General features: G+C 39.0%; 4 protein-coding genes and 1 long non-coding RNA gene across 18 annotated transcripts; 3 read left to right on the top strand and 2 right to left on the bottom strand.

Moving 5' to 3' along the window:
* The first annotated feature begins 12,159 nt into the window (after positions 1-12,159).
* dlgap1b (discs, large (Drosophila) homolog-associated protein 1b) lies at positions 12,160-173,930 on the top strand. Of its 4 annotated transcripts, none has more exons than XM_017715955.2 (12): positions 12,160-12,371; positions 65,020-65,114; positions 97,442-98,571; positions 107,639-107,853; positions 118,555-118,735; positions 126,107-126,356; positions 155,345-155,727; positions 156,342-156,424; positions 163,861-164,285; positions 167,460-167,551; positions 168,239-168,391; positions 168,615-168,853. In XM_017715955.2, exons 3-12 carry the CDS (start codon positions 97,510-97,512, stop codon positions 168,615-168,617), a joined length of 2,847 nt encoding a protein of 948 aa, XP_017571444.1. In that variant the 5' UTR covers positions 12,160-12,371; positions 65,020-65,114; positions 97,442-97,509; the 3' UTR covers positions 168,618-168,853. The 4 variants fall into 4 exon arrangements, with proteins under 4 accessions (XP_017571444.1, XP_037392954.1, XP_017571443.1 ...); XM_037537057.1 differs by lacking the exon at positions 168,615-168,853 and adding an exon at positions 168,865-173,930 and having other exon boundaries at positions 12,161-12,371; positions 65,020-65,082; XM_017715954.2 differs by lacking the exon at positions 168,615-168,853 and adding an exon at positions 168,865-173,930 and having other exon boundaries at positions 12,162-12,371.
* A 3,978-nt stretch (positions 173,931-177,908) lies between these two features.
* tgif1 (TGFB-induced factor homeobox 1) lies at positions 177,909-184,407 on the bottom strand. Its single transcript, XM_017715953.2, has 3 exons — positions 184,099-184,407; positions 181,690-181,919; positions 177,909-179,664 (listed from the first exon to the last, which is right to left on the bottom strand). The coding sequence occupies exons 1-3, from the start codon at positions 184,112-184,114 to the stop codon at positions 179,122-179,124; spliced, it is 789 nt and encodes a 262-aa protein (XP_017571442.1). The 5' UTR covers positions 184,115-184,407; the 3' UTR covers positions 177,909-179,121.
* A 3,701-nt stretch (positions 184,408-188,108) lies between these two features.
* On the top strand, positions 188,109-190,148 carry LOC108438277 (OTU domain-containing protein 1). Its single transcript, XM_017716003.2, has one exon. The coding sequence runs from the start codon at positions 188,642-188,644 to the stop codon at positions 189,932-189,934; it is 1,293 nt and encodes a 430-aa protein (XP_017571492.1). The 5' UTR covers positions 188,109-188,641; the 3' UTR covers positions 189,935-190,148.
* An 11,413-nt stretch (positions 190,149-201,561) lies between these two features.
* si:ch211-285f17.1 (sickle tail protein) lies at positions 201,562-471,324 on the top strand. 11 transcript variants are annotated; one of them, XM_017715951.2, is made up of 22 exons: positions 297,929-298,229; positions 302,685-302,786; positions 348,360-348,673; positions 381,410-381,623; positions 389,297-389,495; positions 399,237-399,330; positions 418,082-418,812; positions 421,110-421,220; positions 421,533-421,582; positions 425,412-425,575; positions 437,041-437,216; positions 445,021-445,157; positions 447,197-447,344; positions 448,849-449,302; positions 450,647-450,869; positions 452,339-452,646; positions 458,260-458,394; positions 461,983-462,087; positions 463,519-463,596; positions 463,845-465,497; positions 467,620-467,757; positions 469,744-471,324. In XM_017715951.2, the coding sequence occupies exons 2-22, from the start codon at positions 302,762-302,764 to the stop codon at positions 470,230-470,232; spliced, it is 5,946 nt and encodes a 1,981-aa protein (XP_017571440.1). In that variant the 5' UTR covers positions 297,929-298,229; positions 302,685-302,761; the 3' UTR covers positions 470,233-471,324. The 11 variants fall into 11 exon arrangements, with proteins under 11 accessions (XP_037392585.1, XP_017571436.1, XP_017571435.1 ...); XM_037536688.1 differs by lacking the exons at positions 297,929-298,229; positions 302,685-302,786 and adding an exon at positions 201,562-201,767; XM_017715947.2 differs by lacking the exons at positions 297,929-298,229; positions 302,685-302,786 and adding an exon at positions 258,772-259,644 and having other exon boundaries at positions 463,522-463,596.
* Positions 471,325-494,378: 23,054 nt separating this feature from the next.
* LOC108411695 lies at positions 494,379-495,502 on the bottom strand. The gene is made up of 3 exons (XR_001856586.1): positions 495,293-495,502; positions 495,142-495,224; positions 494,379-494,555 (listed from the first exon to the last, which is right to left on the bottom strand). It is a non-coding gene; the product is annotated as an uncharacterized LOC108411695 (long non-coding RNA).
* Between the last annotated feature and the right edge of the window lie 1,751 nt (positions 495,503-497,253).

The following is a 497,253-nucleotide window of genomic DNA, read 5'->3' as shown; positions in this document are numbered from 1 at the left end:
ATCAGTGAGTCACCTGCACATCTGTAAAGGTACTTTGGAACTACATAGGCTGCCTTTTAGATGCTGTCTTTTTCATGGATATCCATGCTCATTTTAACTTGACAACGGCAAGAAACATTCTGCACATGTTCCAACAGCATGACTGCACAATCAGAGCGTGCAGGTACTAGGCTGGTCTGTCTATCCCCTAGTGATTACGAAGTGAAAAATATGACATGGAAAGCCGTATCCAATTTATGCAGCTGAAATCTTGTATAATTGAAGTATAAAAACAAAAATGAATCAGTTGGTGTCTTCAGTCCCCTACCATAGAGCCTGAAGATCCAGTTGTACATAATGATCATAGAGTTCATTCTCACATCATAACCATTTGGTTTGGTTCCTTCACCTAACAAAAATGAGCCAAACTCCAGCCCATAACCAGAACAGTGGAAAGGATCAGTGGATGTAGTCTGCCAATGCTTGATGATCAAAAATCAGTTGAAACATGAAATGTCATAGTTTTGAACTGTTGTCAAGTAATAGGGAATTTACTAATCACTCTTTTCTGTCTTGGGTGGCATGGTGGCGCAGTTGGTAGTGCTGTCAACTTAGTGAGAAGGGCCTGGGTTTGATTCCTGGCTGGGCGACGAGGGTCCCTCTCTGTATGGTGCATGTTCTCTCCGTGTCTATGTGGGTTTTCTCTGGGTGCTCTGGTTTCCTCCACAGTCCAAAGACATGCAGTCAGACAAATGGGATATGCTAAATTGCATCTAGGTGTGTGTGAATGTATATGTCTGTCTGTCCCTCTGTCTGCCCTGCGATGGACTGGCAACCTGTGTATCTTGCCTTCTGCCTAGTGACTGATGGGAAAGGCTCCGGAAGGGTAAGTGGCTTAAGAATGTTTGTGTGTTTTCTGTTTTTCTTAGCATTTCACATACTGTCCCAACATTTTTAAAATTGTATTTGTATTGCACTGATTTGGTGCCCTTTAAGAATAAGCATTTATCTAGTCAAGGCAAATTTATTTGATGTTGTCACAAAGCAGCTTCACAGAATTCCAGTAAATGCAATGTTTTAATATGAATGTTAAAACCCCCAGGTGAGCAAGCCAGGGGCAACAGTGGCAAGGAAAAACTCCTTCAGAGCTGAGGAAGAAACCTTGGGAGGAACCAAGACTCACAAGGGGGGGACCTATCCTCCTCTGGTCAAACTACCTACAAAGTTATTATACTACTAATATTAGTAGTAGTAGTAATAGTAGTTAGCTAGGAGTCCATGAAAACTTCGATGCAGGGTGGGCAGCTAGTCCAAGGCAGGTGGCTGTAGCTGGGGCGTGGGCAGCTGGTCTGAAGTGGGTAGCAGGACAGCTCGACAGTCAGTCGTCCTTCAGTGTCCGGCCGGACAGGTAGGCGGTTGTATACGCAGAAAAACGTAGAGAGATGGAATTAATTTTGTTCTGTTCTAGTTAAGCTAATGTCTGGGGAACAAATGAATACTTTCCTTTTAGTTGATCCTAGTGATGACCAAGCCTAAGGAGCAAAAAAGGCACCCCACTGATGAAACTATTGCACCATAATTGTCACCAAATGGAGATGCTCTAACAATGTCCTGTAACAACAACAAAAACATTAATTCTGCAGTAATAGAATTTTTAAAGAATAAAATAATTTTACAGTACTATGCTGAAGTCAGAGACTGCACTTATTTTCCAGTCAAAATGGCCATTAAGTCATTCATTTAGATATAAGATAATATACTTGCACAAGGATGGGGAAAGTCAAAGGAAATAGGTGGAAAACAGGAGTATCATATACAACTGGGAATACCACCAAAACTGACATCATCAGTTTGAGCTTTCATCTCTGAGACACAGGAGGAAAACAAGATCCTCTCTTGCTTTAGTTCTGAAAAAAGACAACTTAATATTATGGGTCTGATAGGATGTGTAGCTGCAAAGAAGCTGCTGTTGAGAAAAGGAAATAGATAAAAAGTAGAAGAAAAATTGCAATAGAACACTAAAACTGGACATCTCAGATTGATCAGTGATCAGTCTAAATTTGTAATTAAGAGTAATTAAGATATCCCTACAGATTTCTTTGAAAAACAGCAAGTTTTCTGAAAAGAATATTAATAATGACAAAGAATGGATAAATACTAAATACTAAAAAAGTGATATTATATTTTGTTGTTGGAAGTTTCTATGTGATTGTCTGTTAAATTGATATTTTCTGTTATTTTTTCCCCGATGCTGAAAAATTAACTTGCACTTAATTGCCATTTTGGTTAGAAATAAAATAAACAAAAAGACTGATTTGAAAAACACAGTTTTATACAAGCAAAGCTGAGACATAAACCTAATTGATATGACCAGAACTAGCAAGCAATTTATACTCTTTGCAGACAGAACTGATTGGATACAGCAATATGATTCACAGTGCTGTGATGGACTGCATGAAGCTTTTGGTTGCATTCACAGCAGATGAAAATTTATGAATTGGTCATTAAGAAAAATGACTTGAATTACTCTTTTGCACAAAAGACTGTGGGTGCATTGCTGTTCAGTTCAGTTCCAAGCATTTCAGTTAATGATCGACAATGTATTTATTAACTCTGAAAAGTGTTACCCCTTTAAATTCCCAAGATTATTACATTTTAAGCTTTGTTTCCAAACAGAACAAACTGCTAGAAATGCTCTTAAGTTATAGGAGTGAAGAATAGGGGTCTGGACCCACAGAGTTCAGTGAAACACCTCAGTCTGAACACAGAACTCAGTTCAAATAAACCTTTCAAAAAACAGCTCTCATGGAGCAACATTTTTGCTGTCTGACCTCGATGTTTATTTTGAATGTTAGGTAAAGTGTGTAGTTTCATTCAATGATTTATTTTATGTAGTATTTCTTAAAATAACCAAAACTGTAGATGAGACAAAATGTGATCTCCAGTGATGAGTGAGTTGTGTCCTAACCAATGTGTAGGAAACATTGAACTGCCTTTATAATTTTGTTCCCTAGCTGGCTCAAGCATATTACTGACCAAAAGTAGACATACTCCACCAGCTAGAGTATGCACACCAGTTCAGTCAGACCAGAGCATGTACCCAGTGATATTCACTATCCATCAGCTAAATGGGGAAACATTGATTTTACATTTAGAATGTGCTACAGTACATTAGGCATTCAACATCAGGAAAATAGCAGAAAATGTAGGAAAAAACAATAGAATATATTTTCAGTGTTATTGTCTCTACCCTTTGCCTTTATTACAGATTTTTTTGCATTCTTTTCTGAAGACTAGCTTTCAGTTGTTCAAAGACCAGGGATATATATCCACAACTTCAAAGTTCAGTCATAGATGTTGGTTGCATTTTCTGCTCAATCAAAATAACCCCAAACACATTCAGTGATGTTTAGGCCTGGGCTATGGAGTGTGATTTTCTCTCATCTCTCAAAAATGAAAGGTTTAAGTTTACAAAGCTTGTTTCTTATAGTAGCCTAGAAGGTTATGCATAGAGGTTAGGAGTCCCATCAAATGCTTGCTTTCTTCAGTTTCTCACAGATGAAGGCTTTATCGGTTAGTGACAGTTTTGGTGGTCTTCCAAGTCTTATATGTTTGTTAGTCCCATTTTTTCTATATCTATTAGTAATTTTTTGAACTCGCTTATTTGCATTATTTTCATTTGGCTTTACCTTTGCTCATGAAAGTGGATATGTTTGTCTTTTCTGAAATATCTCCTTAAATGTAAATCAATTGTACTTAATGATCATTTTGAAATTTAAATAAAAGGTGGTCTCTGGGTTTTGTACATTAATGGATTACATAAGTGCATAGCTGTATTGTTTCCATTTTAAGCGAAAAAAAATGCCTGAGCTACATTTACAGCAATGGAAATGGAATGGAAAGTAGCCAATGAGGTAATCAACAGGAATTGGAATAAGCTTATATCATAAGATATGAACGAGACATCAGGGCTTGGAGCAGGTAGATGGAATATGAAGGTACAGTGAGTATGTTGAGCAAATACATAAACTATGCAGGTGTGACAGTTCCAAAAATGCTGGAATGTTGTTAAAGCTAGTCACAAGGAACTAAAAGCAATTCAGGTTGTTCCAATGCTATTTCTGAGGTTTAAAAGAAAGGATTGAGAAAATAAAAGAAAATAAAAAAAGCATATGTGGTCAGAGAGGTAGAAGGCCATGTGCATACTTGCATCGCTGATGCGAATGTAAGATCAAGCTGAATTAGTGACTCAGAGAATTAAGAAGTTGAGCGTGCTTCCGGAGGAAGTATCCTTGTTTGTTGTAGGTTATTAGAGTGGTTTTGAGCCAAACTTCTTGTTCTCACTCTACATGATAAGAAATATTGTTGAATTTTTGTTGTGATTTAAATTGCAATTTGAGTTACTGTCATCAGATAAACAAAACATTCCATAGGGTAACTGCTCTGCTTGAAAATGTTGCAGTTTAGCAGCTGTAACTTAGCATGACTGGGCCAATGCCACCTTAGCAGCAGTACCCTTTGGCTTTTATTGTGCAAATATTGTTATCCACATACATGCTAGTCTGTAGTCTGGGACAAATGTTGGACAGATCATTTCAATGACTAAACAGTGGTTGTAAAACCAGAGCCCTGGAGCATCTGGTTGAACGATAATCAAAGATAAATTACAGCATGGACCCTTTTCACACTGTTCAGCAGATTCATGATTATTTATAATTATAAATAATTCATTATTCATTTTTATTTAAAAGTTGCAGAAAACTAGCACGTGCATATCATTTTCTTCAAAATTCTAGCTTATTTATGTTAGAACTAGAGAGGCAAAGCTAACATTGCTAGCAAACACTCAAAATAGTCACCTAAATTGATTCTGTAAAAAAATACATCACCAAAATGTCGGTCTGTTTAAACCATATCCAGGTCTTCTGTGCAGATTAATCCCTGTGGTTTAGGACACAGTGTGACTTATTTTCAAAAAAACTGTAGAAATGAACAAAACTGCAGGAAGCCACTTTATTTACAAACCACAACCACCTCAGGAGACAGAGTACTGATCTAGAATTATTATTTGTGGGAATGAGTATCATGAACACAGAGGAATCTGATCCAATATCAGTCCTGCTTTGTGAATACCAGCCATGGTGTATGCATGTACTGAGAATCTATTTTTATAGAAATTATTTGGGCTATTAGGATGGATTATTGAGTTCTAGAGTTCATTAGCAATGTTAGTCTCATAGCTCTGGTTCTAAACTGAAGAAACACAATTTGGACTCCAGTTATGTAGCTGCTGAATGACTATATCTGGTATAAGTGGAAAATCGGCTAAATCTGACTTTGTAAATAGCCAAATAATTCCTTTAAGTTAAATGGCCACACTTCCATGTGCTATGAACATATGTGTGTTATATTACTTGGTATTACTGTTACATGCCAAAACTTTCCAAGGTGAACTCAACAAACTAATAAACACTTTCACTTTTATGACTGACAGGTGATTTGGCGTCTGGGATGAGATTCACCTTTACGGGGCACACAGATGAATGTATTTATCTTCTTGTTAGTCACACTGTCATAGCAATCAGAGGCCAAGCATACAGAGAGGAACAGACCAAGGGCAATCTTTCTTATTGGGCTGCTATCTCTGATTAGCAGAATAGGGAGTCAACTGTCATTTCTAATTGGTAAAATGCACCAAGTCTAATTGCTGTTATAAAACAGCTGACAGTGCTTCTTATTTATTTTTTTACTTTGCTCAAGGTTAGTATTTATGTGCTAATCTCCTACAAAGACATAAATAATTACTATAAAATGCATATTGGAAGGTGAAGTGGGTTTGTAACAATTAATCTGCCAAAGAGTACTGGCAGCAAAGGAAGAAATATAGATAAAAATGAGTCCAAGCTAAAAATGAGAGGAAACCAGAATGACATTTGGACATTTTCAGCAAGTTAGTAATGTGACTTATGGAAAAATTTTACTGAAGATGAAAAATGGCAAATGGTATAAATTATCTCCTTTAGGGCATAACATGTCAGATCATCATCAGAATATAAATGGGTGTCTAGTTAACTTTTAGTGGCTAGAAATTAAATGTAATTAACTTGGCTCCATTCTCCAATCAGCATATTCTCAATTAGAATTGATTTGCCCAGGCATACAATTTTCACAGAATGCAATGTGACACAGAAAGATGTTTTACGATGTGGTGCTGAAATTCTCAGGCAGCATATACATAACGCACATAGTGACATCATGACACAGGCTGCTTATTTTTTACTTGACAGAATTTATCTTGAGAAATCACGAATAGTGGATTGATTATATTGATGATGCAATTGCTATATTGAGATAGAAGTCAGAATAGTTCTACCCAAGAAATTGGTTGCTGCTCGTATCAAATTTAAAACTCTTACGATTGCCTACAAGGTGTTAACAGAGCAGGCTCCTTCCTACCTGCACTCGCTCCTAAAGGCTTACAGCACCGCCCGGCCGTTGCGATCCTCCAATGAACGTCGCTTAGCTTTGCCAAACAGTCACACAAAGCAATCGAGACTGTTCTCATACCTGATTCCCCAATGGTGGAACAAGCTACCTTCCGCTGTCAGAGCAGGGGCGTCCCTCGCTATTTTTAAGAAACTCCTGAAGACAGAGCTCTTCAGGGAGCACTTACTCTGATCGCCTCTTGCAAATCTAACCACTACCAACCTCATCTCCTTCTTGCCCTCCTTCCCTTCTCTACCCCGCTATTACCCTTTGGCCTCCTTTAAGGCCTGACTATGTTTGTTCTATGTACCTCATTATTTGTAATTCGCTTTGGATAAAAGCGTCTGCTAAATGTAAATGTAATGTAATGTAATGTAATGAAATTGACACAACAAGCTGACAGATACTCTGCTCGCTCCAGTTTTGGACAACCTTTAGACAAATGAGAGAAAGCCATTATTAGGCCTGTAGTCATCTAGAATTTACAACCATTTCTCACTGTGTTTGCACGCTGAAATTAAACCTCTGCATTTAATCCATCCGTGCAGTAAAACACCCACATACATTCACACTAGTGAACGCACACACACAAGGGGGCAGTGAGCACACTTGCCTGGAGCAGTGGGCAGCCCTCTCCACAGCGCCCAGGGAACAATTGGGGGTTAGGTGCCTTGCTCAAGGCCACTTCAGTCATGGGCTGTCAGACAAGGGGATCGAAGCGGCAACCTTTCAGTCACAGGGCTGGTTCCCTAACCTCCAGCCCACGACTGCCCCATCTGCATTTCTACAGGCACTCGTCTAGCCTTCAATCCTCCATGTATGATTGATAAGCTAATACTAAGACATATTATATTAAATATCTATACCACATATACTATGCAACAAAATGCATCTACAGTACTGAGAAATTCGTTTTTACTGCAGTGTGTGTGTGTCATGTGCGTGAATATTTCCTTTTGTTTGTTGTTTGAAGCCTGTTGCTTGCTCATCTATTATTTAAGGTGATCTCTGTCCATGTCCCTGCGAGACATTAGGCAATTTATCACCTCATCCACAGAACACTCTGCACCCTCCGTCCCCACTCACCCTTTAAATCTGCCTTGCACATACCCACCCAAATCACCTGACATGCCCTCATAATGATGATAAACTGTGTATCTTACGCCTGTTTTATTTTGTGTGTGTGTGTGTGTGTGTGTGTGTGAGTTAGAGGGATGGAAAGTAAGAGAATAAAGAAAGAGAAGAGAGAGAGAGCTGTGCAAGCTGTGCCTTATTTGCTTATATGATCTAAAATGTGCCCTCACCCCAGTGTCTTTGGGTCTACTTGATCTGCTTTAGTCTTAGCGAGAAATGTTCTGTAATGTAATTTATAAGGGATTTGATTGATTGATTCGTATGAGATATCAGTGTAATTTCTCCAAATTACCAAAGGTAGCCCAAATGCAATGCCATAGCCCATATATACCTCAGTGTTAGGCACCACACTCAATAACAATAACAATGGCGTGCACTGTTATATTTGTTCCAGTAGTGTAAGGTCCCTTTGCATAGAACAAATTACTGAGGGAGCTCCAGTTTTAGCCATATACAGAAGGCATTTAACTCAGTAATTATTACTATTAAGATTAAAAACAAAGAGAATGTTAAATTGTAGGTATTTATTATAGACCCATATGCTCATTTCCAGTTGTTTACAACTGCATTATCTTGTCGCGATCAGAAAAAAGTGGATACTGCATATTTATATTGCAACAAAATAATGTAGGAATCACTTAATCACTTAGGTTAACTACCTTCCCTAACTTGAATACAGGCAAGGGTTTTCCAGGGGCAAGCAAAAGTCCCAGCTGGTGACATCCCTTCTTACTAAATATTACCTGTAGCCAAAACTTACTAACTTACAAAGCTAGTGGAATGAGATCCTAATGTGTAGCAAAGACTTAAGGCATGCGAATGAGACTTGTGATAGTTCAAATGGCAATTTGTACTTTTTTTGTACAATTTTTTCTTAAAAAAGTACTGTCTGTAAATATAGTGTATGTGTTCTACTGTAAATCATTTAAAAGTCATGTCAGATTTCACGTAAGTTTTTTGGATCTGAAGCACAACTGACCTTAGAAAATGTTCTTCCGCTCATTGCTTGCAAGTGCATGTTTCAATCGGAGTGGTCCAAATCACCTAAAACTTACATAATGTAGCGTTCAGTAGTGATCACTATCAACTATTACAAATTAAATATTTCTTTCACATGCCTTATTTAATATACCCTTCAAAGTGGTGGTGAAGCATTAGGATTCCATTTCCATGCCTTAGTAAGGTGTGGCCATGCATTATTTTTATTAAGATGGGATGTCATCAGTGGGGCTCTGTAGGCAAGGACTGTCAGGAATGAATTTCCTTAGACTAGAAAGATTGTGGGTGAGCATTACCACATACTTCGATGCCTTGTCATGGTTTTTTTTGTCAGATCATTGGCGTCTGTGGTTCTTTACTAATGTGCACAGTAAATCACATTATGAAAGTGCAGAACGTCATTGTTTACTGTACATAAGGAGCACATAGCACTGCTACATCAGGTTATTGGTGCTTCGGGCATAAGGAAATGTGCAACAGGAGCCACTCTAGTGCATGTTCTCCTGCGTTAGATCATCTTGCAGAGCATTCCACAGAACACAGAATTACTGCACAGAGGTGACAGAAAATGCTGCATATTTCCAATTACCATTTTCAAACAAAAGTAATACTACCTTTATGAAATTATTCTTTATTTAATATACTATAATATGTGGCTTTGCTTATTTTGTGTCTATGTTTATATGCATGCATGCCTTTGTATCCATTTATGTGTGCATATGTGTGTGCAGGTGTACATGCTTGTATACTATAGGTATGTGCGCACATGTATATGTAATTCTGAAAACATCAATATTTTTAAAAAATGACATTAATGTAAAAAGTATTGATTCTATGTGTCATTTTATGATTTTATGTTTTCATTTTACTATTTCCAAACATCTACAAGCCCAGTATTATTTTCCAGAAGCCTAGTTATCATTCAGTAACTGGTTTGGCTCAATCAATGCTTTATTAATCAAAAACAGGTGCTCTAGTGATGGAAATGAACAAACCGATGTGATGCTTTTTCCTCACACTAGCCTCCTTTGTTAACCAATTAAAATGCACTTTTTCTGTGACGTCAGAGCTGCTCCGTGAAGATGTCACTTAGCATATTCCATTCCAGGGTTTGGTGCCTCCCACTTTGTCTCCAGTCCGATCAATTACTGCGTTGCTGCTGTTTTCCCCCAAATATTCCGAAAACCGTTTCCTGTTCGATGAGTTGCTGGCAGAGGCGGAAAGGGTATCCTAAACCATATGCTGCGTCCAAAACCACATACTACCATACTAACTTGTATGTCAAAGTATATAAAGTATAGCAGTATGCTGATACGGATGCAGCCATATACTCATTTTTATTGTGGACGAATCATTTTAAAGGAAGAAGGACTCAAGTACCTCAGGAGTAGCAACCAATAACTTGAATAAAACAATATCAGATCCAAAAACTCCAGTAAAGAGTTACATGCACAGAACTGCAGTTGAACTTCTTATGAGCCTACATCCAACATCTGTCAGCATATGAACTGAAGTTTGAAGGGATCTATTGAACCCTGAGCAACAGAAAGGCAGTCCAGGGGCCGTCACCGACAGCTAAAAAACAATGGACATGTCGTCATTTTGTAGTCGGCGCCATGTTGTTATGACCATATTAGGAACTCCGAGTCTAAGCTTAATTTCTCTATGGGCAGAATAAATAGGGTTTTCGAAAAAATACTTCTTTCACACCCTGTGCTAAATAAAAATCTTCAGAACCCGATATGTTTAGTCTTGTGAACATTCTTCTCTCGAATACCACTGGATCCTCCGAATTATAAGTAAGTAAGTGATACTTTTTTTGATCCCACAACCGGGGAAATTCCACCTCCGCATTTAACCCATCCGTGAAGTGAAACACCACATACACACTAATGAACACACACACTAGTGGGCAGTGAGCACACTTGCCCGGAGCGACGGGCAGCCCTATCCACGGCACCCGGGGAGCAGTTGGGGGTTAGGTGTCTTGCTCAAGGACACCTCAATCATGGACTGTCGATCCTGGGGATCGAACCAGCAACCTTCCGGTCACAGGGCCAGACCCTTAACCTCCAGCCCACGCCCACCCCAGGTTGTTAAAGAGTTGAAATATGAAATATGAAATATGAAAATATTGAAATATTGCTACATATGAGCTAAAACTACTGCGCTCTGAATTCACGTCATTAGACTGGCAGCCTCCTTAAACAGGTTTTGGCAGTAAATATTTCCATGTTCAGACTGAGTGCAGATGAAAAAGAGTCAGAGCAAAGTCGTCAGGTTTCCCTGCAGTTCTCTGTTCTTCATCTGATGCTCACTGAAATACGATAGATCTTGATTTGAAAAGATTTACAAACGTACCCGCACTCAGGCTGATCCAGTACAGACTCAGCTTATCACTGCTCATCGCTGATAAATTGATTTAGGCTCTCAGAATATCCTGCTTATTCTTTGTAATGCCCAGAACATTTTTCTGTGGACATTTTCTCAGGACATTCGCCAGCGTTTTGTTCGACTTTTCGAACTTTTTGTTCGAAAATTCGAACAAGCGGCCGGCGAAAAAGAAGCTGACTTCAGCTTCATGGAGGGTTGAAAGCCATGATATGAGGATGTTTCTCTATTTCCGTTTAACAGGTGAGTGACGTTAACTTATTGTTGCTGTTTAACTGAATCAAGAGGTGAGTATTTTGTCTACTTTGTGGGTATTTTGACTAACATTACGTTAGTCACAGCTGCTGCACCATTTAAGGTGGATCGGGAGCATTCACACAAGAAGCTGCGAAAGAGGAAGCAACATTCAGCTTCGTAGTTTTAACACGCATAGTATAAGGAGCTTTAGTCTATCTGAATATCCTAGATGTTTTATTTACATGTATATCCGCAATCATGCGCTACAGCAGAACGTTTCGATAAGCACAACTCATTAGAGTAGCGGCTCAGCCCGCCTTAGTTTCGTGTAGCTTAGTGACATCAAATTGATGCGCAGTAGCAATATTAGCATTATAGCTATACGACCTCGTAATTGAGAGGGTCCAGTGGTATTCGGGAAAAAATGTACGCAGGACAAAACGTATCGGGTTCTGAATATTTTTATTTAACAGAGGGTGCAATAGAGGTGATCTTTCGAAAACCCTATTCATCCTGGCCATAGAGAAATTGGGTTTAGACCCGGAGTTCCTAATATGGGCATAACGAGGACTACAGAACGGCGCACGACTACAATGGTCTATTAGGAATTAAATGTGAATTACTAAAATAAAAGTAAAGTAGATTCTGCTCACATTTGCTTAATATATATAAAACCAATAAGTTACTTGCAAAATACGTAGAAAAGTACACACCCATTAAAATTGTAGGCAAAATTTTAAGTACAGAGTAAATATAACTAGTCGCAGCCGTCTTTGGAAGTAGTATTGAGCCCCCTGCGCTGGGATTAGCTAGTACTTCATATGAACAACCAACCAATCCCAGCGCACGAACCGGAACACTTCTGGCCAATCCTAGTGAAGGAGGCGGGACTTGCCGAAAGAGGGTGGGGAAAAACAACGGGGCTGCAGCACCGTGGCTCTCTCCCTCTCACACACACGCTTGAGATGGGACTTGGCAGTAGGGGGACCTCCATACTCTGGCAATCCGCGCTTTAATTCTAGCCACACGGCGAGACTCCAGCAGAGATACACACACGGTGGGCACGGTTACGGATTTATTTCTATGTTTTTTGGCGTCGCTTATCCAGGAGCTACGTCTTCTTGATCTGAGTGTACACTCTGGAGGTAAGAGCGATATCTAGTGTGAAATTGCCCATGCTGTTGATTGTAGTTTGACATTTTTGTATTGCTCGTGGTGCGAATGAAGGAACGCTGCGAAGTCCCCAGATTGATGAACGTTAGCATGGTCATGGTGTTGATATTTATGAGTCTGGCAGTTTGCCATCTGTGCTTTTTACTGTTGATGGAATTGATGGTCAAGGGGGTTATTTACCAATGTCATAACGATTTCGTTTAGCGGATTCCACATAGGTGCCAGTCAGTAACGTTGCGTTAGGCGCTGAACTGTTGACTGTGAGACCTTTGGGATCGTTTGACCGGCACATTTTAAACCGAATTTTTGCTCGCGTGAACTGGGCAATTTGGTTCTGAAAGTCACAGAATATGAATTAGCCGAATTTGAGCCCTGTCGTTGGAAATAAGTTTAATGTGATCTTCAAGGCCTTTTCACATACGTTAAATAGAGAAAAACGCTACGTGCAAAATTCACCTGCAATACTGGCAGTTAATCTATGAAATAAACCAAGTTAACGTTAATGAATTAACACGCTTCCACAGAATATGTATTACTGCACAAAAGGATAAAGGCTACTGTAGACTTGACGATGATGATGAAAAAACGTTGAGCATGAGATGCAGCCCGTGCTTTGCTGGCTACGTGATAACACATTGGGATTCATTATGTTTATTAAGCCTCAGCATTTTTCCTTGCTGAGACTTGGTGACAATTCTAGTTAGTTTTCGACTGGACGATGGAGCGTCATAGTCAGACTTGTTCCGTCGAGTATTAGAAGCAAATTGATGCTTATTAGACATCTTTTGCTATCTTGTTAGTTGAATACATTTAACGGATGCTTGTAAACAATTTGCATATGTATAACATTTTAGATACGTCAGCGTTACAATTGTTCATATACATGAACCCTGAAAAGGCAGAAGTAGATTTTGTCATTTTCATGCACCCACTTTATTTTTGGCATGTGTCAAAGTCGTTGGTATTGTTTTCCACTACATATCTGGGGAGGCCTTGAAGTGAATAGTGGTCTTTGTGAGCAGCTAACAAGCTCCTTTTTGAAAAGATTGAAAAGATCTGTAACTACTACTGAATATATATATATATATCTTGCTGCTGTCGGAACAAAACCTTGCATCTCCATTTTTGTTGTTTTTCAGTTTTTGAGGTGATTTAAGGATGCCTGTTGCCCTTACGTTGTGTTTAAATGTCTTGATGAATGGACCAAATGAAATGGGCCAAAATGACTTTTTTTTATTTTATTTTTTATCAAAATTTTTTATTTCCATTGACTTACATTAAAAGTAGAGTAGGTTTTTTTCTCTCCTGTTCCGACAGCAGCAATAATATAATATATATATTACACACACACACAAAATAGTAAACAAGTAACACCACAAAAGTCAACAAATCTGTAAACAGGGAATGCAATTTGTTGCTTAACACTAGATGTAAACCCCCTTTGTGGTTTCATATTTGTTACTGTGATTGTGATGAATTGCTTCACTGCACACTTCTCTGCATATATCGTGAGTATTTTCAGAACACAGAATAAGTGCGTGTCAACACATAGTGCCATTATTTTTATTTTATTGACACATTTATTTACAAAGTTAAATGTTATACGTTTTACAGATATCGTATTAAAAGCGTCATACTCAAATAGGGCTGGGTGCTATAGGTGAAAATGATGATATATGCATCACTAATGATTAGTTTTTCTAAGTTCGAACCAACAAAAAGAAAATGGAATAAAATCACTCATTTTCAGCGTTTCACATGTATTGCTGCGCTACATCCAATTAAACAGCAATTATCTCTGTCACTGTTATTAGAGTACTAATGATACCCAAGATATGCTCAAGCATATTGTGACGTAATTTATCATGATATTGATTAAAATCATTTTGACACCCTGTGCATGCTTTTTAATATCCTTTTATAAATGCGTTAAATGTGTTTCTTTTGCTTTGCTAGTGCATTTTTTTCTCTTACAACTTACTTACAAACCTTAGAAAAACAAAATACTGCGATGCACTTCAAGTACCATGATATTTTTACCATGTTCAGTATTACAGACAGTTCAATTTAATTCAAGTTTATTTGTATAGCGCTTTTTACAACAATGTTGTCACAAAGCAGCTTTACAGAAGAAAAAACTGGCAATGCTGCTGGGCTTTTTGCTATGGGAGAATCAAACAGACTAGAGATGTTCACAAACCCTGAAATAAAGATCTTTCATAATTGAAAGCTTTATTTTTAACCTCAAAGCATCTCTCTCTGTCTCTCTCTCTCTCTCTCTCTCTCTCTCACTGACTCACACACAGTCTCTAACTCTGATCGAAGGTTCTGTATGCATGCTGGTCTGCATTCTACATTCTTTTCCCTCTTGTACATCAATAATGAATGCCTTTCAGATGGGTGTTTGTTTGTGTGTGTCCATGTGTGTTTTAAGACATGTCTCACACTGATACAGGGGCCACTGCCCCTAAAAACAATTTAAACATGAAACAGATGGCTTATAAATACAGTTGGTGTTCAAGTGTGTAACTGTATGTTTATAAGGACCTGACTGATCTAAAAATTTTGTGACTGAAATTTTGATAACCAATGTCAGCCAATGTAATTTTATAATAATATATACATTTTCATTTTATACTCCCGATGTGTGAGTTAAATAGTGCTTTAATGACTAATATGATTGTTGGTCCCACTGATCGCACATTTTAAAAGACATTCACTTGTGATATTGTAGCTATGGTGGCAGAGTTACCTAGAACACTTTGCGTGTTTGTCAATTGAATTTTGTTTGTTTTTACTTTAGTTGATTTTCGTAGGTCAGAAGTTCATGTGTTCAAGTACTGCAGATGCTGCGACCAAAAACCCCCCGACTAATTATCGGCCAATACCAGTAATAACATGGGCTGTTAATATCGACCAACCAATAGAGTGAATATGAATGCTGGTAAACATGATGGAAAACAATTACCTTTCCCCCCCCCCAAGGATTGTTGGTCATTTCAGCGATAACTGTACAGCATGTAGCCATGTGTATGCTATTTTTAGAACTGTGTCTTGCATTTGGATTTAAGCGTGTTCCATGTTGTGGCATGAAACTGCAGTTGAGGCTTCCCCCTCCCTGATCATTTGTTTAAGGAATGTTGGTCTTTTTGTTGATAAGTGTAAAACATGCAGATGTGTGTAAGTTATTTTTTAGAATTGTGTCTTCCATGTTGTAGCAATAAGCAAATGGGCTGTGTATGTGTGCATAGACATCTATGCTGCCAGATTCAGCAATTGTGTGCCACAGTGCCTGAGGCTACTGTGACAGTAATGTAGCAAATGTTCACTAGTGTACATTTCGCCCAGCCTGAGGGCACACTTCACATGCACAGCTGCTTGCCTAAGGGCACACTTCATACTTCACTGCTATGTCTTTTATCAGCGGTAGTGCATGCTTCACCACTTCACCTTACAGAGCGCCTAATTCCTCTCTTGGATGCTAATCCATCCATTGTTCAGTTTACCTATATCTTCCTGTTTCAGGCTGCATTCTAGGAAAACACCCTAAGGCAGATTCCTTTGTCCTTTATGATGCCATGTATTGTGCACTCTAGTAATGTTCAGTCCCATAAACCATTTGGTTGGTGACATAATCCTTCTCTTGCTCAGCCTTGCCAAGACCCTCGCATGTATGCCACATGACAGTGGCAACAAGAGGACGTCTACACTCTCTGCTACATTTAGAGCTTCCTGTGCTGCAGCCCATCAAATTCAGGTCATGATGGGTTAGTTTTGATCACTAAACCCTGAAGTAGGGCTGTACCTAAATTTTGGAAGAAAAAAAAAACCCTAAGATTAAACAGGCCTACCACAAAGTGGAAAAAACAGACGTTAGAAATCATTTTAATGGCAATGAAAATGGGGAATGGTGACTAAAACACTGTTTTTTGCTATCCATGCAAAGCATTCAAGCAGTTTGAGCAGCCAAAGATCAGTGAAAATGTCAACCATGTGGAGCAATTTCAGTTTTTACAAGGGATATTAGAGAAGTGTAATTTGTAATCAGTGATTTTATGCTAAGTATCAAGAAGGGGTACAGTGCCCAAGAACTTTTCCACTGCAAGTTAGATGATTGAAATGATGTCATTCTGCTCAATATGCAGAATACAAAACAACAGAAGCAAAAAGGAAACTCATTGCAAGCTCACAGTCACCATCAGCCACAATTTTTCACAATTCAAAAATGGCATTGTCAAAGTGTAACTAACAATAATAGTATTCATTGCGCTGGATGCGATAATGATTCTCTGTTGTTGAGGACATTGGATTTGTGGAACATACTTTAGCCTATATACTGTAATAAGTTTAATAAGTCTATTTTATGTATGCTGTTTTTATTTGTCAATTGTTTGCTTTCAGTTTTTGACACAGTGTCCTGAAATTCAATCTCTGTTTCAGCCAAGAATTTTTCTATTGGTGCCTCAATACTACTGCAGCTTGACAAATACGTAAAGGTAGCTAATATGACAGTATATCATGTTAAATCACAATACGCTTTTCTTAGTAGTAGTAGTGGGATGCTTTCTGGTAAATGCACCAGGGGATCCTATAAAAACTATATATTCATATCTTTTGTTTTTATAAGTTATCACATGCCCCCTAAATGTAAACGTGTTAAAATTGTATTTAGTGTAATTTTTATTTGGATATTATAAACCACAGTTAGGTATGTTTTTTTTCCACTACTTAAAAAAGTTTGAGTAATGTGAGATTGTTTGTGTGCAAAAGTGGGACAGTGCATTAAGCTTATAAATTGTATCTGGATCCTGTATATAGTAACAAAACATGTATAATGATTCATTCATCTGCATTATGCTTCATTATGAATGAAACTGTCTTAATATTTTTACAATCAAGTTGCTTTGAAGGGTAGACTCCATCACATTCCATACTCCATCAGGGAACTGCATTAGAGGTTTCCCCTTTGCTCAGCTCAGTCTGCTCTTAATACGTTCATTCTGTGACCTTTCAATCTCTCTTCTTCCTGATGATGTTTTTCTCTCTCTCTCTCTCTCTCTCTCTCTCTCTGCCATAGTGCTTAGATTTAGGTACCATATTGCATGAAGTGGTATATGCATATATATATATATATATATATATATATATATATATATATATATATATATATAGACACACACACACAGGGGAAGGAAAAATAAACATACTTTTAATGTAAGTCAGTGGAACCAGATTTTTTGGGCTGTTTCCGTTGGTCCATTCATCATAAAATGTATACATAAGGTAAAAAGGGCAACAGACATTTTCAAATGATCTCAAAAACTGAAAAACGTCAAAAATTTAGATACAAGGTTGCTTCGACAGCTGCGACATGAAAGTTTGTGAGCCAGCATATCAGTGTGACTATATGTCTGCGTGGAATGAAAAAAATTATTAACTGCTGACTGACATTTTAAGGCATTGTACCTGTTCTGGAATAGTTAAGGATGGTTACATATTTGGCAATGTTTTTGTTCCTCGCAAAATACTGTTTGGCTTTTATTTTCGTTCCCTAGACTACTGTGGAGCCTGACACAGTATGATGCAGTCACGTAGTCTTCAAATTTAGCTGGATAACTACTTTCCAAAGATATAAAGGAAAAAGTGTTAACATATTACAATTTTAGTTTCATACTTAATCAGTAGGAAAATTAGCCTTGTTGAAAATGGACCCTCAGCCATGCACCTCTTCTTTAAGTATCAGTGTAACTTAAAGGCCAATTAAATAATAGAATAACACAAAGCAAAATACAAGAATACAACATTTATTTTGTTTAATACACACACAGTTTCACCGCTATGGGTTGTTGCTCTGTAGGCTGATCTACACCTTGTTTCTCAGATAGGGAATGAGTGACGATAGAAGAAATGTCTAATAACTCTGTACTAATATAATACTATAATATTATATAATCTATAATCCATATATAATCTATAATCCATCCATCCATCCATTTCCTAAGACGCTTCTCTGTCAGGGTTGCGGGGGGATGCTGGAGCCTATCCCAGCAGTCTTCGGGCGGAATAATCTATAATCTAAGTATTATAAATGCAAATTTCATAGTAATAAATTAAATTAAATTCAAGTATATTTGTATAGCGCTTCTTACAACGATGTTGTCACAAAAGTTTGAAAACATACCGTTATAACATATATCCCCCAGTGAGCATGCCTGGGGTGACGGTGGCAAGGAAAAACTCCCTCAGTCTGGAGGACGAAACCTTGGGAGGAACCAAGACTCACAAGGGGAGACCCGTCCTCCTCTGTTCAAAAAGTATTTACAATTTAATAAGCTAAATACCAAATAGAAGCTAAGAGGATCTCTGTCTGAAGACTGGATGGTAAAGTTTTAGAAACTGCACTGGTAGAGTCTTTATGAAAAGTGGGAGTGAGCTGAAACAGTCCCATCCTATCTCAATGCTGGGAGGGCAGTCATTATCTCAGGAAGATTAAAGAGACAAAGTTAGTTCTGCTCAGGAGTATGACTGTAATAAATATGATTTCCCCCAGAGTGTGGCTGGTGACTCCGGCAGATCTAAATATAACAGCATAAACTAAAAGGAGAGAACCAGAAGGTAACATAGATATGAGAGTACCCTGAGACACTGGAACAAACCTGTGTGATCACGTGAAGTGGTGGGTCAACAGCACCAACATCTCAGTTTACCATGAGCCCCTATGTCTGTGAACCCCTGGATCTCCTGCCTTTATCTAAAGGGGAAGGCTAATTATCAAAAGCTAAACTGAACAAACATGTTTTCAGTCTAGACTTAAGGGTTGAGACTGTGTCAGAGATTATTCCACAATTTGGGGGCTTTGTAAAAAAAGCTTTCCCCCCCATTGAAGTCTTCTGAATTTTAGGAACCAGTAGAAAACCAGCATCCTGTGATCAGAGTAAACGATAAATAAAAGATTGTATTATACAGCCCTAATGCAGACACAAAAACAACATTATTAAGAGATCATTATGTTAAAGATTTTAAGAGATTACACTACAGTTAAATTATTACTAGTTTTGCAACTGAGTGAGATCTATTGGACTTCAGATAAGTAGCCTGAGATTACCTGAGTGCTAATGTTTAGAAGTCCTCATAAGCTAAACTGGCATCAGTGTGGGATATGCAGTGCACTAAGAGAGGCTACAATTACAGTCAGAAGTTCACTCCTCCTTTAATTCCATCTTTCTCTCCCCTCCTCTGTTGCTCTGAAACAAAAGGCTCCAACACCTCTCAGATGGCCTGCCCTGGACACACTGCTAGCATTTTCTGCACCTCTGCAGAGGGTTGAGTGAGGCAATGAGGCTGGGTTTGGATCTCTGACTTCACTTTATGGTAGCAGCCTTATGGTAACATGGTTTAATGGTTAGTCATGGTGATTGCCACCCCAATGTTAATTTTTCAAAATACAATTTTTAAAAATCTGTTAGTTTAATTTTTTTTGTTTGTGCCATACAGGGAGGGAGTAAAATAGCATTTTGTTATTGAAGACCTGCCCAGAAAAACAAGAAAATGGAAAAATGTTATGTTCAAAAGATAAAGAAAAAGTTGAGGTGAGACATGTGCTCAGGGCAGTGAACCCCAGAAAAGCTGCTGGTCTTGATGGTGTGACAGGAAAAGTGCTGAAGGTATGTGCAGACCAGCTGTCAGTGGTCTTCACAAAAATCTTCAACCTGTCCCTGTCCAAATCCATCATCCCACCTTGTCTGAGGTCTGCCACCATCATTCCACTGCCAATAAAGACTACCATCAGCAACCTCAATGACTACCGCCTGGTCGCACTCACACCGGTCATAATGAAGTGTTTTGAAAGATTGGTTCTGCATCACATCAGAGCCATCCTCCCACCAGGGGCAGGGCTTCAGGGGGGGCTGGGAGGACGGCACGCCCCCGGCCCGGGCCTATAGGCGGCCCGGATGGGAGAGAGGATAAGATTTCAAGTAGCCGGGCCTCTATCACATCCGAAGAGAGCTGGAGAAGGCGGGCCCTCTCCTGTTTGTATCCAGATGAGCACGGTATACGTCCAAAGGCATAGCCTACCTTACATCACATATCATTCAAGTTTTACATGGGGCTTTTAAAGGTTGCCACAGTCAGGACTGAGTCATGGTTTCTAAAAACTTTACAACACCGACTGACTTTAGTGGTGTAGTAGGTGTAAAATATTGAATAAAATGTTGTTCTGCATGACTGGCTTTGTTTTCACTCTTACATTTAACTTTATGACACACAAATTTTCAAGTGGATCACCAATATTTTCTCCAAGTGTATTTTGGGTAAAACTCATCACCAACCGTCCTCCAACGTCATCATCGGTCATTTGGCAACAGATTGTAAACTAAGTGGAGCATTTTTACCGACTAAGCTAACATGAGTGGCACTAATCCATATAAGCTTAAAAGTGGAGCGGCAAAGCGAAAAAAAAAGGAAAAAAGAGAGCAAGTATAGGCCAAGTTACAAAAATTGGACACATTTTGTTTGTTGTCCTAGAGATGAATCCAACTTTTTTGTTGGCAGCGATTCAGGCCTGCCAAAACTGCCAGCACAGTCAGGGAGCCAGGTTAATTACAGGTAGCCATTCTAACAATCACTATTCACAATGTGTGATTTAGTTGTACACTGTTGGTGATTTGTAAATTGTAGTAGCCCAGCAGAGCATAGTGGACGAGTTTGCGGAGCGCAAGGCTCGTCGTCTGCCCTTCAAATAGTAGTGAATAGGCCTAAAGTACTTGTGCTTGTTAACATGTGGGCCACTGAGCCAGTTTTACCAAACTTAAAAGCTACTGATTTGAAATAGATAAAGTGGGTGTCAAAATGATCCGATCGCTATCCGTGGTGCTGAACTGCTCTGAATTTGTGTTGTTTTATCATTAGTTACCATGCAGCGTAATGTTTTTTTGTTCTCTTGGTGTGTTATATTTCATGTCCTAGATGGACATCAAAATGACATAGTTGTTTTCCGTGGTGCCGAAGCTTGTAAGCCCCGCTATTGTGGGCATGTCTATGTTGTAAAATGATGTTATGATGAGCTTTATTAAATAATAAAGGGTATAAAGGGCCCAGTCATTTGCCCCGCCCCTGGCCCGGCTCTGATTTGTTCCGCTAGTGCCTCCCATCCATGTTTGATCCACGCCAGTTTGCCTACAAAGCAAACAGGTCCACAGAAGACGCCATCACCACTGCTCTCCACACAGCACTCACACACCTGGAGCACCAGGGGAGCTATGTGAGGATGCTCTTTGTAGACTTCAGCTTAGCTTTTATAACAGTCGTCCCCCACAGATTGGTGACCAAACTCAGACTTGGGACTTTCAAAACCCACCTGCCTCTGGATCAAAGACTTTCTGACCGACCGCACCCAGGGGTGCATGCTTAGCCCGCTTCTCTATGCTCTGTACACCTATGACTGTGTCCCCACCCACTCATCCAACACCATAATAAGGTTTGTGAATGACACGACAGTTATTGGACTTATTTCTGGAGGAGACGAGACTGCCTACAGGGATGAAGTCCAGGGACTGGCTGAGTGGTGTTCAGGAAATAACCTCACCCTGAACTCCTCAAAAACAAAAGAACTCATTATAGACTTCCAGTGGAAAGGAGCAGTCCCCACACCACCGTACATCAATGGGGACTGTGCTGAAAGAGTCATTTAATTCAGATTCCTGTGCACACACATTTCTAAAGATCTCTCCTGGACCACCAACACCATGGCAGTGGTCAAGAAGGCGCAGCAGAGACTCTACTTCCTGAGAATTCTCAGGAAAAACAACCTTCAGGAGAAGCTGCTGGTGTCCGACTGCCGCTCCACCATTGAGAGTGTGCAGACATACTGCATCTCAACGTGGTACAGCAGCTGCTTAGTGGCAGAGAGGAGTTCACTGCAGGGGGCCATAAACACGGCCCAGAAGATCATTGGCTGCCGACTGCCCTGCCTGGAGGACCTGTTCAGCTCCTGAAAGACATATTTCACCCGGGACATCATCTGTTCGACCTGCTGCCCTTTGGTAAATGCTGTAGGTCTATCCCATCCCAGACAAACAGACCGAACACTTCCAAACACACTCACTGACAAAGACTTTCTATAGAACACTGTGCTCAGTAGAAGTGAACTGAGCACCACTACAACTCTTTATTGGCACTGACTTCAGAGGACACTTTATACTGTTCCAGTGTTCCACTCCACCTCTGTTCTATTTATTGGTAATTTGTTCTCGAGTGTGCAGTATATAATCTGTATTCTTTCTGTGCAATAATTCTTAAGATGTGCAGTATCATATGACTCTATAAGCTATCCAAGGAATGTGCAATAACCAACTACTACCTCACATGTCTATTGTCTGTTTAGAATATATAGTTTTATAGTCCTTTTTCTTTATATTTAAGATTTTTTTAAATACTTTTTCCCCCCTTAAATCTGCACTTTATATATTTTAGCCTTATGTTGAATTGTTTTGCATGTAGAAAGTGCTGTTGGACTTCTGCTCAATTTCGTTGTACACTGTGCAATGACAATAAAGGCATCTTATCTTATTTTATCTTATCTTATAATAGCACTTACAGTTGACAGCGAACAATCTAGCAGGACAGAAATTGTCACAAACTGACTTGTGGCAAAGGTGGCATCCTATGCCAGTGCCATGTTTGAAGTCACAAGCTCTTCAGTATGACTTATTCTACTTCCAGTGTTTGTCTATCAGGACTGCAAGGCTATGTGCTTAATTTTATCCACTTTCCACTTTCCACTTGATAGCAAATGGTGGTGGCTGAAACACCTGATCTCAATAATTGGGAGGACTATAGAATTGACACCTTGTTACTATATGGTTTATACAGGTATTGCACTGGTTGATGCAGTTGTTTACAATTGCTCCTAGAGGTTCTGCCCCTGTCCCATAGTCTGCAGACAGCCCCTTTTCTCCTGAGCAGTTGCAAACACCAAAGTGGCTGTTTTTCCAATGTCGTCATTTCTACCTTACCAGCTGTGTGTTGCAAAGATTGCTAGTAGGCAAGGATTGTGTTACGAGGTTGTGTCATCTTGTAACAAAGGTGTTTAAGGCAGTTGAGAAAAGTGGTTTCTGTAGGAGAGAGTTACTCCATCTGGCATGTACTTTTAGCTTTGCAACACTGCAGACCATTTACATGCATAAAAAGCTGTGTAACACATTAAAGGAAAGACATAACAGGCCCTCTTTAACAAGAATTTGAAGTAGCTTATTATTTATGAATTACCACCAAACCCAATTGTTTTTGGATCAACAACATGCTTTTGTTCACTGTATCTTTTTATGCATGCTGTGAAATGTCTTGAGAGGTGGCTGTAAATGACTGTCTGAAGATTCAAATTCAAAGATGAGCCAAGGTAAATTAAAGCTTTCTAAACGTTTTCTCAATATTGTGTTTATCATTATGCTTAAGTATGCATTAGCCAGATAATTAGCCTTGTTTGCTTTCATAACCACCTCTACATTTTTATAAATGAAGATACTGTGCAGGTACATTTTTTGTTCATCAAGGTACAAACAATGTAAATGTTCCCTTGAAGGTACAACAGTGGCTTTAAAGGTCCAATTGTGCACCTTAAATAAGTTTTTTCCAGGTGAAAAGTACATATTTGTACCTTTTCCTTATTTAATGTTTTAAAACAGAGTAATAAAATAAAAAGCCTGGAGATGAGATGGGGTGTGTGGAGTCAATATATCATTTCAATGGATTGTGGTACACTGTAACATTCCTGAAAGTGATAGCATGAAAATCAAAAATATCTGCTGTGCAGCACTTGAAACTTGAAAAACTGTTTTGTCTACCTTTGAGAGTCAGTTTACCAATCTGTTTAAAATGAAGAGATCAAACTTGAGTTGGAACATGGGAAATCATGCTTGCATTTGTTTTCTGTTTGGGAGCACTTCAGTTTCCTAGTCGTGATCGTCCAGTAATATTAGGCCAAGAGTGGTCGATTGAACTGTGACATTGTTGACATTACCTGGTGCGAACATCAAATACCTCAAATGCTAAAATGTCAAAAATGCTAGGTCATTTGTGAAGACCTCACCCTGTGTCAGGGAGTAAACACAAGTCACAGCAGCTACTTCTTCCTACAGGGGTCAAGCAGCTGTTCTGAAAGGGCGAAACACATGGTGTGCTCCATAGGGATGTTTATTCTATACAGTGGGGCAAAAAAGTATTTAGTCAGTCACTGATTGTGCAAGTTCTCCTACTTAGAAAGATGAGAGAGGTCTGTAATTTTCATCATAGGTACACTTCAACTATGAGAGACAATATGAGAAAAAAAATCCAGGAAATCACATTGTAGGATTTTTAAAGAATTTATTTGTAAATTATGGTGGAAAATAAGTATTTGGTCAATAACAAAAGTTCAACTCGATACTTTGTAACATAACCTTTGTTGGCAATAACAGAGGTCAAATGTTTCCTCCAAGTCTTCACCAGGTTTGCACACACTGTAGCTGGTATTTTGGCCCATTCCTCCTGCAGATCTCCTCTAGAGAAGTGATGTTTTGGGGCTGTTGCTGGGCAACACGGACTTTCAATTCCCTCCACAAATTTTCTATGGGGTTGAGGTCTGGAGACTGACTAGGCCTCTCCAGAACCTTGAAATGCTTTTTACGGAGCCACTCCTTCGTTGCCTGAGCGGTGTGTTTGGGATCATTGTCATGCTGGAAGACCCAGCCACGTTCCATCTTCAATGCTTTCACTGATGGAAGTAGGTTTTGGCTTAAAATCTCATGATACATGGCCCCGTTCATTCTTCTCTTAACATGGATCAGTCGTCCTGTCCCCTTTGCAGAAAAACAGCTCCAAAGCATGATGTTTCCACCCCCATGCTTCACAGTAGGTATGGTGTTCTTGGGATGCAACTCAGCATTCTTCTTCTTCCAAACACGACGAGTTGAGTTTTTACCAAAAAGCTCTATTTTGATTTCATCTGACCACATGATATTCTCCCAATCCTCTTCTGGATCATCCATATGCTCTCTGGAAAACTTCAGATGGGCCTGAACATGTACTGGCTTAAGCAGGGGGACACACCTGGCACTGCAGGATTTGAGTCCCTCTCGGCGTAGTGTGTTACTGATGGTAGCCTTTGTTACTTTGGTCCCAGCTCTCTGCAGGTCATTCATTAACTCCCTCCGTGTAGTTCTGGGATTTTTGCTCACCGTTCTCATGATCATTTGACCCCATGAGGGAGATTATCAATGGTCTTGTATGTCTTCCATTTTCTTACAATTGCTCCCACAGTTGACTTATTCACACCAACCTGCTTGCCTATTGTAGAGTCACTGTTCCCAGCCTGGTGCAGGTCTACAATTTTCTTCCTGGTGTCCTTCAACAGCTCTTTGGTCTTGGCCATGGTTGAGTTTGGAGTCTGACTGTTTGAGGCTGTGGACAGATAACGAGGTCAAACAGGTGCCATTAATACAGGTAACGAGTGGAGGACAGAAGAGCTTCTTAAAGAAGAAGTTACAGGTATGTGAGAGCCAGAAATCTTGCTTGTTTGTGGGTGACCAAATACTTATTTTCCACCATAATTTACAAATAAATTCTTTAAAAATCCTACAATGTGATTTCCTGGATTTTTTTTTCTCATATTGTGTCTCTTAGTTGTAGTACCTATATCATAGTAACTATATAGTAGTACCTATGACGAAAATTACAGACCTCTCTCATCTTTCTAAGTAGGAGAACTTGCACAATCAGTGGCTGACTAAATACTTTTTTGCCCCATTGTAGCTTCCAGCTGTGCGCAACTGTTCAGTTGTAGAGCGTCTTGGAGTTTGTTAGTAGTGATTGACCCACATTAGAAGATCTCCTCTCACATTTATTTGAGCCAGAAGGAAAGAGCCACACTTTGAACAGTTTTTTTTTATTTTATTCAAACTGGTTTATGAACATTATGTTGAACCCTGGTTATATTTATCTGTACGCTAACATCACAGGCGTAGTGTCACCACTGTGCCAAGGGCTGTGTGGTATACATGTATGCGTGAGTATGGCCTTCTTCTAGTGATTACTACCCCTGTTACATTCTCTTACATGAAAACAAACACAGCTATGCTATCTGTTATGCTTTTTTTAGCTCCTCCGGCATGTACCAGCACTGTAGGAAACAGTGTTCCTCTACATACACACAGACATGTCAAAGGCTTGCAGAGAAAAGATGGAAAGACACCAGTTAAAATAAGAGGATAATATAATGCAAGGGGACTGAATAGTGATAAATGTCTAGAAGTTCTAGGGGTGACCGAGAGAGAAGAATCAGAAGAATTTTTCTGACCATATTACTAACTTCAATCTAAGGTTTTGGAGTGTGAGTTGGTAACAAGAAAGACACACAGATGCAATGAAAAATGCACATGCTGTGTACAGAGTATAGTAGGCTGATCTGTGCCATTTATCCACAATTTACAATAGGGGTTGAATGATTATGAGAAACCCTAATTAACATTTTTCTATTAATCGGAATCAGCAATTTAACTAAGCATGTATTGCTTGAAGCCTTGACCACATGTTGAGACAAAAATAATCAAACTCTCTTTTATGTCATGTCTGTGGCTGCATCCCTAGAAAGATACTGCTTTTTTTCTATTGATCCTCCTTGTTGTCTGTGACCCAGAATATTTAGGTGATTCCATCTTACTGGCTGTTCCAGTATTGGAGGAGAGAAGAGAAGCCACTCCAAACAGCTGCTTCCAGTGAAGGATAGTCTTTTACAGATTTTGAAGTGGCATCTCTGTGTGCATGCCCAGAGAACACGGACAACATGGAAGATGTATGATTATTACTGGGTGTGTGTGTCTGCCCTGCGATGAACTGGTCCACCTGTGTATCCTGACTTCTGCACCAGTGACTGCTGGGACAGGCTGTAGCACCCACCCCCTGCGACCTGAAAGGATAAGCTTAGATGATGTGTGTGTGTGTGTGTGTGTGTGTGTGTGTTTGTGTTTGTGTGTTTGTGTGATTTCTATTGTATTTTGTACTGCAGTACATCATTAAAACAAGTAAGCATTCCACCCCTATTTTGAAATATTTAGTCCCCCCCCAACCACTTACACTCACACACTAATAATTCAGCAGCTTTTTACTGCAGATAATTACATTACCCCTGTCAGACAAACTCAGATGTGTTTGATGACATTAATGGGAGTGTAGTGAAGACATGCCTAGGATTTCAGGTCATGATTGGCCAATCAGAAATGTTGAATTTCCCATGAGTACTTCTGACCTATAGGAAAGCCATGGCGGAACACATTTTCCCATCAGAAAGAAGGAATAAGTGATAAAATTACAATGATACTCGGGTCTGATAGCCAGAGTTAAGACTAGCTAGTAAGCCTAACTGAACTGTCAGCACTATCTGTACAACTCGTTTCAGCTCATCTCAGCTAATCTTAGGTGTGTGTGTGTGTGTGTGTGTGTGTGTGTGTGTGTGCGTGTGTGTGTATGTTTGTGTATGTTTGTGAGAGAGAGAGAGAGAGAGAGCATGCATAAGATAGTGTTGGAGAATAGTTTTGAGCCAAAAAGTACAGTGTTGGTGATCATAACTAAATGTGTGCTATGTATTTTGGTGTGTGTGGGGTAACATTTTCAACTTGATTGCCTTGATGTATCAAGTACTTAGTTAAACGGTGAGGAACAAAAGTTAACATGATAATGCTGTTAAAAATTGCTTGTCAAAAGGTTCTTTGGTTGTGAGTTAAGTTTGCTAGTCCATCCATCCATCCATCCATCCATTTTCTAAGCCGCTTCTCCGTCAGGGTAGTTTGCTAGTCTTAAAACTTTTAATATGACTTTGCTTACTAGTAGCAAATGCCATAGCACAAATTCCTGGTGGGTTGGTAACATTTTTGGGCTGCTTACAGTGAGCTAATGTGCAAACTCACAGAAATAAGAACGCTTATATGCTAGGAGTTAAAAAGCAACCTTTAACAGTGCAGCCTAGGTTTGCTGATGTTAAAAGTCTCATACAGTGTATAGAGATTAGATGAAGCTGAAGGTAGCTTATTGTTCTCATTTCCCATTCCACCTTAATGAATGTGCATCAGACACCTGTACAGGCACTAGCGTGTAACTGCTGTACTGTTTAAGGTGGAATATAATTAAGATGAAAAGACAACACCAATCTCACGAGATTAGCATATCAAATGTGATGTGATGGTGTAAATTTGGTACTGGCCCAACAGGCAGTGCAGTGCAGACAAGTCATACTCCAGCCTTGCTACTGGTTGATGTAGTGCTTTTGTGACTGAAGACAGTCCAGATGCTGTTTAAGGGTTTGCATTAGGGGCACTGTTAAGGAGCATCATTCATCATGGATATAGGTGGATCATGGATATTGATGGATGATGCACAACACTCATCAAGTACAAATAAATGGAATGTGGTCATTTTCTTGCATCGTAGACCAGTCATGACGGAATCTTCATAGTTTAATTTGGCATGCGCACATGAACCTAAATGACTTACACACATAGATCATCCAACACTTTCTTGCCGTTTTGTCATTAGGGCTGTATTTAACGTACCGATAGAGAAAAATATTTTTGATAAACTAATGTTGATACGTGCATCAGTATAGTGATGCCTGTGTTGATATAAATGAATACTTTTACACAACATGTGAATGCACAGTTAAAAACTAATACTGCATTCAGGTCTGAAAGTGTGCTATGGATAACAACCAGCACATGCAAACCTGTGTTCTTATAAGTATGATCTTTTATTATTTGTGGTTATAGTTAGTTATTGTAGTTTGTAGCCTCCTGTGATTAGGACTTGACCGTTGGCATTTTGACAACATTTTAGTAGTACTGTTTCATGGTATAATGCTGTTAAATGCCAAGAAGACAATGTTACTGTTATATGTGTGATGTGTCACATTTGCCTTTGTATTTGCAATGAAAAAGCTTTTTCCTTTGCCAATCTGTGCTCTGACCTGCACTCAAGAGTAAATCACCCCTTTAATGTAGTCATCAGAAGGTCTCTCACCTTATTAATTTATTAATTATTACTTTATTTTTTTTAAAAGAAAATTTAAAGATAAATGTCTGCAGTACAACTTATTTGTAGTTTCATTGTATCACTCTGTGATGCTTGTCATGTGATATGTATCATATTGTGGAGTTGCTGTGAATGCCCAGCCCTAATAGTCATGCACACTGTGACAGGCAGTAAACTGAAATGGTCGTTGTTATTACAGAGTTTACAGTGGGCTTTCTGCTCCATTTCTATGGTCTCTCATGTGCATCTCTCTTTGTGTGCAGAAAAAGCACACTTCATAAGAGATGCATGAAATCTGATTCACTTTTTATAAACCATGCAGAGTTGTGCTTTTTCACCTAGAGTATTGTTTAATTTAACTTTAAACCTAAATGTTGCTCTACTTAAAATTATGAGAGAAATGTTTTACAGTAACTGGGGTAAGGGAGAAGACAAAGAACAGGGAGTTGATTCAGGGAGATGATGAAGACCCCTGTAGTTGAAATAGCAGAGAGAGGAAAGATGAGAGTCATGAAAGAAGGAAGCAAGGTGATAATCTGACAGTGTTTATCATGATACACCATAATCACAATCACAATATGCATTTCTTTGAGTTGTGCATACTGTCAGCACTTGAAGAGCACTGACCAACTTAATATTTCATTATAAAGAGAGAATTTTGAAACCTGTTTATTTGCAATTAGCATAGCACACTAGCTGAAATATTGAATAAAAAGCATTTGTGCTCACAGTTTTTATTGTATTTGTAAATGGGGCACTTCTGGTTGTTTATGGTTTGTTCCAAGCTCTGTATCAGATCTCAGAAAAAGTACATATTGTGACATATTGTGTATTGTGAAAAATTCAGTATTTTGATATTACATTTTTTCAAATATCACCTCTTTTCCTGGCCTGTCTACTAGTGCCCCACCAGTATGTTGGCTGACCAATAACAGTAATCTCATGCATTGTTAATGGTGAAAATTCTGCTAGTTAAGCACTGATGTTCATTTTTACATTGCAGAGAACAGACGCAATTCAGGCTGAACTGTCAACTTAAAAATAAAAAACAAAATAGATTTTTAAAAAAATCTTGCGGATGACATTAAAAAATGATATGAAGAAAATTGCTGAAAAATTTGAACTAATTCGATTACTAAAGATCGATTACTTTTATTTTCCTTCCAGGGGATAGTGTAAATGTTCATAACTTAACAGCCGCTTTGACTGGTTCAGTGCCTACTGGTGTATATTGCCATAGCCTGTAGTCGTCTTTATGGCTGCATGGACCACCCCAACACCACAATCCTACCATAACAAACATCCTTTTGTCACATAACAACTGCCCCAATCAATGGCCACAATCTGGAAAAAAATATAGTATAGGACATGTGGAGCAAACACTATCTAAATGTTTTATTACATGGAACTAGCTTTATATTGAATTATGTCTTAGCTCATTTCAGCATGTAGCTAGACTATGGGTCAGTGACTGTTGCCATCGTCATTTCAAAATTGCAAACACACCCCCTTCAAATGTTGCAGCACACTTGTAAAAAATATTCTGTTGCCATTTATTTTCTGATACTATCAGAATTTAGAATTTTAAACAAAATTTTCATAATATTTGTCTATTATCTACTGCCTTTTTGTTACATTTTATTTATTCCCTAATTGGTCAGTCGTTATGTTTGTAGTTTGTTCTGATCCTCTAATGTGTGTGTCTACCACTCCTCACAACACTTAGAAAGCCTATATAAAGCAGAGCAACTAAGTGCTGGTTAACAGGGATCTTCTGTAGCTAAAAATGGAACGGAAGACTTGGTCCATAGTAATACTTAAGACCAGATAATGACTGCCCACGTAAATCCCCTTCATGGTTTAAATTTGGCTGATGGTGAGTGAAGGTGATAATTACAAGAGAGGATTTGGAGTCAACAGTAGGATAGGCACAGTAAAGCTTTATTAACATGAGAGTGTTCATAATGTATAAGTCTGGAGGTACAGCAATTGATCAAAGCTTTCAATTCCTGTCTGCTCCTTTTTATGAGAGTAGCAGGGGGTGACAGCACACTAAATCATAGCCCTGTTAATTCTATTCATTATACCTGGCTCACAATTTCTGTGTTGTGATATTCAAAATATCGATTATTGTGGTGTTTTTTATTTAACAACAGAAAAAAATTTCCATGTCCTTGCACAACTACTAATGATACTAGAACTACAACTACGAGTTGGTATGCCTGGAGCCGGGGGTGAGATGGATAGAGACATCACTTTGAATGTGCTGGTGTGGGTTAAGTTGCCTGTGACCATTGGTGCTCCAACAGTAATATTTCATTAGAGAACATAACTAAACAGGCATTACTGATATGAAAAATGTTATTACCAGTTTTAAGATAAAATGCAAATATTATATATTTTTATGGTTACAATTTAAATACACTTTGATTGTTTTAGTCAAGCTGGCAGCGAACTGACCCTTGAGTATAGTGTCTTATTGTAGATGTGTAAGTTGTAGATGTGTATTGTGTGTGTAGAAGTGCATTTTACAGAGAACACAGGACACAGAGACATTATCAGTGATGTATCGGCAAGATTAGGATGGATACAGATAAATCTGGTGATATTTGTGTCACGCCTCAGACTGAATCAGACTCCATTTCCCACAATGCTTCAGGAGATCGCATGACTATGAGCAGTCGCCTGCGTCACTACCAGCGTTCACAGTCTCCTGATTACTGACTCAACACACCTGTTCAGGCTGACCTACTTAGCTAGTATTTAAGCCCGGGCTGTAGATAGAGTCAGTGCGAAGTATTGTTTCATACTGAGCATTCTGAGCATTCTTTTGTGTCTATGATTCTTTGTTATGACCCTATCTTTGTTTCTTCAACTTTGCCTTTGGATCTCACCCTTTTTGTATCTCCACCAGCTGGTTTTGTGTTTCTGAACTTGGACCATTTTGGATTGTTTATTGACTAAAATTTTTGTCTTCTCCTTGGATTTGGGTTGTCTGCGTTTTTTGGTATTTGACCCTCGCCTGTTTTTGACCCTGATCTTTGCTCTCTGTTATTAAACCTATTTTGCCTTCTTATCCATGTTCGTCTGACTCCTGGGTCCATATAACGATTTATTTTGTCTGTACATATACAGTACTGTCTGCCCGATGACAGCTGGGATAGGCTCCAGTACCCCCGCGACCCTGACGGAGAAGCGGCTTAGAAAATGGATGGATGGATGGATGGATATACAGTACTGTGCGAAAGTCTTAGGCACCCAAGACACATTTTCAAAATCTATTTGTGTAATATGTGTTTATTTGCTGAGAATAGTCTTAATATTTTAATAAACAAAATGCATACAATATTAATTAATAATGATTGTATATAGTCAATATGCGATGGACTGGCGACCTGTCCAGGGTGTATCGTGCCTTCCGCCTGATGACCGCTGGGATAGGCTCCATATATGTAAAATGTATGTGATTTTATGGGTGTTAGTTTGTTTGTTTAACCATTTTCAAACCTCTCCTCGAGGAAGCCCAGTATTATATAAAGTTAAAAAGCAACTCCTGGTTTGACCAATCAGTGCTTCATTAGATTGTGCTCATGATGTAATTGATGGTATTAAAAAGTCTCTGTGGTGGCTGTGAAGGTGTCAAGGAAAAATATGGACCCAAGAAATTCTTGTTACTTTTTATTATTTTTATGTTTATTTGAAGTATGAATATGACTATTCTAATGTATATTGTGATAAACTCACTGCTGAGGTAAATTATTTAAAAATTTGCTTAGATGCCTAAAACTTTCACACAGTACTGCACATTCGCCAGGCCCTAATGATTGAAATAGAATGCAATGATATGCAAATCATGTAATCCATATTTTTAAAAGAAAATAATAAGACAACATATCAAATGTTGTTTATATATATATATATATATATATATATATATATATATATATATATATATATATATATATATATATATATATGGTGTGTATATAATATATGCCTGTTTTGAATTTGATGCCAACAACACGTTTCAACAAAGTTGGGACGGGGGCATGTTTACCCCTGTGTTTCATCACCTCTTCTTTTAACATCACTGTGTAAGTGTTTGGGAACTGAGGAGACCAACTGCTGAAAGTGAAATGTTTTCCATTGTTGTTTGATATAGGATTTCAGCTGCTCAACAGTTTGTGGTCTCCTTTGCCATATTTTTCATTTCAAATGTTTTCAGTGGATGACAGGTCTGGACTGCAGGCAGGCCGGGTTAGCACCAAAACTCTTTTAATACAGAGCAATGCTGCTGTAATACGTTTCGCATTGCCTTGCTGAAATAAGTGAGGCCTTCCCTGAAAAAGATGTCGGAGGACACAGCGTCCAAAATTAGTTTCAAATTTTGTTTTGTCAGACACAGAACGCTTTTCCACTTCACCTCAGTCCATCTTGATTGAGCTCAGGCCCAGAGAAAGTGGTAGCATTTCTAAATCCTGTTTATATATGGTTTCTTCTTTGTGTTTTAGAGTTTTAAATTGCATTTGTGGATGCAGTGATGACCTGTGTTCACAGACAGTTTCTAAAGTGTTCCTGAGCCCATGCAGTGATTTTCCACTACAGAATTGTGACTGTTTTTAATGCAGTCACAATTTCTCCAGATTATCAGAATCTTTTAATGTTATTATGTACTGTAGATGATGAATAACAAAAGTTCTTTGCTATTTTATGTTGAGAAACGTTATTCCTGAATGGTTGTACTATCTGATCGTGCAGTCTTTTACAGAGTGGTGAACCTGTCATCATCTTTACTTCTGAAAGACTCAGGGATGTTTTCTTATACCATACAATCATGTTACTGACCTACTGCCAATTAACAACTAAATGTTTTTTGGGGTTTTTTTAGCATTTTTTAGCACATTTTTATCATCCCAACTTTTTTGGAGCGTGTTGTTGGCATCAAATTCAAAATGGACATATATTTTTCAAAAAACAATACACTTTCCCAATTTCAACATTTGATATGTTGTCTTTGTACTATTTTCAATGAAATATAGGGTTTATATGATTTGCACATTATTGCATTTTATTTTTATTTACATTTTGCACCGTGTTCCAACTTTTTTGGAAATGGGGTTGTAATAGATTTCAGCTAAAATCTCCAAACTGTGCAAACCCGGTGTCACGACTGGCCCCTCCCAGTCTCCTCATGTGCTTTTGTTTACCTTTTAGTCCTGTCATGTGCTTTTGTTTTGATTTCTTCCCAGTCCGGCCCCCTTGTTTTGTTTTCCACCTGTGTCCCTCAGTATCCCTGTTTGTATTTAAGCCCTGTGTTTTCCTGGGTTTCTTGTTGGTCTTTGTTTGTTTGATGTAAGGTTTGTGTTTGAAGTGTATGTATTGTTTGAAGAGTTTTTCTGGCCTGTTTGGAGTTCTGTTTTCATTTTTGTCATGTCTGTCCCTCCTGCTCTCCGTATTGGCTCTCGGACCATGGACTGTTCTGACCCTGATTATGGATTTGCACTTAATAAATCTAGCTTCTCTTCGCACATGCATCCGCCTCATCACTCTCTGGTGTTACACCAGGCCTCTATAATGAGTTATGATGTTGTTTCACATGAAACTAATGCATTGTGTTCTTTTTTTTGTCAGTTTGAGCTTGTAAATACACTGTGGAAAACTAAAGTATTATTGTTTTATCCCCACAACTTACCGTGTGTTATCCTTTGTCCAAATGAGATGACAATATAATCTGATCAGTGTGCTAGATACCCCGTGGTAATCGGAAGGCTCCTGTTAGTGCTCCGGTGCTGGCTCATTTCCGACTCACTTGCCTCAAAGGGGATGATGCTTCAACAACAGCAAAATATTGCTGAGAACAACTTTGTATGTAATGTATGGATCATTAGGTTTGACTTTTAAAATGGAAATCTGAGATGGCCTAAGGGATCATTTGTTTTTGTTTTTCATTTTAGAATAGAGCCCTATTTGCTGTGCAGAGTAAAAGAACAGCCCTGCCCTCTTTCTTATTGGTGGTACATCTGACAGTAGTAGCTAGTATGCCAAATAGTTACTTTTTCAAGTGCAAGTGTAGGCAAATGCCAAAGAGTTATTTTTCAATGGTAGTTATAGAAAAATAGCAAAATAGTAATTTACCAAGATAGCACCAGAACCAGGAATATAGCAGATATTAAACTATCCTAAATGTAGTTTACCCAGTTTTTGTGTAGCTACAGATTAAAGTAATGTCATGATAATTCATAAAAATACCAACTAACATAAGGTAACTTGACAAATGTTTACAACTGATCAATGGTAAAACACATTTACCATCACAATATGTTTTACATAATAAGGCTGCTGAAGGGAGCTTAAGCTTTGATGGCATAAACGAGTTAACCAGATTTAAAATAAAATGTTCATTTTAGAGCAGTTGAATGTTGACTTATTAGCCTGTTTCTTTTTTGAGTCTTCTGCCTTCCACCAGCAGTTACCTTAAATATTGTTTACAATTGTTTTGTTTTCTTTCCTTTTACCATTTTAAAACCTTGTTTTTTTGCAAACCAAATCTTGAAGGAAATGAAGAGTTTGGTTTCTGTATGAGATTTAGGGTGCAGAGTAGTGCAGAGGAGGCAGATCAAAATATCAAAGGATCAAAAATGTTTTTGTCAGTGGTGAACTGCACTGGATTATCATAAAGCTAATAAACAAACTTTGCACTACTATAATTGTATGATTTAGTGTGTAGGCCACACTGTGTCTTATGGGGTTTTCATTCCCTTTCCCAGTTTTAGGATGTCTGTATACTACAGGGGGGTAGTTGCTGTTCAGGCAAAAAGTTTAGTGAAGGGTCAAGTGGGCAAACCAGTTCACTGCAGCACTGCGCTGTGCTGGAACCAGCACCTCTATTTAAGATAAATCATCATTTCGAGGGTAAACCAGGCTAAATGTAAATTGCATAACAGTGATTTTTTTCCTTAATTTGTATTTGAACATCTTTGCATTTTGAATCAAATCCCTTAATTTGAGGGATAGGTATAGGTTAGGTAAAGCCATTATCATTAATGAACAGTCACTGGACAGACTTATAGGTTGTATTTGTATTTCGATGTATTATACACTTCATTAATTTACATTTATTATTCTGCCTGCTTATTCTGATGCTATTTTGTCCATCACGTGTTTGATGCTGAATGTTTGGTTGTTTTTACTTTACTTAAAGTTAAAGAATAAAGAACACTGTCTATTTTATGTGTAGTTTCTTTCAAGAAGACACAAACATTGCTACTATATATTTTTAGAAAAAGTGAAGATGTTGTTGTACAGACTTGGAACTGTACAGATAGAAACATTGCATAAAGAGAAAGAAATAAAGTAGAGATTTTGATGAGCAGTGATTAAATAGTGAAGTGCCATGCAGGTGAAGAGAGAATGCACTGGTTATAAGTGACACATTTAGCAAAGGCATGCCTCTCTGTCTTTCTCTGGTAAATAAAGGGATGGGGGCGGGGTATGGTGTGGTGATGTAGTTATGACATACGCCTGCATGTTTGCGGGCGTCTGAGGAGATAGCCGCATGAAGCTAGACCCTAAAACTCTGCCAGATTTAATTTCACGCCCCGTAGAGCACACACACTCACGCTCACTAACACACACAAACACACACTGAGATGGAAGGCACAGTGACATTTACATGGCCTCCTATACCACTGGCAGTCACTACAACCCCATGGCGAAGGCTAAATCAAGCAATTTGGAGAGAAGGAAAGTTAGGTAAGAGAGGGCAATAGTCGAGGAAGGAAGGAACAGCAAAATAATAAGAAATTATAGTGTTAATAGAAGATTATGCTGGGAGCAGAAAAAAAAGAGGAAAGGGTTTAGGGTGGTAGAGGAAGGTGCAGATAACAAACTGTGGTGTGCTAAACAGCCAAGAGTACAACAGTTTACCTATGAAAGAAAATTCTGCACTAAACAACTTTTATCAAGGTAAACAAAATGGATGGACTTTGATGTAACAAGCTGTTAGCTGTGTGTGTGACTGTACACTATTAATCAGAACATTTAGGCTTCTTAAATAGCTCATCCATCTAATGTTACAAAGTGGAACATTAAAACAGCTTTTGTTGAACACTAATGGTAATAGCAGACTAATGCACAAAAGTACCCTGTATTGACAGTTAATTGCTTAAAATGCACAAATGATGCATCAATCGGTAGGGCTGTCCCGAATAAAAAGTTTTGGACTCATTCAAATGCCCATGCCCATGTTGAAAGCACATCTGTGGCTTTATCTGCTGTTAAATCTGAATCTTCAGGTTAGCTGCTTGGCAGAATGCTGCAGTGCTCACAGCATGGCTTCACTCTGTCTACCAGGCACACTAGCCTTGCTTAGCGGCAGGCTAAGTGGTAATAACACAGTGCATGCAGAGGTTAACCAGAGCTTCATGGAGGTGGTCTAACTCAAGGTATGAAAGGGCTACATCATGGCCCTAGTAAGGGTCCAGTACAGTGGGGCACTGTTTGCAGCCCCTGGCAATACATGCTGTCTGATACTGCGTTAGCATCACGTTCACTGCTGTGAGTGGGAGGTCAGACACCCAAGCTGAGATGGTACATATTTTCACATTTTAACTTTTTTTTTTCTAAATTAGAGACATAATATTTATGCTAGGCTGTTTTTATTTGTACAGGTACATTTATGTTAAACTGCCTGAATATGGGTGGAGTGGTTTTCCAAAGTTGGACAGAGGGCTGTTTTTTATTATTTTTTTTTTTAGCTGTTAGCTACTGCTGCATACATTATGGACTGTAAGCTCAAGTCCTCTTCTCTTGAGAACCCACAAGAATATTTTGCAAAAAAAAAAAAAAAGGAAAAACACCAAAAAACACTGAATATCCAAATTCCAACCTTAAAAACTTGAATACCTACCTAACAAACAAAATATCCAACTAGTCAAATAGATTCAGCCCTATTAATCAGACCCTGTTTCAACTGATCTGATTTTATGATGTAGATTGATTAAAAATGAATCAGATTTCAATGCTATTATTTAAACAGTGCTTTAGTGACTGATATGATTGTTAGTTGTTAACTTTCTGTGGTTAAATATGAATTTTCTTTAAACATTAATCAATGCACTTTGCCAGTTATCAAAATGCACCCACCTTTGAAGTAGAGTGACTTCTTCATCTAATTTTTTTTCCCAGAAAGCTACATTTGATCAAGTCTGAAGGTTTGGTCCAAACATGAATACTTTCGGATTTTCTGTCCAACAGTTTTCTGTGTTTTGAGTCAGAGATTGACAAAAGGACAAAATGTTCAGTCTGAACCCAGCTTAACCTGATCTACATCATCAGGTTTTAAGTTCGAACCTGAGCCAAGTCCAGCTCAATTGTGTTTGAAACCAACCTGAAGTGGCCCGTCATCACCTGAAAAGCTGAGTAAATCTGACAGGATAGCATCATAGTTGTCATTAGATCATAGATAAATAAAATGTAAAATAGTATAAAATAATATAGTTTAAGAAGATAAGCAGCTGTCCAAAATTATATAGCAAGATGTTAGCCTTCTCCTCTGAACCCTTAAACCTTGTTTTTTTTTTTTACACAGAACATGTTACATATCCATCACATAACATAAAATATTTATGGTCAAACAAATTAAACATCGTTTTGAATGCACAAAACTGTACTACCATTTTTCCTATGAGCGTGGGCCTTGTGGACCTTAGTGGTAAATTCTGTCATCTACCCGAGTATGTAAATCCAGCATGCCAGATTTAAAACTAAAATAATGAAAGTAGAGAAGATGCAGAAATGTGAAACTGGGGGAAATGCAGAGTAAGATCTTTTAAAAGTGGGAAGTGGGCAGTGAGATCTTGAATGTGTTATATGAACCTGATCCAAGCAAAATACATATTTTCTAAAAAAAATGTCTAGTCCAACAAAACTTAGCTTTTGGACAAATGTTTCTTAAATTACTTCTCAGAAAGTCTTATGTCATGATAGTTTTTCCAGTGCTTCATTTTGTAATCCCTTTGATGAATGTAATATTTTGTGACCCCAATGTATCTTTACTTGTTCGGTTTCAGTGAATGCTAGTAACAGTTGTGAAATGACTAAAGTCAGCTAAATTAATTATTATTTTTTATTTGGTAATCAGATTTAGAGGTTTTCAGAAGCCTTTGGCCACATCAAAGTGCTCTGTTCTGTACCTGAGATCCTGTTTACACATCTGTTAATGGCAACAAGATTCTAATGACACTTATTTACACAAGTTAATATTAAAATTTTAATAAACTGTAATGTAATCTGTTGAGTTATTAATACATTCCAGAATCTGTAGTAATGGCTGTAACGTAATACATTTAAGTGGCTTTGAGATGATCAGACAATGAGTTCAAGGGAACATAAGTCTAAAATAGAATGAGACTGCAGAATCAGAAAGTTTGTTGTTGATTAATATTATTTTTTCATTATTTTTTGGTACTATCCAGCCTTTATGATGACCAAGTAAAATGTAAAGGGTGGGGCTGTATCGGAATCATTTTATTTCAAACGAAATACATGTACATGTTCAGACGAAATACAATACAATTTTTTGGTAACCTACTTAGAATTAAGTAGTTAAAATGTTAAAATCCACCTGATTGGCTAGCTATGTTACATTCGTTACCTTGGATTGTGTAGCATTGCAGTGGAGAAGAATGTGTTTTGTTTAGCATCAAAAAAGTTCTCTACAGCTTTAAGTAAAGTATATTTCATAGTTTCACCCCTAAAGCCAGGCATGTGCTACGTGATTTTAGAAATTTTGTTCTTTGGTGACAGCTGATGCTGTATGTTTGAATAGGCCGTTGTTTGCAGACAAAGTCTAAGATTTGTGTGAAAAAAAGCCAATTTATACAGATTTTACTGCCACAAATGTTTTTTTTTTGGCATCCGTTATGTTAGTGTCCTTGTGTTTACCTGTGTAGGGGAAGTGGTTGAGATTGTATTCATGCATGCTTTAAAATAGGCTGAAGACTTCCAGCATATATCTTGTGCCAAGGTGGAATGTTTAAAGTGGCCAACGTCTTGGCAACAGCACTTTTTTTGTGGTGAGAGCGTCCCAACTTGAGTCTTTTGTTCATTAGCACTGGCAGCATGCATTAGGCTTATGTCATATGGTATCAGGTGGTATGTGATGTTGATTTTGGTGCATTTTTTAAGTATTGTAGTGTTGACTTTTGCTGGCAAGCGTTTGTTTCTTGAAGAAAAACAGGAGTGGAGACTCGAAGAAAAAGAAGTTTAATGAACGTGCGTCTTCCCACCAAGCGAGTCTGAAATAGCCTTCGCAGTCATCAAACTTATATTCCCTCCAGTAAAAGCACACCCACCAAGCAAGTCTCTTTTACTCAATGACCCCAAAAGGCCCCCCCACTTGATGGCCGGCTGCCTCTACCTTTGTAATTAATATAGAGGTGTTGAGGTCCACCCAGGAATTTACAGTCTCCCCCATTACTAGATTTGGAGGTATAGATAACCAGATGTCAAGATAGGCTAACCATTAGGGGTCGTTACATGACAAAGGACCGCTCTCCAAAGAGCCCACACATCACCCAAGAAAAGACATACAAAATGCAAATGAGATTTACCCAAATGGCAAGGGAAAACAGAAAGGAACAGAAGTTATAGAAGTTAATAAAACCAAATAAAATAAAATAAAGTAAAATAATATTTAACAGTAGTTTGAGCATGAGTAAATGAGTAGGTATTGTAGGAACACCTAATACCAGTAACTGTATCAATGCATCCACGGGCTCAGCGACTATACTCTTACATTTAACTTATTGCCAACTGAGGTGTACAGTTCTTGGTGGTTTCTTGGGATTCAAACTTCTGAATTGTCAGTGGTGTAAACACTGAGCTATTTACAATCCTACTTATTGAACTGGCTGGCTGGCTAGCTGTCATTGTAACTTAAATCCTTTCATCAATATACACCACACAGTGCAGCACAGTCATGTGCAAGCTCTTTAAAAGGTAGAGTATTACACAGGCATTTTATTATTCCGTCACACTACAGTTGAAGAGGAAGATGGCAGTTATTAAAACAATAAATGTCATTTCTTCTGTTCAATCTGTTGGTGTGTAAGGGTGTAAAAATGCATTGATTCTTCATGAGGTGTCTATCAAAGGGATGTAATTCAACTGCTTTGGTATATGAATATTTAATAAAAGATGTGTTCATGTTTAACCAAAATAAAATTCTTGGGATATTTTCAGATATCATAATTAAAAGAATGTCTGTTGTTTTATTGTCTGTCTTCCACAACTTTATAGTTAAGTAGGCTTGACAGTTGCATAGTGAGTCACAGACCGTGAATTGCATCTATCATGATAAAAGCGTGCTATAAAATGGACTAAAGTAAATGATTTGTCTTACAATGTATGTTTTCTTGTATGTGTAGTGCATTATATAGGCCCTGATGTGTTTTGTGGTTTCAGAACAGTCCACTGCATAACCATCAAAAATTGTGAATACAATCGTTTTTAATCAGCATTTCAGGGCACTGCTCTTAATTAGGTTAAGCGGGATTAATTATGCTTCCTATGTAATGAAACTTGTAATTGGTCAATGTTAATTAAGTGCTAACTAGGGATGATAACTGAGTGCTAACTGAGTCCTGATCTGGGAATATGGGCTGATATAGCCCTACAGATCAGAACTCTGTTCAACCTAACTAGCCTACAAGTTCTCATATTTCTACAGATCCACTTTTTAAATATTTTATTTTGGTAAAGTCTTTGTTCCTTGTCACTAACAAAACTTGAATGAAATGTCATTTATTTGTTGCTATGTTTCTGCTCACTGAGCATTTTATATGTGGCATTTTATATGTATCATGTAGATATGGACCAGAAGCTTGAGGAAATCTTTTTATCATTTATCAGAATGGGGGAAAATGTGACGTCTCAGTGACTGTGGCATGATTGTTAAAGCCAGACGGGCTGGTTTGAGAACTTTTGTTATGGCTGATCTCCTGGGATTTTAATGCACAACAGTTTACTTAGAATGGTGTAGTAATGAAAAGACATACAGTGAGCAGCAGTTCTGCGGACAGAAATGTCTTGTTAATGGGAGAGGTCAAAGGAGAATGGCCAGACTGGTTTAAGTTGTCAGAAAGGCCACAGTAACTTTGAAGGCGTTTGTACTACAACACCAGAAGATCACATCAGGTTCCAGTTCTGTAAGCCAAGAACAGAAAGATGAGGCTGCAGTGTGCACAGGCTCACAGACCTGAGACTGATGATCACAGACTGGCCTGATGAATCTCGATTTCTGCTGAGGCACACATATGGTAGGGTCAGAAATTGGCACCAACAGCATGAATCCAACTCCATGCCTCATCTTAACAGTCAGGCTGGTGAAGGTGGTGTAATGGTGTAGGAAATGTTGTCTTGTCACAATTTGGGCCTGTTAATACAGATCAGTTGAATGCCACAGCCTATTTCAGTATTACTGCTGACCATGTACATCCCTTCATGGCCACAATCTACCCCTCTTCTAATGGCTACCTCCAGCATCTCAAACTGGTTTCATGGACATGTCAATGAATTGAGTATTTTTCATTGGCCTACCTAGTCACCAGATCCCAATCCTGTAGAACACTTTTGGGATGTGGTAGAATGGGAGATTTGCAGCAATCTGTGATCATTTTAAGGAAAATGATTCTTAATACTGTCAGGCAGCTCAAGCCTCATGTGGGTATCTTATGTCAAGTGTCTGACTAGTGTGTTTTAATAGAAGTCTCTAAACGTCATCATAAGGTGGTAATAGAATTAGCTTGTCAGGCTGTGTGATGGCTAGGCAATGAGAAAGCATTGGGGAGATTTTTGTTTTACAGGTTGTGTGTGCGTGTGTGTGTGTATATGTGTTTACACCATCCATGTGCCATGGACTTTGGATAGTGTGTGTCACAGGAAATTGTTTGTTTGTGTTAATGTGCGTGCCAAATATCCTGATAGATTTTGTAAAATGTGAAAATATCAGATATTTTTCTTCTGAGAAATAGATATGGTGTTTTTAACCAAAAGAGGAAGCTTGGAGTGCCACACACATACACACTGTGATGTGGTAATACAGAGCCTAACCCATCACCAATGAAAATCACCTTTAAAGCTTAATATGCATAGATGTGTGTATGTGGATATGTGAAAGTACTTACCTGTGTCTGCCTGTGAAGACAAAACAGCAAAAGGGGATGGCAGGGAAACTGATCACCTTATCCTTATCGGGAGGATCCAGCAATGGGGAGAAAAGGGGAGGGTCTAGTTCCCTAGAGATGATGAAAAGAAAGATATGATGCTACAAAATATTGGCCAAAGCTGGTTGCATAACCCGGGCTGACCCTGTATAGCGCTATTGTTGTTTTTAAATGCAAGTAACACAGTTCAGACCCCAAGGGTGGGGCTTAATATATAAAACCTGGGGGTTCCTTAGAGAGGGGCTACCTCTCCCCATGACTGATACTGAAAACATTAGCTGTCTGTAGTGTTTATAGGATAGCGTATGGCGCCTAGTATGTTATGTAAATACTTTATTTCCATTTATTTTTTGTACAGTTTTTTGTTTCATGTCTCTCGTTCACACGTAAACCCAAAAACCTCTACTCGAGAGGCAACAACAACACACACACACACACACACACCCACACACACCAACACACACACACACACACACACACACACATACATATATATATTATGGCTGTTATTTAATGGATTCATCCCTGACATACTGACATAGAAAACCAATAACCCTTAAATCCCCTGCGCACTGGCTCCAAACATCCACTTATTAAATGAGCTGTCAGCAGTGTGAAATTAACAAATCCAAACTATAATTCAAATGAAGCTCCACCCCAACTGGAATGTTTCCCTAATCTAGGGATTTTCTATTTGTTAAATGAAGTTTGCAGGATTACCACTGCCATGAGTTTGACCTCTTTGCATTTAGGATGTTGACAGAACATAATACCACTAGTTTTGATACTGCTTGTTGAACTATGATTGATTAAGTAGTAACATTTTAGCTCTTTTGTGTACTTATTCTAGGGTTAAGGCTTAATAGGTGAGTTTTTTTAATATTATCAGCAGCAGTGGTTTCATCTGATATGTGAGGTGTTCTGTTGCTTCATCCTAAAAAACTATTCGGTTCATAATTTGGCCACATCTTGTTTCTGTTGCCAGTTGCTTCTAAATAATTCTCACTTGATACATTGTACATGAAATATGAGTGAGGATAAACGACAGATTTCCAAATTTTATAGAATTTAAACTAGCGAGTCATTTTAAGTGCTTTTGGAATCTAAATCTTGCTGTTATGTTACAGAGACGAGTTTCATGGGCTTGTGCTTGTGTGTGTTTGCATTGCAGATGTATTGCCTAACCAACATGCAAATCTCACAATCATTGGAATCATACAAACATTTTGCTGTTAGTGTGCTCTGAAATAAGCCTCAGAAATAAAACTGATGTTTTGCTTCCATCTGCAGTGCTATGCGTTTTTTTTTTGTTTGTTTGCTTGTTTTGTTTGTTTTTATTTTATCTGGCTTGGACCTGAAAGCATGGACATTCTTTGTGTATGTAAAATGATTGACTATATTAAAGGATAATGTTTTCAGATATGTCAATAAAGGAATTGTTGCAAACAACATATCAAAATATCATTCACTTCAACATCACAGCCCAGACTTGCTAGTGTTCAGTAGTCAGTCTGTTAGTGAGAAATGGACCCCATAATGATCATATATTGAAATGGGCGTTGATACAATGTTTTTTTTTGCTAGCTAATAACAGACGGGGAAATATTAGCTAAAACATTGAAAAATGTGTGTAGAAAATGCTTCTGAATTTGTCATTCAATGCAAACACCTTTAAGGGCCCATATCTTACATTTTGCTGGTCCATTTTTAGGCTGATTTATTATATTTATGTACATTTTTGAATAAAAAATGGTCATAATTTTTACATGACCATTTTCCAGCCCCTTTTGTCTTTTCGAATAAAAATGTTTTTATTATTATGCCTTTAAGACAGGTGTATGTAAATACAAATGTTCTAATTGGCTGCCATGTGTTGTGCCTCATTAAAAAAACAGTCCAGGCTGAAACACTTCTTATAACTTCAATTTGAATGGGCAGGGCTAAACAGCGTTTGGCTGAAAAAGTGGACAGGTGTCCTGGTTTTGGTGACATCACAAAAACAGTGAATTCAAAACCTGCCATATTTGTAGCGTATTCTGTATGTGTTACAAAAGTATGGCTATATAATCAGAGAATGCGGGTACTAGAACGGTCTCTCATTGAAAACGTCTGTCTTAATAAGCTGAAAATATGATAGCAACAGCCTGAAATGTTTGCACAGCTGAAGACTTGTATAACAGATGGATGGCAAGCTCATTAGGTGAAACATAAAATATTGTGTTTTTGTAGAATTTACAATGCAATGCAGGTCACACAGGGTTTAATAATCAATGTTTTCTGTTTTTATGTTTTTATTTGCATTTTTCACACATTGTCCCAGCTTCTTTGGGGATTTGTATGTAAATGTGTTGGCTTTCGTAAACATTATAGAAATAACGAATTTAAAAGCTGCAGCAAAATTTCCATAAATGGACTGGGAAATAAATGTAGTATTTTTGAAACTTTAATAGTGTTTGCAACCTAGATTAAACTCTTGCTCAGAATTCAGAAGTATCCTAGAAAATTCAATTTATATTCTACAATATGGGCTCATTAAACACACACACACAAATCACCTAAACCACTTAGCCCTCTGGGTCGAGGGGGGTGTTGGAGCCTGTTCCAGCTGTCATTGGGTGGATGACAGGACACATACAGACATATACAGCCACACACAACCACAGACACATCCACACCTATGGGCAATATGGCATTTCCAACTGGCCTGACTGCATGTCTTTCAACTGTGGGAGGAAACCGTGGTACCCAGAGGAAGCCCGCACAGACACAGGGAGAACATGTAAATTCCACACAGAAAGGACTCTGGTTCCCTGACCGGGAATCGAACCCAGCACCTTTTTGCTGTGAGGTGACAGCACTACACACTGTGCACAGTGTCTGTATAAAGTACGTATAGGAAGTAACAAACCTAGGAATGGACAGGATTAAAGAAGGAGAGAGAAGCAGAGTTTTGGAGGCTGAACAGTTGAAGAAAGGAGAAGGATTGGAGCGTAAAGAAAATAAATGATGGGAGAGAAATGGAAGTGAGAGGATTGTCTGCGTGTGTGTGTGTGCTCTCAGAGTGCTGACACACTGATACTGGGGTTGAGTGATGGTGAGCCAGTGATGACTCAGAGCTTCTGTGTGGTTTGTTCAGCTGTTTATTCAAATGTTTACTTCTCTTATTTATTTATTTGTTTGTTTACGAGAGATAAACCTGGGGCAACTGACTCATCTCTGTCAGCAACCGTAGAGAACTTATGTGTATGCACGTGTAGCTGAGTGACACACACACACACACACACACACACACACACACACACACACACACACACACACACACACACACATACCACACACACACACACACACACACACACACACCACACACACACACACACACCACACACACACACACACACACATATGTTAAAGTGATAATCATATCAGCCCCCTTCAGTTTTCTCTTCACAGGAGTCAATACCACACTACTGATTCAATTAGAGAGAGAGGAAAAGAGATAGGGGGGAGGAGAAATGTAGCTGAGACTGGTAATCGTATAAAGCTCTGCCAGTTTGCAGGTTAATGGGACTGATGGATCAGGCTGCTGAACTGATGTCTTTTTAAAAGTAGTTTTCTTTCATTCATCCTTGTCTTTTCCTCTTGTCTTTAACCTCTTTCATGTATTTTGTGTACTCTTGTCATTCTGTGCTTTGCTCTAGATCTCTAATTCACTGAGTTTTCACAAAGAATACGTGCCCACACTCTGTCAAGACAGTTTGTATTGTTATAGCTTGTTTGTTAGAGATGCACAAATAAATCATATTAAAATTGTGATTTTTATTCATTACTCGGTGTGATTTGATTCAAGAACAGCATCAATACTGCAGGCCCTTGTAAGGCATATTGGGCAAGCATTTCTACTGGAATGTTTGGCTTTTGATATAAAATGAGCATTATAAGAAAAAAAATGCCACTTCAAATAGGGCTGGGCAATAAAATGATAACGATAATTAACGCGATATCACATTTACATTTATGGCATTTGGCTGATGCTCTTATGCAGAGCGACTTACAATTTGATCATTTTCACAAGTAGGCGAAGGTGGTGTTAGGAATCTTGCCCAAGGACTCTTATTGGTATAGTGTAGGGTGCTTGAACCCTAGTCTACAGTGTAGAAGGCAGAGGTGTTAACCACTACACTAACCAACCATAACTTTTACTTGATAGAGCGATAAGAAAGGTTAGATAAATTTTTGATATAAGACACCATTCTCACACGTCCACGTTCAGCAAAAGCCCTGGTGGTGTTATATACTGCAAGGAAATCAACATTATTCTGCTGTCTCTAGGAGAGGGTGCACTTCTGGGTTTTTTGACATGATTAGAGAAGGTGGGGGCGACGAGTACAAAAGGGTCGCCAGATATTCAGCATCTGAAACGTGGAGTCATATGTTCCCTGTTTCAGTGGAGCGACCGGTGATCTGTTCTCCTATGACCAAGTGTGAGTGACGAGATAAGTGGCATAGCTGTGCTGACCTACAGTAAACTCACCTCTTTCTGTACATCCTAACAAGCTTTAGCAGCATTAAATCTCAATCACAACATATTTAAGAATTAGTGCATTCCCAAGCAACAAAAGTGAACGAAAGAAGTGAGTTCATGTTAGTTACATCCCTGATTTAAACGAAAGTAAACTGAGGATGTTGTGAGGCATTGGAGAGTGGGAGAATGCTATCTTTACAGGCTAGGTGTTTTTAGCAGCTGGTTAACTCGAAGCAGTGCTCTGTCACTTGCACAACACAGCGAAGTGATGATAATGTAGATCAAACACAACACAAAAGCACCACTTTTAGTTTAAACGTACCTGAAAGGAGGACTCTGTTTGACTGGTGTTACATATAATTCGGTTCAGTCCTCAAACTACTATAGAGAAATCCAGATGTCTTCTAGCTGGTGTTTGATTACTTTGATATGCTCTGACATGGATGCGACAGGCCTGATGCTAGTAAGACAGTGTGATCAATCACTGTTGTACTGAGCCAGCTAATGTTTGCTGTTCATACTAAGTTGACGTTGTTGAGAAACTAGACAGTTTAGCACTGGTTTTGGCCACGTGTTTAGCATTGATAACAGGATAGCTGAACACTCATCACCAGACAGCTAAAAATAATCTGTTTTCTTTCTAAAATTGTGACTATTACAAAAAGTACACTTTTCCAGATACTTTTTCCCACTGTCCTATGACAGATTTGTGAGATGTTCCACTGTCTGATGAGTGTTTGTTGTGTTCCAACCATAAAGGATACTTTAAAACAACAACTAATTACCCAGGAGCAAAACTCAGCCTTCAAACTTAAAAGAAAGAATTATTTGACATTTATCATGATATGTATCGATATCAACCGATGAATTTTGTTTATTGTGATAACATTTTTGGCCACATCGCCCGGCTCTAACTTCAAAATACAACCCCAATTCCAATGAAGTTGGGACGTTGTGTAAAACATAAATAAAAACAGAATACGATGATTTGCAAATCCTTTTCAACCAATATTCAATTGAATACACTACAAAGACAAGATATTTAATGTTCAAATGGACAAACTTGATTGTTTTTTGCAAATATTCACTCATTTTGAATTTGATGCCTGCAACACGTTCCAAAGAAGTTGGGACAGGGGCATGTTTACCACTGTGTTACATCACCTTTCCTTTTAACACCACTCAGTAAGTGTTTGGGAACTGAGGACTCTAATTGTTGAAGTTTTGTAGGTGGAATTCCCATTCCCATTGTTGCTTGATGTATAACTTCAGTTGTTCAACAGACCGGGGTTGTCGTATTTTGCGCTTCATAATGCACCACACATTTCCAATGGGAGACAGGTCTGGACTGCAGGCAGGCCAGTCTTTTACCCGCACTCTTTTACTACGGAGCCATGCTCTTGTAACACGTACAGAATGTGGCTTGGCATTGTCTCGCTGAAATAAGCAGGATGTCCCCGAAAAAGACGTTGCTTGGATGGCAGCATATGTTATATGTTCTGTCTTGCCGCTTACTTGCAGAGATTTCTCCAGATTCTCTGAAACTTTTGATGATATTCTGGACTGTAGATGATGAAATCCCTAAATTCCTTGTAATTGCACGTTGAGAAACGTTGTTCTTAAACTGTTGGACTATTTGCTCACGCAGTTGTTCACAAAGTGGTGAACCTCGCCCCATCCTTGCTTGTGAGCCTTTCAGGGATGCTCCCTTTATACCCAATCATGACACTCACCTGTTTCCAATTAACCTGTTCACCTGTGGAATGTTCCAAACGTGTTTTTTGAGCATTCCTCAACTTTCCCAGTCTTTTGTTGCTCCTGTCCCAACGTCTTTGGAACGTGTTGCAGGCGTCAAATTCAAAATGAGTGAATATTTGCAAAAAACAATAAAGTTTATCCGTTTAAACTTTAAATATCTTGTCTTTGTAGTGTATTTAACTGAATATAGGTTGAAAAGGATTTGCAAATCATCATATTCTGTTTTTATTTATGTTTTACACAGCGTCCCAACTTCATTGGAATTGGGGTTGCACATTGAGTACTTTAAAGGCACACATACACAATCTTTCATAAGCTACAGTTGATAACTTGAGTGAGAGACTGACTGAGTGAGAGACTGAGTGAGAGACTGAGTGAGTGATTGACCGAATGAGTGAGAGTGAGTGACTGAATGAGTGAGAGTGAGTAAGAGACAGAGTGAGTGAGTGAGTGAGTGAGAATGAATTAGTGAATGAGTGAGAGACTGAGTGAGTGAGATGGAATGAGTGAGTGAGATGGAATGAGTGAGTGAGAGACTGAATGAGTGAGTGAGAGGCTGAATGAGTGAGTGAGTGAGTGAGTGAGTGAGTGAGACTGAATGAGAGTGCGTGAGTGAGTGAGAGTGAATGAGTGAGTGAGTAACTGAGTGGGAGTGACTGAATGAGGGGGGATGGTATGGTCTCTCTCTCTCTCTCTCTCTCTCTCTCTCTCTCTCTCTCTCTCTCTCTCTCTCCCCTCTCCCCTCTCCATCTGTGTGTACACCATTTGGTGTGCAACCTTTGAGTCACCAGGAGTCATATTTTATTAAACAAATACACCTCCCACTAAAGGACACACTCACACACACACACACACACACACACACACACACACACACACACAGTGTACCTTTTTGACATTTGGAATCCTCTGAACAGGCTCTTGAAACTAAATAAGTGATTAGATAATCAGCTGCTGTGGCAAGCTTCAAACTGTTTCACACATATGGCATAACATTTCAGTAGCTGACTTTCATTTACTAGATGAGGCTGGTGATTGGTCACTCATTACACATTACAGTGGTTCAAATCTATTTTCGCATAGTGGGAATTTAATGTGAGACGCTTGCACCAGCAAAGGCCAAACACGTACAAAGCCATTTGGACATAGCCATTTGAGGCCATGCAGACATATCATAGTTCACTTAGCTCTTTTTTTATTTGCTTTCCTGTGTGCTGAGGTGCTGGAATGATCTACAAGTAAAGACAGCATCTTCTGGGTCAGTGGAGGCTTGTACTTACTTTCCATTCACCTTTGTGGGGTGACTGAAATGCGTTAGTATTCAAGATTCTGGGATGCTGCATGGTTCGATCTCTGGTGCAGAAGGGCATTTCAGTGACATCATCTAGTCTTGCACATTAGCTGGGCTTGAGCCATTTGATGACAGCTGATAGGTTGCAGACTGGCTGTCAAACTCTCCATCCGCAGCTTCAAGATTCACTACAGAAAAACATCTTTGTCTTGCAGTTTTTGTTTGTAGTCCTGTATCAGTCCTATGCTGTAATTTCATAACATTCTATTGCAAAGCAAAGCATTGCTTTTGTTTTCTTTTTTAACTATGGTCTGTAGTCTTCTATGCATTTGATATCTTCCCTCATGAAACAGGAATGTAGGCTGAAATGGTGATGTTGTGATTACAGTAAAGTTTTTATAGTAAAAAAGCCTTTCGGTTGTTTAAGGAGCTATTTTATTACTTAATCAAGAAGTCACTGCATTTTTCTGCTTCTATCAAATTGGTTTAAACTGTGCGTGAAGGATTCTGGGAGACTGAAGGTCTCAAAGGATACCCCAGCTGTGTCCTTTTCACAATTAAAGTACACATTTCTCAACCACATTGAAAGGATCTTACAAAAAAGGACAACCTTCAATGACCTAATGGCTGAGACATACAGCCTTCCTCAGCTGCATCCCCTTAGCTTTGAGGCACTGCTTTATTATTTTTATTATGTAGGAGACCTCACACCAGATTCCTCTCTCCTGTTCTGGTACTGGCACTTCTTTCTCATCATCTGCACCTGTTTTCAGTTCATCAACTGATTACCTCCCAGATGTTTTCATTCCTCTGTCATACTCAGTAATTTGTCAGTGTAAGAAATTGCTACTCTCAATGTATGGTGGGAGAATTTTGTACTGTCCTTCATAGACAATAAATGGTTTTTCAATTTTCATGTTCATAATGCTATTATAGATTAAACTCACACAGATGACAAATCTGCACACTGCTGATGATTTATGTAGTTCAGTGGTTCTCAACCTGGAAGTCATTTGGAGGGGATCATGGAGTGCTCGTTGAAAAAAAAAGGTTTACAGTTCAGACATTTTAGAAAATTATGTGATAAAATCTTTCTATTTGTTTAAATAAGACATTTGTGTGAACAAGTTTATTTCGTTGATAAATAGTCATTTGTTTGAGGCGTAGACTTTAAACACTCAAGAAGACATTCATTTGTGAAGCATGGATTTGATACAGTATCATATTTTTCTTTTTACAGTTTTTACAGTAGCAGTTGGATTTCTAAACAATGCTACTTTAAAACAGCAACTACCCAGGAGCAAAAATCAGCCTTCAAACTTAAAAGAAAGAATTATTTGACCTTTTTCGTGATATGTATCGATATCAACCGATGAATTTTGTTTATCGTGATAACATTTTTGGCCACATCGCCCGGCTCTAAATATTCACTCATTTTGAATTTGATGCCTGCAACATGTTCCAAAGAAGTTAGAACAGGGGCATGTTTACCACTGTCTTACATCACCTTTCCTTTTAACAACACTCAATAAGCGTTTGGGAACTGAGGACACTAATTATTGAAGCTTTGTAGGAGAAATTCTTTCCCATTCTTGCTTGATGTACAACTTCAGTTGCTCAACAGTCCGGGGTCTCCATTGTCGTATTTTGCACTTCATAATGCACAATTATCATACATTATCAATGGGAGACAGTTCTGGACTGCAGGCAGGCCAGTCTAGTACCTGCACTCTTTTACTACGAAGCCATGCTCTTGTAACACGTGCAGAATGTGGCTTGGCATTGTCTTGCTGAAATAAGCAGCGATGTCCCTGAAAAAGACGTTGCTTGGATGGCAGCATATGTTGCTCCAAAACCTGTATGTACCTTTCAGCACTAATGGTGCCTTCACAGATGTGCAAGTTATCCATGCCATGGCCACTAACACACCCCCATACCATCAGAGATGCTGGCTTTTGATCTTTGATAACAATCCGGACAGTCCGCTTCCTTTTTGGCCCGGAGGACACGAGGTCCATGATTTCCAAAAACAATTTGAAATGTGGACTCGTCAGACCAGAGGACACTTTTCCACTTTGCGTCAGTCCATCTCAGATGAGCTTTGGCCCAGAGAAGATGGCGGCTATATAAACACGGGTATAAATGTAACATCACCCATTCATAGTGATTTAACATTTATACTTAAGGTTTTTGTAAAGGATATCTTGTATATCTTTTGCATTAACATAATTGGTAGATGACCTAATTACAGATCAATCTCTAGTGACAGCCCTAGTATGTGCATGATCTAGTATGTGTGCACAAGAAGTTCAAACTGTTCATTTGAGAAGAGTAAAGTCAAACTGAAGTCCAAAAAAAGTTACTCAGAGGTATATAAAAAAGGGATTCCTAACAACCATGCAAGCCATGGCAAACCAACAAAGCTATCACCATCAGATAAGCTGTACTTAAAGCTTTCATCTTTGTGAGATCAAATCTCCGCTCATGCTTCAGTTATGAAAAAATACACAGTTGTTTCCCTGGATCGTTCTTGTCTGAGAGCTTCATACAATGGGTCTAAAAGGATGTGGAGCTGACAAGAAGCTGTTATTGAGAAGAGTAAATTAACTGCAGGTCAAACTGTCACAGTTGTCTGTGCCAGATCCCGTCTGCTATTGGGGTGTGGATTTTCTCAAAAACAGGAGTAAGTGTGGCTTGGAAAACACCCCTCAGACCCCCAGAACAACTGTATTGGAGTACCGTGAGGTCATATGTTCTCAGTCCTTCCATCTCCAGGGGCAAGAGAGCACAGCCGAGAATATTCTTCCTGAGACAGCTCAACCTTTTTCAGAGCCTGATGATCCAGGTCTACAAGGTGATCATCAAGTCCATCAACTATAACCCACTGGTTTGGTTCCTCCTCCTCACAAAAATGAGCCAAACTTAAGTGCATCTGCAACAGGCAAATTTACTGACCTCTTTCTGTCCCCTTCCATCCTGGACATCACCTTTTCCAGCCACTCTTCTCTGCTAGAAGGTACAGGGTTATATAATAAATATTACATTATGTCTCTGCGTATGTATAGATATTCATATACACATATGTACAGATATTCACACATCTCTTTCTCTTGTATCACAGTAACTGTTTATTGTTATTTCTTATTCTGTATTCTGTTTTTGTATTTTTTTATTTGTCACAAATACTTGTTAATAGTCTGTGTGCTGTCTGGTCTTTTCAGTACGATGTTAGTCATACATGTGTGCACTTGCCAAGACAAAATAAAGTGATTTTTGATTTACAAATCAAATGAAGGTGCTGCTGTTTTCAGCACAATGGATTGGCCACCTTAGAGTCCAGACCTCAACATTGTTGAATGTGTTAGGGATTTGTTGGATCATGGGAAGCAGAATATATAACCAACATCGAAGACGGAAACTGTGGGGAAGTATCCCTCCAGACATCTTTGAAAAACTGATAGCAAATCTCCTCAAAAGAATAGAATTTATAATAAAGGCAAAGTATGGTCAATGGTAAATTTTCTGCTTTTTGATACTGAAAAAAGCCAAACGTATCAAGTAAAAGAAGACTGTTTTGACTGGAAATTAAATTAATAATGGGTGGTCTCTGACTTTGGTACAGTTCTGTACTTGTGGTGTTAATATAGTGGTAATAGAATAGAAGAATGAAGCCAGTGAAAGACAGTCTGTCTTTTGCTATCACTTTCTTTTACTGTGTGTATGGGTTTCTGTGGGCTTCTGTGAGATCTCTCCACTTTCAGCTCCAGTGCACTTGAGTCTATATCAAACAGCATCTTTTAGCGAAAACGCCTCCAGCTGAACAGCTGCTTTATTGGGAAACGTTAGAGTGAGGGTGTTTGTGTCTGTGTATGCATGCATGTTTAAATGAAGTGTAGACCTATGCGCCTACCTGGCCATGTGTAAGGGTTAGTAAATGGTGCATGGTGTGAATGTGGGTGGTCTGATGATCAGGTGGAGGGAAAAATAAACAATGCCTTTAAAGTTCATTTACATGTGAGCTTGTACAGTCTGGATAACACAAATCCACAAAATCTCATCTCTCCAAGGACTCATTGCATTTCACTTGCAAATAACAATGTTTTTGTCTGCAGCTAGAAGCCCTTTAAATTACAGATAGAGAGAGCTCATGGAGTCAGTGGGCTGTTTTCTTATGCCAAATAAACATCTACAGGATCCAGACTATCCTGTGAACTTGGAAGTGGAGGGGCAGGTTCCACATACAGTGAAGGTTTTAATACAGGTTCTTTTATTCATACCAATGTATACCCGGCATTTATTGTTGTTTGTGAATTCTTTGGCCTTGGTTTGTGAAATTGCATCTGGTTAAACGATTTAAATGTCAGCAAGCATTCCAGATGGACAGTATTATATTTATCTCACAATCTTTGTTATATTTGAATGTATTGCCGTGTATTATATCAACTTTATTGTCTGGCTTCAGAACATTTTCTGTACAAATGTAATGCATTGCTTGTATTGCAGAGGATGCTGTATTGGTGATATATTGGTCCATATCAGAGGTAGGTTTAAGCTGATTGACAATAGTGTTAAGAATTTCAAAAGGACTCTTTCTATCAAATATATCAAGTTGGATGATGTAAATGTCTGCAAATATGCAGTAAAAGCACATTTAATCAAATTTCTCTTTGAGTTGTCTCACTTCAGGTTGTTCTATAATAGCTAAATCTTTTGGAAGCTGTGATGAAGTGATTGATTACAAGTTGTTATATTCAAGAAAGATAACTTAATAAAGCCCAGCCTAGTAGCCTAAGAATAGACGTAAATAGCTAACTAGTAGGCTAACTAAACAAGCCTTAAACAAGCCACAGCAAGCCTTAGCCAATTTATTTCAACAAGACATGATTTCTTGCTATATTTTGCAAGAACTTTCAAACTAAACTTTTTAACCAGAGACTTGAACATGTTATTTTTCTGGTTTAAACAGGCTTCTACAAGATATTTAAAATATTAGACCAGATAAAGGGCCTGTTAAGAGCAGCCAACAGTGTTGCACTGTCAAATTCTAAATCTGATTGCATTTGATAGGCTTTAATTTCAAAGATCACTACAACAGGACGTAAAGATGTACTTTGTGTATTGTTTTTTGTTTAGCTATGTAAATGGGTAAAAGAGTCACAGAATGTGTTCAATAGAAATGTGTATAAAAAGTACAGTGTATAAATCCTCCATAGGGCGAAAAGCGCACAGATCACATGCTGACCAATGTTTCTCAGTAGGAATTGGCAATACCAATAATTTTCTTTCTGATCTGATACCAAGATTGAAATGTTGATACAAATACTTATTCTGGAACTTTTAAAAGGGGGAATTCTTCCTACAAAGGGGATATTAAAAGTTATGTTGGAAAGACTTTGCATTAGTTTTAAAAGAACTGGCTCATAAACTGGGAGATAACAATGACCTGCCCTTGTAGCATATTTACTGCGCCTCATGGCTGTGTGTGTGTGTGTGTGTGTGTGTGTGTGTGTGTGTGTGTGTGTGTGTGTGTGTGTGTGTGAGAATCAGAAAGAGAAGGAGGAAGGACACGAGATAGTTCACGAGATCACCACCATAAATTTCCCATACACTCCCATACACTACAGAGTTATGCTGAAAGTATGAGGACAATTACTGTAGTGAAAGTCTGCAATGAGCACAAGTGGCTGCAGTAGCTACATAGCTTCACTGCTTATTAGCTTGCTACACTGCAAGTTTATCATCTGAAACAGATTGTTGGGTTACCTCACAAGAATGTGTTTTACCTCAGGTTATTTGTGTGTATAAACTAACTTATATATACTGCCTTGTTCAGAATGAGCAGCTGACAACCTGTCAGATGTTTGCAGATATCCCATGATTATTTAAAACCACATGCAATTGTACTGAAAGCCAGAGTAAATCATTATTTTATTTGTTTATGATTGTTCATCTTGTTCCCTCTGTTTGATAGCTGCCATTTGTGATAGTAACTAATTGTCCTGGAAGGTACCACAAGCCACAGCAGAGGTGACAAAACGTTTTCTGCATTTGAATGGGCAATTATTTTATTTATTTATTTATTTATTTATTTATTGACAAAGATTCAAATGTTACATTTTATTTTGCCCAGCCCTGTATGCAATAAAATGTAAAGTGATTGGTCAGAGGCTGATTTGCAAGTTGCACAGTCAGTGGAAGTCAGTGTAAAGATATTGGTTAAGGAACTATATTGTGTATCCCTCCTGTATGCAGATTTGCAGTTAATTAATGCCAAACAGTGGAGATGCTCTGATTGTTGCAGATTGTGGCTTTTGACCCTTTTTCTGTTCTCTTTTTATCTTTTCATTCCCTCTCATGGGCCTGACAAGCCTGAGAATTTAAATTCTGTAGTACCCCGTCAATAATTCACTGCCTTTTCACGGCCACCGTAATCCTCTTTCAGGAGGGCACAGCTCAGACAATCAGCAAAATGCGTGCATTTATGTGCGCATGTGTGCTTATCACTGGTAATCTTCATGGATGCTGACTGTTCTAGATATGGGTCAGCCTGTTACTGAGGGGGAGAAAAAGGAGAGGGAGAAAAGAGGAAGCGCATATGAAAGTGGTGTTTTTGCGTATGCATGGATACATTTTACATATACATTTGAATTGCATTTAGGTCAATTGGATTATTTGCATATATTCATTTCAGCATGTATTGTTATGTATTTAGATACAATGCAAAGCTGTATGTTTGCACATCATATTCATATATGTTTAACAATCTTACATTGTCCTCCAGAAGAGATGGGGAAAGTCAACATATTGTTTCAGTTTAAACATGGAGATTGACTTGGTTAGTGCACAGCTTCCTGTTTGTTCCTTTGATTAACTCCTTGTCAATGACATTTGTACCAGAGATATATTGCAATATGGTGTTCAACATTATCATAGGCCTGTGCCCATAACAGAATCCTGGTTACAGTAACCATGTGGAAAATACCTGTGGTAATCAGTTAAACTGGCTGGTGGTGGTATTTTATTTCTGTTGCTTTACCATGTTGTCCTGTAACTTTCTGACACCCCCTTACACTGAAGCAGATGCAGTACAACCCCATTTCCAAAAAAGTTGGGACGCTGTGCAAAATGTAAATAAAAACAAAATGCAATGCTATGCAAATCATTTAAACAAGAAGGAAAGATTAAATCTGTTCATCTCTTCATCTTTATTTGAAACTGACTGAATATGCAGCTAAAACCCTCTGCTTTCATCATTCCAATATTGCAGCTTTTCTTTTTCAGTTGCAGCTTTTGGTGGTGTTTGAATTATGCAAGCAAGGGCTCACACATAACTCGCAAAGAGATAACACAGTTAATTGAAGGTAAAACTTCCATTTCTGTGCTGTTAATTCTATTTCCTGCTACTCTCTTTCCCCTTCTCTAGTTTTGCATAGGCTGCAGTCATTTCTCCTTACTCAGATATTTTGGGGGATTTTTTTGCATAACAATGCATGATTCATGAGGTGCTGGTGCATATAAATAAATGCGTCAGAGTCAAGACTGACTAGAGGATTTTTGAATGAAAGTCGCCATGCAGTGAGCACCACTTCATATAGGCCACCACCGTAACACTTTACCCCATTCGGCCACTTAGTCATCATCAACTTATTGAAAGACTGATAAGGAGATCCAATTTTGAGACGTGTGTGAACCCATCACTGTAGCAGTTCAAACGGATTGAGGTGAGGACTTGGTTATTGTAAAATAAAGTAATTAACCATGAGAGGCTGTGCATTATAATAATTTTGACACAGTTAAGTGGTTTTGTTAAGGCAATGGAAAGAAGAGTGGCTTATTGCTTTACAGAATGGTGATTAAACGCAGTAAGGTAAAATATGGGTTCTGGAGTACTGTGTTACCTGTTTAATGTGTCAGTATTCAAATATTGAAATCATTCTTTATGGAAAAACATACAGGCCAACAATTCCATAAAGTACCAATTTTATGTAAACTGTAAAGTGTGAAAGCTTGTTCTTAATCACAGTTCAGCTATGCATGTTATACTTTGTTACTCTGAAACTCGAGTACCTTAACATGAATGCATTGCCAGGTACATTTTGTTGAAGTAATAGTCTGTTGCAAAGTCAAATTGACCTAATTTTCCACTTACTCCAAACGCAGTTGAGCCACCAAGAAATGTTTGTTGTCAAAATTGTGCTTCTTTAGTTTAGAACTGGAGCTGCTAGGCTAACGTTGCTAACAAATACTAGAAGTCACCAGTCCACCCCACCTGTTTCTGTAAATACAGGCTCAAACCTTCTCTGAGCGCAGTATTTTCACTATGAACTCTAAAGTAAAAAAAACAATTCTCACTGTATCTAAAAGAAGGGGCAGCCATTTAATATAACCTGAATCACTTTTTTCCTGAGCATAATTTGGTATCATACCGCACAAAAAACAAGCAAATCCAAGGCTAAAGGAATTCACATTTTATGCACAAATGAGCCTCAACCTTATATGTTAAACCTTGCACTTGAATGCATCAGTTGGGTGCCAAGCCCACCAACAGAAGCCACCGGTATCACAGGAAGTGAGCACAACAAATATGGAGGAATGCTTACCTTGTATTCACTTCTCTGAGGTGCCATCTGAAAAACTTTTTCAGGTGAAAAATTGTCTCTGCATATTGAAGCTCTCTCTTGCTAGTTTGTATGTGTATGCATTATTTTAGCAAAATGGAAAGAAGCACCTAATTTGTGTAGGTTTGTTGCTCCTCAACTCTCTTACAGTAAGCAAGCCTTAGATATTTACTATGCTAAATAATACATATCTGCATAATGACATTTTACAGCCTGCCCTTGCACTCCAGCATCCCAGAGTTTGAAGGCAAAATAGTCTCAGAAAGTGGAATATATGCAGATGATAATTTAGTTCCAGTTTTAGCTTAAAGCTGCACTCCTACAGGCCTATCTGTGCTTTTTTATTATAATAGTAATTTAAAGCAAGTATATGAAGATTTGGTATATATTTGTTTAAACAGGTTTTGGTGACTTAAGAGGTAAAACATGGACACAGAACATGTCTTAGCTGATTGACTGCATTTGGAGTAAATGTAAAATCATTTGATCTTGATTTTTCACCCAACTACTCATTTAGGGACATGAGCTGGCAGATATGGGTGGCTTCAGCACAGAAAATACATTTCTCTGACAAACTTGCATGTTTTATTTTCCATTGAGGAGTAGATGTCAAGTCCTTATTAGCATCCACTGTTGTTCTGGTTAGCCTTAATAGCTCAGGAGCTTGTATTCGTTTATGAACTACTGAATACTATGATACTTGAATACTAAGTGGTCAACCTGCTTATCGCTAGTGTACAATAAATCATTTACTTTATTACAAATAATAATTGCAGTGCATAATTCGTTTTCAATGTAGTGCCTTTTGTTAAAGTCAATAGGGATCAGGATTAATCACTTATAACTAATAACCAATAGTAGGGAGTGGTGGGAGAGGGAGATGATATTATTTAATATTTTTCCCTGCCTGCTGGTACATGGTGCCAGAAATCAATGACATTCCTAGTTACAACATAAAACAAAAAAATGTTGTTTTATCTGCAGGATTTTTGCCGGTACTGATAACTTTATAGGATCTCTGTCAGCTGATATTATTGGCCACCTGATATATTGATCAGGCTGTAATATTAATATACATAACGATGCAACTGATGTTTGTTACAAATAATGCTGTCACATAATCTTGAACATTTAATGTTTTCTTACATATTTGCTTCAGAATCTTCTTCATGATCTATTGGGGAGAACACTTACCTGAAATTACATCCTTGAATGAGTTGCAGGATTCAGCTGAAATGCATTTCTTATGAAATTAAGCATTCATCCAGAGTCCTGTTTATGTGGCAAACAAATCAGCAAGTCTGAACAATTATCTTATAAATACAAATAGATATCTGCCCATGCATATATCTATGAGTTGCTGGTGTTTACAGAAAGGTGTTGATGTGGACCTACAGCATGTTTACAGAAGGTGTGAACCTGCGGCGTGTGTAATGTGTATGTGATACATCCCAGCAGAGTGTGAAATTGAAAACTCCCACAGCCATGAGAAAGCGAGAGGGAGAGAGTGCAAGTGAGAGCAGTGAGTGTAGCTACTATAGAGAGAGAGAGAGAGAGAGAGAGAGGGACAAAGTGAGAAGGACAAAAGGATTAGAAGAAGTGCGAAAGGATGAGATTAGATGATGGTGATATTATTATACCTTCACACATCTAAAGTGCAGGTGCTCCACAGGTAATTTCCTTCTGTTTCCTCTGACCTTGTCATATTAGACCCATCATCCTCCTAAACACACCGGACCCCCTGTAGAGCGCTCATGACCCCCACCTTGGCCCCGTCCAAGCCGGACACCCCCTGCCAGCGTGATCCCTACTTCACCATCTGCTGAGACTGTCGCCTAGAGACTGCCAAACTGTCACGGACGCACCTATCACCATAAGTGCAAGATATATAGAAATTGGACTCTTACAACTCTGCAAGACCACCTAAACTGATAATCATGGCTTCAAACTTTCATTTTGGAGAGACAGGAGAAACTCAAGCTCCATTCTTACTTCAAAAAAAAAATCCACATTCTTCTACTGTGAGAACACAACTGAACATTCTGGATCGGAACGGTTGTGTAGCAGTCAAGAATCAGTTACTGAGGAAAGAAACTCGAGACAAAAGAAGAAAATTTTCAAATCAAATACAGCTGGTGTTCACAGAGCAATGGACTGACCACCCCAGAGCCCAGAAAACTCAACATCAGTGAATAAGTTTGGGATTATGTAGGCTGTGTAAACTTGTTCCAAAAATCCTCCATGAAAAATGGACGCAGATGATCGTGTACCCTGCCCAGGAGAGGGTCACCAGGGAACTACCTCTGGAGCCAGGCCTGGGGTAGCATCCTTCAGTGAGGTGGACACCTGTGGTGAAGGACATAACCCAGGTGGAGGAGTTTAAGTATCTCCGGGTCTTGTTCACGAGTGACAGGAAGAGGAATCGTGAGATTGGCCGCAGGCTGGGACAGGTGGCAGCAGTAATGCGGTCACTGTACTGGACTCTAGCGGTGAAGAAGTAGCTGAGCCATAAGGCGAAGCTCTCTGTTTACTGGTTGGTCTACATCTTGACCCTCACCTATGGTCATAAGCAGTGGGTAATGACCGAAAGAATGAGATCGCGAATACAAGTGGAGGAAAGGAGCTTTCTTCGCAGGGTGGCAGGCTACAATCTACTTGATAGGGTGAGGAGCTCAGCCATCTGGGAGGAACTTGGAGTAGAGCTGCAATCCTCCGCATTGAGAGGAGCCAGCTGAGGTGGTTCAGACATCTGATCCAGATGCCCCCTGGACACCTCCCAGACACTTCTTACCAGGACAAGACCTCAGGGTCATCCTAGGGCATGCTGGAAGGATTATATCTCCAAGTAGGCCCCGGAGCGGTTTGGGGTTCCCGGGAATTAGCTGGAGGAATTTACGCGGGACAGGGTCATCTGGGATTCTCTGCTCAAATATGTCATGAAATGACATTCATTCCACCACACACAGACCTGCAGATGTTTCTTAGCAGACCTGTGAAGAAAAGGGATTATTACTGGATTATTTAATTATTTATTAATATGATTATTATTGTTTAATTTTTTTTCTTCAATTATTCTTCCAATGTGTTTTCTACTGCTCTAATATTTTGAGTTGCAGAGAAGAAATGTATTTCACCTTCAATTTCCATTAGACTACACTACCTACATATGTCTTCTTCCCTATAGCAGCCCAGTTTTGTGATGTCTTCCTCTTTCCACTTTAAAATGTTGCGTTCTCTTATTTTTCATTTTGTTAGGATTATCAGCTTTATGTGTTGTTTAATTTGGGTTGCCCTGAAGGAGTGATTTCTAGTGTTTTACTGATCTTTTATGTACAGTATGTGGGGAATAAAGTAAGTATTCATATGGGGAATAAAGTCAGTATTCTGCTGTGTGTATTACAGGAATCATTTCTGTGCAGCCCTGTAATGAGTTTTTGCAAATTCCAATGTATTTTTTCAGTTTTTATCCCAATTGTTTATATCTAGATGGTTTTTTTACATTCTTTATATTACATTTAATTTTTACATTCATATAGAACACTTGGTTTATTATAGACTTTAACAATTTCATCAAAATTTTGATTGGAGTATGTATTTCTCCAAATTTAAAGCAGCAGCATAAAAGGCTCTTATTGCCTTTTCAGTCAAATTTTACAACCAGTCTGAAACTCTAGGATGAGCCGGCTTAAATACTGTAGATAAGTAGAGCAGGTGTTATGTTTCAGAATTTGTCCTCCATAAGTATGTCTCTCTTTTCGTCTATCTCTCTCTCTCATTCACTGTCACTGGCTTTCTCTCTTTTTCTCTCTCCTTTTCTCTCTTTCACTCTCACAAGCCCTTTCTCTCTCTCTCTCTCTCTCTCTCTCTGTCTGTCTCCCTGTCTCACTCATTCGCTCTCATTCCTTCTCTATTTCTCTGTGTCTCTCTGGCTCACTCACTTTCATTGTATATGTATCTTTTTCTCTTCTTGGCTCTTTTTTTCTCTCTGTATTTGTTTCTCTCTTGTACATCTGTCTGTCTGTGTGTCTGTCTGTGTGTCTCTCCCCCTCTCTCTCACTGGCTCTGTTCTGCTGATGTCTCTCTCTTATCTTTGTGTCCTTCTTTTCATTCCCTGGCAAAAAGTGAATTTGGAAGCCAAACTGTCAGTTTGCTGCTTTGATTTTCTCTGAGTGGATCTGAGCCACAGACACACAAACACTCTTTTTACTTCTCTGCACACAAGTACAAAGACACACACACACGGACATGACCAAAACAATCCTGCTTGAAATAATTATTTCAGAAGTAGTCGCTTCTGCTAGTGTTTCAATTGTGTATAGTAACAGTGAAACCAGTGAGGAGTATACAGACTGTGATACTGCAATATTATTTTGGTTTATGATATATCTTTAATGGTATTTTGGGGAAAAAAAACATCTTCATCACTCTAATAATGGAAAGGGTATGTTTTAAGGGAATTAAGGTAGTACTTCAGTATTTAGGTTAGGGCTGCATGAAGTGCAGTGATCTTGAAACTGCAATGATGATTAAAAATGATATTTTGTGCAGCTCTTCTACTCACTTCATTCAGTCACCTTCAAATGTTGAAATGATGCTAATGTCCCTTAGAGCCTGGATGCAATAACATGTTTTTCATGTCCAAATTGTATTTGGATATACTTACTTGGATTTTGTTTACACTTTTCACAAAAATGTGTCCCCAATGTGATCAGACGAGATCCAATTTTACCTTCCCATGTAAAAAGCACTTGCATCATCTCCATTTTGCTTCTGTTTACTTTTTGCATATTACCATATGACTCGACAAGCTTGGCTTGGACACTTCCGTTGGTCTTGTTTATCCTTTCACCTGCTAGTCAGCACTCGGTAGCCATGTTTTCCATTATTACATAACCATATACAATTATTATTTTGCTCCTATATACTTTGTTATTCAAAACATCTTCAAAGTCATTTAATATAACCAGTCTGGTCAAACATGTAAAATCCATAAATACTTTTCTTTGTCTTTCATCTGCATTTTAAAGGTTAGCATTGGATTTATTCTACACATGTCTAAAGCAATGATTTGCGACTGATGGATGTCATTTTTGTTAAGAGGTCTAATGTGTTTTTCTTTTTTGTTTTTTTTTCTGTTTTCTCTTATAGCCCCTGAATCTCTCAGTGAAGCACATTTCCTGAACAGGGGAGGAGAACGATGACGTGAAAGAGGCAAGAATGTACAAAAGCATAAAATAACACACGTGAGTGAGATTGAAAAGTATTTAAGCAATACATATCAATGGAATAAGTTGATCTCTCAAGAGGGGATTTTGAGTTTTATGTTGGCTGGAGATGGAGTTTATGTGAGTTCATGGATAAACTCCCTTTTCGTGCTGCTGATGCACACAGCTAAGGCCTGGATCATTGAAGGTTTTTGCTCTTTTTGAATTGGGATAGGCAAGGCAGGGCAGTATGACTGTTCAGAAATTTTGAAACCTTGATGTGTTGCAATATATTGTTTTAGTCTACTTATGTGAGTTATATGTATGATACAGTTTTCAGCACATATACTGGTTAGTTTGGTCCCCAGTGATGCAACAGCCATTTGCCAGGAGTCCAAGAGAGTTCAGTTTGCCTCCCTCATCAGTCAGTACGATCATAGCCAACGCAGGTGTCTGTTGGCTAATGTAACAGAAAGTTAGCACCAACGTTAGTTCTCCACCAACCACATTAAGCTTAGAGAATGACTTGGCAGAAGCATGTGCTAGCTTTCACCATCCTAGTGCTGGTAGTTTAATGTGATTGGAGGAAATGTTTGGTCTAATGTATGAGAGAAGAGACATGATTTTTATCCAATCTTACTGTGTCTTCCCTAAGACAAAGTTGTTTTTTCAAGGTGTGGAAAACCTGACACTGTGGTTTGAGGATGTTCTAAAATGTATGCCTTAACACAGGACTGTGCACACTTAACCAGCACAGCCGTGTTTCTAACATAATTTGAAAGTGCCTGTTGCCCTTTATGTTGTGTGTTAAATACCATGAGGAATGGACCAAAGGAAATGGCCTAAAATTACTTGGGAGATAAATCTGGTTCCATTGACTTCCCTTAAAAGCAAAGTAGATTCTTTCCTTTTCCTGCAAAGTTACCATTTTGGAGATGAAATAAATTAGATAAAGTTTTCTTCCGAAAAAACAATATGCTAAGTACAAAAATGTGAGATTAAAGTAGGATATCTGATCACCCAGCATGTTCAGTTGTTTACATGTGGGAATACTGCAGTATTGGATGGAGTAAATCAATAAATAAGCAATTTTTTTTCTTTAAACATGTATTTACAGTGACTGGGGACTGTTACCTCAGTAAGTCGGTTAACCACCAAAGACCCTGTTTTCCCTGGGACTTTAATCATTCACCAGTGCGTATATATATATATATATATATATATATATATATATATATATATATAGATATAGATATATATATATTATAACAGAATTATGATACTTATATTTTGTCCATATCATGCAACCCTATTTCACTTGCACACACGCAATCAGGCCCTGCAGGAGATTTGTTACTGAATTTGAATCTCTGATGAGGTTTGGTGGCAGGCCAGCTGTTGCACCTAAGGATTTGCATGAAAGACTGGCAATCAAAGTACTCTGAACATGCACATACACACCGTCACACAGACTCACCCACTGATCTTCCCAGAAAATATAGGTCTTTACAGATATATGGTGTATTTATGGCAGTACTTTTTTCTTCATTTAATATAATTGGGAGAACAGGAAGAAGATGCATGTTGCTGAAAATGCTCATTCAGTGTCCGTGCTCGTTTGACAACAGTTAAAATACTATTTTGAGTGCATTCTTTTTGAGGGGCTTTCTGTCCTGCACATATACACAGAGTACGAGAGCACTTCTCACACAGTCTTGGCAGACAGGAAATCAATTGCATCACACCTCAGTGATAAACTGAAACCCTTGCACATACACACACATGTATTTGTGAGCTTTCTGATAGTCCTCAGCTCTGTTTGCTCTCTGAAAGGAGACATGGAGAAATAAGAGTTGTCTCATGTGGCTCTAAATGTGCATGTATGTTTGTGGATTAAACTGTATATTGCAGTAACTTGAGTGAGTATTTTCACTGGGAGACTCCACACTGGCTGTTCAGCTCTTTGTGCTAAATGGTCCTCACCTATCCTCCTCACTCACTACTGCCTCTGGAAGCACCATCAGCACAAAAACTGCATTGGGTTCTTCATAAAATGGGTTTCTATGGCCAAGCAGCTACATACAGGCCTATGATCACTATGCACAGTGCCAAGTGTTGGCTGTAGTTGCTGCAGTTAAAGTATGCTGTCAGTAGACTCTGGAGCAGTGAAAAACATGAAACAAAAATTTGGCAGTCTAATGTAGGGCTGGGCGATAAAACGATAATGAGGGGGAGGGGCGACGATTTAAATTAGTCTTTGGTAATGGCAGAAACATGGAGTTATACGTTCCCTGTTTAAGTGGCGCGACTGGCGATCTGTTCTCCTGTGAGTGTCGAGATAAGTGGTATAGCTATACTGTCCTACAGTGAACTCACCTCTTTCCTTACATCCTAACAAACTTTAACATCGTTAAATCACGTCTGCATCTTACAATTAAAGTGCTATTACAGCGCTTGGACAGTCATATTTCAGTTTTATTCAGTGCATTCCCAATGGGTTCATGCAAGTTACATGCCTGTTGTTGAGAAACTAAACAGTTAAAAATAATCTTTTCTTTCTTAAATTAATACAAAAACTGTGGTCGTGCTTACCAGAAACTTTCTCCCACTCAAATGTTTCACTTTTTGGTGAGTGTTTGTCATGTACCGACCATGAAGGATACTTTAAAACAGCGATTATTCACCCATGAGCAAGAATCAGCCTTCAAAAATGAAAGAAATAATGATTTGACATTTATCGCAATATGTAACGATATTGAACGATATGAAATTTGTTTATCATGATACCATTTTTGCCATATCGCCCAGCTCTAGTCTAATGGATGAATCTGGGTTTGATAGAAAAAACTACCTATCATAATGCATAGTGCCAACACAAGTTTGGTGGAGGAGGGATAATGGTCTGGGCATGTTTTTCATGGTTGGGGCTCACCCACTTAGTTCCAGATAATGTTAATGTTATGACATAGAAAGACATTTTAGATAAGTACATGCCACCAACTTTGTGGAACAGTTCGGGGGAAGCCCTTTCCTATTCCAACATGACTGTATCCCTGTGCAAAAAGTGAGGTCTATAAAAGCATGGTTTGACAAGTTTGGTGTGGAGGAATTCCAGTGGTCTGCACACAGCCCTGACCTCTATCCCACTGAAAACCTTTGGAATTAATTGGTTTAATTTAATTTTAATAGATTTAATTTCGAGCCAGGCCTTCTCATCCAACATCAGTGCCTGACCTCACAAATGCTTTTTTGACTGAATGGGCACAAATTCCAACATACCCCAAAATCATATAGAAAGTGTTCCCAGAAAAATGGAGACTGTAATGTCCTCAAAGGGGGCTAGCTCCATATATTTCATATACGTGTGATAGTCAGGTGTCCACATACTTTTAGACATGGAGAATTGTGCTTAGAGACCACTACAATTAGTACTTCATTTTGGTTCTTCATCTATCAGTGCTGCTAAGAAAAGCCCTACCCATTCAGATGTCAACATAGCCAACGCAGTTCTGGAAGTAGTAGAAGATGGAAATTTAGCATTTGTCCACCATAAAATAGATAAAGGGTTATATAAAGTCAATAAAAGGTAAAATAAAATAATAAAACAAACATGCTGCCCAACTTGGGTGAGAGGGTGCGTCTGGTATGCTAGCATTTTTAAATAACTTTCTAGTTTTTTATGTGTTTATTTAGTTTTTTATCCAAAAATTCCAATTGCCAATTCACATACACTCTCTGAATCTGTTCTACCTTACAGCATCAACCAGTCTTTCTGTGTAAAGGCAAGCATGTACTTTCTCTTCAACACATGTATCCAGTCACAACATCTTTTCAGACTATACTGGCACAGTGTTGTAGCTGAGTGTGCTTGGAGGAGAGTGCTAACTTCCAAGTTCTGGGTAGGTGACAGATGCCCACAATTTTCTAGTCTCAGTTCTTAGAATATCCTAGTAAACCAGTGGCAAACTGTGACTATTAGAGCTAGGCCTTCAGTCCACGCCAGAAATTCACTAAAATAAAATAAAATAAAAATAAATAAATAAAAGCTACTTCTACAATAAAGCCGTTTTCTCCTAGCACGTACATGGGATTTTCAAATTTTTTGGACTTTCTACATTGAACACGTCATTTGAAGCTTGTTCAAATACCAAGCTATCACAGATACCACAGGGAAAACAATCCTGAATGGGCAGTTTTCATTGGAAGTTTCAATCATTTGGTTCCCAACCAAAACTTAACAATAAAAAAAGAGTATTACTGCTTGGAGAGTTTAAATATGACAAGCAAGAAGATTCTTAAATAAAATCTAACAAAAAATTTGACATCACAGGAATTATTAGGCTTTATTTGAAGGCCTAGGATGCCCTGAGGGTCACTTACTACAGTAAACTCACTCAGCATTTGCATTGTGCCACATACAGACATACTGTACCTACACAGACCTACAGCGTTAGACAGACCATATATATATATATATATATATATATATATATATATATATATATATATATATATATATATATTCATACACACATCAGTGTGGAGCTTCTATAAGTTTAATTTTAACTTTAATACAACTGTTTTTGGTCCATTCTAACTGTTAAAAGAAAACCATTTCCATTTAGGTAAAATGAGCTTGTGTCTTGTGTTTGGTTGGATAACTGATGCCAGTCCCGACTTGGCTTAATTTACACTGAAGAATCCTGCTTTGTGTAAATATCCCTCAAAGGCTCACACACAGAGGTTATTCAAGATTGATCTTCTGCAGTAAGGGAGGCAGGGGTGCTGTAAGTGGCTAGGATCATGGAAATTCTAGATAAATATTCTGAGACAATGTCATAGGAGCACCAGCACATAGGCAAGGATTAATGCAATTATATGTTTGTCCATATTCCTGTTGACAGCAAGTAGGGGTGCACAATTAATGTTATTTTATGTTTTTCTGTACACATTGTTATGAAATGCATGACAGAGTGGATTAAATTACATTGGAACCACACAGTGCAAGAGTGACATAATTAGATTGCAGCATTAGGATGCATGTCTAATATTAGAACATTGGTGTGCTCCTGTCAGCCAGGATCAAACCTTGAACATTCTCTTGTTGAGCAAGCAATGTAACCATTCTGCTATAAAGCCAGTTACAAAGCACACATGCACAGCTCAAAAAAACTCAATTTTTAACTACAAGGCTACAAGATAATTTTCAAAGAGTTCTGTGTACAATGTGTGAAGTAGTAGTGGCTACTGTCACAGCAAAGCTGCATCACCATCATTTTTATTATTTATTTATTTGTTTGTTTTTTGCTTTTAGAATTAGATTGCTGTTTACACAGCAAAAAATAATCTGTGCTTGTTGCACACCTAGTCAGAGACGCATTATTTTAATAAATGTATTGCTTTTCATATCATTCCAATATACAACTTTATAAAACATCTAATTTTATGTCTATATCATGCATCCCTAACAGGTGTAGAGTAAGCCGGGAAAGGCATGTGTCTCCATAGAAATGTTAATTTGGTATTGTTGCACAATGCATTGACAAATGGTCAACATAAAGTACAGTCTATCTTCTTAATTTTTTTAAATGCAGTGTGATTAATGTTGGGCTGTATTTCATCATCCCATTGTTAAACTTATCCTCAAAACATGCTTAATGATCACGTTTAAATGATTTACTTATTTATTTGACAATTGCAAAACTACACCATGTAGTTTTATTTGATGAAACTGAGATTACAATTAAATATCACACCCTCTGCATGCTACACTGGATGAATGGAGAAGCACATTCAGTGGCCGTCTGTTACAGCTGTGCTGTGTTAAAGAGTGCAGTATGAGATTTTTCTTACGTGATGCTATAAGGCTCTACAACAATTCTCCTTACTCCTTACTCCTTACTCCTTACGGCTCTACAACAATTCTCCTTACTTACTACCCACTCCTTAGAGATGGTACTGATCTCCTGCTGTCTGAACTGTGCTGAACCACATCACTGTATCTCCTCTCTGATCAGTACACACTGTGCAATATATCACAACAATTACTGTAATGACATTTTCCCTATGCACTTTACACTACAATATTGATGCAATTCAGAGTTAGCTATGTCTATAATATGTGTGTATATAATATAATATATATCTCATACAGTTCCTCATACCTCAGTGCCTGCTGTAAATACAGCGAATCTGTCTCATATGCCATGTAAATATGTAAATAGATATACTTTTATACTTTATTTCTTTTGTACTTTAACTTATGTCTAGATTTATTTCTATTTTTTTGCATAGTATATGTAAGTTTATGTGTAATTATATGTCTTATTGAGATATTTATTGTTCAAATGGATAAACTTTTTTGCAAATGTTCACTCATTTTGAATTTGATGCCTGCAACACATTCCAAAGAAGTTGGGACAGGGGCAACAAAGACTGGGAAAGTTAAGGAATGCTCAAAAAACACATGTTTGGAACATTTCAATGGTGAACAGGTTAATTGGAAACAGGTGAGTGTCATGATTGGGTATAAAGGGAGCATCCCTGAAAGGCTCAGTCGTTCACAAGCAAGGATGGGGCGAGGTTCACCACTTTGTGAACAACTGCGTGAGCAAATAGTTCAATAGTCCAACAACACCCAGAAACGTCGCCGGCTTCTCTGGGCCCAAGCTCATCTGAGATGGACTGACGCAAATTGGAAAAGTGTCCTCTGGTCTGACGAGTCCACATTTCAAATTGTTTTTGGAAATCATGGACGTCGTGTCCTCCGGGCCAAAGAGGAAAAGGACTGTCCGGATTGTTATCAGCGCAAAGTTCAAAAGCTAGCATCTCTGATGGTATGGGGGCATGTTAGTGCCCATGGCATGGGTAACTTGCACATCTGTGAAGGCACCATTAATGCTGAAAGGTACATACAGGTTTTGGAGCAACATATGCTGCCTTTCAAGCAACGTCTTTTTCAGAAAGACAATGCCAAGCCACATTCTGCACGTGTTACAACAGCATGGCTTTGTAGTAAAAGAGTGCAGGTACTAGACTGGCCTGCCTGCAGTCCAGACCTGTCTCCCACTAAAATGTGTGCCACGTTACTTACTGAGTGTTGTATAAAGGAAAGGTGATGTAACACAGTGGTAAACATGCCCCTGTCCCGACTTCTTTGGAATGTGTTGCAAGCATCAAATTCAAAATGAGTGAATATTTGCAAAAAACAATAGTTTATCCATTTGAACATTAAATATCTTGTCTTTGTAGTGTATTCAATTGAATATAGGTTGAAAAGGATTTGCAAATCATCGTATTCTGTTTTCATTTATGTTTTACACAAAGTCCCAACTTCATTGGAATTGGGGTTGTATTTCTTAAAGCTCAAGACATGTTTCACTGAATGGGAAAAATATGTACTCTATTGTTTTGATTTCCATTGTTGTTTTTATTAGTAACTGTTCCTGTGAGTACACAGTAAGTATTAAAGCTGCACTATGTAAGTTTTGGGGAATCAGTAAAAATATGTAATTGCAGGCAATGCACAGAAGCACACTTTGTAATGAGGGTTGTACTGGACCACAATGAGAGGATTAATATGCCAAAAAAGTATCCAAGGAGAGCTCATTCAAAACTTTGTGTTGTGTCTTCTGGGCATTTACTATTGCCATCATATATAATGTTGATTACACATTTGAGACCTAAATATTGATGTTAATATGTAATGATGTGACCCAAAATACTTTCACAGGTCTCACAAACTGTGGCACAAAACACTCTCCAGTGAGTCTGGTGTGCAGAGCTGGCAACTTTGTGGTGCTGATCACAAGCTAGAATTTAGCCTGATAAACTGTTGTTTTATGAAAGTAAACATGTCAGTTATATGAATGTAGGCAATACCATTTTTCGCATATTTCAATTATTACATTTATCAGATATTGTGATATACTGCAGCCCTAATTCAGTCCATTAAGCCTTGGGTTTTGAAACGATAAATACATAATTTGCATTGATTTATTTTAGTATTTGCCATTGTAATACTACATTTGCCTTTGCTGTCAAAGTCAAGGTTCTGGTATTGTGACAGCCCTATTTGGAATAGCTTCAATTCGGTCAGTGTTAATGTTACTCATCACTACAGTGTGAGTCAGTTACTCTGCTTCTTTACAGATAGAACATTTACAGATGTGTGGAAATTTTTTCAAATCCATGGGAATATATCGCCTTTGGGAGAGGTTATGAGTATGTCAGATCAACTCAGTTTACAAATGTGACCTGACTTGTAGCTAGTATGAACAGATATTAAACAGGACAAGCATCATCACTGCAAGACATCAACATGGCATGCTGGTTGTAAACACATGTCGCCCCATGTCATTAGCCAGAGTGGCTTGTGTTGGATCATGACCCACTGCAGTCTGATCTCTAAAGACCTTGTGTCTTCCTCCAGTGCCAGAAAAATGGATTTGGCGAGCTGGCTTTTTGATGTTCAGAGTGTCATTGCTTAGCACTGACTTTGAAAGGCCATTTGAGGGAGTTGTAATAAATAGTCAGGAAAGAGACCATAGGGCAGAAGAGTGTTCAGAGAGCAGAGGATTGTGGAAATAATGGAAAAAGGGGGCTGCAAGTGCTGAACTGGGATTCTCAGAAGACTCGGCAGGGTTGAAGTTTAACACAACCCCTGAGGAAAATTGGATTGCTTCCACAAAATGGAGGATTTCTGAAAAGGAGAAAAGAAAGCCCAAGGCGAGGCACATCAAAGAACTGCAGCCAAGCATGTTTCTGTAGATACAGAGCAAGTCAATGAGTGTGAATGAAAAGGGTGAAGGATACAGTTATTGAAATGGATTAGCATTTGGTGTGTGTGTGTGTGTGTGTGTGTGTGTGTGTGTGTGTGTGTGTGTGTGTGTGTGTGTGTGTGTGTGCGCGTATGTTACAGATGGTGAAAAAGGCCCAAAAAAGAATCTTTTAGTTACAGCATATGCAGTGCCACATGCTAGAGTCTGTAAAATCACACCATAACAATTTTGGTTACTCTTATGAGGATAAATTAAGTATATGAGGTAGAAACTAAATGACATAGAAACTGTGCTAAGCACCGTTTCCTCTACATGCTTAGCTAACCATTCTCAGTGCCTTGTACCTTGGGACTGACAGATGGAATTGTATATGTTGTGTGAGTAGCTGTTAGCCTGTCAGTCATTACTGAGCCACTGCCATGCATAGTTTTTCTTCAGTATTTCTTGGTCCTTATTTGGCACTACATCAGATGAAAATTGTAACTGGTCCCACAAATCTGCACCAGCATGGAAGGGGCACAATATGGCTACAGTGAAAAAGAGGCCTAGGTCTTCCCATTATATGATGCTGTCAAACTGAGAGGGCGAAAGCTAGCACTTGGTTCCTTTGAGATGTGTGGCTCATCACCGCATCTTTTCAAACTGTCAGTAAAGCAGCATCTTTGGACAGTTCAACATGCTTGGAGGAGTATGCAGGCCTAATTATGCTCCTAATTAATAACATACTTTCCATAGACATGTTTGGTGCCTGAAGTTTGCTTCTTTAGTTTTGCACTACAGCTATGTCTTTATGTCATCATCTAAGACATCATATACTTACCTCAAACTGTACAGAGTTATACAGGTACGTACTGTCAAATTGACTTATTTATGAAGCAAGCTTCCTTATAAGTGGACTGAAGTACAAACAAAATTCAGGCTTTAGGATGGCTGCTGCTACTGTTTTTGACATAGAGGATTTTGTGGATGATGGACTGCACTGGAATAAGAGGAAACTGACAGACTATTGATAAAAGCCCAAGTGTAATACTCTGTAGAAATCACTAATCTGAGGTCCTTAAGGCGAAAATTAGCATTAAATGCTTTACAACAAAATGTGTGTGCTCATTATGTTGTGATTGGCCATTTAAACAGGTATTCAGTATTAAAAATTAGTGGATATTATATCACCTATACCGCTCGGGACTGCTGTGCATTATTCAAATGAATGGAAATTAATTGTTTTCCTGATTAAATTATAAATGAGTTCCAGTACGGTTTTCTCTTCCCTCCTTAGTGAATGCTGCAGTGTTGTAGGCACCAAGGCCTGTTGGCTTTGAGCATTTCAGCCCATTAACCCAAAATAATTACCTCATTTGCGAAAAATGATTAGTTGGCTTCTTCCGCACACCCACCTCCCTACTCCACACCTTCCGGAGGATGCATTCTATGTAGCAGTAGTACTTTTAGTGGATGATATTAACTTGCAGTAGTGTAAGTGGGTTTATGAATAATTTAAATTCATCACAGTCAAATTATCTTTACTAATCTACTGTTTCTTCATTCCTTAAGGTAGGAATCTCCAGTTTTTGTATGAAAGGCAAAAAAAGCCATTTCCAATGGCTCATAGTCTTTGGTATTCCATGCTTCATTGATTGCCTCATGAAGCATTTTATGCCCAGTCATGTCGCTCTACACACCTCATTTCCTGCCCTTATTCTGTAGTAATGTACATATGTTTCATTCAAACACCAGTGATGTTGGGTAGGAGGTAATGCATTGGCTTTTAGTTCAGTTATAATGTAACCACTGTCTCCACTGCAGTACCCTGTAATGAAAGATGGTTAAACTGCAGTGCTGTATTCCATGCTGCTGCTTTTAAATATTCAGCTTAGCTCAGTGAGAACCTAGGGAACATTTTTATACAGAGCACAAGACGTTTTATATCTAAACATTAGGCATTTTGCATTTTAACTAGTTTTGCCAATAATGTTAGAACTCTGGTTCCTTACCCTAGTCCTGAGCACCTCTGCCTTATGTTTTGGTGTTCTGTCTGCTCTCTACACATGCAAGATCCAAATTCAACCTTTTTTCAACACACGACAGGGGTTCTGGTATATGATTAAACAAACCTGCCGACAATCATTTTTAATGGTTAAAACTATATAGCAATGCACGTGTGCTTTTTGAATTATTTCATAATAAAATGCATTACATATGCTCTGAGAACATTTCATTGATTGCTTTCAGTTTAGCTGCCTTTTGGGATATCTTTAATGCTTTCAAAGTGTTGGCACATAGATAGCTCCTTGGTTGCATTATATGAGGTGTAATCAGTCACCTACCTACCACATAGCGTCCGATGGCTTTCAGCTACTTTACTTTCGTGTAGTAATAAATGATTGAATTTGTGCCAGTGTTTCTACCATAATGACTGGGTCAGTGGAAAAGCAGTTAGTGGGTAACCTGATAAGTCCTTCCTGAGTTGAAGTGAGTGTTAAAACACGAAACTGCTAAAATGTCCAGGCCAGAGGTACTGCACTTCCAGGCTTGAGAACACCTGTGCTAGAGTTATCACTAGCCTGTAGACTAGTGAGAACTACTCTAGTGATAACTCACATTTGAGGAGAACGCTAACTGCCACAGTGACATTTCCTAACAAACATCCATGTTGGCTTTATGCTGTATGATTGGGCTTGCCTTCTCACTGTCTTTCTCGCTCTCTCAAATTCAAATAGCTTTATAATTGTGAATTCTAAGAAAAAAGATATATTCATATACATTCTTATATGTGTGTGTGTGTGTATGTATGTATACACATACTCTCGCACTTATTCTCACTCTCTGTCTCTTACCAAACTAATAAGGTAGAAACCAGATGCCATGACTAGTTTGCATTTCTTTAATATAAATTATGTACTCAAATGGATTATGGGTGCAGAAATCCATAGTTCTACAGCTCTGACTTAAATTACCTAAAGGAAAATTTTTACTACAGTTGTAATTCATAATTATTATGTCTTTGTTAATATGTCATGCACAGTAATGTAAATTGAATATGCTGCTGTTGGATAGTAAAACACAGAAGTACAAATACAGCGACCACATATTAAGGTGTCTATGACACGAAACAGTTAAAATAGAGATGCATTGCATCCTTTTTTTGCTCTCCTCCCCTCCACTCTTTTTTCATCTCCTCTTTTTCTCCCTTGCCTATCATATTCATTTCTGTTTCTCTCTCTGTCTCTCCCTCTCTCTCGCTCTCTGCTTAGGGTATTGTGTCTGTATTCATTATGCATTGAGCGTAGCTGCTCTCCTATGCGCCATAGCATGTTAACATGGACGCCACTCACACAGCACTGCAGAGGCACAAGAAACTACAAACGAACCATTTCTCCTTTCTTACAAGTAATATTAATCTTTAAATGCAGCACTGTTTTTTTTGCTAGTGCATTTTATCCATTTGTCCGCAAACCTCCACCATTTGTTCAAAAACATTGTGTTGATACATATCATGTATCATTAAAAATGTCTTAAGTATTGCAGTGTTGTATTATTGCCACATTACCCTTATTTCATAAGCATTCTTATTTCTTAATTCTTGTCAGTTTATTTTAGTAGGGCTGGGCCAAGTAAGTAGTACACTCAAGTATTCATTACATTGATATTCATTTCTATATTTAGAAACTACGTTTAAGGTAGCTTTCTCTTTTTAAGCCATATAAATTGTAAGCCTGCAATAAATTTCATCAGCAAAAGCATTTTAATAGAACAGTTTTTGTTAATATATGGAAAATGTAAAAAATGCATCATGCATCATAAATACATGCCAGTCCAAACGAAAACAGCAAAGATACCTTAGAAAGAAATCACATGCGTAGAATCTAGAAGTGGCTCTGTACAGACTCAACCATTGAAATTCAGTTCTCTATTACTTTAGTAATAGTAAAGTAAATTAAATATCAATATCAAATATCAGTAAAGTAAAGTAAATATCAGTTCTGTCATTAGTTTGTGGGGTTGGGGGTGGGGCAGGGGCGCAAGGAAAAACTGGTTTCTTGGGGTTAACTGTTAGCCTTTAGCCTAGCATGGTCACTAGCCTGCTTTCTGTGCACACCACCAACAGTGAACCTCCCTCAACCATCTGCTTCTGACAATGCCTCTGGCCTGGTCCTCAGTACAAGCCGAGATGTACTGCAGCTTACTTAGAGCCATTTTTGCCCAGCTTAGAGAAGCCACTGTGTGCTAAAATGCATTCTCCTTTATCTCGTTAGGGTTTTAAGCAATACTATCATCTGTCTATGTATTTTTTATTTCTGTTTTTAATACTTTGCCTAATAAAAATATTTGAGATTTTCTTAAATTGTTAAATATGGTTCTTATTAAATGTGAAATGAGCTGTTTCCTCACTCTCTTTTCTAATCAAACATTTTTACAGTAGGTTTAAAACATAACAGTACATGCAACAGACCTTTTTATTGAGAAAAAACACAGTCACAGCTTTCTATCTCTGTTGAGAGAAGATTAGCCTCCATGCACACAAGTAAATGGTATAACACTATGGTTCAGAAATACCAATGCTTGTAAAACACCCATGAAATAAGTGTGTTCATGTCTGCAAGTGCATGAGAACAGAAGGACAGCTGGTTTTATTCATGCTATGAAAGTGTCTGTGCTTCTGTTTAATTACAGCACTAATTCATGGGGGGGTATGAGAGCTGTCAAATTAGAGCCAGAAACAGGACTTAAAGCCCAAACATGATCTCATAATGCACGCTCTCACTGTTTCTCAGTCACACATTCACATACCAGTGTTCCCAAAAGCAGCCTTCTACTCTTGTAATCAGTCAAGCTGTTTAAACTAGAAAATGTTGACTCTTGGTTGTACATACTCATTAATCATCTTCTGTATTTGTTTTTTATCATCCCTGATGAAGCTCAGTCATGAGGTGCAGTGAATCCACCTTGTGAACCCTGCTTCTATGGCTAAAAAGCTGCTATAGCGTAGGCCAAATAAAAGAAAGAAACACAAAAAAAGAAAGATACCAGTTTGTCAGTTTCATCACCATTTTCAAACCTTGATATGCAAGTGATTAGTACATTTACATTTACATTTACAGCATTTAGCAGACGCTCTTATCCAGAGCGACTTACAAGAAGTGCTTTGCCACAATACAGATAATGTGTTATATTGTGTTGTGATTATGATGTAACTTCCAATATACATAAAAAAAGATTGAATCCCTGATGTGAGGTGGCGAAAGATCAGCCTGACCAGAAGGATTAACTTTGCTGGATTCAGACTGCGGCTTATGATTATTTAATTATTTATTTTTATTTAATTATTTAATTATTTAACTGCTTAATCCATAAATTGTTTCACTGATGCAATGATTAATCTATACAGTTTATTGTCATAAGACAATACAAAGTTACGCTAAATGTAATTTTTTACCCATTAAAACAAGTGGGCTCTTGTTCAATTATGTGCAACTGAAATGTTCATGGAACTACAACTACAATCATCCTCAGACAAGTGTGCCATACAAGATTTAAGTTAAAGTAATGTTGTGGAAGGTAAGAAAAGAGTTACAGGGCAAGATGAAAGCAGAAAGAGCAACAGTTAACAACAGTTAAAGAGCAACACAGATGCAAATAAGCAATGAATGAGCATGTTTGGTCTATTGGCCTAGACAATCTCCTGACTCAGATCCCTTTGAAATTTTATGGAGTTTTGAATTTAGTATGACAGAGTCTAACAGAGGAACTCTAATAAATATAATAAGAATTGAAGATAGTTTGGCAAAAGGATTGAGGCAAATTAGCTGTAATTTTGTTTTGTCAACATATCGCTGTTGTCGGAAGAAAAACTCGTCTCCAAAATGATGAATTTACAGGAGAAGGAAAAAACCTACTTTTAATCCAAGTCAATGGAATTAATTTTGGGTCAGTTCTTTTAGTCCATTCATCATGAAGTTTACATACAATGTAAAGGACAATAAGCATTATTCAAATTATGTCAAAAACTGAAAAACGTAAAAAAAAACGGCGATACAAGATTTTCTTCTGACAGCAATGATATTTTATGCTAATGAATACACACTCTTTTGATGATATTCATAAGAACAAAGTCAAATGCATGTATGTAAACTTCGAGTGAATAAATTCACTGGAAGTAAGTTCAATAACAAACATGGAAGTGTCAATATTTGTGTAAATTTAGTTATGTTGGTAAGAATGCAGTTAATTGTGTAGTTGTTGTGTATGTTATGTTAATGTAGTTAATGGCAGAATTACAATTATAACAATTTGGTGTCTTTTCATTTTGGTTAATTTGTGAAAAAAAAAGAAATGAGGGACTTTACATCTGCTATAGCTCTTTCTCATGATGCTAGTAATGTAACATTTAGGTTTTGCAAGCCAGACGATAAATCAAAATCACACTAGAAATACATTAGATGGTTAGCATAGCTAATTTCGGTAATTACTGACCCAACTACTGCCTGGGGCTAGCCTAGACAAAAATGACCCTTTCCACCCAAGCCTCTGTGCACCATACAAACTAATAAATCACCACAAATATGTGTGGAAATATGTATGTGTTGTTTTTTTTCTATCCTGTTAACTTCTGCAGCCAGGCTGCAGAATTTTTCCCCCCACGCTTACACTGCTGTGTGTGATGAACCCAGTCCACCAGCACTTCATTCCCCCTGTAGGAGTCCTAACAGTTGCCATGGAGATGAAAAAAGACTCATGTCCATTTTCCCCTGAAGATTATTTATAGTTGTCTTTATTGAGCTTTATTGGGGGAAAAAAGCTGGGGGAAGAAAATTGAATTCTGGATTATTATCTTGCAAACGGGAGCAAGGTCACTGAGCTCTGCAAGTTTTCTTTTGGTTGTTTTTGCGAGGGCAGGTGTACGGGTGTGCCGTACACAATTAACCTGATTTGATATTCCTCTTTTGACGAATTACCACAATCGTAAGCGAATTTACATGTCAGGAGTTAGATCACAAGCGACTGACTACACGGATGATGTGGTGACATGAAAGGTTAAAGAAGTTAATGAACTTTTTGTGGTGTTTGATAGATCTGCACGGTATAGACAAAAGGCCTGTATTTTGAGTATATGTTAATTGCTCCATATCAGGGGTGTCACTATACGCATGTTAATATTTAATTAATTAAAAAAAAAACACAGGCATTGAAAAATTAATACAGTTAGATTTTGTGCTATAAAATTGGTGATACTAGGAATGTTTTCTATAGTTCTATTTAACACAATCCATGATATTCCTGAAAGTGACAACCATGAATGGACTGTGCAGTTCTTGAAGCTGGAAAAAACAGCCAAGCTTGGTTGGTTGATTCACCAAGCTATTTGAAATGGGGAACAGAGAGAGCAAACTAGAGCTGGACATGAAATCATCCTCATGTTTCCCTGTGTGCCTAATGCATTTATGAGGACATCACCCAAATGTATCAGTTACCAGACAGAAAAGAAAACACAAAGCTGATGTTAGCTTCTTATTCACCAGCTTCTTATTCGTTTTTCGGTTCCACCTTAAATGGAGCAGGTGCCAGAATGTAACTGCTGCTCTATTCAAAGTGGAAAAGAAATTTGTATAAGAAGCTGGTGAACAGCTTATCTTCTGTTAGATTGTGTGAATGCCTTGTTTAATCAAAACACCCTAAAAGTATTTAGTTATATTGATGGTAGAGTTAGAGAATTAAATCTAATATTGTTTGAAGGTTTTTTTCAGGGCAAACTCAAGCATAAGTTAGGCCACTACACTACTCAATGTACACTACTCAACCTGTAACATGGAAAATGGAAAATGTCTGCTTTGCAAGACATGAAAAACATTGTGATTGATTAGAAGCTCATTTGTTTATCACAGCCTTCTGTGATATCAGAATATTTAGGAAACAATAAATGAAAGAAAAACACTCCATAGCCCTAATGTTTGAGAATATGTCTTCTATATCAAAAGGCTAGTGCATACACTATTTCTGTGTTTTTTTTCAGCAAATACTGAGGAATTGTAAGTGGTAGCCTGTTGAGATCTACTGGCAAATCGATTTGAAACAGTTGCTTTTTTTGTTTGCATCTCTCTCACTGCGCATAAATTCTGCCAAGCTAGCAGCATTCTGCCACACGACCATGCAGATGCCCAGTTGGCTGCCGTGTCAACTGTGAAAACAGATAATTACGTTCTTGGAGAGTCTGGTCATAGATAGATTTGCAGCAGTAGTCCACACTTGTACTTCCACTTACTGTCAATTTTTAGGAGGTCTGCCTACCTTACAGGTCCACTGTAGTGATGTACAGTGACACATTGCAGCCTGTCTGTCAGCTGTCTAATCCATTCATCATTGGTCAATATCAGATATTGTTTGGGCAGTGGACCATTCTCATTACAGCAGTGGTATAGAATGATGAAGTGTACCTATACAGCAAAAACAGCAGTGTAGTTTTTACACACCTCATTGTGAGTGATGTGTCGAGAGTGATCTACCACCCAAAATTATTAAGAAACTGAAAACTATCCCAAAGGTCAGCTAGCAGAAATTGTTCTTCAGCAAATCAGCTGCAGTCTCTAAAAGGTGGAGCTTCTGAGAAGGGGTTTTGTATAAAGTGGCTGGCGAATGTATGTATGTTACTCTGTGGACCTTATACACGCATGTTGGAAAACTGTTTTATCACTTATTTTCCTGCAACTTTTCCTGTCCTAATGCAAGTGGATTATTTACATGTAATCTTCTCCAAAATATCCCTGTAAAATGAATAACTTGTTATTAGGTGTTTTCACTGGAAAATAATGAATTGGAGGGTGGTTTCTGGCTTTTATACAGTACTGTATGTTGTTTTGATTAATCAGTGATAGACTGTACATTTAATGTGGTCCAGAGTGAGAATCTCTTGGCAGTCAGCCTTACGGTCACAGTCAGCACAGTGTGATTGTGTTTCACACAGTACCTTTTATTCTGAAAGGCAGGACAAATGAAAATGACTGGAAAAGAAAAAAAGGAGAATGAGAAGTGTGTGAGAACCTGGAAGAAGGATAGAGCAAGCAATGAAGGAAAGAAAATCTTGCAAGAAGAGAAACGAATTGATGAAGATGCATGGTTGAGACATGGTGGAGGGAAGAAGGGAAAAGTAAATGAAAGAGGGTAAAGTATGTATATGATTGGGATAAAAAAGAGACAGCATTACAGTGAGTCTGTTAGGTTTATGATAATGTTTATTTACAGTATGAATATTCAGGCAGTTGGATTGCTAGTAGTATATAGTCTTTTGCAAAAGTTTGACCGCTCTGGGTCAAATCACGTTTTGCTTATTTTGAAAAAAAAAAAGTCAACACACTCTCCAGTCTCTACCAAGAACACTTATGCTTATTAACACTTATTAACATTTTAATGCATAGGTACTGTTTTTTTGATTAATTTATTTTATTAAAAAAAACAAATATGGCCCATGCAAACGTTATAACATTTTATATTTTTCTTTTCATTACTTTCCCAATATGTTGAATTCAGAAAATATATTCAGTAGCGTAACCAAGAGCTTATACACCCCAGTGCAAAACAAAATGCATGCCCCCTATAGTTAATAAAACAAAGATTTAAGTTGCTTATTAACTTGCAATTGTTATGTCTCAAACAAGTCTCTGATCTCATCACAGGCCTCACTTATGCCAGTACTAATGCCCCAATGCGCTTACTCAGTATTTACACCACTGAGTACATATTTTTATATCTGTCTGCCCTGCGATGGACTGGCGACCTGTCCAGGGTGTATCTTGCCTTCCGCCCGATGACTCCTGGGATAGGCTCCAGCACCCCCCGCAACCCTGACGGAGAAGCGGCTTAGAAGATGGATGGATGGATGGATGGATATATTTTTATATTTATTTTTATAATTTTATGTACTTTTTACCTGGCATTAAACTCAGCAAAAAGTAGAAGTTGTGCATTGAAATTTGCAGGCAAACAAATTTATTTTTGTTTCTTGTGGAGGATGTTAACTTATTTTCACTCTTATTCAGTAAAAAATGTATTTGCATGAGGGGTGTTCAAAATGTTGCCTATGTTTGTAGGTATGTAAGAAGCTAAAAATGTGAGGTCCATGACATCCATAGAGTAAATTTGGGATTTTAGAGCTGTGTTTTTACATCCAAATGGGTTTTACCCATGTAAACTGTTCTTAAACGGAGCAGTTCAACACTGGAAAGGGTGTGTTTAGAGCAGAAATTAAGAAGGTATGGGAGTATGTTTGTAACGCGGGGCCAGGTGGCGGACGCATATGCGGAGATAAACGAGATTTATTAAGGGCAAATCCAGGGTCATGGTCATAACAGTTCAGGTTCAAAAAGCCAACACGGAGAGACTGGGGTTCAGACATGACAAACAGCAGAATGCAACAGAACCAACAGAAAACAAACAAAGCAAACAACAGAGAGCAATACAATCAAACACAATCAAGTAACAAAGACCAGCACTAGACAAGGGGCAAACACAGGGCTTAAATACACATGGATAACAAGGGACAGGCAGAAACCAGGTGGCGACAATCAGGGGTGGAGTCATGAAACGAGGGGGCTGGCACAAAACAAACACACATGGGTAAACCAAAACAACATGAACACATGGACTGGACTGGGAGGGGCCAATCATGACAATGTTGGGTGGCAGTATGTTATCGAACTTCAGTTTGACTGCAGTGTTTAAAGATTTGCGATAACCATATTACTCTCTGCCCAAAAAACTTGGTTGAATTTGTATGTGTTATGTCACTGGTTAGCAGTAGTTTTGATAAAAGTGCCATAACTGTTTAGAAGATGCTTTATATGGTGCTGTTAGTTTAATCTTTAGAAAATGTCTGTGTACAGATCCAGATTTTGTTTCCTTTTTCTGACTGTTTTTAATAAATTGACCTGCTTGTTAAAGAAATTGGAACATCTATATTTAATAAAAGTAATTAGGTTTACGTTTATGTTTATGTTACAGTTAAACTTGTATTGGTGAATTCCTGGTGATGGTAACGAAAGCATTTATAATTATTAATGATGCCTTCAAAACACTGATGATTATAAGGTCTATAATGAAAATGCCTGTGCTGGATAGAAACGTAGATTAATTTGATACAGTTAAAAGTATTGCAGAATTTGGATGTTTTTGTTTTCATGCATCTTTTATAAAAATAGGTTGGAGACCCCTGATGTAAAAGTAAAGTTAAAAGTTTAGGAAAAATACAGTCTTTCAGCTGTTGAATTGTCCTATTATTTGTAATGCAGGAAATGAACTAGCTTAACATATTTATTAGTTGTTTGTAAAAACAAATGAATGGAAAGCTCATTTTAAGGTGCATTTTGATGTGAAGCATTTTTGGACATGTTCTAAAATAAAATAAATAAATGAATAAATAAAGAAACAACCCTCCTAAAAGAAACTGGTATTCCTTCAGTGATACCTGCCCATTTCTACCTGTATATACAGTAATATATTAAAATTATGCTCACAGTGCATGTTATTAGGAACACTACACTAATACTGGATGGGGCAGCTGCAGTTCTTTGTGGCATGGATTCCACAAGATGTTGGGGAAAATGTTGAGATTCTGTTCCATGTTGAATTGATTGCATCATGCTATTCCTGCAGATTTTTCAGGTGCAGTTTTATGCTGTGAATTTCTATTCAACTGTATTGCAAATGTGTTCTTTTAGATTCAGATCCAGTGACTGGGTAGGCCACTGAAGATCATTGAATTTATTGTTATTTTAATTAAACCACATTAAGATGATTTTTGATTTGTGACATGGTGCAATATCATGCTGGAAGTAGCCATTAGAAGATGAGTAAATTGTAGCCATGAAGGGATGCGCATAGTCAGCAGCAATACTGAATGATTGATTGGTATTATTGGTTTTAATGGGCCCAAAGTGTTCCAAGAAAACATTCCCCACATCATTTCTCCACCAGCCTGGACTGTTGACACGAGTCAGGTTAGGTCCATGGATTCAAGCTATTCCTTAAGGTTTGACCTGTTGACATGCTCATCACAGTTGTACAGAATGGTTACCTGAGTTACCATAGTCTTTCTGTCAGCTGGAACCAGTCTGGCCTTTCTCCCTTGACCTCTCTTATCAACAAAGCATTTCTGTCTGCAGGACTGCCGCTCACTGCATGTTTTTACTTTATTGCACTATTATGAGTAAAATCTAGAGACTGTTGTGCATGAAAATCCCAGGAGAGTAGCAATTATAGAAATTTTCAGACCTACCTCCACGTCCAGCTGTCAGAATATAAAGATGAGTAGAGGAATATATCAGTCCTTCTTTATATTTATTATTATAATGCAGTGGAGAAGAGCTCTGTTTTACTGCCTTTTATGTTGCTGTCATTTTTTTAAGTGAAAAGATTTTATTGTGTCTTTTTACTTAAAATAGTGTGGTTGTCTGGTTTACTTAAGATGTGCTGACATTCAGTAGCAATTATCAGCACAGAGAGAGAGATAATGCTGAGATTGATGAACATGGGGAAAGACAGAGACATGCGCACACACATAGGGGGTGGAGAAGTCCTGAGGCAGTGCACTATATAAAATTGTTCACAAGGAGCATGTGCAGTATGGGAGGAAAGTAATTATATATGTGAAAGAATGAATTAGCATATACACTCACTGGCTAATTTATTAGGCATTTTGTGTCTGCGTTTACCATATACAGTATTGTAGTAGACCACCCTTTCATTATTTGATTATTGATTTTTGTGCATACTATACATATATGTATAGTATGTTAAATAGGTTTTGTTCTATATATATATATATATATATGTGTGTGTGTGTGTGTGTGTGTGTGTGTGTGTGTGTATACATATATATATAACCCACATTACTTTTAATGTAAGTCAATGGAACCAGACTTTTTTCCAGTATTGTAGTAGACCACCCTTTCATTATTTGATTATAGATTTTTGTGCATACTATACATATATGTATAGTATGTTAAATAGGTTTTGTTTTATATATATATATATATATATATATATATATATATATATATATATATATATATATAAAACCCACTTTACTTTTAATGTAAGTCAATGGAACCAGACTTTTTTCCAAGTCATTTTGGGCATTTATTGTAGGCCATTAATCATGAAATTTATACACGATATAAAAACAACAGGTATTTTCAAATTATATCAAAAACTGAAAAACATCAAAAATGGAGATACAAGGTTTTGTTCTGACAGCAGCTATCTATATATACATACATACATACATATATACATACATATATATATATATATATATATATATATATATATATATATATATATATATATATATATATATATATATATATATATATATATTCAGTTTTTCTAGAATTCTGCAGTGATATTTTTCTACACTTCCAAAGTTAGATTTTGGTTGCGTTTACAGATTGTAATGATCCAAGTGGTCCTGATTACAAAGTCAGTGCATAAAACCTTACTTCCATGTCCCAGATGTTCAGACAAACAGAAACACTTGTGTATTTTTTCACATTTTAAACAAGAGTAAAGATTATCTCTCTCTCTCAAAAGAAAATGTCGAGCATAGTTTTGTCTTGCGCAGTCGTTAGGATTCCCTTTTTTCTGTATATCCTTTAATAATTTTTTGAACTCCAGTTTTGGGAAGTATTTTACACTTTCCCCTTCCTTGTGCACGTGGATTATCTTTTATCTAATCTCCTTAGTAATATTTCTTTAGCCATTTTAGATGCACATGAGAGACATTTGTAAGGCAACTATGGTGTATTTGGGTCGTTGTTTACGTGAAAGTCAAGTGTTCCTTTGAACAGGACCAATGTCAATGACCTTTAGGAACATCTTTTGTTGAGGGGACCATCAGCACGTTGTTGGTTTTAAAGTTAAAGTGGCAGTTTTGTCATTTTTTTTTGTTAAACATATGTTTCCGGCTTTTTAAAATAAATAAATTAATAACTTGTAGATAATTTGTCATGGCCAGTTTGACTTGAAATAGAATATGAAATGAAAGAGTGTTCTCTCATCTTTTCCCAGTACTGTATGTCTAATCTCCACTGAAGGCCCGTCTAACCATATCTGGAACAAAGTGAGCGACATTCACTGTGACATGCCAAGATGGGTCACTCCAGGAGATAATAATAACATTTGTCCATATTGCACTCTATTTTCAGACTAAAGGCATGTTGCCCAGTCTGTTTGAGTGACAGAGATTGTTAAATTCTGTTCTGCCTGGTTTGCTTTTATTGTAATATTTGTTTTTATCCCTTTTTTGTTATCACATTCCAGATCTAGAGTAGAAAATAAAGCAATATGCCATGAGAGGTTGTATGTTACAGTGATGTTATTATAGGTAAGGGTGTAATTAGGCTTGGCATGAAGAGGAGATTAACAATTATTATGCCAAGAAGTGCAGTTTATTTAGAGTGTGTTATTGTTGCCAAGCACCCATGGACTCCTGAAAGAGGACATCTTTGTATATTGCAGTTGTTTCATTAATTTCCATTAGCACCTCTATGCGATTTCTAGTTTTACTTGGCACCAAGCAAACAGTGTTGTGTTTCCTTTTTGTTTTTCAGGGGATGAATCTCAAATGGCTCCATACTTTCCCCTATGTAGTGCACTGTGTGGGAATTAAAATACTGGCTGTGGCGGTCAAGAAGAAGAGTCTAACAAATAGCCATTCGGGATTTAGCCACGGCTCTGCAATGCTGTTTAAATAATGCAGTATTTGGTTTCAGCCTGGGGTTGATGCACCTTAAGGCATGTCTCACTAAAACATGGGTATTCTTCTGTTATGTATTGCAGCTTTACAGTGAACCATATAAAATTCTTGAATTCAAAGTCTGTGATATTAATGTTTTTTTAATCTGTAAGCTAGTTGATCATCCTAGTTCTAGTTAGTTCTAGTCATTGTAAGCCCTTCAGTTTAAAAAATGAGTACTTACATTACCCATACACTCCTGCGTTCCTGCAAGCAGCATTAAAGACAAAGGGCAAGGGGAGATCAAGGTTTTCTTTAGGCTGTTGTTTTTGATGTCTGAACAACGAGTATCTCTGATGTCTCTTAGTATAAGCAGTGCATTATTAATAAAGAGATACAGGCATAATTAGGACAAACGCACAAACATACATATGCACACACAGTATATACACAGGAATGACCCTGCAAATGTCCGAGTGTGTGGATCTGCCTGTCTGTCCACTGTTATGAGTGTGTTCAGTCAGCAGGAGAACATGTTCATGCATGAGTTCATTGATGTTTCCTGTCTGTAAACAGTTGCAGCTGTGAGTGCATTGCCAGTGTGCATTGCCTCTGTGGTTTTGTCACACTGTCTGTCCCGCCTTTGTCGTTCGGCTCCTTTTGTCTAAGTTTAGCACAATCCTTCACTCTCATGTTCCTCTCTGGAGAGGATGAAGAGGCGAGATGCCGACATTGAGAATAGTCTTTTTTCAGCTTTGCTTACAGAGGCTGCACAGTATATTGTCAGCCAGTTGTTATTCTTGATATTGGTCTCTGCAGTGCTGATAGTGTAGAAAGCTGTGTATTTTGAACTGTGTTCTGTGATCATCTTGACCGAACACAGTTTAAGTTTTTCTGTGGGTGAGATGTTCGGGGTCAGATGATTATCAGTTAAATCTGGCATTCGTTTTAGTTTTGTTTTTTGTTTTTTTGTTTTTTTCAATTTGCATAAAATATTTTAAAATGTATTGTGTTTTTTCATCAGTAGATGAAGCAGTGGAGCAAGTGTGGAAGGAGGGAGGGAGGAGGAAAAAGGCACAGTGGCACTTAATATTACTACTAATTAAGTTATCTGTTATGATTCACCTGTCACATTATTAATTCAACAGTACATTTTTAATTTATTGCAATATAAATTGCAGTCACGGTAAGTAGCAGTGCAGTCTCAGTTATATTTATATGATGTTATACATACTGTGCAGTCCTAGTTGGGGATGTGTGTTGCATTTTAAAACCTTACATTACGAAAAATGAAAAATATAAAATGTACCTTTCACCTGAGAAAACCTATTTAAGGTACAAAGTTAGGCTTCATAACATTCTTATACCTTTAAAGGTACATTTATATTATTTGTACCTTGGATAACAAAAAAATATACCTCACAGTGTTTTGTTCAGGCATTGTTATTTTAGCCACATCCCTGCATTGTAGACCAGGAATTGAGACTGCATCCCTGACCCTCATGGCTGCATGATGAGCAGTTAAATCCCATCGCTTTGAAGTAAATGTGTCCAAAAGTTTGAAAATAAGTGTGTAACAGAATAAAATCTAATCAAATTTATTTGTATAGTGCTTATAGACAACTGATGTCATAAAGCAGATTCACAGAATTCCAGTAAAGACAAAGTTTTAACATGAATGTAAAAACCCCCAGGTGAGCAAGCCAGTGGCAAGGAAAAACTCCCTCAGAGCTGAGGAAGAAACCTGGGGAGGAACCAAGGCTCACAAGGGGGGGACCTATCATCCTCTGTTCAAACTACCTTCAAATTACTGACAAAACTGTACTGATAGTCATAGTATATATAATGTAAGCGGCGATTATGATTAATAATAATACTAATCATCATTATAATAATAATAATAATAAATAATAATAATAATAATAATGAATCGGTTATGACACCAAGATTTTTTGCTGCTGAACCAGGTGTAACTGGAAAGTCAGTGAGATTTAAAATTAAATCTGATCATTTATTTCTTGCCACTTTTAGACCCAGAAGGAGAACCTCTTTTGTTACTGTTTAGAAGGAGGAAGTTACACAACATCTAGCCTTTCATGTCTTTTACACAGTCCTCTATTTTCTTTAATCTGTATTTGTCATCAGCCTTGGCTGATATGTACAATTGCATGTCATCTGCCATGGTTACTTATAACTGTGCCTAACAGTAACATGTATAATGTAAATAATAATGATCCTAAAATAGAGCCTTGAGGAATTCCAAATCTTACTTTTGAATAATTGGAAGATAAATTGTTTACACTGATGAACTGATAACGTTCTGTTAAGTAAGATTTGAACCACGATAGGGCTGTCCCTGTGATTGCAACCATGTTTTCTAACCATTCTAGGAGAATATTGTGGTCTATCGTATTGAAATGTGCACACAGAGTGAGACATCCCTGCAAAAAAATTAAAAGAAATAAATAAATAAAACAGCACAGACCAGCATGCATTCCATACTGGTCTAAGCTGTTTTCACTGGTTTGTGCTGGACTTGTGTTGGTTTAGCTGGTCAACCAGTAAAGTTGACAAGCATACGAGCATCCAAAACAACTTATTGTCGCTGTTGGGGCACTTGTATCGTTATATCTTCATTTTTAATTTTTGTACATAATGTGAAAATGTTAGTTGTCCTCTACCCTCTCAGAAAAAAAAACGTACGACACTGTCACTGGGGTGGTACCCTCAGGGGTACATCACAGTACCTTTAGTCAGGGAACATAACTGTCCCATAATCTACGGAAATTATATTGTCTAAATTGTACTGACTCCACACACCCCATCTTGTCTCCTGGCTTTTTATTAAATGGTTCTGTTTTAAAATTAGTTTATAAAAAGATACAAATATCTACTTTTCCACTAGGAAAAGCTTAAAGGTACACAATTGGACCTTAAAACCACTGTTGTACATTCAATTTATTTTTTTTGCCACCTTTGTTATATTTTGCACTTTATAATGCACCACATGTTTCTAATATGAGACAGGTATGTGACTCTTGCACTCACACTTTCTAAACATGCATCCATGCTGTTGTAGCATATGCAAAACGTTCATTGTATTGTGATTTTGAATGTCCCTACAACAAAACACTTTAAAACGCAGCATGTTGCTCCAAAATGTGTAGATATGTTTGAGTCTTAATGGTGCTTTCAATAATGTGCAAGTTACCCACCAACACCCCACAGGCAGAGCCACAGACACAGGAGGAGCCGGAAGCCCACGGGGAGCGGCCACGGGATCTGGAATGCCACAGGGTGCAGCCACGGGATCAGGAACTCGGGCTGGGGACAGCTGCTCCAATCTGGAGGAACACATAGAAACAGAACCCACTCGGACGTCCAAGGCTCTCTCAAGCTATAGGCAGCTCGCAGTGGCACTTGCGAACGAGCCGAGTACCGTCTAAAGGGTTTTCTGAATGTTCCTTCCATCTGACCACATCTTCCACTGCAGGTCGCTTCTCCCTGCACTGTTGCTCAAGACGGGCAGATCCAAGGCGCTTACCTGAGCTCTCGCCGTCCAATTCGAAGATGGGATGGTCCTTCTAATTTTTACGGGACCGTCAAGATGCTTGTGTTTCCTCAGTGCCAGGGGATTTGCTCTCATTAACACAAAACCTCAAACAAGAACCAAACACCACAAGAATACAATACAATACAGCCAACACATCAAACAAAGACCAGCACTAGACTAAGGAAAACACAGGGCTTAAATACAAGACGGCTAACGAGAGTCAGGTGGGAAACAGGTGGTAACAATCAGGGGTGGAGTCAGACAACAAGGGGGCTGGACTGAACCAAAACAAACGCAAATTGGATGAAAAAGTAAACAAAAAGCACATGGACAGGACTGGGAGGGGCCAATTGTGACAATCATGACAGACCCTGGCTTTTGAACTTTATGCTGGAAACAGTCTGAATGGTCCTTGACCCAGAGAATATATTGTCCATTATTTCCAAACAGTCTGAGAGGTTGAATCACCAGACCGCAATACATATTTCCACTGTCCATTAGTCCTTTTAAGATGAGCTCAAGCCCAGAGACGTCAGCACTGTTTCTGAACATGGTTGACACATGGATTCCACTGTGCATAATAAAGTCTTAATTTGTGACAGTGTTTATTCACAACAGTTTGTCAAAGGATTCTAGAGCCTGTGCAGTGATATCCATCACAAAAGCATGCCAGTTTTTAATGCAGTGTCGTCATAGGGATTGAAGGTCTCAGGCATTCAGTTGTGATTTTTGGCCATAACGTCAAAACGAAAGAAGCGTGAAGCAAAAACACCAATCAGGGCACAGCGCATGCCTTGTTTTGAGCTTGTTTTGACATGTTGGACATACCGACCCAGTGCAAGCATACGGTTCAACGTCAGTGCAACAGCGTAAAGTTTTTGGAGTGTCTATTCAACATAAATGATAGAACTAACCTAACTTTGTGTAAATAGAGCACAATATAGAAATATGTACACATATGCAGTTGTGACTTGCATCTGTCTTTTTTTCTGAATTTATACAAACACTTTCATTTTATTGTAAAGTTGTTTTTGCCCGTTTATGTTTGAGAACAGACTTACAGATGCAAAATAGTGAAGGAAAACTCATTTGTGAACCTGTATTTAAAGTTTTTATTAAACTTAAACTTGTAAATAAGTTGCAAATAATTCTTACACTGAAACTTTGCTTGTTTGTAAAAAGTTATTTCAGCCACTCGGTTCTACCTGATGGAAATCGTTTGTCTTCAGTGTTTTGTGCTTATGACAATTTTAATAGACATCAGCATCACTAATTAATGATATTCTATTAAAAGATTGGTTTACATTGGAGTATTTTCACCTAAAATGAGCTAATGAAGCAAGAATATTGTTATAAAATGATAATAAGACATTTGTCATAATTAATCTTTTAGTACTTTTACTTTTGATGCTTAAGTACATTTGAAGGCAAATACCTTTGTACTTTTACTCAAGTGGAGGTCTAAAGGGAGGAACTTCTAGTTTTACTGGAGTAATATTTTAAGGTATCTCTACTTTAACTCAAGTACATGATTTGTGTATTTGGTCCACCACTGCTAGTAATTGCTGAAGCATTTCTTGGCAAAGTGCTGAGCCTCAGCCCTCAGTTTAGGACAAGATTTTCTGGATGCTCTTTTTATACCCAAGTATATTTACATGACCTCTTTTAAAATGTTTTTCAAACAATTTGCTTTAATTTATTTAAATATATTGTCTTTGTATTGCTTTGACTGCTGGGATAGTCTCCAGTTCCCCCTGCAACCCAGAAGCATAAGTGGCTTGGAAGGTGTGTATGTGTGTTTGTGTGTGTGTGTGTGTGCGTATGTTGCTTTTGTTTAAATACAGGTCAAAATGGATTCACAGATCATTGCATTTCACATAGTGTCCTGACCTTTGGGATTTCGGTTTGTATAATAAATGTGGTGTTAATGTAGAACATCACCCAACATCTCTCATTGTTTAAGTTCTTTCATGTTTTTTTATGTGTCTTGCTCTGGGCTGCATGAAATACATAAACAACTGATTAAGTTTTTTTTTTTGTAGTTAGGCACACACCTAACTCCATTAATTCCTATCACTTGGAATGGGAATGGGAGTCGACTCCTGAACTTCTGAAATCATGGAGCCCTACAGATATGTATTTCTTTGCCCACTATCTCAGCTCTTCTCTCTCTCTCTCTCTCTACCTCTCACACACACACAAACAGAGACAAAACACAGTGGCCAGAGACATGATCAGGTGGTAGGAGGACAGCATTGATTACAGAATTAACTTTTATAAAAATTACTTTTTTATCATGTGTATGTGTGTGTGTGTGTTCGTATGTGTGTGAATGCTGTGCTGCTTTGAGTCTGTGCAGTCAGCAGGAGCAGATATTCATGCGTGGAGTTCATCAACATGTCTAATGGTTTGGTCGGGAACATGAGTGTGTGGTTTCATGTTTTTCTGCCCTGTTTACTAGCACCTGCTTCCTCTGATGCTCCAGTTAAAGATGGATTAGCTAAAAATCAAATTTTCACCTTTTTCCCCTTACCCCTAATGTGGTGGTAGTGGCCAAGTTCGTATTCTTTTGACTTCTTTTAACTGGCCACTGGCAGAAGTGCACAGTAAACTTGTTTCTGACGCATAGCCATTTTGTTCCTCTTAACTAGCAAGCTGACATGAATTTCACTCACCCACTGCAGGATTGTCGTGTTCAATCTTTTATTTGAAGTCTTATACTCCATCCAAAGCAATCCTTAGAAGCACAGCAACACTTGACATTCCCAGAGTAAACAGACAGCTTATCTTATTAACAAAAGGCTGATGTGGCTGATGGTCAAAACTTATTGTTTTAGCTATGTGCACAACGTCCTTCTTCGATCTCGTCTTTTCTGTCTTTTTCTTTTTTTTTTGTCGTGCACATGCGCAACAGTTCATTTAAACTAATAGCAAGTCAAATGCTGACATGTATGCATAACATTAATGCATGCAACAAAACTGACGTAATGGAAAATGATAAGAACAATTGAGTAAACAGAGAATAAGAATATAGATTAAACTGAACTTACATTTGGCTCTTACAGTAGTCAATAGCTGAGGCATGTTGGGTGTCCAGAGTTTTCTTGTTTTAGTTTTGCACTGGGGGACATTGTTTACACTTATGTTTTGGCCAAAGCTGAAACGAAACTGTTCTACATAAACTTACCAAATCAGAATTGTTCACACCTGTGGTCATAGTATCCAGATGTCTAAAGTCCTTTAAAAGGTACAGTACAGTGCAAAATTCAGTGACCATGGCAAAATGGCCATTAAGTACAAGTTTAAAGTTTCATCATAAGAAAATTACACAGAAGCATGAAATATATTTTATTTAGCATTTGGTATTGAGTGTCTACCTTTCCATTCTTTACCGAAGATTTGCTTTCATTTTGCAAAGAAATCTGTAGGGATATTTTTCCACAACTTCTCACAATCCATGTAATTCCAAACACGTTCAGTAATGTTGAGATCTGAGCTCTGGGTGATCAGTCCATTGTTGCTGGGAGCACAACAGCTTCTTTAATTGATTTGCAGATTTTTTTTCTTTTGTGTCTGTTTTACCAGTAACGGCTTATTGACAGCTACAAATACTTTCAGACCTATCGAATTGAGTTATCTTCTCACAGTGGAAGGATGGATTTTTTTTGGATTTTTTGTGGATTTTTTTCAGATCTGAAGCAAGAGCGTGGAGCTTGATTTTCTCCTTCCTCTCAAAGATAAGCTCTTTAGGAACTGTTAACTAGTTGGTGTTAACAATTCAGTGACAATTTTGGTGGTCTACTAGGTCTTGCATGTTTGTTGGGAGTTCCACTTTCTTTATAACTTTTAATAAATCTTTTAACCCTGGATTATCTAACTGAGCATTGTAAGACAAACTTATCTGCAAATGAATTTGTTTTAATCTACCATTATTCAACATTAGATGAACATTTAATATTAAACTCAGAAGATACGTGTAGGTTCACTGGTGGTTTTGGTTTGTATATAAAATGGCTGTATTGGCGTTGAACCACCACGACTCCTGGTTCCTTTCACCACCACTGTAAAGAAATCTAAGTTTCTTTAAAATGCAGCATCATTTCGCATTAGACTGCTCGAAATGACTTTCTTTACATCTCAACAATTAAAATACGCAGAATTTTTCTTTTAAGTTGTGTGGATTTTCTCTTTTCGTGGCTCTTTTCAGTAAATAAACACTGTGTGTGCATGTGTTTTGTAACAGTGAAAGCAGACCCAGTAACAGCTTAGTCATTTTTTATGTGTGGCCCATCATTACTCTCTGATCTGGTCACAGCCTTTCTCTCTCTCTCTCCTCTCTCACTGACTTAGGAGAATTAAGAGTCCATTTTGTACATGAAGCACCCATATACGGTATAAAAGAGCATAGAGTGTTAATCTCTCTCTTTCTCGGCTCTGTCCCTGTTTTCTTCTTCTCTCATTCTCTCTTAATCTGCCTTTTGGACTCTATCTCTTTATGCATCCACCCTCCCCCCAGATTCTTTTGTTTTCTATCAAGTGCAATCTAGTTTACCCATGTAAACATTAATGTTGGAAGAGAAGGTTGAAGATCGGTTCCACACGAAGACAAGTGACTGCTATATTTAGCTAACCACAGATAAAGTGCAGGACAAGAAGGTTGGGGTTGTGGATAGTTTAGTGTGCATAACTGTCCACATTGTATACAGTTATGAGTCATGGGTTTAAAATGGCAAAAGTAGTGACAAGGGGTCCAATAAAGATGTTAGGAGACCCCATGCTATGGGCCCCAGTATGATTGCCCTGTCTGTACTGTAGTTATGTCACTGGATCCATCTTTGTTGACTGGCAGTGCATGTAATCATTGGGTCTCTGAACTCAGTCTGTAGATGTCAGTGTTGTGTATATGATATGGCATTCTCTTACGTTTATTTTTTCTCTCCTTCTTTCTCTTTCTCTCTCTCTCACTCTCTCTCTCTCTCTCTCACACACATTCTCTCTCATTATTATCTCTGTCCATTTTGCCTTGTCTTAACTCCACAACATTTTTGTTTCCTGTTTTGCCATTGTGTCTATTTCTTTTCTGCATTTTGCTTTGTCACTTTATCTCTCTCTCTCTTTTACCTCTCTATGTATGTCTTTGTCCATCTCTGTTGCTTTCTTTCTCTGTGTCTTTCTCTTTATCACTGTATCTGTCTCTTTCTCTCTTCCCTTTGATTTCATGTCCATCTCTGTCTCTGAGTCTGTCCCTCCACATCTCTCTCTCTCTCTCTTGCTCTTGCTCTTGCTTTCTCTCTCTTTCCCTCTCTCTCAGTTGTAGAGCGTTGCAGCAGGACCTGTTCTCACACTTGAGGGGTGTGAGAGGGTGTCTATGTTGTCAGGATGACTATGAAAAGCTTGTCCTCAAGCCGGAGCCACCACCACACTCTGGCTCACTGTGACCCCTCCTACGACTCTCTGACCCTGCGTCCAGACCGTCGCCCTTTTCTCCTCGACCCGCCTGACGGCCACCCTTCCAACCACTCCTTCTACTCTGGATGCCCGCCTGACCCCCCAGCCAGCAGCACCTTTCCCCGTCGGCAGTATGCCTCGCACCACCAGCTGAAGGACGAGTGCATGGCAGTAGTGCCCTACACGGGACACCCCTCCTGCGGTCCCCCAACCGTCCCTGCCACCCTAGTCGAGCAGTTTGAGCGGCAGAGGCCACCTAGACGTGATGGCTACCACACGCTGCAGTACAAGCGTACAGCTGCTCTGGAGCACCAGCGCAGCGACAGCCCTGGCCGCATTCGCCACCTTGTCCACTCTGTTCAGAAACTCTTTACCAAGTCCCACTCGCTGGAGGGCCCCAGTCAGCGCAGCCTGAATGGCAGTGATCCTGCTGAGTCCATGCCCACGGCCTCTGCCTCGCACCCCAATGTGGCTACTCTGCATCGGCCACACAGCCAGGCCAAGCGCCCCAAGAGCAAAGAGAGGAGCCGTTCAGAGCCCAAGCCTCGTCCACGCTCGCCTGTCTCCGGCTACTGGAGCTCAGACGACACCTTAGACCGTGACATCTGCCTTTACCGCCACCATCACCAGCACCACCAGCAACCCTCTGGTGTCATGACTATGGGCCGGCATCCGGACAAGTCACAATCACACTATTTCCTGGAGCACGCCTACAACACGCTTGGTGGAGGCAGGTCATCCCTGAAGACTTCTAGAAGCAATAATGATGTGGGCAAGTGTGCTGCCTGCTCTGGGCCACCAGGTGCTGTGGTGGCACTGCCCAGCCCACTTGGGGCAGATCAGGCAGGGCCACTTCTGAAGAAAAGCTCCTGGTCAAGCACGCTGACAGTTAGCAGGGCACGGGAGGTCTACCAGAAGGGGGCAGTCAGTGTCGATAAAGCACTAGTTAAAGCACAGACCTGCCAGCAGGGACGGACCTGCCAGTTCTTACAGGTAGGACAGAGAATAGCATGTTCCTATGTCATCACCACCATCAACTCCATCATCTGAAGCCTGCTTGTTGAGCATGTACATTTGGTTATGCTGTTAATTTGTTACAGGCATCATGCATTGCTAAACCCGAAAGCATCTTTCTTTGCCATTTTTTCTTAATTGTTTTCTCCTTTTATATTTTTATCTTTAACTTTACAGATTTGCTCTCATGGATGATGTACATTTTTTCTTTATTTTTGTAACAAACTGTTAAGGTGTTATAGTGTATATGGTGTTACATGCAACATTATCATTGTTTTAAAATCACATGCATTTTATGTTGCTAAATCCAGTGCACTTTCCTTTAATGTCCTTCTTATTTTCCTTATATTTCCTTTAAAATTCCCTCCTTGTGATTGGTGTTAAGTTGTTCATTTCTCTTACAGGCAGCATTAACATTTATTGCTAAATTAAATGCATCTTTCTTTGACACTTTGTTTTCCCCCTGAACATCCCACCTTTACTATCATAGAGCATTTCTGCTGCAGGTGACATTGTCGTGTGTTCCATTAACCATGCTCTGCACATTTCTGTGTATCATAGCTTGAGTAGCTCATGATGGGCTTAATTAACTGATACATTTAGATCAAAGAGAAGATAAAAAAAATCCCCAGCACTGGAATTGGTTTGCAATGCATGGAACTGTTTATGTGATTTTAGAATGGCTAAAGATGTTCAAGCCCAAGTTTTTTTGTCTTGGGGTTGAGGCTTTTTGTGTTTTGCTGTTTTTTGGGCTGATCACAGAATCTATGATGTGCTGATATTAGAGATTGGGACTCATGTCAGTGACTTGAGTTACAATCAAGTCACATGTTGACTGACTCACAAAATTATTCAGAAACATCCTTAAATGACCCGTGACTCGACACGGATTTGAGACCTCATCCTGAGAAAAAACATGGACAAAAGTGAATTTCCAACCTTATGTGTGTGACCTCGCATGTCAGTTTTGCTTTTTGTCATACACAGTCATACTGCAGTGTGTTCTCCTGCAGCTCCCAGCATCATAAAGTTTGATGTGGCTTTAAATAATAATAAGCCTTTCATTACCAAAAACCATTCAGTCTGATGGGTCAAAACTGTTGCACACAGTGCTTAAAAGAGAACAGAATGACTTAAGTAAGTTGCAGCATGGAAGTATGTAAGTTCACAGATCACATTCCTTTAAAACTTCAGATGGATTACTTATTATGCTAGCTAGCCAGCATACATATATTCAGATTAACCAACAAAAGTTGTTTTGCCTGTTTCTCTTAAACATCATTGCATGTAGTGATTCAGTTCTGTCCTTCAGATGGAAGAGCCTTTGGCTTAATATAAGCCAAATTGAAGATGTACTAAACCTGTTAGGGGTTTGCTTTTTGTACATTGCAATGCCTGCACATTGCCTAAACTAAAGTTCTTTACTAAAGACTCGAAACTCAACTCACACTCGCATGGATCAACTTATGAACATATGTAGTTGAATTTTATGTTATGGGACAGTTCCACACTGTTAGGTATTCATTTTTATTTTTAATGTAACAAAATAGTTGACTCTTTAAAGGAGCAACGTTTGGCCCCTCCCACTCCTCCATGTGCCTTGTCTTTACTTCCCGGTCATCCACGTGCTTTCCTGAGTTTCTTGTTGGTGTTTGTATGTTTGACATAGATGTTTGATCTGTTCTAAGAGTATTGTTTAAATTCTGTGTTTGTTTTGTTATGTCCATCTGTGTCTGTTGCTCCCCGTGGGCCTCCTGTTTCACCTGTGTCTGCTGCTCCCTGTGGGCCTTCTGTTCCACCTGTGCCTGTTTCTGTGTCCCCTGTTTTGCCTTTTCCTTTGTTTTTGCCCTCCTCTGTCCCTGGTTTTGTCTTGTTCCCTTCTGTTGCGTCTCTGCTCTTTCCCATTCCTGTGGTGGTTCCTGTTCCTGTCTCTCCTTCTGATTCTGTCCTGGTGTCTGTCTTTGTGTCTGTTTCTGTCCCTGGGTCTGTTTTGGTGACTGTTCCCCTTTTGCGTGGTCTGTCTTGCGTTCCTATTTTCCTTGTCCTGTTGTGCCTTCTGTCGTCCCTCGTTCAGCATCGTTTTCTGTTGTGCCTCCTTGTCCTCCCTCCTGGCCCTTGTTTTGTCCTCAGTCTGCTCGTGTGTCCTCTGTTCCTGTCTCTGGTGCTGTGACTTTGGTTTCCTCTTCTGAGTGTGTGCCTGTGCCTGTGCCTTTGGCTTCTGTTCTGTGTTATGTCTCTGATCTATTTCTGTTCCCTCTTCTGTGCCTGTGCCCATGGTTCCTGTTGTTCATGCTTCTGTTCCTGTATCTGTACCCTTGGCTTCTGTTTTGCGTTCTTGTGTCTCTGTGCCCGTTCCTGCTTCTGTGTCCATTCCTGCTTCTGCTACTGTTTCTGTGCCTGTGCCCCTGGCTTCTGTTCCCATTTCTGTGCCTGTTCCGTCCTCTGTTCCTCATGTTCTGTGTTCTGTCCTTGTTTAGTTCTGTCTGTTTTTGGGTTCTTGGTGTCTGTGTTTTTTTTTTTTTTGCTTTGGCACACTTTGGTGAGTGCTGCATGCCTTGGTGGGGGGAACGGTCACGATTGGCCCCTCCCACTCCTCCATGTGCCTTGTGTTTACTTCCTGGTCATCCACGTGCTTCTTTGTTTTGATACTTCAGTGTCCTGCCCCCTTGTTTCATGACTCCACCCCTGATTATTTCCACCTGTTATCAGCCTGTGTAACGAGGACGCGGACGCATATGCTGAGATAAGCAAGATTTATTAGGGGCAAATCCAGGGTCATGGTCAAGACAGTCCAGGGTCAAAGAGCCAACACGTATAGAGCAAACAGAGAATCAAACAACAAACGGAGACCGAGACATCAAACACAGAGATTCAAACAAAGACCGGCCAATACAAGGGGCAAACACAGGGCTTAAGTATACAGGGAAAACGAGGGACAGGTGCAAACAATCAGGGGCGGAGTTACAAAACGAGGACTAAAGAGGACTACAGAACATGGACTAAACCAAAACAAAGGAGCACATGGAGTAGTGGGAGGAGCCAACCATGATAGCCTGTCCCTCATTATCCCTTTTTGTATTTAAGCCCTGTGTTTTCCTGAGTTTCTTGTTGATGTATGTATGTATGAATTGTGTTGTTTGAAGTATATTTATGGTTTATATTGGATGTATGTATTGTTTGATCTTCCAGTCCTGTTGTTTGTTTAACCTGTTCATTTTCATCATGTCTGCCCCTCCTTATCTCCGTGTTGGCTTGTTGAACCTGGACTGTTTTGACCATGACCCTGGATTTGCCCCAAATAATTCTTGCTTTTCTTTGCATATGCGACCGCCTCATCATTGCTCCATGTTACACTATGCACTGTAGCCAAAGCTACAGATGCCTACCAAAAATATACTGAAGTCAGCCAGCTTCTTGTGCAAATTTGGCATTTCTCCTTAAACAGTGCAGCAGTTGCATTCTGGCACCTCAGCCTATTCACCAGCTTCTTAGAATTTTCCTGTTCCACCTTAAATGTTGTAGCACTTACATTCTGACACACAGCCTTTTTGCCAGCTTCTTGTTTTTGATTTTTTTCTTTACACCTTCGATTCTGTAGAAGTTATATAAGGTGTTAAAGAATGTGACTGTTGCAACATTTAAGGTGGAACATGAAAATGTGAACAAGAAGCTGACAAATAGGAACTTTAGCCTCATCTTCCTCGATAACCCAGCTGCACACCACAGAATATGAATGCGTCTGCTCGAATATTGAAATTACATAAAATGCCCATCCCTACTAGTAGCTGTGATACATTAGTTAAGATAACTAACCTTAACTGAAGCTCAGTGCTGCTCTTCCTGTTCAGGACAAAATTATCTGAAAGTCCTTCTGGGCATTTTACTACGTCTCTGATCATGGAGCTTTTTAAAAGGATGCAGAGGCTTTTTGGTCAGAATCCAGTTTGTTTGCTTGCTTCCGTGACTGTAGTGCACTGTGGTTGCCTGCCAAATTGTTTCAAATCTGGCAACCCAGGATGTCAAATGATACTGGAAAATGGGTGGTGGCCGGGATCACGGGCCAAAACACAAACAGACTTTCCGCTCCGTAACAGAAATTTCAAAGGAGACCATGCTGGCTGTGGCCCTGTTGTTTGTGAAGCCATGTTTTCTAAATCTCTGACACAATGTTGTGATCATATTATGATTTAGTATAGTAAATATATTACTGTATTATATTGTTCCTTTAAGTTTAAACTTGCTTGCAAGTTGGCACATGAGTGGTGTATATTTAACTAATCCAACTTAAAAATTCGACGTTGGCCTATGTAGCAGTACAGCAAAAAATAGCAGGGTGAGATCAATAAAATTCAGTGGAAACAGAGCTATGCCACACAAAATATGCAGCTTGCTACCTCTTCATAAAGTCATCATTTTGACTAGTGAATTAGTGAAGTAATGAATTTTCACCACTAAAATGTCATTTTTACATATGTTGGTTGAATTCCTTTGTAAAATCCATGGTAAATTGTAAAAACAGATTGTAAAAAATCAACATTTCAAATTACTCTTCCAAGCTAGACCTACTTTACCATACACAGGAGGGGGTTTCACAAACATGCAATTTGTTGATTACTTGCATGTGTGACCAAATATGTTTAGAAACATTGTAGATAGTTCAGTGTAATCCACATTGGCTTCTTACCAGGGAAAACTACCTCCTTTGTATCGTGTTGTGAACTGCTACCAGCACATGTAAATGAAGAAAAAATGCAGCAACACCTCACATCGCCTTGCATCACAGAAACTGTAAAACACACAAGTAATCCTCATTTATGAATAATAAATGAGTAAATGTGGTACCACAGTGCTGCTTAAAGTCACGGTAAATCTGCCAGTGCACTCTATGAATCTGGCCTGCTGTGTTTAGTTGGCTAAAGAGGAAGATTTGGAACTTTGTTAGTGAATATGAAACCAAAAATATCACTGGATTCATTTTTTTCAAAAACTTTTTAGATTCAGAATATTAACTGAACGTCTGAATGCTGACCATTGACATTCCTTTTAAATTTGTTTTATTTTTGTTTTTAGGCAGTCATCAGTTTTAAATAATGGGCCAACAGGGCTGTTCAAAAGCAAAAAGAAACCCCCTTAAATTGGTATATGATATAATGGTCAAACTTAATTTTATTAGATAAGGGGCAGTCACCTTCTACGCCATACACAAGGTAAATTATTTTATGCTTAGTTTATGCTTATGCTTAGTTTAGGCTTGTCGAAGTAACACTGAAAATGCATAAATAGTTGTGTTAGCATCATAGTTAGTGTAGCTGTACTACTTCATATTTCTCAGCATGTTACATTGAGGCACGTGTTTGACAGTGGCAAAGTAAAACAATGTACAGTAATAAGACACAGATGGAGTGAGTGGGGTTCATCTCGAGTCAACAGACAGTTTATTAAGTCCACCTTGTACCTACATTCATTGGCCATTTTATCATATAGACTTATTAATATACCTAGTACAGGTAAAATACCTAGTTGTTAGGCTAAAAGCAAAGACATAACTATAGTCACATGCACTTTTTTATGGTGTGAACGTTTTTCCCAGCATTAACTTTTAACATTTACAGCTACATTTGAGATGTAAGAAGCTGACCGGGTGAGAATCTTGCATCAACTTTTGACAGCATCAGATATTTTCATTTTACTGGTGTAATGAAAATAGTTGACGAAAATAGTTGGCCCTGTAAAAAGAGATTGTTGCAGGGTCAATTTCTCACTTGTAAATGTTAAATGTTAAAACTGTAAATATTAAAAGTTGACGCCATACAGAAGTATATTGCACATTACTGCGTAGTTACTATCACTACTACTGCTGATTACAACTCAGCACCAACCTGCTGGGTGTTTTTAGGTAGAAAAGTGGCAGCTCAGTGCTTTCTCAGTATGTCTTACTGTTGTGTATTGCTTTACTTTACTATTAAGAAACATTACTAAGAAACAAACAGAAGTGCAGCTAGGCTAACTATAACAGCTGAAATTCAAAGGGTATTTCTCTGTTCTTAATGTTAGTTTGACATGACACCATGTAGCATTAGTTAATTTTAATTTAATGCACAGGAGCAAAAAAAATCCCTTCACTTTTAAATGGCACCTGTTTATTTTTTAGTTGTACTATTAAATACAGACACTCAAATAACACATGCAAATATTTTCTTGGCAAGCATTAAAAAGATATGATGCTCAGAAGCACCTTAAAAATAAACAGTATAGTCAAAGTTGATCTTGTTTCATAATGCCAACATTTATTAACACCATTTTCAAACAAGTATAAGACTCTGTGTAAAATGTAAATAAATGTAAACACATACAGAATGTAATCTCATAGACACATTTTGTTTACAGTTGAACATAGAACTTCCACACTTTACATAATCATTTTAGTGCGTTGTTGGGTAGATGACTGACAAAGTATTGGTACAAAGTCTGTAACTAAAAAGATTCTCAGTCACCATTAAAAATGTGAACAGTATTTAAAACAGTGGTATGTTTTGGTTCTGTGTTAGCTAGCTAAATTCTTTTCATAAGATAACATGTTCCTCTATGGCCTAATAATAAAACTTGTTTGGTCATATTGCTCAACAGGTCATCTTAATTTTTTTTATGTAAGTTTAGTCATATGCACAGTGTTTATGCTTTTGACAGCGTCAATACCGGATAGATCCCACCCCTACTGAGTTTTATTGTGCTTTACCATGCATTGCTAGCACGTAGCATTTGTCAGATTTATATGACCCCTTGCTGTTTGCCAGATTTATATGACCCCTACTGTTACTGTAGCTTAACTGTAGCATATATGTGCCTTATTCTCTACAGTCAGAAAGTGAATGATAGAGGTTTCGTAAACTTCAAGCAGAGAATAGAGGGCGAAGAGAGAGCGTACTAACAGTCCTGGAGCACCATGACTGTTAGTGTGAAGATGAAAAGGGGAGGGGGGTGTCTCTCTCTCTCTCTCTCTCTCTCTCTCACGCTCATGCCCTCTCTCCATGAATCTGAGGCTCTGTTTCTGCTCCAGGAAAAAAAGAAGGGAAGCAGGGAGGCACAGGCCAAGCAGGAGTGCAAGTAGGGAAAATTGGACCGAGGCAAGGTAATGTTAAGAAGAGCGAGAGAAGGTAAACAACTCCCAGAGGCGAATACGAACAGAGGCGCTGAACTGCAGAGAGGCAGGTGGAGGGCAAGAGAGAATGGAGGAGCCAGGAGTGTGTGAACACTAGAAGAAAAGATGGAGTGGGGAGACAGATAAAAACCCTTGGGAACAAAAGAGGAGGTGGACAACAGAGAGAATTAAAGTGAGACAGCAAGAAGAGGCAGTATGTAGGCTTTCATTTAAAGGGCCTGTACTCCATGTTACCTTTTTTGTTGCCCTGAAGTCAAATTAAATTATTGAAATTATTTTTTATAATATAATTGTGTTATAATTATTATAGTTGCATGCACATTAAGAATTACACATGCTGTTTTTTTCTTTAAAAAAAAAAAACTTGCGTCTCTCCATTCAGATGTCTAAATCCTTTGAAAATTTGTATTTGTAAAATTATGACATCACAACTTTAAATTTAAAGAGTGCTGCTTTTGCAGCCTAATTTCCTTCTATGTACTGCTTGGACCTGGATGTTAGTGGTACATTTTGAAATTTTAACACTGTTTATATATTAGCCTATATCGCATCTTTTTCTATAAAAAGCGCAGGAAATCGTTTTGCCTGATATGGCAATTTGAAGGCCGTAATGTCTGTTCTAAAAGTGAGGGATGAAGTGAAACGTTCTCTATAGGCAAAAGAATAACATTAGGGGATAAGTTAGAAAGAGGGATGAGGACTGTTGAAGTATGATGAAAAAAATGTTCTGCCAAAAAAGCCTGTGAAATAGAACTGAGACAGCCAGTAGAAGAGATAAGTTAAGGGTTGGCAAGTTGATGTTATTGTGTTGTGATAGCCTTTCCATGTCTATGTTTGCAAACCTCAGAAATATAGATTATGATACATATTTGGTACATAAATAGTTTGAAATATTATTGCTATATTGACCAACCTTACAGAAAATCCAGATGTTAGAGCATTTGTGCAGTTGAATCAGCATGCTTAGCAAGTAGAATTAGCTAACTTAGCAATATAAAACATCATAACTGGAAAACTTAGCAAGCATGGCAGTGAAGCTAAGGTCAGGGTCATTACTATAGCAACAGTGGTGTTCATAGGGAGCATAAAGTGACCATTCAGATACCTGCTTCTCTTCTTTTCTTTCTCTCTTTCCTCATTTCAATCCTGTACTCTTTAAAAAACTCTCTCTCTTTACAGACAGGATCTTTTTGCTAGTTTCTGGGACAACAGAGCCCTTTGTTTCCCTTGTGCCGTCTCTCTTTCACTCTCTTTTTTCACCTTTTGATGACGGGGAGAGGTTGTTGGCTTCCTTTTTTTTGCAAAGTGTGTGGAAAAAGAGCAAAGCACTCTGAAAAGAATGGCCCTCCAGTACAGTTAGCATGCCACACACGTCACCAGTGGCACTAGCCTGCTAACTCACTCTAAGAGCCAGTCGAAAGCTGGTGGTGGACACTGGTTGGGTAAAGGATTGCTGTTCAGGTGGACGATATGATTGTCATTCATCTTAGAGAGGTGAGAAGATTGTGAGTCATGGATTGGGTTGCGAGGGTGTGCAATTGCTAGTGTCTGTGACACGTGTGCAACTGTTGTCTTCATAGACTGATTTGTCACATTTGAAAGGTGTGTGTTAAGCGGAACAAGAGTATGACCAATGCAGTGTACAGGTGTGCATTCATCTGGCTCTTATAAGTAAATGTTTTTTCATTGACATGCAGGTGTTAGCAAAGTTTCTATGTGGTCAGGTTGGTCTTGAAAAGAAGTTTTCTAGATTTTAAACGCAATGCACTTTGGCTCCTAATTGAGATATGTTGAATGCTGTATTGCTGTAATCTGTATATGTATTACAGATTAACAAATTAATTCTATGTTAAGTTCATGTTGCATGTATTATCAATTTGCTCTCAGGTACCTCAGGATGAGTGGAGTGGGTTCTCTACTCTGGGTCGGGATGATGAAATCCCGTGCAGGCGGATGCGCAGCGGCAGCTACATGAAGGCTATGGCAGAGGATGACAGCGGAGATTCCGACTGCAGCCCCAAGCCCTCACCCAAGGCCCAAGCACGGAGAGCTAGCTATCTGAAGGCCACACAGCCATCACTCACAGAGATGACCACGCTAAAGTGAGTATTTGTGTACTTGCTATTTTTGTGTTTTTTCTTTAATCTGTCTTACATGATTCCAGGTGTATTTGAACAGACGAAACACACTGCATGGATTAAAAGACGGCAGTGATTGCTGCAGAAATAGTCCCCAGTGACCAAACCTAAAAATTACATGTAATGATCCGACGATGACGGCTGCGAGAACCGGCAGGAAGGCATGGCCCAAACACCTAGCAGTGACAAACCTTGCCGCGGACGCCAGGGAGAGAGCCGCGAGTGTCTTTTGTGTGAAGTTGGGTAAAGTAAAATAATGGCTGCTGCAACCCTGAACCCTGCCTCCAACTGGCAGCTTGGAGCTCGGGACTCGCTCATTGCTGACACCGCCGTCTTCCTCCTTCTCCCGCCGTCACTCGCGTTAGTCGGGGGAGCTCGGGCTTTGCACTCCTCCCCCTTCACACTCGTGACTCTCTCCCTGGTGTCCTTGCCGAAGTTTGTTGCTGCTGGGTGTTCAGGCCCTGCCTCCCTGCCGGCTCTCGTGGCCTTCACTGTCAGGGCCCAGGGGGCTGGTGCATGCCACAACCCCTCATTAGATTAAATTGAACAACAATGTTAGCTGTAGCATTAGCTCTAAAGTTAACTGAGATGCCAGGTTTTGAAGGTCACTCAAGCCTCCTTGTCACAGGAATATGATATGCTTCTGATTATGACATTAAAACTTACATGTAACATGTTTACTAACTCAGATTTTCCAATGAGATTTTCAGCTTCACCTAATTTCTAAAAGAATGTTGAAAAGCACTACAGGGGCTATTTTACTATTTTTCCAGTTTGTGAACTTATTAAAATAATTGTCCCAAATGGGCATAATGATAAAAAACATGTTTTAGAAAGTTTTTAGGAACAGATACAAACATCAATAACACAACTTACTCTATACAAAGAAATAATAAGCCCAGAGGTTGTATTGGTTACAGCTTATTAGCTTTGATAAACGTTTGCTAGACAAGTGAGAAAGAATAGTAGGCAATTGGCTGGTGGTAGAAAGAAGCAGTTGTGGACATAACAGTAGTCTGCTGGCTGTCACCGATGTGACATTAGAGGGAGAACAAGACCCTCCAAAGGACTATATGGACTTTTTTGCTATTCTTCAGTACTAATAAAGCCCCATTGGACCTGCCCTACTTGTCAAACCCTGCACCTCTGGAATACAGCCAGCTCTCTCTGTCCTTCTTTCTTTCTCTTTCACTCACACACACGCTTACTTTAAAGGCAGTTGTATAATTTCTTATGAGCACATTTCTTATGTGTTCGCTTTGTATTCAGAGGCAAAATCCTTTTGCTCCCATCCCTTATAAAAAAATTCTAAAGTAGTAATTTCAAGGGAATTTCAAGGTAAGGTGTGTCATTATGTTACCTAAGATTTGATTTGATTTGTTCTTAATCACCTAATCCAGATTATTACTATTGAATGTAAGATATTTAAATGTCATAACTGTTAGTTTAATATTATAATGATTATCTTGAAATAGGAGCAGTGATGAACATTTTAATATGGGATTGTTTTCATCATACTAAAATGGTAAAACATTGTCAATGGTAACTACTTAATTACTTAATTTGCCCCCCCACCCCAAAAAAAAATTTGATGGGCTCTATTTTTGTGTTTGTAGTGCAAGCAGGAAAATAAGGCATATATAGTTTTGGCACTGGCAAGTGTGATAGTGGCATGTACGCTATATGGCCCAAAGTGTGAGAACAACCCTAAGTATTGAGTTCAGTCATTTCAGCAACACTCAGTGGTAACAACCACGGAGAGCGAGCCCAGTTGTGTTCTCTCGGACTTCCTGCAATGGATGGCTGTAGCTTCACAAGGGATCACTAATGTGACTGTTGTACTGTACAGTCCTGCGTTCACTCTCTGGTTTTACCCACCCTTTTTTAATTGGTTACATTATGAAAAGTAATACATGATGTGCAGTGCTTAACATTTTTTTTGTTGATTGGTTACACTGTGATAAGTGAAAAACAATGGAATGAGCAGAGCCTGCTATAGGATATAATGGGATTTTGGGTGGAAAACACTGTCGCCGTCTAGTTTGAATGTATAGTGTGTTCTTGCAGCTTCTGTTGAATAAGTGGGAATATAGCCTGACTTCCAGGTCATGTGTGGGTCTAATACTGCTGAGGTAGTCTGACTGTGATACATTACAGTAGATGACCCGACTGACAGCAAGAACAGTCAAAACACTCCTTCAGAGTAATACTCTTGGTACTACTAATGATTCTTCTACTAATAATGGACAGTTAGAGAACAGTTTGTGCTGTTGGACTGGATGCAGTGGGCTTGATAATTATTGGCACTTCTGGTAAAGATGAGCAAAAGGAAAAACACTATGAAAAATCCTCTGTATTTTATCAATTTGTCTCTTGTATTGTTGCCACAGTGACATGACTTCAGGGGAGCTGTTGTAATTCCACCCTAGCTAGCCTTCGCTGACTTCATGCTACGTAACTTCACCTTATTAACATTTAAGCCTGTCTAGGGTTGAATGACTGGCTAAGTAAGGCCAATCTGTTTTCCTAACAGAGACCCTAGTTTACATGAATGCGAGAACACTAGAAAAATTCTGTACTATGCAATTCTGATGCAGTAATGTCTGAATTTGTTTGAATATCCAGCTACAAATCAAGCTAGCCATTGCTTAATCTGCTTCTAGTCCTAAAGTTAAGTAACTGTCTAACTGGCTGGAACTTCTCATACCAACTGGATCATAAGAGTTTGCAATAATTAATTTTTTATTTCTCAAAAACATGCTACAGTTATAGGCATGCATACATTTGCATAAAGATGCATTCTCCCTTTAAATAGCAACTATAAATACCATCCTAGCTAACCTAAACCCATTACTACTTAACTGAGCCGGACTATGGTCCACTTAATATGCATAGACTAATGTGATTGGCTAAGTAAGGTCAATCCGTTTTCTTAACAGAGATCTTATGAGGTGCAGTTAATGTGAATATTAGGAAGGCATTCTGTACTATGATACAACAATGCAGTAATGTCTGAATCTCAAAAATATGTGCCAGAGTTGGAGGTTTTTAATGGGATTTAGGCTGGTCATCACCAGTGCAAAGCTACATTTTATGGTCAGTGATCTATTTTTAGTGGATTTGAGGGATACTATTAATCATTGACCTGTTGGAAAATTAATCCATAAACCAGTCTTAGCTTCCTGACACAGCCAGCCAGATTTGGATCTAAAATCTGCTGATATTGATGGCATCTGTGATGCCATTTATCCTAATAAATAAAATAAATATATTTCCAGGGTTTTTGAAGGAAAACATCACTGATCCAACACCATACTTTACAATGGGCATTAGTGTCTTTTTGACTTTTCACTCAAAACACATCTCTGGAGTGTGTGTTTCATCTAACTATAGAACCTGGTTCAGATCAAAGTCTCAGTGATGTTAAGAGAAACCCAGGCAGAGACTTTCCTCTGGCAAACTTTTAAAGTAGTTTGTTGGCAAAGAGGTAGAATTTAATTTTAATTTGAAGACTTGGTATCCCTGTGGAAGCAAACCAATTCCTGCAAAAGTCTAACTAGAGAAGGGTTTTTTTTTCTTAAACATTCTTCTTCAATTGAACTTTGGCAGGAATTGTTTTGCTTTCAGGGGATACCAACTCTCCAAGCTACATTTACACACTGCCTCTGTGCCAACATGCTATTGGTTTGTATGGACCTGTTATTTTAATAATTATTTTAAAATTATTATTTTTTTTTTCAATAGGTTAGAAATCTCTTATATTATTATTATTGTGAAGTAAAGCTGATAAATAGCACCTCTATCTTTATCACAGGTGGCCATAATTATATAACGAACTGCTATGACTATATTCAGTGTTCAGTAATATCTGCTGTAGTTGTCTTAATCTCCATGCAAACTAATGTAGAGCTTCATCGTTAGGGAAGGACTGTGACTCTTTTCACAGGCATATGTATATGCCTTAAATACATGCATAAAACTGCTTTAACATCTCTAACAGCTCTAGGAGTTCATGAAAAGTGTATGGAATTTAAGTTACAAGGCTTTTACAAATGCAGAAGAATGAATGCAAGGTAAGCATTGTAGAACATACACAGAAGATAACCACACTGTAGAACATGCACACAGAAACAAATGTGGATAACACATTTTTGCATCTCTGCTTATTATTGCATGTTGAGTTACATAATACGCTGCCCTGACTATACCCTGAGGAGCATGCTCATTAGAGCTGGGCATCTCTGATATTGTCTCCACGGTAGCATTGACTTAAATCGTAAATACCACCCTAGCTAACCTTGACTCTCCCAGTGCTACCTAACTTCACCTGACTAATGTCTGAGCTAAATGTGCCTTGGCTTTAAGTAACTGGCTAAGCAAAGCCAATCAGAGATCCAGTTAATGTGAATACTAAGAAGAAATTCTATATCATGTGTTGGGAATGAGGTAATGTCCAAATTTGTTTGGATATCCAGTTGAACATCAAGACACCAAGACTTTGTCTACTAAATCTGCTCCCAGCCCTGACCTTAACTATTTAAAAGAGTTCCAAAAAAATTTGCAGTAGTGAGCCCATCCAATTACAATTTGGTCCATGAATTTAGAGCGCATTGCATTGCCTTTCAGAACCAAGTCCTGTTACATATTTCCTTTCACTTTCTAGCAGCATGTGTTCATCAGTCACAGTTAGTGTTGCTGAAACTACCATCCATCTTCATAACCTTACAACTGAAGGAACAACTGCAGGTGGCTGAGCCCCACAAATTCTCATCCTCTTCAGTCAATGTGTAGTATGTGCTTTTCCCAAAAGGACATGCACTATATTGTCAAAAGTATTCGCTTGTTTGCCTTCACACACATATGAACTTGAGTGACATCCCATTCTTAATCCATAGCCTTTAATATGATGTCAGGCCACCCTTTACAGCTGAAACAGTTTCAACTCTTCTGGGAAGACTTTCCACAAGGTTTAGGAGTGTGTTTATGGGAATTTTTGACTATTCTTCCAGAAGTACATTTGTGAGGTCGAACACTGATGTTGAACGAGAAGGCCTGGCTCACACTCTCCGCTCTAATTCATCCCAAAGACTTTCTGTCGGGTTGAGGTCAGGACTCTGTGCAGGCCAGTCAAGTTCTTCCATGCCAAACTTGCTCACCCATATCTTTATGGACCTTGCTTTGTGCACTGGTGCGCAGTCATGTCGAAATAGGAAGGGGCCCCAAACTGTTCCCACAAGGTTGGGAGAAAGAAATTGTCCAAAATCTCTTGGTCTGCTGAAGCATTAAGAGTTCCTTTCACTGGAACTAAGGGGCCGAGCCCAACTTCTGAAAAACAACCCCACACCATAATCCCCCACGCCACAAAACTTTACAGTTGGCACAATGCAGTCAGACAAGTACTGTTCTCCTGGCAACCTTGCTTTGCATTGCACTTGGTGATGTAAGGCTTGGATGTAGCTGCTCGGTCATGGAAGCCCATACCATGAAGCTCTCTATGCACTGTTCTTGAGGTATTCTGAAGGCCACATGAAGTTTGGAGATCTGTAGCGATTGACTGCAGAAAGTTGGCGACCTCTGTGCACTATGCAGCTCAGCATCCTCTGACACTGCTCTGTCATTTCATGTGGCCTACCACTTCATGGCTGAGTTGCTGTCGTTCCCAGTCGCTTCCACTTTGTTATAATACCACTGACAGTTGACTGTGGAATATTTAGTAGTGAGGAAATTTTATGACTGGACTTACTGCACCGGTGGCGTCCTATCACGGTACCACACTGGAATTCACTGAACTCCTGAGAGCAACCCATTCTTTCATAAATGTTTGTAGAAGCACTCTAGATGCCTAGGTGCTTGATTTTATTCACCTGTGGCCATTGAAGTGATTGGAACACCTGAATTCAAAGATTTGGATGGGTGAGTGAATACTTTTGGAAATATATGCATGTTCATCATTGTCTGCAGGTTTAAACTAGTAATTGTGCACTTCTAATGTTCCCCAGAATGCTTTTCGTTTTTATATGTGGTTAGTGTAATTCCATCACATTGTTGCTAGTCTTTTTGTTGATTTACTTTCTCCTCTAAAGCCTGTTGTAGTGTAGCATATGAACATCATCATTTCTTCATTCTTCATTCTTATCTCTTTCTTCCTTTCTCTCTCCCCCCATCCCATACTCCAGTGGAGAATGAATAATGTGTTTTTTCTCGCTGCTGTAACCACACTCTATTTTAAGAGCCGCATCCATAATTAAGACATAGCCAACCTAGAGGGACAGAGAGTGTATGTGTTTGAGTGGTGAATGTCCATTAGCTCTAGCAGATGTGAATGTTGTCTCAAAAATAGTGATGTTATTTGTAAGAATCATTCACTTCTAGATTCTCAGGGATTGTATTTAGCATTTTATGCAAACATAAAGTAGTCATGGTGTTAATAGACCACATTAGGCATACTGTAAGACCTAAAAACAAATCCCTTCAAACACACACAGAAATGGGAAGTGTATGAAGAGAGAGCTTTGAGTTCACAACTTAGATCAGTATAAGGAGAAAAAGACAGGAGGCTTTCTAATTGCAGCAAGAAAATGAGTGTGATGACAATCCAAGTTGACTGCACACTGGACATGCGCGCATTCGTGTGAGTTTTTCAATTGAAAGTGATCTTCTCTAAGGGAACGACATTGCCCACATATTGTCTGAGTGAACATCAGCTCCATGAACCAAAAGGAATGTTGAACAAAATATTTAACCCCAAATTTTTCAAGGTTACTGCAAAATGGCACAGTGTGTCTGTTGTCATTTACTTCAAATACAAGATTCTTAGAAAGGTCAGTGCTCAGCTGTTTTGAATGAAGTAATGGTTTAGCTATTTTTTTAAAAGAGAGTTCAGATTCTATGATCTGACTGACTGAGCCACATTCACTTAAAATCCTTTTAACAGTTTGACAAGTCCTGCCTATGTTAGTTACTGTTGCTGTGTCAGTGAAACATTCAATTCAGCATAGACCGTGGAGTCATATGGTAGCATCTGTTGCAATGCAGAAACAGAACAATGGAAATAGGTCTGAGAATTAAGAACATATGATTGTAAGAGAGTTTAAAGCAAAAAAGGATTCTGTAAACCATTTTACTGTCAGTCAGACCAAAGAGATCTTTTAGATAGTTTATATTAAAACAGCAAGTTTTTGTGTCAGAGCTAAGAAGCAAACTTCATGATAGCAATGGAAGAGATGCCACACGTGTAAGTATATTAATATTCATCTTTATATAGTTCTTTACACACTGTACAATCCCAGTCTGCAAAAAAGCTACTTAGTTAGCTACCTAACTTCTTTATTTTTTATTTTTGTATTGAATCTATCTATTATTTTATATTATTTTATAATAACGATTATACACAGAATATTACAGAATGATATGAACATTTGTAAAACAACATTTTCACAGTTACAAGTAAGCATTTTGTTACAGAAGAGTTATACTGTAATACACTAAGGGTGTTCTGTTGGATTTTGGTTTAAGTTAAAGTCCAAGGTGTCCACTGTGGTTAATGAGATCCACAGCTCTGGGGGGAAAAGCTGTTAGTGTATCTGGTTGTGCTGGGTTTGATGTCCCTGAATTGTCTACCAGATGGGAGTGGCTGAAAGAAATGATGTCCAGAATGAAAGGGGGACAATCAGTGATCCTCTCCGTTGTGCACTATAGTTTGGTTCATTAGAGGATGGTTATGGATGATGTTAGGGTAGGCCCAATGATGACTTGTAGTTATTAAGCTCAGTAATGTTTATTATTTCAACTGCTTCAAGTGCACAGCTGGATTTAGAGGATTACACATCTGCTGTTCTCAGATACATCAGCAAGTGTGTTGAGGATGTCACCACCACCAGGACTGTGACGTGCTACCCGAACCAGAAACACTGGCTGATTGCAGAGGTCTGATCTCTGCTGAAAGTCAGGGATGCTGCCTTCAGGTCTGGTGATTCACAGAAACTCAGGAGAGCTCGACGTGAGCAGACGGCAGGCGTAAAGAGGGCCAAAGCTGCATACACTCTGAAGATCCAGGGTCAGTTTTCTTCCCAGGATCCACAGAACTTGTGGAAGGGCGTCAAGTTCATCACAGACTATAACACCAAAGATGCACAATGCACTAGGGACCCCTCACTGCCCAATGCTCTCAATAAGTTCTATGCCCACTTTGAGGACCCAAACACACCCCCCAGCACCAGACTCACTCCACCACCTGGAGAAGAGCCCCTCAGTGTGACTCAAACAGAGGTGAGGAGGATCCTTAAGAAGATTAATCCCCGCAAAGCTGCTGGCCCGGATAACATTCCAGGGCGTGTGCTGAAGTGCTGTGCAGACCAACTCTCTGAGGTGCTGACAGACATCTTCAATTCCTTTTTAATCCAGGCACCTGCCTGTCCCCAACTGCCTGAAGACCACCACCATCATTCCAGTCCCTAAGAGCTCCACAGTGACAGGACTGAATGACTATCGGCCAGTAGCCATCACCCCGATAGTCACAAAGTGTTTTTGAAAGACTGGTTATGACCCACATCAAAGCCACCACTGATGTCACTGGGGATCCACACCAGTACGCGTACTGGAAAAACCAATCCACAGAGGATGCCATCTCCTCTGTGGTCCACACTGCCCTCGCCCACCTGGAGAGTAAGGATTCTTATGTCCGTATGCTCTTTGTGGATTTCACATCGGCCTTTAACACCATGATTCCCCAGATCCTGGCTTACAAACTCCATGCACTTGGACTGAGCGCCCCTCTCTGTAATTGGGTCCTGGACTTTCTGACTAACAGGCCGCAGTCTGTGACGATCCACAACATCTCCTCCTCCACCATCATCCTCAGCACCAGCTCCCCTCGGGGCTGTGTGCTGAGCCCCCTCCTGTTTCCACTGCTCACATATGACTGCTCAGCTATCCATCCAGGCTGTCATATTGTAAAGTTTGTGGATGACACGGCAGTGGTTGGATGCATCAGAAATAGTGATGACTCTGGCTATAGGCAGGAGGTGGAACACCTGGAGAATTGGTACAGTGAGAACAATCTCTGCATCAATGTGAAGAAAACAAAGGACATCAGAGGATCTGCACATTGGAGGATCTGCAGTGGAAGTGGTCTCCAGCTATAGGTACTTGGGCGTACACCTAAGTAACAATCTTACCTGGAGTAATAACACTTCCAGACTAATCAGGAAGGCACATCAATGCCTCTACTTCCTCAGATGGTTGAGGCGTGCTGGACTCGGGAGCTCAGTCCTCACCTTATTTTACAGATGTGTGGTGGAGAGCGTTCTGTGCTCTAGCATCACCGTCTGGCATGGAAGCTGCTCTGCGGCAGAAAGGAAAGCTCTGCAGAGGGAGGTGAATGCTGCACAGAGGACTGTTGGGGTCAGCCTTCCCACCACCATGGACATTTACACTTCCTGATGCAGGAAAAGGGCCACTGGCATCATGAAGGACCCCACACATCCAGCACACACACTTTTTGTCCTGCTCCTCTCAGGTAGGAGGTTACAGAGCATTAAGTGTAAAACAACCAGACTAAGAAACAGCTTCTTCCCTGAAGCAGTAAGACTCTTAAACTCCAATTAGACATCACTGCAATGGTACTTCATGTCCACTTATTTATCTCTGCTGCTGTACTGAATCTGTGCCTCTACTATATCATCCCTACAGATGTCACATTATACATGTCACTTTATACATTATCAGCATTAAGATGTACACTTTCTACCTCATACCCATCTTATCCTATCTTATCTTATCTTATCTTATCTTATCTTATCTTATCTTATCTTATCTTATTTTGGGTACTGGAATGAACTATATGGACTTGCTACATTGTTGCAGTAATTTCTTTGGTATGTTTTTCCACAGTAAATGTTAGCAATAGTTATTTTGCTGCTGGTGTCTAAAAATTGTCATGTCAGTTACACAGGAGAAAATGTTAAGTTATAAATGTAAAGTTATATCACATAACATGACATACAATAATTTTAACTAATTTTGTTGGCTTTTACTCTTAGTTACTCTTAGTTCACCAACTCTTAGCCCATTGCTACCCATTAATATCATGTAAACTGAAGGCATAAATCATCACAGATTTTAATCATAAATCATCACAATTTGCCTCAAACCATGTCAAGTTTTAAGTAATCTCAAATAGACTTGGTTCTGTGTTTTCTGACACTATATGACAAATTACCATCTGAAAAAAGGTAAAAAATTACAGACAAAATCCATTCTTCTACACAGCTGTTCTTAGGGTTTTTAGCTATTTCATACTATGTTGAAAACCACATAAGCAAGTCTATAGGAAACCTCTTTATAATTTAATATGGGACACTGAGACAAGTGTGTGTTTATTTAGATGTGCAGTTTGCTACCTTAGCCTATTAGAGCCAGTGCAAAGACATAAATGTCAAGCATCAGACAAAGTCTCAAATTTGTCGCTAATGAACTGCATTTTGGGTAATGTGGCAGTTGTGTAAATTAGATTTTCACTGAACCATTGAATAAATCAGTGTTGGAGAAATAAGCAATCACAGTGTTAAAGCCTGTAGTCTTTCAAGTGCAAAATCAAAACTGTTTTGACTTTACTACTGCAATTAAGAATGCTTGTTTTGCTCTTTGTTCTGCTTCTTTCTCCAGGATCAGTACGGAGTCCCATTCGCCCAAGCTGCAGATCCGGAGCCACAGTTACCTGCGAGCAGTGAGTGAGGTGTCCATCAACCGCAGTTTGGACAGCCTGGACCCGGCGGGCCTGCTGTCCTCACCCAAATTCCGCTCCAGAAATGAGAGCTACATGCGGGCCATGAGCACCATCAGCCAGGTTGGTCCTTTGTTCCCTGCCTCTTGGCTGGAGCTTGCTGACCTCTCAATTGCTGACCTGAGACCAGTTTCCTCTAGACCCTTAGAAAAAGGTTTACAAGCTTTTTGAGTTATGACCAAAAAAAAAAAAGAAAATTACACACAATTTTTATTTTTATAAATTATTTATATTTGCGTACATCTAGTAGCTCTTTTGCAACATGGTCATTTTGAATAACATAATATGCCTACTTTATAAACAAAGTAATTGTAAAGGTTAACTGTTAAGTTAGCTGCTAGGCTAAGTACTGCTGCACACAGCCATTAGCTGTGCTAGTTACAGTAATTTTTTTTTGTTACAACTGTGTGTGTGTGCGTGCACCACAATGCATGCAAAAGAAAAGTCATTCTGTCATTCTGAAAAATGTATTAGCAAATACATAGGCCTATGCACTATTTATAACATCCTGTTGCCGTCCCAGGTTGAGGATCACTGGTTTACAGAACAGTCAAGGAAAACTGGTCATAAGTCAGTATTTAAGAGCAGCATCCACCTGAAGTTGTCCTTGATGTCCCCTGTCCCTTAAATAAGTGCAGAGGGAAAAAAGCAAGAGCAAGTGAAGCGAGGCAAAGGCATATAGCCAGAATCAACAGCATGGCACTCTTTTGGTGCCAGAGACCTTGGCTTTGCTCCATATCCCGATGCTTTAGAGTATTCCATCTGTTTTCACAGGTCTCTTCTGTAATCTGACCATACACCATTCCTTTGGTCAAAGCAGTTTACATTTACATTTTTCTTCATATCTTCATAGCAAGATGATTGTGTGAGTCAGGGCTGCATACTGTGGCCAAAATACTATTAATATGATTCTACTGCTACACACTTTGTAGTTTCTATAGCAAATCATTTTGATAAAAATGATTTACTCATGTTGGTTTACAAGAATAACTTAATTCATCAATTACAGGAATTCTCACTGGGAACTGTTGTTGTATTTAAACTCTACAAGTACTGTATTAATAACTTTATTGTATCATTGTCTAGCTTTCCCATTTGTTAGGACTAAACTGCCTAGCGTATCAGATAAACCTGACATAATTAGAAAGCAACAGTGGAATCCAATTACGAATTTTATGAGTTACACCAAAAAAAACACTCTAGGCGTCAAAGTCCTAGATATGTTATGGACAGGTGGGTATGTGTGGGAGCCTGAACAGTGCACTTCAGTTAGATGTTAGAAATAGAAAAACAGTGGCACCTCATTGCCAAGGGTTTTAACCAAAAGAGCCATTGTAAAACTGTAAAAAAGGTCAAATATAGTAATATGTCTATCATGGAATGTTTTATAAGCTTCAGATATTGCCGTTTAATCTAGAACAGTCACAAAATTTAATGTGAATCAGCGTTATCTTAGCGATAACCTTATCTAGATAACTACTAGAATCCCTTTGAGGTTGCTAGTAGAGATTAGCATTATATAATTGTTCTTCCTTGTTTCTGGCCATGTTTTAACATTCAGATGTGGCCTGAATTCAACATTGTTCATTTGCATATTGTGATAGTGTGTATGTGTGAGCCTGTGTACATGGACATGTCTCAATTGGCCACCTCTATAACATGATTTTAATGGTATATGCTGGTGTTTTTTAACCTCCATCTAGTGTAGATAGCTCAAGTTGACTTTCCTGACCAGCACAACCTTTTCTCTTGTCTCATCCTAAATCCTGTATTGTAAAAGTGTAATAAAGTTGTTTTAACTTCAAATTAACCCACATTTATAATTTACTTAAAATTGTCATATTTATTCATGGAATTCAGCAGCTGTCCATTGACTTCTATTAAAAGTGAGTTTTAGTCTGTGTTTACTGTCTTTTTCTAAGTACAGAAAAACATATTGAATTTTTTGTCTGTGGTCATCAATTATGCAGCATGTGTGGTAGTGTCGCAGATAGATAATAGCTTGATAAACACTGGATATGTTCCTTTAACATTGGTGATTCTGTACTGTGTGCAGTGTCTTTTTGACCAGAAGGACATTTGTATTGAGTGGGTGTATAAAGGGTTGGGATGTAACAGAATAGTAGTATTGGGATTACATATTCAGAATAAGTATTTGTATTCAGTCCGAGTTACATTTTGTAAAGGCAATATTCTGGATAGAGTTACTTTTTACAATTTTAGGAGAATTCCTAAACAAGACAGAAATACAATAAAACATGGCTTAAAAATGACTGACCAGACCTTAGAACTGTGTGTACATGGTCCTGATATCCTGAGAACATCTCTAAAGCACTAAACAGCATGAGCAAAGCATGTAGAAACAGTGCTTTACATAAACAGGTGGTGTGGGAGACTGCACCCACAGTGTCCACTAGGTTGTATACCTGTTCATTTGGTTTACTAGTTGAAATTCTTTCTCAGGTTTGAGTTTTGTCAGAACTGTTATATCAGCATGCCACAAATTAGCACAGATATTGTGACAGACATGCCAAACATACTATAATGCTGAATGGCTAAATGAGGGGTGCTTCAGTCATGTTTTAAATGTGAATGAAAACATTTAATGAAAAATTTAATGTGAATGAATGTTTTTATTGTTTTGCATATTGAAAAATATTTCTGATGTATTTTGGTTTTTAAAGATTTTAAAAATAATACACCACATAAAAAAAAAAAATACATTGCTCAAAAAAATAAAGGGAACACTCACATAACACATCCTAGATCTGATTGAATGAAATATTCTCATTGAATACTTTGTTCTGTACAAAGTTGAAAGTGCTGACAACAAAATCACACAAAAATAATCAATGGAGATCAAATTTATTAACCAATGGAGGCCTGGATTTGGAGTCACACACAAAATTAAAGTGGAAAAACACACTACAGGCTGATCCAACTTTGATGTAATGTCCTTAAAACAAGTCAAAATGAGGCTCAGTATTGTGTGTGGCCTCCACATGCCTGTATGACTTCCCTACAATGCCTGGGCATGCTCCTGATGAGGTGGCGGATGGTCTCCTGAGGGATCTCCTCCCAGACCTGGACTAAAGCATCCGCCAACTCCTGGACAGTCTGTGGTGCAACGTGGCGTTGGTGGATGGAGCGAGACATGATGTCCCAGATGTGCTCAATCGGATTCAGGTCTGGGGAACGGGCGGGCCGGTCCATAGCTTCAATGCCTTCATCTTGCAGGAACTGCTGACACACTCCAGCCACATGAGGTCTAACATTGTCCTGCATTAGGAGGAACCCAGGGCCAACCGCACCAGCATATGGTTTCACAGGGGGTCTGAGGATCTCATCTCGGTACCTAATGGCAGTCAGGCTACCTCTGGCGAGCACATGGAGGGCTGTGCGGCCCTCAGAAGAAATGCCACCCCACACCATTACTGACCCACTGCCAAAAAAAAAGAAGTATCACTTAACTTAAACCGGTCATGCTGAAGGATGTTGCAGGCAGCAGATCGCTCTCCACGGCATCTCCAGACTCTGTCATGTCTGTCACATGTGCTCAGTGTGAACCTGCTTTCATCTGTGAAGAGCACAGGGCTCCAGTGGCGAATTTGCCAATCCTGGTGTTCTCTGGCAAATGCCAAGCGTCCTGCACGGTGTTTGGCTGTGAGCACATCCCCCATCTGTGGACTGTGGCCCTCAAACCGTCCTCATGGAGTCAGTTTCTAACTGCTTGTGCAGACACATGCACATTTGTGGCCTGTTGGAGGTCATTCAGCAGGGCTCTGGTAGTGCTCCTCCTGTTCCTTCTTGCACAAAGGCGGAGGTAGCAGTCCTGCTGCTAGGTTGTTGCCCTCCTACGGCCTCCTCCACGTCTCCTGGTGTACTGGCCTGTCTCCTGGTAGTGCCTCCAGCCTCTGGACACTACGCTGACAGACACAGCAAACCTTCTTGCCACAGCTCGCATTGATGTGACATCCTGGATGAGCTGCACTACCTGAGCCACTTGTGTGGGTTGTAGAGTCCGTCTTATGCTACCACGAGTGTGAAAGCACCACCAACATTCAAAAGTGACCAAAACATCAGCCAGAAAGCAGAAAGGTACTGAGAAGTGGTCTGTGGTCCCCACCTGCAGAACCACTCCTTTATTGAGTGTGTCTTGCTAATTGCCAATAATTTCCATCTGTTGTCTATTCCATTTGCACAACAGCATGTGAAATTGATTGTCAATCTGTGTTGCTTCCTAAGTGGACAGTTTGATTTCACAGAAGTTTGATTTACTTGGAGTTATATTGTGTTGTTTAAGTGTTCCCTTTATTTTTTTGAGCAGTGTATATACACAACCCCAATTCTAATGAAGTTGGGACGTTGTGTAAAACATAAATAAAAACAGAATACGATGATTTGCAAATCCTTTTCAACCTATATTCAATTGAATACACTACAAAGACAAGATATTTAATGTTCAACTGATAAACTTTATTGTTTTTTGCAAATATTCACTCATTTTGAATTTGATGCCTGCAACACGTTCCAAAGAAGTTGGGATAGGGGCATGTTTACCACTGTGTTACATCACCTTTCCTTTTAACAACACTCAATAAGCGTTTGGGAGCTGAGGACACTAATTGTTGAAGCTTTGTAGGTGGAATTCTTTCCCATTCTTGCTCGATGTACAACTACAGTTGCTCAACAGTCTGGGGTCTCCGTTGTCGTATTTTGAGCTTCATAATGCACCACACATTTTCAATGGGAGACAGGTCTGGACTGCAGGCAGGCCAGTTTAGTACCCGCACTCTTTTACTATGAAGCCACGCTGTTGTAACACGTGCAGAATGTAGCTTGGCATTGTCTTGCTGAAATAAGCAGGGACATCCCTGAAAAAGATGTTGCTTGGATGGTACCATATGTTGCTCCAAAACCTGTATGTACCTTTCAGCATTAATGGTGCCTTCACAGATGTGCAAGTTACCCATGCCATGGGCACTAACACACCCCCATACCATCAGAGATGCTGGCTTTTGAACTTTGCGCTGATAATAATCCAGACAGTCCTTTTCCTCTTTGGCCCGGAGGACACAACATCCATGATTTCCAAAAACAATTTGAAATGTGGACTCGTCAGACCACCGGACACTTTTCCAGTTTGTGTCAGTCCATCTCAGATGCAAAAAACAATGCAGTTTATCCATTTGAACGTTAAATATCTTGTCTTTGTAGTGTATTCAATTGAATATAGGTGGAAAGGGATTTGCAAATCATTATTATATTTATTTATGTTTTACACGTCTCAACTTCATTGGAATTGGGGTTGTGTGTATATATATATATACAGGAAGAGAGAGAGAGCAAGCACCACATTTTAATGTAAATTACAGCTTATTCCTGAATTTAATATATTGGAAAAATAAAACAAGGTGTGCACTGTGCAAAGGTTTTATATGTTATAATCATTTTTCAGCAAGGTAAACTCCTAGTAAGTAGATGTAATTGTGAGCTAAAATTTGCAGAAACTGCCATATTTACATTTTTCTCCTGTAGACAGTGTGTTAACTCATTGTCCCCTCAGTAAAAACATTACACAAACAAACAAATGGACAAGTGGGTGTTCTCTAGTTCAGTTGTGTTTGCTGGGTTGGTTTTTGCTCGCTGTAAGCTTTCTTCAGCAAGTTCTTCTGACTTGAACAGAGAGAAGGACACCATTGGGGAGTACTGTTTTGTTAAAAATGTGTGGCTAGGGACAAGCCACAGTCTTGTCATTGTTGAGGACACTGCTTAGGTTTTTTTACCTGCTTAAGTAACCCTAACCCTATACTAACCAAGATTTGGACTGCCCAGTTTATATATTGCTATTTATTTTTTACTATTTATAAAAACATGGATTTGGGTTTAATAGGCTATGTGTGAGGAACAAATTTCAAAGTGCTGTGTAATTACAGCAAGTAAAATTATCCAGTTAGGATTTGTACTCTGTGGTATCTAGGTAGATAATGACAAGCACTCACACCCTCTAAATTACATTGAAATGTGTAACAAGTTCTAATTATTATGGTAAAAAAGGTCATTTATAAAAAAAGGTAATTATTTGAAGTAACAATTTAGTAACTACAGACATTCTGGTAATGTCACATGTTTAAGCTGGAATGTAACTCAGAAAACTTCCAAGAAACAGGTGTTTACCTGTCAATGTACCCCAATAAAACTAGGACTATAACATAGTGGATTTACTTTGTAGTTGAATTAAGGAAAAGCACCAGGTGTGTACCACACATTTGCCTAGTTAATACCTAGTACAACCCCTTCTCCAAAAAACATTGGGATGCTGTGCAAAGTGTAAATAAAAAACAGAATGCAATGGCATACAAATCATTTAAAGCCCATAATTTAATAAAAAATAAGACAAAAACAAAATATCAAATGTTATCAGAAATGTTAATGCATTTTTGCCCATTTTGAACTGAATGCCAGCACATTTTAAAAAATTGTGTAATGCTAAAAGCACCTGGTAGAACATCTCACAACTAATTAGGTTATGCACATGGCATAGGTGACACATCTGTGAAGGCACCATTGATACTGAACCTGCAAGTTTCAGAGCAACATATGCTGTCAGCTAGATGATGTTTTTTTCGGGGAAAGCCTTGCTTATTTCAGCAAGAGAATGCCAAACTATATTCTGCACATATTACAATAGAAGTGCTTCATAGTAAAAGTGTCTTGGTGCTAAACGGGTCCATCCTGTCACCCACTGAAAATGTTTGGTGCATTATTAAACAAAAAACGCAAAGAAGGAGACCTCTAACTGTTGAGCAGCTGAAATTCTATGTCAAGATTCAGCAAGAACAGGAAATCATCATATTTTGATCAAATATGCAGTTTAAATGATTTGAAAATCATTGCATTCTGTTTTTGTTTACATTTTAGACAGTGTTCCAACTTTTTGGGAAACAGAGTTGTACGTGTAAATCAGTAAAACTGTCTTGGAGCTTAGACCTCACACTTATTTTTGGGGACAATAAAAGATTACCTTCTGGTCCCCCATCTCTCTGATCACAACGCATTTACCTCTACATTCTTCAAAAACTTTACTATATATGCTCCCCCGAATATCCAGTCATAACGATCTTACTTCTTATGTCTACTATGTCATTTCCTCCATTTTTTTAACACTGTGCTCTAGGGATTGAGATCACTGGTAATGTAACCACATCTGGAAGTGTTCTTTCATCTCGTACACTGTAAGAATATAAGAATTGTATAATTTAAGAGTATGCCAGCCCAATATAACAATGGTTATTGGAATTCACTGTCTTTTTGATATTCATAGTGTTTGAGTTATTAATGATTTAGCCATTCTGTTCCTGAATTTACTATTAGCAGCAAAGGGGTTTGTGGGGACTTTGAGTCAGGAATGAGGTTTTGTGTCTCCCCCTACAGGTGAGTGAAGTAGAGGTAAATGGGCAGATTGAGGCGGTATGCGAGAGTGTGTTCAGCGAGATGGAGTCTCAGGCTGTTGATGCTCTGGATTTACCGGTTTCTGGGTGCTTCCGGATGCGCAGCCACAGCTACGTACGTGCCATCGAGAAGGGCTGCTCTCAAGACGATGGAGAAGTGGAGAGAACAGCACTTCGGGCTATTTCACCCCCTCGCACCACCACTACTGTCAGAACTATACAAAGTAGCACAGGTAAGAAAAAAAACTGTACTACAGTTATGAATACAGCAGTACTACAGTTAAAATACACATACCTTCCACTTTATTAGAAATCCTTACCTTCTTCTTCCACTCACCAGGGGATTACCTACGTTATAGGTACATCACTATATACAGTCACCAAGCTCTTTATTAGGGACACTTGTACACCTACTCATTCATGTAATAATCAGCCAGTAGGCTTGCAGCTCTAGGTAGTGTCAGCATGGATAAAGGAATAGTAGGGTCAGAATTTGGCACGAAAAGCATCAATCCAGGGACCCAACATCTTGTGGAATCCATGCTATGAAAAATTGAGGCAGTTTTGAGAGGAATGGGAGGCAGGCCGCCTGTCTGTGTCACTGATAGCAGTTTTTATGTGTTTAATATTTTCTTTAAAATTTTCCTGCGTCCTCACTTTTTTTTGATCTGTTCCAAACTTTTGTACTTTCTGCACACTCCAAGCACTTTATTTTTATAATGTTTAAATGTTTAGTGGTAATACTTCATTATATTCCATCAGTGTATGCTTTGTATCGGAATTGTGTTTCTGTAGATTTTCAGGATATAAAATTCACGTTTATAGAAGCAGATCACCTCATGTATCGGTTATCTGCTGTGTTGTTTACTAATAATTGGTATAGGCAGGGGTTAAATTGGACCAGAGCCTTTTCATTCATGTGAAATAGTCTCTAATACGGCCTTCTTGAAACCATTTAACTAGTCCATGTGACACACTGCATTTGCAGAAAATCTCTGAATAGTTGTACAATGGCACTGACATGCCCTCTTCATATGGTTCTATCAATATACAATTGCTTAGATACATATTGAATCCTTCCTGTTGTTTCCTAATGTATAATTAACTGAATGATCTTGTTTATGATGCCTCATCTTTAAGCAGCTTAGATTATTTCCCATTTGAAGGTAATTTCAAAATATTTTGTCTCATAGACATGTATCTAGCATCCCTAGATACGGTTTTCTGAAATAAGGAAGCTAAATCAATTTTTTTTTATACAATAGACCTGCATGATGTTTCAGGTACTGTTTTGCCAACTGACCATTACTAAATGTATTCATTTCAATAGTGTTTGTACATTTATATTGCTAATCAGAGCAAAATTGTTACTGATATTATACTAGGTAGGAAGACTGGGACTTTCAGTAGTTTGAAGAGCATTTTTCTAAGTTTGATTAGGTTGCACTGAACACTTGGCAGAAAAGAGGTGCACAGTGGTGAACCATTTCACTTCCACATAAAATGCCACATAAAATGAACATATTTTTTCCTCATTGTTGACACCCAGAGAAAAAATTGTGCCCCCCCCACCTTCTAAATCACATTTTAATCGTTGAGTTGTCTGTCCTGAAAAATACATATTATATACAATATTTAAAATACATACATATTATAAATAAGAGATGAGAAATAAAAGTTTTAGGTTTGGTACAGCAACTTTCATATGCAGACATAGTATAGTGTAGGTATTTCTGTTTCTGTTATTGTACCACCATTTCTTCTACTATAAGAAGTATTCAGACAATCTGTTTCCATCAGTCTTTCTGGCTTTGTCTCACATCCTTCTTTTCCTCACTCCCCACAAAATAGAGTGAGTCAGGGGCTTCTCATTCTTTATTTAATTCGCCGCGCACACACATACACGCCTACGCCCATATACAAAGTGGCTCTGTGTGTCATGTAATTACAGTGATTAGCATTGCACAATTGTTGTAGTTAATGTCAATTAATCAGAACAATTCACAAATTAGTGGGAGTGAGTAAAAGATTGAAGAACTACTCAAATAACCGAGGTGCAGTTCCAAGCCACAAATGGTCCATATCTAAGCTAAAATGCTGGTGTTTAAAAAACAAAAAATACAAAAACAAATGGCTCCTGGAGAGGTGTGTGAGATTGGGGAGGAAGTGGACAGAGGAATAGAGAGTGAAAAGGAGGAAGAACAAGTGGCAGAGAGTGGAAGGAAGGAGCTGAGGATGAGGATGTAGGTCACTCTCTCACTAATGATCTCTTCTTATAATTACATAAGTGCAAAAACCTCAGAAAAATGTCATGTGTATTTAATGCTGTCTCATTAATGTACTCTCATTTGTCAAGTGCAAGTTCTTAATTACTGTCCTGACTACTCTAAGAATCAGTAAATGCAGTCAGCATCTAGTAGGCCAGTGCAGACAAAATAGTTCTTAGTGAGAAATATTACTTAATTATATAAAAGCACTTTGTAGCAGCAGAAACTGAAGATAGAGATGTACCAATGGCTTTTTTAATGAACTAAGTAAAAGCTGTATAAGCCAGTTTCCATTCCATTTCTTTGTTATTGCTATTATTTTGAAATAGACCACTTACAAAGCGGGGATGCCACTCACAGAATGGAGCTGCCAAATGCTGAATTGCAATGCACATAACAATCGCCTGTCCTCTACAGGGTTTGAGCTAGGCCCTTAAGTTCCAGTGAGAGGTACTGTTCATGCTACAGCATACAAAAGCATTTTAAACAGTCATATGCTTCCAACTTTGTAGCAACAGTTTGGGGAAGGCCCTATCTGTTTTCAGTATAACTGTGCCTCTGTGCTCAAAGCCTGACATGCACAGAGCCCTGACCTCATACTCACTGAACACCTTTAGGCTGAACTGGAATTTTACTGCTGCATGTTACTATATAGTGATCTTATAAAGGAATCAAAGATCAACATCTCTTTCAGCATAATCAAGCAGGTTTTTAAAGATTTTGTTAAAAATAAATGAAATAAAAAACAATGTGATTGGGCTTTGAAAGTGTGGATAGGCTTATTCAACCATTTAGTGCCCACCTGTATTTCCAATAAGCCCAGTCTTAATTTTATTTCAGAAATATGATTGACTTGAATGGTTAATAAGCTTACCAACACCACAAACACTCTTTAAAGAATGACTAAGAACAAATATTTAAACTGGGTAAAAATCTGCATTTTATGCATTCAACCTCAAGACATTTTAGTGAACCACTGGGTCATTGGGCAGTAGGCAGGATATACCCTGGATAGGTCAGTGAACTTACACTGCTCAGCTAATCAGTCTGCTAACCATCTGTATTTCAATTTTTGTGTATTCATGTCATTATTTGTACAAACCTGTACATATTTAATTGAAATGTAAGTGTGGGCCTTGTAACTAACGCATCTCTTTAAGTTAAAGTGTTGTTCTATTTTGCTGATATGTGCATCAGTTGAGCCCTTGCAGTGAAAAACAGTAAATGTGACTTTTTTTTGTAAAAATCATATGTGCCTGATAGACACTTCATTTCCAAAAATATTCGCTCGTCTGGCTTCACACGCATATGAACTTGAGTGACATCCCATTTTTAATCCATATGGTTTAATATGATGTCGGGCCACACTAGCAGCTTCAACTCTTCTGGGAAGGCTTTCCACAAGGTTTAGGAGTGTGTTTATGGGAATTTTTGACCATTCTTTCAGAAGCGCATTTGTGAGGTCAGACACTGATATTGGACAAAAAGGCCTGCCTCACACTCTCCACTCTAATTCATCCCAAAGGTGTTCTGTCGGGTTGAGGTCAGGACTCAACCAAGTCAAGTTGGTTGCAGGCCAGTCAAGTTCTTCCATGCCAAACTTGCTCATCCACGTCTTTATGGACCTTGCTTTGTGCACTGATGCGCAGTCATGTTGAAACAAGAAGGGGCTGTCTCCAAAGTGTTTCCACAAAGTAGGGAGAATGAAATTGTCCAAAATCTCTTGGTCTGCTGAAGCATTAAGAGTTCCTTTCACTGGAACTAAGGGGCCGAGCCCAACTCCTGAAAAAACAACCCCGCACCATAATCCCCCCCTTCACCAGACCCTACACTTGACAAAATATAGTCAGACAAGTGCTGTTCTCCTGGCAAATCTAGAGTCATCCATCAGATTGCCAGATGGAGAAGCGACTGTAGAATACTTAGTTTTGAGGAAATTTCATGACCTTGAACTTGTTGCACAGGTGGCATCCTATCACGGTACCATGCTATAATTCACTGAGCTCCTGAGAGCGACCCATTCTTTCATCAATGTTTGTAGAAGCAGTCTGCATGCCTAGGTGCTTGGCTTTCCCCTAAGAAAGGCATGCTGTTCATCCTGGAAAGTTCTTTTTTTGGTTTGTTTACCTCTCTCACACTCTTAATTTCTCTCTCTCTCTCTCTCTCTCTCTCTCTCGACTCTCTCTCTCTCACTCTCTTTCCTTTTCTGGATGCTGTTTGTCATCTGTTAAGAAGGCAGAGTGTCAGTCAGGCCTCACTGCAAGCTCAGCACTCTCCAGCCACAATCCTTCCACACACACACACACTCCATTTCTCTGCCCTGTAATGTGTGTATGCTCTATATAAATGGTAGAACTGTGACTCGATGTTTGGTTTTGTGTGCCTTTGAATGATTTATGGCAGATGTGAGAGCACAATAAGTACACTGAAGCGTCAAGAGCATTTCCTCCCACTGCTGACAGGCTAACTGTCTAAGGCTTCTCTGGAGCAAAGGAAGAGAAAGTAGAGTCCCATCTGAGGACATCACTGAAAACATCCTCCTTGTTCACAGCGTTTGAGGACTAGCATTTTTGCCATACTAGGGTAATACCATTTGTTAATTATTATCATGATATTGGCCTTTGCAGAACTACAATCGAAGAAGACTGGAGTATGCAAATAAGTGTTGTAACCAAAAAGAATGTATAATTACTCTGTACTGTGAGCATCTTGATCAGCCTTGACTGATATAAATCAAGGTGATGATGGAACCCAATAAAAGTAAAAAACACAACCTAGAGTGGGCTATCCAGATCAAGTCGAACCAAATGTTGTACTGTCAGAGAAAACAGACTGCAGTGATGGTTCTGCTTGTCCTGGAACAGTGTACCAGATAATACCCTCATCCTGCACAGAGAAGGATTCAGTTCCCTATCTAAGCAGAGCCTGTGCGTAAGTCTTCTACAATCCTTTCAACTCTGAATAAGAGTATCTGCTAAATATGTAAAGGTATTGTTTTCCACTGTTTTCCCCCAAAATATGTTGAACTAAAAGTATATGGCTAATGACTTTTGATAAGGGTGTTGATGTGCCACATAAAATTATGTTTATTTAGGAGTGTGCAAACAGTGCTTCTAATAAGATCATAAAGAAAAGTTATTTCATCTATATTCAACACAGAATGGAGTTGACGTTTTTACCGTTTCAGTCAAAGAAAAGAAGTCAAGTCCCACCTTAAAAGCAGTCAGGTGCCAGAAGAAGTATGCACCCAATGTTCCTAAAATCATCAAATGAATCATTATATGTCTGTTTATCTATATAACATGAATTTTGTATTTTATTTTTATATATTAAAATGGTAATATACACCCATACACTACTAACAATCAAAGATGGCTGTTTTATTATTACCATTATTTTTGGTTTCAGTGTTGAAACAGCCTTAAATTAGCTTAAGAATGCATACTGATTTGTTTAGAACTGGGGGCTTGACTAGAGACTTGCCTATATTGAAGTTGTACTGGGCTAGAGACTTGCCTGTTCTGACTCAGGATTTGAATCAAGATTCAATCTTGACTTGACTCGGGACTCTAGTGTCAACACTTGAGACTTACTTGTTACATGCAACTTGGTGACTTGTTCCCACCTCTGCTATTTGCTAACTTTAACTTTTAGTTTGTCGTCTTCCTCATCTGATGAGTTGTCCATCCATTTGCTCCAGTGTAATCACAGTTATATGACTGCAATAAGATATTCAGCAAATTCTTTCTGCATTCGCCAGTTAGCAGAGGAAGAAAAAATTAAATTCATAAAGCCTGCTATCAGTTATCTTCCCCTACTTCCTCCTGTCTCCTCAAGAGAAAGGTTTTACTGGTCTCACTCTAGAGACTACTGCGTCACTGCTGCATAGATGTGAGTTGACATATTTTCAGTCATAGTGGATTGTTGTGAAGTCAAACATTTACATCATATTTACTAAAAAAATCCCTCATTATAAAATGTCATCATACAATCAGACAGCCACCTAAAACACAGTACTGAAGTAAGTGTATCCAAAAGGGCTGGTTATAGTTAGCAACAAATTCTCTCAAAACCAAAACAGATTGATTTTCATATCAGTTACTAAACAGTGCCTTTTTATTACTAACCAAAAGTGGATGTGGCTTAATCTAGGAGTTGAATGTAGTAGAAGTGGGTGTATGTACTGATGGTGGTTGGTTAGTGTAGTGGGTAACACCTCTGCCTTCTACGCTGTAGACTGGGGTTCAATCCCCACCTGGGTAAACACCCTACACTATACTAATAAGAGTCCTTGGGCAAGACTCCTAACACCACCTTCGCCTACCTGTGTAAAAAAAGCAATCAAAATTCTAAGGCGCTCTGGATAAGAGCGTCAGCCAAATGCCATAAAATGTAAATGATTCAAGTGAACTGCAGACTAATCAAGAAGCACCTAATAATGATGTTAACATTAACATGCTTATTTAAAGTAAATTAGGTCTAGACCAGTCTAGATTTAAAGTAAATTAGATATAGACCAGTCTAGATTTAAAGTAAAGTACATTTTGGAACATGTATATCTGTTGACTTAAGGGTTGCAAAGTATATAGGTATTGTAATTCAGTGTTCAGTGGCACACAACTGAATTGGCAGTATTAAAGTAATTTGGTTGAATTTTCGCTTACACAGTCCTAGTTTCCATCACTAAAAACCAAAGGCTGAAATCTTTATGTACATTTACGGCTCTGCTATTTGTGCTCAATACAACATATGCATTTTGGTCTTTTATTCAGAGATATATACTCCCAATGGGTTAATAGACCCAGTAATCTTGGAAGTTATAATATAGAACTAGCACTTAAACTTTATTCAAGCTTGTCCTCAAATTGTGTTCAGAGGCAGGCCAAAAATAATCCTTTAGCTTTTATAATTGCATAACTCTGTAGTTCTAATCCAGATATACATTAATGGGACACGAAAACCGGGTCATCACCCATTAAAGCAGATTACATTAGATCGCACATATTTTTAACAAATGCTAAGCTCTTCGATGTATTGCCTGTAGTTTGTGGAGCATGTGACAGTAGACAGTTCAATTTAAACAGAATTAAAATTAAATGTGAAATGACGACAGCTCTGAGCATGTTAATGTATAAAGCTTTTATCTGGATATGTTGAGCTTTGAGTTGCTATGATGACTAGCATTAACAAAAATGGCATGGATTAGCAGTGTGACGGGTGCTGACTCTAATGGCTCTTTTAATAACCTATGGTGTATAGTGGCCTTTGCAAATATTGCCACTTCTGTTAGACATGAGCAAAGTGGGCTGTAAAAAGAACATTCCTTATCACTTATGCTTTTGATCTTTCATTCAAAATCTTAACAAAAATGCTAAGATGTTAAGAATCTGATGGGAAAAGAATGCATGTCTGTATGAACAACACACACAGTGAGGAGGATGGTTCAAAGGGATAAAGAATCTCCAAGGATCATAGCTGGGAAATTCCAGACATTAGTTAAGTCTTAGGGTTAGAACATGTCCCAGACCACAATCAGATGTCACCTACATAACCATAAGTTGTTTGGGAGGGTTGCCAAAGAAAGCCTCTGCTGTCAAGCACCAACAAACTCAAGCACCTACAGTTATAGAATCTGAAGGATCTGGTGAAATTCTGTATTGAGGTATGGTCTCAGATCCCTTCCTATGGATTCATGGTTGCCAACAATAAGAAAAATGTTTCATGATGAAACTTTCTTTTTTATTTTAATCATTGTACTTCAGGTAGATGTGTATTTTGAATTAAAGATCTAAAAGATCAGCAATAATGAATTATTTTACAGCCTGTTTTGCTCCTGTTTACCAGGGTGCCAATATTTGTGTGGGTATATAAAATGAAACTTTGTGTTTAATTATTTCTCAGTCATAGCTCATTGAAACAGGCAGAGAAGTTCTATTGAAAGTGTATATGCCACACTTTTGATCAAAGAGAAGAGATATTTTACCATGATTTGAACTTTGTGATAATCATTCTTGTTTTGCACATATATCTTTTATATAAATTATTCCATGTTTTTGTCATTTCTTCAGAGACCATGTCATGTAAATTGAACATCTAACAGAATAACGGCAGACTTCTAAGGATTAACGACATTGACCATATAAAGCCAAAAGAAGGGTCTCATGGCCTCTTACTGTATGTTCTATTAATACATGAAAGCTAATGTAATGAAAATCAGCATTACCACTAGAGATTTCCATTAAATGGGATCAGATAAAAATTTATGCCAGACGTAGTGTACATAACTGCAGGATCTTAATGGCATTGTCATGGTCTTACAATATATATATGTATATGTGTGTGTGTGTGTGTGTGTGTGTGTGTGTGTGTGTGTGTGTGTGTGTGTGTGTGTGTTTAAATGGAGTATGTATGGTAAAGGCTTAGGAAAAATACAAATTAAAAATACAAAGTAATTCCTGGTCTGCAAAGACACTTACACCTTCTTTGGCAGAGTTGCCATACACCCTCAGACATAGTAAGGGGAAAAAAGGCTGTCAGTTCAGAAGAGAAATGAGTGTTGCCGAGGCCCTAGTTTTACTGCAGTCATTACTTCTCTGTACCACAAGGTGGTAACAGAGAGCTATTAATGTCATATAGCCAGTATGTGTTGGAGTAATAGAGATCTTGTAAGAGTTAACTATTTCAGTTAAACACTCATTTCACTGGTTTAATGAAATAAACATATTGTATGCCTTTCTTACTCAAGTCTTACTGCTGACCTAAACCACAAGTTCTCACGCACAACTTCCCAAGTTCCTAAAATTGGGCTACATTGTTATATGTCTTATATGTATATATCTATGCTCATAATGACAAAGCATATGCATACTGTCACAAGAAATACTCTGCAACCAAAATTACTATATGCCTTATTCCATTACATAAGTAATATTCATAAGATTGTAAAGCTCCAGCGAACCTCTTGTGATCACCCAATACCCATGTGCAAAGTATGTCCTGTGAATAACTTTCCAATGGCCAGTGTACTCCTCCTCTTTCAGTGTAAACTAGGTAGTATTAATCACGAGGTTGATTTTGTCTCTGTGTTGAAGTTGGAGAAAGGTAACAACCATGCAGAAACTAACATAGCAAGCATAACTGGGCAGTCAGGCTCAGTCATCTGTCTGCCTGTTATCTGTCCATCCATCTATTCACACATTTGTGCAGCATTCCCTGGATGCACATCCAGAATTAAAGTGAATTAGATGGATAATGTTTTACTGAGCCAAGAACAAACTGAGGTCTACTATAAGGCCATTTCACTCATTTCTCTCGGCTCACACTGATGTGTATTGTTTTGCTTCAGTGGCTTCAGATGCTTCAGATATGACTGATTAGCAATATTTATGTTTTATCATATTAATACATTGTCTTTATTCATCCAAACTTTGCAGGAGTAATAGAATAATATGACAATCAAATTCAGTATCACATAAGCAGTTTTAATAATAATGTTCCCTTAGACTTCATTGTATGTCTCAGTGTGTGTTTCTTTGACACCGTCAATAGAATATGTTGTGAATATGTTTTTGTATCCACATTTGTAGTGCCTTTTGAATTTAATTTATTGTGTAATGGATGTGTACATAGTTTTCTTTATAAATATAGTATTCATAGAAAGTGTTACAAATACAAGCCATTAATAAGCCATTTAAAATAAGACATTTAAAATAAGACATTTAATAGTTTATTATTGGGTTTCCATTTTCCAAAATGGAACTGTACATTAAAATAGGGGATCATAATTTTGTTCACCATCAGGAATAGTAAGGAGAGAGGGGTAAAAGTGAAGTAAAGGGGACAGGTTTTGGGCAAAATCAGTTCAGAGGGATTATTATTTAATCATTCCAATTCAGTCAAATCTGCCAGAAAATGTCCTTATGAATTCTCAGGAAAGAGTGAGCCTTTCCATAGTGAAGATGTCATACATTCGGTCAATCCAGTATATGTATTTGTGCACTTACTTGGAGCTGTTTAGACCCTAAGCAGTTTTCTACCAGTTTGTCCTTTAAAAAGCTAATGGTGTTATCAGATCTATGGACTGCCCACCCCAGAGCTCAAATTCCCAGCATGTGTTTGGGAATACTTCTGAGAAGGTAAAAATGCAACCAATCTCTGAGACTGAACTTTGGAGGTGTGTCAGAACAGTCCACGAGATTTCTTTGACACACTAATACTGGAAAAACTGAAATTATATGTAGTTTTTGAGACGTCTCTGTAATTTCCTGCTAAATATGTTTTCTGCTTGTTTCCTCACGCTATAAATGTTTAATTTGCGGTTAATGGCCGGAAATTATAGCAGTGAAGGATGGGGTCTGACTTTGGTACGATACTGCACAAATACAAAACTAAAATAAGATAAAAGAGAGAAATCTTTAAAAAGATTCAAATGTATACATTTATTCATGTACTTATATTATTTCTTAAACATGCGTATTTTTATCTGTTATGCCTTGTTTTCCACGCGTATTCCGTCACGCCCCGCCTCCTCTGCTAGGATTGGCCAATAGTTGACATGTAGTCAATACTGACGCAAAAGGCGTAAGGCCACTAGCCAATCTCCCCTACACACAGACACTCCGCGCGCAACACAGTTCTGAGGCAAAACACGAAGCCGTTGGCCGAGCTGGAGTTTTTAACGAAAGTGAAGCGATTCCTTCAATCGCTTTTTTCTCTCGTTTTCCCCCCGTTGTCCGTTTACCAAAGATTACAGGGTATGTGTGACAGCTGGATCCGCCGCCTCCGTGAGTACACGCCCTCCACACACACACACGGATTCTGGAGAGTGTCAGCCTCACTTTCTGCTTACTCATACCGGCAGCGCAGCGAGTTCAGTGAATGAAACCAACCCGAGCCCGCAACGGCAAGAGCACTTAATGTACAAGCATGAATAGCATTTCATTTGTTGCTGAAATAAATAACCGTTAAACTATAAATAGACTCTGGTAATTATGCCAAATTAATCAAGAAATTAAATAATACTTTATATTAAAAATAACTAATCAGGTTGGAGTTAAATGGGTACTTAATAACAATAATAGTATTTACATAGCCTACTTTCATGACAGCATCAACTCAAGGCAATTCACAGAAAAATTCTAATTAATATATAAAAAACGTCTGAAAGAAAAGTCTGAAGTATCTTATGGAAACATGACCAAGACTTGTGAAGCTGTGTTGCCAGTGTGTGCCCTACATACTGCACCTGCTCTGTTTCATCAAGTAAAACATAGTAAGCTGATAGTTCCTCTCTAATTAAGACTGTGTTCTCATGTACAACTTTATATTGTAGTTAAGCTGTTGTGTTCTGTTAATGGGAGTAAATTATCAGACGGAAGTTGGTATGAGGGAGAGACAGCTCTGTTTAGCGTACTATTTTTGTGTGTCATATGTGATAAAGCAGAGCAGGTGCAGTAGGCAGGGCACACGTTGGCACCAAAGCTACATACAAACTCCCTCAGAAGTATGAGGTGTATGTAGGTCAAGGCACTAAATATGTTGGAAATTATTTTGTTAGAGGCCCAACCGGACGGAATGGGGTTGGTATGACCTTTTGAGTAGTTGTCATCCTGGTGGTGGTGCACTTAAGTAACAAGCTCACATGTTTGCAATACTTCTATTATCCAGAGGAAAGCTGTGTCGCACCATCACCTCTAGTTCAACTCACTGTTTCTCAGTCTGGACGATCTTGGTAAGCAATATCAGACCAACCACTTAAAATAGAGGTTCTCAAATCAGGGCTCAGTTTACTCCAACCCATTTCACTTGCACTTACAGGAGAAACACTGAGCATCTGGAGGATGCATCATGGCATTTTTCATTTTCATGCTAATTAGCTATTCACTTTCATCAGTTGTTAGCAACATTGACTGATCTATCCCTTTCTTATGGAAGTACAGAACGTTTGTGTCTTTGTTTATATGTATCCAAAACTCCCATTTCTCAGAAACAATTGTAAGCATCTCAGTGGCTCCAATGTAAAACAACTTGACATGCAACCATTAAGTACGATCCAGTAGAGCAATCAATGTTTGAATAATTCTAGTAGTTTCAGTAATATAGTGCGTAATGTTTTCAGACAGGCACCCACCCTCACCTCCACTCCAGAGTGAGGATGTTGAGATTGCCAGGGAAACACTAATGCACTTAAACTGTTAGCTCATCCAAAGAGGAGATGACGAGGTAAATGGATGGAGGCAGACTGACTGTCTACTGACTTTCTTTCTCTTTCTCTGTTTCTGTTTTGTGTCTTTCTCTACTTTCTCTTATACACAAGAATGTACTTTGTAGGGATGTAACAATTAACACAATTTGTCATTTAGCTGAGTACTATATAAAATATACAGCAAAAATAAGGAATGACTAGAAATGTGCCATATATTTCCATTTTCAGGTTTTTTTAACTGTGTTTCCTAATCTGAGTCTTGTGGTACTACTGCCCTGCATGTTTTAGTATTTTCCTTGCAATAACTCACCTGATTTAACTCATCAGCTCATTATCAAGAAAGAAAATTCCCTGAGTTAAACATGGGAAAACACTAAACTGTGCCAGTCAGATGTACTCCAGGACCATGATTGTGAGGTACTTCAGTACCATGATTATGAAGCTGTGCTTTAAATAGGAAAAAGCAATATTTTTTTTATTTTAATTTATGCAAAATATTTATATATACTTTATCAGTTTGTTAAATATATTGTTCAATGCCACAAAGAATTTCAAATTAAGTGTTTTTTTTTATTTCAGACTGTTTATTACCACAACTCCTTGTAAGTAGACCAGTGAGCACTAACACAGCAAAGAGGAATGTTGCATATAATGACATAAGTGCAGTTATGAAATTAGTATACAACGCTGGGAGTTTTGCTGTTCATCCTGAATAAATTTACAAGCTGACACTCCAGACACCTTCAGTGTTCTCTGATAAGGGGAGCAGGGAAAGAAGTTGATGTTGGTTTAGCTAGAATTTTAGACAGGAATGCCATTATGAGCAACAGCTTATGATAAAATAAAGAACCCTTGAAGAACTATCAGAGTGTGTACACTCTTCATGTGTGTTTGCACTCTTTGTGCAAATTTTCTCTTACTCTTTATGTATGTATCCATTATATCTGTCGTGGTTGTCCATGTACCATTGATTTTCTATTTTATTTGTAAGGGTAAAAACATTAAAACCTTTTGTATAGCCATACGCTACTAACAAGCTGTTATTAAATGGCTATATTGCAGTTGGCGTTATTCCTCGTGCTCAGTGTTGAAATGGCCTTAAATTACAATGAATTACAATGAACTTTGCTTGACTATGTTCTTTTATTTGACAAAGACTAAGACTCAACTTACACAGTATTATGAGTGTAGGTGTTCATAAAAAAATGACAAGACGAAATGGTAAAGCAAAAGGGGCGACAACTACTCAACCCAGTTCACCAGTTTGCTCTAGTTATTTTCCAGATGGATACCCGAATAGAAGGACTGTTAGCGGCACAGGCGTAAATGGAGGCCACTTTCCAATGATGGATGGATACAGAGTAGATGATAAATTTTACAGTAAAGGAGAGTATGTAGCACAAAATACACTTATAATAGGCGAAAAATGGCCAGTGAGTGTTGGTACAGTGTATTGAGGTCTGTCAGCTGACCTGAGCCTGACGGGGTCTGACAAAATATCAGGTTTTTCCCATACAGCTTTGGGCTCAGGTTAGTTTTTTTAGTGACAAATTAAAAATCACAAATTTTTCTCTCTCTCTTTCTCCCTCTCTCTGTCTATGTCTCTCTATGTCTCTTTGTTTCTCTCTATGTCTCTCTTTGTAATGTTCTTTGTGTCGGAATAGCTCCAGAGTTTTAAGAGTGGAGGAGTGTAATCCTAAAATTAAACCAAGAATGAACAGTACATCAGTCTCTTGGCTGATGAGAGGAATGTTAGATTGCTGGAAAGGGATATTTTACTTTGCTTGTTAAACTCGCTCAAAGTGAGTGCAGAAGTATGAGGAAGAGCTACAGCTCAAAGGGGGTAACACTTGCTCAGAGCAGGGTACATGCTGTTTCCTACCAGGTACGAACAGTAATTCAGCGAAAATTATATGGATGATAAATAATTTTGGTGTATTACAGATGTGTAAAAAAACAGTTTATACCAGCATTACATTTTCTGTTGCTCAACTCAAGTGAATGGAGACAAAGCGAAGCTCTGTAATAGTGGGTCAGGCCTCAAACTTGTGAGTACCTGATGATTTTGGACTATAAATGTGCAGAGCTCTGAAAGGTATCAAATAAGCCAGCAGGTCAGTGTAAATGTGTTCAATTACTCCAGTACTCACGTACCTGTTCAACGTACCAGTATTCAAGCACTAAATTCACTGATCAAGTATTTGTTATGTTACTACACAGGAAGAGAGAGAAAATATACAGGCTGTGACATGACTGTAAATGTTTTGCGAGTAAATGTACTTTGCTAGTATGAAACACAAACATCTGAAAGTGAACACTGTGTTAAGGACATGACTAAGATGGCAGAGATAGTGCAGCTGCCTCTGACAAGACTTTTTCGCACTAACTACTCTACTCTTACTCTAATTAGTGTTGTCTAGGCCCCGAAACAGTGAAAATATATTTCTCTTACAAAGTAACATGTTGGCATGTGGAAGAAAATCACAAGTTCATAAACATCCAGCATTTCTTTTATACCTCCAGTACTATCCTCCAAAAAGTAAGCCAACAGCCCTACACTTTGCTGGAGTTTCCCTGTTTTTGATGCTTTTTCTTTCAGTGCGGCTAACAGAATATCTGTACAGTAACTCTTAGAAAGACTTATAAAGTGTTGTTGAGTGAAGTGCAGTCACTCACTGTTCTGAGCACTAGATGGCGATAATACCCAGGTTATACTCAGGCTGTCTTGGCTTCTAAAGTCCTTCCCTGAGGGTGTATGTTAGTTTTTGTGTGTCAGCATGTGAAACGGAGGTGTCAAAGCCACAGATTCTACAAATCACTCAGAGACACTTAAGTTAAATCTCTCCCTCCCTCTCTCTCTCTCTCTCTCTCTCTCTCTCTCTCTCTCTCTCTCTCCCTCTCTGTTATGGCACGCCCAGCACAGACACCCAGATAATCATTTCCTGTCAGACACTCCCTCACACACCATCAAAGAAAGTGTGTGTGTGTGTGTGTGTGTGTGTGTGTGTGTGTGTGTGTGTGTGTGTGTGTGTGTCTGTCTGTCTGTCTGTCTGTGTGTGCATGCACATTAGAAATTACTGTAATTGATACTTTGGGTCTCAAGGTTCCATGATTTAACTGATCCTTTCTTCCCCCCTTTATTCATTGTGTGTGTGTGTGTCAGTGAGTGAATGAGTGAGTGCGTGAGTGAGAGAGAGAGAGAGAGAGAGAGAGAGAGAAAGAGGAATAACCAGTGAGAATGAGCAAAAGTGTCTCTGCAAGCTTTATCCCACACACATGCAGGTTTAAACCCGTAAACCAGAGCTAAGACTAAAGTTAAATCCCCTTTCGTCTTGCTGTCTCCTGCTGGATAATGATGAACTGAAAAATAAACCAGTTCAGTTTTTCCCTCTTTTCCCTTCCTTTGCCCTCTCTCTCTCTCTCTTTGTCCTCCTCCCCCCTTTTCCTTCAACTTCTCACCCTTGCAGTCAAACGTGTGATAACTTGTATGAACAATAGTAATACAGTAAGAAACTAGCATTTCTGCAGTGCTGTATAATGCTTCTGTGATAATGATACATGAATCCAGGGTCATCATGTATTTTTAGAGTAGCAACGTCCATTAATTCAGTCAAAAATTATGACTGTTGACATACATTAGGTCTGTCTCTTCATAGTTTGTATTTGGCATGGATTGTATATTACTAATATGCTATCCATTCACTTGCAACAGGCACAAAGCAAGCAAGCGTATTGAAGTGATACTTAGATAAGCTGTGGGTCTTGAAAACCATATTCAAAAACACACACTGCAGAATGGTGCCTGATCTGACCTCCTAATTTAGCCCTGTTGGGTTCTTCTGCTTCTTTCTTTCCTTCTTCTTGCCTATTGAAAAATGTTATTTTTATTAAATCAAGCTTTACAAGAACTCAAGGCTTAATGAGAGATAAATCTGCTCTGACTTTTATTTGAACTGGCAAAATCTTCCCACATGACCGACAGAGTTGTTGACTGTCATAAAGACATATTCTATATCTACTACTTGAGGAATTGAGGGATATAAAATTACATTATGATCAGCATTGTGAGCTTTTCACTGATATTGACATTGTAAACAGCTACCTATGGCCACTACTGTTTTGATCGTTTTTCTTTTTTTTTTACATAATTTGAAAACATTAAATGCCCTTTACATTTTCTGATCATTTCATAACAAACGCATCAAAAGCAATGTTCCAGAATTACTATTAAATGTCTTCAGATTAACTTGTTTTTCCTTCTGCTGTAGCTGTTGATAACATTTTCTTTATTTTGCTCATTCACACTCTCACTACGTTGTCCTTGGGCCTAGTGCCCTGCTCTCTTCATATATTTTGAATTTGAAGACGCAGTGGCGTAGAGCACTATCTATAGTGTTTGTGTTGTATCTTGTAGTGATCTATCAGTTTCTGTCTTAATTCATTATTATTCCCATAGGAAACCTATAGAATGTCTGTAGTACCCTCTATGTGTTTTTTACAGGGGAGTTGAAGGGGGAAAGGATTGCTTAAAGTCTGTAGGATGACAGTGTTGCCACTAACCACAAAGGCATTTCTGTAGGGAAAAAAGTAAGAAAAGCAGCAGCCAGCCACATTGGATTACATCACTTGACTGTATCTGCCTGGAGTCATCATTTACCAAAAGGAAGCGAACAGCCATTTGAGAATGAAGCAGCTCCAGACTGACTCCTTGGATGTCAGATGAGAACCGAAATAACTTAGCTTATCATTTGCAGTACAAGTACAAACCTGCTTTATTAAGTGCAGTAAAGTGCAGGCTATATCTTGTCCTGCTGATGTCCTATAATGACTCAAGCAAACCAAAATATAAAATGATCAAAGTAAGACCTATAGTAGACCTAAAAACCTTTAAGTATTGATATTGAAGATTCCTTAGTAATTTTTCTTTTGTGACTTCTAGCCATTACAAAAGCCCAAGGTCATTTCAAGAAGAAGATGCAGGTAGTATTAAAGTTCAGCTAGGTAGAAGCATTAGGCACCTTCAGACACCTTTGTCTATGCCTACCTGGAGAGACAGTGACACTGCAGGGGAGTCTGGGGTGGGGAAGATGTGTTTCAAATGCATGTGAGACATTTTCTTCTAGCAAATCAGTCACAGACATGTAATTATGAAAAGGAAGAGGGATTTCCTGCCTTCCTTACTGCTTTACTTTGCTTTGTGAGTGGTGCTCATAACACATGATCAGGCTTGTTTCCAGATAAGGTCCAAGTGTCATTACACCAGTTTCATCAGGGCAATGGTACTATTGTACACCTGAGTAGGGGTGGTTAGTGTGGCTATATGTTATTGTTATTCCAGTAATTTATGTCAGTTACTAGTAAATCATGGCATTCGTCAGTACTTCTAGAACAGCTGTGTTTCGTAGAAAAGGCAGATTTAGACTGATTGTAGAAAATCTGTTAACAACACAATATAGAAAATGCTTAAATTGCATAGTTACGCAACATAGAATATAATTCTAATAATGATTGTCTTATTTAATTATTTTTTTCTTCATTTTGATTCCTCTGGTCCATTTTTTAAATTATGATTTTTGCAAACATTGAATTAAGAAATTAATTCTAGATGTACAGTGCTGTTTTTCCTGGTGCATTTAGTTTGTTCCAGCTTTTTCACCTTTGAAAAAAACGAAATGTTGTGAAATGTATAATGTATTGTAAAAATGCCTTCAGGTAGAGTTAGATTTTTGCTGTATCGCCCTACTTCATAAAGGTGGCTTTCAAGAGGGTAAGGTGAATTCAGCACCATGAATATGATTTAGAAGTATAGTAACTGTATTAAGTAAGTTATATATTGTATTTTGAATTTGTGTTCATGTATTTTTATGTTTCGTTTTTTCTTGGCTGTGCCTGCTTTCTCATACCACTTTGGCATTTATTTACAGTGTACAAGATTGAGAGTATGAGGATTTAAATGTAGAATTCCCTTTTAATGGTGTAATACATTCACCATCTACTCACTGTACTTTCACTCACTAAACACTTCATGAGCTCCACCTACCTTATAGGTCCCCTATACAGGTGTACAATTGCAGACAGTAGCCCAGCTGTTGTAATGCAAAATCCTGCACCCACCTTCTACTTCAATCATCATTAGGTAGTGTGTGATAACTAGGTGGGTGGACTGTTCTCAGCAATGACACTGTGCAGTGGCTGGTGAGTGTACAGTACCGCAAAACTTTCTTTTTTTGTATGCATGCATGGGTTAGTCTGTAAGCCAAGCTGTACTTCTGCACGTGCCCTACAGTGGGCAGCAGCAGTCAAGAGACTGTGACCCATGTGATGAAACATGGGTAGTTGTGTGTGCTTTTCCCGTTTCCTGTAGTCTTGTGCTCCATTCATGTTGTTCTATTCCTTTCTAGAAGCCAGTATATCATTCTATTAATTTTCTCTCCACTTGATCAAAATGTATATTCAATTCAGCATTTTGACGTTTTCCTTCCCAGCTGAAAATTGTTTTTAAAGTGCGATACTGCTTCAAACATTTATAATTGAGTGAAAGCATTACTTTAGGCTTGGTTTCAGGCAGTAAGGCTCAGTTCTTTTGGTTGTTTGGTGATCCTCTGCCATACATGGTTACGACTTAATTGTCCCTCTTTGTTTTCTGTTGGAATGCTTTGAATCAGGCCACTGTGAGAGGAAGTGAGATGGTTCACATAGTCCTGTCACGCCGACACACGCAGGAAATACATGTAGAAACCTTTCTTCTTTTTCCTTTCATCCTTACTTTCTTCATCATTCATTCTTGTCTTTCTTTCTGTTATAGCTTAGTTTATTCCTATACTGTCTTCAAGCTAGAAAGAAATCCATTTGTGGTGTGTGTGTGTGTGTGTGTGTGTGTGTGTGTGTGTGTGTGTGTGTGTGTGTGTGTAGGATGGTTTAGGTTTTCACTGCAAGGGTGGGGCAAACCTTAATTACAGACTGTTTCTACTTTTCCAGAAAGGGTCTTCTGCGTGTGCTTGTGTGTGTGTGTGTGGATGTTTTGGGTGGATCCTTCTCTGGTGTATATCAATGTAGCCTGAAAACATGCATTTATAGAAAGCCAAAAATTACAATATAGTGCCAGTTATTTGCAAGACAGCAAGCAGCATACATTAGGCTTAGCACCCTATATTTGTAGCCAGGCTGGAGGACTTTGTGAGATGTAAGCATCGTTGCTTGTTGTCTTATTTTTTTCACTGACAGTTTGGGCAGAAAGATAGCTGTTTGGGGGGAAGGGGGTGCAGTATTATGCTGAAATTAAGTTAAAGCTCAAAAGGTTAAAAGTTAATATTATAGTAATATTATTGTCAGTAAATCAATGGACAGGTGACAGCATCTAAAGCATTGTATCATTCTATTCTGCTTGTGTATTCTTGATATTATTTATTCGTATTTCCCCCCGTTACTTTTTTGTGAGGAGGTAGTTTAATCTGTCTTCTCATTGGCTATCATGCTTTTCCTCATAGATCCTGACCTATACCTTCTTAATGGTGATCCAAGATTCCTTATTATAGAAAGAACTTGGAATATATGGCTGGCCGGCTTAACAGCAACCAAAAAAGTGATTGTCCGGCATTGTTTAAAAATCTGTCCATACATCATTGGCTTCATACACTAGTGGATGTCCGTAACCATTAGGAGCTGAAAGTATGCAGCCCATAGATACAAGGAATGATGGAATAACCAAAGAGAAGTGCCTTCTGCTTGCTTAACTGTAAAATGTGTTTATGTTGCAACTGGTGTAACACCAGTTTCAAGTGTGCTGTGTGTATGATTAGTTTCTGTTGTTCCATGTGGATTTAGGGGGTGGGAAGAGGTTAAAATTTGGCATTACTTTCAATGAAAGAATAAAATAAATTATTCCAGTTCATGTCAATTCCAGGTAATGGTCACTGCACACACTACATGTTGTGTGTTTATTACTGAAAAACTCACACTGCAGATGTTTGTGTGAGCAAGTGAGAGTGTATGTTTCAGGAGCAGAGTTTGAGTGTGTGAAGCGCAATAGATTACATTCCTGCTCTCCTGCTGGGCTTCTCGTTTGTCCCCTGCATTCCTGCCCACTCACCCACTTACCCCAAGTGTCTGTATGCGTGTGTGTGTGTGTGTGACACAGAGAGAGAGATGGGGGTGGGTTTCTTGAAAGACTACATTGACAAAATATGCTAATATTGCTAACAATGAAAGGAGCATAATACTTGTTGTGAGATTAAGTGTTGGCCATTTGCTTTCATTAATTGCTACCAACATTTTACATTTTTACTGAGCTGCTTCTTTGAATCTCACAAGGACAACAGCTTGAGTCCTGGAGCACTATGGAACACCATCGAAGTACAGAGCCACACATACATGCAGCATTCCGTTAGGTTCTTTCCCCACCCCCCTGCACAGGATGCCAGAGGTCAGAGGTCAAACCTGGAGACACAAGGAGAACTAATGAGAAGTTGTTGCAGATGAATGCTGTTGCAGTGCCTATTTTATTTCTTTTAGAAATATTTTCAGCGTTCTGTAACCGTTTTTAGTAGTTTATTTTAAATTGTCTCCTGAAAGAAGCACTTTTTGTTGATTCCCTGTGCTAAATCTGTTTTGGTTGTTTTTGGTTGGTGTGTGTGGTAAATTCAGGTGTGAACTCTTGACCGCATGCCTCAGTATTTGTATGTTAATGTGTTGTGGTGTCACATTATGGCCTTTTTGGCCATACATCTCTACCTTTAAAGTCTTCTCAGAACATACCCACTCAAACTGTCTACCATAGAAGTGATGAAGTTTAGTTGCTCCATGTCTCTGCATATGTTTATATTTGGCAACATACTGTACAAATGTCAGAAACTACCAGTCATTTATTTATTTTCCAGGAAGACGGCTATTAAGAACAAGCCATTCGGTTTTCAGTGTCAGGAGCAAAAAAGATGAAAACATATAGAGAAAATTAGATAAATATATATAAAAATAGCCATTTTTAAAGATTTGTGCTTTAAAAATTTGCATTTTTACCATGCAAAATTTCTTGCCATTAAGTAATCAGGCACAAATCTTCATGGATGTTTTTTCACAAGTTCAGTCTTAGAAGTTGGCTGCATTTTCTGCCTCTCATAATCCACAGAATCCCAACATATTCAATGATTTTGATGACTAGGCTCTGGGGTGTTCAGTCCAGTAAGTGCTGTTTATCTGATGGTGACAGTTTTGGTGGTCTTGCAGGTCTTACATGCTTATTGGAAGTCTCATTTCTCTACGTGCTTTAATAATTTTTTGAGTTCTACCTTTGGAAAATCCTGTCTTTGCACCTAAATATCTTCTGAAAAATGAATGCTTAATGAAAAATTGTGCTTAATGGCTGTTGAAATGAATAAAGGCTGGTCTCTGACATTTGCGCAGTGCTGTATTTGCATATGTAGGTATGTTTTTGGTTAGTAGTAAACACCACATGTAAGTGGCCTGTAATATTCACTTAGAGGGGCCCTTTGCTCTGAGGGAAAAGAGCACAGCAGGACACAACTCTCTCTCTACCTCCCACACACATACACTGTTCTGTCATCACACAGGTATGCAGACAGACTCAAGCAGACAGGGTGAGTGAGTGAGTGGAGGGGAACTGCACCATGCACTGAGCATTAATGTTAAAGCCTTAATGTTAGTCTGTGAGCAGGTAATAAAAATATGAAATTACTAGTTACTTAGTTACTAGTACAGTTACTTATATGTGTCTCTCTATTTATTTTTTAACTATTCCGGTGCATGACAGGATGGATCTTTTAGAAATCAGCCCCCTTTTGCCTTGCTGTGACTTTACATGCTATTAGTATTCTATCAAGCAGCTTCATGAGGAGCCACCTGAGGAGCTTTTCTGCTTTTCTAACAGGACTGAAGAAGATGCATATATGCTGAGACAGCATTCAAAAACCCAGACGGTTTTTAACTACGCCACTGTCTGAGCATATGTGTATCTTCAACACTAAAAGGAGTCACAGCGAGGCAAAAGGGGTCTAATTTCTAAAAGAGACTACGAGACTACAGAAAATTTCTAAAAGACTCTTTTTGGATAATTTGATATGTTATTTGTAGTTTTAAGGTATGAAGTTTGAGGTTTGAGATGTCAGTTTTGAAGTCTTCATTATTCTAGCATGTACAAAACAGTGAAAATAAGAGACCTGAGGTCCTGACAGTGCATAAAAACATGGGTATGTGTGAGTGTGAAAGAGGTTTAGAACCTATTTCTCACTCTGAGTGGCAGCAGGAATGTTAAGACAGGAACTAAAGTAAATGGCCCGCTAAGCTAATCTCATCCTCCTTCTCTCATCCTTCAGGGCATGGCTTTGCTTTGCTTTAAGACAATAGAGGGAGAGAGAGAGAGAGAGAGAGAAAGAAAGAGAGAGAGAGAGACTCAAGCTCTTTGAAAACTTTGGAATACTTATAGAGCATAAAATGAATTGTTTAAAGTTCTAAAACTTATTATATAGTGATAACAACGTCATAGTGATAGTAGTAGTAATAGTAAGGGTGGTAAGTGGTACATTTATAAATGGTGCAACTGAGTATTTATTTAATGAACAGACATACATTGCAAAGATATTTCAAATAGGTGTTGCTATTATGAAGTAATCAAAATTGTGTACCGTGTATGTAACATGACCTAGGTTTGGTTCAGGTTGCAGATTCAGTGCCATCTGTCACTCATTGACCACGGTGTGTTTGTGTCTTCTGTCATTGATTGACAGGGCAGTTGACAACTGTAGGGTGTGGAGGGAAGTAGGCCGTGCAGTTGTGTGTTGGTGAACTTGGACTGGGGGAAAGTAGGTTACTTGCACAGTAACCAGGCAGACATGAACACAAACACACACATGGCTTTAATTGGAAAGGATATGTGTGTGCAGGTATTCCACATTTTCAAACATTTTGTTTATATGTAAAAAGAAATTGAAGATCCAACAGTAATGGATGGTCCACAAATACATTCATATAGCAATAAGTTGGATAATATGCAATAAGAAGTTGTAGCATGCTTTGTTGAAAGTTGCTTGAAAAGTTTCCAGCTTAGAATGCTATACTACCAATCTGGGTTATGTTTGTTGGAAGTAGGGAACAGCAACGACAACCTGTGTTAGCCTCAGTGCAACCCGTCTACTCTGTGAATTTTCAAAAACATACAAAGTTAAACACCATTTGAAACTAAAAACCCCACAAAATTTAGGTATATTTACCAAAACTGGGATTTGTTATAGTTTCTCAGTAGGGTGAATGAGATTTTTTCTGTAAAGCTAACTACAAAGACTGCATTTTTGGATGGAGCATAGGTACATCAGTCCTTGATCAAATTTTGAAACTCTTTTCCTGTCTAAGCACATTTGCAGTTTGTTAACAATGACAAGTAAACCAAAACACTATTCTTTCTGTTACATTTGTTCTGTGCACATTTAAGGTAGAGCAGCTTGAACATTAGCCGGTCTGGTGGTCCGTCTTCTGCTGAAACAGACACATGCACACACCCACAGACGGGCCGCTCTGTAGAAAGGGCATGGAATTCATGTTCCTGCCTGTTGCCAGAGCTACGCTATCACAAAGGACTCCAGCTGTCTGTGCAGACAGAGCGCGTGTGTGTGTGTGAGGGAGAGCAAAAGAAAGAAAGGGTGAGAGAGAGGGTAAGCCAGGGAAAGAGAGCCCGCCCCTTTCCAAACACACTGCAGCTGGACTGAACTGTCACTCCACACCCTGCGCTCCTTATACACACACACACACACACACACACACACTTACAGGCCAGCCCATTGGCCACTTACACGCGGCAGTCCAGCTGACCTTTGTGTGTGTTTTTATCTGCGTGTGCATGTTTGTCTCTGCATGAGTCTAGATTTGTTTTAGAATCGCACTTATTTCCAAACATACACACACACACAAACATACACAGGTGATCTGCATAGTCAGAATTTGCAATACACCCAACTAACATTTTCAAAAATGCAGCTTTCACACACAATAGAGTACAGTGCAAACGTTAGAGATCACTCTCCATTTATTTAATTTCCAGTCAAAATTGCCTTTAAGTAAGTTGTGCATTTTCAGTACATATTTCTGAGGAAATTAGTTATGAAATAATTCATTAATACATTTTCCCCAAGGATGGGGAAAGCCAAAGGAAAAACGTATGTTTCCAGGACTGGAATTCAAAAGATTTTTAAAAGTTACAGAGAAAATACGACTCCTAGCAACTGTGCAGGATGTCAAAACTGCCATCATCAGATAAACAGCATAAACGAGCTGCTGGTGTCCTCAGAACAATAGTTTGGCCACTCCATAACCCTGACCTCATCACTGGATATGCTTGAAATTACTTGGGTAGTGAGAGGCAGAAAAAGCAACCAACTCCTAAGACTGAACTTTGAAAGTGTGGAGAAATGTCTGCAGATTTCTTAGAAAAACTAAAAACAAAACAAAAAGTTGACTCACTAAATACTGAAAAATATATTGTGCTTAGTTGTTCAGGCTTCTGTGTGGGGTTTTTTTGGTAAATACGTCTCCTCTTTTCCCTAACTTGTAAATAATGGCTATCTTGACTGAAAATTTAACAATTAAAGGGTGGTTTTTGAATTTTTTGCAGTACTGTATCTCAGTAGAAGAATAACTGTTTCAGACAAAAACATTTCATCCAACTTTTCAGCTGATCTCCGGTTGAACACTAATTGGCTGTGCTCTCTGGCAAAAACAGCATGCAGCGAGCCTTCTCATTCTGAAAGGGAAAGGAAATAGAAGGAGCTGGACAGGGACCGAAAGAGAGGAGGAGAGTGAAGAGGTTGCTGAATGACAGCCCCCCTTCATCCCCCCAACCTCCCACTGGCCCTGAGCCAACAAATCCTTCTTTGTCAGAAGCTTCAAACGGCCCGCGCAGGCCGACGGGGGAGCGTGAATGGTAGATCCCCCCAAACTCAATCAAAGCCCTCCCTCGTCTGCTCTCCTCCTCCTTTCCTTTCTTTCTTTTTTCTTCATTCCTTGTTTTAGCCCTTCAGTGCAGAGATCCTGCTTTCAGCCTAATGAGACAGCAATGAAGCACATGTATTGCCTCTTATTATGTCTGGGCATGCTGATCATTGGCCAACTGTTATATGAGAGAGAGACAATGTGCTTTTTTAGGACCAAAGTGGCATGGCATCACAGAAAAAGTAAAGAAAAATAGGGTTAACTTGCAGCACCAACAGTTTAGAGTTAGGCTTAAATTCTGAGTAAGTATGGATACTTATTTATAGAACACTGACTCCATGTCCTGACATTGTAATAAAATGTGAGTCCTTGTAACAAGGAAGTACAAAGGTACACATCTGGCGTTACAGATTATTTTCTGTTTTAGTTGCTTAAAAGAATACAGCCAGAACTGTGTTTGTGTGTGTGTGTGTGTGTGTGTGTGTGTGTGTGTGTGTGTGTGTGAGCTACTACCTTTTGAGAAGCCTTTGACATTGTCTTGACAACAGGCTTCCTTTTTGTTCTCCTGCAGCCAGACAACCTTCTAAACCTGAGCTGCTTGTGTATACGTGTGTCTGCAACAGCCATTGTCATTTGACCCGAGGCCTTATAATATCTCAACTGTATAAAATATCTTATCACGCTCAGATAAAGTCATCAAAGCTTCAAATTTATTTTATTGATATTAAGAACTTGCAAATGTTGCCGCTCATAACAAAAGGCTGATGTAATTCAATATTAATACTTTCTTACTCCCAGTTCATTGAAACAAGTGAAAGTGTGGATTCTAAACTTTGTGAGTGTGTGTGTGGATTCTAAACTTTGTCAGTGTGTGGATTCTAAACTTTGTGGCATTGCCAATCATGCCTGGTAGAGAACAGTGTCCACCCTCTTCTGATTAACTTTAAGCCCCGGTGCGCTAACATTCTTCTCATTAGAATTGCTACTTGCAGAATTGCTTAACACTCTTTGGATGAGCCTAGCAAACAAGGGGAAAGATTATTCTTGATGTGAATGGAACTGGTGTATTGCTGAATGTCACCCCAGGTTTCATTCATGTTCACCCTGTCCTCAAACTCCAAGCACAACTGTAGACTATAGTGTAGAGATACAGACTACAATGCCTGAAATGTGATATTTTGGTGGGCCTAATATTGATTGATGTTAGCAGGTTGGGGAGCAGACCTCTAACACAAGCCTGCACTTCTTTGTTACTGATCTAGCTTACATGTTTATGTATTTATGTGTGTGTGTGTGTGTGTGTGTGTGTGTGTGTGTGTGTGTGTGTGTGTGTGTGATTCAGAGCTATTACAGGACACTATTCCTCTTCTGCCTGTAGTGCTGTAGTCTAACACAGAAGTAGAAACACACATACACTTAAACACGCTCACATGCAGAGTGTCAGGAGGAAAAAGAAATGTCAACGTACCCTTCATGTTCTCTGATGTTCATCTGTGTGTGTGTGTGTGTGTAGGCCTGTACTAACCTGCTCCTGCCAGCAGCAGGAAATTAAGAAGCTGTAAGAAAATGCACAACCACTATTCAGTCTCTCTCTCTCTCTCTCTCTCTCTCTCTCTCTCTCTCTCTCTCTCTCTCTCACTCACTCACACACACACACACACACACACTGCCACACACATGGACACAGCGTGTTTAGTCTTCTCTGACAGCTGTGCTATTCTGAGACACACAGGCAGGAAGAGCGCAGAGCAGAAGTGGAGAGATGTGCTTTTGGCTTGTTTTTTCCCCTTTACTGTGATTCAACTCTTCTATGCATTCCCTTACACAACTTTTGCTTTTTTTTCCCAGCAACTTTTCAGCATGTGAAGAGGAACTTAACATATTGGCAGCTGATGTGATATTTGCTAAAAAAAAATTAAGTACTATATTTTGTCTGATGTTGGCGTAAGTACTGGGATATACAGTTAAAAATCGATATCATGCTATAATTAAAATTCTTGGACCGTTTCGGTATACACTGACTTTTTAATCTTTTCATTCTTTTTATCTACATTGAAGTTTTTAAACACAATGTCCACTCACTGTCCATTCTTTTAGACATGTCCACCTTGTTGGTCCACGCTGTAGATTCCAGAGACAGTAGCTCATCTGTTGCTGCACAGTTTGTGCTAGTCATCCTGTAGTCCTTCATCAGTGGTCATAGGACATTGCCCACAGGACGCTGTTGGCTGGATATTTTTGTTAGGTGGACAATTCTCAGTCCAGCAGTGACACTTGTCTTTCAAAACTCCAGCAACACTGCTGTGTCTGATCCTTTCATACCAGCGCAGCACTCTAATTAACTCACCACCACCATGTCAGTGTCACTGCAGTGCTAAGTATGATCCACCACCCAAATAACACCTGTTGTGTGATGGTCCTGTGGGGGTGCTGACTATTGAAAAACAGGGTAAAAGGGGGGTAACAAGGAATGCATAGCAATTGATGGACTACAGTCTGTAATTGTAGAACTACAAAGTGCTCTGAACTGAACAATATATAGCTAGACCAATATTGGGTCAGTTTTTCTTTCTAACCCAAACCCTAACAAGGTAAAAGCTGCATATATGTAAACACAGGGCAGCTTCTCTGGGACTGACAAAAGTCCAAATTTTTCAGGTAATTTGTCTCATTTGTGCATCCCATGCACTCATGCTTACATCTGCAACTTTCACACGTTGCTGAAATTTGGTAAATATTATAAGTCTTTCTAAACAATGTAATATATTACATAAAATAGCCTACATTTTACAAAAATTGTCATGTCATTTAAATTACTTAATAATCTTATGTCCGATGCATTTCATGTATGGAATATAGTGTGAAGTTATGGGTTATCAGCACTGGCCCCAAAGTTCTATATCACTGCCTTTCTGTATGTGTCCTTACTGTCTTCAGCAGTTTAGTTCTGAGGCAGGATATACAGCCAGCTAGACAGGCAATGGCTGCCTTGGCCCAGTTTTAGTTTCCTTTTACAGTGGACTCATTGTGGACTGCTGTGCTTTTTTCTACCTTATCAGTTATGTCTACTGTATATTTGATCTTCTACCATACAGTTAAGGAGCCTCTGTGGTTTCTTTGCAATGATCTTAGTAATGTAGTTGAACATAAGGAGAATTCTCTCCTGCATTGTTCCTCTGTAATCTGTTCTTCATTCATTTTTGCTTCATACTCTCTCAATACTTAATATTCTGTTCTAGGTTTTTCTCCTATTCTGTATCATCTATACTATTCTAATCAGTTCTGTTCTATTGTTTCATGAACCTGCACTACACTATACAACTGTATTGTGCTCTGAAGAATATCACAAAACATTACACTAATCTGTTGTTCTGTATTTTACACAACACTAATATACTGGATTGCATTCTGCTCTACTGTGTGTACAAATACACAGCATATGAAATTCAAACTAAGACTAGTAACATATCAGCTATCAAGAAGAGATGCTTAGTATGGCAGCATAGATGGAATAGAATGGCCATAAGGTGTTGTTTGGTTTTAAGAGTTACGGACAAATATCACGGGAGGAAAATGTCAATGATGATATGATGTTTTGTGTGCTTATGCAGAAGAATGCAGTTACTGTTGAAGAGTGATGACCACGATTTATTTACTGTGTACAAAATCACTGCAAGATTACTGTTCAATGTAGTGCTTATAGTCCAGTGTAGGGAATTGTAATTAGGGGAAGATTTTGAACACAGCCTATATGTTTGCTTGACCAGGTGCATCTCATCTCAGTAGTCATTTTTTTTTCTGATCTCTCTTCCTGCAGTATCATCATGCATCACCACCTACAAGAAGACCCCGCCCCCAGTCCCTCCTAGGTCGACACCCACCCGGCCATACATTTCCATCACAGCTCAGAGCAGCACAGAGTCAGCACAGGATGCCTACAGCGAGCTGAACAGCAACCCGGCTAACCGTGCCCTGGCCACGGCACAGTCTGGTCTCAGCAACTCCACAGAGAGTATTGACAGCATGAAGGCTCTGACTGCAGCCATCGAAGCAGCTAATGCCCAAGTCCACGGACCCGCCAGCCAGCATGTGACTAACAGTACCATCACCATCACCACAGCAACAACCACTAACGTCACCCACATATCTCAGGATGGCAAGAGGGATGCTCTGAGGAAATGTCTGTCTATAGGCATACAGGTTTGAACAGAAATAAACTTGACATTCTACATACTCTTGGAAAGGATCAAGCGTTCTGTACTGCTTGGATAAAAGTTACAATAACACACTTGAACTCGTGAATACCTAGTGACTCGAATGCATTGATTACAGTCTGTCTATGAAACAGGCTACATAAATTTGAACTCGTGGCGTGGAGCCTCATTTATGAATCTTTATGAATCTGTGCCTTCCTTTGAATTTAACAGTGGTTGTATGCAAAAACTGATGTTTAAGTAATGATTTTTATCGTTATGAATTTGATAGAAAAACCAGGTTCAACCTGACAATTCTTTTAGAGTAGCATGCTGAGAGTGTACAATGAACATGCATCTTGAACAAAGTCTAATCCTTCAATTGCTTTAACAGCTGTTTGCAATGAGTAGTTATGCAAAATCCAAGTAATTAAAACAAACCCTGGATTTAAACTTTGAACAATTATAATGTTAGATTGTTTGCTTCTTTGTAATGTTGAAAACGCACTAAACTTTCAATACTTTGTGAATTGCTGTTTCTTATGCACTTAGGACATGTGAAAGGATTAAGGGGAAATACTTAAATGCTGATGTTGACTGTGTGTTTGTATGCCTGTTCAGGTGGATGGTCCCGAGGACAGGGCTGGGTCAGAAGAACACTGCAAGTTTCAGTCAGTGGGAATTCAAGTAGAGGAGGAGCGATGGTGAGCATGACGACACACTTGCTATCTCACACAAGAATTTCGTTCATTTTACAGTTCTGTAGGAAATGATTCAGTGCCCCGCGCAATTTCAGCATTGATCTGTTCGGTCAAAATATTTTGGTATGGTTTAGAATTGTTAAAAATATACTGAATACACAAATGTCTAACGTTTTCACAGTAGTGCAACATAGACAATGAAACAAGACATCAAGCTGTATATTTACACATTTGAATGTAATGTTTATTTTATTCAGATTTTGTTAAAAAATGAACACACACTTTATTGAATATTATTATAATACATTCGAATCAGTTTGAACATCTTAAAATCTAGGTAAGTTTTAGTGACATCCTTGGCAGAACTGCTCATCTTGCTTGTGGCAGAGTGCAGATGCTTGTATAGCATGCTGATGATAAAAATGCATACATTAAAGAATATACATGGCAGACCATAGCTGAAAGACTGGTGAATATCTTAGTACAACTTAGCAACTGTTTATCTTGTTGAATGCTAGTCTGTTTATGTTTAGTCTTTTTTGCACAATGTTTGTTCCTAGTGTGTGCACCTTTTAGTTGTAGTGCTTTAAAGGTACAATAAATTAATTGTCACTAGTGCTCCCTCTCCCCCGTTGAGTGTTTGAAAAAAGAAACTTGTTATGGAGCTTCCACTACAACAAAATCATTTAAAAAAGGCATACTTGTTGTGAATAGGCCTTAGCTAATATGTTAACATCCAGCAAACACACCCGCTGCAAGATAATATGTTGTTCGCAAGACAGTGACCGCAGAATCATGTTTTTATTGTTTTGGTTGCTCATGCTTCATTCCTGGGAAGTTTTTTTCATGCTCTCATTGGTTGCAGCTCATCGCTACTCATGCCTAGTTGCTAGGCATGGTACAGTGACACAATACGATGCAATATGATATACTGTAAAACAGACTGTTACTTCTACATGTATGGAATGAAGATCTGCAGCCACACTAACCCTTTGCAGATGATTTGAGGAAAGTATCCAATTGAGTTTATGTTTAAGTGGTACTTTTTTTCTATAATTTAAGCTCCAAGCGTTTATTATCCAAATCAGCACATGCATTTTGTATGGACTTTCCTTGGACCCACCATGAATATTCATTCAGAAGTGGTGGAGAGCAGCAGATTTTTTCCAGCAACTCCTTCGTCATGTTTGTTATAGTTTTGGTTGCTTGCTTCTGGAGAGTTTTCTCACAATGCTTGTTGAAGAGTAGGTCATGCTTGAAGGTTCATTGCTGAGAATTTCAAACGTGCTTCAAGATATCAGAGCACCTGTTTGAGATCGTACACTGACTAATCACAATGCTGAATCGTTGCATGAGCAATAATCATTTTGTTGCCACACTAGAGGGATTTATTGCAGATCTCAAAATACTGTTCTGTGACTGCAAAATTAGGGTTAATATCATGTTAGCATAAAAATTGAGGAAAGCACATACACCAACCGGCCATTTCATTAAGTGTAGCCCTTGTATCCACACTCTTTTGTCCACTTTATCACCTCCATTTACCATACAGGTGCACTTTTGTAGTTCTATAATTACAGACTGTAGTCCATCTTTTTCTATGCATACTTTATTTGCCCCTTTTACAATATCCACCAACCAAAAATATCCAGCCAACAGTGTACTGTGGTCAGTGTCTTGTGACTACTAACGAAGGACTACAGGATTATGAACATAAACAGCATCACGGTGACACAAGTGTATGAGCTATTGGCTCTGACTTTACAGTGGAGCATCTAGGTAGTGGTGTGTAACTGAGTGGACAGTGAGTGAACACAGCGTTTAAAACCTAAGCAATGCTGTGTCTGAACCACTCATTCCAATGCAACACACACCAACATTTCATCACGTCAATGACACTTCAGTGCTGAGAATGATCCACCACCCAAATAATACCTGCTCTTTGGTGGTCCTGTGGGGGTCCTGACCATTGAAGAACAAGGTTTATGCAGAGAAACAGATGGACTACAGTCTGTAATTGTAGAACTGCAAAGGGCGCCTATGTGGTAAGCGGACCTTAGGAAAAGAACAAAGATCTCAATACAGGGAGGTATACTTAATGAAGTTTCCAGTCGGTATTTACATTTAAATTTAGAGCTTTTAGCAGACGTTCTTATCCAGATCACCTTACAAGAAGTGCTTTGTCTATCTAGAGAAAGTATCTTTGCTAGTTACCAATAGGTTAGAGAGAAAGCTAGTCCTGAGCTCAGATACTGCTAGAAACTTTTGATAAATAGAGAAAAAGGAACAGCACTGAGCACAGAACAGTGCAATACAATACATAAGTGCAGTACAATACATTACAATCAATACTTAATTCAGTGTGTCTTCAGTCTGCGTTTGAAGACAGCGAAAGACTTCGCTGTATGGACAGCCAGTGGGAGTTCGTTCCACCACCTAGGTGCCAGTACAGAGAAGTCTTGATGCTTGTCTTCCATGCACTTTGAAGGATGGCGGGTCAAGCTGAGCTGTACTCGTAACTCGAAGATCTCGTGGCACATTTCGAGATTTCACCATTGCCATCAAGTAGGGAGGGGCTTGTCCATTTTTGGCTTTGTAGGCCAGCATTAGGGTTTTAAATCTGATGTGTGCAGCTACAGGAAGCCAATGAAGGGAATGCAGCAGTGGGATGACATGACTGAACTTGGGAAGATTGAAGAAGAGCTGTGCTGCCGCATTCTGGATGAGTTGCAGAGGCTTGATGGCCTGTATGGGAAGACCAGCCAAGAGAGAGTTGCAGTAGTCAAGCCTTGAGATGACAAGAGACTGCACTAGCCCCTCGATTGCCTCTCGAGTGAGAAAGGGTCGGATCGTCTAGATGTTGTACAGGAGAAATCTACATGACCAAGTTAGGTTCGAGATGTGAGTCGAGAACAGTAACTTTCCATCCAGAATCACACCAAGACTTCTTGCCTCTACAGACAGAACAGTTAGAGAGATCTCAAATGAGATGGCATGATCATGATGAGGAGCTGTAGTTGCAGGAATGAGTAGCAGCTCAGTCTTTCTAGGATTGAGCTTCAGTTGGTGAGCTGCCATCCATGAAAGGATGTCAGACAGACATGCCGAAATGCAACTGGAAACCTGTGTGTCAGACGGTTAGAAGAAAGCATTAGTTGAGTGTCATCAGCATAACAGTGATAAGAGAAGCCATGAGATGATATTCCATCACCAAGAGAGCTAGTGTAAAGAGAAAGAGACCCAGCAACAAGCGGGATACCAGTGGAGAGCATGCATGGAGAAGATGTGGACCCTATCCATGTTACCTGATAAGAGCAATCCTCCAGATAGGACTTGAACCACTTCCATGCATAGCCAGTGATTCCAACGTGGGTGAGGACATCCAGAAAGATTGTATGTTTGACCGTGTCAAAACCTGGTGAGAGGTCAAGAAGAATCAGGACAGATGACAGTTTGGCTGATCTTGACTGGAACAATGCAGATGGGATGGGATCCAGTGGGCAGGTGGTTGGGTTACTGGATTTGATCATTTGAAGGACAGCATCTGTGGAAAGAGAAGACAAACAGTTTAGGGCATTGGGAGTGAGAGGAGGATATCTAGTGGAGGGAGTGGAAATAGAGGAAAAAGACTGGTGGATTCTATTAACCTTCTCCTCAAAGAAGGTGACAACGTTCTCAGGGGTAAGAGAAGAGGGTGGAGGGAGAGGAGGAGGGTTGAGGAGAGAGGAGAAAATGCTGAAGAGCTTGTTTGGATCAGATGCTGATGCTTCCAGTTTCGCTCTGTAGAAAGATGACTTTGCAGCAGTATTTGCGAGTGAGAACTTGGAAGGGAGAGATTGGTAGGAGTGAAGAGCCAAGTTGAGCTGGGATTTCCTCCACCTTCTCTCAGCCTTCCTTAGTTCTTGCTGGTTGCTGCAAAGGACACCTGTCAGCCAGGGAGCAGGTGGAGAACATCTTGCTGGCCTGGAGGTGAGAGGATACAGAAAGTTAACTGCAGATTAGAGTGAAGAAAGGAAAGCAACTGTAGCTGTAACTGTGAGTCTAGTGAGAGAGAAGAAAATGAATCAGGATGGGGAAGGGTGGTCAGGATAGTTGAAGCGAAAGTTGAGGAAGGAGTGAAGTGCAGGTTGCATCCAGAGGAGGAGCATGAAGGGGTGGAATGGACAGGAGTAGCAGGGATGGAGAGTGAGAAAGATAGGAAGTGGTGATCAGAGCGATACAGGGGAGTTACTGTCACATCCAGCATGGAGGTAGGTCTGGTGAGTATCAGATCCAAAGCATTGCTTGCTCTGTGCGTCGGAGTCACCCAAATGTATGAGCGGGGTTGCATCGATGGGGAAGAAGCTCAGAAGAATGAATGGGGTCACGATTCTGCAAGACTATTTCATGAAGCATGTCACAATACAGAAAAAATGCAGATTTAATTTAATTGTCCTTTTCATGTAATGAAACATGCAGTTGGCACATGATCTAAAACTACTTTACAACGAAGGATATGTTCAGGAACATGGTGTTATAATTGTCATAATTTATTATACTAATGATAAAAATCATCAACACTCTATCACATACACATGCACATTCACATGCTAAAAAATCTTCCCTAGAGCTGCACAGTTTATACACTGGGGCCAGTGACAGGGAGCAAAAAACAGCTGCTGTATGTGTATAAGAGACCATCTGTTGCTGTAGCCATTTTGATGCCAGCAGGCTGGGGGTCACAGACATGGTCAAGTATCATCTCTCTCTCTTTCTCCATCTCTCTTTCTCTCTCCACCCCCCACCCCCCCCCTCCCCTCCTACTCAACCTCAAAGCAGTCCCATCCCAGAGAGAGAGTGTTAGTAGCTGAGAGCAATAGTAATTCATTTGTTGTGGCCTGCGCTGTGTGTGTTTTGGTTAAAGTTAATTGAAAAGAGATCCTGTCCAGTCATGTTTTAGTAAAACTAGCTTACCTAAGCCAGGCTGCTGCCCAAAAGAGAGTGCCAGGAGCCAGGACAAATATCTCACATAAACACACATTTGTTGGTGTTATTATACTAGTCAGTACTTTCATAGAGTTCTGTATTACTGTTGTAGCTAAGTAAAGCTACACCTAAAGCTCACCTTAATGTTAAAGTAAAGGAAGGCTTTTACTGTTGTAATGTTACTCAAAAAAGTGCATGCACTATTATTTTAAAATGTGGGTTGGAAATTCCTTGCGTGAAACTACCTTTGTGCATGTGTGCGTGCATATGTATGTGTGCTTGCAGGGAGGTTGTGGGCAGCAGATTCCCAGACGATGAGAGAGAACCCTTGACACACACACATACACTTACAGGACAGTGGTGTTTGGACTTTGCTGAAGCATGCCTTTGTAACTAAGTGAGAGTGGACCGGAGCAATAAAACACGTGCACACACACACACAAATAAACACATGCTGTCCTCTTTTAGCACAGAAGTGCTCTTTATCTGCAGAACATTACAGAGTGATTACTGAGTGTTATGTCCCTTTCCTCTTCCCTTGATGGCATAGCAATAATATGAGGACATTGCAGCCAATACAGCTGATGCCTCATCGAAGGAAGTGCACTATAACAGGGTCTAGTTAAAATGCCAAAGAGACTACTGCTCTTTGTAAAATGTAATTTTATGGAAGAGTAATTTTATACCATGGAATCTTTAACACCTCAAATGGGGCTTCGGGGACACGCATGTGTTACCTTTGCAAATTTTTATTGTTGAGGTTTGGTGTCTAATCATATGAATAAAATATGTGGAAAACCATTATGTTATTTTCATTGATGGTGTCAGAGTTAACAGAGTTAATAATGTGCTAACATGATAAATGGTCAACACCACCACCATTTTCCTGGTTTCCTAGTTTAAACCATCTGTAGCTCCAGCTTGAAACCCAGCTGCTCACATGCTATTGATGTGACTCTGCAACTGATGTCTGGTGCATCATTTGCAAACAGAAACACACCACTGATGTCAGCAGTGCCATGAACATCAGTAATATTGTCATCACATGGTGTCTTCAGTTGACTGCACTCAACAGTGCTCATAGGACAACTAGGAATAAAATTCTTCCTCTTTGAAGAATTTCCCTCTGATCTGTCCATCCATCCATCCATCCATCCATCCAACACACAGCTAATTAACAAAGTAACGGCAGAGTGGAAAGTTTGTTATAGTTTCACTTTAAACAAGCAAGACGGCAGCAGTCATGGAGGAGTTGCATTACTTTCACTGGTAATAAAATTGTAAACTGCATTTACCCTATTTTCATATAGCACAATATACTGTTACTGAATTATAGAATGTAATAAATGTATTCCAGTCGTCCATTCATATAGATAAAACACTGCTTTTTAAATAGAAAAAAAGTCTCACATTAGGTTGAAATTTCAGGGAATTAGACAAATGTTATTTATTGCAATTATTTATTTATTGTTAATTTATTTATGGATTATTAATTATTTGTGGATAATTTAAATCCATAAATTATTTATGGATTGTTTCACAGCCCTAAATTTTAGAAATTGTTATAGCATTGGGTTGTGTACAAGCAGTATAGTAATTTCATTCAATTTCATTCTTTCTCTTTTTTCACGTATAGTTTCTTTTTTTCTCTCTGTCTTTCTCTTTCTCATCATTGCCCTCATTTATAGGAAGTAGTTAGCTGCTTGAGTTGATGTGAAGCAGGCCTGCTGGCAGCCCTCCCCCTACTACACACACTTACACTCTCTCTCACACACAGAGCCTACCTGCTTAGAATTGGAGTTACATTTTAACCACCGTGTCTTTCTCTATCACATACACCCTGACACACATTTGACAAACTTACTCTGCAAGAAAAAAATAACCTTAGGGCTTAATTTACTAAGAGCACCATTAAGGGCCTCTAATGTACTGATGCAGAAAAATAAATGCGTGAGCAATTTGTTTCCACACAGCCAGCACATTCAGGGACATGGTGAGAGGTGACAGTGTGCTCCAACACCCCTGAGTAGAGCAGGTGTCCCACTGATCAAATACACATACTTACACACAGCAAGTAAAGTAGCAGAAAAACTGTCAAATAAAGCTCAGCCAGATTGCTTTAATGCACTGTTCTGCTTGAAAGAGCTATTTTCATTTGTGTATGTATTTGTAAAACTACAAGGTCATGAACTGTAGTTGTAGAGCATATTGGTATGAACAGCAAAGATGACCAGTATAAAGATGGAAAATATGACTATTTTTAATAATTGTCGTTCTGGATCCTCTTACTTTTTTAAATATTTTTTGCAAATGTTGAATTGTACATTTTCCATAGTCTTATTTAAAAATGTGTTGTTACTTTTTTACTATGTGCACATACGTGAGAAAAACAAATTATTGCAGTGCATGTTGTGCATTATTGTTTTACTTTTTTGTATTATTGTTTTATTTTTTTTTTTACTTTCTCTTCTTAGCTATCGCAGACTCACCCGCTCCAACAGTGTCACCACAGCCGTGCAGGCTGACCTGGACCTTTCAGAGGGTTTGAAGAGTGACCTAGCCAATTACACACCAGTTTCCAGCCACGGCTCCACCGTACGGCAGTTGTCCAGGGATGCGGCCACTTCCACAGTCAGTATCCAAGGCTCAGGGAACCACTATCATGCCTGTGCCCAGGATGACTATGCAGAGGTGGGCTTTGACCCGTCCATCCTGCCCCCACCAGACCCATGGATGGACGCAAGTATGGATGAGGAGAGCAGCGGAGGTGGGGCTGGCTCTGTGTGTCCACGCGATGGACATTGGTTCCTCAAGCTACTGCAGGCTGAAGTGGAGAGGATGAAGGGATGGTGCCGGCAGATGGAGCGTGATGAGCATGAGAATGAGCTGCCGGATGAGGGTGAGTCACATTGGTGATAATGGTTAGCCATTTTAGTTCAGCCAAAATCTACTTTAAACATTTTTTCCTTTATACTAAATGTAGACAAGTTTGATATCTTATGGTTGCTTCTTTAATTTTGCACTTAAGCTACAAGGCTAGAGTAGATAACATGTAATGGAAGCTTATACTTCACCAGATAGCATCATGCAGTCTGTGTGTTTCAGTCATGACACATTTGCTTCAAGCTAGGTCAAGTTTTAAGTAATCTCAAACACACTTGCTTATTTTGCTTGTGACACTATAACATACTGAACTCAATAAGAATGGACAAACATATTGATAAAATTCAGACTTCAAGATGTTTGCTGTGAGTTTGTATGGTTTGATATGCTTTTGTCCATATTTATAGATAACAGTCACACAGTGTCAGAAATAACATAAGCAAGTCTCTTTGAGACTACTTTACGTTTAGCTTGGTTTGAGGCAAGTGTGTGTTGATTTAGGCATGCAATTTGCAAAATAGTATTTAGGGATGTTCAAGGGCTGTTGAGAGCTCAGTTATCCGTTCTGTGAAACTGATTTTATGTTTTAACAAAACTGTAAAATGTGGTGAATTTACTTGTCTACTTGTATAGTATGAAGTAGAAACTATTTATATTAGAACTAAATTTTGCTATTCTGAATCAGGAGAACTTAAACGTAAGCATGCTACCGAATGCCTAGAAAGGTAAGGCTACAGGCCTACGTTCATTTCAATCAAAGTGCGTTCTTTTTCCATCCCCGCAGTTAACCGTTCATTAACACTTGCTGCGGGTACTCAAATATCACAATTAGTCAGGATGCACATCCCAAATAAAAATCAGTGCACATTCTATTACTTGTTAGCTACACAAGTTAGCTAACTTCACACCCAAACATGTCTTGTCTCATCCATTACATTTAGAGTAAGGGGACAGTTTCATAAATTTGTATAAAAATTTTTGCCCAAACTGTAATTTTAATAGAACCGTGTATCTAAGCTGAATTACCATATTAAAGAAGGTACAACAAAAATAAGAGCAGTCAAGATGATGGTGAAATAATTGCATTACACTAGGCCTATTGGATCATATTATAAAATGCAGACCCGATAAAAAATGTGCACAGTAATGGTTGTGTTGGCCTGAGCAATGGAATGGAAATGCTATTATTACTGTAGATTCAGTGCCAAGAGGCTGTATCCTCTGAGCAGCCCTCATGAAAACTGTGACTGTTTGGAGCCTAATCTCTTCTCACTACAAGTCTGTCTGTACACAAGGCCAAGCTTGTTCTGCACCAGTACTGTTTATTTCTAGCACAGCGACTCCGTCTATCCTTTCCCTCTCTATTCCCCTCCTTTTTCCCCACCTCAAACAAGCTCGCACAATCTCAAACACACACACAGACTGCTCAGGAGTGCCTGTGTTCACAGTGGCTGATCACAAAGCCTGCTTGTTCATATCCTTTCCGTCTCTCACACACATACCAGACATTTTTACCACCAGGAAGCCCCTCTGTCTCTTTCGTTTCTTTTATTTTTTCTTTCTTCCATCACTCCCTAGCTCTACTTTCATGATTTACAAAATATAAAATATAAAAATAATTGAAACTAAAAAAAACAAAAAAACCAAATAAACAATAAGTAATAATAATAATTAATTATAATTAATACTTGCTTGCCCAAATTCGATCCTAAAAGAAAGTTTTTCCATATAAAATGTAAAAATTTTGAATATCAATTTTGTTGTAACTAGATGAATGCACAAAATAAGCTTCTTCAGAATGTATTTGATACTTTCAAATATTCAGTAACGTTATTTTTATTATATGGCTTCACATTAACTTGAAAGTAACTCACAAAATTTTGATTTTTCACATTTGTGCATAGGTGAATTATGCTATACTTTGAGTGCCTGAATGTGAGTGCATTGCCAAGGGCGCATTGTTAAGGACATGGCTGAGAAGGCAGACATAGTGCAGCTGTATCATTAATCAGGAGAATTACTGTAGCTGATGTTATTGTCAGAGAAAAATAATATAGAAACATGTTGGCACTGAGGAGAAAATGCCTTGTGTAAAAGTTCATTAGCTTATCTAAAGTGGCAGCCTCCATTATTCATCACACAAAACCTAATGCTGTCACTTATAAAGGTAAGCCTACAGCTCTACGTTGTTTTCGGCAACTCCTTCTCCGAATACATACTTTCCATTTACCATCACTGATGTCTAGTGAGAGCATTTAAAGGCTGTATTTGAATAAGAGGACTACAGCCACAGAGTCGTAGCCACAGTACATGAAAAGAAATTCCTAACAGCCTGTAGTCAACTGGACTTCAGGGTGGAACTGCTACGGATGGATTAAAGGGTCACTCAAGGAAAATGTGTTAACTGCATTAAAACTTTAGTGTTTTCATTAGCGTTTAAGTTATCAAATTTGACTTGTTATTATAGAATTCAATTTAAACAGTATAGAGAAACAATTTTAATAACTCAATTTGTAAGGGTTAATCACTGTTTTAGTTATTAGTGTATGAAGCATATGGTCCTTAACACCTCCATGCTAGCCAGTATTTCACCCCGTATTCATTAATTTGGAGGAGAGCACCCTATAGCATCCTGAAACAGCTCTCTGCATTCCCACTGTAGTGGTTCCTTTCTGTAGCTAATTAAGAATCAGCTCTTCCAAAAGCCCTAACCAACTGTAAACAATGAACAAACCTCAGAAAAAGACCTGGACAGTGCCAGACTTTGGCTCTTTATCTGCATCTTTCACCCGTATTAGTAATCTGATATTCTGTTTGTGTTTTAGTTGTTACTCTGTCTCTCTGACCCTGCACATCAACCATTTGTGTTTCTCAGCTTGTTGGGTCTCGCTAGATGTTTGTTTGGTGTACAGAATAAACATTCACCTACATTTACATTCCCAACCCTAAGATATTTATGACACCTCACTTCAAAGGCACAGCAGTAAAGTCTTAACAGTGTGATTTTGAAGTTCAAACATACATAGACATATACTTGAAGGCGTGAAGGTGTGTATTCTTTACAGGGAGTTCATTTTGCAGGCTATAGCACAAATATATATTTTAATGACCCAACACCAAAGTACAAGCAGGTTGCTGTGCATGTGTTATTGTCTATAGATTAGCCCCTGTTCTCTGTGTGTCTTTGTAGTACTGGAAAAGATTCGGAGTGCAGTAGGTAGCGCTCAGCTGCTGATGTCGCAGAAGTTCCAGCAGTTCCGGGAGCTATGTGAGGAGAACCTGGTATGTGCACAACAAACCAGCCAATTACAGTCCAGTATGCCTTGAAAACATTTTAATATGTACATTTTTTAAAGTAGTCTATTTAATATCAACTTGTGATCCTATTTGATTGAAAGCTCTAAAGATTTTGCTTACCAGTTACTTCTGGTGATATATGCTTAGTGGTGTGCACTCTGAATTGATATATTTTGTGTTTTGGGCTACTTATGTAAAAAAAAAGCCATTTTATAGTGTCATGAATACGCTATCATTTCAGATAGTCTGAAGTTGCAAGTTGCAATGAAAATAGAAAAGCAGTGTAGAGACATTCTACATTTGTAAAAATTTTCTTGTTTAACTGCCATTAGCAGTAACAGCACTGATGACATGCTTCTGCTGGCATACTGCTTGTCAGCTTCTGAAAACATGTCCCACCATTGCATAAATAGAGCACAAAAAACCATATCAGAGGATCGGAATGAAATCTGGATTAGTATAGCTGATATCCGATCTGTTCAAATATTCCTGGAATCGTATCTACCTGGATGATAGGATTCACTGCCTTGATGTCATACAATAATGTCCCAGTATTGCACTTCAAATCAGTTTAATTCTATACAACAGCCGAAATAGAAGATAGTTTCTTAAGTATTTTTTACATTTATTTGAGAACTGAAATGTGTATTAACATTTTTCTCCTCCCTTTAGAACCCCAATGCCCACCCACGACCTGTGTCACAGGACCTTGCAGGATTCTGGGATATGTTGCAGTTGTCTATTGAAAACATCAGTTTGAAGTTTGATGAATTGCACCAACTCAAAGCCAACAACTGGAAATGCTTGGAACCATCTGAGCAAAAGGTAAAATACTGATTTTTTTTTTCTTTCAAAAAATCTATCCAAAATGCTTAGATGTTCTTGTAAGTCATTATAAAACATTCTAAAAGAGTTTCTTGCTGTTCTTTGTTCTTTGTTGCTGCATGATTGATGACCGTGTCCCAAACATGAGTGTTGCATGTATGTCATTTTCTTGTTTCCTGTCTGATGTTATTTTATTTTTGTTTGTTTGTTTTGTTGTTGACAGTGATCTGGTTTTGAGATGCCGCTCCCTCACTGCACGCAGTATGTTGTTCGCTAAGCAAAGGGCCCTGCTTCCTTCATGCAGAATTGGCCAATGGGTTTTATTTATTTTGAGTTCCTCACATGCAATGTAACTTCATTCAACAGTGATGCCACAAATATGGCCACTAAATGCCATTCTCTCCATTTCACGCATGCATGCGCTAGTTGTGGTATTTAGCAGCGGGGCTAACTGGTTTATCATTGCTGTCCAGGAGAGGCGAGTACCTCCACCAGTGCCGAAGAAGCCAGGAAAAGGTGTAGCACTGCTGGTGAGGGATCGCTCTTTGGAGGGCTCACAGAGACTAGAGGCACGAAAACGACTGCAAGCAGCTAAACGTGCTGCTGCTACACTACGCCAGAGCTCTGCCACAGAGTGTGCAGACAGTATCGAAATCTATATACCAGAAGCCCAGACACGATTATAAACACATATACGGATGCAAACCCCACATACGCAGTTGAAGCCTATAGAAGTAAAGATAACTTACATACTACACACTTCAGGCAATTCAGAGACTTGTAGATGGCCATGTAGCTTCCACACACACAACCTCACCACACACAAATGGTCTGAATGACAATGACTTAGGCAGGGTAGTTGTAATATAATCACTGCTTCATTTTTCCTCTATAAAAGTGCTTAAAAGTATATATATGCTAAGAGGTTATAGACAGTGGAAATCTTTGAGTTTCTGACTTTTTTTATTTCCTTCTTTTTTATCTTCCAGATTTAGCCAGTTTAGATGTAGCTTCATTGTTATCCTCCCAAAGATTGTTTTAAAAAATTAATAGCAGCCATTCTCTTTACTATTAAATTTTATAAGGCTATATAATTGTATCCTAAAACATAACCCAAGTTTCACTGTTATCACAGTGTTTAAAGAGCAGTACTCAAAGGCTTCATCACATTAGTGTAGCACTCAAATGGCTGTGTGTGCTCTCATGTGTCATCTTGTCCCCTGGGACTGGGTGAAACTGTTTTTGTGTCATTATCAAGGGAACAAGTGGAAGAACCACATGCCCCTTCAGCTTCTCATTTGTGCTCGTCTCGTTTTCTTTCTTTCTAAGCTTCCTTTCTTTCACAAGATTCCCTTCTAGTGAAATATGTGTGGTGTGTTTTCTCTATCTAGCACCTGTGCAACTTTACATACAGTGTAGCTGCTGTTGCTAGGTTGGACAAGTTTTACAGAAAGTTAGCAGAAATCTCATTCAAGCTGGTCTGAAATTGTAGGACACTTTATTTGGGTTCACACACAATGTTCACTTTCCACTTTAAAATGGTACACTAATCACATTGTAAGCATAGGTTTAGTTCCTTGTTAATCAAGCCAAACACCTGTAGTTGGTGTTAGTGTGGTGGCAAATTTGTCATTGTTGTTTTCAAACTGCCTAGTTTAGTTTAGCTACAATTACAGACCAGTTCACTGTAGCATTTTAAACTGTAAACTCAACATTTTGTTACAACACTAAATTAAGTGCAATACACTTTTGCTCTAGGTTGAACTGTTTTTTGTTTTTTTTTGCCAAAGTGTTGTAAAGCTTGGCCAACCATCCAAAAGTTGCTATGGAAAAACATTTGTGAGTGGAGAATGGATGTCTGTTCTATTCTCCTCTTTGGCCGAGCCTGAACTACAGCCTAGCTGACATGAACATGACACACATGCACTTATAAGGCCTATATCAACCATGAGTGTTTTGGTCTGGGATAGTATTTTTACTTGAAAATGCATCAAAATGCACCATCTCACCATTATTGCATTCATTGCATCTCATTTATGAAATAACACAGTCAGTATTCAATGCATCATTAAACTTTAAAGGTTATTTTAACTTCACTCTTACAATATTGAACTCAGATTGCTAACAAAACCTGTCACTTTAAGCCTACATATCTTTATATAATAGACCAAATCTATAATATAAATTTGTTTTATTGTAAGAGGTTTGATGAAAATCTGTTCAGGTCTCTGACTCACAAGGTTGCAGAAGGAGAAATCAAGAAATTTAACTAAGAAGAATCCCTTGTTAACATTTTTTAGTTTTCTTTGTTTTTAAAAAGTAAACAAATTATTCTGATTCAGTAAGAAGAAAATTGTATTTAAGATGACAATGTTTGAAGTCACAGATGTTGTGACTTACTAGTTTGTGTATAGCTGCCTTTTATAGTAGCTATATCTACATATACAGTTGAAGTCATATATTTACATACACCTTAGCCCCATTTATTTAAATTCAAATGTTTTTCACAATTCCTGGATTTAATCCTAGTACACATTCAATCTTTTATGTTAGTGTCACTACTATATTTTAAGAATGTGCCGTGTCAGATGAATACTAGACACGATTTTTTCAGCTTTTATTTCTTTCATGATATTCTTAGTGGCTCAGAAATTTACATACACGTGGTATTTGGTAGCATTGCCTTTAAATTGTTTTGAGTTAATTGTTTCAGGTACCCTTCCACAAGCTGCTCACAATAAGTTGCTGAAATAGTTATTCATTCCTCCTGACAAAACTGGTGTAACTGATCAGGTTAGTAGGCCTCCTTGCACCTTGCATGTGCTTTTTCAGTTCTTCCCATAAACTGAGCTCAGGGCTTTGTGATGGCCACTGTATTACTTTGACTTTGTTGTCCTTAAGCCATTTTGCCACAACTTTGGAAGTATGCTTAGGGCCTTTGTCTATATAGAAGTCTATATACCCATTTTGCACAATCTTTAACTTTGTGTCTGATGTCTGGAGGTGTTTCAATATCTCTATATAATTGTCTTTCCTCATAATGCCAACTATTTTGTGAAGTGCCCCGGTCCCTCCTACAGCAAAGCACCCTCACAAAATGGTGCTGCCACCCGTATGTTTCACAGTTAGGATAGTGTTCTTTGGCTTGCAAGCCTCCCCCTTTTTCCTCCACACATAGGGATGGTCAATATGGCCAAATATTTTTGTTTCATCAGACCAGAGAACCTTTCTCCAAATAGTACGATCTTTGTTCCCATGTACAGTTGCAAACTTTTTTATGGTGGTTTTAGAGGATTGGCTCTTTCCTTGCTGAGTGTCCTTTCAGGTCATGTCAATACTTGACACGTTTTACTGTTGATGTAGATACTTTTGTACCTGTTTCCTCCAGCATCTTTACAAGGTTGTTTGCTATTCTTGGATTAATATGCATTTTTCTCACAAAAGTACATTCATTTGTAGGAAATAGAATGCGTCTCCTTCCTAAATAGTATGATGACTGTGTGGTCCCATGGTGTTTAAAATAGCATTTCATCGTTTCGACAGATGAACATGGTACCTTTGAAAATTTTGGAAAGTTTGGAACTTCCAAGGATGTACTAGACTTGTGAATGTCCACAATTCTTTCTTTGATGACTTGGCTGATCTCCTTTTTCCCTATGATGTCAAGCAAAGAGACAAATAGGTCTTGAAGGTAGGCCTTAAAATACTGCCACACCTCTCAAACTAACTTAAAATTATGTCAGTTAGCTTATCAGAAGCTACTAAAACCATGGCGTTGTTTTCTGGACTTTTACAAGCTGTTTAAAGGTACAGTCAACTTGGTGTGTGTAAACCTGTGACTCACTGGAATTTTCATGTATTGAACTATAAGTGAAACATCTGTTGTTAAATTGAGTTTTAATGACTTTAACCTAAGTGTGTACAAATTTATGACTTCAGCTGCAGAGCAATTTTATGTTATTCAGGCTTAATATTGTGATCATTAGGGTGCTGAAAAATCAAAATGTTATTGTGGCATCTTTGGCCCACTGAGGCCATCTGTGTGAGTGAATGTGTGCGTGTGTGCTATCAACACATTTAAGTGCATATTTCAAAGTGCTTCCTAATTTTTGTTTTTTCTTATCCAAAGGGTTTCACTTTTTGACTGAAATGTAGCACAGCTCACTGTAACATATACAAGCCTCCCAGGCGATATGTATCTGTTTGTAATATGACATTAGTAAAAATAATTTTCAAAGCGTGTCTAGAAAGTTCATGTAGATGCATCTATGTAGGGCAAATACCATAAATATTTTTCTATTTCTAGAAAACTCATTATAATAAAACTGTTGAATTCCTGTTTGGTAGATAGTGCTGCTCTTATGATTTACAAAACTGATAACTGTCATATGTGCACTTAAGTACCTGAATACTCCAGTACATATTCTGATGAATTTTCTATTACTTATCAAAACATTACTTTGCACTTAAACTATGAAAAATACAGAGCTACTACTTTCTTGAAATAATATTTGAAATGCTTCACTGTGTAGTTGTTTGAAAATAAATCTATTTATATTATCCACCCAGTAGCTAACGTGCAGCCACTTTGTTTTGTTTTTTGTTTTGTTTTGTTTTGTTTGCTCCTCTTGTACAGTTTGACCATAGTAGTATTTTCAGTATGTCTCTTGTATTTATTGCTACAAAAAGACTGTTTTGGTTATTGTTATTATGCACTATAAAATGCCCTTTTTTACTGTGGTTAGTAGTTGTTTTAAATATGGTTGATGTTTAAATTCTCAGCCTTAATTTATGAAATTATGATAGTCATGCACAACATAGCCTCAGGGGAGACTATATAGTGTGTATGTATGTGGACGTGTGTTTCTGTGTGGGAACAGGTCTCATCTCCTTATAGTCGTCTCTTGGTTAAGAAATGTTTTTGTTCTCAGACGTTGCCATGAAGATTTTTATGTAGTCATGTTGTCCTTACAACTATTATGGAATCTTCTGTATCTGCCCCTATTGAACGTTAGCATGAGTAGTTTCTCTAAAGGGCTCCACCAAAACTATTGAGTAAATGTAAGGTTTTAATTTTGAGGACAATCACTAGATGACTAGATATCACAAAATACTAGATATTCCTGATTACTGCAAGACTAAAGGTGAGTGCCACTCTCAGTTCTTTTTAGCTAGTATGAAATTTATTTAATGTTTGTATTTTGGGGGGGGGTTCTTTGGGGTTTTTCTTTTTTTCCAAGGTGAAAACTATAAAAATGACATGTTCGGATTGTGGATATTTGCCAAATGAATGAGTGAGCACCAGCCTCAAAGCTTTCTGGAAAGTGTAGAAAGGTTAATGATGATAGTGTTGAAGCATAAAAATTATTCAAACAACTGTTTGTAAATACATGAATGTTCTCTTTAATGTAAATGTATACAACTTACATCTAAAAACATGTTAACCAAACAGATCATTTGTAATTAATGTTATTACTCACTTGATGTAATGGCACGTGTCTGAAATTTTGGTCATTAAAATACTAAGTTGCCATTCTCAGCAGTTTATATTGTGCATTTGTGTGTGTGTGCGCGTGTGTGTGCGCACGTGTGTATGTGTGTGTACATGGGAGTGTGTTTTGAAACATATTTTGGAAATCTAGCATTTTAATTTCCTCAGAAGGCAATTATATATTTTTAATATGACCGCTTTTATTTATTTTATTATAATAGACCACTCCTCCACACAGAATCTATAGGGTTTAGATCACAGGTCACGGCAAAATCTTGATTCTGTGGGTGGTAAAACATTTTTGTGTTGCCTCTGGGATGTGCTTTTGATTAATTTCCCTCTGGAAGATCCCACCACAGCCCAGTACTTGGAATCCATCATTTGAACAAGTTGTACAGGGCCTTTGGAATAAAAACAGCTCTACAACATAACCATCCACCATACATCACAGTGGTTCAGAATGAGACACTTTTCTGCATGACCATCTTTGTGCCAACCCACCTCTGGTGTTTGTCAAAAACTGTATCTTTACAGCACAGCACATGGTCCCACTGAAGGTTCCAGTAAGGTCTAGCAAACTGTAGGTCCTTGAATTTCCTCTAGCAACTCTCCCAAACAATATGCAGATATGTAGTTGGTGTCTGATTGTAGTTTGGAAGTTGTTCAGACCCCAAGTCCTAAGGAATGTTTGCAATTTCCCAACTGTGACTCTTTGGAAACATGAACCATCCTCTGAACTGTGTGTGGGGTTAATGTAGACGTCCTCTTCTTGGCTGATTTTTACCATCTCCCATTGCCAGTGTTATTGCAAATATGTTTTCAGAATACAAAACCTCTGTATTCAGTCCAAGTTACATTTGTAAAGGCAGAATTCAGTTACATTTTTTATATTTTAGGAGAATATTTTTAGAAGACATACCTACAAAATAAATACTATCTTCGAAAGAAACTCTCAAACATGCTTGTTAGACAAATTCTAAAGAAAAAGACATGGGAAGTACATGCAAATTCCACACAGATAGGACCCTGATCACCCAGCCAGGGAATTGAACTTAAGCCTTTCTTGCTGTGAGGCGACAGCACTACTCAAGTGCACCATTGTATATTTACTATGGGTACAAACTATTGGGACACCTACACATTACACCCACTGGAGCTTTTATGACATCCCATTCTAAATCCATAAACAATAATATGGAGTTGGTCCCCTATTTGCAGCCATAACACCTTCCACTCTTCTGGGAAGCTTTCTACAAGATTTTGGAGTGTGGTGATTATTGCCCATTCACCCAGAAGAGTGTTTGTGAGTTCAGATACTGATGGGTTGATGGGGTTGTGATCAGGGCTGTATGCAGGGCAGTCAAGTTCTTTCACACCAAACTCACCCAGCCACGTCTTTATGGACTTTGCTTTGTGCACTGGGGCACAGTCTTGCTGGAACAGAAAATGACCTTTCCCAAACTGTTCCCACAAAGTTGGAAAAAAAGAATTGTCCAAACTGTCTTGGTCTACTGAAGCATTAAGATTTCCCTTCACTGGAACTAAAGGCCTGAGTCCAGTCCCTGAAAAAACACCTCATAGCATTATCCCTCCTTCACCAAACTTTACACTTGGCACAATGCAGTCAGACAAGTAACGTTCTCCAGGCATTCGCCAAACCCAGACTCATTCATCAGACTGCCAGATGGATAAGCGTGATTCATCACTCCACAGTGCAAAGGAAATTTTTTTTCCAAAAACTATGAAAAAAAATAAATAAAGAAGTTGTACTCTAATGCAGGTGACCGGGGTCCTCTCTGTGTGGACTTTGCATGTTCTCCCCTTATCTGCATGGGTTTGGCCCTGTATGACCATAAACTCCTTCAACCGAACAAGACCCCCATAACGGCATTACTTTTAAGATATAGTCTTTGCTTTGCTAGCTTTCTACGTTTCTCAAAAACAAATTGATATTCTAGATTTCATTTGAAGAGGTGTGCTGGACTTGTTCATTTGAATTCCCACCTTGTTTTTTCTTGTGTGGCTGTGAAATTCTACTGAAACTGCAGTAACCATCAAATGTGTCAAGATTAAGATTAGGTTTAGGGTTAGATTTGGGTTTTAGGTTGACATTAAGGACAGGGTTATGTTTAGGTTTAGGGATTAATTTAGTAGAATCTGTATCTACAGTGTTATTGTGATGTGCTACAGAAAAGAACAACAGATATCCTTCCACAGTAGTGATATTATGAATTGAAATTCAAGGTTAGTAATTGCAGAAACAGAAATACCGAAATAAAAGAATGGAGAAACATAAAACAGCAAAAGATGCTTTAAGACAGGTATACTACATGAAACAATTTGAATCAAGATGGCAATAGAAAACATAGACGTAATTTTGGATGAGGGTTAGTTATTGGGGCACAGAAGGCAGGAGCCTCAGTAAGACTGCTCAAGTGACTATAGGAACTGGGACTAAAGTGATATCTTTTCTATATACCTAAATGGAGATATTAGCAAATAACATAGAAAAGTTGTGTGAAAGTGCACATTCAATGATTGTGATGCTCATGCATTATGTGATATGTAAAGAAGAGCTACTGTTCCTCAAGTGACTGAACATGCAAGAACAGTCTGTCCACAACTGCATAGAGATAGATATAATAGCAGGCTTGCAGCACATAAACCCCTCATTACAAAGACAAATGCACATTTGGGAGTTCAGTGGTGTAAAACCCATAGGCACTTGTCTACAGAGATGTAGAAAAATGTGATATGGCCAGAGGAATCATCCTTCACCATGTTTTCCACAAGTGGGCGAGTGCATGTGTGACATACAACACTGAATGCTTGACCTCTACAGTGAGGGGTCCAATGACGCTGTTATGCTGTGGGGGTCATGATGATGATTTGGGTCCAATTGTTCCCAGGAAAGGGACACAACAAATCAATACAAAGTTACTCTAACTGATGGTCTTTGATTAAATACTTCTCTCCTGATGGGAGTGGCTGAATGGGCCTCTGCCCATCCACAGGGGAGGAAGGTTCAGGAGTGTTAGCGGAGTATAAAAATGATCATAACATGTCATTGCTGTGCAAAAAAAAAGATATGCAAAATGCTAACGTTTTGGGAGAAGGCAAAAATGTTACTTATTCCAGTTTTGGACCATTACTGTTGGTCATGACATATATACACATATATACATATACATATATATAAAATGTGTGTGTGTGTCTACAAAAAAACTCATTCAAGATCTGTTTCAGGCAGGCAGTCCACTGGAAAGAACAGTTGCCTAATAGAATGTGAATTGAGTATCCAGGGCAAACGTGTCCCTACTAATCTGTTGGTATTGTATGTGGAGGCACACAGCCATCATTGATGTCTGGTGCGAGCTACTGCTAATTAAATGCAGGATTATGCTAATTAGTGCTCTTGTGAGGCTTGTGCATAGACACACACACTATGGGAAGAATGTCAGTATGGTTTAGTGATAACCTGCAGTAACATGCCATAATGAAAAGGGTCATATTTGATGTGTGAGATGTTAAGACAGGCCGGTAGTGTACTGTTATAAATCACATCTTCCTTAGCAACTGCTCCAGGTAGCTTCTCCTTCATAAAAGGATGTTTTCTCTCCAGTCTGTCTAGCCACACACATTTTTGCTTGATTTTTAAACACTACTGGAAGTTTGCATGAGTGACTGAATGGATCTACATCTGTTGTGGCTGAACAATATATTGTTTGATAATTGCTATCATGCAGAAGACGGCAATATGTGGAAGCACCTTCTTATAAATCAGTTTTTGATTTTGACCCATCACAGTTCCAGATGAATGTTTCTGTGGTTGTTTTGATTGTAATCTAACAAAAGTAAATAATTTTGCTGAAATAATGCAGGCTAATCACGTCATATATATTGTAACATATTATAAAGCGTGTTGCAATCGCAATATGTATGAATTAACATTTTTTCCATACCATGATGCCTATATTTAACACAAACTTCATACATAGGTTCCAGAAATGAGGATTGAGTAGAACATGTTTTAGAAAACAAAACTTTATTTCAAGACTATGTGACCCCTATTTTGCCACAAACATTGCACAGTATGAAAGAGGACTCACATCATTGGGCATCACGTCACATTGACTAAGAAGCATGCATCTAAGGTCCCAAACCTTTTGGAACTCTGTCTTCCTCTGTTCTTCGGTGACGTAAAACCGTTTTTTTCATCCATGGGAAGTGGTCTCTTTAACATGATAAAAACAACAAAACATGGCACACTCCATACATATTACCTTTGTAGTGTTCATTCCTCAAACATAAGTATCTGAGTTGTGTATGTATGTGGAGGGTGGGAAGCTTTTGTGAAATAAGATTTCTTTAAGGGACGGTTGGTATTTGTATGGGTATGTATGTGTGCGTGAGGTGGGGGGCACATTCACTGGCCATTTCTAAACTGAGTGTTTCTGAGGAAATCTCAGACTATAGTTAAATTTGCTACATCTGAATATCCCTCAAGACAAATGGAAAAAAGCAACAACATACTAAACATATAGCATCCAAAAATAAGTTTCCTTTACATTATCAAACAATACAAAAAACATAACTACTACGAAACACAGTATGACCTGGAACAGTAGTGATTAAAGTTCATCTGAGGAAAAAGAGTGGAAGAAACAGAGAGAGACAGAAGAGAGAATAAGATACTTGAGATGACCTGCCATATTGTGCAAAAAGAATGAGGCAGAATTAACAACTGCAGAGCCGTTCTCTAAAAACGAGGCAGAACCAAATGATCGCAGAGCTAAACCTCTGTGCAACTAGAAAGAAAAACTGGAACTGAAGAGAAGACATCATCCTCTCCTTTCAAAAATAGGAAAGACTTAAGACATCTTTTGTCTATACATTTTTGGTCCCCTGTGTGCAAAAAAGAAGACAGACATTTTTATACACATAAATGAAGTACAAAAAAATTAAGTGAATGCCAAGGCACCTTGAAATGGTTTTACACAACAAATCCACATTGGTGTGATTTACATTTTTACCAAAAATAGAAATGATCAGGCCTTTACGACAATTATTTGTTTTGTTTTTCTCCAAGTTTCGCTGCTTGCTTTCTGTTGCTCAGTCATTTGTCTGAACTTCCCCACAGAGTTTTGCACAGAGGGGCAGGGGGCCAAAGAACAAAACTGTCTGAAACTTGTCCATCCATCCTTTGTGCCTTATCCCCTCTGTAGGTCTGTCCAAGTCTTCAGGCTAGAACTTGCTTGGCCTGCAGCTCCATTTCAGCAGCCCTTTTCAAGGCCACATCCACAAGCAGTTGAAATCCGCTGAAGTCTTGGGTGAGGTCAGGCGGGGTAGGAGGTGGGGTGTTAAAGAGGCCACTCTGGGGGCTAACATTACCCCCCCTGCACCCAAAAAGGTCACCTGCCACCAGCTCTGTTACCCCTTCCACTTTTTGGTTGCCCTGCGTGGCTGTGGTGACTGTGGTAACTGTGGTGTGGCAGATGACGGAGGGGCGGGGTAAGGCAGGGGAGGTGGACGTTTTAGGGGACAGGGCCTTTTTGGGGTAACCGCTAGAGACGGGGATGGAAGCGGGACCATGCGGGGAGTCGGCTTCATAGCCGTCTCCATGATGCAGCAGGCCATGCTTGGGTGACTGTGAGCCATCGCTAAGACCCTCTGCCCCCTTGCTGCCCCGTCGAGAGATGGTGAACTGATTGGGGTCCTTGCCATCTTTCCGGAGCATCTCTGGAAGGAGCCGCCGCCGAGCATTTATGAACCAGTTGCACACCTGAGTAGAGTGAGAGAGAGATTATGTCAGGTTATCACTGTCAGATTACACCAACAAAAAAAGGTCTGAAGTTAAACTAGACACTTAAGGTTTTGATTTCTCTGAAAAGATCAACTGCAGATAACTAAAACATATATGCAACTACTCTCATCTTTAAATTAGGGATGAACAGTAAGATCTTTCTGTTGTAATAATAAATAAAAAACTAAATAAATAATTAAATAAATAAAAAAGTTATTTATAGGTCAAATGTAAAGCATAAGGTCCAAAACATAGCTGAATCACAGTAGCCCAGGTTTTTGTAAGAATTTAAACTTCCTTGTCTTAGTGTGTTTTAGTTTCATTCCAGGAAAGAAATAAACTTGTGACCAAGTTACTATTTTCATCTTCCAAAAACAGCTGAGCTGGCATACCATATCCAGCGTGTCAGTGGAGGGATTCTTTTGACGTTTTTCAAATAACCTTAGTGGTTCAGCACTATGTGTGTGCCTTCTCTCTGTTGGTCCTGAAGAGTGAGGTTTTAATAACGGTAATGATTAAACACTCTTCACTATGCGAGAGTCTATAGAGACTTGAAAGCAAATGACACTTCAGGCAACAGAAGTAGAGAGCTGAAACAAAAAAGTTCTCAAACAATATGGTTACTGGTGACATTTGTTGCTGTGGCCTTAATCATTTCTCCATTTTGAAAGGCTGTGAGGTTTTGACACTTCAAAGCTAGTGACTTTTTTTTTTTTAATGGACATGCTCTTACCATGTCAACAGCAATGAAATACAAACATTTCTTTCTGTCAGCCTGTGATATGACCATTCACACCTGCAGAGCCTTAAATGGAGAAGCTAACTTGAGCACCTCTATGGCAACAGGCTAGTATAGTTGTGTCTGAAGCCTCTCAGATAGTCTTCACTATGTTAATGTGTGTATTGTGTCTCCCATTGTTTGGCAGACAGCTGGCTGAGTGGAGGGGAATTCCTGACTGTTAAAGTCTCTCTGTCTTTCTCTCTCTCTTGCTCTCTGTATGGCCATGTCTCAGATGACTCAGAACAACTCTCCACTTGACTTATCCACAGGAATTCACTCCATTGACTGAAAGCAAAGGAAGTGTACTTTATATGGGAAAGGGAGGGGGATCCAACTAGGGTCTTAAGCTTTAGCACAATTTCAAATAGCTGTCTCTCTCTGTCTCTCTCTGTCTCTGGTTTCCTGGTAGTAATGACACTGAGCCTTTCAGTTTCGCCTCACTACACACATCGGCTGAATGAAAACATGCCACTTATGACAGTTAGCCTGTGAGGCATGCGACATTTTACTGATCAACAAAGCCGAAACCTCAAAATTTCCCCTAATGCAGTCACTTACTGAAATGACAAATTTAGTTTTTTTCTATTTTAAACTTAAGTGAAACTGCAGCAATGGAAATAAAGCACTTTCTTAGTTTGATTGGAGAGTGATTGCAAAAGGTATGACTCTCCCAGTCAAAAAAAAAAAAAAAAAAAAAAAACTGGCGCAACTGCCACTCTACTGTCTGTAGAGTTGCAGTACAAGATGAGAGATATCGGAAAAAAATCTCATCCAATAAAGTGCCTAAAACCTACTTAACTGTGGAAAAATCACAGTGCTTAGGCACAGCCTCTTATGCAAATCACACACATGGCCCCTTGTGGCTTATAGTGACAAAATATTTGATTTATTTGACAAAATATTCTTGATTAAAGAATATTTGATTAAATAAGTTCCATACATTTTCATTAGTAATAGTCATAATAAACAGTTCTTCTGTCAAGCAATATAATTCATTAGAATGTGGTTATGGTTGCTAAGCAAGGTTTAAAGGTTTTTAATAACTTGGGAGACCAATACAGAATTAACTTATATATGCATGTATATCATCAATCTAAAAATGGCTCAGTCGATAAGCTTTTGGAACAAAAAAAGTAAAAAGTGCATTTAGCTGCAATTCACAACTATCCCAGCTACTTACAACTGAATCATATGCTACCTCTCTGACACACACAGCTGTGTACCTGTAGTGTGGAGAGGTGAGTCTGTTTGGACAGTAGGGCTTTCTCCTGTTCTGAAGGGTAGGCGTTGTAGCGGTGTTCATAAAGCCAGTCTCTGAGAATCTGTACAGATTCTTTCGGCAGGTTGCCTCTTCTCTTCCTCTTGGCTGCAGTTCCACGGCTGGACGACAGGTCCAGGGGTACGTCCATGCTGTCTTCATCTTCTGTTTCACTGCCAGACACAGCCAGCATACCTGCACAACAACAGTGAGACAAAACGGCATCAATTTATGCACTAAAAAAGAAAACTAATTTCATTTCATCACTTTTTTTATGCCACACATTTACAAAGTATCAGACTATGGAGACTTTAACTCAACATAAAATACAACTGTTGAATAAGCAAAACAAACATTCCAGTCCTGTTTATTTGGCTTTTATTGAATAAAACACCAAGTCTAGCTTTATTTGGACAAAATTAAATACATTTCATTCATTTAAATACAAAATGATATATGGACAACACAAAAGCATTAATCATTTACTTTAACAAAACACATTTGTTTAAAATCTGACACAAATTCGGTTTGTAAGGCTTTGAGCGTAGTTGCAATTTAAAAAAAGTAGAGAACAATGGAAAACTTCTGACAATATTTCAGCTCTTTACGCTGCGTCAGATGTACTTGAGTAAGAGTTTAATGTACAAGTCAGTGTGGCTGCCTGAATGTTCACACGAGTTGGTGCTTGAGGAATGTGTATTTATAAGAGTGAGCTAATGTGTTTTGTGTGGAAAGGAATGAGTAAGTATGGAATTTGAAACTCTGCCCTGTGTCTTTATGTGCCTGTGTGAGAGTCTGAGCTGGACAAAGGACTGCCAGTCGTCAACCCCCCCCCCCATACACACCATGTTATAGCTCACCCCTCCCCCGTCCATTTACACACTCAGTCTCTCCCTCCAAAATGCCAAATTCTCAACAGCACCACACACAATGACCTAGAAATCTGCATGTTTATGAATGTGTGTGTGTGTGTAGCAGCTGATGTGTCAGATCCTTGCTGTCACGTCCGGCCATGTGATGAAGGAAATGATTATAAAGACTTTCAGTATAACGTCAGTGCTCCAACGTGTCTTAACAAAAACTTGTGTCGTGCTTTAAGAACACAATCACTAAGGGAATATCATCAGCACAGTCTTAAAACGTTTTTGTTTTAAAAAACGAATTGTACAGTCTGGCTGGTATTCCCCCACACACGTTGATCTCAAGTACATTCTACTCTCAGACATGCTGGTCTCAGCTTAACAAAAAAGAAAGAAAAAAAAATATCAACTGCAAAATTATTAACTGGTGGTTTTCAGATGTTAATATGCAAATTAGAAAGTCCAATGCTGAATGTAATAGTAACTTATCAGTTTTTGACCCGCTGGTATGAGTTTACTACAAAGTAGCTGTGCTTTTGAACAAGGCTAGCCTAATTATGGAGAAGGGGGAGGAGGGACCTGTTGAAAAGGTCTCCGTCTCAAGGCTGAACAAAAGAATGTGTCTCTCCAGGCACTTTAAACTGTGTTTTCGACACTTTTTAAACCTCACAGGAGTCTAAAGAACTTTTCCAGTTCGCTACATCAGCTTTTCGCTAAACTTAGCATACTCTGCGGCCGAAATGATGTTATGAAGCAAGCTGAGAAAGGGCTCTATTGTGCGTGCTCGCTAACACGAGGTTGGAGAATGTGCGCAAAGCCAAACTTCACAAAGGAGATCACGATTCAAAAGCAACTGTGCCCCTCCTTTTCACATAAATTTGCAATGTTCTTTTAATCACCCCTCGAAAATGTTACCAAACCAATATGCTAAGTGAAGCTACAAGGCCAGCTTTTGAACTTTCCCCCAAATTCCACACAGAGAAAAACTTGAGGAAGAAACAATGTTCCCCAGTAGCTCAAACTCAAGGAGCCTCTCATTCTCCACACAGACGGAGCGCGTGGTCAAATACAAAACTCGACGTAACAAAAGTACGGTGCGAAATTTCTAATAGCCTCTTTTCCAGTTTAAACAAAGTGATATTGAAGAATATAAAACATGTCTACAGGCTACGTTTCAAATGCACATAATTTCTGAGCAAACTTACAGAAGTCAACAAAGCGACGATAACGGTTCATTTTTTTTCCCAAACGTGATTTCCCCCAAAATAATAACGGCGAGCAAAAGGAGCGAAACTGATTGTTCTGACAAGCCGCCAACACATGGTGAGAAAAAGCTTGTTTTGTCTGGAATGGAAACAATAGCAGACACAGGACGAGGAGACAAGGTTTTTTTTCTAGCCTCATGCTGCCACCATGGCCAACTTTAATGAACACCTTAAGGCTACACAGCGACACGTAAACGTTAGCTTTTGGTAGCTAAGCTCACATTAAGACAACGAACAAAGAGTACTTACCTCTTTTAGTCTTCATGTCCGTGCTTAAAAATTCCCTTTTTATCACGTTGATTATGACGAGCGCAGCGTTTTGTCGAATGTATTCCCCTCTAAAAAGTGGCGAATCTCTTCAGTGCTAAATCATCAAACCGTACACTCCAAACAGTCCAAAACGTCAGACAGGAAAAGAAAGAAAGGTAGATTCTCCGCTGAGCACTCGTTAGGCGACGCGTTCATGTGTTGGAGACGCAACACATTGTACCTGAAACTAGCTGCCTTGCTCTCTCATTCAGTGTGTGTGTGTGTGTGTGTGTGTGTGTTTGATCATGAAACTGGGTGACAGCTCTCTTTGACAGCTGCGTGACTCACCGCGCTAAGATCCTCCCCCTCAGAGGGGAAAGAGGGAAAAATCTGACATCAGCGCGGAAAAAGAGCCAGCAGCAAGACAAGACAAAAAAAAAGAAAAAAGAAAACAAGCTTATGACAAAACGAGCATTTGACAAACCGCTTGCAGTGTTCAACACGTGTAAACGCCGGTTGAACGTCTTTGAATGTACGCTAGTTATCAGTGCTAAACGTTAGCACATTCCCTCATTTTGTTTGTTTTTATTTTTAACGACAAGAAGAGCGTGAGAACATGAATTTAGGTTATCTGCAGTGTGGAGAGGCAAATCTAAGGGAAGCTGAGCAGTGTGTGTTTTTATTACCCGGCGTTGTTAAAGGAAAATCACTTCTGTTTAGTCCGAAATTATGATGTGAAGTGTCATTTGAGATTGGTACAGATTCAGGTGTTTTGTGTCATCAGCTATATGCTATATGGGCTGTCACTTCTTTTTATAATTCAGTTTTGAGATACTCAATTAGCCTATTTACAGTATTTATGTACACTAGTATGTCTAACTTAAACTGGAATAAAAAGTTTTTTTTTTTTTTATAGCCTGAATCCAACCGGAATCCAGACTGATATGATTTACTGTTTCGGCTGTTAGTGACATCATGACGACGACGACGATGATGATGATGCTCACTCTGGAGGAAATAGGAGGGAGGGAAAAAGCTCAATTTGTAACCCTGACATGAGGCTTTCCTGGCTGTTGTGAGATTCACCGTTCGGATTAGAGGCCTTTGCCGGGATGGGAGGATTAGTGACTGAGAGGGCTGTGCATTTGGTCTAGAGGTTGGAGGGGGGTTCATTTGGGTTACAGGCTGAAGGGAGGGTTAATTTGAGTCCCTCGCTTCTTCATCTGCCTGCATGACGCCCAGCAGCTTTAAATTTCAGTCTGATGTGTAGTGGCCACAATCTGCTCTCGGTACCCATTTACCTGCTGGAGTCCTCTGTTCACTGCCTGTTTACAAAAACCTAAATTATTAGAGTTTGGGATATGATTACTTTTTTAGCATTAGCTTAGCCGTATTGTAAGCCGCTTGTAGTGTAGTGGTTTGATGTTTGTGTGGCGGTGTTTGGCACCGTGAGAACGAAATGTAGGTCAGATCGTTGACTTTTCCATGCGTCATGTATGTCTGGCCCTAATTCCCAATCTGGAGCTGCTGATAAGAGTTACAGTGGCAGACTGCATGAGCAGGACATACAGAAGCGGATATGTGCTTCTAAAGTGACTATAAACTTCACAAAACAGACACACGACCGCGGAACCTCCTGTCAAGTAGATTCGGTAGAAAGAACTGAGAAGAAAATCGAGAAATATTTCGCTGCCTCAAGACGTTATTGGGGTGGTTGGGGTACGTCATTTTAAAACATATTCTTTAAAGTAAGACACGTAGGTGTGTGCTTCATAAAAAGATTATTAAGCATTTGAGGTAGCAAACCGCTGAGTCTCACTGTTCTGCGATCTGTAGGGTCTGTTGCGACCTCGGGTGGCAGTTTGAGGAATAGTGTGGCGCATCGAGCGAACGTGACGGCAATTTGGGAGAGTGTTAGGCTGCCACCGTCTGGTAAAAAACTGCAATCCTCAGTTCACCAATGAAATAAATTGTAATGAATACGAGAGAGGAAAAATAAAGCTTAAATTAACAACTTTTCTGCTCAATAATATTATAATAATAATAATAATCTAATAATAACATTCACTCTACCAAAATGCACCACAGAGCGCCACAGGAAGTCATTCTTACCTGTGGCCATCAAACTCTATAACTCATCCCTCAGTGTGTGATTCACAAAACTCAATACGAAACTGTTCATATGTGCAATAATAACAGTTGTGTGTGCAATAACTCAGAGGGACACTAACTTAAATAATTTAAATAATTGTAATTGCTTTATACCTGATGTTTCACATTACTATATTCTTAAGTACTTAAATCTGGTGTACATACTGTAAATTCTCTATATTGTCTTAAATTATTAGTAAAGTGTTTATTTTTACATAAATGGCTGCAACTGTAACAACTGCAATTTCCCCCTGGGATCAATAAAGGAATCTGAATCTGAATCTGAATAAGCTTTATTTTTCCTTTCTCTCTAGTGGTAGTAGTAATTATAGTGATAAAGTTTTTATGTAAGCTAAATATGTAAGTTTTTGTAGTTCTGTACTCATCCTAGGGAGCAATTGTACTTTTGCATCTATAGGAAGTAAATGGGAGGACGTACATTAGTTAACAGACATGTAATGTTAGTCAGGTGAAATTTTGAGCACTCTGTGAAGGTCTTTGTCAACTATTCAGAGAGCTATTTAAAACTGTGTGCTGTCTTCTTTAATCATCAGACTGTCCAGTGATGTCACATACTCTGTCGGCATAGAGTATTAATCAAATCAAATCATATAGCGCTTTTTACAACAGATGTTGTCACAAAGCAGCTTCACAGAATTCACAGAAAAGAAAGTTTTAACAAGAATGTAAAAAATGTAAAGACCCCCTGGCGGGCAAGCCATGGGCAACAGTGGCAAGGAAAAACTCTATCAGAACTGAGGAAGAAACCTTGGGAGGAACCAGGCTCACCAGGGGGGACCCATCCTCCTCTGGTCAAACTACCTACAAGTGATTATACTACTAAAATTAATAGCAGTAGTATTGGTAGTAGGAATAGCTAGGAGTCTATGAGAACATCAGTGTAGGGTGGACAGCTAGTCCAAGGCAGGTGGTGGTAGCTGGGGCGTGGGCAGCTGGTCTGAAGTGGGTAGCAGGAGGGCTCAACAGTCCTTCAGTGTCCAGCCGGACATGTGGGCGATTGTATACTAGGAAAAAAAGCAGGGAGAGGGAATTAGTTTTATTCTGTCTGTTTGTACGTAAAAAAGGGGATGTAAACATTTACAGAGTGTGGCTAATGACTCTGGCACATTAGTGATACTTTAAAAAAAAAAATTTTTTTTACAACCACATTATATATATATTATATTACATTACACATTCAACCACACAAATTATAATAAACATCATATATTCTGAAATTCTGGGCTATCCCAGCAGTCTATGGGCGGAAGGCAGGATACACCCTGGACAGGTCGCCAGTCCAATATTCTGAAATAATAATATTATAAAGTATAAACAAATTATAATATTGAAAACAAATAGAATTCAGCAAATACAACAAATAGTAGCAGTAGTAGCTTAATATTTTGATAATATTTAATCAGTCCATTAAAATGTGTTTATAAACCACGTATTGTTTATTACACGTTGCCTTTTACATACCTATTTTCTTAACTGAAATAAAATAAATATGCTGTTGATAAAGATCAAAATGAGCATGTATGATCTAGTGAATCACCAATGATGGACGCTCAGTGAGTGTAGAAACTCTTTCTAGAACGTGACGTAATGAGAAATGTATCCTGTACATGGTGTCTCTGTGGATTAAGGCATAGTGACAGCTCGTTGTATCTGAATATAAATGTATGATAAATTTCAATATTTTTTCCATTTTTTCCCCGAGGTACTAGATAAGTCATATTCCATATAAGGTGAATGGAACGAGCTCCGTGATGCGTAGAGTGACGTAATGCAAAAGGAGGGCAGCATGTCTTGGGGGAGCGGCGGGGGGGAGCGGGGTTGCAAACAACGCTCTGGCTTCCCGTTTCAATGTCTAGCGTCAGATGCCCTGGAAGATCAGTTCGTTCCGATGAAGAGGGCGTTTGTGTGTGTTTGAGAGAGAGAGACACAGAGGCGGGACTTCCTCGTGGGCGTGGTGTGCTCGTGTCTCGCCGCATTCCATCCTCGCTCAGCAGTGTAAACACGAGCCGGAGAGAAATGGAAATAGACTCTGGCACAGAGAGATACTCTGTGTGTTATAGAGAAAGAGGAGCTCAGTGACACATCAGATCCTTCAGATTCTTGCGACACCGTCAGCAGCCATAGCGGGGCCATCGCTTTTGAGCGGGCGGGGCTGGACGCAGAGCGGACGAAGTGTCCGACTACTTTTACCCCTGTCTAAAATTAAAGGGGTGATGTAGCGGGAGGGGGGTTTCTGACGCTAAAGCCCAGAAATGGCTCCTGAGTGACATCGGTAAGAACGAAGAAGCCCCCACGGCTTCATGACGGGGAGTATTTTCGGCCAGTGTTGTCATCTTTGAGACGGCGTGTATAAAGAGGAGGCAGAGGAAAAATGCAGCTGTACAGCAGCGCCCTCACACACTATCCTGCTTCCGCCCGAAAAGTTTCGATAACCGTGACCACTAACAGTGGCAACAAACCGTCGACAGAGGACTCGAGCTGTGCTAATACTGCTAACGCTGTTAACGCTGAGGAACCGGCTAAAAACATGCCTGCCTTCGTCTGTTACGAGGCTGCTACCTCCATGAGGCCGCATTTTTACACGTCCACAGCCGAAATCGTCATCACACGACCGGACGGTGTAGAGAAGTCCGTCCCCATCCACGTTCTAAAGCAGCGTCGTCTAGAGACAGTTGGATCTCCTACTGAGAGTCAGTTGGACGAAAGATCAGGATTGATTAATGATCTTTTTGACCGTACCAACTGCAGATTGGACATTTATGAGGAAAACGATGACATAAGTGAGAATGGATCAATGTTTGAGAACTTGTCAAGAAGAAATGGTTGTAGAGCATTTGAGCAAGAGGAGAAACCAGTGTGTATCATGAATGATGCTACAACTCAGCAAAGTTCTTCTCAAAGAGTTGTGTCAAGGTGCAGTGGAGAAAGCCTGCCTGAAGCCGTTCTGCCGTTCAAAGGGCAAGTTCAGCTGGAAAGTCAGCTGACACAAGAAGAAGAAGAGTGTGAGGTCGCAGAGGAGCCAGTTTTTGAATTGCAGATACTTCAGGAACCAGCTAAAGCAAACAATAAGAGCGGCCTCAATGAGAAGGTTAGCCAGTACCTGGCAGAGGTAGAAAGGCAGAATAAGTACCTCCAGGACAAGAGGAAATACCGCTTTCACATCATCCCAGATGGGAACTGCCTTTATCGGGCTGTGTCTAAGGCTGCGTATGGAGACCAGTCAATGCACAAGGACCTCAGAGAGCAAACAGTGCATCACATTGCTGACCACCTGGATGAATTCAGCCCCATCATTGAAGGCGATGTTGGTGAGTTTTTGATCAATGCAGCGCAGGATGGTGCCTGGGCTGGGTATCCAGAGCTCCTTGCCATGAGTCAAATGCTAAATGTCAATATCTACCTGACAACTGGAGGCAGTCTGGAAAGCCCTACAGTGTCAACTATGATGCACTACTTGGGAGAGGAGGACTTGACGAAACCAGCCATTTGGCTGAGTTGGCTGAGCAATGGCCATTATGATGTGCTGTTGGACTGCTGCCTGCCCAACCCAGAATATGATGACTGGTGCCATCACACACAGGTTCAGCGCAAACGGGACGAAGAACTGGCCAAATCCATGGCAGCGTCCCTGTCCAGAATGTACATTGAGCAGAATGGCCATTAAAACAAACTGACCAGAGACACTGTTTTGAGAATAGCCTCTACCATGGAATACTGTATTGCTGTCTTATCCTTATACTGTACATTTTTCTAAATGGATTACACTTCTGTTTCCTTGTGTGTTTAAAAAGATGCCTTAATTTATTCGAGCTTTGTGTGTTTTTCTATCAGTGTATTTCAGTGCAGTGCACGCACAATAAGAAGCCACATTAATTGTTTGTGTGAATGTCTGAAGTGGCCTTTGTATATATACCTACACATTTTTAAATTCCTGCATATTTTTATAAGCTTATTTCTTTAAGAACAGTGTTTTTATTACTTCCTTATTGGAGTGTGTAGGACATATAGTACATGTACATTATCACTGGTCTTCTTTAATGGCCTACACTCATGGCCACTTTATTAGGTTCAGTTGCTTGTTAACACATATATTCAGCCAATCACATGGCCGCAACTCAATGCATTTAGGCATGTAGAGCTGGTCAAGACAACTTGCTAAAGTGCAGGCGGAGCATCAGAATGGGGAAGAAAGGGGATTTAAAAGACTTTGAACGTGGCATGTTGTTGGTGCCAGACGGGCTGGTCTGAGTATTTCAGAAACTGCTGATCTACTGGGATTTTCACGCGCAACCATCTCTAGGGTTTACATAGAATGGTCTGAAAAAGAGAAAATATCCAGTGAGTGGCAGTTGTGTGGACGAAAATGCCTTGTTGATGTGAGAGGTCAGAGGAGAAAGGGCAGGCTGGTTCCAGGTGGTAGAAAGGCAACAGTAACTCAAATAAATAAACAAAATCTCTGAGGAATGTTTCCAACACCTTGTTGAAAGTATGGCACGAAGAATTAAGGCAGTTTGAAGGCAAATGGGGTCTGACCTTTTACTAGCAAGGTTTATTTAATAAAGTGGCTTGTGAGTGTATTTTTATGGGTGTTTTTTTTTTCTCAGTAGCCTGTAATTTGTACTGCTAATGATAAGGTAAAAGTGCCTGATAATTTTGCCTTTGAAAATAAATTCTGTAATTTTTTACAGTGATTCTACTCTCTGGTCTTAACGGTATAGGGCCTGTTCCATGTGTACCAGTCAGATTAATAGGTTCTTTATAGTTTAATAGATTAATGTCAGTATAGATCAGTATGACTTTGGAAATGGATGGTATGTAAATTTCATATAAAAAAAAAAGGAGATTGCATATGAGTTCTGGACCTGTAATCATGAATCTTCTCAAATACTGATTGAGGATCAGGTTCTTCTCATATTAACTATGACCTTACGAACATATCCTAGATCAGCATTCCTACTCTGAGAAGCTTTTTAAACAGGGAACATGTTTATGAGAATTGTCTAAAATGAACTCAAATGAAGAAATTTACATGATTGTGACATACACTACTATATGGCCAAAAGTATGTGGCCACCTGACCATCACTTCTATATGAACTTCTTAGACATCCCATAGGCATTAATATGCATATATTAGAGCAATAGATAGAGACTATATAGGTCATGACCAAATACAACTTTTACATATATAGCAATAGAACATTTAAATAAAGATATATATTGTCCATTCATTCATTTATTTACAGCTAAACAGCTATTTGGGTTCTAGCTCATAACACAGAAAAAACAGTTGCTATTGTTATGAAATGAAATTAATATAACAGCTACTACAGGGGACTGTGATAATAATAGAGTGTAGATTACATTTAATGTAATAGAGTTTTCCTACCAGTTTACATTATACTGTAAATGTACTTTGTGTGAACATGTTATGTTCATAAGAGCTCAACTATAATCTGAAAGGAGACATCTGGTTCGAGGATTACACCAGTGCACCAGAGGGCTTAATACTAAAAAGAAATGCCAGCAACACAACTGATTATCAAACTTCAATTAAAAAAAAAATGAAAACAGTATAATGCAAATAAAAACAGCAGTGATCTGTAAATCTACTTTCAATGAATACAATTCAAAGATAAATTTGTTTAGTAAACATATACTCATTTTGAAATTGAGGCAACACATCCTAAAAAAGTTAGGATGGGGCACTTTAAGGCTAGGAATGTTCAAAAAACATCTTCAACAGGTGATGCAGTCATGTTTAGATATAAAAGGAGGGTCCAGGACAGGTCTAGTTACAACCCCAATTCCAATTAAGTTGGGACGTTGTGTAAAACATAAATAAAAACAGAATACAATGATTTGCAAATCCTTTTCAACCTATATTTAATTGAATACACTACAAAGACAAGATATTTAATGTTCAAATGGATGGAATTGGGGTTGTATTTAAGATAAGCTGCATATGACTTTTTTCTAGGAAAGAAAACAAAGATACTGTTATACTTTTCATTCATTGATCTGAAGCAGGATATGTTAGCTAGCCAAATAATTCAAGCTAAAAGTCAAAGTGTTCATTAGGTGAAAAGGTAAAGGACACTGATAGTAAAAGACAATTCTAGGGTACTTTACAATATGGTGTAGATTTAGAGAGAAAAAGATTGACTATAACTCTATTCAAACTGTAGCTAACAATTATTGGATTCAGATTATTAAATCCAAATTCTTGGTATAAGATATATCCTTCATGAGAAAAAATGTTCTATGGACATGGTAGCTTTCCCATAAACTACTTTGCTTGTAAATAAGTTATACTTACCAATCTGGAAAAAAATATTATTATAGTAAATTGTGCATAGAAGATTTCCCCAGAAACTTTTATTTTTCTTGGTCTGGAACGCTACACCTGAAGGTTACTTATAATGACTATTACCTGGCTGCAAAGTTTGGCTTTTAATAACTACTGTCACTTCTGTGCTGAATAAATGAGCTGAAACAATTTTTCTCACCAAACATGTCATTATTTTTTATAGATGATTTTTTTTACATACAGTGCTGTTCACTGTTGTATATATACAGTACTGTGCAAATCAGGGACCAACCTTCATTAACTTAATTTCTAGCCACAACAGACATTATGTGCAATTTATCTTTTTCACTGTCAGGAAAAAAGCAGAAAACATATATAACCCCATTTCTAAAAAAGTCAGCACACTGTGCAAAATGTAAATGAAAACAAAATGATTATGCAAATTTACATATGCAAATTGTTTAAACCCTATATTTATTTGACAATAGTACAAAGCATTTAACAAATGCTAAAACTGAGAAATTTAATTTTTTTGAAAAATATATCCCCCTTTTGAATTTGATGGCAGCAACGCGTTTCAAAAAATTGGGACAGGATCATGTTTACCACTGTGTTATACCACCTCTTCTTTTAACAACACTCTGTAGGTGTTCAAGAACTGAGGAGAGCAATTGCCATAGTTTTGAGAGTGAAATGTCTTCCCATTTTTTTGATGTAAGATTTCACTCATTTTGTCATATTTCTCATTTCATAAAGTGCCATATGTTTTGGGTAGGTGACAGGTCTGATCTGCAGTCCAGTTCAGCACCCAAACGTTTTTACTAAAGAGCTGTTGTAATATGTGCAGAATGTAGTTTTACATTGTCTTGCTGAAATAAGCATGGCCTTCACTGAAAAAGACGTTGTCTGAATGGCAATGTATGCTTGTGTATATCAAAACTTGTATATAAGGTTCAGCATTGCCCTCAAGGGGCATTCACCTTTGCCATGAAGGGGTGTGCCCGGTTCACAAAGATATTTGGGCAAGTGGCATGCCTCAAACTGACAGCAACACGAATGCCTCAATCCAAGGTTTCCCAGCAGAACATTGCACAGATCATCATACTCCCTCTACCGACTTGCTGGTACCGTTACTCCCCCAGGTAAACTGCAGATATGTACCTGGCCATCCAGGTGATGTAAAAGAAAATGGAACTCACTGGACAAGGCATCCTACAAAGCCTTGCCTTTTTGAAGATGCACCTTAACAGTCATGTGGCCATAACAATATGGCCCTTGTCACTCAGTCTTCATGCCTGAACATTTCTCCTGCATACAACACACTGACCACAAGAACTGACAGTTCGCTTTCCAACTAATATATCCCAGACTTTGACATGCACTGTTGTTATGAAATAATTCATGTTATTCACTTCATTCCTTTTGCCATCTTGATCCAAAATCAAGGTCAACTGGGTCTGTTCAGCATGTGTTTACATACCACAGATCATGTTAGGATGTGAACTGCTTATTGTATCATTCAGTACACCTGTTTGAAAATATCTGGGTGTTTCTTCACATTTATTTAGGTTTTTCCTTTAATTTATCACTTGCACATACTTTATATAAATTTTAAGTGTGTCCATAATGATCATCAGAGAGATAATTCTGAAATGACTGAGAATAAAGAATGAAGTTATAAAATAGCCCTGAGGAAAAAAATGGACATGAGAATAAAAACTGTATGTCATTATTGGAAAAAACCAAATTAGGTGCTGTTAAGTGAATAAAAACAATAACAAAAACATCACAACCTTATGAGCTGGTTGGACAGCCGTTCATATGGTGTTTTCAAGAAAAATTAAAGAGACCTACAGAGAATTTATTACAGAGGTGGGGCTGTCAGAGTCATTTTATTAAACGTGATTACTCAATTTAAAAAATTGTCTATGAAAATATACATTTTTGCTGAATCAGCAGTGACTACTTAGCATAATGGTGCATATTTTAAGCTCAACTATTGCTCTGTCCGAAAGAGATGGACAGACCCAACGCATTTTTGTTATGATTCTTATTGATATATAGTTGTATTTATAAGTTTGGCAGCATTTTGCCAAATGACCTTATCTTATGAATTTGTGAAAATAACATATCCTCTACAGATAATTAATTTTTGCACATTTTAAGGCACAATTACTGTTCATTTGTCTGAATTTAACATATTGGAATAAAAGCTAAAGCAATGAAACGTGCAAAAATGATCACAGAGTTAAAGCTATTGTACAAAAAATGTACACAATTTTACCTTAATCTCAAAAACAGTTATCTAAGACGTGTTTGGTGTATGAAGTTTGTTTGTTTTGTCCTGGAGCTGCAAAACTATGACATCTAACTAACAAGTAATTCAAGTTTATTCCAAACCACTATATAAACTCAAAGTCTACATTCATATATGGCATGGATATCTACAGTATCTACAAAATCTAAATAATAAAAATTGACAAATGTTTGGACAAAATTCAGACTTTAGAATGCCTGCTGTACATTTGAGTTAATTAACACTTATGTCCATTTTTAGAGATAACATTTTAGAGTATGTTTTGCAGTATCAGAAACCCCATCAGCAAGTCCATTTTACATTAATTACTGTCATGATTGGCCCCACCCAGTCCGGTCCATGTGCTTTTTGTTTACTTTTTCATCCATGGGCATTTGTTTTGGTTCAGTCCAGCCCCCTTGTTGTCTGACTCCACCCCTGATTGTTACCACCTGTTTCCCACCTGTCCCTCGTTTTGCCTCTGTTATATAAGCCCTGTGTTTGCCCTGGTCTGTGTTGGTCTTTGTTTGTTTGTTGTTTGGGATATTGTTTGATGTTTGTTTGTCATGTCTGCCCCCTGATCAATCTGTGTTGGCTCAATGACCCTGGAGCATTTCAACCATGACTCTGGATTTGTCCTTAATAAAAGTTGCTTATCTCAGCACATGCGTCTGCCTCCTCGCTCCCCACCGTTACAATTAGCAACTCAAGATAACTGTATGATTATTTCCACATGCAGTTCACACAGTGCTAATTGATGGAGTGTAAGTTTCTATGAAGGAAGTTAAAGTTTATCCATGCTCTTCCTTTTAAAGGCCTTCCATGAGTTTACAATGTGTATGACAAAGCAGTGGGAAAATGTCTGTTAAATACTTTGTGTTCATGCCACTAGCATTCTTACTTAACTGGCAATAGCATACACTTCATACAACATGCTTTTGATGATGGTAATGTAGTTCAGACTAATGACACTGTGTTACTCTTCATGGTGGGGTGTACAAGAACATCCTCATGTTACAGTGTGGCTATGAGATTTTAACCATCAGTATACCTGGTGGTATAATTTATTTAGCTAGCTCAGGTCCTGCTAATTGCTGCTAATTCCCCCTAATTCTGCAACTGAATCTTCTACTAGCAAATGGAATTGACAGACTGGTCTGTGGGCCAAATTAATGAGGAAAGTGCCTAACTAAGGCCCTGAGGAGGTCAGAATGACTTGATACATAAAGTATAGAAAATTATATAAAAATATATCTTAAGAGTAGTGGGAAATAAGGTTTTTCAAGAGACTTGGTAAACCAGGATGTAATGTGAACCAAAAGGTGATTCAGGGACAGTTAAAAAGGGAGGGGTGAAGAGCTCACCCCGAAATGGGTTATAAGAAGGGTCTGCTTTGTAATGATCTTTGCATTGTGGTTGTCCGGGAAGCTCAATAAATAAAGGACCTTTTCCTTCCTTCTGAAAAGACCTCATTGACTGAAGTTTGTTTTTATTTTCTCTTTTACTTTTGCAAAATGCATTTTAATTTTATGACCCTTTTTACATAAGAGAGCAGAATAAATTTAGAACAAAAACCTAACTTAGAACTAATTAGTTGTAACATAGCATACGTTCTGACTTGGGATGGAGGCCGGATTGCTCTTAGTCCCGACACCATTTTGGGAGCCATGACATTTTATATCCATTTTTCTGTCTTGGCTGTAAGTATATCTCAGTATGCGCTGATAGTTCAGGCCAAAAAGTTTAATAATCACAAACCCATACTTACCCTGCTCTACTTTAACCTTTAGGTCAGCTGTAGCCACTTTTCTCGCATCATAGGAAACTTGTCCGCGAGTTTCTTGTAAAATGTCTCTCAATGTTTGACCTTTTACGAAGCTGAAGTCGCTTCTCATGTCCTGTTCCACCTTAAATGGTGACTGAGGCACCAGACTGTACATCATGAAGTCCATTAATTTCCAAATTATTAACGTTCATCTTTGTCTCTATTTCACGTTTCGTTATCTGCATTGCTGTGTGTCCAACAGTCTGCAAGTCAGTCTTAAGCGTTAAAGGGTGAATTAGCTGTTCTACACTAACTCCAGTTTTTAAAACCATTTATTGTGAAAACTGTGTTAGAATTGTGTGTTATAATGATTTTACAGCAAAGGAGGATTATGACATTATTTTACCTAAAAATCTAGTTCTGCTGTGGAGCTGCAGCAGCTCTACAGCAGTGGAGAGATTATTCAGGCCTGATTCTCACCCGAAACAGAACCAGGGTCACTGATGAGGACTGTTTGCGCTTTCAGTTGGGCTTGTTTGGCGTGTCAGGCGGAGATTCACAATAGGGTCACAGAAACTTCCAGTTTTGTGTCCCTAGCATTTAAAAAAACATTAGGCTTACAATTTATTTATATTTTAAAATAAAACAGTAACTTATTTGATCAATTACACCTTTTTGAGCATCAATTTAGCAATATTGGTTTTTAACTCAATTATCTAGAATTCCAAGCACCACAGAAATGCTTGTCCCTATAATCATGTGTAAATGGTGAGGGCCATATTTTGAAGAAAAAAAAAACAAAACATGTTTTTCTGCTATTTTAACTACAATAAGATATATATGACTATGGAATATATAAATAATTAAATGACAAAGAAAACAAATGCCAAATAAATATTATAAAATTTATAATGAAAGTTGCTGTCCTCAAGAGTTGTGCCACTCTCTTATTTTGAAATAAAAATCACACTGATGACATCACTTGACTTCTTTTACCTATTTTCTGAGGATTTATGAAGAAAAGCACATGGTGAGTCCACTGTGTGTTTTCAGTTACCAGATATGTTGTCATTTAGCTCATGATTTCATATAAAGCTTTTAGATGATGTCACTGGTGTGACCTACTTTATTCTTAGATAATTGTGAAAAAATAGAATTCACATGATTAAATTACATATTTTAGTGGATATTCCATGATTGACAACATGTGGTTTGAGGCTCTGTAGCAACCGTTTTGTAAAATGCATTTTTTATTGCATTAAAAATGTCTCTGGTGTTACCTTTCTCATGTGTAACAACAATGAGAACTAGTAACATCAGTGGCACCTATGGAGAGATATATGATAATATTCTGACAATAATGCTTTGAAAGTAGCTAAAAGTAGTGCAGTACTTCTCAAAAAGTAGCTAAAAGTAGGCATTACTTTTTCTGGAAAAGTAGCTAAATTGTAGCTAGCTACACATTTTGGGTAGCTACAACGTAGCTATCCCAACCCCACAGCTACCATACAGACGCTGTGCAATTCATAACCATCCCTATACCTCGTCCATCAATGGAAAGGGACATTCTTAGACCTGGCAGGATAGTGTTTGTGGCAATAATACAAGTCTATCAGGCAAAGTTGTATTGCTTGAATTTTTAAACACAGTGTTCACATCCAGGCTGCTTCATCAGAAACATCTACCTTGCTGGTCTAAGACACTATAGCTCATCTTTTTCTGTACACAGTTTGTATGTTAATCATATTCTATTTCTTCATCAGTTGTCTGACTAAAGGACCACTGATGCTGGACATTCATGGCTGGTGGACTTCTAGTAGTAATGCAACACCTGATCTGCCACTACAATGTCAGTGTCACTGCTTTACCTGAAAGTGGTCTATCACCCAAATAATATCTGGCAAGTTGTGGTCCTGTGGTGTCCCCTTTCCATTGATAGACTGGATGGGGGGGGGGGGGGGGTAACATAGTTGTAACTAGCATGAGAACACTGATGTCCAGACCTTGGTAGCTTTGAAGGTTCTATTTCATGTAATATTTCATGATAGTAGCCTACTATGCAGAAAAGCTTTCATCCAAAGACTGACCAATCAGACCTGATTGGATCTTAGCTGACCTCAGAACAGCTGCCATACCCTCTATGTTTAGCTAGGAAATATCTACAATTTCACTTCTTGAGATGTACAGGTATGCAACACACATACTACAGTCTAAAATATGTCACAGCTATTAGTAAACAAATGGTAGAGATGAGTTTATCAACAGTGTACTTGTAGAACGCAAAACACTTTTTTTATTTAGATCACTTGTAATGTTACTAATGAGCATGCTATAGCCTTCTTACAGTAGCTGTTCAGTTTAGACTACAAGCTCTGTATTTAGCTATAGTAGTGATCAAATAAACCCTTCAGGAGTTAACCAATCATATTGTATTGTGTAGTCTACTCATAACTCACAAGCACAGGAAAGTTAGCATGTTAATGGCATAGTAGAATGTAGCATAAGAAATCAACACCCAGTTTGAGTAGCCTTAATTTCTTCCAGTCCTTTTCCAAAGGAAAAGTAAGACCTATTCCAGCAACTCTCGCAGTACCTCCGAATCTCCGAATGCCCTCTTGCTATCTATCGGACCCCCCAGACAAACGGCCACGAAGGACGCTGATAGGCGAAAAGCGCTTGGCTCTGATAGGTTAGAAACATCTCGAATGCAGCGCCTGAACAGTTTCAGAATAAGAGACTTGTATATTTTCATCCTCTACAACTCAAACCTCCTTGCAAGGTTGTCAGGAACACATATTGCCACATGTGTCATCACAGCAGAGATCCCAGCAAACACACAGCATTGTCACAATATCATCTACTGTCTTACAAAGTTGCTACAAAGTTGTTAATAGGTGGACTGTTTACATTGTCTGAACAAGTTTGCTGACAAAGTTGTGGGCACCAAAAACTGGGGAAAAAATTCTTAACAGGAGGCACGTGAACACAGTGCAAATTTTGATGTTGGATAGATCCAACTTCCCCATACATCACAAACTGGTTGACTTGGGGAGTTGACCGCAACACCATTTTCATCATGACCATGGACAGAACTGTAAATTCAACTGAAATAAATAAAATAACACTGTATAAATATAATAAAATGGCAACTGTAAAGTAACTTTTAGACACGAACAATTAACATATACTTTAATATTTCTGCTTTGTTTGTGTTGTAGAACGTTTGTGAAATAGGCCAAAAACAATGTATATCTCTTAGCAAATGAACTACTGTTCCATATCCTCCATGTTTTGTTTATCTCCTATACAAACATGTGGAATGAACCAGTCTTCAGAGAGGATTACCTCCCAACAAGTGCTTGAAAGCGGCACTAAACTAGCAAAACTTTAGAGTCTTGTTACAGTGTTTTACAAAATTTGTGGCTTGTGTGTTTTCAATTCAATTCAATTCAAGTTTATTTGTATAGCACTTTTTACAATAATATTGTCACAAAGCAGCTTTACAGAAGTTTGAAAACATACAGTTCCAACATATATCCTCCCATAAGCAAGCCAGAGGCGACTCCCTCAGACTGGAGGAAGAAACCTTTGGAGCAACCACAAGGGGAGACCCATCCTCCTCTAGTCAAACAGTATTTACAATTTAATAAGCTATAAACCAAATAAAAGCAAATAAAAGAGGATATCTGCTTTTAGTCTGTATGGTAAAGCTTTAGAAACTGCACTGGTAGAGGCAGTCTTTGACTGAGTCTTTATGAAAAGTGGGAGTGAGCTGAAACAGTCTCATCCTATCTCAATGCTGGTACATCTGGATGGCACAGTGATGTAATTGAGGGTGTTGCAGTTGGCACAAATAAACAGGAGAGTGGGTTGGTGATAGGTGAGAGGAGGCCCTGATGGTCTGTCTTCCAACAGCGTTCAGCAAGGCGGGAGGGCAGTCGTTATCTTAGGAAGAGTAAAGAGACAAAATAGTTTTTTTCCCTGAATTGTTGTGATGCAGCATAACAAATAACCGAATAGTGATTTCAGCATTCGATTACTTTGAAGACCAAAGTCAAACCACGAAAAGATGTAAAGATATGCAGACGCTTTAGATGCAGTTGCCAAACGCTAAAAGAAGAAGAGCAGCTAGGCTGGTCCCATATCCATATATATCTTATAAAATATACTTTTTCCCTATTTGTGTGTTTTTTTATGTCTGTCTAAGGTATCTAGTATGTCTGTGTGCAGTTGCCTTTATGTTATATTTATGTATGTGATGTTGCACATCACAGTTGGAGAAACGCAGTCTCGTTCAGCTGTGCACTTCTTGTTGTATAGTCTGAATGACAAAGTTCACTTAGACTTATTTTTCACCAGCTTCTCTCAATTTTCCGTTCCACCTTAAATGGAGTGCTGCAGTTACTCTGAGGTGCCGTGCACGTAAAATGAATTGATTATATGAAATATGACGACTACGCAGCTAAGACCAACTTACCTTAATAAATGCATTGATTTCAATCAATAAATAAGATAACCTTAAACATTTGTTTGGAGATTAATGAGCATCTAATGAGCAGCTCAAAGCAGAACCGGCTGATCTAACACCGTGTCCCAAACCACACACTTCCGTACTTCACCTACTACACTAATGACTGCATATGCGCTATTTTAAGAGTGCTAGTATGCGATTTGGAACGAGGCACTCGTCAAATATGTAAGTTTAAAAAAAAACATTTAAAAAAGTGAACCAAAAACGCCTTTTTACCGCCTTCTGGTTTAGTAATGGAATTATCTCATTACAAACCGCCACAGAGCTGCTGTATGTGCGTAAGGTAATTTGAAAGTAGCATTTGCCAGCCTTACTCTGTGGCATTGGCGCCAATGGCCAACACAAGAGCAGAGCGTTTAGGGAAAGCTCTGTGTGCATCTGCTGTACAGACTAACCAACAATCCCACTCGTGTGCTTTAAGGGGGGCGGGACGCAGTTTACTGAAGTTCACACACACACACTTCGGAGAGTTGAGCCGCGAAGCCCTGCAGTCTCTCTCCGGCTGCAGAGCAGTGGAGAAACGATGGCGGGACACAGGGTTCAGTTTGCGGATCTGCCTCAAACCAGTCACCGCCAAGGGAGCCCCAAAACTCACAGTAAGAATCTGCTTTTGCTTCTCCCCTAAAATGTCGCATTTTTTTCTTATGACCTTGTCCATGTACGCGCTCAACGCCGGTCATGTTCTCGTAATAACGCGTTTAGTCAATGCCATATTGTTGCCTTTGGTAATTTCTCCTCCGGTATTTTTAATGAGGCAGTGCAGCTGTGCATTTTAGGGGGCTTTCAAGATGTGGAAAGAAAGAGGAAGCTTCAAATGTTGTCCAAGGAGCATTAAAAACTCTTCAGTAAAGTGAACGGTGTCTCTTAAAGCTAAATGTGTCAGATTATTGATCAGGTGCTGTAGGTCTGCAAAAAGGTCTGATTGTCAAGAGACTGATTCCCTTGAATGTTTTAGGCTATGCATCAGATTCAGAAACTGTAGTCTAGATATGTATATATGATAAGTGGTTATCTACTTGCAAATGTTTTTTTGTCCATTTGTGGGATTATTATTATTATTTTTATTTAAAGAGTGTGAACTGCCGAATAAATAACCAATTTAACTTAACATTCTTCCTATACATTTATTTAGAAATTAATCTTGATGTTTATTTGCAAAAAACAACTGACCAGTTTGAATTACCAATATGATGTCTATACTGGGGTTGAATGTCTGTGAAAAAATTAATTATCAAATAAAAGTTGATTCAAAGGTAGGTCAGTAGAGCTAGTTTTGTGCTCATGTTCCGTATGTCACAGTGTTTCACTGTTTGGACCACGGCCGTTGATACATGAACCAAAAAGACAAACCAAAGTATTGTAGAAGCACAGTAGCCCCAGTGGAATTGCTAATCAAAGGCTTTGTACACCAAGATTTGGAAGAAGCTTGAGAGTAAGACTGGTGATGCCGCAATACACATGAGATTCCATATCACCAGTACTGTTGAATATTATGTTGTAATGGCCTGAGCTGCATGTATTTTTTGTCTTTATTGCTTTATGTTCTATGCTCAATAAGTTTTATAGGCACACATTAGAAATAGAGAATTCAGCTACTTTAAGGTAAACACATTGCAAATGTGTGCACACAGCTTGTATAATTTAAATAGAAATGCATGACCAAAAGAATGGGACACTCTGGAGCAGGCACACACGAGGCTAAGCTCACCATGCCCAATGTCAAGTGCTGGCTGGAGGGGTATAAAGATCCCCAGCATTGGACTTTGGTCTGAAACCTCTTTCCCTGTATTGATGAAACATCATTCAGTGCATTTGTGAAGAGTAGGGACAAATTATGAATTTTGGGGAAAAACAAATATAAAACATGGTACGTGCCACAAATTAGGCCACATTTTATGTAATGTTTCCCAATATATTAAATTCAGCAAATAAACATATAAACAAATGAATAAATTGTACAGAAGTGTGTTCTCTGTAGAGGATATGCACTTATTTCCACTTAGAAAATCAAAAAAACTAGTCATTTAACCAAGAGTGCCCAAACTTTTTTTAATCCAACAAAAGTAAATTATTTTGATCAAAATAATGCAATCTGATCTTTAATCATTTCACATTACTGATTTACAAGTTCATTTTTAACAAACAGCAAAGCATGATTACAATACTTTATCCATGTTGAGGTGGCATGGTGGGTAGCACTGTGGGTTCTCCTGGGTTCAGTTCCCTGGCTGGGTGACCAAGGTCCTTTCTGTGTGGAGCTTGCTTGTTCTCCCCCTGTCTGTGTGTATATCCAAATCGAACCGTATAAGTTTTGTCCATACTGAGCTACTTATTAAATTACTTTGCATATCTGCTATTTATCCACAATGAACAACAATATGAACCAGTATTACAATGAATAATGAGTTTAACTTAAAATTCCTTCATATACCTAGATCTATACAAAAGTCACATTTGAAGAATCTACTGCCTGTAGTAAACACCCAGCAGTGGACTATTGTGAAATGCCTAGGTAAAGTTCTTTTACTGGAGCCCACAAATGCAAAGACATTTCAAGACATGGTGGTACAAGCCTAAATGCATTGTTGCTAGTCAGGTTTCTACTTGTCATTTTGTTCATAGTTATAGAGTCTTACTAACTGATAAATACTCCGACAACCAGTGAATGCTTCTTTTTGTTTTCTCTGGTTGGGACATGGTGTGCATTACTTATGCTGAAGAATCCTTGCCCTCAATCTGCTTTTGAAAGGGCTGGTAGCTTTTCCCAAAAGCTAAAGACTGTGAGATTGTGTGAGTCAGATTATACGGTATAAAGAAGGCCAGAGTGTTTATTACATCTTTACTTGGGGAAAAAGCAAATTTTGGACACAAATAATTTCAAAGATTCAGGTCTTTGAGGTATATATTTTTCTTTCTTACAAACAAGCTTCTGTTAAAGTGATAGTTTGGCATAAAATCATCACACCTTTGCCTTAAATGTTATTGTGCTGTTAAGGTGTTAGATGCTGGTCATAAATTGGATTGGTTGATTTTTCTGCCATCACAAAATAAAAGCACAGTTGCAATTAGAAGATTTTAAACTAATTATTATCTTTTTAAAATTACAGTCAATTTGACCAAATCTCAGCAATTCTGGAAAAGCATTACATCTTTTTTGGCAATAAGGATGCCACAGAGTGTCCACCCTTTCCAAAAAGGTTCAAACTGACAGTGACCATGAAGATCTCTAGTTCTGGTATAAAACTTTTAAGCTTGTAGACACAAATGAATAAGCAGGATCTGACGACCCAGATCAATTGTTTTTAAAGCTAGCTGCTGATGATACTGCAGCACCTTTAACTTATACTTTTAATCTTTCGTTAAATTGTGTTGCTCCCCTATTGCAATGAGAAGATGCTGCACACACACACACACACACACACACACACACACATCTAAGCCACTTTTCCCACAGGGTCGCGGGGGTGCTGGAGCCTATCCCAGTGGTGATTGAGTGGAAGGCAGGATACACCCTGGACAGGTCGCCAGTCCATCGCAGGGCAGGAGATGCTGCAGTGTTAAACAAATATAGGCCCATTTCTATCAGTTTTAGCAAAGTCTGTTTGTAGTCCTAATTAGTGTTCTCTGAATGTTTTTTGAATGAGGTATAGTACAGGACAGCCAATCAGAACAGAACTTATTCATCTTAAATCAGTCTTAAAGGCACTGTAACAAAAGTCCGGAAGTTGGAGCAGTAGTAGCAGAACGTGGTTGGAACCAGACTCTGCAGGAAGGTCTCCAGGACCAGGACTGGTGAACACTACTCTAAAGAAGAAAAAGTAGTTGGAAAGAAAAGGGCAGGTAAAAGTGAATTGTGACCATTTGGTACATAAAAACACACAAATATAATCAGCAGACCTCAAGCGGAAAAATAAATACAAGAAATGTGTAGAATATGGGCCCTTTAACAACTCCACACAATTGAGGTAAATTTGTGTTAATTTAGTCATTTTGCTAAACAGTCGCTTTAAATTTTTATCACTTGTTATCTACAACCCCAATTCCAATGAAGTTTGGACGTTGTGTACAACATAAATAAAAACTGAATACGATGATTTGCAAATCCTTTTCAACCTACATTCAATTGCACACTCTACAAAGACAAGATATTTAATGTTTAAATGGATAAACTTTATGGTTTTTTGCAAATATTCACTCATTTTGAATTTGATGCCTGCAAGATGTTCCAAAGAAGTTGGGACAGGGGCGTGTTTACCACTGTGTTACATCCCCTTTCCTTTTAACAACACTCAATAAGCGTTTGGGAACTGAGGACACTAATTGTTGAAGCTTTGTAGGTGGAATTCTTTCCCATTCTTGCTTGATGTACAACTTCAGTTGCTCAAAGGTCCGGGGTCTCCGTTGTCATATTTTGTGCTTCATAATGCGCCACACGTTTCAATGGGAGACAGGTCTGGACTGCAGGCAGGCCAGTCTAGTCCCCATACTCTTTTATTACGAAGACACGCTGTTGTAACACGTGCAGAATGTGGCTTGGCATTGTCTTGCTAAAATAAGCAGGGACGTCCCTGAAAAATATGTTGCTCCAAAACCTGTATGTACCTTTCAGCATTAATGGTGCCTTCACAGATGTGCAAGTTACCCATGCCATGGGCACTAACACACCCCCAAACCATCAGAGATGTTGGTTTTTGAACTTTGCACTGATAACAATCCGGATAGTCCTTTTCCTCTTTGGCCCAGAGAACACGACGTCCATGATTTCCAAAAACAATTTGAAATGTGGACTCGTCAGACCACAGGGCACTTTTCCACTTTGTGTCAGTCCAGCTCAGATGAGCTTGGGCCCAGAGAAGCCGGTGGTGTTTCTGGGTGTTGTTGATATATGGCTTTCGCTTTGCATCGCAGAGATTTAACTTGCACTTGTAGATGGAGCGATGAACTGTGTTCACTGTCAATGGTTTTCTGAAGTGTTCCTGAGCCCATGTGGTAATATCCATCACAGAAAGATCAGAAAGACGTCGGTTTTTAATGTAGTGCCGCCTGAGGGATCGAAGGTCACAGACATTCAATGTTGGTTTTCTGTCTTGCCGCTTACTTGCAGAAATTTCTCCAGATTCTCTGAATCTTTTGATGATATAATGGACTGTAGATAATGAAATCCCTAAATTCCTTGCAATTGCATGTTGCAGAAACGTTCTTAAACTGTTGTTCACAAAGTGGTGAACCTCGCCCCATCCTTGCTTGTGAACGACTGAGCCTTTCAGGGATGCTCCCTTTATACCCAGTCACGACCAATTAACCTGTTCACATGTAGAATGTTCCAAACAGGTGTTTTTTGAGCATTCCTCAACTTTCCCAGTCTTTTGTTGCCCTGTCCCAACTTCTTTGGAACGTATTGTAGGCATCAAATTCAAAATGAGTGAATATTTGCAAAAAACAATAAAGTTTATCCGCTTGAACATTAAATATCTTGTCTTTGTAGTGTATTCAACTGAATATAGGTTTTGCAATTCATCCTATTCTGTTTTTATTTATGTTTTACACAATGTCCCAACTTCATTGGAATTAGGGTTGTACATTTCATCACCTTGTTGCTTTTTGGCTGAACAAATGACACATTTCCCCTAAGCTAGTGTACATGGAAAATAAAAACAACGGTCAAAAAATGAAAACGGCACCTATGGCACCAGGGGGCACCAACAGCTCACAAAAGCTATTGATGCATCATGTATAATGAAATAGTCTGATTGAGATTACCATTGTTATTAGGCAATTTAGATTACACAGGGACCTATAAACCTTTTTTTTTAACACCTCTGAAGCAAAAGACAGAGGCTAGTTTCTGTTACTGTTATTATATTATAATTGTGTCATCAATTTAAGTAATCAAAGACTCCTGGCAACCATATGGATAGTGTTTCTCCATAATATGTCTTCTGTTTGGGTCTTCTGAATTCTGAATGTCTTGTTCATGATTCCTCTGAGTGTATCCATCTATAGTTGCTGGTCCTTCTCTTCCTCTTTTACCTTCAACACTTCCAAGCATAATAATCTTTTCCAATGAAATGGTTCTTCTCAGAATATGTCCAAAATAAGATAACCAAACTGAAGTTATCTGGCCTTTGTGAGAGGTGAGGCTTAATTTGTTTAAGGATCTTTTTGTTTGTTTTCTCTGCTATTGTTTGGTTTTTCAAGTCCATAAAGGACCACAGAGAAGACCTTAGCTCCTAATCTTTCTTTGTAGAGACAAATCATTGCATTTGAATATCTTTTCAAGCTCCTTCATTGTCTGTGTCGTATTTCCTAAGTGTTGGATCTACTGTTGTTAATTGACTTAAGTAGGCAGAAGCTGTCCACGATTTCCACATCTTCTCTATCACTGGACAAGTTAGCAGTGTTTCTTGATGTCATAAGCTTAGTCTTCTTCATATTGAGCACAAGTCCCATCTTTTCACTCTGTTCTTTAACCTTCCTTATAAGGTCCTTTGGGTCTTCCAGATTTTACACTGTGAGTGTTGCATCATCCGCATATTGAAGGTTATTGAAACAGTATGGTGATGGTATGCAGCGCTGTCCAACTCCTTTTCCCATGTGGAACCTTTCTGTTAGTCCATTTTCTGTCCTGACGATGGCTGTTTGCTCAATGCAGAGATTCCTCATGGTATTCCTATTTTCCTGAGGACATTCCATGATTTTACATGGTCAGCACAGTTGAAGGCTTTGCTGTAGGCTTGAACTCTTAGTCTTGAAGTCTTCTTGAACTCTTTGGCTTTTTCATAATAATGTCTCTTGTTCATTTGCCTGTCCTGAATCCTGCTTGTATAGCTGGAAGTTCTCTTTTGGTGTTATGCTCTAGTCTGTGTTGAATGATCTTATGCATAATTTTATGTGTGTTTAATCATGTGATATTAAAGATCAATTTAATCATGTGATATTAAAGAAATTGTTTGATAGTTTGCATACTCTTTGTCTAATTTTTCGGTATTAGTATTTGGCGCACTGACATCATCCAGTCTGCTGACCATTGAGCTGTTTTCCAGATATATTGGCATAATTTGGTTGGTACTTTAACCAAATGAGGGGGGCTTTTCCAGCTTGTGGCTTTACTAGCAAGCCGATTGGCTCTATTGGTTCTCCCCGTGTCTGTGTGTGTTTCCTCCCACAGTCCCAGTCAGGCTAATTGGACAAATTGTGCTAAATTGTGTGTGTGTAAATGTATATGTCTGTCTGTCTGTCCCGCGATGGACTGGTGTCCTGCCCAGGGTGTATCCTGTCTTCCACCCAATGACTGCTGGCTCCAGCTCCTCCTGGGTCACAGGGGGAGCTGGAGCCAGCAGTCATTGGGTGGACAAGTTAGGAGTGTACAAAAAATAGCACGCTACTTAGATACTCCCCCACACATAATGGTTTCTCTTTGGGCTATTTGAATATTATTCATAAATAAAGTGTTCGTTTAAGACTGCTGCTTTCTCTGACATCAGTGATCATCCAGTATGCTAAGAAAAAAATGTTACCTGCAGCACAATTGCTGTGTTTACAGCGATCACACAAACATTTCAGACTTCATTAGAAGCATAAGTGCTATGTAGGTTAATTAGAGATATACTATAGTGCCAGAGCATACATGTATATCTCTTTATTTATGAATAATATTCAAATAACCCAAAGAGAAACCATTATGTGTGGGGGAGTATGTAAGTAGCGTGCTACTTTTTGTAGCTAACTACACATTTTTGTAGCTAATAGCTGTACTGCTACAATTTTTTTTGTGTAGCTATAGCGTTAATTTTCACTACAATTTCACTACAGGCTTCAGGCAATCCGTGCAAAATTCTAACCACAGAATGCGGTCGTAACCTGGACTAGTGGTGATTGTGCAATCCTGACTCTGCTGCGGACAGTTCAAGCAAACGATCATGGCCTGGCCCCACATGCCGATCACCCCTTACTAGTAGGCTTAGCTCAGGGCTCAGCAAATGAAAAGTTAAGAGCTTTTCTGTCCTTTAAACAAAAAAAAGCCACAACATTTTATGTCCATTTTACCATCATGGCTGTATGTCTGTCTCAGTGTGTGCTAATGTACTAGTACAGGCTAAAAATATAAACAAAAAACACAGACTTACTTTGCTCTGCTAGGTCAGCTATATAACCTTTCCGCAAAAAAAGCTGAATGTACTGCTGCGCCATTTAAGGTGGAATGGGACAGTTCGAGTGAGAAGCTGGTGAATGAAAAACTCACAGCTTTGCAATTTTAGTGTTTTAGATTAAACGTATCAGGAAACCAGCTGGAGTGATTATAAATGCAAATAAGTCCATTCATCACCAAATTATGATGTTCATCTTAAATCGAGCTAGGTGAGACTGTTATTATTTGTGTTGCCGTGTGACCAGCAGTCTGCAGGCTGATCTTCAGGGTTACAGTGTTAACTAGAAGTTTCATATCAACTCCAGCATTTAAGACCATTTACTGTTAAAACTGTTAGAACTGCAGAGCTTTATTTTACTGCAAAGGAGAATTATGTTATTTTACCTAAAAATCTAGTTCTGCTATGGAGCCGCGTGTTCCCGACCCCTGGCTTAGCTAAAGTGGAAAAAACGTAACAGATGAATAATAATAATAGACTGTTACTAATAGTACTGTGCTGAAGTTTCACAAACAACTCTGAATGTCATGTCTGTACATATATTTCTGAAATGTTTAAATTGGAGCAGTTTAATTTCCTCTGTTGGAATTTAATGCCTTTGCACAAAATTGTTTGGTTTTTATACAGTTATTTTGTTGATTTTTGTTAGGAAAAACCTGGAATGATTGAATATGCCTTTACTTAGTCAAAGGTTTTGTTGGATATTATGCTTTTGGTTGTGTAAATTTGATTGTTGGTTATACCTGAACTTATGTTTTGATGATCTTTTTGTAAATTTGCAGCTTTTCAATTGTATGTTTCTTTCTGGCACATTATAAAATGCTGTATCTTGTTCACACTTTTAGTTGGGTGTGTTTGGTGTGTCAGGTGGAGATTCACAAACATTCTGACATCGCACACTTAAAGTAGCTAAAAAGTAGTGCACTACTTTTTCTGAAAAATACACTACACATTTTGGGAAAGTACAGCTACAAATATAGCTACCAATTTTTCAGTAGCTATCCCAACCCTGGAAACCATACTATTAAATTGTCAATCATGCAAAGCATCACTTTATGTATTTATTTATTTTATTATTTATTTAGTGTGCTTATGGTAATCATTATAATTGTAAAATTGTTATTATCGTATTGGAGAACTTCTATTTGTATGAGCCAAACCAAACTAATAAATAATAAGAATTTAATTTAATCTTTCAATACATGTTGAAATTGTTATTGTTATACACTTATTTCATTATATTTTTAAATAAGCATAGACTTTTTCACAAGAAGCATTAAAAATATCAATACAATAAGTAGTGATTTTATTTATGTGTTCATTTAACCAATCCAGTATTATTTATAGTTCTATAAATATTATTATAGAACTATAAATGTTATTTATCATCTAACATTCAGTTTGGCTAGTCAGTGCTTCATTGTGTTAAATGTGCTGTAGCTGGAATTTAAGAAATCCTTGTAATGTCTGGGAGCATCCAGGAGAATTTTGGAACCAAACTTCTTCTAAGCGTTCTTCAGAATAGTTCACAAGGCATGAATTACTTTTTCAAAAAAAAAAAAGTCTTATAATTTTTGTATTGTGCATTCACGTTTAATTGTTTAAAACCATTTATCTTGGCTATAAATGTGATTTTGCTTATTTTTGTGAAAATTAGAATAGGAACAATGTGCTTATGTGCCTGTGGTTGTAGAAACGGTTGGTCACGATTGGCTGTGGGGATATTTGACGTCCGTGCTGCTTAGAGATGGCTCTGGCTTTAATAATAAATGGTGATGACAGGGTTTAAATTTGAGACTCCTCAGTTAAACTTAGCCCAGCAACAGGAAGATGGATCTGGTTGGTGTGTGTGTGTGTGTGTGTGTGTGTGTGTGTGTGTGTGTAGAGAGAGAGAGCCTGCTTAGGTAGACTCACATCGCTTTGGGCTGGGACAGAAAAATGCTGAGCTCATCTCCATGGTGACAGGGTGATTGGCAGGCCATGCGAAGGCAAACACAATGGAGCACTGCCTTCTCTGCAAATCTCATCAAGCGTAGTACAGTGTGTATGTGGATACAGCACTGGGTAGAACATAATACAGTGCAGTCCAGCTTTGTCATCATTATGAATGTGCGTACAGAAAGTGAAGAGTCCCTCAGCCAAAGTGTGTCTGCAATCTATCTGCTGTTGGAGGAGTGTTATGCAATTTGTCATGTAACCCCATACTTTTTCACTTCTATAGGTGAGCCTAGTAAGAGGTGGCATAGCAGTGTATCGGTTGAAATCCTCCCTCTGGTGTGAGCTTCATCTGAACAGTTTATTATGGTATACCACAAATAAGCGCAGATAATATGACATACAAACGTACAAAACATACTATATTTTTATCTCCTTTGGCTGAATGGCTGATCGAGGAATGTTTGTCATGTTTCATGAGTGATTGATAGTTTCTTTGTCGCATTGTACTACCTGAGAAGCGATAGGAGTTCCTAAAAGTAACTGCAGCTCTATTTATGGTAGGAAGTACAATAAAACAAAGGCTGCCAAATCAGCCCGCTTTAGATTAAGATGTGAAACATTTGACACCATTTCAGCCAAGCCTACAGGTCTGTAGAAGATGCATTAATTATTTTCACTTAGAAAACCAACAAAATATGTCATTTGATCAGGGATGCCCAAACTTTTGCATTCAATTGTAGGTTCATCTATATATTCTTCAGTTTTTTTTTTCTTTTTTGCACAATAGACCAAATTTATGTTTGTAAAGGTTGGTAATACTTCTGGGTGGAGAACACTTGTCCAGTTATCATGGAAGCAACTCAATTTATTGCATACTTTTGATCCTCTTCTGTCTCTTTGAGCAGCAGCCTCTGTAGCACAGCAAGAATCACATCCAAAGTTAATTCAAGTATGTTGAGCTTTATGTCTTGTTGGCAGGTTGGCTGGTTGAGCAGTAGTTGAATATCTTCTAAAGGCAGACATACCCTATAGACATTCCCTATCCAGCTCTGATACCCATCTAGCCTTAGTTGAAACGTAAAGATCAGAAAAAAGCATAATGATGTCGTAATTAGCTGAAATACCTCCTTTAAAGTTTGGTGATGAAAATAAGAGTCTCAGAAATTATAAGGGGGATAAAAGGCTCCAATCACATAGATTACACCTTAACTAAGAGATTGTTTGTTGCAGAGAAAACTGATTGGACACTAAGAATTGAAAGAGGTTGGTCACCTGAGTAAGGGTGGATCGAAGATGACTATCCAAGGATTCATTAAACGTATCTAAAAGAAGATGGGCCAGCTTATCACTGAATTTCTTATAAATCTCTATCCCAAATCCACTTGGCCCGGGAGTCAGCTGAGTTGTCCAATTGTTTCTGCCATGCCTTTTTTTTCACAAGCTACATAAGAGATTATGTCTCCCTGAAGGACAGTATTGACTGATTCCTATAGCATATATGGAGAAATATGGATAGTTCCATTACTGTCCAAAAATTTGTTGAATTACAAATCATTACCCGAGCCTATCCCAGCAATTATTGGTCAGAAGGCAGGAAATACTATGGACGGGCCGCCAGTCAATCACAGGACAGACACAAAGACAAACATTCACACACACATAGGGGCAATTCACTCGACAGGTTGTCTTTGGATTGTGGGAGAAACCCACACAGACATGAGGAGAACATGCAAATCCACACAGAAAAGACCCTGGCTAGGAATTCAAACCCAGACCATTCTTGCTGTGAGGCAAGTTGTGAGTTTAAAAGTTCCCCCTCGATAAACAAAATAAATAAATTCAGGAGTATGAAAGGCAGGTAAGTAATGTTCCCCCTTTGATAAAGGCAGCCGATCCAGGGGTCCATGGACACAGGGAATTATAGTAAACTGAGATGCTGGTGCTGTCGTCCCGCCGCTCACATGCGGTCACTCAGGTTCGTGGAAAATGGAGCGGAGGGATGCCAAACTGTTTCAGAGTGCTCTCATGGCTGTCTCCTTCTGGTTCTCTCCTTTTAGTTAAACTGTCATAGTCAGATCTGCTGGAGTCATTAGCCACACTCTGTAAATGTTCACATTCCCTGCTTTACGTACAAACAGACAGACTAAAAATAATTCCCTCTCCCTGCCTTTTTTTCGGGTATACAGCCGCCCACATGTCCAGCTGGACACTGAAGGATATTGACTGTCCTTGTCACTCCCAACGAAAATCTCAGCATCTTCATCTCCGCCACCTCCAGCTCTGCCTCCTGTCTTTTAGACAGAGCCACAGTCTCCAAACCATACATCATAGCAGGACACACTACTGTCTTGTAAACCTTCCCTTTCAGCTCTTGCTGCTATCCTTCTGTCACACATCAGCCCTGACATCCGTCTCCACCCACTCCATCCTGCCTGCATCCTCTTCTTCACCTCTTTTTTGCACTGTCCATTGCTCTGGATGGTTGACCCAAGATATTTGAAGTCATCCACCTTTATGACCTCTACTTCTTGCATCTTCACCTTTCCACCTGCCTCCTTCTCATTCACACACATGTATTCCGTCTTATCTCTACTGACCTTCATTCCTCTCCTCTCCAGTGCAAACTTCCACCTGCTCTCTACTCTCACCACAGCTTACAATGTCATCTGCAAACATCATGGTCCATGGAGCCTCCTGCCTGACCTCATCTGTCAACCTTTCCATCACCATTGCAAACAAGAAGGGGCTCAAAGCTGATCCCTGATGTAACCCTACCTTCACCTTGAAACCATTTGTCACTCCAACTGCACACCTCACCACTGTCTCACTATCCTCATACATGTCCTGCACCACCCTAACATACTTTTCAGCTACACCTGACTTCCTCATACAGTACCACAGTTCCTGTCTTGGCACCCTATCATATGCCTTCTCTAGATCCACAAAGACACAATGTAGCTCCTTCTGACCTTCTCTGTACTTCTCTACCAACACTCTCAATGCAAAAATTGCATCTGTGGTACTCTTTCTGGGCATGAAACCAAACTGCTGCTCACTGATCTGAACCTCTCGCCTTAGCCTTGCTTCAACAACTCTTTCCCATACCTTCATGGTGTGGCTCATCAACTTTATACCTCTGTAGTTACTGCAGCTGTGCACATCACCCTTGTTCTTAAAAATGGGGACCAGTACACTGCTTCTCCACTCATCAGGCATCCTCTGACTCTCCAGGATTTTGTTAAACAACCTGGTTAAAAAGTCCACTGCCTTCTGTCCTAAACATCTCCATACGTCCACAGGTATGTCATCTGGACCAACTGCCTTTCCATTCTTCATCCTTTTTAAAGCTGCCCTCACTTCCACCTTACTAATTCTCTGCATTTCCTGATCCACTATCTCTCCCCCGTTGTCCTCTCTTTCTCGTTTTCCTCATTCATTAGTTCTTCAAAATACTCCTTCCATCTACTCAACACTCTCTGTTCACTCACTAGTACATTTCCCTCTCTATCTTTTATCAGCCTAACCTGCTGTACATCCTTTCCAGCTCTATCTCTCTGTTTAGCCAAACGATACAAACGAAGTCCTTTACTCCTTCTTTACTGTCCAGTCCTCTCATCAGTTCATCATAGGCCTGAGCCTTTGCCTTTGCCACCATTCCTTCATCTCTCTGGTTATCCCACTTTTTCTTAGCTGCCTTCTTCTTCTGAATACTCTCCTGGACTTCCTCATTCCACCACCAACTTTCCTTGTCTTCTTTCCTCTGACCAGACGAAACACCCAACACATTCTTGCCAGTTTCTCTCACCACCTTAGCTGTAGTTTCCCAGTCCTCAGGTAGCTCCTCACTGCCCCCAAGGGTCTGTTGCAATTTTTCCCTGAACTGCCTGCAACCATCCTCCTCCTTCAGCTTCCACCATCTAATCTTTGGCTCTGTCTTCACTCTCACCCTCTTCTTTGTTTCTGATCTCATTCTACAGACAACCACCCTATGCTGCCTTGCTACGCTTTCCCCTGGCACCACTTTACAATCTCCAATCTCCTTTAGGTGGCATCTCCTGCTAAGGATATAATCCACCTGTGTGCACCTCCCTCCACTCTTGTATGTCACCCTTTGTTCTTTCATCTTTTGAAAATACATGTTCACCACAGCCATTTCCATTTCTTTGCAAAATCTACAACCATCTGACCTTCCGCATTTCTGTCTTTCACACCATACATACCCAGCACCTCTTCATCCCCTCTGTTCCCTTCACCAACATGTCCAACATGTCCATTGAAGTCTGAAGAAATTATTTCTGAGGGCGATTCCGCTTATTACTAATTAAAATGAAATGGCAGTGTCCCTGACTCTATATTGTAATTAGATTGTAATATATAATTTTGAATGTTCGAATTTGAACAGTGCGGTTTCCTGGAAAAAAAAAAACATGTCCACATTTAGCTTTTAAGATGAAAGAAGACCTTTACCTACAGTGCCTGCTTCAAGAAAGAGCTGAATTCAGTGGCCATAGAAAGACAGTGCCTCAATTTAAGGACATTATTTCAGTAAAAGTACAACCCCAATTCCAATGAGGTTGGGACGTTGTGTAAAGCATAAATAAAAACAGAATAAAACGGGTGTTTTTTGAGCATTCCTCAACTTTCCCAGTCTTTTGTTGCCCCTGTCCCAACTTCTTTGGAACGTGTTGCAGACATCAATTTCAAAATGAGTGAATATTTGCAGAAAACAATGCAGTTTATCCATTTGAACATTAAATATCTTGTCTTTGTAGTGTATTCAGTTGAATATAGGTTGAAAGGGATTTGCAAATCATCGTATTCTGTTTTTATTTATGTTTTACACAATGTCCCAACTTCATTGGAGTTGGGGTTGTAAAAGAGGATAATAAAATCTCAGGGTTTAGGATCAAAATTTCCATCAGCATGTGATTGACCCAGTCTGAGAGCTCTCTCCAGAATGGGCCGGTACTGGAACGTTTTTTAGAACCAAAAGTTTCTGTGAGCAACTTGGTTATGAAACCTACTGGGCTGCTTCCTGTACTTTTCTTCTGGGATTCCAATAACATGCAAGTTCACCCTTCTATAACTTTTCAATGAGTGCCAATTTAGCTTTAACAGAACTGCAGTCTTTTTCCAAATGACGGATCCTATCACTGTGGTCAGAGGTAGCAGTCTCCAGAGCCTTGATGCTACTGTATGTTGATGTGTTGCTATTTTTAGAATTATCACTTTGTAGAGAGTTTCACCTAGTTAAGAAACTAATGCTTTTAGCATTTATGCTAGCAGCCACAGAACAAGTGTTGTTGCTCATATTTTCACATGCTATGACAACGGTAATTTGTCCTATAAAATATTTCAGGTTTATTTTTGTTGTTAGAAGTGGTTCTTATTAAAAGGGATGAATTCCATGATAATAATTTATTGTTTATCAACAAAAATAGGTTTACCTAAACATCTAAAATTTTTTTATTTGAAAATGCATATACCATGATTGCATCAAAACCATCATAAATTTTAATCATTCTTTAATCAACAGTAGCCATACTGCCCACTGTTAGGTGATAATATCGGGATTTTTTTTGCCACAGGTGCACCAAAGAATTTTGGCCACCAAAAGTTTAGCAAAAAGAAAAAAAGAGAGAAAATCAAAATTAAAAATGGCAACAGTAAAGTGTAAAAATATTTACACATAATTATGTCTTTTGAATAATTTTAATCATACTGAAAAACATAAAATTGCTTCAGTTTCCTGCCCTGGTCAGCACAGACATGTGCACTCAGTTTGAAATGTCAATATAATTCTAATTTGTAATTATTTATTTTATAATTATTGTGATGTGCTAATAATTGAAGTACAATACTATGCCAAAGTCTTAGGCTTCTGAGAAAGTTATATGTAAAGCTGTTTATCTGGGAACCATTTATTTGTAAAACACTAACATTTACAACAAATGCAAATAAACACAGTATACTGTAATTTTAGGGTGTGTTTGAGTGTTAGCGTAATCATTTACAAAGATCCTTAGAAAATGCTTCAGTTGCTAGGTGGGTTTGTGTAGGGGTGATAAAATGACATCAGCAACCCACCAGACACCCCACCCTGTACATACACACTCACATTCTCTCTCTGCCTATTGTTACAGTTCAGATTTTTCTAATTACATTCCATATCTGTCTGAATTTTGATCTGCAAATTCAGGAAACTCATTTTAATTTAATTGAGTAACCACTTCCCTAAAATACATAAATCGCTAAGATTGGCTGAAACAGCAGCACTGCTTCCTTAAGACTGGTGCAGAGTTAACTTACAGGGAACATGGTAAATGCACATATTAGGTTTTAGTGGTGGCACTCTTATGCTTAGGAAAACTAAAACTGGTCTTAACAACTGTGATTTTAAAGATCCACTGCATAATGGCTTTGTATGTTGCTTATTTTACTTCTGTGGTCAGGTGACTAGCCACATGACTCACAACATTGGAATGTGAACAAGAGACCACCCTTTATTTACTTAATTTCCAGTTAAAACAGCCATTAAGTTATTTATTTTAAGCATCAAGGGGAAAAAAAAATTTAATACAACAAAATACAACATCAGAATTTTCACTATTATGCGTGTTCATACTCTGCCTTCATTTCTAGCCTTCTTTCTTTTCCAGGAGACATGCTGTGATTTTTTTCAAAGAAATCTGCAGGGATATTTTTCCACACCCTCAAAGCTGAGTCTTATAAATTTGAAGCATTTTCTGCTCCAAGTAATCCAAGACACATTCGCTGTTGTCTGGGCTCTGGCGTTGCCAGAGGACACTAGCAGCTTCTTTGTTTGATTTGAAAATTGTCTTCTTGTTGTCAGTTTTCCTTTTTCAGTTTCAGCTTCCTGACAGCTGCACATTCTTTCAGAGCCATTACGTTGAATTGTCTTCTCACAATGAAAGAATGGACAAGAAACACTAGATTTTTCTCCTATTGAAAAATGATGGGTTAAAGTAATATTTATCTGGTGGTGACATGGTTTGGTGGTCTACCAGGTCTTGCACACTTGTTAGTGGTCTGGTGTGCTGGTTGTAGAATTTAACAAATATATGCTACAGCTGAGATCATCAGAGTAAAATCAGGAACCTAACATTTTTCTTCTGAGTAGCTCAGGGCTAGATTCACAACCCTAGTGCCAAATATTAGGCCAAAGAGACAAGGTGGCGGACACTAAGCTAAAGTTTCAGACTGATGTAGTTCAAACACAGCTGTGTATATTTATGTGTTTGCTAGTGTGTATTGTCAACTTCAACATTCCAAGGCTAATAGACACACTGAAGTTACATGGTACATTAGAAGTCTGTTTCCAAAAACATATTGTTTGTAAACAGAACAGATTGTTAACAGATTATTGCTAATGTACTCCATATTGAAATTTGTATTGCATATTGAAGCCTAACCTGAGCCATACCTGTGACCAGGCCTGGCTAGTACAGCTGAACTTGAAACTTGAAGTCAACCTCAGCCCTCTAGCACAGCTGTGGAACGACTTCAGTGCGTTGAAAAAGAGATAATGGGTCAGTTCTCTTTCCATCACAGCGAAAAACACTAACACAAGCTTTACACCAAGGCTGTCCAATCTTATCTGCAAAGGGCTATTGAGGCTGCAGGTTTTCATTCCAAACAAACTGGAGCACACATGATTCTACTTGTTAATCAGCAGTGTTGATGTGTGCTCTTGCATTCTTGGAATGAAAGCCTCTTAAGCATTAGGTCAGGCTTCATTGTACATATAGACTATACCTTCCTTCAAGTAAAAACAGTAGTCTGCTACATATATACACTGCTAAAAAAATAAAGGGAACACTTAAACAACACAATATAACTCCAAGTAAATCAAACTTCTGTGAAATCAAACTGTCCACTTAGGAAGCAACACTGATTGATAATCAATATCACATGCTGTTGTGCAAATGGAATAGACAACAGGTGGAAATTATTGGCAATTATCAAGATACACTCAATAAAGGAGTGGTTCTGCAGGTGGGGACCACAGACCACTTATCAGTACCTATGCTTTCTGTCTGATGTTTTGGTCACTTTTGAATGTTGGTGGTGCTTTCACACTCGTGGTAGCATGAGACGGACTCTACAACCCACACAAGTGGCTCAGGTAGTGCAGCTCATCCAGGATGGCACATCAATGTGAGCTGTGGCAAGAAGGTTTGCGGTGTCTGTCACCGTAGCGTCCAGAGGCTGGAGGCGCTACCAGGAGACAGGCCAGTACAGGAGACATGGAGGAGGCCGTAGGAGGGCAACAACCCAACAGGACCGCTACCTCCGCCTTTGTGCAAGGGGAACAGGAGGAGCACTGCCAGAGCCCTGGAAAATGACCTCCGGCAGGCCACAAATGTGCATGTGTCTGCACAAATGGTTAGAAACCGACTCCATGAAGATGGTATGAGGGCCCGACGTCCACAGATGGGGTTGTGCTCACAGCTCAACACCGTGCAGGACGCTTGGCATTTGCCAGAGATCACCAGGATTGGCAAATTCGCCACTGGCGCCCTGTGCTCTTCACAGATGAAAGCAGGTTCACACTGAGCACATGTGACAGACGTGACAGAGTCTGGAGACACCGTGGAGAGCGATCTGCTGCCTGCAACATCCTTCAGCATGACCAGTTTGGCAGTGGGTCAGTAATGGTGTGGGGTGGCATTTCTTTGGAGGGTCGCACAGCCCTCCATGTGCTCGCTAGAGGTAGCCTGACTGCCATTAGGTACCGAGATGAGATCCTCAGACCCCTTGTGAAATATGCTGGTGCAGTTGGCCCTGGGTTCCTCCTAATGCAGGACAATGCTAGACCTCATGTGTCAGCAGTTCCTGCAAGATGAAGACATTGAAGCTATGGACTGGCCCGCCTGTTCCCCAGACCTGAATCTGATTGAGCACATCTGTGACATCATGTCTCGCTCCATCCACCCACGCCATGTTGCACCACAGACTGTCCAGGAGTTGGCGGATGCTTTAGTCCAGGTCTGGGAGGACATCCCTCAGGAGACCATCCGCCACCTCATCAGGAGCATGCCCAGGCGTTGTAGGGAGGTCATACAGGCACATGGAGGCCACACACAATACTGAGCCTCAATTTGACTTGTTTTAAGGACATTACATCAAAGTTGGATCAGCCTGTAGTGTGTTTTTCCACTTTAATTTTGTGTGTGACTCCAAATCCAGGCCTCCATTGGTTAATAAATTTCCATTGATGATTTTTGTGTGATTTTGTTGTCAGCACATTCAACTTTGTACAGAACAAAGTATTCAATGAGAATATTTCATTCATTCAGATCTAGGATGTGTTATTTGAGTGTTCCCTTTATTTATTTTGAGCAGTGTAGTTTGAAAGCAAAACTGATCTGAAGTTGTATGTGAAAAAAGGGGGGGGTTGCTCGTTCTAAGCCCATGCTGAGTTTAATTAATTCTGTTATTTACTCTTTTTCATTTGGATGAGTTTGCAAAACAATCAGAGGTGCACCACTGACGCTGAGGTCAAGCCAGGTTAATACATGCGTGCACACACACACTCACACACACTCAAGTAATGTAGGTGGGGAACAGGTTGACATGAATTAGTTACACAAATTTGGTTTAAGTGTTAGCTTGAATGTGTGTGTGTGTGTGTGTGTGTGTGTGTGTGTGTGTGTGTGTGTGTGTCACCAGGAGAATGGAATCTCCTCTTAGTCAATAACCACAAGCCTGTCCTGACAGCATGACTGATTTAAGGTTTGGAAAATGGGGCAGACAGTGGGAGGACGCCTTTGGAACAGATTCTGCTGATTGGCTTGGGCAAATTGGAGCATCTGCAGAATATTATAGGTCAAAGGGAAATGTCTGGAGAAAACAGAGTGTAATGCATTTTAGCACTTAAGATGGCCAGAAACCAGCTAATATGACAGGAATGACAGGAATGACTGTCATAATAACCAACCACAGACCACTGTGTTAGCGTGATATATAGGTGCAGGCAATTTTTCATAACAGAACCAATTTGAATAATGTTAATGTTATGTCAGCTTTAATTTAATTATTCATTTTCTTAACTCTTTATAACCCATGCGAATTCTACAACATTCTTGGGTAAGTGGTATTTACTCAGTAATGGATGTGGTGTTAGCCAAAAAAGTCATACCCATGTAATCCTAGCTAATAGCTAAACACAGTCACACTTCACTCACCCTACAATTTCAAAATTCACCTCGTTGAACAACTGAAGGAGGATAAGTTTGTGGAAGACAAATAAGTGGCATACATTAATATACATTAATATGCTTAGCTGTAGTTTTTACTGTTGACAGACATTCAGGTAAAGTGGTTGATACAGTGGTTTCTTCTATCCAAACATGCTTAAAGAAATTGGCTTTTCTATTTCTGACAGAAACTTGGAATATGGAATTTAATGGACTGTGCTCTATGAATTGTACATTTATTGGGACTCCACATCTGTCAGGCTACAGTGGAGGTCTTGCTGTAGTCTGGAAAAAAAACATTTTTGCCAGTTAGTGGGCATGGAATCTTTTGTTGGTCGGCTAAAGCCGTATTACTGTGTTTTGATATTTCAACCGCCTGGTTCAGCTGATCACTTTTCATCTTTTTTTATTGACTTTCTGACTTCTGTTAAGCTGGACAGTGATAGTGACAGTGATATTAGTGGGAACATTTTAACTTGCATATCAATGATGCCACCAATTGCATAGCCACTGAATTTCTTGATATTACATAATCTTTTAATTTCAACAACTCGTTTCACACCGGTCATACTTTGGACTTTGTTTCTTCTCTGGGACTAGATATTGATCATAACTGTTGTGAGGACTGATCCTTTTTTATCTCTCTGAAAATGCTGATGCTTTATGTGTGAAAAGAATGTTGTGTTCTCTTGTGTTCTTTATTACTTAGAGCACGGTTGATCAGTTCTTAGCGTATTTTTGCGGTGATCTAAATACACATCTTGATGATGTCAAGTTCTTAATTCAGTCTGTTAAAGAGCATTGCTCTGTGCTCCTGGACACCTTTACAGGCCAGGACTAGGGCTATCTGATGGGTGCCGTCCACTGCCTAAGACAGTGTTGCAAGACTGAATCACTATGGAAAGCCACTGGGGTAGAAGTGCATAAACTATATTTTAAAGATCTCCAATATTAATTTATTGTAGTAGTAAAGCAAGCCCAGTCAGCTTGCTTTGCGACCATAATTTCTTTTTCAAAAAGAAAAAGATTTTTTTAACACTGTTAATAAAAATCTTTCACTGCCTTTTTCTACTTGCCATGTTTTTGTCAATGATTGTAATAAGTTGCTTACTTTCTTTGTTGATATGATAATGGCTATTAGGTCCACAATTCATCCTGGGATTTGCCTGTTCAACAAGCCTCTGGATGCAGTATCATCTTTCCTTGTCCTTATATTTTTGCCACGAAATATTAGCTCTTACTAATTCTTCATTTTCTACAGGATGTGTCCTTACCTACTTGAAGCACGCAACTATCCAGCCCATAGTAAAGAAACCTGTTGTGCTCAAGAAATATAGGCCTATATCTAAACTCCTATTTTTGTCAAAAACTTAAGAGAAGGTTGCTGCCACTGCTGCATCGGAGAGGTACCATATCTATGATAAGTTATAGTCTGTGTTTTGGAAATGGCGCTCTACGGAAACTACTGTGTTGAGAGTTTCAAATGATGCTCTCTGATGCAGGTGATTGTTCTGTGATTGTACTACTCGACCTCAGCTCTGTGTTTGATACAGTTGACCATCATATCTTTTATTAAGAGATTGAGACTGGGTGGTCTTATCAGGCACAGTGTTGTAAAAATTAACATACATTTATAGTTAATTACAAAATGCAGATGTTGTTTTTAAAAGTTAGTAATAAGAATCTCATTTGATAACTTGTTTGGAACCACCAACAAACATTAAACACCTGTAAAATGTAGTTTGGACCAGGCCTCTAAACAAGTTTGATGTTGTGAACATAACTTTTTTTGTCTTTTGCCTTTTTGTGAATCACATTTTCCCCCCATCATATGCATTTGAGAGAAGGCCACAGAAAACATCATGAGGATCATTAGGAAGTGGGTGGCATTGAAAGTGTGGCTGATTACATATTCAGTGTGATTAACTAAAATTTAAGCTCTCATGGCAGCTGCCTCCACCTAAATTTGCATTTGGGTTGTTGAGAGCCTTACTTGAACAATGGCAACAGATGCAGCAGTCAAACTAAGGGTGCACAACTCCGGGCCTGGAGGATTGGTGTCTAGCACAGTTTGGTGATTTCCCTGCTCAAACACTCTTGAATCTACTCATATTAATTACCAGGTTTAGTATCCGTGTGTGAGTAGGGAAACTACAAACTGTGCTGGACACTGACTGTCCAGGACCACAGTTATTCACCCCTGGGTTAGATGGATGCATAAGTCTCAAACATAAGCTAAAAACTCTGGGCATGGAGAGTAACCGCTCTAGTGGAGTTTTCACATGAACACTGTTCAACATGGAATGCTTGCTCAGCATGAGTTTTCTCAACGCAATTAGCTTACCGTGCTCCGTGCACCATAGAACCGTTTGGTGGGACGATGCAATAATGTAAAGATTTATTAATTGATCTTACATCAGTATTGTGTGAGCACATCTTGCCATCTTGCGCCATGTAAAGACGTGTTCGAGGCGAGCTCCTCTGAGGAACTACAAATTTCAAACTTTAAGATTCAGTACCAGCATAATACTTAGTAAAATATACTAAAAAGCGTCTCTGTGCAGAGTGAAAGGTTTGGTAGACAGAAAAGATGCCCCAAGCACGCGGAAAAAAAGACACAGAAGCCGAAGCTAGCGCGGTTCCTCGGTCAACTACGAAGAAGGCCATGGCGGCCGTTAGCGAACAACAGGCGGTTTTGCAAGCGATCAACGCACTGAAGGTCGACTTGCTGGCCAAGATTGACGAGAAGGCCTCAGCACAAGCCGCAGAGCTCCGAGACCAGATCGGAAAATTACAAGCTGAGCTAGGCAACGCGCTGGAGCAAGTGAAAACCAGGGTGGAGGCTACTGAAACTCGCATGGTGGAGCTGGAGGCCTCGGTGAGTGGACACTCAGACTTCATTGTTAGTAGCAAAAGCAAGCAAGCAAAATTTATTTATATAGCGCTTTTTTAACAACAGGTGTTGTCACAAAGCAGCTTTACAGAACAATCAGTATTACAGAGAGAAGAGAAAAGAAGAAAGAAAATCCGGGTCCGAGCCCCCATGAGCAAGCCAGCGGCGACGGTGGCAAGGAAAAACTCCCTAAAAGAGGAAGAAACCTTGAGAGGAACCAAGACTCAGAAGGGGGACCCATCCTCCTATGGTCGACACCGGACAGCAAACATTATTAGTATGAAGTATTATAGTAAAGTGGGAAAAGAAAGAGAAGATCTGAGGGTGAGGACTGCACAGCGCTGTACAGCAAGAAGCTCAGTGGTGGTCAAACCGGTCCAGAAGGCTGGTGAGCAGCGGCACCAATCAAGGCAGTAGAGGCAACAGCATCAGGCGCACAGGATGGGCAGCTGATCAGCTCGGCAGAGAAAGGAGGAGAAAAAACAGAGTTAGTACTGTAAAGAGTGGCTGACCACAGATTACAGTAAAACAGAGCGTAGAGTGTAGACTCCAGCAGGTCTAGACCTGACAGGGAAGACTAGTCACCAAATGCTTGACTGTACAAATAAATTTTTAGCCTAGACTTAAAGATTGGGGCTGTGTCTGATTCCCGAACATTGGCAGGAAGATTATTCCAGAGCTGGGGGGCTTTGTATGAGAAAGCTCTCCCCCCTGATGTAGCTTTATTTATTCTAGGTACCAGTAGTAAGCCAGCACCTTGTGATCTAAGTAGGCGTGATGGTTCATAGTAGGAGAGGAGCTCACTCAGGTACTGAGGGGCGAGCCCGTTTAGAGCTTTATAAGTCAGTAATAGAATTTTATAATCAATGCGAAATTTAACTGGTAACCAGTGCAGGGCTGATAAAACTGGACTAATATGGTCAAACTTCCTAGTTCTTGTGAGGACTCTGGCTGCAGCGTTCTGGACTAGCTGAAGCTTGTTAAGGCTTTTGCTGTGACATCCAGACAGCAGGGCATTACAATAATCTAGCCTTGAAGTGATAAATGCATGAACTAGCTTTTCTGCATCCTGTAGAGATAATGAATTTCTTAATTTAGTGCGGAAAAGAACATGCTAACCCTGAGAAAAGAGCTGGCTACACTAAAAGACCGATGTGAGGACCTAGAGGCAAGATCACGTCGCTCCAATCTGAGAATTGTGGGGGTGAAAGAAGGCCGAGAAGGGGGCAAGAAGCTAACCCAGTTCGTAGCAAATCTCCTAAAAGACGTTCTTAACCTCGAGATGCCCCCACTCCTGGACCGAGCACATCGCTCTCTCCGAAGTAAACCGACGGAGGAAAATCAGCCACCACGAGCATTAGTGGTAAAGTGTCACTATTTCTCTGAAAAAGAGGCGATTTTGCGGAAGGCGGTTGAAAAGAGGCTCATGACAACAGCTGACGGCGACAGGATCCGCGTCCTCCCGGACTTCACTTTGACCGTGAGTAGACGGCGTGCGGCATTTAATGAGATCAGGAGCCTGCTCCGGGGCTGCGAAGGGGTCCTGTACGGGCTGATGTATCCGGCAACGCTGAGAATCACCACATCGGAGGGTACAGAGGTCCGCTTTGAAGACCCAGAAAAGGCGAGGGCGTTCATCAGGAGCAACATGGCAAGTTCGACCCAAATGCCACTAGCTGATGTGCCAGGTAGCTCCAGGGATATCCAGTCTGTGGTGGAGCACTGAAGGTCTTTCGACTGGCTAACTCAGTCCCGGACTGATGGACATCAACCGTATTTTAGGTGGAGATGGACCATACCGTCATATCACGGAGAAGGGCCGTGAATCAAACCTAGTAAGTCAGTCCTTACATGGACAAGAGGCTTAATTTAGTACAGCGTTATTGTGAACAACTGATTTAGGGACGATATTGTAGTTCCTGAGGAGGATGGCCTACATGGTAAGCTTTCAGTACAAGAAAATCTGCTGGAAGAGATTTGTGTTTGACTGTTCAGCAGTTGGTAGTGTGTAATGGTTATGTTAGTGAGTTCTTTCTTTCCCCAAGCCCCCCAATTTTGCTGTTTTTCTGTCTTTTTATTTCTTTCTTTCTTTAATTTTTGGATGAATATTTGTTGCAAGGTAGGACCTCAAGGATACTTAGATTTTAAGATGCGTTGTATGTCCGCAGTAGTGGAGCCCAAGACACGTTTTTATACTCTGGGATGATGAGTAGTAGCCAGACACAGAAGGCAATCACAAAACTGGTAACCTGGAACGTTCGGGGGTTAAATAATCCGGTAAAGCGCAACAAAATCTTTACACATCTGGAGAAGATGAAGAGTGAAATTGTGTTTATGCAAGAAACCCATATGTTAAATAAAGAATATTTAAAGCTGAAAAGGGGAGGGTTCACATAGGTGTATCACTCAGGGAGTGGGGGTAGGTTCAGAGGAGTGGCCATTCTGTTACATAGGAACATTCAGTTTGTGGAGTCAAAAGCCATCACTGATAAAAATGGAAGATACTTGATCATCCAGGGGAAGCTGTTTAATTTGCCTGTAATTTTAGCTAACATATACACCCATAATTGGGATAACGCTCAGTTCTTTAAGGATGTGTTTTCTCTTCTCCCTCAACTAGATACTCACAGCTTAATTCTAGGAGGTGACTTTAATTGTGTGTTACACCAATCACTCGACCGCTCCAGCCCTAGAACGAACATAGGCAGTAAATCAGCTCAGTGCATTAATTCCTTTCTTTTGGAATATGGAATGATTGACCCTTGGAGATTTAAATATCCAACTCAAACAATTTTCCTTTTTTTCCTCAGTACACCATACATACTCCAGGATTGATTATTTTTTAATAGATAGAAAATTGCTCTCATTGCTGAGTTCAGTAGAATATGAAAGTATAGTTATATCAGACCATAGTCCAGTGGTACTCGAGCTCCGCTTTCCTGAAAACATACCGCCTGTGCAAATTTGGCGCCTGAACCCAAGACTGTTAGCCGATGACCACTTTGTTAAATTCATTAAATCCCAAATAGATTTTTTTCTTGAAACAAATGAATCTCCTGAAATTAGCTATAGGACACTATGGGAAACCCTAAAAGCATTTATAAGTGGGCAAATTATTTCATACACTGCAGGTGAAAACAAAAGGAAAACAAAACGTACTACAGAAATTGCAGACAGAATAAAAATAATTGATCAACTATATTCAGTATCATCAAATGAGGACCTATATAAGGAGAGACTTTTGCTACAGACAGAATTTGACTTATTAACCAATGAGAGGGCGATAGATCTGTACATGAAGTTCTACCGAACATTCTCTACTCAGATAACGCCTCTCCTCTGTCATGTCTTTGAGGAGATATTAGAAAAGGAAGCCCTGCCCTCAACAATGACAGAAGCGGTAATATCAGTTCTTCTTAAAAAGAACAAGGATCCACTTAAATGTGAATCGTATCGTCCAGTCAGTCTTCTTTGCTGCGACTACAAAATTTTAAGTAAGGTGCTGGCAACCAGGCTTGAATCAGTTATGTCTAAAATAATCCACCCAGACCAGACTGGATTCATTGCTGGTAGACATTTATCCAATAATCTTCGTAGGCTATATAATGTGTTATACCTACCTAATAATGAGACTAGTCCAGAAGTTATCCTTTCATTAGATGCGCATAAAGGCGATGGTCCGAACGAACCATATTCTATCCACATCTTTTCGTATTTACAGAGGCACGAGACAAGGCTGTTCTCTGTCTCCATTACTCTTCAATCTAGCTATAGAGCCTCTGGCATTAGCACTGAGAAACAGCATCAGCATGTCCGGAATTTACAGGGAAGGGCAAATTCATAAACTGTCGTTGTATGCCGATGATCTCCTCCTCTTTCTATCAGATTCAAATACATCTATACCCGCAGCTCTGAACATTATTTCTGATTTCGGATGAATTTCTGGATATAAAATTAACTTGACTAAAAGTCTCCTATTTCCCATTAATGAGAGAGCTCATCAGATGTCATTTCAGCACTTCCCATGTTTAGTAACTAAGGATAAGTTCACATACCTAGGGGTAACGGTGACATCTGCTTATAAAGATTTGTTTGATAATAATTATAAACCGGTGCTGGATAAGGCTCGGCAGGACTTTGAACGATGGTCATCCCTTCCTCTTTCTCTTGCGGGTAGGATTAACTCAGTTAAAATGACAGTGATGCCAAGAATTTTATTTTTGTTCCAAACTATTCCGATATTTATTCCTAAGGCCTTCTTTAAAGAGCTAAACAAAATTACATCCACTTTCATCTGGAATAGGTCTCTTCCCCGGATAAGGAGGGAATTCTTAGAAGGACAGAAGGAAGAGGGGGGATTAGCCTTGCCAAATTACATGTACTACTATTGGGCAGCTAATATTCACAAACTAGGTTTTTGGGCCCTAGACCCATTAGATGAAGAACTTCCAGCCTGGGCTCTGATGGAACAACGTTCCTGTAACTCAGTATCACTGCTCTCTCTTATCTGTGCCCCATTACCGCTTAGCAAACGTCTTTCCACCAACAATCCAGTGGTGAGTGGTTCACTGAAGATCTGGACTCAGTTTAGGACTCATTTTAACATGAGACAGGCTCTCCCTTCTGCTCCTATTACAGCAAATGCTCTCTTCACTCCATCACTTATTGACTCTACATTCCAAGTTTGGGCGAGGAAGGGTGTCAGTCGTGTAAAAGACCTGTTCAGAAGTAACAGTTTGATCTCATTCGACCAGTTGAAATCAGACTTTGACATTCCACAATCAATTTTTTTTAGATACCTCCAAGTACGCAGCTTCATTAAAAAATATTTCTCACCATCCTTGACAACACCTGAGAGGAACTGGATTGATGATTGTTTAAGTATTAATCCTTTAGACAGGGGAATGGTATCCATCCTATATGAAAATATTCAAAGAGTCGCCTCCCCTACTCTGAATCATATAAAGGCACAGTGGGAGGAGGAATTAGGAGAGGAAATCTCAGAGGAAGCCTGGCAGAGGGCCGTGCAGTGGGTGCATTCATCTTCAGTGTGTGTAAGACATGGATTACTGCAGTTCAAGGTTCTTCATAGGTTACACTTTTCTAGAAGTAAACTTGCAAAATTATATCCCAATACTGATCCAACATGCCTTAGATGTAAAAAAGATCCAGGCACCCTTAGTCATATGTTTTGGACATGCCCACAACTATTAGACTTTTGGATGGGAATTTTTAATACCTTTTCACATATTTGGAATACAAATTTCAAACCTAACCCCCTATCAGCTTTATTTGGGGTAGTCCCAGTAGACATACTTGTAACTTCAGACCAATCAGAAGTGGTAGCCTTTTCCACGCTACTGGCTAGACGTATGATCCTTCGCAGGTGGAAGAAGGCCGAGCCGCCATCTCACAAAAATTGGGTCAAAGAAGTCATGGCACATCTCAAACTAGAGCATATGAAACACACTACTAGAGGGTCAACTAGGAGGTACTATAAATGCTGGCAACCATTTATGTCACATTTCGCATCCCACTAAATTCAGCAGCCATCTTTTTGTTTTATTTATTTATTTATTTATTTCCCTTCCCTTCTCTGCATCAGTCAGAATTATAAAGTATGCTAGCTAGAATAGCGATGGGGTGGACTCAGGGGCTTAAGAGTGTTTGTTGATGTATCTGTCTTTTGTTCTGTATTTGCGTGTTATTGAAAAACCAATAAAAATACAATAATAATAGTAACTAGGAGAGATCTAGTTAGCATTATCTTAGTTAGCATTTTACCAACTCATCACTGAACAGGTTCAGTTCTCATTAACAGAAGCAATACTGTAAGATGCAAGTTTAGAGTATAAATGACTCAAATCAAAAGTGAAATTGAGCAGCTGTTGTTGGAGGGTAAAAAGCAGAAATATCTGTTCTGTGGTGTATGGCAGCTTGCAAAGTTGCCAAAGGTAGAATAAGGTGAGCTGAGAACTTTGCGCACAACCAGTAGAGTATTTGTGTGTTTGTGTTGAGCATGTGCCAGACTGTTGATTTAACCTAATCTTGTTTAAGCTTGTTTAAGTTTAAACAATAGGCCATTAAATTACTGGCTGGATTACAGGATTGTCGGTGATGAGGTGCGAAGCTCTATCCATAATGGCATTAAGAGATAGTGATGGTATTCTCTATCTATCTATCTATCTATCTATCTATCTATCTATCTATCTATCTATCTATCTATCTATCTATCTATCTTTATGAATTAATATTCTATACATTTTGTTTATTCAAATATTAACACTTTTCTCAGAAAATAAACACATACTACACAAATAAATAGATTTTGAAGATGTCTCTTGGGTGCCTTTCGCAGTACTGTACATAATGTATGACATTCTTTTAAAAATGGATTAGATATTGTGCTGGCCAGCCAAACTATACATAACAGTTTCAAGTTGTTTTGGCTCTTTCCTTTAAACACTGCACTGACTGCTTGTAGCACTTCTTCTGTCTGAAGGATAGTACTGTTTTTTTTCTACAATGAAAGGCTTTTTGTTTGAAGACATGCTAAACCTGACAGGTTTTTAGTTGAGCTTTGCTTTAGTTCAATGCAGTGCAGGTAACTGAGACTAAACTAAAGAGACTACCCTGCTAGAAAGAACAGCATAATTATGTTTTGGATGCTGGTCAGCAGTAAGGGAAGCTATTATGATAATCACCACCAAAAGCAGCATATGTTGTGTTATTGATGCTGGCAGGCTAAATTTCCTTTATTCATGAGTGAGTCTCCATCCATCCATCCATCCCAGCTAAATCAGAACTATATCAGCATAATGAACTTAGAAATTATGCTTTTTTCCCCCAGGAGGGTAGACTTGCCCCCCAGAGACTCGAGACTGGCCTTGGACTTGTATGTAGATCAAATTATGTAGATCAAACTGTTGAGCAACTGAAGTTGTACATCAAGCAAGAATGGGAAAGAATTCCACCTACAAAGCTTCAATAATTAGTGTCCTCAGTTCCCAAATGCTTATTGAGTGTTGTTAAAAGCAAAGGTGGTAAACATGTCCCTGTCCCAACGTCTTTGGAATGTGTTGCAGGCATCAAATTCAAAGTGAGTGAATATTTGTAAGAAACAAAGTTTATCCATTGTCACACTTAAGTGTTTTGGAACATCAAACCAATTTAAACAATAGTCAAGGACAACACAAGTAAACACAAAATGCAATTTGTAAATGAAGGTGTTTATTATTAAAGGAGAAAAAAAATCCAAACCATCATGGCCCTGTGTGAAAAAGTGATTGCCCCCTAAACCTAATAACTGGTTGGGCCACCCTTAGCAGCAACAACTGCAACCAAGCGTTTGCGATAACTTGCAATGAGTCTTTTACAGCGTTCTGGAGGAATTTTGGCCCACTCATCTGTGCAGAATTGTTCTAATTCAGTTACATTAGAGGGTTTTCGAGCATGAACGGCCTTTTTAAGGTCATACCACAACATCTCAATAGGATTCAGGTCAGGACTTTGGCTAGGCCACTCCAAAGTCTTCATTTTGTTTTTCTTCAGCCATTCAGTGGTGGACTTGCCTGGTGTGTTTAAGATCATTGTCCTGCTGCAGAACCCAAGTTGCCCAGTCTTTTTCTGATGGTGGAGGCATGAACGCTGACCTTAACTGAGGCAAGTGAGGCCTGCAGTTCTTTGGACGTTGTTGTGGGGTCTTTTGTGACCTCTTGGATGAGTTGTCGCTGCGCTCTTGGGGTAATTTTGGGCGGCCGGCCACTCCTGGGAAGGTTCACCACTGTTCCATGTCTTCGCCATTTGTGGATAATGGCTCTCACTGTGGTTCGCTGGATTCCCAAAGCTTTGGAAATGGCTTTATAACCCTTTCCAGACTGATAGATCTCAATTACTTTCTTTCTCAATTGTTCCTGAATTTCTTTGGATCTCGGCATGATGTGTAGCTTTTAAGGATCTTTTGGTGGACTTTACTGTGTCAGGCAGCTCCTATTTAAGTGATGTCTTGATTGAGAACAGGTGTGGCAATAATCAGGCCTGGGTGTGGCTAGAGAAATTGAACTCAGGTGTTAAAAACCACAGTTATAGTATGTTTTAACGAGGGGGGCAATCACTTTTTCACACAGGGCCATGATGGTTTGGATTTTTTTTCTCCTTTAATAATAAACACCTTCATTTACAAATTGCATTTTGTGTTTACTTGTGTTGTCCTTGACTATTGTTTAAATTGGTTTGATGTTCTGAAACACTTAAGTGTGACAAACATGCAAAAAAACAGGAAATGAGGAAGGGGGCAAATACTTTTTCACACCACTGTATCTTGTCTTTGTAGTGTATTCAATTGAATATAGGTTGAAAAGGATTTGCAAATCATCGTATTCTGTTTTTATTCATGTTTTACACAACGTCCCAACTTCATTGGAATTGGGGTTGTATATACAAAGGTTTGATTAAAATATTTTAATTACAAATGCTGTTCTAAAATTAATTTTAAATTCATTGTACAAGAAGCTTGTTTATCCCATTTCCATCAATACAGTAATATTTATTTCTGGTCTCTAGGGAATTTCCAGTGTTCTGTTAGTGCTATTGGTGGTTACATTTACATTCCCTCACTGGGTTTAACATTACTTAAGAAAGATCTGCTTTAAATACAGACATTTGATGCTTGTAAGACATTCATGCAACATATACTGTGGCACATTTTGCACATTTAAACCTCAGCTGGATGTTTTAATTTACGGTACAATACAGTTTACAGTAATTGAACAGCAGGACTGAAATAAATCAAGGATTACTGTTAAGCTAAACCTAGAATTAAAATAACGGTTTAAATGTATCCTTTTGCTTTTATTTTAAAATGAAATTTGCAAAGATTAATAGAATAAACTTGTTTTATCCTTGTCTTCAAGCTTAAGTTTAACCTTGGTTTTTGCAACTCAAACTGTGTTTTATATTATTTATGCTGTAATCATAATATGTAGCAATAAAATCACATTTGAATTGCATCCATCCATCATGCAGTCCTTCCTGTATACAGTACATCGTTTCAGATCCTGTGCTTCTTTATCAGCTTGAACATGTTACAAATGACTGCAAGTCTAGCTAATCACCTACAACATAATTACTGTTTGGGACTTTAGGCTCACCTGTTTTCTGAAAGTAACGCAACAGAGGTTTGCCCATTTATTGTTTTCTCTCTGTCTGCTCTTTTCAAACGGCTAAACACTGACTAACGATAGATGTGCACCACAGAGGATCAATTTGCTTTTGCTTTTGAGGTGGGGGGGGATCCAGGAAACAGATGAGCAGAACTTGTCATGGAAGATATACATCATGTATGTTATAACAACAGAGAGCATCAAAATTAGAAATCAAAATCAATTTATTTTGAAGACATTTAGAGGGCCCCCTGTCCAGGGAATGCCTTGGTTAGCCAGGTCCATCGTTACCTATGGTCCGATGCCCCTGCTGACATGCAGTTATGTCTGTATTAATTTCTCCACAAGTTGTCTTTTGTATATGTGTTTCATTGTAGTCTAGCTTACCTTAATGCAAATTTTTAGTTTGAAGCACTGGGCTGTGGCACAAGTTTTCACTCATTCTCTTGTCAGTAGAGAGTACAGGTGCTTTAAGAACAAGATACTCGGGTAAAAAAGAAAGAACTTAATTTAGATCTTTTAGATAATTTACATCTTATTTAGAACACTAATAGAAAAGTTTCTCTTTGTGGTACTTTTCATGACTTTTGGAGGGGTTTTGGTGCATTCCAAGAACCGTCTCTTAGAGCATTCTGTGGACTTTTCTTTCCAGAATTGAACTTGTGAAGTTGAGTGTTTCATTGTCCAGAGGATTGTGCTGAAATATGATAAAGAATGCTAGGTCTTTGATGTAGAATGAAGGAATTTGATGAGGATTAAATGGAGTACTGGTGCTTCCAGAAGAGCCACCATCTCTCATTCTCTCTTGCTCTTCTTTCCCTCTCCCTCTCTAATCCTTCTTTCTGGTCCTCTGAGAGTTCATCAGTTCACTGTGGAGGCTCTGGCCACATGAATAATCATCAGCACACCAGAATCTCTCTCTCTCTCTCTGATGTCTACTGCTTTCATTAGCACCTCTGAGGCATGTATTTGTGAGAGAGTGAAAAGAGTAGGATGAGACCTAATATGAAGGCAGAAACATGTGCACATACATTTCCATGACATAATGTAGACAGAATGTTAGACTTTGTGTGAGTGCACTGAGGGGGAAGTCGTAGAGAAGATATAGACAGTTGCACATACTACCAGTCAAACGTGTAAGACATCAAACTATGATATAATGCTTATAGTTTTGCGACCATAAAAATGATATTCTATTTTAGATTAAATTATTAAATTCTTGCCTTGATGCAGCTTTACACAGCCATTTCTTTCACTAAAGCTGCTTCATGAAGCTTCACCTGGAATGCTTTTTACATTTAAGCAGGAGTCTCAGAACTTTTGGTTGGTAGTGTACCTCTCTTCATGAAAGAATTAAATAAAAATGAACCACTTTCAAACTGTAGCTGTAGGTATTATAGGTTAAATTTCTCCACTTAAAACTAAGACAGCATTATTGTTAATGTAGGCTATAATAAAAATGACACCTCTTTCAATTTGAAAAGAACATTGTAATTTTGATGATTACGATTTTTACAGACACCCTGCATTTCCCCTACTATAAACACCTGCACCCAAAGACATGATGCTTTGGTACAGCCCAGCATGTGGGAGGAAAGAACAAGCAGGACACACAAGCAGTCACAAATTTTATTTCACAAATGTTAAACAGAGCAAAAACTTTAGCAAATATACTCTACTTATGAATGCAGCATAACATTCATAACAAACGGTTCTGGAGATGCTAACTGGCGACTAGTTCAGTACAGTAGTTAGGCTTTATAAAGAAATGTTTAATATATAAAACATTAAAAATATTCACTGTAAAGTTGTTACGAAGCTAATACAAAGTGGAAAAAAATGTTGTTTTTAGAGTGCAGTATATTATCTGGGGGAAATTCCAAAGGCATTTATAGCTGTGTTCCAGAGCACCTCTGAAACTCCTTGACCTCTACTAGTCTGAGGCTCTCCAGCAGAGGGCGCTAAAAGAATAGAGGTTGTTTTTGTGTTCATCATTTAAAAAGAAGAAAGGGCCATGAATGCGTGTGTTTGCAGTATCGTTGAAAGCAAGAGTTTTTTAAAAAAACTTTAATTTCTGATTTTTATTGTGTTTGTACAACCCAGTTTCGAAAGAGGTCGGGGCAAAATGTTAATAACTTTTTAACATTTAATAACAGAATGCAATTATGTCCAGTCATTTAAACCTTATATTTAATGTAAATATACAATGACAACATATCAAATGTTGAAACTGAGAAATTGTATTATTTTCTGAGATGGTATGGTTGTTCATGGGTGACTTCTGTGAAGGCACTATTAATGCTGAATAATTTATACAGGTTTTGGCAACATATGCTCAGGAAAAAAAATATTTAAGCAAGACATTGCCAAACCACATTCTGCACATATTACAACAGCATGACTTCACAGTAAAAGTTTGGGTGTGTTTGATTTGTTGTTGTTGTTGTTGTTGTACTATTTTCAGTTAGATAAAGGGTTTAGATGATTTGCACATCATTGCATTCTGTTTTTACTTACATTTTGCACAGCATTCCAATTTGTTGGAGATGAGGTTTTAGAAAATGCAAAATAGAAGCATTTTTCCCTAGTCCCTAGACTTTTGGTACCTGTTGTTCTCTCTCTCACACACACACACACACACACACACACACACACACACACACACACACACACACACACACACACACACACCTCGTTTCCCCAAAAATGTTAAGATGCTACATAAACTAAAAAGAAAAATAGAATGCTCATCATTTAAACCTTCTATTTAATTGAAAATACTATAAAGACAATGTGTCAGATATTGAAATTAAAACTTAGTTTTTTGAAAAATATATGCTCATTTTTAATTTTAATACCAACAGTACATTTAAAAAAGCTGGGACAGGGGCACGTTTCCCAATTTGTTGCATCAGCTCTTCTTTTAAGAATACTCTGCAATTGCTGTAGTTTCGAAAATGAAAGGTTTTCCCATTCCTGCCTGATACATGATTTCAGCTGCTCAACAGTTCTTGAATTGTTGCACTATTTGCCTGTGCAAAATAGGGTGGTGAACCCCTCATCATCTTTTGAAAGGCTCTATTTGGGGTGCTCTTTTTATGCCCAGTTATGGTACTGTCCCATTATCAATTAACCATCAGGCAATTTCAATATCTGCATGTCATTGCATTTTTGTTTTTATTTACATTTGGTTATTTGGGCGTGATTCCCTGACTGGGTGACCAGGGTCCTTTTGTGCTTAGAAGATGGAGTTGGGTATGCGTGTCTGTCAGTCTCTTTTTGAGACCAGCAGTTGTTGACATTCTTGTGATTTTAATATCCACTTTTTATAGACTGGAATACCAAAAAGGAACCACTTAGGCAACTCTGCAGTTTTGGAAAGTGTGTGATGATTAATTATGGTCTTTAAGACAGCAATCATATCCTCACAGCCATGTTCCAATATTCCCAGAAATGTAAATGTGTTTACTGCAACAAAGGGACGTCGATATTATTGGCATTCATTTCAGAAGAAACATAGCAGAAGTAGATGTCCACAAACTTTTGGACATATAGTTACATTTGCAGATGAATGAATTAGAATTTTGGTCTATGCCAGCCATTACATAATGAGAATATAGCTGCGATATTTCGTCTTCATTATCTTCAACAGGCCCAGAGATTCCAAATGGCCGCCTAATTACCAGTGACAAATGAAGCTATTCTTAGAGCAAACCTGAATGAAAGGCTGGAAAATGATTATAAGGTCATTAATTAATTAACGTTTCTGTTAGAGTTGCTGACTGGGGAAAGTCACATCTATCTCTGCCTTAGCATGAGTTTGACATGAAAACAACAGATGGAAGGACTATGTTGTGTCCTTGTAATGTATAAATTTTAATTTTATATATATATATATATATATATATATATATAATACTTTAAAGCCTCTATTTTGGGTAGAATAATAGAATGAATGAATAAGCCTAGCATTTTGTATACTTTTGCTTGGCACGAGGACATTTAGTTGCAAGCATATCAAAATCAATCAGTTAGAAGGCCTTTAATGATGTCACATGGATGAACCAAGGGTTAGTCCAAGACTAAATTATGATAAAATCTGAAGCTGCCTGATTATATCTGTACTTTTTTTTTCAATAGTGCAATGATTAAATCAGCACCCTTACATTATACTATAGCAACAAACTTAGCAACAACAGCTGCACTTCTATCTTGAACAATTAACAGGAGCCTGTCAAAAAAATTTTTTTTCAGCCTAGATTTGAAGACTGAATCCTAAACAGAAGGACGGAGCTTATCCTGCATAATCGCTTCAGATAAGGAACAATACGAATAAGAAATATTTTTCTATAATAAGAGAGCTTGACTCCTGCTGTATTTTTCATTATTCTAGGTACTGATTAAGAGCCTAAAGAGGGAAAGATCATAATAGTTGATAAGTAAGGTACTGTGAGGCAAGACCATTTACAGCTTTAAAGGTCAGTATAAATTAACTGGCACTCAATTTAAAGTAGATAAAGTGGTGCTAATATGGTCGATTGTTCTAATTGTAATAAAAAAATCTGCTTTATATTTCAGCCAGTTGAATGTTACAGTACTTAAACCTTGAGGTTATGAAGGCAGAGACTATGTTCGGCATTATGTACCAAGACCATATCCCTAAATTTGCTGATATTTTATAAACCGTTAGGGCCGTTTGAGTATTGCTGTTTAGTCAAGTCAATGGTGAAACAAAAGATTTTCATAGTTGTCAAGTATCTATACTTGATACAATAAAGTATCTATGTTATCTATACCTTAAGAGTCAAGACCCTCATCCCACAGTTCAGACTTTTTTTGGTTTCTTGTATATTTATTGTTATATTTGGAAATATGTTATCAGCATATACATAAGCAAAACCACACATTGCAAATGTGGACTTCATTAAAAAATGGTGTTCTACACCACTCAAACCACTTTCAGTGCTGCCCTCTTTTTGCTTGGAGTTAAGTTTACCGCAGAATAGAGTGCAGTGCCTCAATCTTGGGGCATTATGGCCTTGCACTCAATCAGTGTTCAATCAGTTTTTTTACTTGGATCCGTCTCTGTGTTGTCTTTTCTAACTCAACTGGATACCTGAGGATGTTTATCCCCTTGCTGTTAGGCGTGTAGACATTGGCCCAGGTCATATCTCAGTTTTGGGTTATGTAAAAGTGATGTCATCCATAGATGAATGAAAGCAATGGGCAGTAGACTGCTGTGTCTATAATCTTACAGGGTCTGTGTGGGTGTGAAAATGAGAGAGCATGATTATTTGTTTAAGCATCTGTACACAATACACAAGAATCAATGAACTCATACATTTCTTGCGCATAATTTCACATATGATATAACTAGAAGCTAAAGGCTTGAAGTTGGTTTCAGAAATCTTATTCAACAGTGATCCTCTCTGAAAATAAACCCCTGTGTAATACGTGAACATTGCTACTTTATGAATGCAGTGCATCCAAGAATTCATTGTACTTTCAAGATAGAAACATCAATGGCTTTGTTTTCTTTTAGCTCAATAATATATTCAGTATTTGACATCAGCACTTCAGCATCATCATTCATTTCACTTTGTGACTGAAAGAAAGCGCAATTATTTTAGACCTATGAAAAGCAACAAGGTGTCCACCCTCTCAGCATATTTGAAAAATACACATTTAACTGCAAATATGTGTGCGAATGGAGTTTAGGAATGAAAAAGATAGATGTGAGGAAGGAGCATTTAACAATATCCACAAATGAGCAGCACACAACTAACAAAACAGTATCTCCCTCAAAAAATAGAAAGGGACATCTCTCAGATAAGGTTTTAAGCTTGGTGTAGAGAGTTGAGAGCAAAGCACCTGCTAACCACAGCTTTAGGCTTCAACATTTGGAAGGTTGATGCACACATAATAGAAAACACCCTCACGTATGTTGCAAAAAAGCTACAGATCCACCAAAATAGCCTTTTCATGGTTTGACCAGCAAAAGAGCATTTTTTCAAATATAATCTGAGTATTATTGGAGAAATCTCTTATGCCTACTAAAGTATATAAATACATTATATTGCCAAAAGTATTCAGTCACCCATCCAAATCATGGAATTCTGGTGTTTTTAAATGTCACTTTTATGGCCACAGGTGTATAAAACCAGGCACCTAGGCATACAGACTGCTTCTATAATTATTTTTGAAAGAATGGGTCACTATCAGGAGCTCAATTAATTACAGCATGCACAGCAACTCAGCCACAAATTGGTAGGCCATGTAAAATGACAGAGCAGGGTCAGCGCATGTTGAGGCGCATAGTGTGCAGGGGTCACCAACTTTCTGCAGAGTCAGTCACTACAGACCTCCAACCTTCATGTGGCCTTCAGATTAGCTCAAGAACAGCGTAGAGAGCTTCATGGAATGGGTTTCCATGGCCAAGCAGCTGCATCCAAGCCTACATTAGCAAGGACAATGCAAACCATCGAATGTAGTGGTGTAAAGGGGCGCCACTGGTCTCTAGAGCAGTGGAGACGTGTTCTCTGGAGTGACGAATCATGCTTATCCATCTGGCAATCTGATGGACGAGTCTGGGTTTAGCAGTTGCTATGAGAACGGTACTTGTCTGACTGCATTGTGCCAAGTGTAAAGTTTGGTGGAAGGGGGATTATGGTGTGGGGTTGATTTTCAGGAGTTGGGCTCAGCCCCTTAGTTCCAATGAAAGGAACTCTTAATGCTTCAGCAGACCAGGAGATTTTGGAGAATTTCATGCTCTCAACTTTGTGGGAACAGTTTGGGGTCAGCCCCTTCCTGTTCCAACATGGCTGTGCATCAGTGCACAAAGCAAAGTCCACAAAGACATGGATGAGCGAGTTTGATGTGGAAGAACTTGACTGGTCTGCACAGAGTCCTGACCTCAACCCAATAGAAGACCTTTGGGATGAATTAGAGCAGAGAGGGCGAGCCAGGCCTTCTTGTCCAACATCAATGTCTGACCTCACAAATGTGCTTCTGGAAGAATGGTCAAAAATTCCCATAAACAAACTCCTAAACCTTGTGGAAAGCCTTCACAGAAGAGTTAAGGCTGTTATAGCTGCAAAGGGTGTGCCGACATCATATGAAGCTCTATGGATTAAGAATGGGATGTCACTCAATTTCGTATGTATGTGAAGGCAGACGACCAAATACTTTTGGAAATGTAGTGATTGTCTACACTTTAAAGTTAGAATTATTTGCTTCTTCAAATAAGGCAGTAGGACTGTAGCTTGATGTTAACAAATCAGTTGTGGCACATGTTCCTGACAGAGAGAGGCTGAAAGACATGAAAGGTTCAATTTGAGAAAGATGAGTCACTTATCTGTCATGGTAACTTCATCTAACATGTTGCCATCTGACTGTGCTTTCTGTTTTAGCCTGCATGCATATGAATCTGCTTTGCATTTATCTTGGATATGCAATGCTTTCAAAGATTTTTGGACCTTTAACTACTATTTTGGCAGGAGTAGGTTTACATGGGGAAGTGTGATATGCAAGTATTGTTAGGCCGTTTGAATACATAATTTTAGCAATTTTTATAGACTATTTTCTTGCATATGTAAGGATTACAAAAGAAAACAAAATGTAGTGCTGCTGCTGAGTGGTGCAGTCATCTAGGTGTAACCCAGGTGTATATTTACTGCCCTTGAAACCTGAAATACAGCTTGGTTAAAGAGAAAAATGTTAACTAACGGCATACTTTAAGGCGCCTTGCCCTTTAAGAAATCGCTCACGAAAATTAGAAGTGCTTTCCGTCTGGTGCGCATGTGCAGAAACACGAGAGAGCGAGAGATGCAGATAGCGAGAGAACTGTTCTGAACCTAGACAGCGCTGAAAATAAAACAGTTAGAAAATAGACTTTATTTTCAACTGAAACCTTGAAACCCTGACACTACCTGGACACTACCAGACAGAATATCTTGAAAACCGAGAAGATTAGTTTTGGTGAGTTAATTACTAAATAAACGTGTATATAATTTAACCTAGCTCCCTAGACCGCCGGTTATGGAGTAAATTGTGAAAAAAGTATGTTAATGCTTTGTTTTGATAAACAAAATGTGATTAATGAGTTTACAACTGTGAGAGTGATGGTAAAATGTTCAAGAAGAAGCATGCTAGTTGGGCAAATTATTAGCCGTGCTGTTAACTGGCGCCATTTCGTTAAGTTGTGCATGACATAGCCAAATGGTGTTGCGCAATGTTATGGTGTGTGAAATGGAAACAGATTATTAATAAGAGTGTTATTCTTTGGTCTGTTATGCAGGCCACGTTTTTTTGAGTGATTATTCAGTTCTACATGGCCTCTGAGTGTGCAGTTAGCGGGATGCAGCTGCACCGTGTGGACCGTGGATGGCGAGCCAACCCAAGAGTGATCATTGAATGCACCATTCTCACATTTCCATTTCTCCAACTCGGTAGGAGAGGGGATTTTTGTTTTTGATGCTGGGACACTAATAGAGATTTCGGGTTAATACAGCGCAAAGGATTGAGTAATTCTAAAGAGGATCTAGTTTTCTATTTTTCTATTTTTGTCAGGATTTTGGAAAGGACAGTTTGTTTTTCCTCCCGGATCCTCCCATTGACTCTTAATACAAGGACTATTAATGTGATCCTCTGATCATTTCAACTGGTTCTTGACAAGTGAAAGAAAAGAGAAATTATTCATGGAAGATTTTGTAAATATTCAAATTGTGATCATCACGTTATATTTTGATGTGATTGAACCCTGAGTAGCCAACCTGTGAGAAAAGAGCTCAGAAACTAGAAAAAGGAAAAAAAAGGAAAGGAAGAAGAGTACTTATCTTGAATTTTGTTTGAAACAAGGGTTGTTATGTAATACTTCTCCAGAATATTTTGTGCATATTTCTTTTAAAGGAAAACTGAAATACGTTGGTTAAAAGCACCTAGAATACAGTTACCCTAAAGAAAACCAAGATACCAAAAACTGATACTTACCTGGAAGTAGCTAAATAACACATACCTGTATACAGTAAACCTGTAAAGGAGAGCAAAAATAAGAAACTGCTTAATTAAATCAGTTAACTTAAGCAAACTTTAAGCAAAGACTTTTGTTCAACTAACACAAGGAGAACACTTACCTTAGAATTAGTTGAGGTGACATTAACAAGAAACAATCAAATTGACACTGGAAACAAGAGCAGGTAATGGACAAATCTAATAAAAATTAGATAGAAGTCTAAACTCAAATAGACATTTAAAAAGAAAAGGGGCTTACTCTACAGAAACAAAGCCTAGGTTATTCTATTTTGTTTTTGTTGTTCATTCATCACTGTCAACTTACATTCCCTCTTGAATAAAAATTTGAAGCTCATTTTATTAAAGCCATTCGTTTATTTTCCCTTATCTGTGTTTCTGGTGCTTCTGAGTCCTTCCACTCCTCACGAACCTAGAACTGGTCCTGTAGCTTACTCACCGTTGTGGACCATAGTGCACTGGTCTCACCTCATACCTCACAAATGCTACATGCGTGTCAGCCTTTTTGTCCAAGAGTCCATGACAGCATAATTGTCCTCCCTCTCCCAAGATGCTAGCCGGTGTCTGTTAGCTGATGTAACAGAATTGGCAGTTAGCGTTTTCCTCCAAGCACATTAAGATGTCCAATAACATTGCGTTAACTGTTTAAAAAAACGTGCAGATATCTGGCTTCACTTGTCTTGGAGGAAAAACGTACCTTCATCCTCCTAGCTTTGTAGCATCATGTAATTGGAGAGGCCTAACTAGCTGACTAACCATGACTAAAATGGCTAGGCACACTATACAATATACTCTCTCTCTCTGTATGTGTGTGTGTGTGTGTGTGTGTGTGTGTGTGTGTGTATATATATATATATATATATATATATATATATATATATATATATATATATATATATATATATAGATAGAGAGAGAGAGAGAGAGAGATAGATAATGTATGCAGAAATAACTATTCTGTGGGAATAGAAGCTGTGTGTTGTGTCCTTTTAAGGAAGCATTTAATTATATACTTTGGCCCAAATAAAGTATTTCCCTAAAGTGTAAATCCACATTTAAAGAAGATAATCAAAGGAACTTGTCAGCAGAGGAACAGTTCGGGTATATCAATGATATCAATGCATAAGTCAAGATGCACCTATATATGTGGTATACAGTGGTGTAAGGATTCTTTTTTTTTTTTTGGTTTAACAACAATGCTTTTACACATAGTATGTTATGGTTAGCTAAAAGCACTGCTGCTCGACTATGTTTTGCTTGAACTCATTGTGCTTGTGCCATTACTCACTTGTCAATCTGTTTTCACTTAAACACTATGATAATGTAGAGAATGAAGCAGGAAGGTTCAAACAAAGCTCTTTATTTGGCAAAATACAAAACTGCTCAGGCTATTCTGAGCTTGAAGTTACCAAAGAAAACTATTGGCTGTAGTGCCCCTAGCACAGAGCAGCAGAGGAGGCACCACCACAATATCATTACTGTGAGAGACTACAAAGACTTTATGAAAAATCTTGCAACCCCCCCCCCCCCCCCCAGTTTTTACCCTTGAATCACCAACTAGAGTCACTGTGAGCGTATTGAATCAAATTGTTCTAAATTACCAAAAAAATGTTTGTAATAAAATGTAATTAGTCTCAAAGATAATGTCTGTAAATCCCATCTGAAGTAGGTGACCGCTTTTAATGTGCTTACTTTCATTGTGGCACATTTTATACTGGCACACCTCCATGTTCCAGACCACTTATGCTAAGTTGCTTCATATCTCAAATCATTTTTCTAAAATTTGAGAGTCCTATAACACACTTTACTGCTGAATACCATGTGTGCCTTCTTTCTCCAAGATTGTATTTCAAACTGAAGGCACCTTATCTATATTTATATCTATACCATATCTTGGTAACTAGCAAAGATACTTTCTCTAGATTGACAAAACACTTCTTGTAAGTCACTCTGGATAAGAGCATCTGCTAAATGCTGTAAATGTAAATATATTTATTGCTAACTAGCTTTATTCATTCTGTTCACATCTGCAGGTAATCAGAATAGGTTTGCTGATTGGGAATAAGGTTTACACATACCTGCTGAGATTAGAGTGTGCAGGAATGAATCTGATAATCAGAAACTCTTTGTTAATATGGACCCTGGTGTCAAAAGATAATCCGAAAAGAAATCTTCAAGCAAGACGATTTGCAGAATTATTCTTACAGAAGAACACTCCATTTCACAGCCAAGATCAAAACACTTCTCTTATAACCCCATGTTGCATTTAGTAAGCTCCAATCTGAACCTGTAACTGATTAGTAGTATATTCAGTTTTAATCATTTAATCAGTTAAATCATTTTACTAATAATACTGATTTTATTTAACTTGATTGATTTTATTGATTTTGATATTGATTTTATCCACTTGTCAAAAACAGCACACACCACTGCCCAAGAATCAATCCAGCAGCAGATTGTTTTACTAAGCAGTATACCAGTAATATTTGATCCATATAAACTACCCATCTGTCTTGTTTTTGAAAAGGTTTTTTCTGGCTCTTTGCATCTCCTCCAGGTCTGTGTCAGCTTGGTGGAGAGTGTTGGGTGGAAATCATTAGACCCATAATGGCGCTATCTTTAATTACATCCTCTTTTAGCCTCAGTTCTCCAATTAATCTTGTGCTAGTAGCAAATCCTGCCTTTATGCCACTGCTTTCTCTGGCTCTTACTGTGAGCTGGTGTTCATAGTGATTGTAAAAAAAATTTGAGGAACAGTCATTCATGGTGTTTTGATGTGAAAAGGTTGATTACTGAGAAATTTACTGACTTTTGGAATGGTGATCAAAGGAACCAGGTGCTGTTATGTATATAATGCAAATATAGGCATTTTATTTCCTATTCAAAACCACCAGTGGACAGGATAGGATCCTTCTTTATTTATGTATTCATACTGTATTTTTTCTTTATCTGTTTTTTTCCCAATTTTTACAGCTAGTGATCTGAAAACTTGCTTGTTGGTATCAATAAATTTGGCTTCTCACTACCACGTTTGCTCCACATATTGGTCTATGCTGACTCATCAGAATACCCGATAAATGTGTGCCTCTACGTTTGCTCAACTAAGTAAGTGCATGAACAAAGTCTATATGAACAATTTAATATTGATTAGGTTGTTGAAACAGGCTGACTGAGTTTTTCTATGTTTAGATTTAATTTGGGGCAAAGATACAGTCTCAAAGTTGAATCTGGGTGACGCCTCAAGGTGGTTTGCAGACGATCAGTTTAGCCTGTCTGTCTGCGGCCTGGTCCCGGCTCTAGATTGTCAACAGCTGTTTACACTACTCTGCTGACTAACTAAAAGACTATGTGCTATGCTGCAAGAAAGTAAGGCAGCACCCTCCCGTGTGAGGTAGACACCATCCCTACCTATAAGACCAGGCTTCGAAATGTAACCAGTTATCTATAAAGCCCACTTGAATTTCCGAGCACCACTTGGACATCCAGCAGTTGAATGGTGAAAGTCTGCTGTAGGCTTAAGCACCACGCTGCATTGGGTTGGGACCAGAGCAAATAAAGGCATTGGACATAGTCTGGGCCTGTTTAATCACCTATTTGATATTACCCTTGGTTACCTCAGACTGCTGCAGATGAATATCATTGGCCCCTACATTAATGACTATCCTTGAATATCTCTTATTAGCTAACAGTCTAAGGTTGCCACTAACGTCCGGCGCTCTGGCTCCCAGTAAACAGCTAACTGTTACTGCTGGTAAAGGAGTAGCTAATTTGCTTAGCTGAGCAGGGCAAACCTGTTTGACACGCGAATCGGAGGAACATGGTGTTCTGGATGCGCACCTCTAGCTGGTCCATCTTATCCACCAGAGAGCTAACTCTCTGGCACTTAGCACAAACACTGCCACTGTCATTGCTAGAGGTTGAAAAGGGGATTAAACTAAACATGCCATGCTCTGAGCAGGCAGAAAAAAACAGCAGAAGCCATGATATTGCAGGTATGTACTTGGCTGATTTAGGAACTTACACCAGACATTGTCTCAGTAACGTGTTCTCAGTGCTCAATGATGAAGGCCAGACGGGGGCCCCAGAGACAGGTTTCCAAGAATTAAAGTGGAAAACTTTCACTACTTAAAGTGGAAAACTTTCTCTACTGACCCATTTCAACACCGAGACCCACGTCAAATCTATGTTTAGACTAAGACTTTAGACTAAGGCTGTTCTGCTACATATAACTTACAAAACTAGTATCACATTTCAGATGGGGGCAGTCATGGGCTTTAGGTTAGGGAACCAGCCCTGTAACCGGAAGGTCCCCAGAGCTGACAGCACGTGACTGAGGTGTCTTTGAGCAAAGCACCTAACCCTCAACTGCTCCCTGGGTGCTGCGGATAGGGCTGCCCACTGCTCCAGGCAAGTGTGCTCACCGCCCCCTAGTGTGTGTGCCTAGTGTGTACAGCGATGCTTGAAAGTTTATGAACCCTTTAGAATTTTCTAGATTTCTGCATAAATATGACCTAAAACATCATCAGATTTTCACATAAGTCCTAAAAGTAGAGAAAGAGAACCCAGTTAAACAAATGACACAAAAATATTATCATTTCACAGATGGGTTAAATGCGGAGGTGAAATTGACCTTTGATTGTATTATTCTACATATATGGTTAATTTGTTTTTCTGTTTAGTCGTAACAGGACACACATTACATTCAGCAAAGTTAAAAAAGAGGACCTTTCGGCACAGACTTATAATTTTTCTGAATCCAGCCAGGTTGATGCGCAGATGAGCTCTCAAACCAATCAAAGTGTTTTTTTCTGTGTGCTGTAAGCATTTTGACCAATCATAGCTCAGGCTGAATGTGTGGATGGTTTGATGAATCAAGGAATGAGACTGAATATTTTTAATTAACAATCAATTGTTCCCCCTACAACTCAATTAAGCTTGGAAACTGTTGGCTCTCTGTGCGTGAAATGTGATGTGTGTTGTTTCTGGTGAGTATGAGGGGTGAACAGGGAGGAGTGAGAACCACCTGCTGTGAAAACAATTCTCACCTCAAAATCCATCAATTAGTAGCCAGTGTGAATATTGCTATGTTAGCTGTTAAATTAGGCTACAATAGGTTACACAGTATAGGTAGCTACCTATAGCCTACACAGCCTACATTCCTTCTTACTTTCCAACATAACAGAACATAACAGAAACTGTAGTTTTCTTCAGGAAACATTCAGAAAATCCAAAAGGAGTTAACCATGTCACATGCTCTAAAATTTAGCAAACTGTCTGTTGAAACTTAAGGTTAATTTTCTTAAGGTTAGGGTAAAAGTTTAGCATCAGATTTAATAGAATCTATTCTTTAGTTAAATTTATTAGTTGAATGTTATAAAGCCAAGCTATGCATCTAACAAGCATCTACAGTGACTCTCACAATAAAGTGATATATGCAGTTGTGGAGAAACTACAGGCCAGAGGGAACACCGTTTCAAAGCTAGGGACGCAGATTTAGAATCATAACCTAAGCCCTCTTCTATTTTGTGCACTTGGTGTCCTGTGGTAATTTCTGTGGTCTCTCATTTCACTGTTCATAGAAGTTCTCATGCACTTAATGCAGCCTTTGGTGAGGACTGCCTCCCTGTGGTGTCTTACCCAAACTTCTGTAAGATACATGCTAAGACCCGTCAGAGAAGAACGGTTTGTCTACAGCTGTCTGACCAACATGTGGGGGGGGGGGTTATAGAAGTTATTATTTTAATTTGCCTTTGAGTCTTTGAGCTGCATTAGGTTTAGATGATAAAGTTTAAAATCTGAGTGACAAAAGTCAAAGCAATTGGTGTTCTGGGAGGTTCTGTGGTGTTTGGGACTGTAGCATTTTTTGCTAAGGTAATGATAGCTTGGTTAGCAGGCAAAACAGCTAGACACCACAGCAAAGAATCATAGCATCATTACTCTGGGTCGAATTTCAGCCCTTGCCCCTACCACTTAGCCCTTAGCCCTCTCTTTTGCGCGTTCATGTCTAGGGTAAGGGTGGCCCAGTTTTTGTTGAGATAGCGGGGTGGGGCGAATGCTACGGCTGCATGGCCCTCTAAACAGAGCTTTTTCAGAGGCACACTCCAATTGAGTGTCTTGAGGAAAAAAAAAAAGAAAACCAGGAAAATGGCTGTGTGAGTGACTGAAGAAACCCACAAATGTGAGAATTTTCTCTGTTAAAAAATTACGATAACCATTGTATTATTTTAGTTTAATGTCATTTCAATGTATTATGGTTGTTTTCTTCATAACAAGCACAAAAAAATTGCTAATAGCTTGCTAATGTCTTGGTAGCTAGCTAACTTTCCCATTCCACCATAAATAGTCCGGCAGTATTGATGCCTGAAGCACCAGAATGTAACTGCTGTACCAAGGTGGAAGAGGAAAATCCAAACAAGAAGCTGGCAAATACACTATGTTGCCAAAAGTATTCACTCATCCATCCAAATGATTGAATTCAGGTGTTCCAATCACTTCCATGGCCACAGGTATATAAAACCAAGCTCCTAGTCATACAGACTGCTTCTACAAACATTTATGAAAGAATGGGTCACTCTCAGGAGTGCACATAGTTTTAATGGTTCAGCAGACCAAGAGATTTTGGACAGTTTCATGCTCCCAACTTTGTGGAAACAGTTTGGGAATGGTCCCTTCATCTTCCAACATGACTGCGCACCAGTGCACAAGGCAAGGTCCACAAAGACATGGATAAGCGAGTTTGGTGTGGGAAAACTTGACAGTTCTGACCTCAACCCAATCTCTTAAACCCCCTCATTGAATGCATATGATGCCCTAAATGTCACTAAAGCCCAGCAGCGAGGTTGCTGAACTTTTCCTTTCTCTGCTATCACTGAAGATGGGCAGGGTTGTCTGCAGAGCAGTGCTAGTAGCCAGTTAATGAAGCGTTTTTAAGATTTCAACCACTACCATTAGGATAGCACTCGAAAACAAGAGGTAGGGGTAAAAAGAAGAAATGTGATTGGGCCTTAAACAGTTGCTCCACTCAGGAGCCTTCAAACCTCCCCCCATCGTTGCCTTTTCATAAGCATAGTTTAAACAATAATCAACATAAAGGCAGTAGCTCACAGCTTTTTGTCATTGGACTACCTACATTGGCTACCTGCTAACAAACATGTAGTAGGGCACAGTTTAAGGCTACGCTTGACAGAAGGAAGCTGATGAGTCAGTTGTAACCTACCTTAGATCTGTGTCACGTGGCTAAACATCCTGGTCATTTTTGTTGAGAAATGCCAGCATATCCACATGACCAGTTTTAGATTTTGACATGTCTGGGCAACCATCTTGACTCTTGGCCAATGACTCTGAGTGCGGAAAAGCATAGACTTGTAGCTATGTAAACAAATTGTCAACTGCATTTTAGATGGTTTAATCTCTGCTATATCCTTTTATTAATTGTCTCTGGTGCTATCATTTGAAATTAAATATCAGGAGTCAAGAGTCCAGTAAACCCAGAGTTGTGAATCACTATGTAGGGCTACCAGAAGTTGTGATCTGGCACCACCGTGCATACAATTTAAAAATGGTCCTCAAGTTCAACAGAGACCCACCCACATATCAAATTTCAATTGTTTATCGGAACCTACATTAACTTTTTAAACTAAAGCATTGGTCAAACTTTGTTAGTTATTGGTGAATCATTAACATTCACAAGGAAAACAGTTAGCAGAGCTAGTTATTTTCAGTGTTATGTTGGAGAAAGTTAAATTATGTTCAGTGTAAATAAGCATTCATTCTAGGTACTGTTGTGCCTCATTTTAGAGCGGCCAGAATTTTGCTCTGAAACCAAAAACAGCTTGAGAATTTTAGAATTATCTGTCTGAGCTTGACCCGACCAGAACCACATCATGATGTTCCAAACTGTTCCAATTATAACATAATTCTTTCTGAATCTGACTGTAACTGGCCCATCATTATTCAAAGTGCTGACTTAACCTGACAGGATAGTACCAGTTTACATGTAGTAACAATAATATCTGTTATTAGGGCATGGATACATAAAATATATAAAGCAATATTAAACGACATAATATAATAAAATATTCAGCTGTCAACTTTCTACCCAAGTAAACATGTATGTTGTTATTGGACCAGGATGTTTTCACATTTTTGCAAACATTTTGTTGAGAAATTGAAGAAATTACACATGAGCAGTCATTTGAGAGCAGCTTTGATTTTAATTGTAATAAATAATTTCATAAATTGCTACAGAAGTTTCAAAATAGTTCTCAGAAGACTTGGTAGCACTGAATTGTATATAATAATAATTTTTTTTTATTAAATGCTTAATGGAACAGTCTGTACTGAAAACAGAAACATTGTCCTATTATTCAAGTGTTCCATAACAGCATTATACCAGTCAGCCCCAGAATTTAAGATTTTATTTTACCTTTCATGTTATCATTCATCTATTTTCTTGTAGCATAATACCAACATGCAAATACATCATACAACCACTAGGAATTCTGGTGGTGTCGATCAGTCCTGTCTGCTAGCCTAACCTCTGATCTATAGTCTAATAAATACAACCAAGGTAGCATTAATGTGTTACCTTGATCATTGAAAATCAGTGATTCTATTGTGTTTCACAGACAGTTGCACTGTACAATGAATTTCTTACTCTGCACTACCTCCAAGTAACGACTGTACAAGTTACTATAAAACACTATCAGGATTAAAATCAGGCTAAGATATGGCTAGTGTAGGGACAGCTTTCCTCAAACCATGTTAAAAATGGAAACATTACGAAGGCTGCTGCTATTTTTTTTTGTGCTTCTGCCACTGTCTTTGTACTTTTTTCACTTGTATTAATACCAGTGAGTCAGTTTTAGAAACCACATGAGCAGGTCTATGAGATTATTCAGCATTTAGACACGCTTTGCACTGTAGCTCCAGTGGAAAACTAAAGAAGCAAACTACAGACTGACTACATTTTGGGGTAAGAGGAAAACTGTAACTTTTGATTGTTCACCAAACCATCACTTTATTGTTAGGTTGAAGACTTATTTGACAGCACTGGAATGCTTCTCAGTCTGACTGCTCTATTTTGCAGTGTTTCTTACCTTCATCCTTTTGTGAGGGACATGACCAGACAGCTCTGTGTTACTGAGTCAGTAGGACTGACAGGAAACACTGGGCTTGTGTGTGTGTGTTGGGAGGTGTTGGGGTCTGTGTGTTTATCTATGTATCTGTCTGTGAATGTCTGGTGGGAAACTTTACTATGACTCATGAAAAGTTTGAAGAAAAACTAGCACCTGAGGGCCTCACAGCCGACACAACGGAAAAGGTCCATTTTTCTCTCTCTCTCTCTCTCTCTCTCTCTCTCTCTCTCTCTCTCTCTCTCTCTCTCTCGCTCTCTCTCTCTCTCTCGCTCTCTCTCTCTCTCTCTCTCTCTCTCTCTCTCTCTCTCACTCTCTCTCTCTTTCTCTTTTTCTTTTTTATCAGGGAAAGTGAAAAAAAAATCACAAATAGCACATACAAATAATATTGGCAAACTAACTCCCAAACTAGTACAATGTAAACAATGCAACAGTACCATAATTAAATGATAATACTACATCCACAAAAAAAACAATAACCTCTCTCTCTCTCTGGCAGTAGTATATTCAGAAAAACAAACAAAAAAATGCCTAAAATAGTCAGTTTTAGTTTTCCTCGAGTCTACCATTATACTGTCTGCTTGAGTCATGGCTAAGAAAACAGCAGGTTAATAATGTCTATTAAGGTTTTAATAAGATAAAGGTTTTTTTTTCTTGTTTGTGTTAACATTATGCCTTTTGCTTTGGCTTGGCATTGGACAACAAGCAGTAATGGATCTAAGGCTTCAGGCAGTAGTTATTTGTTGTATAAACAGACCAAACAAAGGCACAGTGCAATATGTCTTCAAATGTAATGTTAATAGTCTTGCCATTTGTTCACATTCCATTGATTGCATCTCCCAGTGTAAAACCCAGTCTCTGAACTAACTGGGATTATTAAACCACATGGATCAATTTTTAGTCTCATGTTTGTGTTTGATAGAGAAAGGTAGATGTATTATTTCCTCCTGCCTGTTATGAGTGTGTTTGCTCTTAAGTATTTGTTCTAATCTTTCAGGGTATTTCTGATAGAGACAATATGAAATGAAACCATCCCATGACTGCTCTGTAATTTAGACAGTGGTGGACGAAGTACACAAACCATGTACTTGAGTTAAAGTAGAGATACCCAAGGTTACTTTTACTCGAGTAATATTTTAAAGTCCTTACTCTAGACCTCAAATTAAGTAAAAGTCCAAAAGTATTTCCCTTCAAATATACTTAAGTATCGAAAGTAAAAGTACTAAATGATTAATTATGGCTCTGATGTCCTGTTATCATTTTTATAACAAGACTCGCTTCATGAACTCATTTTAGGCGAAAATATTCCAGTGTCTCTCTTGGTAAACCAGTCTTTTAATAGAATGTCATTAATTAGTCTGACACTGATTGCTATTAAAATGATGTGATTGTGAGACACAAAACACTGAACGCCAACAGTTTCCATCAGGTAGAACCGAGTGGCTCTGAAATCACTTTTTACAAACAAGTTTCAGTTTAAGATTACTTTGTAACTTAGTTACAAGTTGAATAAAAACTTGCTTTAAACTCAGGTTCACAATTGAGTTTTTCTTTACTAAATTGATCTGTAGGTCTCTGTTCATAAACATAAACTAACCGAAACTTATTTTACTATAAAATGAAATGGTGTTTGCGTACACTTCAGGAAAAAAGAAACATGCCAGTCACGACTGCATATGTGTACATATTTCTGTATTGTTGTCTGTTTACACAAAGTTAGGTTAGTTCCATAATGTAGGTTGACGTTTATATTTTTACGCTGCTGCACTGATGTTGAACCATGTGCTGCACTGGGTCGGTATGACCAACAGGTCAAAACAAGCTCAGAACAAAGTGACCGCTGTGCCTGGAATGGTGTTCTTGCTTTGTGCTGCTTTTGTTTTAACATGTTACGTTTTTATACACACAGAAACCAAAAGGAACGACAGATTTTGAATAATGTAGTGGAGTAAAAAGTAAGATATTTGACTTTGAAATGTAGTGGAGTGAAAGTAAAAAGTCACCCAAAATGTAAATACTTCAGTAAAGTACAGATACACGAAAAAAACTACTTAAGTACAGTAACTAATTACATTTACTTAGTTACTGTCCACCACTGAATTTAGAAAGGGTAAAAATAGGTTTCTGCGGGTAGCGGTTCTGAACGGAGATAGGGGCAGGGTGGGGTATGAAGTATAATTGGGAGACTGTTAGATACTGACTGTCTATTATTGAAAGACTTCAAAAGACATTCATTTAACAACACCCACAAAAACACACAAAAAAAACACATGAGCACATGCTTATGCGTTCATGCACATGAGCACAAAACACTATGTGTCAAGCATAACAGAAAAACAAATCCTGTAAACCTGTGAAAACCAGACACTCAGATTATTTTGCCACTCATTTTACCTAAAAGTGGGTTTCTGTTATATAGTACTCTGTAGAGCAACATACTGTCACTTAGCCTCACTCTGTAATTTTCTGATGGAGTTCACAATTTTGTACCATTTTCATTTATGTTTTCATTGTGTCCAAGAATCCACCCCAATGCAACCCCCACACCCCCCCCCACCCCCCACAATTCTTGAACAATGTAATTTTTCATTCCATTTATTATTTGTCTTCCCTCCACACTTCAAGCATGTAGCAAAATTCATATTTCAGCTTTTTAACAATATTGTAATTATCAAATGGCATTCAGTGGAAAAATGTACAACATAAAGCATACGGAGTTAACCACTGGGTGTGATACTTGCGATTTTCAAAAATATGATGCATTTTTGCCATAGAGAAATCCACCTTACACCTGGAGTTTCTATTATGGGCATGACACTGACTATAGAATTATCACACAACTTCAATGGTCAAATGAATCTAGGGGGTGTTTCACTCTGTTGAGTACTTCACAAGTTATTGGACAGTAAATTACAGATATACTGTGTGATTCTACAGCTTGGGCTAGATGTAAATCAGCCCCATCTTAGCTTAATCATATTTTTCTTACAACTTTTTGGTGCTATTGTTCTTGGATTCACTGGAGTCCAAAATAATCAAGGTCTTTGCATTTGTTAACAACAAAAAAATGTTAACCTTCTTTTGATGCCTTTTTTGAAGGAGAAGGTTTAGCCTTACTAACCCATTTATGCCAGCCACCACAAACAGCTGGATCTAACAGCTTTACAAAAGTATTATTTTTTATATTAAGCCCATGTAAAATAAAAATAATTAACCAGTTTTTCAATTTATTTAGGAACATTTGGGGGGTTGGAATGCAAGAACGCAATTGTTAAAATATGAGTCTTGCCTGGTGAACCAATACTCTTTTTATTCCAGTTCTGAGCCCTAGTTGTGACCTTAACGTGCAGCATTATGTGTACTTCTGTGTGTGTGTGTGTGTGTGTGTGTGTGTGTGTGTGTGTGTGTGTGTGTGTGTGTGTATGTATATATGTGTGTGAGATTGTCTTCTGAATGTAGGTCACTCCAGCAGCTCAATGGCTATCTGTATGTTCACATGATCACAGTTAAAATGATTGAACTATGGTTTGTCCAGATGGCCTAATAATCTAATAGTATAAAGCACTGTCTAAGGGAATGGCCAGGGTTTGTCTAATCCTGTGACAAAGCAGAGTAGTTAAATATTTACTTTCTGCCTATGAGTGTATCTATGACTATTAGGGACGTCTCTGAGCTCACATGTATTCGATTGTGGTCAGTTATGCTTTAGGAAGTGATTTGTGGAACATCAAATTTCACCATGGTTTTATGATTATGACTTATTTTCAGAAATTCACTGAACAAATAAATATGACTTGAGGAACTATTTATCCAGTGGTGGATATATAAGCAATAAAAACATCATTTTGGGGGGGAATTTTATGTTTGTAAATATTATTATAACATAATATCGGACTGCGAGCAACTGAGAGTGCATCACTGCAAGCGACTGAGAGCACGTCACTGCGAGCGACTGAGAGCATGTCACGGCAACGTTTTGTGCTATAACATGTAGAAAGGAGAATCACCACTCTGGAATGCCTTCCGAGTTTCTCAAACACTAGAGCACGCTCCAGAGCGGGTTCAAAATGAATTATATCCTTCTCCTTTCTAAAATTAAAGAAACATTCTGGGAAAGTGACTAGAATCTATTCTAACTTTTTGCTTTTAGCCGTTGAGCTCCATTTAGTCCCATTCATTGAGGACTTGCTTGCGGGTGCCCTCTGCATTTTAGCAGTTCTGTTTTTGATATAACAGGGAAAATAAGAAGTGGTCAGGCTCCTTATAACCTGGCTCTGGTAATTCTGTCGAACTCACTTTGTTTTTCATTAATCTAATCAGACTGCAGGTAGTATGAAGTTTTGGGCAGCATGATGGTGGGCAGCGTGATGGTGCAGTGTGTAATGTTGTTGCCTTACAGCAAGAAGGGGCCTGTGCGGCCATGGTCCTTTCTGTGAGGAGTTTGCATGTTCTCCCTGCATCTGCATGGGTTTCCTCGGTATGCAATCAGGCGAATTGCATATGCTAAATTGCCCCTAGGTGTCTCTGCGTGTATGTATGTATGTGTGTGTGTGAATGTATATGTCTGTTTGTCTGTCCTGTGATAGGCTCCAGCACCCCTGGTGACCCAGGAGGATGAGTGGCATAGATAGTGTGTGTGTGTGTGTGTGTGTGTGTGTGTGTGTGTGTGTGTGTGTGTGTAAAACAATACTTTCTTTACTTTTTTTTGGTTACAGAAAAAGAACTTGTGTATACTATGTATACTAGCTTTTCTGAGACACGCAAAAACATTTTTTACTGCCAAACCTCAAATGCAGACTGTGTTTACAATAATCCCTCTGCCTTCTCTGGCATTGCTGTCTGTAATACTCTGTAAATACCCTAGTGCATGTGTTAGAGAGAGAGAGAGAGAGAGAGACAGACATACCTTTTAGGACAGTGTCCTTACAGCACATCTGAGGAGAGGAACAGAGAGAGATAAAAACAGATGTACTATGTAGGAAGAGAAAGAGTTAAAGAGCAGAAGAGAGAAGGGAAGGAAAAGTAAAGCAAGAGGATAACTAGATAAAGGCTGAAAATGTACAGAAATACAAGGAAAATGTAGAGATGGGGATGAAAAACAGGGAGAGAGAGAAATAAATGTATGTAAAATAGAAGGAGGGGATGCAAAACAGAGTAAAAAACAAAATCATTGAGAGAGTGAGGATAAAAACAAGATTCAGAAATCAGACTGAAATAGTATGAAGGCATATCAGTATCAAAACGAAAGTTCATATGTAAAAGAGAAATGCCAATGTGTTTGCGTGTTTACATTTAAATTTCCTACTCGTTTATATGCACCGAGTTCAAAATGAACATTTAATACTGCAATTTTAATTTGCAATTTCCATTTTGTGCAGATTTCATTTACACAAAGATGTAGATGCTTTACTTAAATTAAAATGCATTTCCCAAACGGCATGCTTATGCCTAATGTTATTATATACTAATTTTATAATGATAATTAAAATGTAAGTTGTCATGAATTTCCACTCTTTAAAACTGCATTAAATTGCATTATCAAAGAAAACACCAAGCTAGAAAGATGTAAAAATTCAATTGTAGGTGAAAAACAGCCTTCTCTTTGCAATTACATTTTCTGCCCTGTTGTGCTGGTTATTTGGCAGAATGCCTTTGTAAATGCATTACAGCAATATATCATTTTGTTTTAATCAGCTGGTCAAAATTGTTGTCTGCATCCGAGCTGGGTTGCGTTAGCCGAGCTGGGTCATGTTAGCCAGCTGGTAAAATCAGCAGATGAGGGCTTTGTTTGGGAATGTAGCTAGCATTATACAATGGTGTTTAGCTACCTTATTTCTGCAGCCTTCCACAGCGCACATAGCTTATTATCATGTGAGCTGATAGCAGAGCTCTGTTGCTGTAGAAGATCTCCCGGTACGGCATCAATTGGAATCTGTGTCCAGCCTCACTTTCAGCCACTGTATGAAACAAAGCTGAAATTAGTTTGTTTTTCAAAATATTCTGTTTCACATCGAAACAGCTGTAATATTTGTGTGCATTGAGGCACCAGAATGTAACTGCCGTACTGTTTAAATGGACCTGAAAATCAGAAAAGAAGCTGGTGAGGAGGAAGCAGAGTTTTGCCTCATTTTTATCCACCAGATTGATGAATCAGAAAACTTGGCCACACGTTCAGTTATTGTGTGTATAAAGACATTTAAGCAATGCATTAAGCAATTTCTTTTCTTCATCTCATCTGCTAAGGCAAGAGTAGCTGTAAACTCTTTACCTGCCATGTTTTTAGATAAAGTCTTTTCCACTGTGAGTGCTGTTGGCCCTTTCAGTTGTCACAAATGGCAATTATTGCATGATCACATTAAGCATGAACATGCAGTTCTGGAAATACATTTTAGTTTAAATAAAGTTACTCATAAAGCATCTCAATGTTTGTGTAAATGAAAAGTCAATACTAGTACACCAAAAGGAAAACAAAACAACAGTATTGAACCAGAATTTTCATTTTGAGCTAAACATTGCATATATGAGTAGTACCTATTACATTTTGATACTGATGTGCTTCCATAAAAGACAAGGTAGAAACAGAGAAATCAGAGAGAAGAAAGGGGTGAAAACAGGGAAAACAGAGAGAGATGATGAGAGGAGACTAAGAGAAATCAGGGAGAGAAAGCCAGAAAACAATGGGGAAAGAGAGAGAGAAAGAGAGAGAGAGAGAGGAAGGGAGAGAGAGGAGGGGAAATCAAAGCAGGAAAAGTATTGAGCGAAATCAGAGAAAGTAAATGAAAACAAAGAAATCAGAGAGAGAAGACTGAAGAGAGTGTGAATGAGAGCGTGTGTGTGTGTGTGTGTGTGTGTGTGTGTGGAGCTGGAGAGACGCTAAGAGGGAAGAGATGAAAAGGGGAGCAAGAGAGAGAGAGGCACACACACCAATGGTTTGCCAGAGAGTAACGAACAGAAGGGTGGGGGGGGGGGGGGGAAGGGAACTGTGCGTGTGCATTAATGTGTGTATGTGTTGGAATGTGCAGACACAGGAGGACCGACTGCTTATCTGCATTTGTCCTCCTGACACTCAGTCGGAGACAGACGCTCACTTCACAGCGCTGGAGGCACCGTTCTGAGAGACGGTGATTAACCCTCCCCACCCCCCTCCACCTTTTCCTACCTGTGCTTGTCTGGACTGGTGTGTGTAGAGAAGAGAGAGTGAGAGAGATTTTCTTCAGTACTTTCGTGTCTGCTGTCTAAAGACCCAGTACGTACAGAGAGAAGGGCAAGCAGCTCATCTGAGGAATTATCTGCTAGTACCTTCTGTGTGTATGTGTGTGTTAGTTTCCATTGCGAGAAGCTGAAGACTCCTATTTTGGGATTACGAGACAGACTTTTGGAGGAAACTGCTTATTTGAAAAGAATTCTGGTGCAGGAATACCAGCTTTGTTCGCATGACACCCAATTCTTGGGTTAGCAAGTGAGTAGAATTTTATTATGTGTGGGTGAGATGTCTAAGGAATTCGAGTGGCCTGCTGATGGAAAACACTAATATTGCAGACGGACACTAAAACTATGTGCCTTTAAGATTCTACTGTAAACTCTGAATTAGGACTAGCATCTTCTGGGGACACAAGCACTACTACCCTGTTATTTGCTGCATGTGTATGTGTGCGAGAGAGTAGTCAAGCATGTCCAAACCATCCCGTCTGGCACGGCCACCCTCGGCGACTCCTGGCTCCAAGCTGCCATCACCTCACCGTGACAGACCGGCAGCCCGTCCCAGAACATCCCAGGAAGAGAAGTTGATGCAGACAGGCAGTGAGGGCAACCTGTCACACCACAGCACAGTGGCCAATGGCGCAACACAAGCACACAAGAAGGGCGAGGAGGAGGCCAGCCAACGTAAGATCAGAGGCAACCCACCCAAAGGGGTCATGGCAACAGTAACTCAACAACCAGGTGCCCATCACAGTGAGTATGAACAGGAAATACACATAAAGGTCAAATAACTTTCACTAGCATTGTTCATTATAAAATCCAAGTGCTGTGTGTATTCACTCAGGTCATTTGTACTCAGTCAGACTGCCCTTTGCAACTGTAATGAATTTTTTTTTATCACTTTTAAGGATGAGTTATCTTGTGCTGACATTCTTTTATATCTTATATGGGTTTAAAGATGAATAACTTTTTTTTCTGTACAAAATTTCTGCAGTTGTTGAGACAAACAAAGTAATTAAGAGTGGTTTGATGTGAAATTGTGCACTGTAGAGAAACATCAACCCAGCTTTCTTCACAATGGGGATAATGGGAAGCAGGGGTTGCTACGTCTACCAGTGTCCTCTGACCTACACGTATGAACAGTTTTAACTCACCAAGGGTCTGTTAAATGGCACATTTCACAACCAATCCCTCTGTCTTTCTTCACATGTTAATTAGTTAATTAGGAAGAAGCTTTGAAAAAATCAGTGAAATTCCTCTTCATGTATTGCATGTTTGTTGTGGTTGTGGGTGTGGAGGGGGTACTGATGCCTGGCTTCACTTGTCACAAATACATTCTTTGGTCCATGTGCACATACCCATCTGGACAAGTGATGGTCACCTCCACCTCCAAACATATAAAATAATATGGGTGGGTGAGGGGGTATATTACATCTTTTGAATAAAGAATAATCCCATTAGTTTTTAAATAATCCATCAGTACAAATCAGAGGTGTACTGTAGATATTACACTGCTATGCATACTATAGATAGATAGATAGATAGATACTTTATTGATCCTGAAGGAAATTTAGCAAGCTACTGGAAAGGCTGCCACTCACAGCTGCACCGGAAAAGAAAAAAAAATATATACAGCATTTAACCTCACTGTGATATCCCATATAAATCAAACTTTTTTTGTATACTGGATTGGTTGTTGAGTAGGCAATGTGAGCTATATGGTGATCGTGAGGTTTAATGTGGATTTATTACATGCATTGTAGATTATCAATGGTGTTCGTCAATCCCTTGTGATTGATTTTGCGAAGCTCTTTGAAAAGAATGTGAACCCTCAGCCAAATTATTTTCCCCATTCTTACGCAGCAGGGTACGGATTAGTGCTCTGTGCAAGCACATGTAGACCTCTTTATTACGTTCCAAACCACTGGTCTCTAATCCTGGGGGCATGGATTTACTGTTTAGTGTCACCCCCAGATAAAAGTTGAAATGTTGATCTGGAAGCAGCATCTCATTGCCTGATGCTGAAATGTCAGCACAGAAAACACATTTCTGTAATTTTTGTTGCATAATTGTTGTTTCTTTGCTGAAAGTAGCACATTGAATGAAAAAAAGATGGAATATTTTTGCATTTTATTTTTCCCCCAATATGTCAAACTCAGCTATGTTACTTGTGGAGGATGTATTAACTTATCTTCACTTTGAAAATCAACAAAACATAATGTAACCATGTATATTCGAACTTTTCACCTTTGTTTGAGGTGAAAAAGATGACAGTGATGGGGTACTTGCAATACTTATAGGGTCCAAAATGTCTGGAATTGTAGGAGGGGATGCATTAAATTCAATGTGGGGCACAAGGAACAAGCATGTCTGTTTTTGTTCAGTTTTTATGATTTATTTTACTGGTATTTTATATATGATAACGATGACAATTTCCAAAACAATGACAGCATCCAATACCTACGGTGTTTGTTTAAATACTACATACCCTCCACAACTCTTTTAAGAATGTAGTTTGACAGATTGAGAGAATTCTCAGTGCCCTGTACTCTCTTTTTGACAGTGCCACAGAAAGAAGAAACTTCAGTTCTGCAACAAAATCTGCATCGTTCCCTTTAAATTTCTATGGCCAGTGATCGCTTGAAAATTTGCCACCACTTGAAAGAACAGTTAAAGTTTGGCCCTCTGTTGTGAAGTATGTGGATTTCCCAAACCAAGGTCATCGTAATATGACACCATTGCTGAGGTCCGTATGGATCTCCTTCTTCTGGCCGTTCCATTTTTTCCCAACCTTTTTGACAAAATACTAGACAGATGCAGTGGGACATTTTTTCCCATTGGACTGGGTCTTCTGTTTTGTTTTTGTCAATGAGAAAGCATTTATATTAGCTGATGGGCACTAAATATTTCTGTTATTCAAATTCAAGAAAATTAAAAAATTGTGCTGTAGCCAAGATTCTTTTTCTGCTTTCCTTTTAGAAGAATTAAAGTCTTAAGTCATTAAATTTGTGCCTAAAAATGTGCACATACTCTGAAGTGATAATAATGTGTAGCTGTCTTGAAATAAACTTTTAACATGGTGTTCAAATGTTTGCGTATGAATGTACATGCGGGGTGTTGTCTGGCAAAATAGAAATCAAAGAAAATGTGTTTTTGGTTTTACTTCTACTTCATCATTATCAACATTACATATAAAAATATGTACAGTACAGGTTTTAAATTGTACAGAAAAATAAGAGGAACTTTTCTTCAAGCTAGAGGAAAATAGCAAACTGTGAGTTTACTGTGAGTAATATCTGTTTTTGTTGTTGTTGAGCTTCCATTGAGATTTTGAGATTAAAACTGGTACAAGTGCATACATACATACACAGACAGATTTTGTGATTAACATATCTTGTTCTATTTAGGTTAACTGCTCACTTTCAGACAGGTTGTATATGCAGTCAGTTAGGACCCCAATAGAGACTGTCTGGTGTGAGTTCTGAGTCAGTACTCTGAGAGCCTCTGTGTGTGTGTGTGTTTGTGTGTGTGTGTGTGTGTGTGTGTGTGTGTGTGTGTGTTGGAGATGGGGCATGTCAGGCTGAGTGGTGATGGAAGGTAGTCAGGAATGTGCAAAGCATACTCAATATCTGAAGGCCTAGGACCTTTTCCCTCAGTATGTATGTGTGCGTGTCTCATTGCTTTTGTGGGTAGGTCTGGATAGGAAACCAGATGTTACAGTCACACTAGGGCTGCACATTGCAGACACTCAAGGACATAACTTTGGGTTAAACTTGACAATCCAACAATCTAATTTCCCCACAAATTCAGTCTTTAGTATGCAGTTTAAATTTTTTGAAAAGACACAGTTAGACAACCCAAATGTCATGTCCAAATAATATAGAAGGGTACATTAGATAAGTCAGATAAGACTGGTCAGTTATTTCTACTGGATTTGATAGTGACAGCCATAGTTATTGATGCTTTCATGATGCTCAGCTAAGCTTTTTTAGAACTGGGGGGGTTGTTTTAAAATATTTTTAAACAACATTTATTAAATCACTATTACATAACCGATTATAACCAAAATATTTGTCATGCCTTATTGCTGAATAATTATAAAAATTAATTGTTGGGGGCTTGTAACCTCCTTATCTCCCTAGAAATTATGTCTATGTAGATACTATTAGTACTGCAATTATCATTGCATATGACAATTGTGAAACTTGTAATATACAACAGAATACAAGAAGAATACATCCTGTTTAATGAGACTTTAATGGAAAATGTGAATGCATGCATCCAGGTGAAATACTGTTTAAGGGCTGTATGAGTGAATAATGCAAAGCCCAATCATTACTGGTAAAAGTATGTGCCATGTTCTGAGTGTGAAAAACGGTTTTATTGCCCTTTTTGCAGAAGCAATGGAATTTTGCCACCACCAACTTTGATAATGTGTGCAGAGCAAACATGCTCTACCCACTCTCTTCACCACAAATAAACACACATGTACACCACTAAAAGAGCCCCCAAACTGAGTAGAAATCTTTCCCTTTCATCCTTGTACCCTTGTTTGACCAAACAATGTACACAATATTCTCCTTACCTCAAATGGAATCAATCAGTAATCAGTTTTGCCCATTTTTATAGGTAATGGTATTTCACATAGTGTCAGAAAACACACAAGTCTATTTGAGATTACTTAACAACTTGACACAGTTTGAGGCAAATGTATAGTGATTTTAGGAATGCATTTGGCATAATGCTAATTGGTGTGTTATAAGCTTATATAAATGGTAAGCCATAAATGCCTTTTAACTCCAGTGTAAAACTAAATAGCAAACTTTGGATACCAAACATGTCTTGACAACGTTTGAGGTTGACTAAGTTAGATTTAATTTGATCGCTTTAAATTTTTCACAATACCATTCAATTTTGAATCATCAATCAGGTACTATGATAATTTGTACCTTCTTTACAATGTAATACTTTGTCTAGATCTACTCCGTTTTTTGTATTTTATAGACCTTTTCAAGAGTCTCCCGTGTTTTGAAGATGTCTGGAACAAATGCTCATATGTTCCTTTTTCTGTCTTGCACTTGGTTGCATATTCAGTGTTTATTATGTTACACCTAACAGGTGTTCTGCAAGACCGTTGCATAAATTCCAGTCTCCCAAGCTTTATTACAAATTAATATTCTGCCAGCTTCAGCTAGTGCTGTCTTCCAGGCTTTGATCTGGGGTCTTTCTGCCAGCTTACTTTTCCCAAGCCTGAAGAATGGCATTCAGTATTACTGTGTAGATAATAGAAAATGTATGATCATTAGAAATGCATTAACCATAGGTAGAGAAGGCTGACATTGATTGTCCTGAAGTGCGTCACGAGGATTTTGAATGGAGAAACTGTAGTTCAACTTAAAGCAGTTCCTTTTTACCCATAGTACATGCTAGCAAGCAAGTGGGGATGTGCCATATAATACTAGAATGGCCTTAACACAAACAATTGCATTAAATTTTAGAAGCCTGTTTTCACCAGCTAGGGGAAAAATATATTTTCCCCCCTTTCTGTCTCTTTCTTTCAAAGCAGTGACGTCTTATCAAGATTGTGATTATGTTGAAATAATGTATTGTTGTGTTAACATTTTGTTTGATTATGTAGAAATAATGGCTGATTTTCTTAAGATAGTGACTGATTATGTTGAAGTAATGACTTATTTTCTTGGGATTTTGACTGATTATGTTGAAAAAATGTTTCCTTTGCAGCAGGATAGTTCCACAATGTTAATAATATAAATATAATATATAATATAATAATAAAATCTGTATTTACAAATCACGAGTAGAGGCGCTGATGCAGAATTGGTATTCTCACATCATAACTTTCACCAGGATCAGTCATGCATTGAGAACACCTGTGTTGGTCCTATATGGATAAGATTTGTTTATTTTTATGGCTCACAGTACATTGATCAGGCATAACAGTGAGTCTAAGGGTTCACTCCAGTTGCGACTCCCTAGGTCACTCCAATGTCATCTCCCTGAATTGCTCTAGCACTGTCTCTCTGAACTGCCACAGTACCAGCCAACCTTCAAATTGCCTTCTCCCAGTGTATCAGGTGTCCTGTCTCAATATTTCGTCCTGTGTCTTGTCTAGTCACCATCTGTCCTCATTCCTGTGTGTGTGTTGGTCTCTGTTCCAGTTCTTGTTTGTGTTTTTGTCCCGGTCCATTTTTCTGTTCTGTTTCCTTTCCTTATCACCATCTCCTGTCCTGGGGGTCCAGTCACAGGTTCCCTGTTCTGGCTAAGATGGGTTATTTTCCATTTCTATATGGGTGGGTGGGTTGGTGGGTGGGTGGGGGTGTGTGAGAGGGGGAAAAATGGTATTTCGAGGGAGGATGATAAATTGAGAGTGTGTGGAAATGTTTATGAATACTTACAGTATATCTGTGACATTTACCTTATTAGTAATGAAATGGCTGCACAAATATGAAAGTACATATTCAAGACCTACCTGCTTGTAACCCCACAATTTTTTTTACCCTTTAAACTATTTGCATTTCAAAACCTTTCAAAATTGGAATCACCTGAAGGCTGATGTTAATGTCTTTTATCTATACTTAGACTCACTGAAACATCTGGAAGGAAAACTAACACATCTTCTCTCTCTTTCTACCTGTGCCATGTCTAAGAGATAACAAAACAAAAGCGACTTTTGTTTATCAGTAGTGAGCTAACTAAGTGTTCTGAGGGTTGCTCAGGGGTAAATCGGTACAAGCTGATCTTAAAACTCAAAGTTAGTGCTCGTGCAAGGCTAATAAATGGGATAAAAGCTATAGCACTGAGTAAATTTCACATCCTGGGTGGTCATGCTTACTCATGTTTGAGTCAAAGAAAGGTTATGAGGAGAGAGAGAGAGAGAGCAAGGCAATGAGAGGAGGTGAGGGAAATGATCAGGCTTTCATGTCCTTAATATTCACATACATACAGTGATAGTGACAGTTAACGACACATCACTGTGCATTTTGAGTAATTATGCACAAATCCTAGTAGTTTCCACATAGGTATACAGCATATACCTCGGAATCACACAGAAATCACCTCTTGACAAACTTGCCTGTTGTGTGTGCTGCTCTGTCATGCTCACTGAATGTGAAATAGCATGTTATTGATGAAGATTTTGCTACTTTAATCTGATCTACTGATGTGGGAAGCGTGAAAGCACATGCCATAGCTAGCCTAGTATATCCTAAGAGCTTGCCATTGCATTACATTAGCCTTCTAAGACTCATTGCCCCTAACACTTCAAATTGAGATAATTTGTACAAGTGGAAAACCATAATGTTTTGTAAAGAGATGTTTTCTGTCAAAATGCAGATTGTAAAGAGCTGACAGTGACCCATATTCATAACTTCTTAGAGTAATAATACTGATCTAGAATCAGCCTATGCTTTTTTTTCCCTTACATCTAACAATAAAGTTGCATGACCTGATGAGACCTGGTCTTAAATCAGTGCTGTGAGATGCTTGGTAAAAGTGGGTCAATAAACGAACAATCTGTCCAAAAACACGGAGATGTTGGAATGAGGAAGGACACTATTTTAAGTAGGATTGTGGCCTGTGAGAGTACTGCAAGCCTGAAGGAGGAGTGGGATTTCATTAACAAGCATCCCTTATTACCTTTTAATCCGCTCTGATTATCACAGACTAAAGTGAGAGAACTTTAATCCAGTGCGGAATAGACTGAGGTCACAGCAGAGCTATCTGTCCTGCTAAGCTCTTTTAAAGCAAGAGACATCATCCGCCTTTATAATTCCAGCTGGCTGGTTAAACAAAATGTTCCCAAATGTTTTGACTCCAAATTTTGTTGATCAGCCAAGATAGGTTTATTGTAGGTTAATGTGGCTAACGTAATGGAAACTCATAACCCAGAAATTAGCAGTATCTGCAAGCATTGATCATCACACACTTGTCTCAATCTGTTTAAAACTATTAAGTAATCTCAAATAGACTTTCTTATATGGTCTGTGGCACTGTACAGGCCTTAATATTGCTGCTACTACTTTTCTGGATGTGCAACATACCTTTGCAAGTCTATTTGAGATTACTTAACATCTCAACATAATTTGAGGCAAATGTGTGATTTGTGCAGTTTTGTGCAAGTTTCCATTACTCATTAGCTACATTAGCCATAATTTCAAAGCAAAGCTAAAGAAGTGTCTTAGGAGATTGGCAACATTTGAAGTCTGGAAAAAAAGTTTATTTCTCCAGAATCTGTTTTTAAAAAGGTTTAAATTTAAACCAGTCAAAATAGCCTTTTAATGCCTTTGTTTGCCCATCACTCTAATATAAAATGAATGCAGATTTTAAGAATGAACGGTATCATGCTGGTCATGGTGCTAACTTGTTAAACCTGTCCTAATTGGTTTTCACTTGAAGACTGCTGTTGTGGCCAACTAGTCGTGCAGCCAGGCAGGAGCTAATCTTTCAGCTAATGAAAAGTGCCTTCCTGTCTGTCAATGGGCAAAGGATCTAGTTATTGTTTACCTTTTGGCAGGATGAATAAGGTGGAGGAAAGAAGGTGAGACAATACGCAACAGAGGAAACAAAGACAGTGTGACTTAGAATGATGTTTAGTGGGCTCCCCCTATGTTTTATTTTCTTCTGCAAAATACTATTCAACGTGGAGCAAGGAGGTGGACGCATACGCTGAGATAAGCAACTTTTATTATGGGCAAATCTAGGGTCATAGTCATAACGGTTCAGGGTCAAACAGCCAACATGGAGAGAAGGAGGGACAGACATGACAAAATGAAAACAGGATCAACAAACAACGGAGGCTGGAAGAAACACCAAACAATAAGAAACACTTCAAACAACAATTCAAACATCAAACAGTACAACCAGAACAGTACAAAGACCAGCGAAAACAAAGCTCAAACAAAGGCCTTTTAAAACACAGGGATAACGAGGGACAGGCGGAAAACATGTGGCGACAATCGGGGGCAGAGTCACGAAACAGGAACCAACCATGACACTAACTATATCTTGGATGGCAATTCTTAAATAAAGATCCTGTTGTATTTTTTTACTACTAGTGGCAATAGCAGAGGCAAAAGTAGTTTATTTGTAAGCCACCTTTTACCCTATTCTTCAAAAGTCAGGGCCCCCACAGGACCTCCACAGAGCAGGTATTATTTGGGTGGTAGATAATTCTCAGCACTGTGACACTGACGTTGCGGTGGCTTGTGTTGCACTAATACACATGTATCAGACCACTGCTGCTGGAGTTTTTAAACACCATGTCCACTCACTGTCCACTCCATTATACACACCTACCTTGGTCCACCTTGTATGTGCAATCTCAGAGACAATAGCTCATCTGTTGCTGCATAGTCTGAGTTCATTATCCTCTAGTTCTTCATCAGTGGTCACAGGATGCTGTTGGCTTGATAGTTTTGATTCAATTCATTATACAAATGTGTGTGCAGTTAAATACCTCTGTCAGCTATGGGTGTACCTTAAGTGAATTCACTAAAGTGTTGTGGCCTGCTGTGGGGTGACAAATTGTATTACATATGCCCTTCTGACATGGCTGGGGAAGTATATTTTAGTATCTACTACTGGAATTAGTTGTTTCTCTGGTTCTTTTGAGGAGGGAATATAGAGAGAAAGTATGAGTTTGTACTGAGGTACTTCTACTGACTTCAGGAATGTTTTGGAAGTCTTTGCGCTGAGATCATGAGGGTTGCACGGTCGTCATGGTAGCTGTGGAAAATGGCCTCCGGGTTCAGCCAGTAACGGAGAAAGTTAAATGCACTAAAGTCTGGAATAGAGCAAGAGAGAATCCTTAACAAATACCCAGACCAGACTGATTTGTCAGAATCAGCTCACTGACTGAGCACGAGCTGACAACTTGAAGGATGTGTTCATCTGTGTGAGTATTTACTTGTTTGTGTGTTTTGGCTACTGAAATTAAAAAGAAATGAAAACGTTCATTAAAAAACAAACAGTCTCCCAGTATGTTGATGTGAAATGGTGGGTTGTGAAGAAACCTCTCAAGAGTGGTGGTAATAGGAACCGAGCTCTTGATGCCTATAAACACATGTAGCTATTTATCTGTCTCAAGTGACGTCACTATGACTGTGCTGTTGTAATTTACCATGTTACCCATCCCTCCGTTGTAGATTTATGGTAGGATCCTGTTATCTGTGCAACATCTTATTTGTCATGACACACATTGTAAGTGAAACCTGAAAGCCACTGAAAATCTTGGCACATTATTTTGTCGGGATCCAAAGTAGTCCAGCCTATACCCTGGGTCTCTGACGTAATGTTATGTTACAACGAACTAACTTTTTAATTGATATCATCATTATCATCATTGTTGACCTCTTAATCCAGATAGGGTCGTGGTAGGAGTTGGGAGAGCAGAGAATCCCAGATGACCCTGTCCCCTGCAACTTCTTCTAGCTCATTCCCAGGGACCCCAAGCCGCTCCCAGGCCAACTTGGAGATGTAATCCCTCCAGCGGGTCCTAGGACGACCCCGGGGCCTTATCTCGATAGGCCATGCCTGGTACACCCCCACTGGGAGGCATCTAGGGGGCATCCGAATCAGATGCCCGAACCACCTCAGCTGGCTCCTCTCAATGCGGAGGAGTAGCGGCTCTACTCCAAGCTCCTCCCAGATGGCCGAGTTCCTCACCCTATCAAATAGTGTGTAGCCCACCACCCTGCGAAGAAAGCTCATTTCTGCTGCTTGTGCTTGCAATCTCGTACTTTCGGTCATTACCCACAGCTCATGACCGTAGGTGAGGGTTGGGATGTAGACCAACCGGTAAACAGAGAGCTTTGCCTTATGGCTCAGCTCCCTCTTCACCACTACAGTCCGGTACAGAGACCGCATTACAGTACAGAGACTGTCCAAGTCTGCGACGGATCTCAGGATCCCTCTTCCCATCACTTGTGAACAAGACCCCGAGATACTTAAACTCCTCCACCTGGGGCAAGTCCTTTCCCCTTACTTGGAGTGGGCATGCCATCCTTTTCCTTGCTAAAACCATGGACTCGGAGGATTTGGAGGTGCTGATCCGCATACCAACCGCTTCACACTCAGCTGCAAACTGCTCCAGTGAGTGTTGGAGGCAACCATGTGATTCAGCCAAAAGAACACCATCTGCAAACAGCAGTGACACCACCCTCTGGCCTCCACACATAATGCCCTCCTGACCTTGGCTACGCCTTGACACCCTGTCCGTGAATATCATGAACAGGAGTGGAGACAGGGCACAACCCTGGTGGAGCCCAACGCTAATACTGAAAGGGTCTGACTTAATGCTGAGTATACAAACACAGCTCTCACTCTGGGAGTACAGAGATCGAATCGCCCGGAGTAGTAGCCCCAGTACCCCATACTCCCGGAGGACCTCCCACAAGATATCTCAGGGAAAAGGTCATACGCCTTCTCCAAATTCACAAAACACATGTGGACTGGGTTGGCAAACTCCCATGCCCTCTCAACAATGTGCGAGATGGTGAAAAGCTGGTCCATTGTTCCATGGCCAGGATGGAATCCGCATTGTTCCTCCTCAATCTGAGGTTCAATTATCGGTTGGTGTCTCCTTTCCAGCACCTTGGCATAGACTTTCCCTGGGAGGCTGAGCAGTGTGATACCCCGATAGTTGGCACACACCCTCCGGTCCACTTTTTTAAAAATAGGGACCACCACCCCGGTCTGCCAGTCCAAGGGTATTGTTCCTGAGGTCCATGAAATTTTGCAGAGGCGCGTCAGCCATGACAGCCCCACGGTGAGACGAATCTCATCCACCCCCGGTGCCTTGCCACTGAAGAGCTTGCCAACTACCTCAGTGACCTCCACCAGGGAAATGGAGCTTGGGATGCCAGAGGCCTCCAGCCCTGGCTTCTGTGAGGGTGGCATGTCTCCCAGATTAAGGAGTTATTCAAAGTGCTCCTTCCACTGACGACAATATCCTCATTTGAAGTCAGAGTTTCTTCAAAGTTGCCAAATACAGCTTGGGCGCAGCCACCCCAACAACTCCTGAGTCGCCGGACAGTTGTCCAGAACCTCCTTGAGGCTGACCGAAAGTCTTTTTCCATGGCTTCGCCAAACTCCTCCCACACCCTGGATTTTGCTTCTGCCACCGTTGCGGCTGTCACCTTTTTCGCCTGTCGGTACCTCTCTGCTGAGTCGCGAGTCCTTTGGGCCATCCAGTCCCAAAAGGCCTCTTTCTTCAGCTTTATGACCTCCCTCACCACTGGTGTCCACCAGGGTGTTCTTGGGTTACCATTTTAACAGGCATCCACAAGCTTTTGGCCATAGCTATGCCTGGCAGCTTCCACAATGGAGGTTTTGAACAGGGTACATTCAGATTCTATGTCCCCCGGGACATGAGAAAAGCTTCCTTTCCTTGCCATCTGATCCAACTCACCACCAGATGGTGATCAGTTGACAGCTCAGTGCCTCTCTTTACCCAAGTGTGCAGAACATACGGTCCCAAGTCAGATGAAACAACAACAAATCGATCATTGACATCTGACCCAAGGAGCTCTGGTTCCATGTACACTTATGAACATCCTTGTGTTCGAACTTGGTGTTCGTTATGGACAATCCATGCCTGGCACAGAAGTCCAATAACAATTCACCATTCAGGTTTAGATTGGGCAGGCCGTTCTTCCCAATCACGCTTCTCCAGGTCTCCCAGTCATTGACAACATGAGCATTGAAGCCTCCCAGTAAGACTATGGAGTCTGTAGACGGGACCCTTTCCAGAACCCCGCCCACTCGCTCCAAGAAGGCCGAATACTCTGACCTGTTGTTTGGTGCATAAGCACACACAACCGTCAGTTTTCCTCTCTGTGATTTTAATTTGCATTGAGGCAACCCTCTCGCCCACCGGGACAAACTCCAACTGCACGGCCGCCAGCCGGGGACTCATGAGTAACCCCACTCCCATCCAGCGCCTCTCACCCTGTGCAATCCATGAGTAGGAGAGGGACCAACCCCTATCAGGGAGTTTGGTTCCAGAACCGACACTGAGGGTGGAGGTGAGCCCAACTATATCTAGTTGGTACCTCTCAACCTCCCGCACAAGCTCCGGCTCCTTCCTCCAGTGAGGTTACATTCCAAGTGCCAAGAACCAGTTTCTGCCGCAAGGGCCTAGGCCGCCAAGGGTCCCCCTGTAATCTCCCACTGCCTGTGCAGCACTGCACCGCTCCCCCATGCTGGACCTTGCAGGTGGTGGGCCCACATGGTCCCCCCACTTTGCCTCTTTGCTCTGAGTCCGGCTGGGTTACGTGGGCTGCCCGGCCACCAGGTGCTCACCAGGGAACACTACCCCCAGGCCTGGCTCCAGGGGTAGGTCCTGGTGACCCTCTCCCGGTCAGGGTACACATTTTTCTGTGCCCGTTTTTCATGGTGGGTTTTTTGGATCGTGTTAGTCTGGGTCTTCACTCCAGACTTGTTCGCCCTGGGAGACCCTACCAGGAGCATATTGCTCCCGACGACTTAGCTCTGAAGATCCCTAGACCACACAAGGCCCTGGTCCAGGAAGGGTTTTTTTTTTTTTTTTTTTTTTTTTTTTTTTTAATTGATGTTCTAATTTTAATTTAATTTGTTTTCTATTATAAAAAATGCCATTAAATCAAAAGATTAAAAAGCTCTTGCAAAGTATGAAAAGCAATATCACCACAAAGTTTAAAGGATTTTCTTGCAAGAATGAAGAAGATGAAAAAAAAAATAATTTCAGCCATTGGTTCTCTTGAAGAAAAAGACTTTTATTAAGTTTCAGGTGACAAGTCGGCTTCCGGATAGCCAAAAATGCAAAGATTGAACACATTACATCAGTTTTTATAATGTTTTTTGAATATGCTCATTGCCCCTCCCCAGGGCGCTGTCTTCACTCCTCCTCTCTGACCATCCTAGAATTTCCATAGGCTGTCATTATATTTGCTATGTTAAATTTACTTTTTGACACCTCTGTGCTTTGTCTGATAAGGACCAATTTTACGACTTCTCCATAATGGATTTTTTAATTATTAAGGAATTATAACCCATTCCTGCTCGCTGCTTATCTATCTCCTCACCAAAAGCTAGCTTGTTTTTTAATAAAAAGGCAGTATTTCTTACATGCAGGTGTCTGCTTATCTCTCAAGGCCTTCTAAACAGTGCCTGGCATGAACACCTCTCATCTAGAATCATCAAGCCTAACTTTCCTACCTAAGGCTTCCTGGGCCTTAGTTACAATGGCTTTGTACTTTAGTTTAATGGTTTCTAAATTAGTAATTGCTGCAAACATTTTATTAATGATAACTCAAAGATATTTTTTATCAATTAATATCTACACTTTTATGCTGCTGTAGTATATAGACAGTTGGAAACTATCATCATGTGCATTAGAGCTGTCAAAAATTTGGCCAGAAATTGTTTGATTATTCCCTCCCCACATAGGTTTGAACCATTCAGATATCTATTTCTGTACATTATGTCAATAAGAGGGCATACCAATAAAACCAGTGTTGCCTGTGTTGCATCAGATTCAGTTCCCCTTAAATTCATGTTCCCATTCATGAAATAAGTCCCCAGGAAGTAATCAGCACAAACAACACTGCAACTACTAAACTTCACGAAAGATATAAATCTTCACTTTGTCGCTGGGTGGATTATTAAACTGAGGTACAAGACTTTTGCTTTCCATTGTTTCAGTACTGCATGTATGCGCCCTTCCACAATTTTGATTTATCCAGGGAATGTGATTTTGAGTAAGAACTGAATTGGATGCATTTGGTCGCATGTTTTCAAGATGTGCCTTCAGGTCGATATTGCTTAAATGGTAGGGTTACTGAGACTTACATAGCTTGCATGCAAGGTTCCACAATTTTGCCATCTACTGACCTTTACATACTGCTCCAAAGTATTTCCAAACATGCCTTTTTAGATTGTGTGATGAGAGACGAATGCAGATAGGAAATAAGCATGATTTTAATGACACGGCAAAAATACCAAACGACAAAAGGGCAAACCAGAATCATAGTCACAGTCCAGGCTAGGATCAAAAAGGTACAAATCCCAAAGACAGGCAGAGGTATCCAAAATAGGGGCAAAGCAAAAACGAAAGTCAGCAAACCAACACAGAAGTCAAAGCACAAAAACACTCAGTAAGGTTCAGTGGAACAATACTTCGCATTGTAGCTGGTCAAAGTCTGGGCTTAAATAGCCCAACCTAAGAGTCCCATGACTTCTATCGTAGGTGTGAGTCTTTAGTAATCAGGAGACTGAGATCTCCGCCAGGAGTGAGAAGTCAGATGAGACTCCAAGGGTCAGATGAGACTCCATTACCATACAGTTGTTGTGGAATTTGCTTGTTTCAGCTGAATCTACGTTTCATTTTAAATCATGAAAGTGCCATTTTGTGAGTCCAGCCTGTCATGCAGTGCATGAGACCTTGCAAGGCAGACAAGAACAGTAATGCTATTTTCACAATTGACCTAATAGCTAATGTAGTACATTTAATAGAAGCATATTATACAGCATATTATGCATATGCCCCCCCCCCCTTGTTATTTCCCATCAGCATTTGATGGCTAAGTGTATTAACTGCTGCGTCATGAGTGCATTCAGCAGCCCTATACAGAGATTAATCTTGAGCAATCAGTTGAAATCAGTTGAAGCTGTTTTGAAAACCCACTTATTCATTGGGACCGCAGGGTGTCTGTTAGCTTCTCTTCACTCTCGTGTAGATAACCAAAAAACTACATCAGAGGAAAAATTTGCTCATGTTAAAACTCAGTGGTCTACAAATGAGAAATTCAAGGCAGTACTTTTTACCATATTTATCTATGATATTTTAATGATGTTCAGACATTATGCATAGCCTCAGGCCTCTGCAAGTGTTATGTTTTTTAGATTAGTTATGACAGCGCAGCCTTTCAAAGTTGTTCCTGTATCTCTCTTTTCTGTATACTTGTAAACATAATTAGAACATATTAGTCCATAAACAACTTCAATGAACACTCTTGTACAATAGAACAGGAAATATTACTCTTCAAACAGCCTCAATAAACACTGTTATACACGACATACAACTTGAATTATGCTCATTTTCAGTCCTAAAAATTTACTTCAGTAAATGCCCTTATTGACTAAAATATGAGATTTAAGTCATAAACAACCTCAAAAACATACATTTGGAAAAGGAAGGGTAACACACAGGTAGAAACCTTAATGATGAGAAGTGGCTACATGGGAGGAGACAGGAAATGGTGAAACTAGGCACAGGACATGATTTTTTTTTCTCTTGAATATTTTTTTCATGTGTGAAACTGGTGCTCCAGTTTCCTCTCACAGTCTCAAAGTCCAAAGACATGCAGTCAGGAGAACTGGAGATCTAAATGAACTATTACCTGAATTACCTAAGTTACCCCTAGTTGTGAATGTATATGGCTATATGTCTGCCTTGTGATGGACTGGTGACCTGTCCAGGATGTTTCTACTGGGGCTCCAGCACCCCTTAAGACCCCTTAAGGTTGTATTTTTCCAATATAGTCCACCCATACATCTGATGTGTAGATGGTTGGTCTGGATGCTCACAGCATAGTGACTGTTTGGAGGGTGCATTTGCATAATGTAGCCTTTACTAGTATCTGTACTATAAAGGCTGGTATCACTATAACATTTAACAAACAATATATAAACATGTGCAACCTTTGTCTGCAGTCAAATGCTTTTTGATGTGTCCAAAATTCTACACCTTAATGCATATATAACATTGTTAGAAGATGAGGAAAAAACATGATTTACTTAACATTATAGCTTACCTGATTGTGTGCACTGGAATGAATGTTCCAAAATCTATTTAGTTTAATTAAGCAAGCTGATCTGAAAAAAGTCTCCACATGTTAAGTGTGTAGCTGATTTTCAACTTTGTTTTAATCCAATAAAGGCAGTAACACCAAAACTTCTTAGGACAGACCGATACACACACAAAATCCTCCTTTATACTGTGTTGTATATTTTAATGTTTACACATGGTTTTCAGTTTATCATTTAGGTTTCTCCAATCAAAACTGATAATGTATGCATATATACTGATAATTTATAGATTGCATCAGTCTTACAAAGCACTGCCAATACTGTAAATTCCAAATTTCTTTTGTAGGCATTGCTGCAACCATACTTAGCTGGGAGAGCATATTTGACCTCTCTGAATAGGTAGGATCATATGCAATAAAACTATTAATGGCTTTATGCCACAGAAGCAAACATGTTCATGTTATGGGAGCAAGATATACATACAAATCAAACTTTAAATCTTATGTATAGTTTTATTAAGTTAGCTTGGAAAAGCCAACTTATTGTTCTTTGTAATTCTTTTCTTACTAGTAATGTTCTTCATAATCTTCTCATTATTATGTGAGCTTGGGAAATCAACTTACTCTTCTTTGTAATCTTATTGTTTTAAGCTTAAATTCTGTAAACGTTTCATGGTCCACAAACATTCCTCATACATGAGAATAATGTGCTTTTGCTTTTTGCTCTCATAAGTTTTTGTAAAAAAGATGGTTCAAGATGGTTCTTTACCACTGGAAATGAATGGTGGACAGTTCAGAACATTCAAACTGCCACAAGTAATGTCACAATGTCTTACACAGATGCTCATACACAGTACACACAGACTCGCATACAACTTAAAGCATAGCAGTAACTGCAAAAAATGGATTTAATATTCACTGGATTTAATATTACAGTTAAGGTAACAGTAGCTTTAAGGGAGCAGTGGATTTAAGGTAGCAATGACAAGTAACAAGTGGTAGTGGTGGATTCAAGTTAGCAATGGATTTAAGGTGGCAGTGGATTTAAGGTAGCAATTTTTTTCTTAAATGCAACAGAAGATGTAAAGTACCAGTGTTTTAAAAAAAATATTTAATTATTGGATTGTATCAGTGGAACAAGTCTATGAACTCCTTTTTTTCCCTTCCTCCTTTAAGTGGAAATGGTAATGGCAGTTCCAGAAATAGCCAGAGTAAACTATTTCCCCTTGCTTATGGTGGGTGTTCCGAAATGGCAGGCTGGTTTGGGGCGGCTTTTTTCCTGATTTATGGATGATTGTGACTCAGTACTCAAACTTTGACTACCGGCCAGTTTGTAATTTGAACTTTCTTAGTGTTTGTAAAACCTAAAATAGAAAGATGCTATTGTCTGCTTTTATGGGAGTATCATTTACTCTTCCCAGATAATGATTTTACACACAAACACACAAAGCAGGTTACACAGGGTTCATTGTAAAAGAGGCCAGCAGTACTTCCACTCCCACGCCTTCCAGGGCTGTTGATTAATTAAACTGTGAGGGGAAACATTTATGTTTTGCACATGCACAAGCACACCAACACCAATCTTCACACATTCCTTAACTACATACAAGAACTGATTTGTTAAAATTTCTTCCAACTGGTGAATTCAGCTATTTTAAGTTGCACTTATTGCTGACACAAACAGTCATTTTTGCACACAGCGTGTACAGTCTCCATAGAAAAGCTTTGCCAATATAATGAGGTGGTCTGGAGCATCTTCACAGGGGCCTAAGTCCACAAGGACTATAACAACTTTAAAAATAAAGGTGCCAAAAACGGTTTTTATGCGATGCCCAGAAGAACCAGTTTTGGTTCAGTGTACATTAATGTATATGACACATTTCAAATATCTTTTAAAGTTTTTGCTTCTTTAAACCTTTAAAAAACAATAAACCTGTGTTCTCGGGAGTGATGGTCCTCCATCTAATACCTTTGGGGATAAGTTGGAGTGGTGTTTGTGATCCAAAGCAAAAAAAAGATCTTCCACATCAGTACCTGACCTCACTAATGTTCTTGCGGCTGAATGCATTCAAAACTTCATAACAATGTTCCAACATCTACTATAAACACATATTGATAGGTTTCAGGAAAAAGCAAATATTAAGATGACGAGATGTCTACAAACATTTGGACATATGTTGTTGCTAGTTTTCTATAGTCTATAGTAATTACTTTAGCATGGTCATTAAGGACCATCAAAATTGGCATATGAGGTATATAAAATGCGTACAGAGTCATTCAAGGTGATTTGATGTGAAATGCTCAATTCTAGAAAAACTTACTGTGATGTCCAAAGTGAATAATCAAATCAAATCAAGTTAATTTGTACAGCACTTTTTACAACTGATGGTGTCACAAAGCAGCTTCACAGAATTCCAGTAAAGACAAAGTTTTAACATCAATGTAAAACCCCCCAGGTGAGCAAGCCAGGGGCAACAAGGGGAGGAAAAACTCCATCAGAGCTGAGGAAGAAACCTTGGGAGGAACCAAGGGACCCATCCTCCTTTGGTCAAACTACCTACAAATGATTATACTACTAATATTAATAATAGTAGTAGTAGTAGTAGTAAGGGTCTATGAAAACTTCAGTGTAGTTTGAGCAGCTAGTCCAAGGCAGGTGGCGGTAGCTGGGGCATGGGCAGCTGGTCTGAAGCAGGTAGCAGGGGAGAGCTCAGCGGTCAGTCGTTCTTAAGTGTCCGACCGGACAGGTGGGCTTTATAAGAAAAGGCTCTTCCCCCATCTACAACCTTATGAATTCTGGGAACTATTATTAAGCCAGCACTCTGTGTTCTGAGTAGTCGTGATGGCTCATAATAGGAAATAAGATCTTGCAGGTACTCAGGAGCGAGCCCATGTAGGGATTTATATGTCAATAAAAGAATTTTGTAATCAGTATGGAATTTAAGAGGCAGCCAATGAAGTGATGATAGAACTGGATTGATATGATCACATTTTCTAGTTTTAGTGAGGACCCTGGCTGCAGCATTTTGAACTGGTTGAAGTTTGCTTAAATTCCTTCTAGTACATCCTGGCAGTAGTGCATTAAAATAGTCTAGCCCTGAAATAATAGAGGCATGTACTAATGTTTCTGTGTCACACAGGAATAAGGCATTTCTTATCTTGGCAATGTTGTGAAGATGTAAAAACGTTGTCCTAGTGATGCTGCCTATGTGTTGATTGAATGATAAATCTGAATCAGTTATGATGCCAAGATTTTTTGCTGCTGAACTAGGTGTGACTAGAAAGTCAGCGAGATTTAAAATTAAATCTGATAATTTATTTCTTGCCACTTTTGGACCCAGAAGGAGAACCTCTGTTTTGTTACTGTTTAGTAGGAGGAAATTACATAACATCCAGCCTTTCACATCTTTTACACAGTCCTCTATTTTCTTTAATCTTCTTGTAAGTCTTTCACTTCTTGTAAGTCACTTCTTGTAAGTCGCTCTGGATAAGAGCGTCTGCTAAATGCTATAAATGTAAATGTAATCTGTATTTGTCACCAGGCTTGGCTGATGTGTACAATTGCGTATCATCTGCATAACAGTGAAATTTAATGCCATGGTTACTTATAACTGTAACGGTAACATATATAATGTAAATAATAATGGTCTTAAAATAGAGCCTTGCAGAATTCCAAATCTTACTTTTGAATAATTGGAAGATAAATTGTTTACTGATAACATTCTGTTAAGTAAGATTTGAACCACAATAGGGCTGTCCCTGTGATTCCAACCAGTGATTCTTCCTTTTTGACAGTCTGCGGCTGCATTCCTGGACACCCTTAATTGAGGTAATTTTTACCGTTACTGTTATCAGCCACAATGGAGAAAGACGGACATGGTGTGGTCCAAGCATAATTTTGAAATCCATCCTTCTGGGGTGTTTCTCAGTGGTGTTTATTATTCAGCCTGGAGTATGGACACTGTTTAGGGTATCTTAGATGTTACTGTGATCTACTTGTTAAACGAGGACTTGGAGGACTTGGGGACAGGATAGGGGAGGGTAAGTGCTGCTGTTCAAATTTTTGTGTTTCTTTTTGGTTAAATAACTGGAGGCTAGGTTTATTCTTTTTTATAATTGCTTACATTTTGACTATTTCTCCCATATTCAGCACCTGTTATTCAAGCATTTTCCAGCTTTCTGGCTCTTATGTCTGGTTCTCTTAAACTTACCACTTGGAACATCCAAGGTTTGGGCCATGTAATTAAAAGGAAGAAGATTTTAACATTTTTGAAAAAAAAATAAAAAACTGACATGGCACTACTTCAGGAAACTAGGCTCTCTGATATAGAACATCTGAAACTTAAAAGGGACTGGATAGGCAAAGTTTATTTCTCCTCTCATTATGGCACAGCCATTCTTATAAATTAGAACCTTCCTTTCATTTTGACACATGAAGAAAAGGACTCAGAAGGGAGATTTATTTTAATTAGTGGCTTAATTTTTGAACAACATATAACTATTCTCAATATTTATGCCCCAAATAATGATTCACCTCAGTTTATGTCACAAATGATTTTGATGTTTAATCAACATTGTAGTGGCCTGGGCTTCTTAGCCAGTGATTTCAATTGTATATGGAATGCTTTTCTGGATAAATCCTCCGCTGCAAGTATGTCTAATCCGAGATCGTCTGTCGTCCTTAAAAAAATATGCACTAATACCGGATTGATAGATAATAAAAATAATAAAAGCTCTCCAGTGTCCTCTGCTATGATCTGGGATGCAGCCAAAACCACCTTAAGTGATTATCTTATTTCTTATAGCTCTTAACAGAAAAGGGCTATGGGCTCAATTAATATGATAAGAACACAGAATGGGGATATTACACATAACCCAAAGATTATCAATAGCACTTTACGGGATTTTTATAAATCTCTATACAGTTCAGATAGGGCGGACATTGATGATATCATTTCATATTTGAACAATATCTTTTTGCCTACCATTACGGAGGAGGATCGCTCCAGCTTAGATGCTGCATTCACGCCAGCAGAGGTCTTGGCTGCAATCCAATCTATGCCAAATGGGAAGTGTCCAGGCCCAGATGGGTTTCCATTGGAATTTTTTAAGAAATTCTGGCCAGAGATCCACCCAATTTTTATGCCAGCCATTAATGGTATTTTAAGAGAGGGCATCGTTCCTTCCTGGAGAAACGCTTCCATTAGTTTACTTCTAAAAAAAGATAAAAACCCCCTGGATTGTTCCTCCTTTAGACCTATTAGTCTCCTCAATGTGGACTACAAGATTGTTGCAAAGATACTAGCTCGGAGGTTGGAAAATATTCTTCCAAAAATAATAAATCCGGATCAGGCATGGTTTGTAAAATCAAGGTATGGCACAGACAATGTACGCCGTGTTCTTAACGTTGTTCAGTATCTTAACACTCATAAAAACCCAGCGCTTATAGTCTCTCTTGATGCCGAAAAGGCCTTTGACCGAGTGGAATGGTCATTTCTGTTTTCGGTATTAGTAAAATTCGGTCTAGGCTCTAATTTCATTAACATTATTAAAACTTTCTATTCAGACCCAATAGCCACAGTTAATACAAATGGCTTATTGTCTGAAGGCTTCCCAGTGAGCAGAGGATGTAGACAGGGGTGCCCTTTGTCACCTTTGTTTTTATTGTTTATTAAACCATTGGCCGAGGCCATCAGAACCAACCCCGATACATCTGGGATTATAGTAGGTAAAGAAAGCCACGTTATTTCCCTATTTGCAGACGATGTCCTTTTATACATGTGGAAATCAGTTCTGGCCTTGTTGAAATCTATAGCTGCATTCAGCACTTTGTCAGGTTATAAGATTAACCTGAGGAAGTCGGTCGCTACGCCCTTTAATTTCCACCCAGATATGTCAATACAATCTCCTTTTCATATTTCTAGGAGGGGTATTAAATATTTAGGTTTTTTGTCACTCCTTAATTTTAATAATCTGTTCGAAACTGATTATTCACCTCTAAGTCAAAAGGTTAAGAATGATCTAACAATTTGGGCCTCCCTACCAACTTCTCTTCTTGGGAGAATCAGCACTATTAAAATGAATATTTATTTCAAAATCTTCTGTTATCTGACCCCTGCATTTTTTAAGTCACTGAATTCTCACATATCTTGCTATATTTGGAACAACAAACACCAAAGAGTTCTCTATTCTTACTAAACCAAAGGATCTCGGAGGCTTGTCACTGCCCACTTTACAATTATATTACTGGTCAGCACAACTAAAAATAATGTCAAATTGGCTTATGAACAGGAAAGATTCCTTATGGTTGGGTCTTGAATCTGTCTTGTTATCCTAGAAGTCTTAATTCTCTTCCTTTTATCAATAACATAGATTTGTTAAATCATCTCAAGAATAACAATTGTTTATAACATACTATTAGTTTGGCGAGATGTGAAGAAGTACCTAAATATTTCTCCTGCTTTTTCTTTCCGGTCTCCTCTGGCTTTGAATCCAGATTTACCAGCACAGATTAGGTGTATTGGTTTGATGGAATGGACATCTAAGGGTTTGTCAAACTTCACAGACTTATTGGATTCTGACTCTGTTAAATCATTTAAGCAAATCAGGGCTGATTTTAATATTCTCCATAAAGATTTTTATAAGTATCTTCAAATTCGTCACTTTATAGGTTCTCTTTTGAAGACAGGTAGGATTCGTATGGGACTGTCAGAGCTGGAAAATGCTGTGGTTTTGGCCAAGTCTCCTAAAGGACTTATTTCCAGGATTTATACTTTACTGCTTTACTCTGATTCTTCAGGTTACGACTCTCTGAAGGTGTTGTGGGAGCACGATCTGGAGGTGACATTTAATCCTGCAGATTGAAACAAGATTTTTAATGGGGTTTTCCCTAAATGTACTTCAATCTCTATTCATGAACAGAATTTTAATTTTTTTTTACCGAACTTATTATTCGCTGTTCGCCTCCAGAGAATGTTCCCTGACACCTCTAATCTTTGTTATAAATGTAAGATACATAGAGGTACATTTTATGCATTTGTTTTGGACATGTGACCTTATACAAGCTTTCTGGAAGGGGGTTCACTCTGTAATCCAAGAAGTCACCGGTAAACAATTTTTACTGACTTTACTCATACTCCAGATATTTTTTTGACACGTATACCAAGTCTCTGCTGATCATTCTTTTATTTTTGGTGAAAAATGTATTTTGCTGAGGTCCACCTCTCAGGTCCCTACAGTTGACATGTGGATAACACAGATTTCTGTTCTTATTCCTCTTGATAAGCTGACTCATGACCTCAACCACAATTCTGACAAGTTCCAGAGGATTTGGGAACCATTACTTTCCTTCTTACAGAACAGGAGAACTGGCTGCCCATTTATTGAATCTATTTCATATATGTTACTCATTTATCTGTCTCCTGCACTCTTGTTCATCATTTAATTATTCCCATATGTGTATGTTTACATGTTTATGTGTGTATATGCAGAGATATGTATTGCAGCGCTCACTGTTTGTTTGTTTTGGGTGGGATTTTATTTATTTATTTATTTTATTATTATCAGTATTATTATTACTGTTTATTTTTGTGTGTTTCTTAATTTTGAAAAACCAATTAAAGCCCTGTAATTAGACAATCACTAGTATCAAGATTTGTTTTCTTGATCAGAGGTTTGATAACTGCTAGTTTAAAAGCTTTGGGTACATGGATGTTTACTGTAGTTAAAAGAGGGTTTATAATAACTAATATATGATTATCTAAATAATAACATAATAATGAATTTTAAAAGCTACATCACCAAATTCTATTACATGAAATGCTTTAGAATACGCTGCTTTATGCTGGAGACATTATTTTATGAGGGCTTTGAGATAAAGGTTTGGCTTTAAACATACAATCCATTATAATCAATTCACGGTAGAGAGACACAAGGCTAGGCAAAATGTGCCCAATTAATATTTTTCATTCAAGTCATTTTTTCTACAATGTACTATTTCACATCAAACTACTGTGAAAGATTAACTTTAAATTATGCAGATAAACAAGTGGAATTTTCCCTTAAATTAGTCAAGCATAATAATATTCAGTAATCTGCAATGATTTAATTCTCAAACAAAGCAATTCATATAAGAGATACAATTCTTAACCTTTCTGCCCCTGCCAATATTCTATATTTCTGTATTATTTATTAATATTAATATTTATATTCACATGTAGTGTTTGTTTCCTACACTGCAACTGAACTGTGCCCCTGATAGGATAAAGGCTGAACATTTAAAACTGGACACATAATTTGGCCCAGAATGTTCATACATATATATATAATTACAATATATATATATATATATATATATATATATATATATATATATATATGTGTGTGCGTGTGTACATACTTTCCCTGTGGGGGAGCTAATATGCTAACACTTTTAATATTTTAGCCTTGTTTGCCTTTGTGGCTAAAAGTAGAGGTTAGTGTTCTGTGTCCCAGATTCCAACACAACTAAAAGCTAGTGTTCCTCTCCACTTCTGAAGCAATGGGTCTTGACAGGCTTGAAGCCCACACAGAGAGCCAACTGACAAAAACTTTCAGCTTTAAGGCCCAAACTAGCACACAGATGGGGCTGTTTCTCCAATAGTGCTTGTCTCTTTCTTTCCCCTCTGTTTTCATCTGTGTCTCTGCTGCTGTATCCTCCTACTCTTCTTTTTTGCTTTCACTTTGTCCATTTTTTTTTTGTTTGTTTTTCTTGTCCTTGCCCGGCTTTCCTTGTGCAGTTTTCTTCCGTGATCGGGTCTCTAAATGTTTGGAGCCAACGTAGCACCACCCCTTAAGTAACACTACTGTTTGGAGATATATCTGTATGTCAGATATAACTATAGAGGAAATGAATGAATGCCTGTCCCTCTTGCACTCTCTGGCACTCGCTCTCTTGAACACTCTTGCTGCTGTTCTTTTTTTTTCTACCTTCTCTCTCGTTCTTTCTCCCCTCTCTTGCTCTCTTTCTTTTTTCTCCCTTTGTCTGACTCTTTTTTCCTCTTTCTCCATTTCCTTTCCTCATTCCCTTTCTTTCAATCCCTTTCCTGCTTATTTTCTTTCGTTGCTTTTTTCACTCACTTTATTTCATCTCTTACTCTTTCTTGCTTTCGTTATATCTCAGTCCCTTGTTCCCTGTCTCGTTTTGTCTTTCACTCTCGCTCTCCCTCCCTACTCTAAATCAGACTTCTTTTGCTTTTCCCCCTCTTTCTCTTCCTTCCTTATTCCGTCTCTTTTTCCTCTGTATCTCTTTCTCCCTGTTTCTCTCATTCTCACTTTCTCTATCCTGTCTTGCGCCTTCCCTCCCTTGTTCTCTCTTTTCCTCTTGCTCTTTTTCTGTCACCTACTCTCTGTCTCCATTTCTTGGACATTTCCTCTTACTCTCTCTCCCTCTCGTTCTCTCATTTACTTTTTCTCTCACTCCTCTCACTCTTTCTCTCTTGCTCGCTCTCTCTCTCTCTCCTTTACCTTTTCTCTCTCCCTCCTTCTCTGCCTTTCACTTTTTTTCTCCTTCCCTCTCTCTTCCCCTAAATAGGTTGTTTTCAGAGCCCTCTGTGTTTGTAGACAAAACGAGAGGCTGTTTAGTATTGTCAGCGTCGAAGCTCACAGAGATGCTACACACATATTCAATCTAAATGAACTCCCTAGGCTGTTGAGTACACTGTGGAAAGTTTTTTCTGTTATTTTAAAAAGAAAAAACTGTGAAAGAGACTTTCAAAGATGACTGAAAGGATGCAAGAACAAGGCGATGTTGAACCAGGACCAGGTTCATGGGTATGACTTGTGCATCTATTTTAAAGCTACAGTATTTTGTGTCCTAAGCAAGAGCCAATCAAAATCATATGTTAAAGAAGTAGTTTTTGCTTTATTTCCTATTTTTTCTTGATCTCATGAATTCGGTTTAGCCATGTGAAAATTCCCCTAAGAAATATTTCTTTATTGAGTCCAAGAATGTAAGTTACACATCTGAAAATTTAAATTCTACATGTAAATTAAAATCCTTTCATTAGTAAAAAATGTCATTTTCACATGTGTAAACTGATTTCAGTAAAATGCAGTAAAGCCTCACAAGGAGGCAAGGAGGCCTTTGTTCGATTCCCTGGCTGGGCGACCAGGGTCCTTTCTGTGTGGAGTTTACATGTTCTCCCCATGTCTGTGCGGGTTTCCTCCAGGTGCTCTGGTTTCTTCCCACAATCCAAAGACATGCAGTCAGGCCAGTAGGACACAGGCAAATTGCCCTCACTCACTCACTCACTCACTCACTCACTCACTCACTCACTCACTCACTCACTCACTCACTCACTCACTCACTCACTCACTCACTCACTCACACACTCACTCACACACTCACTCACTCACTCACTCACACAGACACACACACACACACACACACACACACATACACACACACACCTACAACCCCATTTTTCATTAAAAAAAAGTAGGATGCTGTGCAAAATGTAAATTAAAATGTAAAGAAAGAATCCAATGAATAGCAGAGTGCAAATCATTTAAACCCCATGTTTAATTGAAAATGGTACAAGACAACATATTAAATGTTGAAACAGATGTTATTCTTTTTAAATATATGACCATTTCATTAAATTTCCTTTTCAGGCTGTGACGCAGTCATGGAGAATAATTAAGGCTGTATAAGGCTTTGTTCGTATTACAGAGCTTGCAAGGCAATCCACTTTTCACTGCTCAGATCCAATCTTTCTGCCTTGATGGTAAAAAAACTTATTTGTGCCATTTCAGCATGATTATGTGAAGTCATATCTAATTGTTTTAATCTTTAAAATAATTGTTAATTAAAATGACAATTAATATTACCAGGTTGAAGTAGCACAAATGCATTTTTTGCCTTAATATGACAGATCTGATGTTTTCAGAGCTGTGTGGATACACACATCTGATTTTTATCAAATCAGATCTGTGCCACTTTGGCTACATTCACATTACAGGCTTTATAGCTGAATTCTGATTTTCTGCATTTCTGCCTTTATTGTACACACAATGTGTAAGTCGAGTTTCAAACTACAAGTAAAAGTGGCCTAAATGTATTTTCCTGTTTAAATTAGATTTTGTTTGTTTGGGTGTTCAGATTATCTTTGTAATGAGACCTATATCTAATAGACTATATTTCTTTGAAATTAATATTCCTTTCATGTGACATCAAAAGCTAGGTAAACTGCTGCTTTAAATTTGGAAGATAAATAACAGACACTAAATGATCATGCGGACATAAGAAGACAGAAAATCCATTAGTGGGAATTTTGGGAAGGGCTGTCACAGTGGGTCAAGTGTACACCAGGAAGGTGTAGGTAATATAAAAGCCTGCCTATGTTTCTGATCTCAGAATCTGACAAATGTCTCTAATGAAAGCCAATATTTGGACTTTTGCTGGGATGATGTCCTCAGTCTATAAGCTACATGAGTATTCAAAGTGGGCAATGAGATGTAATTAAAAACTATTAAAAGCCTAACAGAAAAAAAATCTACAGTATCTTTCTGTGCCAATATTAACTGTTCTGATGACTCCTATTGCTAAGCTCTGTTGTTTTTCAGATCAGGTCCTTTTTCCCCTTTTTGTCAATGTCCTGATGTAAGGTGACATCTGTAGGGCCTTGAGCAGCCGGTTCATCCTGGCATAGTTATTGGAATAGAGTGTGTGGCAGCATGTTGTCGGGACCAAGAGCTATTCTTCTTGCCCATAAGCCCGACATTAAATTCTACACTTTTTCTGTACACTTATTCTGGTTTTGTTCTAATTATAATTTGATCTAATCACTTTCAATAAAATAAACAAAAAAAAGGTATTGAACCAAAAATAAGAGAAAGTAGAATAAAAGATTTCAGACCCTGGGTTCTTGTGAAAGGGAGGAAAAGGCCCTCTTCTTTTATTGAGCTTCAGTTGGCAACATGGTTCCCAGACAACCACACATGCATCATCACAAAACACCCTTTTTTATATTTCCTGGTTGGGGGCGATGAAATAATCGCCCCTCCTGTTTATCTCATCTCATATCATCCTAGTCCCCATTATATCCTAACTCTGCACTTTTTCTTGGACACCCTTATTTCTAATCCTACATGACATTTTTTGATTGTTTGTTTGTTTGTTTTTGGCTGAACCAAACCCATTCTGTCCCTTCAAGGCCCTTTAACTCTTGCTTTATTAACGGCCTCCAAAAACCTGGTTTCTGCAGGTTCTTATCAACTTACTTCACTCTTTGGAGGTTAGCTCGTCCTTGTTCTTGATGCTTCGTTTATGGTGATGCCATATATACACATTTATTAAATGTGGAAACTGTCTCTATATACATCTGGATTAGCTTTAAAAAGAAATACAAATGCAGAGGGGTGGGTGATATGGCAATATTATCACAATACTTTAAGACATTGTCACTATGAATAGTTTGCATCATGATGTTTAGATATTCTGAGATTTAATAAGTTGAAACAAACAAAGAGTTTGTAGTGTCATGTAAAAAAACTACAATAATAAGCCTACAACTAAAATGATTGTTATTCAGTATTTTACAAACTACAGTGCACTGTATCCAATTAAACAGGCTTAATTATGTTCACTTTGTCCATACTTAATTAATTACCAGTACATCTTAGCAAAGTAGACCAGTGTAGCCAAACATTGTGCTATTTCAGAATAAAATAAATGTGGCGTCAATATTGAATTGAAGTATAAATCAAATCCAGTTATTTTTTGGATCCAAAAAGGAGACACAATTTTCTAATAGTGCTTCATTCTGTTAATAAATATTTATATTAATTTGTATGTTCATGAAGAGGGATATCTATCATAATATCCAGTTTACTCAGTGTTTCTTATTGTAATTTTGTAATTATTATTTGGCTGATGTCACGATTGGCCCCTCCCAGTCTCCTCATGTGCTTGTGTTTACCTTTGTCCTGTCCATGTGCTCGTGTTTACTTCCTGGTCTTCCATGTGTGTTTGTTTTTGTTTTTCTGTCCTGCCCCCTTGTTTGGTTACTCCGCCCCTGATTGTTCCCACCTTTGTTTCCACCTGTGTCTTGTGATCCCTTGTTAGCCCTCATGTATATAAGCCCTGTGTTTGCCTTGGTCTGTGTTGGTCTTTGTTGTTTATTGTTGTTTAACTGTTTGGGTGTACAGTTTGTATGCTTGTGCTCTTTGGCTTCTTTGGTGCGTTTCTAGATGTAGTCGGGCTCACCTCAACACACAGCTTGGGCTCTGGGTCCAATCTCCTTGAGAGGGGCTGGACTTTATTCTTTTCTGGAGTTGCCCATGGTGAGAGGCGGCGGGCAGGTGTGGGCTTTCTCATAGCCCCTCGACTCGGTGCCTGTATGTTGGGGTTTTCTCCGGTGGACGAGAGGGTAGCTTCCCTACGCCTTCGGGTTGGGGACTGCTGTGCTTATGCACCGAACAGCAGTTCAGAGTACCCAGCCTTCTTAGAGTCCTTGGGAAGGGTGCTTGAAAGTGCTCCTCCTGGAGACTCTATTGTCCTACTGGGGGACTTCAACGCTCACATGGGCAATGACAGTGAGACCTGGAGGGGTGTGATTGGGGGAGGAATGGCCTCTCTGATCTGAACCCGAGTGGTGTTCAGTTTTTGGACTTCAGTGCAAACCACAGTTTGTCCATCACGAACACCATGTTTGAACACAAGGATGTCCATAAGTGCACATGGCACCAGGACACCCTAGGCCGCAGTTCAATGATTGACTTTGTAGTCGTGTCATCGGACTTGTGGCCATGTGTTTTGGACACTCGGGTAAAGAGAGGAGCTGAGCTGTCAACTGATCACCACCTGGTGGTGAGTTGGATCAGGTGGTGGGGGAAGATGCCGGTCAGACCAGGCAAGCCCAAACGTATAGTGAGGGTTTGCTGTGAACGTCTGTCAGAAGAACCTGTCAGATTGATCTTCAACTCACACCTCCATCAGAACTTTGACCAGATATCGGGGGAGGTGGGGGACATTGACTCAGAATGGGCCATGTACCGTTCCTCCATTGTTGAAGTGGCTGACTGTAGCTGTGGCCGTAAGGTAGTTGGTGCCTGTCGGGGCGGTAATCCTCGAACCCAGTGGTGGACACCCCAGATGAGAGATGCCGTCAAGCTGAAGAAGGAGTCCTACTGGGCATGGTTGGCCTGTGGGACACCAGAGGCAGCTGGCAGGTATCGACAGGCCAAGCGATCTGCGGCTTCAGTCGTTGCCAAGGCAAAAACCCGTGTATGGGAGGAGTTTGGTGAGGCCTTGGAAAGTGACTAAGTCGGCTCTGAAATGATTCTGGCAAACCGTCAGGCGACTCAGAAGGGGAAAGCAGTGTGCCACTAGCACTGTATATAGTGGAGATGGTGTGCTGCTGACTTCGACTGAAGACGTCATTGGGCGGTGGAAGGAATACTTTGAGGACCTTCTCAATCCCACCGACACGTTCTCCAGTGAGGAGGCTGAGTCTGGGGACATGGGAATAGGCTCGTCCATTACTGAGGCCGAAGTCGCTAAGGTAGTTAAGAAGCTCCTTCGTGGCAAGGCTCCAGGGGTGGATGAGATCCGCCCTGAGTTCCTCAAGGCTCTGGATGTTGTGGGGCTGTCTTGGCTGACACGCCTTTTCAACATTGCGTGGACATCGGGGGCGGTGCCACTGGATTGGCAGACTGGGGTGGTGGTGCCTCTTTTTAAAAAAGGGGACCGGAGGGTGTGTTCCAACTACAGGGGAATCACACTCCTCAGCCTCCCTGGTAAGGTCTATGCAGGGGTACTGGAGAAGAGAGTCCGGCTGATAGTCGAACCTCGGATTCAGGAGGAGCAGTGCGGGTTCCGCCCTGGTCGTGGAACACTGGACCAACTCTTCACCCTCTCCAGGATTCTGGAGGGTTCATGGGAGTTTGCCCAACCAGTCCACATGTGCTTTGTGGATATGGAGAAGGCATTCGACTGTGTTCCCCGGGGTATTCTGTGGGAGGTGTTTTGGGAGTACGGGGTACATGGCTCTTTGCTACGAGCCATTCAGGCCCTGTACAAACAAAGCTGGAGTTTGGTTTGCATAGCCGGCAGTAAGTCAGACTCGTTCCCAGTGAGAGTTGGACTCCGTCAGGGCTGCCCTTTGTCACCAATTCTATTCATAATTTTTATGGATAGAATTTCTAGGTGCAGTCAGGGGATGGAGGGTGTCCGGTTTGGTGACCTCAGGGTCACATCGCTGCTGTTTGCAGATGGGTGGAGAGGGTGGAGAGCCCTCTCTGAGTTGGGGATAGGCTCTTGCCTCAAGTGGAGGAGTTCAAGTATCTCGGGGTCTTGTTCACGAGTGATGGTACAAGGGAGCGGGAGATTGACAGGCAGATTGGTGCTGGGTCAGCAGTGATGCAGGCTCTTTACCGGTCTGTTGTGGTAAAGAAAGAGCTGAGCCATAAGGCAAGGCTCTCGATTTACCGGTCGATCTACGTTCCCGCCCTCACCTGTGGTCATGAGCTTTGGGTAATGACCGAAAGAATAAGATTGCGAATACAAGCAGCTGAAATGAGTTTCCTCACCGCAGGGTGTCTGGACTCTCCCTTAGAGATAGGGTGAGAAGTTTGGTCATCCGGGAGGGACTCGGAGTAGAGCCGCTGCTTCTTCACGTCGAGAGGAGCCAGCTGAGGTGGTTCGGGTATCTGGTTAGGATGCCTCCTGGATGCCTCCCTCGGGAGGTGTCACAGGCAAGTCCACCTGGGAGGAGACCCCGGAGAAGACCCAGGACACGCTGACGTGACTATATCGCCCAGCTGGCCTGGGAGCGCCTCGGAATCCCCCTTGGAGAGCTAGTGGAAGTGGCTGGGGAAAGGGAGGTCTGGGCCTCATTGCTTAGGATCCTGCCCCCGCGACCCGAACCCCGGAGAAGCAGAAGATGATGGATGGATGGTGCGTTTCTCCATTGTAGATTTCACTCTCTGTTTATTGTGTCATGCCTGATCCGTATTCCCTCTGTGTTGGCTACATGAACCTGGACCTTCTAGACTATGACCCTGGATTTGCCCTGAAAAAAAGTCACTTACACTGGGCGGCACAGTGGCGTGGTGGGTAGCGCTGTCGCCTCACAGCGAGGAGGGCCTGGGTCTGATTGGACTCCGATGGAGTTTGAATGTTCTCCCTGTGACTGCGTGGGTTTCCTCCGGGTTCTCCGGTTTCCTCCCACCGTCCATAGACATGCAGTCAGGCCAATTGAACATGCTAAATTGCCCCTGGGTGTGAGTGTCCTGCGATGGACTGGCGACCTGTCCAAGACCTGTCCGCCCGATGACCGCTGGGATAGGCTCCAGCACCCCCCGCAACCCTGAGGGAGAAGCGGCTTAGAAAATGGATGGATGGATGGATGGATGGATGGATGGATGGATGGATGGATGGATGGAAAAGTTGCTTATGTCCATATATGCATCCACCCCCTCGCTCCACGTCACAGCTGATTGTGTAAACTAAATTGTAAAAGCTAGAAAATGGTAAAAGTTGATTGGAGATGTTTTGAGGTTTTAATTGATGTAAAATATTGATTTTAGTCATCTGAACTCAAATTTTGCTTTGCATTATTTCAGTGGAAGTATTTTTTAGTTGAATTAAACCATTTAAAATGCTACACTAAATATTTTTAGGTTAAAGTGACAGTTTTTTTACAGTGGAGCAAAAAGAAAAATCAATACATTAAAGCAAAGTTCAAAAGATAGTATATCTTTATTGTACAGAAACAAATTAAGTAAAAGAAACAAAACAATCTAGTGTGAAAGCTTATATTACCTGGTGTGCATTATTTGCGTATATGTGTTTTGATCCACTTCACACCTATTGTCCTGTCTAGCACGGGGAAAGCATTTGTTTATTATGTTATGAGCCCTTAAAGGACCATGCATTGTGAATAAAATAACTCCAGACCTCTTTTTATAGATGGTCAACACCTGGGTAGGACAGCTCAGATGGGCATAAATTTTAATTGAAAAATAACTAACACAGAGGAGGAAAGAAAAGACAGCTGTAGAAACGGGTTTGTATTTAGTATAACAATATATCTGTTCACACACTACCTGTTAAATGTAACTTGCTTTTATATTGCAAAAAAACTTTAAGATTAGCAATGTGACCTGCACCTGATTTGCTGAGTGAGAGAAAAAATACTTCGTTTAGTAGTTGCTGGTGTTTGCCTGAAATGTTCAAAAACTGAGAGTGCAAACAATCGCCATTGTAATCATAAAAAATTAAAGTGTATAAAATTTTTATAAGATTGTCACTCAGTTTTGAGCCAGGTATCAGTCCATGCAAAAACTAAAACAGCAATATTCAGCCCACAGCCGAATTGTAAAATATTTTCCCTTATTCCTATTGCTCTTGTTGCTCTTTGTCAGCCAGAGGAGGATAGGTTCCCCTTTTGAGTCTTGGTTCCTCTCAAAGTTTCTCCCTCTTTTCTGTAAAGCTGCTTTTTGACAGCACCTGTTGTAAAAAGTATTGTATATAAATAAAATTGACTTTACTTGAGTGCTTTTAGGGAGTTTTTCTTTGGTGTTTTCACCCTTGGCTTGCTTACTGGGGCTTGGGCCTGGATTTTGTATAAAGCTGCTACACCACTCCAGCTGACACTTGGCATTGCACATTGCCTCCAATACATAGTTCTTGTGTTGATGCTGCTTCCATAAATGTTTGGAACCCTGCTTTGAGTTAATGCAACAGAATGTAAGCTTTTTTTTTTTCCTTCTTCTTTTTTTTTTTTTTTTTTTTTTGCTTCAGCTCTCTGTGGCTCTGCTCTGTGAGTTGGCTGAACTGTTGTTATTCCTAGACACTTTGGCCATGCACTTGATTGTGTTTTAAATGTAGATTAAGGATGCCCAAATGTTATGTCCTGGAGGGTTCCAAAGTGAAATAGTGGTGGGTTGATGGCCAAAAAGACAAAACAGCTAGCTAGCTAGTTAGCATTATGTTTTCACATATATGTCAATATATTTGGAAAATACAGAGCATGTGAGCTTTCAAAATGTTAATGGATGTTGTATTTTTAAAATATTTCCGTGGTTTTTAAAGAGTGAACTGTTTCGACTTTCAGAAAAAACAGTTATAGGAATTATGGAGATTTCCAGAATGTTATTACTTTACCTTCCACCTTCTTTTGATTAAACCTATTTGTGCGTTATCCATGAGCTGTGCATGTGTGTGCCCAGTGTGTTTGCCACATGTAGGAGATACACAACCTCTGCAGTCATTCATGAATTGTATGATCTCTAATCTCTAAGTCTTCAAGCCTGTAGTGCATTTGAGCATCTGTGACTTATTCCTTCTGCTGTTGCTTCATTTTTTTACATCAAGCGTCTGCTATGTGGGATTTATGAGATGTCTGATCTGATTGAATCAGTTGCTGGTGATTATTTACTGTTAATTTTTTTAAATTCCTAGTTTCACATATTGTGGGCACAATGAAAAATTGAGCACATTTTCTAGTTGTGTAATTGGAACTACAAAGGTTTTTACTTATTTACTGTTTATAACTTCTCACTGCTTTTGAAATGTGAGGCATTCTGGATATTAATTTTTGAATAGTAGACTCAGATAAAGTGATGAATCAGGCCAAGGTTGCAGTATTTGGCAAGGAAACACATCCATTAAAGGTGGATGAAAGACTCTGCCTTTGTTTTCACTCTTGCATGGAAGATAAAGGGAAGTCATTTGGTGCATTCCATTCTGAAGGCAGCTGTGCTAACCAGTCACTACCTTCAAAGTCAGCATTTGAATCAAAAAGGAATCTTAGCAGGCATCAGATTGGGGCAACCATCATACACCAAAACTTTTACTGAACTGTGCATGTGATATTTACTTACTCACAGATGCTTGTAATCTTATACTCACCTCCAGCTGTAAAGGTGGATTACCTTTGTAAATAAGAATGGCTCCCAAATTTGCAGCAGCTGTTTTCCTTGCATTGACAGTGTTGTGGGAATGCATTGTGTGCAAAGAACAGGCTGCTTTAAGGAGTTGTGTCTGATGTTATATACTAGACATGGTGCCCCAGTATTACAAATGATTGTGAGTACTAGTTTGTGGATCATTTTAGTTCACCCACTGTCCTCCTCCACTGTACAATCTGCACCCAGGAAAAAAAGACTCAAACACGTTCAGCTGAGATGGCTAATATGCATTTTATAAAGTATTTTAGGCATTTATGTCTGAGTTATGTCTACCTTATGTGAAATTTAGCTCTCATTTAGCTGCTATGCTGTGACTGTCATAAGCATAGCAATACAAGACATAACAGACCAGTCACAAATAAACATTTAGTGTGTTTATTTAAAAAATATTCAATTTCTTAATAACTTTTACTTCATCCACTAGCTGGGAAGCAGTTTTTTCTGTGTTTGTTCTCCTACATGCGCTGGAAAAGTGACCTGTCGTTAGCCACTTAGCCAAATTTTTTGCCTGTAGCATCCTATTTTCTTATGGTACGTTTAAATTGCCCAGGCACATCGACTCATCGCAATGTATCCTATTCCTTTAAATGGGAAGCGTAGGTTCCTACAGAAGCAGCCACACCCTGAACAGTAGCCTGAAAACCCTGAACAAACTTCTATTTTGTGGACATAGATCGTAATATAACATACTGACTGTCCTGTCGTTCATCTTCAGCAAATTTTCTGTCACGTGTCCATTTTTTAACAAGCTGCAATGTATCTAGTATGAAGAAACAAATGTTTTGTATGTATAGAATATACTTATAATTCTAGAATTTTACAAATAGAGCTATGCACGTTGTCTGGTGAAAATTCTTGTATATTCATATAAAAATTTACATTGCTGAAATAAATATCACAATGTCAGTTTTCTCCAATAGCATGCATCCTTAATTCAGTCTATCTTTAATTTTTTTTTTCCTTGCTTTTGCTGCTGTTAGTGTGAGATATGAGATGATCAGGTAGTCGTGGGCAGGACATATTAGTACTGAAAAGGTTATTCTCTATAACTTTCTCCCTTGCTCTTTCTCTCAGAGAAAGACAGGCGGAGACAGAGAGGGTAGGCTCCGGTCTGAGGAATGAAAAGAGCCAACAAAAGGCAGAGGAATGTATAGATGAAGTGAAGAGAGAAAGACGTGATGGGTATAACAAGATCCACTCTAGTTACAAACTGCAACAAAGTTCAACTTGGCATATATAGCAGCAAACTGCACAAAGAAAAAACACTTTAAGGGCTCTGTGTGTGTGTGTGTGTGTGTGTGTGTGTGTGTGTGTGTGTGTGTGTGTGTGCGTGCCATTAACACTCAATGCACAGTCAATTCACCCCTGTCAGGTTTGTTGTTAAGATGAGGCTGTGATTATAACAGCAAACTGACATTTTGAGAGGAATGTCTTGAAGGGGTTCCATTTCAGGAAAATAGATGGATATCCTGCACATTTTCCTTTAGAGCTCTCTCTCTCTCTCTCTCTCTCTCTCTCTCTCTCACGTGCTAGTGTATTTTAGTTCTGTTAAGCTGTCTCTCTATTTCGTCACACTCTCTACTCTTGTGCTATCTCTTTTGATTCAGTTCAGTCTAGTCACATTTAGTTCAAGACAGTTGGCTACAACCCCATTTCCAAAAAAGTTGGAACACTGCAAAATGTAAATAAAAACACAATGTAATGACGTGAGAATGGTTTAAAACCTATATTTAATTGAAAATCGTAAACATTTCAGAAGTTGAAACTGAGAAATGTTTGTACATTTTGAATTTAATGTCTAGAACATGTTAAATTTGAGCATTTGGGCATCAAAAGACAAAATTGTGCAAAGCTAAAAAAAACACCTAGTGGAACATCTCACAGCTAAATAGGTTTTGATTGGCAACAGGTCAGTATCATGACTGGTTATAAAAAATGCATCTCAGAGAGGCTGAATGTTTCAGAAATAAAGATGGGGAGGGGTACACCACTCTGTGAAAGTATGTGTGTGCAAATAGTGCAACAATTTGAAAAAGTTTCTCAATTAATGTAACGTGGAGCGAGGAGGCAGACGCACGTGCTGATATAAGTGAGATTTATTAAGGGTAAATCCAAAATAAGGGTCAAGACAGTCTAGGGTCAGACAGAACAAACAGAGCATCCAACACAGCATATAACACCAACAACACAGACAGAGATTCAAACAAAGACTAGACACCAGACTGGGGAAAATACAGGGCTTAAATACATAAGGGTAGCAAGGAACAGGTGCAAACACAGGTGGAGACAATCAGGGGTGGAGTCATGAAACGAGGGGGCAGGACTAGAAAACCAAAACAAACACACATGGACAGGACTGGGAGGGGCCAATCGTGACAATTAAAAATATCAAAGAATTTTGGGATTTCTTCATATACGATACATACAATCATTAAACAATTCAGAGAATCTGAAGAAATCTTTGTGTGCAAGGGACAAGAGCCAAAAACCACTATTGGCCGGCCAAAACACTGCATTAAAAAGAGACGATTTTTTTGTAGTGCAAAGTCAGTGAATAGGCTGAGAGATACTTTGCGAAACCATTGTCTTTTAAAACCTTTTGCCGCTGCAACCACAAATGCAAGTTAAAACTCTACCATGCAAATATAAAACCATATATATATATATATATAAATAGGATGCAGAAAGTCTGCCACCTTCTCTGGGTGCAAGCTCAATTAAGATGGACTGAGCCAAAGTGTTCTAATGAATGAAAGTGTAGTCTAATGAATCAAAATTTGAAATTCTTATTGGAAATCATCCTTTATGGCCAAAGAGGATTCTTTAATGGTACAGCAGTAAGCCTTCATAGTAAAAGAGTCTGGGTGTTAAACTGGCTTTACTTTCAAAAATACAGCAGTTGGTTTCAGTTCCCAAGCACTTTGAGTGCTGTTAAATAAAGAGATGAGACAGTTCTAAACATACCCCTGTCACAACTTTTTTGAAACATGTTGCTGGCATCAGATTGTCAATGGGCATATATTTTTCAAGAAAAACAACAAAACTATTCATTTTCAACGTCACTGCATTGTTTTTATTTACATTTTGCAAAGCATTCCTGGGGTTGTATATTAGCTTAACGAAATTCAGTGTAATGGTGCCAAAGCATAGTAAACCTCAACTCTCTTTCTTTCTTTCTCTAACACCCGCTCCTGTGGCTACTCTCAGGCTTTTTGCATTGGGGTGAGCCAGACTGCGAGGAGAGAGGGCGAGAAGTACAAAAACCGAATTGAGCGTGTCACACACACATCCTGTCCAGACAATGCTCCTTGGCGGAATTGAGTGGAAGAGGGATGATATTTTTGAGTGTGTGTGAAGGGACAACTTCACACACAGGAAATGTGTGTGCCTGAGAGAAAGCGATGTGTGGGGAGGTGAGAGAGAGAGCGAGAGAGAGAGAAAGTGCAGCAGTGGGCTTTAGGGCAGGAAGAAAAGTTTTTCAACTGCGAAGGAGAGGATTGGATTTTTTTCGATCTCTCACTTTGTTTTTGCTGTATCGTTCACTCTTGGATTGTTATATGGACATATGAGACAGATAGGGTGAGTAGCACAGACCCTTAATACTCCGCATTTTTCCGCACACAAACACACACACATTACACGTTACATAAATTGATATAGATACAGTACTGTGTATATACAGTCAGAGACCACCCTTCATTTCTTTAATTTCTCAAAAATGGCCATGAAGTACAAGTTATTCATGATATTCAACTTATTTCTGAGGAGATTAAATATAAGATGCATCATTTACATTTAGAAATGGAAAAGTCAAATGAAAACAAATGGAAAACACACACACACACACACATATATTTTCTAAGAAACTTATCCTTCGTAGGGAGTGGGGAAAAAACAGGAGTTCCCACAACTCCCAGAGTTCAAAAAGAAGTGCATCTACAGAGAAAACTGCTCTCAAAATAACTATGCAGGACCTGGTAGACTACCAAAACTATAAACATCAGATAAGCAGCACGTAAAACTGTCATCTTTGAGAGAGAGGTAAAAGATCAAGCTCCACTTTTTATCTGATCTGAAAAAATTCACAAGTGATGCTGTCTATCCTTCCACTGTGAGATGACAACGCAGTCTGAAAGGATGCATAGCTGTCAAGAAGTTGGTTACAGAGGAAAGGACATAGAATAATTGCACTACAATACAGAAACGAGACATCTGAGGTGTCAAGTAAGGTTTTATTGTTGTAGATTAAGAGTATAACTGGGATTACTTCAATTGTGAGAAGCCAAAAATGCAACCAATGTCTAAGACTGAATTTTGGCATTATTCAAAAACATCCCTGCAGATTTCTGTGAAGACCTGCCAGAAAGTCTCACAAAAGAATGGTAGTTGTCATGAAGGCAAAGTGAGAACACAAACACTGAAAAAAGTGATAGTGTATTTAGTTGAGGCTTCTATGTAATTTTCTATTAAATATGTTTTCTGCTTTTACCTTTTTTTTTTTTTTTTTTACTGAAACTGAAAAATGAATAATTTGTACTTTATTGTTTTCACTGGAATAAAAAAATAGTAAAAGGTGATCTTTGACTTTTACACTTTACTGTGTGTAATTGAATTAATTTATTAATTGGTTGTTACAGGCACAAAACCTGGACTGCATGCTTATATAATAAGTACATATAACTACATCTAAACATATATATACAGTGTACAATACAAGACAACAGTGCAAAATAACTGTGCAGAAGGCAACAATATCTATCAGAAACATTCACATTCAGTGGTGTTTAGTATTTTGTGATGTTTGCAAATTAAAAGCTAAACCAGACATGCATCTAGCTAGCCAAAGACTGAATCTACAGAGGTTTCTGTCCACTTCATTTGCTTTACATACAGCATCTGCTGGGTATTAAGTAGCTGTGCCTGATTTGTTTTGCTGATGTTAGGGGAATTTCCTGATACTTTTTACTGGTTACTAACTATTTCAGGGTGGAGTGACTGGGTTTATATGAGTGCATTTGTGTGTGGGGGTTTGTGCTTGGACCTGAGTGCATGTGTGTAATCATACTGTGCATAATAGAGCTATGATAATCAAACTACACTTAAGCCTGTCACAATTATTACATTATCACCTAATCACAAACTATTTGAGCCACTCTCAACAAAATGTCTGCCTTGGAGCTAAATCACCTTTAGGGGGCAATGGTTAGTGATATTTGTTTGTTTTTGTTTGTTTGTTTGCTTGATGTTTGTTAATAGAGGTTGGCAGTGAGTAATGTTTATTTATTTGAAGTTTTTAAATACCTTTAGAACCCATGTGTCAAACTCAAGTTTTGGCGCACACACAGTTATTGTAATTTTCGATTAATATTAGCTCACTTCACCATGAGCTGCACTACAGTCTCCAGCATGCACTGCAACACAAATTGTGCTCCAGACTCCTCCCCCAGCAACAATCTATGGGTAAAAACATGTCAGGTTTTAAAAACCTACCTCCTGTGGACATTTAGAGAGATTGAACAGTTACCTGTAGCCTATTGTTTTATATAAAACAATTTGTTTTTATTTAAAATGATCTTTGAATTGAACGTATTCTGTGTCTATTTTACTGTTGTGGTTTTGGCATATTTTGGATAAACAATGGCCAGATGGGTCATGGAAATACTAAGTGAAATTGAAATAAAACCACTGTTGGCTCACAGATTTGTTGAGATTTTTTTTATTATGGCCTATTAGTGGTTGAGTGTGGCAACATTGCTTTAGAGGGTGGCAAGAAATAATGTTTCTTTATATTATGTTTGTTAAGTGAGTATATTTGTTTGATTTTTGTTAATATCAACATTAGAAGGCAACCGTAAGTAATGCTTGTTTATTTGAGCCTGTTTATACTGTTAGAGGGCAGTGGTGAGTAATCTCTGTTTATTTGAGTCTGTTTACACCTTCAAAGGGCAGAAATATTTAAGGTTTGTTTATGTAATGTCTGTAAATAACATCTTTAGATGGCAGCAGTGCATAATGCTTGTTTATTTGATATTTGTAAACATTTGAGGGAAGCTGTGAGTAATGTTTATTTGATCTTTTAACATCTTTAAAGGGTGGCGTAAGTAATGCCTGTTGTTTTTTAATATTTGTCTGTTACACCATTTAGAGGCCAGCAGTGAGTAATGTTTATTTATTTGAGTCTATTTACACCTTTAGCGAGCAGAAGTGAATAATGATTGTTTGAGGCATGTTATGTAATGTTTGTTTATTTGATGTTTGTTAACAGCACATTTAGATAGCGGCAGGGAGTAATGTTTGTTTGATTCCCTGCTTCCCTGTAGTGTCCACTTGCAGAAATAAAACTGCTCTTAGCTCTTTCTGTGTAGAACAGTGGTAGGAGAACCCATCCATCCTATCAGCTAATGATGCCTTCTCTCAGTAGATTTTGGATTTGCCCATATATGGCACTTTGACTGAGTTTGTGTTTGGATGGCAGAAGGGGAAAGGCCTGTGCTTTTTTCCTCCATCACCCAGCTTCAACAACAGCATGCTACATTAAACCATTGGCATGTGCTCTAATCCACTCAAATGGCACATACTCAGCCATGCTACAAAGTTTGTTAACTGGGATCAGGCACAGCTACTTAATACCTAGTAGAGGTATTTTGACTTCAAAATCAACAAAACATATTGTTATCACATACAGCAACTTCACAGGTAGAACGCTTTTAAACCAATCAGATTTTGAGGTAGGAATAAGCCACAGCACTGAAACTGTTAAAAGTTCATACAGTTAATGGGATGCATTCCCATTGCAGATTCCCATTGAGGAACTGTTGACATTAAGCTGTAATAAGCCGCATGCGCTAACCGTCAAGCATCCATAACTCTTTGCAAAGTTAGGCTTGCGATAAAAGAGGCTGGTTTGAACATTCAGGTTTGATATGGCTAATACGAAGCTGTAGCTGTACATTTCAAATATGGGGAAATGGGAACAAGCTTGCTGTGGTTTTGGAACTCTGACAGTTTTCCAGGCTGCGTCTTCCTCCCACCCCACTCCAAACCACACCCCCCCGTCCCCCTAAGGCTGCTTAAGTAGATTTGCATCTGGAGGTTTTGGGCTGCTTTCCTTGCACAATCTGGAAAGAATATCAAATGCTTTTTCACTAAGGCTCACTCATCCTGAGAAAGCTGGATATGAATCTAAGTTAGTGTCCCTTGCGCTGATTGTCGCGACCTTGGGTTTATATGAGGAAAGGACTTCAAGAGCAAAGTTTTTTGTGTATATGTGTATTCAGAAGCTGCGGAATAGACTGGGTAATTGACTCTCTAACTGATGGGCTGAGAATGAGCTGCTACTCTTTTCTTCAGCGCCAGTGTCCTAAGGTCAAATTGGACCTTGAATGTGGAGCTTATTACCCCACTGGCATAATTACAATAACTACAGTTTCATTCAGATTATGTTTATCTTTTCTTTTACAGCCATTGACAGCTAATAAGGGTTCATTCTTTTCTGGCCAAGCCAGATCTAAAGGAAGTTGAAAATAAAAACATTTTTCCCCTGGCTTAAGCTACTGAGAGGCCCAGAAAGGATGTGCTGATAACTAAAACCTTGACGTCTTGTAATAAATGTCATGTTTTTTCATGTTTGTTTCAAATTGAATTGTCACAGTGTATAGTAAAAAAGCATGATATTCAAAGGAAGCTTTTCCACTACTCTGAAGATGCAGTGAACAGTATTCAGAAGCAGTCTGCTAAATAAAAGTTCTTGAATAGTTCTTCACTTGGAAGCACTTGTAAATTTTGTGGATGTTCTTTAGCTTCAAAAGATTCTTCAATCTTATATATTCTGGCTATTTCCAGTAAGCTCATTTGCAGCACTTGGCTCTTTTGGTTCCCAGACAGCTTTTCTTTCAGAAGGAATGTCAGTTTATTTTTATCAAAATTTTGCTAGGTTATTGCTAAGTTAAATATTATCTATCATTAAATGTAAAATTTTAAACTCCTTTGTAATGAACTATTTAACAATTTGCATTCTGTTTGATGTTTTCCAAGAGATCAAATATGAATTTAGATCAGCATGAATGAGACCAGGCTGAGACAGTCTACCATGACAGGCTTTATCCATATCCATGGAACCGGCCCTGTGGGTCCAAGGTAATTTCAACAACAATTACAGCTTTCACTAACATACTGAATAGAAATCTGATCCAGATTAGCTGAGTTGTGAATGACCATCTGCTCTAAAGGCAACACTGTAGAGGCACTGTCTATTCTGAGATAAACCAAGATTCTTGGTCTAAAATACTATTAATACATTTTTTAAAAGTCATTTGTGTTAGAGCAATGTGTGCAGGGTGTTGTAAGTCAAAATAGTGCTCTAAAGAAAATTTATTTTTTCAGATTTACCACTGTTTTTACCATTATCAGCATTATACATGTAGGTAAACTTGTGGTTCTGAATAGTAAATAAAGTGGCTGTATTTAAGTTGTATGTGAGAAACAAGCTTTTTGCTTTCTAAGTGTCCATGTTTACAACAGAGTTATCTGGTTGTCAACTTTAATTATTTATCTTCATAACTGCATTGAGCAGAAGTGGAGAGCTGATTAAAAACTACTACTTCACTGTTTCAAAATGCATTTCCAAATCAACAAGAGCATTAAAATGGTCACCAAATATCAAAGAAGAATTATTAGGACCAACAAGAACATAATATAATTTATCTATGGCCCTTGTGAGGTTTATTAAGGATTTACATTAATTAAAATGTTTAATTGAAGTATAATTAATACTAATTAACACTAATACTAATAAAACTTGATTTTTTTTTTATGAGTAAGTCTATGGTAAACCCCACTTAGGTATATTCTGTGGTGGTCCTTCATGGATTTAATAAATTCTTATTTGATATTTGGTGAAAATTTGAAATAAGTCACAAAACATTAGTACCCCTGATCCATAAACGGACTGAAATGAATGTTTATGTTACTCAAACAGTGTGTAATTTCATAACGCTGTTGCTTGATTCGTTATGGAGATGCATTTCTAAACAATAAAGCAGTAATTTGTAATCACTTTAGCCAGCAATTCAGTTCTACTCAATGCAGTTTTGAAGCTGAACAATTCAAGCGTAAAAAGCCAGACAACTAATTTGTATTCACAGATCCCAGAGCTCAGGAGACAAAAAGCCAGTTTCTCGGATCTTCAGTATCAGCCACAATTATATGATGATGATAATGTCATCACTTTTGACCAAAAGCTTTATCCAATAACTAATTACAACAGCAAAAATTTTTTTAACAGCACAAACCAGCACTGTAAAGGACAGAACCAGTCAGCCACTCACATTAAAAATACTGCGTGACATCACCTTACTCTGTAACTTGATAATAAATAAAATAAAACAGCACGAACATTTCACAAAAAAGGTTTGCCTTTCCATTCAAGAACAATTGTTACTGCAGGCCATCTATAGATGGAGTGTATTAGAATAGAAAATATGAGCAAAACAATTAAATGCTGTACTATTCTTGTCTATCAGGAAGGAAATGCATCACTGCACCCTTACAAAGGATACAAACATTTTTTTCTCGTCTCACGTAATTTTAGTCCACTCTCAGTAGTTTGTCCCATACATTTGAGCCCAGACTGGTGTTTGTATGGAGCACAATACAAAAAAAGACAGTCAGGCAGAAGTCATTTATTGACTTCTATGACTTACTAAAGAAACGCTAACCAAAACAGTGATGAAGAGAGGCTCGAAAGTGTTTATGTAAAATTGAAATATGAGTAGTACATAATCTCACACAAGCTGTAAATGGGCTTCAGGAAAGAAATAAAATATGAAAAAAATGCAGAATACCAGTCCTTTAAAGAAACTTATAGTTACCACAAAGCAGTTTTATTTTTCTGCAGTTTTACATTATTGAGGAATGTGGCTGTTAATGATGGCCTGTCTGTGAATAAGAATAATTCTCATTCAGTCTCATTCAGTTGGAATTTAAATAAAATCCAAATAAATGCTTATGAGGCACTTTTATGGCCTCCTTCTGAACAGTCTTCATTTTCCAATGAAAATCTCTCCCTTCCAGTATAGGAGAATTTTCATCCAGAAGGGGCTTGATTCCTGTACTATGTTCCAGCAGACAAGTTTATATGGCAGGTTTTTATTCAGACTGGAATATTGCTTGGTTTATTAACTGAGTAATGAATTACATGAGAACTGTCTGCAGTCGGTTAAGGTTGGTATGCTCCCCTCCTATTTACTGAGCAGCTTTCAGAAATCTTTGAGAGTAAAATGAGTGGAAAGACTGTGATGTCATGGAGGCAATGGGAATTTTTAGGAAAGAGAAGCAGAATGTCTAGCTCTTACTCTTCTCTTCTTATTTTGTCACCAGCACCATTAGTCTTATTCATACAGCAGCTATTCTTCTTGTTACATTGTGATCAGGGCAGAAAGTTCAGTTTGAGCCCCCTTTGCTAGAATCACAGACCCTACTCTTCAGGAAATGCATTGCACTAGGTGCACTAGGTGTTGGAGTATTGTGCAGGTTTGATTGTATTCAGCCACAAGAGCATTTGTGAGGACAGGTATTGATGTTGCATGATTAGATCAGATGATTAGAATAATTAAAACCGCTCCTACTCATCCCAAAGGTGCTGGTTGGAGTTTCGTTGCTTCAGAGAAAGCAGTTACTCCAGAGCTGGTTTACGAGGAGCCTGGCCACTTCCTATTCCTCCCCTAATATCAAAAGCAGAACTGCTAAACAGCAGAGGGTGCTCGCAAGTGAGTCCTCAATGAATGGGAGTAAATGGCGCACAACGACTAAAAAATGAAAAGTTAAAATAGTTTCTAATGCCCAGAATGTTTCTTTAATTATAGAATTAGAAGCCATATTTCACAAAAAAACAAAAAAAAACCCAAACAAATCTTACCCATATATTTCCTTTCTCTTACCCATATATATCCTTTTTTCTACAGTAAATGGGTTTTGGGCAGCAGGAGGTGGTCTTTACTACTAATGTACTCTTTACTACTTTATCTTGAAAGCTTTTGATCACCGTTGTTTTCAGGGTGTAGTTTGTGACTCAGTCACAGCTACCTAGACAAGCCTAGCACATAGCAGATAAAACATTTAGCTAGCTATATGAATATCTACACATGGCACAATGGGTTTGCTGTGACTAGCTGACCTGATCAGAGAAGAGCAACTATGTTCCCAGGGCCTTGTGTTCCCTCAGCTCTTTACTTATTTATCATACTTCAGTGTGAGACGTTAGAAAATTACAAAAAGGGTTCTAAGGTCATATACGGCATTTGGGTCACCAAAAGTGGTACAGAGAACAAGAAGGAGATGCTTGTCCAATAGGAAAACACTTGCCCTTGCCTAGGCCAGCCTTAGTGAGCGACAAACCCAAGGCTGCCAGCTCTCCTCTCACACATTGGCTGTGAGACTCACACATTTAGGTCTGACCTCACGCTGTCATGCCACCCAAAACACCCAAAATTTCCTCAGCACTCCAGCTTTTGTGGATTTGAAACACTATGGAGGGGCAGTGGCGGTTTACTTAAAAGTGACCGAGTGCCAGCTGATCAGTCACCAGTAGAATGCATGTGTTTTAGATTCGTGGGGGTATAGCAACAGTAAACCAACTTCAGTTGTGTAACTGCAGTTCACTTGTGCCATGTGTAACGTGAACGTAGTGCACTTGAGTGCCAGAAAGCAGAGAAAAAATTAACACAAAGCCTTAGCTAAGCAGCTAGGTCAGCTGAAAGCAGGCTATTCTTACCCATCTTCACGGTGTAGCTTTTAGCATTGAAATCTGTGCCTATCAAGTGCAACCAGATTGAGGAGTTGGAACTGGTTACCAATATGTTTAAACTCTCTTGTCTGTAATTGGGTTGTATTTTACCCTCATTAGTTGTGGACATTTTGAGAGCCATGCTGCTGCTCTTCCTGCCTTGGGCTTTCCCTGTGTGTACATGGAAGGGCAGGGAGGTCCCACAACAGAACCATACCGTCATCTACTGTAAATAGTTATAAGTAACAGGGCTTGTTTGTAGGGTATTTACGGTAGTTACGATACTTTAGTATGCATGGTAGCCCGCTGTCTCAGGGAATAGTAGTAATATGGCTGCCCACAGTACTTTGTGTTGAGCTTTAACAACTCTAAAGAAAGTAAGTTTATTTCATTTGGTTATGAAACTGCTAGGTTTTGTAAACTGTTTGTGTTTCCAGAAACATGTAGGGTAAAGTTAGGTGCTTGAATGGGTTTTTAAACAGAGAATGTGTCTGTAGTTTGTAGCCACACAATTGGAGTGTGGCGTGTTTGGCATCCAGTGACGCAAGGTTGTCCCCACTTCTTACATGAATGGGCTTAGGTCGCTGTTTATGTCACTAATGAATCTTTTAATATTACATAAGTGGAAGTTTTAACAGAGTGATTTGCATCATTGTTGCCCTGTTAGCTCTGTTTCTGTAAGCATGAAGTAAAAACTATTCAAATTTATTGGGTTGGGGTTCATGCTTCTCAGGGGGAACCTGCTTTTCATTGTTTAAACCATTAAACATGCATTGGTTACATTTGTCAGGGCGCTTATTTAAGCTGCTTTAGCCTGCCCGCTCCCGCCGCTTCCTCTATAAGGCTGTGTGTAACCTCCGGAGTATGGAGTATTTGCCTGGTATGGTCATTTTGGAGGTCTTTCTGCGGTCAGGGTCTATCTACTACCAAATATAGCTTAATCCAAATGGAAACAAAATATTTCCTTTGATGAAGTTGTCCTCAATGAAATTGAACATAGTGTTGTGCTCTTTAGTTAACTAAATAGCAAGTTAGAAAAGTAACAAATTCACTGTAACCAACATATATACTTGATAGAGTAATTTACTGCAATAAGCATAGTTTAAAAGTAGCAAATTTAAGTTTGGTTGCCTTTCTATGTATTAATTTCAAGCCTTAAGTCACCTGCTATTTGTGATCTGGATTTAATACAATAAAGTAATAATGAATGCTGAGTGATGTCACAGTCTCTGGTTTTCTGGGCTTTAATAAGGCTTGTTCCAAAAGGGACACAGATAGAGGAAAATTTGGCTGAGGAAAACCATTACCATGGCCAAGATAAATGCTATCATTTTTTTTTCATTGCTCATGCTACCTGTGTCCTTTTCCTCCACTCTGATTTCGTGTGAACAAGCCTCTTTTTACGCTCTCTCCATGTTAAAGACAGTAAAGGGAAAAAGTGACTTTTCATCAAAGCTATTATCTCTGAAGGAACAACTGGATTTACGTGCAGGACCTGCTCACAAGCCTGAGCCAGCTGTGGGTTTGTACAGTTAGCAATATAAAGAATGGAGGGTTGGAAGCACATGGGGTGGGGGAGGTTTTTGTAAGTGTCTTATGATTCCTATAATGTGGATAAAGAAAAAAAGCCTTCCACCTATATGGAAAAATATATGGACATCATTTTTTTGTACATTTGGAATACATGTCAAATACATAGCAATCCATGCTAAAATATGTTACAAACACTAAAATATATTCAAGAATACATTGCCATATTATCCAGTTTTATTACATATTACACAAACGTACTATACAAAAATAAATATATGTAAATGTATTTAGCCCTGCGATGGACTGGTGACCTGTCCAGGGTGTATCCTGCCTTCCTCCTTTTGTGTGTGTGTGTGTGTGTGTGTGTGTGTGTGAATGTATTTATCAAAAACATTGTATGAAAATAGCCAAAATACTTGTCTAATGCACTTTACTGTTTGGAATACATTTTGAAATAAATTTGAATTCCATTATCTTAATTTTAAATATCAAACAATTAACCTTTAATATGACAAAAGCAAGTCTTGTAGGTATTGTTGCCCCTGGCTTGCTCATCTGAGGGTTTTACATTTCATGTTAAAACTTTGTCTTTACTGGAATTCTGTAAAGCTGCTTTGTGACATCAGTTGTAAAAAGTGCTATACAAATAAATTTGATTTGATTTGACAGATTGTGAAAATGCAGTCCAATGATGTGATACCCTGTTTATTTGAAATACATTTATACACACATCGTACCACTTGCATAATGGTTAATTGAAAGTGCAGTGCAATACACAGAAGTCAGTATCATTTAGTTATATTTGTAAACTTTGTTGAAACTACATACCATTAAAAAAATATATGCTAACAAATACAAAGCATAGTCAAAAGCAGTAGTCATGGGGGTATCACATAGAAATCTACATTAGCACTGTAAGTCTCCATTAACATTATTAATGATCAAAAACATATTATCTTCAGTGTGTTACAAGGGTCTCAAATTACAAACCTCACATTGCTTCAAGTTGTTCTTTGTTTTGGCAAGGCCAGTTCAGGTAGGATTTGAAACTAATGCCTTCTGATTGCAAGGGAGATTTTTTAAATTGTGGCAGTGCTGCTTTTTTGAGACAATTTATTGGCAAAAAAGTCAAGATTTGGAAAGTCAAGATTTTTTGATAATAATTTACCAACAGACTACACAGATTGTTTTAAGACCAAATTTGAGAACATTTGAGTAAAATCCGCATAATAGTGTGGAAAAACCTTAAAGAATTTTAAAAGACTTGGATTTGAACAAATGACAGTTTCTGTGCTATGCATGAAGTGATTTGTTTTTATCTTAATATGTTTATTTTTATACTTTTTATTAAAAAGCCCCACCTCATGGCCAATTAAAGTTTTTGCTTGTTATACTACCCACTATTGAAGTATTGGTATTAAACTTGCTGGACTTCCACAGAATCAGGGTGGGATATGGGCCTTTTCATGAGAATTGGTCAATAGGACCCCAAACTTCCTAGGATCATAGTTAGGGTCTTAGGGTCATCAAGAGTGAAAACGAGAACAACAAGGAGATTATTTTCCAATAGGAGAACACTTTGCCTTGGCTAGGTTACCTTCTGTAAGCTAATTAGCTAGCCAAGCAAACATCATAATACAATCCACTTATTGAAAAGTCAGAGTGCTAAATATTAAATATTTTGAAATATTGCTTTGGTGTAAGAGTGGTGCATCTTCTTCCATTGTTGTAGTCTTTAGTTAGCTAGAAACTTGGGGTTGTAACATAGAGCTGTTCCCTAAATAATTTAAGCAATTACATTGAAGGAAGATATGACCCTGGGTATGTACAGTAGGACTCTTTCCAAAATTACAAGAGGGAATACATGAAACATAGGACATAGGATTTCCTAGACATTTCGATGAGAAAATAAAAGGCCTGGGGAACATAATAGGACTAGCTGAGCTAGCACATCACATCTAAATCATTTAGCTAGCTACCAAATGTTATGTATGAAATAATTTTACTTCACATATTATCCCAACATTTCACATAGAGGGTAAAACATGTCTTTTCTCTTACGTATTATACTCATTTAAAAATGAACAACATGAAAATCTCACTTAAAGTTTTTAGTGGTTATACCTGTTCCTACACTTTCAAATATCACATACTTTCTGTCCACGGTCCCCGGATTTTAGACTGAAATTCAGATGGTCCTTAAGATCTGAGGGCTTATGGAAAAAAATCTGATAATCCTTTAGGCTGCCCCCACTTTCATCTTATAATTGAAGATCTGCTTCTTTAGCTCTGTCTATCCTAATTGGATGCGCTGCAAATATGAGTAGCTAATTAAGCTTGGTCTTTAGTCAGACTGCGAATGTTAAGCTTGGCTAATCCCAGTAAATATGGATGAAATCTCTCTAACCACAGCTTCTTTCAGGTTCTGTGAGTCAAACCTTGATTTATGCATCTCGCTTGCTCTCTCACAAACAAGCGCACTTTTACACTTACTTTTATCAGCTTTGTCCATATGCTAATGGATTATCACTCTCTGCTTATAATTAGCTGTTAGCTGACAAGAAAAATATTTTACAGCTAACTCGAGTGTTGAAGGCTTCAGCTTCATATGTCCAGCACTCATAATGGAAAATGCTTACCTGCTTTCTTTTTCTGCCCAGCAATTTTGTTGCCTTTTTTGTGCTATTTTTTATTTTTTATTTTTGAATGTGTTTCCAGCTTTTTTTAAATTTAAGGAGATGAAAATTCAACATTATTAATTTTTTAAGCAAGTTCTTTTAGAGAGACTAGGCCACAATAATATCTCTTGGTCTCTTGGTTAAACTGAATTAAAATAGCTTGTCCCAGTGCCTGTGAGAGTGCCTGAATCTAAGTACTGTCTTTGCACTTTTAGAAATAAAGGTACTGTGTCAAGTCACTTGTCATTTGTATAGCACTTTTTACAAGTGATGTAGTCACAAAGCAGATTCACAGAATTCCAGTAAAGACAAAGTTTTAACATGAATGTAAAAACCCCCAAGTAAGCAAGCCAGGGGTGGCATTGGCAAGGAAAAATTCCCAAGAAACCTTGGGAGGAACCAAGGCTCACAATGGGGTAACTATCCTCCCTTGGCCAAGCTACCTACAAAGATATTATAGTACTAATGTTAATAGTAGTAGTATTAGTAGTAGTAATAGCTAGGAGTCCATGAAAGCAACAGTGTAGGGTGGGCAGATAGTCCAAGGCAGGTGGCGGTAGCTGGGCATGGGCAGCTGGTCTGAAGCAGGTAGCAGGAGAGCTTGACAGTGTGTGATACACTTTTTATTCCTGAAGGTACAAACAATTTGTGTTACTTTGAAGGTATAATAATGGTTTTAAGGCCCAATTATGTACCTTAAATTTGTACCTTTTTTGTGACTTTTCTTAACCTAATGTTTTAAAACAGAACTTTAAAATAAAAATCCTGGAGATTAGTTCAAGTTCGAGAGTTTTATTGTCATATGCACAGCAGAACAGGCAGTTAGACTGTACAATGAAATTATTACTTTGCTGTTCCTCCATTCACCAAATATAATCTTAAGAGAATAAAAAAAGAAAATATAAGAATGACTCCAAAAACAGTAGTAAAAAGTAAAGTTATATGTGTATATGTGCAAATATATAGAGCAGCTGTTCATAAAGTGCATCAACTACATCAAGTGCATCACGAGACGGGGAGTATGGAGTCAGTACAACTTGGAAAATATCATTTCAGTGGATTATGGTACTAATGTGGTCCCTGACTAATAGTACTGAGATGTACCCTTGAGGGTATCACCTCAGTGGGGACACTGACAGCTGTGACAGTTTCGTACCTTGTTTCTCTGAGAGTGTAGGAACTTAACAGAGGTGGGTAGAGTAAAAGTATTGGGTAAAATAATGACACAAGTAAAAGTCCCTTTCTAAAGCACATTTAAGTAGAGGTACGTAAGTTAAAAGTAACTACTGAGTAACATGTAGAGCTGCAGTGGAACTTCTCAGTAAATCTGGCATCTATCACCATAGAACTGAAGACTGTTAGACTCTTTTTTCAGGATTCTTTTGGTATAAGATACAGTGCTAAAGCTCCAGAGTCAGAAAAATGACTAATCTTAATGCAGTACAGATGATGTCATAAAAAAAACCCCCTGAATTTAAATACAAAAAAGAATTAGTAATTACATCTGAATGGCTAAAATATATGAATAAAAACATGATTCTTTTACTCACTAATACACCTGAGTAGAATATTGATTTGAAAATTCTCAGAAAAGTATAAATCCATTAATATTTTACGCAGTTACATGTACTTGAGTAAGTCGCTGTTGTCTGAACAGAACCTTGTATGTCCAAAATCATACCTTTACAGGAGAAGGAAAAGATCTACATTACTTTTAATTTAAGTCAATGGATATGGATTTTTTCCAAGTAATTTTGAGCTGTTTCTTTTGGTCCATTCATCATGGAATTTGCAAACAATATAAAGGACAATAGGTACTTTCAAATTAGGTCAAAAACTGAAAATCAACAAAAACACCAGCAAAATGTAACAAGTTACTAACCCCTTTGAGACTAAATGTCCCCAGAGTTAGAATATCCTTTATACATTTTCTAAGCCGCTTCTCCCTCAAGGTCACGGGGGGGTGCTGGAGCCAATCTCAGCGGTCAACGGACAGAAAGCAGGATACACCCTGGACAGGTTGCCAGTCCATCGCAGGGCAGACAGACAGACATACACAATCGCTCACACATTTACACCTAGGGGCAATGTAACATGTCCAATTGGCCTGACTGTCTTTGGATTGTGGGAGGAAACCAGAGAACCCGGAGGAAACCGAGTTAGAATATATAAATTATAATTTACACTTTCTGTGTTTAACAAATTATGAAGCTGTAGTGAAAAAAACACACTTTACAGTGTCCATTATTTGGTCCTGTAATTTAGTTTGAAATAAATATAGGACATTTTTGTTCTAAAAATATATGAAAACAAGGATGCACAATGAAGACTGAAGAGTGACTTGGGTGTTTTCTGGAGTGGAATACTACTCAAGGTCACCGCAGTCTGCATTTTCACCATTTTGAATGGGAGGAAGTTGAGAACTATGGGGAAGACATAAACAATGGGCATCATAGCAGGATGTCTAAAGATTTCCTGTTGAGAGAGTTCCTTCAATGTTCCTCCAACGTTCTGCAAAAGTTGTTTGAATTCTTTGCAAGTTTCCTTCCTGTGACTTTTTTTCAGACTGAGATGCTCAACAATGGTCCACGTAAACCTTCACTGTTGTAGAATAAGACTGTAGTTCCAATGCATTTAGACACAAACATATTTTACTGTCATTCATAATTATCCTCAAATACATCTCAAATATATGTATAAGGAAAGTAATCTTGTTGCATTTGACACTTGCAAACAGTGAAACAATTTTTTTAAGAAAAGCTAATTATCATTGTCTAAGTTAGCTGATCAGATCCAAATGTTATGTTTGCACATGGACCTGTTAGTGCAGCATCTGTGTTCTCTGTTATTAGTTATGTTGCAGATGTTTGGTGATGCCTGATGTGAAGGATTTGTGTTAATGACACTGTCTGGGTTTTGCCCAGTTCTGAGTAGAAAGGTTGGAGCTAATGTTAATGCAAATACGGTGTCAGTTCTTGAACACAGTTTATGATGTGTGTGGTTGGTATCTGCCTTCTTCTGCCTGAACCCTTTCTTGCTCTGCCTGGTGAGCCTCCCACACTGTGGAGCCGCTGGTTACAGTCCTTTGAAAAAATACCTCATAGCTGCAAGAATAACCAAGATGCCTGGAAGGAAAGGCACAGTGTGCGCTGGGGATGCTTAGAAAACTGCCAGCATCACATACAACAGTGCAGTAGACCTTATAAACAAATATTGTAGTGCTCCACAGACCAGGCCCTTGCAATGGTTTATAGTTGACCAATGTCACCAGGTGCCCAGTGAGTGTGCAAGCCAAAATGTTGTTAGTTCACAGAGCTGTCTAGTTCTGGCAAGTTTGGTGTGTAGCAGGATCGGATGATAGGCAACCAGCTATTTAAGCACACCAATACTGCAAATGTGCGTGAGTCACTGTAATTGAAAAATAAGCTGTTGCTGTTTAAAGCATTGATCATCACACTGAATGCAGAGAGTTCAGCTGAATGTGCAGATACTTTTGCTAAACAAGAGGATCCCAACCTCCAGCCAAGCAGCCTCCTCAGATCCTCCTTCCCACCCCTGCCAGAGTTAAATGCAGCTGCCTGACTCCTCTGCCAGCACTGTCATGCAACCTGATGATAACACCATTCTTGACTGTGTTCACAGCAGCTATGCAGCAATTGTGGGTCTAGCGGTGTGTCTCAATTCAAGGGCTGGATCCTTCAAAGGACACGGTCTATGAAGATGTCCTTTTGAAGGCTTCTTAGACCCATGAAGGCTGAACTGAAATGAGACTCTACAGCGAGTTTTCTTTTTGTGTCATAGCACCGCTGTTCCCACCCGTACCATTGCATCACGAAACGCTGCTCCTGTCTCGTTCTCTTAAAGTTCTTTAAAGATGGAGCCAGAAAGCTATATTTTTTAAACATTGTTTATTAGAGCTGGAGATGCTTCACTGCCAGCTACTGAGAAGATTTTTTTTTTAACATTTGTATTGTTAGCTATTCACCTCAGTTTAAACCTAATGCTTATATTTAAAAGTGTACTCTTCAGCCTTGGGATATGTTGGCTGGCGAATTTTCCATTCCATTCAATACTTTGTTGCCATGGAAAAGAAGACACATTTCTCGGCCGCATATGAAGGAGCCTTCTATATGGGATAGTCTATTTGCGCCACTGTGTCACAATCAGCATTCAGATCCGAAGGATGCACCTTCTGAATCGGGACAAAGCTCAGGTCCCGCACCACAAGAGACCAGATCTGCGCAGTTCAGCAACAGAGCTAAATCTAAAGCAGAATCATTTTGCTCATGTACAGTGCCCTCCACAAATATTGGCACCCCTGGTACACAAGAGCAAAATTTAGTCCACACGTTGCAGCTATAACACCTTCCACTCTTCTGGGAAGCTTTCTGCAAGATTTTGAACTGTGTCTGTGGGAATTTTTACCCATAGTGAGGTCAGACACTGACATTAGACGGGAGGGCCTGGCCTGGTATGTAAACTATGGTGGTGAATCTGTGATATTGTGGGACTGTTTTTCTTCCAAAGGCCCGGGACAGATTGCTTTGATACATAGCATCACAGACTCATCATTAACCTGCCTGGAAGCTCAGTATGGGCTGTGGTTGGATCTTATAGCAGGACAGTAATACAAAGCACACTTTAATATCAAAATAGTTCACTAATCACAGAATCAAGGTTTTGCCACGGTCATCGCAGTCTCCTGACCTGTATAACATAGAAAATCTGTTAGATTAGCAGACGAAGACAGTCCACCAGGGTAGACTTTGGAATTTGAAGGATTTGGAAAAATTCTGTATGGAGGAATGTTCTGAGATCTTTTGCCATATGTTCTTCAGTCTCATTAAGCATTATAGGAGAAGACTCAGAACTGTTATATTTGTAAAGGGAGGCTGCACAAAGTATTAAATGAAGGGGTATTGTTGCACACATAGATTTGAGAAATTAAATTAATTTTAAGTATATTTTGTATGAAAGAGTGAAAGGATAGGCAATAAAGAGTTTTTTTCCAGCCTATTTTGCTCATGTTTATCAGACGTGCCAATTTTTGTGGAGGGCACTGTGCATCGCTTTTTCAGCTGGATCAGGTGGCACGCCCTTCCTGCACACAATTATCCACAGTGTGGACTCAGGGTTGTAGCATTCCAGTCATGAAATCACTGTCATTCAAATCATTGACATTACTGTCAATGATGTGTATCCAGGCACAAGTGCCAGTGTCCATCTCTTGAATGTTGACATGAACAATTTTTGAGTTCACTGCCACTGCTCTTTGTGGTTATGCCAACTGCAGAATTTATTTAGTTGGCTCCCTCCATGTGACCATTCGTTATGGAATCAAGAGTCTACCTAGCTTTTGGTTTCTCGGTGCCTGCTGATGGACCTAATGGGTTTTGGACCTCTTCGCTGATCTGGAGTTCTCCCTCTAAGACATGGTGGATTCTGCAATAATGACTGTTACTATGCCTTGCCAGCAAAAATGGCCTGCGCTTACCCGCGCTTACCCAGTAAAGCGCAGAGTCAAAACAAACAATGTCATTGTTTGTGAACAGGGTTATAGAAACATAGCATGATGTGAAAGGTGGTGGGTTAGTTGCATTTTGTTACTCTGTTTATTATTTATTTAATAAATTTTTTAAAACAATACATTTTGCCCCACTTTAAGAGGTGTATACACCCTGGTGTACACAAAATTTACATGAAAAGATTTGACATGAAATAAACAGCCTATTATACATGTCTCTTTCAATAAAACAAAAGCCCCACCAGCACTTTTCTACAATTACCCACAGGTATTGCAGGTCATTTAACACTACAACGCTACAATAAAGATGCTTCTGGTCAGAAACCTGTACGCTTACATTGATCTCAATGTTTTCATAGTTCTTGTTCCATTTTTAACTAACATTTTTGCATATTTATAACCTATAAATCAACTTCTTGTTAATAATGCAGCAAAAGCTTAATGTGAAGTAGCCTTAAGGCTACTGTTACTGCAGCCAAGGTAAAAATCGTTTTCTTCGCTCATGTTCATGTTTTAAGAGAAAGGCATTTTGTGTGTGGAAGGCTGCTATACGCCTTTATCTCTTTAACGTGGGTGACTATTTGTAAGGAAAAAAGATCTAAATGTCATGCTGCTACAGAATGTTCTGAAGCTAGATAACATATCAGGACTGATTCAGGGCATTGACTGTTTTACTGTGCATATAGCAATAAAACTCTTTGTATGTAACATTTTCTGTCAAGGAGAAGTGTCATCAATTCTGCATCCAACTTTATCCCCTTTTAATGTCATCTGAAAAAGCACTTCCAATGTTGATTCTTGTATTAGCACGTTTTCCCTCACAGCACTACAACCTGGTGACACTATTCTCTTAATGGATTCCTTCATGTTGTCTTAGCCAAGCAGATAGACATGGGGTCAGAATAAAGAGGTGTTGTGGATGGTCTCATAATTTGACTGACAGTTTGTGTAAACTTAGGCAAGTCCTCTGCTCCACCCTCCAAATGGGGTTCCTAAGGCACATAATACACTTGTGCTGATTCCATTGCTAAAACTGTATTTTTTTTTTCTTGCGTGTTTTCTAGGTTCTTTAGAAATAAATCTACTCCTGCATCTTAAAAGCCACGGGTGGCATATTTTTGCACATTTAAATCGTCCAGCTTGATGGACAGTTGCTTGTCTAACACCTCAAGCATATTCTTTGTAGAGCTTTAACAGACTAATATTACTTACTGATGGATCACTTTTTCATCAGTTTCTTCCTTTGTCTATAATTTCCCCCCTTTGTGTATTTCATTACGCAAATTTATTTTTATTTTTGTAGTGCCACAGAGATTCCATCACAGAGCAGCTTACAGACATTGTGCCTCATTAAAGTTTTCCTTTAATTTGTTTTTGAGAAAGGTTGTATGAAAAAGTCTACATCAGATTCATGATGTGCTCTTAAACCGCAGAATTATTCGCAAATTGCTCTTGAGTGTGTGTAGATAAACCAATGACTAATGTGAAAAGTCTGTCTAAAAAAAAAAAATATATAGCAGACCACTAAATGTGTCTATCATATGTTAGGATAACAGGATATTAGATATGTAAACATGATGGGTGTAAGCTCAGTATGAGCATGAAGCAGGATTTCCAAGAGTTATCTCACAGAAACTGTTCAAACTTGGCTCCATGAGAATATCTTCTACTTTTTACTTTCTTGCTTGAGTTTATGCAAGTGCTGTAAGGAATGGAGCTTTGGGTGATCTTTGCTATAGCCAGTGTAACTGCTAACTGGTAATAAACAAGCCCTAAATTCTCTGCTGAAAAAAAAAAATCAGCTTAGACCAGTGTCCAAAACACAACATATGCTAGTTTTGCTGGTGAGCGCCTGTGCTGGTTTATTCAGATTTTTCTGGAAGGGATATTGTGGCTATCACATATTGTAGTAATGTATGGCAATGTTGTTTGTGAGCAGCATAGTCAAGGTTATATAGTGTTCAGTAAAATATTAGCAGGTTTTATGTATGTAAACCTCCATCAAATTGCATGTATTTTTATCTTGCTGTTGTCGGAACAAAACCAAAAAAATGGTAACTTTACAGGATAAAGGAAAAAAACAATGTTTTGTGTGTATATATATATATATAAAATTTGTAAATGTCATGATTAATGGACCAAAAGAAATGACCAAAAATGGCTTGGAATGTGTATATGTTGGAATATGTTTGCAGCTTAATGAACAAAAATGTATCTGTACAGTACACTCTATTTGTGACAGTGCATCCACCTCAAGGTTCAGTGTGTTTGGATATACTTTTCTTATCACCACTTTTGTAAAGAATGCTATTTTTGAGTTACTGTAGAATTCCTAACAACTTGAACAAGTTTGGCTATTCTCCACCGACCTTTCGTCAACAAAGCATTTCCAACTGCTAACAGTTACTGGATATTTTTGTTGTTCAAGATTCTGTATAAACTCTAGAGACAGTTTTAAAATACTTGCATCCCATCTGGCACCAACAAGCATGCCTTTCATGTGAACATTAGCTAAAGCTCTTAACCCGTGTCAAAATTATTTTATGCATTGTGCTGCTGCCATATGAATGGATGATTTGGATAACTGCATGACTGAGCAGGTGTAGAGCTGTTCTTAATAAAGTAGTGGGTAAGTAAATATATATGTAAGTACCCACATGTAATAAAAAAATTCTAAGCCTAAACTTAGTACTAATTTTGACCGCAGTAACCAAAAACAGTTTTTGCTCTTTTAGTGTTTAAAAGATTAAATTCTCCTTTGTTCAGCTTGTTTTCTCTGGATTTCTAGAATTGTACAAAAACATGTGCAAACACATAAATGCGTGCAGTGAATCAGTTCTGTACTGTAAATAAAGCAATATTGTGCTTTTGAGAAATAAAAGGAGAGGAATGAAGGAGCACAAGGAAGAGGGGTGTGTGTGTGTGGCAGTGGTCCAGTCTGCATTATGTCATGGCATACTTCAGTGCTGATGACATCGGCTGTTTGGGATGTGGCCTGAAGGAGATGATGTCACAGAGAGTGAATCTTATTGGTTGCTCTAAGCAGCAGCATTCATAAGGAAAAAAAAAACTTTTACCATCTCTCTCTTGCTCTCTCTCGCTCTCTCACTTAGTGGCTGTGTCTAAAACTTGATAAACACTGCCTACACAGACAGCATTCTGAGGCAGGAACGATCAGATGTCTTTTTAAAATGCTGCCTGCTAAGGTTCCTGTGTTTGGCTGTTTTTTGAAGGCAGTGTAGATTTACCCTTCCCTCTTACGTATCCCATAATCCTTTGTGTACACTGATTATTCTCAGTTCAGCAATGATACAGAGGTGGTTAAAAATTCCAGCAGCTCAGCTGTGTCTAATCCACTCATAACAGTTCAACACACACTTAACATGCCACCACCACATCAGCAATATGCAGACGAGCCCTCTAACCAATCACAGTGTTTTTACTGTGTGCTTTAGGCTTGTCTATCATCAGCATGGCTGGTCTAAGCTGGTTTATGCTCAATCACGAACTGATCTGGTTCAAGTGTACTGGTCATCCAAAACACAACAAATCACTGTTGTCGGGAAAAAAATAACTTTGGGCCATGTCTTTGGTCCATTCTTCATGAAATTTATACACAATGTTAAGGACAACAGTCATTTTCAAATTATGTCAAAAACTGAAAAACATTCTAAGTATACAAGGTTTTCTTCTGTCACCAGTGATATGCTGGTTTTCCTGGTGACCAGCTATTCTGATCTATGCAAATTTACTAACAGGGATGTGTTTTGATATTGCTGATGATGATTGACAAATAACTTGATGGGGATGCTTAAAAGACGATAATTGCAGTGTTGGAAAACTGGCAGATAAATGAATAGACCTTATTCACTGTGAAATAGCTTGCCAAGGATGTTGCGAAATTGGGGTATACGTTCTTTTAAGAAGTGTGCAGTAGTGGTAGTATCACTGCATATCTTACCACAATGCTGAGATTTGCATGTTATCATCAGCCCATTTTAAACAGGTTAAATCCACTAAAAAAAGTTTTATACCATTTTGTATGTATAGGAGCAGATCTATAAAATAAGTTTGAGTTTGATGTTTATTTGTACTCTCAATGTGATGCTTTATATGTGCTGTTTAACTAGAGTAGCATCTCAATAGCTGATTAATATGTAGCTATACATCCTGTTTATTCTTTTCGACCACATTTAGTTAGATGATAACCTGCTGATTAGTCAAAATCAAAGGAAGCACTTTTTTTTTCTCAAGCATTATCAACTGTTTGTTGTCATGGCTCAAGAGACCAAAAAAAGGTTTATCAAGATTGAGGATGCGGTTTTCTTTTAAATTTCCCTATAAACAATGTCCTCAAATGTTTTGCTTGAAAGTATGTAGTTCAGCGTGATCACATGATTTAGTATTACTGTTTGCATCAAAGTTTTACTGCATAAAGCCAGCCATTGTGGTTTGTTGTATGAAACCACTCAAATCAGCATAAACAGCTTGATTTTTTGCTTATGCTGATAAATTCCTTCTTTATATCAGCTGATTCATGACCTAGCCAACATATTGGCCTGGCCGTAATATACATGTTTGTCAGCTTGATTGTCAAGTTTGTACGGCATGTTGTAGTTCCATGGTAAAATGCCTGTGTAAAATACAAATCCTGTTAGAGGCACAGCTGAGCTCTGAACTCTAACAAGCAACTAGAGTGCCAAACTGAGCTGGAGAGAGAGGTTGTTTGTGTGTGTGTGTGTGTGTGTGTGTGTGTGTGTGTGTGTGTGTGTGTGTGTGTGTGTGTGAAAGAGACGCTGAATAATTGACTGGCTGTAGTGAATTCTGCTTTAAAGCATCTTATCTCAGTGTGGAGCCCTGACTGTGGAATAATCACACTTTAATAAAGTCATATGAGAGCGGTTATATTTAGGCAAGAAGGGTTTTTGTGCATAGCAGGGGCATAGTTACGGCTGGGGGGGCTACATTTCTGACAGCCAAGCAAAAAAGGTCAGATGCCAATGAAAATGTTACAAAATGTAGTGTATTTTGTTCTCTTATAATACAGGATGAATCTAAGTGTGCGGAGTTCTTGTATTCTTGTGTGTTTTTAATCTAACTGTGAGTACAACTGAAGTCCAAATGAACCATTTTTACCATACTAATTCATGTGCTTGGTCACATTAAACACAGTTTTGGCATAGTATTCAAAATACACAATTCTTGTTTCTCTGTAATCTTTGATTGAAGTGTAGTGATTACTGCCTGACGTTTGGTTGCATTAACCTGTTTTAGTGGGTGGGAAAAATTATATAAAAATTATATTAGTTTTTCCTCCTCCCCACTCATAGTTTATACAGAAAACCCATGTTTATGTTAACAGGAGTGAGGTACACAGGAATTAAAATATCAAGAAAATATTTGCAGTTTTCTAAAGATTGTTGCCACACTGTGAGGCTGAGAGGCTGTGAGGTTGGTCAGTTAATGAAGGAGCAACTCACTTAGAAACCCACACAAACATACACAGACCATCTCTTGCTCAAACGTTAGGTGAACTCATACATTGATTTATTCAACCTGGCTTGTTTTTTCGTGAAGTCATCTGTCTTTCTTGCTTTTGCCATGAAAGTGTAATAAAAGCAACAAGAATGCTAAGGGCTTGCCTGCTAACCATAACTCATATATGTCTTTTAAACACATTAAAATCATACATAAAATCAAGCTTTCTACAAATAATGAATGGTGTTTCAGAGACTACAGAAAATGCACGTCAAAATATTGTAGTATATTTTTTTACAAAATATGGTTGTTTTGGAGTGCCTGTTTTTCACAGGCCAATCAAATTCTGAAGCACAAAAAATCATATTATTGCACTCATAATCATTTGGAAATACACATCACTTTAAGTATGAGAAAAGCATTCTGATTTCCAATTGACATTGACTTTTAAACTTTATTATTCAGCATTTGGAGACCTCTCTGTTGGCAGTAATTGCAGATAAAGTACAGAAATGCAGTGTCTTATGTCAGTGGTTCATAAAGCATCTAACTTCTTGTATACATTAAATGTCAATTCTAATGTACCAGATGACAAAATTACAGTAAAGCTAAATTTGAAATTTAATTTTGAACCCAAAACTGCATATAACAGTAGGAAATTTGATTTGTGACAAATGATTCAAGAATTCATCTCAGCCAAGTATAATCAAGCTCAAGTTTTTGTAGCCAGGTGTGTGTGTGTGTGTGGCAAGTGAGCAGCTGTTCTCAAAACAGTTCCCCATCTCATCCCCTCAGGGGTCCTCAATCCTTTTGGTTGGCAGGGTAACTGTTGGCAGGGAAACCAATACACAGTTCAGCTCTACACACACACACACCATCACCATGGGTGCGAGTCGACAAATATCGAAAGACTGTGTATGATGACACATAAACATGAGTGATTTGTACTGGTCTGTAGCTGTGTGAGCAAGCGCCTCCTGGTGCTCTTAAGTACACAGACACACACACATTTTCTAAGCCGCTCTTAAGTAGAACAGCATAAAGAATGTGACCATGAACAGGCCCGTATTTACATCAACATAACCTCACCTGTATACACTACATTATTAACTGTATAATATAGATTTACTGAAGGAGAAAACAGGGATGTATTAGGAAAAAGGAGAAATATAGAGAAAAAAGACATTATTATAGTGTTATTGCATTAGAGTTGAACCAGTTTCAAGTGAATAAACAGTAAGCATGGCCACTTGATTCTCTCTCTATCTCTCTCTCCCTTGAGGTATGTGTCTATACCTGCTTGTTGTTGGAACCAAATCAAATATTACCATTTTAGTCTTTTTTTTATTTATTTTTTATAAGTTTAAGATGCCAGCTGCCATTTACAGTGATTTACTAACAGACTAATAGGAATGGTGAAATATGACTTATAAAATCTATCCATCCCCCTCTCTCTCTCTCTCTCTCTCTCTCTCTCTTTCTCTCTCTCTCTCTCTGTCTTCCTGTCTGTCTCTCTCAATCTGCCTCTATCTGTCTTTTAATCTATCTCTGTCTGTCTCTATCTCTGTCTGTCTGTCTGTCTGTCTGTCTGTCTGTCTGTCTGTCTGTCTCTCTCTCTCTCTCGCTCTCTCTCTCTCTCTCTCTCTCTCTCTCCCTCCCTCTCCCTCTTGCCTCTCTGTCTTAATCTGCACTATATGGCCAAAGATATTTGGACACCTCTCTTAAACTGGAATACGGTACCACAGGTGGTTCCAAAATGCATTTTGTCTTATTCTTTACTTCATAACTTTCATAAGCTGTGACATCTTCTTTCCAGTCAAATAGATAAATAAGATACCTAATGAACATTTGGCTTCAAATAGGCCATGTCCCATACCTACAAACTATGAATTATAATTATGAATATTTATATTACAGGCAAAATTAAACTTCAACCAGTGTGTACAAACTATGTATCAAATGAAAGGGCTGATTCTCAGGATTATGTACATCATTATTCTGTAAAATGACTGATTTTTAGTTATTCCTGAAAATATATGCCATTCATAGTAATGATTTTGAATTAAGAAACTACACTGTTCAAATAAATAAAGGGAACACATAAACAACACAAAAACTCCAAGTAAATCAAACTTCTGTGAAATCAAACTGTCCACTTAGGAAGCAACACAATCAATTTCACATGCTGTTGTGCAAATGGAATAGACAACAGGTGGAAATTATTGGTAATTAGTAAGACACACTCAATAAAGCAGTGGTTCTGCAGGTGGGGACCACAGACCACTTCTCAGTACCTTTGGTTTCTGTCTGATGTTTTGGTCACTTTTGAATGTTGGTGGTGCTTTCACACTCGTGGTAGCATGAGACGGACTCTACAACCCAAACACAAGTGGCTCAGGTAGTGCAGCTCATCCAGGATGGCACATCAATGTGAGCTGTGGCAAGAAGGTTTGCTGTGTCTGTCAGCATAGTGTCCAGAGGCTGGAAGCGCTACCAGGAGACAGGCCAGTACACCAGGAGATGTGGAGGAGGCCGTAGGAGGGCAACAACCTAGCAGTAGGACCGCTACCTCCGTCTTTGTGCAAGGAGGAACAGGAGGAGCACTGCCAGAGCCCTGCAAAATGACCTCCAGCAGGCCACAAATGTGCATGTGTCTGCACAAACAGTTAGAAACCGACTCCATGAAAATGGTATGAGGGCCCGACGTCCACAGATGGGGGTTCTGCTCACAGCCCAACACCATGCAGGACGCTTGGCATTTACCAGAGAACACCAGGATTGGCAAATTCGCCACTGGCGCCCTGTGCTCTTCACAGATGAAAGCAGGTTCACACTGAGCACATGTGACAGACGTGACAGAGTCTGGAGATGCCATGGAGAGCGATCTGCTGCCTGCAACATCCTTCAGCATGACCGGTTTGGCAGTGGGTCAGTAATGGTGTGGGGTGGCATTTCTTTGGAGGGCCGCACAGCCCTCCATGTGCTCGCCAGAGGTAGCCTGACTGCCATTAGGTACCAAGATGAGATCCTCAGACCCCTTGTGAAACCATATGCTGGTGCAGTTGGCCCTGGGTTCCTCCTGATGCAGGACAATGCTAGACCTCATGTGGCTGGAGTGTGTTAGCAGTTCCTGCAAGATGAAGGCATTGAAGCTATGGACTGGCCCGCCCGTTCTCCAGACCTGAATCTGATTGAGCACATCTGGGACATCATGTCTCGCTCCATCCACCCACGCCACGTTGCACCACAGACTGTCCAGGAGTTGGTGGATGCTTTAGTCCAGGTCTGGGAGGAGATCCCTCAGGAGACCATCCGCCACCTCATCAGGAGCATGCCCAGGCGTTATAGGGAGATCATACAGTCACGTGAAGGCCACACACAATACTGAGCTTCATTTTGACTTGTTTTAAGGACATTCCATCAAAGTTGGATCAGCCTGTAGTGTGTTTTTCCACTTTAATTTTCTGTGTGACTCCAAATCCAGGCCTCCATTGGTTAATAAATTTGATTTCCATTGATGATTTTTGTGTGATTTTGTTGTCAGCACTTTCAACTTTGTACAGAACAAAGTATTCAATGAGAATATTTCATTCATTCAGATCTAGGACGTGTTATTTGAGTGTTCCCTTTATTTTTTTGAGCAGTGTATATATACTTATTTTAACTTTCTTATTTACTTTACTTGATGTTTTTGAATTCCTGAGATGCTTTTGAAACTAAACTCCTGCTTTGTCCATCTGTGATGTTCCTTTCATAAATAATCAACTTACTCATGGGTCATGACACCACCCATGAGACTCTTACCAATCACACATTGCGGGAGGGGCTTGCGTAAAGGTAAGAGAAGAAGGTCTATGATGCTATAAAAAGTTATTTGAGTTTGATTTGGCATTTTGCATTTAGATTTCCAGGATTTAGTAGACGCTCTTATCCAGAGCGACTTACAAGAAGAGCTTTGTCTATCTATACAATACAGCAAACTACAATACACAGTGCATTCAACAATAAAGTAAACTACAATACACAGTGCAATGCAATAAAATATAATATATAAGTGCAGCACAATATATTGCAAACAATACTTAATTCAATGCTCATTTAAGTGCTGTGTAAAGAGATGTGTCTTCAGTCTCCGTTTGAAGACAGCAAGAGACTCTGCTGTTCGGACAGCCGGTGGGAGTTCATTCCACCACTTGGGCGCCAGTATAGAGAACATTCTCGATGCTTGTCTTCCACACACCTTGAAGGATTGCGGGTCAAGCCGAGCTGTACTTGAAGCTCGAAAGGCTCGTGGTACAGTTCGAGATTTCACCATTGCCATCAAGTAGGTAGGGACTGGTCCATTTTTGGCTTTGTAGGCCAGCATTAGGGTTTTAAATCTGATGCGTGCAGCTACAGGAAGCCAGTGAAGGGAGCACAGCAGTGGGGTGACGTTCCTAAACTTGGACACATTGAAGAAGAGCTGTGCTGCCCCATTCTGGATGAGTTGCAGAGGCTTGATAGCCTGCATGGGAAGACCAGCCAAGAGCCAGGTTGTAGTAGTCAAGCCTTGAGATGACAAGAGACTGCACTAGCACCTGGGCGGCCTCTTTTGGGGAGATTTCTGGCCACTTTCATGCCAAAAGATATCCCAGTATTGCATGGCAGTGTGTGCTAGTGTGTATTCATGACCATCAAAACAACCCATACATTGTATGTTTGAAGACATTCTACTTAGATGCTGTTTTAGCAGTTTGGAATGAAAAGGACACTTGGAAAAGTGTCATCCTTTACTTTATAATGAATAAAGCTGAACTCTCAATGTTTTCTGTATGTCTCTTTCACTCTGTCTGTCTATCTCTCTCTGAATCTTTCTCTGTCTAGCTGGGCTCCCATTCACTTATTTTGGTATACTGGATAAAAAAAGATGGACACAACAAATATCTCATAGAATCTGTGGACACATAAAGGTTTGTATGCTTTCTTGAGATGCATACACTTTTGTGGTGGCAAGAATTGTGATAACATTTGTGGAATAACACAACCAGTACATTTTGTCCCTGCACTCTTGAACACGACAGCAGCAAGAATTGAACACTCCGTATTTTTTGTATTTTTTTGTGCATGTGAGTTGAGTTTTATTCTCATACACAGAACTAATGGTAGATCTCTCTCTGTTTATGTTAGAAACTTGCTGGTTTGAAGTGTCTGCTGGCTTTTTTGATGAGAGACTCTGATGACTCTGAGAGACTCTGGCTTTTTTGACTTAGAGTTCTCTATTCCCAATCTGCTAGTGTTCACTCTCCATGAGGGGTACTCTGAAAAGTGATAAAGCTGTGTCTGAAAGACCAGTGACATGCATGTCCATGACCACTACAAACATAACACTGCACAACAAACACTACAAACTACGTATCTGTCTGTTTATCACACAGAGAAAGTACACGTGTTTGCGTGCATGTGTGTATGTGAATATGTTCGTATGTTTGAAAGATCTAGACAGAGAGAAGGAAAAAGGGAGCAGGCAGTACAAAAGAAAGACTATGTTTAAAAGGGAGAGACAAAGGGAGAGAGAGATAGAGGAGGGGAGAGAAAAAGGAAGATTGTACAAGTGAGAGACAAGCAAATAGAGAGAGAATCATGAACTCGTTCTGTGTAAAAATGTGACCAGGCCACATTGTGTCTACATTACAACATGGCATTTCTCTTGAAAGAGCCAGTCTTACCTGTGTGTGTGTGTGTGTGTGTGTGTGTGTGTGTGTGTGTGTGTGTGTGTGTGTGTGTCTGTGTGTGGGTGGGGGGGGGGGGGTACTATGAGGCTAAACATGAAGCTATGTCAAAGCAGGAAACAGCCTCTCCTGCAGCCTGGAATACACAGAGGTAGCTGTTATTAGAGTTATTAGATGTGCTACATGACTGTGTTTGCATGACTGTGATGAAGAGAGCAAGAAAGAGAAGATTCAGATTCAAAACTTTGTTTACCGCTACATGATAGATCCTCTGCATCACATATAGTTCACATACATTCATCCACTGTATGTAGGATCATGTATTATGGCATTAGCTTTCCTCTTGTAAGCCCATCCATACAGTTCTAATAGTAGAGTTTGCCTTGTGCCAGTTATTTTGCTTGCCATTTATTGCAGACTCTAACCAGCACTTACCTTTGGTAGGGAGAGGGTTATTCCAAGATGTATGTTACAAATCAGTACTGGTTTATAAACATATATATCTGTTAAAGTTCTACATATCAAAATTTCTGAGCTTTCTTGCAAGAATTAATTGCTTTTAGGATTTCCCGATTTTTCCAACAGAATTGACATGTTGGGGCAAGGACAAAAACTTATCTATCTCTATTCCCAAATACTCACAGGCTTCAAACTGCTTTATTACCTTCCCCTTTTATCTAAGGTTAAAAAAGAAGAAGAAAGGGTCTTAGGTGCTGGCTTCCTTAAACAGCTCATCTCCTTGGTCTTGGATATATTAAGTTCTCTTCTATTATAAAGAACTCTCTTCAATAGAGGCAGTCAGGGAGTTCACACAGTTCTGGTATGCATTCAGGGAATGCTAAACATCCAAAAGAGCCACCACGGCTGTATCATCTGAATGCTTTAGTAGAGTCAGCTTATCATCACTACAAACAATGGCATTTGTGCAAACAGAAAAAAGAACAGGAAATAAAACACACCCCTGTGAAAGCCCCTGTTTAATACCTAGTTACCAGATTTAAAACCACAAACAACCACAGGTTTCTTCCTATCATACAGCAAGTTCTTAATCCATAATAGAATTATTAATGATAAGATTAATGATGAGAGAATTATTTAATTAACCTGTAAACCTTTAAGGTGGCCAAGCAGGGTATGTATTCCTACTGTATTAAAAGCAGATGTAAAATCCATAAATAAAATCCTTGCACAAGTAGAGTCCAGATGCCTAGTCATTCTGTCTAGTAGGGCCAGGTTTGGATTAAAAGCAAGTTGCAAAAGATCTTAACTTTTAATTATTGTGGTGAGATGCGTGTACACAAGTCTTTCTAGTACATGTACTTATAAGTGCTACTGGCCTAAAATCATTTAAGGCTGTAGCATTTCACTTCTTAGGAAGAGGTCTAATAATGGATTTTTTCTATACCTGAGGGGCACAACTGGAATCCAACGGTTACTGAAATGGCTTTGTTAAAACATTTCCTAGTTGTGCTGCACATTCCCTAATTCCCTATGCATATTTTGTAAGGCTGTTGATAAAGTAATATTGAAGGCCCAGCACAGAACTTTTTACTCATGAGTATGTGATTATCTTGATATTTCTGCTTCAAGCATCCAGAGTGCATAAAATGAGCTCTAACTTTTAAATTTTTTGTACACTGTCCCCTAAATACCGTTTAGCAAGTAGGTTAAGTTCACTTTACCAGGTTGAAGTGACACACATCCGATTTTTTTTTTGCCCTAATGTGATCTGTTTTCAGGGCTGTGTGGACACGCAAATCTGATATTTTTTAATTTGACCTGAGTCACTTTCATATGTGGTCCTAGATTGGATACATATCTGATTCATGGCCATGTGACCTTAATGTGAACGCGCAGATCAGAATTCATGCACTTCTTTCCAATGCACATGCGCCATCATTTGGCATTACTATGGCAGCAGTGCTGTACAAAAGTTAAAGCCTGTAAATAGTGGAAAAGCAACACATCTCACCTTTTTCACCTTTCTCTCACTATAATAATAGTTCAGTAGTTAAGAGTTTTGTGAGGCTTGTAATGTAAATAGCCTTACACTTTATTTGGTGTGATCTTAGATGTCACAGATACATAGCAAATCATAAGCTACCTTTTGTTGCATATTCATGAACTGTGAAATCAACTGACCTTCCCACGCTTTGCACGCTCCGCATCGCTCTACCTGAGTAATGTTATAGCTATTTGATGACACTGCTGTTTTTGGGTGCTAGGGAGAGAATAATCACTCTCTATATTACTTTCCAAATAACCAGATCAAACCAAAATAGTTCACATTTCTTTCTGTGGTTGAAGAAATACAGTACAAGAGTTTGTCGCAAACAACTTATTGCTGACTCAGTTGAAAATAGAGTTCAATACAGATCTGGATTTGCCAGCTTTCCCTTTGTGTATATCTAATTTGGCTTGCTAACGTTACATTAACATTAGCAAACTACATTAGTTGACAAAATTTAAATTAAAAAGTTGCTAATCTAATTCTCTGGATAAATTCATGTAAAGGAGTGACTGATATGTAAGAATGTATGGATGATGCATTCTTAAAATATTAACTGTGGCATCACTAATTTAGATCAACTAGATGATTTGATTAGCCTTTATGTAATAAGGGCTCGGACTGAACCTGTGACCGAGACCTCTAACAGCCTTTCTCCCATTATCTGTAGGGCATCTACACCCCTCACCCCCTATCTCAAGGGAGACCGTATGGCAGTATAATATTCATCCAGCTCAAAACTTTGAATTAGAAGAGACTTACGTTTTCTTGTTTTTATAAAGCTGAAATGCAAAATCTTCAATGAGCTAGATAACAAATAAAAATCTAAGGTGTAGGCACCTCAGTATGGTGCAGGCTGGAAATCGTAGCGCATCTTTGTGGGGTCACTTCAATGTAGCTGATGAGGGAGATTCTAAAGAAGAACCTGGCCCTGAAACCTGAAAATCACAGCCTTGTAACAGCTTCTCAGTGGTACTGTTTACGGTTCGATTTCTGTTTGTTAGTCAGCTAATTTAAGGTTTTGCACTTCAACTGTATTGTTAACACGGAACTGAACTCGGCATCTTGTTTGAATTTTCCACCTTAAACACTGCAGCAGTTACATTCTGCCTGTGCCCTCCCATCCATGTTTCCATTGGTTGACTTGCCTCGACCTCAGAATCTGTTGCAGCACGCAGCATGCTGTCAATCCATCCACTGCATTTTCCATCCAAAGAAAATAGTTGTTGAATTTACATTATTTAGAAGTATATATAGGTTCCACACAAGTGAAATGTTACATAAAACTAAATCAAGCAAGTTAGATTAAGTATTTACATGTAGCAATGATGTTGATATATTTTATTCATGTTGAGACAATGTACACATTTGAATCTATTTGAATTTAAAGCACCTGCTACTTAAATTTAACACAGCATAAAAAGTCATGATGAAGCAAGATGTATATAATGTCACCAGGAAAGGGCAATTGAAGTTTGTTGATTGTTACACTGAGTATGTGGAAATTATACAGTCTTGCACAAAGGTGCACGCACATACAAACACACACATTCCTTCACTCCCTCACTCCCGCCCTTGCACGCTTACTTTATCCGACCCCAAAGGCCATGCAGCTCCCAATGACCAAACCGTGCCTGAGAGTCGGATTCCATCACCCTGAATGCCTTGGGGGTTTCCAGGATGCTTTCAGTGAACAGCTGGAAATGGAACAGCCCTACAGACAGGGTCCCCAAACCACATGAAAAAAGTCTGAGCACACCTACTTAAAGAGAGGACTTTATTTTTTGGGAATAAAACCATACATATCAGCTAGAGCTGTAAAATATAAAACACCTTAATTCACTCTTTGTATGTTGTGTTTTACACCATCATTCACATTTACATGTGACGAAAAGGTCATTTTCTCGGTGTTGGTTGTGTATGTTAATGATCACTGCTTTTGTAAGCTGTCATGGTGGAGGGAGTGAGGTAAAGGGTGTTGACGTTGTGCAGTGGTTGAGAGCTAAATGATCCACATGTTTGACTTCCCTACTAGGAAAAACAGCATAGATCAGCATTGCTGTCACAAACAGAAATGAAATATGCTGTGTTTGGGATACTAGCATGTTGATGAGCAACAATGGAAGTTATTAGGCTGATCACCAGCAAAATGACCAGCACAAAACCAACATAAACCAGCTTAGACTAACATAGAAGGCATGCTGGTCTGTGCTGTTTGTTTGAGTGTTAATATTGATTAAATATTGACTTGAAGCCTGGTTGTTGTTGATGATTTTTATTTATATAGTACTTTTCATGCTGGTTGTGCTTAACAGAAAGGTGATAAAACATAGTTCATTAGTACTTATTTAGAATCAGAAGACAATGAAACAGATCAAATTAGAAGGTAAGTACCACAAGAAGTAGAGTTTTAGTTAAATGCTGGTTTAAAGAGGTGTTTTAGATGCTTCTTAAAAGTGAGCACTGAGCTTGACTGTCTAATAAAAGCTGGAATCGAGTTCCACAGCTTAGAAGCATAATAACTGAAAGAGGCCTCTCCATGTTTTCTGCATTTTACAGAGGGTATTTGTAGGAGGCCACTATCTGCAGACCTTAGATTACGTGCCAGAAAATAAATAGACTGACACTGTGAGATGTAAACAGGTGATCTTTAAAAAATAGTGGCATAACTTTAAAATCTATCCTGAATGATACAGGTAGCCAGTGCAGTTCTTTTAAAACAGGAGTGATGTGATCTCTCTTTTTTGTTTTTGTTAAGATGCGTGCTGCCACATTTTGTGAGAGTTGTAAGGGAGGTATAATTTTCTTAGGAAGTCCAATAAGAAGAGCATTGCAGTAGTCAAGTCTGCTTATAACAAATGCATGAACAAGTTTCTCTGCATCGCTCTGAGAGAGAAAATGCCAAACTTTAACAATATTTCTCAAATGATAAAAAGCTACTTTAGTGACTGTGTTTACATGTGGAATAAAACAGATCACAGCCAGGTTTTGTACTTCAGGTTTGGTATATGAAGCTAAAGACCCAAGTTTCTCATACAGTGGGGCAAAAAAGTATTTAGTCAGCCACTGATTGTGCAAGTTCTCCTACTTAGAAAGATGAGAGCGGTCTGTAATTTTCATCATAGGTCTTCAACTATGAGAGACAATATGAGAAAAAAAATCCAGGAAATCACATTGTAGGATTTTTAAAGAATTTATTTGTAAATTATGGTGGAAAATAGGTATTTGGTCAATAATAAAAGTTCAACTCAATACTTTGTAACATAACCTTTGTTGGCAATGACAGAGGTCAAATGTTTCCTGCAAGTCTTCACCAGGTTTGCACACACTGTAGCTTGTATTGAGGCCCATTCCTCCTGCAGATCTCCTATAGAGCAGTGATGTTTTGGGGCTGTCGCTGGGCAACATGGACTTTCAACTCCCTCCACAAATTTTCAATGGGGTTGAGGTCTGGAAACTGGCTAGGCCACTCCAGGACCTTGAAATGCTTGTTACGGAGCCACTCCTTCGTTGCCCGAGTGGTGTGTTTGGGATCATTGTCATGCTGGAAGACCCAGCCACGATCCATCTTCAATGCTCTCACTGATGGAAGGAGGTTTTGACTTAGAATCTCACAATACAGGGTCCCGTTCATTCTTCCCTGAACAGGGATCAGTCATCCTGTCCCCTTTGCAGAAAAACAGCTCCAAAGCCTGATGTTTCCAACCCCATTCTTCACAGTAGGTATGGTGTTCTTGGGATGCAACTCAGCATTCTTTTTCCTCCAAACACAACGAGTTGAGTTTTTACCAAAAGGTTCTATTTTGGTTTCATCTGACCACATGATATTCTCCCAATCCTCTTCTGGATCATCCATATGCTCTCTGGCAAACTTCAGATGGGCCTGGACATGTACTGGCTTAAGCAGGGGGACACGCCTGGCACTGCAGGATTTGAGTCTCTCTCGGCGTAGTGTGTTACTGAGGATAGCCTTTGTTACTTTGGTCCCAGCTCTCTGCAGGTCATTCATCAGGTCCCTCCGTGTAGTTTTGGGACTTTTGTTCACCGTTCTCATGATCATTTTGACCCCACAGGATGAGATCTTGCGTGGGGCCCCAGATCGAGGGAGATTATCGATGGTCTTGTATGTCTTCCATTTTCTTACAATTGCTCCCACAGTTGATTTATTCACACCAACCTACTTGCCTATTGTAGATTTACTCTTCCCAGCCTGGTGCAGGTCTACAATTTTCTTCCTGGTGTCCTTCGACAGCTCTTTGATCTTGGCCATGGTTAAGCTTGGAGTCTGACTGTTTGAGGCTGTGGACAGGTGTCTTTTATACAGATAACGAGGTCAAACAGGTGCCATTAATACAGGTAATGAGTGGAGGACAGAAGAGCTTCTTAAAGAAGAAGTTACAGGTCTGTGAGAGCCAGAAATCTTGCTTGTTTGTGGGTGACAAAATAATTATTTTTCCACCATAATTTACAAATAAATTCTTTAAAAATCCTACAATGTGATTTCCTGGATTTTTTTTCTCATTTTGTCTCTCATAGTTGAAGTGTACCTATGATGAAAATTACAGACCTCTCTCATCTTTCTAACTAGGAGAACTTGCACAGCTGACTAAATACTTTTTTGCCCCACTGTATATAATTTTTCTCTGAGCTTCAGTACTAACAATTAGTATTTCAGTTCTTTCATGATTTAATTGTAGAACATTTTGTGACATCCACTGAGAAATATCTGACACACAGCTGGTTAGTCTGTCTACAGAGTCTTGAATCTTCAGAGGGAGCAGAAATGTATAACTGGGTGTGGTCAGCATACTTATGAAAATGTATACTATGCTTCATAATGACATCACCTATAGGTAGCATGTACAAAGCAAAAAGCAAAGGCCCTAAGACTGAACCTTGAAGTACTCCACAAGAAATGGCAAATCTTTTTGATGAATGATTTCCAAGTGAAACCCTGAAATGCTTGTTTCTTAAATATGATTTAGACCATTCTAAAACTGTGCCCTAGAGGCCGACCCAGCATTCAAAATGCTGGATTAAAATGTTGTGGTCAACAGTATCAAAAGCTGCACTAAGATTTAATAAAACCAAAATAGAAAGATTTTATGCATCAGTACTGAGCCTGAGGTCATTCATAACGAGAATCAGTGCTGTCTCAGTACTGTGGTTTGAACGAAAACCTAACTGAAACTTCTAATATAAATTGTTTGATATTAGATGCACATTTAATTGTTTGAAAACAGTTTTTTCTAAGACTTTTTACTTAAAAAAGGTAAGGTTGAAATTGGTCTAAAATTAGGATCCATGCTACTCTTTTTTTTTAGCATAGGCTTCACCAGGGCAGTTTTAAAAGCATCTGGAAAACCTGTTGACGGAGAACAATTTACAGTAGTTAAAACCTCATTATGAACGTAATCAAAAACCATCTTAATGAAAGAAGTAGGAACAGATTCAAGATCACGTGGACAAACTTAGTTTGTTTAAAATAGTTGTAAGCTCCTGATAGTTGATAACAGAGAAAGATGTCATTACAGATGTACATTTCTTATCAGGAACATTATAGGAGCTTGTTTCAGTCAGCTTAGCTACACCTTGTCGAATCAGGTGTATTTTATTTTGAAAAAGAAATTGGGAACTCTTCGCAGATTTTAGAAGATAAATCACTATGAGACACATTTGTTATTATCTTTGTATGTATTAATTACACTGGGGAGAGATGGCTGTCTTGATATTTTCATAGCATTATTATAGACTGAGATCTGCCCTTTGAGAACATCATAATGTACCTGCAGTTTAGTTTTCCTCCATAAGCACTCTGGTTTACAATTTATCTTAAGCTGGCGTATTTCTTCATTCATCCATGGATTTTTAAGAGTACCCAATTTTTTCTTCCTTTGTACTGGAGCGAGAATGTCAAGGGTTTCCTGTAATCTAGCACTTAGATCAGAGACTAGATCATTACAGGATGGAGTCAGATCTGTATTCACTGAACTATTATAGTTCTAAGTCAATGTAACATTTTTAAAGTAACTTTCATTTACTTCCTTCTTTACTTCTAAATTGATTTGAAACAAAATACAGAAATGAGCTGATATGAAAACATCCAAGATTTGGGACACATTTGTGTTTAAACCTTTAGTGATGACCAGATCCAGGATGTGACCTAGCTTGTGGGTAGAGTTAACCACATGCTACTTGAAATCAAATATCTCTAGAAGTCTAATGAACCCTAATGCATTACTATCTGAAGGACTATCGATATGTAAGTTGAAGTCTCAGAAAGGTGAATCTTATCATAGTTTGTAGACGCAATTTAAAATAGTTTGGAGTACAATAGTACAAAATTTTGCTTTGGAGGTCTGTATATTACAATTATTAACACACTTGTATCATTAAAAATGTTCATTGCAACATACTCAAATGACATGAATTCACAAATACTAGTACTTTTGCAGTTAAAGTCACTATTATAAATGCAGGCCACTCCTCCTCCTTGTCTTACTGCTTGCATAAATCTGTAGTTTTCAGGAGCAGCTTCAAGTAGAGTTGCTGTGTCATTATCACTAAGCCATGTTTCTGACAGAAACATAAAATCTAACTTATGCTCTTTAATAAGATCTTGAATCAGCAGGGTGTTTTGTTTTTTTTTTTAGTGCCCTTACATTGAGTAGAGCGAGGTTTAATTTTCTGCTAGTTACACTATGTGTTTGGGGGGGACTGGTCTTATTAAGATCTATGCGAATTAAATTATTGAAGTTTTGACCTTGCACGTTTTTCTTAGATTTTTTAATTATATGGAGTTTGATGACTCTAATAACATTTTTGGAGCAAATTCTCCTTACACAGCTAGAAGAAGCTTTAGTGTTAAGACAGCAGAGAGAGAGAGAGGAATGGTAGAAATTAAGGAGACATTGTCTATATCATTAAAGGCACTTATCTGTCTGCTGTTGATACTACTTACACGTCCATTGCCTACTACTATTTTTGGACCCTGTTAGTCTGTTAGCCAGACTCAAATAATCAAGTGATGGGTCCCTGGGCATAAATGTGTGGTGGGCCCCTACCTGGTTACCTTTTTTGAGTAGTCAGTAATTTCAGTAACTAAACTGATATTTAGATATGTCAAAAACAGCATGTCACATCTCACTGCATTGCACTCTGCCTCCATCAGCTAGTGTAGACATCCACATTGATTATAATATAAGTGTTTTAGTGTTTTTCTTGCTTGCCTTCAGGCCATGGTGTTTGTTCATTATGACTGCTATCCTACTATAGTAAAGTTACAACTGCAAGTCAGAAGAGTGTTTAGGTTTTGTCATAACTGCTCTCAGGGCCCTCTTGTGGCCCCTGGGCACATGCCCAGAAAATCCATTGGATCATCTGGGCCTGCTGTTAGCTATATGTCCAGTCTAGTGATGATAAAATACGCTCCAGTTAGCCCACAGAAAGCCTGTTAGGGAAATATGCTAAAACAGCATAATGTGAGACTTCACTTTTTGCAATTTCTTGGATAGTAGATACAATGCAAAATGACAAATATGAGAACTGGAAAGAAAAATACATCTGCCAGATATCTACCTCACGATTTGATCAGCACTTTTTTCTATTCTTTTTCAATTAATCTGCATCTTCATTAATCATTCATTTGGCTATCTTCCAAACTTTTGAATGATGATTGCAAACCTTTTGAATGTTGGCATACATTATCTGTTGTAATGTCAACCATGGCTCATAACGTCTGGTGGACATAACTCTGTTTGCGAGATTGGAATTTCCCTACTGAGGAGGCTCAGAGTATGTGTATGAAATTCAACAGAAGCAATTATCTATAAAATCTATCTATATATAAAAAGACTGCTTTACTTTTACCTGCCCTGTGGAGAGGCTTAACCATCTAGGAGTCATGTGCATGGACTGTTGACACCTTGTTTCTCCTAGATCCTCACCCAGAAATCCTTTACATTATTATAATCCACCATTTCACTCTTTCATTATTTGTAATGGGCTTTACTTCCAACACCTGCAAGAACTAACACGTTTCTGTATGTTGTGACCCTGCCCTACATGTACTGAGCTTTTCTTATTCAACATCATGTACGTGGTTGACACAGTGTTTTTATATTCTGACAGATTTCTAACATTGGTCACTGCCTTATCTCACAGATCTTCCTTCTGTATGATATCTTTATGTCTCTGCTTAATTTCACCTGTTTTACATGTTACTCCACCGTCCAGTGAGGCCCAGAGTAAGAGCAGTTCTCCTTTTGAATCATGACTTCTCACACTTTTTCCTCCCCATTTTATTAGGAATTTTTCCTTTTGGGTCTTGGTTATTCTCAGTGGTTTTTCCTCATGTATTTTGAAACTACTATAAGGAGGTTGGATAAGATACCTGAACATTGGCCAAAATCCCAGCGTAATAGCAAATTGTAGTGCACAACTATTTTTACCATAATATGCAAACTTTTTTATTAATTTTGTTTTTGTGGGAAGTGGTACTCTGTTAGAACAGAGTGGATGGAGTTTTTTGTTTTGCAGAGAGATGCTTTTCTGCAGTAGGCTCCATTCTAACTATTGCATGTGTGCCTGAGACTAAAAAGAATAGGAAAAAAAAGAAGAGACAGAGAAATGATGGAAGGTATCATTTTGGTGGTTAGTCAGTTGTCTCCAGCTTTCCGTCAGCAGAGCCTGTGGTTTGTCTTTCGGACTTTGGAGAGAGAGGAATGAGCCATGCTGAATGGATGAGGTTGAAGGTGGAGGAGCTGAAGTGATGGGTCTGAGGAAAAAAAAATTCTCTTAGCTTAAATGTAGTGATTTGGCCAAGATATGCTGCAATTTTGTCCAAAGTTTGCTTATTTAGTTTTGCACTGGATTTATGAGGCTAACGCCTCGCCAATTAGCTTCATGCAAACTACATGCCTAAATCAACACGTTAGGGATGGACATGTCCGTGATGCTTCTTATGGCTGCAAGCTATTGCACTGGATGCTTTAGGCAGTGACATGTAGCATCCAAAATATTATACTCAGCATTTATTATTATTCTATTAAATTTAGCATTCTGTTGCCATATGGCAACAGTGTGCATCAATGGAACAGTAAGTAAACAGTACACTGGCATAGATTGTTCATGTGCATAACAGTCAAATATGCACAAGTGTTTTAAGGGTGCCATATAATGGAAAACTGTATTTATAAAACTGTAGTTTGGTACATGGAACTGATAAGTGTTTGAAGATTAAAGTATGTTTCCTCCTTTGAATACAAGTCCTGGATTTGCAAATGAGGGCAGTAAAATGGGTGATACCAAAATCAGGCTGTTATGTAACTGTTATTCTGAAGGCCCAACCGAGGTCAACAGGCATGGTTGATGTAAATTTTTAAGCGAGGCTAAAGTTGGCTCCCTAGTTGCCATTTTCTTATTGAAGTTGTATTCCACCTTAAATGCTACAGTTTGTACAGGTACCAAAATGGAAACTGTAGACTATTTAAGGTAAAACAGAAAATTTGCAAAATAATTGGCAAATACGAAGTCAACTCCAGCAGCTACATCTTTAATAGGATCCTGACAAATTACTTTAAAGTTGTTAGTTTACCCTGCACATTTCACTTCGTGCAGTTTCTCACTTCGTACAGCATTGCTCAGCCTCTGACCCTGAAGAAACAGACAGAAGAGAGGGGGTAGCATCAACTTTATTAGCATCACAACCGCAATGTGTGGCATGCTGTGTGATGTTATCTTTTTTATCTTTGTTTTTTTTTTGTTAAAGCCAGATCATATTGAATTGAAAGTATAGTGATGTAGTAATTTTAATTTACTTTGTGTTGTTGTGGAGATCGAAAGCAAATATCTAGTATAGGTAACATTAGCTACTAGCAAGCTCCAAATAACTAGCATAGCTACCTAAATAGTATGATGGCCTATTTTATCTACATGGAGGTTCATTTTATTTTCCTCCTTGTGTCTATTTAAGTATATTACTTCTGTGTGACCCATCACGGTGCCTCACTGTAAACAAGCAAATCAGAGCAGAGCTTATCAGATTATTCATGAACCCAACAAATACAGATTATTCATGAACCCAATAAAGGGGCATTCATGGGCTGGAGGTTACAGAACTGGTTCGATCCCCAGCCCCGACAGTCCATGACTGAGGTGTCCTTGAGCAAGACACCTAACCCCCAATTGCTCCCCGGGCGCCGTAGATAGGGTTTCCCACCGCTCCGGGCAAGTCTGCTCACTGCCCTCTTCACTAGTGTGTGTATGTGATGTTTCACTTCACGGATGGGTTAAATGAGGAGGTGGAATTTCCCCGTTTGTGGTATTAAAAAAGTATCACTTCTCATTTCACTTTATTTCATTCTAGAGCATTATAAAGTTGTAAATAATTCAAAACTGCATTCACGCATTTTTCATCATAAACAAAGCCAGAAAACTTGTATGTAGAAATCAAAGACATCAGTTAGACATGCTGAATAAATGCATTCTATGGCACCTTTTAGAATACAGGATGATGAAAATTATATTGATAAAAATATAAATTTGAAATGTAAAAAATCTGTGTGAAAATAGCAGTGTCCTGTGTGTTCAATGACAGTGTATTTACTCCCGTTTTATGCATTGCAGATTAAGCTATCATTGTCACATGCTGTTGTCATATTACCAATAATTATCATTTTGTAATTTTACATAAAACCCATTAAATCTAAAGCTCTTTTTATGAAAAAAATTATTGTAACCTCTCAGAGACTGTTAATTTCTTTCTTGGAGTTAATGATAACTATTGAATAGTACATGCACTTTGAAAGGACTTTAGCGGCCTGGATTTACCTTGTGATGTTGCTCAAATTACCTTCAGCCTTTTAAAAGAAAATATAAAAACATTGACTTTACCCTGTTTTTACTACTAAAATATTAATCCATAAGGGTTTAAATCTGTATGAGAACAGACTATTAAAATCTATTTCAGCTTGATGTTTATCTTTGGTTTTCTATGACTTATCCTATGTGCTACAGTTGCACTTTTACAAGCACATAGGATTCCTTTGCAAGTAAGAACTTGGTTGTTGCGCCACAGGTTTTCTCCAAAATCTTTGATGTAAAAGGAAAGTTTTGAGATTATTCTATAATTTGATATTTCACAGGGATCAAGATTAGGTTTCTTAATCAGAAGTTTAGTTGTTGCTAATTTGAGTGTTTGCTATATAGCCAAAACTAAGAGAAACGTTTATTACGGATGAAAGAGGCTGCAGTAGTGTTTCTTTGCTACCATCATTGGACTAAAAACTCTGCTGAAGAGTCTGCATCTTATGTATTAATCAGAGTATAGAGATAAATTGCTTATCAAAAAATTCTAATTTGTTGTTTATTAATATCATCACACATTTGAATGCCCGCAAATAACAATAAAAGCAGAAAGTTGGGTTGTTGGATAAGTTCTTTACATTTAGATAATGAAAGCAGGCCATAGGGCGTGACTAAGCCTGACTGAGAACTTGGCTTGCAAACAGAGAGCTGGATGGTGAAGGAATTGTGTTAAACATAGTCTGTATGTTTACTGTCTTTGCTTATACAGTCTGTGCTCAGAGAATTATTGAGTGTGTGTGTGTGTGTGTGTGTGTATGGGTGTATATGTTTCCATGTGTTAGTAATTAGTCTTCACCTGTCTGGAGTCTGAGCTGTCTGGACTATTCTCAGTTACACACGCGCACACACACACACACACACACACACACATTCCCAACTCTCTTTTGCATCTCAAATGTCCACTGAATCACACTGAATTTCAAACCAAATGGCATTTATATTTAACACCGTAATTTACTTTTTGGCATTCTTTTAAAAGGCGGTTTCTTTGCAGACTTCTGCAGGTTTGCATCTGAAATACCTTTCAGATGAAATTAACGCAAATAATGTTCATTAATGCCACTGTAAGAAAAACAGCCTCAGACAGTACATATACAATACTGTGCAAAAGTATGAGATCATTCTTTACTTATCCAATATCCAGTCATGAAGTACAAGTTATTCATTTATAGGATATATTTCAGAAGAAATTTGATATAAGTTAATGCACTTGCAATGAGGTTGGGAAAAAGGAAATGCATGAAAATTAAAAAATCCAAATCTGAAGAAAAATGGGAACAGCCATACAAGGCTACCGAAACTGTCACCTTCAGATATATCTTTGAAAGAGAAAATCAAACTCTTGCTTCAGTAGAAGAATCCACAGGTGTTTCTGTACATCCTTCCACTGTGAGAAGATAGCTCAATGCTGTGGATCTCAAAGGACGTGTAGCTGTCACTAAGCTGTCATCACTAAGGTTACTAGCACTGAGGACTGATGTCCCTAGAGCATAGACCAGGATTGTGATATGCAGAAAATGCAACCAACCTTTACATCTGAACTTTCCCTATTCCTGCAGACTTCTTTGAAAAACTGAAAGCATGTTTCCTGAAAAGAATGGAAGCTGGAATAAAGGCAAAGTATAGACACACTAAATACTGGCAAAATTTATATTATATTTAATTGTTAAGGCTCCTGTGTAATTTTCTGTCAAACATATGTTTTCTTTTTGGCTGACACAGAAAGATCAATAACTTTTTTTGCTTATTAGCCATTATGGTTGGGAATGAAGAAAAATTAAGAGTAGTCTCTGAACTTTGTCCAGTACTGTTGATACACACACCCTCTGTCTGGGCTCATTATAACTGATCTAAGTTCAGTTATGCACACACTAAAACTGAGGAAGCTGATCTCTCTGGCTGTCTTACATGCACACACAGACACACACACACACACCCCAACAACCTCAGCCCTCAGTTAATATATAAACATTTTCTGTGTGTGTCCACTCAAAGTGTTCAGAAGTGATCTAACATCGGGGCTCAGAGAGAGAGAGAGAGCATGTAAAAGAGTGAATGTGTGTTTATATGTGTGTGTGTGACACCTGTTGGCTAGCAGAAAGCTTTGGCGTCACAGTCCCCTCTTTTAGCAGACCCTGGGAATGAGGTCACACACACAAGGCAACTAGCTGAGGGTATTTGGAAGCAGAGGGTTTCTTTGGTTAATCTTGCTAGTCAGACGCTGTCTAGACTGTGATTTGTCCGTTTGACAATTCTCAGCGAATGAGACCCAGTCTTACTTTCTTTTGACTTAGCTGCTCTCACTAGAATGGACACAATAGACGAAAAAGGAGCAGGAGATGATGGTAAGCAGTGCAGAACACCGCTGAAAAACTGGAAGAACTTCATTTTGATGGTAGCCACAATCCAAATTTCATTCTTTCACTTTACTGACATGCTGAGAGCTGTGTGAGTATGTGCTCATGTTTGTTTTAGTGCATTCTTGGGACAATGGTGGCCTGACTGGTTTTGAAAGGACATTTTTTTGGTTACTGAGGTTAGGCTTAGGGTTAGGGTAAATAAGTAATTATAGAATTATATTGTTACATATTGGTAGTTACATACAGTACACTATTTTAATACCTGTTGGTCTTTACATTACATTAAATGTCATGATGAATGCACCAAAAGAAACAGCCCAAAATGACTTGGAGAAAATTCTGGTTCCATTGACTTTAAGTAAAGTATGTTTTTTCCTTCTCCTGTAAAGTTACCATTTTGGAGATGCAAGGTTTTGTTTCTGAAAACAGCAATATATAATACATATGCCATGTTATTACATGCATAATACTTATGCATGACTGTATGTATCTGAATGTACGTGTGTGTGGGGCTATAAATATACGTATTAGTGTGTTTGCTGCCCTGTGACGCTGCACTTAAGGCTCAGCTCAGGGAAAGTTGTATTGGAAGCACAGGACACATATTCTCTACTAGCTGGAAATACCTTCAGTATTCCAACACTATGTTTACTGGACTACATTATAACAACATTATAGAAATGAAACTTGGATCTAACTTACAGTAGCCAGTGTACAGCTTGTATAGCAGTATAGATTTACTGTCCTCTGAAAATAACTTGACACACAGCCATTAATGTCTTAATAGCTGGCAACACAAGTGAGTACACCTCACAGTGTGCCCAATTGTGTCGTTGTCCCGCCCTGGTGTCATGTGACTCGTTAGAGAGTCTCACGCATGAGTGCTGCCAGCATTGCTGCAGAAGTTGAAGCAGTGGGAGGTCAGCCTGTCAGTGCTCAGACCATACGCCGCACAGTCCATCAACACAGTCTGCATGGCCATCGCCCAGCAGGAAGACTTTTCTGAAGCTGACGACAAGCAGTCCTGTTTTCTGTTTGCTGAAGACAAGCAGTCCAAGAACATGGATTACTGGAACCATGTCCTGTGGTCTGAGGAGACCTAGATAAACTTGTTTGGCTCAGATGGTGTCCAGCATGTGTGGTGGTGCCCTGGTGTGCACCAGTTGTGGTTCATTGAGGGAAACATGAATTCCATCATGTGCTATGACATTCTGAAGCAGAGCATGATCCCCTCCCTTCGGAAACTGCACCGCATGTCACTTTTCCAACTTGATAATGACCCCAAACACACCTCCAAGATGACACCTCATTTGCTGAAGGTAACGTTGATGGACTGGCCAAGTATGTCTCCAGACCTGAACCCAATTGAGCACCTGTGGGGCATCTTCAAGTGGAAGGAGGAGTGCAAGGTGTCTAACATCCACCAGCTCCGTAATGTCATCATGGAGGAGTGGAAGAGGATTCAAAATATTGACACTTTGAACACAATTTGGACATGTTAATTATGAAGTGTACTCACCTGTTGTTGCCAGCTATTTAGACATTAGTGGCTGTGTGTTGAGTTATTTTCAGAGGACAGTAAATATATACTGCTATACAAGCTGTACACTGACTACTTTAAGTTATATCCATTTCTATAGTGTTGTCCCATGAAAAGATATAATAAAATGATTGCAGAAATGCAAGGGGTGTACTCACTTTTTTGAGATACTGTGCTTGTGTGTGCCGATCAGGCATAACATTATGACCACCTCCTTGTTTCTACACTCATTGTGCATTTTGTCAGTTATCAGCTCCACTTTCTATATAGGTATACTTTGTAGTTCTACAATTACAGGCTGTAGTCCATCTGTAGACCCCCTCTTACCCTTTTTTTTACATTAAACCTACATTAAATCAGTCGATAGTTTCAAATTGATTTTATTTCATTTGCCTCTCTCTGTATATTTGCTTGTCTCTTTTGCATCTCTGTATTCAATGATTATTGTAAAAGCACACATTAAACATGTGTTTAAGACTGTCTGTGCCAAAGCCCAGCTAGAGGGAAAGGTGGCTACTCATATATGCTGATTTCTTAATGTTTGCTACATGATACTATACCTTCAAAATGCTGGTTAACTTTCATGTTGCTAGTAGTATGTTATGAGTAGGTAAGATGATATACCTTTAATTTCTTATCTAATCTCTAAGCTCCAGCTACTGGAGCTAGAGTACGACATGTTGATTTCGCTAGCCACATTACAAACAGTCCAAGGAAAAAATGACATATAGGGCTTTTATTTTACAATCTTAGTGTTAATTGTGCTCAAACTCTTATCTAACTACATTTTTGCCATAAACATTGTTTGCCATAAAAAAAGCTAACATTGTTGTGTTACATAACATTATTATGTTTTTAATGCTATACTAGCGCATTAGCACACACTGAGATTTATTTACAGCCAAGATGGTTAAACAGATATAAAATGCTTCAGATGTGACACCTGAGGTATACCTACTAGTAAAGGGTGACCACCAACTACATTTCATAAAACTGTAGCAGCTACTAACTACACAAAATTGTAGCTAACTACAAAAAGTCGTGTGCTACTTAGCTACTCCCCCATCCCTGTATGTAAGACAGGAAAAATGGAAGTTATGAAGATTTAATATTCACTGCCTAGTTATGTGTATGATCTGTCAGAAACCTTCTATTGCAAGTTTAAAAGAACATCTAGAAGTGCTTTTTGCCTTTGTTCTTTCACTGTTTTTTGCCTGTTTGAACAATTTTGTAAAGCTATTATTACCACTGAGTAAGCTTTTTAGTCAGTAGTTGTGACAGAAGAAAGGCTAAACATCCTGGAATTAGCCAGAAATTAACCGAACACCATTCGCCAAACAGAATGGGCTGTAAAATGCTTTACAGGCTGGCTGCAACAAAACAACATTAATTTTGATTGAGCATAAATTGACAAAACTGAGCTAAACTTGATTGAGTTGACAGAATCTGATTTGGTCTGACTCTGAAGATGAGACCACAAGTTTGGCGAATGGTATTTGGTTCATTTCTAATTCCAGGTTGTTTAGGTGTTCTTCAGTTACATCTGCCGACTAAAAAGTTTGCTCAGTGGTAATGACAATTTTGGAATTTAGTGTAAGGAACTGGAGAAGGAACTGCCAGCTGTGAAGCGAGTGACCAGACCTCGTTACTCTGATGTAGCAACAAGCTGCTTGTTAAGGAACTGTAATTTGGCTAAAGGAATTGTTCAAATTAAAACACATTAAATGCTGTGTTAACGGCCCAGGTTATTCATTTATTACTTTATTTAGTTAACTGTTCTATAAAAGCAATAGAACACTCGAATTGTGTTGCATGTTATCTCATAAAAATGAAATAAAAATCTCATGAAAAAGGAACTGACTTGATGGTAAGAAAAAGTACAAAATCTCTTTTAATGGTAAATGTTATTAACAAAAGATTTGCAATAAAGGCGCACAAAGCAGCTTTGTCTATTTTTTGGCTCTTCTGACATTTCACTCATTCACTCATGAAAGACTGGAATTAAAATGGGTTGCAGTAACATTCAACTTTATTTGAAGATGGAAGAGACAGAAATATTTTTACCTTACTTTCACTTAATTGCAAAAAATTAAAATGCAGAGTAGCTAGGTCAGTAATGACTTTATTATATATTGTAATGTCCTTCTTCTTCTTCTTCTTCTTCTTCTTCTTCTTCTCCTCCTTCTCCTTCTCCTCCTGCTCCTCCTCCTGCTCCTTGTTGTTATTATTACTGTTGATTCCTTATGGGCCTTCATGCTTACAGGTGCGCCTTGCAGTGGAAAGGGTTGAGAATCTTTTCTCTAGTCAGTGATTGGCATGGGGCATGGTGATTTTAGGCACATATCACTGCTGTCAGAAGAAAACCTCGTATCTCCAAAATGATAACTTTACAGGAGAAGGAAGAAACCTACTTTAATTTTAATGAAAGTCAGTGGAACCAGACTTGGAAAGAAGTAATTTTGGGCTGTTTCTTTTGGTCCATTCATCATCAAATTTTCACATAGTGTAAAGGGCAACAGGTATTTCACATTATGTCAAAAACTGAAAAACATAAAAAATTGAGATACAAGGTTTTCTTCCGACAGCAGCGATATGTTGCTGCTCCAGAATATCTTATTCTAATGGTAATGCTTCTCTGTGGAGAGTATACAATCTTTGTGCGCAACTAAACATTTAAATCAGCAATTAGAAGGCGTGTCTGTATACCTTTGGACTGGCATAGTGTACTGTTATCTATACAAGCAGTAGGGGTAGTAATGTAAGCGCTTTAGAAAAAGCCAGAAAAGTTAGATTGCATTTTCTTAACATAAAAACATCATCTAAACTGAAAATGATTTTTCTGTCCAAAAATCCTGTTAAATACAAAAAAACTAAACTAACACATTTATATGAAGGCTACTAATGGAATGGATAACACTGATTATTACTGTTTGTTATAAAAATTAGGCTAGCTTCTTTGAAATTACTTTCACTTACAACTTCTCTTTTTTGCACAGCACTGTTTGTGAAATAGAGTTAAGTGAGTGTCAAGTGCCAATGTCATTGGTAACAGTCTTCTTGAAGACCTAGGAACTTGTATGTAACAGTGTCAGCATGCTGGCTCCAGACTAGCAGAAATCAATGAGAGTCAAGGGGGAGTTAGACAAACCTTTGTTAAATCCCTAACTTCAGGCTGGTCCTATCATAGGTTTTCTCCGTTGTAAAAGACTACATATACATGCATTTGTGTGACATTGTATCAGTTTATGTCCCCATTACTGTGAGAAATTGTAGCATTAGATCTAAACCTGAATGTGGTAAAAGCATAGAGGCAGTCCATGGTGACTTATCTGTGCGTGCACTTATTGGGTTCATAGCCAAGAGTAATTTTGCTGATAGAAGATTTTTCCCCGCTGTTCCCCATGGTATTTCTTCTGCACTATAGGAAGAAAATTGAGCAGACTGAATACTCCCTAAAGACAAACACTCTTTACATTAGCTCATTTCAATAAAATCTGAGGACCAACTACAGCAAGTGTACCCAGTTACACCATATAAAAGACACTCTGTGCTGCACATGTTGTTAGATGCACTGCAAGAGTAAACATACATTTAGTACAGAATTCATATCTCTAAAGTATTATTAATTTGTTGAGTAACAATTATAGATGACAAGTATCTGTAATATTTTTCAGGTGGCTTCTGTAATTTTATGTAGCATTGACTGCCTACTGCCAAAGAGGACTGACTGAGTTAATTTTATTTGTAATTGGACTATGTTCTACCCCAAGACTTACAAATATGCAAATATAACAGATGACATATAACAGAGCTAATAGGCTCCTCCAGTAATATTGAGTAACAGGCTTTAAGTTCAAATCTTCTCTATAAAACTACAAAACAAGGAGCACAGAAGCTTGAATGTTACAAGCTTCAAACATTCATGTTTAAGCTCCAGCTGCCATTTAATGTGAATATACACCATGGCAAACTTGCAGCTTATATATATATATATATATATATATATATATATATATATATATATATATATATATATATATATATATATATATGTATTGCCCATTTTCCCTAGGATAATGCCCATTTTCCCTAGAATAATGCCCATTATTTGAATAATGCCGATAATCAGCACCGACATTTTACTAGCGGAATCCCTAGTTTGCATACACACTCACCATACAACTATCATTCATCATAATCATCATCACTGCCCGTTCTCTGTCTTTTTCCAGAGCCACTAAAGGGAAATCTGAAGGTGACCTCTCCAGAGGACGCTGAGCACCTACATCGCAAGCAAACTGTGGGGGACACTGCCTCAGCTGGATCATCCTCTAACAGCCCAGGGATACGCAGAGACCCTAAAGGAAGCCGGCCGGGAGTTCCCCGCCGACACACAGTGGGAGGAGCGCGGAGCTCGCGAGAAATACTAGCCATGCAGCCCTCTGAAATGGACAAGAAGAGAGAGGCCTTCCTGGAGCACCTGAAGCAGAAGTACCCCCACCACGCCTCAGCCATCATGGGCCACCAGGAGAGACTGCGAGAACAGGTCAGTCAGACACTTTAAAGATCCCTTGTGCTAAAAAAAACATGCTTCATAAATGCAGGACTTAAAACTGTACAGATTAATGTTTGTTTTAATATTGTTACTTCCAGTGCTAATTTTAAATTTTTTGCATTAAAAACAAGAAATTTGTCAGTATTTCTGTATAAAAATGATTTGTTGGGGTGGTATATATGGGATCTTTTGACACAAAATAGGCTTAAACCTGTTATGGTCTATTATGCTGAAATGCTGTGTTAATTTAGTTAGCAGTCAACTGAACAAACCCCCAACTTACACTTCCTCTCACTCACCACCTTAGGAGCTTCAATTACACATATAGGTATGTACTTACAGACTGTAGCCCATCTGTTGGTACTGTGTTTGTGTTTTTGTTTTTTTTTGTAAACTCTCTGTTTCAGACATTTAAATTTGGACATGTTGTAGGCCAGTTTCAACTTCTGATAAGCAAGCTGACTTTTTTAAGCAAGCTTTTAGCTTTATTAGACTGTAGTCTGGCTCCACAGGTCTTCTATGGCAGGCAAAAACACAAATACAGGACAAGGTTTAACTGATGTATTTTTTATTTTAAATTGAGAGTATCAATTAAATTAAGAATCACTTTCCCCATTTTCCCAGTATATGATCTGTTACTATTAATAGACTATTTCTCAGGGGTCTTTTACTAGCTCTTGTGAAGTTTGTTAAATGAACCTTCAGAAAGAAAAATGTTTCTATTCTATTTCTATTAACCAACTATGAGTGCATTATAAATCTGTAACTTATTTGTAATACTGAAAAAGTGTACCTTATGTTGATTATGCTACACTGCACTTATAATATAACTTAATATAACAATTGTTTGAGATGGACTTAAGCAAACTCTATTAATTCTCATACCATCAGCAGAGGTTAAAATTGACTGTTCTCAGAGCAGGACTGTTGTGGTTCAGTTAGTTGAGAGTTGTTTGTCTTTGTTGGCAAATGACAAGTTCAGTTTTCATGCTTTGTGTCCAGGATAAAATGAGGCTGGTCTAACATGCATCACACTAGAGCTTGCCAGCTTTTTCTATTTCTCAGAGATTAACTCTTCTCAGAAATGTTTTGTAGGGTGTAGCTTTTGCGACTCAATGCATTGAATTTAAAATCATAGATGAGAAAGGATAACAGTTGGACAGTGTGCAGGGCCAGAATATATTGTCATTATTTTTAAAAAATACATCACTGTACATTTTTCTGAGTATATCATGGCTATCATTAGTGCTTCTACAAAGCTGCATATATTGTATAATGATATAAAAATGATGACTAGGTGGCAGCCTAGTCTTATTTTATCCATTTTTGGTTTTCTCCCTTGATTCTTTTGTGCATATAGTTAATCATTTAAGTCAATTATTATTTCTGAATGATATATTTTTTGCAGAAATTTTGCTTTGGGGTCAGATCATCTCACAGAATCTGTGACACTGTGAGGCTGTTTTTCTTCCCAAGGCCCTGGACAGTTTATTTAAATTCATGGTATCGCAGACTTCATCAAGTACCAGCAGAAATAAAATCAAAACCTGACTGTCTCAGCCAGGATGCTTAAACTGGGCCTTCTTCTTCCTTCTTCTTCCAGAAGGACAATGATCCAAAGCACATGTCAAAATGGTTCACAAAAAAATGGTTCACAGACCACAGAATTAAGCATTTGCCATGGCCACTGACAGTGACCTGGCCTACACCGCATAGAAAAACTATAGAATGAGCGAGAGTCCATAGCTCAGGGGTCTTTAATTAAAATTCAGTAAGGTCCAGTTAGAAAAAATTTCCTCAAGAAAAGGTAGTCAACAACTGAATGTCACATCAAATAAAGTACAATTCAGTAATATTTCAACAACATTTCCTTCTCCCCTCACGTGTCATATTTACAACACATATGAGTGGTCTGTGCGTTTCCCAGGCTGGTAAAGCTACCGTAAAGGCTAGAAAAGTTACGTTGGTTAAAATAGGACCACACCATCGAAATTAAAGAATTCTCCATAGTGTATGAGTTGTAGGTCTAGGTCCGCATAGGACAGTGCCTGGGTTCAGACTTGGGCTGCAGTCTGCCTATTAGTGATCTCTAGTGGATAAACAATAAAAAAACATTTTTTTACAGCTTGTTTTACTCACATTTGCCAGGGGTTCCCATATTTGTGGAGGGCACTGCATGTGTCACATTTCACTAATTAAGTCCACTTTCCTTTTGTTTTATCTCCAACCCTCGCTTTCCCCATTTTCCCAGTATATGATCTGTTACTGTTACAAGACTATTTCTCTGGGGTCATTTCATTCCTTTATTAATTCAAGTGAAGTTTGTTAGATGAGCCTTTGGAAAGCAAGTGATCAAGTGAATACAAGTGTTGACTTCAGCAGCTGAATGTGCCCAGAAATCATTGCAACCTGACGTGTTTCAGTTTTCAAACCTGAAAAGTGGATAACAAAGCTGGTTGTTAGCCATAAAGCAGTAAACTACTTTTAAAATGCTTACTATTTCAAAACATATTAAAAACATTTGATTTGCTGGCCTTTAGCTTGCTTACTACTGCATCTGCTATACATAACTCTTAATACAATTACTTTAGTCAGCTGGCTTTCTTGTTAGTAAAAGGAAGGCACTACATCACGGTTCTACACCAAAGTTTATAGCAAGACAAAGCAACAAAACAAACAACAAAATGAACAAACTTTTATGTTCAAACTTAAAAAAATGTTTCTATTAAAGTTGCCAGTGAGTAGATCTCACTCAATATTACTGATTGGAGCCAACTATGAGTGCATTATAAATAATACTGAGAAACTGTATCCTATTTTGATTGTGCTACACTGGACTTTTAATATGACCTTTTTCTTTCTTAATATATAATATAACCTCTTTCTTTCTTTGTTGTCTTACTTTCTCTCCGTCTCTCTCTCTCTCTCTCTCTCTCCCTCTCTCTCTCTCGCTCTCTCTCTCTCTCTCTCTCTCTCTTTGTTTCCCTGTCTCTCTCCTGTTGTGGAATGTTATTTGGATTGCCTGAGGGCAGGGTGTTGGGGGCAGGGAGGCTGACATTTTCCTGCTGTGTGTGTGTGTGTGTGTGTGTGTGTGTGAGTGTGTGTGTTTACTTTGGCTCGAAACAAAAGGCTCTTCAGCTGCTCTTAAGAGCTGCAGCAGTTGAACAATGCTGCTGATTGGCAGACTCACAGAGAGTTAATGACAGAGTGTGTTTGAGAAAAGCGTGTGTGTGTGTTGGATGAGCTTAGTAAAGGAGAAATGGGAAATATAAAGACTTTTGTTTCTCCTGGCTGAATTATAGACTTTACTGTGGAAGCCCATTCCCTCCAGGTAGAAAACAGTTTTCTTCCTTGACATTTTCTAGCAGCAGTATGTCAAAATGTTGACTTGGTATCTCAAAATAATGGCTTATTTTATCAGAATATTAACAGTATCATAAAATAATGACATTCTCTCAAAATGTTGACTTACAATGTCAAAATAATAACTTACTTTATTGTAATAATAACATATACCAAAATAATGTATATAAGCAAAATCTGGAGAAAACAGGTCATCATCATTTCAAGATATTAAGTAAACATTTCAAGAAAATAATCATTGTTCTAAAAAACTAAATCAATATTTCACATAAATTATTATTTAAAAGAAAGTTAGTTATTATTTTAAGTAAGTCATTATTTGGAGATGCTAAGTTAATATATCAGGAAAGTAAGCAATTATTTTAAAATACTATATACATTTTTTGACCTACTACTGTCAGAAACAAAGAGAAGACACAAATTATAGGTTGTTTTTCTCCTGTGTCTGGTAGAACTAGGCTTTCATACTTTAAATTTACCATCAGCAGTGCTTACATGTTTACTGGGTTACTGAGTGTTTGTGAAAAATGTTTGTGTTAAATGTTTGGGTAATTAAAAGGTTAAGATATCATTCAATGATTTGTTGTGAATGCATCATTTAAGAGAGTCAAAATTGTTGACAGTGGTGGTGATAGGAACCAGACAGACGAAGCATTCATGATAACTCCATTAGCTAAGTGACAGAATTCTATGAGGAAATGGTTATTAATATCCTGTATAATATATAAAACATTGTTTTACAGTCAGTTTTAGAGAAGGTTTTGTACTAAAGCTTTTTTTTTATAATACATGCACGATGGAGAAGTACATCCAAAATAAATAGTGCCCAAAGAAGTTACTTTTTTCAGATTTACCACTTTTTTAGCAATATCAATATTACATATAAAAGCTTAGAAGACAGTTCTAAGTTCACTGTTCATTATCTGGCAAAAAAGTAAGCAAGCATAATGTAACAGTCTTTTCTATAGTAAATTAAGTTATTTTGTTTATATTTTGCATTTAGCACAAATCAACAATGCAATGCAGTGCTACTGAATGCTACAAAACACATCAAATAACATATTAAATGCTAGATTTTGGCCACAATAACCCTTTAATGTTTTAAGGGCCAGTCTCATTTAGATTGAAATATTTATCCAGTACTGTGAAAGTCAGAGACTTCCCTTCATTTATTTAACTTAACAACTTAACACTATGAGACTGAAACAATGTGAAGCTGTCAGACCTCAACATCATTGAACATGTTTGGGATTGCTTGGATCGTGAGAACAGAAAATGTAACCAACTTCTAAGAATGAGCTTTTGATGTGTGGAAAAATATACGTGCAGATTTCTTTGAAAACTGAAGGCAAATTTCCCAAAAGAAATAGTAATAAAGGCAAAGTGTATCATATTTATATTTATATTATAATTATATTTAGTTGTTCAGGCTTCTGTTCAGTTTTCTGTTAAATAAGTTTTCTGGGGGTTTTTTTGTTTGTTTGTTTGTTTTTTTTCTCATATCTATTAATCAATAAGCTAAGGCTGAACAATTTTGTTCCTCTCCAAATAACAGTTGTGATGAATGACCATAGTTTCAATATTGATCAAAATAATCTTAATTGTTATTTTAGCCATTATTGACCGACAATCAGACACAGTTAGTGCGGTAATGAGTATGACTGACTGAATGTATGTCTCTTCGGTTTGTTGCATTTAGTTTGTCTTAGTGTGGCAAAATATGTCTGATCCAGAGTCTTGACCTTTTCCCTGGTGGCAGAAACACAAGACAACTAAAGCAGGCCATGACAAACATGCTGTGCCTCATGACTCATGATGAGATGTGTGCTCATGGCATGGCATGTGCTGCAGAGGCCCATACCTGAAACACTGCCAGTGACAAGTGAATTTACAGAAATGAAAAGCTGAGCCTCAACTAAAACTAAGTGTTTACTTCAGCTGTCTTAGCAATTATGTTGAACTGAAGCGAATATGTGTACATACTGAAGCAAACCAAGTCTTGTAGACAGTAACCATGATTCACACTTCACACAATTTTCTTTCTTTAATATATCCCAGTCATAATATCTAGTGATAAAATTGCATTCTGGTTGTTCATTTACATCATGCAGGCTTAACCTTTCAAAATGTATTTTTGCAGCCATCATTAAATGGACAGAGTACTGAATGAAGCTAAGCAAAATGATTGATAGTGTTATAGAATTACATACTCATAGAATATTACATATTACATAGAAGTGGGTACAATTTCAATCAGTGCAGTTCTGTATTTTACAGATTTATACTAGTACCCAGTATAGATTATGATTATAGTTGATATTAATAAGATATGATATAAAAGGTATGGAAGCTCATTCCTGTCAGGTAGAGGAGGAAGAACTTGCCTGTCATTTTTTTCCCCAGCAGACATACAGCTCTGGAAAAAATTATGAGACCACTGCAAAGTTTTCTAAAATCAGCATCTCTACATGTATGACAGCCATTCCATTCCAGTGTCAGTTGAATTCCAACGCAAGTACACCTCATTCTACTTAATGTGGTTCTGATTATGTGATCACCTGAACCAAATTTTATTTAACGAGGAAAAGTATAAAAAACACTGCTGTGGTCATCACTATCCTTTTGCAATAGGACAAGCTGGATGGCAAAAAAGTGCTAGAAATAGCTCAAAAGTAATTGGAATAAAAAAATGACTTTTGACCATGCAAAAGAGTTGAAAAGAAAAGTTTTGAGTGAGGAAAAGAAGGGCTCAATTCTGGCTTTACTGGCAGAGAGATAGAATGAGCGTCATGTTGCTTCCATCCTTAAAAATTCTAAGACGGCAGTTCATTACAACAAGGTCAAGCAGCAGACATTGGGGACAACAAAGCTACAGACCGGCAGAGGGCAAAATCGACTCTCCACTGACCGGGATGACCGTCAACTTATTCGAATGTCAGTCAGCAACCGCAGGATGACATCAAGTGACCTACAAAAAGAATGGCAAATGGCAGGTGAGGTGAAGTGCACGGCAAGAACATTTCCTAAAAACAGGCTCCTAGAGGCAGGGCTCAAGTCATCTAAAGCTAGAAAAAAGACCTTCATCAATGAGAAGCAAAGAAGAGTCAGGCTGAAGTTTCCCAGGCTGAAGACCATAAGCATTGGACCATAAAGGACTGGAGTAAGGTCATCTTCTCTGATGAGTCCAATTTTCAGCTTTGCCTAACACCTGGTCATCTAATGGTTAGATGGAGACCTGGAGAGGCGTACAAGCCACAGTGTCTTGCACCCACTGTGAAATTTGGTGGAGGATCGGTGATGATCTGGGGATGTTTCATCAAGGCTGGAATCAGGCAGATTCGTCTTTGCGAAGGATGCATGAATCAAGCCACATACAAGGTTATCCTGGAAGAAAACTTGCTTTCTTCTGCTCTGGCAATGTTCCCCAACTCTGAGGACTGGTTTTTCCAGCAGGACAATGCTCCATGCCACACAGCTAGGTCAATCAAGGTGTGGATGAAGGACCACCGGATCAAGACCCTGTCATGTCTAGCCCAATCTCCAGACCTGAACCCCATTGAAAACCTCTAGAATGTAATCAAGAGGAAGATGGAAGGTCACAAACCATCAAACAAAGCTGAACTGCTTGAATTTTTGCACCAGGGGTGGCATAAGGTCACCCAAAAGCAGTGTGAAAGACTTGTGGAGAGCATGCTAAGATGCATGAAAGCTGTGATTAAAAATCGGGGATATTTCACCAAATATTGATTTCTGAACTCTTGCTGAGTTAAAACACTAGGATTGTTTCTAAATTAATATAAACTTGTTTTCTTTGCATTATTTGAGGTCTGAAAGCACTGCATCTTTTATGTTATTTTGACCATTTCTCATTTTCTGTAAATAAATGCTCTAAATGACAATATTTTTATTTGGAATTTTGGAGAAATGTTGTCAGTAGTTTATAGAATAAAACAACAATGTTCATTTTACTCAAACATATACCTATAAATAGTAAAATCAGAGAAACTGATAATTTTGCAGTGGTCTCTTCATTTTGTCCATAGATGTATGTCAAAATTTTGACTTAGTATCTCAAATAATTGTTCATTTTCTTGAAATAGTGGCTTAGTATCTCAAATTAATGATTTATTTTCCAAAATATTGGCATATTGATCTTGAAATAATTACTAATTTTCTCACAAATTTGAAATTCAATTCCTGCCTGACTCATGTATACAAAGTCTTTCCCATTGTCTCTTTACTCAAGTGCATGTGAATGCAGTGACCAGTTTACTGACAAAATCAGATTTACTGCAGTTATCAGATTATTAAGTGCATGTAAACAAATTCAGTGACACTGAGGTGTTTAAAAACTCCAGCAGCAATGCTGTGTCTGATCCACTTGTACCAGCACACAACACATGAACATGCAACCACCACATCAGTGTCACTGCGGTGTTGAAGCTGCTCTTTAAATTAAGGTATATTCAATGTCATTGTGGTTCATTTTAGAAGCTGATGACTTTCGCTGTTAGTTTAATGCTGATCCAACATAAAGTTGACATTGAAATTTCAACCTTGAACAAAATTATTCTGGTAGAAAATCTCTATCAGTGTCACCCTGCTATCTGGAAAGTGATAGTAAGGGAAACTAAATCCCTGGTCGAGCTAGATTAGGTTTACCAGAGAAGCGATGCAGTGACATAGCTTGTGTGTGATTTGACTGGACAAGATCTGTGTAGCTTCACCAAATTACACCAAACAGCCCAGATTCGTCATCGCACGGATGTTTACCTCAGGCACCACACTTCTGAACAATAACACACTGTATGGCTAAATGATAAATATTATAGCATTCTGCTATTAGCTAGAGGATGGGAGCTTTTGAATTGTTGCAAAAGCATGACTATTTCAGTATTTCTTTTTCTGTTGACATCATCACATGGTGCCAAAAAAGCTTTACTGGATGAGGGAGAAGACTTTACATCTCTTTTCAGTTTGGAGGTGATTCCTGTTATCAACAGTGAATCCAAACAAGTGAATAGCAGGGTGTATTGGGGGAAATATACACTGACCTATTGTGGTCTTCAGTAGTTTTGTAATGAACTTGTCTTAAGATAAGATAGATTTTTATTATCCCACTGGGGGAAATTTGCATTGTTACAGCAGAATACACAGTAAGCAGATAAAGATCAGTAAGTAGACAAAGATGTGCATCATTCAAAATGCAAAATATAAAATATACTATAGAAATAAATAAATAAACAAGGTGTTTGTTAGCAGAAAAATATAAAAAATAAAAATACAATTAAGAAATTACAAATTTACAGTTTACACATGCAATTGTATGGATATTGCACATTTCTGAGCAGGCAATGACTGGATATTGCACAGAAATTGTAGATATTGCACAGTAATAATTACAGATATGGCACAGAACTTGTTTATGTATTGCACTTGTACCATTCTGTGAGCAGCAGATATTGCACATTAATTAGAGGTAGGATAAGATAGGTATATGTGGTGTGTTCGTGATAGAGTGAGGTGTGAATCCATAGTGTGTTTATGTCTCTGCTTGGGGACACTCTCTGTCAAAAAATACATTATGTCGTATTAAACTCCAATTAGCTGTTTGCCTTGTCTTTGTATTTCAAAATATTGGGCTTTTTTCTATTATATGGTTTTGTTATTACATTGCTGTGATTTTAACAGTACAAGGTAGCGCAAAGTTCAGCGATTCAAAGGTATTTTACTCGAATTATTATTGTGCAGACTTGTAAAAACTACAGACATGGCAGATTAGTACTGGATTAAATCACAGATCTCATCAGTGATCACTTAAATTACAGCGCCTCCCCAGGTAAAAATACCTATAGATAGGTATAAATAGGGTGTAATCTAGCTCAAGTAGGGTTGTAGTTAGTATTTTACACTCATTACTTAATAGTTAAGTGATTTACTTCGAGATGCTAAGTAGAATTTTAGATAAATTATTGCCAGAAACAGAGAATGAGAAAAGAATGTGGGCAGTTTTTTTCCCTCTATTTGACGGCTTCCATAAACAGGTAAACTGAGAAAAGTTGGGAAAAAATGGGCTGGTGACCCGTGTTTTCCCCACCTATATTCGGTCAAGACCCGCCTACTCCACAAAGCGCCATACGCGGACTGCTTGTGCTAGCCAATCGGGAAGGAGAGGCAGGCTAGAGCGTGAACATCGCAGGCTTGCTCAAAAACGGGTGAAAAAAACAACGGCTCCGCACGCCGCCACACACCCTTCCACATGCCCTTTCGTCACCCCCAGAAAGCACCTTCGGGAACGCTCTTACTTTCCTGTAACAGGGATTAAGACCTTCAGCATGGCGCTCTATTCAACATCCCAGATCCAAACGTGGTGCTACAGCTGAGGAACGACGTTCGAACGAGTTGCTTTGGCAGGAAAACTAAGGTAAAATCGAAGCACTGTAGTTTCCTAATCAAACTTTCTGCACGAAGAGCTGCGAATCCAGTTCGTGTCCAAGCTTGTTTTTCCACAACCAGAGAACAGACGGATGCTTGGAGAGGTTTTGTTGTTGCTGCTGTTGCAAAAAAAAAAAAACCTGAAACCCGAGAACCACAGTGCTATCAGTTTGCCTTTTCTGCTGAGGTGTAGCTGGACAACAAAACGTAAAGGTGTTTTTCTAAAGACTATTTGTGTTCGAAACTTTTACCTTAAAGTGCTGCATACACGATGGCTTGTTAGCCCTTTTGTTCACATCACAGCTTTTCAAGACGCCCCCAAGAAGTTGTTTAGCTGTAGCTGTATAAGCTAAGTTAACTCATTAGGCACACTGATAACTGCAGACTGCGAGTCAGAACAATTCTAGTAAGTCGTTAACTTGGAACTTATGGTAATAAGTTCCATTTATTTATGTGGGTTCTTCAGTGAAATACAGTTTGGCCATGTAGTGGTATTTTCTGTGTTTTTTTTGGGTTAGTCACACTGAAATTAGCCTTCATTAGCCTTTCTGTGGGAATTAAAACGTAAGAAAAAGTCAGATTATCAAAGTGTGATACGATGCAGTAGTGTGGAGGCAAAACCTAAATAAACAACTGGAAACTTTTGTATCTTTTCTTCTTGCTATTATGCCTAATTTTTTGGTATACAAAGTTTTATGTGCGTTTTGTGCTGTGCGTGCAGTAGCCAATTCATTATCTCTGCACCTACTACAGGAATAGTAATGTTATCGCTAATTCCCAGTGTTTTTTGTCAGTAATTACTAATGGATTTTGTCATATAGTCCTATAATTAAATTTATTTTCATCAATATGATTGTTATTGTCTGAAATACTCAGCAGATTATTGATATAATCAATGTTCAACGGATTATTTGATAATTAGCACAGAAATAATTACTAATGTGAAAAACTGTTATTTCTTGCATTAAGGGATCTTTGAACCTAAGAATGGAAGTATGTCCCAACACTGTCCCTTTCTGTTTTGGAAAATTTAGCACCAATCTTGCTTGTTTTTTTTTTTAGAATTTATGATTATGGCTTTAACTATGTTTAGCATGGCTTCATGATTATAAATACAAAAAGAGGTATGATACAAAGATGACCAAGAGATTACAGCACAATTCTCATTCTGCAGAGACTACTGAGTTGTAATATGCAGAAGTTGTTTGGACCTTTTTGGTGAGAGTTTGATTCTGATTGTCCAGTTTTTAGAGTTTGAGCCTCAGTGCACAAATCATAAATACACATTTCCAGATCAAAGCCATCATTTTTAATATGAGCAGATGTACATTATTGCTATTCAGTAATATAGGCGTAATAGATGTTTTACTGACAGTTAACATACAGCCTAGGTGGAAACAATGAAGTTGATGTGCAGTTGTTCACGTAGATAAATATTCTTTAATTTCTTGAGGATGCTGGTTATTTGGTATTTTTTTCTGGCAGTTAAGGCACAGATTGGGTATATACGTTTTTGGCTGATCTAAGCCCAATATCTTCCAAACCTGACCTAAATGTTCACCGAGCAAAACTCCAGTCACCCCAGGTCAGTGTACTTGCAGACGGCCCCACCAGCAACTTCATTGTTTCTGACCATGTGTCAGCGGGTAGTATATGATACATAAGAATGCTTGGCAGGCCATCCCAGGGTCTTAGGCTTGCACTGTAGATGCCCAAGCCAGCAGTGGCTTTGTGTGTTCGGCAGTCAGAGTCTCATGTTTGGGTGCTTTTCAGACTCCATGCTTTTTTATGTTTTCTGTGGAGCTGGAATCTTCGTTTAATCGTGCTGTGTAAGCTACTTTTGGTAGTCAAAAGGAAAACTTTTGACAGTGAACAGAGTAATTGGGGGTAAAAATAAGGGTGGTGGTAATGTAATATGATACTTTAAGATGTCTTTATTGAGGTTTGCAACAATTGTTACTATGCAATTCTAATATGACAGTGTAACACCACTGGTTCTTGGCTACAGGCTGTCTACAATTGGTTTAAATCTCTGTTGTTGTAAAGCATGCAGTTGGCCAGTGTCATAGAAACACTGGTGATACCCTGGGATGTAGGGCTGCACATATATGAATGTAGTGGCCAGTGCAGATCCTGATTTTAAGGTGCTAAAATTCTGATAACCAGTAACACCAGTCAGTATTATTTTATATGCATATTTGAGATATTTCATTCTCAAATAGTTTTAGCTAAATATAACATTTTGAATTTTTTTTATCACTTGTCAAATGTGACTTGTGAAATATAAATGTTCTTTGTGGTCAGGGACTGTATTACAAAATCTTCCTGTAGTTTTTGTCCTAAGTTAAGATCTTAAACAATCAAGAGAAGACCGGTGGAGGTCATGACTGCAGTGTCTGGGATTTTTAAAAACAAAGAGTTAGAAAAAATGTCTCACAAGTGAAACCAATGCTTTGCAGTATAAATGTAACATCTTTATGTGAAGAGTGAACTTTGCTGTTTGGCACAGCTGTCTAAAAACAATAGAAAAGGATGTTTAAACAGAATTAAGTACACCACTGGGGTAAAGGTCTCAAAGTTAGGACAGAATTTAGGAAGTTTTGTCTAGTTAGGATGCCTCTTATCTGGAGTTAAGATTATGAAATTAAGAACTGTTGCTCTTTAAGAGCTTCCTAAATTCAGTCCTAACTGAAGTTATCATGGTGACTAAACAGATTAGATTTTCACGTTAAGAAGTTTACATAATATTGCCCCATGTTTTTTAAATTCTTAAATAACCGCAAAAATGCTACATAGAATTCTGTGTGGTTTCTGTTATGAAAACTTTTTTGTGTGTTTGTGTGTATGTAAGGGTTGAGATATGGAAGGAAAAAAGTGATACTGTTCCATCCCTAGTAGACAGTCACAAGAATTTCTTCAAAACAAAAGTATTTGAGATCTTGTGAACTACTTTCAAGGCCAAAGTTTGGTTCCAGATTAGGGCTTGGCAGTTAATAGAATTTAATTTTTGGTTAAGATTTTTGGCCTCCAGTGATTTTTAAAGCAGGATAATTAAGAAGAAAAGACCATTGTGCCACACAATGATACTGTTTTATTCTATACGGATGTGAGACAATATTCTGTGTATGTAATGTGTAACCATGAAAATACTGTCTATAGTTCTTTTTAACACAACCTAGAATATTCCTAGAAATATCAGCTATGAACTGAAAAAATGGGTTGGTTTGCTAGCCTACCTTGGATGGAGCTGAAGTTAGCATCTTATTTACCAGCTTAGCTAAATTTTGTGTTCCACCTTAAACAGAGCAGTTGTTCCACTCAGATGCCTGAGGGTCATTCAAATAAGAAGCTAACTTCAGCTTCTTGTCTTGGATGATTGTTTAGCCAAGATGTTTAAAATGGCAAGTGGAGAAAACAAGCATCAGCTGAAAGAAGCAACGTGAATTCACACTCATCTCCTGTTTGTGAACACAGATGTGTACAGTTATGATTGGCAATGAGTGTTGGACTGAACGCTGACAGTGTGCTACTGTTGCATCTGATTCAGATCCTATTAAATTCATGTTTGCCCTCACAAATCAAGCCCTTGGGCATGTGCATTCACTGAACAGAAATCAACAGCAAGCAAGCCTGGAATTATGGAAATTTGTAACTTTTTTTGCTTTTTGTACTTCTATTGTTGCTTGGAATCATGTCCTGTTATCTTGGTGAGGACTCTTAAATAACCACACTACAAATGTTGGGGAAAATCTTTCTTTATTTTATGTATTTCTATTAAAAAATATCTACAGATATGTTGGATTGTTAAATTGTTAATATCCAAATTGGTATTGGTCTTAAAAATCAGTCAGGCTGTATTTGTGTTGTGTATCCAACAAAGGCATTATTATTTTTCAAGGTTAGATGGAGGTTTGGAAAGTGATATCATTGACTCACTCTTTAAACCCCCCCCCCCCAGCTCCTAGCTCTGATTCCCTCTCGTTCCCTCTGTCACTGCTTACCTCCCTTGATTTCATTCTCGCCATTTTTTCTCTAATCCTAACCCTTGAAAGAAGAGATTACTTTAATTTCCTTTGTTGCCCTGTAGCCATGTGTTTGTGTGAATGCATGTGTGTATAGAGCTGAGTGGAGTTGGGAATGGTGTGGTCAGGCTTGGTCAGTAATGATCAGGGTGAGGGTTTGGGACTGTGCTACTCATACTCTCAACCTCAACTTGCTGCATGGCCATTTCTGACTTTATCTTTTTCCACTGTGAGTACACATTTCCCTTTCCCATGTATCCCTCCTCTCTCTCTCCCACTGTTTTCTCCTCTTTCCCCTTGCAGTGCTTTGATTTTGAGAGAGAGATGTTGAGAACCAATGTCAAACATCCCTTAGAGCTGTACAAATTTTTCTTGAATGAATCTGTTTCTGTTTATCTTGATTGATTCAGATGTCCTTTAGTTTGAATGCTGGACTTACCAGTAGTATTGCTTTACTATATAGTGTTGTGTATTTATTTGTAGTTCTGCTAATATTGTTTTCAAGATTTCAGAGTTAAATTTGTTAAACATGGTGTGAACGCTCTGCTTGGTTGGTTCAAGTGGTTGTGGGTGTTGATAGATATACATACCTGGATGCTGCATTGGGTGCAGCCAGACACGTCAACGGTGCTGCCATTTTAGGATGGTCAGCATCGCTGCTGGGCTGCATTCAGTATGATTACAGAGCAGTAGTTTAAAAAAGATACTGTCCATAATTATACTACATCAAAATTATTGCACTCAGAAAGTGGGATAGGATTATACAACGGAGGGAACACAGCAATCCACACTCATGTTTGTGTGATACATATTGTTTGTGTGATGAAGTAAGTTATAGCTTTTCTTAGTCTGTGTAGATATTCATAATAGATTAACATCGGCACCTTCTTACACACAACTGAATTTAGCTTCTTATTTGCCAGTTTCTTGTTCCCATTCCACCTTAAATTGTGCATCAGCCAGCTTCTTGTTCAAATTTTCCAGTTCCACCTTAAGTGGTGCAGCTCCAGGCACGAGAAATTGACTGCTGCAGCATTTAGAGTGTAAGGGGAAAACGCACACAAACAAGAAGCTGGCAAATAAGAAGCCAACTTCAGTTTCATCCTTCTTACTGTGTACATAGGTTTATTTTATTTGTATGTGTATTAAGATTAGAATTGGTTCACGCATGGATTTGCTGACTATGTCTCTACTGGAGCTCGCGCTAAACTTGGTTTTTCAAGTGCAGGATTGAATACTTTTTTGCTGGTGCGGCTGACTGATTAACACCATCAGTTACTAAAGGTATAAAAACTACTGAGAGTAGTCCATGCAACCTAGGTAAATCCATGTCTGAGGATTATAACAAAACAAACTTGGTGAAAATTGGTTGAGTAATAGGAAAATTGTAGCTGATTCAATCCTGAGAACTCCTCACCTCTTAATTCAAGTGAATTTGTTGACTGCTCCAACATGGCAGGCAGACGTATCACCTCAGATAGAGAACAGGCAACACATCATCTAGGTATGTATATCTATAGTTGGTAATACTAGAGATTGGTGTTAAGCCAATATTGAGAAAAACGATCCAATAACAAATCCACACACATTATATACTGTTAGCTTCTTGTGGGGTAGAACTGTTTGAGTGATTTGAGCGTGACAGCCTAATTTTATATTTTTGTCTTTTTGCACCAGTCAATAACGTTTTATTATAGATGCACTGCTATGAGAATTATTTGATTTTGATTTCTTTTTCTTTACAGCCACATTTTGTGATTTAGCATTTTTTTTCACCAAAGCTCACATGGTGTAGGCTAAATTAACACATGATAAACAGTAAGCACACTAGAACATATGTGCACAGCTGAAATGTAAACACGTAATCAAAATAATGTAAAAAATGCAAGCTACAGCTACTGTTACCAATGTTTAAAAGGTCAAAACAAAATGAAAGTGCAGTAAACTGGAGATTAAGAATATTGTTGAGTATTCCCCATGCCTTTTTTCAAAGTGTTGCTGCTGCTCTATTTCAGTTTTCATTTCCCATACACTTTAGCTTACTGCACTAACTTCACTCCTTCCAATAAACAGCCACATGATCAACTCTGTCTCGAGTTTTCTTCAACATTAACACGTGAAGGTAATAAGATAATGTCTGGAATTTGTAAAACGCAGAGTTAGAAAAGAAATACATATCACAAGTGAAACCACCATTTTGCAGTAGCCTATAAATAAATGCAACGCCATTACGTTAGTAGTGAACTATGCTGTGTGTAACGGTTGTCTAAAAGCGATAGAAACTGGTGGTTAAAACAGAAGTTATGATACCACAGGGGTTGTCTTAAAGTTAGGACAGACTTTGGAAAATTTGATCTAATTAGGATGTTTCTGTAATATATATATATATTTTTTTAAAATCTGGAGTTAGGATGAGATTATGAACTTTACAACTGTTGTTCATTAATAGAGTCTGTCTTAATTTCAGGCTTAACTGATGTAGTCATGTAACTAGATGGATAAGATTTCAGAATTAAGATGTTTCTGTAATATGGCCCCAGCTTCTAATTAAAATTTTTAGCCTTGCCAAGGCTCTAGGTCATGTAAGCTAAGCCAAGGTTAGCACTGAGATGCTAACGTGCTAATTGAATCGAATCCTCGAAGCTTCACACAGCAAGTTTACAGCAAAATAGAAGCCAAATATGTAATAGACTTCAGGATTTTTTTTATTAGTGAAATAGATATGACAGGGCTAAGCGTCCTGTTTGCTAGCTTCTTGATTAAATTTTCCTTTTTCACTTTAAATGGTGCAACATTCTGGTGCCTCAGGCAAAATACGGTTAATATGTTTTACATTACTGATCAGCTCTCTGGATCAGCTAAGTTAGAGGAATATCAGCTGATAGCGACTGTAGCTGATAAGTCCTTCCCTCTCTAGTTTTCACAGCCAAATGCAAACATTTGAGTGCCTCTGGTCAGGTGTTTTGTACATTTTGTAGTGAAATTAAGATAACACATCCAATACAGAGAACACACTTCTGTACATTTTAATGATTAATTACTGTTTATTTCCTGAATTTAACACAAAGAAAACAAACATAGAAACACAAAAAATGAGATATGGCCTATGCAAAAGTTGTGGCCTAGTTTATTTTTCCAATATATTAAATTCAACCCATAAATAGAAATTGTGTACTAATATTTACCGGACAATAGTGTGTGTGAGCTTTGACAGTATGGGTTTGATTTGAATGATTTATCATTGTATATCAAAATTGTGTTTTAAGAAGCACAGTTTTAAATATATTTTGCATTACTCCAGATTGTCTCAACATTGGGGGAATTTTACCTGGTCTTCTTGGCGAAAACAAAGGCTTAGAACTTAATTTGTAGGCAGCTTGCATTCACAGTCAAAATATTGGGAAATATAACAATTAAATACACAGTATGGCCAAATACTAAATGGATATTCTACCTACCAGAATGTGTGATGCCAACAGTAAAGTGGTGAAGGAGGGACAATGGTCTGGGACTATTTTTCAGGGTTTGGGCTAGGCCCTTTAGTTCAAGTGATGGGTGATGTTAATGCTCCAGCATGCAGTGACATACAAAATCATTTGGAATTTCCACAGACCTTTCCACAGACAAACTTCAAAAACCATTAGAAAGCATTCCCAGAATAGTGGGGGGCTATTATGTCTGCAAAAGGGGGGACAGCTTCATATTAATGTCCATTTTGTTGTGGAATGTTGAACAAGCCTATATAGGTGTGATGGCCCTGTGTCCTATATAGGCTATATAGTGTGTTTTCCCCAAATTGTTCAGCCATAATATGAGCATGTGACTGCATATGTATTACATTACTCTGATATGTGTGCTCACACCTCTACCTTCCTTGTGTAACATCTGCATCCTGTTGAGAAATTACAACCGCAGATCCCCACTATTAACAGAACTCAGGATGGTCATCTGGTTCTCATTGGACAAAGAGGGAAAAAAGGAATGCTGGGGGGGAAAGGAATACATAAAACATCATTTATTTCTTAGTTACACGTTGCTGAGGAATGTGCAGAGAGTGCTGCAAAAAAGTGTTTGCTCCTCACCTGATTTCTTGTATTTTTGTCACAATTGAAATTTTCAGATTGTGTAACTAGTTTTAATATAATATGAAGACAACATGAGTAAACATGAATTGCAGCTTTTTAATGATCACATCTATAGTGAAGATAAAGATTTGTTGAAAACATCATCACTGTTGTGAAAAAGTAATTGTCCCCTAAACCTAATAACTGGCTGTGCCGTCCTTGGCAGTAACAACTGCACTCAGATGTTTGTGATAACTTCAGTGAGTCTTTTTTACATCGCTGTGGAGGAATTTTGGCTCACTCTTCTTTGCAGAATTGTTTTAATTTGGCTACACTGGAGGGTTCATGATCAAGAACTGCCTGTTTAAGGTCTTGCCACAGCGTATCAGTAGGATTCAAGTCAGAACTTGGCCACTCCAAAACCAAATTTTGTCTTTTAAGCCATTCAAAGATGGACTTGCTGTGTGCTTTGGATCATTGTCCTGCTGCATTAACTAACTGCACTTGAGCTTTAGGTCATGAAATGACAGGTGGACATTCTCCTACCGCTACCATGTTTGACTGTTGGTGTGATGCTCTTAGGGTGGAATGTGGTGTTTATGTCAGATGTCAGATGTAACTCTCCCTTGGATGCCATTTTTTGCCCACTGTTTTGCGTATTGAGGAATCATGTACCTAGACTTTAACTGAGGTTCTTTAGATGTTCGTCTGAGTTCTTTCATGACCTCCTAGATGAGTCATCAGTGTGCTTGTGGCTGGTCACTCCCGGAAAGTTTCTATCGGTTTTATGAAGAAAGAACCATGGGCAGCAAGAGTTACACTGAACATAAATTAATGTTGTCATACCGATAATAAGGTAATTTAATATGGAAAGTTTCAAAATAAAACCTACCATGACGATAAGACAATGTCGTGATTATTCACAGAAAAACAAAAAGGCTGTTGAAACTCACAGAAGCCATGCTGAAGACGATTAGAACCATCAGGAATAAAAGCTGATAGGTTTGCTTCCAAACAGTAATTGGCTTAATGGTTGATATAATCAAATTATTTGAATACTTTTACGCTGTAATATCAACCCATCAGGAAAACACAGAATACCATTAGTGACTATTGAAAACCACCAGGAGCCAACAGACAATTTTAGCAGGTTCTATGACTTCTTTCGACAGGAATATGCATTAAATGGAATTCTCTATCTGTGGGTTGGACAAAAAAATGGATCAAGTGATGAAATCGCTAAGCAGGAGGAGCCAAATGTTAACGTGCCATTGGGCTGCTTCTGCCATTGTGGCAGAGTGCGCATGTGACAGTTTTGGTCAAGAGTGAGAAAGCTAAACAAATATGATTGAGGCTGCATTCTTCATAACTTTCTCATGTAATGTGACATAGGCAGACATAGTCTGTTATACTGCCTTTCTGCCAGCCACTTTTGGTGCAACTTTATCAAGACAGAATTAAAAAATGGAAACAGTGTATAGAAATGTAAAACTGCACCTTTGGATGTCTGTCTCTTATAAGGTTTTCTAGTTTGCCTTCTTTTGTGGAAACCTTTACTTAACATTAACACCATACCAGTGAGGCCTGACTGAGGAGCTACCTAACTCGTTCAGCTGCATCAGACAGCATTGCAGTCTCCCAGCCTTGACTATGAAGCACAAACTAAAGAGTGAATTACTGTAAAATTTGTATACTGTAAAATCAGACATACTTATGAGAAAATGACTTGAAAATTGATGAAGCTTTGTTTAGGGTGTTATGGAAAATTTGAACAAAAAGCTGACATACAGCTTTTGAAAAACAGCCAATTCAGCTCTGGAGAAATTCAGACATGATGCCATTTTTGCCAGACAGCAGTATCGACATACCAATATGTAATTCAGTTTGGTTCTTACTATTTTGCACAATAAAAATATTACAGGTTTACTTTGGTTGCTAAAATGGCTCCTATTTAAAAAAATCAAGGATATAGATTTACTTAAGCATCTAAAAGAATTTTATTTTAAAATATATTGTCACAGTCGTGCTAAAACCTATGTTTGTTTTTGGAGTTTTTTTATTGCATAATTAAAAAACTGCAGCTACCCTTTACATTGTGGTAAAATTACAAAATGAACCAATAGAAATGGTATGAAATACTTGTTAAAATCAGTCCCATTTCAGGTAAAGAATATTTTTCTCTCTCTTGTCAAGTTTCATTTTAGAAATACAAAGTTTTGTTCAGACAATGACTGTGCAAATGCTGTCTTGTTGCCATCCACAGCTACTTTTGCAGTGTATTTTAAGGAAGCAAATACTAAGAATAGTTTGGATATTCATGTATTCAAATAGCCATACCATACCTAATACAATTGAAATTAAATAAATAGTCAAGTCAAAGTTTATATGCATAGCACTTTTTGACAGGCATTGTCGCGAAGCAGCTTCACTGAAAAATCCGGATCTGAGCCCCTATGAGCAAGCCAGTGGCGACAGTAGCAAGAAAAACAATCCCTAAAAACAAGAGGAAGAAATCTTGAGAGGAGCCAAGACTCAAGGGAACCCATCCTCTGGTCGACATCGGATAGCAAACAGTAACACCAGAGCAAGATGAACAGAGGATAAGGTTTTAACATTAGTATAAAATATTAAAATACAGAAAAGGGGGAAAAACAGGTGAAGCAATGATTATATTTTTTATTAAGTTTATAAAGATTTTTATAAAGATTATAATGTTTGAGTCTGTGTAGCAGCAGCATCAGGAGGGTCGGTTTATTCAGGTGTGGTTTGCACAGCGTTGTACAGTGGGCGGTGCCATGGTGGTCAAAGTAGTCCAGAAGGCTGGTGAGCAGTGGACACCCAATCAGAAAATGCAATTGCATCAGACTGCACAGGATGGATAGCTGTTCAAAACACACAGACAATTAGTTCTGTAAAGAATGACTGATCAGTTTACAGTGTTAACAGAGTGCAGCAGAGACTCCAGCAGGTCTAGCTGTTACAGCCTAACTGTAAAGGTAACAGACATGGGAGCTCCCTGAGATGTCAGCAGCAACACTCCCAGTTTACTGTAATGCTCTATATCCATGTACAACAAGATGTTCACCTTTCATCTAACAAGAAAAACTAATTACCAAAGACTTGTACAAGTAGGTTTTTAGCCTAGACTTAAAGACTGAGGCTGTGTCTGAGTCCCACACACTGACTGGAAGGTTATTCCAAAGCTGCAGGGCTTTGTATGAAAAGGCTCTACCTTCTAACCTACCCTGATGTTACTTTATTAATTCTAGGTACTAGGGATGGGAATCTCTAATCACCACATGATTCAATGCGATTACGATTCAGAGGGCTGTGATGTGATTATAAAATGATTATTGATACACCTTTTTTTCTATACAGGATTTCTTTTTTCTCACTGTGTGAGGACTTGGTAGTTTTAAAGCAAAGTATTTGTAATGACCTAAATTGAATTTATTAATAAAACAAATGGAAGTGATGTGGCAAGCGAACTGAAAGGCCCTCATTCACTGCCACTCATCTGCGATAAAATGCAGTTACAGTGAAATAATGTCCACGCAGCACATGTTACAATTTTCCTACCTGTTTTCTTCAGGGATTTCATAACTTCAGTTCTGGTTTTGTTGTAGAGTGTCACTGTGTCAGTAAAATATCTTAGAGACTGGACACTGTATCTCAGCTCCAAAGTGTGCAACATAGTGCAAAAGCCCTGGTTATCAAAGACTGTGCATGGACGCAAGTCATTGGCAATAAAAGTTGCGATAGAGTTTGTAATTCGTTTCTGAGTTGGGTGGAAGCGTTGGCATGGCTTGATGGTCCTCTGGTTGGCAGCAAGTACAGCTGGACGGAAAACAGGTGGAAATGTGTAATATGGTTTCTCATGTTTGTCGTTTCCAAAGTATTTAAGTTTAGTGTGACACAACTTGCATAAAAGTGTGCCTTTTATCCAGGTCCCTTTTAACTTCATAGAAGCCAAACTGCTTCCATGCGGCTTTTTTACTTTCCTGATAAAAATAAAATCCTCATTTGCAGCAAAATAAATCTGCTGATCGTTCTAACACTGTTTTAACTAAAAAATGGTCATAAATGTTGCAAATTCACCACTCTATAACCCTGAAGGCTGGCGTGCAGACTGCAGGTCACATAACAATGCACAGTCTCGCCTAGCTAGTAGCTAAAAAAAAGCAAAGCGAGAGGTTAAGACGAACATCTGGGGACAAATGGACTTATTTGTACTTTTAAGCCCTACAGTTGGCTTCTTGGTATGTTCATTCTGCAACAAGACACTGTCAAACACGTTGCAAAGCTGAAGTCAGCTTCTCATTCTAATTGTCCCGTTCCACCTTAAATGGTGCCGCATTTGCACTCTGGCGCCTCAGGCAGAAATTAAGGTGGAACAGGAAGATTCGAACAAGAAGCTGGAGAATGACAAGCTGACTTCAGCCTCGTAAAACAGTCGAATATCGAGAGACATTTAAAAAGAAACTTATACTTTTGAAGAAAAGTTTGTGGTGGAGATGGGAGTAAAGTGGCTATAGCTAAAGCTTAAAGCAGAGCAAAGTATGTCTGCATTTACATTCATATTTTTAGCATGTACTAGGACATTATCACATGCTGAGGCATATTGGACATAAAATGTTGTGGCTTCCAAAGTGGTTTGATTTTTTTGAAAGGACAAAATGGCTCTTCTTAACATTTGGTTGGGTGTCTCCCTCATCCAGGTGCGTTTTTGTTGTGTCCACATCACAGAGTGTCCAGGCGCCGCACTTGCGCACTTCCAAGTTCCGCCTTTTGCATCCTGTCAAAATATAGAAAGAATATACACAAAATATAGATAAAAGATAATTTCTTAAAGTTTGTGTTAAATTAGACAGTTTGTTTCTAACATTCTCTGTTTTGTCTGAGTTGAGTAAGAAAAAGTTCCTAGACATCCAGTCTTTTATGTGTTTTATACAGTCCTCAAAGTACCATCTGGTTTGGTTGATTTATATATAATTGTGTGTTATCAGCGTAACAGTGAAAACTGATGCCGTGTTTATCAACAATGGCACCTAGAGATAGTTATGTTGCTTCAAGGAAGCAAATACTAAGAAGTTTGGGTATTCATGTATCCAAAAGCTATGCCATCCCTAATACAATTTAAATGAAATAAATATATAGTTATATTGTTTCAAAAGTTGAATGAGTTATATTCACAGGTCACTATCTTATAGTAGAGCATCTCTACTCTTTTTTACCTTTTTTCTGTCATGCTGGAAACCTGTAAACTTTCATGTGTTGTGAGAGTAGAGTGTAACAGCAAGTGTAGAAGGAGTGTAAGAAGGAACAAAGCGCTCTTTGTTTTGTAACCTTCTCCTCTAATCTCATATCATTTTCTCATGAGTCACACACAAAGAAGCTGACAGTGCAGTCCTTCAGTCTTTCTCTTTCACCTCTTTGACTGCTTAGTTTCAGTCTCAGGACATCTGTCCATTCTCAAGTGTCTGTTCTGCTGGTTTTGACCAGACGGAAACATCAGACAAGCTGTTTTCACAAGCAGAGTGTTTGAAGATCATGGGAAAACTAGGCCAGGATGTGAACCTCAGGGCTCAAGAGTGAATGTTTAATGAAGCAGGGGGAATCCCAGTATAAAATCAGCTTCAAAGATAAAAATGTCTCAATCTCATGTTCATAAGCTCTGTTATGAATCTTTTTATACAGTAGTCACTGTATTCTTCTGAGTTCATGCATATGTATAACATGTTAACAATATAGTAGGCATGTGCTGGTATAAAAATCTAAAACTGATCACGATAATTACCTTATCTTTTATCATAGTTTACAATATTATAGTGAAATTTTTTTTTAATATCATAAAGATATGTTCTGAAAGTCATTTTAAGTAGCAGTATACTGGGCAATATCTACAGTAAACTAATCTTTAAAAAGAAAAATAGAAAATGTCCACATAATGACTCACTGTATATCACTTTCATATTGGACTCTTTGCGGTTATGACTGGAGTTGAGAACCCTGTCACAGAATGCTACAACCATAAACCTCTGCATCATAATTGGCAAAATATGTGAAGCATAAACTTTTCAATTGTGTATCAATACAATAAAAAAGTCATCTATCAATAAAGCCCTTCTGGGTGGAGCTAAATTAACTTCAATGGCTTCACCAAATTGAAGAGTCTTACAGAGAAGAGGCCAAGTTTGACATCAGTTATTCAATACAAACAGCCTTTCTCCTGTCGACTGTAGGGCACTTGCTCCCCCCAAAGAGGGAGGTAGCATGCTTAATGTTCATGCAGCTTGCATTCAGAACATTTTGAAGTTACAGATTTATAGTTAACAATATGAGGCTGAAGTTCGCTTCATATTCGCCAGCTTCTTGTTCAGAATTTCCTGTTATTACAATGTGTGCTGCACTGTTGAAGGTGGAGCAGGACAATTTGAACAAGAAGCTGGCACATTTTATTTAAATTTTAAAAAGATGTTAATTTAGTTGAAATGCAAAACATTTGATTAGCTGGCTAATAGACAGAAATCTAAGATGCAGGCACCTCAGTATGGCACAGGCTGGAAATCAAATCAAATCAACACGGCCTTACTTGTATGAAGAGATTTTCTGTTTTGTTAGCCAGCTAATCAAAGGTTTTGTATTTGAACTGTATTGTTAACACTAAGCTGAAGTCAGCTTCTAACTTGCCAGCTTTTTGTTCAGATTTTTCCCATCCACCTTAAATGGTGCAACAGTACGGCCTGTGCCTGCCCATTCACGTTTCTGTCAGTTGATTTGCCTCCGTGTCAGAATTTGTTGCGGCTTGCAGACACAGTCAGGGAGTCCACTGGAGGCTGTGCCCATACATTAGAATGCTCATAGGCAACCAAGGGAAAAAGACAATAATGTCATTTTTGGGGGGAAAATTAGGATGCTATCATTATGATGATATTGCATTGTCAGGTTAAACCATATGCCTATCTGGACTAAAAGAACACTGACCAGCTACATGTTTCATCACAAAGAGAGCATAATTAGTATTGTTTAGTTGGATGTGGTGCAGTACAGTATGTCAAATTTTGAATAAAAATCATTGTACCCAGAGTTTTGGTGACTGTTTTTTAGTTCCTGCTGCATTAGTATGCTTCCTTATTGTTGTATTATTTTTCCAGGAAAAGATCTTTAATAGGTTTATGATTTTGGGTTAGACTTTTCAGTGCATTTTCTTCTATAAGACTTGTGATATATCAAAATATCATTAATATCATTAAGAGGTTTTGTCTGATAAATTGTTGTTGTTACAGCAGGATAAGAATTAGAATGAGTAGATTATAGAGTCTCCTTTTATGCTGTTTTTATGTGCATATAAATAATGAAAATGAGTTGCATGTTTTACAGTGATTCTAGCTTGTGCTGTAAGTAGAAACAGGTTTGTTTAAATGTATGTCTAGTTTTCTAATCTATCTCTAGTGGTTATATTTTTTTTAAAAAAGATTTTATCATGCTCTTTGAAGAGAGGATGGTGGATGTGGGTGTGTATGCTGCTGTATAGTACAATTGTCACTGAAATATTTGAATGCTGCATAAACTTTGTACTTCTAAATTTAATTTTTAAGAAACCTGTCTAACCACATATTAACTCAAGCATAGAAACTTTTTATGATTGTGGGTTTTGGCATGTAGTTAGTTACAGCATGCATATGTTAATAATCTTCACATCAGTAGATCAGTACTCAACTCTAGCTTACCCACTATGTGGTAGCATAGATCATATGAATCAAGGTCCTAAAACAGAGCCTTGTGGAGCACCATACTTTACTTTTGTTTGATCAAATGATACACTGTTTACAAACTGATAGAGGTAAAATCTGAACCAGGAAAGAGCTACTCCTGGTACTCCTGCAAAACTTTCTAGTGGGATGACATTGTCTGTTGTTTGAAATGCAGCACTGAGATCAAGCAGAACCAGCAAAGATACATTTCCTTAGTTTGAGAATAAGAAGAGATATTTTTAATATATGTATTTTCTATGCTATTTTTATATAAAGGGAAGATTTGAGATATGTCTGTAGTTTGATAGCTCATGGAGACCAAGATTAGGTTTCTTAATCCAAGGTTTAATTATGGTTATAAAGAGCACTCTGTCCTTCTCAGTCACTGGCGCCCAGTCTAAAGACCAGGTTTTGGACCCATAGCTTTATACTTAAATCTCTTCACCCCAAGAGAGTCATACAGATTGATGGGAGATCTGAAACCTGTTGTAAATACCTCATTGTCAGAAAAGCAACAGAGCTGATGTAAACTGATTGTCTTGTTCCTGTCCTTAGGGACTGTTGTAAAAGTCATTTGCTATAACTGTTCAAACCACAAGAACCGAACATAGTTGGCTTCTCAAAACAGCTCCTCAGCATTGAAGTGCTTACCAATGAACAACAACTAAAACAGGGAAAAGTACAGAAAACTAGAAAATAAAACAGTTCCCAACATTATTAACAAAAGAGACCTGGTTATTTTTGGTAAAATGTCTTTGAGCAAGCTCATAGGAATTGGATCTAGTATGCAAGTAGAAGTTTTTATGAGCTCTGTTAATTGAAGTAAGTTGATTCCAGGATTTAATGATTCCAGCCTCATTGTAGTAGTTACATTGTGCTCAAAATCTGGAATATTTGTGTGGAAGCAGTTTTGTAGTGGGTAAGACCATCTTTTCAGGCAAATTGGAATATTTATAGTATATTCAGCTGGCTAAATGATCCATGTTTACACAAAGGTCAAAATTAAGTCAATACTGTGCATGCAATAATGAGTGACAGCAGAGACTCAAATAGATACAAATGCCTTACTCAGTGAAACCTGTGATTTTGTGAAGATTAAAATCTCAGACAATTGTTTTATTTAAAAATGTTATTAAACTTGATAAAAAATAATCAGCAAATTCTTCTAAGAACTCAGAACAGGGCCCGGGAGGGCCCTATAGTTGCTTTTATTAAGAAAAAATATATTCAAAAGAGGAGTAGTAGATAGAACAGTAACACAGTACCAACAGTGCTTACCACAAGGTACAAATAACCATGCTTATACATCAGATATGCTCATTTGTAAAGATATAATCCAAAGTTGTCAACTACTGGAATGAGGAGAAAACTCAAAGTTAGCTAGTTCTGTTTCTCTTGAGTTGGAGCAGTAGTTATATGTTACTGCTTCATTTAAAAAATGACAGAAAGCTGCAAATATGAAGCCCTGTTGAGAAAACATGAGTCTCAGCAGCTGCTTCTCTACATGGGGTTTTCAGTGACAAATCACATTATCAAGTATTTTGGCTTAATATGGTTGGCGTGTCCCATATACATCATAAGATTGAAAGAAGGAAACATAGGTAGCCCAGAGTGAAGTACAGTGCCATACACCACCCAATAAATAAAAAGCAATTTCACTTTATTGTTGTCTAAAAAGATGTGATCCTGTGTGATGTCTGAAACTTGATATCATACAATACTATTATCTTATCAAAACCACAGTCAAAAGTAAAACAGTGCATCTGAGTGCTTTTACATGCACATAAAAACTAATAACTGCAGAAAATCCGTTTTTTTGAGTAATCCAATTACGCATGGGTAATTGGATAATGAGTATGGCAATAATCGGATTCATGCTTTGCAACCCACCTTTAAACTTACAGAAGACACATAAGCAAAACTCAAGCATCAAGCTGCGGCTTTTTTTTCAAGATTTTTAAAATTTGTCAATTTACCTGAAAATATTAATATATCATGTAGAAAATAAAGAATATTTAAATTGTTTATTTCATCAAGCATATAGTTATTTTCATCATCGCTCCAAAAATATTTTGTTCTCGTCTCATACGGGCTTTGTTAAGCTTGCTAATTTCCAGTACTATGGTCTGTTTATGCACATGTGCAGACTGAGAAATGCAAAAGAAATCAGAGTAAAAGGACACATGTGCTGAGAAACTCAATTACTGAGCTAAAATCCTGCTCTCTTTATTGGATTTCTTAATTGGATTTCTAGACTTTGATCTAAGAAATTGGCATGTGCAGCGTACATGACCATTTGACTAATCAGATAGCTGCAGAAATCACAGTCACCCCTGTGAACGATTCTAACTCAGCAAGTTACTTTAGAACACGGCATTTTACATCAAATAACTCTGATTTTATTTAAATATTAACTAGGGATGCATCAGTACTGAAACTAGTATCTAGGGTCAGTCCAATATAATGCTCATTTTCTCATACTTGTAATGAAATAATAAAAATTCACCAATACCAATTTTCCCATACTGCTGATACCACATAAGTCGAGTGTACACTGTTGCATTATTGAACAAACGCAGTGAATAAGGCTCTGCTCTTACATCCTTTCTAGGATCACGTTACTGACCTGTTGCTAATTAACCACCAGGTGCTTTTAGCATTACACAACTATACCACTCTTTTGTTGCCCCATTGTGTTGTTGGCATTAAATTCAAAATGGGCATATTTTTCAAAAAACAATAAAATATCTCAATTTCGACATTTGATATATTGTCTTTGCATTTGCATATCATTGTGTTTTATTTTTATTTAAATTTTGTAAAATGTCCCAACTTTTTGGAAATAGGGTTATAACAGTAAAACAGTTAAAATGAAAAAAGTCTCAAGCAACTGCTCACGTGAACAAAATGCAAATTGTCATAGGCCTGATTTACACATACTGCTTCTGCATGGCATGATTGACGCAGAAAGTCTTGCTTGTCATTTCAACGCCCATGTTAACTGGTGAGCGCTTTCACACAGGCTGCACGTGCAAAGCGGCAGAGTCCCAGATGCTGCAGTGAAGTGCAGAGGTGTTTAGAGAATAGACCTGATCCAGATTTATTCTGCATGCCATACAGCTTAAATACAGTGAAATAAGCCATTTGTGAAATAAGGCGTTATGTATGTAATTTGTGATGTGAGCAGGACAAATTATCAAAAATTATTTAAAAATCTGATTTTTTGCGGGAGCAGGACTGAAAAAACAGTCCCTCGCAGACCTTTGCTTTGTAGAAGCTGCATTTCATGTAGCATGGACTGAGCATTTTTGTACAGTGTGAGTGTATAAATCATAGTCTGTACACCGTAGTAGGTTTCACAGTATAATATTATTCAGTATTGGCGAGTACTAAAAAATATGTACCTGTCCTTGTGCTTGGTTGAAAAACAAATAGTATTGATGCATCTCTAATGTAGCCTCTAATGTCACTGTTGGTAATAGCCCCTACGTGCTAGTGGGCCCCAGATTCTACTTTGGAGCAATACTTTACCACAGCAAAACTCAATCACTTCTCGATAAGGCACATAGAATACAGTATGAGGCTGATACACTGGACAACGTTATTTAACAACCAGCTCAGTAAATCAGAAAAGGCTAGTACTAAGGCTAATTGTTCAATCAACAGTTTACATTTACATTTACTGCATTTAGCACATGTTCTTATAAAAAGTGTTTTGTCTACCTAGAGAAAGTATCTTTGCTAGTTAAAAATAGGTTAGAGAAAGCTGGTCCTGAGCTCAGATACTGCTAGAAAGAAAAGGCCCATGTTGTTCTTGTGGTTTGAACTCAGCACATTGCAGTACATTGCAATAAGTGCAGTGCAGTACATTACAATGCTTAATTCAGTGCTCAGTTAAGTGCTGTAAGAAGAGATATGTGTTCAGTCTGCATTTGAAGGAGATGGACAGGAGTAGCAGGGAGGGAGAGTGAGAAAGATAGGAAGTGGTGATCAGAGCAGTGAAGGTGAGTTACTGAATATCAGGTCCGGAACTCCTTTAGAGCTCATGTTTGTATATGTAGAGTAATTCTTTTTTTTTTTTGGTGCAAAACACAACTAATAGTATGTCCTAAACAAATCTATCCCAAGACAGACGACTGTTGTTATAGGTAATGTCCTACTGTATATTAACCAAAAAATGTGCAAAATTAACCATAAAAGGTCTAGAATGGTCGCTACATGCTCTCATCTGCTTTCATGTGCTTACACCACTGGTTCCTAGAGCCTCCAAGTTCACTCTTAAAGTAAAAATATACTTTAATATTTTATAGCTAGACCTACTGATACTAGTACAGCATTTGTTCCAATGCATTACATTCTTACTGTAAAGCAGGTATGCTTCTTGAGAGCATCAGTGCTATTATTGTATATTATGTTCAGTGTTTTGTCTGATTCTCTGTGCTGTGATTCCCATTTTTGTAAAGCTGCTTTGTGACAACATCAGTTGTAAAAAGCGCTATATAAATAAATTTGATTTGATTTGATTATTATCCCCTCCCACCTCATTACTATGAAGGTGGCAAATCTGCGCAACATGAAATACACAGCTCCTACTTCACCAGTAGTTACAGCGTCCTTGCTGCTGTCTACACTCGTTGACAAAGCAAGAAAAAACTTCTCCTCTATAACTTGGTAATATAGAACCTTTACTCTCAGCCTGCTGTTGTCTGCTGCCCTGCATGAGACCAAATGCTACTTTCCTGCAGTCACGTGAGACTTTAAGCATCTTAGGAATGCTGCAATGGAAATTCAGTTGTCATAATACAAGTCCCCTAAAATAATTTATTTCAGCCCTGCCGGCAACACTAATATTAGCCATTTAGTTATGCAGAAATTGTGAAAAGATAAAAATACTTAATTGTAGAGAAAAATATATACGCTTGGGTACATAATATTCCTGTAGTTAGCCTTTCTGACATGCAAGGTTTTGTCATGATAGTGATATTTTTACTTACTGTAGCTCAGGAGGCTGAATGTGAAATCTTCATTCATTTATAGAAGTAAAATCTCTGGTTTGTCCCAGTGCACCCTAATGTGTTCTTAGGCCTTTGGTTATTGTAAATGATTTGTTCTTTTTTGTTGTTGTTATTTTTGTTTAATGAACCTCTCGTTTGTCCTCTCTTTTTTCTCTGCATAGTGTTTGCAGGGGATGTTGTCTTCCTTTCACTGTGAGCTTAATATTCAGAGATACCTGCTAAAAATCGATCTTCAATCCCGAGTCAGTACTTACTTTGAGAATGAGATACGTGCATTCCAGCTAACCTGTGTGTTTCTGTTTCTCCCAACTGACCTACAATGTGTGTACAGTTTGAGACTACAGGCTTTCCTATCAAAGGCAGATCATTTGCTTTTAAAAACATTGAATTTAGTTGTTTACAATAGCATGGTTTCCATATGTAGCATCCCCAAAACAGAGGCGTGTTAAGCATCAGCGTTTGGAGAGAAGGCTACTGGAAGTAAATGTACAGTAATGCTGTAGCCGCATGGAACTAAGGTCATTAAGCAACAACCGTACCATAACGGTGGAAATGAGTCTTTCACTGTCTGGTAATACTTTACTTAATCCATGCTAAATAACTCTGACATAACCTTGTCATAAGCATGTCATTGGCATATATCCTTAGCATATGTCAGGAGTTGTTGTGACAGACTTTGTTCAGTCATATAATAGCATCATGTTATTGTTGCCAGTAATTGACATATGTTACAATGTTTGTTGTCATGACAGTTAAGTTCACATGCTAATTCTTGTGAGGTGTATTCTAGTTCACCACCATGACATCAAGCTTACATTTTAGCCACTAAAATAAGCTGATGTTTCACATCACTGGTCTTTCTTTGGCCAACATAACCATCCCTGCTGCCGTTGTTGCTTAAAGACCCCATTAATGCTTTAACTCCAGCATGCTATTGTTTTAAAATCATACGTGAGTATGAACTGACACCATGACAGTATATTTTGGACCACAGTTGCCAGACTTTTGATAGCTGTCTGTGGTTTGGGTGATTTTGGCTGACGTACGTTGCTTGCTGCTGAAAATGTATTTATGCATTCACACATTTGTGTTCGCTCACAAGCCTGTTTGGCCTGTTGCATTTTTATTCCAAATGAAAATGGAGGTAAACCAGTGTTTTAACTCTCAAGTCTATTAACGTGGACTTTTGACAAGTTTACTTAAAATAGGCCAAACCGATTCACTAGTAGACATGTGCTGGTGTAGGGCGATTTGGTATACTTCATATTAAATGCTTACGTTTTGGAACATTTGAAACACTGTCACTGCAGACCAGCTCTAATCATGGGATACAGCCCATGAACAGAGCTTGTAAACAATCAGACACAGTGCAGCAGAAGGAGGAGCAGACAGAGAACTTCCACTAGAAAAGTGAAAACTTGCAACATACCCAGTCTCATGAATACAATTATGTTTGCAGTCACAACCGTGTGTAAGAAATAAAAGGTATGAAAACATCTTGAACTTAACCTAAGCAGTTTGGCAGAGGTGAACCCAGTACCTCCACATTAGGTTGAAATATTGGAATGTCTGTTACAAGCTATGTTGTCTGGAGTTCATGTGTAGGCATGAACCATATTAGTACATTGATCTTTGACCAGTTTCTTCTGAGTAAATCAGCCAAACTGATTCATGAGTAGACACCAGTGTGGGAAAAAAACTTGGAGGCTTCTTAACTCCAATCCTAACTGTTAACAGTCCTGTACAAGAATGGAACGAAGTAAGCACTATTATGGGGATATATTTTTATTTTATTTAAAATTTTTATTTTAGTGTAAATATTGTGCATGTTTTGTGTTTTAAAGAACATATCTTTATAAAAGCAAAAACCAATTTAAAAAATGTAATAATAACGAAAAATGTAACATTTTATACCAGCACATGCCTATTGTGGGAAGAGCATGAAATGTATGTATGTGTGTATGTATTTATTTATTTGGACCTTTCTCTACATTTAAGTAGTCTGAAAGAACACATTTGGTGATGGCTATCGAAGCTCTTATATTTCTAACCTCCTTCTTTGTTGTTTCTCCAGACCCGGAGCCCTAAGCAGGGTGCAGCAGTGTGCCTGTGCCCCAGTCCCGTACCCTCTTGTGGGGAGCAGTTGGAGCAGGGCTCTCTGTCCTCACTCGACTCTCTGGAGGTCATGTCAGAGTGTGACGCCCCACTGGGCTTCACCCGTGGTACACGCTCCCGGGCTAGCCTGCCTGTGGTGCGCACCGCCAACCAGACAAAGGACCGCTCACTTGGTAGGGGTATACCCTCACATACACATACCCACAACCATACACCCGCTAACACATGTCCACACCCACACCATGGTATTCAGTTTCGACTTCTTAGACTTTTAAATAATAGGTTTCATTGGCAGCTTGAGATTAAAACTGCTGCTGTCTTAATATGCAGAGACACACACTGTCATTCAAGGTGACGCCACATTAACACGTGAAAAATGCAGTCATTTAGAGCCATTTACTGGCATAATACCTGCCTGTTTCAGATTTCTTTTAATTAGGCATTCCTCGCGTTCAGGAGAAAGTCTTTCTGCCCTCTCCTTGCACTCTCAAAAATCAAGTTGCTATTTAAATACAGCTTTTTTAATTACAGTGTATTTAATTAAAGTTTTCCAAAATCCAGAGTCCATAGTCCGCTGTTTGAAGTTGTAGGGGTTAAGTTCTGTCATTTTCCATTTGGCCTTTGGAATCTCTGGCAATTCCAAAGCTTGGAGTCATAGCCTGTACTTATGCACATACAGGCACATATTATAAGGGAGACATTGGTTTGAGGACACACAAACATGCACACACAGAAAACCTTCAGTATCATGAAAAATGTGCAAGTTACCCATGCCATGGGTGCTAACACACCCCTCTTAAACATTTTATAAAAAGCATACAATTTTTAAAATAAAAAGTACCATATCTGTACAAGTCTACACTCAAGTTTCGAAATGGGCCTGATGGGGCATTGTGCTGTCTGAGACATATATGTAATTATCTGTATTTGTATGTTCCATATGTATTTTGTATTGAGTAAATATACATAAGTATACATATGTGTTGTGTAAGTATCTATATGAAATTACAGTTGGTCCTTCTATAAGTGGACCATTCTACCAAATTAGTTCAAACTGTGGTCCCACAAAAAATCCTTGATATTTACAAGGATTATGTTATGATCTATTCAAACCCAAGGTATTAATTGAGATCATATTATGCTAAATATTTACAAGGTTCACTGTTATATTTTTTTTTTCTGAACTTGCCTAGTTGGGCAAGCAACCTGAAAGTTTCCTGATCCAACTTTATACTGTCCAAAATAAATCCTTGTATTTTGAAGTGTAAATATAAATAAGCACTTATAAGCTAATGTACCGTATATTTCCAAAATTATTCACTCGTCTGACTTCACATGCATATAAACTTGAGTGACATCCCATTCTTAATCCATAGGTTTTAGTATGATGTCAGGCCACCCTTGGAAATTTTTTACCATTCTTCCAGAAGCACATTTGTGAGGTCAGACACTGATGTTGGACAAGAAGGCCTGGCTTGCAGTCTCCGCTCTAATTCATCCCAAAGGTGTTCTGTCGAGTTGAGGTCAGGACTCTGTGCAGGCCAGTCAAGTTCTTCCACACCAAATGGCTTTATGGACCTTGCTTTGTGCACTGGTGCGCAGTCATGTTGGGACAGGAAGGGGCCATCCCCAACCTGCTCCCACAAAGTTGGGAGCATGAAATTGTCCAAAATCTCTTGGTCTGCTGAAGCATTAAGAATTCCGTTCACTGGAACTAAGGGGCCGAGCCCAACTCCTGAAAAATGACCCCACACCATAATCCCCCCTCCACCAAACTTTACACTTGGCACAGTGCAGTCACACAAGTACCGTTGTAGAGAACACATCTCTACTGAGTTCAGTGACGGCACTTTATACCACTGCATTCGATGCTTTGCATTGTGCTTGGTGATGTAAGGCTTCGATGCAGCTGTTCGGCCTTGGAGACCCATTCCATTAAGCTCTCTACACGCTGTTCTTGAGCTAATCTGAAGGCCACATGAGGTTTGGAGGTCTATAGTGATTGACTCTGCAGAAAGTTGGCGACCTCTGTGCATTATGCGCCTCAGCATCCGCTGGCATCCTATCACAGTACCACGCTGTAATTCACTGAGCTCCTGAGAGCGACCCATTCTTTCACAATTGTTTGTAAAAGCAATCTGCATATCTATTTGCTTGGTTTTATACACCTGTGGCCATGGAAGTGATTTGGAACACCTGAATTCAGTGATTTTGATGAGTGAGTTTATACTTTTGACAATATAGTGTATTTAGTTAAGATTATTTTTTCTTAAAATAATTGTCTCTAAAATAAAGGTCTCTTGCACTGAGTAGAGGCATCAGCCAGAACGCAAATAAAAGCTGGACGACTGGGGCTCTTTCAGACAAGATGCCCATAATACATTGTAGATCACAATGAATTGACAGTTTTTAACAAAACTGCTCAAATTCCTACCCCTGAATGTATTTCTGTTTTAATATACATAGTACATTCACAAATGTTTGTAGAAGCAATCTGCATGCCTAGGTGCTTGATTTGTACACCTGTGGCCATGGAAGTGAATTGGAACACCTGAATTCAATGATCTGGATGGGTGAGTACTTTTGGCAGTATAGTGTATATACAGTACAGTGCGAAAATCTTAGGCACCCAAGACACATTTTCAAATTCTATTTATTTGTGTGGTATTTATCTGTGTTTATTTGCTGAGAAAAGTGTTAATATTTGAATAAACAAAATGTATAGTATATTAATTAATAATACACACACACAGACACACACACATATATATAATAAAATAAATAGTGATTTTATGGATGTTAATGTGTTTGTGTAACCATTTTAAAACCTCTTCTCGACGAAGCCCAGTATTATATGTAGTTAAAAAGCAACTCCTGGTTTGACCAATCAGTGCTTAATTGATGATATTAACAAGTCTCTGTGGTGGCTGTGAATGTGTCATGGAAAAATATGGACCCAATAAATTCTTGTTACTTTTTATTGTTTTTATGTTTATTTGAATTATGAATATGTATATTGTGATAAACGCACTGCTGAGGTAAATTGTTTAAAAATTTGTTTAGATGCCTAAGACTTTCGCACAGTACTGTACATACACTGATCTGGCATAGCTTTTTGACCACCTGCTTGTTTCTAGGCTCATTGTCCATTTTATCTGCTCCACTTACTATATAGGTGCACTTAGTAGTTTTACAATTACAGACTGTAGTTCATCTGTTTCTCTGCATACTTCGTTAGCCCACTTTTACCCTGTTCTTCAGGGGTCAGGACCCCCATGGACCCTCACAGTGCAGGTACTATTTGGGGGATCATTCTCAGCACTGCAGTAACACTGATGTGGTGGTAGTGTGTTGCAGTGGTACGAGTGGATCAGACACAGCAGTCTCTGGCTTTACATCTACAGGGTGGACCAACAACACAGGTGCATCTAATAGAGTGGACAGTGAGTGGACACTATGTTCAAAAACTCCAGCAGAACTGCTGTCTCAGATCCACTCGTGCCAAGTTGGACTATTTCTGTTGGTCTGTTCACTGTAAAATTTTAACACAATGCAAAGTTTAACTGAAATATTTTAATCTCCATGTTGTTTTAACACAGTTCAAAATCCCTGCTCCCCTTTATGTTGTTTTCATGATGAATGGACCAATAGAAATGTCTTTAAATAATTAAATTAAATCTTTTTTTATATTTGTTTATATTACAATATTTTATCACTATTTTCTCTCTCTTGTGAAGTACATTTACAATAAATGAATAAATAATGAAAATCAATTTGTTGTAGGCCTGGTTTTCTGTGGTTTTGCTACAAAATCTAGTATTTTTGTTTTGAAAATGTACAAAACCAGACACACGCATACACACATGCCAAAAGAGAAGCCTTCACTGACCCCAAAAGCTCTGATTGGTCGGTTTAAATGAACAGCAGCTGGAAAACCAGTTGTGTGTGTGTGTGTGAGAGAGAGAGAGAGAGACAGAGAGAAGATATTCTCCTACAACCTTTGCAAAGAAGTAATGTACCTTGAGTGAAAAGCTGACATTATTGAATTAGGAATGTTTCATATCTGACTGTACTGCATAAACATGGAATAAGTATAAAGTTTCCTACTTTTCTGCAGTTCTACTCTTCCAACGGCCGTATGTTCTTAAAGCTGCTGCCATTGTTTAGCTGCCCAAGCGTTAATGGAGATTATCTTTGTGTCATGATCATTTTATACTGATGAGGTCTGTCATGTTTGGGTAAGTCTATTGTTCAGCTAGACTATAGAAAAAAAATGTTTTGCTGCATGAATTGTGTCCTTTCAGTTTTTTTTTCTTTGTGTATTTCAAACAGTCCATACCATTTGTTTTAAGTTGAAGAAAATGTTTTATTGTTATGAACTGAATTTGAAGAAAAGTTGTTGCTGTTGCTGCTGCTGCTGTGTATATGGTATTTATTTGCAGAAGAAAAAGACATCTTTTACAATTTTGCCATGTTTCCGTAGTTTCGTGCAGACATCAAATAAATGGAAAAATTTTTTATAATTGTAGGCTCAAACCTGTCTGTAAATGTACTGTAAAGGTAAATCATTGTGTTATGTACAAACAATTAAATATGTAATTGAATAATTACTTACGTAATGGGAATTGAATGTATGGCACAGTTAACTTCTGATGACTTCTAAGAAATATGTATGTGTTTTATGGAGACTAAGCTTACTTTGAATTAATTATTTTTATGCAATCACAAAATCAAAACAATTACATATATTTGCCTATTTAACCTAAATAAATGTAACTCCCTTGGTTCACGCTAAAGTTATAACAGTATTAGAATTCAAGATCTAATTTCTGGTTCAACAGAAATATCTTCTTTGCTTAGTGCAGGAAGTAAATTTTTGGCTTACTTTAAGGCAGCAATAGGTATGGATGAACTTTCTAAATCAAAAACGCTAAAACAGAATGAGTTATTTACAAAATCAGTTTCAAACACCATCAGATTCTGGGAACCACTTATTTCACTCAATAAAATCAGTGCTTATTTCAACCGTTAACACAGAGATAATCAGAGCAAGCTCTGCCACGCATTTAATACTCAGTTTGCAAAAGAGCACTCCACAAGGGAGATGAAGCCTCAGATCTTAATTACTGACTGATCTTGAAATTTTCATGCTTAGCCAAAATCTTAGAATCCTTAGTAAATGATCGATTGAAGACAGTTCTCCAATTTCAGTTTTGTCGGACTACCAAGCTGGTTTTAGGTAAAAAAGAATAGCACGATCTTTGCTGCTACTCCCATCTTAGACAACTTTTTCAGTGCCATCAATAGAACAAAACATTGTACAGTCATTTTATTGATCTCTCTAAAGCATTCAATATAGTTAATTATTCACTACTTTTAAAAAGTCTGTAAAATATTGGTTTTGATCACAGCGCCAGCTGGATTACAAATTATCCTTTGTCAGTTGCAAGTACATATATATGCTGATGACACCATTCTGTACTGCCCAGCTGACTATATTGGTGTTGCAGTATTCTTTTAAAGCCTTATTCTTTTAAAGTCACCTTTCATAATAATGTTTTAAATGTTGAGAGAACTAAATTTATGGTGTTTTCCAGTGCCTCTAACATTGATTTTAAAACTTTTTAAAAAACAATCACTTGATCATCTTGAAGTGTCTGACATTGAACAAGTTATTTAATACAGATACATTGGCAAATGGCTAGACAGCAAATGCATATAAATACCACATTAAAAAGCCTACTAACTAAACTATGTAAACTAAGGCAAAATGTATTTACCAGTGCACACAAGGAAAAAGACTGTCAAAGCAATGCATACAGATATCCATATCTCAAATCTTTAGAATCCTTGCCCCTACAATATCCATCACTTTATACTGTATGAATAAACCTTATACAAAGGGTTGGCTGGTCATCTCTGGCTGTGCATTGGGAGAAACATTAGCTTGTTTTTGTCTATAAAGTGCTTACTGGCCACGTGCCATCATACATGGCAAAAATGTTTAAAGTTAATAATGCAAGTTATCCGGCTCATTCCAGTGATTGCATTAGCATTCACGTGTCAAGAGTGTTTACTAAACTGTTAAAATCTGCTTTTAGCTACAGTGCACCAGCAAGCTGGAATTTACTACAGAGAACTCCAAAGCTTTGCTCACTGGTATCACATGAAAATTTTAAACAGTTGTTTTATTTGATTTTAGTTAACTTATGATTTTAGATTTGTTTTACAATTTATTATACTTCGTATATAGTTTTACGTTCTTTTATTTATTTTATTTTATTTAAATGTTTTATTTTATCTCCATTTTATTTGTCATTATGCAGTTTGAATTTTTTTCTGATTTGATTGATTTTTTTAATCATTTCATTTACTATTTTTATTATAATAAAATTTTCAATATTTTTCAAATCACATTTACAGACTACAACTTAAGACTACACTCAACAGAAGCAATATAACATTTTTTAAACAGGGACAGTTGTGGCCTACCTTGTGTCTTATGGCTAAATATCCTAGTTGTGATACTGCTGTAAACTACATTTAGGATTGTTTAATCTCTGCTATACCTCTTTTTCAACATCTTTGGTTTTATCAGTTAACATTCAGTGGAGTCAAAAAGTCAATTTCATCAACTCCTGCAGCAGAGGTAGCATCTGAAGGAAATTCATTTTAAAAAACTCAATATACACAAAAAAACACCTATTGAAATATCACTTATTTATTGGAAACTTTAAATGAAAAGTTGAACATTTTGGTATTTGGCAATTACATGTTAATCTGTTCATCATTAACATCCCTACATAAAACCGTACAAATGTCATAAATGGGCAATGGAGAAAAATATACAAGTAAAATGTGAGATATGGAATCTGTTACAATCCCAAGCTTAAAAAATACAAGGCTATTATTCAGTTACTACATGGTATACAATGCAAACTGAGATATTCTTAGGTTATAGAAATGTGTAATCGTACTATGGAGCCAGAGTTGGTTCCTAGTCATTTAATGGTAATGTTAATAGTAAACATTAAATCTGAACATGAACTACCTCAATAGTTAATGTCACTGTAGTGCCTTGGTCACTGTAGGCACAGTTCATCAGATCATATCATACTTGTTTACCCATAATCTTCAAAAATTGTTTCCCTGTTATCTTCTGAATTGTCTTCTGGTTTTAGGCTATGTCACCAGCATAGGGTGAAAAATAACGTCAGTTCACCCTCCACCGCCGCATCTATCATTGAGCTAACAGCTCAGAGACCCTCACTAATGCCATGTTTCATTCAAATATTTAAACTCATAGTATGACTTTAAACCACAGCCACATGACATTATTAACTTTAGCATGTAGTTCTACATTCAGTACGAAAATACATTTTTAAATGGAGTCGTCACAGTGAATTCTCCTTTTACAATAAGTCAGACAGGAATTGCTATGTAAGTTTGAGAGATTTGCAGCTTCCAAATTTCTGACTTCCAAGCAGGATTAATCAGCAGATCAAAACTCTGTGAAGGATATGTTTTCCGAGGGTGTATGTGAACTATCTACTGTTGTCACATCTCATCATAAGTAAAATGTTGATTTTGTTTTTGAGATCTAAACATCAAGCTCAGCCTTCATTTTAAACCATAATACTCTTTTTATTGCACAAAACATGATTTATTATGATAAATTATTTTGTTTGACATTAGTAATCACATTTGAACAGTAAAACAAAATGAAAGTAATTAACTGGGTGCTGCTTTATGAAGTATGAACTAAACATCTGGTTCTCTCTCTCGCTCTCTCTCTCTCTCTCTCTCTCTGTCTCTCGCACACTCTTGCTCTCGCTCTCTCTCACAGGTGTATTGTATCTGCAGTATGGTGATGACATGAAGCAGATTCGGATGCCTAATGAGATAACAAGTGCAGATACAGTTCGAGCTCTATTTGTCAGTGCCTTCCCTCTGCAGCTTAGCATGAAGATGCTTGAATCCCCCAGCACGGCCATCTACGTCAAAGATGACATGAGGAACATGTACTATGAGCTCAGTGACATCAGGTATGGGCATGTTAGTGGTGTAACTTCATAAAGAATAACCTTATTAAAAAGGTATTCAACAATTTGAATCTCCATTTTCCTTCTACAAATGCATTTATTTGTTGCAACTGTAGTGAGCCCAAAGAAAGGAATTGTGAATGTCACACAAACTTTTGCAACAGTCTCAGAGTTTGTGGCCTCATAGCATATCCTGTTTAATCCTCCTCTGAAAGCATTGTATCTGTTGAACAAGAGCTGAGGCACATTTTTACATGGGATTTTCCCGAAACCGAAGTTGTTTTTCAGTCTGCAATTGTGACACTGTAGAATGAGAATGTCCTAAAACGTACACCGTACCATAGAATACCGGCATGATATCTGGGGCTGCAGCACAGACTGTTTAATCGGTGAAATGTGTTTCTAGAAAAATTTGTTATGCTGAGCATATACTACAGAGCTTCAAATCCTAATAGAGTGCACCTTCACATGGTTGTACTTTTATGTACTCACAAGAAGCATAGCGTAAATGAAAACTGTGGATCAGTATGGAGAAACACAGATATCACAGTCAGAGCTGAAGACATACTTTACTACAAATTGACAAATGACTTGAAATTGCAAAAAAGGTAAATATATGTCCAAACTAACCAAGCAGATACTCTGTCTCCATGCTCACATGGCAGACTGCTCTACAACAGAGCACTTTTGCATCTTTGTAGTTCAATCATGTGGACATTTTGAAATTATTCTTTAAAGGCGCTGTATCACAACAACTCAATGTTTAATTCTAAGGGATCACACTAAAATGACTAAAGCTACAAAAATTTTCATAAGGGAAACCAGCCACCATGTAGCCCGCTCCCCTGCTGTGAAGCGATTAACGCCTATTGTCTTGGTAATGATGAGGAATGCGTTGGAAGCACCAACCCCGATGCCCACAGAAAGCTCCTACAGCTCCCAAAGCACCTAGTGTGACACAACTTCACGGTGAACTTAAAGTTACAACCTGAGTGTATATGCTACCGATCCTACAGCGCGATGGAAAATTTGTAGAATCGTGTTTCAAAAGTTATAATTCAAGGGTGCGTAGTAGCAGAAGGGTAGAGCAGTGGCGATTTCTCTAAGACTGCAAGGGATGCTCAGCTTCCCCTAAAAAATTAAATGGTCAAATATTTACAGTTGTGTTAACATTTCAGTGACTACAAATGTGTCAGAAGCTTGATATGTAAGCATTAAATTTTTTTAATCTATTCTGTAGCTTATAGGCAACCTGTGTAGAGAAGCCAATACTTGTGTAATATGTTCCCTACACTTTATCCTAGTGAGAAGACGAGCAGCTGCATTTTGAACAACCTGTAGACGAGCCACCTCTCTCTGACTCAGACAAGTAAATAAGGCATTGCAGTAGTCCAAACAAGTGGAGAGAAAAGCATGAATAATTTTTTCAATATCAGAAAAGGGCAGGAAATTTCTAACTTTACTAATATTTCTAAGTTGAAAAAAAGCAGGATTGAAGAAGCTTCTTCATGTTTAAGGAACAACTGAGCTGGGAGACAAAAGCCACACTGAGATTTCTCACAAAGGGCTTTGCCTTTAAACCAACACAATCAATAGCTAACTGCACCTTTTTGGACATTTCCACAGAGCCCACAATTAAAACCTCTGTCTTTTCATCATTTAATTTAAGAAAATTTTGAGACATACAGGTTTTAAAGACTGTCAGACAGTTGGTAAGATTAGCCAATCTACCAATGTCATTTCGTTTGACAGATAGGTATATCTGTGTATCATCAGCATAAAAATGAAAAGAAACATTACATCTTTGAATAAGATCACCTAAAGGGAGCATATATAAAGAAAATAAAAGTGGACCCAAGATTGACCCTTGAGGCACCCCACTGCTGAGAGACACAGGGGCAGACATCCTGTCACCCACACACACCAAAAATGACATGTTTGATAAATAAGAATAAAACCATTTTAGTGCTTTCCCAGAAATTCCAGCCCATTGACTCAACCTTTCCAATAAAATACCATGATCAATAATATCAAATGCTGTGCTAATATCCAAAAGAATTAAAATAAGTTCCAGGCATGTCCGACAGGGAGGAGACCCCGGGGAAGACCCAGGACACGTTGGAGGGATTATATCTCTCGACTGTCTTGGGAGCACCTCGGTATCTCTCCGGGAGAGCTGAAGGAGGTGGCGGGGGAGAAGGAGGCCTGGGCCTCTTTGCTTAGGCTGCTGCCCCCGCGACCTGGACTCGGATAAGTGGTTGAAGATGGCTGTATGGATAATAAAAAATAAGTATAGCCATCATATTCTCTGGGCCAAAGAACCCCATTTCCAAAAAAGTTGGGAAACTGAGCAAAATGTAAATAAAACAAGAATTCAACATTAATACAAATCAAATATAGCGTATACTTCATTGAAAATAGTAGAAAGGCAACGTATCAAATACTGAAACTGAGAAAGTTTGTTGTTTTTTGAGAAAAATATGCCCATTTTAAATTTGATGGAGGCAATATGTTCCAAAAAAGTTGGGACAGGGATATGTTTATCACTGTGTTACACCACTTCTGTTCACTCTGTAAACATTTGGGAACTGAAGAGACTGCTGTACTTTTGAAAGTGAAATGTTTTTCCATTCTTAGTTAATAGGGGGTTTCAGCTGCTCAACAGTTTGGGTGTCTTTTATCATATATTTTGTTCCATTATGCAACTTATGTTTTCAATGGTGACAAGTCTGGACTGCAGGAAGGACAGTGTAGCGCACGCACACTTACATGCATATTTTTGTTTGACATTGTCTTGCTGAAATAATCTGGATGGCAGCATTTGTTACCAAAACCTGTATACTTCATTCAGCATTAATGGTGTCTTCACAGGTGTGCAAGTCACCCATGCCACGTACACTGGTGCAACCCTATACCATCATGGATGCTGACTCTGCACTGATAACAAGCTGGGTGGTCTTTAGCCAAGCGGATACTGTGTCCATGATTTCCAAAAAGAATGTAATTAAATAATTATAATTATTTTTAATGCAGTGCCACCTTGAGGCCCGAAGATCGTGGCTAGTCAATTATGGTTTTAGGCCTTGTGCCTTGCATACGGCATAATCCAGACATTTCTCTGGATTCACCGAATCTTTTAGTAATTGTTACTGAATTTTTGAATTCGATCGTGCAGTCTTTCACAGAATGTTAAACCCCTCCCTGTCCTTACTTCTGAAAGACACAGCCTCTCTGAGATGCTCTTTTTATATCCAGTCATGTTACTGACCTGTTGCGAATTAACCACCAGGTTTGTTGACCTGTCTTTCTTTTTAAATGTGGCATTTTTTTTAAATGTGGCATTATAATCAAGATGAGCATACATTTTTCATAAAACAATAGAATTTCTCTCTCTCAACATTTGATATGTTGTTTTTGTACTATTTTCAATTAAATATAAGGTTTAAATGTTTAGCAAATCATTGCATTGCATCCCAACTTTTTTGAATATGTAAAGGTTTGTAAGAGATAATTACCAGTGGAAAGTTCAAAACCCAGGGTCTGTCATGGTATAAGGGTGTGTTAGTGCCCATGCCATGTGTAACTTGCACATTTGCGAAAGCATCATTAACAGTTATATTCACATTTTGGAATGTGTGTTTCCTTTTAGTTGCCGTCTGTTTAGGGATATCCATGCTTATTTTCAAATGACAACGCCAAAAAATCTTTTCAGAAAAACTGAGTTCAGCTTTAATGGTACATTGGTAATAATCTAGTTCATCCTTTTTTTCCTTTGGACCAGAGAACATAACATACAGTGGTGTGAAAAAGTGTTTGCCTCCTTCCTCATTTCCTGTTTTTTTGCATGTTTGTCACACTTAAGTGTTTCGGAACATCAAACCAATTTAAACAATAGTCAAGGACAACACAAGTAAACACAAAATGCAATTTGTAAATGAAGGTGTTTATTATTAAAGGAGAAAAAAAATCCAAACCATCATGGCCCTGTGTGAAAAAGTGATTGCCCCCCTCGTTAAAACATACTATAACTGTGGTTTTTAACACCTGGGTTCAATTTCTCTAGCCACACCCAGGCCTGATTATTGCCACACCTGTTCTCAATCAAGACATCACTTAAATAGGAGCTACCTATAAGTCCACCAAAAGATCCTTAAAAGCTACACATCATGCCGAGATCCAAAGAAATTCAGGAACAATTGAGAAAGAAAGTAGTTGAGATCTATCAGTCTGGAAAGGGTTATAAAGCCATTTCCAAAGCTTTGGGAATCCAGCGAACCACAGTGAGAGCCATTATCCACAAATGGCGAAGACATGGAACAGTGGTGAACCTTCCCAGGAGTGGCCGGCCGCCCAAAATTACCCCAAGAGCGCAGCGACGACTCATCCAAGAGGTCACAAAAGACCCCACAACAACGTCCAAAGAACTGCAGGCCTCACTTGCCTCAGTTAAGGTCAGCGTTCATGCCTCCACCATCAGAAAAAATGGCCTGCATGGCAGAGTTCCAAGAAGAAAACCACTGCTGAGCAAAAAGAACATTAAAGCTCGTCTCAATTTTTCCAAAACACATCTTGATGATCCCCAACACTTTTGGGAAAACATTCTGTGGACCGATGAGACAAAAGTGGAACTCTTTGGAAGGTGTGTGTCCCATTACATCTGGCGTAAAAGGAACACTGCATTTCAGAAAAAGAACATTATACCAACAGTAAAATATGGTGGTGGTAGTGTGATGGTCTGGGGCTGTTTTGCTGCGTCAGGACCTGGAAGACTTGCTGTGATAAATGGAACTATGAATTCTGCTGTCTACCAAAAGATCCTGAAGGAGAATGTCCGACCATCTGTTCGTGAACTCAAGCTGAAACGGACTTGGGTTCTGCAGCAGGACAATGATCCTAAACACACCAGCAAGTCCACCACTGAATGGCTGAAGAAAAACAAAATGAAGACTTTGGAGTGGCCTAGCCAAAGTCCTGACCTGAATCCTATTGAGATGTTGAGACCTTAAAAAGGCCGTTCATGCTCGAAAACCCTCTAATGTAACTGAATTAGAACAATTCTGCAAAGATGAGTGGGCCAAAATTCCTCCAGAACGCTGTAAATGACTCATTGCAAGTTATCGCAAACGCTTGGTTGCAGTTGTTGCTGCTAAGGGTGGCCCAACCAGTTATTAGGTTTTGGGGGCAATCACTTTTTCACACAGGGCCATGATGGTTTGGATTTTTTTTCTCCTTTAATAATAAACACCTTCATTGACAAATTGCATTTTGTGTTTACTTGTGTTGTCCTTGACTATTGTTTAAATTGGTTTGATGTTCCGAAACACTTAAGTGTGACAAACATGCAAAAAAACAGGAAATGAGGAAGGGGGCAAACACTTTTTCACACCACTGTACATGCTAATTTTATACATAAGCATTATATCTTTTAAAATGTTATTTGAACATTGAACAACTTTCTACTCCTAAGTTGTTGCCCCTGTCCCATGTTTTTGGAATAAGTTGCGAACATTGTATTTGGAATGAGCATATATTTACAAAAAAAATAAAGTTCATAAGGTGAAATATCAAATATTTGTTTTTTCTCAAACTAATGCAAGTCAAGCAGAATTTACTAATCACTGCAATTTGTTTTTGTTTATATTTCAAATATTGTCTCAACTTTTTTAAAATTGGGTTTGTACTTGGAATTGTCAGAACATAGCTATATATCCCATATTCTGACAAAACTGTGTTTTGCTCTTTCAGGCCTGTTGCTGTGTGTTGATTTGTTGTTTTGTGTTTTCTTGTCATTGAGTATATTTTAACATGCCAGTCAGTAGGATGGAATCTCTTTGCTTGGATTATAGGACACCATTGAAAGATATCATGAATAATAGTAATAATAGCTTATGACTGTATGTGATAGCTTATCAAATTTGCACTGGTAGACAATACTGGACTGTATGCTTCTCACAGATATATAGCCCATTGTCCTTCCATTTTGAATGAAAAATGGCATTTGCTACTTTCAGTGTGACATTGGCTGCCTTGTTAGTAAAGTTTTAAAGTCAGCACAAATTCAGTTGGAAAATTAAAACATTTTATAATTATTTGACAGTTAAAAAAATAATAATGAACTCATAGCTATAGCATAGTCTCTTTCAAAAGTTAATGCTTGTTTCGGTGATTAAAAACGTTATACCCTTATGCCAGTACATGCACTGTATGTGTGGCTAAAAACACCCACAATGTTTGTATGACTAACCAGCAGCCTTCCTTGCTCCAGCATCCTGTTAATATAAAAAATACAGCTCTGGAGAACGTCATCCATCATATCTTTTGTGTACCGGGGAAATTCATGTTCATACTACTTACTACTTTTGGGCACAATCTGTATGCATAGCATTATGTAGTAGGCTATTTCGAATGCAGCCAAAGAGTTGTAGTCTGTAGGCGGTGTCTTATTTAGCCCCACCCCTGCATTTTAAACCAGGAAGTGAGACTGCATCCCTATCCCTTAAGGCCACATAGTGAGCAATTTGATCTCATTGTTTTGAAGTAAAGAACTGTCACTACTAAAACACATTTTCTGCAAATAACTTTTTTAATAAAAATATTTTTTATTTTCTATGTGTACAACTGTTCATTTTTTATTAAAATTGCCTAAATTAGCTAAAATGGTCTCATCTGAAACAGTTTTGTTGGAGACAGAATGTAATGTTTAATCATTTGTTTTAATAAAATAAACATTAAAGTATAGGGTTGCTCAGAGCAAAAGGATTTTAGTCTAAAGTCATTAGAATCAGAATACTGTATTGATCCCAGAGTGAAATCGCAGTAGTCTAACTCAATAAAAAAATGTTTTCATCTTTTGACCAATTTGGTAGAAGGTTCCATATAGGAGTTTTGCACTCAAAGCACAAATTGCTGAAAACATTAAGTTGTAACAGATGTTAATGGAACAGTATTTTTTTCTAAGTAGTTTTCAACCACTGCTATTTGATCATTATGATGTTTTAACACAGTGCAGAGAGTAACATGCTTTCAAATTATGCAAAAGAAAAAAAAAAGAAAAAGACGAAATGAGCTAAAGATAGCACAGAATGCTGCTGCAGTAGACAGTGTTTGAGTGTTTCTCTGTTTATCTGTTGCTGCTCAAACTGCTCTATTTCATGCCTCCTGACTGCCACAGGGTGGCTATAGCCTATGGATGGTTCCCTAGTGCATAGTGCAGATGGAGACTGATGCCAACAAAGTCATGTGTGACATAGCCTGCACTAGAAGGGGCGTCAACACACATTGTTCATCCCCTTCTTGTGTTCAGATTGGGTGTGTTGTACAGCTTTTTGCATGCTTTTATATCGCAGCTTTGAGGATGTGCTGCACCTCTGGTACTTGCCATCGGAAATATGGCGATGCGTCCCAGTTTGTCTCCTGTAGATATGTGTCTCACCTGATGAGGCAGTGCCCCCAGAGGAGTGGTGCCCAAATGCAGCCTGCAGTGGAATCATCATTTCCACTGGTGGAGACACAGCCAATGCTGAGAGATGCTATTGAAGCAGTTCTTCATGTGCTGGGGTTCATTACTCAAGAACTGGGGCATTTTGTGCCTGTCTTTATGCAGGCGTGTTGCCAGTTATGGTTTTCACAGACCTGTTTGCCACACATATGTAGAACTACGTTACAATGGCTCCCCTTTGTGCTGGGCCACATGTTTGGGCCAGCAGCCAAGGATGCTCTAGAGAGTCTTGCCAGCAACAAGTGGGTGTGCCCTAAACTGCAAATTAGGGAACCATGCATAGGCTAAAGCCACCCTCTGGCTGCCATGTGGCTTTCATAGAATCACATTTACATTCATAAATAATGTTTCAGTGTCTCTCTGCTGACAGCCACACGACAGCAAAGGACATAAACAGCATTTTTAATCACTTTCTCCTTTTCATTATCATTCAGATTGTGTTCATTGTTAGAATTTGACACTTCATTGTATTTAAGTTTTTGTTTTTTTTGCCCCAAATGTTTCTTTTTTGGGGTGAAAACTAATGGTTTTGGCCATTTCGTCACGTAAACGCCTCAAATGTCAGAGCATCCCTCTATTTGTGTGGTTAAAAAAACAATAAAGAAAGATAATGAAGAAAAAATACATCTCAGATTTCCTGTGGTGAGGTATAATGTTGATCATTCTTAGTGATTTGATAATAAACTGATGGTGAAAACTGATAAACACTAAACCATTAAATATAGTTGTTAAGTGAATGCTCATTGTAGATATTGCTCTGTAAAATTCTTCCTCCGTCAACTGACATTCCCTTCCCCTCTGATAACTGATATTTTTAACTTGATACAATGAAAGACATGGTTTCCCAACCACGTTAGGTCAAGAAGAACTGGTCTTAGCACAGTCAGAGCTTTTACCTACAACATGAAAACTAAACATTGTAGCCTCTTGGAAAATGATTTAGTAAGTGTGTATAGTTAAATCTAGCCATGGCCCAATTATCCTGTGGCATGCCCCAGACATTAGTCAAAGTCTTTCCCCTGTAAAACATGGTCTGTCCTTAGCTTAGTCCCCCACTGTCACTACACAAAAACTTATTTGGCTTCCCTCTGTGCTGATTCTGAAAATTCTCTGTCACTCTTCATATAAGCACTCCACCAGTCCGCCACCCTCCTTTCTGTCTACTCTGTTTTTTTGCTTGACTTCTTTCTCACTTTGTGTGTTTTTCAGTTCTATCTGCCTGTCTCTGATCTTTTTCATTTAAATGGCTTTTATGTATTCTGTTGGCTGGTAAACTTGTAAAAGTGAGCTTGTTCATACATGCATACACACAGAAATCAGTATTACACTGGGTTGTATTCTTCACTTGGTGGAGTATTTTCATTTCCTTTGCTTTGCCTGAAGCTAAAAGCCATAATTTAGGGCTAACCTTAATGTAAAACCTTAAGAACATCTTAACCTTAAGATCATCTTTTGGCTCTATTACTGTTTCTACTTAAATTCTTTGCAGGGACCAACCAAATGTCCCCACAGAATCAAAATGTTCACTTTTTTGTCATTCTGTGTATGGTACATTTGATTGAGACCTAAACACATGGATGCATGCACACAAGCACACTGCCTCTTTAATTTTTAATAAGTTCCCTGTTTTTTCATGCCTTGTAAAGAAGCCAATGACCTACCCCTCCTGTTGCCACAGTGATGTAAGTTGAACTTTGAGACACACTCCCTTTTCTTTTTATCAGCTCTGTAATACTGAATTACAGTCACATGGTAACATGAGCAGAGCTGACCATATCACTCGCACATAGTTAAATATACACACACGTCATCTATCGTAAAACATGTTCATACTCGTCTTCTGATCATTAGTTTATGGGAGACCGTCAAAGTTTAGTTGGCTTTCACACCATCTATGTCAGGTCTGTTGCTTGTTCACGGAAAGGATCCAGAAGACTACAGGGCAGTGAAGGCTTTTCATAAGATTGGCATAGTCATTTCAATGTAGTTACTGAATAATTAATAGTAGTTAAAGAATAATAAGCCTTAAGAGTAATAACTGGATAGTAAGCCTAGACTTTACGGGGCTAACCCATGGATTCAGCCTGCTGTCACTCTCCTCTCACTCGAGTCGACCTCCCTACATTTCTGGTGCACCCGGTTGTGGCCGAGCTCAGGGGCCGGCCATATGATCACCGCATTCGACCACGGTCAGATGGTGATCTGTGGAGCATGTATTTGACTGATTGGGATTTGTCCTCCCCCAGGAGTATCACAGACCAGGCCTGTCTCAAGGTGTACCACAAGGACCCTGTACATGCCTTTAACCATGGAGCCCGGCCCAACAACGGAGATCCCAGGGTGAGTATATACCTCCTGAAGTTGGAAAAGAAAGGGTAAGGAGGCTCAGTGTTTAATGACTTAATGTATGTGTACAACCCCAAATCCAATGAAGTTGGGACATTGTGTAAAACATAAATAAAAACAGAATACGATGATTTGCAAATCCTTTTCAACTTATATTAAATTGAATATACTACAAAGACAAGATATTTAATGATAAAAAAATGGATAAACTTTGTTTTTTGCAAATATTGACTCATTTTGAACCTGTGTACATGTATATTTACACACATATATTAGGGAGAAAAAAAGTTTTCCTAAGTGTCTCCTGTAAAGTACTAGGTACTATAAGTACGACTGTGTGTATATGTGTGAGTGAGTGAGTGAGTGAGTGAGTGAGTGAGTGAGTGAGTGAGTGGTGGAAGGAATGCATGTTTTATCTTTTTTTTTATTTACTACATGTAAATGTTTGTCAGATACTAGGCACTGTGAGCTCCTGTAACCAAAACCAAATTCCTTGTATGTGTAAGCATACCTACCCAACACAGCTTGATTCTGATTCTGAAGAGGCGGACTTATATTCTTAACCAAGATTCTTATTGTAAACATCAGGAAGAGGTCAAGACTGTGGCCATCAATTACAACCCCAATTCCAATGAAGTTGGGACGTTGTGTAAATCATAAATAAAAACAGAATACAATGATTTGCAAATTCTTTTCAACCTATATTCAATTGAATACACTACAAAGACAAGATATTTAATGTTCAAACGGATAAACTTTATTGTTTTTTACAAATATTCACTCATTTTGAATTTGATGCCTGCAACACGTTCCAAAGAAGTTGGGACAGGGGCATGTTTACCACTGTGTTACATCACCTTTATTTTAACAACACTCAATAAGCATTTGGGAACTGAGGACACTAAGGCTACGTTTACACAGCAGGTAAAAGTGGCCCGAATCTGATTTTCTCACCAAATCTGATTTGGCTGTTCAAACTGAGTCACATTGCCGCAGATCGGATACGGATCGGATTTCAGTATCGGAATTGAAAATATCAGATTCAATGCGTTTTTTTCTGTTCACACAGCCACACAGATGACACTTCCGTGTCACATATGAGGAAAAAGATCGGATTTGGGCCACTTTTACCTGCTGTGTAAACGTAGCCTAGTTGTTGACGCGTTGTTGGTGGAATTCTTTCCCATTCTTGCTTGATCTACAACTTCATTTGCTCAACAGTCTGGAGTCTCCGTTGTCGTATTTTGCGCTTCCTAATGCGCCACACATTTTCAATGGGAGACAGTTCTGGACTGCAGGCAGGCCAGTCTAGTACCTGCACTCTTGTACTATGAAGCCATGCTGTTGTAACACATGCAGAATGTGGCTTGGCATTGTCTTGCTAAAATAAGAAGGGACGTCCCTGAAAAAGATGTTGCTTGAATGGCAGCATATGTTATGTACCTTTCAGCATTAATGGTGCCTTCACAGATGTGCAAGTTACCCATGCCATGGGCACTAACATGCCCCCATACCATCAGAGATGCTGGCTTTTGAACTTTGCGCTGATAAAAATCCGGACAGTCCTTTTCCTCTTTGGCCCGGAGGACACGGTGTCCATGATCTCCAAAAACAATTTGAAATGTGGACTCGTCAGACCACAGGACATTTTTCCACTTTGCGTCAGTCCATCTCACATGAGCTCGGGTGTTGTTGATATATGGCTTTTGCTGTGTTCACTGACAATGGTTTTCTGAAGTGTTCCTTATATTCTTATATCCGTTACAGAATGATGTCGGTTTTTAATGCAGTGCTGCCTGAGGGTTTGAAGGTCACAGGCATTCAATGTTGGTTTTCAGCCTTGCCGCTTACTTGCAGAGATTTCTCCAGATTCTCTGAATCTTTTGATGATATTCTGGACTGTAGATGATGAAATCCCTAAATTCCTTGCAATTGTACGTTGAGAAATGTTGTTCTTAAACTATTGGACTATTTGCTCACGCAGTTGTGAACCTCGCCCCATCCTTGCTTGTGAACGACTGAGCCTTTCAGGGATGCTCGCTTTATACCCAGTCATGACACTAACCTGTTTCCAATTAACCTGTTCACCTGTGGAAAGTTCCAAACAGGTGTTTTTATGGCATTCCTCAACTTTCCCAGTCTTTTGTTGCCCCTGTCCCAACTTCTTTGGAACGTGTTGCAGGCATCAAATTCAAAATGAGTGAATATTTGTAAAAAACAAAGTTTATCCATTTGAACATTAAATATCTTGTCTTTGTAGTGTATTCAATTGAATATTGGTTGAAAAGGATTTGCAAATCATTGTATTCTGTTTTTATTTATGTTTTACACAATGTCCCAACTTCATTGGAATTGGGGTTGTAATTGATGGCCACAGTCTTGACCTCTCCATGATGTTTACAATAAGAATCTTGGTTAAGAATATAAGTCCGCCTCTTCAGAATCAGAATCAAGCTGTATTGGGTAGGTATGCTTACACATACAAGGAATTTGGTTTTGGTTACAGGAGCTCACAGTGCCTAGTATCTGACAAACATTTACATGTAGTAAATAAAATTTTAAAAAAGATAAAACATGCATTCCTTCCACCACTCACTCACTCACTCTCTCTCACACACATATACACACAGTCGTACTTATAGTACCTAGTACTTTACGGGAGACACTTAGGAAAACTTTTTTTCTCCCTAATATAAGTGTGTAAATATACATTCCAATACAGTGGATGAGAGATTACAGGCTGTAAGTCAAATACAGTTAGGTTTTATGCCATGTGATACTAAAATTGGTTTCTGTAGTTATCTTTAACACAACCCATGATATTCCTAAAAGTGATAACCATAATAACAAACCTGATGTGTTGTGAGCAATTGTGTGTTTAATGTAAAAAAAAAGATAAAATTCCACTCTGATTGTGGAAATGGGTTGGTCAATTTCTTACAGTTTAGCAGGTAATGAATTTAGGTAGTTGGTGATCATCATTTACACTATTGTGATAGCTCCGGGCCTTCACACTTCCTAGCTGTCCCCTTTAAGCTATGATCAGGCTCCCTAAAGTGACATTCTGGTAATGCTACTAGATGTTGTCTCTTAAGGATGAATTTGCAAACACACTTCCTCCTTACGTACCATTAATTTTGCATCATTTGATAAACATTGCTGTGTGTCCATTTGTGTGCACAGGGATGGCTCACAGTCTCATGAGGCTATCTTTGGAGGCCCCCTTTGTATTCTTTTGTTTCCTTCTCTTTCTTTACTTTACTCTTAGAAGTACTGATATTCAGACATTTATGTCCTATTTTAAATTCTGTTCTGCATGTTGACGCGTTATGCTCTTGAAAATGCCCCAAGCTGAGACTCTGATTGAAAATGAAATACCAATATTAAGCTGAGAAGATTGTTAACTTTAAATTTGCAAGGGAGGTTCCTCAATCTATGGACGGACATTCAGTAAACAATGTAAGCATATAATCAATATAAGCTGTTCAATCATCTACAGTTGCATCTGCTGTGGAGTGTCCTAAACATTTTAGTTGCATGTCTATCCTTGTATGCATATGTATTTTTGTATTTTCTTGCACCTAGTAGATATAAAGTAGCCTATAGGGCTTCATGTGGTGTCTTTGTGTATTAAAGTGCCTCAGGACTTTGCAGAATAGTAACTTGCTAAGTACATATTAACTTTGGCTCAGAGAGAAAGAAAGGGAAGAGTGGTAGAAACACACACATAATACTCACTCAGTCTTTAACACCATGCTCAGGTAAAATCTAGATATTTTGCCATTATATTTCATTGGCTCATGTTAATGTGTGTTTATGTGGATTTTTAAATTGTAAACTGTTGTTATGTGGTAATGAGGAATGGAAGGAGGACTGCAGTGCATATTGTTCATTTACAAGCATTTTTAGGTTTTCCTGTTGAATATTGTTGTTGCCATTGATTCCTCCATATGCTTTTCTTTCTCAGTTCAGTGTTAAGACAGCTGGTGCTTGCAGTAGTCTATGGCATATTCTGCTGGACATGGATTTTATTTGTGACTTTTAATTGCAAATGTTCTTATGTGTGGGTATGTGTTTATTTTTATCTTTAATGTTTTGTCTTTGTTTGACTTAAAGGACACATATTTTTCTCAGATGCCATTATTACCTCAAATTTCCGTGGGCCAAATTAATTTATGCCTTCCTCAAAAATGTAACTGAACTTCAGATTTTCATATAGAATACTGTTCAAAAAAGTTTTATATAAAACCATCTACAGCACATTTTCCATCAATCTGAAGAAAATTTCCATGATACACTCAAAGTATTCATGATTATGGTTTTGTAAAGAACATCTTTACTAAGAGTGTAGAGTAAGTGTGAATTCTAAACTTCCAGTTTACACCACATTTGTGCTTAGAATTAGAATAGAATATTTTATTACAGCATGATCAAACATTTTTATTGTGGATACGGCCTTGTTTTTTTTGGAAACAATCAAATTAAAGTCAGAAGTGCAAATTCAAAATTGTCAATGCAAAATGTAATTTGAATGTAAATATAATTCATTACATAACCACTTAAGTAATAAGGATGTGCAGGGTGCCTCAAATATACACACATCCAGATTCATGTTAGCATTTGTTAGCTAAATTGAGATCCTGTTGAGATTAAAGAAATAATCAAATCAAATCAAATTTATTTGTATAGCGCTTTTTACAACGGATGTTGTCACAAAGCAGCTTTACAGGATTTCAGAAAAGACAAAATTTCCACAGGACTGTAAGAATGTACAGAAACCCCCCAGTGGGCAAGCCGGGGGCAACAGTGGCAAGGAAAAACTCCCTCAGACCTGAGGAAGAAACCTTGGGAGGAACCAGGCTCACCAGGGGGGACCCATCCTCCTCTGGTCAAACTACCTACAAGTGATTATACTACTAATATTATCAGCAGTAATATTGATATTAGGAATATCTAGGAGTCTATGAGAACATCAGCGTAGGGTGGGCAGCTCATCCAAGGTAGTTGGTGGTAGCTGAGGCGTGGGCAGCTGGTCTGAAGTGGGTAGCAGGGGCCTCGGCAGTCAGTCGTCCTTCGGTGTCCAGCCGGACATGTGGGCGGTTGTATACTCGGAAAAAAAGCAGGTAAATGGAATTAGTTTTATTCTATCCGTTTGTACATAAACAGGGAATGTAAACATTTACAGAGTGTGGCTAACGACTCCGACAGATCTGACTATGACAGCTTAACTAAAAGGAGAGAACCAGAAGGACACACAGACATGGCAGCACTCTGAAACAGTTCGGCATCCCTCCACTCCACCGTCCACAAACTTGAGTGACCGCGTGCGAGCAGCGGGACGACAGCACCAGCGTCTCAGTTTACTATAATTCCCTGTGTCCATGGACCCCTGGATCTGCTGCCTTTATCTAGGGGGGAACATTACCTACCAAAAGCTAAACTGAACAAGTGAGTTTTCAGCCTAGTCTTAAAGATTGAGACTGTGTCTGAGTCCCGAACAGTTTCTGGAAGATCATTCCAGAGTTTGGGGGCTTTATAAGAAAAAGCTCTTCCCCCAGCTGAAACCTTCTGAATTCTAGGAACTATTAATAAGCCAGCGCTCTGGGATCTGAGTGGTCGTGATGGCTCATAATGAGAAATAAGGTCTTGCAGGTATTCAGGAGCAAGCCCATGTAGGGCTTTATAAGTCAGTAAAAGGATTTTATAATCAATACGGAATTTAATAGGTAGCCAATGAAGTGATGATAGCACTGGACTAATATGCTCAAATTTTCTAGTTTTAGTGAGGACCCTAGCTGCGGCGTTTTGGACTAGTTGGAGTTTGTTTAAATTCCTGCTCGTACATCCTGACAGTAGCGCATTACAATAGTCTAGCCTAGAAGTAATAAAGGCATGTACTAGTGTTTCTGCATCACGCAGGGACAGGGCATTTCTGATCTTGGCAATGTTGCGAAGATGTAGAAAAGCTGTCCTAGTGATGCTGCCTATGTGTTGATCGAATGATAAATCTGAATCTATTATAACGCCGAGATTTTTTGCTGCTAGTCCAGGTGCGGCTGGAAAGTCGGCGAGACTTAAGATTAAATCTGGTGATTTACTTCTTGCTAATTTTGGACCCAGAAGGAGAACCTCTGTTTTGTTACTGTTTAATAGGAGGAAGTTGCGTGACATCCAGCCTTTCACGTCTTTTACACAGTCCTCCATTTTCTTTAACCTGTGTTGGTCATCAGGCTTGGCTGATATGTACAGTTGAGTATCGTCTGCATAACAATGAAAGTTTACGCCATGATTACTTATAACTGTGCCTAACGGTAACATGTATAGTGTAAATAGTAATGGTCCTAATATAGACCCCTGCGGAATTCCAAATCTCACTTTTGAATAAGTGGAAGATAAATTGTTTACCCTAACGAACTGATAACGTTCTGATAGGTAAGATCTGAACCATGATAGGGCCGTCCCTGTGACTCCAACCATGTTTTCTAACCTTTCTAGGAGAATATTGTGGTCTATTGTATCAAAAGCCGCGCTAAGGTCAAGTAGCACTAAGAGAGATATGTAGCCTTGATCAGAGGCAAGAAGAAGATCATTAGTTATCTTAACTAGAGCCGTCTCAGTGCTATGGTGTGGCCTGAATCCAGACTGAAAATTTTCATATATATGGTTCTTGTGTAGATATGAACTAAGTTGTTGGGCCACAGCTTTTTCTAAAATCTTAGATATAAACGGTAAGTTAGAAACAGGCCTGTAATTGGACAAAACGGTGACATCAAGATTTGGTTTCTTGATCTTGAAGGTTTGATAACAGCAAGTTTAAAAGTTTTGGGTACATGGCCCAGACTAAGGGATGAGTTTACAATAGTTGAGATAGGGTTTATAATAACTGGCAGTACTTCTTTGAGTAATTTTGATGGAATTGCATCGAGTGTGCAGGTTGTGCAATTTGCAGAAGAGATCATCTTCTCTAGCTCCAGCTGTGGGAGTGGGTAAAAAGTTTCCAGACTCTTTTCTACAGCTGTGTTTTGTTCTATATCAGCCAAGTCAGATGGCAGCAAAGCTGGATTTGAATTTGATACTGAAATTGAAATAAGAAAAGTTTTATGTGTGACATACTATACATTTACATTATTGTACAGTAAAATTGCACTTGCTGTCATAAAAACTCTGCATGGTCCTGGGTGTATCTGTAGCAATACTGGACATACTTTCACAACTCACGAGTACAGACCATACAAGTGTAAACGACCATACAACCATAGTAAACGAGACATATAACAGGACTTACACCAAATTTGAATAATTATACTATTAAGATTATAGTAATTACTGATTCACCGATGGTGTTAGAATGGACATCAGCTCCTAGAATTACTAAATACAATAACACATCATAAGTAATGTAAAAAATGTTTTGTTAAAATTGAAAGACGCTGCAGTCAGGACGGAAAAAAATACCAAATTATAGTGTGCATGCACTGCAGTGTCACCCTGTAAAGCCTGAAATAATAAATAATAAAATTACAGCAAATGCAGCTGGTAGTTTGTTATATCATATATATGCCTAAAATGCAACGAAAAAACACTAAAGGAACGAATATGTCACCTCTTATGCTAGCAGTGCGAATAGAAAAATAATATGAAACTGTAAAATTAAAATGGTTAAACAGTTAACGATTTGAAGGCTGAGCCACTTCTTTAGCTTGATGCAAGCTTAAAGCCAGGCTGTGTTTTTTTTTAACTGTAGGCTCTCACCTGGGCTGGGTGTGGTGTAGGATCTGACTCAGCCATGGGTAATGTACCAGTTGTGACAGGGCAAGAGAAAAGAAAGTGGACACAATGAACTATTGGCTGTGGGGCACTGTGAAGCACTTTCAGCAAGCAGTTAATGCAAAAACAAGCTTTGATGTCTTTCTAGGTGGTGCTTTATGACTTCTGGCATGGATTGCATGTATAGCATGCACCTTGTGATTGGACTGGAATGAATGGAGCTCTTTGTGTGTTGTTGTGGTTTTTTTCCCCCAAATATATATTCCATTCTAGAGGCCCTTTGTTTTCCAGAGAAACTAGGGACTAGGTTCAGTGTTGGTCAGTGTGACCGAACCTTATGATGTCTGTTTTTGTATAAATTGGATTCAGACCTCAAGTCAAGAGGCTTTTATTGTCATTCCATTTATGTACACAATGGAGTGAACAACACAGTGCAACAAGGAACAAAAAGTACAAAGTGCAAGCATGCAGACATAGTGTGCAAACAAAAAAATAAGCTAGAAATAATACAATAAATACGACATTAGATGCAGTAAACAAACAGGACAGTGCGGCACCGACACAGCATACATTATTGGACATGAGGTGGTGAGAATAAGGTGTAGAGATTTTAAACATGCTGTAATCTGTGAGTCACACAGTCAGTACGCAGTCAGATAACATACTTAAACACAGCAGTTACTGCTCATTTGTCAATATGTAGATGTGGTGGTTGGGATAGTGTAGTGGTTAACACCTCTGCCTTCTACACTGTAGACTGGGGTTCAATCCCCACCTGGGCAAACACCCTACACTATACCAATAAGAGTCCTTGGGCAAGACTCCTAACACCGCCTTGGCCTACCTATGTAAAATGATCAAATTGTAAGTCACTCTGGATAAGAGTGCCAGCCAAATGCCATAAATGTAGATGAATGTCAATATATCATGAATGTTAATGTAATATTAGTACATCAATTTTGGAATGTTATAGTGAATTCTAATAATATTCAAAATATGTTTCAGATGTGAAAATAAAAAAGTAATTGTATTGGTGTGCTGCTTTTATTGTCTGTAGTTTCTCCCGTGAAATATATATATAGTCACATGTAGTGTATTTTTTAAAACAGTGCTGGGTCATGCTAGAAGAATCAAAGTAGCATGAATTGATTTAAGATTTGAATTTCCTGTCAAAATTAAATTGAATCATTGAGGTCATATTTAGGACCAAAAAATATCTTTTTAAGTTTAAAGAAAAGTTCTTGGGATCTGAAAAGCAAGGCCATCACTAGCTTTTGGGGGGCACTGAGCAGAATTTATTTTGGACCCCCAATCTAGGTGCTGTAAAATTATTGCTAACTAATAGCAATAATGTCCAAAAGCTGTATAAATTATATATGTTTATTGCTGGCTAATTTATGTATTGCTGATGATTGGATGCTTGTTTGGGTTCTCTTAAGTTACTGTCTGTCTCGTGATGCAGTATTTGTTGTATACCCATTTAACTTTAATCTTAGTTACAGCAACCCTGATGTTGTTTCTGAGAAAAAACTAGTATCCTAAACCGAGAATATGATATGTATATTCTGATATGATATATCAAGAGATTGTATCGTTTAAGAAGTTGATTGCAACACTTTAGGCATTCATAAGGACTTGCAGATGTTTTATTTGCTATAAAATAAAACCATCTGTTTTCTCACCATCTGAGTCTTTTCCTACTATCCTGACTCTCTACTCTTCCACTACTTATTGTTTAATCTGTGGTCGCTGGGCTGCCAGGCACTTACTGCCAGGCACTCACATTGCAAACTAGCAGGAGTTGTTCTATTGTCAAACCTGAGCAAGCGTTTGCTCAATTCTTGAACTGCAGAATCAGGCAAACCTGATGAAAAAACTTCAGGATAGTTTCTTGGATCAAGGAGAACTATGGTTTAAAAAATGTCTATGGATACTCTCCATGACTGTGTTCATAATCTGGTTATGTACCTTTATTTCAAAAGCACATAAGCGGATTGTATCTGTAAATCTCACATGCCATCATCATGTTTTTCTTTTTTGTTTCCAACAATTCAAGCTCACAGTCCTCATGAGACATGAATTTTGCATTTGACTGCTAAACAAAAGTATTGGCAGCTGTCTTAACTGGCCAAAAATCTCTTGTCATGTTCTTTAGAGTATCTTAAGTAATCAGTTCCATTCAGTGAGCAGATAAGATGTGCGATTTCATAAATCATATGGAAAAGCTGGACAGTCTATGCTGTCTCATACCTCATTAAAGCCTTGACACACTGCCATTTTCAAGTTTTCATGACCTTTGAGAATTTTCAGTGTCCTGAGGACATCAATGTAAGCACACTGTTCTCGTTTTCCGAAGGGCCCAAAGATCATCTTCAAGGCAGTGTCTTTGGCCCACCATGTTTCTCCAAAGATAGAAAAGACACTTATGTCAACTGTCCTGGCTTCCATGCTCTCGCACATTCATCTTTTCATATGACTCGCGGAAGAAGACAGCAGTATCATTAACGAGAAGAGGGACCCACTGAAAATGGCCACTTTGGTTATGTCAGCCAGAACCAAGTTTAGCACATGTGCATAACGCAACATATGCACTTGGTTTGACATTTGAGAAGACAGAAGTGTGGAGAAAACTCTGGATTGGCCTTGCATGTTTGATGCACTGTGTGTGGCATTACTGATGCAGTTACTGATTTCCTGGAGATCAGATGATCTGCAAGCATCTGAACAAAATATTGGTCAGTAGATGCTTGACACTTCATCACTGAAAAAATTTATTTTCTTAACACTGTCTTTACCATACCTTAGGACTAAGGAGTTTGTGTCAATTTGCACCGAAAACATCCTAGCTTCAGTAACATCTTTTGCGCTGATCTCCTGAAATAGCTGTTGCACTATAGAAATAAATTTTTTTAGTTGTTTTGAACAAAAATGTCACAACAGAGCCTCAGCATATAGCTTGTGTCTGGTGCATCTTCTTACTTTTTTCTGTGCATTCAGTGAGATCCTCCTTCATGCATTATATTTCCCAGGGAGAATGATTAGCTCTTAAACATTGAATGAATGTTACTTATTCATGTATTCATGCTTTTCTACTCTTTGACATGCTTCCAGTCTTGCATTCTGCTTATGAAGGCACTGCTTTCATGTCTTGGCAAATGCTAAACAAAGTGTACATATAATGTATGTTTTTCTTCACATTGGTGTCATCTTTGCAATACTCTCTGTGGAGCCTTTTTTTTTTTGAGCTTTTACTTATGGTGTTAAGAAAAAACATGTTCATTGCTGTGAATGTCTTGAGGCACTTAAAATATATTACAAGGTTGTCATCTTTTGAGCTGAAGCTATCCTCAACCTAAGTAAACAAATGATTGAACAGATACATTGCTTGATTGTACCTACCATGCTTGTACATTGCTTTGGATAAAAGCTAAATGTCTGCTGAATGAAAAAATGTAAACGTAAGTTATTTTAGACACAGGGTTTGCATGTCTAATTTTTTTTTAGCACTTCATTAAGCACTTCATATAATGTACTCCATGCAGGTTTATATCAATTTAATATTTATTTCAATGTAATTACACTTTTGTTTCATATTAATTTATCTGGATAACTCAAATTATACATTCATGTAATTTTACTAAAGATATTATTTATTCTGCATAATTTAGACTCATGTATTCATTCATTTTAGTAAACCAGAGATGCATGCAGTGGTGTCACGCATGTAGTATAGGCTTATCTTGCAGAGCTAACTGATAGGAGCTAACTGTTGTAGTGAAAAAACCTGAATAAATGCAATTTTGTACTTGCCTGCTTACTTACTTGTACCACTTGCCCATATGAGAATCCCTCTGATGTCTGTCTAGGCTCAACTGGCACCTGCTCCTTAACAGTGATTATGTTACTGCAGCTCATTGCAGCTAAACAGCTCCATCAGCTTTTCAAATTTCAAAGAATCAGTCTCTAGTCACTTTGCTTTTTTTTTCTTCCACCTACCTTTCACCTTTTGTTTCTGCTTGCCATGACCACTAACACGAAGATGGCCAGTGAAACACTCTTCTCTGTTATTTGTTTGTGTTTTTTTTTTTCTTTTCATGCTTAGCAAATAAACCATTGCATTAATGCCCTCTGCTGTTGCCAGTCAGTATCACTGTATCTGACTCTTAAGGTTGATTAACCATGGAGCAGGCAAAGGGCCGTTCTAGACCTATCCCATATGGCAAAGCTGTCTTTCTGTAGCTTGCACTACCAGTAGCCAGAGCAAGGCAAAATAACACTTTGAAACCAGCTACATGTTTGATGAAATGAAGAATTTAGTTATTCTTCATCTTATTCTTCCTTATTGTTACATCATGTCTTATTCTTTGAGTTTACTGGTGGATTTGCGAAGCAGAAATTCAATTATTGTCTGCATCATGTAGACCCGAAGGTTTACCATTATCTGATTACCCAAGTGCATGTAAACCCAGTAAATGTAGTACTGATTTTCTGTGTGACACTTGGCACAGCTGTTTAAACACTTCTTTAAGTAACTGTCGGAGTGAAAATCCATGGGAAAGAAGAAAAGGACTTCTGAATATCACTTCAAATACCAGAACATAGACACACTGCTTCACTCTGGGCCAGTTTCACTCTGCTTCATTTGTAGGTTCTTCTTTGTTGACAACATGATTATTCCTTTTGCTCTTCATTGCTGAGTTGACAGAAAGGAAACTTAATTGTGTAGCTACACTTCTGTCCTCAGATGTTCTGCAGAAGTAGGAGAGATTCTCATGTCTGCAAATGCAAACCTCCATGTCCAGTTAGATTTCAGGTACACATGTCCAGGTGTCTTCTGCATGCACACATGTTGTGCAAGTGGACAGGTATGAGCAGTTTGTCACAGTGGCTAGCACAGCTAGCAAGCAATATGCCTCAGAGCAGTCACTATAGTGGTGATTACAACACCCAACTGTTAGAACTTACCCTCCCATTGACATAATAAGAATGAAACATTTTTGACTATTAAATGCAACATATGATTGCTTACTTCATGTTTAACAGGCAAAATTAGTTATAATAACAGCTGACAGCATGCCACAGCAGCTTAAGGCTAATTAACCAGAGACCTGCTTCTTATAGCACCAGGAGGAGAGGTTTTGGGCAGATGGTTGACAATGGTTTTGTTATTGTTTTTTCCCCACAGTATTCTTATTGTTTTTACTAAATTTACCTGCTTTTAGCTGCTAGTTATATAGCATATAGGAACTAGCACATCTCACCATCAGAAGAAATAGTTGAGCAGGCCATTTCTATTATATGTTATTTTATATGTTGTTGTTGTTTGAAAACAGTGTCTTTTTTAATCTTTGCATGCCAGGGAAGCACTGGTGGAAACTTTATGAACAACCTCAAGTCAAGAGAATGCAAGAAAACAGCGCGTTTGCATGACACACTTGCATTTTGTTATATTATCAGTGGAGAACATTCTGTTTTGCATGGTGGGGCCTTTTTGTCTTGCATATGGGTAATAGTAGTATGTTCTGTGCTTTATTTTATTTTGTTTGGGTTGGAGCAGCTTCACAGTTCTTGGTTTGAAGTCTCTCTGCTGTATAAATGGGTTCTTAGCCCCAGTCTTAACTGGAAATAGTACTGTATGATAATGATACACAGTAGGCACCATTATGTGGACCTTTTTATTATAACGATTTAATGATTGGTAACATTGCCCACTAAACTTTGGCTTCACCAAGTTTACTGTTGGTGCTATGCGTTCCTGTAGATAGTATACTCCTTATTTCTGTCAAACCCAGATCTGTTTGACTTGCTTGATAGAGAAAGGTGATTAATCCCCCCGGAGAACACATTTCCACTACTGCAGAGTCCAGTGGTGCTAGGCTTTACACCACTCCAGTTGATGCTTGGCCTTGCCTGTAGTGATTTTAGGCTTGTGGACAAGAAACTCATTTTGTGAAGCTTCTGATATACAGTTCTTGCACTGATGTTGCTTCCAGAGGCAGTTTGGAACTCTACAGCGAGTTATTCAGTTTGCAGATGCAGGTGTGAGTGAGTTTATGTGGTCTACTGCTTCATGGCTGAGCTGTTTTTGCTCCTAGACCCTTCCATTTCACAATAATTGTACATATCATACTGACTGGGACAGATGGTGAAATCTCGACCTGTAATGGTGAAATCTCAAACTGTACCGCGAGCCCGTTGAGCTTCGAGTACAGCTCAGCTTGACCCGCCATCCTTCAAGGCGCACGGAAGACAAGCGTCGAGAATGTTCTCTGTACTGGCACCCAGGTGGTGGAATGAACTCCCACTGGCTGCCCGAACAGCAGAATCTCTTGCTGTCTTCAAACGTAGACTGAAGACTCATCTGTTTACACAGCACTTAAATGAGCACTGAATTATAAGCTGCACTTATTTTATTGTACTGCACTGTGTATTGTATTTTATTGTATTGTATTGTATTGTATCTTATTGTTATTGTGTTGCATTGAATGGCACAGAGTTCTGCATTCAACTCTGTTTCTTTTTCTCTTGGTGTCTGCAGTGACATTTTGTTTCTAGCAGTATCTGAGCTCAGGACTGTCTTTTTCTCTAAGCTATTGGTAAATAGCAAAGATACTTTCTCTAGATTGACAAAGCACTTCTTGTAAGTCGCTCTGGATAAGAGCATCTGCTAATTGCTGTAAATGTAAATGTAAAATGTAATCCAGCAGTGCAGAAGTATCACCAACTGACTGCATGCTATGACCATAATAATAATAATGGAAAAAAAAAAACTTATAGTAAGTTCAACTTATAAAGTGCCAATCTCAAACCCTTTACAAATGTAGGGGGGGGGAACTCAGTGCGGAGAAGAGTGAAACTGCTGAGAAAGAGGTAGTTAGAGCTGGGTGATATGGCCAAAAATGTTATCACTATAAACAAAATTCATATTGTTCAATATTGATACATATCACGATAAATGTCAAATCATTATTTCTTTTCTTTAGTTTGAAGGCTGATTTTTGCTCCTGTGTTTTAAATTATCCTTTATGGTCGGACATGACAAACAGTCGCCAAACAATGGAAAATCTCGCCAGTCTGACATGGGAGAGTGGGAGAAAGTTTCTGTTTTACCAGCTGGAAAAGCATGGCCGCAGTTTTTGTAGTAAGCATGATAAAAACTGATTATGTTTAGCTGACGAGTGCTCGGCTATCCTGTTACAAATGTACAACAACAGTGCTAAACTGTTTAGTCTCTCAACAACTTAGTATGAACAGCAAACATTAACTGGCTTGGTAAGTCATTACACAGCCACCTAGCCAGCCTCACTCCTACTGCATCCGTATCACAGCATATCACAGTATTCAAACTACAGCTAGCAACGTCTGGATTTCTCTGTTCTGTTATAGTATTTGAGGGGTGAACCACAAAATATTCAACAACAGACAAATTTAGTCCTCCTTTTAGGTGTGTTTAAACTGAAAAAAAATGCTTTTGTGTTGTGTTTTATCCACAGTAACATCAATTCACCGTGTTGGTCGGTGATGGAGCACTGCTTCAAGTTAGCCAGCTGCTAAAAACAGCTTGCCTGGGAAGACTTTCCAGTACCCCAAAGCTTTTTCAGTTAATTTTTGTTTAAATCAGAATGCACTAATACTAAAATATGGTGGTTTGGTGCTACAGATGTGATTTAATGCTGCTAAAACTTGTTACGATGTACAGAAAGAGGTGAGTTCACCATAGGGCAGTACATTTACTCCGCTTATATTGTCACTCACACTTGGTCACAGGAGAAAAGATCGCCAGTCGCACCACTCAAACAGGGAATGTATAACTCCACGTTTGAGATTTTGCTAAAGTATATTTGGCGACTCCTTTCATGTATTATATTTTTTGTATTTAAATTCTATAAAAGAGCTACGCACCTACGATTTTAGTTTACTTTCCACCTATGTAAATGTGGTGACAATAAATGTGATTTGATTTAATATGATTTGATGCTGTAGGTAAATGTCATATACATGTACAAGCAACTAGACCACATGGCTGGGTGCGTTTTATTTCCAGCAAAGCATGAGCACACATGACCAGCTGTTTGAAGACTGAGACAAACTAATGAAACAAGTGAAATAAGCCCTTTTCACAACAAACAGAAGTACGTAAATGCTGGGTAAAACAAATTCCGTTACTGCCTTAAGAATGACTATTAACTATTATTGGATAGGTGAAAATAACTATAACCAAAAAGTTAGAATGGCCATGGTTGCTTGAAATGTTGAAAAAACTAGTTGGCAAAAATAAATACACACATAGTAGCAGGGGGCTGTGCCACATTGCCATTGACTGTAGCATCGCTGTGGAGGCTTTTCCACAACCACCAGCTCCCAGAAAAGTACATCTGCTCACCGCCTAGTGCTTGTCCTCTCAAGTGGCGACTGTTTTTGAGGGAGAAGATGAAAACTGTACTCTGAAAGCGTCTGGGAACCACACCAACTCCCATTAGACAGTTTCCCCTCAGTATGACAAAAGTTTATTCCTTCATCCTTCCTAATTGCAGAAACCCATTTTGTGTCTACTCCTTGTCAGCTGAGAAGCCATCGAAACTGAGGGAAGGTTGTTTTTGGTTGAACATTTGGGTGACCTCTACAAGCTCTACTTGGCCATCATTGTTATTGTTCTTGAGTACTTTTGCAGCTAACCCTAACCTGAATGATTTTAAAGAAATAGTTGGGCAAAAAATTATCTTCATCTCTTCTCCAAATGTACTTGATTAGTTAATGTTTGATTTACATTTAGTTATCTGCTGAAGTTCCAAGGCTAATGTAGCAACAAGAAAGAACAAATTACTTGCCTAATTATGACAGATAATTTAGACCATGAGTTTTAAACGTAATTAATACATTTGCTCAAGTGGTGTCAATGTTATGTTAACTACACAGTATGTTATTACAGTGTATAACATATTGTTATTTTAACAAAATTGTCCAAAGTTACATAGGAGACCAAAAAAGTCTGTTTTTATAGATTGCACAATATCATACACAGAACAATTCATTGCAAATTAGTAACTACTTTTCTCAAACTGTTAATCTAGTTACTCGTTGCTTCAACCTTATTCTGTAAAAACCCAAATAAATCTGTATCAACTGCACAAAACCAGTAGTCATTTTCAATAGTATACATGGAAAGAAACAGCTAGTAACAGCAGGCATAATTTAAAAGACCTGTCACTATCCCTAACTTTGCTCTGAACACAATCATTATTTCTGCTTGCTAAAAAATGCTAAAAAGCTGATGCTGTTTAAAAAACAAAAACTAGTCAGTAGAAATAGTTGCCGTAGTCAGCTGCCTCAAAAGCCTTAAAATAAAATATGACTATAAACGTTAGACTACAGAGCTGTTTTTGAATGAAAATTGAGTCTGGTATGTTTAGATGAGGCTGGGACTTTCTCATCTCCTGCCCAGGGATATTTATGTATACTTTTCATATTAGCTTGATTAGATAATTTGACAGTTTATTTAATTGGTTTACAGTGCTTACATGCCACAGTCGACTTATTCACAAGATATCACATATGGGCAAAATAAGTATAAGGACAGGGACATACAATCTGTGCAAAGGAAATTTTCTGTTCAAATGCACCATGCATAATTAGTATTGTTCTATTCAAAATGTATGTTTCTCACAAAAGCCATAGTTCTTATTACATCTGTATTTGTAATGTTACTTCTGCCTACCTTAAAGGGAAAGTAACCACATTACTCTGTGTAACTTTGTACTGAAATATTCCAAAACCTGTCATGTATTGATGTCTTGATTTATTTGCCACATTTTGGGTAAGTGGGAAAGTTTCCTGGACAAAATGAAGAGTGATTGCACAGCTTAAGCAATTTCCATATGTTTCCATATGGCTGTTGTCTTGCTTTTTGTAGCTTGACGAAGTGTTTTTCTGGGTTGCTGTTATATCCAAAGTGGTTGCTAAAGTGTTGTTAGATAGTTGCTGTGGTTTACCAGGTTTTTGCTAGTGTGTTACTAGGCAGTTGCTGTGGTGTCTCTGATGGTTGCTAGGATGATGCTACACTGTATTTCCAAAAGTATTCACTCATCTGCCTTGACATGCATATGAACTTGAGTGACATCCCATTCTTAATCCAAATGGTTTAATATGATGTCAGGCCACCCAGCTATAACAGCTTCAACTCTTCTTGGAAGGCTTTCCACAAGGTTTATGAGTGTGTTTATGGGAATTTTTGACCATTCTTCCAGAAGCGCATTTGTGAGTGCAGGCAGCCTAATTCATCCCAAAGTTGTCAGGTTGAGGCCATGCCTCAGCATCCGCTGACCTCGCTCTGTCATTTTACATGGCCTACCACTTCGTGGCTGAGTTGCTGTCATTCCCAATCATTTCCACTTTGTTATAATACCACGGACAGTTGACTGTGGAATATTTAGTAGCGAGGAAATTTCACGACTGGACTTGTTGTACAGGTGGCATGCTATCACGGTACCACGCTGGAATATACTGAGCTCCTGAGAACGTCCCATTCTTTCACAAATGTTTGTAGAAACGTTCTGCATGTCTAGGTGCTTGGTTTTATACACCTGTGGCCATGGAAGTGATCACCTAAATTGAATGAGTTGGATAGAGTGTATGTACTTGCTGTGGTACAAGAATGTTAGGCAATTTCAGTGGTATCTCACATGGATGCAAGGATGTAGCTAGCATACTTGTATTATTATTAGCAGCTTGTAAGTGGATTACAAACTTCTGTCCACACAATTGTGCCATATGTTCTTTTGGGGGGGGGCGTCTTTTAAAAATCTTTGTGCGAGAACTGTATGTCAGTTGGAAAAAGATGTGCCCAGGCTTTGCAGTACACAGTCATTAATTATATTTTTTGCTAAAGTACACTCTTATTTGTGGAACTTGTGTCCTGTATTTAGAACAGAAACATCCTCTTTTGTCAGTTTTTTAAATGTTTCCCTCTTCCTCCCTACAGATGCACAAAGAGGTAGTGTATGTAGGCCCTCCCCTATTGAGACAGCACTCGCTGGGCCCCTCTCTGCCCCATACCATGCAGGGTTCAATGCCCCCCCCTACGCCTCACTCCATGCCACCATCGCCCTCACGCATCCCATTCGGTCCTCGAGTCTCAGGCGGAGCCACAACCATGCCCCGGGAGAGGTCAGGGCACAACTTGGCCACAACCACCCGCTCTGCTTCGCCCTGCCCAAGCGCTATTCTGGAGAGACGTGATGTGAAGCCAGATGAAGACGTAGCTGCCAAGAGCATGTCGCTGCCGGCACGTGGTGAAGGCCTTTATGCTGACCCCTACATGATGCAACATCCGGACATGGTTGACCATGCTTACCATCGCAGCCCTGTCCGCCCCTATGGCCCCACAGGGAAACCTACAGAGCCAGTGGAACATCCCTCACTGTTCCGACAAAAGAGTAGGAAGCACGCAGACAGCCAATTGCCCACACTAGGCTCCAAGACTCCACCCCCTTCACCACACAGGATGGGAGAGATGAGGGTGATGGACATTCATGGTAGCCAATCACAAGCAGCTCCCCTGGAAAGGTCCTCACCTATCAGGCAGTCTTTCAGAAAGGAAGCACCTGTCAATGTGGAGATGGTGGTGAAGGGCAGGAGTGTCATGGCATCCCCCGGCACCCCTGACCTTCAATCCCACTGTCCTCTGGTCCCATCTCCTGACCCTCAGACACGGTAAGTCTGCTGTGGAGAAAAGACATAAGGAATGAAAGGGTAGGCATACTAACATGCTTCCAAAGCACACTTAACATGCACTTGTACATACTAATCTTGAATCCATTGCATAACTTAGTATGTTCCTCCACTGCATCATGATATACCAATATTTCTAACTGCATCTGGTGCGTGTATGTACCTTTTAAAAACGCATTGTATCAGTTTCACAAACCCAATAACATCTCTGTGTTTGCAAGACTCACACAGCTGTGAATGGAAATCTATTTTGGGTGGGGTGTAGGGTAGTTACTTTATACAGTTATACAGCACAAAGCACAGTGAGTTAGAGTACTTACACACACACAAACACACACACACACACACACATACACACACCTGTACCTGAAATGCTATACTGTAAAAAACTTAGAGACATCCCTCCATTTATTTAATTTCCAGTCAAATGGCCATCAAGTTAAGGTTATTCGTTTTCAGAAGATACTTGTAATACAATAATTCTCTTTCATAAGGAGAGGGGAAGTCAAAGGAAAAAAAAGACGTTTCCAATCTGGAGTTTAGAAGATTTATTAAAAACCATGGAGAAAACTGTACTGCTGACAAAACTGTCACCATCAGAAAACATTGTTTAAAGCTTTTATCTTCGAGAGATAAGAGAAAGTCATTGTCTACTACAAACTAAGTTGTTTTTGAGCTCTGCATCTGCATATATTACCTTGAGAAAAAATGGTTGTCATTTGCTTTAAACATGTGAGACTAAGATTTGACTCTGTGCTTAGAAGCAAACACCACTATGTTAATATTAATGGTTCTGTGATTTCCTTAGAAGTCTTGCATAGGCTGAAAAAAAGCCTCTTGAACTTGAAAAGGTGAAGAAAACAAAAACGGAAAACTTTTTATTTTGTGCTGGCTCAGACAAAGGCACAGTCCATATGACCACCTGAATAGCCTAAAGCTGGTAACGCAGGCTAAAAAGAATTACACGTAGTCAGCTGTACGTGTGAAATATTGGTGGACAGCTGACTGTGTTATGTTATTAGCCTTTGCTGTGTCCATCCTGGGCTCATGTTATGTGAAGTGGTGGTTTCTGGGTTTTCAGAAATTAAATTCTAGATATTTTGGAGGTAATTCTACCTTGATAAATGTTATCACACTTACAGCTCTGTGCAAAAGTCAGATGCCTCCAATCATTTATTTAACTTATTTATTTACATTTAACTCCTCAAATTGGCATATTTAACATTATATTAAAGTTATGCAGAAACCTCAACAACTAAGTGGAATATCAGTTTTTAGTGTAAACCCTTTGCCTTTATTACAGGTGTCATTCTTTTCAAGAGACTTGCTTATAGTTTTACGAAGACATGTGCAAGAATATTTTCTAAGTTCAATCTTAGAAGTTGGTTGCATCTTTTCCCTTTCACATTCCACATAAACCCACATTCACTGACACTAAAGTCTGGACTCTCCATAGTATTAAGTTAAGTTGTCTTCTCAAATTGGAAAGATGAACAGAAACGCCTGTGGAGTTGTTTTCAAGATTTGAAGCAAGAGTGGAGCTTTGTTTTCTTCTCTCTCAAAGATTAAAGCATCAAGTACTGTTATTCTGATGTAGACAGTTTTTTAAACTCCAATTTAAAAACTCATATTTTACTTCACTGACTTTTCTTGATGAAAATGAATGACTTGCACTTAATACAAGTGATTGCTAATTGCTTGTCTATCAATATCTCTTGTAGACCTGTGACCTGTTGTCTCCACTGTTAGTTTACTACTACTTAAACTGTTTGAACTCTTCTGGACTAATGCACCATAGGAGAGTGAAGGGAACAATGTTTTTTAGGAGTATGTCCCATTCTCAGTAAGGATAAAATTATTTATAAACTATGGGGGTACAGACTCACATACCCAACCAACTGGGATATCATAATTTCCTAGCAACACCTTAGCAACCACCTGGAATTTCACAGGAATGGCTTTGTCAAGTCATTTTAAAGTTTGTTTATGAACTTTCTCTGTCCAGTTCAGATTGCAGCTCTCTTGTAATTTTAATTTTTTATTTTTTTTGGATTTTGATTGATATAAAAACAATTAATTGATTAACCTTATCAGTGACCCTCACTAATACTGTTTCATTTGGAAATATGTCACAGTGCAGAAAGGAAATGATCTCTCATTTCCATTTCATATTGACTGTTAATCTATATGGGCATTTGCCACAACATTTTCACATCGGTCAGGCTTTAACTTGCATACATAGTCAGCTTAGCGAGCATATGTTTGGTGTCTCTGTGCAGAGAGAGAATGAAGGCTATGGAGGAGCAGCTGGCCAGTCTGACTGGCCTTGTGCAGCATGCTCTCCTACAGAGCCCAAGCGTTAATGGCTGCAGCAGCAGGGAGCAGGCCAGGTAAGCAGGGCAGGTTAGGTGGTGTAGTTTGCAAGCCACAGCCTGTCCTCTGGGGAACAACTTTCAGCACACTTGAGTGACTGGATTATATTACATAACCACTAACTGTCATGCACTGACTACTCATGCTAACTGCACTTATTAATATAGCTATGAGTTCTAGCCAGAGCTTGTGCTAATGTAACTTGCAGTGCTGTGTTTTTCTTGTGGATTGTGTGTGTGTGTGTGTGTGTGTGTGTGTGTGTGTGTGTGTGTGTGTGTGTGTGTGTGTGTGTGAGAGAGAGAGAGATAATGTATCTTCTGTTATTTCAGTGATCGGTCAGTAAAGTCGGGGTCACCCGTTCACAGCACATCCAGCCCAGGTGAGAAATCTCTCTCTCTCTCTCTCTCTCTCTCTCTCTCATTTTCTTGCACTGTTCTACACCTGTTCTAGATAATCTCTTTGTTTTTTTCTTTCTTTCATTCTTCTTTGTTTAGCTTTTTCCTTTTTTGTTTAATTTCTTTTTCTTTCTTCTATCTGCATTTCTGTTTTTGTTTTTTTTTCTTCTATCTGCCTTTCTTTATTTTTTTTTTCCTCTCATTGTTTCTATGATCTCTCTTTCTGCCTGACTGTGATCATATAGCTGTAATGCAGCCTGAAATGCAGCACACATCAGCAATAGACATGAGTGCAACAGAAAAATCTGATCTCTCTCACACCATTCAGAATGTTCTTTCTTTCTGTAGTTTCTTTTTCTTTTTTCATTCTAATTCTTTCACTTATACCATTCAAAACAGCAGCATATCATGTGCTCACTTCCACTCATTACAAAAATGGTGCAAGTTACTAAAAAAATCAACAAGCCCACACACATACACTTTTACTGTCACACACATATGTGCTTATTAAAAGCATTTAGTCATGAGCTCAACACAACATACATATATACATACACACCCCTTCCTGATTTCTTATTCTTTTGCATGTTTGTCACACTTAAATGTTTCAAATCACCAAACAAATGTAAATATTAGACAAAGATAAGACAAGTAAACACAAAATGCAGTTTATAAATGAAGGTCTTTATTATTAATAGGAAAAGAAATCAAACATATGGCCCTATGTGAAAGTGATTGCTCCCTAAACCTAATAACTGGTTGGGCCACCCTTAGCAGCAACAACTGCAGTCAAGCGTTTGCGATAACTGGCAATGAGTCTTTTACAGCGCTGTGGAGGAATTTTGGCCTCTCATCTTCGCAGAATTGTTGTAATTCAGCCATATTGGAGGGTTTCCAAGCATGAACCGCCTTTTTAAGGTCATGCCACAGCATCTCAATCAGATTCAGGTCAGGACTTCAGGTCAGGCTAGTCTAAAGTCTTAATTTTGTTTTTCTTAAGCCATTCAGAGGTGGACTTGCTGGTGTACTTTTGAGTTACTTTGTTTCTCGTTTGTTCCTGAATTTCTTTAGATTGTGGCATGATGTCTAGCATTTGAGGATCTTTTGGTTTACTTAACTTTGTCAGGCAGGTCCTATTTCAGTGATTTCTTGATGGAGAACAGGTGTGGCAGTAATCAGGCGTGTGATGGGTGTGGCTAGGGATATTGGACTCAGATTTCCAAAGATGTGATAAATCACAGTTAATTTATGTTTTAACATGGGGGCAATCACTTTTTCACACAGGGTAGGTTTCACACCTGTAGGTTTGGATTTCTTTTTCCCTTAATAATAAAGACCTTCATTTATAAACTGCATTTTGTGTTTCCTTGTGTTACCTTGTCTGATATTTACATTTGTTTGGTGATCTGAAACATTTAAGTGTGACAAACATGCAAAAGAATAAGAAGTCAGGAAGGGGGCAAACACATTTTCACAACACTGTGTGTGTGTGTATAAAAATATACACACACACATGCACGCACACACACAAGCACACACACATAAGGGGTGCAGCATCGCAATGAGGACATGAACGATTCTGAATCAGTTCATAAATATCAAAAATAAATTTTCTAAATAATTAATTTATAACATAATGACAGAATGTAAAAGGTGGAACTTGAAACTGGCTAAGTGCAGTCCCCGGACAGTCTATGGCAGCACATATGGATGAGTGAGAAATCCGACCAGTACCCTCTGCATTTAAAGCCAGGTTAGCTCAGAAGTCACAACCCAAATGTTCAGAAGAGACATTTTGTCCTTTGTACAAAGTCAAACCACCTTGGGAGCCACAACATTTAATGCCCAGTATGTCTCAGTATGTGTCCTAGGTTAGTATAGCCTAAAAAATATAAACAAAAATGCAGACATACTTTGTTCTGCTTTAAGTTTTAGCTGTATCCGCTTTCCTCCCACCTCTGCCGGAAAACTTCTTCTCAAAACTAGAAGTTTTTTGTAAAATGTCTCTCATTGTTCGACTAATTTATGAAGCTAAAATAGCTTTTTATTCTCCAGCTTCTCCTTCGAATTTTCAAGTTCCTTCTTAAAATCTGCCTAAGGCGCCGAATGTAACTGCTGCACCATTTAATGTGGAACGGGAAAATTCGAAAGAGAAGCGACTTCATCTTAGCAACTTCTTAGAGAGAGGCAGTCTGTCAGATTTAACGTACCAGGAAACAACTGCAGTGCTTATAAATGTGAATGTCTATTCGTCTCCAAATGTTTGTCTTAAATCTCTTTCTTTCCGTTCGCTATTAGCCAGGCGAGTCTTCGTTGCTATGTGACCTGCGTCACGTCAGTTCTCAGTCTTTGAGGCAGGGTTTTCGAGCTATATTGTACACTTTGGAGCCAAGATTCAGTGTCCAGTCTGGAAAATATTTTACTGACACAGGACGGCTGTAATATTCTGTATGGACATCCATTATCACTGGATCTTATTTCACCGCAATGCGCACTTTATCTTAGATAAGTGGCCGCAGCATTTCAGTGAATGAGAGCCTTCCAGTTCACTTGCCACATCACTTCCATTTGATTTATTAATAAAAGATATTGGAAGCATTATGGATCATTACAAATACTTTGCTTTAAAATTACCAAGAAGATTAAAAAAAGAAAGAAAAAGATGCATCAAGATGCATTGATAATCGTTTTATAAATGCATTGCAGCCTTCTGAATCAAATCGAATATACAGGGCAGTCATGGGCTGGAGGTTAGGGAACCGGCCTTGTGACCAGAAGGTTGCCGGTTCGATTGCCGGTGCTGACAGTACATGACTGAAGTGCCCATGAGCAAGGCACCTAACCCCCCCACTGCTCCCCAGGTGCTGCAGATAGGGCTGCCCACTAGTGTGCTCACTAGCCCCCTAATGTGTGTGTGTGTGTGTGTGTGTGTGTGTGTGCTCTCACTAGCGTGTATGTGGAGTTTCACTTCACGGATGTGTTAAAAGCAGAGGTGAACTTTCTCCATTATGGGACTAATAAGGGTCTCTTAATCTTAATTTATGTATATAGAAGAGAAGAAGACACAGAACTATATACAAAGAAATATACTAAAACATACTAAACAGGTAGTGAATAAGTACGAATGTGTGCAGTTTTGGTATGAATTAGGTGGATGATATGGCAAAAATGTAGTTTTATTTCTAACATTTGGTAAGCAGACAAGCATTACCACAGTTTGTGTTCAACATTTCTTGCACTGTGCTGTATTGATTCCAATTAAACAGGACTAAGTGTGCTCTCTTTGTAATTGAACATGCACAAAAATATATTGTGACGTAACCTGATGTAACATCACAATAACTATATAAATAAATAAATAATAAATATTTAAAAGTAACTAGGTTTGATCCAATGTTGAAGTGTCATTACCATCACCATACATCTTTGTCAACAATTGTGTGGTGGCATTGACAGTTCTCACATTTTCCAAAAAAAAGTCTTCAACTTGGTAACTGAACTCAGTAGACAGCTGTCAATACATTAGACATAGAGTTAGACATTAGACATGCATGCAGAAGTACAGAAGTATAGATACAGAGGGGAATCCTCAGCCCTGTATATGACAGTATTCTAAGAAAAACTGAAATTTTGGTGAGAAATAATTCTGAAATTCTTTCAAATATAAAATTCTTTAAATATAAAAAAAAATGTAAATAAACTGTTAACTAACCTAGAAATGCAATATCTGTATTCAGGAGGACAAAAGAAGTTCCTTTAGTTGAACAAATTTTATTTATTTATTTATTTATATTTTTTTGCTTGTATATTTAGGAGACTCTCCGGTGCTTGGTCCCAAAAATGCTATAAACCCCCCTGAAAGAAGCCCAGCCTCAACTTCGCCCATCAGCTCTGCCCCCCTACAGGTGAATCTCCTCCAGTTGAGGAAAAATGTCTCAGAGCTCCGTGTCCAGATGCAGCAGATGAGACAGCTACAGGTATAAAATTAATTCAGTTAATCAAATGTGGTGTACATACAATACTAGACAGAAGTCTGAACTCATGTCACAACATAGCTGATTTATTTAGGGAGTTTAGGGGTATGTTTTTTAATGGCTTCAAAATGCCTATTCATCATAAACTTTTAGAGTAGGAGTAGGTGTAAAGTTTATCGCAAATGGCTGTTGGTTGAGTTGGCAAACAGTAGATCTGTTACTTCATAGTACATTCAGCACAGATCTTTTAAGAATTAAATACTATATCTGTCCACCTACATAGATCACAGATTAATACACAAATAAAGGCATTGAAGTCGAGCACTGCTTCTTCTCTCTCTTAGATAATATACAGGTGCTAAATATATTATTCACACTTGCAGCGTCATTATTGGCAATAGGGATACCGATACTTACGATCATTACCACAAAGCAGTTTCTCACGCGCATGCAGGCTGATGTGTGCATTCATGCCAGTAGACAAAACTTAACAACATATCATGGTTGAGAAGGGGTTACACATACTTGTCATGGTTTCTGATACATAATTAAAGACATGTAGCTCAATTTAGAAAGATATTTATTTACAATGTACACTAAACATGTTAAATAAGGTAACTAGCAAAGATACTTTCTCTAGATTGACAAAGCACTTCTTGTAAGTCCTTCTGGATAAGAGCTAAAGGCTGTAAATGTAAATGTAAAATAAGCTAACTTTAGCAACTTAGCTCAATGACTGAGTCATGTTTCTTTCAGTAATCCCTTATCTCACGATATCACTAGCACTAGGAGAGTGAAGAATAGCACAAGGTTCCTCTGAGTCAAGATGCCATCTTTTTTGAACTGCCGCTAAATCAATGGACAGCTAAATGAACTTGGAGGAGAACGTTACCACCAGTTCTGTTATGTTCTGTATTGTGGGGAGGGCCGTCCTTTCCACCCATAGAGGGCGAGACCAATTTTGTTCTCTTTGATTCCTGGCCATTCACAGCTGTAGCATCATGGAACTCACAGTCCTCTGGTAATGCAGCCTATGCTTACATGGTTGCGCCATTTGGGGACCTGTGAATGACCAATATTTGCTAAACTCTGCCAATCTGAGATATAAGCACCGGTGTACATATTTTCACACAAGTTCAGATATCAAACAATATTTAGCACCATTTTTACAGAGAAGCTGCTGTGTCCTTACATGAACAAACCGCTAGTGACCATGACTCCCACAGGCCAAGTCAGGCCCATAACACATTCATGTTTGGCCCGAGAAATTATTTTAACAATTATTGATAGCCTTTTTCACCCTGCGATCCATTACAGCCCCCAGCATGCACTGCAATGTGCATTCTGATCCCCAACAGCAATCTCTAGGTCAGCGGTTGCACCAAAGAAACGATCCCTGTTGTTTAGTTCAAGCATATAGGCAGTTTTTTATTTAGAATTATTAAGTATTCAATGCCAATTCTGCTTTTGCAGCTTTGGCACATTTTAAATATGCAATGGCCCATTTGGGTCATGGCAAAATGTTAAGTAAAAATGAATCAAAAATACATGCTTTTGACACCCCTGCACTAGTGTATCTATTCATTCAGTTCTATTTTTTGTGCAACAAAAGTAATTTGCATTTACTTCAGTTGTCAAATCTGGTTCTTTTTTCTTACAGTAGTAAATATTATGTGTAGTAAATAAACAAAAATGGGTCAATCTTAAGCAACTGAATTTTTTTATATGTGCACACAATATGGGCAGAAATATTGGAACATCTACAAATTACACATTGAGGATCTCACAGAGGATCCTTTATGACATCCTATTCTAAATGCATAGGATTTAATATGGAGTTGGCCCCACAGCTTTAGCAGTGGTGGGCCAGTCAAGTTCTTCCACACCAGACTCACCCAACCATGCCTTTACGGAGCTTGCTTTGTGCACTGGACAATACTATTGTCCAAAATGTCTTGGTATGCTGAAGCATTGGTATTTCCCTTCACTGGAACTAAGAGGCCTAGGTCAACCCCTGAAAAACAACATTATTATTATCTCCCCACCACCAAATTTACAGTTGGCTCAATGCGTTCAGGCAGATAATGCAAAACCCGGATTCGTCCATCAGATAAAGATCTTCTGCTCCAGAGTCCAGTTGTGGCGTGCTTTGCACCACTCTATCTGACCAGAGGAGATTTGCAGTTATTGAGTCAGCAGAGCGTTGGCGACTTTTATGCACTATGTGCCTCAGTACTCAGCAACTCTGCTCTTTAACTTTACGTGGTTTGCCACTTAGTGACTCGGTTGCTGTGGTTCTAAATCACTTCCAATTGACTGTGGAATGTTGAGGAGGGAAGAAATTTCACGAACTCACTTTTTGCAGTGGATCCTATTACAGTACCACAATTCAGTGAGGTTTTTTAGAATGACTCATGCTTTCACAAAATTTTATAAAGGCAGACATGTTTCTAAACATCAGACCAAATGGTCTCAGAAAAAAAACTGTGAAAATGATATACTGGCATATGTATGGAGAATATACAATAGGTATAATGATAACAAAAGTTATTTGAACCAGTATAGGCTCAACCAAGCTTGCGCTTGGTCTGATGCCTTTTTTCTGAGGTTGTTTGATCAGAGGCCGTTTTTCATCAAGTTTCAAGTTTATTTGTTATTTGCACAACGTGTCAAGACATTTATGCATTGAAATGCTTGTGGTGAGTAAAAAAGTTATATATATATATATATATATATATATATATATATATATATATATATACAGTATATATTTTTTTATACATATATATATACACACACACTATAAAAAAATTTTAATATATTAAATATATATAAGTCTAGAGAAAATATACACAAAATATAGAGACAATATACACAAGACATAGAGGCAGTATACATTTTAAAGTGACTTGAGTGACTGTTATTGTTCTTTAAAGAGGCTTAGTGTTAAGGCGTTACTGTCCGTAGCAAAGTGACTGACTGAAAATGGTAGTTGGGGAAGGACCTACAGCTTCACAGCTTGTTCGGAAGCCTGACAGCCTGTGGGTAGAAACTGTTCATTAGCAGGGTTGTTCTAGCCTGGATGCTGCGGAATCTCCTGCCTGATGGCAGGATGGTGAACAGGCCGTGTGATGGGTGGCTTCTGTCTGATCAGATCTTTTTGATCTGGTACATGTCCTGTAAGGGTGGTAGTTTGTTGCCTATGATGGCTTCTGCCGTCCTCACCACTCCTCTAAGGGCCTTGCGGTCGCAGACGGTGCAGCTGCTGTACCAGGCCAGGCAGCCTGTAAGGATGCTCTCTGTGGTGCACCTGTAGAGGTTGGTGAGGATCTGAGGAGGCAGACCAAACTTCCTAAGCCTATAGTGTATCACAATAGTGTTGATGTGGTGGGTCCAGGTGAGGTCATCAGTGAAGTGTACACAGAGGAACTTCACACTGCTGACTCTCTCCACTTCGGCTCCATTGATGAACAACTAGTGCTAACTAGTAAGCAGTAATGTGTATAGCACTGGTCATGTGTATAGCACTAGTATAGTTAAAAGGTCTCAGATGGCTCCCATGTGTCCTTCCACTGTACTCTGTACTACACTGTTACTCCACTGTATGACACACTAACACAGACACAAAACAGTCATGGACAAGTAAACATTTGAGGATATTCACCCTCTACCTTGCCCTTCCGTGGAAAGGGACTGTCGCTGACCAGATATTATTTGGGTGGTGGCCATGCTATGAAAAAGAAATAAGAATGTAAACATTGAATTTTGACTTTAGTTTTGACACAATACACATTTCATGAAAGCAAATGTGAAAGTGAAGCTTGTTTTAGCTTCTCCATTTTAGATATGACCATGAAATACCAGAATAATGATTTAATTTGTTTTAAACATATATTTTTATTTTAGTTACAAATGACTCATCTTTATGTGGAAAATTAAATTGCAAATGTAGGTATTTCATTTCATTTTCTTGTTTGGCCGAATATTTGTGCAGATGTTTGGAAAATGAAATGGCAAAAAGAGGTTTGCATTTACATTTTGCTTTATTGATTTGCCGCCCATATTTCTTGTCTTTTCCTGAAGCTGATCACAAATTTCTTGAATGGCTTTGTCCAGTACACCAAAATACAATTACTTGTAGTAACCTGTAGCAGACTCAGCATCTGATACAGTCACTTTCACTTTGCCAGACCTCCTCTATGGACACTGTGAGCCTCGGTAGTTGTTTTGAGTACACAAGTCAGAGTTCCACAGTTTTTGAAAGTAGCTATCTGTTCCCATTGTTTGCAGAGTAGAGACTGTGCTACTACCAAGACTCTTGACCACAGCATAAATTAAACTTATTCAATTCAAGTTTATTTGAATAGCACTTTTTACAATGGTGTTGTCACAAAGCAGCTTTACAGAAGTTTGAAAACATACAGTTATAACATATCCCCCAGTGAGCAAGCCAGAGTTGACGGTGGCAAAGAAAAACTCACTCAGTCTGGAGGAAGAAACCAAGACTCACAAGAGACCAATCCTCCTATGGTCACACAGTATTTACAATTTAATAAGCTAAATAGCAAATAAAAGCTAAGAGGATCTCTGTTTGAAGACTGGATGGTAAAGCTTTAGAAACTGCACTAGTAGAGGCAGTTTCTGATTGAGTCTTTATGAAAAGTGGGAGTGAGCTGAAAGAATCTCATCCTATCTCAATGGTGATACATCTGAATGGCACAGTGATGTAATTGAGGGTGTTGCAGTTGGCACAAATGAACAGGAGAGTGGGTTAGTGATGGTGAGGAGGAGGCCCTGATGGTCAGTCTTTAGCAGGATGGGAGGGCAGTCATTATCTCAGGAAGAGTAAAGAGACAAAATTAGTTCTGCTCAGGAGTATGACTGTAATAAATATGATTTCCCCCAGAGTGTGGCTAGTGACTCCAGCAGATCTAACTATAACAGCATAAACTAAAAGGAGAGAACCAGAAGAGAACATAGCCTATGAATCACTGGATCTCCTGCCTTTATCTAAAGGGGAAGACTTATTATCAAAAGCTAAACTAAACAAATATGTTTTCAGTCTAGACTTAAAGGTTGAGACTGTGTCAGAGTTCTGAACATTAACTGGGAGATTATTCCACAATTTGGGGGCTTTGTAAGAAAAAACTCTTCCCCCCATTGAAGTCTTCTGAATTTTAGGAACCAGTAGAAAACCAGCATCCTGGGATCTGAGTAAGCAAGGCGGTTTATAATGGGAAATAAGATCTTGCAGGTACTCTGGTGATAGACCATGCATTGCTTTATACGTCAATAATAGAATTTTATAGTCAGTACTGAATTTGACAGGAAGCCAGTGTAATGCTGATAAAACTGGGCTGATGTGATCAAATTTTCTGGTTTTAGTGAGTACTCTAGCTGCAGCATTCTGAACTAATTGAAGTTTATTTAGGTTCCTGCTGGAGCATCCTGACAACAATGCATTACAGTAGTCTAGCTTTGAAGTTATAAAGACATGTACCAATTTTTTAGGCGTCATGTAGGGATAACACATTTCTTAACTTAGAAATGTTTCGGAGGTGAAGAAACGCTGTCCTTGTAATATTACCTATGTGTTGATTAAACATTAGATCTGAATCAGTCGTGACACCAAGATTTCTAGCTACTGAACCAGGTATTACAGAGAAGTCAGCAAGATTTTACATTAAATCTGAGCATTTATTCTGAGCAGCCTTTGGAACAAGGAGGAGAACTTCTGTTTTAGTTGGATTTAAAAGAAGGAAATTCTGCAGCATCCAGTTTCTTATATCTTTTACACAATCTTCTATTTTATTTCATCTGGATTTATTATCTGGTTTGGCTGATATGTACAGCTGTGTATCATCAGCATAGCAGTGGAAATTAATTCCATGTCTACTTATAACTAAGCCTAATAGTAACATATATAATGTGAATAACAGAGGACCTAAAACAGAACCTTGTGGAACTCCATATTTCACTTTTGTATAATTAGATGGTACATTATTTAATTGTATGAACTGAAACTGGTCAGTGAGGTAGGTTGAGAGAATAGAATGAATTATTGTATCAAAAGCTGCACTTAGATTGAGTAGTACCAGCAGAGATACGTGGCTTTGATCAGAGGCAAGAAGAAGATCATTTGTTATCTTAACTAGAGCTGTCTCTGTGCTATGGTGGGGCCTAAAACTGCATTGGAATTTTTCATGTATGTTGTTCTTATATAGATAGGAACAGAGTTGCTGAGCTACAGCTTTTAATAGAAATAAACGATAAGTTGGAAATAGGTCTGTAGCTTGACAATTTGCTGGATTCAAGATTTGGCTTTTTTATCAAAGGTTTAATCACTGCTAGTTTGAATGATTTGGGTACATGGGTACCTAGGCTAAGAGAATAATTAATTATTGTTAACATGGGTTTAATTATAGCTGGTAGTACTTGTTTAAATAAGTTTGTTGGAATCATGTCATGTGTGCATGTTGCAGAATTTGAGGAAGATATTATTTTTTCTAGTTCTGACTGAAGCGGACAAAATGTTTCCAGTCTCTCTTCTATAACCACATTTTGTGTTGTTTCAGCCAAACCAGATGATGAGTAAGTTACTGGTATCGGTTGAACTTTTGTTCTAATATTCTCGATTTTTGTTATTTAAAAAGTCCATGAAGTCATTGCTGCTATGGTTGGCGGGTATTTGAGGTTCAGATCCTGCCTTGTTTTTGGTAGGTTTTGCGATTGTTCTAAATAAGACTCTAGGATTGTTTTTGTTGATTTCGATTAGTGAGGACAGGTATGCTGAGCGTGTTTTGATAAGTGCCTTTCTGTACCTGCTAAGGCTGTCCTTCCAAGCAGAGTGAAATACTTCCAGCTTGGTTAGTTGCCACTTGCGCTGTAATTTCCGTACTGTCTGTCTTAAGGTGGATATTTCATTGTTGTACCATGGAGCAAGCTTTTTCTGTTGCATCATTTTAATTTTTATAGGTGCAATGTTATCTAAGGTTGATCGAACATATTTTCTAGGTAGTCTGTTAATGTGTCTAGCTCTGTTGGGTCTGATGAAGGAAAAACTATGGTTAATAAGCCTGAAACGATTTCAATAAAGTGTTGAGCTGTATGTGGCATTATTGAACGCTTCATGCAATAACTTGGTGATGTATATACATTTTCCCTAAGACCTAGTTCATATGAGATTAGGTAATGAACTGAAACTACTGAAGTTAGATAACTACAGTTAGATTATGTATGTCAACACCTAGAGTCAAAACTAAATCTAAAGTGTGATTACAGTAATGTGTAGGCCTATTTTGAGTAAAGCCTACAGAGTCTAAGATAGATGAGAATGCCTTTTTTAATGGATCTGCTGTGTTCTCAAAGTGAATATTAAAACCTCCTGCAATTATTACTTTCTCGGTGCTCACTGCTAGGTCTGCAACAAAGTCACTGAATTCTTTTAAGAATTCCGAATAAGGTCCTGGTGGCCTATAAATACTAATTAGGTTAAGTACGCTATTATTTGTGATTGGATTGGTTATGTTTATGAAAAAATTCACTTAATGAGAAATATTCATCAGGTTTGATCCATGTTTCTGTGAGACATAATACATCAATTTTATGATAAATTATTGTGTCGTTTACAATGATAGACTTAGAGTTGAGTGATCTTATATTTAACAAACCAAACCTTAGTTCAGAGATGCTGCAGTTAGACACTGGATCTGATATTTTTATATTAATTAAGGTATTTAAACAAACTGATGGAGATTTTCTAAGTTTGTGTTTAATTCGGGGCAGTGAAACAATCTCAGTAGAGTCATACCTAGTGACGTCTGAAGGCAGCAAGCGGACAGTCGGTTTAGCCTGGTCCCGGCTCTGGACAGTCAGCAACTTTCTATCCTGCTCTATCCTAACTAACAGACTATGGGCTATGCTGCACGTTAGCAGAGCGGCGCCCTCCCACGTGGGGTGAACACCGTCCCGCCCTACAAGACCAGACTTCCCCTCAAACTTGGACCAATTATCTGTAAAGCCCACATGATTTTCTGCACACCACTTGGACATACAGCAGTGTAGCGCCCAAAGCCTGCTGTAAGCTTCAGCACCCTGTCGTTTTGGAATAGGGCCAGAGCATATAGGGCCACGGCATCGGACATCGTATGGGCTATTTTGACCACCTCTTTAATATTACTCTTAATATTAAAGATATTAAAAATAATATCTTTAATATTACTCTTCAGACTGCCGCCTACAAATATCATTGCCACCTACATGAACCACTATCCTCGAATAACTGTTCTTTGCTTAAGGCTGCTGCTAATGTCTGGCGCCCTGGCTCCTGGTAAGCAGATAACTCTAGCTGCCAGTGCCCCTAAAGGAGTAGCTAATTTCATGTGTTGCACAATAGAACTTCCTATAACCAGAGCACCTCTGACAGGCTCCTCGGTGGGTGTTTCACTGATTGGAGAAAACCTGTTTGACACGTGAATAGGTGGAGTGTGGTGCTCAGGTGGGCTAGCTTTAGTGTTAGCTTTTGCTTTGTTACTATGCCGCCGAGACATCACCCATTTGCCCTGCTGCGGGGGCTCTAATGCCGGAGTTGGTGGGGCACTAACTCTCCTTGAGGCACCTGGGGTAGATAATGCTGAACTCTACTCTCTATCCCTGATTAAACCCAGGATGCGCACCTCTAACTGATTCACTGCAGTGCTTTTGATAGTACATTGCATTGCATGAAAACTCATCGGAAACTGGCCCCTAGTGTTCTGGAGATTAGTCTTTATACATAGTATTAACGAAAGCTAATATTCCATAATTAAAGTGAGTTGACAGAAATTGCAACCATTTTTGGCTTTGTAGGCAAGCATTAGGGTTTTAAATCTGATGCATGCAGCTACAGGAAGCCAGTGAAGGGAGCGCAGCAGTGGGGTGACGTGGCTGAACTTGGGCAGATGGAAGACGAGTCGTGCTGCCGCATTCTGGATGACTTACGTGGGGAAATGATGGCACCAGGTTACACTGGGAAGCCGGTGGAAGTAGTATGATGCTCTGGACAGTGTTCTGCTAGGAAACACTGGGTCTGGGCATTCATGTAGATGCTAATTTGACCTGTACCACCTACCTAAACATTTTTACAGACAGAGAACACCCTTTCATGGGGGTGGTATTCCTGATTCCAGCAAGAGAATGAGCCCTGCACACATCCGTTCCAAAAGGGCTTGAGAAACATGATGATGACTTCAGTGTTGCTTGGTGTCTAAATTTTGCATATCTCAGTCCAGTCAAGCATCTGTGGGATGTCTAGAACAAGACGTTCTTAGAGGGCTTAAAGGATCTGCTGCTAAAGTCTTAGTGTCAGGGCACAACAGGGCACCTTCAGATGTTCATGCCTCAGGGAGTCCAAGCTGTTTTTGGAGCATGCAAAGGACAAACAGCATATTACATGTTAGTCATAATGTTTTGGCTCGTCCGTGTATATTTGACTTGGACAGAAATCAAAATAGATCATAGAAATGGAAAGCTCACAAATTTTTAATTAAGGAATCCCAAGTTTTGGTTATTGCTGTACAGTACACAGCAAAAGAAAGATACTGTGCTGGTACATTTTATGTTCATCAAGTTACAAACAATGTTAATGTACCCTCAAAGGTCCAACAGTGGTTTTACCTTAGGTGTTGTGTACCTTAAATAGGTTTTTCCCAGGTGAACAGTTTGTATTTGTACTTTTTAATAACCTAATGTTTTCAAACAGAACAATAAAATGTATACGGTGTATGGAGTTCACATAACTTTAAAATACAAACCCAATTCCAAAAATGTTGGGACACTGTAAAATGAAAATAAATAAAAGCAGAATGCAATGATTTGCAAATCTCATAGACCCATGTTATATTCAGGAACACAGAACATATGTCAGATGTTGAAAGTGACATTTTACCATAGTGACCACTACATTTTACCAAGTGACATTTTACCTTACTTAAAAGGCAGCAATGCATTTCTAAAAAGTTGGAACAAGGCCATGTCTACAATTATGTAGCATCTCCTCTTCTTTTAACAACAGTCTGTAAATGTCTGGGAAGTAAAGAGACCAGTTGCTGGAGATTTGAGAGAGGAATGTTATTCCATTCTTGTCTGATGTATGATTCTAGCTGCTGAACAGTCCTGGGTCTTCTTTGCTGGATTTTTCATTTCATGATGCGCCAAATGTTTTCTGTTGGTGAAAGGCCTGGACTGCAGTCAGACCAATTCAGCACCTGGACAGCTTGTTGTTGTGATAGATGCTGTGTGTGGTTTAACATTGTCTTGCTGAAATATGCAAGGCCTTCCCTGAAAGAAATGTTTGGATGGGAGCATATATTTTTCTGAAACTTCTGTATACTTGTCAGCATTGATAGTGCCCCACTATCACTATAAGCTGCTAACATCATATGCACTAATGCAACCCATCAGAGGTGCAAGGTTTTGAACTGTGTGCTAACAAGATGGATGGTCCCTCCCCTCTGGAGTTCACAGGACAAAGCTTCCATGGTTCCCAAAAAGAACTTCAAATTGTAAGTCATCTGACCAGAACACTTTTCCATTTTTCTTCATTCCATTTTAAATGAGCCTTGGACCAGAGAAGACGGCAGCATGATACAGGCAATGATCTCTCAAAGTGTTCCTCAGCCCATGCAGTGATTTTCAGTACAGAATCATGCCTGCTTTAATGGAGTGCCACTTTAGGGTCTGAAGATTATGAGCATCCAGTATTGACTGTTGACCTTGTTCCTTGCATACAGGGATTTCTCTAGATTCTCAGAGTCTTTTGATTATATTATGCAGTGTAGGTGGTATAATTAGCCATTTTAAATTGAGGAAAATTGTGTATCCTGCCTTCCGCCCGAAGACTGCTGGGATAGGCTCCAGCTTCCCCCCGCGACCCTGACGGAGAAGCGGCTTAGAAAATGGATGGATGGATGGAAATTGAGGAACATTTTTCTGAAATTGTTACACAATTTTTAGATGCAGTTTTTCACAGATGAAACCTCTGCCCATTTTTGCTTCTGAGAGACTCTGCTTCTCTGCTCTTTTTATACCCAGTTGTGTGAGTTAGTTGCAAATTGCTCCTCCAGCTGTTTTCTATTAGTACCATATACTTCTCCAGCATTTTGTTAGCCATGTCCCAACTTTTTTGAGATGCATTGCTGCCATCAAGTTCTAAATAAGCTACTGTTTTCATGACATGGTAAATGTCTCTTTCAACATTTGGTATCTGTTCTGTGTTATACTGTGAATAGCGACTCAAGTCAAAATTGGAGTTGTGTAATATCAGTGGATTATATACAATTATGTTGTCTAATGACAAGTGGGGTACTACCCCGGTGAGAGTTTAGTACCTTTTTATCTGAGAGTGTAGGTATGACATGCAACACATTTGCTCTAGTGCTTTATTCTGTCTTGTACATGTGTTACTATGACCACATGCCTGTGTGTTGCAGTTGCAGACTCAGGACTGTGTGCGTGCTCAGATCAAGCAAGCAGAGCAGGAACTCAGCGTACGATTGGCTGAAGCTTTGAGACGGCAGGAGGACCCTGCACACAAACAGAGAATGCTTGTGGAGGAAGAGAGACACAAATATCTCTGCATGGAGGAGAGAGTTCTCACAGAGTTAGGGTGAGACACACACTCACACACACAATACTAGTCAAACACCTACTCAGGAGGGTTTTCAAAACTATCTTTTTTGAAAAAGTATTTTACATTCTTCAAAGTATATACAGTACTGTGCAAAAGTCAGAAACCACGTTTGCTTTATTATATGATTTCCAGTAAAAACAGCCATTATGTACAAGGTAATAATTATTCAGCATCAGAAAACAAGCAAAAAACATACATTAAACAGAAAGTTACACAGAAGCCTCAACAAGTGAATGTATCATCACATTTTCAGTATTTAGTTTGCCTGCACTTTGCCTTTACTACAGTTTCCATTCTTTTTGGGAAACTTGCTTTTAGTTCTTCAAAGATATGTGCAGGGATATTTTTCCCACACCTTCTATGTTCATTCTTAGAAGTTGGTTGCATTTTTATAAGTTAAAAAGAACTTGGTCAATTAGCATTGTAGTCCTTGTGGATACCAATTAATAAACCATAGAATGTAATAGGCATGAGATTTTAAGACACACATATGAAAACCTGTTAAACTTTTGAAAGAAAGTTTTCATACAGCCTTATTCCTGTGCTGTACATTACAAGTGAAACAGTTTTTGAAATATCTACATTTTGTTTTGAAATTCAGGCACAAACTCTCTTCATCAAAATATTATGTAGATTCACAGTTCCCACCAGTTATGCCAGAGCAGTGAACATATATGCAGCCAGTCATAAACACTGTTGCAGATAAAAAATGCTATCTGGCTGCCACAGTGGAATTAAAGTTAAGAAGGCAGACCTTAAATTTAGGTTCTTGTTTTCCTTGATGCTGTACTTGCTCCCCACAGCAAACTCAGCAAAGCAATGGGGGACTGATGAGGCCTGCATGATCCCAGAGTGTACAGCCCAGTAAGGAATGTGACATGAAAACTGCAGTTCCCGCATTAGTAAACTCATACGGCCTGGACTGTCAAGAGACTTTGGTTTCTAAATAAAGTGCCAATGTTTAGGAGTTGCAAAACTTTGGTTGTTTTGATTAACATTAAATGCTAACCACAATCTAACCACAGTGATGGTTCAGCCAAAAATCACTTTTACACAGTTTCCCAGAGATTTCCAAATGTATTTCATCAGCCAAGATGTATTTTGTGTCCGAAGATTTTTTTTTTCTTCAGGTTTGCACTGGAGCTATAAGGTTATTACAGCTAAAGTGGATGTTTAACCTAATCATAAGCATCATGCAAACTGCATGCCTTATGACCACACACCAGGCTTTCCGCAAGATTCCAAAAGATAATGATAGGAATTTGTGTCAAACATGCATTCAGTCAAAAGAGATTTTCGGAGGTTAGGCACTGATGTTGGACAGTTAGGGTTAGCTGCTTTTCTCACATCTCCAGCAGGTAACTTTTCCTCAACAGTAGTAGTTGTTTTTTGTAAAATCTTTCTCAGTGCTTGGTTTTTTATTAGGCTCAAGTTAGCTTCTCATTCTCGCCAGATTCTTCGTTTGAATTTTCCAATTCCACATTCAGCTGACTTCAGCTTCACACTGTTTGTTTTTTTTTTTTTTTTTTTTTTTTTGATGTTGGACAGTCACTTGTTGCAGATTAAATATTTTAAGAAACAAGCTGTAGGACTTATACACTATATTGCCTGAAATATTTCGTTACCCATCCAAATCATTGAATTCATGTGTTCCAATCACTGGAACAGGTGTATAAAACTAAGCACTCAGGCATGCGGACTGCTTCTACAAACATTTGTGAAAGAATGGGTCGCTCACAGGAGCTCAGTGAATTCCAGCATGGTACCGTGATAGGATGCCACCTGTGAAAGTGTTTGGGAATGACACGTAAATGACAGAGCGGGGTCAGCGGATGCTGAGGCGCAAAGTGCAAAGGTTCCCAACTGTCTGCAGAGTCAGTCACTACAGATTAGCTCAAGAACAGTGCATAGAGAGCTTCATGGAATGGGTTTCCATGGCTGGGCAGCTGCATCCAAGCCTGACATCACCAAGCACAATGCAAAGCGTTGAATGCAGTGATGTAAAGCGCCGTCTCTGGACTCTAGAACAGTGGAGACATGTTCACGCTTCTCCGTATGGCAATCCGATGGACGAGTCTGGGTTTGGCGGTTGCCAGAGGAACTGTGCTTGTCTGACTGCATTGTGCCAAATGTAAAGTTTGGTGGAGGGAGGATTATGATGTGGTGTTGTTTTTCAGGAGTTCGTCTCTGCCTCTTAGTTCCAGTGAAAGGAACTCTTAATGTTTCAGCAGGCTAAGGGATTTTGGACAATTTTATGCTCCCAACTTTGTGGGAACAGTTTGGGGGTGGTCTCTTCCTATTCTAACATGACTGCACAATAGTGCACAAAGCAAGTTCCATAAAGACAAGGATGAGTAAGTTTGGTGTGGAAGAACTTGACTGGCCTGACCTCAACCCATTAGAACACCTTTGGGATGAATTAGAGGGGGACAGTGAGCCAGCTATAAAAGGAATTTTACCCACTCTTCCTTGAAGATCACCTCTAGTTTTACTTCTTGTTCTGAGATATATTTTGGGCCATCTTGCATACACTGCATGTTTAAGGTCTACCCACAGATTTTCAGTGATTTTGAAATAGGGGAGACGTTGAGTCAGAATATAATTGATCCACCTCCATGCTTAACAGTTGGCACAGTTAACAATTAAATTACAATATTTTCTCTTGCTTGCCCAGCTGATTTTAAGCTTAGTTGGATCTAACCCTGGTGACAGTGAAGACAGTATTGCTTTTTTACTGTTATGAATGCTTTACTTTCTACAAACTACAAAAGGTAGTATGAATTCTTTTTCCTTGTTTGATGACCCCTTCTCATTGGCTGTTCAGAAAAACATCACACTTTTATGTTGCCACACACACAAAGATTAATAATAGCCTGAGTATCTGAACCTGGCTTAACAGAGAAAGTTTTTTCTGTATTGTGAAATGAGTTAAGCACGTCTGTGTTTGTTAGGTCAAGCTGAAACCCTCCTTGTTAAGTTGAACATACTACAGATCCGCTACTTCTTGTTGTCCAACAACAACCCCAATTCCAATGAAGTTGGGACGTTGTGTAAAACATAAATAAAAACAGAATACGATGATTTGCAAATCCTTTTCAACCTATATTCAATTGAATGCACTAAAAAGACAAGATATTTAATGTTCAAACAGATAAACTTTATTGTTTTTTGCAAATATTCACTCATTTTGAATTTGATGCCTGCAACACGTTCCAAAGAAGTTGGGACAGGGGCATGTTTACCATTGTGTTACATCACCTTTCCTTTTAACAACACTCAATAAGTGTTTGAGAACTAAGGACACTAATTGTTGAAGCTTTGTAGGTGGAATTCTTTCTCATTCTTGCTTGCAGGCAGGCCAGTCTAGTACCTGCACTCTTTTACTACGAAGCCACGCTGCTGTAACATGTGCAGAATGTGGCTTGGCATTGTCTTGCTGAAATCAGCAGGGACGTCCTTGAAAAAGACGTTGCTTGGATGGCAGCATATGTTGCTCCAAAACCTGTATGTACCTTTCAGCACTAATGGTGCCTTCACAGATATGCAAGTTACCCATGTCATGGGCACTAACAACACCCTCATACCATCAGAGATGTTGGCTTTTGAACTTTGCGCTAATAACAATCCAGACAGTCCTTTTCCTCTTTGGCCCGGAGGACACAACGTCCATGATTTCAAGAAACAATTTAAAATGTGGACTCGTCAGACCACAGAACACTTTTCTGGGTGTTGTTGGTATATGGCTTTCGCTTTGCATGGCAGAGTTTTAACTTGCACTTGTAGATGGAGCGACAAACTGTGTTCACTGACAGTGGTTTTCTGAAGTGTTCCTGAGCCCATGTGGTAATATCTGTTACAGAATGATGTCGGTTTTTAATGCAGCGCCGCCTGAGGGATCAACGGTCACGGGCATTCAATGTTAGTTTTCTGCCTTGCCACTTACCTGCAGATTTCTCCAGATTCTCTGAATCGTTTGATGATATTATGGACTGTAGATGATGAAATCCCTAAATTCCTTGCAATTGCACTTTGAGAAATGTTGTTCTTAAACTGTAGGACTATTTGCTCACGCAGTTGTTCACAAAGTGGATGCTCCCTTTCAGGGTTGCTTCCTTTATACCCAATGACACTCACCTATTTCTAATTAACCTGTTCACCTGTGGAATGTTCCAAACAGGTGTTTTATGAGCATTCCTCAACTTTCCCAGTCTTTTGTTGCCCCTGTCCTAACTTCTTTGGAACGTGTTGCAGCCATCAAATTCAAACTGAGTGAATATTTGCAAAAAACAATAAAGTTTATCCGTTTGAACATTAAATATCTTGTCTTTGTAGTGTAGTCAATTCAATATAGGTTGAAAAGGATTTGCAAATCATCGTATTCTGTTTTTATTTGTTTTACACAACGTCCCAACTTCATTGGAATTGGGGTTGTACAATCCAAAACAAATGGAACAACGTTAACACTACATTACCCAGTCACGATTCAGTTTTAGTGGCCTGAGATGTATCTAGACAGCTATTGCTCTCTCTCTCTCTCTCTCTCTCTCTATATATATATATATATATATATATATATATATTATATATATATATAGTCAGTAAATAACTTGAGGACAATTTTCTGAATGATTTTTCCAATAAAATGTAGAATTGAAATCCATATGTAATTCTAAGTTATTCTTTTATAAGAGACGCTTCATAGCTGCAGTTTTTAATGTGTTTACAGTTTCATTATTAATAGCACTAAACTGGGCCATTTCCCCATATCTTCACATGGGGATTGAGAAAACACAGGCTCTGTGTTGATTATATATGTGGTATTGCCATGCCTGATATTGTGGATTTTATTGTTAAAGTATCAAAATTTATATATGATCTCTCCCCATTGATAATAGTTTAGGGGCCATATATTTAGGTGACTCTTAGTTTGTAGTGTATTGTAGAGTATTTTGCTGTTGCTGTTATTATTATTGTTTATAATGCTCGAGAAGAAGGCTTGTCTAGCTTGGCACATTATTGTGCTGCAATCACACAGACTTACTTGAAGATTAGTTTAACTGCAGTTGCATTTTTCCATGGTGCTTTCAATAGCCCTGACTTTGTTTTAACTTTTACTAGTGCAATATTATCCATAACACTCGCAATTTTAGATTTGAAGCCATCCAGCAAAGATTCAACAGAAGCAAATGGTTTGCATGGTGCAAAGAACATTTTGGTCATGAAAATAGTAGCTGTACTGTCATTTGTGAACCTTGAAGCAAATGTGTCTGAATGTCTAGTGAGATCCACATTCCAAAGAAAACACGGTAATCTGTGTGATCTGACAAAGTGAGAACAGTGGCTGTTATGTTGAGATCCGTTGAGATAGCTACATCCAACGTGTGACTGTGACAATGTGTACTCATGGGCACATGATGAGAGAGTCCAAAAGAGTCCAGTATGGCACAGAATTACTTGGCATAATTGTCACTGGGATTGTCAATATGTATGGTGTGTTAAAATCACCAGCAAAAACAAAATGATCAAAATTAGTGTAAATAAAATATTATTATATTTATTATTATTATATTATAAATATAATAATATGTAAATTTGTACAATACCTCAGAGGCCTGTAGATAATTACTAGTAATATTCTTTATGTCCTTTTCAGAACCACACAAGGATACTCAAAGAATGAGACATCACCCAGTGCTAATTGCTTGCATTGGAAAGAATCACGAAATAGAGCAGCAGTACCTCCACCTTTCTTGCTGGAATATGAGACATTTATAAAGTTAAAGTTTGGTAGAGCTGACTCAATTAATAGTTCTCAGCACTACATTCAATCAACCATGTTTCTGTTAAAAGCAGAAATTCAAGCCCATGGGATGTAGTAAAATCATTAATTAATTAGGACTTGTTTGTGAGAGATCACATATTGGGAAGAGCACTTAGTAACCTGTACATTCACACACATTGTCTGACTTACACTCTGTGTTCTTTCTGTTTCTGATAAGAACTGGAATAGAAAAGATTACTAGCACACAAGGTCCAAACTTGTTTTGAAAACGTACTGCTGACATTGTAATTGTTGTGTTGAAAAGTATCCATTTGTCTCTGTCTTTTAGGTGCTACAGGTGTTGGGGAGGCTCTGTTTAAGCGATCGTCAGCTTGGTGATTGTATTGTGGGGAGGGGGGTTGTTGGGTCGCTGAGGCGATGAGGGTGGAGGAGAAACAGGGCTGCTTTTTCACTGAACCTAACAGCTGGCTGAAAGAGAAAGCAACAGCCTCAGGGACGTTCAGGTGGGGTGAGGAGGTGGTGGAGCTGGAGGACAGTCTAGATTTCTTTGGCAGTTTTGGTGTCTCCAGCAGCTGATAAGATTGAATACCATCATGGCACATTTCCAGTAAGATCAGCTTTTTCAGGGCATTTTCACTGGGGGGTGGATGTTGTGACTCTGTCAAGGTGTTCTCAGGTTCTGAAGTGATGGCTGATTCATTGGCTGATGTGTCTTCCCCAAAGGGAATAGCTAAATTGGACAACAAATTTGATAACCCTCTTGATGGTGTGCAGACCATCTCACTTAAATTTTTTTGCTCTTCCCAAAAACAGGTTAAAGTTGTCAGTGTATTCAGTCAGCTTGCCCCGCAGCTTTTATGTAGCCACTTGTTTAATTCAGGTAGCCTTGAGAACATTTTGTTTCTCCTGCATGCAGAGGACCACTGATAAATGACTGCACATTGAGCTTGCTAAGTGTGTTAAAGAAATTGTTAAAATTACTTATAAAAGTTTTAGACTCTTGCTTCCTTGTATCATTTCACATGAAAAACATGAAAATAAAGAGGAGAAATGAACAATGGCTAATCAAGGCAGAGAAGTGTCTAAATGGCAAGGAAGCAGGAAACCGCACATTTTTGGGGGGGGGAAGTTACAAAACTCTTACCGCGGTGGTACTCTTAAGGGTACATCTTAGTACTTTTATTAATGGAACAAAATTGCACCATATTTAATTGAAATGATATATTTTAAGTTGTATTGATTTGATACATCCTGTCTTGACTTCAGGCTATTTATTTTATTTTGATATGTTATGATTTTTAAGGTGTAAACCAATCATTCATAGTGGATTGATGTGAAATGCTTTGTTCTAGAGAAACTTAATAAATCAGAGCTGTTCACAGTAGTGGTGACAGGAACACTCAAGTTTTTAATGCCTCAGATTTGCCATGATCAACTTACATATAAACCACACTGAGTTTGATTAGATCTCAGCAATTGAATAATGTAGAAAATTTTAAAATTCTCCTTTAAGACTATTGTTGTACTGTTGACAATATATTTACATTATCTGTACCTTGATACTTTTGTGACCTCATACAGTAAGTACTGTATAGTACCTTTTTCTTATAGTGCAGCAACAGTGCTATGCCCGATGCCCTGGTAATGCCACTGTTATGCTGAAAATGATCCACCACCCAAATATCTCCTCAGCTGTAATGATAGATGGGTAGAGAGGGACTTGTAAATTTCCATGAAACAGAAAGACTTTAGTCTGTAATTGTACACATGTATGGTAGGTTGAGCTCACAAATTGGACAGTGCATGGAAATACAAAATAGAAGTTTTTATTAAAGTGGATGGTGAGTCTGTCCTGACAATAAAATGAATTGAACCCCTAGAGTAAAAAATAAGAAATTACAACACTCACACAGTATTTTTTAAGTGAGTGTTTCAAGATACCGATGTTACTTATGCTACGGTTGGGGTGTGTGTGTGTGTGTGTGCGTGTGTGTGCAGTGATCTGGAGAACTACGTAGAGTCTCTGCAGAGAGATTCAAGCTCAGGTGTAGCTCTGAGAGTGGTCACTCTGAAGGAAGTAGAGGAAGGAGCAGTCAGCCTGAGGAAGGTTGGGGAAAGCCTGGCAGGACTCAAAGGTAAGTATTATGCATGTTGCTTTCAGTTAAATTAGCGTTTTTTTAACTATCTACCTACCTACCTGCCACAGTGAGATTACACTGTTGGGACAAGATGAGGCAGCCATGAGAGATCCTTACTGAAGTTATTCTTTTCATTGTTGAATTGTAACTATTAAGGCTATGCCTTCAGTTTGGACCATAAATGTGAAAACTTATTCAAGACCTGAGGGAAGAAAAACCCTGCTACCATAAAGCTAGCATTCTTATGTAATTTGCATGAACACTTTTTTTGCCACCTGTAGAATAAACATTTGAAGGTTCTGATATACATTCTATATTGTACATGTGACAGACATTTTAGCATATTGTAGCATCCTGCTACTGGCTCAAGTTACTTTGGGCATGCAGAAGGTGTGGTCATGTAGGGCAGCCACACAAGGAGGCTCTTGGGAAGTGCCGTGTTTGTGTTAGGAGAGACTTTAGTTGTATACAAGTTGTTCTTGTTAGCTCCAAGATGTGCATGTGTTGTTTGTGCTGTTCTGTGCCTGACTGTAATCTAGTTGGTGCAGTCTTGGTGCCTACCATCGGGTGAAAGATGTAAGGATACAAGTGACCTGCGTTCTTCCTTGCTGGCAGTTCAGTAACAGAGCATTCGCCTTTACAGCAGAATGTTTCCCGCATTGTGTTTCTTGTTGACCACAGAATGTATTTTACCTTTCACAGTTTCACAGTGACTTTTTTGGTAAAGAGACCCAATGGTGCCGTTGCTGCTGTTGTTTTCAGATTCTACTAATCCATTGTTTATGCTTCCATTCATGTTCACAGTCATCAACATATTTGACTTCCAGAAAGCGTAGAGTGACACTTCCTTGTGAAATTGGTCCCCCATTAGAATTTAAAGCATGATTGGTTTATTCCTTGATTCCTGTGATTTTGTAGTTATACTGATTTGTTAATCTAACACAAAGGACTTCTTTTTAGCTTTCGAGGTCCTAACAATTAGTAGAGCTAGCTTAGTTACATCCAGTCTAGATGCTACAGAGAACAATTCCTGATTGTTTTGTTTCCATTGAAAACGTAGTGATGAAACAAGAAGAGTACTGTAATGTTCATAGAATTTAAATACAAGCGTGGTTCTCTTGAATGAAAATTAACTACAATTTACCAAAATGTATTTTTAGTTCCCAGAAATCATTCAGCCTTCTCTGAAGGGCTAGAGGACCCTGTGGGTTCCCCTCTGGTTTTTATAAAGTTTTTAACTTTAAAACACCATCGTAGGGGGGCCTCTCAAGCGGTGCAACTGTCTAAGTATTGGCCCTATCATCAAGAGATCGCAAGTACGATCCCTGGTGATGCTACGGCCGTCCGTGGCCAAGAAAGCACAATTAGCTATGCTCTCTCTTGGTGGGTCAGAAGGCCCCCCTTCTCCCCCCATCATCCAACACAATGCTGGCCAGTGCAGGCGTCTGTTAACTGACATAACAGAACTTGCTTGGCAGTGGGTGCTTTCCTCTTGAGTGCATTCGGCTGTCCAATAACGTTGCATGAGCAGCTGTTTGAAAAGATATGGCGGCTGGCTTCACAGGTCTTGGAGCAAGCCTGTGTTAGCCTTCACCCTCCTAGCGTTGGTAGTATCATGTGATACTAACTAATGTGAGTCCTAACTAGCAGGCGGAATTGGAGACAATTAAATTGGGGAGAACCCCCCCCCAAAATGCAGCCATTTAAACACAATTAAAACAGACAGAGACAGTTCAAAAGAACGAATTATATAGCTTTAAAGCTTTTATTACAAATACATTTGACTGAGCAATTCACAAAAAGCTTTTTAAAAATGTTAAGATGACTTCTGTTATAAGTTCTGTGTCGGTAGCTTTCTGTTTTTTTCTGGGTAAAGATTATTGTGTGTGGTAATTGAATGTACAGTACAGACAGCAGATAGACATTGTTAAAAATTGCTAGACTAGTCTTTGTCCATGTTTCAGCCTTACAGTCAGAAGTGATATTTAATGTGAGTACATCAATCTTACAATCAGTTCCGGTTTGCTGTGTAACAGGAGAGTTTCCAGCTCTGCAGGCACGCATGCGGGCTGTTCTTCGAGTGGAGGTGGAGGCTGTGAAGTTTCTGAAGGAAGAACCACACAAGCTGGACAGCATGTTGAAGAGAGTCAAAACACTCACAGACTCCCTCAACACTCTGCGCAGGTACAGAGAGTATTGTCAATCTCAGGCTGGGGTATAAATTTTCATCAGTTTATTGTTACTGTGTGATGAGGAGACCTTGCTAATGTCTGGAAATTAGCTACACCATGATGATATTTGAGAATTCGTGATGTATTGAATATAGGGTTTCCCAATCTGATCCTAAGGATATTGCTGTGTTAAGCCTGATTCAATTCCAATTTTATACTATTTTAGAGATGGTGTAAATGAGCATCATCACAACCTACAGAAGTGATGTGCATTCATAGAAGTTAACAAAGGGATCTACAATACTGAGCTAATATCAGAGACCACACTTAATTTATTTAATGTCCAGTCAAACAGCCTTTCAGTTCAAGTTATCAGGAAAAAATTTTCATGATTTTGGGTGTCCACACTTTGCCTTCACTACAGCTTTTGCTCTTTTTGGGAGACTTGCTTTCAGCTTTATAAAGAAATCTGCAGGCATGTATGTTCACACCTCCAGTCATAAAAGTTGGTTGCATTTTTTGCTTCTCACAATTCAAGTAATCTCAAACAATGATGTCAAATTCTGGGCACTGGAATGGCCGGTGGCTGTTCTGACTTGTAAATTAATAAATGAAAGGTAGTCTATGAGTTTTGCACAGTATTGTGGAGCTGTTTTACCATGGAATATGAAAGCTCATATTGGCAGCTCATATCGGCAGCACTGCTAGCCACATTTTGTGTAAACCATTGGTATATAAAATGTGAGTGTTGCTTTCAGTCTAACATACAATCAGAAACATATATACAAAATACTCCCACCACATTTTTCACTTGCCATTCTTGACTAGTTGAAAACGTGATTATCACATGTGTGTTTGCTTTACAGCACCATTTTTTGGTTTAAAATGACTGTTAGCAGTAGCAGTGTGTTCAAAACCAAGAGAAACAGAAGGATTCAATGCACACAATATCATTTAGAGTGTACGTCACTATACACATACAAAGAATGAAGTGATTTCACTGCATAGTAATAATGTCAAAACCAAATCATCAAGGATGGATTTCCCTTAAGTGTCTTAGAGTTACGACCATATTAACTGGTAGAGAAAGTGTTCAGTGTGATGCTTCCTGTAACATTGAAAAATCACCTTTGTGCTTTTGAGAATTCTTTTCCCAACTGTCAAAATGTATGAATTACTGACACAGAGTAACAGTGGCTAGAATGGAGGTGCTTATTTCCACCCCTAAATTGATCTCTGAGTTTTACCATGTTATTAAGATCACTTGTTTTGGAATATGATGTCTTTTGGAATATTATGCACTTTGTTAAACGGCCTTAAGTTTGAGAATGGTGCCGCATAAAAAAACATGATTATTATTTTTATTATTGTTATTATTATTATTATTAAAACCAGTTTGTTTGCCAGATGTTAATTTGTTGTGTTACATTTTTACATTTTTGTAAACTGGAATATATGCATTAACGTTATGTATCTAAATAAGTAGTTAAACATGCAAACTTGTCCATAACCTCTAGGTGCACCACAGAGGGCTTGCTAAAACCCTCAGATCCTGCTACCACAGCAGATGGCATAGAGTTGGGGCCTCCCTCTGATATCCAGGATTCAGCGAGTATGCCCCTCATTGAGTCACAGAGCTCCTCTGTAAGGTCAGAGGTCATTAACTCCAACCCAATGGTCATTCACCACGCCCAGAGTTCCCCAGTGCCTCCTTGTCAGTCCCAGCATTCAATTGCACCCTCCACATCCACTTCTGAACTACCCTACCAGACCCACGAGTTCATCTCTTCATCCACAATGCAATCGGGCAGCGCTGGGCAGCTCAGAAAGTCCAGCCTGTCACAGCCAGAGTTCGCGCCACCATCAAGCAATATCGGCATTGGAGTGAGTGACAGTGGGGCATCTCCGAGCTTGTTTATTGAGGAGATCACCAGTTATAGCAAGGGCAAAAACAGAGCCACGTCTATAGAGGTGAGCCTTTAAATGTAAGTTTGGATGTGAAGATTGGACTTTGCATTAAAGCTTTTAAAAACAAAACATTTGTTTTTAACAAAACAAAATATTTGTTTTTAAAGAGTTTAAAAACAAATCTAGTATATGCGTTTTTGCCCATACCGCTAATGTAGTCAATCAGTATGTTGACATTCTCTATTCAGTTATGGATTCCTGGGAGCTATGTCTAAGAAATCCCCTCTCACAAATTTTAGCCAAAAGATAAAAAGTTTGTACTGAAATACAATACCAGGTTGTAAAGTAATTTGTAATCCTTTCATGTAATCCTGTGATCCTTTCATTTAATATTCTTTTTTAAAACTATATATAATAAATATATATATATATAACTATATATATATATATATATATATATATATTGTACTTTTGTTTAGATTCTTTTAAAATTATTTTATATCTTCAAAGAAAATGGCCTGCACAAAAAATATTGGGAATTAACAAAAAAGAAATAAGTACAACAAATGCTGAAGTTGTGTTACCATTTTTTTACTATGTCTTTATTGAAATTAATAATTTCTTGATGCAAAAATAACGTATTGTATCATGCTAAATTGCATATTGTTACGCCCCTGATAGTGAGGTCTAGTACTGCTGTTGGATGATTAGTTCTGGATCACAAAACCACTGCAGTTCATCTCAGAGGTATTATGTGGTGCTTCATCACTCCACAGAACGCAGCTCCACTTCTTCACAGTCCAATGCTGGGGAGCTTTATACCACCTATGAGGTGCTTGCTATTGGGAATGGTGGTCTCGTGTACAACTGTTCCAGAGAGTCCCATTCCACTGGCAGTGATTTTATTTGGAGTTCATACAACCATTGTGTGCGCAGTTCAATTCCAGTGTTTGCAACAGGTGCACCTTAAAGTAGTTAAAGTCACTAATTATAATAGGTGTCTACCAACGTTTTGACATAGTATATTAAAATGAATAAAATTACAGACAAACTTCTGGCTTCGGTTTAACTGTTACGGCTGTTTAGTTATTTACATATTTTTGTCCATTTTTATAGTTATGTTATGCAGTCTCAGAAAACAGCAAGTATTTACTTAAAGTGGTTTGAGGCAAAATGCAGTGTGCTATCTGGTGGGATAGAAGCTTCTATTACTTGTTACATCCATTAGCCTCATAGCTCCAGTGCAAACCTGGGGAACATGAAAAATTTCTTTGTTAAATAGAACAATTTTGTATAAATATGTGCATTGTGTAAATTGTGAAAAATTGTGAAAAAATGTCACTTGTATCTTCTATCATCTCATTTCCTTTTCAGTTCCTGTTTGTTTCTCTTTGCCTTTTTCTCTAGGCTGCTGAGAGAGAGTGGGAAGAAAAGAGACAGAACATGGGTCATTATGATGGGCAGGAGTTTCAGAAGATGCTACAGGAAGCAGAAGCCAACATGATGAGAGGAATACCTAGTCTAGAGGTAGCAAATGAAGGAGACAGAATGCAGAAACATGCTGCAGTGCATCCTGCTGTCTTAGAGGAGGTGGTAGAGAAACCAGAGCCTTCTGCGCTTCCAGCACACGGTCAGAATCTGCCTTTAACTGATTTAGCCCCGCCTTCCCTATTAATGCATTCTTTCATAGCAAAATTTTCAGTTTTGGACAAGCTTTAGAGAACCTAATGAGAAATTTCGCTTGTCAAAACCTCTGTAAAGCTGGATCCCCATGTGGTCAGAAATTGAATAAAAATGCTACTATTCATTTCTGCTGGTTTGTTCCATAGCAATCATTGTTTGTGCTAAGACAGCATTTGAGAATTTAACCATTATGTTTATTACCTGTGATGTCTCTCAACTCGTAATTAGTTATGCCAGTTTGTTAAATTATTAACAATTTTTTTTTTTTACAACCATTTGTCACTGTGTTTGCACACTGGTTCCTTAACCTCTAGCCCACGACTGCCCCAATTAGTACTTTGCACTTTAAAAGCGCGTTTTCAGAACAAATCAAGCAACAGTGAAATTGCATGTTGTTTGAGGAATACAAAAGTTTATTGGTAGCAGTTGTGAGAGCAGAGAATCCCAGATTACCATGATAGTTAATGAAGGCGTCATCTATAATGTTATTATAATTGTATGTTTGTTAATACATATACTGGAAAAAGTTTTGAAGGAAATGTATGTAGTCCTTTCAAGAAAATATAGGGCCAAAAATTATTTAGAGTTTAATGTCAGGAAAGCTTAAATTGAGCTTCAGTATTACACACAAAAATTAAAAATATGTAGGTTTAAAATAAATGATACCTGCTGCAATACCAAATCCTTTTGATTAGTAACTTAAGAATTCAAATAGAAAAAATGTTGTTGTTTTTTTACTAGCATTAACCAGCACAAACAAATAAGATCATTTTGGTGCGATCCAGACATTTATGGGTGGCTGAGTGACGTTACTCATTGCAACAATATGGCTTTATAACTTGAGAATTAAAACAGCACCAGCGTTTCTTTTAACAGCACAAATCAGCAGAAGCATGGCACAGATCAACATTTTTTTTAACATATTTGTGCAGTTTAGACATTAAGTGGGGGGTTGAGTAATGTCACTGGTTAATCATAAAATATAAAATGTTTAGTTTGTCAAAAATGGTGCCAGCACAAATGATGACTCCTATAGGACAAACCAGCACAATCAAAGAGTATTTTTATTCCATTTCTGGCCACGTAGGGGCCAGCTTCATGAAGGTCTTGTCATATGTAAAATATTTTGCATGCATGTTAAAGATCACACTGTTAGAATACTTTGGGTGTAGTATTTTGGTTGTGTATTCAGTGTTTTTAAAGATAAACTGGTGCACTTTCTGACTAGCCTATCAAATACATGTTTTGGTCCTCAATTTTTTTTAGTAGCATCACTTCATTGGTATACCTTGAGGAGAAATACATTGTCACACTTTCTGTTTTTGTGCTAATGTCAGTATATATGGCAAATCGGTGGAAAAAGTGTAGTAGAATTTTAGGCGTAACTTACTGTAACAACCTGTAATTGTATTGCAGAGGACAGTCAGCCTGAGTCTCCCACTTCTGAGAAGCCCACTAAGACAAGTCCAGAAAAAGCCCCCAAGCCCCACCTAGGAAAAGCACCTAAAGCAGCAGCTCTGGATAAGCCTCCTAAACCCAGCATAACAGCAAAAGCAAGCCTGGAGAGAGCAACGAAGCTTCAAGACAAAACAGCCAAACTGTGCCAGGGCTCAGATATGGCCAACAAGTCGCCACCTCCACCTCCACCTCGCAGAAATTACCCTACCACTACACACTCAGGACAGGTTACCTGCACCAGCAGGAAGGAGTCTAGTACTGCACAGGTACAGTGTGTACTTAGCTGTGTAAAGTGAGAGTGGGAGAAAGTGTCAGAGTCATAGGGATGTTTTCGTTTTTTAATATTCTGTTGAAGATTATTTGAATATTCTATAATAATAAGCAAAGCTATTCACTTGTATTTAGAAAATCTATTCACTTTAATAAATTAATAAAACAAAATCAAAATTACACAGTGATATAATGCGTAAAACCAACACTGTCAACTCAGATCATATCCTAAATGCCTATAACTGGCAACTGCATGCCACAAAGCAAACATTCCCCACAGAAGTGCATGGTTCTGTAAAAGTGATGAGCAATACTACATGGATTGTACCTACTCCCTAGAGTACGACCTAGAGAATGGCTGCAAAAAGTTGAGGGTGGGAATGCCTCAGCTTTAAAAAAATGTTGCCTGAAGGTTATGTAAAGACACAGCTAAGCAAAAAGGAATAGAAGTGAAGTAAACACAATATTGAAGAGTTTTACAGGAATGCCCTTTACCAATTTATTTGCACACACATTCCCATCAAACAAGTAAACAGACAAGCAGGCTACAATTCATTACATTACATTACATTACATTTAGCAGACGCTTTTATACAAAGCGACTTACAAATAATGTGGTACATAGAACAAACATAGTCAGGCCTTAAAGTTGGCCAAAGGGTAATAGCGGGGTAGAGAAGGGAAGGAGGGCAAGAAGGAGATGAGGTTGGTAGTGGTTAGATTTGCAAGAGGCGATTAGAGTAAGTGCTCCCTGAAGAGCTCTGTCTTCAGGAGTTTCTTAAAAATAGCGAGGGACGCCCCTGCTCTGACAGTGGAAGGTAGCTTGTTCCGCCATTGGGGAATCAAGTATGAGAACAGTCTCGATTGCTTTGTGTGAATGTTTGGCAAAGCTAAACGACGTTCATTGGAGGATCGCAACGGCCGGGCGGTGCTGTAAGCCTTTAGGAGCGAGTGCAGGTAGGAAGGAGCCTGCTCTGTTAACACCTTGTAGGCAATCGTAAGAGTTTTAAATTTGATAAGAGCAGCAACCGGTAACCAGTGGAGCTCAATGAGCAGTGGGGTGACATGCGCCCGTTTTGGTTGGTTAAAGACGAGACGCGCTGCAGCGTTCTGAACCATCTTCAGTGGTTTTACAACACAGGCCGGGAGGCCCGTCAGTATGGCATTGCAGTAGTCAAGGCGTGAGATGACCACTGCTTGTACCAAGAGTTGGGTGGCTCGTTGTGTTAGAAACGGCCGTATCTGTCTGATGTTGTACAGCGCAAAGCGGCAGGACCGAGGCAACATGGTGCGTGAAGGAGAGTTGGTCATCTACCATAACCCCCAGGTTCCTAGCAACCTTTGTCGGGGAGAGTGAGAGTGAGTCGATGGTTATGGTGAAGTTGTGTTGAATGGAATGTTTAGCTGGTATAACCAGAAGTTCAGACTTGGACAGGTTTAGTTGAAGGTGGTGTTCCTTCATCCATGCGGATATGTCTGAGAGGCACTGCGATATCCGCACAGAGATCGACGGGTCATCAGGCGGGAATGACAGATAGAGCTGGGTGTCGTCAGCATAGCAATGGTACGAGAAGCCATGTGAGCGGATAACCTGGCCTAGAGAGGTGGTGTAAATTCAGTCACATGAACAGCAAGAACAATAGAATTATGTATGGATGTCACACTCTCTGAGTTGGTGATAAATCTCAAGACTAAGTTATTACTAAGTAAATATTTGATCCCACCAGGAGGAATAGTAGTCCTTTGTGACTATTATGAGTAGGTGTCGGATAGAGTTACAGCTAGCCTAGTAGGCCCACCCAAAGCCAGTCCATCAAACATTAGTATATAAAATCTCCCTCAGTGTAAAAAGGTGGATGCAGATCAACTATACAAAACCCAATACACAGGAAGTAGCTTTAGTCATACAATTAACATTGGATCTGTTGTTTAAATTCAACAATGTAAAGAAGTTCATAAAAAAACTTTGTGATCTGTGCTCACTTTGACCTTAAAACGAATACAAAGCTAGAACCAGTTAGATCATCAGTTAGATCTTAAAAGTAATTCATAAACTCAGAATTTTTTATTGTTTACAGATTAGCCTCACATAAGCTTTAGAAAATGTACAGTAATAGCAATTGAATCAGTCAATCAATAAACCTTTATTTAGTCTCGGACAACATTGAGGGTGTTCATTTAAATGAACACTCGAATCAGGTATGAAGTATAAAGCATAAAAAGTGAAACATTATTAATAAAAAATACATACAAATATATTGGGGCGGCACGGTGGCGTGGTGGGTAGCGCTGTCACCTCACAGCAAGGAGGGCCTAGGTTCGATTCCCTTGCCGGGTGACCAGGGTCCTCTCTGTGTGGAGTTTGCATGTTCTCCCCGTGTCTGCATGGGTTTCCTCCTGGTTCTCTGGTTTCCTCCCACAGTCCAAAGACATGCAGTCAGGCCAATTGGACATGCTAAATTGCCCCTAGGTGTGAAGTGTGTGAGTGACTGTCTGTGTCTGCCCTGCGACTGGCGACCTGTCAAGGGTGTATCCTGCCTTTCGCCCGAAGACTGCTGGAATAGGCTCCAGCACAATGTCCTGTATTAATTTCCAGCTCACTGGTGCATTGTAACTAAAAGCAGATTTGCCCAGTTCAGTAAAAACTCTTGGTACCTGGCATGTGATCCAGCCACTGGATCAAGTTTCATAAATACCATTATTTACAGATATCAATTGAAGCAGATATACTGCATATTATTACACAAGCAGCAAGTAATCACACCACACATTGTCCATTTCAATACATATGCGAATAAGGTACTCGTGCATGGGCACTTGTTTCCTTGGACTGAAGTTGATTAATCAGTTCACCACTTTTTCTGTAATTGTAGGACAGTTTGCTGAAGTAGGTGCAGAGTAGTTTGAAGGTCATTCAAGATGGTCAAAACTGCACTTGTTGCTAAGCAGCTTTGATGAAAAAGGAATAATATGTTTAGCACCACTCATTTTGCAAACTGTGCACAACATACGCTGGTGGGCCAAAACAATATGACCACCTACCTAATAGGCTCCTCTATCTGCTGCCAAAACAATTGTGTCCCACTGTGGCATGGTCTCTGCAAGACCTCTGAAGATGCCCTGTCATGTCAGTATATTCGACTTCGACATCATGTAGATGCTTGATCGGACTGAGATCAGGGGAATTTAGAGGCCAGGGCTGCACGTTTTGACTCTTCGTCATGTTCCTTGAACCATTCCCATAAAGTCTGTGTAGTCTGGCAGGGTGCGTTATCCTGCTCAAAGAGGCCATTCCCATTTGTGAATACCCTTGCCACGAAGGTGTGTACCTGGTTTGCAACAATGTTTAGGTAAGTGGCATGTATAAAATTGACGTCCATGTGAATGCCTGGACCCAGAACATCACTCTCCCTCCACTGGCTTGTCTTCTACCCTCAGTGCAACTTGTGCCATCACTTCCCCAGGTAAACATCATATAGAGGGAGATGACTACAAAGGGTTGGAGCATGGCTAACACAAATTGTGTTATGTTTACCAGCAAAGTGGATCTACAAGGTAGGGGTTTTTGAAAAAGCAGTGAGCAAAACACGTACTTGGCCCCATCAATGTGATATAAAAGAAAACGACTGATCAGACCAGGTGACCTTCTATTGCTACATAGTCCAGCTCAGATGCTTACTTGCCCATTGCAGGCACACTCAACAGTGAACAGGGGTTATCATGGGCACTCTGACCAGTCTGCAGCTCCACAATCCCATATGCAGCAAAGTGCAAAGCACTGTGTGTTGTGATACATTACTCCTGTAAACATCATTAAAAATGTCTGTTTCTTGTGCCACGGTACCTCATATGTCAGTTTGCACCAGATGGGATAATCTTCGTTGCCCTGGCGCATCGATAAACCCCTCGTTCCCTTTGCCAGTTTGTGGTTTGTCCCTCCTCAGACTACTGTCAATAGGTACTTGCTGACAAGAAGCACCCCACACGCCTTCCTTTTTTGGAGATGCTCCAACCAGGTCATCTTGGCTATAATAGTTAACAGTATAACAGGCCATTGTCAAAGTAACATCCAGCATGTCAACTACAAGAACCAACAGTTAGCTTACCGTCTAAAATATCCCAGCCTTGACATGCACTGTTATGAGATAAAGTTATTCGCATTCATTTCTGAATGGGCATAATGTAATTTTGTACATACATGCATAAATATGGGTGTGACAGTAGTATTTCTATGATGTTGAATCTTAAGATATTAAATGATTTTAGTGGAGCACTAGTTGTTATTCAGCACTAACCCTTGAAATGGCCAGGGCCCTCTTGCATGACCCAAGTTTTGTTATATACTTCTGTAGCCTTAGAATAGCTCAACCAGTTTGCATTAAAGTCCATTGAAGTACATTGAAGAGAATTACTAAATAAGCTTTAGTATGTAATAAGCCTGGGACTTTAAGGGGGTAAAATACATAACATATTAAGTCATTAAATGCAGTTTGTGCAAAAGTTATGTTTTTTTTTTCTAGTAAAAACTCAATACATATAAATTGTTTAATAAAATTTGCAGAAGAATGTGGTTTTTATTTACATATTTCTAAACATGTAATCATATTGACATATCAACAAAACATAAAATTTGACTTTAAGTATTCAATCTCTTGCCCTGTGTATCAGAGCAAAGTTAGTCAACAGAAACAGCCAAATGTGAGTGGTAATCTGTGTGCTTCATTTCTCAAAATACAATAAAGGATAAATTCATCTCATTTAGCATTAGTATTGTTGTTGCACAATGCTTTGTATTGGAGCAACTGAAAACTTGGAAGTCCTTAAAGACAATGTTTATTTTTCAGTCATGGAGGTTTAACTCAAATGCAACAAAGCACTTTGCTGCAGATGCATCAAAGATTTTGTTGTAGGTCTAAGAAGCCTGTGTTAGGTATGCGTACAAATGTAGGTCATATGATAAAATGAGACTGGAAACATGAGATGTGAGATCTCTTGCTAATAAAACTGCATGTTTAGACAGCATATTGCTCAAAACCACAGATGCCAAAAATAACACTGCAGGTCACAGTTGGTGGTTTTTGTGCATGCTTTACAGTATACACCATAGCATAATAAAATAAACAGCTAATAAATTGGCTAATAAAGAGGTTTGCACTGATGTAGCAGGATTGGGCAATAAGTTTATAAGAAATCAATGTGTCACTTGTTTTGCTATCATTTTAAAATGGAGGTGGTGTTGGAAACAGTGATAAAGCACACACAATATGACAAAGTATACCAGTGTTTAATAAAGAATTATTTATTTTTAATTAAAATTCTTCATTAATGAGTCTTCCATCAAGCTATACAGATTGTTAACAACATACTATGGTTGCCAAGCAACATTGTCGTCAACAACAATTCCATGACTTGCCCAATAGGTTTTAATGATTTGGTGCATTAATTCAGTAAACAACTGATTTGTCATCAGATTTTAGAATCATGAATATCTATTTTATAAAAATTGTTCTAATATTATTTGAAGCTAATTTAAACTAAAAGGATTCTCATTTTTTGAAATTTTAATTGATTGTTGCATAGAATGATATTAATGTAGGTGTCTTTAACAGGAAGGTGAAGGGAAGCCTCTGCCTAAACTAAAGAGCCCTCCAGAGACAAAGCCCAAGCCATGTACACCGCCCCCCTTCACTGCATCTGCTATCCCAGAAGAGAATGAAGGGGATAAGATAATGGCTGAGTTACAGGTGAGTGACATACATAAGTGTGCACATACATATGTTGAGCTGCCAGTTTCTTGGGTACATTTACCTTGTACCTACACTCATTGGCCATTTAATCAGAAACATCAGATATGTTATTATAACAGTACTTGAGCATCAATACAATTCTTTGTGATATTTAAAGACTTAGTGATAAGTACTGCAATATGCCATTAAATGTCATTATTGACATTGTATTGTGTGATATGAATTTGTGAGTATATGTATACATATTTAGCAGATTGCAGGTTAGTACACCTTCACCACATGGTCAGTTGCTTGGTAACAGATATAACAATTGATTATCAACCTTGATTAAGTGGTTCAGAATTTCTTAATTTGAGACAATGTTGTATGATAACTCCAAAATTGATGTTCTCTTATGTAATATGACTTTGTAAATTTGTGTTAGGTATTGCAATATGACACTGGTATATTTAGGGTTCAAGCATGCAGTGCTAGAACCCTATTGGAATTGTCAAGATTTTTTTTCTTGTTATTTTTCTGCCCTAAAACGAGTCACCCAGACCAAAACCATAGGTCCTAGAGACATGAAACTTGGTCAATAGGTAGTAGTCCCTCCCACTACTCTGGTGTACTACATGAGCCCAATTGGCCTAAAGGGGGCGCTGTATCGCATTTTTTTTTTGCCTAAACCAAAATTTTTATAGACAAACCATATTTTTTCCTGATTTCTTTGGTCCAAACAAACATCCTAATTGGCATAATATGTGAAACCTACCTTTGTGAACTAGTCCTACAATTTTCACCTGACCCACATGTAATTTGTGGAAAATTACAAATCTTTTTATTTACAAAAATCTATATGAATCTAATGTAGTACAGTGTGGCAAACAATTTCCCAGTTGCAAGTTTAATACACATGCATTGTTTTTTTGTAACTGTTAACTGTTTGAAAATGATACTTTTCAAACTAGTCTTTGGACTTTTCGAAATTGATCTAGAAATACTCTCTGGCCTCTCTAGGTAAATAATTATGCCATTAATTGTTGCCATATGACTCAGTTCACTCACTTGAATAACTTTGTAATTACATGTTATGTCATAAATTAAACTGCCATGTCTTGTATTTTGGCGTATTCATTCAAAGACTACAGCTTTATTAACAAAGGTCAAAAGGTCAGAGTGACCAAAACTTGGTGAACATCTTTGGTTATGGTCCCTGATCAATAGTCATATCATATTGACGCCTTTTGACAAATTCTGACGCACTTTCACTGAGCTCCTGTACAACAAAAGGGTCCCTTATGGAGTGCATTGGGCCACATTATGGCCTACATCATATCAAAGAGTTAAATATGTAGAACCAAACAATTTCTTTTAAATGCAACTATGTGAGAAATGTTGCCATTAGTCATGTAGTTTTGACATCTATGTTGACAATCTCTTGGATGTTCTACAGACCAGTGTAGATCAGTACGTATGAATGTAATGTTATGTTTAAAGACCTCTGCTAGTTGTTTAAGGCAAATGAAGGCCTTTTGATAAACTGACTTCCTTTCACTTCTATTCACTCTGCCTATAAATAAGGCTCAAACAGCATGAGGCCATGTTAGGCCTAATAGGCTAAAACTGCAGAAGGGCTCATACTGCTAATGCGTGCTTGAACCCACTCTTTGCCGCTTGCAGCTATGTTGATATTTGATATTGAAGGAAAACAGAACTGTGAAGTAGATGGTTGTACTCATGTGTACATATTTAGTGAATGTTTCATTTTAAAACATTCAAAATAGAATGTTTTTACACATTTCCTAAGTAATTTAAACTAGTGTAAAATGATAAGTAAATATAATGTTAGGAATCTTGCCCAGTTCCTTTTTGTATTTTAGGGAGTCTCTAATTATTGTCTAAATGGTTAGATTAAACCCATTGTCCCTAAGCGTTGTAATCCATGACACTATATATGCCTAATAATTGACTCCATGACGGAAGCACTGGTCTCGCTAGAAAGGCGCCATCTCAGGGATTTAAAACAAAATTACATATTGGTGAGCTATTTGTCAAACAGGCTTAACAGTCATTAAGAATATTCATGATTAAATAGTAAAATCATGATTATATAGTGAAATGTGTCAATGTTGTATTACACTGTAGTTTTTTTTTCTCTCCCATCTCTAGTAACCCATCTGTTTCTGCACAGTTTATTAGACCCCCACTACGTCAGTTGTGAAAAGCGCTATACAAATAAATTTGATTTGATTTGATACATCATCCATCAGTGGAAAGGAAACATTATAGCTGTCCACAACTGTGAAAGACACACAGCAACTGTGATTTTTTTTAAACTCCTCCGCTTCAGTGCTGGCATGAGGTTGCAGGTGAAGGGACAGCACAGCGCCCACAACCATGCGGTTGTCATTGCTAAGAATGGCCCACCATGTATATAATATCTTGTCAATGGTAGTCCTATGGTGATCTCTTTCAGTTGATAGAAAGGGGAGTTGATCAATTGTGCAGGAACAAAAGGGCTACAGTTTGTAATAGTAAACCTATGAAGTAAAAGTATATGCAACTCAATGTATGTAGGATCTGAAATTAAAAATTCTGAAAAGGTCAATAATGAGTCATGACCTTGGTGGATGTGGGGGTGTGCCTGTGGGATGTTTGTGTTTCAGTTTTCTTGTGGTGACGGGGCTTCATTTCTCTTTTGCATCAAAGCTGACTCTAACTCTAAACTAATGTCCTGTCCTCTTGTAGAACATCACATTCAAATTTGACTAGCTTTATATACTTATATAATTAGTAAAGTAACATTCTTTGGTTCTCTAAAGAAGTGACTTTAATTTTTAGCTTTAGTTTTTGGACATGCAAATTTCCACTGATACATATATATATACACTGTAAATTATACTCATAAAAAAAACTGAGAATGAGCTGAAAATTGAATTTACTGCTTGTCCACGTAAATGTGGTAAAATTCTAATAATGAAGACTGGTCTTTTTGTGTACAATGACAAATGTAATTAGAATATGTTATTCTTAACTCTGATAGAAGAAGCCATATTACAGAAACATCTTATTTACAGATAGGAAACCGAAATATCTTGCCAAAAGGATACATAGTGTTTTAGCATAATCCAGAACGTGTTCTAAGTTCTAATTTTTGTGGTTAAAAAAAAAAAAACACAGCACACATGCTCTCTGCAGTTCCATTTCATTAGAGTGTGAATGTCAGTGTGTATATTGTAGCAAATGGAAATTATTGTGAAGAATAGAGCAAATATCCATCATAGCCATCACTTCATAGTCAATAGCTTGACAACAGATATCATAATTCATTACCAAACCTTAAGATATGATTTTTTTTGAGATATGAGTTTGTGAAAAATTTTAGTTTAAACTTATTTGTTTTTAGGATTAAACATAGGAAGTCTGTAATATGGTCTAAGGTGCTTTCTGTGGATCCTCTCCATTCTCTCCAACTCCATCTACGTGGTGTACTATTGTTATAGTAGCTAATTACCAACGCCTGCTCTTATAGAGAGTGCGCTATTCTATAGTCTGAGAGCCAGGTCTTAACCCACCTACACATATTCTTATATTCCTCCTCAGGTTTTCCAGAAGTGCTCTAATAAGGATATAGGGGTCAAAGGTTTGGTAGAGCCACAAATCAAAGAGCTAAGACTTGGGGCCTTACTGCCCCTCAAAGATAAGAAGGTAACAGACATGACATCCTTTAGTTCTCACTATAGCTGCCTGCTCCTGTCAACTGCTTGTCCCTGATGGCTGCCCTTGAAAAATGCTTGTATGCCACTGATTCTTTTCACAACTGTTCTCTCACTTTATTTCCACTGGACTCACTGCTAATGCTGTTTAGTTTGTAGCAGAACCAGACTGAAGTTCCATTTTTTGTGAAGTAAAGTTGTATTTCATTATTTCAAACTTGATTGGCTTTGTGTATTGATCCAGTCAATAAACTAACATATTCTTTGGCATTCTAATGCAGTCAATCTGTGTTGTGTGGTTTCTTTTTATGGATTAGCTTTTAGATTCTTGGAAATATATATAGTGCATTACAGATCGAATTACCTTATTTAGTAGAACTACCCAAACCATTAACATTGGAAAATCATGACTTATATCAGTAGAATTGTCCCGTCCAATAATTTTTTTACTTTTTAAGTATTTTGGTACATTTTTTTTTATTTGAACCAATTGCAAATTATTTGCATATTCTGATTCTGTGAATTTGGCATTCAGAATGAATACAATAAAGGAATAGCTTGGCTAAGCATACTAATAAAGCTAATGAAAGCAAAAAGCCATTTATTATCATAGCTCTATTTGCATGCTAAGAGGTATATTTATTTATTGTCAGCAACACTTTTTTTTTTTTTAACTGTTCCTTAAGTGCAGTACAGGATGTAGTTTCCCCTTTTTGTAAGAGTTCCTTAAGGACATAATTGGCTCGCATTTTAAAGTTCGGTTGACCTGATCTCACCTTGCATGCCCTGCTCTAAGCTTTCTAACATGTCCACTGTGTTAATTCTTTTTTTCCATTTTGAATTTTTCACTCAATTATTAATTTTATTTCATCTTTAGATTTTTGTCTAATGTTGTATAATCTGTTGTCTAAAAACTGAAAAGTCTGGCTTCTATAGACTTCTTCAGCACTACCCCTATAATTTTCTATACCTTTTTAAATTTAACTTGTAATGTCTGTTAGTTATCATTTTAAACTGTGAAGTAAATATAGGTATTGGAATTTTAAAAATTCAGAAGTCCATGTCAGTTACCCTGAAAAAATGTTCAGTCTTATGTGAGGTTAACACCTTTATATGATTTCTCCACCATGACCTCTTTTTGGTTGTAATTGGAAAGATCAGAAGATGAATGCATTGCACTTTATGCCAGAAGTTTTAGATTAATGCCACCAATCCAGAAATGTGTATATTTGACGTAGTGTACATGTTTACAAAACTATATTCTTTAATTGAAATACATGAAATAGGATTATAGTCCCCAAATGATTCAAGCCCATTTTACAAAGTCTTCCAAAGGTTTTAGCATTAAGAATTATGTTGTGTTAGAGAACTGAGTGGTAGGGTATTTGTGAGCAGTGATGGTATTCCTCACAAACTGTCCTAGCAGAATACAGAAATCCTGGAAGACAAAGATCTGGTCACAGATGAAAATGGCAACAGCACTGTTCGTCAAAGTCCAGGGGTGAGCAACTATTTTCATTGTCACCTTCTATGCATCTTTATCCCCTCACTCCACTTTTCAATGTCTATATACATACTAACAACTTAAGATAAATGTATAAATGCACAGGTAAATATTAATATCATAATATATTTCTTATGCCACTGTTTTGAATCACATTAGTCAGGTATGCATTTTTACATGCAATTGTTGAAGTATTTGAAAGGCCATACTAATACACTGTTGTATTCCTTCTTTGGCCTTTGTAGGTCATCTACTATGTCACAGCGCAGATTACAAAGGACACATCAGAGGATACAACAGACCATAGACTGGCTTCGCAGCCAACCCCATCTCAGGTCTCATATGTCAATACTTCTGACAAATCCCAAAACCAGCTGCAGGTATCCACAGATGGCACTTCGGGTATCCCAAAGAACAAAGATTCAGACAACACCCCCAGCCTTCCTAATGCATTGCCTTGTAAACAGCACACTCGTTCAAGTTCGCTGAAGTCAAAACCCCAGTCTCCAACAGAAGGATCTGTGTTGGGCCTGTTTGGCCCTACACAGGGCAAGGTCCATGTGGTCAAGGCTCCACAAGTCCAAGTTAGCGTAGAAGAGAGGGTGGAGTCTCCAACTGCAATTTGCTTACCAGCTTCACTAGGGGGTCTTGACCCATTCCTTTTCCAGGCAAGTGCAAATCCTGATGAATTGAATTCTGCAAATCAGCAGCTTGTGCTTGATTCATCCAAGACTAGAGAGAGAAAATATGAAGAAGTGGAAGATGACTGTGAGACCTTTCTTAGTCCTGACTTGCCAGGAGCTGAGCCTCCACCTCCGCCTCCGCCTGATAATATTGCCTTCATGATCACGAACACCAAAGTGCAGGCTTTGTCCACTGGAGAGTACCAAAAACTTGTCAATGCCAATAGAGGCAATGTGCAAACTGTGACTGTAGGCAACAAACCACAGACAAAACAAGCGAGTGACATGGTTTCTGGAAATGTCACTAAAAGCAATAGGCAAGGAGATGTAGAAAACAGTGAATTAAGTAAAAAGCCTGTCATTATCATTTTTGATGAGCCCATGGACATCCGCTCAGCCTACAAACGCCTCTCCACCATCTTTGAGTGTGAAGAGGAGCTGGAGAGGATGTTAGCAGAAGAAAAGATAGAGGAGGAAAGTGAGGAAAATGAAGATGAGAAGGAAGGAGACATAAGAGAGCAGGTAAAGGGGGATATGAGGGATTCTGGAAAGGCATCAAGTGAGACAAACTCTTTCCTGGTCCCTAGAGACCATGGTAACATCTTTTCATCATTACCAATGTTGTCTGATGGGGCAATGCCAACAGAGGTAAATACAGATTTCAAACAAGATGCTAAGAAGAAGTTCAAGTTTAAATTTCCTAAAAAGCAGCTTGCAGCCCTGACACAAGCCATCCGGACAGGTACCAAGACAGGCAAGAAAACTTTGCAGGTCGTAGTCTATGAGGATGAAGAGGAGTCAGATGGTACTATTAAACAACACACAGAAACCAAGAGGTTTGAAATTGCTCTCTCTAAACAAGAGTCATCAACATCAGAATCAACCCCTCAGGAATCTCTTGGACGGACTGAAGAAATCAGAAAGAGCACTTACAAGACCCTTGATAGCCTTGAACAGACTATCAAACAACTGGAGACCACCATTTGTGAAATGGGACCAAAGTCTTCAGAGGACCTGCACTCCTCTGAATACTCAAAAACTCAGAGCAGTCAGGGTGAAGAGGCTTCTGATAAAGGAATTCCTCAGAAAACTTTGGTTCCCAAACCCTCCAGCAAAGGTCCCATCCTTCGGAAGAAGCCCAAACCTCAACTGCTTCCTCAGGCTGCTGAAAGCCCCACAGCAGGCATGTCCATCACAGCGGCTCCTACTCAGCAGGTCTCTCACTAGCTTTGATCGCCTCACTCGCAAAGACTAAGACTAAGGGTCTTTCCTTCTCCTTTTCCTCACAGCAGTCCCAGCCTAACCAGTGACTGCCACAAGATCCCTTATCTTCTTCTGGTTTAGGAAGACTGACTGTGGAATCTTTTAACACTCCATATATGGTGTCTGTATGTACTAGTCTGGTGTTTCACGGGTGATTTTAGTAGATGGCACACATTCACTGATGAGGTTCTAACCTTGTGTTCAGGCAGTCAAAGAACACTACTCTAAGTCTAAATCACATATTTACTTTGTTCCCTTTTCCCATTCTTTTTAAAGGGTTCTAAGGTATAAGCACGTAAGCTTCATCTGTTGGTGTTGAGGATTGGTTTGCATGCATTTTCACCTCTTCTTTCTGATGTGTGGAATATATCTATTTATACACTGCTCAAAAAAATAAAGGGAACACTCAAATAACACGTCCTAGATCTGAATGAATGAAATATTCTCATTGAACTTTGTTCTGTACAAAGTTGAATGTGCTGACAACAAAATCGCACAAAAATCATCAATGGAATCCATTGTTAACCAATGGAGGCCTGGATTTGGAGCCACACAGAAAATTAAAGTGGAAAAACACACTACAGGCTGATCCAACTTTGATGTAATGTCCTTAAAACAAGTCAAAATGAGGCTCAGTATTGTGTGTGGCCTCCACGTGCCTGTATGACCTCCCTACAACACCTGGGCATGCTCCTGATGAGGTGGCAGATGGATCTCCTCCCAGACCTGGACTAAAGCATCCGCCAACTCCTGGACAGTCTGTGGTGCAGTGTGGCGTTGGTGGATGGAGCGAGACATGATGTCCCAGATGTGCTCAATCGGATTGAGGTCTGGGGAATGGGCGGGCCAGTCCATAGCTTCCATGCCTTCATCTTGCAGGAACTGCTAACACACTCCAGCCACATGAGGTCTAGCATTGTCCTGCATTAGGAGGAACCCAGGGCCAACCGCACCAGCATATGGTCTCAGAAGGGGTCTGAGGATCTCTTCTCGGTACCTAATGGCAGTCAGGCTACCTCTGGCGAGCACATGGAGGGCTGTGCGGCCCTCCAAAGAAATGCCACCCCACACCATTACTGACCCACTGCCAAACCGGTCATGCTGAAGGATGTTGCAGGCAGCAGATCGCTCTCCACGGTGTCTCCAGACTCTGTCACGTCTGTCACATGTGCTCAGTGTGAACCTGCTTTCATCTGTGAAGAGCACAGGGCGCCAGTGGCGAATTTGCCAATCCTGGTGTTCTCTGGCAAATGCCAAGCGTCCTGCACAGCGTTGAGCTGTGAGCACAACCCCCATCTGTGGACGCCGGGCCCTCATACCATCCTCATGGAGTCGGTTTCTAACCGTTTGTGCAGACACATGCACATTTGTGGCCTGCTGGAGGTCATTTTGCAGGGCTCTGGCAGTGCTCCTCCTGTTCCTCCTTGCACAAAAGGCGGAGGTAGCGGTCCTGCTTCTGGGTTGTTGCCCTCCTACGGCCTCCTCCATGTCTCCTGGTGTACTGGCCTGTCTCCTGGTAGCGCCTCCAGGCTCTGGACACTACACTGACAGACACAGCAAACCTTCTTGCCGCATTGATGTGACATCCTGGATGAGCTGCACTACCTGAGCCACTTGTGTGGGTTGTAGAGTCCGTCTCATGCTACCACGAGTGTGAAAGCACCACCAACATTCAAAAGTGACCAAAACATCAGTCAGAAAGCATAGGTACTGAGAAGTGGTCTGTGGTCCCCACCTGCAGAACCACTCCTTTATTGAGTGTGTCTTGCTAATTGCCAATAATTTCCACCTGTTGTCTATTCCATTTGCACATCAGCATGTGAAACTGATTGTCAGTCAGTGTTGCTTCCTAAGTGGACAGTTTGATTTCACAGAAGTTTTTACTTGGAGTTATATTGTGTTGATTAAGTGTTCCCTTTATTTTTTTGAGCAGTGTATATAGTTAAACATTATGGAATATTTTATGCAGGTTTTGACTCTCTTTCAAAAAACAACATCCAATGTAGCACTCTTGTGTTTCGTTTTTTTTTTTTCAATTCCCTTTTCTCCCTTTTGATTTGAATCCCTCTTGCAGAACACCAGCGTGGCCTCACCTACTAGTCGGATGCCAGTGCCCGTGTCTGGCAAGACCAGGCAGCAGCCGGGTACCTCAGACAGAGAGAGGGCAGCAAAACAGCAAAAGCTACAGGACTCACAGAGGCAATTCCGCCAGGTAGTTTTGTCATAGGACCTCTGGTCCAGTCAGCCAGGGCACACATACTTAGAGATGCTTACTGAAAACATGCAAATTAGAGTATCTATGTTATAGAATAGTAAGCTTTTATAGGGCTTGAGTTACAAAGAGAAACTAACAAAGAGAAACTGAGTAAACTGTCCTTGAATATGTATGAATAGCTCACAGCTACCATGGCCTTGTTCTAATCTCTTTGGCTGTGCTTCAATTAGCTATGACTGAAAGCATGTGACTGTTATCTCATAACACCATGGAATGCTTCTGCTTCTGTTCACTCTGCTTGTGGTGTTGGTGCTGTGTAGATGGCAAAGACAAAAAAATAACCAAACAACAACAACAACAAAAAAACAGTTAATATTTCCTGAGTTACCATCACAGCTTGTTTTTAATTGGCCCCCTGCCATCCCATGCTTGGGTTACAGGCTGTCAAAAGTACTAACATGAATTGTATCATACATTTTACACTTCAGTTTTGCACCCAAATTTATTTCTGCTAAAACAACAAAACTCATGTCACTGTTTTCCACAACATTTCTGTGCTAGCCAAGATGCTCCTCTACTAAACCCAGTCTTGGAGACTTTCCCCTGTTTACTTCTCAGGGGATGAGTCCCCACTCCTCACTACCAAGATCAACCCCCTACTAAACTTCCACCACAGTGCACCTCTTCCTATCCTCTCGGAACGTCCTCTGGTATTGCATACTGGTTGGTTATCCTTTCACTGTGCACCACTCACCTGATCTAAAAGGAATTCTCCAGTGTTTTTAAGCCTAATCATGATCTGCCTCATCTGTATCGTACAACATCTAATGTAAGCAAAATCAATAGCTTTGTATTGCATGCAAACAAAATGTCTCTTAACTGCTTAGAACAAAATAAAAAACTTAAATAGGTAGTCTAGCGCAAACATTTAGGTTAACATCAGATGCTAGTAGGTTGTGTGGCATAACTTGAGCGTCAGCTTTTTGAGACATAATACTGATTAAACAAGCAAATGATGTTATTTTTATTTTATTCATTGAAAAAAATATTTGTATGAGGGCATTTGCACTTTAGCACATAAGGTCATAATTGGCCCACTGCACAGAGAACTTAATAGTTTGTGTTCTGAATTTTGTGGCCTTATCAAAAAAATACCGTACACATACCACATAAATTTTGTAAGGTCATGGTAGGCGTGACTTGTAAAAATATTGGGAGTTTGGAGACAGGTCATAAGTAATAAGCTCTAGTGGGCTGCACTGAATGGGGGAAAAAAAAAATTACATTTTTGGGCCTGGACCATGGTCAAATCCAACTAGTCTGTGCGCCTTTAACATCCAGAGTACAGTTGATAACACAACTGTGTTCTCTTCCTTGCAAGAGAATGTTTATTTTTCTTATATGTAATGTATCTCTGTTCGTCAGCTCGTGTTTTCTTGCATAACATGCATGGGTTATGGACAGGCTTATGGTTTGATGCAATGTTGATGAGTGAGTATCATCTCCACCCTACTTTGTGCTCCTCTTTCAAAAAGCATTGGATTGGTTTAAAAATTTATTCCCACCCTACTATCACTCAAAATTTCATCTCATGGTTGCCCTGAGATGTTCTTATTATGAGATCACAAGGCGCAAACCCCCACCCCACCCCCTGAGACTAAATGACCGTACGCTATAGATGCAGCAGATTGAAAAACATTGGTGTATTCCTTTAAAATGTAAATGATATTACTTTCCCCTATGTTCTTTAACTCTTAAGCTTTCACTTACAGTCCTGCACAAACACTGAAAATATTTTTGCCTTCTCTTGTGTGTGTGTGTGAGTGCATCTTTTAAGTCAATAATTAATGTCTTTGATTATCTCTGATAATTTAACTGTAGATCCTACTAGTGTAAGTGAAATGTGTTGAAACGTTCTTCACATCTTCATCATGAGTTTGCTTACAGCTGACAATCAATGTGTTCTGACATCTTTGTTTGCAGGCTAACGGAAGTGCTAAGAGATCTGGAGGAGATCCCAAATCCACTTCCCCTACCTTGCCTGCCTCTAAAATCCCAGCTTTTTCCTCTAGCATAGGAAAAGGTGCTTCCCAATCTGATGCTACTAACCCATTAAACTCCTCCTCTATCATCCCTCCTTTTTCTTCCTCCAACAAGTCTTCCATTCCCACCCCTCGCTCAATCCCTGCCCCTTCCTCACAGATTCCCTCCCTCACTAATGGTTCCCTAAAGCTTGGTCCACCCCCTCATAGTACTAAAGGCCTCTCCTTGTCCACTCAGACCCAAAATGGCCGACCTCCCTCCTCCTCCTCCCCTTCCCACTCTCCTTTGTCCCCCACCTTGTTGACTCAGGGTGCGAAGAGCATCCGAACCATACATACACCCAGCTTTGTCAGTTACAGTCGGCCACACAACGGGAGTGCTGGAAAGTCAGCTATCCCCATGGCAACAGTTGCTAAGGACGCTTCATAGAACGCTCAGCCACTCTGCTATCCTTTACTCAGCATTGCTCCTCATTTTGCACGAATTGTTGTTTTTATTATGATTATTTTGCTGTTCTGTTGCATCTAGTGTTCAGAGTGCACACAGAGTGTTTGGTTTCTGGCTGTTTATGCTGTTGCTTATCCATACAGTACTTTTATATTGCATATTTGCAATCATCAACCCATTTTGAACTTAAATTTCAAGGAAATAATCCTGACAATGAAATATAATGAAAAAAATACTGACAGTTTACACACTGAAGAAGAAACGTGTTCAAGAGAGTTTGTTCACAGTGTGATTTTGGATTATTCAGTTTCCTACATTTGAATTATATTAAAAATATATTTTATTATCAAGACAAAAGCCTAAGAGTTCTAGAATAAAATGTGTAAAATAATGAGTACTTTGCCCTGAATACAGTTGGGTGATTGTACTATATATTGATCTTTTTTTTTCTTAAACATTGGTTGCAGCCATAGTGTTACCTTTGCAGATGGACATTTTCTTAACTGACATTTTATGTTGTTTTCAATTTCACTGCCATTGTCTTTTCAGATGTTATTATGAAATGACAGCATCACAATGAGTGATGCCTAGTCTATTCAATAGGTGCCAAAAGTTATTTGAATTTTCCATCCATTGTTCAGAAACATTGAATATACTATGTTAGAGATTCAAGATGTATATTTAGGATGGGTTGTTCCCAAGAGAATCTACAATAATATCTGCAATAACTTAGTGGAAGACTACAGCTCTTAAGTTAATAAAAAATCAATGTCTAGGTATATGCTTAAATGATAGTGATCAATGATACTGTTCTGTATTCCCCATGTATATAAATGTAACTGCTCTTAAGAGATTTAGTTTAGATTTGTTAACATAATGTACCAAAGTTGGTTTCTATGCATGCCTTTCTGCAATGGTAGATAAATTATGTAAAATGATGAGCTAAAATGCTTGCAGATATGTTTTGTAAATAAATATATTTACTCTGGATGTGTGAAGCTTTAAAGACTACAGCAGCAAAGAGCGGGGGAAAGACTTTGTACGTGTGAGGACAATAAACATCTGCATGTTTGTCTTCTGGGTTGTCTACTTATTTTCAGCTTTTTCAGATGCTTTAAAAACAATATCAAGGTTTGTGATGCTACAACTAGGTCTAGAAGTTGGTTTGAAATTGAATTCGGAACATTTTTCTCAGTGGAAGGTTTCCTTCTGCTTTAAAGCCATCTATGTTAAGCAGTAAATTTAATTACACTGCACATTTCTAGGTCCTAAGACTTCTGCACTTACATGAGCGACAGTATGACTAAATATATAAGTATTAGAGATGGCACCAATACACCAGTGTTTGAAAAATGATAGCATAATGAGACCGAGGGAGAGTCTACAACAAAGGTGTCGAACTCAACCACTAAAAGGGCCATATTTAAAAATCTCAGCAAATCGGTGGGCCAGCTGTGTTTTTATTTAATTTTTACTTAACATTTTGCCAGGACCCGACCAGGTCTTTTTGTGCCACCGACCCAGAGATTGCTGTTGGGGGGTCAGAATGCACACTATGTCACAGGGCATACTGGGGACTGTAGTGCATCTCAGGGTGAAATGGGCTACTAATGATAGAGAATTAAAATAATTTTGCAGGCCAAATAGGAGTGTGGGCCTTGTGTTTGACATGTGGGGGCTGCAATATAGACTAAAAGTACGAGGAGTCATACTTTAAAATGACAAAAGGAGAGAGGTAAAACAGAACAGCATAATTCTGAGACAACTGAGCCTACTGGTAAGTACCTATTTTCTGAAATCAAATGTGTGATATATTACTCTCCAATAAATCAGGCTTATTTTGATTTGTTAAAGTTCAACAGTGTGTATACACACACACACACACACACACACACACACACACACACATATATATATATATATATATATATATATATATATATATATATATATATATATATACAAACCAGATTCCAAAAAAGTTGGGACACTAAACAAATTGTGAATAAAAACTGAATGCAATGATGTGGAAATGGCAAATGTCAATATTTTATTCAGAATAAAACACAAATCACAGATCAAAAGTTTAAACTGAGAGAATGTATCAATTTAAGGGAAAAATATGTTGTTTCAAAATTTCATGGCATCAACAAATCCCAAAAAAGTTGGGACAAGGCCATTTTCACCACTGTGTGGCATCCCCCCTTCTTACAACACTCAACAGACGTCTGGGGACAGAGGAGACCAGTTTCTCAAGTTTAGAAATAGGAATGCTCTCCCATTCAAGTCTAATACAGGCCTCTAACTGTTCAATCGTCTTGGGCCTTCTTTGTCGCACCTTCCTCTTTATGATGCGCCAAATGTTCTCTATAGGTGAAACATCTGGACTGCAGGCTGGCCATTTCAGTACCCGGATCCTTCTCCTACGTAGCCATGATGTTGTGATTGCTGCAGAATGTGGTCTGGCATTATCTTGTTGAAAAATGCAGGGTCTTCCCTGAAAGAGATGACATCTAGATGGGAGCATATGTTGTTCTAGAACCTGAACATAGTTCTCTGCATTAATGGTGCCTTTCCAGACATGCAAGCTGCCCATGCCACAAGCATTCATGCAACCCCATACCATCAGTGATGCAGGATTTTGAACGGAGCGTTGATAACAACTTGGGTTATCCTTGTCCTCTCTGGTCCGGATGACATGGCGTCCCAGTGTTCCATAAAGAACTTCAAATCGTGACTCATCTGACCACAGAACAGTCTTCCATTTTGCCACACTCCATTTTAAATGACCCCTGGCCCAGTGCAAACGTCTGAGCTTGTGGAGCTTGCTTAGAAATGGCTTCCTCTTTGCACTGTAGAGTTTCAGCTGGCAATGGCGGATGGCACGGTGGATTGTGTTCACTGACAATGCTTTCTGGAAGTATTCCTGAGCCCATTCTGTTATTTCCTTGACAGTGGCATTCCTGTTTGAGGTGCAGTGACGTTTAAGGGCCCGGAGATCACGAGCATCCAGTAGAGTTTTACGGCCTTGACCCTTACGCACAGCGATTGTTCCAGATTCTCTGAATCTTTTGATGATGTTATGCACGGTTGATGATGATAACTTAAAAGTCTTTGCTATTTTACGCTGGGTAACACCATTCTGGTATTGCTGCACTATCTTTCTGCGCAGCAATGGTGGAATTGGAGATCCTCTTACCATCTTGGCTTCTGAGAGACACTGACACTCTGAGAAGCTCTTTTTATACCCAATCATTTTGTCAATTGAGCTAATTAGTGTTAATTGGTCTTCCAGCTGTTAGTTATATGCTCAATTTCCTTTTTCCAGCCACTTATTGCTACTTGTCCCAACTTTTTTGGGATTTGTTGACACTGTGTTTGTTGAAACTTTTGATCTTTCATCTATGTTCTATTACGAATAAAATATTGACATTTGCCATCTCCACATCATTGCATTCAATTTTTATTCACAATTTGTTTAGTGTCCCAACTTTTTTGGAATCCAGTTTGTATATATATATATATATATATATATATATATATATATATATATATATATATTACACACCCTTTTTGATATGAGCTTTGACTTAAAAGGCATAGCTATGTAAGACGTCACAGAAATGATAAGATATTTGTTGGACAAGTAACATATTTGAACTGCCTATTCATTCCTATTTACAGATATTTTGACCAAGTTTCAAAAAGCATAAAGCACCTTTCGTTCATAGATACTGGACACAACTTACTAAAGTGCAATAAATGGAAGATGCTAAATCAATCAATCAACCTTTATTTAGTCTCGGAGAACATTGAGGGTGTTCCTCATTTACAATGTTGCCGAGTTAATACAGAGTAAGGGATTGATAATGGGTAAGAGCATATCAATTGATAAAAGTTAATTTTATACACACACACATATATATATATATATATATATATATATATATATATATATATATATATATATATATATATATATATATATTTCACTTTATTAGGTACACCTTTCTAGTAAAAGTTTGGACCCCCTTTTGCCTTCAGAACTGCCTTAATTCTTCGTGCCATACCTTGGAAACATTCCTTAGAGATTTTGGTAGGTTATTTGAGTTACTGTTGCCTTTCTATCTCAAACCAGTCTGCCCATTCTCCTCTGACCTCTCACATCAACAAGGCATTTTTGTCCACACAACTGCCGCTCACTGGACATTTTCTGTTTTTCGGACCATTCTCTGTAAACCGTAGAGATAGTTGTGTGTGAAAATCCCAGTAGATCAGCAGTTTCTGCAATACTCAGACCAGCCCATCTGCCACCAACAACCATGCCATGTTCAAAATCACTTAAATCACCTTTTTCCCCCATTATGATGCTCAGTTTGCACTTCAGCAAGTTGTCTTGACCACTTGTACATGCCTAAATCCATTGACTTGCAGCCATGTGATTGGCTGATTAGCTATTTGTGTTAACAAGCAATTGAACTACCTAACAAGGTGGCCGGTGAGTGTATATGTATGTGTGTTTGTAATATATATATAAACCAGCCATTAGGGGTGTACTTTCTGGAAATTGGACTACTGTAGGTCGAAGACCATCAAAGAGGACAGGAGGAAGGCAGGTTAGAAGGCAGCGAGAGAGAAGGAAAGGCAGGAGTGTGGAGGTTAGAGTAGGGACAATGACTGGTAATCTGCCTTTACCAGAGCTTGCAGACATGATGGAGAGAAGGAAGGTAGATATTCTGTGTGTTCAGGAGACCAGATGGAAAGGAAGCAAGGCCAGGAACATTGGAGGTGGATTCAAACTGTTCTATCATGGTGTAGAGAGGAAGAGCAATGGAGTAGGGATAATCCAAAAGGAACAGCTTGGGAAAAGTGTTCTGGATGTAAAGAGAGTGTCAGACAGGATCATGAGGCTGAAGTTGGAGGTTGATGGTGTAACTTTGAATGTGGTCAGTTCATATGCACCACAGGTTGGTTGTCAGTTAGAGGAGAAAGAGGAATTTTGGAGTAAGATGGATGAAGTGGTAGATGGTGTCCCTAGAGAGGAGAGATTGGTGCAGACTTCAATGGACATGTTGGTGAAGGAAACAGAGGGGATGAAGAAGTGCTGGGTATGTATGGTGTGAAAGACAGAAATGCGGAAGGTCAGATGGTTGTAGATTTTGCAAAGAGAATGGAAATTTCTGTGGTGAACATGTATTTTCAGAAGAGGGAAGAACACAGGGTGACAAGAGTGGAGGGAGGTGCACACAGGTGGATTATATCCTTAGCAGGAGATGCCACCTAAAGGAGATTGGAGATTGTAAAGTGGTGCCAGGGGAAAGTGTAGCAAGGCAGCATAGGGTGGTTGTCTGTAGAATGAGATTAGAAACAAAGAAGAGGAAGAGAGTGAAGACAGAGCGAAAGATTAGATGGTGAAAGCTGAAGGAGGAGGATGGTTGCAGGCAGTTCAGGGAAAAATTGCAACAGGCCCTTGGGGGCAGTGAGGAGCTACCTCAGGACTGGGAAACAACAGCTAAGGTGGTGAGAGAAACTGGCAAGAATGTGTTGGGTGTTTCGTCTGGTCAGAGGAAAGAAGACAAGGAAAGTTGGTGGTGGAATGAGGAAGTAAAGGAGAGTATTCAGAAGAAGAAGGCAGCTAAGAAAAAGTGGGATAACCAGCGAGATGAAGGAAGTAGGCAGGAGTACTGTGAGGCTAGTTGCATAGCAAAAAGAATTGTGGCAAGGGCAAAGGCTCAGGCCTATGATGAGCTGTATGAGAGGCTGGACATTAAAGAAGGAGTAAAGGACTTGTATCGGTTGGCTAAACAGAGAGATAGAGCTGGAAAGCATGTACAGCAGGTTAGGCTGATAAAGGATAGAGAGGGAAATGTACTAGTGAGTGAACAGAGAGTGTTGAGTAGATGGAAGGAGTACTTTGAAGAACTAATGAATGAGGAAAAAAGGAAAGAGAGAGGAGGACAATGGGGGGAAAGATAGTGGATCAGGAAGTGCAGAGAATTAGTAAGGTGGAAGTGAGGGCAGCTTTAAAAAGGATGAAGAATGCCTGATGAGAGGAGAAGCAGTGTATTGGTCCCCATTTTTAAGAACAAGGGTGATGTGCAGAGCTGCAGTAACTACAGAGGTATAAAGTTGATAAGCCACACCATGAAGATATGGGAAAGAGTTGTTGAAGCAAGGCTTTGGTGGATGGAGCGAGACATGATGTCCCAGATGTGCTCAATCGGATTCAGGTCTGGGGAATGGGCGGGCCAGTCCATAGCTTCAATGCCTTCTTCTTGCAGGAACTGCTGACACACTCCAGCCACACGAGGTCTAGCATTGTCCTGCTTTAGGAGGAACCCAGGGCCAACCGCACCAGCACATGGTCTCACAAGGGGTCTGAGGATCTCATCTCGGTACCTAATGGCAGTCAGGCTACCTCTGGCGAGCACATGGAGGGCTGTGCGGCCCTCCAAAGAAATGCCACCCCACACCATTACTGACCCACTGCCATACCGGTCATGCTGAATGATGTTGCAGGCAGCAGATCGCTCTCCACGGCATCTCCAGACTCTGTCACGTCTGTCACATGTGCTCAGTGTGAACCTGCTTTCATCTGTGAAGAGTACAGAGCGCCAGTGGAGAATTTACCCATCCTGGTGTTCTCTGGCAAATGCCAAGTGTCCTATACGGTGTTGGGCTGTGAGCACAACCCCCATCTGTGGACGCCAGGCCCTCATACCATCCTCATGGAGTCGGTTTCTAACCATTGTGTGGCCGGCTGGAGGTCATTTTGCAGGGCTCTGGCAGTGCTCCTTCTGTTTCTCCTTGCACAAAGGCGGAGGTAGCGGTCCTGCTGCTGGGTTGTTGCCCTCCTAGGGCCTCCTCCACGTCTCCTGGTGTACTGGCCTCTCTCCTGGTAGCGCCTCCAGGCTCTAGACACTACGCTGACAGACACAGCAACCCTTGCCACAGCTCGCATTGATGTGCCATCCTGGATGAGCTGCACTACCTGAGCCACTTGTGTGGGTTGTAGAGTCCGTCTCATGCTACCACGAGTGTGAAAGCACCACCAACATTCAAAAGTGACCAAAACATCAGTCAGAAAGCATAGGTACTGAGAAGTGGTCTGTGGTCCCCACCTGCAGAACCACTCCTTTATTGAGTGTGTCTTGCTAATTGCCAATAATTTCCACCTTTTGTCTATTCCATTTGAACAACAGCATGTGAAATTGATTGTCAACCAGTGTTGCTTCCTAAGTGGACAGTTTGATTTCACAGAAGTTTGATTTACTTGGAGTTATATTGTGTTGTTTAAGTGTTCCCTTTAGTTTTTTTGAGCAGTGTATATATATATATATATATATATATATATATATATATATATATATATATATATATATACATACATACATATATATATATATATATATACATACATACATATATACACATGGCATGAATTTGGTACCAAAAGTTTCAAATAAAATGATTAAATCCACAAAAAACAGTGAGCATCAAAATGTCAGAAATTTGTTGCAAATACAAATAATTAGTCATTTTTTCAAAGAATTCTGCTCATTTGCTTATTAAGGTATGGACTTGTTACTTATTTTGCTAATACATTTTTTGCTTCTGAATGTTTTCTTTTGCTACTGACTTTTGCCACTTTTTAACAGGGGACATGTTTTAGGAGAAGGAATCCGCCTATGCTTTCAGTTGGGCAACTGCTTTGGAGTAACAGGTCTTATGAACATGTAGCAATGATCTTCCTTGTCCAGCATTAGCCAGCTGGAGCTACAGGCTAGTAGCTACAAAATCATGTTAGCTTGTTTACATTTATCTCAGTTAAGAATGCAGTCTTGAAAGGCAACACAGAAGCAATTGTTTATATTAAAAACACAGTTTAGGCCAAAGCTTTATAACACTTGACAATGTCTCAGGTATCAAGCAATGCATTTATAACTATTTTGTGTAATAACGGGATGTAGCTTTTAGAGCCATTAAGTGCTTCGGACATGTGGTTCCTAGTACTATAATGGTGAACTATTCTGACTCTAAATTTCTCTAAAAAGGCACACTTAACACCGAACCACTCAATGATTTTGTTTACATCTAAACCATTGAATGATTAAGTAATTCTCCAAAATCAGTGGATTTCTTCTTTAAATTCCAAGGTGCACAGCCTTGCGCTGCGACAGGTTAGAGGTGCCACAATGGAGTCATTTTTGGCAGGCACACCCTTGTGCCATTACCAACGCATCATGTGTAACCTAGCTTTAAGGTCTGGTTACTGGGCCATGGGTTCTTTCTTCTGTAGCCATGGCTCTCTTTTTACTGTCAAAATAATTATGAATATTAATTATTGGCTCATACAACCACTGAGTCTTTTGTGGTAAGGCAACACTGCTGGACTTTACAGGAAAGGACAGAGCAGACTCTACCTGCTCAGGAGACTGAGGTCCTTTGGTGTGCTGGGGCCACGCCTGAGGACCTTTTTTGACACAGTGGTGGCATCAGCCATCTTCTATGGAGTGGTCTGCTGGGGTGGCAGCATCTCCACTGCAGACAGGAAGAAACTGGACAAACTGATCAGGAGGGCCAGCTCGGTCCTGGGAACTCCTCTAGACCCAGTGCAGGCGGTGGGAGAAAGGAGGATGCTAAACAAGCAAGCATCCATGCTGGAGAACGACTCCCACCACTATGCTATGTATTTTTTGGAGTCGATCAGATTGGTAGTTTTTAATAAAATTAAGTTTAATAATTAAAAACCTCCCATAAGAATGAATGGCGGAATGTTCAGAACTTCAAATTCTAACTGACATCGATGATGTCACAGCAGGCCACTCAGTCCCACAGACACAGCTGTCATGCAGAGACTCCATTTCAGTTTTAAACGGTAGACAAACATGTTCTTTCTGAAACCTCAAAATATCTCATCATTTTATCAATTAGCTTTAGAGTTAGGAGCATTTGTTTGGCACTAGGCACAGAAAACTGCCCTATTCACTCCCATGGAAATTTCTCAAAATCAGAATCTTCTTATATCAAGATTTTCTCTGTGTTTAACGTGTCATGACTCAGACATTTTCTTCTCCATACACACAACATTACACCAAAATAATCCTCAAGGGATCTTTTCTCACACCATCTATCCGTTTAAGCGATAGATTAAACATTTCCCAAGTTACGACTGTTTGTTCAAAGGGTGCAAATTGGACTCAAACAAGTCTTCTCGCTCTGTTCCCTCTCAGCTCATTTTAAAGGCCCCCCGCTGCAATCCAGATGAGAACCAGAGCCGAGAGGGAACGAGAGCTTGCCGCTCCGCCACCTCGTTATCGCCCCCAGCTGGCAGCTCGACCGCCTGGGTCGAAGGTAGCGGCCTCGCTGCGTAATAGGGGGCGGGGCCCGAGCGGCGGAGCTCGGGACTCGCTCCTTCATCCGGTGCAGGGCCTGCCCTTCCATTAGGCGATAGCAAATGCTAGGGGCGCCGTCTGTCCAGGGGGGCGCTCGCGTGCATGTTTTTTTTTTTTTTTTTTTTTTTTTACAAATGAACAAGTAATAAATATGAAAACAGACAAAGTCCACATAATCATAACTTCATTGTTTAATAATGTTAGTCAAATTAATATTTATAATAACAACACACAACACCTATCACCCACGCGTGCCCCCCCCCCCTACTGTTTGTTGTACAGTAAAAGTTCCCTTCAGAAAAATAGTTACTAGCTAGCAAGTGATCAGTTGCCCCCTTCCCTAAACTCATTAAAGAAATTTGAAAAGACCCCTCCCTCATTTTCACTAAATAAGCAGGTCTTAATCCTCCTTGAGGGCGGCGTGGTGGGTAGCGCTGTCGCCTCACAGCAAGGAGGGCCTGGGTTCTATTCCCCGGCCGGGTGACCGGGGTCCTCTCTGTGTGGAGTTTGCATGTTCTCCCCGTGTCTGCGTGGGTTTCCTCCGGGTGCTTCCCACAGTCCAAAGACATGCAGTCAGGCCAATTGGGTGTGCTAAATTGTCCCTGTGTGTGAGTGACTGTCTGTGTGTCTGCCCTGTGATGGACTGGCGACCTGTCCAGGGTGTATCCTGCCTTCCGCCTGAAGACTGCTGGGATAGGCTCCAGCTCCCCCCCGTGACCCTGACGGAGAAGCAGCTTAGAAATTGGATGGATGGATTAATCCTCCTTGATTAGAGACTCTCTACAATAAGCAGAAAGTTGTTCTCTGCACTACTTTATGTAATAGTTAAAAAATATTTTTTGTGCAACACCTTTATATTTATTGTTTTACGGTTATATTTATAATTCATTTACTTTTTATTTGCGTCTTTACTACTGATTTTACTGTTTTACTGTTATTTTCGTTCTTAAATGAAAAAAACTCAAACATAAAGCTTTGCAGTGTCTGCGTATGAGTGTATAAACCCGATGATTGATGATGCAGGGGGCACCAACCAAAATCTCACCTAGGGCACCACATTGGTCCAGTGTCGTCCTCCTCCCACCATCACTCCCACACGTTGAGGGAACTCGGGCTTTGCGCTTGACCCTCGCGGCCCTCTCCCCAGCGTACTCTACGAGGTGCGTACTCTGTGTGTTGGGGCCCCGCCTTTCTGCCGGCTCTTGAGGCCGTCATCGTTGGGGGCCCGGGGGGCGGGCACATGCCACATTCACACCCACACACACTTGCAGCTCTTTTCAGGCACTCTTGCAGTTCCTTCAGGAAATGCACATCTAGTTCTCCTGTTCCTGTCTGCTTATAGTGAGACTCACCTGCTCCAACTATCAACTCTATCAACTCAGCCACCTTCTCACCCTGGCTGCTGTGCCTGCTGGCACTGCAGTTATTCAGTTCCAGCACCATGGCTATTGCACAGCCATCTTGTTCCAACTCAGCTGCCCCAGACTACCATACCTGTCAACCTCATAGCTGAGCCTGACTCTTGCACCATGGCTATCCTGCAGCAACCTTGCTGAGCCTGCCTGTTAGCGCTCCGGCTATCCTGCTCCAATCCTGCTCAGTCGAGTGACTAGCACTGCAGCTATCCTGCTCTATCGCACCTGAAATTATCCTGCTTGAACAACAGCTATCCTACTCCGTTTCCCCAGAGCCTGAGTACTATCTTGCTCCACTTCCCCTGAGGCTGACTGTCAACACTGTGACTAGCCTACACCACTTCTCCCTAGGCTGACAGTCAACACCATGGCTATCCTGCTCCAACTCCAACATGCCTGGACACTAGTCCTGACTGAACTGGTTGCCATAATCTGGTCTTCGCTGTGATTTGTTGCAGAGTAGTTTGGTATAATGATACCTCTCCCTTGTGTCTGTGTAGCGTCCTCTGGTCTGTCAATGCTTCTGTTAAACACTCTAATGTTATTGCTAGCTGCTCTTACCCTGCTCAGCCGGATTGTTAGCACTGTGTCTATTCTACTCTAACCCTGCTGACCTGGTTGTCAGCATCTCAGTTACCCTGCTCCAACTCCAATATGCCTGGACACTAGTCCTGACTGAACTGGCTGCCCTAATCTGGCCTTCGCTGTGATCTGTTGCAGAGTAATTTGGTATAATAATGATGCCTCTCTCTGTGTATCATCCTCTGGTCTGTCAATGCATCTATTAAACGCTCTGATATTATTGCTAGCTACTCCACTTTTTCCTGGTTTAGTTTGTCCCTACCTGTCGCTGGAGCCCCCATTTTGGTCAGACCATCTGTCTAACACTGCTACTGAACTGTATAAATCTAGTCACTATTGTCTCCCCAAAATTTGTGTAATAGCAGCCAGTAGAGCTGGTATACTCTGTCGATGACATTATGTTCACTGTGGCTTGAGACTAAATTGCAATGTGCATTACTCTGAAGGTACCAACCTTTGTTCTTTTTGGACTTGCTCTTGCATTTCTGTTCGCTCATCTATCCGCTCCTCTAACCTCAGTTACCTGCACTCTCTTACTCAGAGCTACTCACTCTTGCTAGCTCAGCTTCCTCCTGCTTATTGCTACTTGGTGACTTTAATATTCATATTAATGTTGCTACTAGTATATATGTGACTGATTTTCTGTCTCTCCTTGAATGTTTTCTCTTCACTCAGCATGTTGACTTGCCCATTCATGACAGAGGCCACACTCTTGACCTAGTCTGCTTCTCCTGTGTACAGATTCTACATCTCTTTTCTCTTCCGATTACATTATCAGACCATAAGCTTATTCTATTTGCAGTCCTTGCTACTGTAACTCAGTCAGTGAAAAGACTTCTCTTTTCGTAGTATTGAATCTGTTGATCCTCGCTCTCTTATCCAGTCTAGCTCTAGGGCTTTTGTACTCTGCTCTGCCCCTCTTTCTCCTGAACATGCTACAATGCTGAATATGTCTCTCTCCAAGTCCCTCAATGCAGTAGCTTCTATGAAAACCAAAGCTGTTTCTTTTACCACTTCTGAACCTTGGTACACTATTGAACTATGAAGCAGGCTGTATAAAACATCTAAACTTACAGTGCACACTGATGCTTATAAGGAGATTTTCTGTGCTTACAGAGATGCACTATGCACTGCTAAATCTAGCTATCTTTCTAGTCTTTTTAACATGCCGAACTCCCACCATCTATTTTCAACCATCTCTAAGCTTTTCAACCCTTCGGTAGGCATTGTTGTACCTTCCTCTGAACTCTGTACCTCATTCTTACATTTCTTTGAAAGTAATATATCTAAAGTCAACAACTGTCTTATGGTCTCCTCCCCTAAAAATGTTCTTTTGCTCTCCTTTGAACACCCAGCCTTTAGCCTCTGCTTCCCTGCCTTCAACCCTGGTACTGAGTCTCTCGTTACATATTCATATTACATATTCTAAAAGTACAACCTGCTCCTTTGACCTCCTCCCCACACCACTACTCAAAGCATGTACAGTACCTCACAAAAGTGAGTACACCCCTCATATTTCTGCAAATATATCTTTTCATGGGACAACACTACAGAAATTAAGCTTGGATATAACAAAGTAGTCAGTGTACAGCTTGTATAACAGTATAGATTTACTGTCCTCTGAAAAATAATTCATACAGCCATTAATGTCTGGTAACATGAGTGAGCACACCTCACATGTCCAAATTGTGCTCAAAGTGTCAATATTTTGTGTGACCACCATTAGATAGATAGATAGATAGATAGATAGATAGATAGATACTTTATTGATCCCGAAGGAAATTTTGGCATCCAGCAGCAACAACACAATACAGTAGGAAACATATTCAACATCTATCAAACACAGAACAATAGAAAATATATAAGGGTATAGAAACTTTCTATACAAGGTAAAGAACTATCTGTAGATGGAGCAGTGCAGTAGATTTTTCTAACAGCCAATAAATAAATTCACAGATCAAAGTGCAAGGTGCAAATGACATTGGTTATAAAAGTTATAAAAGTGACTGATGTGCCATAGAATTATTAATATGTATGTCACGGAGCAGCCGTGACGCTTACGCCAATCACACACACACTCTCATACATCCAGTCATTCACGCAAGCGCACAGCCGCAGAGGCAGCTATCTGCCGGCATTTTTAAAACTCCAGCTGACTTACTGCGACAGTAGCACTGTATTTTTAATCCCGTTTGCTGTCTTGGTTTACCCGGTTTAAGCATTTCATATTTCACCCTTCACCATAGCATCTCGTTCGCATTTGTTACAGTGGGCAGGGAGGCCTACCGCCACTTCGTAGCATTTGTTTTTCATTTCACCATTCGCATTTTCAACACGCGCCCAACGCTTTCTTTTCCCAGGACGAAACCGAGGGACTGGTCCATTCTATAATTATTGTGGGGGAGTCAGTGCGCTCCGGGCGGCGCAGACTATTTTAGTGGGGGTGTTTTACTGAGTGTGGGGAAAATGTATTTGATAATGTGTAGTGGGGATTTTTGTTTAGTGAAAATTATTTTGGGTGTTTATGTATTTTGTGTTTAGTCTTTTCTGTTGTTATTTTGCATTTAGAATGTTGTTATTTAGTTGATTGATTTACTTGTGCAATTGGGCTCATCTGTGGGGAGGGGCTACGGGTATAAAAGCCCAGTAGAGGCTCCAGAGCAGGGGTTCTTTTTGATGTAGATGCTTTGGGAGAAGGTACTGTGTCTTGGCTGTTTTAAGTAGTTGTGTTCAGGGTCATTTATTTGACTTAGCCTGGCAAACTTGAAGCCTGTTGCACTGTATTTGCTTTGTTTGATGAAAAGTTTTAGAAAAGAGAAAAAAAATAAATAAATAAAACGGGAAAGAAGCTTCACTACATCTCTCTGTCCACTCCACCGCCGTTCATCCTTGCAACATGTGGTGTCAGAAGTGGGACATGGAGTGGCAGAGATGAAGACAAAGATGGCGACCAGGAAGGCAAACAGCAAAACCAATGTAGAGGCAGCGGCGTCAGCAGCAGTCGGGGGTGGTGTAGAGGCGATAGCCGCAGCAGGAGCCACAGCCAATGCAGAGCTGAGAGATGAGTCTTCCCTGGACCGGCTGGCAAGAATGTTTGAGTCCTTCATGACGGTGCAACGAGCCAGAGACGAGAAACTGGAGAAAGAGTTTGCACGGCAAGCCCAGCAGTATTCCGTCCTTACCCACCAGGTGACACAGCTCCAGCTGGATGTGGAGACCGTGAGAGAGAGGGGGAGTTCTCCTGCCCCTTCTCGCAGTGCAACACCTGAACCGGCTGCAGACACCACCAGAGGGGGTAGGACGTCATACCAGCTGAAGATGCCAAAGCTGGAAGAGGCCGACAACATCGACCATTACCTGATGACATTCGAGAAGCTGGCAGTAGCCTGTAAGTGGCCCAAGGAGGACTGGGCAATCCACTTGATACCACTTTTAACAGGCAAAGCCAGGAGCGCCTTCATTGCGATGGACCCTGGAAATAACATGGATTTTGAAAAACTGAAGGAAGCCATTCTGAAAAAATATGAAATAAACGCAGACACTTACCGCTCACAATTCAGAGCAATGGACACCAGCCAAGACGAAACGCCACAAGAATTGTACATCCGCCTAAAAGACCTGTTTTGTAAATGGGTGAAGTATGACACCAGTAGCAAAGACGCCCTCATGGAAACCATGGTGCTGGAACAATACATGCGTGTTCTCTATCCGGAGGTGAGGACCTGGGTCAAAGAACGCAATCCGATGACAGCAGCAGAGGCCGCCACCCTAGTGGAGAATTTCGTCGCCGCACACAAAGGCTCCAAGAGGTACCGCTACGCTGGAGTGCTGGACTGTCAACCCTGGGGTAAGTCTGATGGTGTTGGTAGTGGACGTGGTTCTGGTGCGCCCCCTAACTACAGTAGGAACACCCCACCCCCTCCCCAAAGCAAAGTGCCGCTCCAAGGGGTATCATGCTTTAACTGTGGTAGGGAAGGTCACAAGAGCCCCGCTTGCCCCCTCAGAAAGCCCAAGCATTCCCACCTATGCTATGTTTCCAACCCTAGCACATCTGTTAAGACCCAGCAGAGCAGAGATCCTGTTGTTATCATAGAGCTTAATGGGAAGTCCACCACGGCCCTAGTTGACACAGGATGTGCGCAGACATTGGTTCAGGCAGATTTAGTGCCCCTTGAGTTCAGAAATGACAATGATAGGTTGACTATCTGTTGTGTTCATGGTGATACAAGTGAGCATAGTACAGCAGATGTGTATGTCAGAGTATGTGGTCAGACGTATTTACTCAAGGTGGGGCTGGTCCCCAAACTGCCATACCCAATGCTGTTAGGTCGAGACCTCCCAGTATTGTCAGATCTGGTAGGGAAAACTGCTTTAAGCTGTGTGGTGACAAGAGCTATGGCTAAGGCTGAAACCATTGACATGGCTGATTTTCCGTTTTATGGTGAGGATGTCCTAGGTGAGACAGCATGCACCCGTGAGCAGAGATGTGCCAAGCGTAGACAGACAGTGCTAGACATTGTAGACCAGTCAAGCCTACAGAATGAGTCTGATGTTCATCCCCCTAGCCTGTCTGAGGCTGAGGTGCACTTTTCTGGTGATGTTGCTGTATTGCAGCGTACAGACCCAACACTAGCCAGACTGTTTAAGAAGGCAGAAGAAGGTTCTTGTTTTGTCCCATCTCTTGGTAAGGAAGTTTTTATCCTTCAGAATAACATCTTGTGCAGACAGAGTGAAGATGGTTTGCAGCTTGTTGTGCCAGAGCAGTACAGACAGCAAGTTTTGGAGCTAGGCCACACAATCCCATGGGCAGGTCATCTAGCTCATATGAAAACACTGCAACGTATTAGTAGACACTTTTATTGGCCCGGAATGTTTTCACAAGTGAAAGATTACTGCAGATCATGTCCCCAATGTCAACTAGCGGGAGGGAAAGGTTTTGCACGTGCTCCATTAGTGCCACTCCCTGTTGTTGACACTCCATTTGAGAGGATAGGGGTAGATGTCATTGGTCCCCTGGAAAAGAGTAGGTCAGGGAACCGCTTTATTTTAGTAATCTGTGACTACGCTACCAGGTACCCCGAGGCCTTCCCTCTAAAGGTGGTCACTGCCAAACAAGTTGCTTCTTGCCTACTCCAGCTATTTTCTAGAGTAGGGATTCCCCGTGAGGTGTTAACTGACCAGGGCCCCAACTTCATGAGTAGAATACTGAAGCAAGTTTATGACCTGTTAGGGATAAAGCGCATTAGAACCACCCCCTATCACCCACAGACGGATGGACTCGTTGAGCGGTTCAATCAGACCCTACTGAACATGCTCAGACGGTTTGTGGATGACAGTGGAAAAGAGTGGGACCAGTGGCTACCCTACCTGTTGTTCGCGTACAGAGAGGTCCCACAAGAGTCAACAGGGTTCTCTCCTTTCGAACTGCTGTACGGACACCAGGTGCGGGGCCCACTGGATGTGCTGAAGGAGACCTGGGCAGGTGAGACATCAGAGCAGACGGACATCTCCTACGTCTTGAAGATGAGGGAGAAGCTGACTGCTGTGACTGTCATGGCTCAAGAAAATCTCCGCAAGTCCCAAGATCGACAGAAGGCATGGTATGACCGGTCTGCCCGCACGTGCAGCTTCCAGCCTGGTGACCGGGTCCTGCTGTTGTTGCCCAGCTCAGGTAATAAGCTGTTGGCGAAATGGCAGGGGCCCTACACCGTGACGCGCAAGATGGGAAAGGTGACCTATGAGATCAACATGCCCGATCGTCGAAAGAAACATCAAGTCTTCCATGTCAACATGTTGAAGCGGTGGACAGAGCGGGTGGAGCCAGAACTACAGTCAGAGCCACAGCAGGAGGCATCAGCGCTGTTCATTCGAGCAGTCAAAGAGGAGGAAGAGTACAGCGAACAGTATCTGCCTGGCCAAGAGGAGGAGAGCCAGCTGGATGTCAGCCACCTGCCAGGGGAGCGTCAGCGTGACCTCTACAATATCTTGCCAGAGGGCCTCTTCACTCAGCGACCTGGGCGGACTGAGCTGGTGGAGCACCGGCTGGTGCTCAAGGATGATAATCCCGTGCGGCAGCCTTGTTACAGGGTGCCGGAGCGACTGCTGCCGGTCATGAAAGAGGAGCTGGATATGATGCTTCAGCTGGGGGTCATTGAGCCGTCCTTCAGTGAGTGGAGCAGCCCAGTCATCCTGATCCCCAAGAAAGATGGCAGCTTGAGATTCTGCTTGGACTTTCGCAAGGTCAACCTGCAGGCAAAGTTTGACCCGTACCCCATGCCAAGGGTCGACGACCTCATTGAGCGCCTGGGCAAGGCCAGATACCTAAGCACGCTTGACTTGTGCAAGGGTTATTGGCAGGTGCCACTGGCGGAGGGTAGCAAAGAGCTTACTGCATTTAGAACACCATTCGGGCATTTCCAGTTCACTGTTCTTCCCTTTGGCCTGCATGGGGCGCCAGCGAGCTTCCAGCGACTGATGGATAGAATTCTCAGGGGGGCAGAGTGTTTTGCCGCCGCCTACCTTGATGACATCGTGATTTACAGCGCCACCTGGGAGGAGCACCTTCAACATCTGCGGCAGGTCCTCTCCGTGATTAAGGATGCGGGCCTCACCATCCACCCAGATAAGTGTGCTTTGGCCAGGGAGGAGATCTCCTACCTGGGCTACATTTTGGGCAGAGGTGTTATCCGTCCTCAGGTGGGGAAGGTGGAAGCAATCATGTCAGCTGAGCGACCAACTACCAAGAAGCAGGTGCGGTCGTTCTTGGGTCTGGTGGGATGGTACAGGCGCTTCATACCGAACTTTTCAGAGAAGGCGTCTGTGCTGACGGAGCTGACCCGCAAGAACCAACCCAACAAGGTTCAGTGGTCTGAGGAGTGCGAGAGGGCATTCCAGGACTTGAAGGATACTTTATGCCAAGAGCCTGTGCTCCTCAGTCCAGACTTTGAAAGACCATTCACTGTTCAGACAGATGCGTCAGAGCGAGGCTTGGGTGCGGTCCTCCTGCAGGGGGACAACGAACACCTGCGGCCAGTGGCTTACATTAGCCGTAAGCTGCTACCCCGGGAGCAGAATTACTCGACTGTGGAAAAGGAGTGCCTTGCTATTAAATGGGCACTGGACTTTTTCAAGTACTATTTGTTGGGGCGTAAATTTGTGCTTGAAACTGACCACAGAGCTTTGTCCTGGTTGGGGAGTATGCGGGACACTAATGCCAGGATCACCAGGTGGTTCTTGGCGATACAGCCTTTTGACTTTGATGTTTTGTACAGAGCAGGGAAGATGAACTGTACTGCGGACTTTCTGTCTAGGATGCCACGGGGGGCATTTTCAGAAGGGGGGGGTGATGTCACGGAGCAGCCGTGACGCTTACGCCAATCACACACACACTCTCATACATCCACTCATTCACGCAAGCGCACAGCCGCAGAGGCAGCTATCTGCCGGCATTTTTAAAACTCCAGCTGACTTACTGCGACAGTAGCACTGTATTTTTAATCCCGTTTGCTGTCTTGGTTTACCCGGTTTAAGCATTTCATATTTCACCCTTCACCATAGCATCTCGTTCGCATTTGTTACAGTGGGCAGGGAGGCCTACCGCCACTTCGTAGCATTTGTTTTTCATTTCACCATTCGCATTTTCAACACGCGCCCAACGCTTTCTTTTCCCCGGACGAAACCGAGGGACTGGTCCATTCTATAATTATTGTGGGGGAGTCAGTGCGCTCCGGGCGGCGCAGACTATTTTAGTGGGGGTGTTTTACTGAGTGTGGGGAAAATGTATTTGATAATGTGTAGTGGGGATTTTTGTTTAGTGAAAATTATTTTGGGTGTTTATGTATTTTGTGTTTAGTCTTTTCTGTTGTTATTTTGCATTTAGAATGTTGTTATTTAGTTGATTGATTTACTTGTGCAATTGGGCTCATCTGTGGGGAGGGGCTACGGGTATAAAAGCCCAGTAGAGGCTCCAGAGCAGGGGTTCTTTTTGATGTAGATGCTTTGGGAGAAGGTACTGTGTCTTGGCTGTTTTAAGTAGTTGTGTTCAGGGTCATTTATTTGACTTAGCCTGGCAAACTTGAAGCCTGTTGCACTGTATTTGCTTTGTTTGATGAAAAGTTTTAGAAAAGAGAAAAAAAAATAAATAAATAAAACGGGAAAGAAGCTTCACTACATCTCTCTGTCCACTCCACCGCCGTTCATCCTTGCAACAATGTACATGTAAAATATATAGTTCTGTAAAGTGAATATGTGAATATATGAATACCACACCCTGAGTAAATGTGCTTGAGTGTAAGAGAGGTTGGGGAAGTGTAATTGTGAATAAATAATTAAGCGGTTGAGTAGTTGAATAATGTCCTTGTAGTGTGACTGGGTTAAACTCAGTCAGCAGCAGCATCCCGTCCCCGATGGGAGGAATTGAAGAGTCTGATGGCTCTCGGAATGAATGATCTTCTGAATCTGTCCGTTGTGCAGCTCTGTGACAGCAGTCTGCCACTGAACACACTCCTCTGCTTCATGATGATGGTGTAAAGTGGGTGACTATCATTGTTCATAATAGAAAGCAGTTTATCCAAAGTCCTCCTGTCTGCTATTGTTACCAGAGAGTCCAGCTCCACTTCCACCACTGCCCCGGCCCTCCTGACCAGCTTGTCCAGCCTAGATGCATCTCTTCTCTTCATGTTGCCTCCCCAGCAAACCACAGCGTAGAAGAGAATGCTGGCCACGATTGAGTGGTAGAACATCTGCAGAAGCTTCTTACAGATGTTAAAGGACCGCAGTCTCCTCAGGAAATAGAGCCGACTCTGTCCTTTCCTGTACAGGGTGTCCGTGTTTGTTGACCAGTCCAGTTTGTTGTCCAGATGCAGACCAAGGTACCTGTAGGTCTTGACCGTCTCCACATCAACCCCCTCAATGGAGACTGGCTGCAGGGGTAGTCCAGACCTACGGAAGTCCACCACCAACTCCTTGGTCTTGGATATGTTCAACTGCAGTTGGTTAAGTCGACACCAAGCAACAAATTCTTGCACCTGTCTCCTGTACTCCTCCTCCTGGCCACCCTTGACACATCCAACGATGGCAGTGTCATCCGAGAATTTCTGCAGATGGCACATCTCAGAGTTGTACTGGAAGTCTGATGTGTAGAGAGTGAAGAGGAAGGGGGAGAGCACAGTCCCCTGTGGTGCTCCAGTGCTGCTGACAACAGTCTCAGATGTACTGTCAGTCAGCCTCACGTACTGTGGTCTGCAGGTGAGATAGTCTGTGATCCACTGCACCAGGTGAGGATCCACCTGCATCTTCACCAGCTTGTCTCTGAGAAGTGGGGGCTGGATGGTATTAAAAGCACTGGAGAAATCAAAAAACATGATTCTCACAGCACTATTCCCCTTGTCCAGATGAGAGTAGGTTCGGTGGAGGAGGTAGGTGATGGCGTCCTCGACACCAATCCTCTCCTGATAGGCAAACTGGAGAGTGCACCACTGCACCAGGTGAGGATCCACCTGCATCTTCACCAGCTTGTCTCTGAGAAGTGGGGGCTGGATGGTATTAAAAGCACTGGAGAAATCAAAAAACATGATTCTCACAGCGCTATTCCCCTTGTCCAGATGAGAGTAGGTTCGGTGGAGGAGGTAGGTGATGGCGTCCTCGACACCAATCCTCTCCTGATAGGCAAACTGGAGAGGGTCCAGTGCATGCTGTACCTGGGGTCTGAGAAGAGGGAGAAGCAGTCGCTCCATGGTCTTCATAATGTGGGACGTCAACGCCACTGGCCTGTAGTCGTTGAGCTCACTGGGGTGAGGTTTCTTGGGAACAGGGACCAGGCATGAGGTTTTCCACAGCGTGGGAACCCTCCCCAGCTGCAGGCTCATGTTGAAGATGTTCGCCAAGGGTAACCCAAGTTCAGAGGCGCAAGCCTTAAGAAGTCTCGGGCTCACCTTGTCAGGTCCAGCTGTCTTCCCAGAACGGAGTCTCCTCAGCACCCCTGTGACCTGGTCTGCAGAGAAGTGGGGGGGGTAGGTGAGGGGGGGTGGACTTGGTGTGCTGACAGCCTGTGGGAGGGAGATCTGTGCAGCACTGAGAAGAGGGAGTGAGGTGTCCGGAGGGGCAGAGGCTGAGGTTGCTGTGATGGCAGGGCAGACAGATGCAGATGAGGATGAAACAAGACAATCAAACCGGTTATAGAAGAGATTGAGTTCGTTCGCTCTCTCCACACCTCCAGCTGTTACACTGTCACTCCTTGGCTTGCATCCTGTGATTGTCCTCATACTGTCCCAGACCTCCTTCATGTGGTTGTCGTGTAACTTCTGCTCAACCTTCTTCCTGTAGGTCTCTTTAGCCTCCTTTAAGCAGGACTTGAGTTCCCGCTGAACGTTCCTCAGCTCCTCCTGGTTCTTGTCTTTAAAGGCCCTCTTCTTTTTGTTTAAGAGGTCCTTTACGTCACTTGTAATCCAGGGCTTATTGTTAGGAAAGCAGCGAACAGTTCTTACAGGAACCACAGTGTCCATGCAAAAGTTCAGGTAGTCAGTTGTGCAGTCTGTTACCCCCTCAATGTCCTTGCTGTGAGAGTCAAGCAGCACATTCCAGTCTGTGGATGCAAAGCAGTTAGACCTCTTTAGACCACTTCCTGAAGGAGCGTGTTGTTGATTGTTGCCTCATCACACAGGGTTTGTACCGAGGCTGCAGGAAAACCAGATTGTGGTCAGATCTTCCAAGTGGGGGCAGAGGGATGGCCGTGTATGCATCACTGATGTTAGCATACAGGAGGTCAATTTTCCTGTTTTTCCTGGTGGGACAGTCCACATACTGGGTGAATGAGGTCAGTGTGGAGTCCAGTGTGACGTTGTTGAAGTCACCAGACAGCACGACGAAGGCATCCAGGTGTTGTGTCTGAAGCCTAGCGATGGTCGCGTGTATGACGTCACACGCCACCTCCGCGTCCGCTCGGGGGGGCAAGTACACACAAACAACAATGGCGTGCGAAAACTCCCGCGGGATATAATATGGCCTTAAACTCACCGCAAGCAGTTCAACATCCCGACAGCAGACAGTTTCTTTAACAGTCACATGTCCAGGATTACACCATCTGTTGTTAATGAAGATAGCGAGCCCACCACCCTTAGCTTTGCCACTGCGCGCGCAGTCTCTGTCTGCCCTCACCGTGACGAATCCGGGGATGTTTACATTAGCGTCGGGGATGTTAGCGGTTAGCCAAGTCTCTGTAAAGCAGAAGAGACTGCATTCCCGGTAGATCCTCTGGTTCCTCACTAATGCTGCAAGCTCGTCCGTCTTGTTGACCAGCGAGTTCACGTTACCCATCACCACTGCAGGAATACAAGGCTTGTATCTCCAGCAATTCTCCCGTTATTTAGCCTTTAGCTTAGCCCCGGCTCTGCAGCCCCTGAAGCTGCGCCTCAGCTCCGTTGGAACGGGGTGCATCACGCCGGCGCGGCTCTTTGTTCTCAGCGTGAGTAGTTCCTCCCTCGAGTAAACAAAGTTTCTGCAGCCCTTATGCAGATTCTGGCGGTCCATATCCATGGGATACATAAAAACACAAACTACGACGTAGTAAGAGAGGAACAAGGAAAGTAAGGAATGAAAAAAGTTCACTTTAGGTGAACCGCTACACGGAGCTGCTGGAAGGCTGCCGCTCGCGTCGGCGCCGGAAGTGAACAAGCGCTAGCACTGTCTAGCACTGCCTTAACTCTTGGGCATGGAAATCACCAGAGCTGCACAGGTTGCTACTGGAATCCTCTTCCACTCAATGAGGACGTCACAGAGCTGGTGGATATTTAGACGCCTTACGTTCCTCCTCTTTCCATTTGAAGATGCCCCACATGTGCTCAACTGGGTTTCAGACTGGAGACAGTCCATCACCTTTATCTTCAGCAAGGCAGTTTTCATCTTGGAGGTGTGTTTGGGATTTGGGATTGTTATCGAGTTAAAAAAAACTGCCATGCGGCATAGTTTCTGAAGGGAAGATCCCTTCAGAATGTCACAGTAACAGTACATGTTGGAATTCACGTTTTCTTCAATGAGCTGCAGTTCCCCAGTGCCTGCAGCACTTATGCAGCTCCAGACCATGATGTCTCAGTTTTCTTGGTACTCACCAGGATGCCACCACACATGCTGGACACCATCTGAGCCAAACAAGTTTATCTTGGTCTCGTCAGACCACAGCACATGGTTCCAGTAATCCATATTCTTGTACTGTGTCTTCAGCAAACTGTTTCCAGGCTTTCTTGTGCATCAGCTTCAGAAGAGGCTTCCTACTGGGACGACAGCCAATTTGATGTATTGCACAGTGTATGGTCTGAGCACTGACAGGCTGACCTCCCACTTCAAGCTCTGCAGCAATGGTGGCAGCACTCATGCATCCATTTTTTGAAGCCAACCTCTGGATATGACACTGAACACGTGGACTTTGGCCGACCCTGGCAAAGCCTGTTCTGAGTGGAACCTGTCCTGGAAAACCACTTTATGACCTTGGTCACCATGTTATAGCTCAGTTTCAGGGTGTTGGTGTAACCACTAGTAAAGTAAAAACCCAACTACACCACCTGGGGAGTTTCACCCCAGGAAATACCCAATCAACAAACTAGAGCAATTAAGCACACAGGTAAGCCTGAAGGACATCCAGAGACATGGGATTGAGAGGAGACATTTATTACGTCCATAAAACACTATTAGATTAATATTAATAAACCAAACAAGAAAATAAATATATTAAAGATAGGAGCTCCAAAAAGGGGAAATACTGACTGAGCATCCCACTAAGTGGCCTAGCCTGGTCAAAAACCTAAAATCTCCAACACACACACGCACGCACACGCATGCACACAAGCAAGGTGCCAAACAGAAGGGGAGCATCCACAGGAGCACCCCACCACCGGAAGGATACCACAAACACTCAGGTGTCCTATAAAAAGAAGAGACAGTTATAATGTAAAAATGCCAAGACCACTTGATCCAAAGGGGGTACTACACAGCCAATACATTACCTAAAACAAAACTAATTCAGCTTTGACTAATTTACTTTGAAAATGTCCTAAAAGCTTAAGTAGTCAAAAGATAACATTTTGAAAACAAGAAACCATAAACCAAAATAAGAAAAGCCAACAAGGAATAATCAAATATTAAACAATCATACAAAAGCAAACCAAAAACAACCAATGCAAGTCAAGAGAAAAACAGATCCAGATAAACAAAACAGAAAACAAAAACAGCAGTGGCTCAAATTACTATGTAGGTATTAAAACAATTTAAAAAAAAAAAAAAAAAAAAAAAAAACACACACACCACACACCACACACACACACACCAAACAAACCCCCCCCCCAAAACATAAAAGGTAACAGCAATTCAGCTGCTTCCAGAGCTTGCACGTTTGAATGGTTATGCGCCACCTAGACAGTTCAATGGCGACACTCACATCAAACCTACATGCAGGAAAGGGACAGCGGTAGCGACTAGAGCTCTGTTGCTTCACAGGCCCAACTACTTACTTCAAGGAGCCATGAGAATACCTTTAACTGCTACTACGCACAGGCTCACCACCTGTTAGCCATTGCACCAGCCCACCATACACCTACATAGACACAGACATTAGCCACTGTATACTAAAAACACAATACCCATGTAGCCCCCACTACGTACCTGCATACAGACACCACCCTGGAGAGATTGCAGGAGCATTATAAATGTAGCAGAGCCACAAAGCCACAAATGGCTATGATAATTCAATGCTGTTTCCAATAGCTCTTCACTAATACACCAGAAGTGCTGGAGAAGGGGGGGACTGCATGAACTGGCACACCAGAACCCATCAAATAACCATCAGCCCCAACCAAGTCAACCTCCAAACAGAATGAAGTTGTCCATGCAAAAAGTGCCACTGTGCTTATATGCTAAAGCTAATGGCTAATTGTAAACACATGGTGCTTCAGAGAGGGCAGTGGGGAAACAGCACAGTGCCTCTCACTACGGTGGCTGGCAGGGCTCACAAGACAAAGCCAGACAAAGGCTCTGAGGGTTGCAATCTTCTTATAGCCTAAGCCATCTTTGTAAAGAGCAACAATTCTATTTCTCACATCCTCAGAGAGTTCTTTGCCATGCGGTGCCATGTTGAATGTCCAGTGGCCAGTATGAGAGAATTATACCCAAAACACCAAATTTAACAGCCCTCTATCGAGTCACATCACACCAGGGAGCAACAACAACACAACTGGGCACAATTTGGACATGTTCACTGTGAGGTGTACTCACTTGTATTACCAGCTATTTAGACATTAATGGCTGTGTGTTAAGTTATGTTCAGAGAATAGTAAATCTATACTGCTATACAAGCTGACTACTTTAAGTTATGTCCATTGGGGTAGTCGTGGGCTGGAGGTTAGGGAACTGGCCCTGTGACCAGAAGGTTACTGGTTTGATCCCCAGTGCCGCCAGTCCATCACTGAGGTGTCCCTGAGCAAGACACCTAATCCCTAATTGTTCCCTGGGTGCTGTGGATAGGGCAAGTCTGCTCACTAGTGCATATGTGATGTTTCATTTCACGTATGGGTTGAATGCGGAGGTGAAATTTCAGTGTTTGTGGGATTAAAAAAAAGTATCACTTAATATCCAAGTTTCATTTCTATAGTGTTGTCCCATGAAAAGATATAATAAAATATTTGCAGAAATGTGAGCGGTGTCAGTCTGGGCTGGTGAGCAGGCAATGGAGTAGGTTGGGGTTTCTTGAGCTCCGCTGGGAACTTTTAATAAAATATAGCTTGTGGCGTTTTTTTTTTTAAACAAAGTCATAGGTTAGTTGTCCGATTGTATATTTAATTCACCCGTTTGCTTTTCATGTGAATTACGTGAATAAATGGCCAAGAATCTACGTCAATTCACGTACACGGGCAGAAACATTGCTAACAGGCCTAGCGCCTCAGGCGATACCCAAGCGACACCCCGCGTGAAAACTTCGGTGATGGCGGAGATGAAAGCCGAGATGAAAGCCGAGATTCTTTCTTCTTTGAAGGAAGACATCACCACTTTACTAAGGTCTGAGCTGAAAAGTGTACTCGCTGACGAGTTTGCAGGAATGAAGTCTGAGCTTCGTGCCGTTAAGGAAGAAGTGATAGGCAGTGTGGCCGCGCTACATGCAGACATGGATAGTGTGAAACAAACCGTGGCTGGAATGGAGCACAGCCTCTCTACATGCTCAGATGATATCACCACTCTGCAAACAACCGTGCACAAGCTTAGCAAAGATGTAGCTGGTTTGCAGGAGAAATGCGTTGACCTGGAAGGGCGAATGAGGAGATCGAACATCCGAATTCTCAATGTGACTGAGGGTTCTGGCTCGAGCTCACCTGCCGCGGTTTCTAAGTTACTAAAAGAGGCCCTGCGTCTGGAGAAGGAGGTTGTAGTAGACAGGTCGCACCGTGGTCTGCAATTGAGGCAGCAGGGTGGCAAATCCCGCGCTATTGTGGCCCAACTTCACTACTATCAGGTCTGTGTGCACATTCTTCGTCGAGCCAGGGAGGCTGGCTCCCTGCAGTATAATGGCACTAAGATTTTCATCTTCCCTGATTATCCACCTAGTGTAGCCCGCGCTAGATCAGCATTCAACT

This window comes from Pygocentrus nattereri, chromosome 3, assembly GCF_015220715.1.
Source record: "Pygocentrus nattereri isolate fPygNat1 chromosome 3, fPygNat1.pri, whole genome shotgun sequence".
Taxonomy (NCBI): Eukaryota; Metazoa; Chordata; class Actinopteri; order Characiformes; family Serrasalmidae; genus Pygocentrus; species Pygocentrus nattereri.
This window is presented reverse-complemented; position numbering and strand designations above follow the sequence as displayed.

Coding starts and splice junctions, on each gene's coding strand:
- si:ch211-285f17.1 (XM_017715946.2), top strand. CDS start 259,362: ATGTCCAAACCATCCCGTCTGGCACGGCCACCCTCGGCGACTCCTGGC. Junction 421,583..425,411: donor TCACAGCACATCCAGCCCAG/GTGAGAAATCTC, acceptor TTGTATATTTAG/GAGACTCTCCGGTGCTTGGT. Junction 450,870..452,338: donor TTCTGCGCTTCCAGCACACG/GTCAGAATCTGC, acceptor ATTGTATTGCAG/AGGACAGTCAGCCTGAGTCT.
- tgif1 (XM_017715953.2), bottom strand. Junction 179,665..181,689: donor CTCACCTCTCCACACTACAG/GTACACAGCTGT, acceptor CACTCTACTCAG/GTGTGCAACTGGTTCATAAA.
- LOC108438277 (XM_017716003.2), top strand. CDS start 188,642: ATGCAGCTGTACAGCAGCGCCCTCACACACTATCCTGCTTCCGCCCGA.
- dlgap1b (XM_037537057.1), top strand. CDS start 97,510: ATGACTATGAAAAGCTTGTCCTCAAGCCGGAGCCACCACCACACTCTG. Junction 118,736..126,106: donor CCATGAGCACCATCAGCCAG/GTTGGTCCTTTG, acceptor CTCCCCCTACAG/GTGAGTGAAGTAGAGGTAAA. Junction 168,392..168,864: donor TGGAACCATCTGAGCAAAAG/GTAAAATACTGA, acceptor ATTGCTGTCCAG/GAGAGGCGAGTACCTCCACC.